Source organism: Opisthocomus hoazin, chromosome 13, assembly GCF_030867145.1.
Source record: "Opisthocomus hoazin isolate bOpiHoa1 chromosome 13, bOpiHoa1.hap1, whole genome shotgun sequence".
Classification (NCBI taxonomy): Eukaryota; Metazoa; Chordata; class Aves; order Opisthocomiformes; family Opisthocomidae; genus Opisthocomus; species Opisthocomus hoazin.
In genome coordinates, this window is record NC_134426.1 from 25,189,689 (window position 1) to 25,599,575 (window position 409,887).

Below are 409,887 nucleotides of genomic sequence, written 5' to 3' on the forward strand. Positions count from 1 at the left end.
AAGCCAGAACCCCGTCGCAAGGGGCACACCGTTGCTGTCTGGTGTTTGCAAGGCCGTTGTTTCAAAGCCAAGGTCGTCGTTCTTGCTCTGAGATGGGGAAGGGGTTTGCTTTCCCGGGATCAGCAATGCCATACAAACACCTCCAGCCTCCTGCGTTAAGGGGAGTCACAAGTTCCTCGTTAGGAGGTTGTTAAGATGAGGGTGATAAAGACAGGGTCTGGGCCGGAGGGGTTCACTGCTTGGTCTTGACCCACACTTGAAGTCACTTAGCCCCACAGCATTGGGGCAGCCATAATTTTCAGGTATTAATGGCTAATTTGGGTATTATTTGGGGTATTATGGGATTACTGGGTGCAGTGGTTTCGCATAATGGTTTTATAAACACCACTGGGGTCTGGTAGCTGCCACTCACAGCCAGCCAGGCTGCCAGCAGATGAGGAAATGCAGAAGGAAATCATCCGCTGTATTCTATGAGCAAAGCCACGGCGAAAAGCCCATATTCACACTGCGACAACCACCCAGCGATCCCCTGCGGGACCGTGGCCTTCTGGACCGTAGGAACACAGGCAAAAAATCCATCTGTGCTCTGGCAGGGCATTCAGCGTCGCTGGAAAGCGTGTGCAACCCTACGGGGTTTTTTTAAGTACATTTGATTATGACATTGATCTAAGACCACTGGAATCGAAAAGCCTGGCTCCTGGCTGCTGTAATATTAATGTCTGGGGTCTTTTCACCTTGGTACAGGACTTGCCTTCCATTCATTAAGTGAAACGGCACAGATATAGAGCAAAAAAACAGTAGCTCCAGAAATGCTAAATGGCTGGAGCAGAGACACCCCGCAACGCAATTCGGCCCTTTATCTTCCCAGATAATCGCACGGTTGAGAGGAGGATTTGATCTGCCGCTTTGCTCCACAGGACGCGCAGCCTGCGAGACGAGCGCTTGCAAACCAGGGCTTGAACCGCACGGAAGGCGCTGCCCGAAATCGCCAGGCACGCAGCGGCCGTGGGCATGGGACAGAAACTTCTGCTGCTTTTCCCGGCACGTCGGGCTCCTTCGAGGCAATGTATGAAGTTTATGCGTGCGCCTGCACTGACATATCGAGTCGGGTGACAAGGTGACTTAAGGCCTGGGACAGTGCCTCTGCCCCGTGGCACCGCAGCCGTATTGGGGCAAGGGATGCCGTGAGGCACCCACCTTGCCGCTCCGCTCCCGGGAGAAATGCTGCTCGGGGAAGGAGAAACAACCAGTGGGGAGATCAGGAGTCAGGGGACCCTGTTCCTGCCCACCCCTGCCTGCGTTTCCCGCTGCGTGCTGGAGCAGGGATGGAGAAGTGGAGGTTTGCAAGATGCTTTTCACAGAATCACAGGATCACAGAATGGTTGGGGTTGGAAGGGACCCCTGTGGGTCACCCAGTCCAACCCCCTGCCGAAGCAGGGTCACCCAGAGCAGGCTGCACAGCACCGCGTCCAGGCGGGTCTGGAATATCTCCAGAGAAGGAGACTCCACAACCTCCCTGGGCAGCCTGGGCCAGGGCTCCGTCACCCTCAGAGGGAAGAAGTTCTTCCTCGGGTTCAGCTGGAGCTTCCTCTGCTTCAGTTTGTGCCCATTGCCCCTTGTCCTGTCGCTGGGCACCACTAACAAGAGTCTGGCCCCGTGCTCCTGACACCCACCCTGCAGATATTTAGAGGCATTTCTAAGGTCCCCTCTCAGCCTTCTCTTCTTCAGGCTGAACAAGCCCAGCTCCCTCAGCCTCTCCTCATAGGAGAGATGCTCCAGTCCCCTCCTCATCCTCGTAGCCCTGCGCTGGCCTCTCTCCAGTAGCTCCTCATCTTTCTTGAACTGGGGAGCCCAGAACTGGACACAGCACTGCAGATGGGGCCTCACTAGGGCAGAGCAGAGGGGAAGGAGAACCTCCCTCAACCTGCTAGCCACACTCATCTTAATGCACCCCAGGATCCCACTGGCCTGTTTGGCAACCAGGTTTCCAGCGTCTGGTGTCACCCATCACCCACGGCAGGGATGTGGGGTGGATTTGCCCAGACAGGGGCACCCACCAGCGGGGCAGAAACGGTGGTGGCTGCAGGGGCATGACCTTCCTCATCCCCTCTGGGAGGGTGGAGGGGAAGATAATTGCGAAAAGCTGGGACAATAGCAAAAAGCAGAAGCTGGGCTGTGAAATTGGAGGACGGGAATGACGTGGGAGCGACCTGGGCTGCCTCAGCGCCCGGTTTCTCCGGGCAGTTGCTTGTTAAACCCTTCAGATTCTCCCGCAAATAAACACCCCCGGGGGAAGGTTTTTGATGCTGCCGGGATCGCGGCGCAGACCCCGAGCCAGGGCTGGGAACGTGCACCATGGATCCTTCTCCTGGAGGCCTCTGCCTTCCTTCTCTCGGGGTCAACCCGAGGTTCCGTGGCTCTGGGGCTGCGGGACGGCCCCCTGGGCTGAAACCTCGCTCCGTGGCAGCACTGAGGACGCTGAGCGGCCATCGCCCTGCTCCGCCTTGGCGCCCGGGATGGCACCGGGGGGGATTTTGCTGGGCCGACTCATGGCGAACCCTTGATTTTCACCAGAATAAAAAGGTTCATGACACGCAGAGGCACTAACGCAGCCGGTGGCACCGGTGAAGCTGGGAACCCTGACACAGCTTGTGCCACCGGTGCCACTGGTGGCATTGGCGACACTGGTGCTACTGGTGGCACCGATACAGCCGATGGCCCCGATACCCGGCACCGGAGACCTGCCGGGGTCAAGGGGTGGGTGGGGGGGGGTCGGTCGGGAGGTCGGTGGGGCGGGCGCGGCCCCTTTAAGGCGCGCGGGCGGCGCGGCCCCGCCCCGCCCCGCCCCGCCCCGCCCGGCCGGCTGTGGGGCGGCCTGAGGGAGCGCCGCCGCCTCCCGCCGCGCCGCGCCGAGGCAGGGCCGGGCAGGGCAGGGCGGGCGCTGCTGGGCCGGCGCTGCGGCGTGAGGGGCGGCCGGGCCCGGCCCCCGGGAGGGAGGGCGGACGCACGCACGCACGGAGGGACGGACGGACGGACAGACGGACAGACAGACAGACGGACAGATAGGCAGACAGACAGACAGACAGACAGACAGCGAGGCTTGCGGGGAGCTGCCCCATGGCTCTGGATTTATAAACACGGCGCGGATGGCGGGGCCGGGTCCCCGCGCCGAGCGCTGCCCCGCTGGCCGCTGAGGCGGGAGGCGACCCGGGAGCGGCGGCGATGGGGGGAGCAGGTAAGGCTGGGGGGGGGGGGGGGCTGCCCCGGGCGGGGCGCGGAGCGGGCCCGGGGCCGCGGGGCTCCCCCGCAGTGCCAGGCCGCGCTGGCGGGCCGCTCCCCGCCAGGTACGGGGGGGAGGGGGGGGAACCCGCCGTTACGTAAAACCGAAAATGTGCCGCGGGGGGAGGGGGGAAACTTTCTTGTTTTTAAATTATTTTTGTTGTTTTGTTTTTTTTTTTTCTTCCTGTTTTTAATCCTCCAGGGAAAGCGCTGCGGGGTTCGGGGTGCTCGGGGCGGGGGGGAGCCCCGCACTTCGCAGAGTGCTGGGGACAGCCTGTCCGCGGGGTGCGGGCACCCCGGGGGCCTCTTTTCACCCCCCTCCTTGATTTATTTTATTATTTATTTATTTCCCTCCTTCTCCTTTCAGTTCTGCTTTATTTTTCACCTCTTGCCCCAAGGGCCTTTTTTCACCCCCCTCCTTTATTTATTTATTTAATTTTATTTAATTTATTTATATATTTCCCTCCTTCTCCTTTCTCCTTTATTTTTTGCCTCCTGCCCCCCGCACGTATCCGAAGCTGGTGGTTTCGCATTGACAGGAGAGCCTGGAGAAACGCATCCTCACCCAAGGCGTCGTCTGACGCCGGGTGGGAAACCCAGCCCCGGCACCCCAGAAATGGGTGGGTTGGGGGAGAGGGCTGGGGTGCGGGAGGGGGGGCAGCGGGAGCTGCGGGGGTCCCGTCTGTGGCGATGGATGTGGCGTTCGGTGGCTGGGGTGGAGATATTTGCGGTGGGTAAACAGGGCTGGCGTCTGCAGGCAACAAGTGTACGTTTCTCTAAATCCCAGCTGCGGTCTCCGGAGAGGTTGCTTTTTTTTTTTGGTCGATTCTTATAATTTCCTCTTCCTTCTTCTCCCTCGGCCCTTCCTCCTGCTCCCTTGCCCTGACAATGCATAAAGAGCGGGTGCAGCGGGCGCGGGCAGCTGCCTGCCATGTGGGCTGCTGCCAAAGCCACTGAAGCAGCAAAACCTCGGGCCCTCCCGGGGCTCTCACCGCCCCGGGGCGCGGGGCCGTGCTGACCCCGTAAACCCATCGCTCCGGCCGCCACTTCGCACCCCACGGACGTCCCTGCCTGCCGGCGCTTCTGCCTGCGCCCGGAGCCCGGCTCCGCTCTCTGAACTCTGCGTTTTGGGTCAGCTGAAGAATTCGCCCCGGAGAAGGGTGCTGCTGGAGGCGATCTGTGCAGTGGGTATTTCCTAATACCGCCCTTTCGGCTCGCAGGGTTTATGGTTTGAACTCTGTCTGCGACCTCTCCCTCAGCGTTCGCACGAAGCAAAGGTTGGCGCTCTGAAAGCCTGAAAACGGCAGGGTTTTGCTGAATCCGGTATTTTTAATCTGATTTTGGTGGATGTGATGTTCCGCTGGTATTCCTTGGCCACGTGGGGTGAGAGTTTTTTCATTTAGCGCAGGGTTTTATCAGCAAGGTTAAGCCTTAGTTTGCTGTGCACTTTACAAAGTTTGGTGCCACTACCGATTCATAAAGGGAAGGAATGTGAGTTGGAACAACCGGGTGAGTGCTTCCAAATCGTTTGAAAGTGGCAGCAAAGCTCCTGGAGGGCTTCAGTGAAGCTGTGCTTTCCTGGATGGCTTTAGTGAAGTCGCACTTAATTCTCTGAATTTCGCCGCTCACTCGTTGGGTGATTTTTGGGACCTAGCTCAGCCCCCTGTGTGCCTGGGTCCGCGGAGGAGCCGTGCCCTGGGTGGGGAGCATGGTAAGCAAGGCTCGCCGAGTGTTTTGGGGCTGAGTCCCAGGATGCCATGGGAGGGGAGGGAAGTTCTGTGTGCGACAAGATTTTATAACTCCAATTGAGTAAGTTTCAGTATGAGAGAGACTCTTGCAAAACGCATCTAGTTTATTGAAAGCAAATGCACTCAAAGCCCGGTTTGTTGTTGCCGAAAGGGAAAAAGTAGAAGCTATTTTTGGTGCGAGAGAGGAGATGGGGCATGCACATGTCTGGGGCAGGAAAACACTGGTACTTTGTTCTTCTGGCTTCATGTGGGTGGTGGTTTCTGTTACTTAGCTGTGTGTTTCTGCCAAGTCGCAAAACATACCTGGTTCTGCAAACCCTGCGGAGGTCAGAGCTGGCTCTGTGCGGCTGGTACCGGGCCGGTACGAGAACGCCTCCCACGCCGGCATCTCCAGCGCTGGAGAAGTGGGTGGATGCTTCTGGCTTCACACCTCCGAGCGCCAGGGTGGTGACTGGCATTTTTTCATGACGGGATCTGGACTGAAACCATAAACTTGTTTCACGCAAGCCACCGAGCAGCTGCTGCTTGGCAATACCTTTCACTTGCTAATGGCTGTGGTTGGATTTGGACCAAGTTGCCTCGAGTGGAGGTTGTACTGGTCCCTGGAGCCATCCTGCGCTGAATCCAAAGAGGGTTTGGTTCAGGCTGTGTTCACATCTTGTAATGAGGAGATCCAGTCTGGTGAAGGCAGTTTTGTTATGATTGGCAATGAAGGCGTGCGTGCAGCTGTGCCGATAGCTACATGTGTTAAGAGAGCTGCCCGTCTCATCTCCACGGCATCTCTGGGCTGTGCTGCTGGAATTGGGTCACAGGAGACCTCTTCATCTTTCCTGACACGGCTGCGAATTATTTGTCCCCTTGATGGCTCCTGGTGTTCCTCCCGCTGCTGATTCTGGTTAGTGGCCTCTGCTGAAATGCAGTCCTGTTTGCGGTCAGGTCATCATGGGAGAAACCTGCTTGAAGTCAACCTTAATTTACATGTTAGAGATACCGTCACCTTCACAGCGCTTTGGGGAGGAGGAGCGTTACAGTCTCCCCGGTTTCTAGATGAGTGGATAGGAAAGGAGGATTAAATCGGTAAATTTTCAGAAGTGGGTTTTGGGCGGCTGATTTGAGCAGTAGCGAAGGGGCATGGGTTGGAGAGGGCCTGTGTTTGGTGTGCGGCACTGCCCATCCCTAACCCCATGGCTCGTTCTGCCCCGATTGCTGGACTTGTCTGCGAGTTGAGGCGGGGAGGGTTAAGTGAAGTTCAGTGTGTTGGAGCGAGTCTGCCGGAGAGCTGGTGAAGAGGAGTCTCCTTCCTCGCAAGTGCTTTGCCCGTTTGGCACAAGGGCTTGTGACTCCAGCGGCAAAGTGTTGGTTCCTGCCTGGGTTTTGTGCCTCTGAGCACCAATCCTCCAAATGCAGACTGCGGGCTGGATGCAGGGCTGCTCGAGGACAGAAATCCAGAGCGATGTCTGCTTTAAAGGAACGTTATCTTCGCGCAGCTGCGTTTATGTGAGCTCTGGCTTGCTTTAGTCTTTCGCTGAGAGATTCAGCGGAGAGCAGGGTCAGCTCTAATGGAGTTAAAAATGAGGTGTAGCAGCACCCAGCCACCTCTGTGATTAGCGACGGAGGCTTTTGCAGCCGCTTAAGGATTTGGGCATCGTGAGGTCATGGATTCTTGTCTAGGATGCTGTGGCGTGGGCTCCTGCATGGCTTTGAAGGGCCCTTGCTGTGTATTGACATAGGAAAGTGGTGGAGAATTGCTTTTTGTGGCTGGGCTTGTGCTGGCACGCAGGTGTCAGGGTCTCCGATTTGCCCTGTAACGTTGAAGGGATAGATCTTTGCATCACAGCAGAAAATGAAAATGCGTGTCATTGAGTGAGCATGGCTAAAGCAGAGATGCTTCATAAAAAAATGATTGAAAAGGGAGCTGGAGCTCCGGAACAGAGGGCGTGAAAATGACCGCCAGAGCCTGGGCAGAGTGAGGGAGGGATCTGGTGGGAAGGGGAGGAGGACAGAAGAGCAGAAGGAAATGAGTGATTTGGCGTTTTTGGGAAGTGAACCTTGACCTGCGCACGAGGCAGCAGTGGGACCATACTGGGAATTGAGAAATCTGGGTTGCACCCCCAGTCCCGCTGCCCACCCCAGTTGTCACTTCCCTTCTGGAGGCCACCAGTTCTCCCTGCCAGCCCGCCTCGGGCAGCTGGAGGCTCTCTGGGGTCTGGGCTGTCCCTTGTAAAAGCTGTCTGCACCATGGGAAGTTCAGAGGTGGGACGTGGTTGTGGCTGGGCAAGCAAGAAGCGGTGCTGGTCGCTGCCGACCCTGCTGCTAACGGTGTGTGCTTGGCTGCTGCTCCAAATTTGGCTTGGAGACGTCTGGAGAGAAGGGGTGACCCGTGCTGGAGGAAAAGCGATGAAGATGGAGCTGTGTGGCCGTGATTGCCACCATGGTGCTGGGGTGCTGGGGGGACGGCACAGGGAGAGCCAAGCGACCGGCACGGCTGTGTGCCTGGTGGGTGGCTCAGAGGGTGCTGGTAGTGGTTACTGCTCTCAGGCACTGAGCAAGCGTTAACGTATGTAAAGGATAGCAGCTTTGTCTAGTTACAGAGGAGGGAAGTTAACTCCAAATTAACTTTATGATCCGTGAAACTGAAGGTTATTTAAAAAAATAATAACGTAAATGGGAATGCTGAAGTTTTGCAGAGTCGCTGAGTACGCTGCTTGTTGTTTAATGCCTTCCATTTTTTCACTCCCAGTCTGTGTTTTTGGCTCGGGAACAAATTGCAAGCAATATCGGCTTACGCTTGGATTTGAACCCACGTTACTCTTAGTCAGCTGAAATATTTCCCCTTATTGCTGCTCCCATAATGTTTATTTTAGACCGGATAGAATCATGGCTTTTCTGCTAGCTGTAGGGAAGAAGCCAGTCTTTGAAACACCCTAGGACCTTGGAAAGAAATGATCTCAAAGCCGGTTTGCTTTCCAGAGGAGGTACAGCTTCATTTTCCACCGAGAGTTTTATGCAGGGCTGTATCCCAGAACCATTCGTGGCATTAAAAACCCAGGAGGCAGCAGATGGATGAATAGCTGACAGATTTAAAATCGTATGACAAACGTAAAGCATTCAGACGTGAGGCCAGGGCGGGAGGAAGGTTACGGGGGGTGGGGGTGGTGGAGGCAGAAAGGTCGAGCAAGTTATTCTGGGCGGGAGGAGATGTGTAGGCGAAGGCAGGCTCCAGCGGGCTCAGCCTGCGATGGGAAGGGGAGGTCTTCAAGGGGAGGGATGTGGCAAGGAGCGTGTTCCCATCAAAGGCAGGGAGCCCTCTGTGTCCTGCACCCATGGTGGGAGGAGGAGGAGGAGGAGGAAGGGGACTGAGTCCAGCCTCGCTGAGGCCAGGGGAGCGGGGCTGCCTGCGGAGGGACAGCGTGGCATGGGGACAGCGTGGCACGGCCCTCATGGTTTCCTCCTCTGGGCAGGGGTGCGAGGGAGCCCAGGGAGGCAGGGGATGGCGCAGGCATTGGCTTTGGTTGCTGCGGCCCCGGCTGCGGCTCTCCTGTGCGTGTGTCCAGGGAGGGAGAGCAGGCAGGATTTCCTCTCTGCGGCGCTGGCTCCCGGGTTAATAACTAACCAAGCAGTCGAGGTTTATCCTTTCATTGTGGAAGAGAATTATTTACATAATACCACTCGGCGTAATCTTTATTTAGCATTGTTTCCCTGGCGTGACACTGGACAGAGTGGCGGTGCCCAGAAATGCGGTTTCGGCCCAAATACGTGGGAAGTTAACCCTGACCGTCTGGGTGTGCCTCACCCTGCCTGTGCAGGGAGCTGGCTGCAAATTTAAGAAATACTCTAGCGGCGTGGCCATCTGCCGTGTGGTTTTGGGGACCTTTAAATCTTCTAAACTCTGTTTTCTGCAGTCTCCAGGCTGGTGCTCTGTGCTGGTACCTGAAAGCTTCTCACCCAACACAAAGTTAAGGTTTGTCCTGTGCGTGTTAGGGCAAGCGAGTGGTTTGTGTTGCGCTCTCCTGTCTCTCTACGTTGAAGAAGACAGGAGGAGGGAGATGTGTCAGCCCGTGGGTGGAGGCTGACAGGATTTGGGAAGGTTCCTGGTGCGGATCATCCCGTCGTCTGCCATCAGTCCCTGAGGACTCGCTGTCTCCCAGGTGGGCAGGTTTCATCCTCCTTGGGGAGCGTGTGATTGCAAGGTCCGGAGGCTTAGGTGGTATGAAGAGCTGGGGCCTCATTATCGTGGCGCGCTGCGGTGAAGGACTGAACCCCGGGCTTGGGTTTCAGTGGGATGCGGTGGGAGAGCGAATAGGTGAGTAGGACGGCAGGCGAAGCCGAGCTTTCTGAAAAATCTGCCTGTACCCCCAGCTGTGCAGCGCTGGCTGGAGAGGGTGGAGGGTGTCTTTCCTCTCGCCGCAGGATGCGTGGGCTGCTGACAAGCTGTGGCAAACAATGGAAAGTTGGCTTTCTTCTGAAAATATTTTAAAACCTTGTAAAAGGACTCCAGCAGCTACATTTTTATAGGACCAGGTCTCAGCTGCGTGGCGCTTGATCACTTTGTAAATAGCTCGGTCTTTGGCCTCTGCGAACTGGTGGAGCACGTACCTCCAGCGCTGCAGAAGCACGGTTAGCACGTGGTTTGTCCGTGGCAGCACCTGGCCCGTGGAGCAGAAGCGCTTTGCGGCGTGGCGTAAGTATTTGCTGCCGAGCCCTCCTGATCTCTTTGGCCGGGTGTTGCAAGGAGCTGGGTTTGCGCGGGCTGCGCGTCCCCAGCGACTGACGCCGGATTGCCCGGTGGGACGCGTGCAGTCCAGGCATTCCTGGTCGACCTTCGCGGAGGGCGATGCAGAGCCAGTGTGTCAGTCTTATGCCCGTGATGTGGACGTTACCCAATTGTGCCTGGAACTTGCTGGAACAACGGTAACTTGTTAACACCCTCCTTGAACCAATTAAACCTGGCAGGGTGAGTTTGTGTTGGATCAGCGTGGAGACGTGTGACTGCAGCGTTCCCGATCCACTGCTTGAAGCCCTAAAGCTTTGTCTACTGACTTGTCAAGCCCTTGCCGTTACCGTCATGCGACTCATGATACCTTGTGGTATGTAAGTCTTGGATGCGTAACAGCGCGGTGGTGTTTGGTATCAGAGCTGTGTGCTTGGCAGGTTTCTCCAGTCGTTTGCCTGGGGGTGTTCTTCCTGCAGCGGGACCTTAAAAAGCTGTGTCCCCTCTTGTGCTTGGTGAAGGGGGTGACTCTGTCCTCTTGGAAAGACTTGCTTGATCGATCACTTGTTTTTCTGCAGGTACCACGTCATAGAATTCCGTTAATGAACTTTTCAAGCTTCATCTTGAAAGCAGTTACAGCTTGCTTTTTTTTATTTGCCTTTGCTGCAGAGTTTTTCAAGCTCAAGCCAAAGGCTGAGCTTCGTTTCTAGGTCACTGGTCTGCCCTTTCATTTCCCCCCTCACACTGAAGCTGGCCGGCTTGTTTTGATTTGGTAATATGTGAGGTGGTGTCCACAGACAAAAACAGGCAGGCCAGTGAAATTCATGTTTCCCTGCAGCCTTGTTCCTGTTGTGTGTGAATAATAATTTCCAAATGCTAGACCAGAGGTGATTAAAAACTGTCAAAGAAATAAAATGCAGCAAAGTCTGTGTTACGGGAATCTGTGCATCCAGTGTTTTGGGACAACTCTGAGCTGGCAGTGGAAAAAGCCTCCAGTATTCTGCTTGAAGGCTTTCTAGTCTTAAATAAATGGTACTTCTTTGGGAGGTGCTGATGAGGCTGTGCGGGAGGCTGGCTGCCGCTGGCTGCGTGCGGGGCCCGGGGCCGGCAGCACTGCCTTTTTCTGCGCCCGCGCTGCGGAGGTGTTTGGGGACCCGGGCCGCAGCTGAGATGGCTTTGCTTGGCGTGGCACAGGCACCTGGGCAGCTCGCTCGGCTGCGCGCTCGTGGCTGGAGCTGCTGAGCGTGACTGGCAAAGGGTAGACGGGTGAAAGGCTGCTCTGCGGCTCGAGTGGATGCTTGAGTGGGTGTGAAGAGCTGAAAATCCTACTGGGGAGCAGTGTGCAGTGTCTGTTGCTGGCTCTGAGCAAGTACAAGTGCTTGTTATTTGCTGAGCTGCAAGGCAATGGATATTCAGAGGGTTTTATGCAACTCCGGTGTTGGGACCGTGAAGCAGTTGTCAGGTTACATCAGTTTGATGTATTGAGGATCTTTATTTTTGGAGCAAATGATCCTACTGACAGCATGTATAGGAGGTGTCAGCCAGACCTTTTTTCTTCTTCCTCTCTATCTTTTCTTGTTGGTTTATAGGTTTTAGTCTTGGCTTTGCTTTGCTCTCTTGACAGGGTAGCTGCTAAAAGATTTTTGTTGTGTTTTCTGATTTGGGATGTCTACGTGCCTTAAGATGCCACGATTAGAGATGCACGTAAAGAGCTGCTGTGGTTTTGGTCCAGAACCCAGCCAGCCGTCGGCAGCATTCCTGAGGGTTGTGTGGTGATGGACGGAGAAACACTGCAGGATTTTGGGTTTTCTCCAGCATTATGAAACAAAAGTAGAAAGGGATGTCTGCGCATACCTTAAGGGTTGTGTTTTTGTTCTAACTCTTGCTGTGGAAGGCTGTTTGCATCTTCTCCACTGAGACTGGTGCTCGTGAAATCTAGAGCACTTCTATGAATGTCCTTAAACTCTTCCAACAGCAGGTGAAAGCTGAGAAATGGGGAGTTTGGTTTGCCCGGAGGTGGAGGAGTCATGCTGCAGCGGCAGATGCGAGCGTGCAGGCTCCCCGGTTGCTCCTGCTTCCCCTGCCAAAGACCGTGCGAGTTTTGCTGTCCGTTTCAATGGGACGAGAACGTCAAGCTCCATCTGTGGCTCTTTTTTCTTTCCTGCATTTTGTTCAGTTGTGCTTTTGAAATGTCTGTGGATTTCTTCTCAGCAGGAGGTTGAATTCCCCACACAATGTGTTATTGTGTTTGTCTTGCTCTAGTTCCTTGTTCATGCGGAAACACCTTGAACCTTTGCCTGAGTTGGAAGATGGGTGCAGAGTCAGCCCCTTGGCTGCAGGCATGGGGCTGTTCCAGGAGGAACGTGTCCGTGCACGACTCTCCAGCCTTGAGTTACCCGGTTGCTGCTTGAGGTGTTAGACGTGTTTGGCTAACGCAGGCACTCCCCTGCGTTTTGATCAGGCAATCTACACAGACTTATTTTTGTTTTACGGAGGCTGATCCCTAGGGTAAAGGAGGCTGTAGCCAGAAAAAAGTGAGTGTTCACACTTGCCTTGGTGAACTTCTGGAGTATTTCTCCAATTAATTGTTAGGTAACGGAGGGTGAAATACCTACTGTAAATGACATGGCCAGGAGCACTGCTAACCTGGGGCCTGATCCCTTCTTTACTCGTTCCAGTTTTGCATAAACTTGACAAAGGCACCTGTGCTGTCTCGGCCATTTGCAGTCTGCTTTATGAAGCCTCTCAACCAGCAGAAGAAACGTCTCAATAAATACAGCAGCTTCGCCTTGCAGTCTTGCCAAGTCAATTTAGTCTGTATGTTGAGGAGGCAGAACAATTAGTTACGGAGACAAATGGGTCTTCTCTCTGTTCTGTGCTCTCATCGCACGGCCAGCTCCCAGCGTTGCGATAAGCGTAACAGTGAAATCTGTATTAAGCAACCAATTAAGGCATTTGCACAAGGTGTATGGGGGGGGAGTACGAGCTTAACGTTAACCTGCTAAGAAAGGTGGAGCTGAATCGTATCTCTGAATGGGTTTGGGGCTGTCAAACAAGGGTGATTTCTTCTGCGTTTTTCACAGCATCTTGCTGACTTGTTGTAGGCTGTATTTCTGGGATGTGGGGGCTTTGGCTGCAGAGCTGGCTAAAGGCGTCTCTACCTGACTGCCCCTCACCAGGTTCCTATCACAGCGCTTCTCCTTCCCGTTACGTTTGACCTGAGCAGTTGAATGGATGTCTTCAGCAAGCGGTCACGCTTTTGGTTGGGTTGGCACCGCTTTGGGGGTGGTATGGGTGCTGCAGGGAAGGATGGGGAGCCCGGGGACAGACAACCTGAAACCAGGGGGGGATGGCAGTAATTTACACAGCTTGATTACGTTGCAAGCCTCTGTCTTTTGCAGGAGTGAAACCACTGTCCTGAAATTCTCCTCTAACCAAAACATTTTTCTCTCAGACTTCTTCTGCACAGACCTGTGCTTATCTCTGCTGAGTCTCCCTTAGCAGGGAATAAACTGATTTAGCAGCAGCAGTGATTTCAGCCTGGAGTCATGCTCAGGCAATACTGGTGGAAGTTAGGTCCGTTTCTGCTGTGGCCTGGGCAGCTGGGAAGGTCTGTGGCCCTTGCTCCTTTTCCATGGGCTGGAAACCGACTGCCTGGTTCAGAAACGTGGCTGGGACTGCTGGTCCATGGCAGGATTTGGGCTTTTCACATCGCCCTCCAAGTCCTCGTCACTGCTTTGTGTTAGCTGCCGGCTGCGCTACCTTTGTTCCTCGAACCTTGGTGGTCCTCCCTGGGAGACTTGGGTAGTCTGGTTTGGTGCCGTCATCCCCGCATGTCCAGGGGAGAGCTGATGAAGAAGAAGGTTGGGCAGATGCCGTCCTCTGTGCTGTGTGGCAGCTTCTGCCAGCGGCAGTCGTGGCTCAGTTGGGCGCTTGAACGCAGAACAAGAGGGAGGGGAGGGTGCTTGTCCTGGGAGAGTTTAACACTGCTCTTCTGCAGGAGCTTTGCTGAATTGCAGATTGCTGTTTCTCTCCTACTTCTTTTCTAAATCTGCTGCTGTTCTCTGCTGGAAGTGGCAGCAGTTTTTGCTGATGTGCTGTAGTACATGGATGGATGTGTGCTGCAGCGCAGAGCTGTAACTGACTGGGCAGAGGGTAGCTGGTGACACTGAAACATGCTGGCTTTTTTGGGGAAATGCGGTAACTCGCAGTGGTCTCTTCCCAGGCACTGAAATAGTTCACAGAATCCCGGCGTGGTAGGGATTGGAAGGGACCTCTGTGGGTCACCCAGTCCAACCCCCTGCCGAAGCAGGGTCACCCAGAGCAGGCTGCACAGGACCGCATCCAGGCAGGTCTGGAATATCTCCAGAGAAGGAGACTCCACAACCTCCCTGGGCAGCCTGGGCCAGGGCTCTGTCACCCTCAGAGGGAAGAAGTTCTTCCTCATGTTCAGCTGGAACTTCCCATGCCTCAGTTTGTGCCCGTTGCCCCTTGTCCTGTCGCTGGGCACCACTGTCAAGAGTCTGGCCCCATCCTCCTGACACCCACCCTGCAGATATTTAGAGGCATTTCTAAGGTCCCCTCTCAGCCTTCTCTTCTCCAGGCTGAACAAGCCCAGCTCCCTCAGCCTTTCCTCGTAGGAGAGGTGCTCCTTTCTGTCACTTGACAGGTGGTTTTTGACTTTTTAAGAGGAAACAGAGCATCTCTTTGTTTCTTCCCCCGCTCAAAACCAACCCAACAAAAGCCAGGTGGGGGGCAGAGCTTGAGTGCATTCTGTTTGTTTCTGTGTGCAATGCATCTGCTTGATGTCTCATTAACCTGGTTGCTCTCTGATGCTATTTTTAGCAGCCTTATGATCTATGGACAAGGAGCTCTTCCAGTAAGTGTTTGCAAGCAGCCCGGCCTGGGTTTGGGGGCTGGTTTTTGTAGAGCCTGGGGTGTCTGGGGTGGTGGGGTCCTGCTCCCTGCCTGGCCGGGGGGACACAGCCTCCACATACCCAGTCCCACATCGGGAAATCTGTGTGAAGCATTACTGTTCGGTTCCTGTGACCATGGTAACCGTCTTGGATACATCAAACTTGACTAATTAACCTAATGGAGAGTCGTTTCCAGGCTGAGTCTGTCCCCGCAGATTTCAGAGCAGAACTTGCGTTCTCTGATCCACCAGCAGCCTCCGCAGCCGGTGCTGCCTTTCTCAGGGTGGTTTGTCGGGCAGGTTTGTTTCCCGGGTCTGTATGGACTGGGGAGGATGGCTCTGAACTGGATTGATGTCTCGGGCGCTTCTGTTGCTCTGCGTTCCCCTCTCGTTTTATAATCTCTTAGATTCCCATGGGACGAAGGTCTCAAACTCCGACGGGAACAGCTTGCTCCGATTCCCTCCTTGCGCTGGGTGAGGTAAAAGTGAATATTTTTCTGCATCTCTTCTGTTTCTGTACTGCATGGCAAGATCTCGGCCACCCTGACTTCTGCTCTTTAAAACCTGGTCAGACCCTCAGACTTGAAACAAAACAGCACATCCTGGAGCTGTCTGTGCATGTCTTGGGGTTTCCTCATCTGAACGTACTAGTTAAAGGCATTGCTACTTTGCACTGCTTCTCCTGGGCTTAATTATTATTTCGGTGACTGGAGCTGCAGACTGCAGCAGGGACTGAAGAGTTCAGCCTCAATTAAAAACCACCCTGTGCCAGGCAGATAGCGGCAGGCAGCACTGCTATTCTCAAGTGTCTCCAGCAGTCCATCTAAACACCACGTGGTCGGTTCAGTTGAGAAATCTGAGTAGGCAGAAAGCAGTTTCTGGGATAAACCTTGTGAGTGCTTCTCAAAATAGCCTGAAAGCAAGGTTTTGCTTTCCACAGCCGCTTTTCTCACAGTCCTTGAGGCTGGTCAGAATTTTAGGTGGATTACTAAATACTGCTAACCTCTGAGCTTCAAAAATCACAAGATCCTTTTTTATTTTTTTTTTCTTTCTGATTCTGCCTCTGGTGTGTTTGAACTTAAAGGATTTGCATTTTCATGTCTTTTTAGCCTGAATTGTAAGTACTGGGACCTTCCTTGCTTGTAGTTCCAGCTTTTTATATTTTTCAGCGAAGCTGAAATCACCGCGCAGTTGATGACCTCGTGTTTGACCCTTCGAAACCTCTTGGGCAGCCCGGCAAACAAATGTGCTGTGAGAGGAGCGCGTGAGAGCAGCCTGAGCCATTACGCTGGTCAGTCATTGACTAGGACTCTTGTTTTTCTTCCTTTGAAGATCTGCTTAGTCATTGGCATTGCAACCCCCACGGCGCTGGGCACCTGGAGGGGTTCGCTGGCCGCTCCCCGTGATGTCCCGGGTGACACAGGAGATGGCAGGGGGGCTTTAGAGTCCAGTGCTGTAAGCAGGTTTTACTGGGGAAGAGATTGTCATTGATATCCCTGGGATTTGGCATCTGTATAAATACACGAGCCAAGCTCTGTTTAAGTGTGTAGGTTCACGTCGGTTCATTTGTCTGGGAATAGGGTAGGGAGCATTCCACGACCGTGGTCCTTCCGTGTAATTTCTGCTCCCGATACAAAACATAGATGCTGATGAGGTGGGGCTTGCTGAGGGTAAGTCCCTGTAAATGCCAGTGCGGCTGGATGGAAGCGACTGCTTCAGACGTGCCTGATTGAGAGACATGGCCAAAAACTGCCTGGTTAAAACTGGTCCTGTCGCACTGATGGAGACCGGTGCCCACGGGCCTGGGTGCCATGCGGGGGACTGAAAGTTTGTGAAGCAGCTCTGAGATCTCATGCTGTCAGTTGGTTTCCACACCCTCATTTACTGTTACATCTCCGCGGCTGAATTCACATAGGAGAAATGAGAATTGCTTCTTTTTGAAGGGAGGGGAGGGCGCAGGGAGGAAGAAAACTGCTTGTATCAAATGATTGTGATCCTTCCAGCTTGTGGCTTGGAAAATGGGAGAAAATTGAGAGAAGTAAGGTCCTGGCTTTCTGTGGGCCTTTATTAAATAAACTTTCTTGTGCTTGGTTTGTTGGTGGAACTGAATTTTATTGGCAAAAATGCAGGTTGAACAGATATCTTAAATGCACTCCCAATTGCGATTTTAAGCTAGGTTTCCAGGAGCATCCCTGCTCTTGCTGTGACTTTGGCTGGTCTGCTCTCCCCTCCGGGCCTGGCTGTCCTCAGGAGGGGCGTCTCTGCTGAGAGCAGCGTGTGGTTCGTGCTCGCCGTGCACCGAGCAAAAGCCATGAAAAATGTCGTGCGGGTGACAGTGATTTGGGGCAGCTCTAGAAAATCATTTTCTGCTGGTGGTGGATAGTTCCCAACTATTTTCCTCCACCCCCCCGCCCCTTCCCCAAAACAAAAGGAGAGATGAAAGGATTCATTAGGAATTATTCACTCAGCTCTGCCGCCTGTCTGAGATCTGGCTGTCTGCGTTCATCCCCCAGCTCGGGGAAGGTCAGAGGGCATCTCCCTGGGGAGGATTTGCTGTTGACTGAATTGCACTCTGTCATTATCCTGCTGGATAACGAATGCAGTGGCCTCATTGGCACCGGCTTCAGAAAAAGCACGGTCATCTGCATGCGGCCTTGAGGCGAGAGGCGAAAACCAAAGGAGAGCGGTGTGGAAGACCTCATCTTGTGGGAAAGATACGGGACAGATACTGGCACGGCGGTTTGCTTGCCGTGTGATGCTGAGCAGGGCTGTAGCTGCCCTGGCCCGCTGCGTTATCTTGCTTTTTCTCGGGAGGTGGGGGGACACAGCGAGAGGGTTGAAAGGACAAAACCCCTTCTGATGGGGTGAAACTGGTTAGATTTGCTCCAGTTCTCCTCGGTGGAAAAAGTGGCATGCTTGTGACACACTTTGAGATCTTTTAAATGAGATTTAAACCATTTTTTTTGCTTGTTTGTTTTGTTTTCAAATAGGTTTCCTGAAAGAAAAACATACAAATCCCCCTGAGCTAATTGCTGTGTGATTTGAATTCAGCTGCTACCTTGGAAGAGCTTTTCCAGCAGCTGATCTGAAAATAACCTTTCCCACAATGCTGTGGGTTGTCAGTCGATGCTAAAGGATTTCGAAGTTGCTGGTGGGGAGGAGAGAGATGGGAGGAGAGAGATGTGTTTTGTTTAATATGCTGCACCCTTTAGGGGAGAGTGTTATAAAATACTCGGAAGTGGGTGGAAAAGGCCCTAATGGAGGGAGGCTATCAGAGGGATGGGAGTGTTGGTAGCTGGAAATGAGTATGAAATAGTTGTGGGTGCTGGAGCCCACTGGGCTGGCTGAAGGCGTAGATAGCCCTGAAGAAAGTTGACATTTTAAGCACCGATTTCAGGTGATACCCACCGCCTTTTGCCTTGATCTTCTGGCAGCCGCGGGCTTAGAAGGGCATGGGGGTGGCCAGACGCGGCCTGGTGAAGTAAAGCATCAGACGTAGGTCTTCATCGCCTTCGGGCTAAGTCGCTTCCCTGGAAGATGCTGCGATAAAATTGCTGGCCCAGGTAATTTGCATCCTGATGACGAGCAGCAGAGAGGAGGGCAGGAGTTTGTGTCTCTGCTTATTGCTGCCATCCGTCTTGCAATCAGAAATTTATGAAACGGCCTTTTGTGTTACAGCACAGTGTGTGCGAGTGCATATTTAAGTGGTTAGCAAATATATCCCATTGCTGGATTGGATCAGATCGCTAACAGTTAAATACAGACGGGGATGGTTCACATCTGGATGTCCTGGCAGTACAGTACGGGAGGAGGTGGTGGTCTCAGAGAGTTTGAAGTCTTCAACCCGAAGCATGGTAATAACTGCTTGAAATTGCTGTAATTCTGCCACCAGATTAAAGGATGTAGAGTTATCCTGTGTGGTAATAAAACAGAAAAAAAAGAAGTACAGCTGCTTGGAAAATTCTCGTTGCTGTAATCCAGCACAAAGTGTGTGGGACTGGTCATGAATCAGTTTAATTGTTTTTGGGGATCTGATCCTCCAGATCCTTATTGCTGCGAGAAACCCTCCTTGGAAGGGCGGTCGTCTCTGGGCTGGTGTTCAGCTGTGCCATGCATGACCAAGCAGCAGCTTGTAGCGTTGATGAACTAGGGCAGAAGTAGATCCCTTTATTCAGACAGACCCGTATAAGCCTTCGGTACTCCATACTAGGCCCCAAACTTGCCTACGTTATAAATAAGTATGTGGCTGCATGCTTGTATGTGTTTCTTTTTTTAAGCTGAAGGCAACCCCTTAAGCTCTTTTCTGCAGGTCTGTTCAAGCTGGGGCATGGGGAATTCCTAAGAGGATTATCATGGTTTACTTGATACAGAACTTGAACTTGAGCAATGGCTTATCTTATCAGTGATAAAAGACATGGAAATGAAGTTTATGTAACCAAGGCGGCCTTGAACGTGGCTTTTTTTTTTTTCTCTTTACCCGCTGGAATGACAGATTTCCCCAGTCCTTCCCTGCTCACAATCGCAGTGTTTTCTGTTATCTGGAGCGTATTCCTGGCGATCATTTATTTCCAGTGCTGCTGGGTTTGGAGCAGTTCTCCAAGAAAAGGAGAAGAAATAGAAGGGGCTGGAGGGGGAGGGCTGCAGAGGCTTAGCCAGAGAGGCTGGGCATTTGCTGCCTTTACTGGAAAGCTTTGTGTCCAGGCTGGAGAGACTGGTGCCAGTCACGGCTTGGTTGCAGGTTTCTGCGTTGCACCCAGCTCAGCAGGTCATCTGAGGACCAGCCGAGCACGGGCCGCTCGGTGAGCAGACCCACATCACCGGTGGGCTGTGAGCACAGGGCTGGAAAGTCTCTAAAAGTTACGAGTAAACGTGAGCCTGAGAACCAGAAAAGGCCTGGGAATAGGGAAAGATGCCCGGTCTTTTCCCAGTGAATTGAAAAAGCGAAGGAGTGCGGGGGGTCGGGTTAATCTCTTTGGTGGCAGCTTGTGAATAAATGCAGACGAATGCCTGCTGCTGCACTCCGGCTCCGCTGACCGACCGCGCTGGTGCGGGGTGGGAGATACACGGTGCTCAGCAAGCAGCCGTGCGACCGGGCGTTAGGAAGAGGAGAGGAGCCCTTCCACCCTGCCGGGTCTCGGTGCGTTTGCTTGCCCTGGTGTCCTACACCTGCCTCGGCTGTGCTGCGTGGGAGGAACTGTATTTTTTTAAGCTCTCGCTGTCACGGATTGTGACAGTGCCGCAGAGGTCCAGGCACGCCGTGCTTCCCGCAGAAGGACTCGGCAGACAGTCGAAGGCTGGCAGGCTGACAGCACTTATTAGAGGTAACCTTCAGGAAATGCCACACGCAGCCCTCGCTGAGCTCTCTGGCTCCGGGCGCATACAGTATTTACACCACGCTTCTGGAGTTTCCCGTAAGGCTCCCAGCCTGCAGCTGCCCCTCCGTGCTCTGCCGCCTGCCCCGTGCCCTCACGCCTCAGCGCCTGGGGCTGGGACCGGTGCTGACCCCTGACCGCGCCGGGGAGGGCTGTCGGCACCAGCTCTTCCCCTGTGCAAAGGCCATCTCCTCTGACCTCCCAACAGAGGGGCTTCTGGTGATGTGCCTTTGGAGCCTTGGGTGAAGCCAGCACCAGGTTTCCGCACTTGCATGTGCGGGGAATGAGCCGTTAAGGAGTACAGCACCTGCACGGCAGCTCCCTCTTCAAACACGAGGGAATTACGTGGGATCAGCTCTGCTGTATAAGCTGGTGACTTGCTTGGGCGGCTGCGTGTTGGAATTAAAAGCCAAAACCTGAGCACTAAGGTTTGAAAACTTTCCTCAGGTTGTCTTGATGGTGTTTCTTCATCCCACATGAGGTGGGAGAAAGGAAATGTGATAATACCTTGTTCTGGTAAATGACAGCGCTAAACAGCGGCACCTGGAATACTTTGTGGTGACAGAGCCTGGACTGCGTAGGTGTGATGAGACAGTGCTGTGCACCACACTGGAGCTGGGCTTGTTCAGCCTGAAGAAGAGAAGGCTGAGAGGGGACCTTAGAAATGCTTATCAATATCTGCAGGGTGGGTGTCAGGAGGATGGGGCCAGACTCTTTTCAGTGGTGCCCAGTGACAGGACAAGGGGCATCAGGCACAAACTGAAGCAGAGGAAGTTCCAGCTGAAGATGAGGAAGAACTTCTTCCCTCTGAGGGTGACGGAGCCCTGGCCCAGGCTGCCCAGGGAGGCTGTGGAGTCTCCTTCTCTGGAGATATTCCAGACCCACCTGGACGCAGTCCTGTGCAGCCTGCTCTGGGTGACCCTGCTTCGGCAGGGGGTTGGGCTGGGTGACCCACAGAGGTCCCTCCCAACCCCTACCATGCTGTGACTCTGATTCTGTTTGCCCCCAAGGAAGGTCGGGTGTTTTCTCTGCTTCCTGGGAGAGAGACTGGGGAATGTGTATCCAAAGGATGGGATTATGGGACGTGCTCAGGTCTGGCCCTGCTTGGCTGCCCACAGAGCTGGTGGCTCATGTGTCTTCTACAGACTGAGGGGTGGCTTTCCCAGCAGCAGCCGGCTGGGGGTTGAGCTCGGGTTCAGCTGCCCCAGTTGGTTCAGCCGCTCGATCCAGCCATTCCCGTGGTGCGCAGAGCTGCCGTGTCGGCTGGATGCTGTGCTCCCTTCAGTGGAGGATCGGCTGCCGTCCCTCCCTGGTGGATCTGCAGTAGGAAGAGCAGAAAACTGCCGTCCTCCTCGGTGCGGCCCTGCTTGGGGACGGCGGGAGCTTGCTGGTGCTCGGGGCCAGTGGGGTTATGCTCCAGGATGCTCCAGAGCCCGTTTCAGTGGAGTGGTAAGCCCTCCTTCCCTGCTACCTTGTGAGCACTCACTGCGTCGGCGGGGAACCCGCGGAGGGGCATTACAAGCCCACTTTATTATTGTTAATTTCCAGTAATGCTTACTCCATGAGCGGCTTGGAGCTGCTCATCGCTTGGACTCGCTCGGTAGGGAGGAGCGGGACAGCCTGCCTCAAGCTGAGGTCCCTTGGCCGTGTTGGCTCTGAATCCCCTGCTCCTCCAGTGTGGATTTAATTTCCACGGTGCTGCAAATGCTTCCCCAGTGCCCAGCTATCAATTGAAAAGCAGTGGGGGGGGTCTTCGGGGGGGTGGTGATGGTGGGGAATGACTTGTGGTCTCCATGGCAACCTACAGACGATAAATGGATCAATGTGCTGTTCTGCACCGTCTGAAACTCCAGCAGTGCTGGCTAAATCGGGGGGCTGCCTTTGCCTGCCAGACCCCGCTGCGGGGCCGTTGGTGTGAGACAGCTCAGCGTGGAAGCCTTCCCCGCGGCGTGGCTCCGGTGACGGGCTCTGGCCGTGTTCGCTGCGGAGTGCGTGGGGTTTGTGCTGGAAACCCACGCTCGGCTCGGCAGAGACCCGCGGGGTTTCGGGTGTCTGTAGTACTGCAACACCGCGGTGGGGTTCGGCGCTGTTGCGGGCGGCTGGCCAGGCATTCAAGTCCTGGGATTTGGGGAGGGTGAAGAGAAATGGCTCGCTTCCCTTCCACCACTTCTTAAAACCTCCGGCTCTTTCCGCATAGGCGCAGGGAGATTTATGCTTCCCTTTCTGTGAGTTAGAGGCTCCGGCTCCTGGATGGGGTTTGTGTCAGGGTGGTGGGTGAGGGCAGCCGCCTTTGTTCTCACTTCTGCTTCTGGTGGCGTGGATAAACACAAAATCTGTCTTCTGAGCTGCTGCTCCAGTGTTTTCACAGTGGCCAGATTTACTTAACAAAAGAAAATATTGATCTTCCTCCACTAGATTTCATAAAAACTTATCTCGGTATGAAGTTTCAAATCCGTTGCTCTTTAAACAAGAGTCTTTCCAGTGCCAAGGTCTCATGCGTGTTCTGGAGTTGCCCCTTGGCTCAGGGGTTCAACCGGAGGCTCCCCAGTTCTTGGCCAGCGCCAGGGACTGGTGTTACTGGAGCTGGCGGAAGGCAGTGGCTCATGCTGCCGGCGGGCTCAGCCCAGCCGGGCATGCTCAGCAGCGCTTCTGCGCTCCGTGCTTTGCTGGCCGTAGGACGGGATAATCCCGGGTGTCCCCGGTGCTTTCAGAGCTGCAGATCTAAGGGGCCGCTTGCTGTCGGTGCTGGGAGTTGGCTGCCGTGACGAGGGTCTGCGCAGACGAGCTCAGGATCCGAGGCGCTGCCTGGCCTCGGCTTCTCTTCCGTCCGGGTGCGTCAATGCCTTTCGCTCGCGACGGGAGGAGAGCTGGTGCTTTCCATTTTACAAGGGTGCCTGGAGAGAGAGAGGTTGCCCGAGGCTGCACCTGAGGCTTGTGATGAAGCTGGGAGTACCTGGCAGAGCTAAGTCCAGGCGGAAAACATGAACTTATATCTGAGATGAAAACTGGTATCTGCAGGGCTCTTCTCACCTGGATTTCTGGATGCCTTTCAGGGTGGTTGGAGGGACTTGGGTTCCTTGGCCAAGTCTGTGTGCGCAGGGATGCGGGTGCATTTCATTTCTAATTCATGGTGGTGTGTTTGTGAGTTTGCTGATGCAGGCAGGGAGACCTGCTGTCTGCAGCGGGGTGGAAAATCCCTGAAGCGTGCTCTGAAACCGTGGGTCTGGTGTGGTTCTGTCTGTCCGGCTCTGCCCGTAGCCCCCGGCGTGCCCTGCCGAGCTGTGAACGGGGTGGTGGCCTGTAGCACCTTCAGGCACCCGTTTCGGAGATGGCTGCTGCTGCTTGTAAAGGCTCAGTTGCGGGACGGTCTGGCCAGGCGATCTCAGCTCGTAATTCTGTGTGGTGCGGTGCTGAAATGCCCAAGAAATCTGCCATTTCTGTTGCCTGGCGAATAATTTATGAGTCTCTTGACTCCAAGCTCATAAAAATCGATAACTCTTCTTGGTTCTCTTTTTTTTTTTTCTTTTTTTATCCCCAGCAGCTTGGTTAAACTCTGCCTTTCTTTTGAGCTGCTGATGTTGAAAGGCTGTGGCGTGTTCGCTTACCTGCGCCGTGTTTTCTTTGCAGCAGAACTGATCCAGGCTTTCGCACCGAGCTCTCTGTCGCCGTTCTTCGCCTGGACATCGGGCTCAGGTGACAGCAGGAGAGAATCGGCCTCCCTAACGCCTTTTCCAGGGGCTGTTGCAGGTCTTTGCCATTAAAACCCCTGCTCCAGGGCAAAGTTGCAGAGCTGGGAGAGCTCGAAGCGATTTGATTTTCTGCTCAAGCGCTGTGGTAGCAGCTCACAAGAGGTTAAAGCAACCGCTGGGAGCGACTGGCACCAGCGCCCGGCCGGCTCCTGCCAGCAGAACGGCGGCCCCCTTAGCCCAGTAACTCGGATATGGATATGTTAATTTGTTTCTGCAATTTCTAGGCCTGTCTCTGAATGCTGAAGCGCTCTGGTGATCTTTGTTCCCTGTCAGGCTCGGAAACGAAGCCTGATGTGTACCAGTAACAGCTGTGCCCTCTGCGTTGGGTTATTATCCTTTCAGGATTTAATAACGTGACACCCCTTTTTACTGGATAGCTTGTCCTTCCCTCTAGGAACGGATCGATAACAGACCTTGTATCTGCTATTTGGATGTAATTGCTAGTGTCAACTGATGTCTGGTGCTGTTTCTCCAGACAGCCCTGGGAAGGGTGGTGGGCCGCAGGGAGCGAGGGTTTCTCCTCCAGGCCGGTGCCGCGCCGCATCCGCGAGCTTGGAATGAAGAGATGGTTTTGGAGAGAAGTTTTTCGCTGCTCCCTTTTCCTGCTTGCATTTTGTGATACGCGGGCTTGTGTGTTGGGGAGGGGGAGAGAAGCAGCGAAGCCTCCAAAGGCAGTGACGGATAACTGCGTCCGAGCCACGATGCCGCGTGTGAAGGGCTCCAAGGAAATGAAAGCCAACTGCTTCGTGGTGGTCTTGGCCTGCAGAGCGTGCAGAGTTCGGTAGGTTCGCCGTAGGTGGAGGAAGCGTTTAGCTTTGTGTGGGGGGCAGGCAAGAGGGCTCTCCATTGCAAGCAAGTTATTCCTCCTGAGTCTTTAGGGTAATTGAAGAGGGTAATTGCTGTGCTTTAATGCGTCTCTAATCCACGGTTTGCCTGTGGAGGAAGGAGGAAGCGATTCAAGTGCAGTGCAGGGGTGTGCGTGTGCAGTAGTCAAAAGGAGAGGTTTCCTCCAGGGCTGCCTGTGCCCTGCCTGGTCCTCCCTCTGCCTTGCTCGCGTTTCCTTCTCCCGGCTTGCAGGGAGCCTTGGCTGGGGAAACTGGAGGGACACGTAGCTGTTGGGAGGCAGGGCGGGTGAGCTGCGGGTAGGCTGAGGACTCCTTTTCGAGGGAGCAGTGCTCTTTTGAATGAGTGGGTTCAAGGAGAGGGTTAGCTTCGTGGAAATACAGTACTCGGAAAATACAGGAATATAGCGACTATAAAAAGTCTGCAGTATCTAGAACTAAAATAATACTTTATAAATACTCCCTAGGAGTGGGGCTGGCCTGTGTAATCCTACAAGGAAAGGGAAGCTGAGTGATTGATGGTTGGCTCCATCCTGCTTTACCCCCTAGACACAGAGTGCCGTATTAAATATGGTTGTCTCTTGGTATCACGCCCTTAACGGGAGGTGTAATATTAGGTTACGGTCTGTGTGGCTGGCTGGGGGAGGTCCATGGGACAGCATTCCTTCCTCATTTCAGTCTGTGGCGAGACTCCCGTAGATGGTGTCGAGGCCGGGCTCTTGCTCTGTGTATTTGTTTTATCGCCCTGTCTCCAGAGAAGGCAGAACTGCCGGGAAATGCAAAACCATTTCATTAAGAATACTCGATGCCCATTTTCCAAGCTGAAAGCTGCGTGCTGTTGTGGGCATATTTTTGTTTATTTATACCACCTGCACTTAGAGCTGTGCAAATCATCTGGAGAATGGGATGAGCACCTAAAACCGGGGGAAGGGGGAAGTATTTGGAAATATAAAACCTGCCCTGTGCAGCTGCATGTGCTTCCACCGACCAGAGCCGTGACCCGCAGCTGGCCTGTGCTATGTTCTGCACTTCCCCCTCTCTATTTTTTTTTTCAACTTTCATTATTATCTCTATTTTTGTACCCGATTAAACTGGGAGGTGGAGGGGTGGGAGAGCGGAACAAGACAGATGGATATAATGGGGCTAAATCCTGCCCAGCTGTTTTCTCAGCAGCCATCTCCCTTACAATCCCAAGGAAATAAATGCTTCTCTGGAGGGTCCTGATGGTTAATGATGATTTGAAGAGCGCACACAAACATCTCTGCAGATGCAGCCTGCCTGTGAGATTCCGGTCGTGCAGCGAGCCCTGGGACCCCGCTCTTCTTGCATTCAGTGCGATGATAAATCATTCATGGCCTCAGCAAATGCAATTCTCTCTCTCCCTCTGCACATAAACAGTCCAGGACCCTGAAGAGAGCCTGTATTTGTAGTCCTCGGAGGATGAGGCAAGCGCCGTGACAGCTGGGAGGATCTGAAATTAGAGTTACGGGAAAGGCTCTGAGTGCATGGATGTGAACGCAATTCCATACGGGTGTTTTTTTGTTTTGTTTTGTAGCTGTCCCAGGGTGATGAGGGGAGAATAGGGATGTGCTCCTCTCGTGTCCTGACAAATCAAGATTATTGCTGTTCTTAGCCCTTGTTTTGCAGGGATCTGGTTATGAACATTGATCATGGTGCCTTGTATGTGGCTCTCGTGTTCAGGTGATAAGGGGAGAGGTAAAGAGGTGCTGAGGTGGGGAAACGGAGGGACCTGCGGCCCGGATTGTAGTTGCGCAAAATGCCGGTTCACGGAGGTCTCCTGGGTTTTTTTTGCTTGTTTGTTCCAGCCTGAAATGTGCAGCAGGTTGTCTGGGTGGAGGGTGAGCCTGGAGCCAGCTACAGCATGGAGAAGCAACTTTGCCCAACGTTGTCCCCAGAACAGGGACCAGTGGCAGCCACGTCCGCGTGAGCTCTTCTTGCTGAAGCGGGTGTGGAAAGAGAAGGTGTGAGGGAGGCACGGGACTCTGTGTGGATACCAAAATCTCCATGCGCGTTGCTTCAGGGCTGGTTTGAGCTGAGCTCCCAGCCAGCTCGGTGCTGGCCCCCGTTAACATCTCTGCTCGCTTCCCCCGGGCAGGCAGTGTGTTGGCTGGTCGGTATTCCAGCCCTAATCCCCTGGAAACCCCGGCTGGGAGGAATGCCCTTGGCCGGCTCCGGCCAGCTCGCCGAGAGGGGGGTCACTGGGCTGGAATAACTCCGTCTCTTGCTGTTTCGAACAGACATCCAGCCCTTAGACTTCACTCCCGTTTGTGAACTAATTTGGGTTTCTGGTTATGAGTGTTGCACAGCGAGCTACTACAGGGAAAGGGAAAAACACACACGCACCTACACACGCTCCAGAAATATGTCAGAGCTCGGCTCGCTGAGAAACTCAAGCCCGAGCATGACCTACTTTGCGACTGTTATAATCTGCAGGGGAATACCCCCTGGATTAGATCAGCATGATCCTAGCAATTTGTGCTTTGGGCTGGAGGAAGCACCAAGTTGCTTATTTTCCCCTTTTGCACATGAAATGAGGGAAGAGTTTGTTTGTTTATTAAATTTTCTTTCTCTTAGCGCTCAGGCTTGAGATGAGAGGAGGTGTGTTTGGCAAGTACAGCAGCCTGGGCTCTGCTTTTCCGGTATCCCGCTGTGCTGAGCACCTTCTTGCTGGGAGGCACCTGTACCGTGGAACAGCGGAGTCCACCCGGGTTTGTGTCTGCTTGATGAAGCTGGCTGGCAGAGACCCTGGTTCTGGGCATGGAAAGATGCCTCAGCCGATCCCGTCAGTACCCTTTTGATATTCAGCTGCTTCAGTCTGTTTGGGTTTGTTCTTTATGTCTCCCCTGCTGCACCGAGAGACACTTTAATAAAATGTGAGAAATGATCTAACCCTTGTCTTTCCCTTCTTGTTACCAGCCATTGCTTATGTGGGAGCTAGAAATCTATCTTTATTTTTCCCAGCTAACAAATTGCTTCCAGAGCTGAGCAAGGAGCTGCATATCCACGGCAAGAAGGAAATAAACAGGGAGGCTGCGTCCAATTTCAGCGTCTGCCAGAAAGGGGGAACCTGGTGCTTGCCAAGGGAAAGATTTTTGGAATAGAGGTGCACCACACTTAATTTTCCAGGAGACTTTCTGGAAATAAAGAAGCTGGAATGGAAACAAAGCTCGCTGTGATGAAGAGAAATCGCTACCCGTTCGCTGGGAGTTTAGCCTTTGATTGCAGAGGTAGCTTTGCCTCGGGTGGCTCTGGGGGACTTTCAGAGAGGCTTTTCTCCCATCTGCGGTACCTGGCACAGCGAGAGGAATGAGGAGCAAGGGGTGTTTGGTCCACTGGTGTGAATTGTTCTGCCAGACTTCAAAGAGACGTGGAAATACCTAATCTGTCGCTTTCAAAGGGAGGAATAAAATATTCTGATAGATTCTAAATGGAATCGCATCAACCGCTGCCTTTGAGCTGCTCACTGATCTTTCTGATTGGGGTAATGCAGTGAGGAAGATACAGTATTCCCTCGAGGGGAGCAGCTTGTGAGCATTACTGTTCAGTCAGCCTGAAAAGCTCTATTACAGACAGATTTAGACCCGTCTTTGTGCGCCGAGAGGCACAGCCTGGCTTCCGGGAGCAGGCTTTGTCTGGAGGACAGGTGCACCTTGGGCTGAGTTATACTGACCCTTTTCATCTCTCGCCTCTACCACTTTCACCTGCTGTCTCGGGGAGGGGGTCAGGGCAGCTCTGGGCTGTGGGTCCCGGCGGCGAGGCACCGCTCCGGCAGCACCGCAGCATCGCTTGCTCGGGCCCGTCTGCTTTAGGCAGCTTTCCAGGCACCCAACGAGCCGTCCTCGGCGAGACCGGGACGGTGAGGGGGGGAGCAGATTTGCAAACAACCCGACTCGTATGAATTTTCTTCATTTCTCGCGTGCCCCGCCAGGTTTCTGCACGCTCGGCCGCTGTGGGTTGTGCTGGTTGCTTGCGAGGCCGGAGGATGCTCGCGGTGTGTCTGCGGGGTGAGCTGGGGAGCTGCCCCGCCACGGCCGTGGGCTTTCCCCGTCTGTGTGGTCAGGCTCAGCTGGCTGTCACTGCGCCGTTCCTTCCGATGAGTCGTTGGGTAGAGAAAGTGGGGGGTTGTGTCTGGGGCTGGCTGCTGCTTTTGCCATCTTGCGTACTTCCGTGCCCTGGTGCTGGAGTTTCAGTCCTGAGAGCCTGGTCTTGCAGTGAAGCACGCTGGGTGCTGCACGTGGAAAGAGTCCCCGGAGGTGTTTGTGTTACTGGGAGCCGCTGAAGGCAAGCGGGGGAGGTTGAAGTCAGGTGGAGAAACCATCAGCCTGGTTGAACGCTCTGCGAGAGTGGCTGCTCTGCCTTTCCCGAGTTGTGTAATAGCTCGCACCGATCTAGAGGGGATGTCATGTACGAGTTTCTGGAACAGCATGAATATGGAAGAGAGAAGAGGATTTCCTGAAAGCACAGTACAGATTGTTCTCCGTGTCTCAGCTACACTGGCATGGTTGTGAATATATCTTTTATTTCCATCGTTGTGCTCTTTGTGTCCATCCCTTGAGGAATTTCACCGGGAGAGTTGGGATTGTTCAGCCTTCACGTAGATCCAGCCCTTCCATGCTCCCCTGTAGCGATCACGTCTCGGGTGTGCTGTGAGTATCGTACCTCCCACGTGTCCTGGAAGACCACAGGCTTCCCTGTCCTGCTCTGCAGAAGCAGCACAGCTGGAAACAGCAGCACATGCCACAGAGCAAGTGCCGGCTGCTCAGCAATGCTGCGGGGCTGGGCTGCGTCGAGCAGCTTGAGGAGAACCGGGCTGTAAACCTCTGGTACGGCAAGGCGAGGGGGAGGCACTCCTTGGAGATAACCGTGCAGATCCATCGCAGGGTGGGTTTGGTGCCCCAGCCGCTGTGAGAGGAGCAGGACTGGCTCTCTTCGTGCCTTGAAGCCGTGTAGCTCTTCACAGCATGCAGCAGGAGGGAGCATGCGTGGCGGTGGTCCCGGGTTCACGGCCTCTCCTGTGAGGGCTTGAGCCGTTGCCTACGGAGGGCAGGGGTGGAGTTGCGTGGCCACGCTGCTGGGTTGGGTCCGTTGGGGTGGGAGAGCGCCTTCGAGGCACCTTCAGTGCTGCAGCAGGAAAGCCTTGGTCACACAGCAGAAGCAGCTCTTGGAGATGTCCTGGCTCTGGCGCGTTGCTGTCCCAAAGCACAACGCAGCCAGCTCTGCCAGATCCGGCTTCACGCGGCTGCAGCAGTCGGTTCGATGCGGGGAGGAAGGAGAAGTTCCCTTTGAAAAATCGCAGCGACAGCAGGAGAGGGTGAGGCCTGTTGATTACACGCTGATCTCTGGTGTCCTTTGTGCCTTTCTTCGACGGCACGCTGTGTGGACAAAGGCACCCTCCACAGTGGTCTGGGGAGGTCGGTGGTGGAGCAGGGTCTGGTGCAGCCTCTGGGAACTGAGGCTGCAAAGTCTGGTCTGTTAGGGCTTGACCAAACTTTACTAGAAATCCTGGCATCTGGGTGACAGCAGAACATCGGTGGTGAGACAAGCTTCCTGGAAGAAGGTTTTGTTCTTCCTATGGGATCTGAAGTATCTAGTGAAGGCAGCTAGCATGTGGGCTTACTGAGCAGCTCTGAAACGTGGAGGGTGTCTTTGTGCATCACGGTAGGAATTCATGAAAGTCCTATTCATGCAGCTGGCGTTAGAAAACGGAGCATTTATGTAGGGAACTAGTCTTGCCCCTAGAAAGAGATAGCTGGCTCAGCAGCTGCAGGCAGCTCGGTTGTGTCGCCACATGGTCTGGGATTTATCCTGCTTGTAAAATGCTGCGTTTGAAGAATCTCTCAAGCCCTGAAATGCTTCCCTCAAAGCCACTTGTGCCACATCCTTATTATCTGAGTATATTCCCTTATCTTTCAGCTCTCTGCTTTCCAAGTACAATACAGATCAGCTGTGGAGAACTCCCAGTCCTTTTGGCAGTGGGTAGTGGTGACTGTGAGCCATCTTCTGAACTGGGAAGCTGAGAAGAAGCACGAAGGTGGCTTACCAGCTTAGAAACCTGTGGTGTTCTCCTAATTCACGCTGACTTGCCTGGTTATCTGTGTCAGTGCGTTTGGGTGCCTGTTCCTGCATCAAAGGCTGTTGGCAACAGGCCCTTCAGCGTAAGAGTGGTTTTGCTCCTCTGCACAAGCACGATGACCCCTTCCCTAAGTCTGGCTGGGAGTGCGGTGTTCTCTTGTGACTGAGCCAGGAGGTGGGATCTGCAGGGCTTGGCGTTCTCAGGGCATTTCTGTCGTCTGAGACCTGTGCAGAAGATCGGTCTCTTGTGGCAGTCCCCTCCTCGTGATGCTCAGTGGCCGTTCATGTGTACGTGAGAGCTGGAGGCAGCCTGGTCCTGGGAAATGCCCCCTTTTCCCTTTCAGGAAGGAGTGAAGAGCCAGCGTGAACTGGAGGAACAAGCTGGTGTCACAGGGGGCTTGGCAGCCGTTTGTACGTAGGCTCTTTGGCTGGAGAACCTGGGTGTCCCCGGGCGTGAGCTGTGCCGGAGAGGGCCAGGTCTGGGTGGGTGCCATCGGTGTGCCCGATGGTGGAAGCAGATTGCCTTTCGCTCTGTGCACCTTGTGCTAAAAGTACCGGGGTGCTTGGGGAGGGTGTGCTGTAGGCTGGAAAGCCTGTGTGTGGGCAGAGAGGTATGGCAGCAGCCTGTTCCTCAGGGGCGTGCTGAGGAAACCCGGCACCGCCGGAGCAAGGACCCCAGCCCGTGGCGAGCCGGGCGTTGCAGGCTCTCACGAGGTGCCTGGTCTGCTCCTGGAGGTTGGATGTTCCTCACGGCGTGCGGGAGTGTGAAACGTGGTGGGTGATGCAGCTCCTTTCCCGGGTTTTGTACCAAGCCGGCTGTGTCCTCTGCGTGTCACTGACCGAGTAACACACTTGTTTTGTTGATTTGGAGTGGGAAAACATAGCTGGAGTGGGAGTGCACACGGCAGATGCCTGTTTTCTTTCAGAAAGCCTGGGGGTAGTAAAGACCTAATTAGCATTCTTGTGAAGGCAAGTCATGGGGAGACTCCAAGATTTAGGTTTGCGAGGAGGGAGTTGGCATCGGTGAAAACAACAGATTGCTGGAAATGTGCAAGCAAAGTACGTGATGCTCCGGTGGAGGAGAGAAGGCGCGTGGCAGGGGTGATGGGAAGCCAGGTACCTGGTACGAGGGCATGGGTTTCCTTCAACGTTGACTGAACGGTGGCTAGAGTCAGTGTCCCGTGCTAGGGCCTTGCGCTGTCGTGAACACCACTCTGCTGATGCTGAGGTTGGAAGACCCATCTCAGGGTTTCTGCTTGATGGGGAAAGGTGAGCTCTGCAGCGCCTGGGGGTCGCCAGCCTGCCCGAGCACCGGGCTGCTGAGCACCAGCACAGGAGTTAAGCGGCAGGTTGCTTCATCTCCTCAGTCCCATTTCATCTGCTGCTTTGGAAGGCTGCCTTTGGAGGTGGTCCAGGGATAAAATCCTTGTGTGAGGGCAGTGATATCCAAAAGTTCATGATTGTTCTTCCCTGTACCTTTTTGTCTCTGAAGGAGACTGTACGTGTGCTTATGTTGACTGAGAGAGGTGCTCTTGGAGAAAACCAATTAATGTTTAAGACATTGAACCTCCGGTGTACAGCTAATCACCGTATTTGCGTTTGCAGTATGCTCAGTGGGTTTCATTTATCATGATGAAGTTTAGTTGAGCACAACTCTCTTGCTGGTCTTCCAGTCCTCTGCCCGAGGCACATATGCTTCCATTAATTTTCTGCTATTATCCACTCAGGTGTCCTGTGTGATCCAACAAGCTTAATTTCATTCTGCTGAGCACCAGCTCTTCCGATCTGAAGTTAACAGTGTGATTTGCAAGCATCATAAGGAAATGAATCTTGCTTTTCTGGAGATAACTGCTTCCTGAATTTCTGTTCTATTTGTAATGCGCTAATAACCTCCATCCACCAAATCCTGCTCCACTGTTTATGTCCCTTGGGTATCTGTTGGAGTGTTCCTCGTCGTCTGGTCGTTGCCCCCAGAGCCTGCTGAGGACCGGCTGTGCTTGGTGCTGCTCCAAGTGAGCGCTGGCCGGTGTGTTAAGACACGTTACGGCTCTTTGAGGATCGGTGTGGGGCAGAGCTGCAGCGAGTGCTTGGAAAACGTGGGTGTCAGAGGCCTTGGGAAAAAGGAAGATGACTGCATTTACGTACACTGAGCACATAAATCCAGGGAACGTGGTGATGGGTGTGGTGTAAAGCTCTCATAAAGATGCCTATATAAAAGCCAACTTTAAATGGACCGAGTTTCAGAGCTGGCCTGCCTACAAAGCATGACCAGGGGCAGAGTCTCTGTGGCGGTGGGTAGGCGGACAGGAGAGCTCGGAGGAGGCTGTGCTGTGGCTTTGCAGCCGTTTGAGGCTTTTAAAGCGGGGCTTCAAAGATGCGGTGCTTTGGGCGTCTTTGTTCTGGGGTGAGGAGCCCGGGGTCCCCCTTGGCACCCCGGAGTCCTCTGCAGCGTCGCTGCCGTCCGCTCCGCTGCGCAGGTAACGGTGTGCAGGAGCCTGTCTGCTGCCTGGGGATGCGTCACTTCTGCTGGGCTGAAGTTGGTTTTCATAGCCCGGGTCTCTGAGCTGGAAATGCCCGACTCTCAGGCCCTAGAGCTGGACAAAAATGCAGGAAACTTGTGGACTGAGCAAATACCTCTCATAGCAGACTGTTTGCGCAAAGAAGCGAAGTTGAGAAGCAAAAGCAAACACGCGCTGGCTAAGAGAGAGGGCGAGGCAGGGGAAAAACGCTGGGACACGGCTGTCTGTCTGCAGGTCCGTTTCTTATGCGGCTGCTCCCGGGATTTAACGCCGACAATCCCGAACTGGACGAGGCAGCGTTTCGGTGCGTACTTGTTAAACCCTTCCGCCGTGCGAGGCGTTTAAAACCAAAGCATTTGTGCTGCCTTCCGCCTGCAGATGGGTAACGGGGTGGTGCGGCCAGGGGGTCTCTGCTTGCCTGTGGAGGGGCGAGCCGGGGACGCGTGTGCCGCCGCGCCCGGGGAGCAGGGCAGGAGAGTGGCTGAGCCCCTGCCCTTTGGGCTCAGACCCTGGCGCTCCTCAGGTTGGTGTATAAAAGGAATCTAACGAGGCTGCTAACGTGGTCGAGTTCCCGTTTGAACGTTCCCCTGCCTAAGGATAGCTGTGTTTCCCAGAACCGAGCGCGGGTGGGCACAGCTGGCCGTAGAGGAAGAGCGGTGAGGCTTTTCTGTTGCAGCTCCCTTTGTAGTCCCCGTGTCTTGCCTCTGAAACGCTCGTACGGATTCATAGATCGTGAGGGTGTCTTGCCTTTGAAATGCTTGTGCGGACTCGTAAATGGTAAGGGTCTGCAAGGCAGCGGGAGGAGGAGGGTTGTGTAACAACGGACTTGAATATTTCATTAGCTAATGATGATCTATAATTTAATTAAAAGTATCTCAGAACATCTAGGCAGCAGGAGGAATATGCCTGTGCCTCCCCTCAAGCCTGCTGCTGATAAGCACATTAATCCGTTTGCGTTTGTTCTGTAAAGGCATGCTTCTATCAGGTTTGCAGGAAAGTCTGCTTCCTTTTAAATGGAATAAAGATAAGGCAAGACACTTGAATCCTTTGTGGGCAAAGCCTGTAATCCTCCGCATGAGGGAAGTTCTGTTTGAGGCTTTGTCTGGCATTGCAGTGGTACAGGATGGTGCTGACTATTCTTAGCCTGCTTTGCATAGGTAATTAATTTGTCCCCTACAGTAATTTCTCTGTAGCGATAATGCAGTAAATGCCAAACTTACGTGGTTAGGTGTGAGAAAATGTAAAAGGACTAGTGGTGGTATAAATAACTGGGATGGCAAGATGGGTGTGCAGAAAATACTGTGGACTGAGCACTAACAGCAGGCCGAAGTGTTTTCAGGATATAAAGCAAATAGTTTACGCTCCGGCCGACGCGTAGTCCAAGCCCCGATAACTGGGAGTGCAAAGAGTGCATGTCACGCTTGGAAAATCTTTTTGACAGGTGTTTTCCATTGAGCCCTTGCAGTGTTTTCTTTTTTGTTTTTAAAACACAGATGGAGAAATTGAGGTTTGGAGACCTGCAGTGACGTGTTCCAGGAGGACGTTATCAGAGCCACGGTTGGCTGTCGGTGTTGTGTGGCTTTCCACCACGCGCTGCTGCGCGTCCCGGCAGCGGGAGCGTGGGTTGGGCTCCCCGGGACGCGCCAGCCCTTCACCTGCTTCCTTCAAGGGGCAGGAGCGGCTGGTTGCCAGCGAAGAGAGCGGAGCTGCGGAGGGGCGTTTGCTTGCGGTAGAAAGGAGCCCCTTTATGATTCCATCATTCTATGAGTCTGTGTGGAAAGGGCACTGTGTGTAAATGGGCTGAGCTGCGTGTCAGCCGTTTCCTGCTCGTATGGCATCTGATCTCCAGCAGAGACCACGTCCCGATGACGTTCTCCATTGAGGCTTTTGCTGTTGTTTCATGCGAAGCCTGTGTTACTTATTCATGTGGTTTTCAGAAGTTGTCCCGCAAGAAGATGTCCGAGGGTCGTCTTGTTTTTGGTTTTCCTTCTCCTTTTCCAGCTGTTAGACATCCTCTTTGTTTCTTCAGAAGCAAAAACTTCTGGCGTTCTTGGTAGTTTATATTTAAGGAAAAAAAGTTGAAAACCAACAAAAACCACTTCTGTTGCACGTGCATTTATTTCTTTGTGTGCAGGGTCTTTCACTGCTCAAGTCTAAACGGTTGAATTATTAAGCTTGAAAAGCGCCTGCTCTTTAGAAAGCATTGACACGTACTGTAAACATGATGGATAAGAAGGCAGGGCCTAATCTGATTGACACAGCTCGGTTGATGTTTGCAGTACGGGCTTGTGCGAACTCTGGTTTTGAGGTGGTGGGTTTTCCTGATTCACTGCCGGTCTTCTGGAGTCAGCTCTCTCCTTCTGCAGGACCGAGTGTGCTGCGTGAGCCGAGTTTTCCCTGGGCTAGCAGGGAGACAGCCCGGGGATGCCCGCGGGTGGAGGTGAAGGCAGCTCCCAGCTCACCTCGGAGACACCAAGGCTCCCCGGCATGTGACCTGCAGCGGGCTTTGGGCGCAGTTCCCGGTGCTGGCCCCCGCCTGCCCGCTGCCGGCTTCTCGAAGGCTTTTCTCTGGCGAGGCGTTGGCAGTGGGGTCCGTGGTTTGTACCTGGGACACAGGGGAGGTGTGCGATGCCCGGGGCAGCTTGCTGGGGGCTGGGGGCTCGGGGAGGGGGGGGAAGGCTCTGCATGCCTGCCCTGCAGCAGCCCTCCTGGGATGACCTGGGATGGGTTTGCTCTGGCTCCTGGTGCACCTCTGCCCGGGGATGAGCTCGGAGGTCCCTGGTGTGTGCTGGGGGGAGGAAGGATTGCACCCACTGATCTGCTTGGTAATATTTGGGTGCATTAGGTATGGCCATGTTGTCCTCGTCTCTGTAGCAATTTCCAGACCCTTTTCTGGTCTGGTTGGGAGGCAGAGAGAGACTGCTTTGCACTGAGACGTTCTTGAATCCAGGGCTGGCTTTCCTGTATGCTTCCTCCTCAGTGCCTCTGAGCCTCAGTTTTTTAAGCTTACGGATGTGCAGAATAAGCAGCTCTGTCAGCAGCTGCCTGCGCAGAACAGGAGGCCTGTGCAGTCCCACCTACAGCATCCGAACCTCTGCTCCGAGTGGCTTCCCCCCCGCCTCCTTCCATCCCGCCCCACCGTGAGTAACTCACCAGTGCACAACCAACTGGGAGGCCAAACTGGGGTTGAAAACTTTCCCACATGAAACGCGCTGGCAGTGCCAGCAGAGATGGGGGCGAGAGGAGACGGCTCTGCTGTGCCAAAGCTCTCTTTCATCTCTTTTCAGCTCTCCCGGTGAGGGGTCCTGGCTCACAGCACATAGATGCCTTGTGCAGATGTCTTGGCTGGGAGAGAAGTGGCCCCTTTTCCCTCCCAAGCAGAGCAGGGAGATATAAGAAAGCTATTGATTTGCTTGTAGCCAAAGTGAGCCGAGCCAGGCTCTGCAGTGCTTTATTGAGCCTGGATTAAGGCTTTGTTACTCACTGAAATAAAAACAAAAAAAGTAAAGAAGAAAAAGTTGAAAGTAGAGGTGGTTTTCCGTGTTGGTAAGCAAATGGCTGGGTGTTGTTTACCTGCTGGTTATTTCCCAAGCAAATGAGAGGCAGGGACAGGCACTGAATAAAGGCCGTGGTTTCTCATCCTGCCCGGGAGGGACACGGGGCAGCCCTGGGAGCTGCCAGGCTGGGGTCTGGGCTGCCGAGCCCCGGGCGGGCTGTTGGTGGCCAGCCAGGGCTAGCCCACCGCCCGGGGCTGGCGGTGCCAGGGGTCCGGCTGTTCACGGGCCGGTGCCTCCCCTGCCGTGGGGAATCGCGGTGGGCTTGGCGGCGGCCAGGAAGATGCCGAGGAGCGGCTGTGGTGGGAAGCCGAGCTGCGTTGCAGCCCATTGCGATGGCTGCTTGCCCCTCAGCGGCACGCCGGAGCTCTGCCCGGCCCGTCTCCGCCGCTTTATTTCACTTCTGCTGCAGGAGAAACAGAGCAAACGGTCTCCGGGGCTCTTCACCTGGTCTTTTTACTGAGAACTCAATTCAGCCTTGAAGGCTTTTCCCCTCGGGCAAGCAGGTATTTCTGAGGAAAAATGAATTTTGGGAACAGCGTAATTTAATTTCTCGGTGCTTTCCTGGAAAAGTCATCAATCTTGGCTTTGCGTTCCCTTTGCGAAATGGCGTTTCAGTGCCCCGCTCCCGGCGCTGCCCGCATCGGCCCGGGCAGGTTCGTTAGCATGCACGGAGCGATGGCTGCGACGGTGCCAGCGCGGAGGAAGAGGGCTCTGGATCACGTTTGGTGCGGGGAGGTTGGCCAGAGGACTGCAGCAGCCAGCTCTGCAAGGCAGATGAGCTGGCGTTGAGATCCTGCTGGCTAAACATGTTAAATTTTAGCTTTAATTGTGCGGGGTGGGTGTAAGCATGGGGTCGTGCTGAATACTTCTGTTGAACTTCAAGGCTGGAATGGTGCATGTGGTGTGGCTGGTTTTGCGTTACTCGATGGAGCCGAGAGGTTGGGCAGAATTAGTGCCTGCTGCCTGTCGGAATTGCCCGGCCGAATTCACGTCGTCTTGCTTTGTCTTGAGGAAATAAGGCTGCTTCGTGGCACCGCCTGAGCTTCAGCTGAGAGGTGCTCTGCTGGGTGCCCGTGCGATGGCTGCTGTCATCTCGTCCGTGCTTTGCTCCTGGGCGATGCAAGAAGCGCTGCTTGGACCTGGCAGGGGAAAGGGTGCTTTGCTGGGTGGTTTCGGTTGCTGGAGAGCCGTAGTGGTCTTCAATCTGAAGGTGCAAATTGTCATTGCAGCATTTTCCTGGGGAAAAGCAGCCTTGGGAGGAAATGGAGCTAGAAATGAGCCTGGCTGGGCTTCTGGCTGAGCGTTCTGAGCGAGTTTTTGTGCTCTCCCGCTCAGCTCCAGCCCAGGCTTCCAAAGGCAGCTCGGCAGAGCCGTGCCGTGTGCCCAGGTACCCCCCAACCCTGGCCAGCCGATGTCGGTCCTGATAAGCAAGTGCGTGCACGCCGTGGGCACGCTCAGCCCCGCTTGCGAGCGGCAGGCGTTTGTGGATGTGTGCGCTGGCGTGATGCAGTTTACCCGCAGACTTTGGGAATCTAACCTTGTAATTTTAGCAGCTGGCCTCAGCGCTGCTTCTGAGCAGATAAGCTGGTTAAAATAAATAAATAAAAATGCAGGCCTGTGTTTCCCGTGCGTGTCAATACTGGAATAATTTTAAATGGTGTGTTTTCCCCTGGTCACTGACCTATAGTTTATTCCATTATCGACTGCTGAGTTACTGGCTCTTTGTATTCTGCGGTTAAGTGAACTGTACGGCTGCAATCATTTGGCTGGGATGGTGTTGCTGGGCAGGAACTCGCATCTGGCTGACTCAGATTGGGGTGAAAGTGTACCCTCTGGCAACTCAAGTACTCATTTATCTCTGCCTCCCCCCCTAATAAACGGGTTAAACACCACAGCAGAGTATTGATCCAGCCTTCATCTGGCGGCCCCGGGCTGCAGCAGTTACCTTTGTGCCACATTCCTGCTGTTTCCCAACAATGCCCTACGTCTTCTCCAGAGCTCCGGTGGTGACCTTCTCCTGGGGTGGCTGTGATGGGCTTTGCTGGACACCGTCGCCGCTGCCGAGCACGTACAGCACCAGCGCGGGGCAGAGCCTGGCGCGGTCCGTAGCTAAAAGCTTGCTCTGTTGGTTTGGTGCTGTGAACACCGTAATGCTGAGTTTTGTGGCTTGGTAGCATGCTGGATTCCTGGAGCTGTTGGCCTTAGGTGGGGAAGTTGGTCCTAAAATAACCACACTTTGTTCTTTCAAGGGCCGTTGTAGGCTGAGGGCTGGTTGAAGACCAGGCAAACCACCTTCTGTCTTTATTGATGTTTGCATTAGTGCTGAAGTTCCTGGTAGATGCTCAGTGGTGGCCTGCTCGTGTTCTTCCTGGTCCTGTGGCAGTGGTGGACCTCTGCTGATGCAGCGACTTCTTTAGAGCTCTCTGTAAGTCCCCTGGAGAGGCCAGTATTGCTGCTTTTGGCAAGGGACTTCTTTCCGAGAAGCACCTGCTCTATTTCACTCCTTTCCGAGAAGGAGCTGATGCTTCTGGCTGTTGCTGGCATCCAAGTAGCCGGTGGTGGTTTGAGCACAGCCGGCTCCGAGGCCGCAGGCTGGCGTGGCTGTGCTGCCCGCTCTGCGGAAGGGCTCTGCCAGCACGGGCGCGGAGCAGCAATGCGCCTGGAAGCGACTCTGTTACACCACGCTAACGCCCGGTAACCCCTCATCCCTTTTCATACCGACAGCCTGGGGCACGTTGTGCGGTGCTGAGGGTCCCCAGCCTTCGCGAAGTCTCCACGCTGACCCACACGCTGACCGGGGCGCTTGATTTTCCAGGGAGGACGGCGGTTTGCAAGTTGTTCTCCCTTTAAGCACCAACACTTGTACTGAGCTTGCACGTCCTGCCTGCGGCTGCCTTAGGCTCTTTGGGTTTTCTTTTTTTTCCTGCTGTAGAACACTAACTTTCATACACAAATATAAAAAATGCTGTTCTGTAGGATCCATTCGTATTTCAGGTCTAATGAGGACTTGATCTTCGCTAGTAACCGATTTGCATGTCTTGCTTGTGGGCTACGGGGGTGTTAAAAAGGCCTTTTTGTGTGCTGCTGCTCAGCTTCCCAGCCAGATGCATCCGTCATCTTCAAAAGGAGTGGGGGAAAAGGATGGCTCACAACTTTTTTTTGAGCCACTGGTATTTGGCATCCAAATAAGCAGGTGTTTTGGCATGGGAGCGGAGGAGTGCTCGTCTCTCAAAGCTCCTGTCTTGTGTCCCGTGAGGATCTTCAGGGAGAGTTTTCAGTAATTATGTAATGTAATTTTTTTTCTGCTAGGGGACTGGTGAATAACCAGGTTCCTAGTGTCTGTGGCAGGGTAGGCTGGTGCAAGAGGTAAATGACTCTGGAGCGCAGCCCAAAAGTCGCCTTGGATAGAATTAAACTCTGAAAGTAAATAACGCAGCTGCTCTGCGAACCTCCGGCCTTACGAGGCAAGCGTTTGGGACTCTGTCAGTCCCCATGGTATGTGCCACGGTCAAACGAGGTCGCGTCTGCTGCTGCCGGTGGACGGATGCTGGGAGTAACCCTTGAACCTCTGAGGAACCCCAGTCTGAAAAGCTTTAGAGTCCGGGAATTTTGGCACCTTGGCACATGAGATGAAGCGCGTGGCAACGTCTGTCAACATTTTGTGTGCGGGTCTCCCTGCAACCCGATGTCATACCTCCAGGGTTTGACCTCTAGGCCTGACCTTGGTTGCTTGATGTGGAGAAATCTGGTACGGATGGTACGGAAAAGCCTCCTAATATCAGTCTTCTCTTGCCTGAGCCCTGCCAGGGGTGTGTGCAGAAGACAGGCTGGTCCTCAGGAAGACCCAAGACAGCAAACCGCTGACCAGTCTTAACTTTGTTCCTTGGCTTCCAGGCGGCCCTGATTCCAAGAACAAGGCAAACACTGTGGTGGCCTTATCCCGGGACCTCACTGACGTCAGCGTGTGCCTGTCCATTAACCCCGCTGGACTTTGGGTCAGGTTTCTTTGAAGGCAAGGCGTTGAAGCAAGGAGCCGAAAGGCTAGCCAGGGTCGTTCCAGCCTTTGCCGTGGTAACTCCAGCAAAGACAAGGGGCAGGCTGTGGGAGCCGAGCCTGTCGGGAAGGTCAGCCCAGACGTGGCTGAGGGGTTTTGCGTGGCCCTCTGTCTTGAGCTTGTTATGCCAGACATCTCTTACAGAGCGGCTGATGGGCCTCTTGATGTGCATCTCCCTTTACATGTTTGTTTATCTGCACGTCCGCAGGGTGCTTTGAAAATCTCTGGCAGTGCCTAAATGGATTGAGGCACCTAAGTGTCTGTGCACAGGGTCAGCGCAGCGCGCTTGGTTTGATTTCCCCCTTAAATAAAAGCAGCTCCTGAGCAGATGGGAACATCCGCGTGAGAGCTGTGTGCCTTTGTGTCTGAGTGGCGTCTCCCTGAGCAGCTAGAGAGATGCGTTAGGAAGTTCTTGCATTAAAAGGACCTTGACCGGCAGCCTAGCTGGGGTGGCAGTGGAGAGGACTGGTGTGGCATTTCTTGGTGCTTTGTGTTGTGGAGTGCTGCGTGCTTTGGGGGCTGCCTGGGAAATTCCTTGCACCTCTCGTGACGCAGGAAAATCCAGATGCAAGCCTAGGTTTGTAAGTTGTGTGCGAATAACATAAGCTGGCCAGAAAACGTTACTGCTTGCCTTTAGAGCTCTACACAGCAAATAAAGAAACAGAAATAACAAACACTGGGTTTACTTAGGAGTAAGATGAATTTGCTTTTGTATTCTAAGCCACAGGAGAACAGTAACTTTCCTCTAGTGTGACCTTCTTACAAACCACAGTGTCTCCTTGATTTGCTGCCTACAGTGCACACCGGTGGACGTCCGCTCCTAGAGTTGTCTACTTGTTTGTCCTGGTGATATCTGAAGTGTTTTGGTACCTTACTGCCTGTTCTCCTGCTCCTTTCCTCCCCGACATGCGTGCTGCTTCCTCGAGGCAGTTTGGCACCGGGCAGAAAGCAGAAACAGCATTGAGAACATAAAGGATTCCAGATGTGAGCATGCCTTGGACACTGCCGGTGGGGGAGAAACCCAGAATCCACACAGGTGTTTACATTATGGTGTGGCACATGGCATGTGTGGATAAATACATCCCAGATAAAGTTGCTTGTTTTTTGTAGGTTAGTTTCCTCTCTTCTTTTTAAACTGTAGCTTGAAATCCACGCCCCGGGGAGCGTGCAACTGTATACCTGTTAGCTGCATTCCCTGCTGCGGTGTCAACTTGACGGTTGGAGCTTCACATTCTTAAATGTCAGCGATGAGGTGTTAGAAGTTCCCTCTTCCTGCCGGGGGAGGTTGGAAGAGGCCCCTGAGAACTGTTTGCCGTAGGAAATGAGAATTGCCAAGATCCTCTATTTCTATGGCGTCTACGTGATCCCTTCACCTTGTGACGGGTGGAATAATGCTGGCGTTGCCGCTTCAGCCCCAGCGCTGGCCAGGCGGCGAAGCCTGGCTGTCCTGCTGATGCAGTGCTCGGCCTCTGCCGCCGTTCTCTCCGAAGACTGGGTCTCCTTCCCTGTTGACAGGAACTCTAGCATTGACGTTTCCCCCAACGCTGTGCAAATCATTTTGCGAATTTTATTCACAAGGAACAGGCAAACGGCTCATATTGCACATGGGGGAGGTTGCATGCTAATGAAACCGAAAATTTGATTTTTCTTCTCCTTGGTGTGAGGTTTCATTCTGAGCATCTCGAACACAAGATGAGCGTGGGGTTGCGAGCTAGACAAAGTTTCGTTTTTACGAGAGCTAGCCGGAAAACTCATCACTGCTGCTGATGCTGGTTCTCCTTGAAGGCTTTGTAGTGACTGTGGTTATTACTGCTGCCGACTGCGTGTTGCCTGCGTGACGGAATCGTTAATCTTTGTGGCGGTGATTTCAGACCTTGTGTTTACCAGGTAATCTCAAAGTAGAAGGCGCTGCCGGTGAATCTGTGTCTTTTCTGTTAACACAGCAGATCCCGGAGCACGTGAGTGGGGAATGGTCTGTTCGTAGGGCTGCTCCTCTAGACCTCCCTAAACCAAACTGCTCTTCAGACAAGCCCTGCGTGTTGGCTGGAGAAAATTGTGCTGAGCTCCAAAGCTCTTGAATGATTTTGGGGTTTGGAGTTAATTCGGAGAAATTGTGAGAAATGGATGCCGCAACGCTGTCTCCAGGGCGTCGCACAGTCGATGGCGTTCGCTCGGGGTGTGCGACGGCGAGCAGCAGTCCCTGCGCTGGCAGGGCGCTTGCTCAGGGGATGGACGGGGTGTCCCCGGCTGCGTGCTGCTGTCCGGCTGCTTATTCTTGTTTTTTTAACTGATGTTCAGAATAGTCGAAGCACCTTGATTTAAAGGAGAAATGTTGAACTGAAGAAGGAATTAACAACCCAAACCACAGTGGAGGATTACCTAATTTCAAGCTAGTGTCTATACTATTTCACACTCTCTTACTCCTGTCAATCATAGCTCTTTGTGTGTGTGTGTGTATATATATATATATACATATATACACATATACATATATATGGATTTTCTGAGACAGGCCTTGGTGTCTAAGGCCGAGGTATCTTCCTGCCTGCTGCGGGCTGTTTCAGGGCTCTGCCTGAGGTGCTGTTTCCCCTTTTCCATTTCCCAGCCACGCTGCCGCTTCCCTGCTGGTCAGGCCGGGAACGGAGACTTGTGGCTCCGCCGTCCGCAGAGACTCCTGGGGCTGGCTGGGCAGAGGCAGAGCGGGCAGAGCGGGGGGGATGCAGCTGGCCGAAGCGTGGTGGGAAGGAGGTGTGAGGCTTTGGGGAGCCGCATCCCCTGCTTTCTGAGTTTGAGTTGGTGTGAAAGGTTCAGACCTCCCTGGCCATGGGAAGTGTTGCAAGAGCAGTTGTTTGCGTCAGACCTTGTGTGACTTCTGTCCTGACCTGGTGTGTCGTGCACGGGAGATGGTGATTTTGTGAGGACGCTCTTGGATGGTGAGTGACATGCTTTGATACGTATCACCCAAACCCCACAGTGTATTGTTTTTGGGTATTTCTCGGGTCAAAACAAAGTATCTGGCAACTGTGTAGGAGGCTGCTGCTTTGACTTGCATGCACAGGCATTAACAGGGATAAATCTGTGCTTTAATGGGATTCTCGATTTTTTTTTTTTTTTTTTTTTTTGGTCCTTGTCTCCTCCTTGAGCTCCTCTGGACTTCTCTGCATTCTGGTGGAAAAAAGGAGGCGTAAAAGCGAAGGCATGGTAAAAGCCTGTGTGCCAGGAGAGGTGCCGAGTGCCAGGGGAGCGTGGGCTGGGGGCTGTGCGGAGCTGCTTCCCAAACGCGTCCTCCCTGCGTTCCCCACCGAGGTGGGGCCGCGAGCGGTTACCTGGAACAGGAGTAACATAAATCAAATAAGCAGTCCGGTTAAGTAAGTAGTGAAGTTAGCAGGGTGCCTAATGAAATTAAATTCAAAATTATGTATGGATGATGCCTTTCTAACAATTGCGGTAGGTTTGTCGTGGAGTTACTGCACCCTGCTCTCTTGGAGGAAGGTTCCCCTTTCTTGGATGAACACGTTGGTACCACAGCGGGATGCATTTTACACGTCGGTTTGCTTTGGCTCGTTCCTGATGCCTTCGTGAGCAGTGCTGCTGCTCTCTGTTTTACGGAGACGTATGGAGGGAGTTTGGGGGATTTCAGTCTCTGCTGCTTATACGTTGAGGTTTTTTCCCTTCCTTCAAGGGTTTCTGCTTTGCTTCTGCCCTCCTAGGCCAGCTCTGGTGCTTTTTCCTCAGTCCCTGTGCCACACGGAGCTCGTAGGGACTGTCCCCTGTCCTTGCCGTCCCACTGCGTGCCTGGGGAGTAGCTCCTGCCTTTGTGAAGCAGGGGGCCCGATGGCACGTCTGGCAACTCTGGACACGGAGACTCAACCCACTGCTGTATTTGAAAGCAGTCTCTTAATTTGCATCTTTCCAGGCTTCTTTCAAACAGCAGCGCTGTGAAGGTGCTTAGGGATAAGCATTAAGCTGAGGAGGGAGAATGATTTTGGAGTGAGGGAAAGCCACTGAAGTTAGACACTTGAGAAGACACAGCCATCGCGACCGCCGAAGGGAGTCCTGCTCTCCAGACAGCACGCTGAGGGCAGTCTCTTGTCCTGGGCACGGTCAGGCACTCTGTGCGTTTTGAAGATGGGTTGTCAAGGCAGAGCTGGCTCTGGCTGGCAAATACTGACCTTTGAGGTAATGTGTCCTTAATAGAAGGATGTGAGTACATCAGAGGAAGAATTATCATTGTCATAACCACATTTTCCACCTACTTTGAGGAGGACAGGTCTATTAAAGGACCTGTGCTCCAGCAAAACTGGTCCTGCCCCTCCAGGAGATGAATGCTGCCTTCTCTGAAGGCGAGAGTAGGTGTGGTAAGGAGAGGGAGCCCAAGTAACCTCTGTTGCTGGTTTGTTAATTTTTTTTGCTTTCCCCCTCTGTGCTGTTCATTTTGCACCAAGGCTTGTGTATGAAATCCCAGACAGAGTCTTCAATGTAGTATTCAAGCTTCTCTGGTGCAGGGCCAAGGCTCTTGGGGACCCACAGCTGCATGTTGGGCAAGGGGACAGTTCCACGTGGATCAACATGTGCGTTCTGGAGAGGCGCCCGGGGCAGCAGCTACGGTGGTGAATTACGGAAGAGCGTTGTCACATTTTGGGCAGAGTCTGATTCTTCTTTGTTGATGGTCTCCCTGGGAAGCCCTCCCAATGATGAACAGGAGGCTCTTGCACCCAGTTTTTCTCCAGGAAAGGCAAATGCTTTGCAGTAAGTTTCCCTGTGCTTCTGTATCAGAGAATCTGAAGGTCCTTCACAAACCTTGAGTCTTTGAGTTGCCTCGGCAGCTTTATGCCCGGTGCCCTTGTGACTGAGCGGCAAGATCGGGGAGCCTGGTTAGTCGCCATCTCCCAGCGTGAAAGTGTGGAAGTGGAAGGGTCTCGGTCAGAGCCCTTACGAAGCCAGAGGAGTTTAGAGAACCACGGGGTCTTAGCGACTGGTCTAACTCAGCGACTTGCGTGGGTGCAGTGACCTGAGCAGGGCTCTGCGCATTTCATGCACAGTTGCTTTAAAGGGATGCTGGTAATTTTCAGCATGACCTGCTAATTATTAGAGCAGATGAAAGCCTTTTTTTTTTTTTTTTTCCTTTTCCTTTTTAAATCCTCCTCCCCCTGCATGTTCTCTTTTTCTCTCTGCTCCTTGCCCAAGTCCTTATCTAAGCTAATCAACATGACACAAACAGCCGAAAAAGCAGTATTCTTCCAGCAGCTATTAACTAGAAAGGAGACAGCAGGCGTCTGGAGCCCCTCAGGAGGGACTCGCCTGGTATAACCCACTGCTTTTAACAGCCAAAGTGATCGCTGCAGAGTCAGAACAGAGAAGGTTTAAGCTCCTTTCTTTTGAGGTCCTAATACACGGTGACCTGTATCCTGTGATGCAGATTTTTCAGAAGACCTAAGTGTGGATTTTCAGTAGTGATGAGGGGCTTCCCAGACACCTGATACACCCCTGGTTGAAAAGAAATGAATATCACTATCTATATGTCTTTTGCTGGTAAGCTTTTAAAAGTTCAAGGCGTATGGCTAGGTACTTCAAGGAGATTCTTTGCATCCCACATGGCTGTTTAATGTTGACACAGTGTCCCTCAGCAGCAGAAAACACAGCTGGGGGGGGTAATGTTAATTTGGTGCAGAAGTAGTTTCTGTGATTGCATCAAGCTGGACACGTGGGTTTGTTTTCTGCCATATTTCAAGATTTTTCTTATCTAGAACCACGGGAGGGATTTTCCAGCATCCTCTGATCTGTTTTAGATGAATACTTCAAGGTTGTGATAGTGGAGTAGGCTGAGACAGGACAAACTCGTCATACGAATTTCAGCTGCGGTGGTGTGTTTGGAAGGAAGCTGAGCAAACGGACACGATGTTTAAATAGCGTGTCCTGAATTGCTTTCATTTGGTTCTTATTTTGTAAGCTATTGGCTGGGTTTTCTGTCCTCTCAGAAATCAGCAGCTTCTTATGAAATATGGAGCTGTTTAAAAACAGACAGCAGCTGCTCCATCCTTGCGTCAGCAAGGACTCGGCAGAAGGAAGGGGAATGGTAGACGGTTGTTTAGCTGTGATATTCTTCCCTGCGTTGCTGTTGTCATATTGTGTTAACAGAAGGTCTGATCAAATATACACCAGGAAAGTAAGACTTAATGTTTCTTTGTTCTCCTGGAATGGTGCTGGGAGGCGGGGGGGGGGGGGGTGGGGGGTGGGGGGGGAATGTTTAAATGAGACTTTTATTTATGTGGTTCAGATGGCTTGGCGTTGCCTGTGTCGGGAGATATGTTGTTCTGCTTTTATTTCTTAGGCTGTTTGCTGTATTTTTAGCTGGGAAAAGTCTTTCCTTGGTTGTTTGTACAAAACCTCTGCTATGTGATACGGAAACCTCGGGGGGGTAACTATTTAGTGGGGAGAGTATGCTCTGTTCACGCTGACTTCCTAACTTGTTTTAAACTCTTTTTTTGAAATCTCAGCCAGATTATTTAAAAAAAAAAAAAGAAAAGAAAAAGAGAAGTGAGGAACATTGTTGCACAAGAACTGGAAAGAACCCAAATAGTTTGCTTACTGTTAAAATTGCGACATGACTGGAAACATTTGGTAAAGAAAAATTAATTGCCTGGTGTATCTGTGGTTTCCTGTTGAATCTCAATTTCTAGAGGAGGGTGAAAAACCCATGGATGTTTCCTCAGATTACTAGATAGCATTATACCTTGTGTGCATGATGAAAGACCTTCAGCAAAGCGTGGCAGATATCCATGGCTTGCTATAAAAGGTCTCTCCCATCTGGAACATGTCTGTTTTCTTCTTTTTGGTAGAATGGTTTGAGCAGAGATAAACATGCCATGAAATTTAGTGTGGTCCAGTCTTACTTCACTGAAAGAAGTCTGAGTCTAGGTACTGTCTAGAAGCATCCTACCTGTCCTCGAGTTAGTGTTAGGGACCGGGTTTCTGAGCAGTTTCTTATGCCTGCATCCTTTTGGTAATGATCTGCAGCATGGACTTCCTTCCAATCCAAGAGTCACCCGAAAAAGTGTGCTCCTGTGGTCGTTAGCCCCCAGGTAGACCTTTTCATGAGCTTTGAAGCCATGAACAGGGCCGGCTTGTAAGGAAGGAGGAGAGGGTCAAGCAGTCATTCAGCAGAGGAAAGGCTTGAATGTGGTTAAAGCTCTGCTCTGGCCCATCTCGCATCACTCCTGAATAATGATCCTGTGCCTGTTGGGTTGCGAAGCCAGAGCTTGAGAGAATCAGATGGGGGAAATGGCAGGGCTGCTTGGAGCTTTGGGTGTCCAGGGATGCGAGGAAACAGATCTGGTACCATTCTGGGAACTGGAGCCATGGCTCAAGAGCATGGAATTCGTCAGGGTACCTGCAGACACCCTGGTGTGGCCAGTTCTGTTTCCTGCTGTGTGTGGCTAGACCCTGCCTGCTGGTAGCTGCTGCCCTTTGAGAGGCACCACCATGGCTAGTTGCAAAGCCACATCTGCGTGAAGCTGGAGCTTCTTTTGAGGAGCACCTGGCTGTGTACAGGGTCATGCATAGGAGGGGCCAGGTGGGCAGGTGGAGTGGTGAACGCTGCAGCAGATTGCTGAGGAACGTGGTGGTTCCCATGCCTGGAGGCTTGAGGAGCATCTGAGAGCGTCTGGGTGAAACGCTGGACCTTGGAGACATCTGGTCAGAGGTCAGATCAGAGGACCATAGCTCTCCTTTGGCCCCCAGCCCCTGCGTCTGCGTCCTCATTTGATCGTGCAGAAGATGTCTATGTACACACAAGTCTAACTGGTGATGACGCAGGGCTTAAGGTTGTGAAATCTTTGAGGCTCCTCTGGGTGTTCCTGTGGGAAGGGAAGAGTTATCCCTCAGATAGCTTCTGTGGGGAAATAGTTAATGCATGGAACACCAGAGGCTGTTTTCTAAGGCAAAGGCAGGGGCTGCAGGGGGAGCGTGGTTAACCATGCAGGCTGAAGACAGGCTAAAACTCATAAAGGAAAAATGTATTGTGGGAGTTTATAGCTGAGTATGAGCGTATTAAAGTTTTAATTTGAGATCACTGACGGAGATCAAAATGAGCTGCTGTGGAGCTACACTGCTTTTGGGGAGCTGAAAGCAGCTTTTGGAGACGGCCGTTGGCCCCACAGCTGCAGGCGCTTGATGTCCGAGAACAGGCACGATGGCTTGAACTCTGCTCCTGGTTGCCCTGGAAGACAGTAAAGCGTTGGCGTGTGTGGTGTGATTTGAAATAATGAAAAACATATTTAAAAAGGTAACCCTCATCCGATCCTCTAGCTTTCTGAAAGCCCCCCATCCAGTTCTCAATGTCTGTGTTTGCTCTTGGGCTGCTGGGAGTTAAATTTTCCTCTTGACTCAACTGTGGAAACAGTCTTCATTTATCATTTCCCAGTTTAGCTCCTGTATTAAAATTATAAGAAGGCTGGGGTTTATTTTTGTCTTGTGTACATTTATCTCCTGTGTATCCTTGTGCCTATTATTAGAATCCTGCTCCATTGCTAAATGGATTGGCCGAGCTCTTGGGGACAGAGTCCTGCAGCGTGTGACTGGTCTGCCGTGCCCCGCAGCCGCTCCGCTGGGGCGGTGTGCGCAGTGCCTGGCTTCACCCAGCGCTTGGCACGGCTCGCGTGGTTTGAACACCCAGGACGCGGTGGGCAGAGCCAGCAGATAGGAGATCTTTGATGGGAGATGAGCTTGGGAGGGGTGGACGTGGAGGGGAGGCTCCAGCTGAAAACAAACAGAAAGCGGTGGGGTGTGTTTGGGAAGCATCCGCGTTGCGTGGCCGGGGCACAGCCGGCTGCTGCTTTGGCTTTTTTGTTTGCTGTGGTGTGGGTTGTGTGTTGTTTTTTTTTTTTTTTTTTTTTTATGATGGGATATTTGTATTTCAGATTGCAAAGAAGGCAATGTCGAACCCTCTGAAGGAGGACCGGTGTGGTGGTGGTTGGTTGGCTATGGACTTACCCTTTTCTGAATTAAAAAACAAATTGGAACCTTTTTATGGGTTTCAGCCATGTTTCAAAATCCCCGAGACGACCACTTCTGCCGGTCGGTGGCTGGATGCTTGTCCTCAGAGCTCTGCCTACCCTTTGGCTTGCACAAGAGTGATGTGTAATGCCGCTGGTCTCGCTCGCCTCCCGTTTCCACTTCCAGCCCGAGCTAGCTATTTTTTTTTTAATCTTCCTGGGATTTGCTATGTTTTGTAACTTTGCTATTAACCGTGCTCTTCCTTTCTTGCAGGGTCTGTTTATCCATGTGGCCTCTCATATTTCCTGCAACTCTGTCCCAAGTCTTAGGAAGATACTCAGGGTCCTGCCCACTAGTGGGATGCCTTGCAGAGAACTAGTTATCGATGCTTTTGAAATTTCTTTTTGGATGGCCTGGGCAGTGCCTTTGGCAAGGACACGGTGCAGAACTCCCTGAAACAATTAGGGAAGACTCGTACTGGTATAGCACGGCTTTGGATCAGATTCTTGATTTTGTTTTTCTTCCTTTCTCATTTGTTTGGCTAAAAGGCATGATGAAATAACTTCCCCCGCTCCCCTCTGGGGTTTTTTTTTTTTTTTTATCTTTTCCCTTTTAAGCTATCTTGTACGAGCATGGATTTTCTCCTTTCACGGCTGCTTACCACGTGCCACTTTTGGCTGTGTGTACCCGTGGTTCTGTTTGCTGGCGTGGGCTCGTTAAGCCCACGGGATACGCTTTGCTGCTGGACGTCTCGATCCGGTCGGAGAGGGGCTGCCTGGGAATGCCTGGGAATGCCAGCCTTTGCTCAGATCCTCGGATGAGTCGTCTTCTTCCGCCTCCTCCCTCCTTTGTGTTCCTCATCCAGCATCCTTTGGTTCCTACGTACGTGCCACGTGCGTCCTTGTTTTGCCTGTGTTAGCAGCATTTTCTGACGTCGGAGCCTGTTCCTAAAGACGCGGCTTGGCCCGTGCGAAGCTTTCTCCCCGCTGCAGGCTCCGCTAGTAGAGGCAGGTATGCCCAGGGTGTAGTTTTACCTGGGGCTGGGCGTGTTTTTGAAGGCTCTGGCTTGTGGAGCCAAGAGGGTGGTTTGGCCCTGGCCGTGAAGCCGTGGGCGTAGGAGCTGCGTGGTGGGATCAGCGTGCAGGGCCGAGTTGCCTGAAAGATTGGCTGCTGTGCCCATAGAGTGACTTGGCAGGTGGGGGAGAGCTGATCAAACCAGCCTGCGGCCACTAATCGTCAGGCTTTTGTATTTGTGATTTCTTTTTTTTTTTTTTTACTTTATGAACTTTAAAGCATGCATGCCTGAACAGTTTAATTAGCTGTGGGAACTGCCGGAGAGAACTTCCCGGGATTTTCTGCAGACCGCGCTGCCCTTTTCGTGTTTCCGGCGCAGCAGAGTTGCTGTGAGCGAGCAGGCGGGAGCGCCCGTCAGCGTAGCCCGGCTCAGATGTTATCACCCCGACAGAGATGAAAGTGGCTGTGCAGGTGGCTGCTGCCTAGGCTGGCTGCTCGCTGGTGGAACCGGTCCCCGGTCCGGTGCTCTCCCAGGGCAGGCTCCGCGCAGGGCTGGACGCGCCTTGGGCACAGCAGAGCAGGGTCCAGCCACATCCACCTCCCTTACGGACCGACCTCCTTCATCCAGGTCACCTTCTCGTGTGCCCTTGTGTTGCAGGGGAGACCTTAAGCATCTATGCTTCATGAACTGCGTTCTGATTTGTTAATCTTTGGGTCTTCTCCCCTGCTACCGGCCACCCCAAAATGTTTCTGTGGCTGTGAAACTGCTTACAGGAGGAATGCCAGCAGTGACGTTAAGATTATATGGGCTTTATGGAAACGTGGAGGCTTGTCATGGTCTGCCAGGACATGCTCAGAGGCTGCTAATGGGTGATATTACCAGAGACTGGGCTTGAGATCCTGCTCCCCGGGCCGTGAATGGAGGCTGCCCTTGACTTTGCAGAGGCTGCCTTTCAGCCCAGGCTCTTCTCCCAGTCCCATCAGGAAAGTCATCGTGTCGGGATCCCTTGCCGTGGCCAAATGTGTGCGTTCCAGACTGCGGGCACGACCGGAGCGGTGGCAGAGGAGCTGCAAGCGGCTCCTTTTCCAGAGAGAGCAGGAGGGGTGAAGACCCACCTTGGAATAACGAGGTTGTAACAAGGTTCTGGCTTGTGGTTCCAGCTTTATCAGCAGTGACCCAAATTGGCTTTCTGATGCAGTTTTCTTGTGCTCATGGTGACTTTTCTGTGGTGAAATCTGCCTGCTTTCTTGTTTTGTCCCTGCGCACGAATGGGTTGTGTTTGGAGCTGGCTTCCGTGCTGTGGCGTCTGCTGCGTCCTGACACCCAGCGCCGGGTGGGTCCTGGCCTTGCAGTCGGTCCGGGGGCTGCGTGCGATCGAGTGTACGCTTCATTGGTGTTGAATTGGTAAAGGTCAAGGATATTGCTGCAGAAGATTCACTTAAAAAAAGCATTCTGTAAGAGGTGCTTTTGGTGATTTTCTTTAAATCCTCAGATTTGGGGTTTGAGAGGAAAAATTATTAAATGATGTCTTAAAGCTGAATAAAGAAGTCAGTATGGAAGGTTTTAATGTCTTACAGATGCTGTGGGGTTGCAGGGTTTTAGTTTAAATTTAACAATGGGAGTTGGAGCTGCTCCAGTGCTGTAAAGAATGGTCCCTTTAATTAAGGGTTTAAGCTGGAGGAGCATGTGTAGTGTGATGCCATTTTAAAGTTTCAGCGGGCTTTGTAGCTGTAACTTGTTACTCCCCAGCTTGGATCACACATCTGCGTGTCTGGGGTCGTGGAGGGGATGTTCCTTGCCCGCAGAAGGGAGGTTGGTCTGTGGAAGGGTGGCAAGGTTTCTGTGGAGGTTTGAGCTCCGACTTTATTGTCTTCTCGTTCCCGTGGCTCCTGATGCCCGCTTTGATGGTGCTGCATCGTGCACACGGTGCCTTACACCCAGCAGGAAACGTCATCTTTGTTTTTTCCCCCAAATAATTTTTTTTTTTTTTTTTCCTTTTCAGGGTGGGGAAGAGGCTATTCTGTAGCCATGGTCTGAGATGTCATCTGGGTCATGGCAAGTTGTGCAGGAAGTTGTGGGGCAGGAGATGGGGGTCAGGTGCGGTCTGGTCGGGAAGGTGTCCCTGGGACCCGCGGAGGTTTTGCTGGAGTAGCAGGGTATGAGATGTAGCTGTGTGCCTGCGGCAGGGCAGGACCAGATCCCATCCCTACACAAGCCCCTATGTTTCAGTTTTCTGTGGCTTGCTCACCTGTTACTTACTGGGGTGGAAACCAGAAAATTCATCATTAAAAACAAAAGTTATTATTCTCCCCTAGAAAACGTGAGTGTCCCAGCCCCGTATCCCTGAGCTCTCGTCTGACAGAACAGCGTGAAGAGATTGAAGGTGATGTCTTTTACCCCAACCAATTCTCAGCTCACAAGACTCGGGTGGATGCTCTGTGCCAGTTGTGGTTCTTCCCCTTTGCTCGGCTCTGTGGTAGCACGACGTGTATTTAATTATCTGAAACAACAGCTGCTACTTTTGGCCATCTCGGAGGCTTTTGGTATAGGAACCAGCGTCTGCCGGGGTTTGCTGCGTCCTGGTTTGTGCAAAGACGATGGCTTGACTCTTTTTCGGGTAATTGCTGTGAGAATTGGGCTCTTCTGTGGTGTGAGGAGGCGCAGTCTTGTAGCAAAGGTACCAAGGAACCTTTGTGATCTGTATTTAGTGTCTCCTAGTACGTTTATCCCCATAAAATAATTAATTGAACGAGAGCTCCAAGCAATGTTACCACCTTTGAACATTAAAAAAATCATAACCGTGCTCTCTGACTTAATGAGATTTAGAAAGAAATGTTCTTTTTTTTGCTTGCCTTCTGGTTTTCGAGTGTGAAGGACTCCCGTGGGTCGTGCGTTCGAGCCTTTCCTTGAGATCACGGGGGCTCTCACCAGCCACCGGTGCGGAGCAGGGCCTTCGGGTTTCCCAGGGCCGTTGCCAGCCTTGGAGCCGGATCGTGAACACTGGGAACACGGTGCTGAGCGTTCAGAATGGAGGTAACTGTATTTTTGTGGTGGCCTTGGCTCTGCTATTTTTTAATTTTCTCTTTAATTTCCATTGTTTTCTCTGCTTGCTTGCTAACTTGCAAAATTCAGCAAATTGGAGAGGATCTCCCGGCCCTCGGGGTGAGTTTTGCTGGGAGCCGCAGTGAGCCAGCACCGGGCAGTGACACTCGCTGAGCTCCTGCTTGGAGGTGTAACTAAGGTTGGTGTGATGGACCTGCTGGCCTTCGGGTGCTCAGGGTCTGTGCCAGGGCGTGGAGATAGCGGGGTCATCCTGAGCAGCTTTGTGTGTGTGTTCAGGGTAAATATTAACTTCAGATGATCTGAGGAGCTGCTGCGTGTTTGTGTTAGCTGCTCAATTTGGTCGGAATTGGTTGAAATTCAATCACCAGGCTCCACAAGTTCAGCAGTCCTCACTGCACCCCTTGACTTGGATGTCTTGAGTGTCTTCTCCTCCTCTGTTGGAGCCTTGCTGCCAGTCCCCAGGCTCGCCGGGCTTAGGGCTTTGAACCCGCTCGGCTGCGGAGGAAGCCCCAGCTGTGCCGGGCAGGCTGCCCTGCGCTGCCGCGGGGCATCTCGAGCGCGGCCGGCTCTCCAGGACACCCCTGCAACGCTGTCCCGAAAGGACGCGGGAGCTATCCCGGGGCTTGCCGAGAGAGGACTTGTAAAGCGTCTTGCTCTGCAGATCCCACGCGGAGCCCCACGCGCCTCGCCACTGCTCGCGCGGGAGGGCGACGGCGAAATCGCCGTTTTGCTGTTTGCTCTCGAGCCGGGCCGGCCAAGGGGCGAGCCCCGCGCGCAGCGTGCTGGAGCCGGCGCAGCGGAGCGAGCGTACCGGCCGCGTCACGGGCTGAAACAACGCCGGAAAACCCCGAGCGTCGCGCTGAGCGCCGGCGGCTGCAGACGCAGCGCTGGTGAGAAGTCAACAAATGCGTTAAACGGGAAGCGGTCCCCGCGTGCCGGCCCCGGGAAGAGGAGCATCCCCGGCACCCCCGCCCCGGGCCGTCCGGCCGGGCGACGCAGGAAGGAAACGGTTAAACCGGGGCGAGGTTGTTGACTTGGGTTAGCCATCAGATCGCTAATATTTTAGAGGGTTTTCAGAGCTAAGCTATAAAAAGGCCGTAGCAGTATTTCAACTGGCCCATTGTCTGCTGGAAGCCAGCCAGCGTTGCCATGCCGACGAGGAATTATTACTTGCTGCCAGAGCTGGAGGAAAAGCTCATACTTTTGGCTTCAAAACAGGAGGGGTGGACTTATGTAATCCACTGTGTTTATAGGCTGAGACTGGCAGGAGCATTGAGAAATAATTACAGGCTTTCCATTTCATTTCCAGCTTGGTTTTAAGGCTGTGTGGCCGCTCTTTATTTATTTATTTTGAAGTGGAGCGAGCGGCCGCGGAAGATGCGGGAGGGCGCGGAGGTGATGCGGGGATGCTGGTAGGTAAGTACCCCCCGCCCCGTCCCCGCATTCCCTCCCCGGGCTGCCTGGGCTGCTTTTGTTTTGGTGGGGTTTTGTCTGCAGAGCTAAACTAGGCCAGGGCAGAAAGAAGTTGCTTTGAAAAACTGGGACTTGGCCCTGCGACACAGAGACAGTGTTCGGTGCTGGAGGCTCCGAGTACGCTTCTGCGGTTGCCCGGAGGTGGCCAGCCCATCGCCGACGGAGGTTTTGTGAGCCCTGCTGCTTTCCGAGGTGATTTTATCCCTCCAGCCCTCGTTGGCTTGGAACATACACTTGGGGAGGGAGGGCAGCGACAAGGAAAAAAAGAGAGAAAGTTTTATTTTTTTTCTCGATGTCTCGTGCGTCGTTCCGTCGGCTGGAGGGGGATTTGTCGGTGTGATCAAAGCAGTTTCGCTGATGTTTCATGCTTTGGAGAGGTGAATTGCAAAGTTGAGCCTGTAATTAGTGTGGGTTTGTTCGTCCCGGGAGCAGTCGGCAGATGATGCTGTAACTGGGGTTTGCCTGAAAAGCGGCGCGGGGTGTGTTTGGACTTTGGTCAGGCCGGTCGTTGCGTAAAGGCGGTTAGTGCTGGGAAACTGCTGCGGAACTCTGAGGTCGGGTGGCTTGGCTGGTCTGAAGGGTCGTGGTCCCGCCGTCCTGGGGAGGATGCTCCGGGCGCCGTGGGGATCCCCTGGCTGGGAGCGAGCGCGGGATGGAGCTGTGGCTGCTGCTGGGGCCGGGGGTGCTGCCGGTGGGACGCGAGGGCTGGAGCCGCCCGAGCTGTGCCTCACTGCTCCTTCAGCAGAAGAGTAGAAGTCTGAGGCTGGGAGTTTTTAAATCTCTCTGGCGCTGGGTGTAAAGCTCCGAAGAGTGGACGAAGCCTGTTTTTGGAGGGGATGTGAAGAAGAGTGCTTTGATGTGCTGCGAACTTGCTGCAGAGGTTACAAAAGCGTATAGAAGCTGCCACGTGCTGTGATTATTTAATTTTTTTTTATGTTTTCCTTCATTGTACGGTGTCCTGCTAGGGAGTTACATTCTCAGTCCGTGCTAATCTGACTTTTTGCTGTTCTGGTACGATGCGTACAGATTAAATATCCCAACTGCTGTGCCAGTCTGCTCTGGAGAGTGGATTCTGGTGTTGGCCAGCGTGCGTATCTTCAGAGCTGCTGCACTGTTTGGGGACAGTTACAGTCCCGTATGGACGTGTTGGGGCCCTAGCTTGAGATACAGGGGTGCCTGAGTGGAACTGGTGCACATGAGCGGTTGCTGATCGCACGCTGCAGAGATAAACTGCTTTTTTCCGCAGTTTCCCCCAGTTACGGGCAAAAACTTGGGAGAGTGGTGGCATGCTTCGAGTCGGGAAGTGTCCCTGGAAGCAGCAGGCTTGACTGGCGTTATCGGAGACACATGGATGTGCTGTACAAAATAATTCACTAATTTAATGATCCATAATACTGCTCTGACTGCTACTGCAGATGCTGTTGGACTCGACGCGAGTTAGATTTGTTACTGCAAGGCTTTTCTTTTTTTTTTTTTCCTTCCTCTGGGATTCATGCCAAGATGAACTGTATGTTCTGTTCTTAAGAGCTATGAGTAATGTATGTGTGAATCTATAACATAAGTAATACGAGTATATAAAATGTGTGAGTGTGCCGGATCCCGTGTATCCTGCGTCTGCAGAGCGCCGCACACATGCGGTGCGTGCGTTCAGGAATGGGGTGCGATGGCATGTCTGGGCAGAATTAATGACCTGCCTTGCCGTTCCCGCTCGCCGCAGAGCCCTGTCTGGTGGCCGGAGCCCAGGGAGCTGAGCCGAAATGCCCGTCGCCAGCTACGGTTTGCCGATTTAATTGCCCTTTTGGAGGATCGACAAATTAGAGTTGGGCGTCCCTCCCTGCCCTTACGGGGAAGTCAGCCTTAACGAAGGCGAGAGATGCTTGCAGCGTAGCCTGACGTTTCCCGAGCAGTCGGTGGAGCAGGGGGTGTCCGGCGTGCTGGGGGCTGTGTCTTGGAGCGGGGGGTGCACGGGGTGCCAGGGTCCCACCCCGCACCACCCCACGTGGGAGCCGCTCTACGAGCAATGCACTCCAGGGCAGGCCTGCTGCTTCTAATGGGATTTCTTTTTTTTTTTTTTTTTGCTTTCCTTTTTAGATGAATAAAATGGGCTTTCTCTCGTAAATTATTTTTTTATGTGAAAAATGAGAAGGTGGCAAGTAGCCAGTTCCCCCGCCTCCCTCTTCCCAGCTCCGATGAGGTCATTGCCTCTTAAAGTTTATACCACGCGCTGCGAGACATGGCTGGAGGAGCAAGAAGGCAGCAAATGTCTCTCCCGGGGCAGCTGGGAGCGCTGAGTGCCAGGCCCCGGCGCGTGAGCGAGCCGCAAGAGCAGGACTCTGCGAGTGGGGAGGGGGCCTGGTACGGGAGAACCTCGCCGGGGGCAGCTCCGGGTGGGAGGGGACAGCCCTGGTCCCCGCGATGCTCCCGGGACCTGGGGTGCGTTGGATGCGGGTCCGGAGGGTGGTCGTGCTGCTCGGTGGGCTGTGAAGGGCTGGGCATGTGCTTCAGCGGGATGTGGTCAGCAGCAGTTCTGGCACCCTCAGCTCGCTATTGCATCCCATTTACTTTTCCTGGGGAATTTCCTCAGCACTGTTTTTGCAACGGGCTTGCGGAAGTTCATGACCCAGTGAGGGATCTCTCCAAGACCTTCATGTCCCTGGCTGAGTGGCTGCCTGGAGAAGTTGGTTTTTCTTCCCTTGAGCGCCAGGCTGAGCTGCTTGTGAATTCCTAAGCTGTTGTTTTCTCCCTGTTCATCCCTGCTGCCGTCCCGATTTCACTTCCCTCCATGGTGGAAGCGATATGGAAACGGGAGCGCCCGGACCATGAGGTGGTCCTTGGGGCTCTCCTAGAAGCTGCCGCCCAGGACGATGGATTTGGAGGGCTGGGCGGATCTGCCCTCCTCCTCCTCGCAGTCGCTGCTGGGGTGCCTGGGGATGGCAGCCTGGACTGTCGGTGTTTTGAAGGTATGACACTGGCCTGAAATGTCCATTTGATAGGTGTCAGAATAAATTAATAGCTGAAATTTTGTAAGAGCGTATTTATTGCCTCATGCGTTTGCTGTGATTGTGATTTTTGGCCAGAATTTGCTGTGTCTTGCTGGGGTGGTCAGGAAGATGACGTTTTATGCATCTTTGGCTTTTGTTATCTCGCTGCCCGTGTGGGGAAGTGCAGTGAGCTGGGTCTGGTCAGCGGGATCCCACCCTCCAAGCTGGCCTAAAGGGCTGTGAATCATCAGTGGATTTGTGCTGGAGTCCAGGAGTCATTTGACTCCTGCTTGCTGCATCAGAAAAAGAAGAGTTGTGGGGTGGCAGAAGGAGAGAAAGCAAGAGATGGGAGATGGACAGTCACTCTTTTTTTTTTTTTTTTTTTTTTCCCCCTCTTTAAAATCCCTTTGTAGAGCCCTTGGCAGCGAGCGCGGCACTGGGTAGAAGCGTGGGTTTGCTTCTGCAGGTTCATTCCACTGGTGTGCGGGTGCTGTAGGCAGCCACCCCTCGCCTGCCAGCAGAGGGGTTTGGAGGTGGGCAGCCGCTTCCACCACGGCGTGTACAAAGTGCGTCTAGGAGGAAGCTGTGAGAAGGTTGAGTGGGAGGAGGAGGGGAGGAGGGTTCTCAGCAGAGGACAAACACCAAGACTGGTGGGTCAGCCTTCATCTGCAGTGCTCTGCAAGGACAGTAAAGATCTGGGAGACGCCTCCATGCGCTGATGCGGGGAACCAGCGTCCTTTGTAAAATGAAAGCTAGCAGGGAGCTGTCTGTGTATAAAGGAGTACCCAAGGGCTCTGCGTGCACCAGTGTCAGCAGCCGAGAGCTTCCCCGCGTTGGCTTTGGTCTTGTGCAGGTAGAGCTACAGCTCTGATCCTCCCTGGCACCACGGGTGGAGATGAAGAAGTGTGGTTGGAAGCTCGTAACGGAGGGGACTTGGGAGCGGTCGGACATGCTGCTGTGCTTTTAGGCACAAACTTAAAAAACTTAAATTGAAATTGCTGTTCCATCGCAGCTTGGCCGCTCTGCGGAGATCGTTTGGGCATCCCGTTAACTGCAGCTGCTCTCGTGCTGCTGCACCCCAACGGTATCTGCTGTTCGCTGCTGCTTCATCTTGCTGCTGCTCCGTAGCAGCCTTGTTGATTTGGTTTTTTTTTCCCGTCGACATGATACAATCGCTCCTTGTTAGCCTGTCTTGCTCTTTCCTCTTGCAAGGAAGGGAAGGAGCAAGGGAACCAGATCTGATAATTCCAGTGAGTAGAACTGTTCCCCTGAGCCCTTTATAGAGAAATAAAAAGGCTCTCCTTCTCTCTGCTTCGCTTTGAGTACGAGCACTTTACCCTCTTGGATTCCCTGCAGGCTCCTCGTACTGCTAAAATTGAAACATCAAGATGTCTGAGGCAGCAGGAATTACCATCAGTGTTTTGACACCTGGAGGTACAATTTCTATTAGCTTTTATATAAAAACAACACCAGTTTTGCCAACAGTTCCCGTTAAATAATGTATGAAGACCCTGTTCCTGACAGTAGATGTTTTCTTTCACTTTCCTGGACTCTTGGATCATGGCTTAACTTTTGTGACCATTGGGGAAAATGATACACGCGCTCCCGCGCGGCAGTACGTGTGCGGACACACACGTGCTTAACTCCCGGGCAGAGAGTCAATCATCCCGTTTGCTAATTAACGTGGAGAGATGGGGGAAAGCAATTTGAGGTGGGTCTGTTGCGAAGGCTTGGATCGTTGTTTTATTTTTTGGAAGCACCAGAAGACAGTTTTCCTGAGACTTTTGATGGTAAAGACGACGCTTATATATGATGTAAGAGATACCACAGAATGTTAGGGGTTGGAAGGGACCTCTGTGGGTCATCTGGTCCAGCCCCCCTAAGATATAAGGCTCCTTGGGTGTGATAGAAGAGAGACGGAGACGAGCCGCAGGGTCAGCAGGAACGAGAAGCGGGTAACTTGCATTTCTGCGTGGATGCTGCTTGGCGCCGAGCATATGCTCTGTGCTGGCTTTTGGGGGAAGTGAAGCGGAACAGAAGGGCACAGCATGTGGATGTGACTGCTAATAGCGAGAATCAACGTACAGTTTTGACATTTCTAACCTAATAAGTGGTGCTGCGTGTGAGAGCCTGCTTATTTTCCTTTTCACCATGAGATGCTTTGACAGAGGAGTAAAGTCCCATTTTGACATTTCTGTCATTTTAACTAAAGAGAGAGATTACAGTAAATTGGATTAAGTGAAAATCTTCTTCAGATGTTTGTGGTTTGGGCTGATTTATGGATAGATGTCATTTGAACGTCATTCTGCATTTTTTAAGCATCTGCTTGATGGCTGCTCTAATGCTGTTGCTGCAGATAGTCCACGCCGAGGAGGGGAGGCTGAGCACGAAGCAGCTACCCGTGACAGGTCGAACGCTGGCGTGTGCCGTGGGGACAGCAGAACACTGTCCTGCTCGTGTTCCCAGCTGCACCGTGCCAGACTCTGCAGCGGGTGCTTGGCTCTCATTTGCTTTCCTGTTATTAAACTTGGGTTATCTTCTGCTTGGAGGCTTTTCTGAGCTTAGAGGCTCTTTGAAGTATTCTACCCATTCTGGAGAGAGATGGTTCAGCATGCACATTCCTTACCGTGCACTTGGCAAACCTTGGGTTGCCCATTCCCAGTCACAAACTGAAGCAGAGGAAGTTCCATCTGAACATGAGGAAGAACTTCTTCCCTCTGAGGGTGACGGAGCCCTGGCCCAGGCTGCCCAGGGAGGTTGTGGAGTCTCCTTCTCTGGAGATATTCCAGACCCGCCTGGACGCGGTGCTGTGCAGCCTGCTCTGGGTGACCCTGCTTGGGCAGGGGGTTGGGCTGGGTGACCCACAGAGGTCCCTTCCAACCCCTGCCATGCTGGGATTCTGTGATTCCCCTGCGGCCAGCGAGGCCGTTCTTGGTTACATCCGTGTGAAGTCTCAGTCTTGGCCGCCTTGTGGCAGCATCCTTTGCTCCCGGTGAGTCTCTGCATGTAGAACTTTTCTCCAGGAACCAAAATATTCCCACAAGGACGTGCTGGCTCACTGACGTAGCGAGGGCATGTGAAAAGTCTTTTTCCATGCATTGTTATTTCCAAAAAATGGTCTTGAAAGTTCTTCCCCAAAATTAACAACGTGAGACTTCTTAAATATGTATGTCCTTCATGGCTTCCTCTATCTAAGATACTTAGAAGCTGCTGGTGCCGTTTGGAAAGCTGTGTGATCTCTTGTGGGTGACGATGTAATCAGCACCGTCATCAAACTTGCCAGTGATGTCGCTGATGGAGTAGTCCACTGCTGCCTGGTGCAGTGATTAGTGGGATGAGACTGAAGTCTTTGTGCAAATGGTGATGGGAAACTGGGAAGTCCGCGTCCTTAGATGGTGTTATTTGCGTTTTAATTTCAAGCACAATTTTGGAAAATTCTTCTGATCCAGCCTCAAAACCACTGGACTCGGGTCTAGGTGTAGAGGCGTACGGACTGCAGTTGTGATCTCTGAAAGTTTATGTGCAAGTTTAATGTTGGCTTAAAGTTTTGGACCTGCAGACCGGGAGGTGTAGGGTAGTTTTCTGCCAGCTTAGCTCCTGGAGCTGCCTCTGCTCTGGCCCGAGGGAGAGCGTGGCTGGGGCTGGGAGCGAGAATATAAAACCTGCCCTTCATCCTCTGAAGGGGCTGGGTGTCTCAGACTGTGTCCGTATCGATTTTTACAGTCCTGGGGCAGGAGGGTGCTGCCCAGATGGCAGTCAGAGGCATGGAGAGGTACCATCGTCAGATCCCGGCTTCTCGGGGACGGTCGGCTGGTGATGCTTCGCATCTTCCCTCCGAGCTGGGCCCCGCTGGTTTCACGTGCGGCATCTCAGCCCTGCCTGGGTTTTCCCCTGCTGTGGTAGACGCCAGGGTTGCGGTGTTTGGTTTTCTGCGTCTGCGCTCCCCCTCGGTGGTTCTCGTCGCTCTTACAGTTGGAAGGGTTTGCGTTTGCCGTGCGAGTGTTTCGTGCCTTGCTGGTGACTCAAAGCGCAACTCTTAAAATATTTTGTATATGATTTTCCGTGATACGATTGTTAGTGGAAGATCACGCTACCAAGTGAAGATAAATTTGTAATCCTGCTTAGTGGCTGATCTTATCCTAGCTGCGTAGCTCTGGTTGCATAAGGGACAGTGACCTGAAATCATCCTTTCAAACCAGCAGCCGCGGTGCCTTTCCCTTCTCCCGCTGGCACGCGTCGGCGTGGCACCGACCTCTTGCATGATTTGAAGTTTAGCGGTTTTGCTCTGCAGGCTGATTAGCCCCTGCTACCGAGCCTTCCGGTTGGTGTGCCGGAGAGGACGGCGGTGCCGCAGGAGCCGGGTTGTTCCAACGCGTCGGTCGCCGCGTCGAGCAGCCTTCCCTGCGCCACCGGCAGCCTGGCTCGTGCTTCGGGAGCGCGAAGGAGCGTTCGCAAAGGTCACCCGGCACGAATGGCAAGGAGGAGCGGGCGAAGAGCTGGATGGCAGCCCATCGTGGGGAGGTTGATGAGAGAGGCTGGGCTGGGGTCTGCGAGGGTGGCTCTGGCGCTGGGGAAGGGCCCTGCTCCGTCCCTGCGCTCCTGGGGCTGGATGCCAGCAGAGAGGGCAGGTGGGTGAGCAGGGGGGGAGAGCTGCTGTTGGGAGCAGTGGAGAATTAAAAACATCTGCTCCAGCTGTGTGCCTCCGTGCTTATTGTTTTTAACTTCTCTCAGCAAAGCAAATAAGGAGCTGGCGGTGCGTTTCTTGGCAGGGACCTTGTCTTGCTGGAGTCGAAGAGGTATTTCCCTTTCTGCTCCGTTAGCCTGTTCTCCTCCCATCCCTCCCAGACACGTCGCAGCCCCAGGTTGATTTCAGGTGAGGCTTCTGCTCTCTCCTGGCTGGGGAGGATGGTGAGAATGCACTTGATTGCTGCTTCCACCATGCCCTGAGAAATGTTACGTTAAATATCTTAGTGTTAAGAGCTCCATCTAAAGATGTGAGGGTCATTCTGCCACCTCGCCTGTCTGCATTCAGAGCCCCCCCTGCCTTGGAGAGGTCTGCTCATGCGTACAACCGAAGAGCAGCGGTGGGAATCGCTGCTCCTGAGCGTCGACTCCTCGTTGGGTCAGCGGAGCAAACTCTTGGCTTCCCGTCCGACCTCGGATGTGCAGTTCCTGCAGTCCTGGCCGCTCCGAGCCGGGGCGACTGGCACTGGACACAGCCCCAGGCAGCGTCACGCTGTGGGCAGCGCTCGGGGAGAGAGGCTTCCTTCGTTCACTGGCGGCGATGTCCTGGTGACTGGCAGCGGGGAAGGAAGAAAAGGTGGTTTTTTTGCTCTCTGGTGTGGGTGAATCAGTGCTGTCTGTGATGGATTCTTACTGCGACAGGCTCTAAATGGGAACTCTCAGGGGAAATTAGCCTGCAGCTTTTGACTTTATTAAATATTCTCCCGTGCCATCCCAAAGGACTGCTTTTTAGTGCTCCGCAATGTTTCATCAGTATTTTTAACATCACCTACATGAAGTAAGACCATGTATGGCCTATATTTACGTTAAAGTCTACGTACAAATAGTTAACAAATGATAGACAGGGTGTTCTGTTCTTCAGGTCCGTAACATGATGATGTCTTATAGGTAGATAGGAGAACTTCGGCCGGAGGTACTGCAGATTGGTATAAAGTCCGATAGCTTCCTGAGAGTTATGGCTTATGATGATGGATTTAGCCATTTATTAAAACACCTCTTTAAGGATTGATTGAGCCTTTATAAACTAGTTGTAACTTTTAAAATGTGACCTGATGTATTGTAGCTCCATTAGCATGTAAGTAATAAAATACACTGTGGACCTGTAATGCCTGTTAGGTTGACAGAAATGACATTTTAGATCTTACATGTGCTGAAGTTTTAAGTGCCTTGTTACAGATTATTCTTGGTGTGTTTTAAGGCACGGGAGTACAACCTGCTCCCTGCACGCGAGCCGCGGGGGTGGTCTGGCACTGGTGCGTTTGCCTTGCAGGTCTCCCGCCTGCTGGGACGGACCCTGCTCGCTGTGGTGTTACTGGTCTGGGTAATCTGTCATCACCTGGTGCCAGCATCGAGCACCCCGATAACATGATCTGTCCCGGCTCCCGACGAGGAACGAGTCCGTCTTGCGCTTGCCCGAGAACAGAGCCCAGATCCGGGAACCAGCCAGCGATGCTCTTGCTTCTGCCCGGTGCCGGTGGACACTGTCCTTGGAGCAGCTGTGACAGAGCTGGTTGCTGACACGGAGCAGAGCCCTGGTGATGCCGGTGGCTGCTGATGCAGATCCCGGCTGCCTTGGCTTCTGCTAGAGCAGGTGGGGTCCTGCACGTCCCTCTGCGGCCCCGTCTGGTCTGTGCTGAGGGAGCTGAAAATGGCAGAGGGAGAAGGGTGGTTTGGTTGGAGGTCTGTGGTGGAGGTGGGGAGAGGGGGAGGGCTGCCCTGAAGGAGGAGAGGTGCAGGCTAAGCTCTGTCTCCTGCTTTGTGTCTAGAAGGGTGTTGTCTGCCTGGGTTTTCGTAGACTCATGGAACGGTTTGGGTTGGAAGGGGCCTGAAAGATCATCTCATTCCAACCCCTGCCAAGGGCAGGGACACCTTCCGTGAGATCAGGTTGCTCGAAGCCCCATCAAACCTGGCTTTACCTTCAACGAAGTACCAAAATCTAAAGGTAAAATTCTGCATACAAAATTATAGGGGACTTTTTTTTTCTTTTTTAAAAAAACTGCCTGCTTTCTTCTTGTATAGAAGCATTTTTTCCGTGAGCTGCTCAACTTTCCACTTGCTTGAGCGTACAGAGCTGGCTGCTGGGATGAGCTGTGTAATGGGATATCTGAATCGCAGCAGGAAACCTGCTCCAGTTTAAGCAGACCTGATTTAAGGACAAAATCCCTCAAAGCAGTGCAAACTCGTGTACAGAGGAATTAAAGCTGCTTTCTGTCGGATTGACGCCACTTCAACTCAGGTCAGAAACTACTGCTGAGGGACGCTGGAGTGAACGATGGGTGAAACCGCTCCAGTGCAGGTTGAGCGATGCGCGTCCCTGGTGCTCTGCCTTTCTCGCTGGGACGTGGGAGCTGGGTGAAGTTCGGCGAGGAAGGGCTGTTGGTTTAGTGTGCTAACTTCTAATCCGTCCCTGCTCCTGCCGAGCAAGTGACTTTCTGCTGTACGTGGTTAAACGGTCTTGAACTGTGTCCAGTTCTGGGCTCCCCAGCTCAAGAAAGATGAGGAGCTACTGGAGAGAGTCCAGTGGAGGCTACGAGGATGATGAGGGGACTGGAACATCTCTCCTATGAGGAAAGGCTGAGGGAGCTGGGCTTGTTCAGCCTGGAGAAGAGAAGGCTGAGAGGGGACCTTAGAAATGCTTATAAATATCTTAAGGGTGGGTGTCAGGAGGATGGGGCCAGACTCTTTCCAGTGGTGCCCAGTGACAGGACAAGGGGCAATGGGCACAAACTGAAACAGAGGAAGCTCCAGCTGACCATGAGGAAGAACTTCTTCCCTCTGAGGGTGACGGAGCCCTGGCCCAGGCTGCCCAGGGAGGCTGTGGAGTCTCCTTCTCTGGAGATATTCCAGACCCGCCTGGATGCGGTGCTGTGCAGCCTGCTCTGGGTGACCCTGCTTGGGCAGGGGGTTGGGCTGGGTGACGCACAGAGGTCCCTTCCAACCCCTACCATGCTGTGATCCTGTGTTTGAAGAGTAATGCTGTGCTTTTCCTTGGGAGTTGGAGCTTGTAAGACTTGGTAATGTTGTGGCAAGGCTGACGATGTGGGGATTCACGGGCTGCGGGAACGGGCTTGCCTGTCGGTGCTGACGTGACAACAGAGCTTGGAAGCCTTTCCTGGGCTGGGGGCTTGGGGAGGGGATTTGGGGAAGGCTGCAGTTTAGATTTCTCTTCCCAGGTTGTCCAACAATTCAGCGTTCGTTTGCTCAGCTCTAACATCAGTCTGCAATGTTTATCTGTTTGTTTCTGGAGATTTCCTGCTAATCATCAGGCAGCCATGCTGTAGGAGACGCGGGGCGAGGGGCTGGGCTTCGTTGGCCTGCGTCCTGCTCTTTGGTGCCCAGCCAGCTGTGCTGCAGCTGTTTTCACTGCGAGACCCCGGGGGTTTAAACCAAGGGGGGGTTTCCCAGAGCTCGCCCCTGCACTGGGCAGGATGGGGCAGGAGGCGAAGCCCCGCTGTCCTGCCGGCTCCTGGCCCCTCTGCCTGCAGCCCCTCCAAAGGGGCATCGGGGGCTGCTGCGGCCGAGTGCCACCACCTTCTCCGGGACACTGGGATACAGCAGCAAAAGCAAAGGTTAATTTACCCTTTCTGACTGCTTGGGCATCCTTTTTCCTCATTTCGTCTTTGTCTGGAAAGTTTATACCTTTAGCCCAGGGCTCAGGAATAAACCGTGGTGGACGCTGATGAATTGCGAGGGGGGAAGCAGCAAATTCCCCTTGGGTAGGAGTTTACCAGTCAAGCCTTGACCTTGTTAAAACATGTTAACTCAATAAAAGCCTGAGGATTTAAAGTGAAGTGACTTCTTCCTGCCTCGAGGGGCATAATTTAAGCCATTCCACACCCCTGAAACCAGAGTTGTGGAAGGAGGGCTGAGGAGCTCGCTATCCCACCTGCCCAGGCCAGGCAGCAGCCTTCCGCCCGGGTCAGCTCCGTCCCACTGCTGGGAGAGCCGGGCAGTGGCTGGCAGGAAACCCGCCGGGTCCCAGCTGCTGGGAGGGTGACATTGCTCCTTTTGCATGGCAGGCAGTGCTTGCATCGGTTGGAACTGTGGTCAAGTGTTTTCTATTAAAGCAGACTGAATTTCCTGGGTAAAGCACGCAACAGAGCTTCGTGGGGTGGGAGTGGGGGTGGTTGCGTGCATCCATAAAAATTCCTCTACAACTTAAAAATTTGGAAAGTTATCCCTTTTCTCAGGATTTTCTTGTGTAAACATTCCTTATGAGTTTGTAAAGTACATCGTACTTCTGTGGTAATGTCCACAGAATGGATATTAGTACAAATGGACACATTAATATGCCCGAAAGCACCTTCACCGCTTAATCTGCTGTAAGGTTTTCAAGGGAAATACGGAAGCTTGCTGTGTTTCCAGTTTGAAGTGACGTGTTTGTGCTGACGGAGCGTAATCGGTACCCACTAGCGTGACTCCCTCTGGAATTGCGGCTCAGGAGCTGAAGAAATAGGGAATCCCCCATCCCAGCCAGCCCCCAGGAACACGCACATGGAGGAATGCCCCCTGCTCCGGCTGCGTTACCTGGAGTGCTGTCATTGCCTCTCGGCTATTTCAAAAGCACTGGGCTTCATTTTTAATGTTTTTCCTGGCCTCTTCATTTCTGTGCTAGCTGCTCCCTGGGAGAAGTGTGTTTTCCAGCACCTTTCCCGCAGCAAGTCTCTCTGCGGGGGCAGGGTCCGTGCTGGGCGGGAGGCTCTGCGAGGTCGCGGCGTCCGAGGGGAGTCGCGTTCGTGCAGCGGCTCGGGAGACCTCACCTGCTGCACGGGACCATGGCGGACAGCCCGCGCGCTGGCAGAGGCGGGGTGGGCTGGGAAGAGCAGCGGAAGGTGGCTTGGTCGGATCCGTGTTCCCTGCTGGGCTCAGGGGGGTCTGTAGGGCTCCCACGGGGCACTGGGACGGGATGTGGCTCTCTGTGCCTCCCCACACAGAGCCCTCACAGGGACCGCAGCGGTTTGAGGTGACATCCACTATCGTTGGCTACTCCCATGAAAGTACCAGGGCTGTCAACTGCAGTTTCATGAGCATCCCAGCTGCCCAAGCAGAGGTGATGGAGATCTGGGGACAGTAATCCCCTTTGTTATCCCTGTGTAAGCTGTCCTGCGTCAACTTGATACCAAGGGAAACTCATTCCCTTCAAAGGGACAATTTCAGATGCAATGTCTTTGTTTTGCTGTGGGTAATCAGAGTTCATCTTAATTTAAATCCGAGGCCCTCATCAAGGTTAGAAGCTGAGTGCATGAAGGTGCCGAGAAACATCTTAAGTACCCCCCAGATGCACTCTGGAAAGATCATTATGCTGTGATTTGTTTCAGTAGCTCCACAGAAGCGGTGTTTGACCTTGGAACTATGACTCTGCTGTTCCCTGTGCTGGCATCCCCGGTGCTTTCGTCCACACCAGTTCTGTCCACATTAAATGACTTGGCGTTAGAGCCTCTGCTTGCCCAGGAGAGGTGCTTCCCAGCTCTGAGAAGGGTTGCTCTGCATCAGATGTTTCCCTCATGGTTTTTCTTTGGTTCTGCTGTGTGGCTGAAGGGTCGGAGGTTGAGGAACCGTCTGAAACCCCAGCCCCAGGGCAGGTAGGTGCAGGGTGACGGGAGGGTACCTGCTTGTGCCTGCACGGCGGCAGCAGCAGCGAGTTGGGCCAGTGAGTCATCTTAGCAATAGCTTGATGCATGCACCTCAGGTTTTTTATTTAAAACAGTAGTAATAATTATTACTAAAAAATAGCTTTGAGTTTAGCCATTGCAAAACAGGGTGGACTGATAGCCAGGGCTTGGGAATTTTGCTGGGAAATGAGGCACAACTCTCCCCTCCCTCCGGTGCGATGGGGTGGGGAGGAGGCTAGAGGCTGCCGACCCCGTCTTGCTGGCGCTCATTGCTTCCCTGTAGACCAGCAGACCCTTCCAGATGCATCTCATCTCTGTGGCGTGAATTTCAGTCGCCTTGCAAGGACTGCTTCAAACCAATCCACAGGCTCCCAGAAGCCTGTAAACCCCAGGCTGAAAACCATTGCTCCAACCCCGCGAAAGGCAGATTGCGAGGAGTGTGACCAGGCTGCAGTTTGAGAAGTGTCCTGGTCGGAAAGCCAGGACTCCTGATCTGCTGAGGACTGACTGGCGGCGCTGGGCAGCTTGTCGTCAGCAGGACTGAGCTGGGCAGGGAAGCTCTGAAATCCCGTTTGCCCACTTGCACGGGTTCAGTTATTAAACACGTCGGGGATCCCCATCTGCTTTGCAAGCCTGTCTGTAGAAACACAACCCGACGCTCGGCTCCTGCGAAGCGCCGTTTGCTCAGAGGGACGCTGGAAGCAGCTGGAGCTGTGCAAGGCTCCTTCTTTTGAGGGCAAGGCTCCCCTGGGGACGCAGAAGGGGTGAAGCCCTTCGCCTTGCACTCGCTGCCTGCCAGGGCATCAAAACGGGCCCTTGGGCTGGGTACAGGAGTGATGGAGGAGGTGGAGGGGGTGGTCTCCCATCCCCCTTCCCTCGCTGCGAATTGTCCAGCGTTCTGCAAGGTGCTACACGTTGTATGCAAATATTGGAGTTTTTTTGGTGCCTCTAGAGAGGCTTTGACTTTCTGTCTAGAAACTATTAATTACCTAGCCAAGGAAAGCAGAACATGCCCAATTAATGTCTCCTACCTCTTAGACCTGTCTCTCCGACTGATCTGCCACGAACTAATGAGCAGCTCCTTTCCCTGGGCCACCAGCGAGCTTGAACTTCTCATTGGCTTTCCTGGGGAGAAACGAGAGCAGCAGCAACGTGTGGTAACGAACGGCTGGAATTCAGCTGTTAACCTGAGCTGAGAATTGACTCTGTCTGCAAGTAATTACCCGTGGGATGGTAGGAGAAGGGCCTGGTGGAGGGTTCAGAGCTGGTATTTGACGGACGATCGCAAGCAGTCGAGTTAGCAGTACTTCAGTTCCCGTCCTGCGTCCGAGGTGCAGCGATGCGCTGGGTGAGTGTAGCGACTGCGGTGCAAACCTGGAGTAAAACGGGTTGGTTTAAAACAGCTCCGCTCCCAAATGGCTCCCTTCTGTAGTGATATTTTATGGCACAGCTGCGTAGCATCTCATAGATTTTTGAGTACCTTAGTTTACAGGTCATTTAATTTATTTGCAGGCTTTGTTTTGGTTCCCTAGGGTAGTTTTGTTCCTTTGTGCGTGTCTTCCTATGGAGGCATTAAATTGTGCGGTTTGTCACAGTAGTTCAGCTTTTATGCTGCCAGTCGGTGCTCGTCAAAGATCCTCGTGTGAAGTTTCGACTCCTGAATCGTTAGAGGATCATGAAAGAAAAGGAATAATTTAGAAGGAAAGGATGTTTTGTCGTCTTTGAAATTGGGAACGTGCGAAAGGAGAAAATGTTTAGCAGTACAATCCACCTCAAAGAACTTCTCTTAGGAACTCCAGAAAATGAATTTCTCTTCTTTATTCAGGATGTAAATAATGGAAAATGTCACTCCTGAGCTGAGTAATTTGCTCAACAAAAGGATCTCGAGGAGATGACTCCCCTAGCTATCACGAACGTGCCAGAGACATCAGAGTACCTGTCTCTCTGGCGATGTGAGCCGAAGGGTTTGAAAATCAAACGAGCAGCGTGTTCTGCGCAAAATATAGAAATAAATCTCGCAGGTGCTTTGTAAGCTCCCTGAACGTTTCGCCAGCCTTGTTTGTCTGGGTAGTCTGGGGGTTAGGTTCGCTCCTGGGAGCTGCGAATGCGTGTGGGGCTGACGTGTTGTCGCAGCGATGGCTGTTAATGTGCTCCTTAACGTGCTGGGGAGCGTGGCTGACGTCGTCGTACGGTTACTGTATTGTTACTGCACCTTGGCAAGCGATTGCATTTTTTTTTTTCCCTTGATTTGAAGTTGCTTGTGTGTGTTTATTGAACTGAGATTAGCACTGTGTAGCAGTTACGATATTTAAGCCCGTGTTTGATGTAAGAGGGGGGCAGCTGCAGTGGACACGGCGTCGTGTGGAGCGTGCAGGGAGGGGACCGGGGAGCGACGCGGGCTCCGGGAGCGGGGAGGGAAGGAGCTTGGCCCTGGAACAGGCTGTCTGCGCTTGCCCCGCGGTTAAAATCACCCCGGGTCCTGGGTGGATGTGGCAGCGCAGGGCGAGCGTCGCAGCGTTCCAGGCTGCCGGGCGGGTTTGATTGAACAGGGGGAGGGTTTGGGTTGTGCCCTTGGCACCGCCCGTCTCACCCCAGCAGATGTGCTTTATAGTTTCAGCTTAAGCGTTCCTGTATCTGGAGCTCTGTGCTGGGCTTCCTGCAGAAAACAAGGCGTTTTCAGCGTTTTTTCCACCCCTGGGGTTTTGCTAAGTCGGTTCTGCTGGTTCGCTTTCACTGTCCTGCGCTGGTTTGCTTATCTGTCTCCTGTTTAGCTGCCTAATCTGTGCTGTGGCGTTTGTCTGTCACTTTCCTCCCCTTTTCCTCCCCTTTTCCTCCCCTTTTCCTCCCCTTTTCCTCCCCTTTTCCTCCCCTTTTCCTCCCCTTTTCCTCCCCTTTTCCTCCCCTTTTCCTCCCCTTTTCCTCCCCTTTTCCTCCCCTTTTCCTCCCCTTTTCCTCCCCTTTTCCTCCCCTTTTCCTCCTATAGCCCCCTGCCCGGTTTCCCTTTGCAGTCCCGGTGCCCGGCTGGTTTCATGCTTGATGGTGGTTTTTTTTTTTTTTTATTTTTTCTCCAGGTATTTCCATGTGTCTTTGCAGATCACCTTCAGCAAAGACCTTGCATGGTCTAATTTGCTTTCTATTTCCAGCCTGCACTTAAAATAACTCCTTTGTTTCATGAATGGCCTGTGCATGGATCCAAATCCCACTTCGCCCCCCCTTTTTTTTAGCGTGGGTTTCTTTTTCGCCGTTCCCGTCGGTATCATTAATTACTGGAAGCGTCCCTTTGGGGTGTCGAGCCGCCTGTGGCCGTCTGCGTGCCAGCTCTCTCCGCTTCCCGGCGGAGCGGCGTGGGGATGGGTTTGCAGGGCAGTGGGCACCCGGGCACGGGAGCAGCGATGCCGTGGAGTAACGGGAGCAGCTCTGCCATTGCATCCCTGATGATCCACGGGTCGCCTGCGTGCTTCTGCGGTCTCAGCTGAGAAAACCAGGAAATCCTTACATTTTTTTTAGTTTATTAGGAGGGGAAAATCCAACAACAGGAGTAGGGAAACTAAAGGGAAAGAGGCAGGGTTTAGAAAGCAAAGTCTCAGGCCAGCCACGCTGATGCTGACCCGACTCTGGAGCCGTGGCCAGGCTGGCACTTGGTATGTGGCTCGTGTGTTTTAAGAAGACGATGTCCCGATGTCCCTGCAGCCGGGAGTGACAGCCGAGCGCTCCGGCAGAGAGAAATGGGTCAGTCTTGTTCAGTTAAGCATGTACGTGCCCCTCTGGGAGCCGTCGCAAGGTCCCGGGCAGGCACTTTGCCGAGGGCTGAGGGGTGCTCAAACCATGGGAGATCCATCACGGTGGCTCCTTGGACACGGGGTGTCCGTGGCAGGGCGGATGGCTCATCTGCTCCGGGCAGCTGAGCGCGCTGCGGAGGGTCGGGGTCTGCACGGGGGCTGCTGGCAGCAGGAGCTGCTGTGTGCGGTCGGCGTGGACTTCCCTCTGCCAGAAGCATCAGGCCAGCACCGTGCCGCTGCCGAGAGCCGCGCGGCCGGCACAGCTCAGCCCTCTGACCCCGCTCTGTGCGGCTGCGGTGCCGAGATCTGCGCACAAGGGCTGGCAAAGGTTATCTCGGGGCAGAGCTAAACGTGGGTCCTGGGCCCAAAATAGCTCGGAAAGATTGAAAAGGAGAAATACAAGTTGCGAATCCTGCTTTGCCGCTTTGGGCAAGCGGTAGGAGCAGGGCAGAGAAGTCACCTTTCATCGGGGATCGAGACCGGTTCTGCACGGAGCTGTGCCGTGGTGGGAGAGCTGATGCAGCCTGGAGGTTTCCAGCGAGGAGGCGGCAAGCGGGGACGAGAGAGCTCAGCTGCTGAGCTTCTGCCGTCCCCTCTCTGGCCTTAGGGACCGGCTGTACCTTCTTAGGAGGGTGACACCCTGCCCTGGGCAGCTCCGTTGCGGTGCTGCAAGGCCCCTTCTTCTCCCAGATCTGCTGCTGTAACCGCTTGCGCATCTGCACGGTCGGTCGGGCTGGGAAATTAATCTGGTTCTGAAGTCGTCTGGCTGAAAGAGGGGAGGGAGGAGGGCTGCTGTCGACGGGCAGACCTCAGAGCAAGCTGGGCAGCGAGGTGGGAGCTGTTTCAGTAGCCCATCTTTGCTTTTATACTCTTCCAAAGCAAGAAAAATGCTTTAAGATCGCAGGCAGGTACAAGCCTTGACCCCCCGGGGTTGAAATAACCTCTCCTCCGTGCCACCGAGCGCAGGGTGTGCTTGATCTTTCCCGGTGACCCCGTGCTGCTATTTTAATTTAAAACCTCTGTGCCCCGCTGTGACTGAACGCTACTGTGGATTCCCAGGCTGCAGACGCCGACGTCGTCATCGTTGTTATTCTGAATAGAGCCCTAAATTTATGGCAGACGGCCTGCTTTCCCATTGAAAGGCCTTAATAGATACAGTACGTACAAATATTTGTATATAGTGTCAACAGTCTTCCAAGAAAATTTCATGCACATATTGATTAGACAAATCCATTATCGTTACATCGTGGTGCGTTTCTTGGGGACATCTCTCCACTCGTTTTCATCGCATCTAAATTATTTTTGCCTCCACTAGTCCTTTAAAGCAAGTGCTGGTAGATCTCTTAGCTGCTTTCCGGGGCTGGTTTTGATCTAGAGCTGCGCGGCACGTCGGTGCTGTCACCGGCCGTGGGACGGCTGCCGACGGGCAACGCCGTGCCGCACACAAGTGTGTGCTGGGGTTTTTTAAGCGTGGTGGGCTGGTTGGTCTCTTGGAGGTGAATGTTACAGCTCGGTATTAATTAAGCATTGTGAACAAAGGTCTCCTTAACTTGTATTTCAAAATACATGAGTTGACTGGAGGGATATATACCTTTTTTTCTTGTTTGAGGAGGAAAATTGTCATGTATTTAGCATTTGAGTGAAGAGAACGTGGTTTTTTTTTTCAAAAAACTTGCATTATTTAATGTAATTAAGCATTAGCTTTGTTGTCAGTACTCTGCAATTCAATGTGCCCTGGTGAGTGCGAGCAGCTTTTTGCTCATTTGCCTTATCTGCATGGTCTGGTGGTACTAGTCGTTGCCTTTTAATAAGGTCTTCTGCAGTCATTTTGTGGGCTACTTCCCAACGTCTTCTGTAGACCATCCATGGTCCGTAGACCACAAGTTGAGTAACATTACTCTGGAATTAAGAAACAAAATATTCTGTTAGTCTTATTTCAGCATGTCCTTGCTTTTAAAAAAAAAAGTTTATTTTGAACTTGAGCAGTGTGTTTTCACACTTTAAAACTCTTATGAGAATGGGTAAACGGGTATTTACCGTGAGGTGGGAGTGTCTGGTGGTTCTCACCTTTCAGACAGGTGAAATAAGGCACGGGGCAGCTACGGCACCTCGCTCACATTTATGTCGTGTCAGCAGCCGGCCGGGCACTGCCTTGGAGAATCTGCTCTGCCTGAGGAGTCCGGAGCCAGTCGGGAGGGTTGGCTCTGACTTTGAAGAGCACCAAGTGTGTTGAATGACATTAATTTTTTTTTTTTTTTTGTGCAAATCATCTAATGCAAAGCCTTATTTTGGACTTGTAGAGTTTTTGTGTGGTCCTGGCTGTAGCAATGTAGGCTTTTGCTGGGCTGAAGGACCAGCACCAAAATTGCAGAATCACAGCATGGCAGGGGTTGGAAGGGACCTCTGTGGGTCACCCAGTCCAACCCCCTGCCCAAGCAGGGTCACCCAGAGCAGGCTGCACAGCACCGCGTCCAGGCAGGTCTGGAATATCTCCAGAGAAGGAGACTCCACAGCCTCCCTGGGCAGCCTGGGCCAGGGCTCCGTCACCCTCAGAGGGAAGAAGTTCTTCCTCATGTTCAGATGGAACTTCCTCTGCTTCAGTTTGTGCCCGTTGCCCCTTGTCCTGTCGCTGGGCACCACTGAAAAGAGTCTGGCCCCGTCCTCCTGACACCCACTCTGCAGATATTTGTAGGCATTTCTAAGGTCCCCTCTCAGCCTTCTCTTCTCCAGGCTGAACAAGCCCAGCTCCCTCAGCCTCTCCTCATAGGAGAGATGCTCCAGTCCCCTCACCATCCTGGTAGCCCTGTGCTGGACTCTCTCCAGTAGCTCCTCATCTTTCTTGAACTGAGGAGCCCAGAACAGGACACAGTACTCCAGATGGGGCCTCACTAGGGCAGAGCAGAGGGGGAGGAGAACCTCCCTCAACCTGCTGGCCACACTCCTCTTAATGCATCCCAAGATCCCATTGGCTTTCTTGGCAGCCAGGGCACACTGCTGGCTCATGGTTAACCTGTCATCCACCAGGACAACCCAGTTCCCTCTCCACAGAGCTGCTCTCCAGCAGCTGCGCCCCAGCCTGTACTGGTGCATGGGGTTGTTCCTCCCCAGGTGCAGGACCCTGCACTTGCCCTTGTTGAACTTCATCAGGTTCCTCTCTGCCCAGCTCTGCAGCCTGTCCAGAAATGCACGGCCCCGTGTCCAGTGGCGTTGGCTGTGAACCGTAGATCCCTGCGGGGCATCGTGAGCTCACCTGTGTGCATTTTTTGGGCCGGCCGGGTGCTGTACACCCCGTTAGCACCCTGAGCTGGCATACGCTGCTGGGAGCGGGCAGGTGAGCCTGCAGCAGCTTGCAGAGTGCTTTCATGGCGTGAATTGGGGAGAAGAGGTGATGGGGAAAGGCTTGTAGACAGTACCCGGCACACGAAGAGGAGACAGAGGAGCAGGGGGTGGTGGTTTGCTGCGTGGAGTTGGCAGCGGGGAGGAAGGTGGAGTTTTTGATGGTTTCAGCAGTGGGGCAGGACCCAAACAGCTGGAAATCAATGGGTGCAGGAGCCTGCACGGGCTCTCGCCTCCTCCGCAGGTCCATGCTGGAGCCTGGCTGCCGGCCTTGCCGGTAACCCCTGGCTTTCTCCTGTTCCTCATCAGAGGCTGTAAATCCCCTCGTACCTAGCGCTGTAATGGCGAACGCAGGTCTGCGGATAAAACAGCCGCTGGTGGAGACTCCAGCGGGGGGGAAATACTTTCCCTGTGAGACAATGTCTGTTCCTCATCAAAATCAGTTGAGAAAAGTAGGAACCGAGCAGTTCGATCTTAAAGATTGAAAGAGCCTGGCTGCACTATTTCTCTTTTATTGCCGTTATCTGCTCCTATTGGTTGTATTCCTCTGTTAATGATGATTCATTAAGGGTCTCTGATGAGGAGGCACCTGGTGTCTTTTGCTGGGGATGGCTGGCCAAGCAGCCTTCCCAGCTGCCCCCAGCTCTGAAACGCAGCACCAGTACATCCCCAGCGAGATGTTGCGCTCCCACTTTGCTTCCCAGTGGGATCACCCACGGCCCCGCGGCGGCTGGACCTGGACATGGACCCGGACCCTGCTCCTCCCCGGCACGGGGCTGGGCTGGGCACGCTGCGGCAGCCCCTTTCTTCGCCCGTGGAGGGTAAAAATGGGATTAAAGGCGATGGCATCTGTGGAGCTGCCCCGGTGTGCTTGGCTCCAGCCCACAGCCCGGCTGTGGTGAGAGCATCCACACCTCGCTGAGGTCCAGCGGAGGGCTACGAGGATGATGAGGGGACTGGAACATCTCTCCTACGAGGAAAGGCTGAGGGAGCTGGGCTTGTTCAGCCTGGAGAAGAGAAGGCTGAGAGGGGACCTTAGAAATGCCTCTAAATATCTGCAGGGTGGGTGTCAGGAGGATGGGGCCAGACTCTTTCCAGTGGTGCCCAGCGACAGGACAAGGGGCAACGGGCACAAACTGAAGCAGAGGAAGCTCCAGCTGAACACGAGGAAGAACTTCTTCATTCTGAGGGTGACGGAGCCCTGGCACAGGCTGCCCGGGGAGGCTGTGGAGTCTCCTTCTCTGGAGATATTCCAGACCCAGCTGGACGCGGTGCTGTGCAGCCTGCTCTGGGTGACCCTGCTTCGGCAGGGGGTTGGACTGGGTGACCCACAGAGGTCCCTTCCAACCCCTGCCATGCTGTGATTCTGTGATTCTGCTGCTCTGTGCTGTGCAGGTGGGGAGACGCAAGGGCAGCGCTTCACCTGTTGGCAAGCCCCGGCGTTTTACTATTGGCTTTCCAGGGCTTCTTGTGGAGGCAGAGGTGCTGTTTGCTGCCCTTGGTAAGGAAAAAAACCTTAAAAACCTTTTGTGGCCCTGCTTGTGCGTGGTTAGTGTGCAGCACCAGCGCGGCACGGCTCGCAGGCAGCGTGCCTTGGTGCAGGGCGGTTTTGTTGGCCCCTGTGATTTCACCCTGTGTGTGTGTGTGTGTATCCCTCTAGTAAGCACTCTTTTTTTTTGTTTTTTTTCCTTTTTGCTGGTTGTACAGTCAGAAGCAAAAAGCTTTTAAACTGTTTTAAAGCTTGACACTGCATGGCTTTGCACTTGGTGCTGAGTTTTAAAGCCAAACTTCTGAGCTGAAGAGTCTAAAAAACAATAAAAAAGAAAAAAATCATCCTGTTTCTTTTACTGTAGACAGCTGCCATGGCGTGGTCTGCTCCACCTGCTGAGCTTCCAGGGGAGCAGTTGGCCTGCTGAAAGCTGCCAAGGGCTCTGGGCCCCCTTAGCTTGGCGTTTGTGTGTATATACGTGTGTATATATATATTCACATGTGCTAATTACCTCTCAGGTGGCTGCGAGCCAAGATGTCCAAGCTTGAATCCGTTATGAGGAAAGTCCCTTAAACTTCTGCAGATCCCAGGGAGCCTTTGAAGCCCTGGAGAGCATCGTGCGCGCGTCCGTGGCCGCTGCGGGGAGCGCTGGGGCAGAGCTTTCCCCGCCGTGGAAGCACGCGTGGGCTGCAGGAGGGCCGGGAGGGTGGTGGTGAGTCCCCGGCTTCGGGTGGGAGCCGGCGATTCGAGCCGCGGGCAGTCGGAAGCGCGAGGGGAAGCGGGGTAGTCATACCGCGAGAGCCAACCGGCGCCGGGCGCTCGCTGGGTGCTGCTGAATTCCCCGGCGCACGCGGGGGCTTTCCTGGCCCCGGGGGTGGGTGGCGGGGAGGCTGTTCCCGTCCAGGATGGGGTCGTGCTCTTCCCGGGCCACCGGTGCTTCCCAGGACCGGGGTGGGGGGGGGTCAGGTATGGTGCCTGGGGGCTCGGCGGCGATGGCGGAGTGTGCGGCTGGGGGGAATGCAGCTCCTGCCCCAGGAGAGAGCCTGGAGCAGGAGGGAACGTGGTTGTGCCTCCTCTCCCTGCCCCGAGAGCCAAACATTGCTCTGCATTGCCCTACACCTGACTTGGCGAGAAGATGTTGTGCCCAAGAGGCTTGGCTGACCTCGACGGGAGCGTGGACATCTCCCTGCACGCCTGTCACCCGCAGGCCTGAGCGGGAACTTGCTGAAAACTGTTCTTAGGAAGTTTTAAAAGCTCGAAGCCTCAGTGAGGGGGCCTCCGCAGGCTGCTGCCCTCCTGCCGTCGCTGCCCTGCTTGTCGTGCCCAGCCTGCCGGAGACCGTTGCCTTGGTTTGATTTTATTTCTGGCTGGCGAGCGGCGCGTGGATGCCGGCAAACCGGCGAGGCCGTCCCGCGCCTGCCTGCAGCAGATAGCGAGCGGTTTATCAGCACGGGCTGATCTGTGGTCTCACGGAGGGAAAAGAAAAAGACAAACTTCCTCTTTCTTTTCTTTTTTTTTTTCTTCTTTTTTTTTTTTTTTCTCTTCCCACCCCCTTTCTGGTTTTCCTACACGCCAACTGCTGTTTTGGTGGAAATTGCGTTGGCTCGGGCTGGCTGCAGAGACCACGCGAGCGTGGGGAGACGCTGCCGAGGAGCTGGCGGTGCTGGAAGCTCTCTGCGCTGCTCCCGGAGAGAGCCCGACACTGCCAGAAACCCTGCGCGGATCCACGCGCGGCGTGTGCCTCTGCTGGGGAGGAGGGGTGCCAGGGTGCTCGGCGTAGGAGGGGGGGGACGGGGAGCTGGGGCTCTCCCTGCTCGCGTCGGTCCTGGCAGCGTCCCCCGAGCCCAGGCCGCGGCGGGAAATTACGCTCTGTATAATTAACCATTAATTAGAGAAAAATAGTCAATGCACCTTGAACTGGCAGCGATGAACGGCAGCGTTTAGACATTTCTTGCTTTTTCACTGAAATCTGGACAAAACCCAGGAGGCTTGAAATCCTGACCAAACAAACTGCGTGAAGTATACCTAAAAACCAGTAACTGGTACATCTCCGCTTGGGGCCGAGGGGAGTCCTCCGGCTTTGTTGGTTTTCCTGATTTTGTTAAGGCTGTGGAAGGACTTGCAACAGGCGATAAAGCATGGAACGTGTGGGTGGCAGGGGCGTTTGTGAAAATACCCTCCGGGCCACGGTGTCTTCGCGGGCTCTTGGTCGTGATCAGAAAGGCTGATCTAAAATTGACATCGCACTGGAGGCGTGGGGCGTGCTGTAATCCTGCGTTTCAGTGTAGCCCCGTGGATGGAGAGGGCTGCTGGGGAGGTCAGTGCCTGGTGTCCCTCCTGGTATTGATTGGGGCGTAGCTCAGGTGGCTGCGAAAATGTCCACGGCTCACAAAGGAGGGCACTGAGAGGAGCGTGTGTGGGTGCGTGAAGGCATGGAAGGGCAGAGAGATGGGCCTAGGAGGGACCTTGAGCCTTTGGACCTTGGGTTGGGTGAGGAGAGAGATGGGCCTAGGAGGGACCTTGAGCCTTTGCAGCTGGTGTTGGATGGGGAGAGAGAGATGGGCCTAGGAGGGACCTTGAGCCTTTGGACCTTGGGTTGGGTGGGGAGAGAGATGGGCCTAGGAGGGACCTTGAGCCTTTGGACCTTGCGTTGAAGTGCCAAAACTGTACCTTGTGTTTTTGGGATCTAAGTCACACATGCCCCCACCCTCCCCAAAATACTTATCTCCAAGAGACTTGGAGACGTAGATCCACAGGGCCCAAACAAATCGCTGGCGGCTTGCAGGCCTGCTCCTGCTGGTGCTGGGGGAAGGCTTTCCAAGGCAGTTGGTTGGGATGGGTTTGGGATAGTCTCATATTTGGACTTCCCTGTGGTAGGGGGGATCCACAGCAAAAACGCGCCAGGGCTGTTTGCCAAGTAGAAGAATGGCGAGGGCAGCCAGGTTTTGGTGATCACCCAAGACTTGATGTTCATTGTCTCATGCGACCATGGTTGCCTGACTTTTAACCCGCTGCTTTCCCGCTTGCTTTCAGTTGTTGCGTGACGTGGAAAGCACACGCATGATGAAGAGGAGCTCTCGGCTCTCCTAATCCTTTGTCGGCGATTTGGAAGCAGCGACCGCCGCGCCTGCTCTTCCGCCATGTCTGGATCTACGCAGCCCGTGACGCAGAGCTGGCGTGCCACCGAGCCGCGCTACCCCCCGCACGCCATGTCCTATCCGGTTCAGATTACTCGACCACATGCGGTAAGGCAAGAGACTTTCCTTCCCTGCCCGCTCGCGGGGTGGGAGCTGCGTGGGGCGTCCCCGTCGCTGGGGCAGCGGCTCAGCTGCGCCGGTCTCGGATGTGGCTGTTACAGAGAAATCAGACCGTTTCCGTGCCTGTGGTACGGGATTTCATCGTTCCTCTCTTGTGGGATCCTCTTTTGTTTCTCCACATGATGCTTTCAGCTTTTCTCTCCATTTCCAGCCTCTTCTCGGCGCTTGCCGTGCTCGTGGGCTGTGGCTCGGCACTTCTGAGCACCCGCGTTCCGTTGCCTCCTGGGGAGAGCACCCTTGGCTGGGTGCCGCAACCAGCTTGGGGGAGAGGGGAAGCTGGGCCATCCGCGTGGAGCAGGAGCACGTGGCCTCCAGCCTTCTCCGGCACGGCCTTTCCTTGGCGCTGAATCACAAGGGAACGAGCGTCCTCTCCTGCGTGGGGCTTGCCGCTTCCCGGCGAGCCCGCTCCGTGCTCCTCACACCCGCAGGAGAGCTCTCCTGATTGCCAGGCCAACTGGTGGGGGTGATCCCACCACCAGCCTCTTGGTCAGGAGACCTGCCCCTCTCGACAGGGCGCTCTGGCTGTTGGTGGCACTCCTGGGGAGCAAGAAGAAAATGGAGCTGCTGGGTTTTTTCCATTTTATCCTTCCCCACTTTTTCCCCCTCTTGCCTCTGACCCGTCGTCTTGTCGTGGATCAAGGCGTAAGCCGGTGGTGGCTTTTTGTTGGCTGTGTTTTGTGGAAGGCACCAGAGCTTGCACGGGTTAATTCACCTGGATCCGACCTCTCCCTGCTGCGCCGTGTCACTCATGCCTGTGCTTGCTCATCCCAAATGGTGGAATGTTTGAGGTTTAAGCCCTTAACGGAAAAAACTCTCCTTAGTGGAACAGCTTTAGTCAGCTCAAGCTGCTGAAACAAATCCCATTCGGTGCTGGAGTGTGGCACGTGCTGGGAAGGCTGCTCCTCGGGGTCGCTGCTCGGCAGGGCGCAGCGAGGTGGCCGCACTGGGAAGGTGCCGGTAACTCGAGTTGGCGAGGGGACCTTGTCTCGGGGTTATGTTGCTGACAGCTGTTGGGCAGTAAAATTCCTGCTGTGAAGATTTGAGGGTTTGACTGGAAAGCCTGGGAATCCACAAAGCGTGAGTGAAGGGGTGAAATTCCCTCGTCTGCCCCCTTTGCTGGGCTGGAGCAGAGAGGTGCAGGGAGCAGAGCCGGAGTTTGGAAAGGCCTGGTGATGGAGACGTTGAGGAGGCGCAGGACGAGCTGTCGGCTCTGTTAGTTGTTAGCTGGCTCGTCCAGATCGCTCGGGGCCTGCGTGCTTCCGCACAAAGGAGCTTTTCATCCCGGGGATGAGACGCGCTGACCTGGTTCAGTTTCTGGGAGTTTTGCTTCCATCAGTGCGAGCGTGTTTGTCTGGGAGGTGGGACGGAACGGGAGCGTTTGTCTCAGAAAGAAAATCCCGGTTCCCTTTTTATCAGAAACCCAAGCAGGAGGAGGACGTGACCAGGTGAGCAAGATGCGCAGTTGTTGCAAAGCTGTGATTTAAAACCAGAGCAGAGGAACCTCGATACCCAACGCAGAGACGGATTTTCGAAGAGCGCGAAAGGCTCCTGGCCTTGGGGTGTGGAGTCCTCGTCTCCCGCAGACCCCTGGTGCTTCCCCTCAGCGTCGCACCCACAGAATGAACCCGGCAGGGCAGCTGTTCCGAAGTCAGATGGAGCTCTGGGTGTCCCCAGACTGCCCCGCTCTCCGGCTAGCGTGAATACTGTTCTTATTCTACCCTGTTAATGTTGGAAGAAGTTGCTGGCATTTGCTTCTAGAAGCTATTTTTACAGCCGCATGTAATCTTCCGGAGTTACGTGATACCTTTTCGGTGTCTGCGTGCAGGAGAGGTCAGACCGGAGTTTTGGGGTGGGGTTTTTTTGGGGGTGGAAAGCCAAAAGAGTCCCCTGGACAGAAGCATGCCAGCCCTGTGCCAACCCCAGCGCGCCTTGCCTCTCCTCGGCAGGGCAGGCCGAGCGGTTCTCCAGGCGTGTCCCTGCGTGGTCTGCCCTGCCACGCTCCGCTCCTGGCGAACGCGTGGCTCCCGCTCGGCCGCGCCGTCCGCGGGAACCCGGCCATGGCTCTGGGGCTGGAGCTGGTCTCCGGTGGGATTGCTTGGGAGAGGAGAGCCCGGTTGCTTTGAAGTTGCTGCGGCGTTTAATATTAAAAGTCAGCGGTATTTGCTTGCGTGTCTTGGCCAGGTCAGCGTTGTCATGGGGTGTGTTTGCACAGTGAGAGCTTGTTTGGGAGAAAGCAAGAGAGGCCAAAACCAACCCGACACTGGCACGTCTTGCCTGTAATCAGGTTTTGGTTCTGGTTTGCTGCGTTCCACGACATCCTTTCCCGAGAACTGGGAATTCGTCGGCCCGGGGATCCTTATCCCAGTGGTGGAAACGCCCTGGGTCACCTCGCGGGCACGGGGCTGAGCACAGCCGGGCTGCAAATGCTATTATAATATAAATAAATAATCCCAGGCCAGCTGTGACGGTCGCACCCAGGGAAACGCGGCGTGGCAGGAATACCGAGCTCAGCAATGAGCCGTGACGTGATTTTAGGCTTGGAGACACTTTATGAAAAGTGATTTAAAGGATTGCAGCGGTTTGATTTCACAGATGAGGCAGGCGAGGGGGGATGTTGCCAAGGGGCACAAGGCAGTGGAAGCAGGCTTGGGCATTTTGCTTCTCCCATCGTGTAAAACCCAAGGGAGTAGCCGACAAAATGGGGAAAAAAGATGTGTTTCAAGTGAACAAACAGAAAAGTGCTTTGCCCGTGTGGGCACCATCTCCCAGCAGCGTGTCCCAGGAGTTACTGCTGAGTTTGGGGCCAGTGGAGAAGATCCAGGACCGGTCGAGTGAGGATGTTTGTTGGCTGGTTTCGCTCCTGGGTGCCAGCTTTGGGCAGGGCTGGGAACCCGTGGGTCTGATCCAGACCGAGCTCTGGGTGATGCAGTGAGCAGGCTCTTCCGCAGGGGAGGTTGGTCCCTGTCTTTGTTGGGGTGTCCTCCTCCTCCTCCTCCTCCTCCTCCTCCTCCTCCTCACTGAGAGGCATCGGATCCCAACAGCTGCCAGGGAGGCAGGACGTGAAAATGGGGATATTTTATAATGACCCTAGATTTAATTCTGTCTTACTAAAAAATTACTTGTGAAAGAACTTTGACAAGCGTGCATGACTTTAAAGGGAAGAAGGAAGCTTGGTGAAGAGGTTCTGGTGGGTTTGACTTTCTTTAGGTAAAGCTAAAATCACTCATAATCAGCAGCTTCTTTTTGAGAGCGTTGCATGGTTCTTGGCCAAACTGCAGGGGAAACATTTTTGTTTTCCGTATTCGTTAGCTGTGATGTTGGGGTTCTTAGCTGACTTCTGTCATCTTCAGCTTGGGGACAGAAGAATAGTTTGAATGCTCTGTGACCTTTAGCTAAAGGTGAAAAAACACATTACTTATGCTCTTAACCTTCTAATGTGTCCGAAGTTCATGCGCTCGCAAAGGAAACTTTTGCACGAAGGACATGCGTTTTCAGGCAACATGCAGGTATTTTCTGTAAACAGATCGATGTCCCTGCACGATGCTCGTCCCCCTTTCCTGTTAAAGCCCCTCCGTGATCGATATTCCCTGGGGACAGAAGGGTTCCCTGCTCTCCCTCGCCTGCGGACCCGGTTTCTTGCTGTGCCCTCCTTACAGAATCCCAGCATGGCAGGGGTTGGAAGGGACCTCTGTGGGTCACCCAGTCCAACCCCCTGCCCAAGCAGGGTCACCCAGAGCAGGCTGCACAGCACCGCGTCCAGGCGGGTCTGGAATATCTCCAGAGAAGGAGACTCCACAGCCTCCCTGGGCAGCCTGGGCCAGGGCTCTGTCACCCTCAGAGGGAAGAAGTTCTTCCTCATGTTCAGCTGGAACTTCCTCTGCTTCAGTTTGTGCCCGTTGTCCCTTGTCCTGTCGCTGGGCACCACTGAAAAGAGTCTGGCCCCATCCTCCTGACACCCACCCTGCAGATATTTAGGGGCATTTCTAAGGTCCTCTCTCAGCTTTCTCTTCTCCAGGCTGAACAAGCCCAGCTCCCTCAGCCTCTCCTCGTAGGAGAGATGCTCCAGTCCCCTCATCATCCTTGTAGCCCTCCGCTGGACTCTCTCCAGTAGCTCCTCATCTTTCTTGAAGTGGGGAGCCCAGAACTGGGCACAGCACTGCAGATGGGGCCTCACCAGGGCAGAGCAGAGGTGGAGGAGAACCTCCCTTGACCTGCTGGCCACACTCCTCTTAATGCACCCCAGCAGTCGTCCTTCCCTTGTGACAGCCCTGTCATTTCGGTGCCGCAGGGATGATGCGGCTTGGGGTGCGGGCTGGGGTTGCCGGGAGCTTGGTGTTGGCCGGAGGTTGGGGCACTCGAGGTGTCCTCATGTGGTGGCCGTTGTGCCAGAACAGCTTCTGCTTTTGGGATGCTTCTGGTGTTTTACCGACTAGAGTTGTTAAACTGCTTTGGGGGTTGGTAGGGTTGGGGTGTGTGCAGGTGCGTGTGACACTGGTGCTCCATCGTCACCTGGATCCCCGTCGGGGAGCAGCACCCCTCCCCGCAGCCCGAGCGGCACTCGGCACGTCCCCTGTGCCCGTTCGGCCCTGCTCCCCGCACGCCGCTGCACGGAGATGGCAAAGTGAGCTTAACCCTCTGCTCCGGCTTGGGGACGTTCGTGCCACCTCTCCGGTCGGGGAGCAGCTCTGTAGTTCCTTCGTTAAACTCCCCTATTTTATTGCAGAAAACAGCGCTTGTTCAGGAGTGTCCCTGCCTGATCGCTCGGGTTTTTCAGCCCGTGATAAACAACAACTTGCTTGTCTGTCCAAAGCAGAAACGAGAGGCTGGTGCAAACTCGTGTGCTGACTTGGTGTCATGGCCAGACGGGGCCCGGGGCAAATGGCATTGACCCAGCGCCCGGCCGTGGAAGGTGCTGCGAGGGGCGCGGGCTCCTGAGGACGGCCGGAGCGAGCCCCTCTCCGCGGGGACACGGCCGGCGCGGCGAGGTGAGCCTGCGGAGAGGCAGCGTGTTCCGCATGGCGCCTTCGCTGCTGCCTTGGTTTTCCCTGGGGTAGTTACTCACGCTTTGATCCGCTGGAAGCGAAACGCTGGTCTGTGTCTGTGCTCCGGGAGCTTGTGGAACGGAAGAGTTGACGGTGCCAAGTGCTGAAATCCCCCCGGCTGCGAAGAGCCTTCTCCAGCCACCTCCGAGCGCAAAGAAAAGCCTCTGCTACCAGCTGCGTGGCTGAGCTGCGGGCCGTGCGTGCCAGAGGCTCCCATCCCCAGCTCTGCTGGCCGGGGTCCGCTTGCGTTGTAGGGAATGACCTGAAAATCAAAAGCATACCTTGGAAATACGGACTCTGATCGTGCCTGTCACGAGGACTCGACTCCATCTCTCTGGAAGCGCCTCGGGGTTGGCGATGGAAGACTGCACGAGCTTGGAGCAGCTCAGCAGTGGATTTGGGAAATTTGGCTTTCTGCTGTGGGCCTGGGAGAGCGTGGAGGTGAAGGAACAGAGCACCTCATTCCCTGCCCTGGGGTCTCTCTCCTGTTGCCAGGAAGGAGGAGTTGGCTCACAGCAGTTCGTGTTTATAGCTCATTTTCCCTAGGATACAGCGTTTATCCAAAACAGTTCTTTTTCTTCAAGCTACTGCAAATTTCTATGGTTACACCCTAATCTACTTTTTGGACGTGATTGGATGCAGAGGATGATCCTTTGCCTTTGGTTGATCTCAAGACTGTAAATCCACAGGACAGGAAAAAACTTACGCTGCGTATGTGGTTTGGCAAAGGCAGAGACCTGCTAATGCCACTGCTGGAGACGTGAAGCGTTTGCCTTCGCTGCCCGCCGGCCCCTGCCCCACCAGCCCCTGGAGACGCCTGCTGCAACGCCGGGGGGGGGGGGCTTTTGCTGGTTGTCGCTGTCACCACATTTATCCAAAATACTGAGCAAGTCAGGCTGCTTGACCTGAAGGATTTGCTGCGAGGAAGCGTAGGAGAGAGCGGAGTGGGGGACGTGGAAAGGCGAAAGGGTCCTCCCCGGACCCGCAGAGAGGTTATGGGGTTGTGTGGGAGATGGTGAGGGGCCACGCTGCAGAAGAGATGCAGTGATGAGCAAAACAGCCCCGTGCTTTTACGGTGGAAGTTTTGGGTTTGTTGTGTGAAGAGCGAGCTGCTCGCCCCGCGTGGGTGTTGGTGACGGCGAGCGGCTTCAGGAAGCAGAGCACCAGGCGTGGGGAACGGGAGGAAGGGCCGACGGGTTGTTCTCGGCACAAAGGCGCCTGGGTGCGACTGGGACAGAAGTCTTGTGATGGAGAGAGGCTCAAAAGCAGCTCTGTGATGGACGTGCTGCTGCTCTGCGGGCACCTCTGGCTGCCGGGGAGAGGGCTGGCGACTGGCTCCAGCACCAGCACTGCTCGGATGACCGGGAAGCCGCAGCAGCTGGGAGCTGCCCCCACCGAGACGTGACTTCTTCTCCATGAATGGCACATTCAGACGGGACAGCTAACCGCTGCCGACGGCCCCGGCTTGCTGGGGAGGCGGGGGACAGGGCGTCGGGAGGGACGCGTCGCTGCGCAGCTGGTAAGGACGCTGACGGTGCCGGCGGCAGACGTGGCCTCGGCGCGGGGACGGCAGCAGAAATCGATGCCTTCCAACAAGGGGCCACGCGCAGCGCGGTCACCTCCTCAAACAAAAGGCCGAGTCAGCAGCGTCGGGGAGATGGATGGCGACGAGACTGTGTCGGAACAATAAGGGCGTTTGTCTCCTCAGCACATGGTGCATCCCCGTAGGCAAGATAAAAATGCGTGTGTTCAGCCAGGTTTTTATTTCTGACCTTATCTTCAACAGTAGAGCTGATTGTGGAGGAGTTGGCTTTTTGGTGGGGTTTTTTTTTCTTGTTGTTTATTTTTTTTTTTTTAAATCTGCAGCGCGCTCCTCCCAGGGTTTTGGGGAGGAAGTGAGGCAGACAGCAGCGTACTTACGGACAACCTGTTTTGATCGATAACCACCGCCTCTGCCCTGCGGCAGAGGTTTTCGGCAGCAGAGGGTGGCTCCTGCCTGCTGGGGAGGCTGGGGGCGATGGGCCATGGTCCTTCCCGTGCTGTGCCTGAAGCTCATACAGCGACGGCTCTGCTACCACCCCGGCTCCTCCCAGACCTTCCCCTGCCTCTTACCTGCGTCAGCTTTGGGAAAAATTATTTCCTCCAAGCAGAGGCTAAAAAGTGCATTTCTTGGTCTGATGAGCAACCACTGTACTGCCGGTGCCGAGGGGTATCCAGGCACCAGAGAGCTTTGCCTTTTATTGCTGAAGTAGGTCACGCACGCTGCGGGCAGTGGGAGCTTGGAAGCACCTTCTGCTTTCCAAGTTCAGGGTGTGCGAAGCAGAGGTGGGGGGCATCTGGCAAAGCTGCTGGAGCGGTGGCCGTGCCGCTATGGCCACCCCAGCTCAGACTCGCAGATGGGCTACGAGGATGATGAGGGGACTGGAGCATCTCTCCTACAAGGAGAGGCTGAGGGAGCTGGGCTTGTTCAGCGTGGAGAAGAGAAGGCTGAGAGGGGACCTTAGAAATGCTTATAAATATCTGCAGGGTGGGTGTCAGGAGGATGGGGCCAGACTCTTTCCAGTGGTGCCCAGCGACAGGACAAGGGGCAATGGGCACAAACTGAAGCAGAGGAAGTTCCAGCTGAACACGAGGAAGAACTTCTTCCCTCTGAGGGTGACGGAGCCCTGACCCAGGCTTCCCAGGGAGTTTGTGAAGTCTCCTTCTCTGGAGATATTCCAGACCCGCCTGGACAAGGTCCTGTGCAGCCTGCTCTGGGTGACCCTGCTTCGGCAGGGGGTTGGGCTGGGTGACCCACAGAGGTCCCTTCCAACCCCACCATTCTGTGATTCTGTGATTCTATGGCACCGATGCTCGCCCAGCCTCCCGCTGCCCTAGGCTTGCGTCGGGGGCTGGAGCAGCGGCGTGTGGCACAGACGAACTGCTGGGTGGGTGGTCGGAGGCCCTCGCAGGTCGGCGGGCCGGGACGCACTGCTGCGTGCTGGCGGTGTGTTCCCGGGGCGGGGGAAGCTCGACCTGCCGTGTGCTTCCCTGTGACGGGGTGGTTCTGCCGTCCGAGGCCACGTGGTCACCCCTTGGCCACCGTGCTGGGCCACTCTGACTCATGTGTCCCCTCTCGCCGTCCTCGCTGGGCAGGGAACAGCTCTGGGCGTTGGAGGTGCCGGGCGTTCTCGGGTCTGGGGAAACACCAGCGCGAAAGCAGGAGGAGCAGAGGGATGGAGCACGTGGCCGGTGTGGGCGCTGCTCCAGGCAGCGCTGTCGGCAGCCGCTCTCACCTCGCCTCTCGGGAAGCACCAGTGGAAACCAGGACACCCAGGGTAGAGGTGAGGTGTGGGGTGGACGAAGTTCCCCAGAGCCAGCGGGGTGTTGGGGGGACGAGAGCAGTGTGGGGCGCACAGGGCCACAGCTCTGCTCTGCACACCAGCAGTGCCACGGCTTGTGGGGCCAGCAGCCTGTGGGGCAGGCATCCTCTGCTAACATTACAGCAATTTATAAATAGTGAAATAAGTAGGGGTGCTTTGGCATTGTTTTTTGCTCGCTATTTGGACCACGCCATTATTAATCAGCCTCGTTGAGGCTGAACGCTTGGGAGTGCTTCAGCAGAAATAGCGCGTCGTTGAGAAATAAAAACTGTTTGCAACACAGCGCTGGGCGAGCTCGTAACGAACAGCCCACGAGGTGATCCTCGGCGGAGGCGGCGAGGAGCTGGGGCTTGCGGCTTGGTGAGCCTGTGCGCGGCCTGGGAGCGGGGACGGGGACAGCGCGGGGCAGCGGCTGGTGGGGGTGGGGACGGTGTGGGGCAGTGGCTGGTGGGGATGGGGACAGTGCAGGGCCGCAGCTGGTGGGGACGGGGACGGTGTGGGGCAGCGGCTGGTAAGAACAGGGACAGCGTAGGGCAGTGGCTGGTGGGGGCGGGGACAGTGTGGGGCAGTGGCTGGTGGGGATGGGGATGGTGTGGGGCAGGGATAGCGTGGGGCAGCAGCTGATAGGGACAGGGACAGAGTGGGGCAGTGGCTGGTGGGCAGTGGCTGGTGGGGACAGGGACAGTGTGGGACGGGGACTGTGGGGCAGTGGCTAGTGGGGATGGGGATGGCGTGGGGCAGGGATAGCGTGGGGCAGCAGCTGATGGGGACGGGGACAGAGTGGGGCAGTGGCTGGTGGGCAGTGGCTGGTGGGGACAGGGACAGTGCAGGGCCGCAGCTGGTGGGGAAGTGGACGGCGTGGGGCAGTGACTGTCAGGGACGGGGACAGAGTGGGGCAGCAGCTGATGGGGACGGCGTGGGACGGTGGCTGGTGGGGATGGGGACAGTGTGGGGCAGGGACAGTGCGGGGCAGCAGCTGGCAGGGATGGGGACGGTGTGGGCCAGTGGCTGGTGGCCCGGCGAATGCCCCTGTGCCCGGGGAGCTCAGCAGGCGAGGCGCTGGCTGTGCCCGGTGCCGTGGTCGGGGCGGCTGCTGGCGCGAGCGGAGCCGGCTCAGCTGGCGGATGTGGTGGCTGACCCCGGGACCGCTCCTCCGCGGCGTCGCTGCAAAACAAGAGCCGGCGGTTTTGAAGCGAAGCCGTCTTTGCACCGAAACTCGGCGGGGAGCTCCTGGGTGCTTTCTCGGCTGAGGACGTGGTGAGCGGCGGGGGACGGACCTTCAGGCTTGGGGCTGTGCTGCGGCTGCTCGTCCGGCTGCGCGCTGGCTCTCCAGGGGTTTGCTCCGGAGCCGTTTTCCAAGGAAGCCAGAAGCGCTGGGCGTCTGCACTTGTTTTTCTGCCGGTGGGAGGAAGAGAGGAGGAGCGGTTCGCCTCTCTGTTGCAAGACCAGCTCCAGGCTTCCTTTCTGCAGGCCTCCTGTCTCTGGGGTCTTCTCCTCGGGAACTGACTCTTGGATGCCGTCTGGATGGAGCCGTCGGTGGACGCCTTGTCCGTGTGGAAGTGCTCGACGCTGGCAGAGCGGGATCAGAGCTGCTGTTGGCCGTGGCATGGCGTTGTCTGGCTCTGTGTGCTGCCAGCATCGCTCTCCAACCCCCCTTGCTTCCTCCGCGTCGGAGGTCGGGCAGCGCGGGCGGCTGCGGGCAGGGGAAGGAGAAGTGAAGCGCAGCAGCAAGCGCACGCGTTGGGAGCAGAAGGGAGAGGCAGGAGGGCTGCGCGGCTGCGTGCCGCTCTCCGTGTAGCGCGTGGGTTATCCTGAGGTCAGGGGACAGCACAGGAGGTTTCGCTGGAGGCGTTATGGTAGGTAAAGCAGCAGGCTGAAAGCTTTGAAAAAATTTTGGAGGGGAGGGGGGGAAGCTTTTTCTTCCTCCTCCGTGGGGCTGTGTCTGGTTTTGTGTTGCCGAGGGCTTTTCTGCAATGTTTCATTCAGTCTCCTGGCTTTAGCCAGCTTGGTTAGTGTATCTAAATGAGGCTGATAGACTCAGGTTATTTAGGGTGAGAGGATTTACCAGGAAGGGGAGGGAGACCGCGCTCTCAAATTGAGCAATAACGCAAAAAGACCTTGAGAGTGGGAGTGCTTCCACCAGCTCCCCCCCCAGCACCCGAGGCCGGGGCTGCGTGGACGCGTCCAGCCTTCCTCGCTGGCAGCGACGGGTGCTGTCGGCACCTCGGGCTGGGCCCGAGCACCTCTCCAGTCCGCTGCACAAAGAAGGGTATTTTGATGAGGCCACTTTTGGCATTTTATTTATCTAAACGTTGGCCTTGTGCTGCCTTGCTCTGCCGGCGTGATTTACGGCACGGTAGGCACTTGGTGTCCGTCCGTCTTCAGTGATGCTTCCAGTTGTGGTGCGGGGCCAGGAGCGGCTCAGAAGGAGCCGCTGGAGCCAGCTCTCATCAGGGCAGGTTTCTGGCTGTATTTAGGCAGAAAGCAGCTGCATTTCGGTCGTTTTCCCTGCAAGACCCTTCCTCGCCCGTCGCCGCAGCAGTTGTCAGGTCTGTTGTCTTCAGCATTGCCCGTGTCGGGCTTCGACTGAAACGGGTTTGGTGTAAGGGAGAGGGAATCGGACCCCTGTGGAAGGGCTGGGGGTTTGCAGCAGTCGTGTGGGATGCTGAATCATAGAATCATTATGGTTGGAAAAGACCTCCAAGATCATCCAGTCCAACCATCACCCCAACACCACCGTGCCTGCTAAACCATGTCCTCAAGTGCCACATCTACACAGGTTTTGAACCCCTCCAGGGATGGGGACTCCACCACTTCCCTGGGCAGCCTGGTCCAATGCCTGACCACTCTTTCATTAAAGAAATTTTTCCTAATATCCAGTCTGAACCTCCCGTGGCGCAACTTCAGCTCCTGGGCGCTCATGGCTCCCGCTGACTGCTGAATTGCAGTGTCTGCTGTGCCATGGGCACCCGAAATCTCCTGCTGTGAGGAGCTGGAGTTCTGGTGATGGTACCAGCAGCTGTTTGTCCGTGCTAGAGCTGGGGCAGTGCGACGTGAGGCTGAGCTGCCTCAGCCCTGGAGAGCTTCCTCCCTGATGCGATTTCATTCGGGTGATGTACTCAGGTCTACTACTAGGTGCGTAGTTTGAAGCTGAATAATGTAGGTTTTCCTCATCATTTTTTCTGATTTTACTTAGCTGGCCTCACCCTAGGCTTTGGAGAAGTGGCTTGCTGGTTTTGAAGTGTCTGTTTCTTGCATGGAAGGCTGGTGGTCATCCCAGGGCAGCGATCCAGCGTGGTGTTACACCAGGTTGCTTGTGAAGAACAACGACAGTGATGCGTTTCTGGGACTGGAAGACGGAGTCGACTCAGCCTTTTCACTGCCCTTGGCCGCCAAGCTGCTCCTAACGGCAGGGACCAGCCCTCCTCTCCTGGGCTGGTGACCTCCATGGGTTCCCAGGTCTGCTGCTGCAGCGTGAGTTGGCCGGGCATCGTGGGTGGGTTGTTGCAGGAGGCACCAGAGCAAGGATGAGCGTTGCAGGGTTGTGCTGCGGAGCTGCCGGGGGACGAACATCCGTGCCAGAGAACGGGATCTTCCCACTGTGCTCCACGGTAGAGGTGTTTTTGGGGGACCTATGTGCTGGTTGTGCCTGGGCCATATCTCCCCAGTTCAGACGAGCTTTCTGACAGCTTATGAGGCCGCTCCCATGGCATCATGTGGATTCACTTCCGTCGGGGAGGATGGATGCCTGGATAAAGCTCTGCTCTCCTGGCCGGCGGAGAGCCGCTGCTGGAGAGGTCTGTGTGGGGCTGGAGGGTGCGACCCTGACCGTGGCAGCTCAACCTTGGCATTGCTGGGCTGCTGCTCGAAGTGTCTTCGGCTGTGGAGAAGAGGAGGCTGGGGGAGACCTTATCGCTCTCTACAACTACCTGAAAGGAGGTTGTAGTGAGGCTGGTGTTGGTCTCTTCTCCCAAGTAAACAGTGACAGGACGAGAGTCAATGGCCTCAAGTTGCATCAGGGGAGATTTAGATTGAATATTCGGAAAAATTTCTTTACTGAAAGAGCGGTCAAGCATTGGACCAGGCTGCCCAGGGAGTTGGTGGAGTCCCCATCCCTGGAGGGGTTCAGAAAACGTGTAGATGTGGCACTTCGGGATATGGTTTAGTAGGCAAGGTGGTGTTGGGTGGGTGGTTGGACTTGATGATCTCAGAGGTCCTCCAGCCTATGATTCTGTGATTCTAGATGGTGCAGTCTAGAGAGAGGAAACCATGGCTTGTTTGCTTGTACTCTGCTTATGTGGCTAGAGGGGACGCGGTTCCTTTCACCCAGGGTTATATTTTGGGAAGCTACTGTTTTATCAGGAGAATGAAAAGGTCTTGACATTGAGGCTTCCGAAGTCATTTTGGTTGCTTTGCTTTGGTTGTGTGTTGGAAACATTCCTCCTCCTTCACCTGAGTCAAGAAGTTTAATTTCTCTCAACAGAAGTGGAAAAGGTGCTCATCTTCTCTTGGCATCTCTTCCCGCCCTCTGCAAACCCTCCTGCCACCCCCCGAAATCTGTTGGGGTGTCAGACCCCTGACTACTACCCATGCTCTTTCTGCTTCCTTAATTTGGAAAATTAAAAATGAGATTTAGTGAATTTATGAAATCCTGCAGAACTTCCCCAAAGTACGTCTGTGTGGGAGCACCCGAACCACAGCAGGAAGGTTGGTGTGAAAGGGACAAAGTCCTGACCGGGGGAATTGAGGGCCCTGGAGAAGGTGCTCCAGGTTCGGGGTGGGGGTGAGAGGAGGGTTTGCAGAGGGCAGGAAGCGATGTGAAGAGAGGAAGGGGGAAAGGATGAGCGAAAAATAGAATTGAGCAAAAACCAGCAGAGCGATGGAGAGGAAGAGGAGCAAGATGTAACTTGGGGCTGCAGAGATTTTAGTTGCTTTGTTTCGGGTGTCTTAGGGCTGCCCTTGAGCAGGTGTCAAGGCCGTGCTGGCCATGTGAGATCGGGAGGCGGACTAAATCCCGGCTGTGCTCCGTGCTTCGGCGGCAGGGGCTTCGGGTGGCACCCGCCGGGCGCTGCTCCCGCGCCTCTGCCCACGCGTGGGAGCTGCGGCGGCGCTGGCCCGAGGGGCCTGCCAGCACCCGTCTGTCAAACGCCGCCGAACGGAACTGAAGCTCTGCTGAAGGCGGCTCGTAAGCCCTGCCGGCATTTGCATTTTGAAAAACACAGTCGTCGCTCACAGTGCAATTTGCTGTAGTCACTTTCTGAGCAATTAAACCACCTACGTCCTGCCAGGGCTCCTGCGGTTCCTGTGACGGTTCATGGCAGGGCGCTGAAATCTGTCGGTTTTAATCCCCCTGGCGAATGTTTAGGTTGTGTTTTCTTCTGGCGAAGGTGAGCGCTGATGCGAGCGGAGCGGAGCAGGTCGCCGTGAGTTGGGCGACGTCTGGAGCGGCAGGAGCTGGTGCTCGCCAGCCCTGTGAGGCCGGGGAGGCTCCTCTGAGCGAACGGCCCCACGTCACGAGCTTCCCCTCGCTTCGGGCCGCGCCAGCGAGCTCCGGGCTCCACCAGCAATTTTCTGGCGGGGGTTAGAGGAGGAAAAGGCAGAGCTCAGCGGAGTGTGGGCAGGGGGAAAGGGAAGAACAGATGGTTCTTGGGACATGCAAGAGCCTTTTTTTTTTCTCAAGGGCACAGCCTTCAAGCCTCCCAGACGGGTAATTCTTGTTTCTACGCCCACAGAAGGTGACGGTCCTGCTTGTGGGCCTATTGGTGCGTCTTCCCAGACATGGCGTGTTTGTTTTGTAGGTGGATGTCAGGAGCTGCATCGCTCTTTTTTTTATTTCTTTCCCTCAGTTAAAACCAGGATGAGTGCGAAGGTGGGGAAGCTCACTGTAGGCAGCGATTCTTCCTTGGCTGGGGCTGGGAGAGCTAAGGGGCTCCTTGACTTTGGATGTCTGAGTTCGTCCCATCCCTGGTTGGACCCATGGCATATTCCGTCCTGCAGCCCCCCAGGGCCTCCTGTGTGGGTGAAGAAAAAGCAGCATCACAGCGCAGCATCATCCCTTAACACCCGGATTTACAGCAGAAGTAGAACATTCCCATGAGGATGAGTAGATGCTGTCCCAGTAACGCCCTCGTTATGTTGCAAGAACCTGTCTGAAGACAGCCCTTGCCCCAGAGGCCAAGGTCTGAGATGGCCGGGCTGGAGGTGGAGACCAGGAGTTCGGGGCTGGCAGAGCTCCCTGGCTCCTGGTGTTGCCCGGGATCAGTCAGCACAGAAAAGGAGCAGCACCACACCGTTGCCTGATGCTGGGGAGGAATAAACCTGGTTCCAAAAACCGGTGGCCCTTGCTAGGCAGAAGGGGAAGTGGTGGCCATCAGGCACCACCGCTCCCTGTCCTCCTCCATCTGATATTTGGCCTTTCCAGCTTTCGAGAGCCTGAACTGGGGTAGGGGATCTGCTTTTCTCAGCTCCCCTGGACTGGGTGCTTACAATTTCAGTTTTCCTTCCTGGCTCTCCAGAAAGCTGCTGTGCAAACGTGTTGTTTTACCCGCTGGTGGCCAAAGACGTTGGGCTTCGATACTCCCTTCTGCTCTGCAGCCGGCTGGAGCAGAGCGTGCCACCCAGTGCTGGGCTGCTCGGGGCGTTCTGGCTGGGGAGAGGGGGTCTCTGCCTGCAGGCTGGTGCGGTTTAAGCTCCCAAATCCTTTCTTTGCCTGCCAGGCACCTTGCTGGGGCATTGCTCCAGCTTCCCTGCTGCTGGAGCGTGTCAGTCTTCACTGCAGCAGATGAAGTCATTTCTGTGGCAGCTGTTAGGGCTGAGAGTTCTCTGCCTGCACCCTCAACTGCATGCATGTGCTATTTTATTTGTTCGATTTTTTTTTATTATTATTTGTTTGTTTTTTGCTAGACTTTGAATTTTTTTTTTTTCTTTTTGAGGGAGTTGGAGCTTTTTTGTTGCAGTTGAGAACTGTTGTAAATAGACTCTTGGGTGGGATTGGTGCTTCTAACATAAATACGTGTCCGTGTTGCTGGGGTTGTGCTGTGGCAGGGCTTTCTATGCCATTGCTGAAGGTCTTAGTTAATTAGATGATCAGTGTTCTGGTCAAGTATCTATCTGCAAATAAAAAATAGCAGTTGAATGTAGCTGCTAAAATACTGTTGCTGGAATCAGTCTGTGGCAGAGAGCAGGAGGGCTTCTTATTTAATTAAAATCAGGAACATGCTGTACTGTACTCTCCTAGGGTCAAGGAACAAAAGGGACGTACACATAATAAGTAGCGAACTGTCCTTTCAAACCCCTTGAGCTCAGCCCCGGGGAGCTGTGTTTAAAGGGACACTCGCAAGATAACATTTATGATTTCTTTTTTTTTTAATTTTATTTTTTTCTTTCCTCGTGCTGCTGCGTGGATTATTGAAGCTGAAAGTATGCTATGACTTTTCATTTTCTTCTTAACTGTTCTTCCTCTTGGATTTGAAGTTGTCATCGTGACGGCTTGGATGCCTGCTCAGCGGCTGGGTTGAGCTTGTTGGGGTCCTGTTCCGGGAGCCAGCCTGCAAGCAGCCCCAGTAAAAGGCTGGAGGCACGTTGGACCAGGAGCCAAGCTACCATCCCAGTGTGGTGCAGGACTGGGGGTTACTGGAAACCCTTTTGAAGGGGCGGATAGCATTGAGCTGTGTGGTCTGGCACCCAGTGCTTCAAAGGAGTACCTGTAGGGTTTATTCTGAGTGCCGGGGTTCGCTGCGTGCTGGAAAGCTGCCGCCAGCCTAACGAGCTCTTCGGTGTTTGTTTCTGCAGGACGTCGCGCTGTTGGAGTACCAGCATCATTCCAGGGATTTCGCTTCCCACCTCCCGCCGGGGTCGATCATGCAGCCGCAGCGCCGGAGGCCGTCCCTGCTCTCCGAGTTCCAGCCGGGCAACGAAAGGTACTGGCTCCCCACGTCCCCCCGAGCCGGCCATCGGCATCCCCGCTGCCTTACAGAGTAGCCTGCAGCGCTGTGACGCCGAGGAGGGCTCCGAGACCTGGGCAATGTTGTGTTATCACAGAATCACAGCATGGTCGGGGTTGGCAGGGACCTCTGTGGGTCATCTAGTCCAACCCCCTGCCAAAGCAGGGTCACCCAGAGCAGCCTGCACAGGACCACGATTATGTATTGCTGCTGACTGTGCTCGGTCGCTGTGCCGGTCTTCGCTTCGTTGTGCTAATGCCAGTGGTGCCTTTGCCTTCTGGTTTCTTCCCTCGGACTGTCATACATCTCAAAGACATCTTAAAAATACCCAACAGTGAAAAAACCCCACCCCTCTCGCTTCTGTGAAGCTACACGTCGCTGTGACTGGTCGCATCGGCTTTCTTCAACGTAGAAAATAAAGCTGTGTGGTCGGTGTTGGTCTGTGGCACCCGAGGCCGAAGGGAGGGGTGAGAAGAGCTCATTTCCACTGCGTGGCTGTGCTTCCTCTGCTGCTGCTCTTCCTCCCCGCTTTCATTGTTTTCGTTTCTCTTTCTGCCTTCCCCTCGCAACTTTCTCTGAGCTGCTTTTTTCCTGTTTGCTCTCCCCGCGTCGCCGACTGCTGTCGTAGCCTCCCGTGGGGGGCTGGCGGTGCTCGTGGGTGCACCTCGGGCAGGCGCCGTGGGGCTGGAGACGCTGGCGGTGCCTCACCCGCGGGGCTGAGCTGTGCTGCAGGCCGGCACCCTCGCTCTCCGCCGCGTCGCAAAGTGCTGCGCTCTCACAGTTTCTCTTCTGCATTTGATGCTTAGTGGTTTTGGAACACGCTGGCCTGGAAGTGAAAGAAGAGTCTTGCTGCAGCAGATTTATGCAAAGCATTTTTTTCAAATGCTTATTCCTTAGGCTAACAATAAAACCAGTGCAGAGTCAGAGAGATGAATCTGTCCCTCTAAAATCATAATTGTTAGGGGAGAGGAGGAAGACCTCAGGGTGTTGGATATGTAAGGGCATAGATGCAGGCAGGACCCTTTTTTTCTAGTGGGATGGGTTTGGCTTGGTGCTCAGCAGGACCAAACCCGTGAGAATTTGGAGGCAAAAAGCAGCCTCTGCCCTCCTGGACGTGCTCTGCTGGGTGGTGCCCGTGGCATCTGCGTGCACAGAGGGGTAATGTCGCTTCTGAGGACTAATAATTTATCGCCGCATGGTGCATTGCCTTGGCTTGCTTGGGTTTCTCAGTGCTTTTATTTCTTAGTGAAAGTAGCACGGTGAAGTTGGAAGTGGGTCAGATTCTGCTGAATTTGGGGGAGATGGGTAAAGGGGACCCGGCGCCGTGTTCATGCCTGGTTTTGTTTTCACACTGCTTACAGTTTGCAAAATGGAGAACCAGTTCTCTCCAGTAAAATGAAGGTTTCAAGGTCTGAATGTGCTATTTAAAAAAAAGTCTCTCGGTTCTTCTGTATAATTAAAAAAGCCCAGCTGCAAGCCTTGGTGTCTGCTGTACCACACAGTGGTCATCCAGGCATCTCGCTTTGGCTTACGAGTGTTTCAGACTCTCCGAACTTATTTTTGTGTTGACAGTCACGTGAATGTGGGTGAATGTTAATGGAGGTTGCTGGATGTAGATACACATCCAAATGGTTATCATGGTTACTCCAGCACTTTCAACCTGCGTGGCGAAGGTTTGGCATGCTGTAAAAAGAAATTTGTTTTTTGTAAGAGGCCCAACTTACATTTTATCTCTTTTTCCTGTTAACATATGAAAAACTGAACTTTTTCAAAAATTATGCCGAGTAATAAAGCTAGAAATACCAAGGAAGTTCAGCTCAGTAGGCATCTGGTGCTAGAAAGCTGGGATTTAGACTCTTTAAAATGAAGTTTTTGGGCATCTGAGGATGCAGGATGGGGGGGTCTGCAGAAATTTTCAACCCAGATAATTAATTATTGCAGTCATTGACACTGGGTGGCGTTGGAGTGGGGCGGTGTTGGTCCTCTTTGCCAAGCCAGCTCCTCTTTCTCCACACCCTTAAGCACTGCGCTGAAAAATCTGTCTTATGGGAGCTTTGCTTTTTCATCTTTGTGGTGTGAGGATCTGCTGTGAAGCAGCCCCTGAGGTGTTGTACGTGGAGCCCTGTGGGTGTCTGGCTGCTCACGGGAGGGTTCCTCGGGTTCTCCAGGGCTGAGACGCTGGAGCTTCTGGAGCCGGTTGGGTTGGTCACTGATGTCGGGTCAGAAAAATCACTCTGGTGGGGAGCAAAGCCTGGGCAAGGGAGGGTGGTGGGCGCAGCCCCCCCTGCAGCTGGGTGCCTTTGGCAGGTTCATGCCAGGCGCATCTGTAAGCACTTTGGCTGTGTTCCTGGGCTGGGATTGATGGCTTTGAGCAGAGGCAGCTGGCTCTCAGCGTGAGGGGCTGAGGAGGAGGGAGCAACCAAAGGCAAGCAAATCACGTCCGCAGCGCGGGCGTGGGGATCGATAGAGGGAAGCACAGGGGTGTGCTGTGGCTGGATGGAAGACCTCCCCTTGGTTCCCTGCCTGATGCCCCTCCTGACATGCAGCGGCGGTGGGTGCGAGATGATCCTCCCCTCGAAGCAAGTGTTGGTGGATGGCAACCCTTCCCATGCCGCGTTGCCTCGGGCGTTCAGAGGGAGGGAGCGGCCTGGCTGCTGCTGGTTGTGGTGGCTGGTGGTCTTCCAGCATCACTCCCCTCCTTGAAGAAATCCGTTTGTGGGTCTGGCGCGAGTGGAATGTGGCGGACTGACAGCACCGGAGATCGAGCCCTGTTTGTGTTCCCAGGTGGACATCCCGGCCCTGCCATCGCCACGCCTCACGCTGATCCAGAGCAGTGCCTGCAGCTGCAGAGCGCAGTTCAGCCCCTCAGGCTGCTCGGCCCCGGTTCTTCTGAGCCCACCTGCCCTCCTCTCCTGGAAACCGCGGGGATTCACTTTTACTCTGTGCTGGTTTTGGGAGAGTTGTCCCTCATTCTGGCTTTGCCTTCACCTTGGGCAGATCTCCAAAGCCTCTGCAGGCTGTCTTTGCACATGGTGTGTGAAGCTTGACCCCGTGGATGCTTTAAATCCTGCAGAAATCACTTGGGCTTGCTTCGATGGTCTTCCTGCAGCTTTGAAGGTTGCCTGTCTCTCCTGCCTGCCGTCACCAGGGTGGTGGTTAGTTGTGGTTGAGTGGAAAGGGAAGGAGCGGTGAAGCGTTTCACCATGGGCAGGGTGTTTGGAGCGTGAATCGGGTGTTGGTGGCAACAAGCTGTTGAGTGGTAACTTGCTAGAAGGAATGGGGTATTGAGATGGTCCCACATTTTGGGGCTCCCTGAGCAAGAAGCTGGTTGAATGTCAGGCTCGGGCAGCTGGACATCCCCACAGCTGAGCGTGGTGGGTCAGGGAGGATGGGGAGAACCAGTTCCTGAAGCGTCACACCATCGTGGGCTCTTCTCCCTCGGGGAGCATGTGCTTCCTGCATCTCCTGCTCCCCATCCCGGGCAGCCCACTTCTGCGGGAGGTGCTGGGGGCTGCAGACTGCCCTTCTCCAGGTACATCAGCCTCGAGAGTCATCCTCACGCCTTGGTGGGTGGGTAGAGACTTGAGCTCCCTGTGCAGCAGTTCTGGCTTGGAAGAAGGACGGAAAACTTGAACCACTCTGAATCTGTTGCGATAGGGAAAGTTGGCTCTGTCTGTCTTCGCAGGGGTGTGCTGCTTTCCTTGGTGGTTTTTTTGGTAGCAGGCTTTTTCTTGGAAGGATCCACAGCCTTCCCCTTAGCTCGTTCTGTTGGCTCTGCCAACTGGACTGCAGGAGTGAAGAGAAGTATTTCAGGATCTGCTGTTGGTACAAGTCGTACCATGAATGCTTGCAGAGGAATGTCCTGGCAAGGTGACAAGGATTAGGGTTTTTTTTCTCTTCTGTATATATTTTGGTCTGCAAAAGAAGTGAGGAAAACTGGGTTGAGTGTTAAATGGCAGGTGCCAATGAGGTGAGGGGTCTGCAAAATCGAGGAACTGGATTTTTCTGACTTTTTATAAGCTTTTACGATTTTAGAGCAAGATTCCGTACTAACACAGGAATGCTGGGGTGGATAACGGCTTCTCTGGCAGAAAGCACGGCTGTAAATAAGCCGTACGCATGCTAACGCAGTGTATTCCGCCTTCATCCAGAAGAAGATGAGTCACTGTTTTCACGGGAGATGGCTTTCCCCGTTCAGGAGACCATTTCAGCTCCTTTCTCGGAGCCTTCCCTGCTTAGCAGTCGTGGGGAGTTTGAAGAGTTTGCCGGGTGCGGATCTGCGGCGTGACATTTAGGGTACGTCAAGCAGCTGCTGCGTTTGTGCAGCCACCCGAGGTGGCTCTGCGCAATACGGCGTGAGAGCAGGCCTCATTACTGTGCTTATTGGATGTGATTAATCCTGCTGGCTGAGGAGCCCGGGGAGCGGTGGGGAGCCGGGGCGGCGTGCGTGGCCGCTGGAAGTCACGGGCGGCTCTCCGTCTTCATCTGCGCTGGGCCAAATGGCACCGACTGCTCCCGAGTTAACGGCGCGACCGCTCTGGGTTTATTTATGGTCTTTAATTAAGTTTCCATTTTTAAAGGCGACCCTTTTCTCAGGAGTGAGCGGCGGTGCGGCTGAAATCCCTGCAACCATACGTCTTTGTGCCTTTTCACACTTGAAATGATGTTCTGGGAGCTGCGTTTTTTTTCCTCCCCGTAAATGAACGTGGGAAAATAACCTCTGGAAAGGGCAGATGCTGCTGTGTGGACACTTGGTGACAAGCCGTGTCTCCAGGTACCCTCTGCTCCGGTGTGGGCGTGTCCACGGGTGGGCACGGAGGGTGACCGAGGCTCCACAGAGGACACCAGGCTTCGTGGAATGGGCTGGTGTGCCCTGGCAGGGAGGTGTGAGGGGACACCTGGGCTTTGCCTTGGCGGGGATGGAGGCGTAGAAGTTCATGAAGCAACTTGCCTGTGTGTAATCTTGAACCAAATTTATTTTAGGGGCGGAGAGGTGATCTTGCAGTGTATGCAGCAGGCCTGGTAAAATGTGGGATAGAATCATAGAATCGTAGAATGGTTTGGGTTGGAAAGGACCTTAAAGATCATCTGGTTCCAACCCCCCTGCCATGAGCAGGGACATCTTCCACCAGCCCAGGTTGCTCAGAGCTCCATCCAACCTGGCCTTGAACCCTGCCAGGGAGGGGGCAGCCACAGCTTCTCTGGGAAACCTGGGCCAGTGTTTCACCACCCTCATGGTGAAGAATTTCTTCCTAATATCCAATCTAAATCTGCCCTCTTTTAGTTTACAGCCGTTCCCCCTTGTCCTGTCACTGCACACCCTTGTGAAAAGCCCCTCTCCATCCTTCCTGTCGGCCCCTCCAGGCACTGGCAGCTGCTCTAAGGTCACCCCAGAGCCTTCTCTGCTCCAGGCTGAACAGCCCCAGCTCCCTCAGCCTGCCCTCGGAGGAGAGGTGCTCCAGCCCTGTCCCTGGAGCTGCTAGTTCAGGGAGTGCTTCAGCCGCCCAGCACTGCCGAGAGGGCTTTCCTGTGGGGCTCCAGGTTTTGGATGTCTGGAAAAACCTTGTGGAGAGACACAAATATTCCTTCTCCTGCTCTAGAGCGAGGCAGTGCCATGGTATGGCACGATGTTAAAGCTTCTGCTGGTCCTGTCCATGAATAATTCAGGCTCTGTTGATGGGGAGATCTTCAGTATACAAGTTTTAAATAAAGCACCTGCTGTCATCTAAATTGCAATCTGGTGGCTTGGAAGAAGTTGGCTGAGGGGGTTGTGCGGGGCGGCAGAGGCACAGCGACCTGCCCGTGCGTGGGAACGCACGGCCGGAGCATCACGAGGACGCCCGTGGGAGCGCTGGCCGCGGGCGCTCCGTCAGACCGTGCGAGGACCTGGGAGTCCGCGGCGAGCTGAGCGTCCTGCTCGAGGCTGTCCCACACCTTTGGCTTGTGAAGACTCAATCCTGCTGCCGGCAGACGTTGCTTAGAGCGTGGGAACTCCACCTTCCCCACCCAGACAGGCTGCTCTTCCCATGGCCTCTGTTGTGAAGTCGCGATGGTTTTTTTCCCTCTCCACCTGTGGGACAGAGGGAACATGTCAGCTGGCCCTGTTTGTGTTTTTCTAGCTGCCTGGTGGCAGGTTTGCTCCGACGGTTTCTCTCTTTAGCAGGTCTCAGTTTGCCCAGTCTCCCACCCTGGCTATCGTTCGCCGTAAAGAGGTTGCTGAAACCTGTGACAAATCTTAGCCTTGGCTATGAATAATTCGCTTCGGCACTGCTGTGTTTCTGTATTACTTGCTCTCAAAAGCATTTTATTGTCTGTCCGTACCTGTAGGGGCTGGAGACTTCTTTTAAAACTTGTTTTTGGAGACGGTTTCCCACCAAAGCATCTCAGCCAGAGGAAACAAACAGCTGCAGCGAGGCGATCGTTTGTCTTGGTTCTGGTTCCAGGAGACGGCGAGAGCCAGTTTTCCAGCCTGGTTATGTTGTTTGGCCCCATGATGTAGGGAACAATATTTGCAGATGGGAGCAAAACTTCAAACGTGCCCTTGCTGGGAAGCTGGTGGGAGCCGGCTCAGGGTCGCTGCTGGTGGTGTGAGCCCTCGGCGCGGGAGGCGTGTCGGTGAAGTCGAGCTGAATGTTGCAGAACAGCGGTCGTTCCTCCTGCTGCCACCTTCTGCTGCTCAGCTGGTGGAGAGACGGGAAGGTCTGAAGGGCAGAGGAGGGTTGCACTGCTCTGAGGAGCTGGGCAGTGTGCTCCTGAGCTGGGTTAGTGGGGTGGGAGAGTCCCCTTGGACCTCCTGAAAGGTTTCTGCTTGTCCATTTCCCCGTGATTTGGCTTCAGCAGAGTAAAGAAGATGAAGGTCAGATCGATTTAGATCTCATCAGGGCTGCTCTTACAAACCCCATGGGCAGCTTGGGATGTCTTGTTCCATCCTCTCTCCCAGGAGAATCACAGAATCACAGCATGGTTGGAGTTGGAAGGGCCCTCTGTGGGTCACCCAGTTCAAGCCCCTGCTGAAGTAGGCTCACCCAGAGCAGGCTGCACAGGACCTTGTCCAGGCGGGTCTGGAATATCTCCAGAGAAGGAGACTCCACCACCTCCCTGGGCAACCTGTGCCAGGGCTCCGTCACCCTCAGAGGGAAGAAGTTCTTCCTCATGTTCAGCTGGAGCTTCCTCTGCTTCAGTTTGTGCCCGATGCCCCTTGTCCTGTCACTGGGCACCACTGACAAGAGTCTGGCCCCATCCTCCTGACACCCACCCTGCAGATAAGGTCTAAGGCAGCAGAAGACGTTTTCCCGGGTCCCAGTGACCTGCACAAGCTGGATGGAGTCGCAGGTGCCTTGTGCTCGCTGTGGGATTTTGGCTGCTCGTGCCTTGCAGACGCCCGGTGTGGAGACGGCCCCGGCGAAGGAGTAACGCGGCTCTGCAGCTGGGAGGGTGCGAGTAGTTGCTCGGATTAGTAATAACCCAGAGGTCTGATCGTCTCGGTCTCCCGGACTCAGACCTGCCCAAAGCGGAGCCGCGTGCGTGTGGCTGGACGTCGGGGCAAGCCCTGGGCACCCAGCCTCGGGGCATCAGCACGGCTCACGCTGCTCCGCTGCTTTGAAGTCGTTCGGTGTTTGTGGCAGAGGACTCCGGGTGAGGACTAACCTGCCCCGCTTCGTAATTAACGCTGGCGTTCGGTTTGTTTCGTTTAATCATGCGTAACTCGCATGCAATTAAAAACACTTTTTCCCTTCAGCGAAGTGGGAATCTCCGGAGTCAGCCAGCCAGGTGGGAACGATTTGGAAAAGGCAGCGAACCCCCAGACTCAGTGTAACGGGAGGGCGTTTCGGGCAGGGCTGTTTTTACGCCGAATCGCGGTATAAAAGCCCGTTGTAGAGAGCTGGCTGCAGGTGTGGATGTGAGGAGTGGAAGGTGTGAAGGCTTCAAGCAAGAGCGTTTGTGTTTGCGGCCAGGACAGGCTGAGCGGGTTGTGCCGGGCAAGGCGAGCTCGGGAGCGGCTGGAAATTCCAGCGGATAAAGTTAACAGCAGTTCCAGTGGATGTGGAAATGGAAATAAAATAGCACCCTGTAACACCGCAGCTGCTTTCCCCGGCGAGGCCCCTGCCTCGCTGTAAGTAACCGCCTGTGTAAAGCCGAGTGTTGCTCTTATCTTAAAAATACATGGTGGTTTTTTTTTTTTGAGCGTAGCAGTTGTGGCGGGTTGGGTTCCTGACAGCAGCAGTTGTCTCAGAGCTGTCCTGTGTCAATTAGCAGCTTCTTGCTAATACGGCCTTTAAAGGAGCCAGGGGTGGGAGAAGTGAAAATAAATACATTGGATTTTTAATTGCCTCGGTGCAGCAGAGCCTTGGGTGTTGGAATATTTTAACACCTGCCCAGCTCAACAGTTGCTCATTGTTACTGGGTTTTAGCGCAGAGCCCGAAACGTCGGCGTGCGGCTGCGGGCGGGCAGGGGTGGGACAGACCAGCAGCAAACTCGAGAGGTGCCGGGAGATGTTGCTGGGCTTGCTGGGAGAAGCTGCGGCTCGTTCAGCGTGACGGCGTTCGCAGGTGACGCGAGCTGGGCTTCAGCGCTGCGTCCCAGAGCTGTTCCGCGCCGAGGAGTTTGCTGCAGGAGCCGCGCGCTCGCCCTCGCGTAGGTTGGAGGGCAAAGGAGTGCCAGAGCCTCCCTGCACTCCCGTCCCCTCGCTGCTGGGGAGGAGGAGGAGGAGGAGGAAGACGAGCCACGTTCTGTTTCAGCACGTCAGCAGCAAAGCTGCTGCCCGAATCGCAGCGCCGGCCGCGCGTGCCAAACCCGCGGCGGCAGCGTTTGGCCTGCACATGCTTTGCGCCTGCTGTTGATGGCTAATAATAATAATAATAATAAATACCAACCCCCCCCCAACCGCAGACCCCTTTATCTTGCTCCCCTGGCACGGGGTTCAGCCTGCCGCGCTGCCGCAGGGGAGGGCAGAGGGCTTTGCTTGGAGGTGGTGCCCCCGAGAAGCGGCGCTCACTGGGGTCCCTCCTCGCTGGGTGCCACCCAGAGCCATCGCAGCCACTGTGAAGACTCCGGCTGGCTTCAGAGGGCTCGGGGCCCTTCCGTTCTTGTCATCAGCTTTGAGATATTTCATTAGCTAGGTGAAAATTCACGTCAGCGGTTGCGGTTTGTGGGTGGGGGCCAAATGATGCCCAAGACCCCCCCGCCTTTTATACTTCTCAACAAAACGCATCCCCTCCCTTTCTCCCTGGCGAGGAGCTGCGAAGGGGTTTTGGTGACTGGGGAGGATTCTTCACCACGCAGCTCGGGGGAACTTGGGCGATCTTGTTTAACAGGAAAGGAAAACAAGCCATGGTTTTTTCCAAGCTTTGAATCTCCTGTGTTTCATTTTATTTTTATTTTTTTTAAGAGACACTTCTGCCTGAAGCGTTAAACGCACACCCTTGGAGCTGCTGCAGCAAAGCTGATCCTTGGGCATAGTAAAAGGTTTAATGTATTTTTGTAGGTTCCCTTTACAATTCCCACAAGAGAATCCTACTAGGGAAAATAGAGCTACAAAAAAAGTTTTACATTTGTTTAAAAAAAAAAAAAAAAAAAACCAATCAAAACCAAACCCAATTTCCAGGCCTCACCAACTGCGTCGTATTTAACAGATGAAAGATATTTGAGCCTGAAGTGACTCGTGGGTGCAGTTGTTGTCGCTGGATAAGGTGCCTTTACAGCTTGCCAGGTCTGTCAGAGACGTGCAATTACACGCGGCCGGCTCCTTTCCTCCCCCGTGCTGGAAAAACAAATCCCTACTGTCTAGCCACGGAGGAGTATGCGTTTTTCCCCCAGCATATAATCTGTGGTATTCGTATAGAGGGTGCTAAATATAAGCGGTGGTGCAGGTACCTTTGACTAAAGCAGCCAAACGTGGCAGAAGGGGGCTCTGTCTGGGCTGAGGGGCCACAGGGGGATTTCTGGGCCAAATCTGAGGATTTGCCAAGCTCTGGCTTTTTCTGGCCAGCTCGGCCCATGCGGCATGAGAGGGAAGACTCAGACCTCTGACCTCATTCACTTTGCCCTGGTGTGGGGACAGTGCGTGGTGGGACAGGAGGTGGCAGTGGGGCTTTCCGGGGGACACAGAGTAGGGGGACAGCAGGGTGGTTGGGCTTGGAGGGTGGCGGGTGATGCTGCACCCCTTGTCCTGCTCCCCCGGGGGATGCCCGGTCTGCCTGCGTGCAGCCAGCGCTCCAGATGCCCCGTGCCCGGCGACCCAGCTATGGAGCTGTGCCTCCTGGGTCTGCAAAGACCCCAGATGTTGGAGTCCAGGGCCACCTGGCCTCCCTCCATACATCCTTCTGGGAAACGGGCAGAAGCTGAGCCCCCCTCCTCCTCGAGTGGCTTGCGGTGGGACAGCAGAGGTGGTTTGTTTTCTAAAGGCTCTTTGCTTTTTGCCCCCAGATCTCAGGAGTTGCACCTGAGGACCGAGGCGCATTCCTATCTCTCTGACCTGACCAAGCCGTCGGACTTGGAGTTCATCGAAACCAAGAGACCGCGCCTGGATCTGCTGCAGGACCCCCTGATGCGGCACTCGCCTCTCCTGAACCAGAGCCAGCAGGGAGGGACAGAGGATCTCTCGAAGGTGAGGGGACAATGACCACGGGTGGGGGTGCTAGCTGGGTGTGGGGTTTGTGTTTTGGGAACCCCTTGGCTGGTGTAGAGCTACCTTTGAGGCTCTGAGCCGCTGCTGAAATCGGTGTAGGTGGCAATTCCTAATGCGCCGAACAGTGCTTGGTGGTGTTGGAGGATATTCACTGAGATGGGGTGACCTCTCTGGAGAAACAGAACCATATCGGCTTTCCCCATAACTGCTGCAGCCGTGGGTTTGCAGTTACTGGGCTCTTAGATGCATCAGAACAATTTGGAAGCTCCTGTAGGCTGAATTAGGGCTGGTCATGTCTGGCTTTTCTGGATACTGTGCCCTGATTTGATTTTTACTCGACCTTTCTCATTTATCACATCTCTTTATTTAATGTTGGCGTTTGGAGGGTTTGAATCGGTTGCTGGTAGTCCTTCCATGTAATCTTGCCCAGGAAAGCCTCCCTTGTCCGAGTCTCATTTAACGAAGTAAATTGTTTACTTGCAGTTGTCCCCTCTGCACGTGTAATAAATGTTGCAAAGAGAAATCCCTTGCTTGTCTGCGTCTCTGGGTTTACTTTCCTGCTCTGTTGGGGTAAGTTGGATTTGGTTTTAGCTCGAGCTTGAACGTATTCCTGGTTGGCAGGAAGGTCTTGCTGGGCGAACAGGCTGGGAGCAGCTGGCTTGTGCTGCCAGGGCGAGCTCCAGCGCTGTGAGCACCGAGGGGGAATGCAGCGGCAGGCCGGGTTCGGAGAGGTCTGAGCCCTTGGGGAGATGAAAAGGATCTCCCTTACCTGGGACCAGAGGATCTCCTGTGCTCACCTGGGACCACAGGTGGTTTGCTGTGTCGCTGTGGGAGGTGACTGAAATAACACATGGGAAGAAAGCTTCTGCTTGGCACTGCTGGGATATTCAGGCATCGCTTATCCACATGGTACTGGTGGTCCTGACGTGAGATCCCTCTGACCTGGTTTGAGTGAGACTTTGGGGTAGTCCAGATGCCGGGAGAGGCCTGGCTGGTTCTCCTGCAGGAGAGGGCTGCAGGGGCTGCCGATGGGGAATGGTGAGCTGAGGGTAGAGGGGCTGGAGCAGCTCTCTTTTAAGAGCCATGTTTGAACTCAGAGACCACGAGTACTGCACGAGACACGTCAGCTCGCTCTCCTTTAGCTCTGCATAGTGTGTTGCCTTGGAAGAGATGCCTCCGAGGTGCTGTGGCTCTGCTATGTCCCATCTGTGCTGCTCCGTCTGAGATGCGTCTTAATGAGGTGATGCTGTGGCAAGCCAGGAGTCTGCTCTCCGTGCCACCGGGATGTGTTGTGGTGGCACTGAACCGCAGACCACATGTGGGGATGCTGGGTTGGGTGGCTGGTGGGGAAAATAAACCGTTGGCTATGAAACAAGAAACATCCCTTTCCAAAGACGTGGGGAAACCAGCACGGCTTTTCTGTCTGCACGTTATTTCCATCAGCAGTTCTGTTCTGCTCCTCACCAGAAAACCACGTATTGTCTCAGCTGTTTGCTTCCAACAGGCAAAGCCGCTCTGGAGGCATTAGTTGGTGAGTTCATGGGCTGCATTTGCTTCTCGGTCTGTGACACGTTTCCAAGAATTACATGCATTTTATGGGGCTTAAAACATTTGTTAATGAAAGAGAGAGAGAAAAAGCTGTGAGATACAATTCGGCAAGACAAGATTATGCTTTTAGTGGAGCCCTTTGTGATTTCAGGGTCTGCAAGGAAGGAAAAAAATGCAGTGTTCCTGACTGGTGAGAGCCTAAGTGGAGCTCGGATGAATTGCTCAGATCTAGCGGGGGCTGTTTCCAGAATGGGTTTGGTGGAGCTCACTGCAAGACCATGGCTGATCTCAGTGCTGTTCGAGTGGTTGGGAGCAGAAGGCCAGTCTGCGGTGTAGGAAGGTATGTTTGCCATCGCAGTGTGGGAAATTGGATTAATAGCAGTTTTTTGGCTGTATTCTTGAGCGGTCGGACTAGCCTATAAACTGCCCGTGGACATTCAGGCCGTGGTAGAGCTCTGCAGCTGACGCGTGCATCGCCCTGAGCCTCAGCGCGTTCGAGGAGCGGTTCCGGGCTGAGGCTGGGCTTTGGCCACGAGCTCTGGACGCTTGCGTATCTGGGCTGTTTACGCATCTAAAACTACTTCTTGTGTCCATGCTAAGCCAGCAACAGTAGAATTTGGCACTGCGCTCTGATGGTGTAAATCACCTTCTAGAACAGCTCTGTGCTGAGCTCCGTGCCTGCCATCAGCTCCTCTGCCTGGCTGATGTGACCTCCTCTTCATGACGCAGCCCTGCAGAGGCTGGCCCACGCTGCGTTTCCAGCAGCGCCGTGTTTTCCCTGCTTGCCCAGCGTGTCCTCCGTTCTCAGGTTGTTCTGCAAGCTCCCTCCCTGCCCGCAAGCGATCTGCGAGGTGGATGCGGAGCCAGAGGTCCCTGCGCATGGACCAGAGTGGTGGCACATGCGTGGTGGCAAGACACGTGTCATGGAGCAGTGGCACATGTGTGGTAGCAGGGTATGTGGACCAGAGCGGTGGCACGCACGTGGCAGCGGGACGTGTGTCCCAGTGACCAGAGCCAGAGAGAGGAGTTGGCCGTTCCGTCCGCTCTGCGGACTCGGTGCCTGAGGAGGCCGCCCAATGCTTTCTCCAGGGCAGCTTCGCGGGCCGGGTGAGCTCTCTGGGCAAGAGGCACCGCGTGAGCCCCGCGTTGCTAAACACGCTGGTGGTTGTGCAGGCAGAGGATCCTAGGAGTTGTTTGCTTACCCTTTACCCCATTCCACGTTGTTGCAGTCACTGCCCGGGGAGGAGCTCGATTTACTCATCCAAGCAACAGCGCTAGGACTGCTTTTCGTGGTGATTTTGCCGATTGAGATAATTTTTGCGTGGTAATGAGTTTCATAAAGCCCTCAGTAAAAAGGGTAGGGGTTTGCTTCTACACGCTGGGCTGTCCCGGGGGACGTAAGTGCAACACCGCGGCGATGGATGTTGCGTTCAGGCAGTGGGTGCCTGGTGGTCTCTGGTTTCAGAGCAGCGGTGGAGCTGGGAATGCAGGATCTCGTCTGTGGTGGGCTGTGAGTTTAGCACGTCCCTGATAACAGCTGGTTCCGTCAAATTTACCACCCTTCAGCCCAGGGGAGAGAAGTTAACGCCATTCCTGCGCATTTCCAGAGCCTTGGTTTTGGGCCAGAGTCTGTGCTCAGAACGCAGATGAAGTGATTCACGGGGCAAGCGCTGGTGCCAGGTTCCAGGGTTGTTTTCTGAAGAGAAGTGGATCTCGGGTCTTTCATTGCTCATCTGCCTTTCCCAAACGTGGGGTGAGCTGGGCCCCTTCGCGCCGCTCGGGATCACTGCACCCTCGCTCCACCCTGGGGCTGTAAGGAGAAGGAGGCAGCGTCTTCTGTTAGATCAGCTCATTATAGCTGGAGAAAACAGACCCCCTTTTGGGCAGCGTGCCTTTCGAAAGCTGCAGCTTTACAGCCAAATCTCAGCTGGTCTAGTAAAAGAAATTACCTTTCCTTACCAACCTCCCATTGCTCATACCCTCAAACATCAGTGTTTCTTTTCAAGCCGGGGAGCACTAGCGCAGCTTTTTCCCTGCGAGAGGGATGGCCGCCACGCTGCTGCAGTGCCGTAGTCCTGGGCTGCAGAGAGCCAGGAGGGCTCGGGCGAGCTCGGTCTGCTGGGGGAGAAATGCAGTCTCCCCGTGCCCTCTGTGCCAGCGTGGGCTGGTGCTGCCTCCGGGAAGGTGCTCCCTTCAGCTGGCTGAGAAAAACCAGGCAAAACTAAAGCAGGGCTGGTTTTTCAATCGCTGCGAGCCTGGATGCGAGATGTGAGCTGCCGTGATGCAGGTTTGCCGGGTGTGCTCTTGGCAGAGGTGCGGGAGCTGCTTCCCAGGACCCGCAGTGGCTTCTGCTTTCTCTCCGATCGAGAAAGTCGTGGACCTTCATCACGTAACAGCAGACAGGAGCAAACCAGACTGCTCCAGGGCAGGCCGGTAATGCGTCTGCACGATGCCCTGCCTCTGCGCATCCGCGCGGTCCTGCCCCGCGGGGACGGCGAGCGGGCTGCGTCTGGTCCGGCAGCGCCTGCTCTCCCCTCTCCAGGGCTGGAGGTTAGTCCTGCCTCTCCCCTTCCATCCCTGCTTATTCCCATTATGCTTCCACTTGTTCTTCTTCCCATTTCTGAGACTGCGTTTCCACCGCGTACGTGGTGTGCCGCTCCTTCCTATAGGATGTGAGTCAGTCGTGCTCTGCGTTTAGTCCCCGCGCAAGGGCTGGCTGACTGCGCTGACGCGTAGCCCGCTGCTCCGGCAGGAATACGCTGACGGGGAGCCACGCAATCCCGCGGGTCCGGGGCTGGGTGGAGGCTTAGGAAACCCGAACCTTGCTGCCATCTGCCCTGGCAGGCCGCTGGTCACCGGGTAAGTCCTTCCCCTTGCTGTGTCTCAGATTTCCCCATCTGCACAAGGGACAATGCCACTTCCCTCTTTTGTAAAATAATTAATGACTACTGATGGAAAAAGGCTGTTAAGAAGCCATGTGCTGTTAGGACTTGGACTCCGCTGTACATTGTTTTCCTTTCTTCCCCTTCTGCCTGAGTGTTTTTGTTGTGCTGTGGACCTGGGGTAAGAAAAGGGAAGGGGAGAGTCTTGGAAAAGACAGCGTCAAGGCCGGGAAATACGTACGGCGAAGCAGAAATGAGGGCAAAGGGCGTTTTGCTTTGATGCACGTTAATGTAGCTTTAAAAGCAATTAATTGAAAAAGGAGGAATTAACACATTTTAAATGCCTTTTTAATGATGCGTCGAAGCCAGCAGCGTACACGCCAAATTTCACACTGGCAGCCTGTCCCAGCGCCCCGTTTACAACGCGCTCCTGGCAGCCAGGCTGCGGATGGAGCGGCGCTCGGCGAGCCTGCCAGCTCCTGCCCCGGCCGCGGGCTGGCGGAGCACCCAGCAGAGCCGAAAGGCCTTTCGGGAGCCCTGCTTCCCCCTCGCCGCGCTGGCCGCTGCCTTGGCAGCCGCGCCAGCCCTTGCCGAACGTGCCGGCGGAGAGGGGCGGGAGGCCGGGGACTCCGGCGTGGGGAGGGATGCTCGGAGGGGCAGCTCCCGGCGCGGGTATCTGGGCTGGCCGGCCGGTAAATCACCAGCGGCGTTTCTGCTCCGTGGCTTTGTTATGGGAACATGGATCTGTTGCTGGGATTAACCTCTCAGAGTTTCCAGTGGGTTGGCCGCGCGGTTATTAATGAAACTGGCTGGAACTTGTGTTGACCTTGGCAGAGGCCCCAGTTGGCTCGGAGGTAACTGGCAGGAGCATAATCTCTAATTGAGTAATCCAGTGCTGGGGGAAGGGAGCGGAGGGGGTGGAAACGGAGCGCTTTGAACTGGGAGAGCCGCGGCGCTCCGACGGGATGCGTGGGAGCGGAGCGCTCGGAAAGGCCGCCGAGGGAATTGGGCGAGGAAAAGCGAGGTGGCAGCTCGGTGCCTGCGCCCCGGGCTCCCTCCTGTGGAAACCAGCCCCGAATCCCAGCACCGTGCGTGAGGTACTGCCGTGGAACGGAGGGGCTGGAGATGGAGACGAAGCTGCGATCGTCGGCCGGGCCCGTGGCCTCTGCGGCGTGGGTTGCGCTGGGTGCCCCCTCCCTGGCAGCGTTCAAGGCCAGGTTGGATGGAGCTCTGAGCACCCTGGGCTGGTGAAAGATGTTCCTGCTCGTGGCAGGGGGCTTGGAACCAGGTGATCTTTAAGGTCCCTTCCAACCCAAACCATCCTGTGATTCCCAAACGAAAAACCCGAGGTGGTTTTTCATTGGGGAAAAAGAGCTCTGGGCTCGTTAGCTTTGATGAACAACTGCCAGCGAGGACCCAGCAACAGCCACTCCTTGGCCGTGCCCTTCTGCCCTTCCTTCCCTTGGCCAGCTGTGGCTGTGCCCACATCTGGGGGGCAGGGGGGAGAGCCCTGCGGGACGCCCAGGCGGAGGGATTTAGCGCCGATGGAGAGGGGACAGGCCGTGCTGCTGGCACCTGGCTTGCTCCGGGTTGTCCGAAACCCGAGTGAGATGCAGAGCTCCGTGCCGGTGCGTGGCTCGAGCAGCCCTGTGGAAGGTGGAACGCCTCGGATGACTTGCCGCGGGAAGGATGGTAATTCTCACCCTGCGAGAGGAGAAATGCCTCGAACATCTTGCAGCGGGAGGAAAAATTCTCGCCCCAAGGAGCGCGGGGTGCTCGCTGCAAAGCCTGCGCGCGCCGCGGCTCCCCGGCCGCTGCTTGGCGGAGCGGGCGGCAGTGGAGGTGGCTCTAACCTCAGGTCCGAGCGATGCGATGAAACCATCTCGGTGGGTACAGATGTACCTACGTCGTTCCTGCATTTGTCCCCCTTCCCCAGCAGGGCACAGGTTGCTGATGAGCTCTCCTGGCACCCTCTTGGCCGGGAGGGCTCTCCCCGGGGTGCCGAGGCCGGCGGTGCAGCTGGGCGCCCAGCAGGAACCAGTGCCATGGGGCTGTGGGGCTCAGGATCCTCCTGCGACGTGTTCGGCACCCACCCATCGGCCGCGCGGTTGCTCACGCCGTCAGCTTCCGCCTGATGAAAATCTGATTGCAAAAACGATTCGGGGAGGGAGGGGGAGGACTTTGCGTTAGGGCAGCAATGATTCAAAGCTATTTCTGGGAAGATGAGAGAGATGTTGGCATTCTCTCTCATTCCAGACATATTCAAAAGCTGAAATATTTGCATTGCTCGTGTTGTCCCAGCGCAAACACTTCTGGCTGGATTTCTCCTTTCCCTTGCTTTCCTCCCTGCTCCGGAGATGGTCTCCGCATCGCGGGGGGATGCGTGCGAGCGTGTCTACCCCTGATCACCCGCGCGTGAGCACACGCGTCCGGCAGCGTGGGCCTCGTGGCGTGCCCGGCAGCTCGCGGCGTCGCCGGCTGGGACAGGGCAGCTGCCAGGGCTCGGCAGCAGCCCGTGCCACGCACCAGCTTGGGGTGGGAAACCAAGGGAGCGCGCAGCCGGAGGGGGCTTGTGTCTGGGATGGGTGCTCCGTCTCATGCTGGTCTGCTGGGAAGCCCAGGCGCCGTTAGGCGTGGCGTAGTCCTCGCGAGGCGTTCGGCTCCTCCAGCTGGCACTGGGCTGGGGGGTGGAGGGAAGGAGCAGTGATGGACAAGACAATGGATTTTATTCAGCTTTTCAGCTGAAGTTCCTCTGGCTGAAGAACTGAACTGCAGCCCGAGAGAGTCGGGCATGGCAGGGAAAGCCCTCGTGGGCTGCGGAAACGCGCCGGAGGCAGGATGTAAAAACTGAACCTGACCTTCCCCGAGCCACTGGCAGCCTGGCTCGCCCCTGCCCCGGCTGCTCCAGCCCGCCGCGGTCCCCGAGCCACGGGGAGCGGGGCCAAGGCTCAGCACGGCTGGAAAACCAGTGGTACCTCAAGCGCAGGCTGTTGTATCGCACTTCTTCGGCTCGTTTGCGGTGATCGACATCCAGAGCAACCTTTTAAATTGCCTTTCAAGCCGTAGCGGTGGAGAAGGGCGGCGTGATAAGGCTGGCTGCTTCTCGGGCGCCTGCTTCATCGTTTACATAATTGGACTTCTCTGTTCCATTCAGTCAATATTACAAGGCTGGCGCGGTGCGGCATCTCACCTGATCTGCTCGAGGGAAAGAAAGTCCCTTGATTTTGTGTGCCTCACCCCTGTCACTGGAAGAAAAATTGCCAGTTTTTCTGCTTGCAGCAGGGCAGCGTTGTGAGCTGGGTGTGCTATGTGGATTCACGGAGACTTTTTTTTTCGCCTCCATCTTGGAAGTGTTTGTACATCTGTTACGTGTGACTGTTTTTGCTTTAACAGCAAGGATTATGATGTGCCCTCTTATGCCCTGAAAATACAAGACAGCAAAGCTAGTTTGCTACTTAACTTTGTCAGTGCTCAGGTGGGACCTAGGAAAGGGGGTTGGTGCCGGCACCGGTCTGCTGTGCGTTGCCCCGAAGCCGGGGGACGGCGCAGGGCGAGGAGGGCTGTGCCAGCTGCCGCTGCTGCCCGCCGGCGGTCAGTCCGCTTTGCCCATTTGTGGTAAAAAAGAAAGCCCCACTTGGCACAAATTTCCAGGGATGAACTCAGTCCTGGTACCGGGAGGGCCATCCTGGCTGTTTTCTTCTCCCCCCTGCAGTTTCAGCCTGAGCTGGGTCTTGTTTTCCCCTCGTCTGCTGGGAGGGGTGCGGGTGCTGCTGGGCACGGAGCATTGCTCCGGCTCCAGGCGTGCTGCGGGCTGGGATGTGAGGTTCCTCCTCTTCCCTGGGATCCAGCCGGTGAGCGCAGGCGACAGCAGCCGGGGGTTGGTACCGACTGGCGAGCGTGTGAGTCTGATTGCGGATGAACTCGGCCTCCCTCCTCGCTGGGCATCCCCGCGCGCCTCTGCTCGCCGAGGGTCTGCTGGGGAGGGCGAGGGGTTTGGAGGGAGCAGCGTACAACGCCGAGCACATCTTTGGTGCTGTATTTTTCCATCGTCATGAAGTGCGGCCCGTCCACAGTTCTGACTCGCGCAACGAACGCCGGTGAGTTGTGACACCGACCGGATGAATTTTGCCTGCCTTGTTTTGAGGAGGAGGGCATCTCGCGCTGAATCCTTCCTTCCCGGCGCCGGGTGGAAAGCCACGGAGGAGATGCGACAGCAAGCGGTGGTGTTTGCCTGCTGCTGCCGGGGGGGATGGAGTGGGGGAGTGATTTCAGAGATGGATTTGGCAGAGAGGAGCTGCTGCGCTTTGTGCCTGTGGTGATGGAGCTGTAATAACATATTGAACATGGCAACGGCCCTTGCTAAAGCCCCGTGACTTCACGTCTGTGCTTCATGGAGCCTCATCGCTTAACAACACCCTCAGCATCGATATCGAGAGAGGAGCTGTCGAGTGCCAGAGGGCCTGCTTAGAATCGCTCGCTGAAAACCTCCTTTCTTTTTGGACCCAAACCTGCTTTTTAAACATAAAAACTCCTTGGCTGTGTTTCCGGCAGAGAACACGCAGAGGGCTTTCTGGCTTGCTCCGACGCGAAAGGCTCCGCAGCTTCGCGCTGCGCAGGGGGGCCGGGGGGCGATGGGCGCTGGTGTGCGTCAGGAATGCTGGCTGCGCGCTCGCCGAGCGGAGAGGGGTTGTTTTAGGACAAGCTGACAGGCCCTTGGCTTGTTCCGCTGCTCTCGAAAAATGCAATTCTAATTCTTGGCACCCTTTTCCAGGAGAATAAGGAGCGAGAGCGCGGCAGAGCCTGTCCCTCTGCCCTTGGAAATGGGCTTTTTCCCAGCGGCAGAGCTGGCTCGGGGTGGGAGCGATGTTCTCTGTCCTACCCCTGGTCTGGTGAATCGAACGCAGAAATCAGAGAGGAAAAAGCAACGTGGGATGAAATGACCTGAACCTCCTCCTCGCAGTCCTGACCTAGATCTAGGTACCCTTTGGTCATCTTAGCGCTTTGTTCGAGCATCTTCTCCACGTGCCGGTGTTCAGCCCAGCTTCCGCTCGCCTTCATCCCGGCCCAGGACTGGCAGTACCTGGTACCTGCTCCTGCGGGATGCAGGGGAAGAGCGGAGCACTGTCCTTGGGCCGTGCCGAGCAGCGGAGAAGGAGATGGGCAGCAGACGTGGGGTTGCCCGGTGCATGGGGGTGGTGAAACCCTGGCACAGGTTGCCCATAGAGGTGGTCAATGCCCCGTCCCTGGAAACACTCAAGGTCAGGTTGGACGGGGCTCTGAGCAACCTGATCCATTTGCAGATGGCCCTGCTCATTGCGGAGGGGTTGGACTGGATGACCTCTGAAGGACCCTTCTGACCCAAACTATTCTATTATTCTACGGTCCCTCCGCCGCAGCCTGCAGGGTTCCCCCGGGGCTGCAGAGCCCGCGGCACCCTGCTCCCCTGCACACACCAGCAGTGGGTTTCTCTGCCGCCTTGGCACTTCATCACGTCCTCTGCCTGCCCGGGAACACGCCCTGGGCTTGCCTGTGAGCAGCTTGCTCTGATCGCTGCCCTGCCGAGGGCCATGGATGATTTCTCTCCTCCCTGCACCGTTCCCTGAGGAGCAGCAGCGATCGTTTCTGCCTTCTGATCTCCGTGCTGGATGCAGTCATTCCTGCGGCTCCGTGAGAAAAAACCATTGCCGAGTGCAAATCAAGCCGTCCCGTGTGGTTATGCGACCAGACCAAGCTCAGGCTTTGATTTCAGGCTGTTTTTCAGGTCTGCGTGGTTTTACCCTCGTGCCAGCCATCGCAGGTGTGATGTGGAGCAGGTTGCCCCCAGCAGCTAAGGTTTCTGCCTCGGCAGCAGGCGGAGCGGCAGACGTAAGCACAGGAGTGTTACCGTCTTTCAAACACTAAAAGCTACTAAAGAATAGGCAGGCACATGTATTTAAATACATAGCGTGCGTTGTATTAATGGCTTTCAACATATTTGGAGAGGGATTTGCAAATTCATGCGTCGATGAATGTTTCATGCGTATATACTTTTTCACAGATTTTTAAGTAGCTGAAAAGCCTACATTTTTTCATATATACACATACATATATGCTGCCTCATATAGTTGCAAGCTGTTTTTTCAGAGGTTTCTTCTAGCTGTGCAGTTCGGTGATCCTGCCTTCAGCAGAAAGGCTCACAGTCTCGAGCAAAGCTAAATATTGATTTGAGTCAATCTGGGTGCACTTGGAGACATCACTAGTGCTCATGAATACAGCATAATCGCTGATCGGAGTGGGGAAATTTCATCATAAAGGCCCCAAAAGGGAGATTTATTATTGCTTTCTTCCAAATGCCTGAATTTTATTAGCTTCAGTCATTCTTGGCAGGGCAGTGGAATGGGATTTTATAGTTAGCAAAGGAAAAGTAAACACAGTAATCATTTCACAGCCCCGTGCCTGCCAAACCAAGGTGGAAATTCCAGCCTTGGTGGGAAGCTGCTGGCTTCCTAACAGATAATAGCAAATTCACAGTGAGCTTATTCTTGCTGTGGGATATGTTTGGTTTTTCCCCCATAACACCCTGGCCTGTAGAGGCTTCATGCTTTGCTGCAGGAACAGCCTGGGCAGAAGTTTGCGGTTTGAGCGACTCCCGCCACTGTTTGCAATTAGAAATGGTGCTGCTGCCCTGAGCCTTCGGGAGCCGCTTTATCCCCGTGCTCTTGGGGGGGTTTGGTCTTTCCTTGGTGGGTCGTGCTCGGATCGCGGAGCTGGGTGATGCTCGAGGCGTGTCACGCTTGAGAGCTGAGTGGTGCTTGAGGAGTGTCACGCTTGAGACCGTCTCTGTTTGCTGAATGGGGGGCAAAAAACATTATGGCAAAAAAAAATTCTCCAAACAAATGCAAAACTCTCACAAAAGGTTTGTTTTGCGTGTTTTCTGGGCTTGTCGAGGCGGAGGGCTGGGCTGCTGGCTCCCGTCTGGACCAGCACCCGCCTGCGTTTCCTGCATCTGGGGGACGTTGTTTCCTCCCAGCTTCCTGCCTGCCGGCACGGTGATGGCCGTGGGGATGGCCGTGGGGGACGGCCACAGGGATGGCCGTGGGGATGGCTGTGGGGATGGCCGGCACCGCTGCCGTCCCGGGACTCAGGAAGCGGCCTCCTGACGGAAGAGCAGGCGGAGCAGCGACGGAAATGGCCACTGAAACAAGCGGCGAATGTCGAGGCACCCCCTGCCACGTGTCCGCGCGATTATGGGAACAACAAACGGCGGAGCGCGGCCGGCTCTGAGCGATGGGGCGGCTGGCGGTTGCTTCGCACAGCCCGTGCTCCCCTCTCGCCACGTCTCCTGCCCGCAGCCGCGTGCCTTGCAGAGACGCCGCATCCCGTCTGCCCGCGTGCATCCCAGGGTACCTGGGACCTGGTGGATGCCTGGGGAGGGGGGGAAGGTGGAGGTGTTGTCCCTGCCGTGTGCCGTGGACGTGTTGGGAGCCAGCACCCCGCTCGAAGGGGAGATGCCAAAATGAAGGAAGGGGCGGTTAAACAGGCTGCAGTGGTGTGTCGGGGAGATGAGGCCCCTAAAAGCTTCGTTAAAAGCCAAGGCAAGCTGTTTCACGGGAACGGCCTGTGCTTTAGTCTGGTGGGTTGGTCTGGAGAAGAGGAGGCTGGAGGGGACCTTATCACTCTCTGCGACTACCTGAAAGGAGGTTGTAGTGAGGCGGGTGTTGGTCTTTTCTCCCAGCTAACTAGTGACAGGATGAGAGGCAATGGCCTCAAGTTGCGTCAGGAGAGGCTTAGTTTGGATATTAGGAAAAATTTCTTTACTGAAAGAGTGGTCAGGCATTGGACCAGGCTGCCCAGGGAGATGCTGGAGTCCCCATCCCTGGAGGGGTTCATGAAACGTGTAGATGTGGCACTTCAGGACATGGTTTAGTAGGGATGGTGGTGTTGCGTTGACAGTTGGACTTGATGATCTTGGAGGTCTTTTCTGACCTTAATGATTCTATGATTCTATTCTATGAATCTAGGATTTACATTGGTTAAAAATTTTTCAAAAGCATCTGAGCAGCTGTGAGCTTTGTTTCACGCTTAAACAGGTTTTCTAGTGCATCCACCTTGAAATGGGAGTTGGATCGGCTTGGATTCCTGATGGAAAGGCTGCTCGTGTTTCGCCTGTTGTCTCAGACCCTGGAGTTCACAGGTCAGGTTCACCAGTGACCCCCGTCCGCTCCCGGGCCGCTCAGTTCAGAGCTCGTGTGTCTCACACGGCACGTGTGCTTTTGTACTGAGAGCTGCTGGTAGAAGTAAAGAGACTTTACTGAGAAAAATTGAACTTTTGGGATCTTACGGGATGTTGCGGGCAAGGGAAGTCTTTGGAGTATTGCCATTCTGTCCGAGTTTCTTGCAGTCTTAGAATTTCTGGGTTTCACAGGTGAGGTAGTTGATGTCCCGCTTTACCTACCCGAGAGCACGGCTGGAATGAACCTGTAGGTTAAGTGACCCTAAAGATGTTAGAGCAATGAAGGTGGTGGCGTGCAGATGGCGAGAGGAGCTTGGTGGGTTGCTGTAGGAGCAGTAACTTCGGTTTCTGGAGCTGGCATGGTTGGGAGAGTTGCTGCTGGGCGCGAGTTCAGTGCTGGGACCCGTCAGCCCGCGCCCGGTGAGCTGGGAGCTTGGTGCAGTGGCTCTTACATGTCAGAGGAGGCTTGGGTTGGTTCCATGACAAACCTCCGCCACCGCTCAAGCCATCTTAGGTCTTTCTTACATTCAGTCAGGCTCCTTCTCAATAGGCAGCTCAACCTCTAGGATTTGGGAGAAAATAATTTGGGTGGTGGCTGTGCAGGAAGAACGGAGGGAGCCCGAGCAGCCTTTAGGTAGATCTTACTTGCGGTGGTGGTTAAATAGAGCTGTCTTCATTCACTCCCTTCCCTCCCCTCTAAATCCAATGCCCCTTCAAGGCGCCTCCCCGATATTAATAACCATGTGCGGGTCCTGGTTAGCTCCCCACCAAATCCCCTCTCGACCGGGCCGCCTGGGTGCTGCCCTAGCGGACTCCCCTTGGGCTTTTCGTGGCTGAGGAGTCCCTGCTCCCTCCTCTGCCCCCTTCCTCCTCCCTGGCAAGAGGAGGAAATTTGAATGCTTCTGAAGAGCGACATTTCCATTTCAAAAGCTGTTCGCTCAAGTGCGTCTGGAGTGGGATTTCTCCCCCCCACTCCTCTCTGAATGGGAGCTTTAGAAGTCTCATTTCCTCTGCTTGATAACACCAGGCTGAGAAGGGCTTTTGTCTTTTCATTTCCCCTCAATTTTTAATTTTTAAAGAAGTGAGGTTTGTAGAAGCTGCCGTGATGGATGTTCCCTCCCCCGTGTTTGTCCATGCGCTGGAGGATGCACCTGGATTCACCCAGGGAAAGGGCTGGAGCTTCCTGGGGAGCTGGGCAGGCACTGACCTGGGGGCTCCCACCCCATCACCCCGCCAAGGCTCTGGCAAGCGCTGGAGGAGCTTTGGTGGCCCATCCGAGCTGTGGAGCAATACACGGCTCTTCCCGGCAGTCCAGAGCAGGAGGAGCTTTGGTGGCTCATCCAAGCTGTGGAGCAATACACGGCTCTTCCTGGCTATCCAGAGCAGGAGGAGGTTTGGTGGCCCATCCAAGCTGTGGAGCAATACACGGCTCTTCCCGGCTGTCCAGAGCAGGGCTTTCGTGTCCCAGCGCTCGTGGACAGCCGTGGGTGTGCGTGGTGCTGAGCCCAGCTCAGGGTCTGGCCCCGTCTTCGCAACACAGGACACTGCAGGGCCCTTAGTCATGCTGAGCTGTTGCCCGCCTGCGTTTTGGCTGGTGTAGCTGTGCCGGTTGGGATGAAATTCTTATTTTTTGACACGATGCTTAGTGGAGAGCAGACGCAAGTGGACGCAGTTGCTGGGCTCCCGCGGCTGCCGGACCAACGCGTGCTGACGCGGGCACTGTCACACTCGTGCGGTGACATTCATGCTCATCGTTTGAGTATTGTGCTACTATAAAAGTAGGGATTTTTTTTCTACAGAGGCTTTTTTTACAAAAGCCGAACTCCAGCATGCTGTTAGTGTGGTGTCTCGGGCTTGAGGGCTCTCTACCTTCTCGAGGGCCAGCTGGGCTTTGGCAGGGGCTGTTCCAGCATCCTCACATCAGAGGGAACACGTGTGCTGGGATTACCGTGGACCTTAATCACAGAATGTTCGGGGTTGGAAGGGACCTCTGTGGGTCACCCAGTCCAACCCCCCTGCTGAAGCAGGGTGACCCAGAGCAGGCTGCACAGGACCTTGTCCCACGTCCCTCCGTGGCTGGTGTGCTGGAAAGACTCGGACCTTGCTTTACTGTGCGTGGCACTTGAAGGAGGGTGGTGGTGTTGCAAGAAATAAATAAAAAGATGGGAGGCCCAAACTTTTGAAGGCACGGGGTAAGTGTTACGTGTTCCCCTGAGGTCTGTCGGGCTGGGTGACAGGGTGCTTCCCAGGCTGCTGGAGGAGGTTTGGGAAGAGGTTCCTTGAAGAAGGTCCCAGAGCAGCGGGCATGGGGAGAGATGCAGAATCAGGGGAGGGTGACAGTCGCGTGAGGCCATGTCCTGCGTTTCCGTGGAAGTGTGTGGCAATGCACTGGGGCCTGGGAAAGCTGCCCGAAGGCGGCCGGTTCGGGGGAAGGTGAGGGTGGTTTGAGCCCCAGCGACTCGCCGCTTGGCCGGGAGGAGTGGTGGCTGGCTCTGCTGTGAGCTCCCTCAATATCTTCAAAATCTGGTTCTGCGAAGCTGGGAGGTGCTAACCCGGGCGCCTTGGCCGAGCACCAAATTGGGCAATTAAAGATTTGCCTCCCTGCCTTTGCGCATAGTGTAATTGGAGGTGTTTTTCACAGCTTGCTCCTGTTTAAGAGACATCAAACAAGCGCTCGCCTCCCTCGTGTTTCGCGCTTCCTGAGCATTTCGGTGGGCTCAGGGCAGCCCCATTCTTTTGGCCTCCGAAAACCCAAGGGATGTCTTGGTCACTTGGGTTGCGGTTTTGAATAACCCAGTGCAGGATTTTGAGGTGCTCTAAAGCTGATGGGTTAGCTGCCTGGTGCCTTTTTCATGCAGACCTTTGCCTCCCCAGTGCTGTAATTCTGTGGTTGTTTTCCATCGCCGTGAGCCAGCGCCGTTCCCCAAAGAATCACAGAGTGACAGCATGTTTGGGGTTGGAAGGGACCTCTGTGGGTCACCCAGTCAAACCCCCTGCCGAAGCAGGGTCACCCACAGCAGGCTGCACAGGACCACATCCAGGTGGGCCTGGAATATCTCCAGAGAAGGAGACTCCACAGCCTCCCTGGGCAGCCTGTTCCAGGGCTCCGTCACCCTCAGAGGGAAGAAGTTCTTCCTCATGTTCAGCTGGAGCTTCCTCTGCTTCAGTTTGTGCCCGTTGCCCCTTGTCCTGTCGCTGGGCACTGAAAAGAGCCTGGCCCCATCCTCCTGACCCCCACCCTGCAGATATTGATAAGCATTTCTAAGGTCCCCTCTCAGCCTTCTCTTCTCCAGGCTGAACAAGCCCAGCTCCCTCAGCCTTTCCTCATAGGAGAGATGCTCCAGTCCCCTCATCATCCTCGTAGCCCTCCGCTGGACTCTCTCCAGTAGCTCCTCATCTTTCTTGAGCTGGGGAGCCCAGCACTGGACACAGCACTGCAGATGGGGTCTTGTTAGAGCAGAGCAGAGATGGAGGAGAACCTCCCTCGTCCTGCTGGCCACACTCCTCTTAATGCACCCCAGGATCCCATTGGCCTTCTTGGCAGCCAGGGCGCACTGCTGGCTCATGGTCAACTTCTCATCCACCAGCACTCCCAGGTCTCTCTTCGCAGAGCTGCATTTTTTGCTCCGCAAAGCGAGACACCGATGCTTTCCTCCTGGCTCCGGGCGTGGGGTGAGCTGGGTCCCTGCGGCGGGGCGAGGAGGCTGCGGGCAGGACGTGCCTCCGTCCCTGCCCCCGTCTGCGGGGGGGGGCTGGCAGAGGGGCTCCTGTGCCTGCTCATCGGCGGGGTTGGCAGAAGCCCTGCTGGTTTAAACAGACGGGTTTGGGCTTGCGGAGGGGAGGTGGGGTGGAGTTGTAGGGACGATGATGCTCTCGGCCGCGCATCGTTAGAGGCAACGTCAGCACAGGAGAAGTGATGCTCCGGGTGGCTGCTGGGTGGACCAGTTGTTAAAAGAACTTGGAGGTTGCAAATGGAGCAGCGGAAGAGCTTGCTGCTCTGCGGGCTACCCTGCTGTCCTTAATGTGTCCTCCCCCTGATTGCCGAAAGCACCAGGGCTCTGTCTTCGCTCTGCGCGGCCGTTCGGTGCCCAGGACGGCCTCTGCCCCGTGCCCAGCGGGTCGCTGGCTGCTCTCCTGCGTCCTTATCGTGCGGTGGGTGGTCTCGGGCTCTCCCTGCGGCCCAAACCAGACTCCTCCATTTATTCACGGCTCTGCTGAGGGCACTTGTTGCTGTTGGCCCGGAGTACTCCACGCGTGCCAGCAAGGTCCGTCCAACTCAGCCTTTCCTTTCCTTCACAGGAGGAACCCAACCTGGAGCTCCCCAGGACCCCACTCCACTTGCTTGCTCCATTCAAAGTCATTCCCCTAGGCAAGCACCAAAGTGACATTTTAATTAATTTTTTTTTTTTTGTCTTGGATGCTTTTTCAGAGTTAACAAAAGGCGAATCGCTGGCACAAAGCAGGCTTGCCAGATGTATCGACTGCGCTGACGATGCTCAAAGAAAAGGTTCCCAGAAGCTTTCTGAATGTTGCAGAAAGGCGTATTTTCCTGTAAACTTGTTCTTGGAAGCAGCAGAGTTGTTTTGGCTGAAATTGACTGTTTAGAAAAAAAAAAAAAGGCCTAAAAATGCCTGAAGGAAATACTCAGCATGGAAAATTTCAGTCCAGACAGTTAACGTTTTAACAAACTTAGGGTCAGCTGACAGTCCAGCTAGGTAGGATAGGAGACCTTCTGGCCTGAAGAAGAGAAGGCTGAGAAGGGACCTTAGAAATGCCTACAAATATCTGCAGGGTGGGTGTCAGGAGGATGGGGCCAGACTCTTTCCAGTGGTGCCCAGCGACAGGACAAGGGGCAACGGGCACAAACTGAAGCAGAGGAAGCTCCAGCTGAACATGAGGAAGAACTTCTTCCCTCTGAGGGTGACGGAGCCCTGGCCCAGGCTGCCCAGACAGGCTGTGGAGTCTCCTTCTCTGGAGATATTCCAGACCCGCCTGGACGCGGTGCTGTGCAGCCTGCTGTGGGTGACCCTGCTTCGGCAGGGGGTTGGACTGGGTGACCCACAGAGGTCCCTTCCAATCCCCAGCATGCTGTGATACCGTGGAGGCAACCAACCCATAACGAGAGGTGGAGCGATTAGCTCCTCTTTGTACTGAGTAGATGGGTGGATGAGAATTCATCGCTCCTGTGAAGTCAGTAGGGAACGTACGCCTTCAATGCAATTGTGATCCACTAATGGGGAGACGCGCGAAGGTGAGGAAAGGCAGACCATCCATTTGTCGGTGTGATGCCTGAGGCTTCCGTGGGAGTTTGCCTGAGTAAGGCTTCCCGGGTTTGACCCCTTCTTCTAGGCTACGTCCGAGTCCGTGAGCCGTGCTTGCTGCCGCTTCGGTAATATCCTGCGGTCTTGAGGCCCGGAGGCAGCATCTGTTCAGGACAGCGCTGCGGAGCGGTGTGTTTTGAGCACAAGCAAGTTCTGGAAGACCAGACGCTAGGCTTTGGTTAGTGCAGCTCTCACTGGCGGGGTTTTAACCACCCTCGTAAATCTGCTGGTGGGGGTGGGGAGGGAGGGTCAGCGTTTGGTACTGGTTGTGCAATGAAATTGCTTCAAGCTGTCGAAACATCGAAGTTTTTTTGACCTACTTTCGTGCAAGCTTAGAAATTGTTGGGATGTTTTCTGCCCTGGCTGCGTGGAATTCGGCCGGATTACAGGGGCAAGGAATTCCGTAGGCCTGCTCATAAAGTCATAGATTTATTTATAAAAGAAGAAAATCAGCTTTGCCTTCAGACAGCTCCTTGGTCTCCAGCTTCATGAATTCCCGTGAGAGGACGTACTGGGCTGCGTCCAGTGAAAGCGATCCGTTGTGCTTGTCCCCGCTGCCTGCCCGTGCTGTGGAGCGTGGGGACGGAGCACAGAGATGGGCGATGCCTTGGGTCCCACGCGTGCATCCCTCGGGCGCGGGATCGCCCGGGTCCTCACGGCTGGCGAGCAGCGTTCGCGCTGCGCACACCAGCACGCACGTCCCCAGCCCTGCGAGCGGCTGCGGGGACGCAGCCCAGCTGAGAGCGAGCGGGGTTGGAGAATGAAAACCCTGTCTGAAGGGCTGGGCTGCTGACAGAGCCGGTAGCGCAGCAGACGGTCACGGACAGAAGGACTGCGGTCACTCGGTGTACTTCTCACTGCCAAGGCTCTCTGACTTGGTATTGTGCGTCTCCCTGGGGAGACGAGACGCTGGTTTTCAGCCCCTTTGACTTTTCTCCCCTGTCAGTGCTGTCATCCTGGGGCTGCTGATATGCCAGAAAATGTTGGACACGTTTCCAGCTGGGCTTGTTCAGCCTGGAGAAGAGAAGGCTGAGGGGGAACCTTAGAAATGCTTATAAATATCTCAAGGGTGGGTGTCAGGAGGACGGGGCCAGACTCTTTGCAGTGGTGCCCAGCGACAGGACAAGGGGCAATGGGCACAAACGGAAGCAGAGGAAGTTCCAGCTGAACATGAGGAAGAACTTCTTCCATCTGAGGGTGACGGAGCCCTGGCCCAGGCTGCCCAGGGAGGCTGTGGAGTCTCCTTCTCTGGAGATATTCCAGACCCGCCTGGACGCGGTGCTGTGCAGCCTGCTCTGGGTGACCCTGCTTCAGCAGGGGGTTGGACTGGGTGACCCACAGAGGTCCCTGCCAACCCCACCATTCTGTGATTCTGTATTTGGCCCATTACAAGCTTTATATGCATGGTTTTATCTTAAGATCTGGTGGATGGAGTTGTGGGGTGTTCTCCTGCTCGGTTTTCATCCCGGGATGTGGGAGAGCCCCGGGGCTCTGTGTCTGCTGGGGCGTGCGGAGCTGCTCCGCCGCGGGCTCCGGGACGGGGAGGACAAGCTGCCGTCTCTGCCGTGCCGCACGGCCTCGCACGGTGAGCATTACGGGCTGGTGGCGTTCAGCGATGTTCGCGGGCTCTGTGCTGCCGGGACGGGCTCGGCGGACAGAGGCATCCTCGCAGGCAGGTTGCCCTCATCAGAAGCCCAACCTTCGTGGGGGTTTTTTTCGCTGGGGGAATTAATTTGAGCACAATGTGAGCGGCCCTGGCCCGTCCTGCTGCCTTTGGCAATCTTCTCCAGCCCGCGAGGAAGTGAGATGTGCGAGTGGGCAGGGAGTGGAGATAACACCTCTTAATCCCCGCCGGCGCTCCGGCAGCAAACGCTGCTGCCGGCTGATAAGGAGGAGGTGAACAGACTGCGGGAGCGGTGACGTCGGCATCCCCGAATCGCTGTCCTGGGCTTGGGGGAACATCACTAACGATCTGGATGAGGAAAGCAGAGACCAGGACTTACTGGAGGTGAGATGTAGGGCAAACCCTGTGGTGCCGTGCTAGAGATCCGAGGGTTGTCCCATGCGAGGCACTGGTGGGAGATGTGGAGGCTTTGAAGCTCCACTGGTGTAGTCTTGAAGAGGCAGCTGGTGCGGTCAGGGGATCAGAAAGGTCGAAATGCCATTTGCACCGAGATTTAGGTGCAGGTGGAGCGGAGCTACTGCTCTGCCCTGTCCTGCGGGTGGGAAGCAGCTGGGAAAAATTCCCCTTCGTGGAGGGGTTGCTCCGTGGCTGCATCCAGCCATAGGTGCTGGGCTCTGACGCATGGCACAGACGCCCTTCTCCATCCCACCAGCTCCCTGGGAGCACTGCAAGCTGGGTCAGTAATGCAAAATAAGGAGGCAGCGATGGCCTGGGGCAGGTTCCGGCATGTCACAAAATCACAGCATGGTAGGGATTGGAAGGGACCTCTGTGGGTCACCCAGCCCAACCCCCTGCCCAAGCAGGGTCACCCAGAGCAGGCTGCACAGCACCACGGCCAGGCGGGGCTGGAATATCTCCAGAGAAGGAGACTCCACAGCCCCTCTGGGCAGCCTGGGCCAGGGCTCCGTCACCCTCAGAGGGAAGAAGTTCTTCCTCGGCTTCAGCTGGAGCTTCCTGTGCTTCAGTTTGTGCCCATTGCCCCTTGTCCTGTCGCTGGGCACCACTGGAAAGATTCTGGCCCCATCCTCCTGACACCCACCCTGCAGATATTTATAAGCATTTCTAAGGTCCCCTCTCAGCCTTCTCTTCTTCAGGCTGAACAAGCCCAGCTCCCTCAGCCTTTCCTCGTAGGAGAGATGTTCCAGTGCCCTCACCATCCTCGCAGCCCTCCGCTGGACTCTCTCCAGTAGCTCCTCATCTTTCTTGAAGTGGGGAGCCCAGAACTGGACACAGCACTGCAGATGGGGCCTCACCAGGGCAGAGCAGAGGGGAAGGAGAACCTCCCTCAACCTGCTGGCCACACTCCTGTTAATGCACCCCATGTCCTGGGACCAGGGCTGAGGTTCCCACCGTCTTTTCTCTTGCGGACCCGAATGCCAGCGTGTCTGAAGGCAGGGACGCTGAATTTACCCAGAGGCTTATTGCTGTGCCGACCATTGACGGGCAGCTGGCTTATCCTTTTCCTTTCCTCTCTTTCTCGCGTGTGTTTAAAGCCACTGCCTAATAGCAAGTAGTAGGCTCGCTCCGTTAATGTTATCTGTGCTCGGAAGAGAAGTGCGTGGAAGAAACCCACCCCCGAAGCCTGGCCTTGCTCTTCGATAGACTCCTGGGTGACAATAGTTTTCGTCAGTGCCAGCATCTCCTCTTGCTGCGGGAAGGTTTGCGCAGCCTCTGGCCCCCGCTCGCCCACCCTTGTTATCATACAAATCACATAATAATAAGGCCAGGGATAAACAGGAACTGCAGTAGCTGTTCGCCGTGTATAAAAACAAATCACATGGAAACAGTATAATTACTGAGAAAATACCAACTTGAGTAATGCAGTAATTGTTTTCTTCCCTCCAGCAGATTTATTCGAGCTCTCCCGGCTCCTGCTGGTTTCGAAGTCTGTGACTTCACGTTAATAAGAAGAATTTTACGTTTCACACTGCACTTGTTCCGCAGCCTGGGTGTGATACGGTCTGAAGCAGGAGATGTTTTCAGCGGCTTCTTGAGAGTGCTAGGGAACAGCACCAGTTAAAATAGCTCTGTCCATTAGAGCCCACCCCAGGCTGCGGGTGGACTCTGGGTCCTTGCAGTCCTCTTCTCAACCCATTTTTGTGATTTAGAAGAAGGGCTGCTTCGTGCCTTGTGTCAGTCTGGGAGCTCTGCTTTTTGGAGTTCACCACTGCACGGAGATTGTTTTTTGCCTTCAGTTTTGGTTTTCCCTTCCTCTTGCTGCTTGTCATCGCCTTTATTCAGAGAGGAGCTGGTGAAATGGCAGTGACCAGTTATTTGAGGTCTGGGGACATTGCTTCTCTCTATTGCTGTCATCATCTCCTGATACCAGATGATGATGGGTTTTGTGCTGTGACTTGCAGCTCTTCCCCTTACTCAGCTTTGCTGCTGTTTTGCTTCAAATGCTGCAAGGTAAAAAGATAAAAATGTGTCAGCAGCCAGGTTTCCAGAGGGCATTATGCTAGGTAGGAGTTCAAAGATGCCTTGTCTTTGTTTCATATGCGCAGAGAGAAGTCTTTCTCCTGCGTTCTTGGCGGGTAGCTTGCTTTCCTTTAGAAAAACCTCCCCACCTGCAAGCCACTGCCACTTCCCCTTTGCACACTTTAATGTGAATGAGATTTTATGAGCATCTAATGTGTCGTCTGCTTTTTGTGGTTGTCCTGCTCCTCTTGTCTTGGAAAAAAAGAATCGCAAAACCACCAAAAACGCCCCCAGTAACCATCCAGTTGTGGAGAACACAAAGTCTTCCTGCTGCAGCAGGCTGACCAATTTTCATGTCTAATCCTGGGGAAGTAAAACCAGACAGGATCTGCTCTTCAGGATTCTCCCCAAACCTTTGATGTTCTTCTAGTTTTTCTTCTAAACGGATGCTGGAAACAACCAGCTTGGCCTTCTGCTGTGTCTGTGCTCTTCGGGCTGGGCGAGGAAGGGGTTTTGGGTGGTCCTTCGCCCGCTGTCCGTGGATGACAGCAGTGGGAAGGGCGTTGATGCCTCCAGGCTGCACCCAGCAGTGGTTTCCTCCTGGCTGGCTTGATGTCTCCTTCAGCTAGAACAGGGTTTAGCAGGGAAGAGGAGGAGGAGGAAGGCACCAGGGAAGTGTACTGGTGTCCTGGGACATGGACACTTTGTTGGGAAACATCCTTTTTTGCCTCCCCTTGTCCAGCTTTGCTGTAGATGACATTGCCCATCACTTATGGAGAGCAATAGGGCAGAGCTCACCTCCGCGAGCTGGCAGGGACCACCTTCAAAGCCAGGTCCCCTGCAGCTGTGCTGGGCTGCGGGTGCAGCCTCCCCGGGAGGAACCTTGCTGTGCTCCATCCCCACCTGTGTGGTTCTGCTTCTCAGATGCTGTTGAGATGCGGAGCGGTGCCAAAGTGGCATCCGCACGCTGGCCACGTTTGGCGTGAGCAGCAACACGGCCGGTGAACGACCCGGGGCCGTCATCCCTGTGCCTGGCCGTCCGGAGGAGCACAGAGGGTTCTGTGCCACTGAGCTCCATCCTGCCACCCTCGCAGGAGGCTCGGCCCTGCGAGAGGGCTGGTGGGTTGTCCTGGCTGCTCACCCGCCACTGGCCCGCAGTCGGCATGGAGAGGAGGACGCTCAGCGCCAGTTGGTCCAGAACAATGTCGGCTCTGTCCGCGGGCACAGCGCTGCTGTAAGGAAGGTAGCAAAGTGGTGTGAAGTTTTTTGCTTGTTCTCCTGCCCCTTTCCTTCCCCTCCCCTCCCCAGCAGCTGCAGCATGCTGGCTGCCCGGCCAGGCAGCGGTTTATGGTTACAAACCAAGCTGCATCTCCTCTCCCCCACTTCCTGCCCCCGCCAGGAAAAGAAATCCATCCACTCGCTAAGCAAACGAGTAGATGAACTTTTAATTAAGGTGTTGGGTAGCTGCCAGAGAGGAGCATCCCGGGTTGGGCTGTTCATGTGCCGTGATCCCTGTCTGCGTGGCCGGTGGCTGTTAAACAGCTGCCTGGTCCCAGGTGTGTTCATCAGTGGGGGCTGACCTCCTCCAGACACGCAGCTCCTGTTTGCAGGAGATGGGCTCCTGCGTTCGGAGCTGGAGAGAGGACGGGTGGTGTGCAGGTGAGGCGGCGTGGCTCCGGGGTGCTGCCCGGAGACCAGCTCGTTGGGCTCAGCAAAGTCCTTGCGTGGCTGGAGGAGGAGCTGAGTGTTCCCCTGCGTTTTCCCTCTGCCCCCAGCTCACCGTCAGTAGAGCTGCTCCTGGTGACGGCCGCGGAGGTTGTGCCGATCCGTCTGGTCTCTGATTTGAAGGGTCTTGTTGAGCTGAGAGCTTCTTTACCTGGAATTTTAAAAGCTGGTTTTCGTCAGTTTGGTCTATTTTTATCGCAGCTGACCTCACCTATCCCCATTCTCTCCATTTCTGGATGGATGCATTTGACAGCCAGAGCTCCCACCAGAATTTAGCAAGAGATGGAGGAGGACCTCCATGAAGGAGATGGGAGTCATCTTTCCTCCCAGGGGCTGCCCTCGTAGCCCCTGCTCATTCAGCGTGGTTAATGTTGCTCTTCTCTCTGGCATGGCCGTGGCTGTGTCAGAGGAGGACACGTCTGTCGCTACCTCATGTTTGTGGAGAAGATGTAGCCTTGAGCTGGCTGCTGAGATGTGAAGGGACGGTGATGCCGGGAGCTCCTGAATATGGATGGGTTTATTGATCCCGTCGGAATGCGGGCAGCACTGAAGGTGTGGGAGCCTCCAAGGCTCTGTCAGGAGGAGGAGCTGCTGCCATGTCCGGAGGAGACGAGCCTGGTGCTCTCTGGAGATGCTGGAGGTTGCAGAGCCCTGCGATGATGTGATCTGGCGGCTGGTACTGCTTCGCCTAGCAGGTTTTTTGAGGGGGGGTGTGTGTCTCAGAGGGCTGGGAATGGGCCAGGGAGCTGTGGCAGCTGGTGTGGGAGGTGAGAGAAGGATCCAAAGTCTCCTGGGAAAGAGCTGACCTGGTTGTTTTATGCTCCCCAGGATCGTGGCCTGCCTGGCAAACTGGAGCCAGTGTCGCCCGTGAGCCCTGCGCACCCCGACGCCGAGCTGGACCTGCTGCCGGCCCGGCTGTCGAAGGAGGAGCTCATTCAGAACATGGACCGCGTGGACCGCGAGATCACCATGGTGGAGCAGCAGATCTCCAAGCTGAAGAAGAAGCAGGTAAGAGGCTGTGGTCCGGAGGGGAGCACGCGTCCTCGCGTCTGCGTGCTGCCTTATGCCCTGTCCTCTCCCACGTGTGTCCACAGAGGGGAAGTGGCAGTGCCAGTGCCACCAGGGTGGTCTGATGGTCTGTGTCCATGCTCCCTGTCGTGACATGGGGCAGCTGCTGCTGTGCCAGTGGTCTGGAGCTGGTAGCTGCAAGACAAGGGAGCTTTGGAAACCTGGCTTGTGGGCTCTTTTGCGTGTGAGAATGCCTCAAAGGGAGAAAAATCTGTCCTCGGTGACTTGCCCGTGGCCATGCGAGCAGTCAGTGGCAGAGCTGGAAACGCAGCCTGGGTTGCCCGAGCTGTCTGTACAACCCAGCGTTAGCATAAGGTCTTTTCTTTTTCCTTTCCAGCGGTTGTCTCTCCCCAGTGCCGTACTGGGCTGTTGAAAATGCTGCTGCGATGTCCTCATGGCTCTTCCGTGTGCGTCCAGCCCCTTCTCCGGGGCTGTGCAGCTCTGCAACCGTGAGCGGCGGCTGGGCCATCTGCAGTCAGGGCTGTGCCTGAGCCAGGGGTCTAAGTCTGATCTTCTCGCTTAGTGCTTTACCCCTGCACAAGAGCAGCAGAAGGATCGCCCGCTCCGTGTTGCTGTGTATACAATTACCATAAACCCATTAAGAGATTAATATGACAAAACCTTGGGGGACGTCTGTGAAAAAACCCACAGACTTAAAGGCTTTCCTTTCCGAAAGCAAATCGTTTATCGCTGCCTCTCTCCTACCGGCTGCTTTCTTTCCTTTGCCTGGGGCCAGTTGCTAACCTCCCTGATGGCTGCTGATCCAGCAGCCGCTCCCTGGGATGTGCGGCCGGGACTGGAGGATGGAGCAGAACCCCTGCTTGGGCTGTCGGCCGGGGCCAGTGCTCCTCCAGGATCAGCGTCCAGTTGACCTTCCTCCCCATCAGATTTCTATTTTTCCCGTACCAGATACTATCCCTTTCTTTCCTGTGAGACGAAGCAGGATGTTTTGGTTTTGTTTTCAAACAATATGGTTTAATTAATGTGAAGAACCTTTTTTTTTTTTGTGTTGCTTTTTGTCTGCAGAGGTATGGGAGTGCTTAGGGAGAAGCAGCTGTGCTGGGGGTGCGAGGAAGCAGCCCGGTGTGCCGGCTCGTGGGAGCCAAAGGAACATCTGGAGCGATGGAAACCACAGAGGTTCCTCTTGTTGGGTTTGGTGGGAGCTGAGGGAAGCCCAGCCCTTCCCCTCTCCCTCCTTAGGAAGCTCAGACAAAGTGTTGGTGTCCTCTCACACCGGGCAGTCTGGCTGCTGGTCTGTTTGTAACTCACGTTTGAGGAAGGCTGTGCAGAACGTGGTCATTTCCCACTCCGGAGAGGGGCTTCCAGGGTGGGATGCGTGCCTGGCACGGCGGCGACCGACACCTCTGCCCATCCCCTGCCTGACTTCTCTCAGAGGTGCTGAGGAGCTGCTGGGGAAGCTGAGAGGAGCTGCGTATGCTCCGTGCCGTTAAAATCAAGCTGTCCTTCCGTAAGGAAATGGGGTTTTTATCGTTGGCTGCTTGGTTGCTTTATTTCTTCCCTCTGAGCAAATTTTACGATTCTTCCTCCCCACAAAAATGCTCTGCTGAGTGGCGAAGAAGGTGAAAGTGGCTTTTGGCAGTAAAAGCATCCCCTCCCCTCTTTTTTATTCTTTTTGGCACATGGTGGCCAAGTCATTTGGTAACAAATCCCACCCCCCCAACACTGGCCTCCTTTCCCCTCTAGCAGGATCCTTCCGCAGCCCGGTCCTCCACAGAGCTGGCACACCCGGGAGGAAGCGTTTTCGGGGAGAGGGGTCCTGTCTGAGACGCTGCGGGAGCGTTGTGTCCATCTGTGCGTCGGAGCTGTCGGCGCAGGAGAAAGAGGAGCGAGGGAAAGCAATCAGCCTGTAACAGATACTGCTCTTGCAGGAACGGGTGGTGGAGCAGGGGAGGGATTGTATGCAGCCGGAATATCCTAATGTTTTTCCCCTCTGTCTCTGGGAGGCCTTCTCAGGGTAATTAGATACATTTGTATGGAAAGGCTGCGCAAAAAAAACCACCAGCCAACCCAAATCCACCATCTCTCTTTTATTCTGGTGGTTCCAGAAATGGGAAGGAAGGCTCTGCCTGGGCTTTGCAAGAAGCAAAACGTCTTCAGCAAGCTGCGAAACCTTCCCCAAGCCCAGCGCGCCCCTGGCAGAAGGCCACCTCCGTCAGCCATCCCCCGCTCATTCGTGTGCCATATGCGCTTAAAGCTCTCGCCGAGTCCTCGCTCCCCCTCTTCCTGACGGGGAAGGATAATCCTGATGCATTTATTCCTGGCAGCGGTACCGGGGATCTGAAGGAGAAATAAACCGCGGGGCTGTTCTCCGCTGGGCGAAGGGCTCTCCGGGAGTACAACACTCCCACCTGGTGATGGAGGCTGGGTGGAAGAGCTCCAGGGTTCCCCCTTCCATCTGCCTCCTGGCTGGGTGTCCTCTCTTCTCCCCCCGGCTCTCTGAAGGTGGTTTTGGGAGATGTGCTGTGGCTGGAAGCCCTCTGCTCTGCCCTGGGCAGACGAAGCATCCCGGTACCCGGCGCGATGGCTGCCCAGCGCCGGGTGTGTGTGTAACAACCTTGGCTTCGTCATGCAGGTCCCTTCAGCACAGGGGCTGGTACGTGCGGGGTTGGGGCCTTCCCGAAATGTCACCCACCTTCTGCCAGCGCTGCGCGGTGCTGGCGTGGCTCGGAGAGCCCGTCTGCAGCGGGTGGCCCAGCCCAAGGGGCTCTTGCCTGGAGAAGGCATCTCCTTCGCTTGGAAACGGGATCGCCTGTGGATGCCGTGGGAGCCAGGGCTGCGGCTAACGATGGCGTCTTTGGTCCCTACAGCGTCACTCTGCTGGCCTTCATCGGGGCAGAGGAGGGGGCTTTTGGGGAGCGGCTGCTGGCGGCGGGGAGGGAGAGAGCGTGGAGCTGTCGAGACTCATCTCTCATCCCGCTTCACCCCCTGTAAAGGTCACGGTTCCAGCCTGGCTTTTGTGGCAGACCTTTAAGAAATCCATTTTGTCCGTGTCTGGGAACCCTGACCTATTGGGCTGCGCCGTTTCCCACGGCTCCCGGGGGCAGCTGTCGCGGGCTGAACCTGCTGCGGTCAGGTGTGCTGCCTGCGGCCCCTGCCCGCGTCCCCGCCGCCCGCGTCGGGCCCTTTAATAACCGTACGGTGTTACGCCACAGAGAGTGGAGTTTAATTCTCTACTGTATTTGAGCTATAATTAGACTTTTATTTTTTCTTTTAACGAGCTGCTTTTAATGAGCCTTCACTTACTGGCAGACTTTCATTTCCTGATACGCCATCAAATCCTCTTGAAATCACTTAGAAGGCACCCGACCACTTTGCAGAATTTTTGTGCGTTTCCAGAACAATGTAGCCAAGTTTCTGACTTTTTTTTTTCACCCAAATATTTTTCTATTTTTTTTTTCACCCAAATATTTTCCCTTCTGTGATCCTTTCCCTTTTACTGATCCCTTTTGCAGCTCTTGCTTTGGAGTTGTGGGAGCTTATCAGGTGGGAGCGAGGGCGTGCGATGGGGTGCCTTGGCTGGGCTGAGGACACCGAGCCAGAGCGGGCAGGTGCCTGGGGTGCTGCTTCTGCGCCGGGGCTGATGCCGAGAGCTGCTTTGCAGCTGCTGGTTTCAGCCCTGGCTTCTCGAAGAGCTGTTGTCCCCTTTGCACGGCGCTGTGATCTGGGCCACCCGAGGAGCAGCCGTGACTGAGAAGAGCAAGGAGCTTTCGGGCTGCTGCGTGCGTGGTTGGAGCCCGCGTGCCGCTGCGGTGCGGCTCTTTCCAGGCGGGAAGGGATGGATCCCCGAGGTGCTGGGGACGGCTCACCCCCTTGCTGGGTGCCGATGGCCCGAGCTGGCTGTCCTTGTGCTGGGCTGGAGTAACCGCTGGGTTAAGAGCCTGCCATGGCCGACGTGCAGAGCCCGGGCTGTTCTGCCTCTGCCGCAGCCTGCTCCCCGGCCAGAACGGTGCTCAGCCATCCGGCTGGCCATAACAGCTTTTTTGGGGCTGTGTCTCGGTATTCCCTATGCTGCTGCTTTTCCATCTCTGGGAAGAGATGTCTGCCTGCGGGGAGGTGGAGTGTGAGTGCAGCCCACAGCGTGGGGTTGCTTCATCCCTTGAAACACATTTAACTTAATTGAAGGGGGGTTCTCAGCCGAGCCAGTAGGCCTATCTGGGTGCTTAAGGGTCTGCTGGGACCGCACCCTACAGCTGTAGCACTGCTGAGGGTGTCGTCAGCAGGAGCGGAGATGGTCTGAAGGAGGAAGAGATGTCTGCCTTCTCCTCTGGCCGCCAGACCCCGCTGCCTCTGGGAGGATGATGGTGCAGCCATCTCCGGTGCAAGCCGATTGCTCACAGTCCCAGGTGCATTTTCTTCCTAGCGTGAGGCTTGATTTTCCCCTTGCTTCAACAGGGGATGCCTTAGCTGCTGGAAAAAAATACGAAGACTTGGAGATTGAGAGCCGAGTGGTGAAAAAATCACAAGGCGCTTTTTGATGATGGCTCCGTCTCCCGTGCAGCTGCCGTGCGTGGCTGCGCTCCCCCCTCGCAGGGAGCCGCCAGCCCGGGGAGAGCTGGAGGAATCCGTTCGTTCCTCTTTCGGCTGAGCGGTTCCTCAAACTTCTTGGAAGGGCTCGGGTGTCTCCTCCTGCCTCGCACGCCTCGGGAGAGCCGGAGGCAGGTCGGACGTCGGACGTACCCGCTGACCGCAGTGACATTCAGAAGTGCTCTCTTCATTCCGCTGCTTTTATCACGAATGTTCCCCACGGCCTGAGCCGCTCGCGGGCGGGTGGGAGCGTGTTAAAACGGCCGTGATCTCTGAAGGTGCCTACATGGATGCGCTCCTTTCTATTTCCCATCTCCCGAGGGGTGGCTGGCATTGGAGACAGCTTTGGGGCTGGGTGCGTTTTACTGCACGTGTGGTGGGGACGTGGTGGACGTGCTCGTGGAGCTGCTCCTGGGCTCCTTGCGTGTTTCTGCTGGGGGGGGGAGGCACGCACAGCTCGGGTTGCGTTGTCCCAGCACAGGCAGACACCTGGAGCTGGTGGCGACGGCACGGTGGGGCTTTGCGGGCAGCTGCTGCACCCCAAAGCATCGATACCATGAAACATGGAGCTGTAGCAATGCAGTAAAGAGGATGAGAAAGCAGAAGAGCCACCAAAGCGAGCTGCTCGGCACTGCTGTCTCTGAGGGCAAGACGCCCGGGTGATGGCCATCCGCCCCTGTGGGGCTTGCTGTGGTTGGACTCGGGTCTTGGTGGTTTCTGCTCAGGGCAGCTTGAGCTGTGTGAAGGGGGGAGAGAAATGGGTCTTAGAGCCGCTTTCCCAGCAGAGCGTGACGGCTGGAAGGTGGCTCGTGCGGTGCCGGTGCCCTCGGCACCTCTTGCTCTGCCCATCGGGACAACCGGCGCCTCGTGGCGTGTTCACACTGCAGTCGTGTGCAGCCAGAGCACTCGGGCTCCCTGTGGAAGCTCACTGAAGGCTGTCTTGGTGACCCGTGTCTGTCTCATGCTGTCCTGTAGCTCCTGCATGCCCTCTTGGGCCCTTGGCACCTCTCACCTTGGCCGGGAGGGCTGCCACAGGTCCCATCGGGCTTACTCTGACCGGAGACGTCAGCTCTCACGGTGGTGTTGCCTCCTCTCCCGTACTGACTGGCTCATCCGGCTGCACGGCGCAGGGGCAGCCGGTGCGCAAGTCGTTTCGTCGAGAACAGTCATCCCGGGCCGTCTGCTCCAACCACAGCATCACGCGATAAAGCCGAAGGTGCAGAGCAGCCTCGCTCACCCCTCGCTCCCCAGCGCGGCAGCAGCTCCGGAGGCAGGGAGCCGGGTCGGAGCTGCGGTTCCCCGTAAGGGTTTCCAATCAGATCATTATTTCTAGCCTCGAGCCTTCTCCAGGAGGCTCGTTCAAGGCAGGTCCTCATCCTCCACGCCTGAGAAGCACCAACCCACGGGCGTGGGGCCGGGAGCCCGGGGCAGGATGGTGCTGCGCCTGCGTGGCGGGGGACGTTACGCAGCTCTCCTCCCTCTCCCCGTCCCTCGAGCCGGCCTGTGCCTCGCAGGAAGCCTGCTGCCATGGCGGTTTCTGCCTCGGTCGCGGCCCCGTGGAGAATCTCATGTGGACGGGGCTGGCTGCGTTTCTCGCTGTGACTCACCCTCCTCCTCCCCCCTCTCCTTCCACAGCAACAGTTGGAGGAAGAAGCAGCCAAACCACCAGAGCCTGAGAAACCCATCTCCCCCCCTCCTATCGAGTCCAAACATCGCAGCTTGGTGCAGATCATCTACGACGAGAACAGGGTGAGTCTGGAAACGATGGGAGTACAAACGCGCGATCGCGCCGTGCCACCCTGGCCGGGGACGGGGAGGTTGGTGAGGGGTAGGTGGGGGGTTCCCCTGGGGCGGTGGGTGGATGGAGCCCCGTTGGGGATGGTGACGACAGAGGGCTGAGCCATGAAGAGCTCGCTCTGCTGTGTGGATCGAGCACAAATGTCTTCTGAAGAGCCTGCCGGGGGGGGGGGGCTTTGCTGTGATCAGCCTTGGGTTTGAAGCCTTCAGGAGGTGGTTCAGAGCCCGGTCTGTTAAGTAGCTCCCTCCCCTGGGAGCAAACCTGGGCAAAAGCTGCCTCGAAGGACAGGCTTTGACGCGGTGGCATGGGCTGCGTGGATGGAGGGGGTGTCCGTGATGCTCCGGTGCTGGCAGGCCAGCTATGAGCTCTCCTGGCTGCCCCTGAGCCCCCAGGGCTGGAGCAGGAGGGACGTGGTTGCAGCCATGGCTGGGTTTGTGGCTGTTTGACGCTGCAAACGGCGTTAGCAGAGATCAGGCTGGCAGCCCTGGCTCTGGATCGCTGCCTGGGCTGCTCAGTTGTCGCACTCGGCCGTTGCCTGTAACAGCAGCCCGAGGAGACACGGATTTTGCTGTGTGCTTCGGAGCGATGCGAGGAAATTGGGCCCTTTGGTAGCTAATCAAGCATATTCATTTTCATTTAGGTGTTGGATAAAAAGGATGATTTTGCATAAAAGGAAAACTACCAGTCGCTAATTATTTTGAATTGCGAGGCCTGCGATTTCCCTGGGAGCTGCAGAAAGCCAGGTGCCCGGCTCCTAAAAAGAAAAAAAAAAAAGAAAAATTACGCATACCGTGGCTCCCAGGCAGTGCGGTTTTCCTGGTTTTCCTTCTCCCGTCTGCTTCTCTCCCTGAGCATGCGGAACCCTCCGCTGGCGCGGTCTGTGGCGCGAGTGGGTGCAGACTGAGGTCTGCGTGTTGGAGCGTTCGCAGGCTGGTGACAGCTCTAGACGCTGGGCGCGGGCCAGGAGTTCCTCAGAGCAGTGCTCCCCGTGGCACCACCGAGTGCCCTCTCCAGGGGTCTTGGGCTAGACGGCGTGTGTCTGCTGTGCAAGGGTTGGGTTCAGAAAGGAGCTCTCAGACGTTTTTATTCCTATTCCCTTGAGTCCCGTCCTCCTCAGACACTGTCACAGAATCACAGAATAGTAGGGGTTGGAAGGGACCTCTGTGGGTCATCTAGTCCAACCCCCCTGCCGAAGCAGGGTCACCTAAAGCAGGCCGCACAGGACCTTGTCCAGGCGGGTCTGGAATATCTCCAGAGAAGGAGACTCCACAGCCTCCATGGGCAGCCTGTTCCAGTGCTCCGTCACCCTCAGAGTGAAGAAGTTCTTCCTCATGTCATGTACCTGGAGCCCGTTACGAGAGGAGGAGACGGGTGATGGTGCTGAGGCAGGGAGGAGAGGTGATCCCCAGCCATTGCATCGTGGCAGTCCCCGTTAGCTGGAGCTGGCTCGGGGCCGGTCCCACCAGACCCTCGTCCTGCTCTGTCACCTCACGTCTCTGCCCACACCAGCGGCAGGGTCACCCTTTCCCTCCCGTCTCCCTGAGTCTCCCATCACCTCCTCCATGGCAGACACCATCTGCTCTTGAAAACTCTGCCGTGGCTCGGGGCGCTCCCTCGGGGTTGCTGCCCTGTCCCGTGGGTGGTGGCAAAGAGTGTGGAGAGCAAGCATGGAGTTCTGCGTTTCTCCTTGGAAGTGCGTGGCCAGAACAGCTGGGACGCTGCCGCGTGCGGTGCTCGGAGCTGGTGGCATCCGTTTGACAGCGGGCCTGGCTTTATTCCGAGTTACGCTGGCCCTCCCAGCCAGGCTGTAGCCAGGAGTGCTTCGCTATTCCCCGTCGTGACAGAGTGCCCTCGTTCCAGGTGGGTGCTCAGCCGGCGAAGGTCACGTCTGGCAGCAGATGTCTGCGTGATTCGGATTTGGCTCCGTGTTCGTCTCTGCGTGGTCCCTGGGACGGGCAAATGATGATTCCTTCCCTGTCCTTGTGAAGTCCCCTTGTGACCAAGCCCATCTGTGGGCAGGAGGCTCCAACCAAACAACCCCTCCCTTTTGCTTGATAGAAACCATAGCAGGCTGGAGGGAAGTTCTTCCTTTGAAGAAGACAAGGTGTTTTCTGCGGAGAGTCGGCCAAGCTGTGCTGTCCGGTTGGGGTGATGGAGGGGCCCGGTTGAGCACCGTCGCACGGAGATGCTGAGCTGCAAGGGGCAGGGTGTGCTGAGCCTTGCCCAGAGCGTTGTGGCTCCAGTAACAAAGGTGGGATTCAGGAATCAATCATCCTTCCAAAGGGCATCCCCGGGCTCAGCTTCAGCCTCTAGCTGCCGTCAGGCAAGGTTGGGAAGCCTTTTGGTGACGACTGCCCTTCACCTTGGGGCCAGGAGGAGGGGAACTGGCAGAGGGAAGGACATGGGAGCAGCGTCGTTAGGACCGTGGGTGGACAAGAGTGGCTGGTGGCCAGAGGTCGGGTGACTTTGGGTGGGTTTGGTGGCAGCAGACCCTTGGGCACTCTTGTACTTTGCTGCAGCTCAACACCTGGTTGGAAGGTAGGAGCAAAGGGCCGCCAGTCAGATAGAAACATATTGATCCAGAGCGGGGAAGGTCACCGAGCCAAAGTTTAAGCCCTTCTGCCTCTTCTGCGCTGCGGAAAAGCAGTGAAGTTGGATGCCTCGAGGTCTGCGTGCAGGAAAAGCGGCTGGAACGGCGGGGCAGGGCTCCAGCCCGTGCTCAAAGGGAGGAAAAGCCTGATTTACCCTCATCGCTCAGCTTGTGGCGTGCTGGAGGGAGGCAGCGTGTGGTAAGAAATGCAAATGAAAAGAGGATATTCAGGCCTCGGGAAGAGAGCAAAGCACCCTGGAAGAGCTGGCAAAGCCCAGAATGAGCTTTAAAGAGCAACTCTGTGAAGGGGCAGAAAGCCAGCGCTTGTGCCGGTCGCTGAGCAGGTGGGAGGCGGCGAGCTTGGCGGAGGGGCCGTCGCCTGGCTCCCGTTTTGTGTTTCATGAACCACGGGTCTGTGCTTCACCGAGCGCGCCGGTGCCGCCGTGCCCGTTCCCACCGCTCCTGCCAGGCGGTGCCGGAGTCGCGCGCTGCCTGCCGTTACAGCCCGAACAAAGGAGACGCCAGAAACGGTCCATGGGAGAGGGGAGGTTGTGTGAGGACAGAGCAGCTAGAAACGCCGGAAAATCGCGTTAGCCAGCCATTCTGTGACCTACTTTCCTTTTGGCGATAGCTGTGGCTGTGCAGGGGTGAATGGTTGCTAATTTTAGCTTATGGTTCATCAGGGAAATCTACATATTTTTCTCACTGCGGCGCTGGGTATGGATGAGGGGTTGGGATGCAGGTTGGTGCTGGCCCGTATCCGATTTTCTCAAAATTCAGGTTCTCTGATGCTAAACGCCCATCACGCTGCTGTTCCCTCCGGTGACCTACTTAACGCGTACAATTTGAAAAGTTCCTTGGTATCGGCGAGGATCATTGTGGAAAACGTGACCTGTAATCCCCTCTTGCTACACTCTGCTGGACAAATTGATTTCCAGAAAAAAAACAGTCAGCTGTACAGATTCTGCAGGGGAAGAAAGGAGAGAAGCTGCCCTTGAGTGCGGTGAAGTCCTGTGCTGGGAGCCTGCGGTTGCGTTTGGGAAGGTTTGAGGAGACTCGGTTCATCGAGAGGCTGTTGATGTTCAAGGTCCAGATGCCTCCTGCCGCGGTTCTGTGCTGACCGGAGCTGCTTTGTCTGGTCTCCAAAGATGAGCTACGGGGCTGCGCCTGGAAATGTACCTCTGGAGAAAGGTTTGCAGTGTAATGCAGAAAAACACAGGCGTGTATTCAAGCCAGAATTTCAGCTGTGAGTGCAAACCGTACCATTTCTGAAAGGATGTATGGGAATGGAAGGTCACATTTTTGTTACTATCACAGAATCCCAGCATGTTCGGGATTGGAAGGGACCTCTGTGGGTCACCCAGCCCAACCCCCTGCCGAAGCAGGGTCACCCAGAGCAGGCTGCACAGCACAGTGTCCAGCTGGGTCTTAACCAGAGAAGGAGACTCCACAGCCTCCCTGGGCAGCCTGGGCCAGGGCTCCGTCACCCTCAGAGGGAAGAAGTTCTTCCTCATGTTCAGACGGAACTTCCTCTGCTTCCGTTTGTGCCCGTTGCCCCTTGTCCTGTCACTGGGCACCACTGGAAAGAGTCTGCCCCCATCCTCCTGACACCCACCCTGCAGATATTTGTAGGCAGTTCGAAGGTCCCCAGTATCCGTAGACTGGACTGCGGGTAACCAGTGGGCAGCGTTGTCAGAAGCATCCGAGCCCTATTTTCAAAAGTGGCTCTGCTCTTTGAAGAGGCAGAACAATGTTTGAACACCGCCATGGGTGCTAAAATCGCCGAGATCGTTCAGGAGATGGGGTGGGGAGCTCAGAGGAGGCTGTGTGGGCCAGTGCCCGCTGGGTGCGGGATGGGTGCGTGGATGGGTGCGTGGGCCAGTGCCCGTCCCCCCCTCGCCGGGAGCTGGGTGCCGGCAGGGTGGTGCAGCCCTACCTGGGGAAATGGGGTTGCGACGGGTGTCTCGGTTGCTGCCAGAGATGGATGGCGATGCAGGCGCTGGGGATCTTCTAAATTAAACCATGTGAGAGACCTTCAGCATCTCTGCTGCGGGCGAAGCTGATCCCCACTGGCTCTGGGTGGTGGCTGTGTGACACAGGCTGCTTGCGGCCTTGAATTTGCCCCTCTGAGATGCGTTGCTGGATCGAGAGAATTTGGCTTCCTTTCACCTCAAAACCCCATAGTCGAGGCAGATTATCTGTGTAGATTTTTAGCCGTGGCTTTATTCCGCTGGGCCGTTGGTGGGATTCTGTGCATCCATCTTCCCCTGAAACTGGTTGAGCGTTCCTGGGCTTGAGATGTTTCTCTGCTTGAAATGGAAGTTTCCTGGTCCCTTGCTGCGCGCGGGGAGGAGGGCAGCGTTGGTGTTGCTCCCTGTCGCTCTCCGTGCCTCTCCTGGGAGGCTGGGCTGGCCGAGCCCTCCTTGCAGGGTGTCCCCGAGGATGCTGCACCGTGGCCGCCCCGGCCGTGCCAGCAGCCCGTCGGCGCGTGGCTTTGCTGGGTGAATTCTCCTCCGAGCCCCCGACACACCCGAAGTCCCCGTCGCCTGCCGTGCGCGCAGACGTGCTCGTGGCTTCTCTCTGACCGTCGTGACGCTGCGGAGCCTGCGCGTACCCGTCGCCAGCTCTCTGCAGGCCAGGTCTGGGTGGCTGAAGGCTCTCTGCAGATGCCGCTTGTCGGAGCCAGGCAGGATTCCTGCTCGGAGACCGGCGGAGAAAAAGCAGCCTCCATCCTCGCGTGTCAGACCTGTCCCTGCAAACAAGCACACGTCAGCTTTCCGCTAAAACATAGAGCTCATCTACCAGCGAGGTCGCGTCAGGACACGGCGTGCCTTCGCCCTCCGCCGCCGCGTGCCGCGACCCACCGCGGCGTGGTGAGAGCCGGGACGAGCCGCCCCGCGTCGCCCCTGCCCATCCCGGCTCCGCTGTCAGCCCTCCGGAAAACTGGGTTTGATGCCGCGCAGGCAGTGGAAGCGGGCAGCAGCGTCTGTCTTGCTCTTGGGATTGAGCTGGTGGAAATCAATAAGATTAAATTTTAATTCGTTTGCTGCCGCAGTGCTTGTTCCTTCAAAAGGGCACAGCTATCTATCTCTAAATTCAGCATTATGCTGTAAAATTGGAATTCAAAGGACTGTTTTGAATTTTTTCCACCCCCTGCTGCTGCTGTGTCCGTGAGGAGCGTGTTCCCAGCTATCCGTTTACACTCCTCAGAAACCTTCATAAAGCATTAATGCCCCATCTGTAAATAAGAGAATAAATAAATGCCCATTTTTAGCACTGCAAAGTATAATCTAGCCATTAACTACTCAAAGGCACTGAGTGTGGCTCGGATCCCGCGGGGGTGTTATGTCTGTATAACTCTGATTTCCTCTGAACTCCTGATTTACATTAGAAAGGGAAGAATCAGGCCTGCATCGTCAGCACGGAGCTGGTGCAGTAAATAAAACCTTATCAGTGAAACCGCTTTCGAGCTTTAAATCTGCAGAGTGGGGCTTTTTTTTTTTTTTTTTTTTCTCCCCAAATTCTAATTTATGTCGAAGTCGGGCTGGGGGCATCGCGTATGTGGCTGCTGAAAGGGCTGCGTTTGTGTTGCTTTGGTTGGTGATAACTTTTAGTCTGGGGTTGCCTTATCTGGGCTTGGTGATGCAGAATGGGCTTTCGAATAGTCTGGAGGAAAACTGGCGAGGTTGGAAGTCAGATGCTGTTAACACTGCTGCGTGATAGCGAGATTTCCAGAAAGATAAAATTAAAGCATTTAGCCTGGAGTCGTTGAGAATCCTTCCATTTATTTTCTCGGATTGTAAGGAAATTTTGTTTTCCGGTTGTGGTTTTTTTTTTTTTTTTAATGGTCCTGATGTCTATTTTTAATGTCTGCTTCAGGATCCGAACATTCTGTGATTCTGTGATCCAAAGTTCTCGGTAGGTGCATTGGCTTGGAAGCTTTGTCCGCAGCTAACCCAGACCAGATAACGCCGTGTCCTGCATTTTCAGGTCCCTAAAATAAGGATGAGAAGAGCGGAGAACCTGAATCTGTCAGAGGGAGGAGCGCAGACCCTGTGGCATGGCCCCAGCTCCTTGCGTTGGGTGAATGGAGCTTTCTAAGCTCCAGAGCCGAGACTTTGATTTCTAAAAGCCCTCGGTGCGACGCCAACACTCTGAGCTTTGCAGCGGTGAACGTTCAGCAGCGGTTTGCAACAGCAAAGCCTGGTTAGCAACTCGCTTGAACCCTGAGGTGCCTTTGAACGGCTCCGTAGCCTTCTGCGTGATGCCGGGCCCGTGTGCGAGTGGAAACCCGGCCACGGCGGGGAGTTCGCCCCTCGGCGGTGGCTGGCGTAGCGGTGAGCCGACCGCAGAAACTGGCTGGCAATGACCGGCCAAAGGCAGAGACTGGCGAGCGACCAGCTGGAGCTGGCGTGTCACGCTCGCGCAGCGCAGGGGGGGACTGGTGCGAACACACGGCTCCAGCCTCACGGGGTTCCTCAGTTTTCTCACTCTTTGTGATGAACCGCCGCTACCTGCGCCCGCTGGCCCGAGGCGCGGGGACGGGGCTCTGTCGCTGCTGGCGCGACGGGGAGATGTCTCCAGCGTGGTGGGGAAGCGGAGATGTGCAGGGCACCCGCATGCCACAGGCAGCCCGGGGGAGCTGGGAGGAGCCCGGCACACGTCCCCGAGGCTGACTGATGTCCCCTGGTGCTCAGGGTTCAAGGAGAGCCCTCGGGCTCCTGCGGTTGGGTTGGGAGCACTGGTGGTGGCCATCGCTGCCAGCTGCGGGAGCTGGGGATGGGAGAGCGTTGCTGTCCCTTCCCATGGCACCAGGGCTCATCCCAACAGCCTTGGGAGAGGGCAGCAGGTCGCTGGGGTGGTTTGGCTCTTGGAGAGAGGCTGCTGAGGTTTAAAGTGGGAAAACTTTGTACCTATGGCTGTAGGAATGAAAAACTTTCCCCGTGAAACCAGCGCTGCTGGGTTGTGGTTTGCTCCCGGCAGGTCTTGGCGCAGAGGCAGCGGCTTTATATCCCCCCGGACTGTTTGCTTCCTGCGTGGTGTGGAAAGGTGCCTCGCCAGAAGGTTTCCGTGATTGCTGCTGACTTCAGCCGGGCTTCTCCTGAATTTGGTTTTAAACAAAATCCAGCTCCAGCCTGCCTCTTCACCGTGTCTGCCCCGGGGACGTTGCGCTGCTGGGACAGGAATTTTTCCCAGCACCGCCCCGTGGGCAGCTCTCACAGAATCACAGAATGTTCGGGGTTGGAAGGGCCCTCTGTGGGTCACCCAGCCCAACCCCCTGCCGAAGCAGGGTCACCCAGAGCAGGCTGCACAGGACCTTGTCCAGGCGTGTCTGGAATATCTCCAGAGAAGGAGCCTCCACAGCCTCCCTGGGCAGCCTGGGCCAGGGCTCCGTCACCCTCAGAGGGAAGAAGTTCTTCCTCATGTTCAGCTGGAGCTTCCTCTGCTTCAGTTTGTGCCCGTTGCCCCTTGTCCTGTCGCTGGGCACCACTGGAAAGAGTCTGGCCCCGTCCTCCTGACACCCACCCTGCAGATATTTATAAGCATTTCTAAGGTCCCCTCTCAGCCTTCTCTTCTCCAGGCTGAACAAGCCCAGCTCCCTCAGCCTTTCCTCGTAGGAGAGATGCTCCAGTCCCCTCATCCTCGTAGCCTCCACTGGACTCTCCTGCAGGGCTTCGCTTGTCTTTGTGCAGGACACGCCTGGTCCCAGATGGAAACCCTCCGGTGCCCCGGCACTGCTGCCTGCGGGCTGCTATAAATAACCCCGGGAGCACGGTTCAGCTGCGGCTGCTCTGCGCGGCGTGGAGCGATGGCTGGAGGCGGTCCAAGAAAATGCCGCCTCCTAATTTCAGATCCGCTTTCTCGAAATAACTCTTGTGTTTCCTTCTCTTCCATTTTTAAACTTCGCTTTTAAGAAGAGCCCACGCGATCTCCCGGACTCTCCTGCCTCTGGTTTTGGATGCTCGGCTGCCTCGTGGGGTCGGCTCATCCCCGCGGGAGCTCACGTGGCCGGGGAGTTCTGTCCTGCCCGCTTCCCCCCCCCACGCTGGTTTTAACTTTCTTCAAAGGAGAAACGAGGGGCTGGAGTTTGCTTCGGAAGCCAAACGCTTTTTAGGTGAGAACGGAGATTTTTCGTAGTCTGCAGAGAGGTGGTGGTTGTTGACAGAGATATCTTTAGCTGCAGGCCCGTTGGTGGAGCGTGAGATGGGGTAAGAGCGTGACCTCCCCAACCGCGGTGTGCCTGCCCATGGGAGGTGGGGAAGGAGGGTTTTTGGGGGCAGATGGTGCTGCTTGCCCCGTCTGCGGGTCCCCTTTTCCCTCCGTGGGCCCTGCAGCGGCACAGAGCAGCGTTTGCGGTTCAGCCGTGGTTCTGGAGACACCTCTGTCCCTCCAGACACGCACACGAGGACTAAGGGTGTGATGGGCTTCGCCTCTCCATCTACACCCTGCCGAAACGCGCTCCAGGGGAGGTGCCTCTGCCCTCGGAGGTGCTGCCGTTTGCTTGTGCCCGCGCTGGTGCCGAACCCAGAGCCGCTCTACCGGAGCGAAGCGACTCCGGTGTAAACGGGAGCAAAACTCGGCCTGAGGACTTCAGTCCCTCCGCAAACGCCGCTGCTCCCGGTGCTGTGGCGATGCTCAGGACTCTGTACCGAGTCGGGCAGAGGGGTTGTTAGCTGCTTGCTGTGGAGGGACTGGAAAACCACTGGGGATCTTCGTGCATCTCACCAGAAGCGATGGCTGGGTTGGCTTCCTGGTACGTTTCTTGCTGTTAAAGGACGGGGTTGCAGCAGGCATGGGTGGGGTTGTGCAGCCGATGGAGGATGAACCCTCTGGTTTCCTTCTGCGGGGTCAGTCACTGACCATGCTCCTAACAAAATCACCATTGGAACAGAGCCCTAGGTGGCTGTGCCTTGGGAAGGAAAGGGTTTAGCAGGGCTGCTGGTGGTCTTCACAGCTACCAGGACCTTTGCTGGAGGGAGCTGGGGGCTGCCCTTGCACGTGAAGCGTTTGAGGTTTGCCTGAATTCTTTCCAGTGGTGCCCAGCGACAGGACAAGGGGCAATGGGCACAAACTGAAGCAGAGGAAGCTCCAGCTGAACACGAGGAAGAACTTCTTCCCTCTGAGGGTGACGGAGCCCTGGCCCAGGCTGCCCAGGGAGGCTGTGGAGTCTCCTTCTCTGGAGATATTCCAGACCTGCCTGGATGTGGTCCTGTGCAGCCTGCTCTGGGTGACCCTGCTTCGGCAGGGGGTTGGACTGGGTGACCCACAGAGGTCCCTGCCAACCCCTACCATGCTGGGATTCTGTAAATTCCCCAGCCAGGCTTCTGGCTAGCTGGGTCCCCCGCTGGGAGCCGGTCTGCCCACGTCTGTCTGTTCTTCAGGATGAGCCCCAGCACGGTGGGGAACCTGCTGCTGGGTGTAATGCCTCCTTCCCAGATCTTCTGCCAGTTCCCACCTCGCTCTGCGTGGCCTTTCAGACAGCTCGTTACATTTCTGCTATGATCTGATAAATGCAGCAAGGAGCGTCAGCAATTACAGCGAGTGTCAAGAGTTAATTGGGCAGCTTTCAAGGTAGAGACATTTCTTTGTGTACGTACAGAGATATGACGTGCTCAGAATATCTTCCCCTCCTGATCTTTCGTGCTGGAGACGTGTATATTGCAGTCGGTTAACGCAAGACAAATTATGTCATTCTTCTTGATTCGCCGCCTGCTCTGCCTATGGTGCTTTGCCTCCGGGTTGTCTCATTAAGTTGTCCAAACATGGCAAATGCAGCAGCTGAACAGGCTCGGCTGTTTCTCGAAGTTAATCGCCTTGTACGCACCAGCATCGTTGATTCCTCGCTGCGCCATCCGCCACTGCCTTGTCCCGGCGCTGGTGCCCGGGAGAGCGGGCCTCTGGGGGGACCCGCTGCCTCCAGCTGGGGCTGCAATTTTCTACTCACAATTAGGCTGCCTGCAGTTAATCCAGGTGCTGATTTTTGTCCGAAGTAGACACCAGAAAAAACTCAGGTGAGCTGATGCTTCCCGCTCGCGGGCTGGCAGTGGCAAGCGGGAGGGCGGTTGGCCAGATCACCCTCCTGGCAGTGGGCGCGGTGTCTTTTGTAGCAGTTTTAATGACAACCCCCCCCAAATCTTACCCCCTGGTTTTAATTGTTGAAGGTTGCCGCGTGCCACAGTGCTGATGTTCTCCCAGGTCAGCAGATTTTACAGCTGTTGGAGACCAAAATGTTCAGCTCTGACTGAACTCATCATGGTGTGATGAACGTTTCCAAGGGGCAGCCTGACCCGTGGGTTGGGTGGGGACGGCCCCTTCTTCCCCGTACGTGTCGAAGCACCCTCACTTGGGCAGCGGTCTGGCGGGGGAGAAGACTTGGGAGCAGTTTATCGCGGCGCTGAAAAGGTAATTGCTGTTTGTAAGGACGTGGAGCCTGAGGACAGGCGCTCCCTTCTGCCGCAGCTCTTTCCCAGCACCTCCCGGCCTGCGCTCCGGGATGCCCTCGCTTTCCAAAGACCCAGCTCCGTCACCGGGACAGCCGTGCTTTCCCTGTGGGCCCTGCAAGCATCTCGGCACCGGACGGGAGCGCGGCGTGCACCGATACTGCGGGAGCAAGCCGCCGGGTGGCTGCCCTGCTGTGCATCCCCGAGGGCTGCGGAGAGAGCTGGGTGCGGGGGCACCTCCCCACCTGTGGTCCTCCTCGGACGGAGCAGGGGCGCGGGAGAGGCCAGAGGGACGGAGCAGCTCGCTGGGATGGGCTTCAGCTGCGTTTCGTGCTCAGCCACGGCATCGCTAGCTGCTCGGCTTCTCCGTCTGCGTGCGTGTGTCCTTGGCTGTGAGGAACCCGCGGTGGTGGTGACATCTGCGCGCCCCGAGGGCTGCCGAGACGCGGATGAGCAGGCAGGGATGCGTTCATAGCCGGGCTGCTGCGAGCGTACGTGTGGGGACGGTGCCGGCGCAGGCACGCTTCGTGGTTACGTCTCTCCTAGCATCCCTGAAGTCGCTTCTGAATTCACAGAAGCTGGGTGTGCTCTCGAGCGTGCAGCGAGCGGAGGAGCTGGAGCCGCGTCCCGGTCGCCCCGTCGCGGTCGGGCACCTGGTTTTGCAGCTGGGCCGGGGCGCTGAGCGTGGCTGCGGGCAGGGTGACGCACACGGGCTGGGGCTGCACGAGTGCCCGCTGGCGGGTCAGACCGCGCGGGTGGGCGTGCAGAGCCCCGGTGACCGGCTGCATCTGCGGACCGGCTGGCAGCGTGGGGATGGTGAAGCTTTTGGAAACCCACTGCGAGGGGCGAACGCTGGGGCAAGGGAGCGGGGCGACGCGCTGGCTTTTGGGGAGATGTCCCCTGCGCTGAGAGCCTGGGAAACTCATCGTGCCGTGAGCCGGCGTGAAGGCGAGAAGAGCCCGATCCTGGGGAGCAGCGTGAGCCGGACCCCCCCGAGCTGAAATCCTTTCCCTGCCCCGGGGGGTCTTCACCCAGCGTTTGCCAAAGCCCTGCTCCAGTGGGGCTCTGGTGTTTGATGGGTTAAAACATTGAATATGCCTCAAACAAGGGGTTCCCCCCCTCCCCGTTTAAATCTGGGGAAGCTCAGCTCTGCCCACGGCTCCTTCGCCCCTGTTTTCGGTAGCTGTGGGTTCCCCCCCATGCACACGCTCCAAAACAGCTGAACGACCCGTTTTATGGAACAACCTCCTCTGAAGATCCGTCTCCTCGCCCCCCTCGCTGCCAGGTATTTGGCTTTGTCGGCTCAGCCCCGCGGCCCGGGGCGGCGTGCAGCGATCTGGATTTATCGGGCCGTCAGTGGCCCCCCCAGAAGCCTGCCTTCGCGAGGAAGTGCTGCTTACCGAAAACGTCATCTTTTATTTAGACTCCTGCTCTGCGACGAACCTGTGTCTTTTTTTCAGGCCTGTTTAATTAGTAACCGCCGCACAGCCCCTGACACGTGTTCCTGGGTGGGTTTTTTTCACTAACAAGCCCTGGGTCGCTTGGCCGGGGCGGGAGGGGGCAGAGGAGGGCTCCTCTGCGGCGGGGACGGGAGGGAAGCGGGAGCGAGCCGAGGGCAGCTCAAATCCGACGATCGCACGCTCGGGAAGCGATGAATCCTAGAACGGGCATCTCGGCGTGCGCGGCGGCTGGCTCGCCGTGCCGTACCGGGGTAACGGACACCATCCTCCCGCCCGGCACCCGGAGGGGTCGGGGGTTCGCGTCACTTCCCGGGCAGAGCTGGGATGCGTGAAAGTCGTGATAACCGGAGTGCCCTTTGCCCCTGGGGCTTTCCTGCGGGTCCGGAGGCTGAGCTGAACCTTTCCACCTGCTTTCGGGCAGAGGTGGGATTCGTGGCAGCTCTGCAGAGGTTTGGGAAGGGGCTTTGGCTGGAGCAGAGGGCTGTGACCGTCACCGATGGCAAGAATAACTTTTTTCCTCTCCCTCTCCCCTTTCCTCCCTGCAGAAGAAGGCCGAGGCTGCCCACCGGATCCTGGAAGGACTGGGTCCGCAGGTGGAGCTGGTGAGTGCCACCTCTCGCTGCGGGGAGCGCGAGCCGGGTTTGGCGAGGTCCCTGCGTGTGTTTCGGCCCTCAGAAGGCAGCGTGCTGCTGGCCAGGACCTTGCTGGCAAGGCTGAGCGATGAAATGCAAGGCGGGCAGGCAGGCACACAGCCCTCTTCAAACGGCCTTAACCCTTCGGCTCCTTCCTCGCACGCTGCAGCGGAGCTGGGCAGCGGAAGGGGCTCCGGCACAGCCTGCCTCCGCTCGGGATGCCGATGGCTTCGTCCACTGCTGGCAGCCACAGCGCCGGGGCTGTGGGGTGCTGTGGGGGAGGGATGGGTGCTGGGACGGCTCTCCTCTGTCCGTCTCCCACCGCTGCAGACGGAGGAGGGTGCTCTGCAAGCACAGCCCGGTCGCAGCTGCAGCGAGCTGCAGGGATCGGGACTCACACGCATCCTATCGCTGTCTCCCTGCAAGCTGAGAAAAAGAACTTACGCTAAATGGTCAGTTTGGGGCCGCTCCCTCATGCTGTAAGTGGAGTGGTGCATGGCGGGAGGGCTGGCTGAAAACCAGCCCGGAGGGGCTGAGCCCCGGAGCAGGGTGCTGGGCGAAGGCAGGTCTGCAGCGATGCTGCGGGAAGGGTGGGAGGGGGACAGACGTGGTCTGACCGAGCAGCTCCCGCTTTGCGCTGCTGCGGAGTGGGAGCGGGCAGCTCGCCGTCCTCGGCAGCCGCGATTGGGACTTGCCCTGCGGAGGTGGCACTGATCGCTGGCGTCCCCGGGTGCGAGAGGGAGAGGCCACGAGGGAACTGGTGCGCGCTGCTACGCCTCGAAGCCCGCTTCCTCGTTTGGGGAGGCAGCGCTCGTTGTTTTCCCTTTGAGTCACCAGGGGCAAACCCTTTGCTCTCTTTCTGCTCTGAAGATTGGCGGTGCCCGGGGTTGGCGCTTCCTCCTCCAGAAGATGTTGCATTTCCTTTCCCCCCAACACTTTTTTTTGTGTGTCTTTTTTTCCCTTTTTTTTTCATTTGTTGATGCTTTGCCCTCGGGTGCTGACACTGCACAGGGCAGCCGCAGCAGAGCCCGGTGCGGGTCTTCCTCAGTCGCCCTGCCGTACTCCGGGGGGGGCAGGGGAAGCCTCCGCTGAGCAAACCCTCAAAACCCTGGCTGGGCTCTGCGGCGTCTGGCAGAACGTCTCATCTGTCTGCCCAGAGAGATGCTCCCTATAGCCCAGCCCCCACGCCGTGTCGGGCACAACAGCACCCAGGACCTGCCAACGGCCTCCGAGAGATGAGATGAATAGTCAGGTCTTCTTCTGAGCTGGAAAGGAAGCAGCTCCAGGAAGGAGAGCAGCTTGGCGTGCTCTGCCCGACGTGCCTGCCTGCTCCACCGTGTCGCAGACGACATGCTGCAGCCCGGGGCGAGCTTGCAGCGAGCTTGGGCTGACCCCATGCCAAACCTCTGCAAGGAGAGGTGGCAGCTGCCCCACAAACACGGGCTCTCGGACCGCTGTCGGCTCCGCTCGGGCTGCTGCTGCCTTGCTTTTGGCTGTTCGGAGAGCTCTGGGTGCGTTCTCGTTTGCATCGGTTGCATCTCGTTTGTCTCCTGCTCTGGAGATATTCCAGACCCGCCTGGACGCAGTGCTGTGCAGCCTGCTCTGGGTGACCCTGCTTGGGCCGGGGGTTGGACTGGGTGACCCACAGAGGTCCCTGCCAACCCCTGCCATTCTGTGACTCTGTGTGACGGGTGTGCGTCGGCTCGGTAGCGGGACAGCTTGCCAGGGGCTGGTGGTGCGAGGTGAGAGGTGGCGGTGGAAATCACGGTGGTTAGTGACGGCGGAGAGAGGCCGGAGGGTGCTCCAGCGTTGGCAGACAGCGGGCACGAGCAGGGTGAGGGGGTGCGAGGCGGTGGGGGGGGTCCCCGGCTCGTGCTGGCCCTGGCGGGTGGAGGGGCTGCGGTGGGGCTCTGCCATCTGTCCTGCTGGCAGCAGGTCGCTCCGGGGAGGTTGTGTGTGAGCGAAGGAAGAAATCTTATCGCCCGAGTGCATCGATGGGCTTGTGGAGGCTGCCTGTAGCATTAGCTGGAAGGAAGGAGGGGTTTGGAGAGTGATGCAGAGGAGCATAAATAGGGACTCGCCCAGAAGTGTTGGGTCTGGGTCACGGGTTTCCCGTCAAGTCAGAAGCTGCTGGGAGATCACAGAATCACAGCATGGTAGAGGTTGGAAGGGACCTCTGTGGGTCACCCAGCCCAACCCCCTGCTGAAGCAGGGTCACCCAGAGCAGGCTGCACAGCACCACGTCCAGCCGGGTCTGGAATATCTCCAGAGAAGGAGACTCCACAACCTCCCTGGGCAGCCTGGGCCAGGGCTCCGTCACCCTCAGAGGGAAGAAGTTCTTCCTCATGTTCAGCTGGAGCTTCCTCTGCTTCAGTTTGTGCCCATTGCCCCTTGTCCTGTCGCTGGGCACCACTGAAAAGAGTCTGGCCCCATCCTCCTGACACCCACCCTGCAGATATTTATAAGTATTTATGAGGTCCTGAGGTGGCCCAGCTCTGGTAGGAAACTCTTAATTCCTGACTTCAGTCTTTTAAACAGCTCCCTCTGAGCTTTCAGGCTTACAAGCTCTTCGCTGAAACTGGTGTCCTTGGGTTGTACATCTCAAGGAAGCAGCAAGGGTTGGTTGCTGGTTCCTGGCTTCTCACTGCTTTGGCCTCATGAGGTCTGGCCCTGCCCCTTTGATCTTAGAGGTTTCGTTCAGGTCTGGTCCTCTGCGGAGGGTCCTCGGTTTTGTGCTCCTGGGGTTTGGAACGTGCAGGATCGTCCCCGAATCCCAATGCCTGTTACTCCTTGCTGGTGCCTCTCCATCCTGCCTGCTGGGGTTCTGGGTGGCTCTGCACCTCTTCCCTGACCCCTGCATCAGCCCCAGCTGGTGCAGAACACACGGGCACGGCTGCTGCCCTCCCCTTGGCATCCCCCCTGCCCAGCGGTCCCCGGGAAGCAGGGATCCAGTTCAGGTCCTGGAAAGCCAGTGCTCCCTTCTAGGACGCGAGGAGGTGGTGACTCGGTGGGCTGGGACTCTGCTCATCTCATCCCCGCAACGCAGCGGGACCGTGTTGGAAATGACCCCGTGTTTTCCCCAGGGAGAAATGTCGTTGAGATGTGTAGTCTGAACGCTGCAGTGGCCAGAAAGCAATCGAGACCTTTCAGTCTGTTTTAAAGAGCTTTCAGTAAATCCAAGGTTTTTCCAGTGATGGCTGTGCGCTGAAATTGTTTTTCTTAAATGTCATCCCCCAGCGAAATGCGTTACGTGTCCCTTACCCTGGAGAAACGCTGTGGATGTTTTGAACGTGCCACCTTACCCATCTGATCTGTCAGCTTTTCTTCTGCTTACTCACGGCGAAAGTTGTCATTCTGTGTGGGTTGTGGATGGCGCTGAGGGAAGGTGCTGCTTCCCCGTCCCTGCCTTGCGGAGAGTAGAGTGTCTGTACCTGTTCAGCCTGTGAGGAGATGTCCTCTGTGGGGTGGGTAGAAGTGGTCTCCTGGGCTTGCTCCGCTGCGTGGGCTGAGGTGCAGTGCCGAGGCCGCTGTGCAGACAGAAAGCCGTTGGAGATGCTGGTGTCGCGTGCGTCTTGGCTTCGGGCCCCAGAGCTGCTTCTGTCGGAATCCTTGGGTATTTGTTTGAAAGTGATGTGCTTGTCTGTTAACACTGAGGTTTGCTGACCAGGAATTGAAGTGGCTGTTTATACCGTAGAGAAGTAGGAGTGGAAAAGAATCAGCAGCCTTCGGTGAGCTGGGTGGCATCAGGACATGCGTGATGTCTACGTGCACATCAGCATCTTCTAGCCCAGGCGCAAACCAAAACACGTACTCCACCGCCTTCTCGCAGAGGAAGGTCTCTGTGGCTCGCCACATGCCAGCTTTGCTCTGGTTTTTAGGAGCATGGAGGGAAGAGAGGCACTTGTATTCGCCATTATTTCCAGTTTCTGCAGTCCTCTTCGAAGAGGTAGGCACTGGTCAAGGCTGCCCAGCGGTTCCTCCAGTCGAGCCTTTCCGGGGCGACTGTGGACGCGATGCTCCAGAGCCGCGGCTTGATTCCTGCTCTCCGTGGTGCAGACCTGCCGCTCTCGAGCTACGTGAGGAGACGGATGTCCGTGTTCCTCTGAGCCTGCCAAGTGTAAAGTGCACAGCCAGCTCTGAGCCTGGAGTCGGCCCAGCAGACCTGAGAGGATTCCTGATGGAAATACCCCTGGGGAAGGGACACCACGAAGGACACGGCTCCTTCTGAGGGACCTGCTTGTCCCCTCTCATCTGCCCTGGCACAGGGTGGCTGGGTGTCTGTCCCCTGGCAGACTTGCAGCCCACCGTCCCCTCATAGGGTGACAGATACCCAACGTCCCTCCTGGGAAACGGCAGTTCGTCCCACCACGTCTGTCTGCCCGGGCTCCTCTGTCGTGGAAGGTTCCCGGGGGTACATCACTCTCTGGATGGGACAAGAGATGTAGTGGGAGCAGTGACCGGCTGAAGGTGACCAGGGATGGATCCAGCTCTCCTGACTCCCTATGGAGGGCCCTGGCACGTCCCCGCTGAGGGTGCGGAGGGCAGAGCAGCCCCGTGATGGGTGCTTCCATCTGGTGTTGGAGACAGCCATGGTCACTGGGCTCTCCAAAGGGCAACCCTGGACAAAATGCTTGTCCTACAGAGCCCAGAGCCTCTGCTGAGGGGTGCACCAGAGCATCGCTCTACGTGTGGGTGCTGGGGGGCTGCGGCGACACGCCAGGGGGCCACCCCCCCTGGTGTTACTGGAAACCATGGGGGCAAAGACCTGTCCTGCCTGCAGTTGCCTGCGCTTGGCTCCCTGGCAGCGCTCGGGCGGGCTTTGGCCGCGTGGAGAGAACAATTTGCAGCACGCAGACCGTCTCCTCCCGCGCGCCGAGCCCCCCTTTCCCCTCACCTCCCCCGCCTCGGATGTTCCAAACGCGCTGCGTTTCGCAGTCGGCGAAGAACCACCACGTACTCCGCCGTGCCGTGTTTACGTGGGTGACGTCGCAGATTGTTTGTTGGGAGCCAGCTCGCTGGCGCGCTGCCTGCCCTGCCGCGGGCTGAGCCGGGACGCACCGGGGCTCGGGCGGCGCTGCCGGGGGCCAGCACCCTCCAGTGCGGCCGGGGAGCGGGGCTGGGGGCGCGGGGACGGGCGCCGGGGCTGGCACAGCTCGGGGAGACGGAACCCTGCGCCGGGGCGGCAGCGCTTCTGATGGGTTGAGGTTTTCTAAATGTCAGACCGTACCATTTACGTCTTCGTTTTTCTGATTTATTTCAGCCGTTGTACAACCAGCCTTCAGACACCCGGCAATACCATGAAAACATTAAAATGTAAGTACGTGGCAATAAAAGGCTGCTTTAAATGTCAGGGTGGGCATTAGGCTGGAGCGGGAGGGGTGCCGGCTTGCTCCCAGGCGCCGATTAAAGCAACCGCAGAGTAGCAAGCACCCTTTTGGAGCCGGTGTTTCGCTGCTTTGGGTGCCCGAAGCGCAAGCCAGCGCGGCATCTGGGAGCCGCAGCTTCAGACGGGTGCTGAAGGCGCCGCTGGATTTTCTCAGGGGGGTGGACGTGGGTCCTGGCCGGCCTCTTGCGTTTTCCCGCTCACCCTGGGTGCTTTCTGCCATGGTTCACGCCTGCCGTGGTACGAAATCCACTAGTAGCATGCACGTGCGTGTGTTTGCATGCAGGAAGGAGGAGGCAGAACGGAAAGTTGCAGTTACAGTGAGACCTTCATGAAGCACCTCTTGAATCTCTGATAACAACGGGTTATTTCAAAGATGTGTTACTGAGACGTGGCAATCATCTCATTTGACTTGTCACCTCGGTACACGATTTAATCACCGACCCGCACGTAACAACCACCGTCGCTTCCTGAACGTAGAAGAAATAGAACAGATAATGAGAATAGCGATAATTGTGATTATTGTTGGAAATTTAAATATTCAAACCAGATCTGAAACTTTTTATCTGCCTTCAATGAACCGATGATTGCTCTGAGCTGCCTGCAGCGTGTCTGTTTTGGTACGGGCTCGGTCAGCCGGCGATAATCATCTTTAATAATCTATTAACAGAAGTTAATAAGCTTTTGCTGTTCCGCGGTGTGTCGATGGGTGCCAGGGGGACTGCAGGGACGGAGCTGCCGTCCCTCTGCGGCTCCGCTCTGCTGGGGGGAGCGCGGCGGGTGCTGGCGGTGTTCAGGGGCTGTCGGCCTGCGGGGAGGAGGAGGTTTGGTGCTGCTCTGCCCGGCCCCGCTCGGTTCCTGCTCCACCCAAGGCTTCCTGTGTCATCCAGGCAACGCGCTCGCCGTGAAGCCTTCAGACCCCGGCATGGCGCCGAGCCCGCCGGTCCCCAAGCAGCATCGCTGCCAGCTCCGGGCACTGGCACCCTGAATGCCAGGGTCGTGGTCGGGCGCTCGACCTTGGCCTGGGTGAATAAACCCAAGGTGCTGCCATGCCGTGCACCCCTGGGGCAGGGGAGCATCAGCTCCGGGGGGTGGCTGGGGAGGGCAAGCGGGTGGAGGAGTCCGTGGGAAAGGACGGCTTTTCCCGCAGCGGAGAAATCCCAATAGCTTTTTGCTTCCAGGCGTTTCCGTTGAGCCTTGTGTTGGCGATGCGTTTACCCCCGGTCGTGTGAGCTCGGCGGACGTTGCCACAGGTCTTGAGCAATGACCCCCCTGGGATTTTGACACCTGAGTGCTTTGGCCTGGGTCTCCTGGCACGTCAGCTCTGGCCGTTCCTGCAGCGGCCACGCTGCCTGCGAGCGCGGCTCTGAGGAGCAGGCAGAGCCGTGCCCTCCGTGCTGCCTGCTTCCCCCAGCCCACGCCGCTCAGACGTGCTTTTCTAGCTGCAAAGACATAAGAAAAGGTAAACAAAACCAGAGCCACCCCCTCCAGTTCACTGATTCAATGCAGGACTAACGAAGTAGGTGATGATTACGCTCTTCGGAGAAGCGATGATGCCGGGCAGATGGTCTGCTTGCAGCCCCCCGCTTTTGGAAGCGTGTTCTTGGGGTTGACAGCTGATAACCCGCCTTGCACGGCATCGAGTGCTGGCCCGGGGATGTGCTCTCGGTGTCGTGACTCACCTGGGCGCTGATGGCGGGTGGCATTCACCTCGGGGTGCCCCGACCCCCCTGTTCTCTTGAAGGCCTCCGCGGCCATCACAAGCTGATAGCTAGTTTTCATGTGTAAAGAACGAGGTAAAAGCAGATCCAGATACTTCACCCGCTCTCCATTCCCCTGCCAATATTTGCGGGTCTGTGATCACCTTTTCCTGTGATTTAAACGATTTCCCGTCCTTGGCCGCTGCCTGGAGGACGGGCGCAGACGAGGGGGAGCCGACTGCGCGCGTCAGGAGTGCAGCCGGTGAGGAGAGGTGAAGCCCCGTCAATCCGGCGTCCCGCGCCCTCAGAGCAGCGCTCCTCTCCATCCCTCCTCCGCAGGGTTGTCCCAGCCCCGGGCAGCGGTGGTCGTGATGGACCGAGGAGTTGCGGGGTTAATGCTCACTGTGATTAGCGCTGCAGAAATACGGGAAGGAAACGACGCCTTCTAATGAAAAGCCTCCGTCTCCTCCTTCCAGAAACCTGGCAATCAGCTGCCTTCAGCTGGTTACTGATGCCAGCCGAGCGCGTTCGTGGATCTAGGTCAGCAAAAGGCCCTTGGGCGCTCTGGGCTCCAGATGTTTGCTGCTTTTGACCGTGGGCCTGTCTCAGAGGTCCTGGGGTCTGAACTGCGCTTTGCTGCTTGTTGATGGACGTGCAGAGAAAGCGCCGCGTCCTGTTCTCTCATCTCTTGCGTCCCTGCCGCGCAGTGAAGGGCGTTTGGATGCCGATACAAGAGCAAGACTTCAGTGATTCTTCCAAGCAAATAATTCGAGGTCCTTTGACCAAGAGAAAAAGGCATTAAACTTCTCTGTTTTGACCAAGTCGTGCTTAGAAGTTCAAATGCTAGCTGCAACTTCTCCAGAGGCTGCATGTGAAGATATATTTTGTTTTTTCCTTGTTCTTAATATGTTTGTGCCTTTCTGCTCTAGAAGAGCAGCTTCTGCTCCGTAACCTGGAGGTGGCTGTTTCGGTAGGAGGTGGAGTAAATCCTCAGGGTGCTGGGAGATGTCTTAGAGCACCCGAAGGACAACTGCCAGGACACCCCAGGTCCTGTTTGGCCAAGGTGTAACTGGATGCAGATTCTTCTGAACAACTTCACCCTACGCGGATGTAGCCGTGATGATAAAGCCTTTTGGCGCGTTGCTGGAAGATCGTCTGGGTTGTGATTCTGTCCACAAAACCTCACTGGGTGCTGGCTCTGTTGTGCTAAATGGAAGCTGCTCCCACGTGAAGCTGGTTCGGAGCCTGGTACCTGAGCATGGGAGGGTGGCCGGGCTGTTACTGTTCACAAATACCTTTTTTCTTTTTTTTAAACATCTCTTAGGGTGGATGTGTTTTTTTTTCTCAGTTGGGTGTTTGCAAGTGTCAGTGGGAAGGCATTTGAATATCACAGAGCCAGGATTCCTCGATTTCTCTGCGGCGATACTCTCCGCCTTGCAACGCTCATTGAATCCCTCCTGCTTGTTTGCTTTGCTTTTCGGCTGGGATGAGTCACTTGTGCTAAGAGAGCTGACTGGGGAGTTACCGGGAGAATTTCTGCTCTTACAAAAATGGTACCGGTCGCTTATTTTCATGGAGTTTTATGGCCTGTCTCCTATTCAGTACAGTTAGAATTAATTTCATGCCCCAGTTCATTCCAGGGTTTGCAGCTTCAAAAGCTTTTAAGTCCTATTTAGCTGCCTCGCTGTGCTCTGTTACCCGTCTGCTTGCGTCCCTTTGGTTCACCTGCGAGCGCCGGCTGCGAGCAGACGTGGTTAATTTTGTATGCTACATCTGCCGCGTGATCCGCGGCACCGTGGAGCGGTTTGTGCCGGAGGCCTGGCCCAGCTTTGACGGGACCGTGTCCTCTCTGTTTGAAATACCTGCTTTGTCGGAGGGAAGGGCTCCGCCACGCTCTCAGCGAGGAAGAAGAGAGCGAGGCAGCGTTCAGTGCCCTCTTTCCATCGGGATGGGCTGCGCTGGGCCCCCGCAGCTACCTCTGCCCTTGCTGTCTTCCAAGGTGTGAGTTTTTTGGCCGTGCAATGGGCTGACAGGTTCCTCCAAGGCACGTTGTAGCCCCGGACACAGCTGGAGGCCGCTTGATTCTGCATCAGGTGAGGGGGTTGCAGAGACTCCTGAGTTTGGTTTTCTTCAGATTTTGCTGAGATTCTGCGACAAACGCCGAGGACGCTTACTTGCGCACCAGCTGAGCACCGGCGCGTCTGGGCTGGGTCTCTGATTTCAGCGTTTCGCCAGCTGGATGTGCGAGGATGAACGCTGCTCTTCCCGCCCTGCCCGTGGAAGTGACCTTGAGCGTTCTCCAGACTCCGCAGATATGAACCTTCTTTCCTCGAAGGGTTTGAAAAATGACAGGATGTTGTTCACATGAGAAGGATCAATTACCTGCCATCTGCCTGGAGAGAGATTCTCCGAGGGGGCCTTCGTCTCTGCGGCAGGAGACGCCTGCTCGGTCAGCCATGAAGAACAGCCCGGTAGGACTCGCCTCCCCGCTTCCCGAAGCGGTCGTCTTGAAATCGTAGTCCGTGGGATTTGTGTTTGAAAGCAAAATGTGAGCTTCTGAGCCTTGAACCAGCACACAAAAGGAAAACTGGAAAGCCCTGGGTAAGTACGTCCAAGGGGCCGTGCACAGGGTTTGCTGTGAACCCTCCCTTCGAGAGCTGCTCCTGGCTTTCACGCCGCAGTTCAGCAGCGTCGGGTCAGCCCGGGCTGCGTCCCCCGGAGATGCGTGCAGAGGGGCCGCAGAACCGGGGGCTGCGGGGGCAGCTGGAGCAGCTCCAGGGCTTGGTGCGGTGCCTGTTTGCTTGCGTGGTTCTGCAGCTCCAGCAGCGGCAGAGCTGCGTCGGCTGTCAATATTTGCACATCTGGGTTGCTTTTTTTCTTTTTTTTTTTTTTGGAGGGGGAAGCGGGAACTTTGCCTCTGCAGAATCAAAATCTGAAGTCTGGATTTTCAGAGAGGTTCAGGGGCTTCTGAATTATCTTCTTCTTTTCAAAACGCCTCTCCCCTTTCTCCCAAAAGAACAGAACAGCTTTCTTCTGAAAATCTGCTAACTACGGCTTTCCAAATCACTTGTCACTCTGGAAAATGTAACTCATCTTTTCATTACTGGCTGTTTAGGGGTTTTAGTAGCACCGGATTGCCTCTAAATTCATAGTCAAAGCCTGCTGTGTAACGTAAATGCTCTTCCAGACCCTGTCATTGCTAATGCATTCTCTTTCAGGGCTTTTTATTAGAGCTTGTAGACATTTTCCTCATTAGAAATTCACCTCGCAGCTCACCGCTCATCCCATTCAAGGTTTCTCATCTCCTTTATTCTCTGTTGGCGTGCACCAGGGCAGAAGTATTACCTTGTGATGAATTGCTAAATGATGGAGACACACTCTGCAACCTTCTGCTTCTTTCTCTTGCCAGTGAAAAGCCAGATACTGGCTTTGGGTGGACTCTCTTGTGACACTTGGGTTGGCGATGTCAGCTTGGGCGTCAGGGGAAGGCAGAAGCCTGGGACGTGTGCCTGACTGATGGCCAGAAGTGCTTCTGCACTCGCACTTGTCTCGTTTGGGTCCAAAGCTTGTAGGTGCCAAAGGGAGGATGGGGATGAATTTCCCATCTGATGTTAAGAGCCGTGGTTGTGGGTGTAACCGCTGCCCAAGGGAGTCACCTGAGCACCTCAGAGGGATGTCTTCACAAGGAGGTGGCACCGCGGGGACCCGGACAGGCTGCACTGGGGGTCTGGCCAGGGCGGGCTCTGATAACACAACGCCTGTGTTTGCCAAAGCAGCTCCTCTTTGGGGCACAGCTGTCTCCCTGGTCTCAATACCAGGTGAGTCAACAGCACGAACGTCTTCATGAATTACAGTGATGACTTTGGACCTCCGAAGCTGAATGCATTTTGGACCTGCAGGACACAAGTTGGGAAGCTGGGAGACCTCCATCCCGATGGCTGCTTTCTCTTGAATGTTGTTTCTGGGCGCGAACATGGCCTGACCGACAGTACATCCAGAGCTGTGGACCTCTGCCACTCCCTTCTTGGCGGCACTGGTGGTGCTGGGGGTTTAGTCCGTCCCCTCAAGAGTGCTGGGGTGAATGAACTGAAGATCTGCTTTGCTTTTCTTCCCCAGAAGGTGTTTCTGGATATTGCAAGGAAGCCGCTCCGAACAGCTGGCTTTCCAGGAGCGTGCCCTGCCTCGGGGTTCATAGGTTCCAGCGTAAGACCTGCTGGAGCTGTGTGCTTTCAGAGCACGGGAGCGGTTGCGTGCGGTGACCCGTGAGCAGGATCCTGCTCCCTGCCCTCTCCGCAGGGTGCCTTGCAGCGGAGGGGTGGGGGATCGGTGACGGCCCTGAGCTGCGCCGTGGGATCCTGGCACCAGGAGCGGGCGTACCTCGGCGGACACAACTGCTTCTCTACGCTCTCCGTTGCCTCCTGGCTGGGTTCACCTCGGCGGGTTCTTGCTGTGTTCCTCGGGCCCCGTGATTTGCAGATCTCCAGTCTCGCTGGCAGCGCCGTGTTTGGCTGGGGTGGCCGCGAGGCTCCTCCGCTTCCGACCCTCGCCTGCGTGACCCATCTCGCTGTACGATGGCTTTGCCAGCTGCTCGCTGCCTCCTGCCCGTCGCTCTTTGCAGGGTCGATCCCTGCTTTGTTTGCACCGGCTGTTTGATGAAAGACGTTCCTATGTAATTAAATACCCCTGATTAGTTTTGATCAAATAGCGAACTTCCTTTCATCTCATCTTGCACCGGCTGAAGGTCTCTCTGCGGGCAGGCTCGGCCAGGTGTGCTGCAGTGCATCGGCTCTTTGTGTCCGTGGGCGTCTTATCCCAGGTTTGGCAGCATCCGCACGTGTGTACACACCAGCGCCGACGCGCATGCGTGGACGCACATCCTTTTAAGATCGCAGCCTCCGGAAGAATCGTAGCCAAGTCATTCATGTGGACCTCGGCCAAGTAACTCAAAAGTCAGAGTTACGGGTTCTCTCCTTGACCGGCTCCATTGTGCAAGCCAAAAAACAGGAACAACCTTGCGGCAAGCCAGTTAAGGTGGAAGCGGCGGCTCCCGCGGGGCTCCCTTTGCTTTGCTGGGAGTGGGCCATGTGTTTCGCTCAGTGGTTTGGAGCCTGGCTCTGAGAACCACGCTCAGATGTGGGGCTCACCAGCTTGGTCAGCGGGGCTGCGGGATGAGGATGGGCTACTCAAGGACGAAAAGCTCTTGTAGGGTCACACCCAGAACTGTAGATAATACTTGAATCCTGCTTCCTGCGCTGGCGGTGGGTGACTCATCGCGGTTTGCCTTAGGTTTACCTTGTTTGATCTGTTTCCTCCTGCCTGACGGTGCTTGTGGGGAAGTGCTGGGGGCTGGTGGGGCTGCCCCAGGCTCCCCACCTGGGCCGTGCCCCATTTCAGGCTGGTGCCTGATGCTGGGGCTCTTGCTGCACTCATCCAGTTGCTGCTCGGCCCCTGAAGCTGGGGACCTGCTGCTCCCGAGAGCCTCTGCCACCCCGGACTGCAAGCAAACGGGCCTCTGATGTGTGAAACACCGTCAATCGCCCACAGCCTCCGTGGCAGGCTCCGCTTACCCTTGCCCTGCTGCGACGGTGGGAGGAGATCGTCACTGGTTGAGTTCACCAGCAATAAGGAGAGAAATCCTCAAGGTATTCGCAGAGCAGTCAGGGAGGAGCAGCAGCCGTGGGCTTCTGGTGTGGAGCTGCACCTCCCCAAGAGCTGTTGTTTTCGGGACTGGCTGGCTGGAGGTGACTGTGCCCAAGGTCTGCAGAAGCTGGAAAGGTGGATGTCTCTGGAGAGGGCTGTGGTGGTTGTGTGACCCAGACTGGCTGATCACCCCTCTCTCTGCAGAGGAGGAGGGAAGGTGCAGAAAAAGCTCCTCTGGTGACCAAGGTGCTTGGAGTAGCTGTTGGCATGGAGTAGGTAACTGCATGTGGTGTCCTCACCTTGGAAAAGAGCTGCCTTCAGAGGGAAGCGTTAGACTGGGGTTGCATGGAGGTAGGCGAGTGGGCAGTGCGTGCTGGGGGACGCTACGTGAGGCTGAGAGCCCACCAGAAAGAAGGGCTTTCCCCATGGTTACACCAGGGAGCTGTAGAGCCCATGGCCGTGGAGAGGGCAGGAACGCAGGTGGGCTCCAGCAGTGATAAGATGAATCATTGACGACGAGGATGGGGATGTGCCGTCTGGCAGCCCCTGAAACCCACCTCACCAGAAGCTGGGCGGGCTCCGTGTGGCGCTGGGTCCATCCCAGCCTGCCCCTGCCCTGCCTTAGCAGCGGTGTGGGACACGGCCTGGGACGGGACAGGGGACTCCCAACCAGCGAACGATGTCCCAGCCCAGCAATACTTCAGACTGTCCATGAGAGTCACTGTTGCTTTATCCAAGGAGCCTCCATTCCTCCTGCTTATGAGCTGCCCGGTTTCTTCACCCCGTGGAGGCCAGGTCTCCGTCAGTGACGCCTTTCTTGCGCCCCAGCAAACCGCAGGCAGGGAGCTGCGAGGGTTGGGTCTGCCCAGGAGGACGATGGAGGAGCGTTGGCGCGTTGCGAGAGCGACCGTTCCCACGGGGTGCTGGGCGCCGGCTGTTCCTGCGCGGGACTCCCCGCGGACAGCCCTCACCTTCCCCGCCTGCGCCGCGGCCGTCGCGCCTGGCCCTGCGATTTGCCCGGGGAGCACAGCGTGTGCTTCGGAGACGCACGGCCCGAGTTAACCCCGCTGCAAACGGTTTCTTAGTAACAGCGGGACGTGCAGCGAGATAAACTGTGAAGCCTATTTATATTTACCAAGATTGCATTAACCTTTGGGAGGTTGACCTTATGCAAAAAAAAAAAAAAAAGATAAAGTGGCAAAAACATTGAGGGCATGAGGGGGGTTTTGTTGTTGTTTTTAATCTTTTCGCTCTCCGATTACTTCAGCCTTGGTGGGGGTAAACAGACGCTGGCTTTCAAGGCATCCCGGATTTTTGCAGCTGCGGAGCGATGAAGCCTTTGCCTGTATTAGCGCTGCCAAGGTCAGCCGTGATGCAAAACTCAAGGCGACCCGTCAGCCGCGTGCGAGCGGCGGATTGTCGTCATTTACTCTCCTGTCCCCGGCCGGCTCGTGCGGCAGAGCCAGCGGCAGCCCGTCGAAGCCCCGCTTGGCTCCCGGCCGTCACCCGGGCTGGCGCGGGGAGGGCAGGGGTTGCGGTGGCTGCGCTGGCCCCGAGGGACGATCCCTGACCGCTTGCGGGGGGTCATCGCACACGTGGTCGTCGTTAGCGTCGCCCCGGCGCTTTCCCCGTGTTGGAGTTTCCATTGGGATTGCAGTAAGCAAACAAACAGTGGGAAAGGGTCTGTTGGGCACAGTCTGCTGTCAGAGCTGGTTTGTGCCGGGCTGAAGCCGTGGCAGGAGATCCCTCCGGCGGGCTCTGCAGGAGGAACGGCTGCCGCACGGCGCTGCAGCCGGTGGCGAGAGCTGGAGGGATGCGGGAGCAGGCAGAGAGCCCACGGGTGGGCAGGGGAGCGCCCGGTGTGCCGGGCTGGCGAGGGGGTGCTGGGTGCTGCTGGGCGACCTCGGCTGCGGGTCAGGACAGATGCTCTATAGCGCTGGGCACAGCACAGCCCCGCTCCCCGCCCTGGCCCGAGCAGGCAGACAGCACTGCCACTCTGTGCCTCAGTTTCCCTCATTTTTAAAGGCAAGCAAATGCTGTTTGCACTGACTCAGCCAGTCGCCTGCAGCCCTCGTGGAGGCTCCTCGGCAGAGCCGCCACGCAGGCAGAAGCAAAGGACAGCGGCGTTGTGTGATCCAGCAGGTAGAAGCCTTTGGCAGCAATGTTCGTTAATCTGTCTAACGAGGTGGCCTCTGGTCTTTGCAGTGCAGCCCGAAGCAACAGCGGGTCTTTTGTAAAGTGCCATCAAAAAAGAGCAAAGGCAGAAATTGCCCCGTGCATGGGTTTATGAGTTTTTTCCCCCCTGATGATCAATGTCACTTTGATTTCTGAAACAGAAGCGAAGGACGTGGCTTGATGTTCAAGCCCTCGCTCAGAAAACCGTTGTGGACCCCAGCGTCTGCTCTGCAGGAGCCTTCAGCCCCGACGCTTGGCTGTGCCTGCAACCAATGCTGGCGCTGCCTGGGACTGGGAGCACACAGGGAGCTGGGGCTGTGTGACTGGAGCTGGGGCCTCTGGAGTCTGTCCCCAGCAGGTAACTGGTATTTTCCGTTCGTAGGAGGAGTTACCAGTGCCGCTTGCCAGCGCTGCTGTGGAAATCGAGGTCTGGTTTTGCGTCCGAGTGCTTGGGGCAGAGCCGAAGGGAATGGAGAGGCAGAGCGGCTTGGGCAGCGGTGGGGGACTCCGCGTCTATCCCACACCGCCGGTAGCTGATAAAGAGGGGAAACCAGAATTTACAAAATCCAAATGTTAGCATTAGGACTGGGAATCAAGCCTGATGTGTTTCCTCCTCGGTAAACTGAAGAGAGGCCACAAAGCGGAGCGTGGCTGTGGGGTGCTGGAGGAGAAGTGATCCCTGGCCCGAATCCTGCTGCCTTTCCTCCAGCAGCCGCGCTTGGTCTTGGAGGCAGCGGTGGTTGAACACCCAGCACCCAAGGAACTGCTGTCCTAAATAAACCCCTGATTGCTGGGTGCCGGTGTTATGGCGGTGCCCCCCACGTCCCTGCGTGCGGGTTGATGAAGTGGAGGTGCAACCTTGGCTTGGAGGTACCTGGGGTCCTCAGGCAGTGCTTGCTGCGGGACCACCATCATTCCCCGTGTGCGCCTGTGCACGGTTTTAGTGACGTAACAAGAATGGAGTTGGAGAAGTGAAAAATCTGGACGCTTTCTGGGATGCTCTCCATCCCCAGGTTAAGCCAGGACTGGCCCCAGTCCTCTCTCGGAGGGAGCTGGATCCTCTGCCCCTTCCCGAACGGTGTCTGTTGTCGCTGCTGAGCTCTGGGGGTTTGTGGGGAGAGGAGGGGGGGCTTCCCTCCCCGCTAGGCGGGCGACGAGGCAGGAGGGGAGCGAGGAGGCAGCGAGGGTGTCTCTTCATTCTCCTGAATCCCGCAGAACGCGCCTGTGTGGGGCTGTTCAGCCCCTGGTCAGGAATCACGCACTGCCGCTCTGCCTGTCATCGGGATGCGAGGCTGAAGGGAGTTCCTTTGCCCCCGGTCTCTGCCTTTGACCTGGAGGTTTGGTGGAGGTGGATATTGGTAACAGGACCAACTGCAGGAGCTCAGCGCTCGGCTCCGTGCGGGCGCTGGGAGCTGGTGCGGCCTTGCCAGCTCCTGACTGCTTTGGTGCTGCTGCTCTTGGAGCAGTTATTGCGTGCTGTCTGTAGAAAGCAGAACGAAGAAGAGCCCAGGGCGGTTTCTGGGCAGACACCGGTTGGTTGTGGGCGCAGTGGCTGGTTTCTTCCTGGAGGACCCAATTCTGCAAGTGGCTGAACTTTTCCTGGCTGGTTTGTGTGCAGCTTTGTTAGGCACGGCTCCAAGAAAGCCAGAGGTTGGGAGGTCCGTGCTGCAAGCCCTGCTGCGATCCTGCCACCTTATCAGCGCCTGCCTCGGAGCCCGGTGATGGAGAACTCCTCGGGAGCGTCTGTGCGCACGCTGACTGCTCCCTCGCCGCTGGCCCTGGGGACCAGGCAGCTCAGGGTGCTGCCAGAGCCACCTCCTGCCACGCAGAGCCTGGCCTGAGCCCCCTGACGCTTGGGACCCCCTTGGCTTTTTGCAGATCAAAATGTAATTATAATCAAGAAGCAGCCTGACCCGTTGGTGAAGGCAGAGCTGAAGGTCTGGCCGCGTCCGGGGCTGAGCACACGGCAAAGGTTTGCAGAACTGGGAGTTTATGACTTCACTTCTCAGCCATAGTCCTGCTTTTACCAACCGATGCAGGTGGAGTTCCTCGTTTCAAGGGTTTGTTGGTCTTGAAATCTGGCGCGGGGTCCCCGGATAACCGCGCTTGCGGCTCTGAAGTTGGTGCAATTCCAAGTTAAGGTGGAAACTGCGCTGTGAACTCCTCCGGGAGCGGGGAGAGCCAGGCTTTGGATTTTAGCCGCCTCGTTAATCAGATCTCATCTTCTTTTTCTTTTTTTTTTTCCTTTACAGAAACCAGGCAATGCGGAAAAAGTTAATTTTGTACTTTAAGAGGAGAAACCATGCTCGCAAACAGTGGGTAAGTGATTCCCCTATTATTTTATACCTATAAAGCAGCGTAAGTTATTCTATGAGAAAGAAAAGGACCTTTTCCAGCAGAGAGGGTCTGGTGCTCAGTGCTTTGCCTGCTGCATCACTGCAGCATCTCTGGTGCTTAAAATAACTTGGGTGTAAAGGAGAGGGCCCCGATCCTGCTGCAGACAGCACCTCCCTTCCCAGATACCCCCCGCAGAGCAAGCACATGGGGGTGGCTTAGTCACAGCGGAGCCCTGCGGTGATCTCAGAGAGCCTGCTGCAGCGTAAATGTCTGTTCTGTGAGTAATTGAACCCTAAGAGAGGTGTGAAACAAGCTGACTCAGCTTCCGATCAATGGTCTGAAGGCTGATCTGACTCTTTCCAGCTGACCACAGGGCGATGTTCTAGGAATTTGTGGTTTAAAACAAAAATCAAGCTCTGCGCCAGTTCGTTTCGAGGCAGCTTTGCCTGCGAGACAGTTCCAGTGTCCTTCAAGGAGATGGTTCTTGGTTAGGTCAGGGGGAAGGTGGCCTTTGGTGTGAGACTTCAAAGACGTTTGTTGCAAGTCCATAATAAATAGAGGAGACGGTGAAGTGGGGTGTACAGAATTCATACGTTTTCGGCGCTGACAGTGGCCTGCGGTAGTTGCCAGCGGGAGCGGAGTGGTGAAACCAGCACAAAAGGGAACATGCCAGAAGCAACCAGCAGCCCCCACTGGGAAGCTGGGTCTTGGGGCATCTTGCGGTGAAGGGGGATTCGGCTCACGATGCGGGGCTTTGTGTTTTATGTGGAAAATATAAATGCTGGTTCCTGCCTCGGTGTCTCTGGTCTGGGGCAGGCTCGGGTGCCGGCGTCAGCGGCGTAAGGTGCCAATGGTGCGGGTTTTCTGAGTGTCTTTGGTGGTGGTTTTGGACAGAAGCGCTCCGGCTGGGAGGAATTGTTGGAAAAATTCAAAATAAACAGCCCTGGGAAGTGGTTGGAAGGTTCTGCCTTCAAAAGCAGCTTCCAGTAAGGCTGTTTACACAGACATCTCTGAGCCAGCGAGCAAATTATTTTCTTATTTTTCTCCCATTTTCTAGCAATCTTCCAGAAGCCACAGATCTTGCACTCCAAAGGGGTGCTTGTGTCTCCTGTCTGTGTCCAAAGACATATTTCTTAAGTCTTTTCCACGATAAAATCTTCTTCCAGGTCTCTAGGAAGGAGCTGCAGGGCTTACGCCTTCAGCACGACGCGGCGTGGCGGTCGGACGCTGCTCAGGGCACTGCAGCCCAGGGCTTCGGCAGCGGTGGGAAGCGGATCAGTATTCCCTGCTTCAGAGCAGGGATTGCAAAGCTTCGTGTGGTTTTGTTGGAACCAGAAGGGAACGGCCCAGGAGCTGCTTTCTGGTGGAAGCGGCTGGTTACCCGTGCGACATGGAGCGAGTCGCTCTGCTGCGGACATCGAGGAGCCGGGGGAAAAGGTTGAACCGGGCTGCGAGAGCGCGGTTCCTAAAACACGGCTTGCGGTAAAGTCGCCCGTCATGCAAAATAGGTGAATTTCTGCCAGCCGGTTTATTCGGTGTCCTTGAAAGGGGATTTTTCAGTTTAGGGAAGCATTTTGCCTATTCTACAAAATAGGCAACATACGGTTGCTGAATTTGCAAAGTGAGTGCATTTGCTGATTCTGTTTGCAGAATGGGTACACTTAGCTATTTTTCTGCCTGTTTTGTAGCAGACCCTATTTTTAGCAAAGCCCATCTATGTGCCAGCGTTTCTTTCTGGCTTTTTTGCTTTCTGGGGTTTTGTGGTTGCCCGGGGCTGGCTGGAGCAGGGTCTGAGCTCGGTCCCTGCGGGGTCCAGCCCTGAGAGCCTGCCCAGAGGATCTGCAGGGCTTCCTCCTTCCACCGAGGTCGGCACGACAAAAGACATTTAATTGCCGTCAGAGAGGTGATGCTGCAGAGAGAGAAGGGTAAAGGGAGCTGTTCGGGCTCTATGAGTTTTATATCCATCAAGCCAGGGAAAGAAAACTGTGGGGCTTGCATAGGAATTGGACTGGTTCCTCCTGTCACCTTCGTTCTTCCCTGCAGAAGAGCTGCTCCGTTCCTCGGAGCTGCGGGAGCGTGGGCTGCGGGAGGGCTGGGGCTTGGCACAGCCTACACACTGCCTTCAGCTGCTACGGCGGCGTTACTATTCCTCCGTTTTTAGATGCACGTGGCAGGTCCAATTTGGCTCACCATCACGTCCTGGTGTGATGGAGAGGCCGAGGGGCTGGTGAGCCCGGCCAGGAAGGGGAGCAGTGGAAGCACGGATGCTAAAAGCCAGCGCAGACACGTGCTCGGGAACGGACGCGCTGGCTGGAGGCTGCTCGGAGGATGCTTCCAGAAGGAACAGACGCTTCTGCTCCTGAGGTGCCTCCTCAGGAGCTTCTGGTGATTGAGCTGTGGAGGTCTGGGTAACGCGCAGTGCTGTGAGGTGCCCGTGATCTCGGCTGCTGGAGGATGGCGGGAGGTTTCGGGGAGGCTGTATCCCAGCTGGACCAGAACGCGCTAGGCGGGGATGCTGTGCTGGGGTTTGGAGCTTGCGGGGCAGGAGGGATCTCTCTGCTCCGTGGTGGGAAGGGGCTTGAAGGATGCAGGTGGGAGTCGGGAGCGCTCAGCCGGTCCGTCACAAAGCTGTGCTCCGGAGGGCTGGGTTGTGTGAGCAGGGAGCGTTGGCACTGCTCGTCCCGCTGCCAGGGGACGTCAGCAGGGTGACCTTGGCGTTGCGTTTTCCATCTGCAAATGCCAGCTCCTTGAAAGAGGAATTTTGGATAAAGCTTTCATCCGGTTGTCCCAAAGAGTTGGGGAAAAGGAAGAAAAAGAGCTGCCCCGCCAGTCATGAAGCAGCCGGGCAGCCATGCCGGGGTGGCAGTGATGCGAGACCCAGCGCCGGCTCGTTCCCACGGGGAATTAAAAAACCTTTCAAAGCCTCGAAGCTTCTCAGCAGGCCGAGCCCTGGTGCTGGGCTGGCATACGGCGCGGGCACCGGCTGCCTCCCGGCGCTGGGGCTGGAGAAACTTCACGGCGTGTTTTTAGCCTCTTCCAAACGTGATGCTGTGAAGCAGGAGGGCGAAGCAGATGTGTCAGCAGGGTGGGAGCTCTCGTTTTCAGGGGGGGGCTCGTAGCATCGCTTTCAGGGGGGTTAAAACGCGGCAGCTGTGATTTCTCCAAGCTGCCACAGTTTGTTGGCGTTACCTATAGCGCCAGGTTCCCCTTGGTGGCTTTTAGGCCATTTTTATTTTTGTTCTCGTTCCTCGCTTTCATTTCACAGCCGTTTCCCCTAGCTCCTGCTGGAACCCAAGCATCTCCTGTGTATCCGTGCGGGGCAGGAAAGCCTCTGGCTCCGAGTGTGTAAATGGGAATTAATTTATTTGCGGGGGGGGGGTTAGTCTGCATCAGCTGTGGGGTTTGGGGTGCTTTGTCCGCCCCACGTTGTTATCAAGGTGCCTCCGAGAAGCCGTGGGGATCATGGGATGTGTTGCTGCGCGTGGGTCGTTGCCAGCTCCGGGGCGGCTGGACCAGACCCACGTGGCAGGGTCGGCGCGACGCCGGCCGTGGGTTGCTGCGGGTGCCTGGCACCAGCGACGGGCCACGGAGCTGCCGGTGCTTGGGCTCCACGGCACGACCGACCCGCTTGGCTCGGGGTAACCCAGCTGCCTCCGGACCCGGGATCAGGCGTTTCCGTCCATTTGGGTTTTTTTTTTATCTCTCCCTATTTTTTTGGGTGGCTGAGAGTGCGCGAGACAAGCGCAGAGCCATCTGGGAAGTCCAACGCTCCGGTCGTGGGGCGGCGATGGCAAGAGATGAGTTTGTTTCTTTGAAATCTGGATTCCCCCCATCTCTGCTGCGGGGCCAAGCGCGGGGCCGAGCTGCCCAGTCTGGAGAGCGGCGTGGGGGGCGGGAGGCAGCCTGGGGTTTGCCATGCAGTATTTTGCAGCGCGACATCTGCTTTCGCTTCCTGATCTGGGGCCTCGAAGGCATTTGCCTCACTCAAAATGAAACCTTAAAACCCCCTCCGGTCGCCCAGCTGCTTTCACGTGAGGCTGGGCGCCATCGCTCCTGTCACCGCTGCAGCCATCGGGGACCATGGCCGGACATCATCTCGGCATGGACCTCGCCTGTCCATGGGCGTTCTCCTCCAGCAAGTGCCCACAGGAAGGAGGAGTGATCTGGGGGGGCTGGGGGGAGGCTCATTTGTGTTGAAAATTATATTTTAATGTTACAGTTATTGGGCTGGTCCCATAGATACCAGGGAGGAGCACGGTGCTGGACCTGTGTGGGCAGCTGGGTGGGTGTCCCATGAGGACGTCACCCGAGGGAACATGGCGTTGAAACCCCTTGCAGTGCCGCATTTCGGCAGAGCCTGCGTTTGCCGTTGGTGGGGATGCGCTTGTCCCGCTCCTGGGCCAAAAAGGAGGAGCAGCAGCTGGAAAAATACTGCAGCTTTCCAGGATGGTTGGAGGAGCTGAGGGCATCACGTCATGGCCAGGCCACCACGCTGTGGCCAGCCGTGTCGGAGCAGGGGCTTTGGTTGCTGAATCAAGCACCCAAGGTGCTGGAGGATGCTCAGGCAGAAGATGTGGTGGATGAGCAAAGCCAGCGCTGGGCGAGAGTCCTGGTTTCACCAGAGATGATGGGTCTGGAAGGGAAAAGCCTGAGGGTGTCTGATGGCCTGTCTGGAGAATTTACCCTTGGGCTGGTCCCAGACCCTAGAGCGTGTCCGTGTCCCAATAAATCATATTTCTTTAAGCGATGTGACTCACGCTCAGCCTGAACAGCCATCGAGGGACGGGTCTGGAGGAGCTGCCCTTCCCAGGCACGTCTCCTGAGCTCCCTCTCTCCCTCTGCCCTTTCAGGAACAGAAGTTTTGCCAGCGTTACGACCAGCTGATGGAAGCCTGGGAAAAAAAAGTAGAGCGCATCGAAAATAACCCCCGGCGCCGTGCCAAAGAGAGCAAAGTGCGGGAATACTATGAGAAGCAATTCCCGGAGATCAGAAAGCAGCGGGAACTGCAAGAGCGCATGCAGAGGTTAGAGGAGAAGCGGTAGGAAGGGGCTGAGCTGGTATCAGACAGCCTTACTCTTTTCTTTGGGGACGGGTGTGGGGTTTGTTGATGGGAGGAGCAGGCTGGGATGGCTCTCGGTCCCTTTTCTCCCCTTCTGGTCCAAGGCAAAATCATAGAATCACAGAATGGTTTGGGTTGGAAGGGACCTTAAAGATCATCTGGTTCCCACCCCCCTGCCATGAGCAGGGACATCTTCCACCAGCCCAGGGTGCTCAGAGCTCCATCCAACCTGGCCTTGAGCACTGCCAGGGAGGGGGCAGCCACAGCTTCTCTGGGCAGCCTGGGCCAGTGTTTCACCACCCTCATGGGGAAGAATTTCTTCCTAATATCAAATCTAAATGTGCCCTCTTTTAGTTTAGAGCCGTTCCCCCTTGTCCTGTCACTGCACACCCTTGTGAAAAGCCCCTCTCCATCCTTCCTGTCAGCCCCTCCAGGCACTGGCAGGTGCAGTAAGGTCACCCCAGAGCCTTCTCTTCTCCAGGCTGAACAGCCCCAGCTCCCTCAGCCTGTCCTTGGAGGAGAGGTGCTCCAGCCCTCGGATCATCTTCGTGGCCTCCTCTGGACCCACTCCAACACATCCATGTCCTTCTCATGTTGGGGGCCCCAGAGCTGGACGTAGGACTCCAGGTGGGGTCTCACGAGAGCGGAGAAGCCAGCAGAGAAGCAGCTTTGCTGCTTTTTTTCCCCCAGGGTGGCTCAGCACAGAGCCGAGAGAGAAGGAAAAATGTCAGGACCGTGGTTGCCCATCTCCCCTCTGCTGCCGATCTCCCGCTGGCCACGTCGGAGCGAGGGGCAGCTCCCTTGCGCTGGCCACCTGGCCGGGACGGCCCTGACCATGGCCCTGCTGGTGGGCCCAGGTGAGGATGTGCAAGGCTTGCAGGTGGATTTGGTCACGTCGATGATGTCAGACATGCACATGCTTTGATCAGCGCATGGGTAGGGAGAAGAAAGGCCTGCAGAGGTTAGAGGAATGGCCACGGACAATGCGAAAGGAGCAAAATGTCTGACTGACAGTGGTGTCCCCTGCTGTCCCATTCCCTGGCCATTTTCCCCTCCTCATTAGAAGCGCAGTTGAGGTCGTGTTGTTCCCTGCCAGGAGGCGGCACGATTTCAGTCTCCACCCTGCTTGCTGAAAACTCCCTGTCCTTCCCATTTCGGCCCTGGGAGCTTGCCCCGGGACACCTGACAGGCGCAGAACCCAAACCCTTGTGCCAGGATCCCATCCTTGTGCCCCACAGCTGGATGGGCCCAAACCTCCTAACCACTGGCTTTATTTTATCTGAAAGAGAAGGGGAGAAATGGTACTGAGAAACGTTTTAAGCTTTTATGTGCTGCATAAGAAGAGTTTTAATTCCTCGGGATGCATGGCTGTTGTGTCGGGTGATACTGGGGGTGGGAAGATGTCAGCAGCTGGTTTTGATTTAGAAGTTCCTGCAGCATTTGCAAGCCAGCTGCGGTGGCACAGTGCTGACGGCTCGGTGCCGATGCCTTCGTGCGTTGCTGCGGCGCAATGAACAGGAGGAAATAACGGGGGGAGAGCGCGGTGGGGTGTGACACATCCTTCTGTTGTAGCGATCCAGGAGGCGGCTGTTGGCACAGGTAAGGAGGGGGGATGGAGGCTCGCGACCCGTGAGCTCTGAACGTGGGGGACACGGGGAGCGGTGCTCTCCGGGCAGGAGGACGCGCTGCCAGAGCCCGCGGGGCTGCAGCAGGCACCGTTCCCGCAGCGTGGGGTGGGGTGGCCCGGGTCAAGTGTTGGGATATGGCCACTGGGGAGGTCCACAAGGAGGGACAGCAGGGCCAGCGAGTTGTCATGAATGTGGTTTACAACATGGAGCGTCGGTGTCTGAAAGTTTCCCTGCTCTTTCCCAGCAGGGTAGGACAGAGGGGCAGCGGTGGGCTCTCCATGTCGGCCGCACGCAGTGAGCACGAGGTGTCGGAAATCATCGACGGGCTCTCAGAACAAGAGGTGAGACCGGGTTGTCCTTTGTCCTCCCTTTCTCCCCTCACTCCACACTTCTCCAAGGAAGCCAGGAGAGTACCACCAGGTCTCACACCAGGTCCCACAGTGAAAGCTGATACCAAATCCCACTAACTTCATGCCACACTGAGCTTGGGGAGGTTGCCATGATGCCTGATACACTTTCTGGACAGGATCCAGAGTGAGAAGTTCATTGAATACCCAGCAGCATCTTTCCAGCCACCTGAGAGACGTAACGGAGCTGTGCTATGGTTCTGCAGGAGCAAAACAAGGAGCAAAGCTGGTGGCCAGTGGGTTTAGCAGCGTTCGACTGCCTTGTAGGGACCTGAAGCCCCGGCGTGCTGCTCATGCTGGGTAGCACCCCACAAACACCTCCTGGCTGTGGGTCTGAACTGGAAGTGGAGGTGGGAAGGGAAGGGAGCCAGCGCCCTGGCTGCCGGGTGGAGGGGTTTTTCTGTTTCATTTTGTTTTGAATGGGCTGTGTGGCTTGACACAGGGGAATCCTATGGAATGAATGGTTTGTACGTGAGCCAGTTGGCCCACATCTTCTGGGAGTGCTCCATTCATCTTGAAACATCCCCGTGACCTTGGCTTCGTTTGGATCTGGTTTCACAAGGGTTCTGCTCTCTTGGCATGGAGGCGAGCTGCAGTGCATGGATCGCGTTTGGGAGGGGAGAGCAGCCATTGCCCAGCAATAGCTGAGATGTTTGCTGCCTGTGCGCCGCGGTTCGCCCCCTGCCCTGGGTCCCGGGCACTTTGCTGTTAGCCAGCTAAGGCAGCGACCTGGAGGACACGGATCTTGGAAGCAGAGGGCAGTTTCGCAGCTCTGCAGAGATTGTGGCCAAGGGGAGCGTTAGATCATTGCCTCTGCCCCGCTGCGCAGCGTGCTGCTGTGCTTCACCCCTTCCTTCTGCTGAGCCCCAAGGCACCGCTTCGCTCGTCTCGGAGGAGACCTCAAGAGCTTCCAGCCCTTCCGCGGGGTCGGAGGGAGCAGGGAGGTGAGAGCTGAGGAGCATCGCTGGTGGCGGGGGCCAGCTCTCCGCCCCGACGCGTTGCTGGCTGCGCGCTGTGGGGCGTATCCGCAGGGCTCGGCACCCCGAGACCCTGCCAGGCGAAGGGGGCTGCCGGGGCTCTGCACAGGGGCTTTCCCCTTTTGGCTGGGGCTGCGCTTGTCGGGATCAGTGCTCTGGCCTCGAGCTGTCCCAGACCACCCACGACGAGATGACAGCCCCGGGGCATCCAGAGCAGCCGGCTGCTGAACGGGAGGCATCCTAGTGAGGATGAGGAGCGTGATGAAATGGGATGAAATGTCCGTGTCTGTGCCGAGGGCTGTGTTCTAGGCAGAGGAGGTTGGAGCTGATCGGTCGCAGCGGGGAAGCAGAGCGGTGCTGGGGAGGCCTGAGTCGGCAGCTTGCTGGAAGGATTGGACATTATTGTTCTCCAAGAAACCAATGTCTAGCTGTGAATTAAAAGAACAGCACTTGAGACTTGGCCTTCCTGGGTCAAGGTTTGGGATTTATGTCTGACCAGTGCCATCCCAGGTGACAGGGAGGCCTCAGCGTCGTGGGGCTGCTAGCAAATAGAGGAGGGTGGTCAGAGCATCCCTTCATCCTCACAGGGTGGACCTGCGCCAGGGGACCACCAGCAGCTCAGCCGAAGGGATGGTCCCAGCATTCGGGCAGGGAACGGGATAAACAAGACATCACATTGGCCGCTGTGTTGCAAATACTTTGGGAAACCAGTGTGCCCAGTCTGTCCTGTCCTGGTGTGCAGCCGGGGCTCCGGATGAACTTTGTGCTTGAAAAGGATGGAGTGAAGGCGTCAGATTATGTCCCAGGGTGCTGCAGTGAGAGGAAAGAAAGGCACAACAGCCCTGTCACGGTGATGTTTGAAACCTCCTGGAACAAGATTAGGTTTCCTGTGGAAGGGAAGCGCAACACCTCCCTCTGCCCACCCTCTCAGCAGCTTTGCAGAGCTGACCCGCTCCCGTCGCAGTTCGGCGTGGGGGGCTGAAGCTCCACGTGGCCGTGGGTTTGACGGCTGGGAAGGGGTTTGCATTCCCTCTGCCACCGCTGCTTTGGCTTGTCTCTCGTCATGGTCAGGAGCTGCTTTGCTCAAGTCAGACATTTCCACGTGGTATCTTAAAGCCTTTTATTTCAAAATGAAAGATTAATTGTTTCCTGGCTGACAGCGATAGCCTCTTTCAGCGTTTAATTTACAATTACTCTAGCAATAAAGCTGTCTAGTGCTCGCTTTTGAATTCTCCGGTTCCTCCGCCTGTCCTTTCCGCTCGAACATCTGTCCCCTGCGGTCCCTGCGGGCCCGTGGTGCTGACCAACTGTTCTCTCTGCTTTCCCCAAAGAACCTGGAGAAGCAGATGCGCCAGCTCGCCGTCATCCCGCCCATGCTCTACGACGCTGACCAGCAGCGCATTAAATTCATCAACATGAACGGCCTCATGGATGACCCCATGAAGGTCTACAAGGACCGGCAGGTGATGAACATGTGGAGTGAGCAGGAGAAGGAGACCTTCCGGGAAAAGTGAGTGCAGCCCACCCACCTCTCTTTCCACAGCCCTTGGGAAGTGCGAGGCAGGACCCGTGCAGTGCTTTGGCCGGGGCCCCGGCACGTTAAGGCGTGGATTTCCTGAGGGCTTGTCTTGTTCCCTGGGGACACAGCCGCGGTCGTTGCGTTGCCCTCACCCTGGGCACAGGTGATGAACCTCTGCAGAAACCCCAGGCCTTTCTGCGTAGTTGGTGTGTTCATGCCCACGTGCTCTTGCTCTGCAGAGTGGGAAGCTGCTGCTCATGACAGGGTGAGAAGTTCTTCTGCTTCTACATCCTCTGTTTTATGAGCCAGTTTAAGGATAAAGCCAGTGAAGCTCAATGCTCCTGTTACGTTTTTGGATTTACATGCCCGTCCTTTGGCACTGCGTGTCCGGAGGGATTCTTGGGGCTGTCAGCATCCAACCCCCCGTGCAGACCCCTCCCTCAGCGCTCCGTCCTGCTTCCCGCAGGGTTTGCCACCGGCTGCTGTTTCCGTGGATGCGTTCCCACACCAGACACGTGCAAACTCCGGCTGCGGTGCGTTCTCATGTTCGCAAGCAGTGCTTGAGAACAGCTTCGCTTTACTGGCTGAGGTGGCTCGGGGAATTGCGGATTCCCTGGGTACCACCGCGGTGTCTCAGTCTCGCATCCAGACTCCTCCAGATCGCATAGGCCAGCAGGGACCCGGTTGTGTTAGCGTGAAGGACTGGGGCGTCGTTGGTGCCCCCAGTGTGCCCCGTGTGTCTGTGAAAACAGAGCTGGAGTTCAGCTCCAGCAGGATGAGCTCTGCCGGGGCTCGCTGCTCTGGACGTGGAGGTACGGGGTGTGCCAGGGCCACCTCGTCCCTTGCAGCAGCACCGCCGTAGTCTGGCCTCTGGACCATTGCGGGATGGCTCCCTGGATTACCAGCAAGCCCACGGGCAGCCATGCTGGAAGCCTCTCCGTGTCCGGGATCGCTCCTGTCCCTGCTCGTGACGACTCCTGTTAGCGGCTGAAATAATAAAGTGCCAAGACGGACCGAAAGAGAACAAAACAAGCAAACCAGCTCCAAGGCTTTGGTAGAGGAGAATCCTCATTGCTAATTAGCCTTAAAATGTAACACTCCAAACAGCAAGGCTTGCCCACGAATGACGCAAAGCCTAATTACTCGGTCTTTAATGGCGGGGCCGTGCCTGGCTAATGGGGCTGGAGGAATCCACACCCAGCTCGTGCATCCTGCTGTGCACGGTGGTTTCTGTGTCAGCGCCGTGGGTGATGCAGAGCCCGAGGCATAAATACAGCAGGGTTTCAGCTCTCACAAAGCTCGTTTTAAGAGATTGGTGCTTAGGAGCTGTAAGGAGGGCCAAGGGAGTCCTGCCCCGGCTCTCGCCCCGATCCCGGTGTGCGGGTAACCGAGCTGCCCGGAGTGCCACAGCTTCTGGCCTGGGGTTTTAAGGTGAAGCAGAGTTGGGTCATCCACAATCATGGCCCAGAGCTGGCCTCTTCCTGAAAACCTGGTGCAACCTTCTCTTCAGCCTTGGTGGCAGGGGCTCTCGGAGAAAAGAGCCGGGCACTGCAGGGCTGACAAGCTCCAGGTCTGAACTGTTTTAGCTGTTAAAGCGACGAGGAAGAGTCTGGTTCAGTTTGCTTCTGGACAGGGTTTCAGGTCTCTTTGTCAAGAGCCCATCGCTAGCCTGCTCCCAGGGGGACCGTGGTTTGCCGGTGAAGGAGCGGGGATGGCTGTGGTACCCCTCGATCCCACTCGGTCATCAGGCCCTGTTTGCTGGGCACTGTGAGAACCCAGCATCCGTCCCTCGTCATGGGGACACGGCCTGGCCTGTCAAAACCAGCAAATTGTCATCTGCGTTGCCCCCGACACTGTGTTAGCACCATTGATAAGGTGGCCTTGAGAGCCCTGTCCCTTGGGCAGCCCTTGGCCTGTGCTGCGTATGGCGTGACGAGCCAGCGCCGGCCCTGTGCTCTGGTCCCCGTCTGTCTGAGCAGCCTGGCTGCTTTTCTTCCTTTTTTTTTTCTTTGCATGGTATTTATGATTTCTTTTTTCTTTTCCTTATTTATTCATTCATGTGTCTTGGGGGATCTCCCTTGGTGTCTGCGTTACACCTGGGGGTGAGTTTTACCCTTCAAGACAGTGGCAGGAAGGCTGCAGCTGGCCATGGGATAGGGACTGGGGACGCTGTTAATCGCGCAAGCATCACGCTCCCGCTGCTGTCCACGCTCCCACGTCCCCCCCATCCCACACTGTCACCCACAAAAGCCTTGTGCTGGCAGCAGCAGAGATGAGGTCTCCTTGCTGTGGTGACCAGTTACAGGGTTCTTGCAGAGCCACCCAAACCAGGTGGGGGTCCTGCATCAAGAAGGGCATCGGTGTGTGGGTGACAGCACCCATGTCCTGCTGCCATGGAGTCGGTCAGGCCCTCGCTGGGCTCAGCTCGGTGCCCTGACCCTGAGTATGGCAGCAGGGCTCAGCAGCGAAGGCGGGAGGAGAGAGCTCAGCCAGCAGCCCCGGGGCAATCACCAGCAGGGCTGGAGGCACCGAGCTGCTCGCCCTGTCCTGCCCGCGTTGCGCCCACACCGCAGCTCGCCCACCCTTTGCCTCCGGTCCACTTGCCTGGGGCGCAGAGCCATCAGCTCCTGGGAGCTGGCAGAGCCACCAGTGCCGAACGGGGCTGGCCCTGGCTGCTGGGCTCCCCGGGGCAGAGCCCGTGCCGGCAGCAGCCTCTCCATGGAGCCAGCGCTGTGCTCGGCCCCGGCACGAGAGCCCGGCTCCCTGTGCTTTGGTGAGGCACCGGTTAACTGTCCTCCTGTCCTTGTGCCAACTGCTTGTTGGCCCTCCATGCTTCCCCACCAGCTAGGCGAGCGGATTTATTGGAGGAGAAGTCTTTGTGCCTGGGGACAGCTTCCCTGCAGCGGGTGCTGCTCCCTTCCCGGGCCGCCGGAGCCGTGGGCGAGCCTGCTGACAGCTCCTCCGCTTGCTGGGCAGGAGGTGGCATTCCTCAGAGCTGCCATGCCACCGGGCATCTCTTGAGCAGCTCGGCAACGTGGCAGCTCTGTGCTTCCTCTGGGGATCTGGGTTTCCCTTCCCCTCCTGACAGCCCAGCCGGGCTCGGGGTGCCTCTCAGCAGCGGGCAGCCCTGGCTGTGCTGCGGGGTGCTTGGGCTCGGCGAGTGACGGCGGCGATTCCTCGCGCTTCCCTTGCCGAGTCCTGAGGCCTCGGCCAGGCGTGCAGCTGCCCTCTGTGCCCGTCCTGCCGTGGTACGGGCTTGGGCGGCCGCGGGATCGAGCACAGTGACGGGCAGCTGTCAGGCACTCTCAGCCCCCCTGCCCTCGCCCACCCCGCGATGAACATCTGCGCGTTGAAGCTCCCGACCAGCCCAGCTCCACTGGGCTAAATTTAAAGTTCCTGTCTTTCTGGGAAGCTGAGCAGCAGAGAAGTATTTTCTCAAACCCCTAAGTCCCTCGGGGAGCTGGCCTTGCCGCTCCGGGCGCGCAGGGCACGGCAGCCCAGCTGCAAGGAGGGTCGGAGCTGGCACCCACACTACTAACCCTCTCCCTCTCGCTCCCGCAGGTTCATGCAGCACCCCAAGAACTTTGGCCTGATCGCATCCTTTCTGGACAGGAAGGTAAGACTCCATGCCTGGCTTCAACCCGCCCGCCGCTCTCTTTTCTCCATCGTGCGACTTCTCCGGCGCTGGAGCAGCCGGCGGATGCCGGGCACAGGCGGGCAGTGGTGGCTCAGAGCCCCGGGGCATGGTCCGGACACCTCCCGGCTCCCTGCGGAGACGAGGGACTGAGTCAGCTGCGGAGGGACAGGGAGCTCAGCACCGCGAGATGTGTGAACGCAGCCAGCCTGGCGCGTAGGCGTCGCAGCCCGCCCCGTGATCCGCCGCGGGGAGCTGCTTCCCAGCATCTCCTGGAGGCATTGCGCACCAGGCAGGCTGTCGCGCGGGGGGTGTGGGCACCCGGCTGCCCAGCACGGAGCCGAGGGGTCCCTCCTCCGGCGGGGAGGGGGTCGTGAGGGTGGGCTCCCAGTTCACCCAGCAGTTCGGGTTGTTGTCGTGTGTGCACACACATCTCCCCGTGGTGTTTGGGAATAGCTTGCTTGCAGGAGAGCCTGACCTTTCCCAAGCCTCTGTGTTGTGCTGCTTGGACTTTCCCTTTTCGCTGTTAATTGGGCTGATGGAAGGAAAGTTTGAAAAAGAGATCTGAAGGAAGAGCGAGTCTCTGGTCCCTCTCTGAGCAAGGCCAAGTGCCTTCCGTGGGACAGGCCGTATGGGCAGATCCTGGGCAGACCCAGCCTGGAAGGAGAGTGATGGACCGGGTGCTCTCCTGAGCAAGAAACACTTGGGAGCCGCTGCTGCTCTGGTCCCTGTCATTAGCGGCATCCTCTGCCCAGCTCATGCGGTGTTTCATCCGCACGGTGCCCGCTTGCCCTGGGGAAACCTCTCTGCTTTCAGGGGGGTGGCCTGCCGAGGTCGCTTCCAGCCTAAATTATTCTCTGATTCTGCCCGACTCCGGCTGGGGAAATAATTTAAAAGACCTTGACTTTCCTGTCCAAAGCAGCGAGCAAGCAAAGGCCGGCAGCAGCCTCGTGCTGCTGCTGTCGCTGTGAGATCCCAGGCTCTTCGTAGCCTTTCCCACTTGTTAAAGCCGAAAGCGGTAGGACTTGGATGATGCTCACAATCCAGTCTGTGTTCCAAGCTGTAAAATGTCTTCTAATTTTATTTGTACTCGTTGGTAAATCAGGCTGTAATTATGATACAGAACGCTTCCATTATCCTGTTGGAGAGAGATGCAGAGTATGCCTCAATGTAATGAATTAATAGATTTTTAAATTGCATTATAAAAAAATAGTGATCTTAGCCCTTGGAACAGATGACTGTAAGTTTTTGTGTTCGCGCGTGTGTGTATAATCAGGGCTAGATTAGAAAGAGATCCAATTAACACTTTAAAAGTTGCAATCTGTTTTTGCAAATGGTTCCACTCCTCGCGCGGGAACAGGGAGCGCGCAGCCCCGGGAGCGCGCGGCAGCACCCCGCTCCCGGGCGTGACGGGGCCGTGGGGTTATTTCTGCCCACGCCGCCGCTGAGCCCATGGGCGAAGGTGGAGCCCGCGACCAGCGTCCGGTGCAGTGACAGGCTCTTCCCAGGGTGGCACGCTCGGTGCTCTTTGGGAGCAGGCTGTGTCCCAGCCACGGCTCCTGCTTTTCCTGAGGCGTCCGATCCGGGTCGGTGTTCGCGGAGCCGACGGCTGGAGTTGGGACGGCGGCTCCCGAGAGCCGGGATCTCAGTCTGTCCATGGGAAAGCCGCGTGTGCTTGAGCTGGCAGCTGGAAATAACGCTAGCTGACAGTGGCACGGCAGGTTGTGACCAGAACAGGGGGTGACAGGCAGCTCTCCTTCTCCTGCCGCTGGTTGCCCCGGTCATCTGGGGTCAGCCCTTGTTCCTCCTGCTTTGCTTCCAGCGTGGGGTGCTCCCTACCCCGCGCCCCGTCTCCATCTCGGCACGCCTGCGGGCAACCCCGCTCTGTCCCTTGGAAGAGCTGAGCCTTTCTGCAAGGGCAGCGGGCGTTGTCCCCTCTTCCAGCTCCAGGGAGGTGCGGGGAAGCCTGTTGGGCTGCAGATCTTCAGAAGCAGGAGGACACCTGGCGATGGCAGGGTCCGAATGCTGCTCCGGGTGGGCTGCGCCCCAACAGAGCGAGGGGATGGGACCTTCTCTTCCCTGACCTGCCCATGTTGTTGCAGACGGTGGCGGACTGCGTCCTGTATTACTACCTGACCAAGAAGAATGAGAATTACAAGAACCTCGTGAGAAGGAATTACCGGCGGCGCGGGAAGAGCCAGGTAAGAGCTGGAGGAGCGCGTGGAAATGTCATCGGTCGGGCTGCGCAGGGAGCTGTGTTGCTTTGCACTCGCGGCTTCTCGGCACCGCTTGCTGCGAGCCCCCCAGACGCTGCTTTTCTCCCCTCCCCAGGCAGAGATCTTGCTTGCAGACTGCGATGGGGCTGTGGTTTCGCTCCGTGTAGCTTTTCAGAACGTGGTGTTTTCTGGAAGTTGATGTTTGTCCGTCCCTGTGCCAAGGTCACAGTAGCTTTACAAAAGCAAACAACAAACCCAAGATGCTGGAAAAGGGGGACGGGGTGAATGCAGAAAACCCGGTCACGTGTCAGAAGTAGCGCGCAATTGCCCGTGCAGCCTGCGGCTGTCTCTGTGCAAGAACCGAGCGGGGCCCGTTTCTCTCTCCCCTCCGGAGACGGCCGCCGGCGTGCCGATGGGAACGGGTTCCCGGGAGCTGGGTGGGGATGCTCCTGCCTTGCAGAGCCTGGCCAGGGCGTTTCCTGCAGGCAAAGGTCTGGGAGGAGAATGACTTGGGTAGCAATGACTTCTGGTGACCGCCTGAGTGTATGGAGCTCTCTGAAGTGCCAGAGGGTGCCTGAGATCCCCAGGGGGGCTGGCAGATTGGTGCTGAAGGTAGAGGAGACCCGTAACCCTTTGGGTAAGGGACAGGCAGGTACCCAGGGCACCTGGGGTGACGGGGAGTAGGTGACTGCATCAACCCTTGCCGTTACTATGGCCAAGATACAAATCTAGACATGACCGTGCCAGTGTTGCTGCTGATAACCACGATACCAAGGTACCCAGACAGAAGTGCTGACCTTCTGGGCAGGCACCTTGTCCCGGCGGATGCTTTCAGCCAGAAGAAGGTCCTGCTGGTAGATCCCCAGGTCCATGAAGGGAACAATTATCCACATCATGAGGAGAGTGAGGAGACCACAAAGGGACTATCTCTCCAGATAATGTGGGGATAGGGATGGAAAAACTGGCCTGGCCCGTGCCACCACTGACATCAGCAGCTGCTCACGCTGCATGGCCATAAAAAGCAGCACTTGGGTCTGGATCCTGATTGGGAGGCAGATAGGTAGCCTTGCTCCAATTTGATTTCTGCAGCATTAAGACATCAGAATAGCTAGCAGATGACGAATGTCATGGACGGGGCCCAATTTTCCCTTCTTTTTTCAGAGACATTGGAGATGGATAAAGCCCTATTAGATTATCCAGTCCCTCTCCCAGCAAACACAGGGTGGTTCCCCTCCAGTACATTTTTATAGTGTTTACCATGGTCTGTTTTGTTAGATCACAGCAACTAGAACATGAGACCACATTTGTTTCTTGTTAGCAGTGGAGACATTTAGCGCAGCTCATTCTGGTTTCGACGTTAAGTTGAGCAAGTAACAAGTGTGGAGGGAGAGAGGCAATCTAACGCTCTGCTCTGCGTCTGCCAGCCTACCCCTGCGGCCTCAGACCTGCCCGTCCTGCGCCCAGCAGGTACTGTTCATAGTTTGGGTTTTAGAAGGATCCAGGGCGTCCTTGGCTGCAGAATCTCCCACCGCGCTTGCCCTCGCTGAGGAGTCTGGTCCGGCCTGGGCAGTCGCGATCGTGCGCTGCCGTTCGGAGCCTCGCTCAGCGCCAGCCGTTGGAAGCAGGGACTTGCTGCGTCGGCCGCAGTGAAAGGCAGGACAGTCTTTGCAAGCAGGGGACGGCAATGTGGGTTGATCATTAGGAGGGAGGCTGCTGCGCTCCAAGGGGAGCGGACTGCAGGGCCGCTGGAGCAGGACTCGACCAGAACATTATTGATTTTGAAAGAAGAGGGACTTGGGGGTACTGACAGACGAAAGGCTGGACATGAGCTGGCAATGTGCGCTGGCAGCCCAAAGGGCCAACCGTGTCCTGGGCTGCATCAAGAGAAGCGTGGCCAGCAGGTCGAGAGAGGTGATTCTGCCCCTCTGCTCTGGTGAGACCTCACCTGGAGTACTGCGTCCAGCTCTGGAGCCCTCAGCACAGGAAGGACATGGAACTGTTGGAGCAGGTCCAAAGGAGGGCTACAAAAATGATCCGAGGGCTGGAGCACCTCTCCTATGAGGACAGGCTGAGGGAGCTGGGCTTGTTCAGCCTGGAGAAGAGAAGGCTGCGGGGAGACCTGATTGCAGCCTTTCAGTACTTAAAGGGAGCCTATAGGAAAGATGGGGACAATCTTTTTAGTAGAGACAACAGTGACAGGACGAGGGGTAATGGTTTTAAACTAAAACAGGGTAGGTTTAGGCTGGATATAAGGAAGAAATTCTTTACAATGAGGGTGGTGAAACACTGGAATGGGTTGCCCAGAGAGGTAGTGAAGGCCCCATCCCTGGAAACATTCAAGACCAGGTCGGACAGGGCTCTGAGCAACCTGATCTAGTTAGCGGTGTCCCTGCTCGCTGCGGGGGGGTTGGACTAGATGACCTCTAGGGGTCCCTTCCGACCCAAAACTTTCTATGATTCTGTGAGTGATTCTGGGGGGAAAAGCGAAGCGGTGAATATGTCCCGTTACTGTTGGGTGCTCAGGTGGAAGATGGGATGCTTGAAGGAGCTTTGAGAGCCAAGGGCTGGCTGCGCAAACAGCAGCAGGAGAGAGGTGCAGAACACGAGCTGCTGCCTAAAATCCAGCCCGGAGCAGCTCTCCCGCGGAGCTCCTGGGAGGTCTGGGGACGCACGCTTCGGTGCGGTGCTACCCCCAGCATCTCTGCGAGTCGCCTGCATCCCTCGCCTGCGAGGCTGCGCGCGGAGGAGCGCGGGCTGGGGAAGGGCACGCTGCCGCGGAGAGGAGACGGCAGGGGCTGGCAGGGCAGCGCGGCCGGGTCCGTGCCACGGAGGGAGGCTGCGCTGGGCAGAGAGTGGTTTTAGGGTGGGATTTTAAGGTAACGAAGGGAGGAATGTGATGGTAAAAGTCCTGCCAGAAGCTGGTGGGAGCGGTTAAACGCCAAAAGTGAGGTGTAATTGATTTAGAGGAGGGGAGGAGAGGTTGACTTTGATATCAGATGAGAGGAGTGGACGAGGCCCGATACAAGCAGCGTTTCAAGTGGCTCTGTGCTGCTTTCTTGCTCCTTTTCTCACGGAGAGGTTGGTGGTCTTGTTTGCTCTTTGAGGCTGCGGGTAGCTGGAGAGCGAAGTGGAGATAATTACACGTAGAAATAAAGCTACTCTGGTGTCAAGATGATCATTGTGGCCTACTTATTAAAAGTCCATTAAAAAATAAGAATCCCACTGCTCACTGGCTGATGGTCCCCTGGCAAAGGATATTCCTCATAAAGCTGCTACTTATTGCTAAAAATTTCCTGCCAAGAGCGGGGACTTCACATGATTCTGCTTCCACTTTGTCAGAAAAGCGAGCAGCCGTCTGCTCCCGGCACGCTGCCGTCCCCAGCACCGGTGAATGGGAGGCACCGGATGGAGCGTGAGGCGTAAGATTCGGGCTCCCGAGATGAAGATCCTTTCTAAAATAATCCTCTGCGTTTGGGTATGGAGAATGCTGTTTAACTCTGCAAAGGGGGGAAGCAATGGCAAGAGGAATAACTTCCAAGTGTGTAATTTCTCACTGGGAAAAAAAAAAAAAAAAAAAAAAAAAAACTTTGAGTCATGGTAAAAGGATCGGATCCAGAATTTAGTAATCAGCGTAAATTTGCATGAGCTTGTAATGAAGGGCCCTTGCGTGGATGTATCGCCTGGGGGGCTGTTGCAGCTGCTCTTCAGGGTGTTTCGAAGAGCATCTTTCTACGAACACCCCTGAGTCTGTAGCGGGGGGCACCAAAATTGGAGCTAGGAAATTAGCGCCATGTGCTTCGCTCTTTGGGCAAGCTGTTCAGCCGGGCTGCGGCAGCGCGAGCGTCGGGCTGAGACCGTGCTGGAAGAAAAGCGTCTCCATTTCAACGTGATTGCTCCATGCGGGGTTTTTATTCCAGAAGAAATTCGCTTTGATTTTTGGGAGTAGCGTTGCCCCCATGGCGCCGGAGCGGCCGCGGCGCGCTGGCGATGCTCCGTGCAGCCGTGCCGGTGGGTTGCCGGGGGGAGAGGCTGCCCGGCTCCCGCACCGCGCCGGGATGGGGAGACGGGCGGCCGTCCCGCCGGCAAAGCCACCGACGCTCTGTCCGGCGACGGGTGGGTCGGCAGCAGCGATGGGCGGCCGGAGGAGCCGCCTGCCCACCCTGAGGATGACTCAGAGGTGGATGAAGTCATGGGCGGCTGTCAGACGCTGCTCACGTATCCCCCGGCGAATGGCCCCGTGGGTCAGCGCTGACGCTTTCGAGGACTCGCTCCGTGGCACCCAGGGGGACCGAAGCTGCCTGGACTCCCCTTGCTCTGCCGGGGAGCGGTGCTGGAGCCGGAGCCGTGCCAGCGGCGCTGGGCTGCGGCGTGACCTGCCCGGGCAGCCGGCGCGGTCCCCTGCCAGGGCCCACGGCCTTTCCCAGGCCCACCCTCTCGCCTGCCCCCCGCCAAAACCCAAATCGAATTATCCGTCCCGCCGGCTGTCCCACCCTCCCCAGACACAAACTGCTCCCCTCCCCAGCGCGGATAAACAGCCCCAACCCTGGGTTTTTATAAACAACCCGTCTACTTTTTTCTCCTCGGCGCCGTCCCAGCCGACGGGGCTGGCAGGGCTCGGGCTGCCAGCCGGGCACCGCCGGCCCGCGGCTCCGGCTCGCCATGCTCCCCGTCCCCGGCGCAGAGCCGAGCCCCCGCCGCAGTCCCGCCTCGCCCTGCCGTCACCTCTCCTTCCCCGCGAGGATCGGGCCCGGAGCTCGGCACGCTGCCTCTTAGACTGTGCGTGTGCCCCTGCTCCGTTAACCACAGCGGCTAACGAGAGGAGTGATAATTATTTCTGGGAAGCATTCGATTTTCATCAGTCCGGGGAGTGGCTCCTCGTTGCTGACAAAGGGTTTGACAACTTCTCTTTCAGACGCGGGGAGACACTTGTCATAAAATCCTGGATTCGTAATGCAGCACATCGCACAGCAGCGGCCCCGCCTGTGGCCGGTAAACTGTGCTGCCGCAGACACCAGTAAATGATTCCGCCAGTGTTTAACCCTGCGCCGACCTGAGCGTTGTGTTTTAAAGAGTACTGAAATGGTCTGCGGAGCGGGCAGGGGCGGTTGGAAGGGATGCCCGGGGTGTCGGCATTGGGGCGCGGGTTTGTCTTCCGCTGCTGGGATGTTGCGGTGAGGTGGCCCTGCCGTCCTGTCCCCTGGCTCTGCCGTCGTGTGAGGGCTGGGCCAGGTCAGCTCGTTGCTGGGGCTCTGGCTCTTTAAATCTGCATCTCCATTTAGCCACAAAAAAACACCCAGACAAAAGCAGCTAACCCCCAGAATCCTCAAAAGTGGTCCAAAGCCATCCTCATGGAGAGCACTGGGCTTCACAGAATCACAGAATCCCAGCATGTTGGGGGTTGGAAGGGACCTCTGTGGGTCACCCAGTCCAACCCCCTGCCCAAGCAGGGTCACCCACAGCAGGCTGCACAGAACCGCGTCCAGGCGGGTCTGGAATATCTCCAGAGAAGGAGACTCCACAACCTCCCTGGGCAGCCTGGACCAGGGCTCCATCACCCTCAGAGGGAAGAAGTTCTTCCTCATGTTCAGCTGGAGCTTCCTCTGCTTCAGTTTGTGCCCGTTGCTCCTTGTCCTGTCGCTGGGCACCACTGGAAAGAGTCTGGCCCTGTCCTCCTGACACCCGCCCTTGAGATATTTATGGGCTTTTCTAAGGTCCCCTCTCAGCCTTCTCTTCTCCAGGCTGAACAAGCCCAGCTCCCTCAGCCTCTCCTCATAGGAGAGATGCTCCAGTCCCCTCACCATCCTCGTAGCCCTCCGCTGGACTCTCTCCAGTAGCTCCTCATCTTTCTTGAACTGGGGCGCCCAGAACTCGGCACAGCACTGCAGATGGGGCCTCACCAGGGCAGTGTAGCTTCCCTTGAGCACAGAGGGTCGTGCTCAGTGGCTGGCTTGTGAAGACATCGTTGGGACAAATGGTTGTTTCTGGGAAAATACCTGTTTTTTCTGCTTTTCCTGCAGCTCCCTGTGGCTCTGGTGCTTCCCAGTTCGTGGGGAAGCCTGACAGCAGTGCTGGGGGGCTCGCGGGTGAGGGCTTCGTGTCTGCAGCCCACCCTGTGCTTGGCTGCGTGCTCTCTGCCAGGGCCCGCGTTCACGTCTGTGCCTCGGAAGAGGAGCATCACCTGCCCCCTCCGGGGTGCCGAGGTGGCCAGGTACCGAGCAGGGCTGGGAGAGGGCTGTCACCCAGGGGCCGTCGCTGCCCTGTCGCCGGTGAGGCTGAGCACCGGGGTGCCTGCGCAGAGGAGGTGGGCAAGGTGTGAGAAGCCGCGGTGGCCGAGCTGATACCGATCCCGTAGCCCTCCACTGGCGCCTGCTCTTTTGGTCTGGGCTCCCGTCGCTCCCTGTCCCCCAGGTGTGCCCTGGAAGGTGCCTCGTGCCCGTTCCCCCGTGCCGAGGGCGTTGCAGCTTTCCCACAGCTCTACCACCCCTCCAGACAGCGTAATCGGGCGAGCACAATGGAAACTCGCATTCCTGAAATCCCAGCTGCAGTTTTGGGGGTGATGAAGTGAGAAAGATGTGGCCGTATTTGGGAAAAGAATCGAAGGATGCGTTGCCGCAGGAGGATGGCTCCTTGGTCCCCGGGTCCCAGCGGAGGCTCGCGGGCTGCTGGCAGCGCCGGGACGGCAGGGAGACCCGCGGGGACGGGCACCGGCAGGCAGGGATGCACAGCCGCTTCCCTCCGCGGCACGGGCTGCCGATGGACCACTTGCTGATGGACGCTTTGGCCACCACAGCCAGGCTCTTCCACGCGGTTTGATCGCGGCTGCAGTTAGCGATAAGAAAATAGTCACTTAAAAGTGACGTGAACCCTCCAATTCCGGTTGGCCCCCGAGTTCGGACTGGTGTTTCTCCAGCAGCGGGTCGATGCGACCTCCCAGCGAGCGTTCCACCACGCCTGCACCCACGTGAGTACTCCTCAGGACGGGGGTTTGGGACCCGGGCTGGGTGTTACCGATCCGGGTGGGACAGGGAGCAATAGAAGTGGTTGGATTTGGGGATGTGTTGTTTCGTCTGTTGTTGGTATCCAGGTTTGGCTGGGAACGGATGGGAAATCGGTCGCGTCGTTGCTAAGTTGCTTTCTGAAGCAGGTAAAGCTGAAAATCTTGGAGAAAGCTGCTTCTGCGAGGATGCGGGGCTTGCTTTTCCCCCGGTGCGTCTGCAGCGTGCGCGGATGCTGCTCTGCACCCCCCCAGCCGCTGGCCGGGCGCCTTCCGCTGTTGGAGGGCCTGGGGGGGGTCAGCAGTGCGGCTGGGGGGCTGCGAGCGGTGGGGAGCGGCGTAAAGCAAACCACAGGAGAAGAGAAAACACGTGTTCCCCGCCTGGGGCAGGGCAGGGGCTCATCCCCATGGCTTCCGAGCGTTACAGCCTCTTCCCCTTGGGTCATTTTCCCTTCGTGAGCAATCAAATCACTTTTTAAAAAACTCAGCAGCAGCCCAAAAAAGAAACATTTCCTCTTATGGAAAGGCCCTCGGTGAGTTCAGGAGGGATCCGAGTGAGCAGGGTCCTGTAAAAATCGCTCCTGTGCTTCACCAAGGTGAAGGAGCAAGCAGCGGGAAGGCGTCAGCGCCCACCATGCTGGGCTGAGCCGCGCAGGGGTCCGTGCCCGACAGGCTCCCGGTGCCGCCGGAGAGGAGCCCACGCTCGGGTGCGTGCCCTGGACGCGGTCATGCCGTGGTCCGGCAGGCGATGCTGCGGGGTCCGGCATCCCTGCGGTCCCACCGCTGTCCCCTCTCCTTGTCCCTGGCACGCAGCTCGCCCCCAGGACCGGCTGCCTGGGAGACGGCGCGGGGCTTTCCCACGGCAGGGCCCTTTTCCCTTGCTGCTGGCACCAGTCGGGTTTTGTGGCCTGCGGTGCTGGCAAGCGTGCGCGGGGCTCGTTCGGTGCCTCCCGGGACGCTGGGCACGGCATTTTCCGTCTCTGCCATGTCCTGGCTGCTGTCCTGCGGAGTTTGTTGTTTACTGGCGGAGGAGCAGCGCAGCTCCGGGCTGTCGCGGTCGGAGCTGAGCTGCGCGAGCTCCACGCTTGCTATCGTTCTCCTTATCAAGTCCAAGCCTGGCCCTTTGATTTTTCGGCTTGCTTGCGCAGCCGACAGCATCAAACCCAGCCCCGGGACACGAGCGATCAAAGCCAAGTTGCCGGCAGACATTCCTCTTCCTCTCCTTGTTGTTTTGGCAGCGGCTTGTTTTGCTTTGTGGTCGCTCCCATGAGCGGAGGGTGCTGCGCGCGGTCGTGAGAAGCCAGGCTGCGTGGTGGTGGGTGGCAGCCAGAGCTGAGGCGTTCCAGACCATCCCATCGGAGGCTCCGGGCCCTGGGAGCCAGCTACATGATACATACAAATATTTTTAAGCCTTCCTCCCCACGTTCCGTATCCAGCCTGCCGTCGAAGCCTGGGTAGGGACATGCGGGGAGCACATTTGCAGCGGCCGTGCGGCATCGGACCTCGGTGGTGGGTGCCTCGACCTCTGCTACGACCCTGGCAAATGGGGAAGGATGCTCTGGGGAGAGCTCGGGTGCAACGTGGTGGCTAAAGAGGAGGCTGGTGCTGCGGGTGCTCGCTGGGACAGTCCCTGCCTTGGTTCTCAGTGGTGTGACCTGCCGGAGGGAGAGCTTGAAAGCAGGTGGAAGGATGGATAGGGGTGGTGGAGGAGAGAGGACAGCCCCGCTCCTGGCAGAGATGCTCCGTGCAGCGTCCCACGGGGCCGGGGAGAGGGCTGGGGACCGAGTGCCGACACCCACCGAAGCGCCGTGCGTCCTGCCCCGAGTTGTGGCACTGGAGCCCATGGGACATTCAGGGTGACACCGGCAGGCACCCATGGACGCAGACGGCCGTCGCGGGCATGCTGGGGCTGTGGGAGAAGCAGCAAAGCAAGCCCCAGGTGTTGCTGGCCAGCGTAGCGCTGGCCTTTTGTCTTGGGCTTATCTCAAGCTGGTTTTAATTTGGAGCTCCCTGATCGCAGTGACCTCGGGCTGAGCCTGCGCCGCAGCCGAGTGCCCCTGGAGAACATCGTAAATGCCATCGATCTGACATCACCTGCGGACGAAGCGAGGAGCCGGCACGGGCGAGCGGGTGCTCCTGGCTGCTGGAGGGGACAGGGCTCGCGGTGGCAGGGCGCAGCTCCCTCCAAGGGAGGCCTGAGGAGGTGAGGCCTGGCGTGCTGGGGAGGGGGTTGGCACATGTCACCGCGCTGCTGCAGCGAGCCGGTGGGCAAGGGCTGCGAAGCCGCCTTCGAGCACAGAGCCCAGAGCTCGCTGCCTGCGGTGCCCGGGGACGGGCGCGAGCGGCACTGAAAGGAGTTGCCTCACAGCTCAGCCTGGCACGCACGCCCCGTCTCCACGAGAGCATCGTGGCGTGCTCCCTCCTGACTTCAGGAGCAAACAGGAGTCAGTGGTTTCCGTGGTGTGTTCCATCTTTTGTGAGAAGTTCACAACTTGAAGCAGAGGAAGTTCCACCTGAACATGAGGAAGAACTTCTTCTCTCTGAGGGTGACAGAGCCCTGGCCCAGGCTGCCCAGGGAGGTTGTGGAGTCTCCTTCTCTGGAGATATTCCAGACCCGCCTGGACGCGGTGCTGTGCAGCCTGCTCTGGGTGACCCTGCTTCGGCAGGGGGTTGGACTGGGTGACCCACAGAGGTCCCTTCCAACCCCTACCATGCTGTGATTCTGTGAAGAGGCCATGGCACCGTAATGACGTTAATGGATGTGGTGTATCTCTTGGCAGCCAACTGGCATCCTCCATGCAGCCAGTCTGCCATCGAAACCTGCCATGAGAGTGAGGAGACATCACCCCCAGCTGCTATTTGGGTTTGGGAATGGGTTCTCACACAGTGCCGTCACCGTGACCCGAGCCGGCAAGCGGCGTGGCCGGGGGTGGCAGGAGCTGATGGTCCTGGGGCAGGAACGGGGCTCCCAGGGATGAGCTCAGCTAAACGTCGCAGGGAGAGCTGTTGTGAGATGGTGGCAGTGCCTGTCCCTGTTCCCAGCAGGACCAAGGCTGGGGACCTGAGCCGTGCTGGCAGCCGTGGTTTTTTGGTGCATATTTTGAGGGTGCTGCGGAGCAGGGAGCGAGGGGGGACTGGGAGACGGCGCGGGTGCAAGGTGCACGGTCCCGTGGTTCACACCGGGATGCCCTGCAGGCAGCCGGGGCCGTTTCTGCGCGGGGCTCTGGCGTGGTCCCTGGTCCCCTGCCGCAGCCCGGCACATCTCATTGCGGAGCGGACGGGAAAGGCAGGAGCAATCGTTTTTCCGGAGGTTTGGAAGTTTGGAAAATAAATAGCCCTGCGCCGTAGGTGAAGCTTGGCATCCTGGCGGATTAATCACGCTGGCTGCAGCCAGCGCTGAGAGCCCCGGTGACGAGAGCTGTGGTTTATAGATGATGATTCATCGACTCGACTTAGAGCGACCACGTTATTCCAGCAGATTGCAAAATCGTAAGAGGAATGTTGTGGTTAGTTTACGGCTTAACTATGCAAATCGTCAGGAAGCCTTCAGCGCCGGAGAATGTGAGGCGCAGCGCGCCCGGATGGCTGGGCGGTGAGCAGGGGCCGGGAGCCGCCGATGGGGCTGCTGGGCACCGGCCGCTCGCGGGAGCCGGGGAGCGGGGAGGTGAGTGACTCGGGCCAGGCGAGGGTCCGGAGCCGTGCTGGGCGTGCGAGCGGGGTGCTTCGGAGGCTGGGGACACGCCGCCGGCTGGGAAGGGGTTTCTGGCCGGTTTCACCGTCTCTGTGCCAAGGTGGGTGGCAGCTCCGTGGGGTGCTGGGGAGGGCGAAGGTTGGGGAGGTGCTCCCCCCACCTCCTCCTGCCCTCCCGTCCTGCTTCCAGGAGCAGGCAGAGCCTCGGCGGAGGAAGTAAACACGGTGGGAGGAGCTGCACCTCTTCCTCGCCGGGGCTCTCTCCCAGCCAGACCCGCCGCCGGGACGTGCAGCGAGTCGGTCGGTTCTCAGCAGGGCCAACGTCTCGGTGTCCGGCACCTACCTGGAAGCCGGTGTTCCCCAAAAGCGTGCTTGGAGCCGGAGCTTGGCGGCGGCTGAGGTCCCCGGACCGTGCCAGCACGATGGAGCTGGCCGGGCTGGGTGGGCTGTGTGGCTCCGGAGGGGAGCCGGGCACCGGGGCGGGTGGGTGAGCCTGGCCGTGGGCCCCGGCCGGGGTGGCCGGCGGTGCTCCCGGGAGAGCTGGCAGCGCTCCGCTCCTCTCCAGCTGCTCCGGGGCCGGTGGGGAGTTGGGCTGGAGGTGACCAGATGTTTGTAATTACGGAGCAGCTCACGCCGGGGAAGGAGGCCGCCCGTCCCCGTGGGCTTGCAGCGCGATCGGCCTCCCGCTCACGCATCCCCGCGTGCGATTTTTGTCCCGGGGCCTTTTTAAATAAACAGGATGTGTCGGCAGCAAAAACAAGCAGCGATGATGCTGGGGAGGAAGGGCGGTCCGGCGGTTGGAGCGTCCGACCTGGGAGGGAGGGACAGGAGGGACAGCCCTGCCCTCTGCCACAGGCATCATCCGTGGCCTCGGGCACGTCCCTTCGCCTTCTTGTGCAAGGTGAGGAGCTGGTACCTGCTTTGCCTGCGGGATGTGGGCTGCCTCCTCCCCAGGGGGACAGGGGGGTAGGTGGAGAGAGGTTTGAGCTCGCTGGGAGCCGAGTGGTTTTGGTTGCCGGCCTTTGGCGTGTCCGCGAAGAGCTGACCCACCTGCCCGTCCACCTCTAACCGGGGCAGCGTGAATCAGAGGAAAACATCGGCTGGTAATTGGGGAAGCATTTCCTGGCCTGTCACGCTTTGGGACGGCGTCCCGTCCCTTGAATCATCCAGCGCTGGTCCGTGGCCAGCCCTAAGAATAGCCTGCCCGTGCACCGCGGGGGTGGCCACATGCCGGGGGGCCGGCCGGCTCACAGGTTCCCGGCTGTGGCTTCCCTGCGCCGTGCCGTGCCTCGGTCCAGCTCCGATGCCAACTGGTCGGAGGTTTGGGGTAGAGCGTGCAGCGTGGATGGGCTGAGGTGGCTGCTGTGGTCGGTCTCCGACGGGGTGTCCCACCTCCTTTCCCCACGTGCCGTGGGTAGCTGAGCTCTTGCGCAGCTTTGTCGGTGACTCCGGGGTACCCGCTCCCCCCCAGGGCTCTGGGTGCTCCAGCCGGCCCCGCAGCCCCCAGCCCTGCACCTACCCCGGGTGGGATGGTTTGTAAGGTGGTGTTTGTGATGGGAGGGATGTAAGGTGGCGTTTGTGAGCGTGCCCGTCCCCAGAGGTGCTTCCCTGGGTGTTTGGGGGGTGCTGCGCCGTACAGCCAAGCCCTGGCACAGGAGATGAGCCACTACCGTGTGCTTGCCAGAGCTCAGAGCAGCACGTGGCCAGGAGCCTTCCTCAGATGAAGACACAAACACAGCCACGGGTGGAGCTGGGGACAGTTCTCCCCACCGTGGCCTCATGGTGATGATGCTGCCCAATTTATGCATTTCAGCCTGGCAGGAGAGGGCTGGCAGGTGAGAGACCCCCTGTCCCATCCCGTCCCATCCCTTTGCGTGCAGGGCGCTGCGCCCACTCGGCTCTTGCTCCTGGCAGCGGGCACCCTGCGAGGCTGGAGCAGGGCAATCACTAGAGGGCATGCTTGGATCGAGATGTTCCTCTGCCCTTCCAGAAGCCAGAATTTGATGTCCCACCAGCCTGGGCTTGAAACCTCCGGGAGGAGAGGGATGCACAGCGGCCGGCTGAAGCCAGGCCAGCGGGGTTTGCCCGTCCTCCTCATGCCGAAGCTCCGTCAGTGCCTCTCCAGGGACGCGCCTGCGTTGCGGCGGGAGTGTCCGCAGCCACTCGCGCTGCTCCCTGCCTTTCCACCCTTGCTTTTGCAGACTGGCGCAGGGAGCGTGTTGGCATCGCCACCATCCCAGCCCATTCCTCTGGGGAAGAGCTGCGATGGCTGCTCAGTTCGAACGCACGCGGGACAAGATGAGATGATGCTGAAGCTTCCCTTGGGAGCCTGCACCAGCCCGATACTGGGACAGGGACTGGGGCGGTCGCAGCTGGGTTTGCAGCTGGAGGAGAGCTGGGTTTACACCTGAGGGAGCTGGGATCTCCGGGATGCAGGGTTTCCCCCACCCCCCGAAAAAAAATATTCACAACGAGGTGGTGAATGATCATCTGGGATCCCATCCCTTGGTGAAGGGCTGGGGCAGAGCCTGCCCTGCTCCCCACCCGGCCCTCGCAGGTCACAGCCCTCACCTCATGGGTATCTGGGCTCAACCCATGCTCGGGGTTCACCACGGCTCCGCAGCGTGACTCAGCAGGAGTCAGAGAGTTCAGGGCAGAGCTGGGGAAACGCGCGTGGTGGCTGCCCCTTGCTCTTCTGCTGCCAGGCTCGGGGGCTGGCGAGGGCAGTGCCTGGCACTGCTGCATGGCAGGAGACAGCCCCTTCGCCAGCCGTTACAGATTTATGGACGCTGGAAAATCTTCAGCGACCAAGTGCTCATCTCAACCGTTCCCCAGCTCCCCTTTCGCAGCCCTTCCCCTCCTTGCATCCCACAGAGCCGTTCCCAAGGTGGCGAGCTGACGCGTCACGGGCATGCTCGGCACGTGTGCGGGCACGGAGGTGCCGCGGGGGCTGGCCGAGGCTGCCACGCATGCAGGGGTCCCGGTGGCACGGCTGCCTCCACCCGTGCAAGGAGGAACTGAAAGTCCCCGAAGTTTCGGTGACGGCAGCACCTGTGTTTTAAGGACTTTCAGCCTGGAGAAGAGAAGGCTGAGAGGGGACCTTAGAAATGCTTACAAATATCTGCAGGGTGGGTGTCAGGAGGACGGGGCCAGACTCTTTCCAGTGGTGCCCAGCGACAGGACTTGGGCAACGGGCACAAACGGAAGCAGAGGAAGCTCCAGCTGAACATGAGGAAGAACTTCTTCCCTCTGAGGGTGACGGAGCCCTGGCCCAGGCTGCCCAGGGAGGCTGTGGAGTCTCCTTCTCTGGAGATATTCCAGACCCGCCTGGACAAGGTCCTGTGCAGCCTGCTCTGGGTGACCCTGCTTTGGCAGGGGGTTGGACTGGGTGACCCACAGAGGTCCCTTCCAACCCCGAACATTCTGTGATCCTGTGACTTGTCTGGAACTGGGGCCCGAAAGAATCAGCAGATTCCTCATTAAACTGCTCCAAAGCCTGATCTGACAGCTCCGTGCGTTTTAGCACCAGCGCATGGGGGCAGAGGGTTTAGCTCACACCCAGCGCTGCGGCCGCGGGGACACCGGCGTTCAAGGCAGGGAGCGGGGACAGGCTGGTCCCCCGGCTCGAGGGACACGGGCACACCTTGTCCGCTCTTGGCCGAACGGCTGCGTGATGGCCAGACTAGGCCACCTGGGATCGTACTTTCCGCTGATAAATCTAGTTTAAGGTGATTTTCCTCCCCCGTTACGTCACCGAGGGGTGGTGGAAGCCCTGCAGCTTGGGCAGGGGCCGGGTGAGCCCGGGTGGGTTTCCTGGAGTGAGCAGCTTTGCATTAGCCAGGAGCAGGATGGTTTAATAAATCATTTCCGTCTCTAATTTCTACTTCTCTATGAAACGTCTCTCGTTTGCCAGTCGCCAGAGGGAAGGGAGGTCAGGGGAACCAGGCCTCCCCAGCATCCTCCTTCCTGCAGCTGTTGAAACAAAATCCAGAACTATTCTAGTCGCTGCGTCGCTCCCTCGGGTACCGCAGCGGCTTCGGTCCGAGCGAAGCAGCGGCGTCGGGGCGGTTGGGTGCACGGCCTCCATCGAGGCTGCCAGGTGGTGCGGGTGCAGAGCCGGGCGCCTTCCCTTCTCGGTGATATGGGGCTGTCAGCTTTCCCCATGGGCCGTGGTAGGTGCTTGGGAAGAAGATCACGGCATTGGTATCGCTGAGCCTCGGGGCGTCTCTGGTGCCGCCATTGCCTTCGTGCTCCAGCAAAATCCATCCCCCTGGCTGCAAACTGCGACCGATGTTGCTAAGCCGTCGTCTGCAGGGAACAGAGTGGGGGTTCTCACCTCCCTGCCTCCCCCCGGGTCAGATCCGGGGGAGCCGCGGGGGCTGTCCTGCTGCCTGGAATGGGAGCTGGAGCACGGCTGCCGCGCCTGAGCCCAAACTGCCTCCGAGCTCCCCGGAAAGCTTTCGGCCCCCGTGGCCTCTGTAAGCACCCTGCCTGTACCCCCCCTGCCTGTACCCTGTGCCTGTACCCCCCCCGCCTGTACCCCCCCGCCTGTACCCTGTGCCTGTACCCCCCCCCGCCTGTACCCCCCCCGCCTGTACCCCCCCTGCCTGTACCCTGTGCCTGTACCCCCCCTGCCTGTACCCCCTCTGCCTCTACCCCCTCTACCTGTACCCCCCCTGCCTGTACCCTCTGCCTGCACCCTCTGCCCGTACCCCCTGCCCGCAGCACGTTTTCCTCTTGGCCGCTGCCCCCCCCGCGTTGTGTCGCCGCGTTTGTTTAGGTTGGCGCAGGTGCTGCGACGTATCCGCCTCGGCGCTGAGGGGTGGTTTTGTTTGACATCCCTTGTTTTGCAGCAGCAGCAGCAAATGCCCCGGAGCAGCCAAGAAGAGAAAGATGAAAAAGAGAAAGAAAAGGAGAAGGAGGGAGAGAAGGAGGAAGACAAGCAGGAAACAGAGAACGACAAAGACGAACTGACCAAGTAAGGACAGCCCTCCCTGCCTGGCTCGCCCGCGTCTCCAGCGAGGGCTGGGCGTGGGGCTGGGGCCGCGGCGGTGGATTGTGCTGGTGGAGTGTGGCCGCGGGATGCAGCACTAGGATGCGGCGGTGGGACGCAGCGTGGTCCAGGGCTGCCTGACCCCGTGCGGGACCACATGCGCCCACCTCGCCTCCTCCGCAGGGAGGGAAGGGCAGAGCCCGCTCTCCTCTTCGTTTCTCCTCCCTGCTGCTCCCAGACTGGGAAGGTGACTCTGAGACGCTTTTTTTTACATAAACCCAATCGACCCGCAAAGCCCCTCGATCCTCCAGGTGGTTTTGTTGTTGCAAAACCCTCTGGGAGTCGGAGGAGCAGTCCGGGTGCAGCCGAGCGTGGCACTTCACCTTTAGCATTATCGACGTCCACGTGAGCGCTCCCAGATGAGGGGCTGCAGCCGGCTCTGCCTCCCTCGCGCCCAACGCGCGGCGTCAGAGCCGTGGCGGGGAAAGGTTGGCACGCAGACCGCTAGCTATCTGTAATGGGCTTAGTACTTGGTTTAAAAGAACATCTGGCTTCATTATATCTAGGCTGCGAAGACATTTACCAGCAGGTCCCTTTCAGGAAGATAAATGAGGAGGAGGCAGGGATGAATTTGAATGGTCTGGTATTAAACCTGTCTCCGTCAGGTCCCTGCGTGCACTCGGTGGTGGAGCTGCAGCCAGCTGCAGAAAGAAAAACCCCACCGCAAATCACCCCACCACCAATCCAGCCAGGAAAAGAGCCTGCGTGTGCAAAAAAAAATGCAGACCTGCCCCCCGCAAAAGACCAACAAAAAAAAGACCAAAAAAAGACCCAACATCCCCAAACACGTGCAGAGAAATAATTGCTCGACCTAAAAATCAGATCAACCCAACGACGTTTTTTTTTCTTCCCTCCTTGTTTTTTCGCAGGGACAAGAACGACGACACGTCCGGGGAAGACAACGATGAGAAAGAAACCGTCACCTCCAAAGGTCGCAAAACCGCCAACAGCCAGGGCCGGCGCAAAGGCCGCATCACCCGCTCCATGGCCAACGAAGCCAACAACGAGGAGGCGGCCGCCCCGCAGCAGAGCGCCGAGCTGGGTGGGTAGCGGGGCCGGGGGGGCCTCGGCGGGGCTGCTGGGCTGTTTGCTGGACCGGGGGGACACACGGGGCCCTGCTCTGCTCCCCGCTCGCAGGGGAGGTTTTCCCTGTGTGAAATCCTTCCTTTCGCAGGGCAGCGATGAGGTTTCGCTCTCCCACGAGTTACCCAGCGCGGTTCGCCCGGATGAAGGGGAGGCGTTTTCGAGCCGGGGTTGTCCTGGCTGAGCGTTAGTGGGTTTTACAGCCTCAGAGGGAAAGGATTGCAAAAGACGGAAAGGGAAGCCATCGTTTTTAGCAGCGTGCTGGCCGGGTTTGTGCAGGGCTCGTGCACCTCCTGCACCCGGAGGTGTATTTCCCTCCGCAGTGGCTCGGGCTTTGAGTACCCTCAAGCTCTGCATGGGAGCCTTGCTCTGCCCTCCTGGGCTTGCCTGGGTCTCGGCCAGTTCTCCTGCGCTCTCTGTTTTCAAATTTCTCTGGAGCCCGAGCGGCTGCAGGCTGCGGGGTCTGTGCCCCCCCAGCCCTAGCAGTGGGGCTGGTCCCCTCCTCGTCCCTGCAGCTGAAGGATGTGGCGAGGAGGCGATGGGTAATGGCAGCTCTGGAGCCTCCACCCTGGCTGCAGTCATGCTGTGCACCCCAGTTTGGGCTTGTTTTGCCCAAAAAGCAGTATTTCCCATGCTGGCCCTGCTCATCTCCCCCACCCACAGCCAGCCAGGCGCGGCGGTCAGTGCCTTCCTTCCCGTCCTGCCTGCCCAGGGCTGCGGGGTGGCCGAGTGCAGCGGGAAGAGCCCGGGATGGCTGTGGAGCGAGGCGGAGGAGGCAAATCCCAGGGATCGCGGCCACGAGCGGCGGTCGGCCGGAGCCGGGCGATGCCACTGCTCTTGTCTCGGGCGAGATGGGGATTCACGCAGCATCCGCAGCCCCGCGTCGGGGGCTTCTGCCTCCCGCGTCTGCAGCATCAGTAGTGGTCACCCTTGGAAACTGCACATGAGTTCACTTAAAGAAGCCAGTGCACCGAGGAATTTGGCTGATTTCCCTCAATTTTGTACTCTTATCAAGTACAAAATTGTTACCGTGCTACCTAAGGGAAGTAAAAAGAAAAGCAGGGTGACTCCGCTCGGTTTCCTTGCTCTGCAGTTTCTTGCTTGTTCTGTTCCATGTGCTATAAATCCCCCGGAGGTGTTTCGCCTCCCTGTTCCTCTCCTGACAACTGGCTGAAGCCTGGATTGCGAGCGCTCTGTTTTCATACCGGCGATATAAATAGTTCCCGGCACAACGGAGCCCTGCTCTCCCTCTCAAACCTGTTAAGCAGCGCTGCAAAAGAAGCAGCAGATAATGCCAGTCACTTAGACGGAGTTTTTTTTAATCCCAGCATCTGAGTCCTCCATAAACTTCACTGCGAACATGGGGAAAAGACTTTAGACCGTGTTAAATTGGGAAAAGGGAATGGATCGATTCCAGTGACATATCTGAGCAATTGGTTTCGCTTTATGCCTCTCCACTAGTGCTTTAATTTAGGTTGGCTAGGAAAGTTACTGCATTTTAAATACCAATTGAACATTAAAAAACAACACAAAACCGTATTGTGGTTTAACTGCAGCGTGCCGGCGCTCCCCGTAGGCATCTGTTTCATAACTGTGCAACCTCAGTGAATACCATTAATCAAGCCAAACGGGCCGTTTCTTTGACATTTCTTTACCATACAATAACAGCCATCCTCCAGCTGAGCGAAGGGCCTTGCGCGGCGCGGACGCTGGCTTTTACGTAAATGAGCCTCGTGGCCCCAGCCCTGCCCGCGGCCGGGGGAAGCGGCGAGGTATCGATTTCCCTCCCTCTTGGCCGGCGTCCCGAGGGACCGGCCGGCGTTGCTGGGGGAGGCGGTGACCTGCGCCCACTTCCAGGAGGTGACACCTGCGGTCGCGCTCGGGCGGCGGCGGCGGAGATTCCCCTGCCCGATGCCGCAGGTGTCGGAGCCCGCGTTGTCCTCCTGCGAGGTCTCAGCTTCTTGTGGAGCTTCGTGGAAGACGCTTCCTTCTCTCCTCGCCCGTATTCTTTATCCTGAACCTATCAGCCTGTTTGCCGTTTTAAAAGGACACTGTCAAAACATCTCTCATCACTGTTGAAATAATGCTTTGCCTGTTGTTTAGAGTAATAACCCCTTGGCAGCCTGAGCCGGAAATCTGTTTCCTTACCGAGTTGTTTTTTGCCTCTGACTCACACCCTGGTTTGTTATTGTAGGGTTTGCTGTAGTGCCAGGCTGCCAGCGGGACAGTTGCACAGTGCAGGCTTTATGCAGGACCTCGGTGTCCCCAGCACCGCGCCCGGGGCAGGGGAGAGGGGGAGCATCAGGTGCTGACACCCGTCTCTGACTCTTCCAGCCGGAGCAGCCCGTCCCCCCGCGACGGGCGCTGCTCCAGGCGAGCCCCCGGCATGGTTGGAGGTGGCTCTGCCATGTCCGAGAGCCGGGCGATGGCACCGAGGGACCCTGCGGTCGAGCAGGGCCGACTCCCTTGACGGCTGCGGTCGGCCGAAGTCGCCGCCGCGGTGACGCCGCTTCTCCGTCTCCACCGAGGGTGACGGTCCCACACTCCGCGTCTGCCACCTCCAAAGCACGCAGCCAAAGTCGGCTCCGTCCTCGGTACCTGTTGCTGGCAGGCCGGAGTGCGTGGCATGAAATCTGCTGCCGCCCTGGAGCCATCTGCGTCCCTTCCAGTCCCAAAGTGGAGGTTTCGCGTCGCTGAGCCGCATCCCGAGGGATGCTGTGCGCGGCTTACCGTGGCATGGCAAAGCCTTGCACCGCGCCAGCCAGCCCCGCAGAAGCACTTCTGCGCTGCGTGGCGTTTCGGTGTGCCCCCAAGGGATGGGGTGCAGGACGGGGTCTGGGGGGTGGGGCAGCTCCTCCGGGCTCGCTGGGTCCCGCTCACAGCTGACTGCTCCCCTTTCCCTCCTCCTTCCCAGCTTCCCTGGAGATGAACGAAAGCTCTCGCTGGACCGAGGAGGAGATGGAGACAGCTAAAAAAGGTGAGACGCTGGTTTTCTGTTTTCCCGTCGGCTCTGTTGGAACTGACCCGGCGCCTGGGGGTGGACGTCGGCGCGGGGTGGTGGGCCCTGGGCTGCGGGGCCAGATTCTGCCCGTCCCACTACTGGTTTGTGCCTCAGCGAGTCTCGAGGGGTCTTGGGGAGAGGCAGGCGGTGGCACGGGGAGTGTGCTCAGCCTCTCCGGCCCTGGCAGCCGTGCCGACGCCGGGGATGTCTGGGCTGCGACCAGAGCCTGCGTGTGTGCTGCGAGGCAGGAGCCGGCCGGAGGAGACGGGGAAGGCGCTGCGCCTGGTGCTTTCTGCAGCTTCTGGTGCCTGTAGCGTGAGGCGCAGCTTCACCCTGCTCTCCAGAGGCTCGTGCTGTTGGCACGGTCTGTTCCGGACGCAGCAAGAGCGTCCGCCTGCGTTCGCAGCTGTGGGGTTTCGGGAGAGGACGGTGAACCCCAGCACCCCGGGTGCAGCCGCGTGTCGGGGAGCTGGCGTGAGCCAGGGCTGCGGGCAGCGCGGGGTGACATTATACATCCTGGAGCTGATTCAGAGCCTTCGCTGAGACCGTTTTTAAAAAGTGCTGAGTGTAGCACAGCCCTTCTTGCCACTTCCCCTCCTCGTGTCGCTCCTGCGCCAGCTCTTTTGCTGCTTGAACTTTTTTTTGCCAAAGTCACGTCCTGTTGATGGGCTGTCGAGCTCACATCCCCAGCCCGTGCATCCCCCTGGCATTGCTGCCGACTCTCCTGGCCCAGTGAGGACTGTAGATGGGAAATTAAAGTGGAAATGAGTGCCGTTTGGGGATGGCAGACGCGAGCAGGCGTGTTAGCGGGATCGGCTCTGCTTGGAACGTGCACCTGCATGGGGCGGTGATTGCACGTTCTGGAGCGCCGGCTGCCCAGGTGCCGCTGGGAGCTGTGGGCTTGGATTACTTTGCCTGTGAATATCCCAAAGTGTTTGGCTCGCTCGCCTTTGAGCCGTTCCAACCCTCTTTACAGCCCGGTGCCAATCCTGCGCGTTGCCGAGCGGGGCTCTCTACAGACGCGAAAGTTAATGGAGAGACTTTAATCAAGCAGACTGGCCCGGGGCCAGGTAATGGGGCGAGCAGGTGCTGAGCAGGGGAGTGCCGGTGGAGGGGTCTCTTCCGAGCGCCGCTTTGTTTCGGAGATCGCATCTGGTTGTGAGAAAGTGCTGCTTGATGCTGGAGGTGCGCTGGAGGAGTCTTAAAGCCGGCTGCCAAAGCTTGCGTGGAGGAGGGATGAAGCGTGGGAGCACGTAGCGTTATTCCAGCCCAGGGGCCAGGATGGGGCAGGGAGATTTGCTGGTGTAAAGCCCGACTGCTGATGTTTTCCCCTCCATTACAACCTGGGAAACTGAGATTGCAACACCAGGCTTCTACAGAGAAGCCAAATCCCCCTTTGCCAGGAAGCAGCGGCTTCGTGCTTCGAGCTGGCTCTGTCTGGCATTTCCAGGGACCGGCGTGGCGGGGGGTTTCCAAGTCGCAGCGACTGCAAAGCTCCGGAGGTAACCTCAGAGGCTGGAGCAGGCGGCGGCAGAGCCCGGTGCCGGCACGGCCGGGCAGAGGAGGCGGTGGATGCCCAGCTTGGGTCAGCCCCGGGGACGCGGGCACCATCCTCCTCGCCGTGAGCACTCAGCCGCCCCAGCCACGCTTTCCCCCGGTACTGGCACCAGTCTGAGCCCAGAGGCAGCTGGTTCGGGGAGTTAAACAAGCGAGATGCGAGTCCCACGGGAAGTCAGCCCTGACACCCCGGGGTGCCTGGGCAGATGGGGATGGTGACCTCTGCTCCCAGTGCCCGCCAGCCAGGAGATCAGCCTGGCTTTGCCGTCCACCCCCGGCTTTTTGGTGCGTGGCGTGAAACCCCGTGTCGTGTCTGCTTAGGGAGGTAAGAGAATACAGCCCCGGGACAGCGAGACGCCAAAGTCGTCTGCTCTGCTCCGGAGTCGCAGAGCTGCACGGAGCGTTTCCAGGCGGGAGGAGGCAGGACTGTGTCTGCTGGGAGAGACAATAAAGGGGAGTACTGTGTTATTAAAATTAACTAGGGGAACGAAAACCTGGCGAGAGGAGAGTTCTTGCTTAATGACGCTTTTATTGCGCAATAAACTTTGATTCACTCATCTGTCAAAATGTGCAGAGATTGGTACAATTACGGGGTAGCATGTTGTGCTGGTATTGCCTCCGCACGCCGCGGCTGCGAGCCTAAAGCGGGAGGTTTCGATTAACCGGAGTTATCGAGGATTTGCCCCCCTTCCCTTCCCGAGCCAGGGAGCGGGCAGCACCCCTGCTCTGCCTGGCTTTGCCGCCGGGCTTTCGGCAGCGGGACGGGGCTGCGGGAGCCCACGCAGGCGGGCGTTCCGGGTGGGCTGGCAGGGAGTTTGGAGCAGCCGGGTGGGTTTATTGGCCCTCCGCCGAGTCTCGCTGCCAGCGCCCGGCGTTGCAGAGCGGCCGCGACAGAGCTGAACCCGATGAACTGGGAGGTTTCGGCACGACCTTTGTTAGTCTTTAAAGTCTGGTATCTGTTCTCGCCCCGGCTCGGGGTTTTCCCCGTGGCGTGTAACAAGTGGGTTTGTTCTTTGCGAAGGGGCGGGGTGGAAATGGCAGTTTCTTGCTCACCTGAGGTCCTCCCGCGGCTCGCCGGGGCTCTTTGCTCGGGGCAGAGCCGACCTCGGGCTCTTTACGCCTTATCCCAGGCCGAGGAGCTGGAGAGGCCACGGGATGGAGTCGGCACGATGAGGCAGAGCAGGGACAGGCACGAATATAAGAAGCTGATGACAGAGTTAAATAACCCACGAAGACTCCCGAATAGCTCATTTTGGGTAGATGTATAATATTTGCTTGGTACAGAAGGTGTTCCTTCACGGGCTGGTTTTGAGTTCTGCCAACAACCAACTCAGAAAGTAAGGTGAATTTTGGACTGACCTGAACCATTTTTTTTCCCAGTCCCATGAAACTAAAAGCAAAGTGGGTTATTTTTTTTCTTAAATACTGATTTCTTCGAAGTAACACACAGTCAAACCCACTGACGTGAAAGCCCACGGCAGAAGCCAGGCATCTCCCACCGCCTTTTGAACGCGGCTGCTTTTCCGCGTGCTGTCTCGCTGCACGAGACCTGTGTGGAACCGGAGTGGGAGTGTAAACACACGCGTGAGCATGTGCTCCCCCAGCCCTAATTTGGATTTGCACTCTTATTTCTAACGAGCTGCTGGCAGAAGGGCAGCGGGGGGGACTAGGTCTATGTGGGTCTTTGCATTACTCCTCCATCGCTTCTCCCTGGCAGCACAGCCCTTGCTCTGCCGAGGAGCCGGCTGCAGCGCGGGCGATGCTGGGAAGCCGGCAGCTCCGTGCCTTCCTCCCTTCGTCTCCCCTGTGCTCACGCTGGAGCCTTCCCCTCGCCATTCGGAGATGTTTCCTGCTGTAAAAACCTGCTGATGGTAGGAAACGTGGGCTGGAGAAGCTGGTTTGCGGCACGTGCCGGTCGCTGTGTGTTATCCCCCTTGCTGGCCCCGGGGTGGGATGTGCCTTGGGGTCACCCACCTGGGTGCCCTCTGTCCAGGCTGGGTGCCAGGGGAGCTCAGAGCAAGGACACCCAGCCTGTCCAGCCCTGGCATCGGCCCGCTCTGAGCGAGCCACATTTGCCATGAGGTTCGTACAAAGTGACGTCGTGGAAGTTACTGGGAGATGGCGAAGTGGGTGCCATGAGGGCAAAACCACCTCCAAGGCATCAGTCGGCCACGCTTGCCCTGGAAGAGGCTGCGGTCCCGTCCCCAGCCGAGGCGCTGCCCCGGCACAGCGGGTGCCCGCCGAGCCCCCGGAGCTGCACTCGCTGCCGCCGTCGGGTGAACGCTTCTCGAGCGTGTAGGAGCAAACCGTGAGGATTTGCTTAGCGAGTGTCAGCGAGTGAAACACAAAAAGCCTGTCAGGGGGAACTGCTGGGTAATTGCTATAATTTACAGCCTACATTTTAATTTTGAGCGTTATTTTTTCAACAAGAAGGGAGCAGGAATAATATCCGAAGCAGGTGAAGGGTGCGAGCTGGGCTTGCTGGGAGCGGCTGCTCCACGCTGTGCTGCAGACTCGAGTTTTCCTGGCCGGGCCGGAGGGGATGGCACCTCTCGGGGAGCACGCATCCCGGGGGGAGGCTTCCTATCCCCTCCCAGGGTCAAAGCGTGGGGGGACAGCGCGAGAGGAGGGTCGGGGAGAACCGGGCAGGTCCGCCATCGGGGCACGGGGCTGGATGTTTCTGCAGCGGGTCGATGCAGTGGTGCCGGCTCCTCCGAAGCGGAGACCTGGGAGCTGAGGGTCCCCAGCTGGGGCCAGCAGAGCGGGGAGGCGGCACTAGAGCTGAGCTGGCTGGGGGTCCTGACTCCACACCCACACCTCGCGTGGCGGCACGGTCTCCCTTGGCGCGACGGGTGTGAGTTCTGCTGCGAGCTCCCTCGTAGCCATGGGGCACATCAGAGGCTCCAGTCTGGTGGAGGCTGGCTGGTCCTGGCATCGCCTTCCCAACGAAGAGAAGCATCCCAGCCGGCTGCCTGCGCACCGGTCCCTCCGGCAACACCCCCAGTGCCTGCGGGGACATGGGCTCGCTGCCCGTGCGCCGTCCCCGCTGCTTCCCTCGGCGCGGCATCGGGAGCCCGGCGCTCGCCCGGCTCTGCCACCCACTGCCTCCGCGGCCCTGGAGAAGTTACTCACCTGCCTTGCGCTTCGGTTCTCCCACGCACTGCCAACCGCCCCGGGATCGGCGAGGGAACGCAGCGCTCACGTGCGCTCACTCAGCGCTGCGGTGCCGACCACGCTTTTGGGATGCCACGGGCGGTGTCGGCGACTCCGCGGTGCCGGTCTTTCTCTGGGATGGGGTTACGGCACGTTTGGGCTGTGCCGTAGCCAGAACTGCCTCCGTCCCTGCTCCCGAGGGGGAGCGTGGGAGGGGCTGGGGGATGGCACCGGGCACCGTCGGGCGCAGGGGAGTGAGACCGCTTTGTTTTTCCTCCGTAACCTTGATCTGTTCATCCACGCAAGCTCCCATTTATGGGCTCCCTCCACCCTTGCCAAGCCCTGGGTGGAGCAGGGTGGCCGCGCCGGAGAGCCTTGGAACGGCTCCGGTGAAAACCCGCAGCTGCCGAGAGCGCGGGGGGTGGGTGCGAGCCGACGGCCCTCGCCCACCGCGCTGCCCCTCGGGTTTCTCCTCCGTGCTCCGAAACTCTCCGGGCTCCTCTTCCTTCCAGCCTCCGCTTGCCGGTACCGGAGCAGAGGCCCCGAGACCGACGCCAAACCTCTCCCCATCCGTCCTCCGCCGGGACGGCGGCCGCGGGGCCGAGGTGTGCCGGGGTGCCGCGGCATCGCGCCGGTGCGGTGCTGGGCTCGCCAGCGCGCGCGTCCCCGAAGAAAAGCGCCTTTGATTCGCTTGAGAACCGAGGAAACTATTAGCCAAGCTTTGTTTTCCCGGATCCCTCCCCCTGCCGCTGACATTCAGAGGCGAGCGAGGGAGACAGAAAGTGAGAGAGGGAGGGCGGGAGCGGGTGCCAAGCGGCCGCACCCCTTGTCAGCTTGGGTCAGCGCCACGTTCGTTATTAATGCTCTGTCTAGAGGTCACATTCAGATGCGGCGAGCCCCGGGTCAGCCAGAGGAACGGATCAGAGCTCGCTCGCCGCTCCGCCACGTACCGACGGCACCGGCTCCCCGTCCCCGGGCTGGCAGGAGCCGAGCTGCGGCGCACGGTCGGCTGCTCCCTCCCCTCCGCCTTTCTCCTGCCTTTTTTTTTTTTTTTAATTATTATTTCTTGGCAACGCCGGGCATCTCCCGAAACCGCGCAGCCTCCCCGTAGCCCCGAGCTGCTGAGCGAGGTAGGAGAGGAAAGATCGGAGGCGCTTCCATCCACCTTAACAGCGGCGGCTGCGGCTCCGGCGAGCGAGCGGGAGCAGCGCGGAGGACACCGAGATCGCTCGCCAGCCGCGCCGGAGGGAAGAGCGCTGGGGCCGGAGCATGTGTTCCCACCAACTTGTGGCGTCGGGGTCAGGAGTCTCCCGCCGGTGACCTGGTTTCCAGCTTCAGTGCCCGCTCGTTCGCCCGCTCTCGGCCGCCCATGGCTCTGAAATCCTCTCGCCCCCAGGATTTAAGGAACCGGCTTTGCTTTCTTCTCTGTCTCCGGCTGCTGCGAGGGAGCGAAAGCAAAATGCGTGGGGAGGGCGTGAGCGGAGCACTCGCAGCGCTTCGCAGCGGGCTGCCGAGCCCGGGGGGGCTTTGAAGAAGCGCCCCGACACCCCGCGTCCTTCCCGCCTCGCCCGTTGCACGCTCCGGGCGCGCTCCCTGCTCGCCGGAGCCCGACCCAGAGCACGTAAGTCCGGAGATAGGGTCCGAAGGCTGGGGTGAACCTCGGGGTTGCGTGCAGCTGCGTGCCTGCGGGCAGAGCCCGCGTCCCGAGCCGGGGAGCTCAGCCTTCCTTCGGATCCGATAACCCCGTTCGTTAGTCGTGGTTTCAGTTGCGCTGCAGAACGAAGGGCTGGGCGATGCCGAGGCGGGCTGGGGCGTGCGGGGGCTGGGGGCTGGCAGAGCTCATCAAGCCGGGGGTGCCCGGCGAGCCGAGGGCTGACCAGCCCGTCCCGGGGTGTCTCGGCTGGTCGCTCCCCGAGCGTGCAGATAATTACGGCGCGGGGAAGCAGGTGTTGCTGGTTTGCTGTGGTTTTAACGTAAGGAGTGGAGTGGGTGGGCAGCTTCCTCCTGGTGAGCCCTGCCAGCTGCAGGCTCCTCGGCCGCGGCCCCGTCCCCCAGCCCCGCAGTGGGCAGGGGAAGGGGCAGCCAGCAGCTGGCATCGCCCGCGACTGGCGAAGGTCACGCCGCGCTGGGGACCGCTCGCCCTGGCAGCCGTCACCCCCCCTGCCAGCGTTCGCGTTACGGGGCTTTGCCGGGGTGCAGCACACGGCTCCGGCCGTCCCGCTCGGTGCGCGGCGATGAGCAGGGGGGGGCCGAGCCGCTTGTTTGCCTGGACGGCAGCGATGGGTTGTGACACAGGGGACGGGTTGTGACACAGGGGACCGTCCTGTTTTCCCCTGCAGCCTTCAGCAGCTGCGGGCGGAGGACTCCCGCCTCGGCTCTTTATCTCTCGCAGTTGGTGGCCGGACATCCTTCTTTTTGATTTATTATTATTTTTAAGAAGTCCCGGCCTGCCAGCAGGGTGACGGAGGTCGTGGGTTTGGCTGAAGCCGGGCTGGGAGTTGCGGGGTTAAAGCTCAAACTTGTTTCTTGGCTTGCCACAGCTTTTTGTGATGCTCCGTGCGTGTGATGCCTGCCTCTCACACGTGATTTGATAAGCCCTGGTGCTGGGACGGGGCAGGATACAGGCACCGGCTGGATGTTAACCCCTGCCGTGCTGGGTGCTGCTGAGCTCCTCGCTCCCGGGCTGCGTGGTGCTGTGTGTCCGATGCAGACGTACCCGCAGCCCCCGTGCTGTGCACTCCCCTTGCGCGGGCACTGGGATCGTGGCCGCAGGAACGTCCCACGGGCGCTCATCGCTTGTGGCTGTGCGGAGATCGGTCCGTCCCGGGGGGGGGTTTGTTGGTGGTTGGGCTGGCGCTCAGGTCCAGGCTGGGTCTCGGAGGTGACACGTGGCAGCAGCGTGGCTGGCGGCTGGCGGCGGGGCCAGGCTGGGGCACAGCAGCCGTGGCACGAGCAGGGCGGTGGCCAGGAGCCCTGACGTGGGACTCGCTGTGGTCCACGGCTTCGCTGCAGCCAGGGAGGGGTTTGGGGACGGACGATGGAGATGCCCGGGCAGTGCCTGTTCCCAGGCTCCGTGGTTGGTGGCTTCTGGGCAGAAAAACCTCTAACAAAAGAGGAAGATGCTCTTAGCAGGTTCATTCCCTGCTGAGTTTCATCTTGAAGTCAGCTTTTGTGGCAGTACTGTTCTGCTGGGCTCATAGTCTCTCTGTCCTGCACCCTACACAAGGTGCAGGGGAGGACCTGGGAAGCTTTTGGCTTGACGGTGCCATCACGTGGGCAGGAGCAGCTGGACCAGCATGTCCCAGCTTGGCTGGCAGCATCCTACCAGGCCCCATGGGAAGGACCAGCCACACCAGGAAGGATTGCAGGCTGCGAGGTTTTATTTCCCAGAAGGCCTGGACAGTCCTTGCCCCGAACACCTCCAGGAGCCTGGGATGGATGGACCAGGGTGCCGCTGCGTCCGTCCCCAGGCTGTGGTTGTGACTCCCACCTCCAGCTGCGGGACCGGGGGTGCGCAGACACCCCTGCAAAGACTGCAGCGACGCGGGGGTGCTGAGTCGCTCCTTCCTCCTCCTCCACCCTGCCGGGCTGCCCCAGCGCTGGCAGGAGCCCCGTGCTTGGGTGGCCCCATCTGGCCAGGATTGCCAGCCCTTGGCGCGATGCCTGACCTGGGGAGCTGCTTTTGCTCCTGAGCCTGCGATCAAAACTTATCCCCCGGCATCATGCTCTGCCCAGCCCGGGATGTCACCTGGGCTTCGCTGCCACTTCCCTGCCTGGGCTGCTCCCCGCCATCCGCAACACGACTCTGTGCTCCAGCCCCCAGAACTGCCTTGTCACCCCGGTCCAAGTCATCACTGGGGCACGGGAGGGTGGGGAGAGCCTTTGCTTCGCGGCAGGGGCCGAGAGCTGCGGCCCTGAGGTCTCCTGGACATGGCAGCACCTCCTGCTGCTGTCCCCGAGGGGAGGGAGCACCGCTCGCCCCGCTGGCTGGCCGAGACGTGCCTGTGGGACGCATTTTGTTCCGGAGGCGGTCAGCATAGTGCCTTTTTTCCCCTTGGAAAGAAAAACAGGCTTTCGTAGGTCATCCCCTGGCCTAGGAAGCCGTTCGGGCGGGTGCTGGTGACCATATTGTTCCTGTGGAGTCTGGCTTGTGCAGAGGATGTTTCCCATCCTGCATGGATAATGTTGCCCTTGTGCGAGCGTATCTGGTGCTCAGCCCTTCTCCTTTCTCCCTCCTCTAACCACAGGTCTCCTTGAGCATGGGCGGAACTGGTCAGCCATTGCCAGGATGGTGGGCTCCAAGACCGTGTCGCAGTGCAAAAACTTCTACTTCAACTACAAGAAGAGGCAGAACCTGGACGAGATCCTACAGCAGCACAAACTGAAAATGGTGAGAGCCCCATCTCAGCCCGCCCCGGGCACCATAGATCCTTCCCAGCAAGCGCTTGCGTGCTTCGCACGGCCAAGGGGGGTCTTTATCATCCCGGAGAACGTACTGGAGTGAAAGCTCTAGGGTCTGGGAAGCAGTGCAGGAAAGGGTTGTCCACCCGCCTGGCCCTGGGAGGTCTGGAGGAGGGAGAGCTGCTGCGTGGGAGATGCCTGGGTGTCTGGAGCGTGGCTGGTACGCAGGGAGATAAGAAGGAGCAGGGCTGTTGTGTGTTGGCCAGGACGCACGCTCGGTCCTGGCTGCTGGCGAGGTTGTGCCGTTCCACCCTGGGGGAACGGAGAGCCCGGCTGGGCCACGCAGCCCCGTGCCTTGTCACCGTTACCTGGTAAACTGCCAGTCTGCCCCAGAGAAGCTCGGGGGTTGAGGACAGTGCGGGGAGAGGCTGGTCCCGACACAGATGTCGGCTGTCTGCGGGGCTGCGAGCAGATGCGCGTGTCTCTGCGTGCCTTGGTTTCCCCGTCAGAAGGGGCTATCCCTGCTGCTTTTCTGGCATGCGGTGCAGGGCGTGAATGAAGTGTTTGGTGTTCTGGAGATAGGACAGACTGCTAAGAGCAACGAAGGATTATAATTATTTCATTTGTAGAGTATCCTGGGGTTCCCAGTTTCTGGCTAATAGAATTCACATGGCGAAACCCCCAAGGGGTGCTTTGAAAATGCAAAGGACAATGTTCAATGCAGGAATCTCTCCAAGCAAGCTATTACAGCAAGAGTAAAAAGAAAGACAGGAAAACATTCGATGACTCACCCAGGAATTTAATATCCTAGTCAGTCTATAGGAATGAGAGAAAGGGAAGACATCGGCGATTCTTTTTTATTAATTCTCTATGCACAGAGACACTCCTGTGTTCCCATGTTTCACCAAATTGTTTTTGGAAACAAAGCAAACAAACTATATAAAAGACCCCAAAACCCTAACAAAGATGGGAACGAACCGTGCATCGAGCCCTCCAAATACAGAATGCTACATTAGCAAGATATCATGGTTCGTTACTGGGGAGGATCTGAAATAAGATCGTACAGCGTGGCTGGCGGTGGAGCCGGTGTGTATTCATTTACTCTGCTTCCTAATGTTTCACAAATGATATCACGGAAGTGTTTTTCTGCAGAACCACATTTTTCCCTGCATCCGTCCCTCCAAGGCAGCCGCTAAACTCCTCCAGTCTAATTGCTCACTCTCACTTGCCGTTTCTATCAGCATCATCGTTTTATTTTTCAAGCAGTGGAGGCTATGGGATCGGTGGTGGAGGAGAACAATGAGCCCTCAGCTGTTATTTATTGTGCTCCATTGTTTTGTGGCAACGGCAGATGCCAGAAAGCTGAATAAAGTAAAAGAACAACGAGATTAAATTGCCGTAGACCTTCCTTCCTGACTCTTCAATATATTCACCAGCAAACCGAGCCTCCCGATCTCCTCCTGCACCCGGTCGTCAGCCGCGACCCCTGCGGAGGAGGCACGTGGCGGGGCAGCGTGGCGTCGCCTAGCTTTGCCGTACCATCCCCGGGTTACTCGCTGACCTCGCCACCAGCAGCTATTGCTGATCGTGCGCGGGGAAACGCAGTGGCTCTGCTTTCCTTCCTCTTGCTTAATGAGAGTAAACTTAATTAGCAGATTTCATTCGTTTCCCAAATGGGGCTCGTTAATCTTGTAGCCTCCTCTTCCAGGTGGATGTGACAGCGGGTGTCAGCAGCGTACAGACAACTCGGAGGAGCTGTGGGGACGGGTGGGATGGGAAGCAGAGCCCGGCAAGGTCCCTCTGTCCCCAAAACGTGGCCCAGCGTGGAGCCGGATGGCCCCATTCCCCCCGCTGGGATGGGGCTGGGCGTTTCAGCAGACCCTTGTCCCCGTGCGTGGCCAGAGCCAGGGGAGCTCCTTTCCCACCTCTCCGGAGCCTGTGTGGTCCGTACCCTCCCATGTACCATGTTTGGGGTTTTAATTTGAAGACCCCTTTTTCTGGTGAGGTTTTCCCCAGGGGAAAGAGCACAGAGGGGCTGGGGAGCTGCACGTGGGCTCTGTCAGCACGCGGAGCCCCGTTTCCCCTCTCCCCCGAGCTGCTCAGTGCTCACGAGCCCCTTCCCGGGACTGTTTGAGGAGGGGAATCCAGGGCTGGATGCCGCAGGTCCTCACCCTGCTCCATCTGCAAGCACCCCCACGATCGGGGTGTCCCTGCGGGCCGGCCGCGCCGTGGGACCCCGTTACTGCCGGGGCAGGGCCAGGCCGCCTCGAGGCTTCGCGTTATCTGCTCCGCTGTGTGTTTTGGCTCGGGTCTGCTGCCGAGCGGCTCGGATGTGTCCCAGGCATCAGCGTCACTCGGCTTTGACCTTCTGCGCGCCGCGCTCTCTAATCTCGGCCTTTAAGGAAAGCAGGGCACGGGGATACGCGGCGTCCTCAGAGCTGCTCTTGCTGTTAGCAGTTGGAGATTAGGCGCTGTCTTCACCGGGACCTCCACGCAATGTCATTGTCACTTTGGTCTAGTGGCTGCTGGGGTTTGTTTTGGCTTGTGCAGCAAAGGTGGGCAGGTTGTCCCCCCGGGCTGGTGCTGGTTCTGCTTGGAGGACCAATCCTTTGGACCCCTGTGAGCAACGTTCCTTCAATGCCTTGCTTTTTAGGGTGGTGCTGGCTTCGCACAGCAAAGCTGCTTCGGGAGGACAGCCTGGTGGCCTCTCCTTCTGGAGGGAGAACGAGTCTGCTTTGCCTTGGCGCAGAGCCTTGGTCTCGGGTTGGGGAACGGAGATGCTCCTCACCACAGTGGGCAGAGAGGTCCTGCCTGTGGGGTCATCTCTCTGTCCCTTCGCATCACCGCTGGCTGCTCCCGTGGCAGAGCACGGGAGTCGCTGCGGTTGGACCTAGTCCTGGTGCGGTCTCAGATACAGGTCCTTTCGTCGCACTGGTCTGGGACTGCCTGGTCCTGCACTTAGCAGAGGCTGAGGCCGATGCTGACGGGAGGTACCCATGGCAGTGGTGGGGTTCGGAAGCTGTTTTGCCCATGGTGAGTGCAAGAAGAGGCAAGAAGAGGCCAAGTTTGTCAGGATGGCTGCTCTGCCTGCAAGGCAGAAGGCCAGGGAGATGTCATGCCCAAGGGCTGGTGGCATCTCCATCTCCTCCTCCAGGACAGATGGTGCAGGAGAACTCGAGCAGTGGGAGGCAGTGCCCGGCACCCAGGATGGCAGGAGGGGAGGTGGGGGAAGAGCTGCCCATCCCTGCCAGACTGGGAGTCAGCGTGATGGGGCTGGCTGGGGACCAGGTGCCTGGGAGGACAGCGTGGAGGAGCAGGCACGGAGTCACCTCTCATGCAGGGTTCGGTGTCCTCGCTGTGCGCGGCGCATCTCCTCAGTCGTTTTGGGAAGGCAGACCTCTCAAGTGGCACCAAGTCCTGGATGCTCCTGCAGAAATACCTGGAGACAGGCAGAGAGCAGAGACCCGTGGGCTGGGATAGCACAAAATGAGCAGCAGAGCCCTCGTGGCAGATGTTCCTGGCACCTTCCCGTGACCTTGCTGGTGATCACTTGGATTAAGAGAAGGTTGTGATGATGGGAGACACGTGGTCCCAGATGTGGCTCACCAGGGACTCTTCTGTGTCCACCGCAGTCGTGGTTAGGACCCGGTGTCAGGTGTGGTGGCCCTGTGGCTGCTGACGGCGGCAGAGGGACCCCTTTCCTGGGCAAGGCGCCGGGAGCAAGGCTGCACGGGGGGTCAGAGCTGTCAGCACTGTGAGACACGAGGTGGTGGCCTGAACGTATCTCGAGGTGTAGCCGGGATCTGCTGCCGGGGTGTCACAGCATCTTCCCCAGATACCAGCAGCGGGGTCTGCCGGGAGAGGGACCCTGGTGGTCTGGCCAAGCAGGGTGCTGAGGCAGAGGCTGATTCCCGGCGAATTCCCCAGCGAGGAGCCGGCTCCTGCCCGCGGCTGAGTCACGGGCCGTGAGTAAGAGGCAGAGAAGCCTTTGCCATAGTAACGTCGCGCTCTGTCACGGCGTTAGCGTGATGGGGAACTGCTGCTGCAGACCGAAACGCGCGGCTGCGGAACCGCTACCGCGGCAGAGGCGCGAAGGCTGGCGGTGCCGGGGCATCGCCGCTGCCACCGGGACGGGGCGAGGGCACCGCGGCCCTGCCTTCCTCCCGCTGCCGCTCCGTGCCTTCGCAAAGCCCTTCCTCAAGTGCCTTTTTCCCCTCCCTCCTGCCCGGTTTGATAAAAATAGAGTTTGAGCAAGCAGCGTTTCCAAGCAAAAAGCAGTTGTATTTGTTTGTTTTATCTGGAAGTTTTTTAAAGGATTTAAAAGTTGATGGGGGGGGGGGGGTGAGGGGGAACCAGCTCTTCCCAGCACAGAGATCCAGCAGCAAAGTTAACGTTTCCAGCACGGCTTTATCTTTTCATCCATGTAAATAAACGTCCTACACACGTCATCGGTGTGGGGGTTGCAGGGGGAGCCGGAGATGATGGGCCTGTTCCTACTGGTAATATTTACTCAAGCAGCAAGAGCAGGAAACAATCACGAAGCCGAGACTTTCCCTGCAGGTCGGCGGGAGGGAGCAGCTCTCCGTGCCCTCGTGGCTGTGGCACATGCCCCGGCGAGTGGGGACGGGGATGTCCCGGGGCAGGACGGGGCACCGGGCACCTCGCCTTCGGGGGACGGAGCGTCCCCACCAGCGACAGCCTCCCCAGCGCGGAGGCAAAGTCCTTTGGCAGCACCTGCTGCAGGGGACGCGAAAGCTGGCGTGCGGAGACGGTGGCTGGGCCAGGTCTGGGGCATCAGCTGCGTTATCTGCGGAGGAGCGTCAGGCCGTGGCCGCCCGGGTTTGCGTGGTGCCTGGAAGGGCGCAGGACGGACGCGCTGCATGTGCGTAACGACCGGACACGGGACCGCCGGGCTCTTCCCAGCCCTGCGCTGGTGACGTCTGCGCGCGTGGCCCTTGTCCACGCGCCGGTGCCGTCCCTCCCTCGGAGCTCCACGTGGAGCCCGGCTGGCCATTGCATGGTGGTCCAAGTCTTTTGGCCAGGTGAGACCGTGCTGCCGGGCTTTCAGTGGCAAGGCTGGTCCCGAGGACTGATTTTCAGAGGGTTTATGGCGGCGTTAGCATCCCTCCCGGCCCTTCAGGCAGGACCGGTGCTGTCTGCTCCCCATCCCTCTGGTCTTTCCTTCTCACCATCCTCTCCCTCTTCCCCAGGAGAAAGAACGGAACGCCAAGAGGAAGAAGAAAAAAGGCACCGCCGTTCAAAACGAAGAAGCCGCCTTCCCTCCCGTGGCCGAGGACGAGGAGATGGAGGTGTCGGGGACGAGCGGCAACGAGGAGGAGATGGCTGAGGAGGCGGAAGGTGAGGCGGGGAGGGGGCTGTGGTGGGGGGACACGCTCAGCTCTCCTGGCTTTGCTGCACAGTTGTGGCACAGATCCTGGGATCACGGCCTCTCCGGGGCTGCACATGTCAGCGCTGGTGAGGGTGGAGTTGGGGGGTCATGTTTGTCACCCCAAAGCCATGCCAAGGTGATGGCATCCTGCAGCACGAAGCACTCGTGGCGTTTTGGAGGCCTCTGGCTTTCACGCTTGCAAGGACTGCCCTGGATCACTGCCCTCCTCCCGGGGCTGTCTGGAGGATGTTTATTTTGGGAAGGTTGCACAGTGCGGGAGCTCTGTTACCAGCCAGCCTCTGCCATGGCTGCTGGGTGCCGGGGGGGTCCCGGGGGGGCACAGGGGGGCTGCCAGCAGCCTCCATGGCCCGGGCACTCCTCGGCCTCTGCATCGAGACTGCACATAAAGAGCTTGCCTGGAGCTGGGGGCTGTCCCGGCGGCTTCTCCTCGCCCTGGAGGAGAGCAGGCCCTTTGGTTTCCAATTCCCATCAGCGCCCGCTCCTCGCAGCACCCACCTCACCAGGGCCTGGCAACCTAATGCGCTGTTGGAAACCATGTTTTGTGGTGCTTTCCCCCAAATGGGGGGGTCTCTGCATGCTCGGCAGGGTTAGATGCTACCTGCCACTGCAGGCTCTCGAAGAGCTCAGCACGGGCTCAGGGAGGTTCTCCTTCCCCTCTACACTGCCCTAGTGAGGCCCCGTCTGCAGTACTGTGTCCAGTTCTGGGCTTGTTCAGCCTGAAGAAGAGAAGGCTGCGAGGGGACCTAATATATACTTACAAATATCTTCAGGGTGGGTGTCAGGAGGATGGGGCCAAGCTCTTTCCAGTGGTGCCCAGCGACAGGACAAGGGGCAATGGGCACAAACTGAAGCAGAGGAAGTTCTGTCTGAACATGAGGAAGAACTTCTTCCCTCTGAGGGTGACGGAGCCCTGGAACAGGCTGCCCAGGGAGGCTGTGGAGTCTCCTTCTCCGGAGATATTCCAGACCCACCTGGACAAGGTCCTGTGCAGCCTACTGTAGGTGACCCTGCTTCGGCAGGGGGTTGGACTGGGTGACCCACAGAGGTCCCTTCCAACCCCGACCATTCTGTGATTCTGTTCTGGGCTCCCCAGTTCAAGAAAGATGAGGAGCTACTGGAGAGAGTCCAGCGGAGGGCTACGAGGGTGATGAGGGGAATGGAGCATCTGTCTTACGAGGAAAGGCTGAGGGAGCTGGGCTTGTTCAGCCTGGAGAAGAGAAGGCTGAGAGGGGACCTTAGAAATGCCTCTAAATATCTGCAGGGTGGGTGTCAGGAGAACGGGGCCAGACTCTTTCCAGTGGTGCCCAGCGACAGGACAAGGGGCAATGGGCACAAACTGAAGCAGAGGAAGTTCTGTCTGAACATGAGGAAGAACTTCTTCCCTCTGAGGGTGACGGAGCCCTGGCCCAGGCTGCCCAGGGAGGTTGTGGAGTCTCCTTCTCTGGAGATATTCCAGACCCGCCTGGACAAGGTCCTGTGCAGCCTGCTGTGGGTGACCCTGCTTCGGCAGGGGGGTTGGATTGGGTGACCCACAGAGGTCCCTTCCAACCCCTACCATGCTGGGATTCTGTGATTCTGTGACCTGCCGAGGTTTGCACGTGCCCATCGCCGTCCCGTCAGGACATCGCTGCCGCTGCTGCCCCGGGCAGTGGAGCCTGCAGTGCCAGCACTGCAGGAGAAGCCATGGTCTCCACTGGCGAGGCCGCTGTGCCTTGGAGGGTCTTTTCCTCCTCCTTTCCCTTTTAAGGCAGCGTTTTCCTCCCTCCCAGCCGTACCAAAGAAAGGAAACAACTTGAAAGTGACAATTTTCGGCTATTTATCGCTTAGAAAGCACGGCAGCGAGTTTGGAGAAAATGTGCATAATTTTCCAACAATAGCCCCATTTGACTTTTGTGAAAGTAATTTAATAACTTAACCATCACTCCTGGCACCACGCTGGTTCCTGGCCTTAGCACCTAGGCTAATGGGACTCGAAGTGGGAAATCTTTTCAAATCATCGTTGCGAGTGACTCATTACAAGGCAGATTCCAGGTAAATCTTTGTGCAAGCTGATACGTGACTCAGAGGCGCACAGTAAAAGGTAGTTACTGCTCTTTGTAAGAGCGCCTGAGAGGAAACAATGTGTTTTTGAGATTAGAGACGGATCTCTTGACACGTTCCCGAGCCTTACGCTCCAAGCCCCATCTCTTGTTCTGCTGCCGGGGTGGGCTACGGAGCTGACGGGAGCTGTGAGCAGGGAGGGGTGAAATGCCAGGGGCACAGAAGTGCCAGGGCGATGTTACGCACAGGATGGGGGTGCTTGGGGTCGGGGGCCGTGGGGGGAAGGACTTGGCGTGGGGGTTATGGTGTAGACCATGGATTTGGCATCTGGAGGGAGTGTGCTGGAACCTAGACCTTGGTTGAGCCTGGGATGAGCCATCCTTGGGTGTCTCGGCATGGCATTGAGAGTGGCATCAAGTTGTAAACCTCGTCGCTGGGTGGGGGACGGGACACCTCACCGCTTGATTGCAAGTGAAGGCTGGAGAAGGCTGAGGTTCCTGGTGACTGTGGCACCTTTTCCTGCCGAGGAGGGATGGGTGTGCTCGGACGTGCGGCTCGTGGGATGCAGTTCCCCTGTGTCCCTTGTCTCGCCGGCGTCTGAATGCTGTGCTGCTGTGGAGAGAGACAAGTCAAGGAATGCCCAGGAGGAAGCCTTTGGGCACGAGCGTGAGAGCCGTGCCCGGCGGGGACGTGCTGGGATGGGACCGTGGAAGTCTCCCGGTGCTCCTGGCCCTGGCCGTGTTTGTCCGGCGAAGGCCTGGAGGGGATGATCCTCTCCCCAGCTCTAGAAACAACCTCTCGGCAGCACCTTCGTCTGCAGCGGTGCATGGACGCTGGTGCATCCAGCTCGCTCCAAGCCGTTGGTGACAGATCTGAGAGTGATCCTTTCCGTGTAATAATTAACCTGTCCTGCTGCACTGCCAGCGCTTTGCTTTCACCGACCATGACCTCCTTTCTTTTACCACTGGTGGCTTAAATAACAACAAACATGCGCGGTGTTTTGGGATGGTCCCCAGCTGCCCCGGGGGTGGCAGAGCCAGGGACACGGGCGACGTAAGCCAGCGAGCAGGGTGCCAGCGAGGTGCCTGGCCCCAGGGGAGCAGAGCTGAGCCAGAGCCATGGGTGAGAGGGTGAGGAGGGAGCAGGTCCAGTCCTGCGGATCCACCCATCAGCCAGGGTTTTCCCTTAAAATCCAGCTTCCCAGTCGCTCGCTCTCCAGGCTTTTGGGCGTGTGGTTTTGTGTCTGGGTGGGGGTTAGGAACAGTCATCGTGCGGGACGAGCAGAGGCCCCCAGAGCATCCCTTGCTTAGCAGGCTCTGGATCCGGGGATCCCAGCGCAGCTCTCCCAGCCCTGGGATCGTCTCCCCCTCGGAGGAACGAGGGCGTTCTCCTCCCATGGGAGGGGGTGGAGGCGGCGATATGGGAAGCGAGAATCTCGGGCTGATCCTTATTTTTATTTCTTCCCTTTTCTCAGCTGCAGTAAATAACAGCTCCGACACCGAGAGCATTCCCTCGCCAAGGCCCGAAGCCAAAGAAGGAGGCGAAAACGTGGCCAAGGCACCACCCGGGCCGGGAGGTGACTCCGGCGCAGAACCGGCAGTCAAGTTGGAAGAGGCTCCAACACCCCCCGACGCTGCCGCCGCTCCCCCCACCAACCCCGCTCCTGCCGCCAGCCCTCCGCCGGAGGCAGCTCCCGAGCCGCCCAGCAGCGAGGAGAAGGTGCAGGAGGACCTGGTGGTGGACGTGGTGAAAACGGAGGAGCCGGAGGAGAAGGTGAGCGAGGAGCCCTGCAAGAGCGAGGTGAAGAAGGAGGAGAGCGAAGACAGCCAGGAGAAGGAGAAGGGGAATGACAAGAAGGCGGAAAGCGGCGTCAGCGGCGCAGGGACAGCGGGGATGGAGGGGACGCCCAAGGCCGAGAAGAAGGAGAGCCATAAAGGCAGTAAAGGCGCCGGGGTGAACCCCGACAGCGACTCCAGCGCAACCTGCAGTGCAGACGAGATGGATGAGCAGGATGCCGTGGACAAGAGCAGGTAGGAGCAAGGGCGAGAGAGGTGGGCAAGGGCATGGCCCTCGGGCCAGACGAGCATCTCCGTTCTCTGCTGCGGTGCCTACCTGCGCTTTCACGACCTCCTCCTTGGGAATGTCACTGCTCAGGCACTCCCACGGGCAAAGGGCCGTGCCCGGCTGTGTCCCCGCGCGGCTGTGACCCTTTGGCCATCGCTTGCAAAGAGGCCGTGACACCACGGGCAGTGCGATGTCCCCACGTACGGGTGCTGCGGGGGCAATGGCCACGGGCAGGTGTTGGGTGCAGAGCCGCTGTGTCTGCCGGTGGCAGCCCATCTGGGTGATGCAACGGAGCGGGACGTGCCCTCGGGGACAGCGGGGTTGTGCAGAGGCACAGGCTGGTGTGCCTACATCCAGGGTCAGGAACAGTCCCTGTCTGAGTGGGCGCTGGCAGGAGAGAAGTCACGTCAGGGGCTTGTTCCCAGCACAGAGAGGGGGCAAGCTGCTCCCTCGGCAGAGACGCTGCTTGGATTTGTAGGGGTGAATTATCCACCCTGGCCACGAAGGTGGGAGAACAGTGTGGGCTGTGCGAGCTTTCCAGGGGCCACGCCAGGTTTTCAGTTGAGCTGCTGCCGTCCCAAGCCCTCCACCCGCCCCTGGGGCCAGCAGCCAAGGGCACCTCGGACCCTTCATGGGTGGGCTCTTGGACACAGAGGGGAGGCGCTGGCCTCCTCCTTGGAGAAACGTCCTGGTCCCCTCCCGGCTTTTCCCACAGAGCTCTCCCCACCCAAGAGCCTCAGAAATGGGGAGAGGGTTTCCTGTTTTTTAAAGAATATGTATGAATACATGCAGGCTGCCCAGGGAGGTTGTGGAGTCTCCTTCTCTGGAGGTATTCAAGATCCACCTGGACAAGGTCCTGTGCAGCCTGCTCTGGGTGACCCTGCTTCGGCAGGGGGTTGGACTGGGTGACCCACAGAGGTCCCTTCCAACCCCGAACATTCTGTGATTCTGTGATTCTGTTTTCGTAGCGCTGATTTCTCTAATGGCTCCTGCTTCTGTCCATGCTGGCTTCTGGGCCAGGTGGGACTTCTGAGTCCACCCTGCCATGGCACGTAGGGATAGCCGTCCCTCCCCACCTCGGAGCTGGGCTGGGACTGGAGGCTGGCGTCCCACATCCAACATCCAGCATCCTGCATCCAGCATCCCACATCCCTCCCGTGGGCTCGCAGGGAGCAGTTGGACAGCGAGATGGGTGCTGCCAGGCCGGGCGGGCTGTACGCAGCGCTGTGGACGGGTGTATTTAAAAAGAGAACCGAGCAAGCAGCGGGACGAGGCGGTAGGGAGAGCTCCACCACTCCTGATGGCCTCCGCGCTTGTCTTGTGAGGGATGCAGGAGCTGGTGGGTGAGGGCTGCTCCTGCGGGAGCATCCTCCGCGCTGCCCCGCTCGCAGCCCCGCTCGCTGCCGAGGGGGTGGAAGCAGCGCTGACGATGCTGAGGGGTGGTGCGGATGCCGCTGGCCCCGGCCCCGTGGCAGGGCTGAGGCCTCTTGGCTGCGATGCTCCTCTCCGGCGGTGGACGGAGTCCAGCACCACCCCTCCCCACCCTCTCCTCCTTCCCAGACGGGAGAAAACCTCCCGGCAAGGGAGAGCGAGGCCAGCGGGGCTGCGCTCCTCAAGTTTAACATTAACCCAACCGAAAACAGGACAGCAGCGGCTTGTCCCCAACTTCCCAGCAGCACAGGAGCAAGTCGTCTTGGGAACGGCTGTTTCATCCCCAGCTCCTCGCTGAGTCAGCGCCTATCGTGCTTGTCAAACAGTTACCAGCTTCCAGCGATATTAAACATTAAACAGGCGTCCTGCAGGTCCCGAGCCACTCCTCTGATGCGGTGCGGCGGTGAAGCGCGGGTGATGGCAGAGCCTGCCGGCGCAAGAGAGCTGCAGCCGACGCCAGCGCCTGGTGCTGCCCGGCCTGGGAGCCCTGGGAGCACCCAGGTTGGACCAGATGACCCACAGAGGTCCCTTCCAACCCCTACCATTCTGTGATTCACCCAGGGGGTTGGTGTGCAGCGGGAGGTTTCGGCACAGTCGTGCTCCCGCCCGGGGACTTGTCCCTGCCCCGGTGCAGCTCTGCGTTGCGCCCCGTCCAAGGGCTGCTCGCTCGCAGGCATTGCCGCAGCCCCGCTGCCGCAGCGTGACTCGGCGATGAGCAGGACGAGGCAGCCGAGATGCCGCGTGAGCCGCCCCATCACCGCATCACCCGATGCTCGCCCGCCCACCCGCCCAGCGCCGGCGGGGCGTGGGTGCTCTTCCCTGCGCTTGTGAAAGCACCAAGCTGTCCGCAGCATCACCCAGAGTGGGACCTAGGGTGGCTGGGGTGTCCCCACAGCGAGGGGGAAGGGGTGCAGGGTTGGCGTGAGACACAGGGGCACCCTTTTTTGGGTCCTCCTGCGGTTCACGTAGCAAAGGCAAGTCCGGGATAAGGAGCCGCAGCCTTAACTCCTCGAAGCTGAAGAAGGCAGCTGATTGTCGGCGGTTCCACGTGATGCGTGCGGCGAGAGGGCCGCTGCTCGCGCTGCCGGTACCGCGGTTCAGCAGGAGGTCACGCCAGATGGGGACGTGTGAGGGAGGCTGCGCGCAGTCACCCGGTGCAGACCTGCGGCGCGGAGAGGAGACGCCAGCCCGTAAGCATTGCGCCGAGCCAGCCCTGCGCCGCGCGTCCCAGGCGCTGGCTCGGCCGTGGGTGCGAGGGCTGCGCCGGGCTGGCGCCGGGCTGGTGCCGCGGCCCTGGCTTGGGACAGCCCATCAGGGAGATCTCGTAGCCGTCGCCTTTGCACAACCGCTGCGTGTGCGGGGAGCTGCGTGTGGCTGGCTCGCGTGTCAGTGTGGTGGCAACAAGGCCAAGTGCAGGGTCCTGCACGTGGGTCGGGGCAATCCCAAACACAAGTACAGGCTGGGCGGAGAGCGGCTCGAGAGCAGCCCTGAGGAGAAGGGCTTGGGGGTACTGCTGGATGAGAAGCTCACCATGAGCCGGCGATGTGCGCCTGCAGCCCAGAAAGCCAGCCCTATCCTGGGCTGCATCAAGAGAAGCGTGGCCAGCAGGACCAGGGAGGGGATTGTGCCCCTTTACTCCGCTCTCGTGAGACCCCACCTGGAGTCCTGCGTCCAGCTCTGGAGCCCCCAACTTGAGAAGGACATGGATGTGTTGGAGTGGGTCCAGAGGAGGGCCATGAAGATGATCCAAGGGCTGGAGCACCTCTCCTACGAGGACAGGCTGAGGGAGCTGGGGCTGTTCAGCCTGGAGCAGAGAAGGCTCCGGGGTGACCTTAGAGCAGCTGCCAGTACCTGAAGGGGCCGACAGGAAGGGTGGAGAGGGGCTTTTCACAAGGGTGTGCAGTGACAGGACAAGGGGGAACGGCTCTAAACTAAAAGAGGGCACATTTAGGTTAGATACTAGGAAGAAATTCTTCCCCATGAGGCTGGTGAAACACTGGCCCAGGTTGCCCAGAGAAGCTGTGGCTGCCCCCTCCCTGGCAGTGCTCAAGGCCAGGTTGGATGGAGCTCTGAGCACCCTGGGCTGGTGGAAGATGTCCCTGCTCATGGCAGGGGGGTTGGAACCAGATGATCTTTAAGGTCCTTCCAACCCAAACCATCCTGTGATTCTATGATTCTATGAAATTGGTCCCTGTCTCCATGGTGAGAGGTGAAGGAGTTTGGGGAACGCAGTGTCCTGGTCCCCCCAAAGCTTCGTGGGGGTCTTTGCACACCACCAAGGCTCACCCGTGTGCGTATCAGTCCCTTCCTGCGCGAATCCTTTCCCCAGCCCTCCCAACGCCATTGCCCGTGTTTAGGGACTGGCCGTTGGGTTTCGGAGGGCGCAGCTTGGCAGCGGGTGGATACGAGACGCTGAGGGTTGTTCATCCGGTGCCTTCCAGAGCGCAGCACCCGACAGACAGTCCCGCGTCCGGTGCAAGATCTGCTGGGCATAATAAATTATGCGATTTGCATATTGATGAATTTAATATTGACTCTGGCTTCCAAAGTGTCAAGATCCTGGAGGGATTTAGGAAATCTGAAGGTCTTAAGTGTGCTGAAAGGGACATTGAGGGTCCTTAAATGCGTCTCTGCAAGCGCCGTTGGTACGCGAGGTGGCTGCTGGGGCGGTTGCTCTGCCGGGGGCTGCCAGGACACCGCTTGCTGATCAAGCTTGCCGGTCTGGAAAATCAGGCTCTTTAGCTACGTGTCCTGCAAGAATCGCTGCTGAGGAGGAGAGCGATCTGTCCCGTGCCGCTAGCGGTGACGGTGATGTGGAGCTGGGTCAGCGCTGCTGGGTCGGTCACCTCGCGGTGCGCACCGGGACCCCTCTCAGCCACGGGGTGACAGGTTACCAGCCTGGCAGCGCCGGAGTCGAGCGAGGAGCGGCGGGAGAGGAGCTCTTTGCCAGCACCAGGAGCCAAACTGGCTGGCAGCCTGCGCTGGCTGCCCTGCCTCCCAGATGAGGCTTGCCCAGAAAAAAATTGCCCTTTTTTTAAACAAACAAACAGAAAAAGATTGGCTGCTTTTGGGCAAAACCAGAACCCAAAGTGCCGGGGCTGCAGAGCATACTGCGAACACGAGCTTTCGGCAGCCCCAGAAGAGCAGTGCCGCAGCTCAGCATGCCGTGAAGGTCTCGGGAGCGAGTGCCGGGTGCCCTTGTCCCCAGACCTCGGGGTATCGCACCCTGCCTGGAGCCCCATGTGCCCCCCAGCAGGGCTTCACAACCCCCGTGTGGCTCCGCGGGCAGATATCATTGCAATTATTTGGGCAGCAGCTCAGATTTGCTGCCCCTCGCCTGGTCTCTGCTGGGTGCCGAACAGGAGCACCCCACTCCCAATCCGGAGGGGGGTCACCTTCTCCTCCGATGCCGGACACTGCGCAGAGCGAGGGCTGGGGCAGACCCAGCACCGTGACGAGTTCATTCCCTGCACATGGCCCCGCCGCGCTTGTTTATTCATCCAGGGACGAGCATGGGACGACCTTGAAATTTATAGGCTGAAGAGAGCAGTGAAATAACAGCTAAAATAAACAAATCATGCTGTAAAGCTTGAGAGCTATGAACCGGCTTCAACAAGTTGGAGTCAGGAAGGAGAGAAAGTGGAGATGGCCTGGAGAGATGTGATCCCCGGGGTCCCGGCATGGGCTCAGGAGCTGGACACGCCGAGGGTTTGACCCATGGGCTTCGCACGCCTCCATCCCCACTGGAGCATCTCTCCTACGAGGAAAGACTGAGGGAGCCGGGCTTGTTCAGCCTGGAGAAGAGAAGGCTGAGAGGGGACCTTAGAAATGCCTACAAATATCTGCAGGGTGGGTGTCAGGAGGATGGGGCCAGACTCTTTCCAGTGGTGCCCAGCGACAGGACAAGGGGCAACGGGCACAAACTGAAGCAGAGGAAGCTCCAGCTGACCATGAGGAAGAACTTCTTCCCTCTGAGGGTGACGGAGCCCTGGCCCAGGCTGCCCAGGGAGGCTGTGGAGTCTCCTTCTCTGGAGATATTCCAGACCCGCCTGGACGCGGTGCTGTGCAGCCTGCTCTGGGTGACCCTTTTTCGGCAGGGGGGTTGGACTGTGTGACCCACAGAGGTCCCTTCCAACCCCTGCCATGCTGGGATTCTGTGATTCAGGTGGTCCAAGTGGCCACATGCATGCCGTTGCTTTCCCAGGCTTTAGCGCCTTGATAAAAGACCGCCATTGAAGAGGAGCATGAGGCCGATCCCGAGCACCGGGCGAGTCCCCTGTGTGAGCTCCGGAGAGTGGCGTGATGCCCACGTGAAACCTGAACTGGTCGCCCTGCTCTGTAACTCCCGGCTCTGGGCTCCACTTCTCCCTCGGGTTTATTCTGGGCAACAGCACATTTGCTAGAAACAGTTAGCGTAGGGGATGAAGGAAAGAGGGCTTGAGAGCCTGTTGAGCTGGTTGTAATGGTCTCGTTTGAGCACGGTTGTCTTCTCTAGAAAGCAGGATTTGAATCTCATCCCGCTCTTCACCTCCCTTCAGCCTCGTCATCCTGTGGCAAAGCTGCCCTGGTTGCTGGCTGGGCATTTCTGAGCCGGGTTGCGTTCCTCTGTGCCTGTCCTCGTAGACCATAATGGCCCGGGGACGCCTGCAGCCCACCAAGGTCAAGGCTGAGCCACGTCCCCGGCGGCTGCGGGTCCCCCATGCTCTGGGCAGCGTGGCAGATCTTCCTGTCGGGCAAGCGTCCTCATGGTGGACGCTGAGATCTTTGGAGTGGTGGTTGCCATCTAAACAGGTTTGGGGCCAGGGCAGCGGCTTGCAGGGCTGGAAGCCCAAGTGCACGATGTGTTCAAGAGCTCAGATTCGCAGCAGTGGTCCGGCACGCTCCTCTCCAATGGAGGCAATGTCCTCTAGGCTCAGCAGCATAAAACAGAGGGGTGCAGGGCATGGGGGAGCGACGGGATGTGGAGCTTGTCCGTGGCATTGCCCGGTTGACGTGCGTGTTTTGTGTCCAGGTTACTGTCCCCCCGGCCCAGCTTGCTCAACACCGCCAGCGACGCCAGGCTGAACTCCTCGCCGCAGAAGCCGCTGGACCTGAAACAGCTGAAGCAGCGTGCTGCTGCCATCCCTCCCATCGTGAGTACCCCCCGGGGAGGGCCGGGACTGCGAGCGCAGCAACCCTGTGTGCCTCCTGCATGCTCTTCCATCGGGCTGCGTCCCTGGCATGGCGTCCGTCGGGGTTGCAAGCATGGGCTCATCCCTGCGGATGGCCGGGCTCGTGGTCTGCGGAGAGCTGTGCCCGGGTGGTGCGAGCCCGGCGGCAGGCGAGGTGCTCTCTGCGCTCCCCGCTGCCGGAGCGACTCTGCCAGCAGCGTTTGGATGTCCCTTGAGCTCTTCTGTCAGTGAGTCGTGGGAGGTCTGGACAGAAAAAGCTTCTCATTGCCGCATGACTGCTGCCTTCCGTTGCTTTAAAAAGCCTGTGTGCACCTCCCTGCCCTGTGCTCCTCTTCAGCTCATGTGCTGGAAGGATACCACGTGAGAAGCATTGATGCTCTTCATCCAGAAGCTCTGCATGGTCCCTCTTTTTGGCTACCCAGCAGCCATGTGCTGAAAGAACATGTATGCTCCGAGGCTGATGGCTCCTCCTGGTGCAGTGGCTTGGGCTGTGACAAAAAGCACCCCAGTATCTCCAGGGTCAACACCAGAGGAGCAGCATTGCAGAGTGCAGAGGGAGGAAATTTGGGGTTTTGGGTACTCGGGGCGGACCTATTCCTGGTGCTCTTCCAGTTTCCCAAGTTACAGCTGAAGATGTGGCTGGCTAGTGTAACTTCTGGCAAAAGCTACCAGCACTTAACTATGGGTTAGAGGTTTTAAACAAGGGAAGTCCGAGACTCTGCTGTAGTATCGCCAGCACAGAGCCGACACTGTTTTTTGTGAGCTTTTTTAATCTCCTGTGGCTGGTGACCGCTGGAGCCCTGGGTGGGATGGTAAGAGTTGGGGTGATGGCAAGGGGCAGGTGCCTCCCATAACACCGTGGTATCTCCAGGACTGTTACCAATGTCAGCGGCACACAGCGAGGTCACCAATTCCTATTGCTTTGCAGATTTCCGAAGGTTTCTCGGAGGGGATTTTGCAGAGTGGAAGCGTGAAGCCTCAGGTGCCTCCCCATGCCTTGGCCCTCTACCAGCAGCAGATCACGAAAGCCCACGAGTCGGCCCGCGAGGACGTGCCCCCGAGCAAGCTGTCGCAGTCCCAGCAGCAGGCTGAGAAGGAGCAGCAGCAACCAAGCAGCAGTCCCAGGGGAAAGAGCCGGAGCCCCGCTGTCAGCGACAAGGAAGGTAGGGGGGTGCACGCGTTGGTGCGTGTTTATCCGCACAGAAATGCCCGGTGTGTGCAGCTGTACGCAGCCGGCAGCCTTCCCCCTCTTAGGTGGAAGCTTGCTTCAACCCTTGAAAGCTCTTTAATAGCATCTTGAAGCAGGACCAGAGAGGCATGGCTAATTTCCCGTGTTCATTAGACAGTACATCATGTCTCATTGAGCCTACAGCGAACACGGGGGCCAGTGTCGAGCGCTGAGGAGGTGAAGATTGCCTTTATTAGCGTCTCTGCCATTCACTTGAGAGCAAAGGGGCCTGGAGGCATGCCAGGGCTCCGGGTACAATGGCTCTTTTCTACCTTGCTGGCTTTCTATAAAGAATGCTTTTAATGCTCAGCGGGGACCATTATTTCATTTAAAATCAATGCTAATACTGTGACTCGGAGTCCAAAGGTTCCTGTAAAGATTCCCAGTGCTTTCTCCCCGGAATAGCTCTGATGTGGTTTGGCTGCCTAATGAGCAATTCCGAGTTTCCCACCATAGAGCATCTGAAGCGTTATTAGCTTGAGCACCTGGGGATCAAGGTTAAGGAGGGACGGGAAGTCCTGATGAGACCGTCCTCTAAACTAAATGTGTTTTCCATCTGAGTGCCAGAGTCTGTTCCAGTTCCGAGTCCGTGCCCCGGCCCCTCGTAGCCAGCCTGCGGTTCAGTCGCCTGTGAGGGTGAGACGCTGTCACCCATCGCACGATCGGAGGAGCAGGGAAGTGGGGCTGGGTGGGTGCCATGTCCCCCAGTGCTGGATCCTGCACAGGGATGGGTGCAGCTGCCAAAATTACCTGCTGGTGCGTGGGGATGGAAAGCGGATGAGACTGCACTTGACGAGGCAGAGCTGCACTGGAGCCGGGCTATGATCTTTGCTGGAAAATCACTGCGCTAGTTCACCCTCCGGCAGCCAGCAGCTTAGCAGCCTGCTCTGCAGTGCCCAGGCCAAGGTATTTATTCTTCAAGCTGTCGTGTCCCTCTGGACAGAACGGTGTGCTTGCGAGAAGGGTTGGTTGCTGGTGCTGGGCCAGCATTTTCTTAAACAATAAATAGCACCGTGTGTGCCTGACACCTCCGGAATGTTTTGCATATAAGCAAGGAAGGCGACTGCTCACCTTGAAAGAAAGGGAGTTCCCGCCAGGTCATGGTGTTGCCACGCGTGAAGTCCCGTCTCCGGCTGATCTGGTCCTGCCGCTCTCGTGTTTGCTGCCCAGGCGGAGCAGTTCCCCTCCAGCTCTCCCCTGCAGCGGCGGGTGGTCAGGTTTGATCTCTTCCTGCGCCATAATCCTCTGCAGATCTGGGCTTGCTCAGCTCAGCTTCCTGGTGAGCTGGGTGGAACGGCCAGCGCTTGAACCCAGCGCTCTGGATCGCCGCTGTCGCGGTGCTGCAGCTCCAGCTTCCTCTTCACCGCAGGAGGATGAGGAGATGAGACAGATTTGTGTGAGTTAGGTGCAAGGCAGGGTGTAGGGATTGGAGATGAACCATGCCATTCTGCGACCTGTTGGCACTGTTATTAAATGCCAGGATCTGATACCCAGGTGGATTTTTTTTTTTATGGCTTTGTTCTCTGCAAAGCACCGATGATGTGAAGCACTTTGTTCTCTCCTCTCGCACCTCATGTTATCTTCCATGTTAATGAAGCTAATTATCTCTCCCTATACCCCTGCAAACATCTCGGCAGATCTCGGGCTCCAGCTGTCTGATCTTCAAACCCTGCGTAGCTGTGCATGCGTGTTGGGTACCAGTGTGGGTCTGGGCTGCACAGGGACCCATGGTCTGGTCTTCTCTGTTCGTGGTGGGAATGCATGTCCCGTTTGAAAACGAGCAGGTTTGTGCTGAGAGTCACCTCGAGGGGAGAAATCACATCCCACAGAGCCCCAGTTTCAGTACGGGTATGGACTCAGGCAACTGCTCAGTGCTGTCTCTGCGTCTTGGAGCACATCCCACCCGTGGATCAGGGGTTAGAGGGGAGATAGCCAGATAGTCCTGGCAAACCTGCGTACGTCCCTTCCCTCCCCTGCGCTCCGAGGCGTCCCAGTGGAGCGGCAGGCGTCCAGGCTGCAGACGTCGTGCTGCCGCACAACCTCTACATGGGCCTCGCGTTAAATGGGAGAGGGCAGCACAGCCCATAAACCCTTCAGGAGAGCAGCCCCGCGCTGCCTCCTCGCAAGGGGCCAGCTCCACCGGAGCAGGTACTCCTGTTCCTCCCCTGCTCGATAAGAGAGCTTGAACTCTTGCAACCGCTCCAGAGATCAACATCCTTCGCACCGCTCTGGATCCGCTTCAAAGCCAAGTCTTGCACACATCCTGGCCGAGGCGTTGGCTGCCTCGCAGCCGCTGGCTGGGGCCGTATCGGCTTGGAGGGCGGCCAGCCGCGCCGTGCCTTCCCCAGCGCTGCCCTCCCCTCCCCTGCCTTCCAAGCCGAGCTGCTAATTGCGGGGCTGGGCAGAGGCAGGCAGCCCTGCCCGGAGCTCACCGGCAGGCAGACGGATCCCTTTTCCCATCGCCGAGTTGCCGTCGGGCATATCTTCGGTTATCGCTAGGCGGTTTGAAAGCCAGCGGTATGTTTTGTGTTGATTTAGTTGTGTTTCATTTGGCCTTTGTAGGCGATGGGGAGCCAAGAGCATTAATTTGGATGACGGATCGTATAAACTCTGACTCCTTCGCTCCCATTCCAGGGGCTTGATAAACGGTAATAGGAACTCTCTCTTCCCCATGTAAGTGCTATTTTATCAAAAGCTGGCTGAGTTATAGCCACCCTCTAATGCGGGGGCAATTAGGAACTGGCCACATTTCACAGGCTGGAGGGACAAGCTGGGGAGGGGACGGCTCCCGCGGGGAGGGGAGGAGGACAGGGCTCTCCAAGAGCCATCCAGGCTGCACGTAGCCTTGGCTGACGGTGCCTTGGCGTTGGAGAGGACCTTCAGCCGGGACATCCCAGCGCCGTTCGCCCCCGCGTCAGCAGAGCTGAGCTGAAGGGGGGAAAATCAGGGAGCGTGGACATGCCAAGGGCTCTCCATCGGTCTGGGACAAAGGGATCCTCACTGGGATCCAGCGTGGGGAGGGAGGAGGCTGCTGTAGAGGTGCGTGTGCCTGGACACCTCTGCCTGCTGTTAATGGATTGCTTCCCCCACTGAAGGAGACAAGAATAATCTCCCAGCTTCTGAGTACACTGAGCATCAATAATGATGATGCAGTAAAGCCTCATTAAATTGGGCCTCTGATAATCTACTTGCCCTATTATTAGGCTTAGCAGGATTCAGGCATCTATTTTTATCAAAAATTGACGGTTAAAGACTGGGTTCATTTGTGATTGCTGATGTTTACTGCCCAGTTTCTAGTTTCTGGTCAATGCAGACGTTCGTTATGCAGGTGGGTCTGGGGAAGAAAGGCAGTGCAAAACAGCATTTATCAATTACAAGCAAATCCTACCAAACCTGCCCGTAATCCACCCAGAAAAGGCTGTCTCATCCGTCTGCTCAGCAAAACGGGAGGATGCGCTTGGGATGGAGCTGATGCGGATGAAGCCCCTCTTTTCCCCGGCACCGTGCGGAGCAGGGCAGGGTTCAGGCATCCCCAGCGCGGCTCCTCCATCGTTAGGCACTTCTTGGCCTGCAATCAGCCTTTCTGTAGCCAGCAGCCTGGCATCCAGCATACCCAGCTCATTTCAGGAAGCTTTCCTGCGCCCAGCCCCGGTGCCTTGCAGAGGACCACCGAGCCGCCCTGCTCCTCGCAGAGGCATCTGGTTGTCCCGCAGAGTCCGTCTTGATCTTCATTTGCCTTTGACGGTCTCGTACACCGTGGTGCTCCCAGGTGTTCCGAGAACATCTGGTCACGTCAGGCACTGCGTGTTATTCCCTTGTTTTCCAAGAAGCTGATGCCGTTATTTCTGGCCACTTCCCACAGCCTGCAAATGGTTTATAGCCTTGAAGAGCAGCTGAGCTTTCGCATCGTGATGTGATGTGGGGATGAGTTTGTTCCTGGCAGGCGGTGGTCCTTGGCAGGGGCCTGGGGCTGCCTGGGCACCCCGTGCCCGTCTGCACGCCACAGACCGTGTTGGCACCAGCAAGCTGATGCCTGCTGGATGTCCTTCAGGTGCCGGAGGGATGCTAACGTTGGTGCCTCTTGGCTCTGACCTCAGTGAAAGGTTTGGGAGGATCATGGTTAATCCCCCCAGCCCTGCCATGGGGGCTGATGCGGAGCTGTGGGCACTGGCAGGATCTGCCCAGGAGAGGTCTGCACGTGGCCAAGCCCTGGCGAGGAACTGGACCCTGTGCTCGTCCCAGTGACCGGCTGCACACCGAACGCTGTCTCTCCTGGACTGGGTGGGATGTCCATGGAGGTCCCGGCTGGCAGTGAGCACCGGCAGAGTCACCAGCGCAGACGTCTGTCCTCCCCGCTGCGCTGGAACCATCCAAATAAAATAAATGCTGTCAAATGCAGGCAGTGACATTGAGGCTTTTAAGTTTGGTTGTGGAATTTTGCCCTCATCTCCTGGCCAGGTTGGACTGAACTGAAGCCACTTCTCACGTCGGGAGCTGGCGCTGGCTTCCCTGCCCGTGCCCCCAGGGACTGCTCGCCCCTGGGGCCGCTGAGCAAGCTGCTTGCTTTCTGTTTCCCTTGCAGAAAAGTCCGTGCATTTCTCATCCATCGCAGAGGTTCAGAAGCTGAGCGCGGAGCCGACAGCCGCCTCGTGCTGGCCCCCTGTCCTGTCCTACTCCCGGGATGTGATCAAAACCTCGCCCCAGGCGGAGCCCCACTTGTTCCAGTATAACCCACCAGGCAAGTAAAAGCCGCCGGCTCTGTGTGTGTGTGCCCTGCATCCTGACCCGTGGCCGAGTACAGAGGCTGCAGTGGCAGCTCTTCAGTCAACGCAGCTTTTTGGGGAGGGGGCAAGCGAGGGTGTTCAGCAGAAACCTGCTGACGCCTTCCTTTGGCTGGCACAGAGCTCCCTCGCTGCTTGTGCAGCCATCGGAGGGTGGCCAGGCGGGTCTCCAGCTCTGGCCGGGGCAGGGTAGGGACGTGGTTTGTCACAGCACAGCGTGTGTGCTCCTGACGCTGCCCTCGGTGCGAAGTCGGGCCGGTTTTATCCCTCGCTGCGCTGTCCCTCTCCGGCTGGAGGGCAGACAAGTTGGGTGCAGAACGTCCCGAGGCCTCAGAGGGGATGAGACAGTCATTTAAACTATTCCAGTCCTTTCCAAAACGATCGTGTGACTTGGATCCTAGTGCAGGCTCACAGTCGGCCAGTTCACCGCATCCAGTCCCTGCCCCTTTGCTCTCTGATCGCCGCTGCCACTCTGCCTTCCCTCGGTCGTGCTAAAGTGAGTTTTTTCTGCACAGGACACCCCATCCCGCTAAACCTGCATGAGAGCTCTCGCTCGGGGCTGCAGAGGCTAGCGAGCATCTCCAACCCTCCTCCCCTCATCTCCTCCACCAAGCACCCCTCGGTGCTGGAGAGACCCGTCGGATCCATTTCCCAGGTAGGGTATTGGGGGTGAGCGGCCGGGGACGCCTCACCAGGGCCGGCAGCCGCTGCCTGACCTCTCCTCTCGCACCGCAGGGCATGCCCCTCCAGCTCCACACACCCTACAGCTCCGAGCACGCCAAGGTCCCCGTCGGCTCCATCACCATGGGCCTGCCGCTGACCATGGATCCCAAGAAACTGGGTAAGGAACTGGGAGGCGAGTGGTTTCGCACGTGCTCTGAGAGGAGCGGGGAGCGAGCTTGCCGGCAGTGTAGGGGAAAGGAGGAGCACAGGACACGGCAAGGGAGCGCAGAGGGACCTGCTAAGAGGATGAAAGGATTAGTCCATGGGGAGAGCAGAGAGACAGGGAGCTATAATTTGTGCAGTATAGGAAAGCAGCAACTCTGTCAGGACGCATCCCAGCCTTCAAATACCCTCAGCTAATACTGTGATCGAAGGAAGGAAATATATTGCTGCTCCTCAGGCCGGTAGGATAAAGAGTAAATGGCCTGCAGCGAACAAAGAAAGTGTTTAGTCTGCAGATTTGGAAGCATTTCTTAACAGCGGGAGGGGATGGGCGAGGGACCAAGTCTCGGGGCGGGGGGAGGAGGGATACGAGCCCTGTTTCCCACTGTGCGCGGGTCCTGATACAAACCAGCACTGGGTCCTCAGTGCCAGCTCCAGTCCCAGTGTGGGCAGCACCCAGCAGTGCCTTTGCCAGGGCAAAGGATCTGGCTTTGCTCGCTGGCAGCTGTGCATTCAGCCCACTGCCACGGCCTCGGTGAAGTCCTTCCCGAAGCGGTGGGGACGGCAAAGGTGCCGAGGAGATGCCGACCCGGGGCTGGCAGCGATGAAAGCCTCAAGCAACCGAGAGCTGCAGCCCCGTGCCCTGCACCTACGCTGATACGTGGTTAATATTTTCCAGTGCCTTTTCCTGGAGTAAAGCAGGAACAACTTTCTCCTAGAAGCCAGGCCAGCCAGCCGGAAAGTCTGGTTCTGCAGCCGTCCCAGGAGGGCTCCATCCTGCGGGGTGAGGAGCCGGGGCGGGAGGCACGGTGCCCCGGCTGCGGGAGGGGAGGGATGTCGGAGCTGCCGAGCCTGGCCAACGCTGCGCTGGCCGCAGCTGCCTGCTGACTTCGGGTTTGATTTCTGGGGTCGTGCCCAGCCGAAGGGGTCTCCTCGCCCCTCTTCTCCAGCGTTGCTAGCAGGGTGGCAGAGAGGTCTGTACAACAGCTCAACGTTTCTAGCCATCTCCCTCAATCAGGGCTTCAGGCTTCGATCCTGGTGGAGGTTTTGTATTTGAGAGGCACCCCAAAATCTGTTGGTTAAGACAAAGCAAGGCCTGTTTAAGTGCCATTAATTGGTTTTCAGGCTGTTCGCTATTGCTGCTGCAGCTGGGCAGGGACCACATCTCGTCTAAATCCAGCCTTCCCATCTAAATCCAGCCCTCCCATGTTTCTTTCCCCATTAGCTAGGCAGAAGAAGACAAATGCAAAGGTGTTGCTTTTAAGTGCAAATTCTGGGTTGTGAAACCCCCCCAGCTAAGGCAGTCGGATGCAGGGAGTGCGACGGACTCGCTCCGCCCGGCACAGATAACACCCCGATGAACTCAAACCTCCCTGAGCCGCATCTCACCGGAGATCTGCTCTGATCGCACCAGGAGAGGCTGAGACACACTGTGCTTTCTCCCAGGCCCATAAATCTGCCCAGCCCCTCCACAAAGGCAGCACATAGATGATAGCTTCAAAATACCCATTTTTTTTTCGTGCTCGCAGGGCTGGGTTCCTCGAGGGACAGGGAGGGAAGGGCTCTGCAAGGTGTGGGATTTAACGCTGACGTCTCTTGGAGGGCTTCCCCTCCAGTACCTCAGCTTGCTAGAGATTGGGTCAAATCCTGCACTTAGTGAGTAGCCTCAGCCCCATGGGTTTTGTGCCGAACCACAAATCCAGCCCCCAGCTCACTGGCTTTGTGTCCCACAGGTACTTCCCTCAGCTCTGCCTCGGGAGGGAGCATCACCAAGGGAACGCCCACATCCAGACCCCCTCCGGAGTCACCCATCACCTACCGAGGGTCCATCACACACGTAGGTCCCTCTTCTCTGGCGGGTTTTGCTTACCTGGGTGCTGACTGCTGCAGCTTGGGGTGCTGGCCGTGGGGACGGGGGCTTCGCGGGGCGTGCTGGGCGTGTGGCATGGGGCTGGGCAGCACGGCTCTGCGATGCTCCCGGCCCATGGAGCCCCTCGGAGAGGTCTGCGGCCGGAGCCTTTGCAAACAGCCTCTGCTGGGGTTGGCACGAGCCCTGTCCCGTGGGCAGAGCCTGCAGAAGAGCAGAGCTCGGCAAGCAGCGATGCAGAGCCTTAGAGCACGTCTGAACCCCGCTTTGCTTCCCTTAGCTGTCAGGAACAACAGCGAAAGCAGCTTTAAATGGCTCTGGGAAAATAATCTGGCCAGTGCAAGAAAGTGGAGCGGAGAGGAGGAGGAGGCAGGTGGAGGGTCCCGTCTGGGCAGAGCAGAGGGGGAGGCTGCAAGGCGCTTGTAAGGTAGCGAGGTCTCCTGCCAGGGCTGAGCGTGCTGCGCTGGGGGTCCTGCCCGAACGCTCTCTCGAGCAGGAAGATACTTTGGCTTTAATCTCCACCATCCATCTTCGGAAGAGCAGCTGGCAAGCGGGCGATAGTTTTTTGCAGTGTGAGTTATTGCTCATCTGGTAACAGAGCGGAGAGCATTAAAAAAAAAATTAAATCTGTTTCCCGTGAGGATTTTATCTGGCCATCACTCAGGTATTTAAAGCCACTCACGCTCAGATTTTTGCCTGCCTCCTTCAAGGAGGGTGACCGTGTTCCCTTTGGCCCTGGGGACCGGAGCCTGAATCCTGGCCCGGAGTAAAGGCTTCTCTTGCCTGGTGCCCTGCATCCTGCAGCCACCAGGAGCCGATGCTCGAGGGCCGTACGTAGCCCGTCAGAGCAGGCGCCTGCTCCATCCCCTCGTATGCCCCTGCAGCAGCTGTGGACAGCAGTAGGTGGGCATGAAGGCTGTAGAGCACCGTGTGCCAGAGATCAGAAGATGAACAGAGTTTGTTGAGATGCTATTTTACATCCAGCTAATTCATCCATCTAGTTTCCTTTGGCTTGGGAAAAAGGCAGTACCTGCCTCTCCTGCTGGCCCAGCAGCCAGCATCCCTCTGCTCCCACTGGGCAGGAGGAGCCCCCCGTTCCAGCATCAGCTCAGGGTACCAGAGCTGATACTTGATCTCAGATTAGTCATCCAGTTTGCAGAAAGCAGATCTTGAATATATGCTCTCTGCTCTGAAGCCATCTGTCATCACTTGCTTTCAAATCCCCTCTGAGCACGTCCGCGGAAGGAAGGTGACTTACCTGGCGCTGGGAGAACTGCCTGGGAAAGCCGGTACCGGGTGTACCGCGAGGGTGAGCGATCAGAGCATTGAACCTGCATGCCGGCACGTCCCGGCAGCTGCGGCGGGGTTTTGGGGACTGCTGGTGTTCAGAGGGGTTGGCACAGAGCAGGGGCATCTCCAGGCTGGGGTGGGGAAACGGTCTGCATGGGCACAGCCTGGAAGCACCAGCGAAGCTGGGTGGGCATCGCTTCTCTGAGGCTTCCACGAGTCCTGGGGCTTGGTGGGGCCGAACGAGCAGAGCAGGAGGGCATCAGTCAAGAGCTTTGCTCTGACAGCATCGCCACCACTGCACCTTCCCTGCGGTGGGGTGGGGGACTGTCACCCCACGGTGGCTGTTCCCGGTTGGCACCGACAGGTTGTGGTGGCAAAGGGGTGTTCCATCACGAGCGACACCTTCAAGGGCATCCAGCTCTGGGAGTTTCGAAGGAGGTTCGGACAGGGGCAGGCGGCTGTGAGCTGTGTCCGTGTGTGCCCGCGGGGAAAGAGGGGTTTCGGTTCACACCAGTTTGTGTAAGGATCCTGTTTGTGCTGGAGAGCTGACCGGCAGGCTTCGCTCCCCGACCTGCGGCAGGACCGGTCCCGCTGACGCCTGCCGTCTCGCCCGGGCGCGCTGCCAGCCGCCGGCTCCCGGCGCGGGCAGCTCTCCGAAGGTCGCGCCTGCTGCCAGCAGACGTGTCCGGGGTGGGCAGGACATCTCCCTGGCTCCTGTACCAGGCTGGGAAAATAGACTGCAGGGAGCAAGCTAACGCCTGCTGTCACCGAGGTGTCCCCGGGAGGGCACCGGCCCCGTCCCTCCAGACCTGTGGGGTGGAAGCGATCCATATTCCATAATATGCTGGGTTGCTATTCTGGAGATCCACGCTGTCCTCACCCCCTGCCTCTTCCCAGCAGCCTTGCATGGATCACGTAGCTTTTTACCGCTCCTCATTATTGTCCTCATTAATAATTAAGCTGCAAGTCCCTCGCTGTTGGCTGCCGCAGGAAGCGGGGGCCGGGCGCGCTCTCCCTGCGCTCAGCCTCCCGCGGGGAACAGCCTGTCCCTGCGTGCGCGCTCGCTTAATTGCTTGTGACACTGTTAAATATGGATCTTGGTGGCTTTCCAAGGGCACCCCGGCAGAAGTGCTGTACAAAGGAACCATTACCAGGATAATCGGAGAAGACAGCCCTAGCAGAGCAGAGAAGGCGAGAGAGGATGCCATGCCCAAAGGACATGTCATCTACGAAGGGAAGAAAGGCCACGTGCTCTCCTACGAGGGTAAGTCGTAATCCTCGGCCTTTTTGGGGCAGATGCCGGGGGCTCGTGCCGCCGTTCTGGGAGTCGGGAGCTATTTGGGGAAAGGCTGACAAAGTGCAACGGGCCAGCCTCGCATCTTTACTTCCAGCATCATTTCTCTCCTTTCCCACCCCGCCTGCCCGCAGCCCAGCTGGGTTTTTCCCTCTGTCCCGTGTGGTTATCTTGCCTTGGAGGGAGCTTTGCCAGCGGCGTGATGGGGCTGTAGCCAGGGTCTCTGGTTTTGAGGAGCGGAGGGGAAGAGAAGACCAGGTGGGAAGGTATTGCCTTCATCCCTAGCACCCCTGTGCAGGAGGGGACTGTCCGAAGATGCTATGAGAGCGTCGCTGAGCTCTCGGGCCAAGGTAAGACTCAAGGACCTGCAAGATGGAGGCAAGTCTCAAGTAGTTTGGCCTAAAGGTTTATTTGGATATCACATTCTTACTGGCAACATCTTGGGCACCGTGAAGCTTTCCCAGCATGGAGCTGCCCTGCAGGAACCCTCCTGGGCCCTGCACCACTGTGCCTCAGTATCTTGTGAGCTTTGCTGGAGCATCTGCAGCTGTTGGAGGGGCTGAGGCCATTCCCATGTCCCGCAAGGAGCCTGTCTGGGGGGTCCGTTGTCCTGTTGCCGGCTGCTATAACCTGGAAGCACTGAGGACCCCGAGGGACCTGCCCGGAGCCCCCTCTGGGGTGAGAAGCTGCCCCAGGCACAGACAGTGTCACTTGTTGTCACTCGTTAACGGGGCTGACCCTGCCCGGCCAGGGAGCAGAGTGTGGCAGAGCAAACCCCGGCCGTGTGCCGGGCTGGGCATCTCTAATGTGGAGCCGGGCTCCTCCTCGCCCGCAGCTGAGTTACCAACACCACAGCCTCGCAGCCCTGCATCCTCGTGGGGTGGAACACCGGCGTCTGCTCTGGCGTGCACAGGGGTGGCCGTCCTCCTGTGTCACCTCTTGGTTGAATTTGGAGATGACTGGGGAGCAGATCCTAGCTGAGCCACTCTCGCCCGCCTCAGCAGCTGTCTGTGGTCGGCTGCTGTGCTGCCTCAGCCCCCTGCATCCCTCCCTGGGGCAGAGCAGCCGTTTTAACGTGCCCTGCGGTCACTCCTACGGGCAGAGGGTGTCCGGCAGAAGTCCCTTTCCTCTTTCCCACAAGAGCAGGCAGCTGGTTTCATCGCGGGCTGGTTATTTCACCTGAGGCCGGAGGCAGAGGGTTCAGGTCAGGCCACGGGGGACAACTCGCCAGCTTTGGCTGATGCCACCTCTGTGCGTGCCCTGGGCTTGCGGGGACCTTTCAGGACAGGGCTCAGCGCCGTGCCCCTCGCCCGCCGCATGGAAGCCAGCTCGTCCCGTGCCTGCCCACGTTTGCTGTCAACTCTAGCCCAGATAAGAAGTGTCACCGTGGGAGACTTGTGCCTGGGTGCCCTTTGGGACAGTTGGCAGGGCGCGGAGCAGGGAGGATGCAGGAAGGACTTGTTTGTGCAAGAAGCTATTTTAATCTTCTCTGCCCGGGCTTGGAGTTGCATGAGGTTGATCTCCGAGATGGTGCCACCAGGGGAGAGACGGGGAAGGCTCCAGACCAGCACAGTCCCCGTAACCTAAAGGAGCAGCATCACATGCGGGGCTCAATTACCCAAGGTAAAGCCTGCAAGCAGAAGATGGCCACGGCCAGAGGTGACCTGAGGAAGTATCTCACATGCGTAGCCCCTTGTTCCTGTCCGGCTAGGGCAGGAGGAGGCAAGGATGAACACGTCAAGGTGCAGCTGCAGATCTCTGCAGCCTCGGCCATGTGCCTAGAGAGATTTTCAGTCTTGCTCAGCTTCCAGTAGCCTGATTTCTCACCAAAGTCAGGGGTAAAATTCCCAGGTGCTTGCATGAAGGCTCCCGGCAGCGAGGGCTGCCCGTGCCCAGAGCTGGGATCCCGCTCCGGGCAGTGACGGAGAGCCGCAGACCGGACTCTTCCCCACTGCACGCAGTCATCAGTGTCAGCCCGTGTCGCCGGCTGCGGCCTGAGCCCATCGCCTCTCTCCCTACCCCCCGTGGACACAGATGAGGAATTAATTCCTTCCTCTCCATAGCAGCCTTTTACACGCTTGATAGCGTTTGTCGCATCCCGAGTAAGCTCGCCTGCTGCTGCAGCGTAGCCAGCCCTCTGCCTGCCTCCTTCCCCCCGTACAGCCCAGCGAGGCTTCGCAGCCCGCAGCGGAAGGGTTAAAAAGAAAAAATTAAATCAGAGAACTGAAATTGTTGGTGATTATGAATTTTGGCAAGCAGAAAAAAATTTGCAAATTCTTTAGTGTCATGAGGGTGCTTAAAATAAAAGAGCTGTAATGAGACGAGATCCTGTAGCATGTGCGAGCTGAATTGGGCTAGATTGGTTATTCTCATTCTGCATATGATTGCTGATGGCTTCTGCACGGCGAAGGACGGGGGTTTGGAGTGATTTTCTTTCTGTTTAGTCTCTCTTCTCCCTCGCACCCTCCCCCTTCTTCCCAGCGGTACAAAGGGTGCCCGGGACCCTGTCCCCTGCTGCAGAAAGGCTGTTGGCAACAGATGTGCCTTGATGACAGGGTGCGGGCGCATCGCCTCGCGTCTGCCGTGAGGGGCTTGGCTCGTTCCGAACATCACCCCCGGATTTACCTCGTCGGATGAATCTGAAGCGACGGCTCGGGGACAGACCCCTCTTGTTTCCCATCACGCAGCCCCAAACCCTTGCTGGACTGAGTGGGTGCTGATTGCGGAAACCAATAGTGGGTGCGAAGTTGTAATAATCCCATTTTATTAATTACTGGTTTTGCCGAGGAGGACTTGTGTTCCCAATTGTCCACAATGGAATGAATGTTTTCAGCCTCTCCTCTGTTTTCTCTGGTTCTCAAACCACCTTCTCTGCCCACAAAGAAGAGGATCAGGGCATCGGCAACTCTGGGCAGAGGCGGCCAGGCCAGGGACGATGGGCAGAGGCGTTTGTCTCCCCAAGCCAACGTCCCCGCTCGGAGCTCGCTGCGTTGCCACGAGGCATTGGGCTGGATCAGCAGCTGCCTGCTGAATTCACAGCTCGCCGCGCAGGATGGATGCCCATCACCCGGGGTGGGCGTGATGCCGCCTGGCGCGGGCAGGGCTGTGCTTGCAGAGCGACGGGGGCCGTAGCTCCAGACGCTCGGTTTGGGGAGGAATCTGCTCCTGGTTCAGATGAGGAGGTGGTCGGTGGCCTCCTGGCACGCTGGTGCTGGTTCCATCAATCCGGCGTGGGACTTTGCACCATCCCTGCCAGTTCTTGTGCACACTTGCTGCTGTTTCAAAGAAGTCATCCTCAGCTTTGCCGCTCCCCCATTTTCCCTGGTTTTCTCACCCAGGGAGTGTCTCGGCAAATGTTAAGGCTGGCCAAGATCCCAAACAGTAGGTGTCTAGCAAAAAATCAAAACAAACAGGGGAAAAAAATAAAAATAAAAATCCCCAGACCCACGGGGCCAAGTTCAGTGGAAGCACAGCTGCTCGCCCCAGCACGGCGCTGGCTCCAGGCTGTCCGGCTGCCCGCGTGATGGTGCCCGCCGGGAGGGAGGGAGCGGGGCACGGCAGGGCGGACGCTCCTGCCCGAGCCGGAGGCACCGATCTGGAGTCTGAGGCAGGCAGGGAGGGGAGGAAACACCAGCTGAATTTCTTGGAAGCCAAGCTCGTGCGACGTTTCTGGCGTTGCTGAGCGGCAGCTGATGCTGGGCTGGGATCTGACCTTTCAGCAACGCACGCAAACGGCAGTAAACACCCTCTCTTGGCCGGCGCTGTGCTCCTGATGGTGTTTCTCGATGTTCCCTTCCCCAGGTGGGGTTGTGGCTTCTCAGTGTCCCAAAGAAGACAGCAGGAGCTCGGGAGCTTCGCATGAGACCACGGGAACCAAGCGGACCTACGATATGATGGAGGGGAGGATCAGCCGGGGCTTATCAGCCCGCGATACCTTATCTGCCAGCATTGAAGGTGGGTCTGGGTGAACCCTTTCACCCATGCTGTGTTAGTAGTGACCCCCAGAGACCTCATCTTGTCTAATGTCCGCGTGATGCGGTGCCATGCCACATCCCATGGCTGTGTTTTGGCAGTGGTTAGCTGGCACCCTGCAGCACATGCCGACAGGACAGCAGCTGACCAGCATGGGAAAGCAAGGGGCACAGGCTGGCCCATTTGCCTTTGGTTTCTGTCCTGGTAGACCAGTTTCAGGACTACAAAAAAAGGAAGCATGTTTTAAAAGAAGAGAAACCCAAACAATTTAGAAATTGTTGATGTTTCTCCTTGCTGTCCCAGGAGACCCTGGTAACACTGTCATCATGTATTCGTTGTAAATGAACTCCTGTGTCATGACCTGGCTTTTCCCTTTGGATCTGTTCTAGGTCTCATGGGTCGAGCGATCCCGACCGACCGACACAGTCCCCATAACCTAAAGGAGCAGCATCACATGCGGGGCTCAATTACACAAGGTAAAGCCTGCAAGCAGAAGATGGCCACGGCCAGAGGTGACCTGAGGAAGTATCTCACATGCATAGCCCCTTGTTCCTGTCCGACTAGGGCAGGAGGAGGCAAGGATGAACACGTCAAGGTGCAGCTGCAGATCTCTGCAGCCTCGGCCATGTGCCTAGAGAGATTTTCAGTCTTGCTCAGCTTCCAGTAGCCTGATTTCTCACCAAAGTCAGGGGTAGAATTCCCAGTTACCTGCATGAAGGCAGGTTGAAACTAGAGCGAGATGAGTCCAAAAACCAGTGGTAGATGTGAGGGTGTCCAGCTGCATTAGTGATGTAGTTGTTTTGTGTGCTCAGCTGGGTACCAGTTCCCGAGTTACATGCATTAACTGGAGACCCCCTTGGACTGAGCATCCCCACAGGGACTGGCAGTCCAGTGTCTGGCTGGGGAATCACCCTCTGCATCCATTGTCTGCTTGGGGTTGCAGGAATACCTCGGTCCTATGTGGAGGCCCATGAGGACTACCTCAGAAGAGAAGCCAAGCAGCTCAAGAGGGAAAACACTCCACCGAGGGACTTATCTGATGCCTACAAGGTCAGGTCTCACGAGGGCCTTACTCCCCTGAAAATGAAACCAGCCCACGAAGGCCTGGTGGCCACGGTGAAAGAAGCGGGACGATCAATCCATGAGATTCCCCGGGAGGAGCTGAGGCGGACACCAGACATCTCTCTGACGAGACCTCTGAAGGAAGGCTCCATCACACAGGTGAGCATGGGGCGAACAGTGGGTAAAATCGGTCCTACTCAAGCTGCTGTCCTTGCAGACACTGGGGACCATTCCCAAGGTAAAAGGAGGGCGGAGGGGGCTTTGGGTTTCAAACACATCACTGCAGAGACTTTCAACTTTGCTTGGGTACAGGTTGCCCTTCCCCATCATTTGATCTTTAAAGATCTCTTCCAACCCCAACCATTCTATGATCCTTCCTAGCAGATAAATGCATGGCCCAGGGAAGGGAGCTCGGCAACCCCTGGCGCATTAAGAAGGCGATGCTCCATCCACACGCACACACGGAAAGGGACACATTCGGCTCTTGTTCAAGGCCAGGGTCAACTCAGTGCCCTTGGCAGCTGGGACTCTGGGTACGCATAATCTCTGTCTCCTCCCTTTATGGGCAAGTGTCAACCCAGCAAGGCCAGCAGTTAGGATGAACCGTGGCGTGCTCTCTCCTGTTGGGCTCCAAATATTTGGAGGGTTCCCATGGCATCTCGGAGTCCTACCTCATTTCACAGCGTGTGTAGGAGAGAGGCGTGATGGGCACAGCCTTCGGCAGTGACTCATCGTCGTCTTGTTGGAGCACAACAAGACATGCAAGATGGGCACCCCGCCCTGCCCCGCGGCCTGTGGAGCCATGATCTTTGCTTTGCCGAGGGCTGGTGCCGTTTGACCAAGTAAACTGGTGCACTGACCCACTGACCGAGGAAGCACGAGTCCTGTTGAAATTTGGTCACTGCATCCCCTTCTGCTCCACGTCACTTTGATGTCCCCTTTGCCTTTTGTTCCCAGGGTACACCGCTGAAGTATGACAGCGGCTCTTCCTCCTCCAGTAGCAAAAAGCACGACGTGCGGTCCATCATCGGCAGTCCCGGCAGGACTTTTCACTCTGTGCACTCGCTGGACGTCATCCAAGATCCGAGGAATCTAGAGAGAGCTTACGAAGAGAGCCTGAAAAACAGGCCAAGCCCGGTGACAAACTCGGGTGGCTCCATCGCCAGAGGGGCTCCTGTGATTGTACCCGAGCCGGGCAAGCCCCACCAAAGTGCCCTCGCCTATGAGGACCACCAGGCGGGGCACAGCACGGCGTTCGGCAGCCACTTGCACAGAGGGTCTCCGGTCTCCACACGGGAATCCACGCCGCGGCAGCATGAAGGTACTTGGCGAACCTTTTATTTGATGCTAAGATTTCCCGAAGGCCGAGCAGAGAAGGTTGCAGAGCCCACTTGGCCGAGCTGTTCCCAGCAGTCACCCAGTGCCCCCAGCACCCTGTGCCCACCCTTGCCCGCAGCTGGCTCGTGGCACTGGGGCAGCTGCCGGGGATGGCTGGGACTCGGCTCCCATCCTTGGGGGGGCTCATGCGGTTGCAGCAAAGGCACCCCACGTCTGCACCAGGGTGACCGAAGGGAGACTTGGACTGTGGCTGGTGAAGCTGATGGAGCTTAGAAAGCGTCTTCCCTGTCCTGGCGTTGGCCCTGGGCACCCATGTTTCTAAAGGCAGGCAGGAAGGCGGTGCTGGGTGCACTGGGTGGGGGATCTTCAGGCTTTTCACCGATCTGGTGTGTGTTTGCCTGTCTATCTCGTGTGTTTATACCTCATCCATCACCTGGGCACCCGAGTGCCTCACCTCCAGGAACATATAATCCCTTCTGATCTGGTGGATCCGGGCAGTGCGGCTGGTCTTTGATATCTGCCATCACGCCGGCCCGTCTGCCTGCACCAGGCAGGGTCTGCCTGTGCCCCCCGGCATCAGTCATCTCCTGCCCCCAGAACCAGACCTGGGGGTCCCGGGGAGCAGGCGCTTGTCTGAGCTGGGCTCAGTGATCTGGTGAGACACGCTCAGATCCAGAGCACAAAACCTCTCTTTCTTCATGGCACATTTGTGGGCAGGATCAGTGCGGAAGCCAGTCTCTAAGACACCTTGTCCCACCAAGCCTGCTAGCTGTGGGCGACTGCTTCAGGGCCGTTTGCATCTCCTGCCTGCAAATCCTTGTCCTAACCCCAGAGTCTCGTGACCTGGGGGGTGTGCAGCATGAGACACCGCAGTCTGCCAGAAACCGAGGCCGGGATGTGACTCCCCGGCAAGGAGCGGGAGATCACCGAATCACACAGAATCCCAGCATGGTAGGGGTTGGGAGGGACCTCTGTGGGTCACCCAGTCCAACCCCCTGCCGAAGCAGGGTCACCCAGAGCAGGCTGCACAGCACCGCGTCCAGGCGGGTCTGGAATATCTCCAGGGAAGGAGACTCAACAGCCTCCCTGGGCAGCCTGGGCCAGGGCTCCGTCACCCTCAGAGGGAAGAAGTTCTTCCTCATGTTCAGACGGAACTTCCTGTGGGAAGATGGGGCTGTGCAGCACAGAGCTCTTCCAGAAAGCCTCCCCCATCACTTGCTGCCGGCTGGGCCAGCTCCATGTCTCCGTGGTTGGTGTGTGCCATTGCCGCAGCCTCTGCTGTCTGCCCGGTTAGGTCAATCATTCTGGGGGAAGCCTTCTGATGTTGGCAGCTCTTTGAGATTGGCACCTACAATGAGCACAAGGCAGGGCAGGCAGCGCCCGAGTGGTGGGGGGGGATCCCAAGGGAAAAACCAATGTTCCTACAAAAAGCCAGTGGGAAAGTGTATTTCTCAGATCCAGAGATCACAGGGTTTTGGGGTCAGAGGATCTCCGGGAGGAGTCCCCGTGGCACGGGTCGGAGCTGGAAGGCCTGAGTCGCCTGAATGCTCATCCCAATGGGGCGAGAAGCACCACCAGTGCTCAGCTCAGGTTGGGAGAGCCGATAGAAGTCCCTGACATGATCCAACCTCCCCTCCACGTGCTGGGAAAGAGCTTACAGCTCCAGAGGGTGGTGGGTGCTCAGACCCTCTGAACTGTTTTTCGTCACCATTGACAGGACTTTGGGGGTCCCCAGCTCTGCCCGGCAGCTGTGAGCGCCTCGTGCCGAGGAGCGCGGCAGCAAGGCTCCGCTGCCGGCTGCTTGTGTGGGCCGGGATGAACTCGCAGACGGCCCAGCGTGGATGCTCTGGGGTGGAGGGATGGTCTGGGACAGGCTCTCCTCCTGGGTGCCACTGGGGCTTGACCCGCCTCGGCCTTGGTGGCGTAACGGGGCATGGTGGTGCAGGGAGGTGGGAAAGGTCCCTTTGAGTTCAGAGGGAGCAGCGGGCGTCCCTGAGGGACACGCTTGGCCCCAGGCACCCCTCAGGGACGCAGCTTGGCCATGGCTCATCTGTCTCTGACTCATTTCCTTCTGCTCACTGCAGGGAGCATCACTGCCGGGAAGCCGGTGTCCCAGGACAGAAAGATCACCCCCACGTCCAGAGAGCTCACCAATTCCAAGTCTCCGCATGCCCCCGTGGCCGACCACCACCACCCCATCTCCCCATATGAGCACCTCCTCCGTGGCGTGAGCGGGGTCGATCTGTACCGAGGACACATCCCGCTGGCTTTCGACCCCGCTGCCATCCCGAGAGGAATCCAGCTGGAAGCAGGTACCTCCGGCGGGGGCACGGTCTGTTTGGGATTGTTTTTTTCCTTGTTATGCTCCAAAAGTCTGAAGTCTCTAGGGAAAGCCGCTTCACGTCTGCATCCTTTTCTCTCCCAGCTGCTGCTTACTACCTGCCGAGGCATCTGGCTCCGAGCCCCACGTACCCCCACCTGTACCCCCCGTACCTCATCCGGGGCTACCCGGACACGGCCGCCATGGAGAACCGACAGACCATCATCAACGACTACATCACGTCCCAGCAGATGCACCACAACGCCGCAGCCACGGCCATGGCGCAGCGGGCGGACATGCTGCGTGGCTTGTCACCCCGGGAGCCCTCCCTCGCCCTCAACTATGCAGCAGGTCCTCCCGGCACGGCACCGTCCGGGGGCTTGGGGGCATTTTGGGACGAGGAGGCTGGGTCAGGCCAGCACCACCAGCTCCAGCGCTGGGGCCAAGGGCCGAGCCAGCAGCACGGTGTCACCCAGCAGCGTAGGAACTTGGCCGGTCAGCATGTAGGACAGCCGTGGGGGGGGAGTTTGATGCTGGGTTTGCCATCTTTAGTTACTTGAGGCTCCTTATGTGCAGCTCTGGTTTTGGGTCATGGGAGTGCTTTCCAGCCTGGCCCTGCTGGTCGATGGAGATTAAAATCCGCTCGCAGGAGGACAGCTGGCTTTCTGCAAAAAGCAGAGCGTGCTGGGGAGTGTGTGGTGTGCGGTGCTCCTGCCCCTCCGCAGCCAGAGCAGCGCTGGTCTCCAGCTGACGCTGCCTGCAGCCCCCTTGCTCAGTAGAGATGGAGCTCAACACTTCTCCTCCTCGTTATTCCGAGCAGCAGGAATCACAGAATCCCAGCATGGCAAGGGTTGGAAGGGACCTCTGTGGGTCACCCAGTCCAACCCCCTGCCGAAGCAGGGTCACCCAGAGCAGGCTGCACAGCACCGCGTCCAGGTGGGTCTGGAATATCTCCAGAGAAGGAGATTCCACAACCTCCCTGGGCAGCCTGTTCCAGGGTTTGGTCACCTTCAGAGTGAAGAAGTTCTTCCTCATCTTCAGCTGGAACTTCCTCTGCTTCAGTTTGTGCCCGTTGCCCCTTGTCCTGTCGCTGGGCACCACTGGAAAGAGTCTGGCCCCATCCTCCTGACACCCACCCTGCAGATATTTATAGGCATATGCAGGACACGCTGTATTTGCCTGCAGAAGGGTCCCCTCCCCTGACAGTCAGTGCCTGGGGGCCATGCACGTGCTGGCACCGCCTGAGCTGTGCCAGGGCAGCGGGACGGGTCAGCCCTCCCCAGCGTCGCTGCCCGCTTCGGCACAGCCAAGCTGCAGCAGCTCGGCGTCATCTGACAATCCTCTCGCTTCTCTCTCCAGGCATCATTGACCTGTCCCAAGTGCCACACCTGCCCGTCCTCGTGCCCCCTACCCCTGGCACCTCTGCCACCACCATGGACCGCATCACCTACATCCCCGGGCCCCCGCAGACCTTCAGCAGCCGGCACAGCAGCTCCCCGCTCTCCCCAGGTAATGCTGTGGGTTGCTTTTCCCATGGGAAAGCCGTTGGGCAGGATCACAGAATGGTAGGGGTTGGAAGAGACCTCTGTGGGTCACCCAGCCCAACCCCCTGCCAAAGCAGGGTCACCTACAGCAGGCTGTAGAGGACCTTGTCCAGGCAGGTCTGGAATATCTCCAGAGAAGGAGACTCCACAACCTCCCTGGGCAGCCTGGGCCAGGGCTCCGTCACCCTCAGAGTGAAGAAGTTCTTCCTCATGTTCAGACGGAACTTCCTCTGCTTCAGTTTGTGCCTGTTGCCCCTTGTTCTGTCACTGGGCACCACTGAAAAGAGCTTGGCCCCATAATGGATGCCCTTGAGCAGTTCAGGGCTGTGGGCTCAGCATGCCGGGGCAGATGGGGGAGCCCAAATTCGTTCCCACTCAAGGACCAGCCCACCGGCTCCCTCAAACCAGCCCCTCCGATCCTTGTTGTTGGGGGCTTCCTTGCTTTTCCCACTTCTTCCCCAAAGTGGCAGCTGGGGAACAGCTTTGTGGAAGGTCATGTGCTGGAGACAGTGCCAGGACAGATGTGTGATTTGCCCGGGTTTTGTCACACCGGTTGCCCCCATCTGTCCTACTCCAGGTGACCTTGGATGGAGCCGTTCCTTGTCTGCTCTGCACACACAGCGACGTGAAGAGCAGGCGGTGTTCCCCGCGGGGAGTCGCTCTGTCTGCTGCCCTTTCACTGCCTTCTGGTTGCGTTTCAGGAGGCCCCACGCACATGACCAAACAGTCGGGATCGTCGGTGTCCGAGCGGGAACGGGAGCGGGAACGGGAGAGGGAACGTGAAAAATCCATCCTGGCCTCCACCACGGTGGAACATGCACCCATCTGGAGACCAGGTAGGTTGGGCAGGAGACCGGCGCCATATCCTGGGGCCCTTGCTGGGTGCAGGTAGGGTTGGGGCTATAAAACAAAGAGCTGAAGAAGCCCTTCTTTGTATTTTCCTCCAGGTACAGAGCAGTCAAGCAGCCGTTCGTCCTCACACTCTCACAGCCACCAGCACTCTCCTGTCTCGCCCCGCACCCACGAGACCATCCAGCAGCGCCCCAGCGTGCTCCACAACACGAGCATGAAGATCATCTCCTCGGAGACCCCCACCCCTTCCGTCCTGCGGTATGTCTCCCCGTCACGGTTCCTGCTGCTTGCCTGGACCCCTGCACCGGGGCAGCCGTGGTTTTAATTAATTAATTAATGGATTTAATTAATAAGCATCACATGGGGGACCTCTGAGATAGAGCGAGCGTTGGTTTGACCTTCAGTCTCAGCAGCAGCAGGATTGGGGCTTACAGAGAAGTTGTGGTGGGGAGAGGCAGATGAAGGTGCCAGTTCCTTTGCTTTTCGTTGTGGTTTTTACTGCTAGGAGGAGAGAAAGCAGGAGCATCCCAGGGCTCTCTGTGCTCAAATCGCCTGGGCAAGAGGGTATCGCTCCTCTTCCTGAAGGCTACGTGGTAGGGGATTTGTGAAGGTCTCTGGGACCCGTCCCATGGGTCTTGTTCTCCCCAGTCGATTCATGCAGGCCACAGCCAATACCCCGTGGCCAGTTACTGTGGCGGAGGCTCCATCCAAGCCCTCCTCACCTGCACCAGCATGGGCCAACCCTGTGCTCAGGAGTCATTGGCCAGGCAGAGCTGAACGCTGGGGCTCTGGTAACAGCACTCCCCTTTCTCCACGTGCCTCTCTCATCTGCGCCTTGTCTTTGTTTGCCTTCCAGATCCTCCTCCACCACGACCACATCACCGATCCGCTCCGCCGCCTTCCCCTCGGCCTCCACCCTGCGCTCCTCCATCAGCGCGGCAGACGGCTACGCAGCGCTGATGGACCCGGCCGTCCTGCAGAAAGAGGCCTCGAGGGCACGGGAAGCCAAGGCAGAACGACCCCAGACTGACAACAACGTCTTCACCTCAAAGCTGCCCAGTGGGGCCAACCTCGAACAGTCACCTTCACCCATTAAAGCCATGGAGTCGAGACCTTTACCCGCCTCTGGACCTGGTTCTTCTCATCACTATAGCAGAGGACAGGGGAAAAGCCAACAGCACCATCACCCTCTGGACCAGCAGCACGCAGCCTCGGGCCCCGAGCAGCACAGCAGAGAAAAGAGTCAAAGTAAACCCTTTTCAATGCAGGAACAGGAGCTCCGAGCACTCGGTAAGACCACCACGACAGCGGCCAACTTCATAGGTGTGATTATCATGCGCCAAATGTCTTGCGATAAGGGGCAGCGAGAAAGAGGCTCGCTAAGTAACGACTCCACTAGCGATGGTAAGAAATTGGAGGGGAGAGGCGAGAGAGCTGTGGCCTGAAAGCCATTTTATTTCACTGTTTCTTATTTTTAGTTGCACGTTTTGGCTGCTGGCTTCGTCAGCTCCCCCAGTGTGCTTGTCCCTCTCCTTCCCGGTTGTGGTGTGACTCCAGGCTCTTTTATTTGTATGGGTTTTAGGGATCTTCCCTTCTCCCACCCTCGTTTAGTTTTTCCCGTTGCCAAGTCCTGTTTTGCAAACGTTGTTCAGTTTCTGGTGTTGCTTTTTACAGACAATAGCAATTTGCTAATTCTGATTTCCCCATCGTTAGAAATTCCCAGGCAGTCTGTAAGGAGCAGTTGTGGGTCAGAAACCAAAGGAGCGAAGCAGAGAACTGGCAGCGTGAGTGGGACAGGGCTGCTGGCCGTCAGACACGCGCCTCCCCGCTCATGGTTGTACCGTTGAGCTGCGGGGTCTCGGAGGGCTTTGCGAGCTGCTGCATGGTGCAGCTCAGATGGGGTCCCCTTGCTTGGGGTGACCTCGCTCAGGGACCTGGTGCTGGATGCTGCACAAGAGGGCAGCGCGGGCAGGGCTGTCCAAGCATGGCTCAGCCGTGCTCAGCAGCCATTTCCAGAGCAGACCGCAGGAACCAGCAATCTTGTGTAGGACACACAAGCACCGGGTGAAGTTTCTCCAGAAGGAAGTGCAGGGTCTGTATTCAAGATCTAGATCCTTCTCGATGGGACCAGTCTTCACCTAGAGCATTCATCCAAGCTCGCACCAGCATACAAAAGCAGCAGGCAGCCCGTGGGGATTTGATGGGACCCCATCGTAGAATCATAGAAGAGTTTGGGTTGGAAGGGACCTTTAGAGGTCATCTAACCCAGCCCGCTTGGAGTGAGCAGAGACATCTTCAGCTGGATCAGGTTGCTGAGAGCCCCGTCCAGCCTGACCCTTTTCTAGGGATGGGGCCTCCACCATCTCTCTGGGTGACCCATTCCAGTGTTTCACCACCCTCACGGTAAAAAGTTTCTTCCTTATATCCAGTCTAAATCTGCCCTCCCTTAGTTTAAAGCCATTACCATCTTCAAGTTGAAGCATCTGCCTTGGCCATCAGCGCTGGAGGTTGCCACCCAGCTCCCCTTCCTGTAACCCAAGGGTGGAAAGCACACAGCATCGTAGCCGGGGAGGAGAGCTGCCGCTCTCGGTGGCACATCCCAACCCACCCATCCCACCACTTGGTCACGTCTGGTCCTGGTCCCCTGTAGCAGCGTGCACCGAGGATGTGTCTCTGGCCGCAGTGCGCTGCCTGGCTGAGCTCGCCCTCTGCCTTTTTCCCTGGTGCTGGTGTTTCTTCCAGCCGAGCGTTGTCATGCTCCGGAGGAGAGGGACAGCTTTTCTGTGGCCCTGAGCTTGCAGAAAGGAGCTGGTGTTCCCCAGAACTTCACCGTTGGTTAAGGATCTTTCCAGAACAGGACACTTCACTGGGTAGATCCAAAGCGTGGTCCCTGCGGTGCTGGCATCCAGGTGGTGCATGGGGTGATGGGGGATGCTGCATGGGAGGTTCTCCATGCGGGTCCTGTCCTCTCCGTGCCCCAGGTACGTGCGAGGGCAGTGTGTCCATGCCGGGACACCGGGGACCCTCCGGCAGCAGATCTGCGGGTCGCCTGCCAGATCTGCCTGCAGCGGGCGGTTTCTAGGAATTGAGCGTTAGGAGGGTAAAGGGCTGTGGAGGCAAAAGTCGGGAGCGTTACCAACCGTGCTTAGCTGGTGAGAGGCAGTGTCTGCCTGCTGAGGACTCCTCTGTCCTCCACCCCGGTCTGGAGAAGTGTAATCCGTCCGTGCCTCAGTTTCCCCTCTCTGTCAAAGGATAATGGTGGTCCCTCATTCCAGCTCTGCCTGCTTTGATGCAGCTTGCGTCCATTCAAAGGGCTTAAAAGGCAGAGAAAGGTCGAGAAGCCTTTTTGCCCCTGCAGTGTGCGAGTCCACTGTCTTCGGAGCAGGATCTGGAGTCTGCAGGGCCTCGCGCCCGATTTTCAAGTCCCTGCTGTTGGCCATGCTGGGCTTGGGGCTTTTCTTTGTAAAGCACTGGAGATCTCCCATGCCACCACCTCCATGGCTGCAGAGCGTTGCCTTCTTCCCTGGCATAGTGGAGTTTTAAATTTTCTGTTTCAGGAGGTGGGGAAAAGGGGGGGAACAGGTTGTGAACCCGCAGGGCTTGAGTTTGGTTCCTGACTCTCATGCTGTCACCGCGAGCGGCTGTGTCCAGCTCTGCAGGAATGAGACATCGCCTCTTTACTGCAGCCATCACCACAACGGGATGTCAGAGGTGGCTCTGGGGGGTCCCTGCAATGTCACCTGCCGGGTCTTCCCTCACCTCCTTTTCCTCATTTTGCTGAACGTGTGACTACCCACAAGAGATGGTTGCCACAGCCCTAGAGAAGAGCCAAGCGAGCTCCTGGTTTTAACTCCCTTCTCCCATCTCCCCAGGCTTTCATGGAGGCTACAGCCCTGAGCGGATGGAAGCGGTGAGTCCCGTGAGCTCGCCCAGCCTGTCCCATGAGAAAGGGGCCAAGATGCTGCAGGATGTGGAGAAGGGGCACGGCGAGCATGACCTGAGACAGAAGCAGCAAGGTGAGGGCAGGGGCTGGCAGTGCCGGCAGCGCGGGAGAGCCCGAGCTGGCATGGGAGGGCTTCCTCACCCAGCTCCCACTCGCTGGTGCCAGGCCAGGCCGGCGTTCGAGGCAGGGGACGGAGCCGTCGTCTCACGTCTGCTCTCCCCTTCGTGCCTCCCCCAGGCTCGCTGAAGGCCTCGGCTCCCGAAGCAGCCCACCTGCAGCACCTCCGGCAGCCCGACGGCCCCCAGCCCCAGTGCCAGCCCCTCCAGTCCAGCCAGAGCATCAAGGGCATGAACCAGCGGGTGGTCACGCTGGCCCAGCACATCAGTGTAAGTCACCTCATTCTTGCCTTCCCGCCGGGGCTCCGGGGAGGAGGGAAGAGCTGATACAAAGCATGTCTGGTGGGGAGGGGCGGGGAGTGATGCTAGAGACCTCGGCACCTCTGGCTGGGGGCTGGAGGAAGCAGGGTGCATCAGGTATATTCAGTCCAGGTGTTTGCGTCCCCAGCAAGCCCATCGCGAGAGCTGCTGCAGGCAGGAGGCAGAAGTTACATCCCTGCAGGGACAAACCAGCCCAATTCCCTCCTGCTCGCCCTGCCTTGGTGAGCCCAGCAAAACAAGATGCAGAAACCAACTCTTATTTCTGACTCAGGGCTTTCTTCTTCTAGGAGGTCATCACGCAGGACTACACGCGCCATCACCCGCAGCAGCTCAACTCCCACATCCAGGCCCCGGTGTACTCCTTCCCCGGGGCCACGTGCCCCGTGCTGGACCTGCGCCGCACCCCCAGCGAGGCCTATCTGCAGCAACAGGAGCACGTGGTGGCCTCCAGGATCTCCCCGCAGAACGAAGGCGGCAAAAGGTGAGGTGGGGAGTCCAACCAAAGCTGGCACAGATTGTTTAGGTGGGAAGGGACCTCTCCAGGTCATCCAGTCCAACGCCCTGCTCAAGCAGGTCAGCTGGAGCAGGTTGTCCAGGGCCATGGCCAGTTGGGTTTTCAGTATCTCCACTAATGGAGACTCCATCACCTTTCTGGGCAACCTGTACCAGCGTATGAGCACCCTCACAGCAAAGAAGTGTTTTCTTGTGTTGGGATGGAATTTCATGTGCTTTGGTTTGTGCCTGTTGCCTCTTGTCCTGTCACTGTCCTCAGTCCCTTGCAAGTCACAGCGCAGTGACCTTTCAGACCGCAGATGGTTTCAAAAAACCCAGAGCAGCATGTTTTCCATTGATTCAAAGTTAATTTTATCTTCATCATTCTCAGTGAATCAGAAGCTTGTTAGACACATGTGCCCTGTTGACTGCAGCTATCCATTTCAGGCACCACCTGTATTTCTTTTAAGTTCACTTTGAAATCATTGTGCTGTTACCAGCACGAGGAAGGTCTGATTGCTGTTGGATGGAATTAAAAAATGGGAAGGGTGAGAATGGGATCTGTGGTCAGACACCAGCAGAGACCCAGATGTGTCCAGGAAAAAGTGGTGTCTCCAAACTGGTGGTTCTTTGTCAGTAAATGTGATTATTCTTCCCAGCTCTGCCTGGACCCAGAGTTGGCTTTATAAGATTAGGGGAGAGAGCCCAGCCCTGGCCACCCAGCGATGAAAAAAAAAAAAAGTGTGTGGAGGGGGGGAAAAGCAGAAACCACAGAAAGAACAAAGACGTAAATTCCCAGAACTCGCCGTGAGGAATTCCTCGCAGACTCGAGCCTGGCCGTCTCCCAGGCTTGGCTACAGGCAGGCATCGAGGGGCTGCGTCGGTCCTCTCCGGGCTGCCCCAGCATCTCCTCGCCCACAGCCAGCGAGCCCCTGCGTGGCCCCAGACGAGGTGGACGGGAGGTGGCGGGTCCCCAAAGGGTTAACATCCTCCGCAGGGCTGGTGTCCCTCCCAGACAGGGACACTTGGGCTGAGCCAGCAAGTCCCAGGACTGGTCCCGCCGTCCGGTCCCTCCTGGGCCGCTGCGTCTGGGGCGGCTGCCGGCTGGCCGGCTGCCTGGAAATCTGCGCCGCGTCTCGGCTCAGTCCTGCTCCGCACGCCTGCGGTGCAGAACGCCCAAGCTGCGCTCTTCCTCCGGCTCACGTTAAAAGGTGCCGTAAGCCCACAGGGGCGTGGGGGGCTTGGCTTTTTTCCCCCCTGCTGTAGGAAAGCTGTTTTAGTCCTCCTCCCCCCCCCAACCCCGAGCTGCTGTGCAGAGGATGTTGCAAGAACCCGGCTGCATCTCGCCATCGCTCCCGGCAGGTCCCCGGAGCAGAGCAAGGCCTCGGCCGGGAGCGGGTCGGACAACTGCATCGAGCCGGTGTCTCCACCAGACGGCGTGGGGGAACCGGAGCACGCCAAGGCCGCCGCGTACCCGGTCCTGTACCGCGACGGCGAGCAGATGGACCACAGGTACCGCCGACCAAGGGGATGGTGGCAAGGGACAGCATGGGGATGTCCCCCCCCGTCCCCATGCTCGCTCTCCCCCGGGCTGCGTTCCTTGCCATGTCACTTCCCAGTTTGCCATCCATTTGTACAGGCTTTCCAAGACGGTTCGGTACACTTCGGGCAGGGATAGGGAGAGAGGTTGGAGATCCTGAGTATCTCAGGAGCCCCCGGGCTGATTCTGAGGAGTCTCTCTAGGTAGGACTTTGTGAACTGGACATTGCAGAGGTTTCCGATGGTCTTTTGCTTTGCAGGATGGGGTCCAAGTCCCCAGGAAACAACACTCAGCCTCCAGCTTTCTTCAGCAAGCTGACTGAGAGCAACTCTGCCATGGTGAAGTCCAAGAAGCAGGAGATCATCAAGAAGCTCAGCACGACCAACAAAAATGAAACGGAGTACAGTAAGGACGTGGGGAGGCGAATGCGCGGCACCAGGGGTAGAAAAGCCTGGAGGACACATGAAGCAAAGGAGATTTGGGAATGGGTGCTGCTGTGTTAAGGGCTGGGAGCTCCCAGCCAGCTCCGTCTGCATCGTGCTGTGGTTTGTTGGGAAGTTCAAGGTCCAAATGCTTCCTAGGATGAGTCATGCTGGTGCCAGCGGTGGCTGTGTGCATCTAGGGGGGAGATGGGAGGCTTCCCGGCCCCTCTCCTCTCTGTGGGGCTGTCAATCCCACTCGCGCCAGATAACTTCAATAGGAAGGAAATAATGAGCTGAACATAGAGGAGGCTTAAGAGCAATTGATATTTTAATGAATGGCCAGCCAAGTTGAATCCTGCCTTCTTGAGATGCATCTTCCCCCAGCGTTACTTTAAGCCCTACATCAATATTGGTAGAGCTCTGTAAAACTAACCAGGCTGGCTTATATTAGAAATTCAGCCCGTTCATTCATTAACCACTAATAGAGTAGATAGGATCATAATTTAATTTAGCCCAGCATTATACAGTCAATACTAATTCAGTTTGAATCCATCTTACGACAGCTGCATCGGATAAGAGGGACCGAGCTGTCTCGTCTCCTGGATGATGTTACCATGAGCCAACAGTATTGTTATGCCCCTTTGGGGACATGTGGCTGAACCTGTGACCTTCCACACTTTCCCTTATCAAGGGAAAAATATATAGAAATAGGAAACGCCTCTTATTTGATGAGAATTTCTGTTATTCTAAGGAAAGCGATATCCAAGTCAAACAGCTCGGCTAAGAGGGAAAATATTGATTTAACGTTTCTTCTCCTCCTCCTCGCCCCCGCCGCTGCCCAGTCCTGCTCCCTGGGTGTGGGGATTTGAGCCTTTGGAAATCCCAGAGGCAGGAGAGAGGGCTGGACTGCACAGAGCATGCGATCCGAAGGGAGGGAGGTCAGCCCTGAGCGCGAAGCCATCGCCCTGGCTCTTGGGCTCTGCGTTTCTGCCCTTTCCCAGCTGGCGAGGCGTGCCCGCCGTGGATCTCCCAGAGGGAATTCCTCCTGGCCCCAGCCAGCACCCGCAGACCCACCCCGGTGCCTGGGGGCGGTGGGCTGCTGTCCGGCTGGGTGCCGTGGCGGGGACACCGGGATCATGTCGTGGCTGGCACAGCAGGTCCCTCCCTACCGCCAGCCTCACGTGCTGCTCTCCGTACTGAAGAGCTTCTTTGTTTCTCTCCAGATGTTGGGCAGCCTGGGACAGAGATTTTCAATATGCCGGCGATTACCGGAGCAGGTAACTCTCCCGTCTGCCTGTACCATACCTCATTCCCTGCAGGGCTCACGGCCACGGAGAGCAGGAGACTTGGTAGATTTAAGCATCTCCTTTTTTCCTTTTGCCGTAAGACCGAGCGTAACCGTTGCTGGGAGGCTGCAGCCTCGCTCCGTGCTGTGGAGCTGGAGATGGTGCAGTGCAGTTCCTCAGAAAGCCTGGCAGAATTTGAGGAGTGGTTAAAAGCCAAGCAAGGGTTGGCCGTCTGATGCCAACCGAGGGTTAAACTGTAGCCAGGTGGACCTCACACTCAGGAGAGAGCATCCTGCTCGTGGTGGGGCGTTGCAGTCACCCACGGATGGGTTAGGAGGGCAGTGGCGAAAGGGGACGTGAGGATGGGGAGCAGGCTCCGGGCCACCGCGGGCTGGGCAGGCTGCAAAACCCAGCTGGGGTGAGAGCAGCGCGCCGCAGCCTTGAACTGTGAGTGCTGGGCAAACTGGCGATGGCTGGGGACCGAGAGGAGGGGTTATCTGGGAGACGAGGGGTGCTCGGGCACAGGGGTGCTGGCGCTGTGCTCAGTCCTCCAGGTGCGTAAAGCCTGGGTTGGCTCTGGTTTCTCAGGAGGCAGGAGGAAACGTTCAGCAGCCGGTGGCACGCGGCAGGGCTTGGTGGCAGGACCGCTCGGGGCTCTGCGGCTGTGCAGAGGGGGGGTCCAGGCAGGCGGAGGGCTTCAGGCCGATCGCCCGGTTCTGGAGGAGTGGTGGTGGTGGTGGTGGTGGTGGTCTCTGAGCGCTGCTGCAGGCAGCCATGGGGGGCTTGAGCAAGCCCCCAGCCCTAACCAGCATTAACCCACCGGGCTGCCTAACGGGGGGCTCGCTGGCTGACACCCGGGGCTGCGCCCCAGCCCCCAGCGAGCCCCCTGCTCTCAGGGAGAAGGGGGTCAGGACGGTCCCCAGACACCCGTGGAGATGTGTTTGCTGTGCTGAGCCTGAGGACCACCACGCAGGAGCTGAAATGACCGTTTAGGAGCTTCCCTGGGGCACTGCACCCTCCCCAGCTCTGCTGGCCCACGGCGTTCAGCCCGGCTGGGAAAGGAGGAGAGGGAACAGCTTAAAGAAAGGATTTTAGCAAAGAGGGGCGGAAAGCGGCCCCGCGGGGTCAGATGGCCGGCGTGGGCTTCCCCGGCCCGGGACAGAGACCAGCCCAAGGGAGAAAGACGATGTGAAGGCTGTCGAGCTGTTGCCACCTGCTGCAGCAACGTCCAGGTGGGCTCACGAATGAATTCAGTGGATCCCCATTGAGCAGTATTAATTGATACTTAATTGATTAAGTATTAATGCTCTCCGACAGCAGGAATGCCTTCAGATTGTTAGTTTAAGTAGGAGGAACATCAGCTTTCCCACAGCCGAGGGAAGAGGAGCTGTGGGCAGGGACTTGGCGCGGTTGGCGGTGTGAGATCGCTCGCCGGTGCGGACGTGTCTGGGAGCCGGAGCCGGCTCGTGTCGGCAGCCGGGACGAGAGGGTGCAGCCAGCCGGGACCCGAGGGTCCACGGCAGATGAAATCTGGGGGAGTGAGTCCCAACCTCCCGAGAGCATCCCCTGGTTAAAGCCGCTCTGCTGTGCTGGAGGGAGGCGTCAAGGCAGAATGTGGGGAGCTGAGGGCCGGGGTCTGGCCGGGGGGGACATCCCCATGACAGACCCTGCCTGCTGGCAGGAAGGCGAGCGAACCCTGGATCCGTCCCTTCCCGAGCAGAGGGGCAGCGATCCCAGCGCAAACCCCCCCGGGATGGGGCGAGCTGGGGGTCGGAGGGGGGCTGCCAGCGGGGCTCCCCTCGCCAGCCTGCTGTTTTCGTCTCTGTATTTTGCCCTTGCTTGTTCCCCGTAACCGCCACGCTGGGAATGACGGTGGCGTGGCTGAGCCTCGTGCCCTCTGGTCCCTGTGCGGTGCTGCACCATAACTGCATGGCTTGAGACTCACAACCACGCCGACACACCGCTGCGCCTCTGCCTCCTCTCCCGCAGCCGCGGACTGGGAGGAAGGGACCGGGCTGGGGGCGATGGGCAGGGGGCTTGCAGGGAGCGCGAGGAGGGATGAAAGGACTCTGCCCGCTCCCCAGGGTAGCCCGACCCCGCGCAGGATGCTCAGCCGGGGGCTGCCTGCGTTTGCCACCTCTCATGCCAGGGCCAGATCCGGGCACCTCTTTCCGGTCAAGTGTTTTTTGTGGGGTGCCCCTTCTTCCTTCACTGGCTTTTTCTCCATGGGAAACTGCCCCGGCCTCCAAATTCCTGGCACACCAGCTTTAGATCTGTGTGTGCATCCATATAGACCCCACATCCAGGTGACCCCCACCCCCATGCCAAGCCTTGGCTGGGCAGGGAGCACAGCCCCCCCACTTCTCGCAGCCGCTCCCCAGGGCTCAGAGACAACCCCTTACCCCCCGCCATCCTCCGAGCCCTTGGCCCCAGGTAACCCTGCTTGCCTGCAGCACTCCAGAAACCCAAATCCCAGAGTAAATCCCATCCCATCCCGTCCCGTCCCACCGCCAGCCCCCGCCAAGCCCTGGGGCGGGATGGAGCGGGGAGGAGGAGGAGGAGGACGGGCTCCTTAAAGCGCTTTAAAGAACAAGATGACAAAGTTTGTTGCTTTGCGAGAATGTGCTGACTGTTTGTTTCTTCCCTTCTCCCTTGTCTCCTTTCTCCCCTTTCCCCGTCCCCCCCCATCTTTCTTCTCATGTGGCTCCCCCCCATCTCCCGTCCCCTCTCTCCTCCCCCTCCCGTATCTCCCAGGGCTAATCAGTTGTAGGAGCCAGTCGGTCCAAGAGAATTCCAGTACCAACATGGGGTTGGAGGCAATAATTAGGAAAGCCCTAATGGGTAAATATGACGAGCAGTGGGAAGAGCGCTCACCTCTCAGTGCCAATGCTTTTAACTCTCTGAATGCCAGTGCAAGCCTGCCCGCTGCTATGCCCATAACTCCTGCTGATGGACGAAACGAGGACGTGCGCTCCTTGCCAGGTCTGCAGCCCTCTCCACCTTCGCTCTCTCTGTGTTATTAATTCGCAGCCTTTATATTTCCCCTTTTGTGGGGGGATTTATTCCTCCCCCAGCCCCCCCCCCGCCCCCATTTTTGTTCGTTTTGGTTTTCTTTTCTCCCTTCCCTCCCCCAGCTTTGAGCTTTGTGAATCCGCTGATTAATCCTGGTCTTGTTTGATGTTCATTTAATAGTCTCGGAAGGTGCTGTTGCTTTCTCTAAACCACTGACTGTGCTCCTTTCCCCGTTTGTTGGTTTTTAATATCTCCTTTGCCTTTTTGCCCCCCCACACACAATGGAAAGGCTTATGGGGGGAAAAACCCCACACCCGAAAGACCCAAGCCCTGAACTTTAATAGCCACCCCAAATTGTCTGTAAAACCTGGGCGGGATCGCTGCTCCCGAAATAGGGTACAGAGTTGAGAAGGGCCGGCGCGGGGGGACACGGGGCAGGGCGGCCTCTCCCTCCCCACCCCGGGCTCGGGGGGTGTTGGGGCAGGCTCTGGCCTGGGACAGGGGGTTAGGTGGGACCTGGGGGTGCCTGGAGCAAGAGCGAGAGCTGAAGGGAGCTCAAGCGAGAGCTGGGGGATGACTTTGGGGAGCAGGGCTGTGGGTGAGCTGCCCCATGGGCCCCGGCTGGGTGCCATGCTGGGGTCTGCCCGGCTTCGGTGAGGCTTGAGCAGAGCCAGGAGGGTTGTTCTGCACATCTCCAGCAAAGGGAGAGAGGAAGGGGGACCAGGGATGGGTGGAGGAGAGCGTTTGTCCCCCGTGCGCCTGCAAAGGGCAGATTGCCTCTTGGTAATGGCAGCCAGTGCTGGGGGTCACCCGTGGCGGTCCGGGTGCCGAGCCCACGAAGCTGAGGAGCAGGGGCCTGGGGGCACTTGGACCAGGCACTCTTCGGCTTGTTGCAGAAAAGCTTTTCTGGCTCCTGCATGAAACCAGCAGTGTCTTCCAGCCACGCTTCCCCACGCCCGGCGGAGGCTGCCCGGGCAGGCAGGGTGGGATGCAGAGCCCATCCATCCCTCCCGCTTTGGGAGCGTCCCCCCTGTTTAGCCGGGCTGACCTCCCCGGCAGAGGCCCTTGTGGCTTTAAACCTTGGCAAATCTGGCTGTGCATAGCGAGGGATTTCACTGTAGGAACGGATTAAGACCATCCTGGCCATGTAGGCCACAGGAATGGGGAATGCGCTGGGGGCTCCAGCACCCAGGCAGCTCCCGGGGGGTCCCTGCCAGCCGGAGCTGCCGTCCTGGGAGCCGAGTTTGTGGGCTGAGCCACGAGCCGGCTGGGGAGCGGACCCTGCCGAGAAACAGCCCGGCCAAAGCCGCACGGCTGCTCCTGCCCCAGGGCCACTCCCCGGGACGGTTCGTAGCATGAACCCACAAAGCGGAGAGCGGAGCAGGAGGGGACAGAAACCTCCGTGAGCGGCTGTGGCCGCCCACCCGCCCCGCTGCGGAGCGCTCGCCCCGTCGCCCTTCCCCGCCACGCTGCCATGGGTCCCCGGGGAGAGCCTTTCTCCTGCCGCGAGCCATTTTTGCAAGCGCTGGGTACCCGCACCCCGTCCCTCGACCCCCCCGACCCCCGTTGCGATGAGCGGGGTGACGAGCGGGCGCTTCTCTTTGCAGGAGGAGGGGGGAAGCCAAAGATCGCTGCCAGACCCAACAGCCGCAAGGCCAAGTCCCCGGCGCCGGGTCTGTCGTCGGGCGAGCGGCCGCCCTCCGTCTCCTCGGTGCACTCGGAGGGGGACTGCAACCGGAGGACCCCCCTCACCAACCGCGTCTGGGAGGACAGGCCGTCGTCCGCAGGTATGGTCGGCAGTGGGACGCGTCCCCAGGGTGGCCGTGCCGCCCTCGCAGCCCGGCGTTGACCCCTCCTCTTCCTCCTCCCCGCGCAGGTTCGACGCCGTTCCCCTACAACCCGCTGACCATGCGGCTGCCCAGCGGGGTGGTGACGGCAGCCCCCGCCGCCCCGCTGCCGCAGGGGACCCCCGGCAGCCAGCACCACGCCTGGGACGAGGAGCCCAAGCCCCTGCTCTGCTCCCAGTACGAAACCCTCTCGGACAGTGAATGAAGCGAGCCAGGGGCAGGGAGACGGCGACCAAACCCGGGGCGCGGGGAGCGAGCGGGACGCCTGGGGCCAGCGCCCACCGCCCCAGCCCCGCCGGCTCTCACGAGCGAAGACGCAGGAGCAGAGCTTTTTTATTTTATTTTTCCTTTTATTTTTTTTTTTTCCCCCTCCCCCTCCCAACCAGCCAATTTGGGGGATGGGACTTTTTTATTTTATTTTGTTTGTTTGTTTGTTTTTCTTTCTCAACATCTGGAAATTTCTGCATCCTCTTCGGTCTGGGGAAAAAAAAAAAAAAGAGAGAAAAAAGCCTTAACAAGACAAAACCCAAGGAACCCATCTTCGATCTTGGCAGCCTTGCTGGGTGGTGACCCCCGCACTGGAGAGGGACGACGAGCGGCCGCACACCCGGAGCGCCCACGTCCCGGCGCGCTCCGACGCTCCCACGTCCCGGCGCGCTCCAACGCTCCCACGGCGTCGGGTGAGGGGCTGTGGGATGCTCCTCCGCATCCCGGCCGTGGGGCTGTGCCGCAGAAATGCAAAACCTTGAGCGGGTTAAAACAAAATACATCTAGATGTTTTAAGAAGCGAAATAGGATGGAACCGCCCCAGTTTGGTTCGCCCCAGCTGATCTGAGGGCTGGCAGCCCCTCGTGCCCACGTCGCAAGACGTATCGGCGCCGGAGCGGTCTCAGCGTGCTCCAGAGGCGGCTGGGCTGAGTGGGCAGGGGAGGGAGCGAAGAGCTGTTTCTGAAAAAACAAAAATCCTGGTCCCTTTGGTGGAAGCGATCCCGGGCTCCGATGGGAGCAGGCAGGGACGTCCCGGGGCTGGCTGGCGCGCTGCCCGCGGAGGGGCTCGGGTGCTTGAAGTGCTTTGTTTTCTGAATGGTGAGAAAAGGCAATTGTAAATTGTATTGGTCTACAGGGTATATTTTTGATACCTTCAGTGAATTATGTCAATATTTTACGCAAAGGAAGGACTTAAAACACAGTATTACATGCTGTAAAAGAGGTTCTGTTCGTACGTGCAGGCTTTGGTGCGTTTGTCCATTGTATGGAAGGGGTTAAAAAAGAAAAATAGAAGGTAACAGTGCTCCATCGAAGTTATCTGGAAGTCAGGAGAATGTATGAACTGAGTTTAAAAAAAAAAAAAAAAAAAATCAAAATCTTGCCCTGGTTGCAGGCCCCCCTGTTACACACACCTTTGCTGAGTCAGCAGAAACCGTTTGCTGGTTGTAGGCGTTGATTCTCCAGAGCCCTCCGAGCTGGCCGGGTGCAGGGCAGAGCGGGCAGGAGGCCGGCGTGGCATGGAGTTCACAGGAAACGTTAAAAAAAAAAGGAAAAAAAAAGGACAAAAAAGGAAAAAAAAAGTTTTTATTGTATTTTTGTGATACACACGAATGCTCTACTTTACATTATTTTTTTTCATTCCATGATGTTGGCTCATATCTGCAGTTACATGGTTAAAGAACAAAAATATTAGACTTTTTTTCATTCACTTCTGCTTTCTCGCTCTGGGGAGAGGGAGGGGGAGGGGGAAAAAAAGGCAAAAAAATCCAAAAAATATGTATCAAACGCTTTGCATTCTATACGCTAGAGGAGCCCGGAGCCCGGCCCAGGCTCGCCGGCGCTGGGTGGGCAGCCAGCCCCCGCAGCCCCGCGCCTTCCCGAGGGATCTTCCTTTGCCCCCTGCGACGTTCCCAGGTTGATTCTGATTTCGAAGCCGGAGAATGACGGTGTAGGTTGGTTGGTTGGGGTTGGTTTGGGTTTGTTTGGGGTTTTTTTTGTTGGGTTTTTTTGGTTTTGTTTTTTTTTTTTTACAATGTACAGGTTTTTAATGTTCATCAATGTTTGTGTCTTTTCTGTTGTGCTTTTTTTTTTTTTAAGAAAAAAAAAATCCGAGACAATGCACAAGCGATGTGGAAGTCTTTCCATTCCCAGGTTGTTGCTGCTGGTGTCTCCGTGGCTCTGAGATGTAAAAACTGAACAGAGCCGATGTCTGGGCAGAACGCTAGTCAAGTGTCGCAGATTTTGCTGGGGGGGGGGGGGGGGGGGTGTGAAAAAAAATCCAAATCCAACCCATCTCCAAAGCCGCCTCCTTAACCTTTTCAGAAAAAAATAAGGAGAAAGAGGAAAAAAAAAAAAAAACCACAACAAAGAATAAAGTTCCCACTTGGCACAGTAGCAATACTGTGTGCTGCTTTGGTGTCTCCAGCAGTCGGGGAAGGAGCCGTCGCCTGGCGCAGGGACCCGGCGCGGGGTGACGAGGGGCGGGGGAAGCGCCCACCCGTCGCGAAGGGCCGGGGGGCTCCAGCCGGGAGCTGCGGGGCTGGGGCGTCCCCCTGCCCCGTTCACCCCGGGCAGCGTTTGCCCGCGCCGTAGCCAGCGCCCGAAGCTGTGGGCTGGAGGGTGAAGAGCTCCCACCCTTGGGTGCTGACCCCGGAGGTTCTCTTTTCCTCTCGTTTCTGCGCGGGGCGAGGAGTCGGGGTGAGGGTGCTGAAAGAGCTGTCGGGTGTTGGTGAGGGTGTTTGAGCCCCGTTTGTGGCTCAGCGCTGGTGGATGGGTGGTTGGGCAGATGTTGCCTACCATCTTCTGGGCAGGGCGATGTCGGCCCAGAACTGGGGGACATGACATGGACGCCGGTGACCCCCAGCCACAGCCTCGCGCCCTGCTCCGTGGGATCCTTCGGGATCGTTTCCGGAGCGGGGAGCAGGACATGTCGCTGATCTCCTGGCTCTGTGTGGGAGCTCGGGCCCCGGCTGCGCCCCGTGTCACCATCGTGCCAGGACAGCCTGCCCCGCGCTGGGAGATGCGGGAGCAGCCCGGGTGGGCCTGAGACCGGTTCTGGCACTTTCTGTCTTCATCCTCTGGTCTCCCCACGTGCGCCCCGTCCCCACGCAGACCCTCCTGCAGCCACCTGTCCCCCCGCTCATCCCCACGGCCAAAGGGACCGGGACACGGGGACACTGGGGGACATGGGGCAGTGGCAGCTCCCATCGGGGAGCTCGGAGCCACCCGTGCTGAGGCACCGGAGCAGGGAACATCAACCCGCTGCAGATTAATTAATTCGGGTCAAACGGGCCAGCGTGCCGGGCGGGAGACCTGCGGCTGCTCAGGGGGACGCACCCAGGGGGCTGCGGCGGGACGGCCCCCCATTTCCCTGCTGCCAAGGGGACCGGGGGGAGCCTGGTTTGGGGAAAGGGGGGAGCTGATGCCCCCCCCCGCCTCCACCCCCTGTCCGGGGACCGAGGCATCCCCGAGCACCCCAAAACCTCACGGCGGGGTCCGGACGGCACCTCCGTGCGCTGCCGGCTGCGGTTGTGCAGTCCAGGAGAAAGTCACGTCAAACCCAAGCTCAGCGTTAACGTTCGCCAGTTTTGTAACTGGACAATTTATCCCTGGAGCTGTACCGGGGGGAAATGCCTCTCTTCTGCAGAACAACCTGCACATCGCTGCGCTGAGGTGAGCTGTGCGGTCGCCGGGGCTGTGCAGAGCACCCGCCGGGTGTAAATTCACCCGCAGCTCGCTCCGGAGGGGTGGGCTGCTGCTGCTAAAGGTGGAGGGGTTTGCTCGCTGCTGTTTCGCTCGGCGTGCCCACCAGTGAGCGGCGTGGGTGGCAGTGTCCGAACACTGCCTTACTGGTTCGATAATAAAAAAGCAAAGAAAAATAAAAAAGCGCGATGGATCATGGCGAAGGGGATGCGGGGCGGGTTGGGGACCCGGGCGCTGCTGGGGCACCGGTGGGGGTGGCCGTGGCAAAATGGGCCAAGGGAGGGGGGAACAGGGTCGGTGGCAGCAGTGCTGGCGATGAGGACAGGGCTGCTGGAGGGACCTTGGCCAGGGATGAGTTTGCTGGCTGAAGCGTGACGGACATCCCACCCTAAGGCTGGGGGGATCGGTGCTCTGGCCAAGGCGCAGGCTCCCTCCTTGCCTCAGTTTCCCCGTCTGCAGGCAGGGCTCGCACCCCTGCGTTGCTTTTAACCAGCTGGTGGCCAGGAGCTGCTTAAACACAGTGGTTTTATGGACTGTGGTCACCAAGGGATGCTGGTGGCACCCAAGGACAGCTGTGGGACCATGCCCCTAAACGAGACACCTGCATCGCTGCCAGCATCAAGCTGGGGTGATGCTGGAGGACACCTTCACTTCGTTGCTCTTTGACCAGCAGCCAAGGAAAATGTTGTTCAACTGTGGTTGAATTTAAATTGAATTTAATTTAAAAAATACATACATAGATATATTCTGATGATGGATAATCCCTCACAGGCCTTGTAGGAAAGTATTGGGGAGGCTAATTAGCCACTAGCTAATTAAGAACCAAAATAGAGGCCTTGGTATCTATTTGTGGGTCTAAATTGCTTTACGTCTGACATCCGTCCCGTGAGGTGGGGCTGGCTTTGGTTGGGGCTGGGAGCCGTTGGTCCCCAAGCCCCCCCCCCCGCGATGCCCCGGGGCTCGGGCGCTCTCACCGCTGCCGGGGGTGTGTGGGCGGTGTTTTACAGGGCCAGCAATGAAGGGGGGGACAGGGAGCCGAGGGGCTTGGCTCTGCGTGACGACAGATTGGATGGCTATGTGGAATTTAATCCATCGAAGAGCTATTAGATGGTTTTGCACTGTGGGGCCTTCTGCTGCCTCTCCTGGGGCTCAGAAATGGGTTTTACACAAAAGACGTTTTCCTGAGGGCAGCAGCGAGCATTTCGGGAGGTCGCCCCAGTCCGAGCTGCTGCGAGTCCTGGAGGTTCCCTGATGCTGCGGGACTGGTTTGTCCATCCAGGGGATGTCCGAAAGGTTCCTGTCCCTGTGCTGGTGAAGGATCTCCCTGGGTCCTCGCTGGGTCGCCCAGACACCATCTGACATCCCTCCAGGTACGTACCCACACCGACCAAACCTGCCTCCTCCGGTCTCCGCACGCCCCTCCAGCGACCAGCTCCCATGGCGATGCCCAAGGTAGGTACCTTAGAGCTCTTGAAGGTTATTCTAAAGTTCTCCGAGATCAGAGAGTGTGCTGAATTTCTTCTTGGAAAGGCTCTTGCTGCTCTGAAGGCAATTAGAATAAGTTAATAAATAGTACAAACAGAAGCCAAGCTGTTGAGCCTCTCGCATCAGAGTTTAAACGCTGACGAGGGCTGACAGCGGTAGCCATGGTCAATAATTCACACTGATGCTGCAGAAACAGAAGGTGGGAAAACTCTAAATTCGAGGCCAAGACTTTTGATTTAATGATGGAAAACTTTAGGTCTACTTAAAAAGCTCTTGCATAAGGAGACAAAAATGAAAGGGGACAAAAGCAGATGGCTTCAAAAACCAGCAATAAAGAAAAAAAATGTCAGAACTCCAGACTCGCTCGCATTTTGACTGGGCGGCAGATGGATTTTTGAGGAGGAGAGAGAAGACAAAAGATGGTCCCTCATGTCTTTGCCCTGGCCAGAGGCCATGAGAAGGCGCAGGAGCATTGTGACCTGCTGGTGGTGAATTGGTATTTAATTAGGATTAAGGGGATTTTTTTTTAATTTTGGAAAGAATAAAAGCAAGAGGGGGATTTTGTAGCTAGGCCTTCAAACTCTTCTGGAGTTGGAAGAGCAGGGAGGAAAGGTGTGAGACCGAGGTTGTCCTTGCCGCACGGCCCCAGGCTCTCTGCATTGGGCTTCAGCACCCTCCCTGCGGGTGACGGGGAGGGGAGAGGGCCGTACCTGTGGTACCCAGCGATGAGCAGGCTCAGACAGAAAAAAATCAAGGGTACAAAACACGCCAGAATACCAAACGCCTGGTCCCTCCGCGCCAGCCCGCAGCAGAGCAGGGCTCTTTGACTGAGCGGCTGAGCGGGTCGGACGTGCCGTTGGCCAGCGAAGCCGGTAACCGTTCCCGAGCTTCTTACAGCAGGAAGCATTTTATACTCCCCTGACAGTCACAATCCAAATAGCCATTCATCAGTTCATGTGATTTGCCGTGAAATTATATATTCTCTCTGATAACGACGCAGAGGGCTGAAGAGCTGATCTTGGCAGGAGATGAGACGTTCCAGGCTGGCAAGTAACTTGGAAGGAAAATAGAGCGGCTTTTGATGGGATGCCTGGGTCTTATCAGCGTTGGGACGCTGAAGGGCGTTGGGCAGGGGTGTTTTGGCTGGCTGAGCTCTACCTGGCTTGTGTGCTCGTCTGAGAAGAGCTGGGTTTCTAAGAAACTTGGGAACGAGTTTCGCTCTTGGGGGGCGGGGTTAATAGCGGAATTAATTGTCAGGATTATTTATCCTCTCTTTTTTGGCCTCCTGTAATTATCAAAAAAAGTATTTGTCAGGACTCCAGGCAGCGGCATGGTAATAAATCACTCGCCACTGCCGGGAGGTTGGAGCAGTTGTGTCCAAGCGAGCTGCGATCAGTGTCGGCTTTAGTGAAGGGCAAGTGCTGTCAGAGGAGCTGGTGGGCTGGTGCACAAACAAAAAACCAAAAAAACCAAAAAAACCCCCATCCCAAACAGCTTTGCAGAAATGCTCCTGAGATAAATTCCCTGGATGCAGAGTTCTCCAGCCTGGAGCTGCGGTTGTCTCAGCCGTTGTGAGGAGGCATCGCCCAGCAGGGATGCAGGGGGGCTTGCGGAGGTGGAAGCCTCGGCAGCCCCCGGCGTGGGGGATGCTGCCGGGCTCCGCAGGGCTCCAGGGCCCTTCCCGTGGTGGCAACAGGGCGTCCAAAACCACCACTGTGGAACGCACCACGGGGAGGGCATCTGCCTGCGCGCCCCGGGCTGAAAACCTGCGGCAGCTGGGTTGGAAGGCAAAATCCATGTGCTGCAAACCCACCGCTTGCGGGGTCTCGCTGTGGTGCAGGTCAGGCTTCGCCGGGCTCTGCCCTCCGGCCCGGCTGCTGTCGTGGGCTCGCTCCTGCCGGCACGGCGGTGATGCTGTGCTGGGGGGCACGGGCGGTTGTCCGGATCCCACCCAAGGAGACACCGTGCTCGTCTTGGCTGCAGACAGAGCAACCCCGGTATAACCACCGACCGGTGAGACTTTCCTCTCGTTGGCCCTTGTAAATGGAGAACAGAGAGAAATAACTGCCCCGAGAGCCGTTCTGCCACCTACGTTGCAGAGAGGAGAGCATTGGTCCTGCATCGTTTCGAGTCTGTTTTGGAAGAGGCCAGTGTGTTTCCCTTCTTAGGAATAATCCAAACGGCTCTGGCTGCAAACGCATGTAACCTGACGAAGCACAGGGTGTTAGGAATGGTGGTAAACTCCATCTGGAGAGCTCTCCGCTTTGAAGTCAGGCGCAGTTTTAAACTCTGCAGGGTACTTTTGCTTAGAAAAAGCAGCAGTTGTCAGTGAAGACTGATCTTGGTCCAGAAATTTTTGCTGCCCCCCCTGATTTCTTTTCATATTTATTAGTCATTTGCAATCTCTTTGATGACTAGATGCATGTTCAGCTCGGAGAAAGTTCTCTTACAGTGTTTGCCAAGGTGATGCCAGGGGATAGGAAACACCAATGGCACTAGCTGCCAGGCCCGGCCATGAGAACGATGGTGTATTTCGAGTTGTCAACGTTAATTGCCACGGCAGCCCGCAGTGCTCGTGAGCAGAGGCTGAGGAAACCCATGGAGGATGCAGAAGCCCTGGGGAGGTTGGTCTGAGGTCTCACCCACCGGCATGCAGCCCCAGCCGAGCCAGCCAAGACCAATCGGTCCACACGTTGCAGGTCGGCGTGTGCAGAAACCACTGTGCCTGCAGGAGAGGGGCATCTCCGGGGGCTGCCGGGGCTCCTCTCCTGCCTCCGGTGGCACAGGGGGAAGAGAAGGCTTCATGCAGAGCGAAAAAGAAGAGCAACCCCGTCCAGTAGGTTGCTCTTGAAGACACTGCATCCTCTTTCAACACGTTCCTCAAACCCTGCTCAGAGCAGCTGCCAGTGGGTGCGGCATGATGGGCCCTTAATCAGCTCTGGAGAGACGCGGACTCTGACGAGGCTTGGCCTCCACTGACCTGGGTGTTTGTTTGCAAAAGGCCAGAGTGTAGATACACAATCCTGATCTGGCTCTGCCCGAGATCCAGGAGTATTTTCTGCTGCTGTTTCATGCTGAGCCCTTTCCAGAAAGCCAAGCAGCTGCCAGAGGTCAGACGTGAGGAGCCTGGTCGGTGCGTGCCTGCAGATGGGTGCCAGGCCTGGATCTGCATTCCAGTTGGACCGAAGCAGAGCTTTTCCCCACGGGGATGTTAATCCTGGGCCTTGGCTTTGAGCCATCTCCAGCTTTCGTGGTTTTGGAACCAAAAAGGAGCGCCATTCTCTTCAAGGGAAGAACAGATCCTTATACCCCATCTCTACACCACGATGAGAAGTCACAACCAGTTCAAGCATCGCTGGCTCCTTAGAAGTGAAACCCATCTAACTTCACCCCGCTGGGGTCCATTGGGGTGGGTCCATTTTTAAGCTACTAGGATAAACTCAGTCCCTGTGGGCTGCCGGAGCATCCTGCTCCCCTTCAGACCAGCAACAGCCCCCAAGCTGGAGCTGCCTCCTCCATCCACCGGTGAAGGAGAAACCAAGCAGCAGAGGTTGGAAACCAAATAGCAGAGGTTGCTCTTGGGTCTCTTTGTGGGGGAGGGCAGCTTTTTTTATTAGGTCCAGATGTTGCTTTCTGCCCTAGGCCGTGCTGGGAAGTACAGCAAAGCGTGTTAATGTTGGCTGGAAGAGCCTCATTGGAAACAGGCTCGAAGGAAGCGGGGGTTTCTCCTGCACCCCCATTTCCTGGGGGCCCGGAGAAAATGGGCCAGCACAGGCAGCACAGGCACGGGCGAGGGGTCACCGTGCTGCCGAGCAGCCCTCTTCCCTTTGCTCTCCAAAAATTTCCCGACAGTGAGTACGGCTTTAGCCAGCCACCCGCTTCTCCAGGGCTGTTTGGTACCTGCTGTCCCCTGGTCGGTGGCCGCTGTCCCCAAGCTGATGGCACCCGCTGACGGGGCGCTGATGGGGCCCTTCTGGACCGATTTCCTGTTGGGTTTTGTATCGAGGTGCAGAGATGGAGGACTCTGTGTGAGGGGCAAGGCTGCTCTCCAGATGTTCTTTTTCACCATTAGGCAGTGTTTAAAAATATAAGTGATTTTTTTTTTTTCCTCCCCCTTTCTGAGTGCATATAGAGGAGAGACCTTTGGAGGGGTGAGCGGCAGGGGCGGGGCGGGGTGGGGGATGGTGGCAGGACCTTCCCCCAGATAAGCCACTCCTCTGCAAATGAAGATTTTTTCCAGAAAATGCCAAGCTGGGCGCTTCGCAGCCGGCTCTGCTGGGCCGCAGCACCGCGTCGCGCGGCTGGCTAACGGAGCTGGGCTCCAACAGGTCCCTGAGATCCAGTGCCAAGCCTGGGGGCCTTCGAAACACGTGGCTCATTAACAGCGCGCTTCAGCTACGGCTGGGGCTCGCGCAGAGGCCTGGCGCTGCCAAAACATTCACAGGTCCCAGAGGACTCGGAAAGGGCCCAAGCTGCAAAGTTCAAGGGCAGCTCCGGAGGCAGAGCAGTGCCATGATTAGCAAAGTACCCCGAGCCCCATGTGCTGCTCTGCCGTTCCCCGCTCCACTCCAACCTTCACTTCACTTCGATAGCAGGCTCAGGCTAGAGCTGTAAGGATGCTGAACCCCTCTCCTGCTGGTTAGGGATCTATGGGGCTCTGGATGCTATCTCCTCTGGTTCAATCTATATCTGAGGGTAAAGCCCATGCTCAACCAGCCAAGGATGCTCTAAGAGGCCTGAGCTGCTGCCAGCCCTTAATGCTTCACTGGAAGCTGGACCTGAAGCTAAAACCCCAGCTCCGCAGCTCCAAGGCCATCCTGCCTGGCCACAAAAGGTCGGTAGGTCCACAGCACGATGATGTGCATCATCTCCTAGCCACAGAACTGGGGATGCCTGCGCTTAAAACCATCCCCTGCGTCGGACGGCCATGCTCTTCAGCAGCTAAAATGAATGTCCTGGACATGCAGGCGCTAAAAAAACCCAGCCCTGTCGGAAGCACAGCAAAAACTCATCTGTGAGTGGAAGAGGTCAGAGAAGAATACAAAGGCTTTTATTTCCTGAGGCATTTGTCAGCAAGATAAATGTGGGTTTTTTTGATTTGTGGCGTTTTCCTTGCTGGCCTCCCACGCAAACGCCAAATGGACTTTCACTAGCATAAAGCAGGGTGTTGGCTTGTGTTCTTTGTAATCCAACGCTCGAGGAGTCAGACAAGGAATTGGTAGGATCACTGTTTATTATCAGTAAGCAGGGCATATTTAAAGGAAACGAGCAGATTTCAACACTACATCTATAACTAGTTTATTGCTGGCGTGTTCCTCTCTTGCCCTTATTATTTATGTTGAAAATGATAAATGAGAGATTGATGGTTCTAGCTGGTTTATGAATAATCAGGTTATTTCACTGTAAAGCCCCGGGGGAAGGTAATGTTTCTACAATCCTCCATCAAAGAGAATGCAGTTTGCACTCGTGTGTGCGTGTGTGCGTGTGCATGTGTCTGTGTTGCTCATTCCTCCACTGCTTTGTACTCAGCACGTTTTTGCACCCTCCCTCTGCAAGTGCGCGTATCCCCATGCACCTCCATGGCACATCCCAGTGCTGACGCAGGTTTCCCGGTCCGTGCAGCCCCTTGGCATCACCACCCGCAGCCACGCACTGAGTCACAGACTCATCGAATGGGTTGGGTTGGAAGGGACCTTAGAGATCATCTCATTGCAACCTTCCTGCTATGAGCAGGGACCCCTTCCACGGGCAGGGACCCCTTCCACCAGGCCAGGTTGCTCCAAGCCCCATCCAACCTGGCCTTGAGCACTGTCAGGGAGGGGGCAGCCACAGCTTCTTGTTTGAGTGTTCGGAGCAGTTTGCTCTCCAGTGCAAGAGGCGATGGGCGTCTTGGTGGCCCGTGATGGGAGGCTGCACGGCCAGGGTGCAAGCCAGGTGCTGTGCACGGAGGGCGCTGACCGAAGCAGTCCACTTGGAAGAAGCCCTGATCCCATTTGTACTTCAAGGACCTGCAAATAGCCGCTGGTCTGAGGATTTGCTTGCGAGACAGGAAGAGCCCCAGAGAGATGTATTGAATGTTTATGCATATAGAAATGTCTGATCACCGGGCTCAGAACAGGCTCAGGAAGGGAATCTGGAGGTGGTTATCTGGAGAGGAGGATATTTTTATGCTAGAAATGTGCTTTCTGCCTGTTAGCAGGGTAGGAAGTATACGATGAGAATCAAAGGTTTGGCAGGATGAGCATTTTCAACCTCCTAGATGTGAACTCCCCGTCTGTCTTGGACTCTAAGGCATAGAACTGTTTGGATCCAGTATCATTATTAGAAGCAGAAAATAGAGCTCATAAAACTCCCTCCTTACGCCCCAAAAAAGCAATTCCAGGACCCTCTATCCTGCTTGCGAACAAGCCATTCCTGCATTAATTTCCCGCTGTGGCCAGGCACATTGCCAGAAGAAGGGGACTCGGAGCTTCAGCAGAAGCTGCGCAGCCCTGGGGCAGGTCCTTGCTCCTCTCCTGTGTAACCAGACCAGGGGCTTTAGAAGCAGGCCGGAGAGCTGGGGATGGGTAATGTGGTGGCAAACTCGCATGGCCAAGCCATGTTCCTTCCAGCCCATGAGGTAACCACAGAGGCTGTGTCTGAGGTGGGAATCACTCCCCCAAGCAACAGGCTGAAAATCAGCGCTTAGGTACGCTTTGTACCATGGCTGAGCAGACGCTGCAGAGAGCAGTCGGGAATGCCAGCCAGGGAAGCCACCATCCCACCAGCAGACCCATGCAGCCCCTCTGAGGTCCCAGTTGCTGAAGCTAAGGTGCCCCCTGAGGCACTGAACCTGCATCACAAGGCAAGAGGCAGTTGCAAAGCTGCATCTAGAGTATCTCAGGTGACTTCAGTCATCCTGGGATGGCTGCTGTGGGAGGCAGTTGTGGAGCTGCATCTAGAGCATCTCAGGTGGGTTCAATCATCCTGGGATGACTGCTCTGGGAGGCAGTGGTGGAGCTGTAGGTCCCTCCATCCCCAGAGCAGTTGACCCTCGAGGCATATCTGCTGTGACAGACCCCCCCATCCCACATCTGCTTCCCACAGAGATGGCCTAAGGGACAGTTCAGCATCCCATGCCAGAGGAGATGAAGTTCGTGCAGAGGGCTGGGATGCGCATTGCTCCAGGTATGCTGCTGGTGGTTCCTTCGCATGGGCACAGATTCGTGACATTTTGAGGACCATGATGCAGCTTTCCTGCTGCTTGGGATTGCCTAGATCTTCCAGAGACACTTCTGCAGGTCCAGGCTGTGACACTGCTGTCTGCTGAGCAGAAGGAGCAGAAACCAAGCCCAAGGTATTCCACGTGCGTGGCAGTTTCAAGCAGATGGCTTGGCAGCAGGCTGAAGTTTTTACTGCTCAATGTCAGGTAAGGTTCTTTCTCTGGCAAATCTCTCCATTGTTTGTTGACTGTACATAGCTGTGGAATGAAGTTTGATAAAGGCATCTGTTGTTCCCTTACAGCTCTGCTTTGTTGAGTGGAATGGGGATCTCAGTATGTGGGGTTTTATTATTATTTAATTTGTAGCTGCCCATTATCAACAACTTCTTTCAGGTGAGGCTTTTGGCATTTTACACTCAGCATTCTTGCTGTCTGTAAAACCAGACTAAACCTTTCCTGCTGTTCATGAAGGCATCTAGTCTAAATTCAAAGTCCATCCATTATAACTTCAGCACCTTGTAATCCCTCAGAGATATGTGCAATTACTCTCTGAAATATCCCAGGAGCAAAACTAATACCAAGCATCATCTGCTTAAATTTACAACATCCAAATGGCACAGTAAAGGCCACTAGCTTAGGGGTTAGCTCATCTGAGCACACTTGCCAAAACACATATCCTGCATCTAATACTATGCTGCTGAGGATTTAGCTGCCACCTCAGGAATCTCCATTGGACAGCATTCATGTTTTATGGTTTTATTTAAATAACAGGAGTGGATGCACATGTCCTTCATCTGGCGTTCGGGTTTCAACCATTCAACTCGCCCACCCGCTGCCTTCTCCATGCTGTTGCATTTCTGTGGGTGCTTGAGCATGAGAGTGTCTCCCATCCTTCATCCTAGGAGCAGTTCAGCCGTGATTTGTGTCAAAAATCTTGTGATGAGGGCACAGGCACTTCCCGTGCACCTGAAGCAAGCCTCTTGCATAACATGGCTTTCCTTCTCCTTTCCATTCCTTAAGAGTTTAACAGCCGTTTTCGTCCAAGCCTATTGACTTCATCCCTATAAATCCAATACAATTTTTCCATAAGGGTTAGTGTCAGATTCTCCCTGCAGACATCTTAGGTCTTGGAAGACAGCTGAGCACTCTACTCATAGCTGGCTGGCGAGCCTGAGGCATTTACAGCAATGGCTTTAAAACACACTTCATGGCGAGGCAGGGTTTTAGCCCTGATGCAACCCATCTGCCATCACGATTTGGAAAGCCAGGTCATAGCAGGGGTCCTGATACTGCACTAGGATGTGGATACCTGGATATGAAATAAGCATTATGTTGGTTCTTCCTGCCCTTCAAGGCCATGGAAAAGCTAGGAGAGGAATTATCTAGATTGAACACCAGGGCTTCAAGCTGGGTAGAACAAGATCGAGCAGGAAGAGGGAAATTTAGGGTGAAGAAATCGTAAAACTGCCTCTGTAGGAAGAGTGAGGTTTGGGCTCTTTGCTTGAGCTATTTGAACCTTCCCTGGGCATATGTGACAGAGGAGGTTTTACATGGCTGAAATCACAGCCTCCTGACCATGGGGAGCTGGGCTGAATCCCACAGGCAAGCAAAGGAGACACCAAAAACATTCCCTCTGGATGGGAAAGGGGCATTAGGGACTAAGTAAATGGATAAGTAAGAGGAAGGAAACTGCGGATATATCAGCATGCCAGTTTGAGCATTTTATTATGATATATAAATTTTGTCTTCTTAAATTACTCTCTATGAGTTGAACAGGAAGGGATTATTGTGGAGGGGGGAATATACAAAAATAGAAGGATATTGTGAACTACTGCATCACCACATATACAACAGTAAAGTACTTTACAAGCACTTAGAGAATCAGACTTACAAAAATAAAAATATGACACATCCTTATGCATTTCCACCAGTAATATGTTCTCTTCTTCCTTCTCTAACCTTCAAACATCTTTCAGCCCCATCTTCAGGTCACGATTCACACGGTAGGATACTTTTGCTCATTTTGATGGCCATCACAGCATCTGAAAAGGAATTAGTGCCTCCCAAGGCTTATAAAATACAATGGTTATCAGAGAGCTTTAGGGGAGATGTTCAAAGCAGATCAACTTGTGAGTGATGAAGGGATCCTTGGGGAGCAGAGTTTATCTGGCAGCAGAAATGTGAATAACCCACAAGAAGATCCATCATGCCCTATAAAGCGTTCCCCCATCTCTACACAGGGACAGCTCTATGTATCCGTGCTTGACACACAGAGACCCCCAGAAGCTGGGGGAAGGCTGACGCTCATGGGCTTCAGTGGGACTAACTGTGACCAAGGATCAATCTGATTTTGTTTCTGCTCTAAAGAAGGCAAGGATGCTCTTCCCTGCAGGAAAAAAAGGCAGGTTAAAACTACAATGACTAAGTATCCTAGCTCACAGTGTTCACACACAGAACCATTCGCCTCTAGATCAGATTCACGCAGCCTTCAGTCCTCAGTTTGCTCTACAAAGTGTTTTGCTCATTAGCCTTCTAGTGACCTTTCCCATTTTTTTAAGACACACTCAACATAAATAGTAAATAGCATTCACTTCTCTGACCAGCAGCTCACTCAAACACTGCTATCAACACCCAAACCTCATTTCATCATTCCCAGAAAGTATGCACCTAGGGTGCGCATCTGTCTGTATTTCACATTGAGAAAAGTAGAGCTGGCTTAGGAAACAAAGAAAAAAAAAAAAACACCCCAAAAAAACCACCCATAGAAATAAAGACGAAAGAAGCAGTAAACTGTTCTCGTCAAAGCTGCTTTCTGTGTTTTGTGCAAAGTATTCTGCAGGCTCTGAAAGGTCAGTATTTAGTCAGGGTTCCCTCTTTCTGGCCCCAAACGCAATGACAGCAATGCAGGCAGACCAGACACAAGCATGCTCTGCTGCATTCAGGGGTGAAACATCACAGGAATGAAGGGGATGAAGGGCAAACCCCGCACCTTTGAGACAGTGACTTTTCATATGGAAGAAAACAACCTTCCCCTCCACAAAACAGATGCCTTCTGAGAAAGCTTCTGATCTTGAAAATAACTATTGACGGAAAATAGTTCCTGAAGACAGAGTCTGACTCTACCTATCAGGCTCACAGGACTGTGGGCAACAGACACATGAAGACCCCAGGGATAAATTGTGTAGCCATAGCCCCAGCTGCTCAAGGAAACTCACCTTTCTAAGCAACATTTCCATAGTCTAAATTTATCATTTGTATCTTTGAGAAAATATACATGAACAAAGATCTGTTGGTTGAGATGAGTAATGCTCCACTTAAAACACCTCTCTGGTGGGACTAATCATTCCTTTAGATGTACAAACATCGTACAGGTAAGGCACTTCTTGGCGGCCGGGAGCGATTCTTAAGTGGCAACACACAAACACAAAATTCAGTTTCTGGTGTTTAAGCAAAACAAAAAAAAGCCACTGCTTTTTCCAGTTGGGAGCAAGATGAACTTCAGCTCTTCTACCACCGCCAAACCCAGCCACAGGGATAGGAGCAATAGGGACAGAGGGTGGGCAAGCAGGGTGGGATCTGCACCCACATGAGGGTGAAGACCTGACCTTCTGTGGTTTTCTTGTGCTCAAGAAAAACAAAGTCCCTTTCCAAGGCCTGCTTTCACTGAGAAGAAAAGCAGCTTGTGATGGGCCCATGGGAGACATCATAGAAGAAGGTATTTTTCAAAAATTTCTACAGATCTCAGGCACTTGGCAATGTCACAGCTTGGATGTGGTCCAGGGTGGTAGCCCACCATGGCCTGTCCATGGCTACACAGCTCAAAGTGTGTTCAGCAGCTGAGAAACCCAAGCTGCCGGCTGGCTTTTTTTTCCTAACATGGCAAAACCAGAAAAGCTGCTGAAGCTCAATGGAGCAGGAGCATGTGAGGTCATTTCTAGTCTATTTGCAGAGAAAACAAAGCATGAAGCTTCAAAGAGGCCTGACCTGGATGTGTGGGGACCCTACAGTGCCAGGGATGCAGCCCTCCGTTGCACCCTCCCAGGGGTCACGTTGACCTGTGAGGCTCTGCCTTTGCAGCCCCTGTCCCAGCACGGGGAAAGGCCAGGCTGTGGCTCAGGTCTCTCCACTGGATTTGTATTTGCACGCTAGTTTTTTTGCTTTTTTAAACATCTTTTTTTCTGTTGCAGCCAATGATTAGGAAGCAGAACTAACAGTGGACAATGTGGGCAGAAGCCTGCAGCCGGCCACAATAAAAGAGATTTTCTGGGGAAAACCTGTCTTGCTCAAAGACCAGCATGATCAAAAACTGCAGCTCTGTGCTTAGAGCAGGGGAATAATCCAACTGTTAACAGGAGAAAAGCCTGATGTATGGTCAGAATAGGGTGTTTCTGGCATCCCTTTGGCTTGGAGGTCAGCCTGTCTCCATGCTTGCTCAGTGGAGGTGGCTGCAGTCTAATCTGTAATCACGCAGGGATCTCCTGGGTCTGAGAGCTGGCCCTGCTTTTCAGTCTGGACTACACCGTTGCTCAGCTTGGAAGCCTACCCCCTTTGCTACAGCCTCTCACAGGTGGACGGAAAGAGCCCTCCAGAGCCCTCACGATGTACCCAGGAAGGCAGATGAGTATTTCCACTGGTCCCAATGCCCACTCACCAGCGCTTGGCGAAATGGGACAGACCTCAAGATGAGCTAGCAATTAAGTGCATCACCAACTTGCATTGCGCTGAGACAACGTTCATCCTAGCCTCAGCTGCCTTGCTGTCTGAGCTAACTCCGCAGCACTTCTGCTTGCTGGAGCTCCGGGGAGAAGGGTTGCTTCAGGCATAATCATCCCTTTGGAGGCAGATGTTGCTTTTCCAGGCCTTGATGCTGACAGTGACAGCAAAATCTGCCCAGTAACAGACATAATCCTTGTTTCCGTGATGCTGAAAAGAATTCAACATTAGGTGGAAGCCTTGGAAATCCTTTGAGAGATTTCTCCCTACTAAGTCCTAACTCCGACATACAGAGGCAGAGTTCGTCACTGCCATGGCACACATCTTTCAGTACTAATGATGCTTCAGCTGTCAGGATCTAAGTTTGTGTATAAAGACTTTGTATTTACCTCTGGTGGAAAAAGTGTACTTCATTTTGAACAAGAGAACTCTGTTTCATAAAGGTCACAGTTCTGGTCACATCCACCAATTGCCTTTTGAAGCTGGTGGAAAAAAAGAAGTATCTTCATAAGTCACTGTTTCATTTTATTTTTTTAAGTTTTTCAAATTTTTTTTTTTTTAATCTCTGTGGGTTTGTGCGTCAACTGTTCTGGGCAATCAGCTATGTCTTGTTGATATTGTTAATAGGTTTTCTGACTCAGTTCTGTTCTGAAATAACTTGATGAGACTCGCAGCAAGTCAGGAACAAAATGGAAAGTTTAGAAGAGGGAAAGCTGGAAATTAATTTCCAGAGCTGTGTGGTTCTTTTCTAAGTCTGGGCTCTTCTGAGCAGCATACAAAAATTCTTGGTAAGATTTCTGGAGACAATTCCATGCCATTTTCAAAGGTTACATGTTTGCAGGAATCCAGGCTCTTGCAGATTTTCAACGAGCTACCAAAGTGAAGAGATACCGGGAGATGTGATTCACGAGTGGGGAATGGTTTACTTCAGGATGGCTGTAGTGACTCCCGTGCTCTCAGTGTTTCTTGATTCTTTTGCAGAGACAGCTCAGCTCTTTGTGAAGCACCTGTTGAATTGCTGCAGCCTGCCTGCCCAAGAAAAACCTGCATGGATTTGGGCTCTTCAATACTTCAAGCTCTACGCTGAGAAAGTTTGGCTGCTCCTCCAGAGTCAGCAAAGCTGTCTATGTCACAGGTATGGAAACTATCGAGAGGGTGAGCAACCTTGCTCATGAGTTAACCCTGCAACAGCTTCTTTGAAGCTAGATAGCATCCTCCTGTACTACACTCCTCTCTGCAATACAGCCATACCCTGAAGCTCAGAAGGGTTGCAAGTGCGTAAATATCCCTGTAAACTGGGTGTTCAAGACAATGAACAGCACGGCACACTTGGACTGTCAGTACTTTTGAAAAAGGGCGCTGGGCTCCTAAATCACTTGGACACTTTCAGAAAATCACCCTTCAGCTATTCAGTTTCCTCAGTCTCCCCTGCTTACTCTTGGCTGGGCTCACAGGAGAGGTGGGCGTGCGTCAGGGTAGGCCTTTCTCCCCTCTCCTGGTTGTGCTGTGCCTTGCTATCGTTTATAAACATTCACCCGCTCACAAGAGCACCATGCGCCTGTTTTCTTCCTCTTTTTCTTGGTGACAGTCCCGGATCCTCCCAGTAAGTTAGGCCTGAGGTTACTGCAGCGGTGTAACACTGCAGTTATCTCCCAGGTGAGCTGTTGGAGCAAGCTGTGATGTATTGATACAAATAACTGTCTCCTCTGCATTTAAACTCTAAGAGACCTGGCTTGGTGTATGCTGGGCAGACTGGATGCTGACTCTGCAGCTGGTCTTCCCTTTGCAGAGATCAAAATAGCTCTGAAGGTTAAAGTGAGTCTCGCCTATGTGCTAGACGAGACCTACAGAGCTCACAAGGCAGCACTCTGCTATGGGTAATAGGGTCCTTTGTCATCTTGATTTCATCTAAACACAATTAAAAAATAGATATGCTTGGAAAAAAACCAAAAATAAAATCCAGATCATGAATGTCAGGAACGTCGCAAAATACAAGCCAGCCTCTCACTGATCAAAACCATCCCATGCCCTACAAACCTCCTCCCAGCCAGTTCAGCCTCACCCAACACGACGTGTTCTCCAGCCATTAATATTCAGTCGCCATCAATGAGGGCCCAGCCAGAGACCCAGCAAAGGCCACAGCCTCCTTGAGGTCACAAGTTTGCCAGCGGCAGGGCAGATCAGAGGGTCTCGCTGTAGATGACGCACGGGCTGGTTTCCTCACAGAGTTCCAGCTGCACGCTGGAAGCAAACCAACGCTTGGCACAACCCAAGCTGTAGTTGAGGGTGGTCCGGTAAATGTTCTTGGCACGTTTAGGAAAAATGATGGTCGTGCTCTGAAACCTCAGTGGCTTCTGGCGGGGCTCAAAGATCAGCTGGGACTTGTAGTTCCGCCAGGTGCAATTGGGAGCTGCAATGACTGTCTCACTGTAGGTGGTGACGGTCGGGATGGGGCCATAGAAGATGTCATCCCGGTAATGCTTCTCAGAGTCATACTTCACCTCGGAGTTGCACCTACAGAGGACAGCAAGGTATCAGGAACACAGCCCAGGCAGCAAAGGGGAGAGGATAGGCAGGACTTTTCTCTAACCCTCTGGAGCTGGAAATGTTTATGAACTCTTACTGCACAGATGCTGAGGCAGCTGCTGACCCTACAACCCAAAGCAGAGGGCCAAGAGGACTCCTTCCTGCTGGAGAATCTTGGTGGAACCCCACCTTGCTGTGAAGCCATCTCAGCATTTCTGCAGTGCATGTGCACAGTGGATCAGGCCTGCTTGGTCATGGCAGGGTAGCAAAGACCTTGTTGCACAGGCTCCAAGCAACCCGCTGCTTCCTCTGGTTTCTTCCATGGGCCCCACTGCAGCCTCGGTTCAGCCCTGAGGGCTACACTGAAGGCAGACACGCTGTTGGCAAAGGACATCAAGAGCTAGTGAAACCCCCTCAGCTGGGGTAGGTCAGAGGCTGAAGAATGGACAGTCATCCATGGACCGTGCAGGAAAAGCTTGACATTCCAGGAAAATTCGTGATCCAGCCTTTTCCTGAGCATTTTTAACAAGCACCGCCATGCAGCATCAACTTGAAATGCTGAGGGCCTCTGCGAGACAAAGGTCCCCTGGTCACTGACTCACGGTAGGTCTCACCCCACTCCCTGCTGCTAGTGCTAGGCTTGGGGGGTGTCACTGCTGCAGTGACCAGGCTGAATGGATGCTGCTGGTGGTCCATGGGCATGGGATGTCACACTGGGGTCAGGGGGAATCTACTTCTCAACACAGCATGCCTGCTGCTGCTTTCACAGGCCCTGTTGTCCAAGCAAGGTCTGGCTTGGCAGGAAAATAATACCATAAACAATGTTTTCATAGATGGCAGAAGCATGGTGTAATGGACCATTGCTGAGCTGTGAAGGCTGTGTGCTTGTCTTTTTTTCTTTATATTGCCTTGCCATCAGAGCACAAAGACGCCCAAGCTAGCTAAAATCAGAGTGCTTGGGAGATGAGGGGGTGAGGTTGCTTGTTGGGGCCTAGGGAAAATCCAAGCAATGGTCAAACAGCCGGTAAAGCAAAGAGCTGCTGTGGGCTATGGCGGTCCAATATCCAAGCCATTGGTCTCAAAGGAAGTGGCCGTGTTAACTGCCAGCAGATGAAGAACCCACAAAATGTGGGATATCACTGCCCCGCCTGTTATCTGCAGGCATGCAGAAGGGATATATGGACACCAGGCCACGTAAAGGGCTTTCCTAGAATCCCTGGCCATGGGGAGCAGCAGGACTTTCACTTGTTTCCCCTGTTCCCCAAACGCTCCTCTGGCAATCAGCAGCCAAGGAACGTGCAACTCCATGTAAAAAAGATTAAAAGCTGGGTGTGTGCTTGTCATTACCTCCACCCGGAGGGGGGCTGACTGATTGTGCACTGCATGTAATCTGAGCTGCTGTAATGTATTTTGCACAGTTAGGGTGTAAGCAAGTCATTCAGCACACATAAAACAAGACTCCGATGTAATCACCATAAAAACATGCCCGCTGGCAGTTCCTCAGCAAGCAGAGATTTACTGGGGTACATTTCCAGAGAGACGTTTGCATAGGTTGAGGGGGGTGGGAATTGGGTTTACAGTCCTCCCACCGTCCCTGCCCCAAGCTGCGTGTAACTTCTCCGTGCTGTTTGCGGAGTACATTCCACACCAGCAAAAGAGCGAAAGAAGAGCAGACACCAACGTTCATCCGTCAGCCACAGCACCAGCCCCACACGAGATCAGCACACCTCTGTCACTGGCTGGAGGGACCACCTCCTCAGGAGGAGGAGCTCATTCTGCCTCTGCAGGCTGGTCTAATGTTGGTTTCTCTCCTGCAAGGGCTAACAAAAACAGGTGCCAATTATAAGGGTGTTGCTTCTTCTGAGGATACAAGTCAGCAGGGAACAGGACGAAGACCATCAGGTTACTCGGTGGAGTCCATCAAGCCTACAGATGGTAACAGTTTCACTCACAGCCTTGGATTTGAGCTAGCCTTGGAAGGAAAGCCACCTTCTCCTGCAACCTCCCTCCAGTTCTTGCCTCCTCCCCTCTACTGCTGCTGCTGTCAGTGTCTTTAATGTCCCACCTCTCCCTCCCTTCCCATCAAAACAACCATGACTCCCATTTGTAAACACGTTTTAATTTTTGCAGAAGGAAAAGCACTAGGAAAAAGACAGAAATCCCCACCTACACATCCTATCCCACCTGTACCTGATTTCCTGCACAGGCTCAGGGCTGACCTCAATGCTTTCTCCAAAAAACACGGGGTACATTCGAGGCCTCATCTCTGGCATGGACTGGTTCAGGAGCAGGTAAGGCATCTGCAGGGAAGAGAAGCACAGCAAGTGTTGGGACACAACAGATGAGGCTGGCATGGTTTGCGATGTGCTGTGGCTGGCAGCTGAGCAGCCAGCAGCAGCACGTTCAGCACTGGCAGGAGACACCAGTGCCTCCAACCTTGCTGAACTCCGTCTCCTCAGAGTCCCGCGGGACAGCAGGTCACGGGCTCTTCAGCCACAAGAATAGGCAACGGTGGCAGCATCAGGACCAACTTTGTTTCATGCAAGCTCAGCTCGCCTTGCTTGCGCTCTCAGCATCACTCAGCTCCCCCTCACAGTCCCTGTCTTTTCCAGGTTTGTAGCAGGGCCCCAGGTGAGCAGAGTGTTCATCGCACCGAGGAAGGCACCCTGCTCCATGGTCAAAGGGGAGGACCATTGTCAAGTTGCCAAAAACAGCCTGAAGGTGCTTGGCAGAGAACGGGACCAATAACCCCCATCCTCACACAGACGAGCAGTTAAGATGCTTCGACCTTCCGATCTGCCACCTGTGGCTCTATCAACTCGCAGGCTGACTGCCAGCTCCCAGGGCTGATGCGACGCAGCGGGCTGCCCTCTGCCCACCAAGACCACCCTCTCCACCTCCCTCCGCCCTGCGCATCACCCCAGGTGAGCGACTCTGCCAGATCTCTGGCACTCCACGCCGCAGTATCTGTCTGTTGAAACTTAGCCCTTCCTTTCCTTCTTCCTTCCTCGTTTCTCACAGGAATTGCAATTGTTTGTGGGTTTTCTTTAGCCCTGATGTTGCCTTCACTGTTACAAATTAAAAAGTCTTACAAAAGACTCGAAGTGCACCAGGATGGGGAAGTGTGCTAAGTCTGATGTAACACAGAGATAGCGCCTAAGTCTGCTGACTTAAAGGATGTAGGTCTACTTAAGTGAGATATATATATATATTTATATATACACATATGCTGAAAATAATGTACCCCTTGCAACGATCCAGCGGGGGAAGTGGTAGACTTGCTGTTGCTGAAGTATCCGTGCCAAAAATGGCTGTCACACTCCAAGGGACATTCTAGTTAACCATGCACAACTGAGCACGGGGTGAGGCACTGGGGCACCTTGTGGCTTCTGCAATGCAGGAAGCCAGTTTCAAGTCAGGACTTCTTAATGAATGGAGCTGTTCCAACTCACAACACTGAAAACTGGATTTTTAAGGCTAATTACACCCCGAAGTTACTCTGACAAGTTGTCACAGTCCAGCAGGCTCCTCTGCCCACCACAAAAATGAGTAATCCCACTTCTCTATACTGCAGTGCTCTTAAACATCAGCTCCCACATACAGGGATCCTGTGTCTGGTGTCTGGACCAAGCCCAGCAGCTAATTAAGCCTAATCCTGCCCTCCTGGAAAAATGTCCTTGCAGGTTTTGGTCCCTGCCACCACTTTTCTGTCGGCAGCAATTTCTGACACACAGGGACACAGGATCTCTTTAAAGGAGATGGCTGGCAGCTTCTGTGCAGTGTTGAAAGGTCTCTAGATGTCTGAAAAGCTCCTGGAGTTTTTCCACTTTCCACCATGGACAGGCCCTATATGCTAGAATCACAGCCATATTTCATCAGTGTAAGTCAGTAGGATCACCTTTCTACCTTCCCCAGCATCTTCTGGTTGGGTGGGACAGGAGGGACCACTGGAGCTGTGGCCTGGTTCACACTGGCAGTGCTGTGTAAGGTCCTGAAGCTTGTGCCCTACACTGTCCAACATGCAGGTCCCCGCATGCTCGCCAGGTTACCCCTCCGGCTGGTGTTAACTGGCAAAGCTCTGCAAAGTCCACTCAAGAGCATCAGCTCCCACTAGCTGAGGTCTGGTTTTCTCTAGTGACTTGGGCTTTCTGCCTTAGGCTAAGGCAAAAAATGTCACTGCTTCATCTGAATTCGCCAAGCCCTTCAATTCTGTGTCCCAAAGCCACAAAGCTGTTTACTCTTTCCATACTGCAATATCCACGCATTTTATTACTGTGTTAAATTTGTAAAGCAAAATGGCCAAACCCTCACCTTCTGTTAAGGACAGTATTTGCATAGGTATGGGGGGGATGAAAAGGGAAAAAAAAAAAAAGATATGTTCACCCTCACTACCAAACACTGGCCAAAAGGCAAAGTTCATTCCTGGATCGCTTTCAACACTCTTGACAAGAGAGGGCAAGGGCAGCCTTTCTGGTCATAAATAAAGCTCTTCGCTTCTGAAATGGGACTTGTTTAGATCAGACAAGTCATAGTTCACAAGGGCACAGATCTCCAGCTTTTAACAGTCTGCACATGGCCAGCTCTCCAGATGAAACACAGCATTTGCACAGGGCAGAAAGGTGGGCCTTCTCCTGTAACATGAAGACCAGACCTAAAGGTATGCATACCTCTTACTGGAAAATATTTGAATGTCCTATCTTTACTACAAACCATGACTCTCAGCACAAAACAATGGTGACTTAGAAGTGGTTTGGGCTTTTATATCCCATCTTGAAGACAACGCTGCTGACCAGGGCACAGGTTTGCAACAGGCTCTGAAGGGAAAGCCCCTGCCCTTGAACTACCACTGCCTCTCCCAGCACCATCCAGGTTTTTTTTTCAGAGGGCATCCACCCAAGTCCGTGCCCAGCTGCTCCCTTCTCCGTGTGATCCGACAGCCCAAGAAAGCACATCTGGAATGCTCTGCGCACCCTGCTCTCTTCCATGCACTGCCTTTGGGGAGCCTTTGTGATGCTCACCTCGGCTGGGCAGGAGTAACAGTTCTCTCTGAGTGTAACCAGCAAGCTGGTGGTTTGGTCTTTCCCGTAATAGGTAAAGTAAGTCACAGCCACCAAAGACAGTTCCACACTCTTACCAATCACCCAAAAAGTGGAGAGGCAGAACACAATTGGGAAGGCTCTCCTGTCTCAGCTTTTAAACAACAGAAGTCTTCAGGCCATGTTGCCAAAACTGCCTGCAAACTTAGATAACCAGAGGTTGGGAAGCACTGATCTGAGCTGCACAGGCACCCCGGCGTTGTCTGACTGTGAGTTCAGCCTACAGGAATATCTTCTTTACTTCTACTGGCCAGGGACAAGTGAAGACTGGGTAAAACAGAACAGTTGTGAATTAAGCTGCTTTTCAGGACCAGACTAGCTTGCTAGAACGCAAATAACATTCAGATGGATGGTAACCATGAGCTGCTTTGCTCGATTAACACAGGAGAAATCCAGATCTCTTAACAGTTCTGCAAAGGGCATCTGTAAAGCGCAGTTTTAAAGAAGCCATTTCAGTGCTTCCAGGTGAGCAAACCTTCACACTTCGTGCTAACATATGCTGACACTAAGTGTGCTTTAAACATCCCTAGAGATGAAGATGCAGGAGGCGAGGTCCTTCCTGTGGCTTAGCAGGAACATTGCTACGGGAACCGGCTTCACAGCCGGCTGGGTGCTGCTTGGTCAGAGCGTGGGCACAGAGGCAAACAAGTCCCATAGCAAGGAACAGGAAAACAAGAACATGCTGCAGAAACAATACCAGTGTGCATGGAGAAACAGAGGCTCTGTCATGCATGACTGAAATCAGAGTCAAAAAGTTGCCACTGAATTTGGTGAGAGCAGGAGGAAATCTTGTCCAGGTTAGTTCTGGATGGAGTGGTGATGAGGCTATTTCCATTGTTGGTTATAATTTACCTTGCCCTGGGCAGGCAAGGGTGAAAAAAGGTATTTCATAATGCATTTTTATATGCTGTAAATGAGCATCAACTTCAGATCTGCAGGCTTGGCTTGATTAATTTAGAAAGCTGGAGCAATTATGGACATTGGCAAGTCAAAGCCAGCAACTTCTACCACCCGCCAGAGACCATTACAGATTCACACTTCTCTACCACGCGTAGTACCTTAAGCTGCTGCCGGTCAGAAGCCTTGAAGTCACCTGGAAGTCTGCATGTGGAAGATGTAAATAACTTACAAAACATGGTCTAAAAATAGAGATCATCTGTAAGACCCTGCAGTCTTCTCGCCAAACGAGCAACTGAATTGCTTGCATGAAGTGAAAGGGTCACTGAACAGTAAGCACAGGTTTTACACTGCAGCAACTGAAAGGCACTTCAGATGACATTTTGTTTCACCTCCAGTGTGGGGAAGCAAGAACAGAAGAGGCTTTCCAAAAGATTTCTCTTTGGGGCTGATGTGTTACATGCTTGGCACATGTCAAAAGCTGGCTTTTTGGGAAGAGTTTGACACCAGCTCCTTCCAATCTGTTTTAAAATTGTCAAAAAAAAAAAAACCCAAAATGTTCTGCCTGTCCAAAAAAAATACTAAAACTCAATTCTTTTTCCTTCTGCCCAGGAATGGTTGAAAGAAGAGGAACACTGGACCTCTGAACTCCCTTGAGAAAACGATGATCCTTGGCTCATTTCTAGCAACCACTCAGCGATCTCCGGATGCTTCACAAAGAAGGTGAGCTTCTTCATAGCCCTGCACCACAGATGGGCTGGCAAGAGCAGAGCTTGTTGCACACTGCTGGGGTCACTCATAGTGAAGAGGAGAAACCCACATATCTTTACCCCAGGCTGTCCACAAGTGATCTGCGGTCGAGGTCTGTCTATCCCAAGACAAAACCCTGGGGTTGCTGTGCTGGAAGGCTACAGCTGGGACCTGATAAATCTATGTCCAGAAATTGGAGATGTGCTGCTACTTATCAGATGCGGCTCTGCAAAACCCGTCACAGCCCTGTCATCTTTATGAAAGGAGGAGTCTGGTAATCCAGGAAAGCTGAGGTAAAAGGGAAGATATTGGAGAGATCAAAAAGTGAGCCCCACACACACATGTTATGCCCTCAAAACAAAGCCAAGGTGAAAATTCAGCAGAAAATGTGCTATCATTTTTATTTCCTTTCCTGTACATAATTTGTTTCAACCAGCAATGGGTTACAGTATTATTAAAACGTTAAAGTGATTTCTTGTTTGGCTGCATTTTTCCTTCTGTCTTAACTCTGATGCCTTTCAGGCATGTAACAGCCTGGGCAGCTGAATTCTGCTTTTTTCAAGTAGCACACAGATAAACATAGATAAAATCGGTTGCTGAACAGAATTCAATCTCCAGCTAACCAACAGCTCTTCCTTCATGGTGGCCTAAGTATTATTTGGAGGGTGGGGGGGTGTCTCGCTTTAGGACAGACACACATCCTTCAGCTCCATAGCCTTGCTTCGTACCTGCCACAAGTGCCATCTCAGTGACTGGTTCCTGGGGGTATTTAAATCACGGAGTTCTGAACAACAGCAAAAATAATGCAGTGGGCAGAATAATACTATTTTTTTATAATTATGTGGGGTCAGTGGGCTCTGTTAAGATACATTTTGTTTCAGGTAACTTACAAGAATGGAAGCAGAGTTATCAAATAGTAAACAAAGATGAGGAAAAAAGTGCCATGAAACTGGCCTGAGAGATACTGTCTGTTCCTGTATCTTCCAAATTCCAGGCAGCAAAGCAACAAGGAAAGGAAATCAACATGACTTGAAACAAATAAATCCTCCAAAAACCTTTTCCCCAGCGAGCAAGAAGGACCAGAACTGACCGACTCCTTTTGCTACGGTCGTTATGTGGAAGGCACTAAGATGTGGCATTAGATCTCTAGGGACTGTAAGGGGAAACGGTTTTCCAAGCATCAGGGCTGCGAACAGGATACAGCTTCCCAAATTCCCAGCTCCTAACCTAGCTAAGGCATAAGCAAATCTCTCACCACTTTTTCCCACTATGGTAACATGTCAGGCCCATGAAAATGTCACTTTACTCAGCTGTTATTTACAGCTATAATGAAAGATCTGGCTGAGTTATTTGACACACATCTACATTCTCCGCTCCAGCTGATAAGCAATATTTGTTTAACAGACCATTTATTTTCCCAATATCTTCACGTATTGCACATTATGAGTAATTTATACTAGAGCCAGATGAGATTATATTTGAAGGTGATAACAGTAGATGCAGACCTCAGGTAGAAAGCAGGGCTTTATTATTTCAAAGAACTACACCCTTCCTGCCTATCTCTCTCTTCTGTTTCAAGTGGGAAATGTGTGCTGCTTTGCTTGTTGTCCACAGCGCTATGCAGGGATGCAATGGAAATTAAACAGCTGCAAGACACAAGCCCAGATACAGCCACATTTTTCAGAACAGGCGATGACACCCTTAGGACCGTTTCCCTGATCTGCCCAGAAGCAACGTCTGTCCCGGTTTGCAGATGAGGTGAGGCCCAGAGCCATTCCCCCTCCTTTGCTGATGGCGTTGAACCAAGGAGGAAGAGGAGTGGGTGAGTGTTTGGGGACAAGGGACCCAGGACAGCCAGGTGGGGTTAGCCTTCATCAGGCAGCGGACGCAGGCGTGAAACCGAAACCCTCGCCAACCCCTGTCAGGGGAATTCCTGCAGGATCTCACCCTGTGGGAGCGGTTCAGAAGTGTCTCAGGATGCCGGGCTGCAAATGCCAACCCCTGAGGCAAGCCCTGCTGCTGTGCCAGATGGGTGCCTCGCTCCCCACACAAGCCTGGGGTTTTCCCCAGAGTTGCTGGGACCCATGTGAGCTTGGAGAGGCAGGTCACCCGCTCCATGTGTGGGCTGCACGCTGGCTGAGTTTGGGGTGCTGGGCCTTTCTCTCACACATGCTTTCCCTGTATGGGTCATCTCGAAGTTACATATTGCCTGGAAACCTTTGGTGGCCATGTTCCCCACCTGCTCCCCACAAGACAGTCTCCCTTCCTGGAGGGCTTTCAGTGTAGGATGAGATGCTGGCTCTGTGGCCCAAGGTCTCTTCAAAATGCAGCATGTCAAGATGAGGTGTTTTGTTGTTTGGTTTGGTTTTTTTTTTTAATATCAGTTATAAATCCAACAGGGTTGGCACACATACTGACCTGGACCCTGTTGTTGGGACCATGCCCGTGAAGGCTGTGCCAAGGTATCCTCCTCTTCCTCCTTTGCACTTGAGATGAAGCTGGAATCTCGTCCCACCACACAAGACGGATTCTGTCACCGCACTGTTGTCCAACACAGCTCCTGAATGTAAGTAGAAATTCCCTACGTGGGGGCATTCATCTGACACCTGATCCACTGGGATATAGTCCTACAGAAGTCAGTGCTCAGTGAGGCAGGCTGAATGCAGAAGTACTTAGGTCTTTCAAACAAAAAGGAACTCATTGCAATGGCAGAACTCATTGCAGTGGCAACAGTGTTAGGAAGGGGCAAGAAGTCTGCTGCTTCAAGAAGGCACCACTGCTAGCTGTGCGGATGAATGTGATCCTGATCTGCCCTGATCTCCATTAGAGTTACGCTACTGAATGCAAAGCACTTATTTCAGCACAGCCCAAAAGCAGTTCTTCTAGCCTAAAACTACATCCCAGGGCAACAACAACAGGGAAAACTCTAAGCAGATCTAGCTAATTTAATGTAATTTCATTCCCTACCCTTCCAGCAACTGCTTCTTTGTGCATATTATTAGAGACTTATTTCATTGTACTTATGTGCCTTTTGGACCAGCATTACATGCAAAGCCTAGAGAATTCAGTAACCCAAGTCCTAAGAGTCAATTTAATCATGTTTCAGATTTAAAACATAGAACTAGGTAAAAGTCACCTTCTATTTTCACTAGGATATTTGCACTTAAGCACAAAAAATTTTGACAAATTCCCTACATGGACTTTACTTGAAGAAATAAAAGCCAATTTCTCCTGCACTGCAAGTAAAATGCAAAAAAAAAAAAAAATCCCTAAATGGTGTCGAACTTGTGGTATTTATGACTCTGGCCTTAAATTGCCTTTCATATTTTTTGGATCCCAAAGCTGTAGCCAAATTGGCTGGTTAAATGTGAATAAATGGTGCATTGTCTTTGAAACAAAGTTGTGCTTATTAAAGAGAAGAGAGTTTACTTTTTCAGAGTCACAGTTAATAACACAAAGCAGAGAGAGCACAGATTTTACACACAAGAAAGTCTTCGATAAGGGCATGCAATCTCATTTTAGTCTGTATAAGAAGAGCTGTTCTAGAGCAGAAAAACTCTTCCAACATATTTGTGTAGTTGGAGCAAAAAAGCTGACTGCAAAAGAACACAACTGGGTTCAGACTGGTGGTTTTGATAGGTCTGCAGCAAGGAATAGTATGAAATACTTCCCACAGATTTGGAATGTTGTTTTCTTCACCTGACAGCAATTTATTGTACCCGTACATACTAGAATTTTGGCCGTTGGTGACTAAGCTTATATATGGCTTTATAGTATTGTAACACTAAGAGGCTGCATTCCTGGCTCTGTCACGTTTATAAGAAAAACAAAGACTAATATAACAGGCAATTTAAGAAAGCATGCCTTGGTGTGCAAATAGCTGCAATTATTGATTTGCCAATTCTGCATGCTCTGATGAACAGCAGAGTAGTAGAGTTAAACAGAAGCGCATTCATGGATTGTGTAACTGCTCATAGATCTGCAAGTCCTTGTTAAATGGCAAGATTAAAGCTAATTAGACACTGAAATTCAAAAGTATGAAGCAAGCAACGCTCTCCATATTTCTCCTGGTTTCTTAATAACAGCTGCAAGTACAGTATTTTCAAGGTGGAAATGAGAAGTGGTGAAGCTCTCCGTACAGTCAAACAGAGTGAAAGTTCCCATTTACTTATTTCGCAGTGTAGCAAACAGGCCGAGTTAAAGAGCACAGTCCTGCACCACTCCAAATAATACAGTCAAATGGGTTTCAGTGTTGGGATCTCTGCAAGCTTCTGCACCTACTAAGGGCACGGAAATACCTGCCATGTATGAAACCCATACTCTAGCAGCAGGAGCCCAGGGCTATTCATGCTGTTGCAATACGATATAAAATTTGGAAATATCTACAGTCTGAAATGTGCAAAATGTTCATTTATGATCAAAAAAACCTGCAAAACTTCATTTTGCCTTACAGAGATCACAGGAATAACTACATTTCCCCTGTAGGAGTCAAGCACTAAAACTCTCAGTCCCAACAGCTGAAACAGGTTTTTTCTCATGCTCTTTTGTTTTCAATATCTAAGGGCCTTCTGAGGAGGAGCGGTGGTCAACCATCATATTACTGGAATTAAGGCCGTCACATCCCCACTACAGAGCTGTACAGACACCTCCACCCCAGCTGTCTTCTGGTCCAGCAAGCCTTCATTCATCTTCCTCCCAAATTTTATTTTACAAATACATAGCAACAGCCTGGAGCTGCCAAATCAGAGGTGTGTGGGTAACTCTTTGTACATAAACAGTCCCATCAAGCTGGCACACACGCCCAGGCATCTGCAGGTAAGGCTCCATATTTGGAACCACAGCGCCAGTGGTCTGAGATTTGATTTTCATAATTAACACCTCACACCCTACCCACCGTAGTCTGGTGAGGAGTCATGGTTCCTGGGGAAGGTTTTGGCATGTTTGGGAGTAAAAGGCACTTTTCAATAACATGCTACAATAGCCTTAGAACTTGAGAAAGTAAATGAGGGTGTGAGAAGTCACTACAAAACATCTCTATCAGAAAGAAGTCTTTGAATTGTCATTAATCCATAGGTAGATAAATTTTTTTCCATGGAAAGATTTGTGCTGCAGTTTTTATTCTATATAGAAGCCAATTAACTGTGTTGAATACACCTACAAATGTTAAAAGAAAATTTGAAAGATCCCTGGGGAAGAACTTTCATCATCCTTTAAAAACCTCCACCACCATTGCTTATGCTCTGAACTTTGTGTTTTAAAAAGATTTTATAGCTGAGGGATAGAAACAAACAAAGTAAAGCCGAATACTAGCCATAATAAACCTACCCAAATCCTACTCCAGTCAGCCGCTTCACCAGCACCGCATCAGGCTCACCGCAACGTGCAGTGCCGCTGCCAGCTGTCTGAGCTTACGGACCCCCAGCCCTGCTCCGCTCGGCCACGCCGCGCACGGACCTTCCACGCAGGCTCATGCCGCAAACCCCCACGCCAGCAGCACACCATCTTCCCCAGACCGCGTCCCCACACCAGCCCCCCGGGCAGACACCCGCACCCTGCCCCGAGTCAAGGGATGGGTTTTGTCTTTTCTTTCAGCCAGGTCTCCAGCAAACGTGGCTCCACGCTCCTGACAAAACAAACGTGGGAGGCCAGAGCGTGAGGACGGCTGGGAGCCGGACTCCCCTGCCTCGTCCAGACGGATGCAGCTCCAACCTCCATCTACCAGGCAGGACAGCGTCGAGGAGAAGCCACTACACCTTTCTGTTCCTAAGGTAGGCAGCGGAGCCCGTTTCGGAGCTGGGCTTCACTCCTGCGCCGCTATCAGAGTTCACCCAGCCAAACTGCCAACGCTTCTGCGAGCGCAGCAGAAACCCCCAGCCCGGGCACGCCAGCGGCAGTGCCAACGCCGGGCTGCAGCCGCCATGGGGCACGGCCAGCCCCGGAGAGCCCTCGGCCACCGGCGCAGACGGACACTGAGAGGGGACAGGGCCCAGGGGTGCCCCGGTCAGCGGGCACCAGCCCTCTCCTCGCTGCCCCCCACTCCAGGGCTCGGCCAGCCTCTCCCCCCCGGGAGAGACAGAGCCCGGCGCCCGGGGTTTGGCTCTTACCACTCTGCCGTCCTTGGCCTCTCGCCGGTGCCCCGGGGCCGGGGGGTCCGCACCGCCGCTGCCCCCCGCTCGACCCTCACCGGGCGAGAGGGAGTAGAAGGGGGGGCTGGGGCTGGGAGGCAGTCCCGAGTCCGGGCTGTCCAGCAAGCCTTCCCGGCTCTTCTCCTTCAGGCTCTCGTCCATCCCTTGCAGCTGTAGGTGACCTACCATGTCTGGGGGGCAGCGAGGGGGCCGCGGCGGGAGAAAATCCTCCAGCGCCGCCCGCCGCGGAGGGAGGGGAGGGGAAGGGAGCCCGGGGGGCCCCCCCTGAGTCCCGATGGCCGCCACCAGCCTGCCGGAACCCGGGCTGAGCCTGCTGCCGGGGGGAGAGCCGGCATCAGCCGGAGCGGGCCGCTTCCCTCCGCCCGGACCCCGCGCCCCGGCCGCCCCCTGCCCGTCAGGCGGCCCCCGGGGAAAGGAAGAAAGGCCCCAGCCCCCCGCGCAGCCCCGCCGGGGACGCGGCCGGTTGCGTGCGGCGGAGCCCGGGGCGGCCCCGCCGGCAGGGAGCGCTGGGCGCGGCGGGGGACGGGCGGGCCGCGCTCGTCCTCAGGCTGCCGCCGTCCGCCCACCCGCCGCCTCCCGGCGGCCCATTTATCCGGAGAGGGTGGGAGGGGAGCCGGGGAGCGCCCTCCCCTTCCCCCGGCCCCCCAGCTCTGCGCCGGCCGCACGTTTTCAGGCATTTCCCGGACAGGGAGAGCGGTTGGCGCCGCCCGCCCTGTGCCCCCCGCCCCCCATCCCCCGGGCATCGCCCCCCGAGGAGCCCTCAGGCGACCCCCGCACACGGCGCTGCCTGCGGGAGAGGGGCCCGCCGCCATCGACGAGTGCGGCTGCCCTCCGCCCATTTCCCTCGCTCTGGTTTTTCCCTCACTTCTGTCCGAGTTTTCCCTCGCTTCTGTATGATTTTTCCCTCAGTTCCACCTGATTTTTCCCTCAGTTCTGATTTTCGTCCTTCTTTGGCTCCCTCACCCCCTAAAGCAGCTTTTCCCCTCGGTGTCAAGGTGTGTGGGCATCAGGGAAGAGCTCTTCTCAAGAGCCGTCATTCCTCTTCCCTTTGAGGTGGCGAGGGGTGGCTTCACCGAGGCAGTGGGTGACCATGGGTGTATATGCCCGCCATCGCCCCTGTGCTGGCCGTACCCTCATGGCGGTCCTTACACCTCCCGAAACAGAATCTCTTTGGCTTCCCAACCGCTGAGGAGCTGGCCTCCCCATCCCGGCCGTCGTCATGTGTTTGGAAGCACCATGAACGCTATGGGAGGGCATCCCGAAGCCCGGCACGGCGGCTGGCCGGGAGGAGCGGTGTGTGACAGAGGCACTGCCGGCACGGAGGGGAATGGAGAGTCCGTATCAGCCCTCGGGGTTCAGAGGAGCAAGCAGCGGTTAAACAGGTCAGGCTCGCTGAAGCCAATATGGACATTTGTTGCCAATATGGACATTTGTTACGCAATAACTGGCTGACGTTAATGTTAACTTGTCCACAGTCCTGGTTATGTTTTTCTCATCATGTTTTCTCTCTACATAGAGTCCAGACTGTGAGAAATTTGGGGCAGGCCCACTCGTACAGCTGAGCCTGGCAGAGCTTTATCCGTGGCAAATAGGTTTCCATGGGAAACTGTTGAAATCACAGAATCACAGCATGTTAGGGGTTGGAAGGGACCTCTGTGGGTCACCTAGTCCAAACCCCCTGCTGAAGCAGGGTCACCTAGAGAAGGCTGCACAGGACCTTGTCCAGGCGGGTCTGGAATATCTCCAGAGAAGGAGACTCCACAACCTCCCTGGGCAGCCTGTGCCAGGGCTCCGTCACCCTCAGAGGGAAGAAGTTCTTCCTCATGTTCAGCTGGAGCTTCCTCTGCTTCAGTTTGTGCCCGTTGCCCCTTGTCCTGTCACTGGGCACCACTGAAAAGAGTCTGGCCCCATCCTCCTGACACCCACCCTTGAGATATTTATAAGCATTTATAAGGTCCAAATCCAAGTGGCCACTTCACCTCGGTCTGAGCTGTGGGCCCAACACCCAGCAGAACAGGACCACGGCTGTTTGTGCTACAAAACCAACAAACGCAACGTTTGTTGTGGTGGCTGATGAAAATGTCACAGGTCTGGTATTGCACCTAGGGATGAAGTCTTTCACGCCCAAGCCCTCAAGATGACACAGAGTCCTTGGAGGTAGGGTTGGATCCTAAAAGAGCCCTTGCTCTATCCTCCTGAGGGAGCAGGTCACATTGTACGGTGATAGGGGAATGCACCAGCTAATAAAGCTGGATTTGTTTAGGCTTATTCTTGCTCAAGTCAAAAGGAAAGGCCGAGGATGCCCAAATCCACCCTTGGCTGAAACGAGGGCCCCTCCTCAGAGTGACTGAAGCAATCTGTATGCACTGAGCTGTGCAGAGGAATGTCACTGATTTATAAATGTCAAACAGGCACCGAGCAGCCCACACACGAACCTCAGTGAATTCTTGCCTCTGACCTGCTCGTCGGCTCCAGCAGCCGCACAGGCTGATTTAGAGCCCCTTACTGTAAGGGCTCTGATGGCTCACGCAGGCTACGGCTGATCTGAAAATGTCAAAGGGGACCAAAGGTCAAAATTTCCATAAATTAGACCCTGGCTTGCTACCTAACACTTAGTAGGCTTCTCCAGCCAGTCAACACGGTGAACTACAGGCATTCAGCCCAGCAGTTCTGCTGCAGCCCCATCCCACTGCCCCTCTCCTGAACTGGCGAGACCATATGTGCAAGGGGAAGGAGTGTCTTCAGAGCTGCTTTCCTCCAAGAAGAAGAAAGGAGCAGGACGAAGGGACACTGGACAGAGGTGAGTGCACTATCCCTTACTCCTAGAGAGGTGTCTTTTAGCTTGGGGAGCAGTTGTGGGGAGACTGTACTTTTCTGATCCTTGTTTTGAGAAACTACAATCCAGTCTTTCCTGGAGCTAAATAACATCTTTTTAAAGGTAAATTTCAGTACGATACATGTGTTCAGCACAGAAGTGGGTATTCGTGGTTTAGGGTTTGCTGAGCATTAAACAGTTGAAACACTAGGCACTGTTGAGCATCCCCAAGCATTTGTAGGGGTATGGGCTTCACTTACAACTGGCTAAACTGCTGCTGGGTTCTGCAGGGCATATGTGTGCCTATATTACGGTGGTGGTATTATAATTGTTGTTATTATTCTGTTTAAAGTTAGTGGTGTGTTGCTCACTCAAGATGGAGCTCTCTTGTGTGAAGTACAGGGTGGGCAGGTGGTGAGAAATGCTTCTGTCCTGATGGCTGTGATGGAAATGACTCGATCTTTGGTCAGAAATCCTCCTGGAGCCGCAGTATCCGGCTCTTGGCCAGCGAAAATTTGCCTGAATGGAAACTTAGTGAAGGGTATGGTATGCAGACACAGATGTGTATACGGGGTAGTAGAATTAGACCTGTTGAAACAGGACATAAATATTGCATGGTGCCCTACTGAAGGAGAAAAACAGCAAGTGGGGGATTTTCAGTTGAGGCCATGTTCTTCTGCTGAAACCCTTCTTAGTTCAGCAGTTCTTAATTTGCTGGAAGGAGTCACTAGGGACTGGTACATTCCTGTGTCTTGGCTTGGGAACAGGGAAACTGGGCCCTTGTGTATGCGGTGGGACAAGGAGGAAGAAAAAGTCTGGAGGGAAGTTTTCTGAAGCAGCGGAGTGTAGACAAGCAGGTGCAAACACAGTGGTACAAGGGCAGCAGTGTGTGAAGGCATAGGCTGTGGGACAGTGGCCTCCACTACCGCACTAACTCCAAAGGAATAACCCTGCCTAGCTGGGAATTTGAGTGTAAAACAACAACGAATAAGGAGTGGGGAGTTAAGTAGCAGAAAACTAGAAAAAATTCCAGCAGGACTGTATCTGTTAAGATTCACTCTCAGGCAGAGGTGTAATTCTGACAACATCGATTAAAGAGAGCTTTGTGAAGCACACATTTCTCAGAGGTTCTCCAACTTTTTTTCCATTGGTCCATTTTGTTATAAAACGCAATCCCCAGGCCCAGTCCTGAAACGAGTAAAGAAGTGCGTGTGAAGAAACCGCTGTGCTTTGCTGGGAGCTGCAGGGGCTCAGCACTGCTCAGGACCAGAGGCCTGCTGTGTGCCAGGCTGGTGATACCGCACGTGGCATTGACAGCTCTTCTCAGGTGATGAGCAGAGCATCAGGGGTGCAATGTGATCTGCACCCTGGCTCACCGAGCTCCATTCAGTTGTGTCTGAGGTTCCCAGGTAAGGCTTTACAAACCAAAAGCTGCTGAGGGCTATGTGGTCTTCAGAGATCCCTCAGTCAAGTGCTGTGACTTCATCCACATGCTCGGGTGTTTGTTCCTCTTTGCCACTGTCTGCCTTGCCAAGTACCATGGGACTCACGCCTGGCACTCCTCTCACTCCTGGGATCCTCTTGCAGCCTCTCTACAACCCCGACCTTTTCTTTGTCCTCCTTCTCTATGTCCAGGTTCTGGCCAGGCTCCTGCATCCAGCACAGGTGTGCTACAACATCCAGCAGCCCTTTATGGCCATGAATATCCCACTAGTAAGATACATCATGAACAGCCAGATCACGAGCACAAAATGATGCAGCGCAGGTGGGAAGTCATGAGAGACAGGCTGCGTGGACGGGAACCCTGACAGCCTTCCTGGTGTGAGCAGCCCTGCTTCTGGATAAAAGCTGGTATCCGTCTCTGAATCCACTGGGATTCAAACCTCTCCATGCTTTGATGAGTCCTCTGCCTCCAATTTTCCTAGCTGTTCTCTTAGCTAGATTTGAGTGCTTTAGGAATCTGCTGTCCCACAGACATGGCAGAATGTCAGCATCACGTGCTAAGTTTCCTTCCACTGCTGCCAGGCTTGAAAGACAAATACAGAGAGGGAAGAAAGAGACAGGATACAAACACCTACATCAGGACTTTTTCTGAAGTGGGCTGGATGGCAAAATGGGAAGAATGCTAGGAATGTCCATTCTGGTTCACTGTCGAACCCGATCCTTCAGAACACCCACAGCATAACTAGTCCCAGCAAGAATGGCTTGGGCCCTAGTTGGAGGTAACTATGCTCTTTGATTCCCTCCAAAGAGGTGCAGCCTTTCCTCTCTGCAGTGTGTTCCTGGCAGCAGTGTTGAAAGGCACCGAAGCAACAGCATCACTGAGGGGAATATGGCCACAGAGCAGGACCCAGGTACATGAGGCTCAGATCACCCTTGCCTGGCAACTCATGGAGTTGTTCACTGCAGCCCAGAATGATGCAAAGCACGAGGGTGACATACCGCTGCTCGCTGCCCAGGTCCAGATGATGACACAAAGAGCTGGAAGCACATCCGTAGTGCTGGACCTGGACACCGCATGCCAATAATGATTCATCTTGTAGGGCAGCATGGCAGAGTTCAAATCAAAGGAATCTTTCTGCCTGAAAAGCAGAGGCCATCTACCAAGAGACAAAATCACCTCCTGAAAGGTCTGCTCATTTGTTTTTAGGCAGCCACCCCATAAGAAGTTTTTCACCCTGGACTCTGAGTCTTGGCTTTCAGGTCCAGTGAAGGCCACAGCCCCGAAGGAAACAAACTCACACAGGCAGTTGCTGCTGAGAGCTTGTCTCAGGAGATACCTGGTCTTCTTGCAGCATCCTCAGGCATGGCTTTGCCAAGTCACTACAAGGGCTTGTATCTTGTTCCTGTCTCCTATTAGCACTGCGTCAGTCCTGCACTGTGGGAGCAACCGGAAAGCAGCTCCCTCAAGTCATGGCTGCACCTGCCCTGGCCCTGTTACCCTCACCAGATAAACAGTCGCTCCTAGCAGTGACTGGGAACAAACTGTCTAGCAGGAAAGGGGAACGAGAGCCACAAAATCTCCTGCTCTGGAGTCAGGAGTGCCTGTTCTTGGCAACATATCAAAGGAAGCCAATTTCATTTGAGTATTCTGGGCTTCACATAAAGACAGGGCATCTCCCAGACAAGACAGTAAACTTTGCAACTGCAGTAAAGAAGGATGGTCTTTGAAGAACATGCATAAGTTCATAAGCAATGTTGCCTTCTTACATTTGACTGCAGTTTGTACAGTTTGTGCTACAATCAAGGCAAAAAAATACCCGAATGCTGCATTATAGAATGAGCAAAGGGTCCGAAGCACAGAGAAATCATCAAAAAGACTTCTGCTGACTCTGCTTGCCTTTGAGTAGGGCCCTACATGCAGAGTATTTGATTACCTGTGGAGTCCAGTTGGCATTTGCTGATATTGTTACATACTTGACTCAAAACACACCTCCCTGCCTCACTGCCCTGGAGATGGACCTGCCCATTATCCTGTGAAATTTCCTTTGCTTGTCTGTCAGGGCTGCTGTGCTGTAATCTTGGAGGACAATCAACAGCGAAACCATTCATAAATCACAGCTAACAGAAAAGACGCCGATAGGGTCTTAAATTTCAAGCCTGCAAAGCCATCATTTCAACAATGACAGTCAAAGGGGAGATTAAGAATTCTTTTACACGGAAAAGTTTTTCTTGGAAGAGCAGCCCCCTCTTTGGTTGCCTGTAAATATAGTCATGTGGATTTGATTTTTACATGGCCCTTCTGCCCACTTGCAGGGAACGCTCTGCAACCCCAGTGGGCCTGTTCTTGCACCGAACTGGCGTGTGGAGGGATTGCGGCGGGATTTGAATAAGGCATCAAAAACGAAGATCTAAAGCTTTGCCCGGTGCTAGCAGAGGCCAAATGGGCTGCCTGTTTGGGAGGCAGTGGCAGGACGTTCCAGAGAGCCAGACCCCCCTTGGCTCAAGTCCACCATGCCTCTGGGTCCAACTGCAGAATGGGAATAAGACCGGTGCCTTTTTTTATGGTGCAAGTAAAGTATTCAGAGATTATCTGTACTTGCACCTCATGGTGTTTAAGGCTGTAAGGGTATGGTGAAGTCTATTGCCAAAAAGTGAATGCATGGCTGGATTAACACCCCACCCGGAGGGTTGGTGATCTCTCTCTGATTCAGACTGAGTCTTGCCTTGCTTTGTTCTTTTGGACTAAGCGCTATGCTAAGCAGAAAGGGAGGGAGTGTCTTTGTGTGGTTCTTGCTCTCCCTGCTGTGGATGACGACCAGCAGTGCTCACAGGATCTGTCTTCAGGTTGAGAAGAGCAAGTCCCAGACAGGCTCCAGACACATGCTCATGGCTGTCCCCAAACAGCCCAGTGGGAAATGGACTCTGCCTGTTCAATGCAACTCGGGGATAAGAAATGTTTACAGCATGGTTTCCTGCTAATGTTAACAAGTGCTATTTAAATAATTCCTTGGAGTAAGGTCTAACCATAGCTGCCTCCATTTCCATCCACAGGGCAGAGTAGAAGAGCTAATAATGGCATTACTGGTCAAAGATGGATTGACTTGCTCAGACCTAACCATTTTCAGAATCACTGGTGGACAGGTAGGGCTGGCTTAATACTACGAGTCTAGTGGTTTGGCTTCCAAGGGTGCGTAGCACCGATGCTGCTGTGGTAACAGGTAGCTTGAACCATGAAGAGCTTGAAAACAGGAGGGATGTATCTGGTTATCTGTAGAGGATTTAGTGCCAACCTTGCCTGGGGCATTCTCACTTTCTAATTATCAGGCCCTCCAAGAGAGATAGATAAACAGCCCATTTAAAAGAAAAAAGTCTGATTACTGCATGTATTTAAAGCTGGCTTATTAAATTAAAAACAGCAGATCAGTTAGTTCAGTTAAGCTACCTGAGGTTGTGGAGCCTGAAAGAACCATTTTTTTTAACTGAAGAAAAAAATATCAAAATCAAATCCTGCTATGTGGAAAGATTTGGGTTTTTTGTTTGCAAAGGAAGCCTTGCCCCTTACTGTGAGAAAATGTAACTCATAAAGCATCTTGATGAAATCCTGCAAAGGAGCAGAGTTGGAGGAATGAAAGCCTGAAGATGCAATGGGAGCCGAGAAGAAACACCATGTGGAGGAATACAATCTGCTAAGACATCTAATGTGCTTTCCTTCAGTTACTCTTCCATTGAGAGTGGGAACTAGGTGGCTCTCTGCTGGTACGTTTACACTCCCTGATTTCTAGACATACACTGTGTTTCCTGCTTCTATTTTTCTAGCCTGCTTAGTTTTGAGACAAGCAAGGGAAAATATTACAGTGGGAAGGACGCTTCTCTTCTAAGCATGGTTAGAGGGAAAAAAAAGCACACCAAAAACTACACTCAAGAATTAAAAAATCTTTCAAAAAAGCAAGTGTTTCACAGCTGAAGATTTTCTGGAGTTTTTTAAAAAATGGAAGAAGCATGGATAACAGTGAGGATAACTCTCCACAAGAAAAAACCAAAGCATTTTCTTCAGATTTTTTTTTTAAGTGATCATTTAGAATACAGCACCAGAGGAGAGATGTAAAGCCTCACTGAACAGTTTACAGATTAAATTCTTGACTCAACAAATAGCTGTCTTTAGAAGGAGTCTTACAGTTTGTGCTCTTGGCTAGCCTGTTGTGATAGTGTTGTGTCTCTGATTTATGACATATTATTCCCTCCTGTAATGTCTAACCATCAATGGCACATCTCTTCTCTAGGTATCCTCTCTGTTTAGCACATTTATAAAGCTTGGAAGGACAACCACAGCTCTCAAATTGCCTGTTGAGATGTGGCATGTTGAAAACAGGGCATGACACAGTGACACGTGATGGACAATCGGAGAGATGGCTCCACTGGTCTCTTAGCTCTATTTCCTACAGCTTTAAATCAGGTATGACATGAAAGAAATTATTTGTGCACCATATGGTGACCTGAGGATTGGAAGGTCATCTTCTTCCAAGAGCAGTAGCTGTCAACCTGTCACTTGTGGAAGGAAACCAAGAAAAGCAATTCTAGTCAGCTTAAGTTCACTGTACAGGAGCTGCAGCACTGCTGAGAGTCCACAAATGGAAAAAACCCAGTCAGAATTTACTGTCCTAGGGATCTTTTCAAGTTAAAAGTCTTTGGTTCCCATGTCCAAGTTAATATCCCACTGAAAACCAGCTGCTTCTTGATCTCAGCATCTCTCCTAATGAAAGAATGGGAGCTGAGAATTGAGCCTTCTTGAAGGCTATCAGTCCACAGATGCTGGAACCTGGTAAATTTGCCATAAGAGGTCATTTTGCTGGAAGTCCAGTTTCCTTCGTGTTTATCCTTATCAGCCAGCTCCTAGCAGATCCCTCAAACACAGCCCTCTCCCGTGGCTATCCAGGAATAACCCTGTATCACTGGGAATCTTCTCAGCCTTTTCTGAATTCTATAATAATCACTTACAGAGAGAGACTGACCTCTCTGTATGTGGTGCTCAGAGGGACTCACCTAGGTACCTCTCACTAGTGTTTGACCGTGCTGCATCCAGCTGCTTGACAGATGGGTCTGAAACAACACCCCCAGGCGTGAGATTCAAGCTTGGGCTAAGCTGGTCAGGCAAAGCTTGCTGCATTTACTGAATTGCCATCAAGGTTTTAGCAATGGTGGATGGCCAAGTGTGGTCACCTGTCCCCTGTCAGCTGGTCTGAGACCACTGGAGTCATCAGCTAAATTGCCCTGAATTGACAACCTGCAGATTTAAAGCACTACAACCCAGTCCCCGTTATGCACACAGCTCCCATTTCCTTTTGTATTTCTTTAATAGAAAAATAACAGGAAAAGCAATTACTGGCCATATGAAATGTAAGTTCATACGGTACTTCCCATAAGACTTCAAGCAACTCCTTGTTAAAGCAGATAAGTTAATCTATCTTTTGGTACAGGTCACAGTAGGTTTTCAGCCTTAAATCATCATAGCACAGTAACTAATGGCATTTACCATAGAAATGATGTTGAAAAAACAAGAAATCTGGGCAATTATTAGGTGTATATTTCTGGTGAAAACAGCCCACGTAAAGGCAATGTCAATGAAAAGGATGATTGATCATCTGGATTTTGCTCCCTTGCGTTTTCTTGCCCACTTTCTCTACACCGTAGTTAACTGTTGCACAATTATTGTAATGAAATTTGCTAGCAGACTTTTCAGCTTGAGGAACTCTGGCACTGTCAGGCCGGGCTCAGCAGGGCTTTTTACCCATGGAGGCTGATACTGCACAGCAAGAGGAGCATGGTCCCTTCAGGCATTCAGCTTTCAGAAAGACCAAGGTAAGAGCTTTACCAGAGTCGGGTTTTTTCCACTTTGAATTCTTGGTAAAATGCTGTATGTTCCAGTCTTGACTCAGAGCTCATTAAAGTCAATGCAAAGACTCTTGTTGGCTTTAATGAGCAGTGGTTTGAACCCTAAAGCTATTACATGATCAAAACTCTCACCGAACTGTAAATGTGGAGGTGTTCTATTACATGATCAAAACTCTCACCGAAATGTAAATGTGGATGTGATTTGTTTGCATTGCAGATATAACATTTGGCTACAAGGCAGGGATGCTTGGGATTGTTTTCTGTATGGTCTTTGTGCCTCTTTCAGATGCCCAGTAGTTTTACTGGATTGTTTATAATTTTGTTTATTAGGTTAAATAAATTGGCTAGATTCAACCTCAATGTAAAACAGAAGCAACTGAAAGCTACTGAAGTTAATGAGTGAAATTTGGCTTCTCTTACAATACGTATAGTTTTGCTCAGCTGTTGGCCGCTGGTGTGAGAGAGCTTGTTCTCATGGTACATCTGGTCCACCCGTGTGCCACAGCACCATGAGAAAAGTCCTAGTACTGACCTGCAATACAGAATTTGCAGTGGGAAGGACAAGTCCATGAAGCAATGGCAAGCAAAGGAAATCAATGTGCAGTAGAAGAAAATGTGCAATACACACAAAATAATTTATTTCAAGCCTGCTCAGAAAAAAAAATCAGGGACAAATCCAAAGCTTGGAGCTCAGAGCTTCTCACTGAGTGGTATCATTCTGAACTGCCTTTGGAAAGGTGTGTCACTTGTTCTCTAGACTGCCACAACACCCTGGGATGCTGTAAAAATAGCTGGCAATGCCTGACTGACAGGCAGGAGACGTGTGACCCTAAATTATGATGTTTTCCTTTTCATGATGAAATGAATGCTGCCTTAGACAGAGGCTGAAATACATCTGTTTGCGGTGGGAGTGCCATTTTAGGCCCGTTTCTTTTGAAACTGGGATTGGAATTGCCAGGGATCAGCAGAGCTACGGGCTCACAAAGAGGGCACTGTCTTTGAGGGATCTTTACATAAGCCCTGCACAACCAAGGCAACAGGAGTTTGCACAGCTGCTGCTGGAAGCAAACATGTACTTTTAGCTGACCTGGGCTGATGACTTCGGGCGTTAAATCTGACGCTTTCCAGATGTACAGACCTCTCCTGGCACAGTCCCCAAACATTCAGTCCCCGGGTAAAAAGGAAAATAATAACAATAATAATAGCAATAATAAAAGGGCACTGTAAATACCACAGTGTAGTGTATATTCCAGAGCTGACATTTACAGATCTCATGGCCCAGTTCGAAGGTGAGTGGCATTATCCTCTCCTAAGAGCTGTGTTTTGACCCACATTTGATTCAGAGTGCTGCATGTGTCCCGTCTCTGGTCAAGCACCTTATTCAGAAAAGGTGGCTGAATATCTAGAGCTCTTATTGCCTGCTGGGAATTGGCGACTATCTGTCTGTAAGCACAAGACCCCCGGTGAACAGCCCTCAATCTGTGCTGGGGCCCAGGAGCATGCACAGGACATGCATCTTGCCAAACAGTTGACAAGCTAAGCTTTATGATTCATGGCAAAACTGAACCTTGCACATCAAGGGACAGACTTACGAGTGAGGATGGGATGGGATGCTTGTGAAGTATTGTCACTGGACAGGAGACAGGGAGGGGGCTGGCTGCTCCCCCACATCATGTCCTGACTCCATCTGTGCTGCTGCAGGTTACAAGCTGTGCTGCAGAAGTCACTGATGACTACACACCAGGCTTTGGGATGACATTGTTCACCTGATTCTCAGAAGGAAACGGAACCTCATCCTTGCTCCAGACCCAGTATAAATTGTTTTCCTCCCTAGATTGGTTATTTTTAACAGTAATTCCCTCCTCCATTCATCCCTGCAGCTCTTGGATGTTGAGATATTCTTAGGGAGGGCGATGGAAGGGCGTGGGGTGCCTGAAGAGGATCATTTATTTTATTCCATTTTATTTAGGTGTGGTATTTATAAAGGCTCCAAAATTGGCAGCGAGAGAAAGGCAAATATTCTTCTGAAAAGGAGACTGCCTCAACAGAGACAGCTGCACCCCAGCCTCTCCTCATTCTCCCTGCCAGTTCTCTCAAGCGTGACCTGGTTTGAGGACCACCTTCGATGAGATCAAAAGGTGATTTTCCCAGTGCTTGCTCCACATGCCACTTTCACACTGCCTATCAACTGGGTGGCGAGTATGTGAGACAGGAATGAATTCTGGCCTCTCTTAGCTGAACCATGAATAACTCCAGGGAAGGCAATGGTGCAATGAAGGTCAAATTAGATCTGAGGGAGCCTACAAAGCCCTAGAGATGTGTTCTTGCCATGGTGATCTGGGGCATCCATGGAAGTGGTTACTTAAAACTATCTGCTTTCTGATCAGCTGGCAGTTCTTTAATCTCTCCAGCCTGGGGGATTGCCCGTTATCCTGGGAAAGGATGCTGAAAATATGAGGCAGACAGCTGCTGAGAGAGGGTCATGTTTGGTGCTCATTTCTGTAGGGCTTTTCAGCTACAGAGCACTAAGCTTCTCGCATCTACTTTCTTCCTCAACTTTCTTGCTTTCTTACTAATTGCAGTGCTGTGAAAGGGAGATTTGCTTCCTTGAAGCGTTACAGAGTGCAAAGTAATGTGCAAAATTTCTGTCTCAGGGGAATTTTTAAGCTTTCTTTCTCTCTGTGTCTGTGAAGAAACACGGATGTTTCCAAATTTTTCATGGAATACAATTTCAAATCACCTTGCTTTGCAGGCAGAAATAGGTTTTACTCTGACATTTTTTGATCAAAAGTAAACATTTTGGCATGCTCCAAATTGATATGCTTCACTTTAGTTTGTTCAATTAACCCAAAAGCTTTGCTTTAACTCCATTCAACCCTGAACGTCAGCCTTGAATTGTATTTTCTCCTGACAGCTCTCATCCACGATCTTAATACCCATAAGAAAAATTTCTTCACTGAAAGGGTTGTCAAGCATTGGAACGGGCTGCGGAGGGAAGCGGTTGAGTCACCATCCCTGGAGGTATTTAAAAGATGTGTAGATGTGGCACTTAGGGACGTGGTTTAGTGGGACTTGGCAGTGTTAGGTTTATGATGGGACTCAATCTTAAAGGTCTTTTCCAACCTAAATTATTCTGTGATTCTGTATTTCTCCGTGGACAGTGTGTAGCTGCTATCACATCTCACAGACTGCAGAGTCCACTCTGCATCATGGTGGCTGTAGTCCTCTAGGAAACAGCCTGTAGGAAAGATGAGACATCTAAACCACAGCCCCAGTGAGGCAGTGTACTTATAGGGAAATGAGGCTTTAATGGTTTATTGAACACATTCAAACCAAAACACCGTTTTCTGATTTTGTTCCAACTGGTCCTGAAGAAAATATTGCTTCTTGACTTTCCTTAATTGAAAAAAAAAAAAAGAAGTGTATTTTTATTTCTTTATTCTGAAAGGAAAGAGGGTTCAAAATCAGGATGTTTTTCTCCCTGAAAATTTCAATTTTGTGAAAACTGCCTCTTTACTGGGCAGCCTTCCCAAAGGGAATCCCCAGCCAGCCCCAGTGCTAATATCAGTGCACAGTCTTTGGAGCCGATCCAAAGGTCATTCACACCATTAGACATTTTTATCGTGGACTTGAATAAACTTTGGACCAGGCTCTTTTGGCAGGAGCATACACAGTCTGGAAACCTAAAAATAAATCCTGATTTGGAGCCGTCCACAGCTTTTCAGCAGCCATGATGGTACATAGGTATGAGCTTGTCAGAGAGAAGGTGATGAGGTGACTTGGCCACCTCTGTGGCCAGAGTATCTTCTGCTGTTTGTTGAAATAAATAAGGGGGAAGATAGCATTCTGCAAGCTCTGTATTAAGATCTCTTGATGAAGACTTTCTCTGTGAAGCATCAGCCCCAGAATGTTTAGATAGAAGATATTGTCTCAAGAAATTATCTGGTTTTCTCTTCAGGAAGTTTTGCAGCAGTAATAGTTCTTGGAATATGTAACACTTTCATCCTCAGTCCTAGGAAATGGAGAGGTCCCTCTGCGATGCGGTTTGTCAGCAACAGTAGTTTTGCGGGCCAGAAAAAGGTGCTGTCCCAAAAGAGAAGAAGAACTGGTCAAAGCACAGAATTTGCACTTTTCCTTATTTGTATCCTGTCCATGCTCTGAGAGGTTCACAGGAAGAACTGAGAGTGAGAAGAGTGAGAAGAAAACCCTTGGTCACAATGAATCATGATCCTCTCATTCACCATGCCCGTTCCTCTTGCTGTGCACAGTGAAGGGATTGCTCTGCAAATACTGACAGCGAATCTCACGCTGTAATTACCATGTCTAAACCCTTTCACCTGGAGCTTGCTCCAGCTTTCTGCAATGACACGATTCATATCTGTGTGCGGCAAAAGCAAAGCGTTTCCAGCATCTCATTTTTATTTCTACTGCCACAAGTGTTTAATTGTGTCTGTTTCTGCTTGCTGGCTGATAAATCATTAGAGCTGAACACAAGTGACTGGTCACTTGCTGAGGTTGTACGAGTGGCCACACTTTCTGCGACATTGTTTAGATTCAAAACAAACAATAATTCTAATTTGCACAATGTATATTTAGTAGTCCAGGTGTAATGTATGTAGTCAAATTTGTGCTGATTTTCATGGTCTAATGCATCTTTGACTCAATTGGGAAATTGGGTGTGCAGAAAGTTGCAGGATTTTTGGCTTTATGGACCCTTCCGGGGGTCAGTAAGTCTCTGTGGGGCTGCGCTTCTGAAAAAGGCAATTCTAATGGAGAAGGAGCGTGCTTGGCATATGAGATCTGGGAGGATACAGGGAAGAATAGGTGATTGTACCATGTCGGGATATGAAGGCAGAGGAAGAGAGACAAGGTGATGAGGAGAGATGGAGAAAGTTACAGGCTCTTGGTCAGGTGGCAATGGGCTTGCTTATGCCAACAGCTTGTGGTGGCTGCCAGTCCTAATTCCCACAGTGCTAGTGACAGCATCCTGCTGGAGCAGTGTTGTTGGCTGTGGTCAAGCCACCAGGCAGTCCATCCAAAGGGCTCCATCTTTAGCAGGTTGGTCCATTTCCTTCCTATGCATCTTTTTCCATCCATCTGGGTACCAGATATTTTGTTTCCTACCCACAACAGGAAAGAGTTTGCCTCGTCTATGAGGTTAATAGCAGCCACTCTTCTTTTCTGTGGGTCCTTTATCAACTGATTGCTGCAATTTTCCTGATTCCCAAGACAGCTTTCACAGCTGTGGCAGTCTCTGTTTAAGCGTGTTAAGTTGTGGCAGTAATAGTGCTGGCCCTGGTGAGAACACAAATGTGTAGTTTGTTGATCCTGGACTGCAAAGCAGTACTACTGCCTGGCAACTATACCGCAAGATCTGGCAGGCAGACCTATTTCCAGCACACTTCTCTGAAAGGGGAAAGGGTGTTTTCAAATTTCTTCTTTCCCTCCCTCTCCTTCAAGTCAGAGCCTGCCAGGAAGCTTTGAAGAGAAGCTCTCGTGCTCATCTGTGCCTCCCAAGCTGAGTGTGATGGCTGGGCTTTCTCCAGGACTTGGACACCCAGCAAGGTTTGCTGGGTCTCAGCAAGTAGGTGTGGGTCACTGTAAGTTGAAGGTGAGCCAAACCCCAGCACGTGGGGTGGAGAAGGAGAAGAAATGTTGTTCTGCTAGTGTGTGTTTTTGAGGGACTCCTCCTGCCAGAAGTGAGAGTCACTTCTAATCATCCAGTGGACAAACAGGCTAATTCTAAAAGTAGGAGCCAGGGTGTCAGATGCGTGTGTTGTCATACATTGCAGGGAACTTCACACACTGGTACCCCATCACTGGAGAACTGAAGCACTCGCCAAATGTGCTTGGCTGAATCAGGACCTCTGCTCAGTTGTCCTGTGGCTTGTTGTGAATTACCACTGCTGAAGGGCTGTAGGGACACACTGAGAGCTGGGGACGTGTCACACCTCCGCTCTACATTGTGCAGGGCTGTGAAGTAGCTCATATGGGTACCTCAAGAGGGAAAGCTGCAGATTTCTGCCCTTTACCACTGGTATTTCCTGAATCTACAGCGTTGAACCCAGGGCCTTTACATCCGAGACAGGTTACATGCATTTCTTCTATGGCTGTATTTTGCGTCTGCCTTAGCGGGATTGTCCTATCTGACAGGGGGAGGCAGAACATGTGGGGAAATGGGGCTTATGAGCTGTGTCTGGCGCTGGCGCTTTGCCACCATCCCCTCTACAAGGAAACCTGCAAACCCTTTTTGGGAGCAGCATATTGTCGTAAGCACAATCATGTGTTCAGTGGATAGAGCAGTTAAATGTGCGTGTTAGGGGCCAGCTTTTCATTGAAGCCTGGTCCCATTTCAGTCTCTCTCCTGAATGTTCAGTGTTCAGAGGCCTGAGCTAAATATGAGTGAAAATGTGCCAGGGGGCTTCGCTGGGGTTATTCACCAGCAGAACAACTGTGCCAGCAAATTAGGGAGAAAACAAGCACCACCTGATCTGTTCTTGCCCAAGGGCAACATTAATTTATGCATCCTGTTTGCTCTGCACAACGTGGGTACATATATGTTGTCCTGTCCAACCAGCTACAAAAATGCTGCGGAACCTTTGTGACCCCTGGGAGGCCTGGCACTATCTTTTCTTGGGATGTAAGTGAAATGTTTATATCCATGGCACTCAGTGTGAATTAAGCATTGCTACATGGTGGAGCTTTCTGATTTAGGGCAGTCTAGGATTGGGCAAACGCAGAGCACAGAACAGCCATCATGCAGATGTTCCTGTGTTTCTTTGCAATGTTTAAATGATCTGGGTAAATCTGGGGAGCAGCTGCATCATTCATATTGGGGCAGTAATGGGGAGAGGGTGCCCCCAAGGCTACCTGTCATGTTGTAATCCATGGCACGCCTGTCACAACAGACAGTACAAAGGAAGGGAGCTCATTCACCCCTTCCCTTTTTCCTCCTCCCCACTATGGCAGATCTCTTTCTGCCTTTGGGGCAGGGAAACCCCTGTAATTGTTGCCCTGTCAAGTCTGGCATCGTGGGGAAGAATATACAATATTTTTCCCTAAGAAACTGCACACTTATCTCACCTCCTAAACCAAACCTCCTGTGGACTTGCTCACTGGTTTCTCCCCACTGCAGATCCAAGGGAGGAAGGCAGCTAAACCTACAGGGCAGCTCTTCCCATCCATTTTCTGAGCCAACAGTGATCAGCTGCACAGTGATCTCACATTGGTCAGAACAACTACAACGGCTGCTCTTGTGAGCATTGTTGCCTGGATGCCTCAGCGCGTGTAGCCACCGGAGAAGACAAACATGCTGGTTGTAGGGGATTTAGCTAGCCCAAGGGACATTAGTCGTGGAGGCCTGGCAGCCCAGCAGCTAACATCAGGAGGTAACAGGGCCTGGAGGGCTGAGCTGGTGAGGTGGACTAGTATCCTGGTGTCTTTGCATAAAGCAGTCCTGCAATTGTTTAACCCTGCAGGTCTTCATAAAGGAGCAAAGCACTGATCCAATGTAGTTAAAGTGACACTGCTTCCTATCAGCCCAGGGGTCGTTTTTCAAGTGCACCCTCAGGGTCTATGAATGCTAGGCAGTTTCTTCATTAATTTACCCTTTACAGCTATCATGTCTCTGACCTGGTTCTAGAGTGTCTTTCACAGCCTGCAACATCAGATTTAGCTGTCAGTGCTCTTGTGAAGATGAAAAGCTTTCACTCCTTATAGCGACAGCATGTCTTTGGTTCAGAACTGGGTTGGGATGTCAGTTTGCCTGACTGTCAGAGTTTGCACGAAACATGCCCAGGAACACATCACCTACCCCCAAGGTACAGCCACCTCAGGGTGAAAGACAGCAGCTGTTTCATCATTCACATAAATAGTGATAGAAGAATATAGCGTATAGCTGAAACTTCAGAGGGGGATCTGTGTTGGCAAAAGTTAATTGCCCTGTTTGAAAATGGTCTAAAGAGGGAGGTTAATGCACAGGGATTGTACAGGCACAACCTTGATTTTCCATCTGCTTTGATGTCTCAATTAGCAGAACTCAGAGCAAGGACAGAGGGGAGCAACTTCTTGGCTGTTTCCAGCTTTGGGGGGGAAAAAAAGGTTTATTTATTAGAATAGGCAGGTCACAATTTAACCGAGAGATTGTTAAAGGAATTCAGAGCCTGTGGGATTTATGACAAGGTGATGAAAGAGGAACTCTGATAGTTACCCAATAAGCTTCTTTTTCCAAGAACATAAAGTTTAAAAAAATAAATTTAAAAATAAGGATTTTTTTTTTTTTATGAATGGGTTCTTGTGGTGTGCAGGCTGCTAACACTATCAACATTGTTTCTGGGGAACGCCAGGCATCTAATCAATCTTCATTCTGCAAGAAAACGTTCCAAATTATACGAAAAACACATGGCTTCTCCTGTTTGCAGGGAAAAACCTGACCTGACCCCATCTGTGCTCCAGAACGACTGAATCCTCATCTTAGGACTAATTCCAGCAAGACCTGTGATCCACTTTCATTGTCCTAGCACTCAGAAGAAGGCACTTGGTGTAAGGATGCATCTTTCCTTAGAAAAAGAGGGAGTTGTTCCACGGAACACGTGGAGGGAAGGATGGGGCTGCAATCATTGCAATGCACGTCCAGGCCATTCCCAGGCTGTTTGTGTCCTTTAGCTTGTAGAGATCAGGACAGATGCATTTCTGATCTTCGCCTGGTGTAGCAAAAGCACTGTTGGCCTCACATTGACTACATCCATCTACTCCATCCTCTGAGAATTGTGTCCTGTTCCTTGGTGGGGGCAGGGTTCAGAGTTCGTTGCATCAGGACAGTATCAGCCACTGTTTAAGAGACAACTCTTGGCTGCCTCCAAGGCCAGGTTTGTTGCCCATCAAGGCTGTGAACCAGCAGCCCAGCTGTGGGACAGCTGGAGGCTACCCTTCAGCACACTGCAATGCCTAGGCAAGTCCAGACCACACAACGTTAGCAGGCTTTGCTGCGCACCATCTGGCCTGCTCAGGTAGGCAGTTTGCTGCCTGGAAATCCTTGCTGTGGGGAGGAGGCAGACAGAGATCAGCCTGGAGGCCTCCAAGGCCATTCCTCAACCCTCTGTTTAACAGCAGGGGACAGCATTGAAGAGTTTTGTGAGGGACAAATTAGGGTCATTCTGGTATTTTCCAGATGGCTTCCGTCTCAAAAGGGGACCAGTGAAATTAGTTGTCCAGCATCAGCGATCAGGGCAGAGACACAACTCTCCTAAGCCAGCACTACAGTCCTCCCTTCCTAACTAACTGCTTGAGCTTGTTTCCCCTGGAGACTCCTTGCTGCCAAAGTCATCCACACAGGTTCCATTCCTCTGTCAGATGCTGGCATGCTATCTGCTCCTGCTCAAACGCTGGCCTGTGGGAGGCCAGCCCTTGCTGGTTGCTTCCGTAGAGCATGTTACAATCCGTCTTTAAATCGCAGAGGGGTTGGGAGCAGTCATCTTCAGACAGCATCTCTTCCAAGACTTGGAGGGCAATTCCTTTCAAGTGGCCTTTACACACAGACACATCATGCCACGGACATGGTGGGTGTAAAATAAATATTTGTTATATGTATATATGTAAAAATGCAAGTTCACAAGGCAAAGGCAAATTTCCTTTGAAGAAAAGGGCCTTCTGCTGAAAAGATGTTATCCTTTGAAGACTAGCAGCTTGTCTCATAAATTACCCTGCTGTTTCCTCAAGATCTTGTGCAGAAGTGTGGTGCATGCTGGTCAGTAGTTTCAAAGCCCAGTTCAAACTAAAGCAAACTGCAACAAGTCATCTCTGGAAAGCAACTGAACTGTGAATAGCTCTGGAGATCAAAAGAAAAAAGCTACAGACAAGACAAATCAGTAGGCAATTTAGAAATAGACTGCATGACAGGGCTTGCATCCAGTTTTCAAACTCTAGCAGACATGGGGGAGGATTGTAGGTCCCAGATCTTGACTAATGAGAATGGAGAGTAGTATGTAAATAAAATTGAAGGCCACATGATGTAGCAGAGCACTAGACTGGGATCCCTCAGGTGGCTGGACTAGCTGGGCCACTGGAACTTCTCCATGCCTCATTTTTCCCAGTTGTATGATGGAGGACATACCACTCTCTTTTGCAACACACTTTGGAGTGAGCAGGAGTAATTAACTTTCTCTCTTTAGTGAATGGATGCATCTTGCCAGAAGTGAAACTAGGTAAGCTGGTCTTTAGATCTGTGGTGGCTTATCTAAATGCAGTAAAGTGCCTGCATCCTAATTTTCCCTGTCCCTCTTTTTCATATGAGAGGGTGTGCCAGGACACTTCATCCGTGCTGGAGATCAAAGTAATGACATGGTTTGACTTCTTCTGTGTTATAGCAGAATGAGGAAGTGCCCAGTGAGTTGGTAAACACACATGAAAGAATGGCAAGACCTGAGCCAACCACTTTTGAGCACTGAGGCAGTCCCATGTAGATCCAGAATGCAACTTTTGATCCAAACAGTAATTTCAGTACAGATTAATTAAGATCTCACTTGCAACATTGTCATCAACAGCATTAAATCAATCCTGGACACTCTGTAGCAACCTTAAAAATAATTTATTTTTTCTAAGCAAGGGCAAGTTACCTAAAGTTTGGTTTTGTACCCGTTGCATATAATTGCTCAGTAATTTTCAGGGACATGTACAGAAAGTTATAGGCTGTTGCATGGCATAATGGAACAAAAGCACCTGCGCTGGAATGATAGGCACTGATGAGACTTACCAAGAAAACAGCTGCAAAACTGTAGGATAGGCCAGTAACATCCTTCCGCAAGGGAAAGCCTGGTTCTGAACCCACGTGTATTCAGTGTCTGTTCCACTCTGGCTCAGCCACAACACCTGGATTTCTTGCATAAACAGTGCAAATCCTCATGCGCTTCTCTAGCTGTGGAAGAAAGTACGTCCTGACCGCTCCTAAAGGCACTTTCGCATGCTGGCAGATCAAAATCATCTGGATAGAGGTTCACTTATCTTTGCATAAATGCATAATGCACCTCGATTACTGTGTTCAGTTTTGGGCCCCTCACTACAAGAAAGACATTGAGTTGCTGGAGTGTGTCCAGAGAAGAGCAACAAATCTGGTGAAGGATCTGGAGAACAAGTCTTATGAGGAGCGGCTGAGGGAACTGGGACTGTTTAGTCTGGAGAAGAGGAGGCTGAGGGGAGACCTTATAGCACTCTCTACAACTACCTGAAAGGAGGTTGCAGTGAGGCGGGTGTTGGTCTCTTCTCCCAGCTAACTAGTGATAGGACGAGAGGCAATGGTCTCAAGTTGCATCAGGGGAGGTTTAGATTAGATATTGGGAAAAATTTCTTTACTGAAAGAGTGGTCAGGCATTGGAACAGGCTGCCCAGGGCAGTGGTGGAGTCCCCATCCTGGAGGTGTTTAAAAAATGCGTAGATGTGGCACTTTGGGACACGGTTTAGTAGGCATGGTGGTTTTGGGGTGACGGTTGGACTTGATGATCTTAGAGGTCTTTTCCGACGTTAATGATTCTATGATTCTATTAATTTCTGAAGCATCTGTTAAACAATCCATAGACTTTTAAGGTCAGAAAAGGCCATTAGATCATCGTCCAGTCTAAACCCTGCTGACACTGACCACAGAAATTCATCCGCGTGCCCAGCAGTAAAGTACACAGTATGTACATGTAGTGGTAAGTGTCAGCAGCGAACAGCAAAATCCAAGTTCACTTGCAAATGATGCTTGGATGAGGAAGTTCATGGTATCTTTGCATCCTGGATTAGAAAGTTCGTGGTATCTTTCTATCACTGCTATCTCTTGGGTTTTGGGATCAGTAAAGGCTGCACCTGCAGGACAGTCTGTAACTTGGAAGGAAAGATAAGCACGTTTCTGTTGAGCTTTCTAACACGTGGGCTGGTAACCGTGGAAAAGATCACCCGTTGAACTGAAGGCACTCTGGGTCATCACTAACAGATCACCTTGAAGCTGCCAAATGAGGAACTGCATTTAGTGGAGGGAAAGGCTGCAGGCAGTAGAAACCAAGCTTTGCTCAGGAGCTGGTAGTAAATGGAGGTAAATGAACTCTCACTAGTCAAAGCACCTCAAAGTGTTGGTGGCCTGGAATTTAAGTGTCCATGGACAGTGTCGTGACTAAGAGCTACGACTGGGTTTCAGAAGGATTTGGGATCTGTATCTATGGTTTTTGGGACAGGAACAACACAGTATCTGACAGAAGGAACAGAAGATGCTGTGAGCAGTACCTTCTACTGAGATATTCTGGCAAAACTAGTTACTGAGTTTCAGCCTGCTGAGATCCTCATGTAACAAAATCCTCTTCAGTTGTTTACACCATAAACTACAACCATGAAGGCTGAAATCTGTCCTCATGTGTTTTCTCTCTTGTACAACTGCCGTCCCTGCTTCTACCCAATGCAGCTGTGCTTCAGGCAGTCAGCTGGCCCTGAGTGCATTAACAGGCCTTAATGGCCCTGACCAGCCTCACCTGGGGTGCACACTACCCTCTCTGCTGGTGGGCCCTGTGACTCCATTTAAGCTCAGACTGGAGCTCCTGGTCTCTGTTTGAGTTATGTTGTAGGAGTGCATACTACTACTTCCTCTAGCAAGCCATGCCAGTGCCTGGCTGTGGACCTTGCTGGGGTGGTCCCTGACCTGTTGACTCTGTTCTTGTCTTGACTTTGGATGTGCCTTGTCACAATGGACTTGCTTCGTGATGACTGGACTGTGTCTAACCCTGACCTGACTTCCCAGCTTGACCTTGGACCTGGCCCATCAGCATGAGCTTGCCTGATGATCTGGATCCAGCTGAAGTTGGCTGCCATCTCCATGTCTGCCCTGCTTGCTTCACTTAGGTATTGTGGGGCTGGGTGCTGGTTGGAAAGGGCCTGGTATTGCTGGCCTTGTTACCGTGCTTGATATTTGGCTCCCTGTCCTGGACAGTGACAAATCTTTATGCATGTTAGCAAGGGAAGTATCTTGAATAACTGTAGCCTTTGAGGTCACAGCATCCTCAGGCTTTACTTGCTTTCCTGTCCAGATCTGCTTAAGGCTGTGCTTGTTTCAAGACTGGCCCTTTCTTGCTGCTATCTGAATGGGGCAGCAGGTGTCTGGAGGAGTCTCCACATACAAGCATCTACGACAGTATGGAGCTACTTCTTGTGTGCATATCTGAGTCACATCTGGATTGTTAGGCAAGGCATCCATAATCTCAGCCTACCAGTGCCAAGCACACTGGCATGCTGCTGCCCTGAAGCTGGCTGTATGCTGTCCTCCATCAGGACCTTGGCTGTACAGCCCAGGTCTCATCACATGTGTAGACAGTGTTAGCTGGTGAGTAGCTCCAGGTTTTGGTGCAAGGCTCTTTGTTCCCACGAAAGAGAGAGAAATAAAAGAAGTCCTCTGAGGTGAACCTGCCTGTACAAATGTTTTCCTACTCATTGAATGTTGTTCTAAATAGAAAACACCTGCTATTTGGCTAAATACACCTCAAGGAGAAAGAGGTAGTGTCTAGGGCAGGTAAACCTGCCTTGACCTTCTCAGAAATGTTTGGAAAAGCAGAGTCGACTGGAACATCCTAACTACTGGTGCCTCAGCACTGCTGCACTGGTCTTTGTTGCCTAGAAGGCTTGGTTACCAGTATTTGTATGACCAAATTGAATGCCTGGTATATTTGGTGGTGTGTACAGGCTCGAATGTCTCTCAAGGGACCAGTCTGTCTCATCAGCTACAAAATGAATTTCTGCCAAGGCAGTTATCTGAATGCGGTACTGAAAGTAACATACTCTAGGTGAGGGATGAAGAAATACTTTACTGTATCGTGACACCCATCTGGCCTTGGACCAGGTTTACCCTTCTCTTGACAATCAGCTTTATGTTTTTTCTGGAGTGCCAGGATCAGGTATCATTAGAGGCCCTGGCATTCAATGTGCTGCACAGCAACCCTCTCAAAATTTATGGGGCAAAGGTAGGTCAGGGAGATGTTGAAGGTGTTCTGATTTGAGTGACTACAAAAGCAGTGGCACGTGTCCCCTGATGACTGTTCCTGGGCCCTGTGAACAAGTGGCTTTTCCTAGGTCAAAATTGGGGCGGGGTGAGGCCTAGATTGCTTGACTGTTGGTTCTTCTAGCCCTCCATGCTATAAAAAAACACCAGAATTTTATTTATCCAGGAAACCAAGCCTGGTCTGATAGCCAAACTGGTTCCCTGAATAAGGAAAGAAAAAAACATCTATTGACCCCTTTCTGTGGAATAAACATGTGCTTGTTCTCTCCTTCTTAAATAATGTTAAGGAAAACTGAGAAAATTCAGCAAGAAATCTGTCCTGCCCTTTCTTTGTCTACCTTCAGTGTGTTTTTGTTTCTTTCCAAAACCGTTAGATTTCTAAACAAAGAGAATTGGGACTTTGTTTTGAATTTCTTGGCTCTTCTCAGTTCATGTCTCCCTGGCCATTCCTTTATTCAGACAGAGGCTTTTGTATGCAGTATATGAGGTTGAACCGAGGGCAAATATTATTACAGTCTCATGTTCTGAATCGACACCAGCCAAGCCTCCCTCTGCACTGCTCTAGCAGGATTTCATGTCAAGTTGTTCCCCTTCTCCAAAGATCTGACTGTGCCCTTCAGCACAGACATCTGAGGCCCTTTGATTCTGCAGGGCAGGACAGTGGACAGTGTTGTTGAGAGAAAAACATTGACTTGCAGTCACTACCTGCCTACCTAGGTCTGGGTTGCACAGCTGAAATCTGGGTGCTTTGTCTGGGGATGGTGAGGGCTGACACTTTCAGTGGCCTCAGTCAGGAGAGAGGAAGCAACAGTTAGATCTGGGCCCTACCCATGGATAGGGAGCAGCACAGAGTTCAGAAATTAAACAGGATTGAAGGAAAGCTTCTCCTCCAGGGACAGGGTGGGAAGAAATAACTGAAGGACAACATTGAAGACAAGCCTTGAAGGTGCTAATAGACTATTCATTATCTCTCTCTGCTTCTTTCATCTGACTCTTCTACCATTTTGCCTTTTCTTGATGCCTTCCTTTCAGCTGTTCCACTAATTACTTCCTTGCTTAACTTTGAAGCCCTCAATTTATTTTCCCTTTCAGCTGGTTAATTGTTTTCATCCTTTGCTGTCCTCTTTGGCAGGAGCAAAGAGAAGGAGATGATAAGCAGGAGAAGAGGTGTAGATGGAGGAGGCTTGGCCAGTAAGGAAACTGGTCCCATCCCTTTGTGATGAGAAGGGTTCACATCCTGAAGAGACTCTTGCTCTAGTCCGACATTCCTGCAATGGCAAGCACTGTGATGTGCTGTTGCTGTGGTGGAGTACTTTGTTGGGAGAAACCTTTGGTGAGTGTTTTCAGTTTTTCAGGGGTATTGCCCCTCCTTGGTCTTTGGTAACACATGAACTGAGATTTGACAGAAGCTATAGGCACTAGTAAAGCTGTGAGATATACTGAAGTGCTAAATTTGATACTGGGAGAGGAGAGGGAACTCCATATGGCTGCCTCTGGGCTTTAGGAAAAGGGCACTTAACTTCACAGTTCAGTGGAGTATGAAGCATTACGAGCCAATAACTGCAATATCCGTCTAACTGCTCAACCTGCCCTGTCCTGCATCCCCATCAGGCTCCACTGATGTTTCTGTTGACCCATCACTTCCACTGCTTTGCAGTTCATGGTTCAAATGCAGCCTTCACCCTGGTTTCTGATGGCAGCCTGCATGCAGATATAGCTAGATGTGGGTCTGGCTCTCCCTGGGGGCTGGTTCTTCTTTGGTGTGACTGCTGTCTCCTGTGAGCTATTTGGCAGGGCTTGTTTAATCTTGTGCGCTTTGGACAGTTTCCAGACTCTGCCTTTTTCTGCTCCTTGCAGACTCAGAGGCTAATATTCACATTGCTTTAATTCGTTCTTCAAATGAAACCCAATTGTACCTGTAGGTGCCTGGCTGTGAAGTCAGTAATTTACTTCACAGTAGCTTAGCATGTTTTTTAGATGCCTGTTTTGCTATGGGGTTTCTGTTCATTGTGAGACTATGCAAACCTGTAAAACAGCACTGGAAAGAATTTCTTTGGAAAAGAGGCCCAAGGTGAACCATACGTCTCTTTCTGTTCACCCATAGGGCCATAAAAGAACTAAAGAGTTGGTGCTGTTTTACAAGCTTTCCAAACTTGTAGGCTCTGCCTTAGTTGGTTTGCGTATTGGGTAAGGATCTGGAGAGAAAGGGGCAGACGATGTAACATGGGCCTTCTATCTGCATTCTCAAAATGGTACCAGTGTGGTTTGTATGAGGTAGGATGAGCTTCAAGTGTCAAAGCATCTCTAATCTCAAAACATCTCCCTAGCCCTGATTAGAGACTCTAAAATTTCTTCCTTTGTGAGAACCATCTTGTCTTCTGCAGCCTCTCTAGTGACACTGCATTTTTCCATGTCCTGTGCCCCTGTCCTGCACCTGGTTTGGGCTGTCCCTGCCCACATAAAGCAAGTTCTCTGGTAGAGACTGGAAATGCTTCCTCAGGGGAGATTTCCTCAGTGACCCAAACTAAAACAGAAGCCAGCGCTTCAGGGCATACATGTTGGCTACTGACTCGACCCCTGTGGTAGCTAGCAGGGTGAAGTTCAGATGCTCTTTGGTTCTCATTTGCACTGGTTTGTTGTTACTTCTCTGCTCCTCCAGAGATGAAGGCAGCAAAGCTGGACACTATGGATGCAGGCCTGTTTTGCCAGGGCTGTAGAGACTTGCTGCACACATTAGATGTGTGCTTTCATACTGGGGTAGACTGAGAGCAGCATCACTGAAATCAGTGAAGTAGTGCTGGTTAATTAATTGGGGAAACAATTGAGATGGGGAAAGACTCAGAGCAGTGGGCCAGAGAAGGAGGGGCTTGGGCTGAGAGGAGGCAGGGAGACTGCATTTCATTCTGTTCCATGCCAGTGGTGCTGTAGAGCCATCGGCAGAGCTGCACAGAGTAAATGTGCTTGGAGGAATCGGAGCAGCAGCTGCTGGCAGCCACAAGAGCAGTTGTGCTGAAGTGGGGGAAGCAGCCCTGCACAGCCTATGAGGACTCCATGAGCAGTAGTAGGTTTATGCTGCAGCAGCCAAAACTTCAGTTTAAACAAACCAAAAGCTGTCCAACGTCAAAGCTGCAGGCATTCATCAGCCTTCATAGAGGCAGTGTGTCCTGGGGCCAGATGGGACCTTTGCCCTGAGGCTTCATTCCTGCAAGAGCCCTTGGTTCCCAACTGGGTTAAAATTCTAGGCAGTCTTCTGCACAAAGCCTCACTGACCTGAAGGGATCTGCTTCTGAGGCTGCTTGAAGCAGGACCAAGAGTCTTTGTGGAACAATTCTACATACCCAGCATGGACACAGCAGCACCAGTCCTTTTATAGCGGCTAAATTGGAGTCCTTTCCAACCCATGTGTTTTTACTTGGTCCTCAGATTTGTGGTCCCCAAATGTAACAACCCGCTTTCTTTCAGTTATGTTTTTGCATCCGTGTCTTTAAAACAAAAAAGCAAATGATTTCAAAGCTTTCTCTGTGTTAGGACTGTCTTTCTGGTGGTGTGGCTTAGACTGGATTGCTGTATTCCATGTAACTCTGAGTAATAAATGGTGTTTGCTTCATTGGCAATATTCCTCTCTGCTGGCTACCCACTTACAAAGTAATCAACTACCCTTAGCTTTAATAGGAGGCTCAAGCAATCTGATGGGGACTGACTTTTCTCAGATGGAGTGCTTTGAAATGAAGAGAATCAAAGGACACTGCTGCTTTGCTGGGAACAGGACAGAGTCACCTCCCTTGATAATGTGACGTTCATTATGACTTTCTAAGAACCAAACAAGGCTACACTTTCAGCTCTGAAATCTTGGTAACCTCAGGCTCTTGGAAAGCCCTATTTCATTTAGATTCTGGCATTTACTTTTGTTTGCTCGGATTATAAAGACCTTTTTATTCTGATCCTCAAGAGATGTTTACCATTCAGCACATGTGGTCTGCGTTGCTCACACTAAAATCTTTTGAGGACTTGGCAATGCTTTTTGGTTCTCTGATCAATGCTGGCTAAGGAACAATGGCAAAAGCCCATGAAAGTCTGTTGCCCAAAATGTGCTGCCCCTGTTCTGATTAACTACCAACCTCAGCTGAGGTAGGGGTTGCTGGCTTGGTTTTTTTTTTTTCAGCAGTGCTGGTGCAAATCTGGAGTCACTATGCTGAACTGAAAGCAGGTGCATCAGTGTAAAACCAGAGGACAACTTTGTTAGCTGCGTAGATGTCTGCACACAAGGTGAAGATCCGAGTTTTGCTTTCTGCCCTTATTTACAGCTTAGTGCTTCTGTGCACTGTTGGCACTTTTCTTTGGTCAGTTCCATGGGCAGCTGTGCTCTAAAGACGCATAAAGCTGGCACCAAGGCCTCTATCCTGCAGGATCCAGCCTGGACATACTCTGCATTGAGCTTAACTGGAATATTCTGTGCGTGACAACCAAAGTTTGGGACTTGTAATAGCTTTTTCTCTGAGCTCTCTGTACTCAGGGTGTCAAGAATCAAGACTTGGCTCAGCCCCTCTGTGCACAGTTGAGTGGAAGGATGTTAATTCAGTGGGAGAAAACATCGCCTTCCTGTGGCAATTCTAGTTTAGCAGCTGGGAAACTTGTCAGTCAGAGAAGCAACTTCCCGTTGCTAAATATTGCACTTTAAATGGCTAGGAGAGGTGTTTGTGAAGGCAGGGGGATAACTGGTCACGCTGGCTTTTGAAGAGCAAGAGGATGAGGTGGGGAAAGCCATGAAAGGTTTACAATGACTGCTGAGAAAGTCATAGCAACAAAGTCTGAAAGAGAGCATTTTGCTTGTGCCCTGGATCAGCCTGCATTCCTAAAGAAGCTATCGTTGGCTGAACATGTAAGATGCAGTGGAGTCTCTGAGCTGACATGTTCCACTGAGAAGGTGCTGCACAGTGGAATTGAATCCATATATGCAAGGAGAGGTCAAATAACTGCTTTTCCTAGTGATTAAATCCCAATAGCTGCATCAGCACAGCTACACAAGGGATCTCTCCTTTTTTTACACCTACACTAGCACCGTCATAGGTATTAATTTTAGAGGGTAATCTATGTATCTGCACACATGGGTTAGAGCTGACTGCTGATCTGAACCTGCATTTAAAGCTTTTGATGTGCCTGGAGCTCTGCCTTTATAAGCTGCCTTTCTTGTAAAAGAGCTAAAATAACAGAATGAATCCTGTTCCCTCCACCCTGAACTGTGGCATTTGTGGATCAGGTGCAGAACTTGTCACCTTTTCCCATCAAGAGTGATGTGAAGTTGTGGGATTCCCAGTTTGGGGTGGAGGAAGCAAGAATCAGGTCTATTAGTGGCCATAGGCAGTGGCCAATTTATAAAGAGTTACCCTTAGCTGGCCTTTGTACATGCTTGAGGGCCCACACTCCACCTCATGCACAGAGGTCTGCTCACCACAGGACTGGCGTGTTGGCTGTTTGTGGCAGTGAAGGGGAGAAAGCAGGCCCTCAGCAGTGTTCTGGTAGGACCATGCTGCTGGAGCAGCTCCTGTGGAGAAGGAGCAGAGGTCCTAGGAGTCCTCACTGTGGAGTAGGCCCTGACCCTGCTGGGCAGGGAGCTGTGAAAATGCAGAACATAAAACTGTCCCCAGCCAGATGGCTTCCAGTTGCACAAGCACTACTGCACTGAAGCACAGCCGTAAAATAACTAGGTGGCGTTTAATTTCACTGATGGTTTTGTGTGGCATGTAGAGGCCGTAGCTTAGCAAGGCACCTGCCTAAAATTAAGCACACTGCTACCTCTATGCCCTGCTTTGCTTTACTGAATTGGAGTAAAAAGAAGTCTGGTTCTCTTCCTATCAGTTTATTCAAGCAGCAAAGAAAAATAACTATCCACTGTGCTGGCTTGCTTGCACCTCTTGGATTCTGTGCCTAAAGAAAAAAAAAAATAAAATAAAAACTAGAGGGTGCGAGTGTGGGGTGGGGGGAAAGTTCGTCACTTCCTCAGGAAACACCTATAACAACAGCACTTGGAAAAAATATCCAAGAAAACCTCTCCTGTTTTGATTAAAAAAAAAAAAAAAAGCCACTTCTCTGCTCTAACTCCACAGCATTCTCCTTTTATTTATTTTTCTTGCAACATGGTCCAATTTTTATTTTTTGCTGAGTTAAATGAGCAATAAGTAGTAATCAGATGTTGACATAAAGTTATGTGTACACCTGCTGACTGCCTCATAAAGAACAACAATGCTTTTAGTTAAGAAATGGCAAGTAAACCAAAATACAGAAATTAAGTTCATTAATAAGAAACCCAAGCAGTTAAATTTATATATATTTATTAAATCACACAAGATTTCTGAATGACCTTTTTCATTTGATGGTGCCTGATGAAAGCTGTTCTGATTTCAGTTCTGACTCAAAATCTGGTATTCTTCAAGGTTTTGCCGGTCAAACTGTGTATTTAAAGGAGCTTTTAGATGAAAGATAGAGGAGCTGTGTTGCACATCAGTGTAAATTCTGGGTATGTACCAGTTGGGCATGTGACTGTTGGATTGTTGATACTTCCATGAATTCTGAAAAGATGTAAAATTATCACTCCGTGCCCAAGTCAGAAACACTGGAGGTCTGTGAGTGAGTGAACTGTAGATATATGTGTGCACTTGTGTCTCCATTGGCGTTCAGGGCATTGAACTGAGGGCCTGCAGTGCAGAAACATGCGAGTTGCTGCGATTTCAAAAACCAACAGACTTGTTGGGTGAGAGCTGGGGCAGGTCCAGATCCGAGTGCATTAGGACCTGTGGGGACTGCTCACAGTTTCTATGGCCCTGACACATCCAGGAAAGCAAGGACAATGAGGTTCCTCGGTGAGTGTGTCTCTCTGCTCCCAAACGGACTCTGGCTGAGAGGATTTGTGATCTCTTTTCTTGATCTGAGGAAGCAGAACAGATACGCAAAGCAGCTGAAGTGTGAAATGGAGAAGGTTAAGTTTCTTTGTGTAAGCTTTAATGCTATTCTAGTTGTAGAGAGTTTTTGAAGGGTTCTTTAAATGGCTTTCAAGACAATGCTGTTTTACAGAAAAGCTGTCAAGGAGGGCTGGGATGATGCTGCTAGAATTTGACTGTGTTTCCTTGAAGGCTTAAGGCCAAGCAAATGGCCTGGTAAAACCAGAGTACGTAGTGTAAAGGGGGAGAAGAGCAAGGAGGGGTGAGATGGGGAAGAAAGGAGACAGATGCAGTGGGAACAGAAGTTTGTTGTCTGACTGCTATCGGAGACTTGGCTGAAGCTGGGTAATTGTGAAGGCATCTGAGTTCTCCTTTGGATACATTGCATGATGGGGTAACAACAGCCTGACTGAGACTCACCCACAGCTCTCATAATATCAGGGTCAAACTGAGGGTCCCCTCAAATGGGTGGGTCATTCTCCCAATTACTGTGTCCTGGTATTAAGCCCTATAACTGACTGAGCAGATTCTGCTTCTGGTATGTGCTCTACTTTCATACTAAATATGATCTTTCAGTGCTCTCAGAAGACCTTTTTATTTGGACTGCTACAGTCTTCCTGATTTTAATATTGTCTGACTTGCTATAATCAGTTTTTTCAAGCAGACTACTTTGGACTTGGGTTGGCCAGTGTAAAGTACTAGGCCTCTTTGCAACGAGACCAGACTGAGTTCAGAGCAGTGACATGTATATGAACAGCATGTCAGTCTTGAATGGTTTTCCAGTCAAAAAAGTAAGTCACAGCAAAGGGTGAATTTGATCCCCTCACCATGGGGTGGAGGGAAAAGAGAGGTGGTCTTGAATTTGAAGCATGAGTCTTGTATGTCTTTGGACTGAACCTCTGGGCCAAGAACAATATCTCAATAACGGGATAAGTGATGTGAATTTACAGCCTATAACTGCTTCCTGGTTAAGACAGATACAGATAAGCTGTACTCGTGAGGTGTACTGTGAACTCCAAAGGCATTCTTGGAAATGTCTCAGTGGTCCTTTGCAATGCAGTGAATATCACCTGGCTCATTTACAGGCTTTATTAGTGCTTGGGGAGTCTGGGAATTCATGGTTGTTGGTTAACATGTATTAATGCAGGAAAGCTGCATGACTGTTTTGGTCATGAGGGTAAAGCGGACTGTCATGGCACAGAATTAGGCACTTGACAAGCAAGAATCTTCCTGATGGTGGATGATGGAATGATCTTACATATGGTATGAGCCTATCAGAAAGCTGGAAAGGGACTTTTACAAGGGGTAATGGCTTTAAACTAAGAGGGGAGATTTACATTAGATATAAGAAAGAAATTCTTTACTATGAGGGTGGTGAGGCTGTCCCGAGAAGCTGTGGCTGCCCCCTCCCTGGAAGTGTTCAAGGTCACGCTGAATGGGGCTTTGATCAACCTGGTCTAATGAAAGGTGTCCCTGCCCATGGCAGGGGGGTCTGGCACTAGACAAGCTATAAGGTCCATTCCAACCCAAACCATTCAATGATCTTGGGTGCTGTGTATGCATGGAATGCTACAAAACTGTAAGGCTGGACTTCGAAGGGCAGCCACTCAGTGAAGGGCCAGGGTCTGGTCTGCTGTCACATGGAGCAGTCCTCCCAAAGAGGACCTCAGGGTGAGGGCAGGCTGGAGCAATCTGGAGTCATAGTTGGAACTCGGACTCAGACAGCATTTCTGACCTCAGCAAGTCTGGTCTATCAAAAGGCTATTTGACCAGCCTGCATTCCTGCTGCTCCTCTCTCCACCAGGCAATTTGCTTGTACTGCAGTTAATGGGGGTGCTGGGACAGAGCTTTGCTTGTTCAAATTTCAAAGAGCATTGCAAGGAATGCAAGGAAGTTGTTGGACATGTTAAAGAAAACTCGTGTTCAGGAGTTTGATTTATACCTGCACACTAGACACAGATCATGTAAGCTGGTAGATTGACACTCAGGCTACAGGTTGTAAAACGTCTCACACGGATACTGCTCTCTGCCCCTTCTAAACACATCAAACTGGAAGCAGCTCATATCTGTGTCCCAGATGCCTCACATGAAAGAGGGTCACTCTCAGCCTGCCAATAGGCACTTGCAAACTCAGAGCTGCTCTGTGTCTTCTTCTTTCTCCTCTTCTCCAGCCCAAATCTGTTCACTTAATAAGAACTAGGACACCAAATAGCTGTTGTCCAGGATCTCGCCCTGTAACAGAAGAGAGTGCAGTCCCTAAACCTAAAAGAGTCACTCCTGTGAAAAAAAGCAGGGGGTATTTATCCCTGTCTGCCACATCTGCAAGCTCCAGCTGAGATCTGAAAGCTGAACTAACATTTTTGTTGTCATTAGTGCGTCTTTGTTGAAGGTCTGGATTTCACATAGGAAATCCTGCATGAGAATTGCTTGCAGAATATATCCTTCATGCTAGAAAACAGAGATAAGTAACACAATGTGTCACAGTGCTGTAGCATGCCCTCCATCTGCAGCTCACAGCATGTTAGGCAGACAAGGAAACGCCACCAGGTGCCTGCAGAATGTATGCTTATGACACTATTGGGGAGATCAGGAGCCAATCCTGAATTCTGAGCTCTCATTACCAACCCAGCTCATTCATGAGGCCTCAAAAAATCCTGGCAGCTTTGATCCTTTCAAGTCCTAGCATATAACTGGGGATACCAAGCTCTGACTTCAAAGTCTGTCAGTCCCCAGATCCATAAACTGATCAACAAGCACTTGCATGTCATCATGCAGAAGGTCTGATGAGGGGGTGGGGTGGGAGCACATTCCTTCCTTCCCCAAAGCTCCTAGGCCATGCCTGGAGGAGGCTGGATGCTTTGGTGTGATTGCTTCTGGTCTTTTCTTTCCTTCTTCACATTGTAAATTATTTAGGTGACAGCATGAAAGATCAGAGAGAAGCACAGGAAAAAAATCTCATGTAAATGCTTTATACTCTTTGGGATCATCTGTCCAAAGAGCTCTGCTCACTTTGTGGGTATGGGGCTGTATTCAGCCACAAAACATCCCTATAATAGTTTACAGCTGGGGAAACTGAGGCATGGGGCTGTCAAAACGTGACTTGGCTAGAGCCTCTGCAAAGTCTCTGCTAGAACTGGGAGGAGTGTTCTGTCCCCCAACAGCTCCTCTGCATCTGCAGGATCATGCTTCCTCCCTCCAGCAGCTTGCCTTGCTACACGAGGGAGACCCTGCTCCTGCACGTCTCGCCTGTGCTCTGTAACATGGCAATTCTGCTTCCATGGCAGCTCGCTGAACAACACAGCAGACCTGCTCCACCTCTACACCCAGCCCGCTGGCCAGTTACCCTGGCCCTGTATGCCCTGTGTATTACATACACCCCTACCTCTCTGCATTCCCATCCCAAAATATCATCAACCTTTTCTGCAAAACCTTGGCCCGCATACCAACATTTTGAGGGAGTTCTGAGACATCCAAGACTCTCCAAATGGATTTTCTTTCACTTGTTTTTCCTCACTGGAATGGGAAAGGGCAAATGTCTAGAGATGCTTTTACAGGAGACCTTCCCCAGGCTCTGCTGGGCTTAATGCTGTACTGTCCCTTTCCTGGGTCAACATACGGGAGCATCAAGCTCCCTGTGGATGCCTTCTCCTCTGCTTGATTTACCCAGCTACCTGAAGAGGGGTGTCTTGTTTGGTTCTCTTCATCTGCAGAGTAACGAGGTAGGTTTAGCTAGCAGTGGAGTTCAAGGTTGCTATGAATAGTTTATGCCTTGTCATGAGAGTCACCCATTTACTGTAGTTCTCTTCCTTGTCAACAGCCTTTCTCAAAGTTGGGTGTAGAAAAAGCTTTGAGAGTCTGTCACTGCACAGCTCCCTTTGAAAATGCCCAGAGCAGCTGATCTAGCATGACTGCCGCCCCCTGACTGGGGCGGGGATGTCTGATGTCCTGAAGAGCCACGCCTGCTCCCCCTGTCGAGTTTTATAACTTAATAACGTGGCCTGCAGCCTGTTCAGTGGGTACCTTCAGGAATGGGTCTTCTCATATTCTTGCTAGTTCTGCAACCTCCTTCTGCTTCCCCTAGGAAAGACTAGTTAAAGATCTCCAAATAAGGGGGGAATTATTTATTAATTGTGAGAGGAGAACAAGAGACTCCCTAACGTGAGGAAGGCTTCATAAGACCCTTTCAGGAAACATATCATAAAAAGATGGCCTCCTTTCCTACTCTCTGTCCCCCAGTCACATTTTAAACAAGTGAAATCCAGCCACCTCTGGAGTGGAACACAGCATCCACCAAGCAACATGTGCTGAAACCACCTGCCTGGGTTAAACATGGAGCAATGATTTTATGCCTCATGGAAGGTTACAAAGAGTACAGGGAAGCTTTGTAGCTGGCCCAGCGAGGGAAGTGCCAGGCCATGGCTCTTCGCTCAGACAAAGATTGCTTGTGCTGAGAAAGGTGGTTAAAGGTGAACCAAGGTTTCTCATAGCCCTGAGCCAGTGGGTAGCCCAAGTCTGATTGGTGTTGGCTCTGGGTAGGTTTTTGGGTGCTGGAGGAAGTAGGTGTCCAGTGAGAGGTGATAAAGTTTATACTCTTGGTAGATCCTACATTTGTGCCCGGGTGGTGGTGATGTCTTCGGCATGTGCATCTGCCAGAAGGGTTTCTGTATTGCTAAGTGGGGTGCAAAGATTTCATCAGGAGCAGAGAAAGGCTTGCCTGCAGAGACAGCCTCATCCAGCACTGAAAGGGCAGAGATCTTAAAGGCATACCTATCATTACCAAAGTGGAATGGTATTTATTGCTTGGATACCAAAATAAGGCTTTGGGGACCTTCCACTGGCTCTTTTCTGATGTTGTCCACATCACTTACGTGTCCTCACATCATGTCTTGGGTTCCCCACCTCTAAAATAAGGACATGGTGTTCCTTGGCCCTTCCCTCCCACACTATACAGCTATGGAAGAAAACCTGGTGGATACTGCTTTAAATCTTGCATTGTAACTCCCAATACTGTATGCCTTTAACAGTAATTCAGCTCGATAGAAGAAACCAACTTATAGGAAAGCTTGAAACATATACCATTCATAACCTCACCAAAAGGATGAAACAAAATTATCTGGTCTCTGAAAGAACTCGTTAAGGAAATCCTCTTTTTCTGAAGCCTTTCAAAATCTAAAGTTTTTCCTCCTGGGACTTTATACAGCTTGGGAGAGTGAAGCCAGCATTCCTCAGGTAAATTTGTTAACCTTCAAGGGAATGTAGAACAGCAGACATTGGAGATGGAAACCTTCAGTTCAGTGTGCTGTAGGGAATGGCACAATCCAGGCCTAGAATAAAATGCTTCAGCTGAGCTGCTCCTGAATCTTCTGGCATTCAACCAAAGAAAACTTCTGTTATTTCTTCCTTTGGTGCTGTCTCACCTGGATGTCCCAAAATGCCTAGTGCTTGTCAACTCCATTCTCAGCTTGGTTTCTGCAACCTTCACATGCATAGAGACAGAGAAAACTAGCATTTATAAACTGGAGTGATGAAGATGATTCATACAGAGCTTGCAGACTGGATGGAGATTCCTAATGTCGTGCTGGTTATTGGAGGAACTTGCTCAGAAAGGCTTTTTAATGCATGCAGGCGTTGAAGGAATCCAAAGGGAAACAGTGGGCTGTTGGAGAGGGAACGGGAGCATCCTGTTCCCCAGCTGATGGATTTAGTACTTGGTGGAACACTCCAATAACTGGCACCCCATCTGCCCTGGAGCTTCAACCTCTCTCTGTGTGCCTCTAAAGCCTTAACATTTAGATTCTTAAAATTGGCGGGTACCTGGATCTGCTGGCTGTGTTATGGCCCCAGTGCTATTTATATCTACTTATTTAACAAGCAGTCTGAAGAGCTGTAACAGGCAGGAAATAAAGCCCCTCCAAAAATACAGAAGAGTAACTTTTAAGAGGTAGATTTTTTTAATTGCAGCTTGAACAAACCATTTTTAGTTTCCATGAGTCTGCTCCTTCCCATCTCCTCTGCAATCTGGATTTTCACGAAAGACGAACTTGTCACGGTTGTAGCCTTATGGGCCCATGAGTCTGTGACCCTGCTTTCCATGAGCTTCTGGCATCACTGCTGAGATCATGCAAGAGCAGCCACAGAGAGTGCCTCTTCGAATATGCAGATCTGCAGTCAGGCTAGGGGGAATCCAGAGAGAGAAAAACTGAGGAAATTACTTTTCTCCCTCTTCGGGGTATAAAATGTTCTCTTCTTTCAAGTTAATTTTGTCTGTGAAAGTTCCCCTTGAAATCATTTTCCAACTACTTTGAAAGATCAAATAGATTATATTGAAAGCTACTGTAAGATGAAGTGCCCATTTGGATTTAATAAATGCTGGTTTATAGAGCTAGCCTCATTATTTCTTTGGGATAAACCTATAGAGAATGGAGGGGAGGAAAGATTTTAATGTTTCTGAAAAATTTATCCCACAAACAGTAAAATATACCAGCCACAAAAATGACATCTTAAATGCAGTATTTATGACTTTCTATATTTGTTTTGCATAAACTTTTCTGGTTTCTATTACACAGATTGATTTATGGAGTTTATTTGGAATAAATGTAGTGCATACTTATAAAAAACAGAGCCCAAATCTGCTAAGCGCCCAGGAGCTATAAGACCTCTATATGGTTCAAACTGGGACCCTCCAAGTCCTTTTTATCAGAATATTTTTCCATTAAAAATGCAGAAATATAATAAGTAGATGAAAAAAAGCAATTTGTGAAAATATATCTAGCCAGTATTTCGACTAGAATTGGTCTGAACTTTTTATTCAGTGTCTTATTCTGTTCCTTAATGAAAAGTTCTTTATCCAAATGGAAATTTTACCATGAATATCCCTTTTCACAGATTTGTCTGGGAGGTGTGGGGAGCTGACAGGGGCTGGAGGGAATTGAAAATTTCTCAGAAAACATGTTGGTTTTACTGAAATTCACGTAACTTTGGAAGACACACCAAGCTAGAAACTTAGTAGTTTTTCCATGGGAGTATCAGCTTCAGCCTTCAAAGTGAAGGGAGGAAAACAAGTAGCAATTTGCCTGTAAGCCATCCGTGCTTCATTTGTAAATGAACTAATTGCATATTTTAGCAGGTTGGGGGGGAAAACAGTAAAACAAGGATTGTATTTATTGATTTGTTTTTTAAAGCACCTAAGTTGCATTTATCTCCGCTTTTCTCCTGTTCCCCGACAGGCTTGGCATCTGCCCTGTTCCTTCCTGTAACTGGATTACTCGTGTACTTTTAGTGCATTTCTAGATTGGCTAAAATAATACCTTTTCTGTATATTTTAGAGTGGGTTTGCAAGTCATCACAGCACAAAGATTCTCTCAGAAACCTAACTGATGTCCTTTACATGGCCACAGCAAAGCACCTGGGACTTGAACACCCAAAAGCAATGCAGTTGCTTGTAAGTGATCTGCAGACTGATAATTATCAGGTGAATAAAATTTAGGATTATCCTTGATTTTTTTTATTCAAAAATTGCTGGAAGATTAAAAACTGAGTCTTGTCAGCTTTCAAACAACTTAATTATACTTTAAGCTGCATTTGCTGAAAACATGCCTGCTGACACAGTGTCTGAGTGGCTGCAGACAGCAAGAGTGTATGGTCGTATTCTGTTCATAACTAATCAGTGGGTCATTCTCCCAAGTGTGTCATCTTTCCAAAAACCATCTGGTACATACTGTCATGAGCCTATTTTTCACAAACTATCTAGAGTTCTCTCTATAAGAAGGTCCAAGGCTATAGTCAGGCTGTCATTATCCATGCTAAATGAAGTGAGGAGATTCCCAGCTATCTCCCACCTACTGGCCTGACCAGTATTACCTGTATGGTTGCTCCCTAACCCAGTCTGATCTAGGGGGGAATCTGTTCCAGGTCAGCCTCAAGTCAACTAACTGCAGGTGTAAACTGAACTGTCCCGATGAAGTCCTACCTGTGGAGTTATTCTGCCACATCTTCCAAGACAGCAATAAATGGTAGATAAGAGGGATATTTTAAATCTAATCCAGCATAACACACTGGACTGCAGCTTCAGCATTGTCATGGGCCTGTCCAGATTAAACTAGATTTCTTTGAAAGCCAGGGTACACTCACACATGCTGTTGGTCTCACCATTGACTGTGCTTGGTGGATTATGTGTGTGCTGGGCTCCTGCCTGACAGCTTGTACTATCCCCTTGTGACTCCAGTGAAATCTCTTGTAAATGAACCTTCCGAGCAACCCCACAGTGCTTGGGCATAGAAAGCTCTGAGGCAAGGTATGCCTCCTATCTTGCCAAGCAGGAAGGCTTGTGCACTAAATAAGTGACTGCCTGTAATGAGGCACCACTTGGCAGAGAAATAATTGGCTGTGGCACATGAGTACTGATGCAGCTGGGTTTAGGAAGCATCTTTTTCAAGTTGACTGAGTATAGAGCCATGGGGAATGGAGCTGTGGAGAACAGCACTAAGAAACAAATCCTCCCCTACAGCCTGTGTGCATAAAGAGCTTTGATCCCCAACTGTTAATTGCTGAAAGGACATACAGATCCCTCTAGTGGGGTCCTCTACTCTTGCTTAAGCATCTGACGCTGCTTTCTGGCAGGGGAAGAGCTTTGAGATGGCTGTGCTTGACCCACTCTGACCCAGGACAGCTTTAGTTTTAGTAAGTTTTCTGTCTCTCTGACAATCAGTGTGGCCTCTGATGGAAGTTTTTTGTATTTTGAGCTGCCTATTCTTGAGAAGTTATCTTGAGCTTCAAAGAGCAGAGTTGATTAACTTTTCTTTGCCTTGCTTTGCTGGAGGAAAACCTGGGCTGCCTGCTTTCTCATGTGCTGCTTGTTGTAGTTTACAGTCCAGTTGTGTGTTAAGCAGTAAAATGCTACAGGTGGTAGGATATCTGCAAACTGGCAGGAGAAACTGGAGCCCCACTGCCCTAAGCACTTAAAAATCTCTAGGCATATTGGCAGAACCCCCAATGGGCCCAGGAGGCCAGGAGTTAACTTTGGATAGCAAAGCTGGGACCATTGTCCTTTCTTGGCCAACATGGCCCCAGCAAAGTACACAGCCACATGGAAAGAAAGGATACTTTGAGGTGGGCACAGACACACTTGTTTGGGTGGGCAGCTGACCTGCAAGATAGCAGGGTTGTTTTGAATTTGAGAAGGAGTAAAAAACAAATGGATGACCACACACATAGAGGCTTACCCCACAATGTAGCCTGTGTTGTTCCTTTTATTTTCTTCCCTAGTGCTTTACTTCTCCAAAGGTCATCTTTTTCTGCTTCCCATGTTCAGACACTCTGCACCTCCACACACTGCCCTGGTGTCTTTCAGGCAAGCACCAAAAATAGAGCTTTAGGAAGAAAGCTCCAAAAAGCAAGCAAAAAAATGTCTCTGGATTATTCAGACAGTACTCAAATTCACCTGTCTACTGGTGAGTGCAGATAGAGCAGGTGTGTCCAGTGGCACCAGTGGTTTATTTAGGGAACTGTGAACTCACAGGCATCAAATGGCTTCGCGGGGCTCTGCAGCAAAGTCACATCTGCCAGGGACAGAGCAGGTCTGACTAGGAGAGATGATAATCTTTATATGGTCTGAATGGTGCTTCACTTTGGCCTGATAGCAGGGAAAGGGGCTGGGACAAGTCTATGTGAAGCTTTACTAGTAAAACGAATTGCTTGAAGGATTCTTCTGCCAGCAGAGCGGGCAGGGTTCCCCAGGAAAGCACTCACTGGGGCACACGCTATTGCTAGGGCTAAAACCCAGGGGACCAGACCCCCACTTCCTTTTCCAGCTGCTCGTTTTCCCTCAGAAACCTGTTTTGCTCTCCTGGATAGAAATAACTGTGATGTACTCTAGCAAGTGTCTTGTTTGTGATGGCCCTCATCCAAAGCCTACTGATACCAGAGGAATGTTTTGCAGGGACTCAAAGAGATTTTTTAGATAGGATCCCAACCTTTGCAGCTACTTTTGTATTGCTTTCCTGCCTGGGCTTACTGACCAGCCACCAAACTCCTGAGAAAATCAACATGAAGTGTCAAGCAGGGTTCCGTTCAAGTGACAGCTAAATATGCCTCTCTGGAGAAGAACGAGAGCTGGCGGGCCTGAAATGCAAGCGACCTCAAACAAAGCTAAGCAGTGTCCACACCAGCTAGCTTTTAAATCATACAGTAGCCTTCAGCCATTAACACTTCAAACACCATCCAGCCCTTTGAAAAATCAGTTCATTTATTAATGTTCCTGTTAATGTTCCTTCTGCACTCTGTTCACAGGATTGCCACCTGGATTGGTCAGACCATGGCTTCTCAATCCTACGCAAGTAAGGATGAAGAACAGTCCTGAAATGCTCTAGGAGAGACAGAAGGATCTGGTGGTGGGATGCAGAGGTCTGGAGTCTCTCACCACCTCTGCTAGGTATGTGCTCTCCAGTTTTGGGTGAGTCTTGGCTCCTTCCTCTTTCCGTCAAGGCTGGGAGACTGCTCAGACACACATGCATGCCACTTGTTGGCTGTAATTATGACTAGCTTCATGTGGTTCTGGGACTGGTAGAGTTTATAAATTCACAGTGCTCCAATGCTAGTTCCTACTCACTGGCATGTGCCTGAAAGCCAGTAAAGGTCTTGGATCTGCTGTGCTCTGGGGCGTTACCCTGTCTGACAAGAAATATTCTGGGCTGTGAGCTGGAGGCAGGTACAGAGCTGCACTGAGATTTTTTTCAGGAGTCTGTCTCTGGGTTCTCTGAACATAAGGGTATGCGGGGTCCATGCCTGCAACTCAGATTCCCCACACAGCAACTGACCTGCACATTCCCCTTTCTGGGTTTGGAGATCTCTGCTTTCTTGATTTGAAAATGCTCTTTATAGCAAAAGAACCCAACTATGTTGTCTTTTTTCCCGTTCCGTGGACAGACACAGTGCAAGCAGAGTAAGCATGAATTGCACCACACTTGCTGCTCACCAGCTGGCCAGGGGAGAACAGTGCTTGCTTCTGTCTGGACTGCAGGGCTGGAAAGGTGAGGCTAGCAGCAGGAGTCAAGACAAATAAGAGCCTGTTTTTGATTTGCCATCTGACCCCTGCCAGCTCAGAGCACCCTGTCTGTAATCGTGACCTAAATTAAGCCCAAATGCCATCAGCAAGGCTGTTGCTTTCTCTCACAATGCAAGTGTTTCCAGGTACCTAGCCAGAGATTTATAATCCACCTCTAATTACATTCTTGTTTGTGTCTGCTGTCATGCTGGCTTGGTCTTTCTGTGGTTTGTTAAGCCCAAGAGCATGCCTGGCCCTTTGTGCTCCCAGCCTGTATGCACAGACAGCAAGGGGCATCCATGGCTGACAGCTCAGCTGCTGGGGGAAACCCGCTGTGCTGGGCTGTGTGTCTTTAGTAGCCCAAATATCATGGGAGACATTTTGGCTTGTTAAATTCTTGACTGCACAGGTCTGCTGTCCACGGTAGTTCACTTGATAGAAATAGCTCTGGCAGCAGCCCAACAGCAAGAACAGTGTTTTTCTCTTAAATGTGAAAGGAGACAAAGGCTTGGTGTTCCCTGCCCAGCCAACTCTTGCCTTTTCAATGGCAGATGACCAGCATCTTTCTCTAGCTGAGCTTAGGTGCAGTGTTGTTGCTATGAAGCTGAAGATTAGATCCTTGTAAACTAAGTCTGGAACTGATTACCAGTAATTAGCACAGATTCTGCAGTCAGGGTGCTGGAAGGACCAAGATGCAGTAACGTGCCTCGTGATGCCACACATGGTTACACAGTATTAGCTATCACAAGCCTTGTCCTGCTAGGCAGTGTGCTGGGCAAACCCTTTGTGAGAAGTCAGTGTCTTGTCCCATAGGACTTACACGCCGAAAGTAAGCTTTTGTTCTGAATTACCATGCCTCTCCCCATAAATACAGGAACAGTTTCTGAAGAAATGCATCTGGGTGTATGCAAAACCATTGGCTTCTTTAAGGAGCAAAACAAAGTCTTCATTTGTGTGCCACATGCTGATTCCCTTCTGCCACTCTGTGCCAGGTGACACCACCGTAAGAAGTGACTTAGACTTCCCAAAATTGCTATGGAGGAGAACAGTAGTCCATATTACTGCAAAAGCAGTTCCAAACATAATCTATGCTCTATCCTGCCCTTTGTTTGTCTGCTGTGTTTTCTCCATGTGCCAGTAGTTCTTGAAGTCTGTGCTATGATTATGACATTGGGGCAGACAAGCCAGGCAAATACTTTACGCACACACGCTCCGAGCAAACCAGACATCCGGTATTTAGAAATAAACAGTGTAAAGAGATTTGGGAAATTCATTGTTCATGCCAAGACATTTAAGAGGCATCTTGGTTCAAGTAAAAACCTCAGCTCATTTCCATTAATTTTTTTCACTTTGTTTTTTAACTGTTGAGTTAAAGTTACTTCAAACCAAAATGGATCATTTATGTTTCCAGTTCATCAAAATGAAGGTATTTTATCTTCCACTTACATTTCAAGGTGCTAATTTTCACCTAAATATTTTCTCTGTCAATGAACAAGCATTTTACTGATGGCAAAATGTTTTGTTTAAGTTTCTACCCATCAGTAGTAATTCACAGAATTTAAAGCTGGCAACTCTTAAACTACTGGGTTCAGTTTCTGAGGAAGAAAGACCCTCCTCCACTACGCAACACCTGGCTTAGCAGTGGTTGGAGGGAGATGATGCCCATTTGAGAGACGTGTCAGACTCCACTGCTGTCTCCTGTCTGCGTCACCAAGTGGCACCCAGAGGGCTAAAATCTAGAGACACCATAGTCTGTAGACTGGACACTATTGGTCTGCAGTCCACTAAATTTGGATCCAATCCAGTCTGTTTGCTGGTTTGCTTTAGGGTCAGCAGTCATTAAAAGCGATGAGAATCTTGGAGTGAGACCCAGTTAGCTATCACTAAACACAGGAGTACAAAAATGGTGAAATTATTTCTTTTTAGCAGTAAAGTATGGTTGTATTGTGCATCTGTCCTGAAATGTATGCTTAGTTGTGGGATTGTGGTTTGTCTTTGGTCATGCTGTATATTTTTGAAGAGGAATTGAGGCCAATGGTATATACTTTCTCGTATGTATTCTAGATTTATGTGGAATGGATTTGAGAAAACATGACAGATGGGAAAGAGATGGATGTTTTTTCCATGCAGTTTGGCAGTCCTTTTACCTGCTAGCAGCTTAAATGATGGAGGCTGGGTGATGACCAGGCATTAACACTTTCTGCTGCTGTGAGTGCTTTTCAAGAAGGGAGCAATTACTTCAAAATCTGCTCTCCTAGTAGTCAGGCTAGTATTCAGAATCTAACTCCTAGTTCAGATTAGTTTGGATCACCCATTTTCACCCTGCACACCATTTGCAAAAGTGCTCATTGCTGATCAAGACCCAATTTCTGCCACATTTGCACATACAAGCTCTCCAACTCTGTTTGTAAATAGGGCTGGGTTTTGATTTTTGGTCAACAACATGAGAATAGTCTAGAAAGTTCAGGTTCTGAGTGTGTCTGGTGTTTGTTAGGGAGATTGCGGGCAATGGTTACTGTGTGTTATTGGCACAGCTGAACATCAGGAACTGGAACCACTTACTCCTGTAGCCCTAGAGGATGTATCTGCCCTCTGTCTGGGAATGAGGAGAACCTCCCTTACCCCAGCAGAGAGACGGGCTGTAACAGCTGGGGCTAAGCGAAGAGGGACTCCTCTCCAACCACACTGGCCATGGGTCACTGGATGCTTTGAGAGGATTCGACTTGCTGAGAGCAGAGAAGTGCGGAATGACACAGCGGTTGTTTTTACTGATTTCCTTGCCTAGATCTCCTGCCCTCTTCAGCCTCCTTCCAGGCTCCTGTAATGCTGCTGGGATTCTGCTTTTGGAGGCAGAAGAAGAAAGTAATTTCAAGAAACTTGACAGCTTCTTTTTAAGAGAGAAGCTGAAGGGTGACACTTAAACCCTTCAGTGCATGAGATTTTCATTGCAATCAGGGTAGGTCTTATAGAGTCACGGCACCTGCAGGAGGCTGGGGGGACACCATGGCAGCATCCTTGTTTGCGTTTTGTCTTGGCACCTCTTCTGAATGATTCAGGTACCTCGCTGCCCTGGAAATCTCCTACAATGTCTCTGGAGGCAGCAGTACTCTAGTACCACATTTCATGCAATGAAAACAGCTGCAAGTGGCACATGCAGGGCAGATGGCTTATTGTTTATTGAGCAATATTAACTTTATTGATTAGGAAATATCTCCAAAATATCACTGGGAAATACCTCCAAAAAACCAGAAGTGTAGGAGAGAAGCGCAAAGTGGAGGTTGTAGGAATCCTGGATTGGTACATTTGTTGCGTGCAAGATGTACTGTTGAAAGAGACGATGCTGACAGAGATGTCTGCAGTTCCCTGCGTGCTTCCAGGATATTTGAGTTGAATTCTGCCAAGGAGAACTTTTCATCCTGCAAGCCTGGGCTCTTCTGTGGGGCTGTTGGCAGTTATTAAAACACAAAACCCTTCTTGCCTACAAATCCGTGTGCTTGATCTTTCCAGCCCAAATCCTACAAGTAACATGCACTTGTCCCCAGGGCAGCTTGCTCAAATAACCACAGCTCTGCCGGAAAAAGGGCCATTTGGGCCTCAGGGAATCGGGAGGAGAGGTTGAATTATTCCCAGCATCCAAAGACCAAGAGGTTCCTTCTTCTTCAGCAAATGTTTTCAGTTCCCACTTGGTGAATTATTGCTAGGGATTTTTTTCCCTTCAGTGTTTCCATGAATGTGGTTGAGGCTCTGATCCAGGAAATGGGGGGGGGGGGGGAGGAACCTCTGAAAAATGTATCGCACCATTTCAAAACTCAAGTGGAATTAATTAAATCCAAATTTCAACAGTGTGTCCAAAGTTGAGCTGGGCTCAAGACACACTTCAGAAGGTTTGATTTCAAAACAATCCCTTTGCGCACATGCACATAATTTAGGGAGGTTTCTGTGTATCCAGTACAAGGCAGGAACAGGGAGCTGCTGGGTACCTGAGCTTAGAGGGAAAGGTAGTATTCGCAGGCCAGCCTGGAGAAAACCTTTTTCTGCCTGATTCAGTTTATCCTAATCCTCTGCTCAGCAAGCTGCAGACTGGAAAAAAGAGTCAGGAAATAGTGTTGTGGAAAGGAGAGCCAAACCATTTGAAATGGAGATGCTGTGGCTGGTACACTCACAGTTCTGCTTGCTGGAGAACTAAAAAGAAGTAAAATAGCTAAGGGATGGTAGAGAAAGCATTCAGAACATCAGGCTTGGGCTGAGGAAGTTTGGCAATGAAAACTTTTTTGATCGGTGCGGGATGCAAGTGTTTTCCCAGCTCCACCACTGAAGTGGGGTTATCTTGGGGCTCTGAGTGCTCCCATCCTTCCATCTGTTAAATTAAGATAATGTAATTTACTGCCCCAGGGAAAACACGATGGATTTTGAAAAAATAATACTAGTAGGGCGGATCTTTCTCAGATGTTTTTCAAATATGCCAAATTCTTTCCTCGTTTTCATGCATGTGTCCCAGCTAGCTGTAAGAGAGCTGCATATGGGTCAATGAGGAGCAAACCTGGCTCTTTAGTATAGTATTTTAACAAATTCTTTCTGTCGTGCCTGTTCCCTGGTTTTTCACTCCTTGGGGAGGAAACCAGCATCTCTCATTTGCTTTTGCATTGTAGTGGTGACCTGGGAGAAAGTTGAGGGAGAGGACTACTTCTGCGTGGAAGATCAGTTGTGCCTCTTCAGTCTCTGCAAATGGGGAGATTTTGCATTTAGAGCTTGGGAACAGGGGTTGTTCTACCTAATTTCTGCCAAGCAGCAACATATGTTGCCAATATTTTTCCTGTGGATGTTCTGCCTGGACAGGTATTCTGTGCATGAAGGTTCTGATGTGGCTACAGAGTCCAAAATGTCTCATTTTCTATGGAAGTTCAAGTTCACTGTGAGCTGATAAAGTCTGTTGGAGGAGATGAGAACTGAAGCATTTCTACAAGCCGCTGTTTGAGAGAAGGGAAACAATAGAATTGTGCTGTGCAATGAGGTTTACAGACTTCAACCTCATCACTACAAGTTTTATTTGTACATGTAAGTCATTGCTACACAGACGGCATAGCAGCAGCTGTACCTTGAAATACTGTGGGGTTTATTGGATGGGGATTACATGTTGCCTGAGCAGGCTCAGAATCCCAGAGTCATGCTTGAACCCTGGAATTAAAGGAACTGAATTCAGTGCTCTGACGGGTCTGGGAATCTATCTTGTTGAACTCAATAACAGCTAGACCTGCTGGTACAACAAGAGTATTGAGGGATGAGAAGGATGCATTTGTTCCAAAGACCTCCCAGCCAGATGTTACCCCTGCTATATTGCATACGGCTTTCTTCAGGCATGAAGTTAACACTGAAACCTGAGCCAACTGATGATAAGAGCTGGCAAGCGCTAGCTGGGTCTGTGTGGCATTACCCATACACCTTTTCCTGTGGCTCCAGTATCGGAAACACATTAACAGTGATTCAGTAGACGTTCAGGAGCTCAACCAATATGAGGGCCAGGTGAACATTTCTCCCTGTGAAACGGCTACTGACAGCCTGTTTGATGCTCCAAGCCTTTGGTGGGTAATTAGCATATCAGAAATCCGTTTCCTCCTGCTTCCTTCTGCACTTCATCAGCAGTGCTGCAAGGCATGTTGCCTGGTGCCGCATGGCAGCAGCATGACCTGAAACAGCATGATGAAATTGCCTAGGCACTTTGTTTTCAAGCTGAAGAAATTCCCTTTCTTCTAGGTTTTTTCTCTTATCAACAGCTCAGGGAGATTTGGCTTTGTTTTCATAGTGTGAACGTGTCTGGTGGAGCCGGACCCTGCAGCACGATGGAACGCTAAGCAGATGGCATCCAGACTCAAACCCTGCACAGACTGTGAGTCTCCCAGCTCAGCCAGTGTCACCAGTCAGGTAAGAGGGAGCAGAGAGCTTTTGACATGGTGGAGGAACAGGGAGGGCTGTGCAGATTGCTGCCGGGTCCAGTGGAGTGAAGCAAGACACTCGCTTGGCTTTTGTCTCCTTTTCTGCATGTCTCAGCAGCGCTGAAAGGGCTAAACATTTCCTTGAAACCCCTGAGCCTCTGGTCCACAACCCCTCTGCAGCTGTGTTTGCCGAGGGCACAGTTCAGCCCCTCATCCTTCCAAACCACTGTCTCCCATTCTTCTTCTCTGTTTTGCTGCTGCTTCTCCTGAGAGTTGCTTCCTTTCTCATCCATGGAGGAGAGCATGTGCTGGATTACCTCAGGAGCAGATACAGTATCAGCTATTGCTTTCCCCACCAAGCCAACTCAGGAGGCTGCCATATGCCCTGGCACCCTACTATCCCTGCTTTCTGCTGGCACCTACTGGGCTCTCTTACTTTCCTGTTTGGTGAGGCCTCTCCTGTTAGTTGGCCCATGGGTGTCCTCTACCATTTTGCCTATGTACTCTGCACCCTGTTTTCTTGTGGGTTTTAAATGTCTTTCAGAGGTAAAAAGGAAAGGGAGGAAATTATATCAGTATAAAAATACAATAGTTTCATCTTTCTCTTTGTTCCTAGGATGCTTTCACAAGTGGCAAGCATACCCAGACAATTAACCTAGTGCACCTGCAGGGTGTAACTGTAAAACAGTGCATGACAGATAAAGATGTATCTTCCTTCCCTATTGTGCTGTGTTTTGGGGAATTTTTGGAACTCCTGCTTTTGCTGTATCAGGACCAGTTTCCCTACCTGGACCCCCAGGCATATTCTAGTGGACATGATAAAAGCAGATGCTATACATCTTACAAAAATTACATATTAGAATCCTCTTTTTCCCTCCTGTTCCTCTTTGGAGCAGAGGTAGCCAGAGTTGACAAAAACTCATAAACATGTGTCCTGGTTTCAGCTGGGATAGATTTAAACCACAACAACATGGAAGAAGAGTGGGAGAGAAATGGCTCACAGCACACTTGTTCCAGGAGGGCCTAAGCTGAAGTGGTTCAGGCCACATGTCACAGGTGGTGTGAGCAAGCAGGCAACAACCAGCCCATTTGAGAGTGCTCTCTACAACAAGACTGCTAAACAGGTCTCGCTTCCCACAAGTGTCCTTGTGCTGGGGTGGAGCACTCTGGGAAACTCATAACAAGAGCACATGCTGCTGCTTCAAGTGCTGGGGGCAGGAAACCTCTAGGTATAGGAGCAGTGACTGCTGCTTTATGTGTGTCTCTTTTGGCTGAGCTGAAGACTTCAGACTACAAATCCCCTACAGTTCTGGAATCTGGTTATCTGGCCCAGATACTCCCTGTCTCTCTGCCATTCTCTGTGCACCTCGCATCTTTCTGCATGCTTTCCAGTATCCTCTGTTTCTCTGTGGTATAAGCCCATATTCTTCTATCCAGGCTTACTATTTACATGAATGGGATTCAGCCTCTATGCAAAAGGCCCTACGGACATCAACCCTTAGGGGCTTTATTAGAACATATTAGACAGTCACTGCGCTATGGAACGGAGCCTGCTGAGCATGGCAGCCCACTTTGGGTTTAGCTGCCTTATGCAAATTAGAGCTGTGTTTTGCAGGGTATATGAGCTGTGCAGGGGCTGTGGGCAAAGAGCAGGAGCAACATGATGGACTGGGGTTTGTTTAATGTGTCTGTCCATATTGTTGTAATGAAGTTGGTGCCCAGTGCAATCCACGTATGTGCGCCATCCCCCGGCATCTGTATCTTTCTCACACACATGCACACTGATGTGGGGCCTTCCAGAACTACCTCCCTGGTACCCAGCTAGCCTCAGAGAAGGGACCTCAGCAGGCAGAAAGGATCCAGGCAGCAGCAACTTCTGGTTATGCAATAGGCAAACATTGTAGTAAATAACATGTGTAGCTTTGTTATTAAGCTTGATCTTGTTAGGGGGGCAATAAATGTTCTCTGTGATCATTTTTCTTGTAGAATATCAACACAGGATAAAATTGTGGCTCTGGCTTTGCTCTTCCTGCTCATCAGATCTCCATGCTGCTTCATGCCATGGCCTCAATCTGTTGCTGTTTGCCATGACAGCTGCGTGTCCCCCATTTCCATCAGACTCATTTCGCATGTGATAGATGCTCGTAGTTCTTGGGTTTGTCTTGTCGCTCTCCCTTCCCCTTCTCACTTTTTCAAAACTAACTTTGCAGCAAATTGTGTTTAATTTAAAAGGGATGGTTTGGGCAAGATACCTGTTCACTGGAAAGCAAAATCAGGGACATCTGGTATTCATTGACTTTTAAAGGCAGAGAAAAGACACAACTAAAATGCAGACACAGAGGATTTCCAGCTACTTTGGGGGGGATGTTATTTTAATAAATTAAACTCAGATAGATTTGTTCTACTTGCTCCCAGCCATAGGTTTGGATATAGTGTGGACTGGGCCGCTTGTTTAATTACGTACCACCAACAAACTAGCTTTGCTTCATGAAATATTTTTTTTCTCTCTGTTCATGTGCCTTTGTTTTCTCTGCACAGGATGCCTGCTTTAAGGCCTGAGGACACTTCCGGAGCCATCCCCTGAGTCGCCAGCCTCCATACTTCTGCCAGAAAAAACTGTTGTATCACATCCATAGCCAGGTATGTACACTGTATCTGGGGGAACTTGAGCTGGAGACAGAAAAAGCACTCGCCTCACCCAGAGTTTCTAGGCTGATTTACAACAAAAAGTCCAGAGAATCACTTGGTCTGGTTATCTGGACATACAGGTGGGAGTGAGAGAGATGCTCCACTTGAGCCGGCCCGGCCGTGTGCTGCAGAGGAGCTGAGTGGTGCCCTGATGGCCTGGAGCTGTGAGGCAGCTCAAGCAATCCCATCTAATCAGTAGTTGTAGAACAAAAAGCCAGCCCTTTCTAACGCTTCAAAACAGTAGAGCTTTATTTGAACTTGAAGAGAATAAATAAGTCTTTGGCATTATGTGGGGAGAGGAGACTGTGCTTCTAGCTGCCAGTAGTGCATACTTTCTAATTCAAGAAGGAGCAGCAAGGCAGATCCCACAGACAGCATCAGGCGTGAACCCAAAAAAATCCTGGCTTTGCCCATGCAGAGACTGAGAAGTTGGATCCTCTAAAACAGAGGCTACTTTATGAGTAGTCAGAAACTGGGCCACACACAAACTGGGTATTTGAGGGTAGCAGGGCACCGCTCTAGTTCTTTTGCTGAGGGATCTCCAGGCAGGTCAGCCTGGGCCATACAAGCCTCTGCCCCAGCAAGCAATAGATCACTCTGCAATGACCCCCTCGTCTGTACACAACAGGTTTTATCTCAGCTGCCTCAAACTCCCCACATCCCGACTGCTGGCAGTGGCAGGGTCTGTATGAGTGCAAAACCAGAGGTTTATGCAGGGCAGAAGTATAACCCTCCCCATGTTTCTCTCGCTCCCCTATTTGCCGTTTCTGATTGAATCCTCCACTCCTGCCGGATCTTCCCCTGGGAGCTGATTGAAAGAGCCTTAACAGTTTAATCCAAATTGCCCTCCAGTTCCCTGGTGATGCAATTAATTGAAAGCAAGATTTTTACCTCTTTGTTCTGCTTAGAAGTATCCCCTGGCCATGAGGCTCTCCTGCTATGAGATCTAAAAGTCACTGTGCAGGCAGCCAGTGGGTTGTACTAGCTTGACTTTCGAAGGGGATAATTCAGCAAGACATCAGGTACCCCAGTGTGGCAGTCCCAGCCTCAGTCTTTCTCACAGTTGTGGGCTATTGCAGTTTAGCATCAGGACTTGTTTCCTCCAGCACTGAAGCTAGTACTAGCAAACTTAAACATTTTTTCCGCACAATAGTCTGCAGTGGGAGAGGCCTCTAGTGCCTCCCCATGACAGATTTTCTGTTGAGAATTTCTATGAATCTGTTCTCCTTGCCACAGAATTAATCATAATTAGAGACAGAAGAGAGTCAGGCCTTTTCTAGAGAGAATGTGCTGAAATGTAGTGAATTGTACGTAAAAATATTATACCTGATACAGCCAAAGTAACTACAGAGACAAAACTTCAGCTGACAAAATTCTGAGGGCTGGATGAACTAGGCAAAACAGTGTGAGCAGGGGCTGAAGAGAGTGAGAGAGACTGTGGCACAGTGTACCTCGGTTTACCCATTTGACAGATGAGTAAGGGGAAGACTGGAGAGCTTAGTGCTCTGATTCCTGTTACCTGTCAGAGTTAGTTGTGAACAGGTTAGGAAGAGGTTTTAAGAATTTGATCCTGTTGCTGTAAGCTCTGACTGACAGTGTCCTCCTGCCCACATGACCCACAGCGGTGAGAGCAGACTGTGGCAGGTACTTTGCAGGTGGACTCTGAGCCAAGGCTGAATCCCAGTTTGGCTGCTTTTCCTTACAAAAAGGAAAGGCATGTTTTGGTTTTCCTGGGCTGTCTGCAGCTCCTCTCACTCTAGTCTGGGAGAGGTGCCAGCCCCTTCCAGTGCCTTTCTCCAGTGAGATTAATAACTCTACTTCCTTCAACCTGTCTTGAGCTCTCAAAATAGCATCGTCAGGTATGGCATGACATATTCTGTTGCCCTGCTGTCTGCTGCAGACACTGTCCCCTTTTTTTCTGCTTATACCTGCTCCAATTTCTACATAGCTTTTGGGACTGGCATCCTTTGTCATGTTAGAGGTGCTGCAGGGACCTGGGGATAAGAGAAGGCAACTCTTGCTGTGAGGGCACTGGAGTCTGCTATAGAGTGCTAATTCCCACAGCACTGGGATGCATCTTGGAGGGCTCCTAGGCACATCCTGGACTGGCTTCATTTTATTTAGCTACCAAACTTTCCTTGGCATTGGAGCACAACACATCTCATAGGTGGGTTTTCCCTGAGGTGGGAGACCCCATCCTTTCAGTCCCACTCAAAATGGTGAATTTGTGCAGACTATGAAGCAGATAGAATCACAAACCTTCCGTCTCTGTTTAACTACTGACTCTTAGCAAAGCCAGCCCCCTGCACAGGAGTGCATTAGCCCATTGGAACAGTGCTTCCTCAGCTCTCGACTCCCATCCAGGGCTCTGGCAGCCAGATGCCACCTCTGTTGCCAAGCTAAGCCTTGCTGTGCTGTATGATGGGACAGGCTGCTCAGCACGCAGCCAGAGATGGGCCTACTCTCACTCAGCTATTGAGCATCCGTGCAGCCACACTGGTTATGCCAACCTCCATGCTACACAGCCTCCGTACAGGCTCATATTTCCCCTCCAGAACTACCTCATCTTTTCATCCACACTGTCTCCCTATAAGAAGAGCAAATCCATGTTTGCCCCATCCTTCCCTTCCAAAAAACTGTGTCTGGACTGCTGATGCCCTGTAAAGAAAGTTAAATGACCCCCTGAAGAGACCGACTGCTAGGTAAACAACCTGGCCCAGCCCACTATAGAGCTCATTTGGCTGGTTTGGTCTCTTGCAGACTCTCTAAAAGACATCTCCCCCTCCCTCTTTTGTGTTCCTGCCAAGTGAGCTCTGCTGCACTGTGTCCCTGATCTTTTCTGACATTAATTACCCTTGCTTGGCTCGGACTGCCCTGTCTGTGGCCAGGAAACCAAACTCATGCCTGGAATCAAAGCCAGCTCTGGAGTTAGGAGGGAAGAGAGGGCGTCTGCTTCCTTGGATGGCCGACTGGAATAAGCAGGTGTCTCTGAGCCCTTCCTACCCAGGGGAGAGCTCCTAGAAGGATTTGCCCATTGCAGCCTAGGCTGGATCCGGCCAACTGCTGAGCACCTGCTGTACCTGCTGGAGTGGCTGAGCGTGAGGGTAATCAGCCAGCTTTGAATCTGTGCCCAGCATCTTCAGAAATGCACCAAACAGGCCCAGCACAAGCACAATTAGAAACAGCAGTAGGAATAAACTCTGGAGGAAGCCCATCTCCTTTCACATGTGACTTTTTAGGCCACTAATTTCAAAGGTTTCTTGGTGAAGAGTGGCTGGAAAGCTGCTGGGCAGAAAAGGAGCTTGGGGTGTTGGTCGACAGCCGGCTGAACATGAGCCAGCAGTGTGCCGAGGTGGCCATGAAGGCCAACAGCATTCTGGCTTGTATCAGGAATAGTGTGGCCAGCAGGAGTAGGGAAGTAATCATGCCTCTGTACTTGGCACTGGTAAGGCCGCACCTCAAATACTGTCTTCAGTTTTGGGCCCCTCAGTACAAGAAGGACATTGAGGTGCTGGAGCATGTCCAGAGAATAGTAACAAGGCTGGTGAAGGGTCAGGAGAACAAGACTTATGAGGAGCAGCTGAGGGAACTGGGGCTGTTTAGTCTGGAGAAGAGGAGGCTGAGGGGAGACCTTATCGCACTCTCTACAACTACCTGAAAGGAGGCTGTAGTGAGGCGGGTGTTGGTCTGTTCTCCCAAGTATCTAGCGACAGGACGAGAGGCAATGGCCTCAAGTTGCATCAGGGGAGGTTTAGATTGAATATTGGGAAAAATTTCTTTACTGAAAAAATGGTCGGGCATTGGACCAGGCTGCCCAGGGCAGTGGTGGAGTCCCCCTGGAGGTATTCAGAAAACTTGTAGATGTGGCACTTTGGGACATGGTTTAGCAGGCATGGTGGTTTTGGGGTGACGGTTGGACTTGATGATCTTAGAGGTCTTTTCTGACCTTAATGATTCTATGATTCATTTCACGTAGGTGTCCATGACCTCCCTGTCACCTCGAAACAGCCAGCAAGTAATATTGCTTCCAGCAGGGAGGTATGGAGTCCCAGCACCTCCCATCATGCAGCCTGTGACAGTATCACAATCCAAGGATGGATACTGCTCTGAAAGCACCACTGAAGACGTTCCTGGTAGCAGCCACATGCCCAATGCCACCCACCTTCCCAGACTGACAGTGTGTCTATGCAGGCAGAACTTTGCTGGCAGAGTTAAACACTGAATCTCTCGGCCTCTGTTGAGGGACTACGGTTCTGCTGCTGGGCTTTTGGAGACTGCCACCAGCAGAAATCAGAAGGAAGAGGGTAAGTCAGAGAAGGCTAAACACGGACATGGCATTGTTCCTGACACTCTTTCCGCAGTGTCCTGAAGTTCCCATCATACAGCCAAAGGAAACCAGCAGCACTTGGAGACTTTAACTGGCAACTCACCAGATACAAAGTCAAAATCTGTATTAACTCCTATGCTATAAACAGACAGAAAGGAAAATCCATACTTTCCTTGGAGAGAGCAGCAACATGTCTTAAAAGGAACATCTGTGTGCGTTTGCCACATCTTTGAGCCCTCGTCCAATATAAAGGGACCCACAAGGCAAAGTTATTTCAAAAATACAGCACCATCTAGTGCTGCATTGCAGCGTGTCACGGCAGGCAGCCGCCTGTCCCCACCTCGGCCCCCGCAGCGCTGGGCGTCCGCGGCTCGCTTTCCCTCCCCAGTGTAAGAGTATCTGCCGTTTGGAGTGGGCTTTGGTTTGGTTCGTGTGTCAGATGGCAGCGTGTTGTCTGAGGGCTGCCTGAACAAGTCTCTTTGTGCCTCTGTGTACTTGCAGCGTTCCAGCAGCCTGTTGCATAATTCATGGAGAAATTCTGTCAAAACTTCATCCAAACCCCAAATCATATGTGAAATGCAGCTGGAAACCATCTTCGCAGATCAGAGCCATTGTAAATATCCCTTCACCCTGTTCCACCACACCTTATGTTCCTCTGTATTAAAGGCCGGCAAAATTTCTAGTTGTGCAGAAGTTCTGCTGCTGAGTGACACAAATACAGCCAGTTATCTGAGCAGGGGCTGTATTGCTGTGCTCTGTAGAAGCATAGAAGTTGATGGATTATCGCTGAGAGTCCATGAGGGGTAAGAAAGATGATATCAGCAAGTTAAAGCTCACAGTTTAAAGCCTTTTTGCACTGGAAAATAAACTTCAGGAGGGTTGAAAACTGCTGATCTGAAGTATCTCTAAAATGGGGATTAGAAGTGCTGCAAACACCATTTATTAGGTGTAGAAATTGTTTGGCCGAGAGCAGAACTAGCTGATTATTACGGAGTTAATTTCGCCCACCTTCCCACCATCCCATCATAAAAAAAAAAACAAAAAACCAAAAGCCAGAAAACCCTTGGCTTTTTCCCATACACAAAAATCAAGGTTTCAGATTAAAAGCAAATTCTTTTTAAGTTTTATCAAGGATTCCTGCACTCGGTTAAGCCATGTAACATGGTACTAAGGGCTCCTGTAAATCAGAGCAATCTTTAAATCAAAGCAAGCTTACACTGCTCTACCCCTCCAAAGCCAGGCGCTATGAGGTGAAACCCTTGAGTTGTAGGAACATGGAAGGAGAAACGGGCAGGGCAGGAAATGCTTGCGTTGGTGCCATGTGATTGACCCTTGCTGTATAGGCAGGTTTCCTCCTGCTTTTCCAGGGAGCAGGAATGTTCTATGAAGACAACATAGTCTGGCGGTAGCTTTGTCTGATGTAACTATGGGTAGTATTTGAGACAAAAAAGTTTGTTCTGCAGTAACCAATACCACAATGGGGGATGATGCTTGAGAAAACCGTTTCTTTCGTAAGCGAGTGCGTGATACCTTTTCCCCCATTTATTTGACCATTTAACCCAAAGGCAAACGTATTGTTTCTTTGCACCAGGATCTGTTATTTCCCCTTTCCAAGGGGAGGGCCACCACCATCATGAAGGTGCGAGGATTTGGAAGCAGAGCTGCTTACTGTGTGCAAAAGGTGATGGTTTCCTCGTGACCCAACAAAATCAAAACTACAAAGTTTGGATAGTTTGGCTAGTTTGGAGCTAGCCCCAATGGCAGTAAAAATTAAATTGTCCATTTAGATTCTTTTGATTATTGAAACACATAAATCAGAAGTGTAGGAGCTTGCTTTCTATGACTCGCAGCAAAGGCAGGGTTGAAGGATTGCTATGAACTAGTTCTCACACAGCTGCACCTGAGACTGGAGGTTCTTGTCTCAGAGACCCAGGCCACAGTCACAAATGATTCAGCCTTGTAAATCCAGCTGGCCGAAGTATTTTAGTACTCAGCCATCAGGAAACACGTTTTGTAGGCACTATGGCACATGCAGATCTCGTTGGTCTTACCTCCACTTGTCAAATGAATGTCTCTTGCTGATTTTTTTGCACAAACAGGAGCTGCTGCCTCCACTGGAGCAGGCTGGACTCTAGGCTCTCGTAAATGCAGTGTCTGCCTAGCAATGTCATACCCTGAAGGAGAGAAGTTCCTAGGCCCTGCCAAGTATCAAACACCAAGAACGTGTGCCACGGAGACAAGGCCGCACAGCAGCTTCCATGTGTGGGCATTCCCACTGAGTTCTTCCCACAGGCAGTCCGAATTCAGCTGCTCACACACAGAGGGTCCTGGTAAGCTAATATCCAAACAAAAAGCGTTGGCAAGGCGTACTCTGTGTACCTCCCCTTAGCACCATCTTGGCCTTTCCTCAGTCAATGTGGGATTGTTCCCTGTGTTCACTCCTAGAGCTTTTATTTCTACCTCTGTCAGCCTAATTATGAATGTCCTAGCTGAGAGTGCTTTCCGTTTCCTTCATTTGCCAGGCAACCAAACGTCCATACATTTCCATGGGGGTCTGTAAACATCCCATGGTACATTTTCCTAATTAGAAAACAATGTCTGTAGTTGTGTTTACATTGCTATGCTTATTAGGAATTAAAATGCTGGGTTGGTTTTGTGTTATGTGCAACCTGAGATTGTACATTTGTGTGCTGTTAGGAGGAGTTTTTAATTATTTTTAAGAAATACATCTTGGGGGTTTCTTGGTTTCTGAATCAACACAGACAGAGGGTTTACAGCTAGCTATTGTATGAAATTACAGTTCACATGTTCCTTGTGAACTTTCCCTAAGTTTATTCAACTCCAACAATGCAAGCTGAGTTAAAGAAGAAAAATTTGCATGGTTCAGCAACGAGCCACCTCCTTGGGAGGCATTGTTTGTGAGCAAGCAGTAAGTTTCAGGTCAGTTGGGCAGAGCTAGTAACATGTGCCTTAAAGGCAATGAATATCTGTAAAAGGGGAATTGGAGGTTTCCCACATTTCTAGGAAGATCCATAGTATTCTAGAAGCATAAAGAGGGAATCCATGAGTTCATCAGTTCTGATCTCCCATGTGATGCAGACTGTAGTAACCAAAATCAATTCTAGATCAATGTCTTTTGAACTGAATATGTGTTTAAGAAAGGAGTCCAATCTTGCTTCAGATGTTGCCAGTAGTGAAGAGTTCATTGCTACCTTGTAAATTGTTCTAGTTTTTGGAAATTTTCACTTTACTGCTACTCTAAATTCTCACTTCAGCCTCCAGCCACCAAATCTCATTATAACTTTTGTTTGCCAGAATGAAAAACCTATGGTCAGTTTTGTTCCCCATATCGCTGCTTCAACAGAATGTACTCTGTAACAAGAAGAATAAATTGCAGTATTGGATGCTTCTGCTTGAAACCTTTTTTGTAACCTTGTAATTCAACTTATGGCTCTTGTCTGAACCTTTTCCAGTCTATCAATGTACTGTGAATGGTGGACCCAGGCCCAGGCAGTGTATGCTGCCAAATGCATCAGTACCAAATGCAAGGGTGGTGGAATCGCTTTTTGTTACTAATGATGTTACACCACAGAATCCCAGAAATGTCAACTGGAAGGCCCATTTTTTGGAGATGTGCTTGCTATCTGTTGCCTTAGAGAGTAAAGCAGATCTTAGCTTCCTTTGACAATCTGGATCTGGCTCCTTTATTAGCACCTTCACGAATGGCTGAAGGCTGTAGCATGGAGGATCAGCAGTGCTACCAGGTCTCTAGGAGTCCCCATTGTGTTAGTCACTACGGGCGCAGGCATACAGTGGCATGCCTCTGCCTGGCTGCAACAGCAAGAGCCCAGTTCCATGCTAACCCTTAAGCAAATAGTGCGCTGACCTCCCAGTTAATAGGGCGGCCCTTCTTGCTTATTTTATTCCCGGCATTTGAACTGCAGCACATTCCAGTCGGGTAAAAAGACTTTGCTGTTTGGAGCATGCTGGAGTCAGGTGGTGAGCATACCAACAGCCAGACAGGATACTGTGCTTCCTGTGAGAGTAAATACCGAAGTCATGCAAAGCATCTTTCATTCTGGCTTGGCCACAACAGCCAGTATAGCCGCTGGAAAGGAAGGGACTTCACAGAGACAGAGAGATTATTCTCTTCTGGCTTAGAGACTACCTGGCCTTTTAATCATATTTGAAAGCCTGTATTTTTAAAACCTGCTCACTTTGTTGGCAGAATGTGCACCTGCAAACTCTCATCTGCTGGGAGCTCACTTGTGTGGATACTCTGCACCTCTAAACTTTGTGTCTAAGACTACAGTGTGGGATGACTGAAGGAGCTCTTGGATTTATCCCAAGTCTGCCTTCAAATGTAAACTGAGAGAAATGTGCAACTAAGAAACAGTCTAGATTTGCCCTGAGTAGTGGCGCATCTGGACAGTCTCTCTAAGGGCTCTAAGCCCTATTACCACCAGGAGAGTGACACTGGCTTTGTCTTGGGGTGGTTTTTTTTTTTTGAAGAGGCAGTTCAGAAAGTCATCAAGGGAATATCTGAAAGTTTCAGCAAGCTTTATACAGAGCAGAGACAGAGATCCTTTGGCAGAAACTCCCAGATATATTAAGTCATCTTCAGAGTTCACAGGGACTAACCTGAAAAGCTAGATTCCTCCCCAGAACTACACAGAAACCATTTGCTAGGCATTCAAGACACCTTCCCATGTGGTGTGGTTGTTGACACATGAATGGACTGGAACAGATGTCGATGGCACCCTTATTGTTGCATTTTACAAGCTGCATCATTCACAGTCTCAAGGCCAGAGTAAAATGCAGTCATTCCTTGTGGTTTGCTGATGACTCCAGATGGTCATAGTGAGGATGAGCACAGGAAAGCCATTGGGATCACAGTAGCCAGCAGATTCAGCAATAGATGGTTATAACCTTTCATCATAACACTCAGGTATTGTATTTTATACTACTTAGGAGCCTCCCATTGGAGCGGGCTGGAAGGAAGTCAAACCCTGGCTAGGCATGTTTGAGCTGCGTTTCAACAAATCCTTTAATTTCCATAAACAAGTGCAGTTAGAAATCTGGCCCTTTACTCCTGTCTGCCTTTGTTCTCCATCTCTATAATAGAAATGGCAGCACAGTCCGGCTCACAGGGGTATTTGAGTAGAGAAGTGTCACCACCATGCAGGAACAGCTCAGCTAAAACAAGTCACAACAATAAATCAATCCCACTATCCACAGCCAGGTCCCATCAGGATTTTTCCGTCACCTTGTGGAGGGAACTTTTTGGTTTTCTGACAATCAGTAAAAATGAGATTTTATTCTTTAAAAAGCTTGCCTTTCATACTGGTCTCAACAAAGTTCATGGTATTCAAACAGATTTTCCCAAGCTGTTCTATTATATATGTTTTCCTAATGGAGAACTCAATATTTTCATTTTCACTTGCAAAACTGTATTTACATCAAACTGGGTTTTGATTTTATAGACTCTAACACTATTTTAGGGTTATGTTATTCATTGAGGCTTAAAGCCAGTGGAGTCATCTTGGTAAGTCAGACTTTATGGCTATTTTCATGAGATCAGATGTAACATCAGTCCAGGCTTTTGGAATGAAATGGCTTTCAGGGCTGCCAAATAATTTGTGAAAAGATACTGCAAGGATATTTTCTCCCCATTGTGCATTTCTTCCCTAGTAAAACTACAGCATGTTCTAATACTTTAATGTCTGGAAGGGTTTTAATATTGCTTCCCTCTTGTCTAGCAATGTTTTAGGTAAAGAACCAGATATGATACCTTTTTAACAGAAAAGACAATACCATAAAAGTACTGTGATATTTTTTTGAGTGTTTCCAGCTGATCTGTTGGTCTATACTGTGACAACTGGCTTTATTTATTGCTCATGCAGTATTTTTAAAGTATTTTATTGCTTCTACAGCATAAGCGGGTATCTTTGGAGAAAAGGATGCTTGGTGGGGATGTTTTGAGGGTTGTGTCCTGCAACGTGCTCTGCCTACTGAGGTTTTCATCATAAATTCTGGTGATATAATTCCATTCTCTAGAAATATTCTTCTGCAGATTCTAAAGTTTTTTAGCAACATCGTTTGTCTTTAGTACTTCAATAAGAAGTGTATTAAGGTGGCAGTTTCAGAGGTGCTGGAGGGAGGCTGACTTGCACGCAGTCTGTAAGGCATCAGTAATGAACATAGATTACCCTGAAGTGATTCCTCCAGGAAGAAGCAATCATAAGTGGGTGGGTTCTAGCATCTCAGATGCTGTTCTTCTTTCTTTTGCAGCATACTCTGTTTTCCAGGATCTTCCACCTTTTTTCCCCAGGCAGTAGACTTGAGAGTGATGGTCTCAACCTCCTCTAGAAGATGCTTGCAAGTTAGGAGATTTGGCATGCACCCCTATGAAGTACCAACAGCTGTAGCACACCTCTGCTCCCCCACTGCCTGATCTCTTGCTTTGGCACACCCTGCACTTTACAGATCTGACCATTCCTTGCAGGTTGTTTCACTCTCCAGCTTTGCCCTAATGTTCTTTCTGTGGTCTCTAAGCTTAGCTGAAGATCTGGAGAAAATCATAGTCCTATGTGATTATCTGCGCCAGTAACAATTGTTACTGCCTGAGCTGGTTTTTCACATCTATTCCAAAAACCAAAGCTGTGTTTCCTTCAGAATCTATCACATTACTCCAAATAGCCACATCCTTTCAAAACATGCTCCTGTGCTGTTCATACCCTCCTCTGCAAACCACTGTGCTCAACTGCTGTTTTTCATGGTCATACGGAATTATCCATTTCCTGATTTCTACTTCTTGCTCACAGCTTCTGTGCTCTTCTACAGCAGGACAATGACTAGCAGCTTCATACTTCACGTGCATCACCTGCAAGGCAGCCATGGAACCGTACAGAGATAGGACAGCTGGTGTCCTGTCAGGAACATCTGCAGAGAACAATCACTCCTACTCCAAGGAGACCCATCTATATCATTCTTGTGCAACATGAATGACGGAGCACTGGAACAGGCTGCCCATGGAGGTTGTGGAGTCTCCTTCTCTAGAGATATTCAAGACCCGCCTGGACAAGGTCCTGTGCAGCCTGCTGTAGGTGACCCTGCTTCGGCAGGAGGGTTGGACTAGATGACCCACAGAGGTCCCTTCCAACCCCTACTATTCTGTGATTCTGTGATTCTGTAACAGATGACACATTTAAGGATGTGGATCAAGGCTGAAGGGATTCCAAGGTTATATTCCACCCTTTGCAAAAGGCACCCACAGGATCCTGGATTAAAGCATTGAACCTCCCTGTCAAGCTTCACCTTGTGAAATGCAGGAAGTGCTTCTGCCTTGAGTCCTTTTGTCCATAGGGACAGTAAACATGTTAGTGCAAGCACTCTGCGGAGTGGCACAGACAAGCCCAGTTGTGTTTGGGATTGGTAATACACTAGCATTTATTAAAAACATAATTAGAAATGAGAGTCTTAAAAAGTCACAAAACACAGCCTAGAACTCCATTCTTCTCCTGTGGAGGGACAGACCAACGAATGTAATGAAGTATTTGGTAGAAACAGTAATAAATGCATGCTTGACAATTTCAGAATCTTATTCACTTGATACCATATTGGGAAAAAAAGACTTCTAAATATTGAAAAAACTCATGGACTAAAAGCTTTAAAACTTTCTTATAAATTACACCACTATTATAACACAGATTTATATTAACGCTTCTTCAGTGCTTAAAAAAACTACCTGTCCTGAAATGAAACATGTGAAATTAATCTATTCCAATTCCTTTTGCATTATTCTCTTTACAGGCTGGAAACCTAACTTATCTGTATCTGATCAAGTGCCAATAATGACAGTGTTTAAGCAAAAAACTTACGCAAATTCCTGGCATGGTTTAGTTTCAAGATAACCAAGAACAGATTTCAGGGGTGTTTCTGTAACTGATTTTGTATTTGGTGTATAAGAGTTTTCTGTCATACAAGAGAAGACTGGGTCATTCAGAGTTTGGCTTTGCGCATGAATTACTTCCTACTCATTTTCTTTCAGCTGTGGGAAGATTATTGACAGTGTATTGACAAGGACTGGGATGTGACAAGCATTATACCTGGATACCCAGATGTTCCCATGTCTTGGTGCTGGCAGAGAGGGAGGCTCTGGAATTAAACTGCATGTAGTGTACGTTAGGGTGTGCATTAGTGTATGACAGTGTTATCTACTGCTATGTTTGGGCCTCGTGCTCCTTTGCAGTTAAAGGATTTCCAGGCTCAGCACCACAGAAAGACTCTCGCATCGGCCCTGCCAGGCAGGCATGCGTTCCCTGTCCGCAAGGCACAGAGGTGACAGGTCTGTGACAAGGCCAGAAATGCAAGTCCAGATCAGAGACTGGAACTCTTACGATTTCTGTCTGTATTATTGCATTGAAGCAGCTTCTGGCAACGTGAATCACAGTTCAGTACTACCCTCTACAAATGCAGATCAAAAAGATTATTATTGCCCCCAAAAAACTTTCACCTCATGTGCAGCATGAGAGGGGTTGGTGCAAGCCAGGTAGTACGGCAGAGAGTGAGAAATCATGTCCAGTGAGGAAATCTTATCACCCCTGCACCTTTGTGATACCACAGCTGTATGAAGATTTTGCTGTGCCATTCAGCCCTTCCCACAGCGGCCTGGATTCAGCAGTTTGGCTGCGTGCTGTATACTACATGTCTTTGAGTGATTCACAAACTCCTTGAAGTTTCCAGCTCAGCCAGCAGAAGCACAGCTGTTTATGCTTTTATCTTGCTGTTTTCTTTGTCTTTGGGATCAATCTTAAAAAAATCTTGAGAAGCAGAAGGTAATGTTTGAGCCTTTCAGGTTCTGCACTTACTGGAATGGGTACAATCATTCATATTTTGCCCAAAACTCAGTGAAATAGCTGAATATTTTTTAGACAGCTGCCATGTCTAATCACACTTACTTGTGTTTAAATGTTGACGTACAGTTCCCATTTCTGGGAAGCCTTCATGCCATGTAATGGACACAACATTATTTTCAAATTGTGGACACGGGCAGAAACGCTGCTTGACATGAGACTGATTCTGAAACAAGGTGACTCTATTTAGAGTTAATAATGACCCCTTGAGGGGAGCTGGCATAAGAAGCCCTGAGAGTATTTACAAAATTGGGATGTTAGTCCAAGGAACATTTATTGGGCTTGAAATAACTCCACTTTTTTTTTTTCTTTTTTTTAAATTTGAGAGGAACAAGTATAATTGAATTGGCAAAGTCTTCTCTCTAACATTGATTTTTACAACAACTTTACCTTTTGGACAAAGTCTCACATGTTATTGATTTGAAAATTCATTGTGAATATTTTAAGATCTGGTTTCTGTCTGCTCTGGGGAAGAGAAAGAACAAAACACAAAATAGTACAGTGTAAAGTACAGGTCAGGAGCAGAGCAGTACATGTGAGGTTTTCCTGCTTTGAAACCCAGCGTTTGGCTGCATGTGTTTCCAGAGTTTGTTGTTTCTGTTGACTTATTTCTCTCTGCAACTATGACAGTTATGACAGACAGGGGCACGAGCTATCTCTAGAGTAATTTATGTGTGTGCCCACGCAGAGCTCCACTCTTCAGATGTCAGACAGCTCTCTTAAAGGGGGAAAAATAGCAAGTCATCTTTTGAAACTATTCTCTTACTTTTGGTTTTAATTAGTGGTGCTCAATTACATGAAGGCATTATCATTGTATCAACAGAAAGACCCCCACTGACTCTTTTGCGGTCCGGAGTATTACCTTGCACCAGAGGAAACCACATCTATATGACAACAATCTTTCCCTAGAGACTGAGAATATTCAGCTGTTAGATATGGGTTTACACTTCAACTCTCTTGGGTATTTGCTGTCTGTGATGCTGTATTTCTCCTCTGTGGTTTTTTTCCAGACTGGACATGGAGCTGATATGTACATTGGACAGATACTGTTTAGGTAGGCATTAGGGCATGGCTTGCCTTAGTGCTATTCAGTAATTCCTGAATTGGAGTCATTCATTTTCTAAAATAACACTTCCCTAAGCAGTGAATCACTTGTGACTTTACCCTTGCGATGAGGACGTCAGGATGGACCAACTCAGAGACTCTGCAGCCTATTCAGGCCTGCCTAAGTGACACAGCCTAGTGTCACATTCTCATTGCCTCCCAATTCATTATGTTTGTGGTATTTTACCACTATATTAACTAGTGGTGGCAATCGGGGGATGATGCAATTGGAAATGAGTCTTTGTGCATTGGAGTGCTATGACATTTGAGGATAATTTCTCCAATAAACAGCAAAAATTGATCAGCACATGTGGATACAGGAACTGAAAGGGAAACGTGGGCTTAGACAAATCCCTTTAGGCTCTGTGTACAAAGGCAGTGCCATGCAATCTCCAGGCCTCTCAGGGGCCACATTCTATGGTGTTTTATACATACATCCCAAGTTTATTCACATTCTGGAAAGCTGCCCCAGGAATGTCTGCAATCTGGCATGTAGCGTATTACAGCCGCGTTGCTTAAAGCACGCTTCAGGCAGCAAATCCCACCCCATTCCTGTACAAAGACTTCTCTCTCTCCAGCTGCACACGCAGGTCGGGCATAGTCTCCCACAGTGCAGCTGTTTGCTCACCGTGTCTTCATCCCAGGAAGAGCGGCATACAGGCAGGCTCTGCAGGTTGTTAGACTGGGGGCGTGTGGACCCCATCTGAATCACCTGCAGCATCCTTCGCGGTGGAGGAGAAACCCAGCAGATGGAGAACTGATCACAATTCTCTGTGGGGTTCCTTCCCCTCCTCTGCTCCTTGGGCTCACTTGGGAAATAGATGACCTGGAGACCTGGTAGCCAGCACTCAAAGGTGAGGTGAAGCCAGGCCACGTTTCCTAGGTGACTCTTTGCAAAGAGGAACTGGTGCCCTCACCTGCCTCAGGTGGCAGGGTCCATAAGAATTACGGTGGAAAACACCAGAACATGGTCTGAGAAGAAATAGAGGAAAACTGAGCAATACAGCCTCCCTAATCCACACATTACCCAGATGCCCAGAAGCTAACCTAAGTCCAAAGGGTTGCAGTGTTTTTTTAAGCTGAATAGCTCTTCTCATTAGGGACCAAGGTAATTAACTGCATTTGCAAAACTGACATGTACTGCACTACATTGCTTGCAGAAGTTGCTGATGCCCAGAAGCAAAGAGAATACTACATTCCCACTGTACTCCAGCCTCTCCCCTGAGAATTCACATCAGTAACAACCCATTAAATCTCAACACTGTTTCCAAGAAATGTGGCTAGAACAGCATTTCTTTGGAGGTAACAAAAATAAATGGGACTCAAAAGAAAAGCTATTTACCTAGGAAACTCTGAGAGCTCCAAACATCAGCATATCTCAGCTTTCTTGGGATTTTTTATTTTTATTCTGCATTTTCTAAATGGCATGGATTCAGTCCCTGTAGATGGGCCATGACGGCGCACATCTGGTTTTATGGTTAAGGAAATAGCTGATTGAATCGATACACTTAGCACAGCTGACTGGAGTAAATAAGAGAGGATTTGAAGGAAGCCTTGTTTTCCCCTGGGTGGATGAGTCCACCCTCACTGCTGTTGCAATTGCCCTGGAGTCAGTGGAGTGACACGAGGAGGGAAGAGCGGTCAGTCTCTTTCTTCAAGAACTGAGCTTGCTTGTTCTCTGTCCGTCATAACTTTGCTTTTGTGAGAACACCGCTCTTAAAAAGCGGCAACTGTTTTCTGCCCAACTCACCAGAGTCAGCAGCAGAGAAATCTGACAGGCTGAGCCCTCTGCAGAACAGGGGGACTGACCCACTGGGTAAATGGCTTCCATCGCTGGACTCCATGATCTCACCTAATGATTCCGCGCAGAGAAATTGTCAAACATGAGCTGCTTTGTTCTCACAAGCCCACGGGAAAGGATGGGGGAAATGTCAGCAGAAAGCTGTGTGTCCAAAAAGGGTAGGAGTGGGAGGTGTTGGGGGCTCAAACCTGGTGGCAAATCCTGCCTCAGTGTAAATGAGCTGCAGAACTCCCGTGGAGCCCCGGGGTTTTGGAGGTCGCAGGTTCGTGTTTCTCTGCTCCAACATTTTGGGCACAATACAACTGTAAAAATTCTCTGTTGAGACATGTGAAAATAAGTCCCAATCCCCTTTTGCAGTGATGGGGCAGCCAGAGAGTGGCACCTGAAGAATTTGTGGGAATGCACGACGGACCTGACCTGTCAGGATGATCCCCTGGGTGGGCAAAAGGCTACAAGCACCAGTTTACTGCTCCCTGTGTTTGCCAGGTGTGTATGAGATTCCCACAGAGCAACTGGCTGGCTGTAACCATTCCAGCAACTTCTCTTTAAGCTCATAATGGAAGGCAAGACACAGACCTTTAAAAAATACCTGAGTTTTATTTGTTGTCTTTGTTCTTTTCTTGTTCAGACCATACGCAGAGTCTTTCAGGCCCCTGTTTTCTTTCAAAGCCTGCATCGATCACAGCTGTGAAGTTATTGTCCTAGGAGTGTTTTTTCCCAGGCAGTGGGAAAGTTATTTTCTTAGGCACCTAATTGTCACTTCATATTCTTGGGAACTACTTAAGATCAGGGTCTGTTAGCTTTAGGACAAATCCCTTTATTTACATGGGGGGATGGCAGTTCTCGGTTTATCCCACTAAGACATTTCAGGAATGGCCTGCAGACGTAAATGCTGGTGCAAGGTTCACTCCGAGCCATCCCTAGGGCTGTTTCTGTCCCGCTCTCACTGCTGCAGCCTGGATCACTTCCTATAGATACACCCTGGAGCCTGGGTTTTATCTTCTGTCCTTGCTTGCAGCCAGGTCACTGACTCACTGTAAAACCCAAGCAAAGAAAAGGCAGGTGAATTTTTGCCTAATGCCTAGGGGTTGTTGGTGCTCTGTGGCCCTAAACCAGCACAACTGGACCTCATTTAGCTAATTTGACCTCTCCAGAGAGGCCTCTTGAGCAGTCTCACATGGGCAGTTCTAGTGCAAAGCTGTAGGTGCTCTCCACGCTCATGGAAGGCAGGGACTTCTTTGTGTATAATTACACTCCACTTACAAAGAGCACATGAAGAAATACAGATACTTTCCAGTGTTTAAGGAGTGACAGAGACTGCCTGGAGGCCCAGCAGAAGAGAAGCTGCTGCCCTGTGGCTGGCTCTGGTAAGAGTCCCACAGGGACCTGTATTTCTTGGTACTAATGAGACTGGGCTGCCTTCTCTCAGCTCCACCAGCCCTAAAGACTGGACTTAACCAGCCTCCATCTCTGTGCGGTGAGAGGAGCAAATCATTTTATTAAATGGCATTAAAAACTCCAGAAATAATGGACCTGACAATTTAAAAAAGAAAATATGAGCCTGAGCAATGGGTTGCCGGTCCTTCTGAAGGATTGTATGCAAAGGGGCAGTTTGTATGATGTCTGACAAGAGGCAAGACTGAGTTGATGACATTTAGTAATACCTTTTTGTCCCCTAGAAGATACTCGTCTCTGGGAAGCAACGTGGAGGAAATGTCTGACAGATTTGCACAACAGAGAGCAGCGCTTGCTTGGTAAGTGAACTTAGCAAAGAAAGAGTGATGGGTGTACTCACTGTGGCCGGTTCCGGGGAAGGGTAGTCTCTATTTGCTTCTTATGGCCTGTCTGCAACTGAGTTTGCTCTCTGCATCTCTGCTCGGACCATTTGGCCCCAGATTAAGAGAATGTATCTGCTGTTAATGGAAATTGTGTTTCTGAGTGACTACCAAGGAGGGACAAGGAAGGAGTTTTCCAAACTCTGCTAGTATTTCAGTGCGTGATCTGGAGCAAAACAAGCTGCTTCTCTGCACTTCGATTGATTACTCGTGAATAAAGTGGACTCTTAATGCTTGCCCACAAGGGCGTTAAAAAATGTAAAAAGTATTTGTAAATTCAAATGCTCGAATGAAAGGCTCTGGTATGTGTAATCGTAGAGTATCATGTTAAGTAGGAAGGCAAACTGTCAGGGGAGTTCCTGGCATTACACGGAGCCTAGCTTGTCTTACTTAAATAGATTTAATAAGCTCTGCTAGAATTGAAGAAAGGTTGCATTTAAACATATTTATTTGAATTTACATAAGCATATATCAAGAAAAAATAATCCAGGCTCTTGGTTACTTCAGTCTAGTTTTTGATAGTTAATATTTCATCCCTTCCATCATATCATAAAGTTCCTTTTCATGGTCTCAGAAGAACATAAGGAATTGAGTGAAAGGAGCCGAGCTTGTTACTCTGTGTGCTTGTCTGGAGGTTCAAGGTGGAGCTCTGTCTGTGTTTCGTTGTTTTTTCCATGTTCATGTTTGACACTCCAGTACCCTTAGAAAGACAAATGACAAAGCCTAACACAACACTGATACCTTACTTGTCCTTACCTTTCAGGACTAAGCAGTGACCTTGATGAAGGTACAGGGAACAGCCACTCTGGGAATAGGTGACCATCAGTGGTCAGCACAGGACTGAGCAACCATCTTGCTCCTCTGAGCTACATTTTATGCTCTTGGTATGACTGAAAGTGGAAGACATGTGCTAGGCACTCGAGGAGCTGGGAGTTAGTGAGCAGGAGATGATGTGGGCGTCCTAGTGTCCCAGGGAAGCTGGGTACCAAAGTAACCCTGGAGCACAGGTATCTGTCTGATCACCAGGCCCAACAGCAGGAGGTTCAGTCCAGCAGCCCTGTTCTGATTTGACTTACAGTGCTGGTGAGTGGTGTGTAACTAAGACTTGCATGTTGGCCTGCCTGAATTAGGGCATCTCCTTCAGAAAGGAATATGTGGCTCTCTCTCGCTGGGAAATGACCAGAGGCCGTTGATTTAATCTTCCTGTGTCTCAGTTTTCCAGCGAAGAAAATGGGGCTGCTCATCCTTCTCCCCTCTACTTACACAAAGCTTTATCCCTCCTGGCAGCAAGCATTATGCTCCAAGAACCAACCCTTAACGCAGCCAACTTGTACATCTTGGGTGATGTGGTCTCATCTGAAAAGCCAAGAGCCCTTGGCAATCATAGTCGGAACTTAAAGGCCAGTCTGTGGTGAGAAACAAGAGTGTGCTTTAATACAAGCTACAGCCAACTCTGCCAGCTGTTTCCACACTTTAGCAAGTATTTCCCTACTCAAACAGAGAAAATGGTTGATGGGAGCTGAACCAGATACAGCCATTCTAGCTAACAGCGAAGAGTTACACCCACGGAGAAGCTGAAAAAGACACTAGATGTCTCCAATGCAGTATGTACCAAACTGCCAGATGTTTAGCATCCCTTAAGTCATATAACAGGCCTTTTCAAGGCGATGTTACTCTTGAGTATCATGGCTCTCCTGAAAAAGCATTAAAGTGAACTAATTTTAGCTTTGAATTATGAGATTTTTCTCCAACAGAAGGTGTCCCTGAGGACGTGAGGGTAGAATTTATTTCCAAAACGTTGCCTTTGTATATTTTTAACGGTTCATCTGGATGAAATTCTAATGGCTGGTTAAGGCTGTCTGATTTATAGCAACAGCTGTTCACCTTTGTAGATGGGGAGATTATTGGAGATGCAAAACACGTTTATGAACTTGATATTCCACACCAAGGGTCAGGTTTTCTTGCCTCATTTTTACACAGGTGTAAATCCAGATAGGCTCCTGTGAAGTCAATGAAATGGCTCCATGAAAGGCATGGAAATCAGAGTTGCAGGAAATGGCAGATCTGTTATTTCTTTTTCCAGTTGACTGTATTTTAGAACCCACAGCAACTGGAGGTGACTAGGGTTGAGAAATGTACCTAAGTAGTGATAGGCTGTTCCTGCTGAGTGGTGGGGAAAAATGCTGATTCTTGCATGAAGCCTGGGGAGCCATTTCTTCATATGGCTGTAAAAGATGGCAATCAGAGAGCCCAAAATTAGGAGCAGGGTTCCTAGTGCTGAAACTTCCTGAAAAAAATTTCTTTAATATTCAGTATTGAAGTCTGGAAAAATAGTTGACCACTCTAGGTTTAAAAAAAATATAAAACTGCTTTCAGACAGCTGTATCAGCATATTTTTTTCATCTTCAGATCACATCTTTTTATTTAATTTACATTTTGCCAAAACAAAAAAGAGCTTCAGAATTCTTCATGGCATTTTCATGTTTTGGTTGAGCAGATACTTTATTTTTCTTTAAAAATAATAAATGTTTTACAAAAAGAAAAGAAGCTAAGTGCCTCCAGATTCTAGACAAGCTCCAACCCAAGCTTATCTTTGGGTACTTGCTTACACTTTAAGACTGTTGCTGGAGCATTAGTATCCAAATGAACATTCAAGGCTATATAACTTTATTATTACCAAATCTGCTGTGTTTCACACATTCACACTCTCTTCACTTCCAGCTACTCAATCCACCTCTATGTTTTCCATAAAATACTCTTAAAGCTGAGCTGTTGATGCCAGCTCTGATCTAAAATGCTGCGACGATTGAGTGTCCTCCATACTCCACTAAATGGAATAAGTGACATTATTAATCCAGTATGCAATTGTCTGGCTTACTACACTGAGCTTAATATTTATTATAATGTAATGGAGCTTTATTTCCAGCTACTGGATGCCTTCCCTTAACTTGCCTCTTCAGTCATCAGGCTGCAATAGCTTTGCTTAAAATGCTGTTCCACCTGAAGTTCAGAAAGGAAATTCCCTGCAAAAACTGAGGCAGAGATCAGTCATGAGCAACTGTTTTGGGTTCACAGAGGAGGCTCACAGGGCTCCAGACCGTGTTAGGAGTACAGGTGTGGACCGTGTTGGTGTCATGTCATGACTGTGGTAACTCAGGCTTGCTCCTGAGTGCATGTGAAGTGTCGTTGCTCATTTGGCTTATGGTGGCCACGTGATCCTGGAGGAGAAACAAGGACAGAAAGTGCCTGAACTCCATTGACATCAATGTAAACTCACAGATGATCTACTAGAGGTAATGCTGTTGCTGTGGATGGATAGTCTGGCACAGCTGTAATGTGCAATCGAAAAGTGAAGTTAAATCAGAGACCTGGGATTCTTCCCAAGTGAAAATCAATGGGATGAATTCACCCTGGTGTCTTTTAAGCAGTCTTGATACAAAGCAAATTGTTCAGAGCTGGCTACTGCGCACCAAAACCTGCAGTTTTATTCGTCTGAAATATTCCAGCATAAGGAAAAGCAATTCAGGATTATTCTCTGCTTTGTCTGGTTTAGATCTCAAACTCCTGAGGACAGAAGCCGCCTTGCAATGTGTGATGCTGGGCCCTTAATGTTGATCCAACCCATTCAGTGCAATGATAATGAAATGAGCTCTTTGCAGTAGTTTCGTCTTGTTCTGTAGGCCTGGGCAATAGGCAATCCTCTTGTATAAGGTTTCAGAGATTTGCCTCACAAAGCACCTGATGATGGAGTTTTATAGCTAATTTTACTGCTGGTGAGTTTCTGTTAGCAGAGAACTAATCCGAATGCATGCATATGTGGAAAACACAGTTTATATCACCTGGCAATTTTATCTGGAACTTCTCATTCAGTCCAGGGATAGAAACAGGATGACTTGTACGATGTCCCTGGTCAATCACAAGCATTTAATTGGAAAGGTTCAAAATTGCATCTAAAATCACAGAGTGAAAGGTTTTTTAAAATGCCAGGAAGCTCTTTTCAGAGTTGACCTGGATTTGCACAGAACTAGTAATGCAAAGGCAAAAAACAGCTGGAGCTCTAAGTGGGAAGAGAACAGAGAATGCTTCTCAAGGGGGTTTTTTTTCTTGAAAACAGGAGGGGAATGAGATATTATTGCTTCAAATATCTGATCAACAAAGAAGGAAAGCATGAACCTGGGAGCTGGCAAGACAAGCCAGGTCAAGTGTCCGCCAGCATTAGTGTGAGCCAAACCGCTGGGCCTGCTGTGGAAAAGGATTTTGCCACTGGTTATCCTGGGACCAGTCTGTGACATGTGCAAACTCTCATGTGTCAAAACATGACTGAACTGCTTTTCTCTATTGGACACTCATGTCTTTTGCTCTCAGTGGAAACTTGTTCTTAACATGGTTCCACTGGAGCTTTATTCTTTGACAAGGGCATTTGAAATGTCCTAGATAGGGTTCTTCACGCAGAGAAAGGAAATTTGAGATGTGCAGTTCTTCCATACTGCCTTATGTTGGTCACAGAAGATACCAGAAAGCTGGCAGTCTGGCAGCAGGAGTCTGATCAAACCTGAACTCATGGAAAAATCTGTAGCTTGAGTAGGATTTTTTATGGAGGATTCCTGATCAGAATATATAAGGCTACTTCAGTCTATCCTTGATTGTAATTCAGATACACAGAGAAGTTGCAAGAAAAGCTTAACTGCCGCTTCCTTGAAAGGCCTTTTCCCTTTCTGCCTCAGGAGAGGCATGCAACATCTTGCCCTGGGCTTACAAACTATTGGGTTGCACAAATGCTTGCACTGGATGTGTTAGGAGATGGTGTTGGCTTTTTTTTTTTTTAACTCCTATCATAACAAAATGCATGTTCACAGATGCATCCTTTCCATAAAGTGAAATACTTGTTGAAAAACTTTTATGTTTCTAGTTGTGCTAAAGACTGTTTTCCGGTGCTGTATCGCAATATATCTTAACAGCATCATTCTCTCGGAAGTAGCTTTGTATTGCTGGTCTCTAAAACTCCAAGAAAACCTACCCTGCAGCCAGCACTAAGGGGTACAGAAATCTTTGGGGATTTTACCTGGGAAGTGTGAGCATGATGCAGCGTTCCTTGTGCATGACTTGTTCCTTGTAGCAGCTATATTGGAAAAAATAGCATCCATTATTATTGCCAGCTTTCCACTACTCTTGTCATGTGCCCCTCTCCACTCCTGTCTGCATTTATAGCCCCAAAATGCAGCCAGGGCCAGAATTGTTCCAGAAGTATGATGTGTTTGTGTATTACTTTGAATGGGAGATAGTAGAAAGGTGCCACAATATTCCCAATTATTGAGAGCTTTCCAGCAAGTTCCGGCTGGTCACTGTGGGGAGGTCAAAACGTTGGCAGAGACAAACTTGAAGATGTCCTGTGCCATTTTCTCAATGAGTGTGGTTGGTTTGTTGTCTTCAAAGCATCAGTACTTCCTGCAGAATTAAAACAACAAGGTTTTGTCTAGGAAACAGCCAAATGCCTTTTCGTTTTGGCCTTTGTGAAACCTTTTTGAAGCCTTCCAGCTGAAAAACAGAAAGCTCCCCAGGCCTGAGTATGTGTATTTGTTGGTACTTCACAACTGCTGAGGGCTAAAAAGCGCAAAGAAGTCCCGTGATCTGTGCTAGGAGGGTGCAATAGTAGATGAACATGCAGCAGCACGTTGCTTTGAGCCCTCCCCTACTGTTCTCCAAACTAAGTTTGATGGCAAATTTATCTTCCCAGCTACAAATGAGAAAATGCACTGTTTCACGTTGCCTGTACTTTATAGTAACTTTACTGTAGCTGGTCAGGTTAATTTATCTTGACCCTGGCTTTTTTTAATGCTCCCTGGTACATATTCTTCTCAGAGGAAAAAACACCCTTTTTTCCAGTCTGCTGCTATGTCTACATTTGAGAGGGGAACATTGTATGAAGTCCTGCTCACGTTCTGAATTGCCTCCCTGTATCGGGATGCCAGTTTTGTCACATCTCAACCAGCTTGTGTCTTTTATAGGTGCAGAAACTACAAGAAAGTCCCTGGAGTAGGAATTTGGTGAGAGCTCTTCTACCATTATGGTTGCATTATAAGACACTTGTACACTGCTTTTGTCAGCAGTCATAGTAATCTCCACTGAAAGCTGAGCAAGGGAAAATCCCAGGCCAGCTGGGCTGAAGGAGTTTTTTGTACCTATCCTGAAGGGAAGCACTGGCTGAACTGGAACTGAGGTTGTGCTTTAAGGACTTTCTCATATAATATAAGCTTTCAGACCTACTTGGAGGGCAGGACACTGCAGCGCTAGATTTGTTCCTACTACATTCTGGCTTGGTCCTTTTGAAGGACAGCAAGAGCAAGTTACTTTGGGTCTCTCAAAGCATCTCTAGGACATGTGGGGCTCTTTAACTCCACACAAGCAGCTTTTTTTAAGTTTTGAAGTTTGCTGCTTAACAGTCTGTGCATGTGACAAGGCAATTATATTGGCCCATGGCACTACTGGGTTCCTAGACCATCTTATGAGCCACAGGAACGCAAAGCTCTGTGTCACGCAGGTCCCTGGCGTCCAGTTGGTTGTGTCAGCTACCTATCTCAAATAACAGCAAGAACAGATGACATTCCAGTGGAAACTTTTTTTACAAGGAAATACTTCACGTTCCAGATGTTCAGGATTTTTCTGCGAATTTGTAATTTTTAAATGTTCCTTTAGGACTTGGTCAGCTTAATTATCAGTACTAGGGTTTTACTTTTAAGATGTAATTGAATTTTTGTGAATGCTGTGTGATTTGTGTACTAGTTGGTCACCCTCTACACTAGAGCCCAGAAACCCTTGCCAGTGACAGGAAACAATGAACTTGCAACAAGTCAATCTCACAATACGTTGGTAGAGGTTTAAGTGATTTATGTACTACTGTTAACCAAGTGACAGAGACAATATTTCTTTTGCCTCTGCCCTCTATTTGAATCGCATTTGATACCAGTGAAAAACTTGACTGTTCTGTCCCTGAGCTGGCTGGGAAAAAGGGTTTGTGTGTATGCTTGCTAACTGGGAAAAGGTATTTTATGTGGCTCCCTGCACTTGCTGTCCTTATTACATGGATTATCCCTCTTTAGATTTTAGCGTCCTCTGAGCAATGAATCATAACACATATGAGACCTCCCTGGGGAGTCAGATGCAGCCAGCCTTATCCAGAGCATCAGCTGGGCCTTTCTTCTCTTTGCACAGACAGAGCAAAGGCCCTCCTATTAGCTACCTAAAGACATGTCTGATTTTCCATCTATTCTGATGAGAAGATCTCTCATTTCTTTCTGCAGACCCTGCCATTTCTGTCTGAAAACAATCACTGGTACTCCCCTGCATGGCCTAAAGTTTTACTATCCATTTCAGGAGATACTGCTCTGTCTCCTTTGACTATCTAAGGTACCAACGTCCAACTTCTACATTTGGTTGCTTTGGTAGGTGCTGTGGATCTGGCCGGGTGGTCTTTCAAGTAGCATGTAGCGCAGAGTCTGAGGGGGCTGAAGAAATTTGAGCAGCATCAGAACTTGGATATCTTTTCTCTTGGTTTAGCATTTGCCAGCATACAGCAGCCAGACATGATTTCCTCCTGCACACAGACCCAGAGCATTAGCACAGAGATATTAGTACATCTCATTCCTTGACTTTGGAAAGTGTCCTTCATGCTATGGGAAATCGGCCTTGCGTGTGTCCAGAAGGGGACGGTTCAGGCTTGATCACCCATTCAGCCCTTAGCTTTGCTCATTTGTGCTGGCTCCTGCATGCGCTGATGGGCTCGTTAAGCTGCCCAGTTCCCACTCCCCTAGTGCCCTTCTCTTGGGCTGGGGGGGACAGTAGGATCAGGAGAAACTAGTTCCTTTGGAGGAGGGGGACTGGAGTGCAATATGAATAGCCCCCAGCCCCCTGACCAGCAGTACTGTATTCAGGAGGGCTTCTCTCTCCACAGGGGCTGGTCTGCTCTCTTTATCCGCCCTCTTGACATGATCCTATATCCAGGCACTTAAGAAGAAAAAAAGAAACAAAACTGAAAGCTTCTATTTTTAAACTCTGCCTTTGGCTCTCTTTGCAGCATTCTGCTTTCCTCTCCGTGATTCAAACAGTGTTCTTTTGAGAACTAGGCACCAGGGCCCTGCGGTTTCCTGGTACTTGGAACATAAAATCTCCTAATTCTTCTCTCACAGCAAGCTTCAGAGGCTGGGGAGTGATTGATATTTTCTATCGCTTCATTAATAGTCACGGCACAGTAGTTTCCTAATCTGTTTTTGCACTGCTTTTTATTTTGAATAATTTGTCTTCCAAATTTTCTCAGCCCTCTGTGTCACACAAAGCAAATGCTGTTTGCTCCCTGCCTGCCTTTTAACCAGTGTGTGGAGACCTTCAGGAGCTGGTGAGGCAGAGCTGTCCGAGAGCTGGGAAGCTGGGGGACCTGCCTCAAGGAGCTTCCTCATGTTTGTTTTACAAAGCTTGGGAGATGTACTGAAGGTGTGTCCCAGAGTGATCTGTTGCTGGGATAAATTGGGAGTAACTACTGCATGGGAAAGCCTCCTGTTGCTTTGCTGGTTGATACTGGCACCCGTGGTGTACGTGTCACAGTGCTATCTGCAAGTGCAGAAGATAAGCTGTGCCCCAGAAAACCTGCAGTCTGTGCAGACAAAGGGGAAGAGAAGCGAAGGCAGAAGGTACCTGAGTCTCAGACACTGCTACAGCAGGCATCGATCACTGGTAGAGACCCCCTCTACCTACCTGCCCCCTTCATGGTCCTGCCCTGGCCCAGCCCCACCACTAAATTAGGGATGCTGACCATGTGTGGAGGTGATGGGCGGCTCTGGAAGATGCCGTGGATGCTGAGGGAAGAGTGGGGCTTTAAAGTCTAGTTCACTTCTGTGCAGAGAAGGTCCATTGAGAGAATTGGTGATGGCTGTGCTCAGAGCTACTCAGCAATTTGGGCTACATAACACAGCTCTCTGCACCACTGCTTCAGGCCCTGCTATTTGTTCTTTTTGGTTCCTGTGGTCTTTAAGCAGCATTTTCCACTCACATGTAAAATGGATTTGTCTCAGCCCACAAAGGTAATTCCCCTCCAGGCTGAGAGCTGCATCTTACCTGCATAGATACCAAGTGGATCGCACTCAGTATGGGTATGTGTGCATTTCATACAGATACATAGTGTATCGCAGCAACTACATGGAGGGTATGTGGGGCTCTGGGTTGGTGGTCTGCAATGGCCCAACTGAAGTAAAATCAAAATGCTGGGGTCTTCTTGGGAAAGAAGAACTTTAGCCTTTTTTCTGAGAGCCTCTGCTCACTGCCATCACTGTGCACAGTGAGAAAGCTGGTGCCATAGTCCATTTTCTTAGCTTCGTGTCCACCCTTTGCTCTCCCCTTCACAGAATCACACCTGCTTTGGAGTCCTTTGTGACTGAGATAACCCACCTCTCCCGTGGAGGGCAACAGGATTAATCTACCTGGCAACCAGTGTGGAGAACCTGTAGTGTCTTGCCCATTTCTCCCTGTCCCTTACACACCTCCACCTATCAATTCTAGTTCAGGGAATTCCAAGTTTGAGACCTGGATATTAGACCCATTTCTGGTAGTAAACGAGATGCTCAGGGCAGAAGAACTGAGCAAATTTCTGGCAGAGAAATGGGGCTAGAGAAATCCTGGGATATCTCCTGCTGACTGTGCCCCTCCCCACCACGTCTTCAGGGATAAAGATATCCCAGGTAATGGCAGGAAATGCAGTGGGACCCATTGCCAAGAGGCTTGAGCATCAGCACATAAGATAGGGGGGAAACAGGGACAAGGCTAGCTGTTGTGAGCCAACTCCTCTCTTCTGCACTGTTCAAGCTACGTCTCCTCATTGCCTTGTAAACACCTGGAGCCTTTACCTGTAAATGAGCTTGCTTTTCCAGGTTAAACAACTCGCTGTGCTGCTGGGACTCTCTGGCATGTCTGCAATAATCCTGAACTTGCTGTAAATTGCTTTTTCATTCAACCCAACTTGGAAAAAGGCAGACAGGCTGTAGTCTAAACACCCCAAGAGTCTGTATTTGCTTTGTTCCTTATGTATTCCAGCACATTCTGCTCCCCTGTGATTTAAAACAATCTGTCTTTGTGCTTATCTTCTGGGCTTGGCAAGGCAGTTTTTACCTCTTAGTTTCTGTCTCAACAGGAGAAATTGCTGTCTAACTGATCCTTGTGGACTTCCGACCAAAACCATCCAGTGCAACATATGGTAAGTCATTTAACGTTTTATAAACTCCGAGCCTGAACTATAGCTATTTATGGGTGGAAACTGGCATATCAATAGTTTCTTTTTGGTTACAAGTGTAATGAATTCTGGCTTATGTTATTATGACATCTCAGTCTGGGTTTCTCCAGCCCTTCCTTACGTTATAGTGCCTTTGACTTTATAGTTGTTGTTTCTGATGCCTGCCACAGCAGCTTAGCACTGTGGTGTGTCAGCAAAGGAAGAATCTCAGCCACACTCCCGTTGCTCCAAAAAACACAGGCCCTTATTACTTACGTTAAAGGAAAAGGTTTGTGCCCTGATGTCACACGTGGCAACAGTGTGTGAGGACGTGGCTTTGCATGATTCTATCTGTTGCTGCACTGATGTATCCATCCTTAATCATGTCATCCTCTGAAGAAAAACAGGGGTGAGACAGTAGTCTGGGATGGCTTTGTTTAAGTTCTCTTGACTCTAGCCATCAGCAGCTGACTGATGCCTGCAGGGGAGAATAGCTGGGACTTCCTGCAATCTCAGCAAGTATGAGGGATATGCTGTACAGTGGTGGAGAGAAACTGTGCTGGCAACCTCCATGCTAGTGCAGAGAGCAGGACTGGTATTGCTACACCAGCATATTTCTATCACTGGAGTTGTGCAGCTTTTGGCCTGTGGCGTTGCTCTGTGCTAGGCTGTTGTACCACCACTTAGGGCGCTTGTATGCTCTAATTCCAGCATAGGTTTAGGAGGTAAAACTTTCCATAGTCATTAGGATGATAGAATTTCCTCTGTGTATCTACTTCTGGTATCTCAAAAATGCTTGTCACGCATTGCAGGGGTCACCTGGAAACTGGGTTGACTCTCTGAAAGGTGAAATGGTACCTGTGCTTGAGAGGCTGACCCACCTTCTTCCCTGAGGAAAAGCTTCCAGACCACTTTTGGGAGAGAGTTTCTGTGTTTGTACTCCCATTGATAGAGGAGCTCCCCAGCCTGTTGGACTCTTCATCCAGTGCCTCCTCCTAGCACTGAATGCATCATGCCTGTTATGCAAATGGTTTTTATTGCTTCCAGACACGAGCTCTTCTTGAGGTTTCCTTTGTGGTTAATGCAGCCCATCTGTAGTTTATAAAAAGCAATGATCAACTCTTGGTTTTGGTATTTTGTGTAGTGCTACACTCAGGTGACCATTGTAAATGTGTTGCTCTCGCTTTGCATGTGATTTTTCCAAAGTCTGGAGCTTTGGGGTCTCTTCATTGTTCCAAGATGCACTTACTTTCTCAAGGATGTTTCTTTTGGGTGTGGGGAGAAAGACTGAATATAAGAGGTTCAAGGAGAATGAGTCAGATGGAGCAGAACAATCTATACAATAGCAGCGTGGCATGGAGCTCTCCTGAATTCAAGGGCCACCTGCTGCAAGGAGACACAAGGAACTCTGGACCAGGTGAAGTGAGGAGGGCTCACTTCCAAGGAGGCCTGATGTGTTGTGCTGCATTAAAATGCACCCAAATGTCAGTCCAACAGCCATCTCTCCAAATTCTTCCTTGCTACAGCCAAGAACATATCTAGAGAGAGATGTTCAAATGCAGCTGTTCTGCCTGACAGCTTTCCTTGCTTTGACACAGCCCCTTGCAGGAATAACTCTAAGGAATGGATTGCTCTGTACCCCAGGCTTTCTTATAGAGTGAGGAGCCGTAAGGAACTAATATAGCTCCTTACACTACCATTACACCTTACAATGGGCTGGAGAACTCGGAGCAAGCCCAGCAGCCCAGAGTAGGAGCGCAAGGACAAAAGCAAGAAAGATGGACCCTTGCTCCTCGTCCAGCTTTCAAACTGTGTTTCCGGCGTAGCATTCTGGACTTGTCTCTGTGAAGTAGATGGTAAAAGTCACATGGCTTAATGTGTGCAGCCCAAACCAAAGAATTATTATCTTCAGTAAATCTGACAGTAGAAAAAAAATCTGTCTCCCTATTTTTTTTTTTAAGGGTCAGAATATTCCAGGACAGCATTTAGCCTTATATGTTGACACACTAACATCAAACATGAGCTGTCTCTTAAGAGCAGAATGTGGAATTATCAGAGACAAAACAAGACTTGGACATTGGCAAGGAAGCACTCTCCATGCCTGACTGAGCTAATGTTTTCTAATTGCAACCAGAGAGCTTACTCTGTGTGAGAGTTTAAAAACTTTACCTTTTTTCCAGATCATAGTCATTTGCCCCTGTGAAAGCTATTCCTCTCATTGTTCATTATTCAGAATAATTACCAGCCAGCAGCATTTAAAATTTCTCTTCACTTCCTCTTTTTTTCTTTTTTTTTCCGGTGTGTGTCACCATCTCAGCTCTGTAGCCATCCTGTTCTTGGGTTCACCAAGCAGAGACGGTCAGAACTCTGCAATGTTCACAGCTGGGCCAGGGAAAGGGTGTTACTCTGGCATGGAGCTGCCTTTAACCCATGGCCTTTATCTTTTCAGTTGGTCTCTGGGCTTTGACTCCCACAGCCAAGGAAATGTGTACTGGAGTCCAGATTTAGTGTTTTGCACTTGGGACAAAACCCTCCCCTCTAACTTTCAGATTCCTGCGTTTCCGAGTTCTGCCTAGTAGCAGAATTAGAGTGAGCAAAATACCACAGGAAAGATGATGCTGAAAGAAGTATTTATTAACTGTCTTACCAGACGCAGAATGGTAGAAAGCATATCCAGCCCAGATATAATCTAGCCAAATTTAACTAAAGGTCATGAATCCACAGAGGTCCAGCAGAGCTTTTCTGACTACGTGCCCAATAGACGTGCTCCTGCTTGAGCATATCCTATCTCTAATGCAGGAGTTGCCCTGCTGAACTCAGATTTTTTCCCTTCCAATCACCCTAATTGAAATTCAGCAAGGTGCTAAGAAGCCAAGAGCTTATTTTCTCAAAGAGGATTAATAGTTTCAGAATTTTCCATTTGGGAAAGTCTGAATCTTGAGAGATCAAGCTCTTCAGCAAGTACCTTCCAGCTGAAAGGCTGGTGTCTCTTGCAGTGCCCGGGGCTGGTTCTGCCAAGTCACTGGTCACCTTGGGACATGCAGTAGGGAGGCCTTCAGTCTGAAGTCTTTGGCAGTTTGCCCAAGAACAGAGATGGGCAGTTTCTCAGGCCTCAATTTCAAAAGGTACCAAAACCAACATGACCAGTTTAAGAACATGTCACGTCCCACTGGTCTGTGTGCATGCTTATCTTTAACGATGTGCTTTCAAAGGATCTTGGATAAGAACCAAAAGGAGAGCTTTGAAAATCCACTCATACAGAATAATGGTATTTAACCTAACCTGTCAGTTCACGCCATATCATCTTAAAGAATAATAAATAAGTAGTCGACATTCTTACAGTAACCCTTCACTATTCAGTACCAGGAGGCGAGGGGACATGTGCCTTCCCAGACATCAGGTATGCCTTGGTGGTGGTGGGAGTGTTTGGTTTTGTTTTTAAACTTGACGGTAGCAGTGGGGGGATGAAGTTAAAAGGCAATCATTCTGAGTCAAATGGTAAGGCCTAGGAAAACAGATGTGGGGTGTGTGCCCTGAGCCAAGATCAACTTCACAAAACTCAAAAGATTAGTTCTACAAAAACTGGAGGGGGGAGAAAAATTATCCAGTCAGTGTTGTGATGGATGTGAGCTCAGAAAAGTCAAACAACAACAGAATCTGCAGCACAAAAATGTTAACATTCTGATGCCGTTATTTTGTCATAGGTAGGAAATTGTTTCAATAGTATCTGAAGGGTATTAATTACTATCTTCCTCTGGCATGAAATGGGGGGACAGAGGCTTTTGTTTCTCTGAACTGCTTCTGCACTCATCTCCAGAGCAAAATTGCCCTCCTGTTTAATAACCTGAGCATATAGGGCTAATCTTTATCTCCCTTTTCCTGGGATTTTTTTGTTGTTGCAGCAACCTTTTTCTGTCAAGAAAACACAAATAAAATGTTTCACTTCTGTCAATACTGGCAAAGTATCATACTCTGGGGCCTTTGAGCTGACCCCAGATATTGCAAACCAGTTCAGCACTAGGTTGTATTTGCCTGGTTTGCTTCTGACCTAGGTTCTGCATCCAGGTTGTGTTTCTTACGGTGCTGCTCTGCATGATGTGTCGCTACTGGGGGCACCTCATCAACGATCAGGGATAGTCAAGGAGCTAAGAGCTTTTTCCCCAGAATGGCTATTGACTGTGAGGCATCTAAGCACACACACCAAATACTCACTGTCTCCTTAAAATGAACCAGTTTGGTGCACCCATTTTGAGCCCCTTGATGACTGGTTTCATCATAGTCAGTCTTGTTATGTTGACTTCAGAAGAGTGAATATATCTGGAATACAATTTTCAGGACAGCTATTCAAAACCTGATATGCTCTATCCTATGCCTCTGCCGTCTCTGAGAGTCAGAACAAGTTCAGGTAGGCCAGCATAACTGCAATAAACTCTTTTAAGCAGGTATTGATTTCTACCCTCCAGACTGCCAGAAGTCACGGTGGGATCAGTGAAAGAATCTTCTCATGTTCAGTACATCCCACAACCTGCCACTTTCAGCTTTTTTTGAGTGCCCTGCCAGGGAGGGAGGCCTCTTTCTATCCCCAGTGTGTCATCTGGTTCTCGCCATAGACCTATCAGGCGTGTGGAGACCTGGTTGAAAACAAAACATGTGTCAGTTATTTCCTGCATGCTGCACTGTATTTTGAAGGCTTTGCTCTTTGGCTGCGGATCAGCGGTGTTCCCATGCCACAGGTCTCTCCTCCTCAGCACAGAAAATGTTGCTAGCTCCATCCTCTGCTCTCGTTTCTCTTTGAAGTTTCTTCCTTTGAGTGCCCTGCATAGGTGTGCAGAAGTGCAACGGCTTCAAGCCCTAGCCAGCCAGGCTGCCCATATCCAAGCAAGCACTTGTTCTTCTGGCACTTTCCTGTTAGCATCAGTGTGTTTCTGGCTGTGATACCAGAACCCCTTCCCACAGCAAATTATCCTGTACTGGACATCTCCTTCCCTGGACTAGCCAGGTCTGTTGTTTTGAAAGTCCCATGACACAGCACAGTCTTGTTCCAGAAGACTCTTTCAACTGTTGCTGTACAGTATCTAGAAACATCACACGGTCCCTTACAGAAGAAAATGCAAGTTCTCTGTAAAGGTGACCCATAGCAACTTCAGCTTCTGCGTTAAAAGTCCTTCTGTGTTTTGCATCCAAACTCTTGGTTGTCATTGTTGACACCGCAAAAGAAAGCCTCCACTGCTGTTCACGGGGAGAAGTCCCCAGTCTGAGTACCGCATTTTCCTGGAATCTACACAGGGCTTGCAAATATTATTCTGTTTATTTCTCTAACACATGTTCTGAAGGCTCAGGGCAGTTTTTCAAGGCTTCCCACAAGCTAAACCAAGCCAAAGGTTCCCTGGCCAACAATCATCAATAATATTGAGCTGCTACTTGAACTCGGCTGTCCTTAGATGAATTGACAGCTGTTTCCTTCCAGGGGAAGATAACATCTTTGCTCTAAAAATGTGAGATGCCTGTTGTCTGGTCTCCCCTGCCTTTTTTTAAGTTTTTTAGAGAAGCAATGGAAGGCATTTTTGCATTGTCCTGAGTCATTAATAGAGCATGTGCTTTGGAGCTGATTCTTCTTTTTCTTTTTTTTTATCATTTGTATATTGTTCCCTTCAATCTTCTTGTATTTAGATGTCCTCATTCTATGAACTTTGTATTTGTTGGGGTGCAGAACTACAGAGAAAGCTTTTTGGGGGGCTGAAACTAGAATTTAGACCTAACTTGATCTTTGCAGCTCTAAGAGCAGTGCAAAGTGGGTTTTGGTGTTTTGGTTCATGTGGAGGTTTTGTGGGGCAGGGAGGTGGCCTTGTTTTGTCAGTTTTTAAGAAACAAAAAAAGAAAAGGTACCAGCAAAACTGAAACAAAAGCCCAGCCAGGGGAATCGTAGCTCTGAGTCTGGATCTGGTGTTCTCTCCTGGTGGACACTGGTGCCTTTCTGAGAAGGGCTCAGATGCAGAAGGCTTGTTACCTTTGCGTAGGGACTCCCAAGGACCACTGAGGTCTGAGCTTGTTCCAGGTTTCTCGCAGGATGGAAATGCTAGAAGAAACTTATCTACCTGTCATCTGAGGAAAGGCAGGTCCTGCTTCCCTCTGTCTTCTCACTGGCACCAACTCTGCTCAGCTGGAGCAGTGCTTCTAGGGTAGTTACAGGAGCAGCTACCACTTTGGTAGAACTTGGCCTTACAGCTCTGAGGAGGGAATTTCTCAGAGTCCAGGGAGACACAGCGCTTCCCAGCCTCAGGCATAAGCACAGTCCTGGTTGCTGTATCTTCTTGTCCCTGGTGAGAGGAGGAGATATCCCTGTGCATCTCTAAGCCCGGTGTTCCCCAGGGCCCTGGGCAAGAGGCTCAAAGAGTCTTGCTTGCTCTCTGTGAGCTTTTACCCCACAGAGAGCAGTAGTTAAACCCCGCAGCCTAGAAATCCTTTGAACATTACTGTAGGCTGTAAAACAGGATGGGGAGACACTGGCCTCTAGTTGTATGTGTCCAGAGGTAAACCACTGTTCGTGCAGTCCTAGCCTCTAGTTCTTAGGATGAAATTCCTTTTCTGTGCCGGAAAAGTAGCAGCTCCAGCCTGCGGAAAGCTCATTTGCCACGCTTGGGCTGTGGGCTTCTTTTCCTCCACAGTAGCACCCGGCCTCTGATTGAAAAGGATGGCAGATGAGGCCCAGCCGGCTCAGTAAAACCCCTCTATCCCTCATTGGAATGCCAGACAAAAGAGCTGCATCTCTGATGGAGGGCTCAGGCTCATATCTCCCTCTGAGGAGAACCATTACAAAAATATTTCCCAGATATTTGGCTGGGCATCTCGCAAAACTATCCAGTTTCATGATGCTAATTTTCCCATTGTCTAGACAGTTGCAAATCCAGACAGCATTATCAGTGTGACCCTACTGCACACACAAAAGCCCGTGGTATTCGCAGGTATGTTCTTACCATGAGCTGCCTAGTGGTAAACTTCTGAATTGCTCCAAAGCGTCTGTACAAATCTATTTGGGTCCCCGTTCCTCTGGCAGGGCTGGCATTTGATTCAAGCAACGCTCAGCTGCGTAGATGCTCTGAATGTTGAACTTGGAGGATATAGCCCATCGCTGCCTACTATCTCCTGCACCCAGAAGGAAAACAAACTGTGCTCAGGGTTGGACAGTGCTGCGAGCCAAGCCTGGACATCCCTCCTTGGGACAGAGTCTCTTGCCGCAGTGGTGTTCCAAGGATGAAAATGTTCTTTTGCGGTTTGCATGATGGAAACGTTCATGGAAAGACATTCTGGGGCTGTAGGCATATAGATGAGGTCCTGCTAGCCTGTCCTGATGATAAAATGATCTGTAGGCCTTTGTTCCCTCTGTCTGTCTTGAAATGTTAAGACCTGTGTAGAGGAACAGCACATTCTTGTTCTGCACATCAGGGGTGCCAGCCCACATTTTAAGGCAGGCTGTAGCACCTTCCCCAGACTTTGGCATAATCAGTGGCTATATTTATAGCTTCTCTGTGATGCCAAGGGGCAAAAAATATAGTGGGAGCAGGAGCTGTATTTACAAAGTATTAACTTCTGAATGGAGATACTTAGCCAGCAGCAGCATTTCCCCTCCTTTCTCTCCTCTGAGTTGCAGAATTCTTCACTTCCTTCCCAGGGCCTCTTTCTGTATGTGCACAGCTTTCCTGGCCCACTGAAATGTGGGTAGCCCCTGGCTGGCTGGGCTATACCAGCAGCCCAGGCTCTGTGCCCATTCCTTTGGAAGGCAGAGAAAAGAGTGACCCAAGTCAAATATGAAGGGCTTGACTGCAGCTCCTTTCCAGCTTTTTTGGAGGGCACAGGGAGTGGGGAAGGTACTGTCCCTGTGCTCATGGGATGTGAATCTTGCCAAGCAGCTCTTGATTGTGTGTGGGATTAGCAGAGTGAATCCCTGTGATTGAGGCAGCAATATCGTTCTACTAATAAGAGTCCAGGACTTGTACTGTCAGAACAGCAATGATTTTGGTCTTTCCCCGGTGAGGACCTCAGCCAGGTTGTGTGATCTGTTTCCAGGAGCCACCACTGGCTCCTGAAGGTGGACCAAAGGGAAGGAACTGAAATAACCGCAATGTGGTGGGTTCATCTCCTTCATCAGAGATATCTGTTCCCAAAGCCTGGCAGCTGAGGGCAGAGAGAACCTAGTGGGACCTGAACAGAGCTGAGCTAATGTCCCAGACAGCCAGTCCACACAGGAGTGATGGAGAAGGAGGAAGGGCAGTGCTGGTCCAAAATCTGTGAGGCTTTGCAGTGAAAGTGTGGGAAGGGAGGGCTGGAAAAGTTCTCTCTTCCTCCAAGATAGCTGTGGTCTGTTCCCCAGCTGTACTCTCACTCTGTGTCTGCTCTAATCCACATCTTCCCTCTACCAGCTGGGTTTGTTTTGCAAACTCAAATCTGATCTCCTGAGTTTGTCCTGTGTGTCTTGCTCAGTTTTCAGGACTCCAAGTTTCCACCATATAAGCTTTACAGCAAAGCATCCCACTTGCCCTCCTGTAACTGAAAAGGGGAAGTACTGCAGCTCTCATAGTAGCAGACAGTCCCAGGAAGTCTTCTAGACCAAAGTATTCTGCAGAAGGCTGGCCACATCGGCAACATTACTGCTGCAACTCTCATTGTGAGATTTGACTTCGTGAAAAGTGAAAGTTTCAGCCCCATTCAAGTTTTATGTCCGTGAAACATACCCAGCTCTAGGGAGGTGGCTGTGTCTGCCAGAACAGTGTGTAAAATGAAAGGAGAGGTTGTTTATGAAGCTCTACACCAGAGCGAAAACGAAGAACTTGGTTAGATTTGCTTTGCCCTTTCATAGTTCGCTTAAATGTTAACTCTGGGTCCATCCTCACTAACTAACTCTCAGAGCCAGAAGGCAGTGGCACTGGAGATAAGAAAATAAAGGCCCCTGGAAACTAAAGGCATGTGATTCCTTACACTGACTGAAATGTAGGACCCATCTAGGGTAAGCCAACATGCAAAGGATACAGACACAGGCAAAGTGAATTTAGACTTTGAATCGTGTATGTGCTCAGGTATTCAGTCTTTCTAATCACACAGTGCAGATGTGCAGAAAGTTATCTGAGGTCAGTTACAATAAATTTACCTAACTTAATCCTTAAATCTGTGATGCCTAGGAAATGCGTGTACTTAGTTATTCTGTGCTCTTCTAATAGAAGTAAGGAGAGCAGATATCTGCTTAAATTTTCTTGAAACAGGTCTTGGTGGATGACTCTCTGATGGACTTTGCCTGGCAGTTCTGTGTTGTGGGTTAATCAATAGGCACTTGCGTCAGTCTGTATACTCGACAGCACTACCACCTGCTGATGGACACATCTGAGCGCAGATGTGCTTTGATCTGTGTGAAGTCATTCCAAGTAGGTCTCCCTGCCTTTGGGCACCCTTACTAGACAAGGAACTCATTGTGCACAGAGCTGCTAAGAAAGAGCTACTGCACTTTAACTCCATGCTTAAATCTACTTGAAACCACGCTAACATCACCCTGTAGGCCAGAAACACAGTATCAGGCCCGGAGATTTGAGATGGTTGTCCTAGTCCAGTGCCAGCCCTCCTGCACGCTCCAGAAGAGCCAGGGCTTTGGCTGCAGTGGGGTGGGAAGGAGTTATTTACCCAAGACTGGTTGCATTGGAGGGATGTGAACCTGAAAAGTGTTTGACTAACAGGTGCCTAACAAAGGTCATCAAAAAGATCCAGTGACAGCAAAGGCAAGGCGCTTTTAACAGGTATGTGGAACCACTGTTGAAAGACATTGTGATAACCATTTCTAAGATTATGACTATCCCTGAGGAAAACCCATTTTGGCAGCAGCCTGGCCTTCTGTTTCCCATCAATTGTAGCTTTGTCTCTTTTGAAGCCCCCTGCTGCAAATGAGCAAACACCTGGCTGAGAAAAGATGGATGGAAAACATTGCCTGTGCTAGAGAGGTAATGGCAAATCCCGTGCCAGGAGGAATAATAAACAGGAGATTATTGATATAACTGTGCTAGTCTCCAATAGGTTTTCCACCAGGCATGTAGAAGCACCTACAAAAGAGGCATTGTCTCTACTGTCATTGCAAGGGAAATGGGAGAAATGAGTTGTGCCTTGCCTCGAGCCCAGTGCAGGAAGGACAAGTGCGTGTCTGGTGAGCAAAACTGATCAGTATCAGCAGAATGGGAAAGGGAGGGAGGGAGAAATCACTGGGCTGTGAATTCTGAGGATCAAAAGGTAGCGCATTGTAGCTAAGTGTCTAACAGGCTGTTGTTCATTAGCCAGACCCATGTTCTAAATCATAGGTGATAGACTGGGAACTGAACTGCAGGTTTGAGTCTGACGGCTTAAGTGCATCTTAAGTGCATGGCTGCTGACTGTCCATTTTTCGTCTGCAGCAAGGTGTGGATTTATCAATGTGCAGGAATCTGTGTCACTATGTTAGCATGGCCCAGGCATGTGGAGTTTTTAAGAGCATTGCACCAATTGGGTGTATTTGAGTGTATTTGGTCCTAACAGGAACGCAAAGTTAGGCCTGTATTTGAATGCTGTTAGGAATATCCAGCTCTGCAATTGATATAATGCAGAAGAAATTCCTTGAGGGCAGCTCCTTCCCTGAGATCTTTCTGTGACATTGCTCTACTAGGCAGGGCATCTTCCATGGATATGAATATCCTGTCTCTAGGGGCTTCACAGAAACCTCTTTTGAGACCCCAATTACAATCTTAACCTAATCAAAAGGGATGGGGAAGGGTGTATCTCACCAACATATACACCCGAAAGTTCTGAGCACTTGCGGACAGGAGTACCTCTTCTGCAGCCTCTCTGCAGATAACAAGCGCTTTGGTTCCAATTTGACTGCCTGATTCTTGGAAACCTGAGGCAGACAGCAGACTGCTCTTCCGATGTGCTGCAGAAAAAAGAAAGGCGGGTGGGAGGGAGGAGGAGAAGAGCTATTTCCTGCAGTGTAACTCAATCTTTTCAACTTAAAAATAGAAGGAAAACAAATTCCTGTGGGACCTGCTATAAAAGGGTTTGACGGTTGCCTACTCTCCGCCCCACCTCCCAGAGCTCCCCGTTTGTCTGATGTCTTGGTAGGAGCCCTCTTGAATAGAAACCCAGATGTGTCGACTGCAGTCCTGCTGCTGGGGAAGGTGGCTCTGCTCCACGCTGGGGGTCAGCCTCAGGGGAGCGTAATGTGCTGTAACAGGTAGCAAAGCCCAGGATTAACTGTTCTTTGTGTGGAGCTACCATGCAACCAGGTTTTCCTGGGCCTTTTTTCCTTGCTGGAAGTTTTGTCCAGACCATTATAAAGGTGCCCAGGATTTCTGAGCAATTTGCAGGCCGTGTCAAGCCAGGAGCCCCACAGGAGAGATCACAAATAGCGGAGCCCCCATCTGTTCTTGCATCCACTCGTGGTGGTCCTCTGAGCTGTAAGTCACAGCCTGTGTGTGTGGCACTAGGAGGAGGGGAAGGTCTGGGCACGGCTTAATCAGGCTTGATTGCCTGGTCAGGCTTAATTGCCTTGTAGGCACAGCCATCTCAGTGCTCATCCCTGCTGCCGGACTTCTGCTCTGCTCTCTCTTCCCACCCATCCTCTCGCTCCTTTCTGCATTGCTGCCTGATTTCAGCGCTGAGCAACAGTGCTGCAGACCCCAGCATAGCAACCTGCCCCCCTGCCAGATTGCTTCCTCCGCTGTAAGTCCTGCTCTCCCTCCCTGGCTTCACTTTCACTCCTGCTCTCTGCTGCCTTCTCTCAACATCCTCCCTCTTTCAACACTCTCTGTTGGCAGGGAAGGGCTGAAGGCAGCTGGAGAGGCAGGTTTTCTTGAAGCTTCTGTTCGGGAAGAGAAAATAAAGATTTAGGAGGCAGAAGAGATAGCCAGAAAAACTGTTTAAGTAACGAGCCAAGGACATTGGCAACGGCAGCCCCAGCAAGAACACGGCTGCTGGCAGTTCTTCTGCCCTGGGGGTCCTATCGGACCTGATGTGGCCAGGCCCCATGACAGGCATTGATTAGGGCTGTGCCATCCTCTGTAGTCTCCCACCATCAGCAATGCAGCGATCGTGAGTCACTTCAGCTCTTGGATACAGTCCCTGCTGAAAGAGGGAACGGCTCCCAACAGGAGTGATTCACCGTGCCTCGCCAGCCTTCTTTAATCTGCTGCCAGTCAGATCACCTCGGGGCTGGAGCATTGGAGCAGAGCAGCTCCAGTGCTTTGCCATGGCCTCGCTACAGAGCTGCTGTCCTCCTCGCTGACCTCTAGTAGACCTCCCAGGTTTGTGCTGTTAACGATTCACTGCATTCTTACGATTCTTCCCTCCTGAGTCAGTAATAAACCGCTTCTGGTGCAGATCTAGGGACTGTGCTGTTGATAAGGGTTCAGAGCTTGGCTGGAACAGGACCACACGTCTCTAAGTTAGGTCCTCCTGTGAGCTTGGGGGTCACTGTGCTCTGGAGCCAGAGAAGCTGTCAAAGCCACCCTGCCAGAGCCAATTAACATGACTAGGTACTTTTCCAAAAGCAAAGGGGTTTTAGCCTAGGGATTCAGGCCAGCTTCTGCTCTGGGTAACCACATTATGCCTCACTGTGCTTGAAATTAGCCTTGAGCTAGCGCATTGTACTTTGTGTGTCCAACAGGCAGAGTCAGTTACCACAGCTCAGCTGACGAGCAGTAATTCATTAAGCCTCTGTAACTCAAGTCACTGCAATCATCTTTCCAGTCTTAACAGGGCCCAATATATTCCCACTGTGATGTCACAAGAGTACAAAATTCCTCTTTTAAAAAGAAAAAAAGTCTATTGTTTCTCAGCCCTGGTAAAGCTTCAGCTCTTTGTCATCTATCCAGGCCAGCAACCTGTCTTTCCAAAGGCTGGTTCCACCTGCATAGCCCAGAGTTGTACCTACTTAAGGAAAACAGGTGACTTCGGTGAATGCAAACTTCTCTTGCACAGACATGTGATCAAATGCAACTGAATTACAGTTGCTCAACAAGTAATTGCTCTTCAGCTGAAGCAACATCACCATTGTGTACATGCTTGTAGCTTGCCCAGCTCCTTCACTTAGCTTACGCAATGTGATAGCGTTAGTAAGCAGCTGATGCCTGCTGAACTAATCTAAACCAGCCAGGGCTCCTGAGCCTCTGCTTGGACAACTGCTGCTAGGCACTTTAATGAGTTACTTTTACTGCAGCTTCTTTCCTCCTCTGTATCCAAAAAGTCCGTTTAATTCCCCTCTTGCAGACTGTTTAACTGTAATCATCTGGCTTTGGCCTGGCATGGCCAGAGAGCATGCACTCAACCCCTTTAACCAGCTCTTTCTCATCCCAATAAACAGCCATTTCTGAAGCAAATATATACCTACACCCCTAGCATCAGCTTTGTATGCCAGTTAAACTAACCAACCAGTGGCTTTCAAATGAACTTTAATTAAACTGCTGTAGATTTGCATGTAGAATGACCTAAGTGAATGTGTTGCAAGAAACCCTGCAGATGGCAAGCAATCCATACCTTTGATGGTGGAAGCATGCATGCTTTGTGGTGGGCTGTGATCCAACTGCATGGAAGGCTTTGTAGAGAAGTGTGTTGGTTTGTTGGATTTTTTTCTTTTCTTTTTAGCTGGTGTGGAAGAAAAGAGAGGATAGTTTCCAACAGGGAGGATAAAACAGTACAAATTAAATCCATTCTCTGGCCAGTGTAACAATTGCAATTTCCTTCTATTCCTTGGAAGCTGTACAGCCCAAGAGGGAGATATTTCAAGACCGGTGTGTCAGGGATAGAAGCACATGCCTCTGGTTATTTTTAGTGGCAGTTCTGTCCCTGATTTTCAGTGCTGGCCTTGATGAAATGCCAGCTCTCCTTCATTAACCTTTTGTCAGTGTGGCAAAGAATAAAATGTAGTTCACAACATTAGCACCTGAGACAAAGCTCCCTTTCCCAACAAGCTATTGGAGGTCCCTAGCTACACCAGGCAGAGTTTTGGGTAGAGAAGGGAGAGAAGAACAAAAAAAAAACCTTCTGTGAAGGTTTGTGTAACAGAGCTTATACAAGTCTCATATCTGCAGTCTTCATTACTGTCTGAAATGTGTGTTAGAACCAAGTTTCAATCAAGGTAACCGTTTTCTTCTACAAGCCAAGAAAAATATTGGGTTTATTTTCAGACCATTAAGAATAGTGTCTTGGAACAGCCCTGTTTTCCTTGCTTCAGATGGGCTGCTTAAAAAAAGAAAAGGAAAAGCAGAATTTCGCAGCCATGGCAGCTGTGAGCTGCACATGGGTTAGACCCCGACAAACAAAATTTTCACTGTGCCTTGGAAGAGCTTTCTCAGGGCCCGAGACTTAATCCCCCACCACAGCCAAAGGATTAGTCCTCCAGCAGTAGAGCTGGGCAAAAGACAGGATTTTTGTTCTGTGAGAAATGCGGTGGGTTGAGGGTGGGAAGGGGGAGAAAACACAAAGTCGCATTTCTTCCAAAGTCTGGTCTGTAGCGGTGTCAGCCCTAACTAAGCAGTACAATGCAGCTCCCCTCCTCCCTCCATCTCCTGCTTTGCAGCTACAACCAGTTCCTACCAACCACAGCCACTGTCACGGTTGCTACCTCCTCCCTCAGCTTTTTACGGAAACATAATCCATCACTGTAAGCCCTGCTTGTGAGACAGCAGTCTGAACAATGTGTTCATTCCGGCTGGTGGCTGCTTGTTATGGGAAGACTCTGGGTTGTGCTGTAGTTCTTGCATAGTTCAGCGCAGCTCTAGTGCACCCAGAAGGCTGCTTTCAGAGCCCCAGTTTCCAAGTGGTGAAAGACAGAGCTGTTTGCTCTCTGGGCTGCAGCCTCAGGAGGTTTGGATTTAGCTTATCGTGCGAGATCAGGATCACTGCTCTTAAAATGTCAGCAGTGAGCTATGGAGCAAGAAGAGACGGGGAAAAAAAAAAGCCTTGCCCAAAATTCAGGCTATGCTACTGAATGTCAGGTATTTGCATGGAAGAAAGTCTTGGGGCTGGGAGGTTTGCTGAGGGGTGGCCTTTCTCTGAAAGCTGCTCAGTTCTCCGCCAGGTCCCTTGTACCACAGACCCCAAGGGACTGCTCCCCCAGGGCAGCGCAAGGCTGGCCGTGGGGCTTCCGCAGCATCGCCTGGCTGGGAGCACTGGCTTGTGCTACGGGCTGGCAGAGCCGTGCCAGGTACAGCCCTGAAAGCCTGCAGCCACCAGCAGCACTGGGAGCAGCACCAACTTGCTGGTGTGGTTGAGGAAAATCAGAGATGGATGTCACTGGTGGCTCAGAGGCCACCATACAGGGGGACCTTCATCTGGGGAGAAGAGTTTACATTATATAGCCACAGGAGAAAAAAAGGAGTGAGTGAGGGCAGAGATCTCCAAAGCTTTTGCTGGTCAGGGTGAGCAAGGGCACAGACTTGGCATACTCCTGAGCCAGACTTGCTGCGTGAAGCAGAGCTCTGCCAGGCTTCTTGTTGCTGAGGGCCTGCTCATCAGGCCAGGCATCCAGATGGCCAGAAGAAAGGGTTTGTCTTCAGGCAATGATTGAGACTCTTCCTTCGCAGGCGACAGAGCCCTGTTTGCTCCGGGTGCTTCCAGCACATACAGAGCAGCTGAGGACGGCACAGCCGCTTCGGCGCAGGGCTCTGCTTTGGATCATCCCCGGCGCGGCTGGGGCCGTGACACCGCAGCACACGTGTCTGCCAGGCCACCAGCTGCAAGCCACTTGCAGGGAGCATCGCAGTGACGAGCACAGCAGTGAGCTGAGGGAGAGCCCCGAGCCGTGGGCTGCTTTCACTGCTATGCAGAGGGCTTGTTAGAAATCAGCTGAGTGTTCCTGTAAAGGAAGCAATCCAAGGCAGGGGAAAGTGGATGATATTAAGAATTAAGACTGGAGATGCTGGAAATACTGATTCTCTAAGCAGTGGTACAATCCTAGCTTCAGCTTCTGGCATGTTTTGCACCTAAACACTCCCACCCTAACTGCAAAAAGCACACCCAGGTCAGGGTAAACTGAAAGAACTGGCTTCCATTTACATGCAGCCACCTCCAGAAGGGGTCCTGGGCATAGAGAGAAGTAACCTGCCTGGTGTCTGATATGCTGGGTCTGGGAGGGAGCCTGGTGAATTCCTCAGAGTCCCACCTGCTTGCACCATAGCTCAGGGCATCCAGTTCTTGTGATTTGTCTTGTCATGCTGAAATGGGGACAAGTGCAGAGATGGGTACTGTTTTATTAGAAAATCCACCAAGTAAAAGCAATTAGCTGGAAGCCTGCTTTCTTGCAAACCAGAACGTTTCTTGTCCGCAGTGTTTAGCAAATTTAAAGGCAATGCCAGCACACAAAAGCCAGGAACTAGAGGCCTGTAATTTGCCTTTGCCATCTCTGGGTTACTGGAGTTGAGTGAACGTTTCATAAGTTTCATTATGGTCTCAAACTGCAAGCCAGGTTCTCCAAGACATCGGCTGCAGGCAGGGATTTGGGCAAAGAGAAGAAGAGAGAAGCTCTTGTTTGTAGAGCCTGGGCCGGGTCTTGGCTTGAGGTTTGAGTGAATCTGGGCCATTTGGGTGGAACCCACTGAAGCTAACAGGCTGTGTGTGGTTTGGATTCAAATCTTGGCAAAACTAAGCTCCGGCCTTGCAGAGCACATCTTACTCCATGAGCCTGGAAGACCCTTCCTGAAGCCACACTAAGGAACACAGTGAGGGGACGGGTGCTAAGAGCAGCAGCTCCCAGGTTCGGTCAGTGAGGGAAAGCCATGGCTGTTGGTCTGAGCTCTCCTCTCCCTGTGCTTCTGCCCTGGTTGCAGCTCTCAATTCTTTACAGTCCTGGGTAGTCAGCCACGGAGATGTGGGATTATTCTCAGTCCTCAGAGATATGAGGCTCCTTCCCAGCCCCTAGTCTACTCGTTGTACACCAAGACAGCAAACTTGGGTCTCTGTATGGGACAGGATTTAGTCACAAGGGTGGAGCGTAGTGTTACCTTGAAGCAAAATCCCGAAGCTGCAGCAACAGGGTCTCATCAGAACTGGCATGGTAGGGCAGACAGAGACTTAACAGTAAATGCGGGATTATACAAACCATGGGAAGCTCCCATCAGAGCATTCTTCAAGGCTGAAATGACCAGCTGCAAAAAGCATCCATCTAGCAAGGGATGCAGGGGTGAAGATGTGCGCATCGTCCTGGCTTTGGATAGGCTGGAAGGATGTTTTTCTCATAGGCTGAGAGTAACAAAGACAATTAATCTCTGAAAAAAAACTGGGGCACTATGTTGAAGTGGGTTTTCATCAGCCTTGTGCTATTGTGTGCGTATCTCGGGTTTACTAATGATTCAAACGAAAAGTAATCAGAAGTGCTTGGAGAAGGAGATTTTTCCTGTATTTATTTTGGATGCGTGTCCAGTGGAAAAATATCTTCCCAAGCATTTTGCTTGGCGACATGGCCTGTTTCATTTGGAGAACAATTGATGGTGATGATGAGTGGTGTTAGATGTGATCGCTGTTTGACAGCTTTTTGACTTGCCTGCAAGTCAAAGCGGCAAATTCCATGCAACTGCACACATGTGCTGAGGAGAGGGTGGGGAGACAGGGGCCACGGACAAGCTGCTTGGCGTGTTCCATCAGGTCTTCGCCAAACTTTCACCAGGCTCAGCACAGACTGTTGACGTGTCGCCCGGCTTTGCAGCAGGGTCTTGTGGTGCTAATCCGGAGTGTTTTGTTGACTGTGCACTCTGTGATTCGATGAGATACCACTGGACGAACACTGCCCTCGTGTTGCTGGTGTACCGCAGCGAGAGGTTTAACCTGTTAGTGGAGAATCTGCTAGCAGCTCTGTGCACGGTGCATTGCACGTTTACAGGAGCAGACTGCTGTTTCCCAGATACAATGGGGTGTATCCTCAGCTGATGCTATCCTGGCACAATCCTCACCCCTTCTCAGAACAGCTGTACCAGCTGTAGCTCGCCGTCCCTCCCCTCCTCCAGGTGCACGAAGGATGAATGGAGAGAGATGCACAAAACTATCCTGTCCCTTAGCTCTCTGCACTGGCCAGCGGCAACTCTCAGCATAAGGAAGGTTAAATCAGTGAATACCGTTTGTCTGCCTTCATTTCTGTCACGGGAACAGCCATCTGCCACATTCGTTCCCTCCCTTGCTGAGGGCTTCTCCAGGCAATGGCCTCTGGTCTCGGTGGCACAAGGGATAAATCCAAAGCAACTTTGCTGAAGTCTTCAGAATTGCTCTCTGGGTAACCAAGAGCAGAGCAGGGGCCCCGAGAGTTTCCTAAGCTTCACAGCCATAGCCGCAAGGCAAATAAAATGAGATTAACCAATTACAGTTAAAATGAGAGAGAACTGCTTTTGACAGTAATTTTGAATTTCCCCTAAAACCACTTCCAGCTGTGACCTCTGACTCGTGCAGCGTTTGCCTGAGATCTGCCCCTGGTTGTTTGTTATAACTGCTGCTTTCAAGGACGTTCAGTCCTGTCTAACAAGAGGTTTCCTAGGCGAAAAAAAAAAAAGTGAAAAATGGAAGAGGAACTGACACAGGGCATCCCTGCAGCGAGACCCAGACACAAGAGCCCTCCCAGCAAGCAGACAAGAACAGCCAGGCAACCTCCGGTGAATTAAGCAGGGTGGTGCTTGTACGGAGTTCCCCCAGTCCTACGGTGCTGTGTTGCTGTCACGCAGCTGTGACCCTCATTGTGGGAATACCCTAATTCATGTCGGTGTGGAGCAGATCTCTGCTCTCCCAGAGAAGCTGGCTGTGCGCAGACCTTGCCCTTGCTTTGGGAAGAGAGCAAGGCTGTGTCTACAAGATTGAAATGACAGTCATTATCCTTATCTAGAGATATCAAAAGGTTTGCTATGCAGCAGTGTCACACGACCGGCTCTCATCTTAAGAGCATCCAATCTTTTCAGACTACTTAATTCCTTAAAATGTGTAGGTGGTTTTGACTCATTCTTTGGCCTGTGCTCTAGCAGAATTTCTGCTAGAACTATTCTCTAGCAGAATTTCCTCAGGTGCTGTTCAGAAAACAACCCCGGAGGAGGAAATTCTGGAGAATTAGTAAGGGAGGAATAATACAACTTGGTGTGGGTTTTCACACAAAGATTATCAGCAACCTGCAGTCTTCTGCAGATGCTGCTGCCTCTTCCCATCAGGAGACTGGAACTTCCCTTTGGGCAGGGTCAGAGAAGAACAGAACTTCCAGCAAATCCTCTTCTCATTTCAGAACTGTGCCAACAGCACCCGCAAGATTCAAGGCTCAGCTCTTTGGGCAAAGGTGTCTTGCATTTAGTAAGAGATCAGGTGTTGCAAAAGGAGGAGTTAGGACTGGGGTGTTTGTTGGGAGATGCCTGTAGATTTCTGCATGGGCTGACGAGTGGATAACCTCCACTGCGGGCATCATCCATGTGTCTGCAGACACGCTCGCTGGCCATGCGCCAACTGTGTGCCGCATTTCTGCCACTCTAGCGTTTCTGCATTCAGCCCGGGTGGAGGACGTGCAGAGGAGCGGCTGGGGACGTGAGGTGACACACTTGAACCTTCTCCAGCATGCAGTGCAGCAGGATCAATTTCCCGTGTGGCAAGGAGGCAGGGCTGGGAGAACAGTGACTTGAGCCAGTGATTAGGAGTGTAAAAATGTGTATAGAGTTGCTGTTCTTACTCTTCAGGCACAGAAGGTGAGAGGGAGAATAGAGAGAGATAAAAAAAAAAAAGGTGCATCCTCTCAAGGCTGTTACCCAAGTCAGACAATATATTAGATTATTTATACTGTGATCTGCCAGCTTTGAAAGCTTTCCAGGTGCTGTAACACTCTACTGTTGAGGTCAGTACCAAGGTCACATTTCTTTGTAATTTCCTTCATCATTAGTGATTTTTAAGGAATGTGTTAGCCTTTAGAGATGAGGTCTGAAAGCAATTTTGGAGACAGGAATGCTGTTTGTTACCCCCACACCAGTTATATTTATTTAATTTTGAATTAATCAACTGATATTCAGTGCTTTCATACATGGGTGACTTTCAAAACAGTTTTGTGTAAGCAACCATCTGCCCACACTTCGCGCAGTGTAGTATCTTTGCATCTGCAAACACCGTTGTTTGATCTGTAAAGTGCCTAAGTTTGTGTCTGAATTGCTACAGTCTCTTCTTAAAATCTTCCCATCATGGACATTTCCCATTTCCTGAGGTAGGCCATCCCAGGGTTTTCTATTTACTTGGCTTTTCCTACAGTCCTGTCTGAAAATTCGTTGCTGTAAATTAAGCTGATTTCTCCTTGCCCTTCCCAAGGCTCTGGAGAACAGTTGCTATCCCTTTTGCAAATATCGGAAAATCATTATCATGTTCCCCTCATTCTTCTCTCTTATAGACTAAACAAATTCACTTCCTTCCACCTTTCCTTATAGGTCATGTTTTCAAAACCTCTTTATCATTCATTTTATTCTCTTTGCACACACTCCAGTTAGTCTATTATCTTCCTTAAAATGAGCTACCCCAAACTGAGCTCCCGCTACAGGGCACATCCTTTCTGAACCTTTATCAACTTCATGATGTCCCATTTGGAGTTGCAGGCTATGCAGCTGGACAAAGCATTCTCAAAATGATTTGCTTCTTCAGCTCTCCCTTCTGTGGTGGTATTTGGACCAAATCTTAGGGCACCATTAGATGGGTTCTTTGTCTTCAGTTCAGAGTCGCCCCACAGAGTCTCCGTAAGGGGTAGTGCAGGCGCTCTTAGTTTAGTTTTCACAAAGCAAATCAGCTTGGCTGAAACCAAACCAAAAAAGGGCATGTGTCTTAGTCGCTCGCTCTGCCCGAGTTCTCCCATTCGTGAAAAAAATGAAAGGAGGGAGAAAAATATATCCTAGACATACTAAACAGCCCCATACCTGCCTCATAAGATCTTGCAGGCCTTCAAAATATTTGCTTAATCTCCCGGTATCTTGACAGGGTACGTAGGTATTACCTCTCTGCTTGTTTTAAACATGGGGAGAACTGAAGTGTTTGGAGGCTCAATTTTCATAGGCAACAAAGATCCCCTGCTCCATTTAAAGTCAGTGGAAAATGTAGGTTGCAAGCCAACTGGAGAATTGGGCTTTAAGTGACATGCTGAGGTCCCTTCAAAAGTTAATACCACAGCCAGGAGTAAGAGCCCAGGTTTCCTGAGTCTGTCTAGAGTACGATGAGCAGAACCAGACTGCCTCCGACTCGGCCGTATAAACACACCCAGTGCAGCCACACGCTCAAACCCGTGCTGTAATTCCCCAAGTAAAACCTACTCGGTCATGGAGGCATTGCGGCATTCTGTAGAAGGGTCGGGTTGATCACAACTTGCTCACTAACTAGAAATCTTCTGGTTCATCTAGTATTTGTTTGCAAGTTGCATAGCTGAAAAGCCTGTTAAAGAAAACAAATAGCACCTGCGCCAAGCCCTGCTGTACTCCAGCAGTAAAAGATATTAATAGTTTCCAGCTCTATATTTGCACGTTGGCTTGCCAAAGCTCACCTGCCCTGTGTGAAGCGAGAGGCTGCTCAATGCTGGTCGCTGAACAAAAGGCGGGTCTGTAAAAGACAAATCTGGGGGAATTTTTTAAATTCCAAAAATAGACAGGGGGAAAAAATGTGCCAGCAAGATGGATCTCATTTCATTTCCCAAATCCCTCTGGTCTCCAGATTTCATTCTTTGCTCTTAATGTTTCATGCTATGGCTTATTTTAGTCTCCTTAGTGGAAAGTTTAAAACATTTACTTAAAGGCAAAGCTTCAGCTGGCATAAACTGTCACAGCTCCCTTGGCTTCAGTTGCTTTCGGCAGAGGAGCTGCCCTTTAGCATTTAAATTGCTTATTAGAAAGTGGAAAACTGCGTTGCTTGAAATCATCTGCAAAGACTAAGGAGAAAGGAATATAAAAGAAGGGGCCACAGTATGAATTTCAGCTGAGAAACTGTCTTTCCACATGTACAGGTGCAAATGCAAAGCCCTCCTGGCACACGCTGCTCTTCAAGCCTTTCCTCAGATTCCCCTCCGAGGCGGCTGCCAGTGCACCCCCAGCAGCCCTGAGAAGCTGGTGGGGCCGTGTCTTGCTGGGTGGAAGGAATGGAGGCTGTGAGCCTCTCTTGCAGGGCAGTACAGGCTGCTGAGCACCAGCAATCTGGAGCCCTGGAGCCATGTTAAATGGCCATGCCCAAGTGGTGCTCCTTTGTGCCAGGGAGATGGGTCCAGAAACACCAAGGGGCTCCAATAACTGTTTTCCAAACCGTTGGTTAATTGACAGGAGATCTAATTTGGAACACATGGACCCACTTGCCAAAGCCTTTGGGCCAGCATGGAAAGTTGCTATTTTAGCCAAATGGCTAGGAGAGACACTCCCTCTTCCACCAAGCAAGGGCCAGCAGGAGCCATTCTACCCCTGAACTCCATCCACGCTAGCCTGTTCTGCAGCAACACAGTACTGCCATCGCTGTCTACCTCCCTGCTCATCTCCAGCCTCTGCTTGCTGCCTTGCTTTGTCATTTTCTTTGCCTTCAGAGAAACATCATGTTAGGGCACGGCAGAGTGGTTCAGGCATAAAAGCCTGTCTCAAAAGTATCAGTGGTCCAATGAGCAAGTCCCTCTTCCTCCTCTTGCTCTTGCCTTCTGCATCAGATTCAGCTCTCAGGCTGCAGACCTGATGCTCAAGCACAGCTCAACTCCCTGCTCCTGTGTTGTCCCTCCCTGCTCTAGCACAGCCTTGGTGATCAGGATTCTAAAGGGTGATTTAGTTGTTCAAAAAACATGTAGATGGGGCACTTCAGGACATGATTTAACAGGCATGGTGGTGTTGGGTTGGTGGTTGGACTTGACGACCTTAGAGGTCTTTTCCAACCTTAAAGACGTGGCACTTCAGGATATGGTTTAGTAGGCATGGTGGTGTTGGGTTGGTGTTTGGACTTGGTGTTCTTAGAGATCTTTTCCAAACTATGATTCTGTGATCATGCAGGGGTAAAAATTCATTACTGTAAATTGCCATTCAGCTCAGTGCTTTTACAGGGAACATCTGCAAGCTCTTCAAAAAGTTCAGCACATCCTAAAGGAAAAAACAAAATCAGCAAAGGTGCAATATGTTTTTATTTGCTGTCGTTTAACAAACAACAGCCATCTGAGCTTGCAGCATTTTATGATGTTGGGTTCCTGCACTGGTCCCTCTGTCTTGTGCGTCCTGACTTAAATTGACCCAACCTCACTGATTCTCCGGTAAATCACGTCAGCAGGGCTATTCCACATTGACACCAGCATGACTAAGACCAGAGGGGACTGCCAAAGCCCAAAGGATGGGAACAGTTATTTTGCCAACACCCTGGCTGGGTTTGTGTCTCCGTAGGAATGTGTACACTTCCCTTTGCTTTTGCAATGGCACCAGCATGTTGACGAACTGCAGTGCTGCTATTTATCCCTTAATTACTCCCATGACTCACATTAAAGTAACAATTTTCCATAGAAACAAACACAGGCAGAGCTGACACCACTTGAGCTGCCTTTATTCTGAAACACGTTTTGTACTTTGGGTTTTGAGGGTGGCAACTCCGGAGGCTGTGCCACGTTCCTGGTGCCGAGGCTTGCCAGAGTTGGAAGAATGAGACTCACTGGGCACTTGCTTGCTCCGGGATGGGAAGGAAGGGTTACAGCCACTGGGCTACAGCCCATGTGGGGCTGAGGACACTCAGCACGCTGTGATTTCTGGGGAGATGGACGCTAAGCGTAGCTCAGGACAGGGCAGTTCCTGTCCACGGTGGTTCCTGGGTGTTCTTAGGACGTGTTCATCTGCTAATGTTGTTACTCTCTGTTTGATTTACCTGTGGGCATCTCAACCTCGGCTGCTGCTCTGTATTTTTACTTCGCTCGAGAGGCTCGATCAGAGAGAGCAACGTGAGTGCCATCCCTGGATCTTATCTGCGGATATTCATGTTGTTCTGTGCATCCTACCAATTACAGGTGCCACAATTGGGTGGGATCATCCTTGGCTGAGTCAGTTGTTTAAAATAACTAACGAAATAATTAGCTGGCAGACCTCAGCTTCATCCTTTGGGCTGACCTGGCATCAGTTCTTATGTGGGGTCCTCATGGACTTCAAATCCTCTGAAGCTCTTCCACCATACTTGTAAAGCAGAATGCATATGGGAGACTGGATGGTCAAGAGGGGTCATTTTCTTTTACAAACCTGCCTGCCTTGCCTTGGCACTAGATTCGTCAGACATCACCCTAGTTTTGTTCATCTGTGGAGCCAAGAGAAACAGGGCAGAGCCAAAGCTGTTTGTCTGATTTCTCTACTTGCAGCTGCCATTATTTACAGCAATTAGATGTCGCTGGTGATAGTGTCCCAGTGCCTCCCCCTCCTGCAGGGCAGGAGCAGGGATTCCTCGTTCCTCAGAGCTGTACATGTACCCTAAAATCACCCAACGAAGGGAGCCCTTCCAAGGGCTTCGCCACAGGCAGTGCACCCCTGGCAAAATGAGTCTGTCCACACTGGAGGTTATTGCCTAGCCTCCCGTAGCCTAAGAGGGAAAACGACCACGCGCTACCTCTTCCCAAGGCAGAGAATTGTAATGTCCAGCGCAGATGTAGATATGGGAGTGCTCAGAGCCCTCAGCCAGGAAACAGAGCCCCTCTACAAAAACTGCTACCCACAGTCATCTAAAACAGACCCTTCCAAAACCCTCCTAGCATCATGGAAAAGGCAAGAGCGAGCAGGTGGACTGAGAGGGGAGAGATGTGGAAGCACAGGGCAATGAGAGCAGCGGCACTGTCACAGCACCCAGGGCCACATGGTTGCCGGAGGCACCTGCTTTTCCTTGCTCTGGGTTTTGCTTCACACGCTGGGGAAAGCAGGGCGTGATGGAGCTGAGGGAGCAGAGCCCTGGGAAGCTCCAGTGAGGCCGGCTCCAGACAGGCAGCATGATGCTTTTGCCACTGCATGTTTTAAAAGATTGTATGATTTGATGTGGAGTCTGCTAGAGTTGGCTGGCAACTTGCTTACACTTTGTCTGTGCAGATAAAGTTTCCTCCGTATTATACTCCTGTGTTCTCCCACACACACCCTTCAACTTTGCAAAGTGTGGTTTTAAAAAAAAGAAAGAAATTTAAAAATGCAACTTTGGCTGTGCAGCCTTCCCAGGAAATGTTTATACAAACTGTCTGCGCAGGAAACATCTCCAGAAGGGAGTTGGGGGAGGGAGGTGAAGCCATGCAGACCTGGATTCTTCTCTGCAAATAGAGAGACCACGTACAGCTTCTTCCCCTCCGGTTCCTCAGGGCTCTTGGCTGTCTCTTCATTTTGCTTCCCAGGCCCCACACACTACAAATGTCTTTCATGAGGACTTGTCAGCCTCCCACCATGCCAGAGTCCCGTCAAGTCTCTTCTCCTAAGAAGAAACTTGTAAGGGCTCAGTAGCCACGACTGAAGCCAGATTTTCAAACAGGGCCAGCACTCAGTAACCTGCTGGGCTTTTCTAAAAGTCTGGCTCTGAGGAAAGCCTTTATTTTCTTTTTTTTTCTCCCTACACATTGGAGTTGAACTAGGACTGAATCAATAATATAAACGTTAGGCTGAATATCTCTTCCCTAGAGGACTTCTCTCTTTGTCTGCCTTCTTTATGTCTGCCAAGGTGCTGATAACTGACGTGTGCCTCGTGGGACACACGGCAGGACTCCTGCGGGACTGACGGGCACTGTTGCATGGGGATTTTCAACCCAGGCTGCAGAAAGGGTTGGGAAGGAGACAGTCAGAAGCAAGTCTTCCCTGGCAAGGAGAAGGATGGAGCAATCAAACAGTTCTGCCAGCAGGCAGAGCTATATTTCGGCAGTGCAAGCCCCTGCTTTGTGCCTAAACACCTGAAGCTTCCAGTCATGAGGCCAGGATTTCAACTTCTCCTTAAACAAGAGTGTTTTTTGTCCAGTCAGGGAGATGGAGTAAAGCGTACCAGTTCACCGAATGTAAGCAGAGCTACCGGTGTGAGCAAGGAGTGGGACTTGCCCCTCTTCCATTTCCGCTGTCCCTTTTGAATCAAGTTTGAATTATGGCACCTGAGAAGCACCCACCAGAAAGGGACCAGGGCAGGAGCAGACAGGACAGGAGAGATGCCAGGTAGGGCCATGGTGCCCATCACCTCCTTTCTGTCCTACATATGACTCCTGTTGATCGTGGGACAGCCCACAGCACAGTGTCGTGCTGTGCCCATGGGTGCAGGGATCCATGCAGGTACAGCAGGATCAGTGCAGCAAGAAAGGACAAACTGAAGCAAAGGAACTAAAATAACCCCAATGTCCCCCCCACGAAAACCTTCCCAATTCCTGTGTCCTGCCACAGGGTTATTGTCTTGACTTGCCTCACATGTTTGCCAGCAGCGGATTCTGCTTTCAACAAGTGACTTTAAAATATTTACCATTTTTTGAAGCAGTAAGGCAGAGAGAGAGAACTCCCTTGTTCGCTCTCCTTCTCCAGGTTTAATATAGGACTTAATTTGTCTGAGATGTGAAGCACCTTCACACCTCTACTTGAACTGGACTATTTAGCTTGAAGTCTCCCTGGTACCAGGACGTGGCTCTGCCCAAGAGCCTTGTTCTCCAGGATGCAGAAACTTCAACCAAATAACATCCTCCAAAGTCTTCTTTTCCCTAGAGGTTGGTGTGGGGTGACACCAGCAAGTGGCTTGTGTTTTCACAGGTAGGGCTTCCAATCTTGTTCCAGAAAAAGAGCTTAATTCCCCCTTTATTTCTTCTGAATCAGGGACATCTCTTGAGCCCATCAGCTTCAAAGACATGTCCCCTGCACTCTATCATAACAACATTTAGAAAGCAGTTTGAATTTCTTCCAGCTGGCCTCATGTTACAGAGATCCCTATCAGCACCCGGGAGGAAAGAATTAGCAAGAAAAACAAGCGTCTCTTTAAACTTCAGAAAGAAAAAGAAAATGCAAAGAAAAAGGCCATGTAGAAAGCATAGATTTAGCCCAGTGACGTCCAAAGAATGTGCTCTTTTCCTAGGGTTGTTTGAGGTAGAAAGGAGCACAATGATTGGATTTTCTTGTGTCAGCTGGAGACTTCGAACGCTAATGGCAGGATTTTATCGAAGCCAGATGCATTTGCACAGGTATTGTCTGTACGGCCTCCCTCCCAGCCATTGGAAATGAGCACCCAATGTGAGTATGAACATGGGCAGGAGCGTGCCTGTGGAAGCAGGGAGTCACCAGAGCAGACAAGCCAAGTCTGGAGTTTCAAAGGCATCTGCTTGGCTCTTCATGCCAAACTCCTTCCACGGCCCCCCCAAGGGACTTCTTGTGACTCTCTCTTCCCCCAGAAAAGCATCACAGTTGCAGACTTTTCCCTTTTACCAGGAGATCAAGCAGGGAAAGCAGTGGGAGAGCCTGGAACAGGCAGCTCCCTTAGTAGCAGAGAGCTTCCCACGCCCAAGGCGCTCCCCAGACTTCAGCCAGTCGGTTTTGTTGTGGTTATTGCTGAGCCACTGGCTCCTGTGTAGCCGTCCTGCACCCCAGCCCAAGCCCTGCAGCCATCCTCAGCATCTTTCCTTTGCTACACAGACTGACTTGCTGACATGTGAACAGCTCCTTTTAAAGAACAGATACCCTCCGTTTCAAAGAGCAAAGTCCCTCGGGCAGCTGGGGAAAGCTGGCAAAGGACACAGACGGAATTTGGTTTTGCTTTGCACTCCCTGTGGTTCTTCACACAAAGAAGCCAGTGGCATGAGACGGGGCTTGGGGACCAGAAGTTGGTGCCTTTGCATGTTAGAAACCATTTCCATTAGCAAGTCTGACAAGCACTGTCTCTGTTTCTGTATTTGTGATCCCCACAGTGCTATTTTTCTGCCTTTCCCAATACTTTCTCTTCTTCCCTCTTAGCTGGCTCTCTTCAAAGGAAGGCATTATGTTATGCCATCACTTCTCACACTGTTCTTTTCTTCAGCAAATTTCCATTATGATTGGAAAAAAGTCTGGCAGCCATCACCTCTGCTCTTTGATGACCTTTGGTTGGCTATCAAGCTATTACTCATAATTTAATTGTCTTCACTTGCTCCAAGTAAAAAGATGGATAGATACATAGATAGATAGGGGGGGAGGGGGAGACGATGCAATTTATGGTGATTACTGGCCCAAGCTGAGTTGGAAGGGGTGGGAAATTGCATCGAGCTGCACCAGTGTGCACCTTCCAAGATACCGACGTGCTCTGACGGTGAAATGTTTCTCAGTACCAGATCTCAGTCTATTGCCCGCTTGGGTTTAGTGTGCTGTTAAAGGAAAATTCACAAGATGCAATTAAACCAAAACTTACAGATTGATGTTTCAGCTTCTAAGAGTCAAAAAAAGTGAACTTGAGCATATGTAACTACAGAGACAAACCAAATCTTCCCCTCTTGCTGAGAAGATTCACATAGCAACAGTGAATGGGGCTTTCTTCAATTTGCTTTATCCTGCGTGTATCAAGATAACCCTTTTTTTCCAGAATTTCATATAGCTACTCATACTACAAACACAAGGACAGATGGTCACCAGATCAAACTTAATCAGCATTCTGTATGCTGGATTTTGAGCTTAGAAATTCATCTGGTTCTAGTAAAACATAGTCTGAAACCTTCCTGATGTTTAACTCAGCCACAGAATTGTATTACATTTCTAAGCCTCCCCATCCTCACAAGAGATTGAGAAGGGAACCATCGGGCATTTTTTAAAAGGGTTTGATTAGGAGTTTAATTACGAGAGATCAAAATCTGCTCTGTTACTGGTGTCTCCCTGGAGAAGAGCATTTTTAACGTAGGACTGCAGCCCAGTCTTACCCATTTGTTTCTTCCTGAAGTTCACTATAGTGCTAAATCCAGCACTGGAGTAAGAGGGTGCAGTTTTGTTTACGTCCCCTTACATCACGCTGAATTGAAGGTCTAGACCTTGGTGGTGCACCCTCAGTCAAGGCAATCTGAACTACTTCCCCACGGCTGCTTCTCATTCCTCTTCTCATCAGGCTCTTCCCTTTTCTGCCTCTCATTGCTGTTATTTGTTAGCCTCGCAGGGCTGAACTCCGCCCAAGTGCCTGCATCCCAAGGAGCTGACGTTACACAGACAGGACAAGGAACCAGTTCCCCCAGGGTTGAGGACCACAGGAGAGGGCTTTCAGACTTTATCAGCCTTTTAGGCTTCTACACACCCATGAGCACAGAGGTATCCAGGGCATCAAAAGCCATAGCAAAGCCTCCTGTTCCTTAAGGGAAGACAAGGTTTCACCCTGTGTCCTTAAATCCTCTGTCCTTCAAGCTGGTGTGGTGATCTTTTTGCCGTTTTCAAAAACACTCAGCTGTTTTATCCCTCATGTCACGATGTGTTAGAGATGTGTACACCACTGCACCAGACTTTGCTGCCTTTATTTGTATGACTGTGGCATGGGGCTGACTGGCTAGAAACCAGAAACCACTCCAAATGGCACAGAGGCGACAGCCATCTGTGTCTTTTTCACATTTCGTTTCATTGTTTTAGGATCAAATCCAACCGCTGCAACCTACAGTAACTCTAGACTTTTCAAGGCTCAGAGGTTTCCATATAGCACGGTCTGTGGTTTCACTGTGGAGAAGCAAACCTGGAAAAAAACTTGTTGGACTGGATCAGAAGTATTTTAGTTAGTGCAGCAGAAGCTGCCAGTGGTGAAAATAGCATGAATGAACGGAGTGGTGTTTCATTCTGTGCACGTTGGACAATTTAATCCTAACTCAGCTTTATGGTTGTGCTGGGCAATTTGCTCTTGAGATGTATTTCCATTGCCACGTAATAAATATAAATGCTCTTTATGAGATAGTCAGGGATGGAAGGCATCTAGTGGCTGCTAAAGATTATTCTGATGATGTATATTCAAAGCCCTCCTGTTTGGCATTAATTAGCACAATGTACTATTTTGCAATTTCCCAGCACAGACACATCCAGATTCCTGCTAGGAATTGGAAGTGGCATCACCCGCCACCCACTCCTCCACCCAAACCAGACATCACTGAGACAATCCCTCCCTCACATGAAGCTTGTGTATCCCCCACAACCCCATGGCAGGGGGCATGCAGGGGCTTGGAGGACAAAGGATTTTTTTGCGTTACAAAAGCAAGCCATTTCTAACAGGCCTGAGGCTGGGATCTTCATGAAGGTCTCTCCCATGGGTCCCAAACGCCCAGTGCCATTCGCTGGGGGCAATCCGAAGCTCTTGATTTGGCGTGTGGGCTGCTGTATTTCTGACGTCCAGGTTGTGGATTGCTGGCTGCAGGGAAGTTGATGCCCTCAACAGCTTAAACCCCTGAGGGACCGATGAGACCTTGTGACCCACACACTGATTTGAAATCTTCATGTTGCAGCACTGGGAGGAACTGGTGTAAACCATTCCCTTATACGTTTCCCACTTCTCTGGGCTTGGTCGCGCCAAGCCTACTACAGCCACTTCGTAATGCAATACTAAGGAAATGCATATGAGGTACTATGGGGGCTGGATTCTGCCCTTGCTAAAGGCCAAAAGAGAAGGGGATACGCACACTTTTTCTGCCTTTTTTATCACCGTTAGTTGTCTGAAAAGCATTTGCTACCAGCCCCGAGCTGCAGAGATAATTAAATGCTGTACCAACCAAACTGCCAAAAGATGAAAACTTGTGTGTTTCAATGATACTACGTGGAACATAACATAGCATAGCTAAGCAGATCCTGCAATTAGGAAAGTACCAACTTACACTCACGTCCTCCTTCTGCTTCGGCATCCCATCATGGGTAGGTTGCCCTGCTGTTGGTGGCTTCTGAGTTCCTTTCACTGGGCTGAGAGTGCTTTTTCCACTGGCTTTGGTGCACCGCTATTTTGTGTGCTCAATGCAAAGGCTCTTTCTCACTTCTTTCTTGTTGGTGGTTGTATCTTGCCTCACGTAAGAACCATTGGCCTCTGAGCTCTAATCCTGGAGTTTGCTCTTCTGTGTTAATCTCTCACACAACAGCCATCCTCTTGAGCATGCTATATGGTGTGAAGTAGGTCCTTTCCCATGACTAAGGAATAGTTGGGACAGCATGAAGCACAGCTGGGGCATAGCTACAGCCCTGCAGCCAGCTCTTCTGAGTGCCCATGGCACCCACCATGGAAGACAGCCACTGCTGGAGCCCGCCTCCAGCATCACCATCCCCACAGCACTGAAGATCCTCCACAACTCAGCCTTTCCCAGCACCATGGTTTCTGCACGCGCTCCCCAGTACTGTAACAGGCAGGCATATATGCACCAGTTAATTTTCTTTTTTATGCCTCCAGACTCCCTCCAGATAAATTTATTTTTTTTTTAACTCAGAAATACATTTGTTGCAAATCGGATGCCAACAGCTCGCAGTGCCAAGAAGATGCAGTGCTCCTTCTGCTTGTTCTGTTTTCCTGTGAACTTTATCAGTTTTTGCTTGTTTCTCTGTGACCTTTGGAGCCCATTCAAAGTCATCTGCCTTTTGCTTTGATTTAATTTCAGTCCAGTGCGTGTTGCCAGCTGATTTGTTGCCTGTTTTTACACATCGCCAGCAAATCACCACCTCTTCATACTGCTTAGACAGTCATCAAATCTAGGCTTGCCAGCTCTTTTTGTTAATGGGCTAGGAGGAATTGTTCCGTCTAGCTGATGTGACCAGAAAGGGACCGGAAAGCTGCTTAATTCCAGCTAAGAAATCTTTAAAGCCTAATGTGGGACTTTTATGGCTGGAGCAGTGTCTGGCCTGTGGTATGACCCAAGTTCCGCCTGTATGTGTGCTGTACCATGTCTTTCTGCTCGTTAGCAGGGCACCTCACTTACCACAAGCACTGGGTCCGCTGTGCTGGAAATGTATCCCTCAAGTTGTTGCGCCAGAGATTTGGCTTGTGCTGGTTCTGGGATGGAGACAGTTTTTACTGTAGAAGCGGGTGGGACCTCCTGGGTCCTCTCCTACGTCTGGTCCCAGTTACAGGCAGCCTGGGATCCAAATGGGAGGTGGAGGAGCCTGGTAGCTTGTAGCTCTGGTTATTCCTGCAGTGTTAGCAAGAGCTGGGGTGAACATGGGAACCCCAGGTGAGGTGCAGAGTCCACAGGCCATGTTCAGGCTCAGCTCCAGCACCCCACAGCCCACAAAGTGCTGCTTCCATGCCTGGAAGGCTCCATGTTTTTAATGTATTCCTCTGGAGAGCTATATTGAGGCCCATTTGTGGTGAAAGGCAGGAGTACTTTCTCCACAACTTCTGTATGTTTTTCTGCACACTTGTCTGTGTTGCCTTTACAGCTCCAGGTATCCTGCTTGACGGCTCGTTTAGGACCAAGATTTCCTTTGTGGGCCAGCGGTAAAATCCGTATTTCCCTCTCATACAGAGGACAATCAGAAGGGGACAGTTAACAGCACAGTTAACCAAAACCCAGGCTCACCTGGGCACCATAGGCATCTCCCACTGCATCATTCAGGACCTGAGGTATGTATTTATTTCTCGGAGCACAGACATGGTGTACATAGCTTTAAATTATTCTGACTCCATTTTCTCTGTATGGGGCTCCAAATCCCTAAAGAAGATAAAGAGATAAGTGCTTACTGGTTAGATGTAACTGCAGTAGTTTTACACAGCGCAGCCGGTGCAGTGTTTTCAAAGGTGGCTCGCACACCTCCTGAGCTCCCCACAGAGGTTTAACTTTTATTCTTCCTCCTTTTGTTGGTTCCCTCCTCATCAGTCATCAGAAGGAAAACATGTGGATGCTCCACATGAGGTAGGGAAAGCCAGCAGCAACCCTTCAATGAAAAGTAACCCATGATTAAAAAATATTAGTGTAAACAAAACCAGCCTTTTCCAGTGTCCTTCTCCCCAGAGGCATGACCTGCAAACACCAGCAAACAGGGCTGGCCTGGAAAAGAAAAGCAGGACCAGCACACTTACAGGTAGATGCTCAGGTCAGTGCATAACCTAGTACAATCAGATCTTGCCCTGCAAACATCTGTGTCCTTGCTTGACAGCACAGGCAAGCCCAGCCCCTGAAGGAAGCGGGGCAGTTTATAGCCTTGGCCATTTGCAGGATGAGGGCTTTACTTTGGTGTCCTGCATTCAGGTGTAAGGATTGGTACAGGGCTGTGGGCCACGGGTGGCAGAAGCTCCCTCCGAGAGGGCTAAGCCGCACTGGGCACCCGAGAGCCCAGGCTGCTCTCATCCTGCCGAACCCCTGCCCCAAAACTGCTTGGCAGCCTATGTGTTAGCAGCACTGGGGCGGTGGGCTCCAACCCAGTTTGTTCGGCACGGCTCAGCCCCCCAGGGCTGCACAGCCAAATGCTGG

At 53.6% G+C, this 409,887-nt stretch overlaps 2 protein-coding genes and 1 long non-coding RNA gene across 11 annotated transcripts; 2 read left to right on the forward strand and 1 right to left on the reverse strand.

Annotated features, from left to right (window-relative positions):
• The first annotated feature begins 2,958 nt into the window (after positions 1-2,958).
• On the forward strand, positions 2,959-267,307 carry NCOR2 (nuclear receptor corepressor 2). Of its 9 annotated transcripts, none has more exons than XM_075434969.1 (47): positions 2,959-3,235; positions 80,358-80,569; positions 96,837-96,964; positions 107,415-107,595; positions 132,235-132,414; positions 138,655-138,768; positions 151,854-151,910; positions 157,201-157,253; positions 169,091-169,157; positions 174,026-174,213; positions 176,110-176,203; positions 178,578-178,756; positions 182,327-182,381; positions 184,502-184,600; positions 200,153-200,277; positions 201,222-201,394; positions 204,350-204,412; positions 213,394-213,536; positions 218,758-218,905; positions 222,472-223,027; positions 229,504-229,624; positions 230,592-230,826; positions 235,474-235,629; positions 236,188-236,327; positions 236,408-236,513; positions 237,237-237,341; positions 238,291-238,394; positions 240,828-240,978; positions 244,810-244,962; positions 245,370-245,456; positions 245,924-246,201; positions 247,000-247,363; positions 249,465-249,692; positions 249,806-250,051; positions 251,060-251,209; positions 251,946-252,080; positions 252,192-252,354; positions 252,953-253,386; positions 255,969-256,112; positions 256,277-256,425; positions 256,764-256,957; positions 258,331-258,480; positions 258,768-258,913; positions 260,154-260,207; positions 262,971-263,198; positions 264,836-265,015; positions 265,105-267,307. In XM_075434969.1, exons 2-47 carry the CDS (start codon positions 80,465-80,467, stop codon positions 265,278-265,280), a joined length of 7,485 nt encoding a protein of 2,494 aa, XP_075291084.1. In that variant the 5' UTR covers positions 2,959-3,235; positions 80,358-80,464; the 3' UTR covers positions 265,281-267,307. The 9 variants fall into 9 exon arrangements, with proteins under 9 accessions (XP_075291084.1, XP_075291090.1, XP_075291087.1 ...); XM_075434975.1 differs by having other exon boundaries at positions 262,971-263,057; XM_075434972.1 differs by having other exon boundaries at positions 200,156-200,277.
• Positions 267,308-279,201: 11,894 nt separating this feature from the next.
• On the reverse strand, positions 279,202-297,967 carry RFLNA (refilin A). The gene is made up of 3 exons (XM_075434988.1): positions 297,538-297,967; positions 286,881-286,990; positions 279,202-284,678 (listed from the first exon to the last, which is right to left on the reverse strand). The coding sequence occupies exons 1-3, from the start codon at positions 297,745-297,747 to the stop codon at positions 284,345-284,347; spliced, it is 654 nt and encodes a 217-aa protein (XP_075291103.1). The 5' UTR covers positions 297,748-297,967; the 3' UTR covers positions 279,202-284,344.
• A 47,559-nt stretch (positions 297,968-345,526) lies between these two features.
• LOC142363069 (uncharacterized) lies at positions 345,527-352,493 on the forward strand. The gene is made up of 3 exons (XR_012765460.1): positions 345,527-345,632; positions 348,182-348,283; positions 352,308-352,493. It is a non-coding gene; the product is annotated as an uncharacterized LOC142363069 (long non-coding RNA).
• The last annotated feature ends 57,394 nt before the right edge of the window (positions 352,494-409,887 follow it).

Bases quoted from the DNA above. Each gene is read 5' to 3' on its own strand.
- NCOR2 (XM_075434969.1), top strand. From the start codon at position 80,465: ATGTCTGGATCTACGCAGCCCGTGACGCAGAGCTGGCGTGCCACCGAG. The intron at 201,395-204,349 runs GTGGGTAGCGGG...CCTCCTTCCCAG, and splicing joins GCAGCAGAGCGCCGAGCTGG to CTTCCCTGGAGATGAACGAA. The intron at 204,413-213,393 runs GTGAGACGCTGG...CTCTAACCACAG, and splicing joins GATGGAGACAGCTAAAAAAG to GTCTCCTTGAGCATGGGCGG.
- RFLNA (XM_075434988.1), bottom strand. From the start codon at position 297,747: ATGGTAGGTCACCTACAGCTGCAAGGGATGGACGAGAGCCTGAAGGAG. The intron at 286,991-297,537 runs GTAAGAGCCAAA...TCTTCCCTGCAG, and splicing joins AGGCCAAGGACGGCAGAGTG to ATGCCTTACCTGCTCCTGAA. The intron at 284,679-286,880 runs GTACAGGTGGGA...TGTCCTCTGTAG, and splicing joins GAGCCTGTGCAGGAAATCAG to GTGCAACTCCGAGGTGAAGT.